Source organism: Odocoileus virginianus, chromosome 11 (genome assembly GCF_023699985.2).
Source record: "Odocoileus virginianus isolate 20LAN1187 ecotype Illinois chromosome 11, Ovbor_1.2, whole genome shotgun sequence".
NCBI lineage: Eukaryota > Metazoa > Chordata > Mammalia > Artiodactyla > Cervidae > Odocoileus > Odocoileus virginianus.
This window is the reverse complement of record NC_069684.1, coordinates 43,197,192-43,722,819: the sequence shown is the minus strand read 5'-3', so window position 1 is coordinate 43,722,819 and position 525,628 is coordinate 43,197,192. Positions and strand designations below refer to the sequence as shown.

At 38.5% G+C, this 525,628-nt stretch overlaps 1 protein-coding gene, 1 long non-coding RNA gene and 3 pseudogenes across 6 annotated transcripts; all 5 read left to right on the top strand.

Annotated features, from left to right (window-relative positions):
* The first annotated feature begins 16,417 nt into the window (after positions 1–16,417).
* LOC110125254 (ADP-ribosylation factor 1 pseudogene) lies at positions 16,418–24,704 on the top strand (annotated as a pseudogene).
* Positions 24,705–78,613: 53,909 nt separating this feature from the next.
* Positions 78,614–516,928, top strand: RGS7 (regulator of G protein signaling 7). Of its 5 annotated transcripts, none has more exons than XM_020874165.2 (18): positions 78,614–78,702; positions 79,923–80,050; positions 332,795–332,891; positions 407,201–407,251; positions 438,988–439,094; positions 445,405–445,456; positions 453,541–453,605; positions 454,961–455,037; positions 455,143–455,224; positions 481,479–481,553; positions 490,606–490,704; positions 491,897–491,958; positions 492,941–493,051; positions 494,290–494,415; positions 500,329–500,515; positions 503,583–503,672; positions 505,871–505,951; positions 516,227–516,928. In XM_020874165.2, exons 2-17 carry the CDS (start codon positions 79,973–79,975, stop codon positions 505,943–505,945), a joined length of 1,434 nt encoding a protein of 477 aa, XP_020729824.1. In that variant the 5' UTR covers positions 78,614–78,702; positions 79,923–79,972; the 3' UTR covers positions 505,946–505,951; positions 516,227–516,928. The 5 variants fall into 5 exon arrangements, with proteins under 5 accessions (XP_020729824.1, XP_070330454.1, XP_020729825.1 ...); XM_070474352.1 differs by lacking the exon at positions 78,614–78,702 and adding an exon at positions 78,856–78,943; XM_070474354.1 differs by lacking the exon at positions 78,614–78,702 and adding an exon at positions 282,293–282,455 and having other exon boundaries at positions 79,962–80,050.
* On the top strand, positions 95,862–97,169 carry LOC139037509 (uncharacterized). Its single transcript, XR_011490375.1, has 2 exons — positions 95,862–96,835; positions 96,959–97,169. It is a non-coding gene; the product is annotated as an uncharacterized lncRNA (long non-coding RNA).
* LOC110125243 (E3 ubiquitin-protein ligase ARIH2 pseudogene) lies at positions 168,815–169,935 on the top strand (annotated as a pseudogene).
* Positions 428,526–429,938, top strand: LOC110125241 (large ribosomal subunit protein uL4 pseudogene; annotated as a pseudogene).
* Positions 516,929–525,628: the final 8,700 nt, after the last annotated feature.

Genomic DNA, 525,628 nt, shown 5'->3' with positions numbered 1-525,628 from the left:
AAGCAGCATAGAGGAGAAGGCTTCTCTGAGGAAGTGACATTTGTTCCAAGACCTGAATGAAATGCAGAGCCATGGAGTAGTTATTTGGGGGTACTTCAGTGGTCTAGAACAGCATGGTGTATGAAATGTCTATTTCCGATTGATGGTAAGACAAGGAGAAAATCCTAGAATGCAAATCAACTACATCACGAAACGCCGTTCAGTCCTGCTAACATTTTTCTTTCATAATGCAAGACATTTTTGATGAAGAAAGCAGTGTGTCAGTTTGCACCCTGGCTCATTATCTCTGGCTTTTTATCTTGCTGCACTTTGAGTAACCCTGGTAGACAGACAAAAGAAAGGACAAAGGCTTGAGGCAAAAACATAATTAGCATATTAAGCAAAGTAGATAGATTGAGTAAATACAGCTAAATGAGTGTATTTGACTTAAATACACTAAATACTAAAATAATCATTTGACTTAAATGATTGTCTTAATTATTTAAATTAATAATATTCCTTTCATAGATATCAAGATCTCTAAAGATCTCTCTCCTGAACTCATGATTCATATCGATATATTCAATATATAATTTTCAATTAGAACTCTCCATTTATGAGTAATAAACATTAAAACATAACATGCTCCAAACTCAGGTTCTGATTCCAGTCCCTCATATCTTGCCTTCCCAAACCATAGTCATCACCACCTTTGTTCAGCCCACCAGCTTCTAATGCAGGTATTTTTGCCATAGATTCCTAGATATCCTCCATGCTTCTATCACTGTCCTCTCCCCAGCCTGTTTGCCACTTAGAACCTAGAGTAGTTCTTTTAAAATGTTTGTCAGCTCATCTCAGGATCTTTGCTTTTTAGCCCTTTTTCTCATTTCTCTTAGGACTATTTTGTATATGTGAAATTTTATCTGACAACCACAGATATAAAGGGCTTCCCAAGTGGCACAGCAGTAAAGAATCTGTCTGCCAAGCAGGAGACACAAGGGACAGGAATTTGATCCCTGGGTCAGGAAGATTCCCTAGAGTAGGAAATGGCACTCCAGTATTCCTGGCTGGGAAGTCCCATGGACAGAGGAACCTGGTGGGCTACAGTCCCTGGGATCGCAAAAAGTCAGACACAACTGAGCACACACACACACACACACACACACACACACACTATAGATACAGTTTTGATTCATCTCCAAGCAAGACATTCTCTCACTTACCTAGTTTTATCTCCAAAACACTTCATATCATTTAATGTGTGTTTTTTCTTATCTGTCTCTCAACCACTCCAATAGGCACGAGAGAAAGAGTTTGTTGTCTTTATCCGTAGCATCAAGAATGAACTCAATATATGTAGCTATAGATTTATATATCTAGATACATATATATATTCATTTACTAGATGAAAACAAGGAAAAGCACATTTAAAAGAAAAGACTAGCGGTATAAGAGAAAATCTAGTTTTCTCCTGTCAAATAAAAAGCAGATATGGAAAAATTATTTATAAGGATCATTGCAATAGTGGTAGAGAGACCATTGCAATGGAGTTGGAGGACTATTACAACAGTGGGAGGGTGTCTATTGTAGTTCAGCTCAGTCACTCAGTTGTGTCCGACTCTTTGCAACCCCATGGACTGCAGCACGCCAGGTCTCCCTGTCCATCACCATCTCCCAGAGTTTACTCGAACTCATGTCCATTGAGTCAGTGATGCTATCCAACCATCTTATCCTCTGTCATCCCCTTCTCCTCCTGCCTTCAATCTTTCCCATCATCAGGGTCTTTTCCAGTGAGTCACTTCTTCATATCAGGTGGCCAAAGTATTGGAGTTTCAGCTTTAACATCAGTCCTTCCAATGAATATTCAGGACTGATTTCCTTCAGGATGGACAGGCTGGATCTCCTTGCTATCCAAGGGACTCTCAAGAGTCTTCTCCAACACCACAGTTCAAAAGCATCAATTCTTCAGGGCTCAGTTTTCTTTATAGTCCAACTCTCACATCCATACATGACTACTGGAAAAACCATAGCCTTGACTAGACGAACCTTTGTCAGCAAAGTAACATCTCTGCCTTTTAATATGCTGTCTAGGTTGATCATAACTTTTCTTCCAAGGAGCAAGCATCTTTTAATTTCAAAATCACCATCTGCAGTGATTTTGGAGCCCCCCAAAATAAAGTCTGTCACTGTTTCCACTGTTTCCCCATCTATCTGCCATGAAGTGATGGGACCAGATGCCATCATAGTAGGGAGAAGGCATAACATGTACAAGAGTCTCAAAGTTCAGGTATAAAAGGTTTTTTCTCTTTTAAGGAAGACTAATGAAGTTTAAAGAGAAATGCGTATGCAGGAGTGGAATGAGTAGGTGATGTGAGCAGGCACTTCAAACAGGAAAGGGCCTTTAAGGGGAAGATATTCTGCATTTTAGTGCTTGCTTAAGCTAACTTAGCAGCAAGCTAACTTAAGCTTATGGACAAAACAAGCTTCTGCCACCTGGGGGAGGGAAAGAAGCCTGATAAAATTTAAATGAGTTAAGTTAGTGGACAGTTTTCAGATTGGTCAGTGGGGACCAACGATTCAGCTAATCATTCATGAGTTAGAGAATCAGAACATGGAGAACTTTTGTCTGCCTTGCCATGGGCACACAGGAGCCACCCATGAGTCCGTCTGAGTCACATGGGGCAGAGGGCTTTCTGCAGCCAGCTGTCTCCTAAAACACAAAACGGGGGAGGATTACTGCCCATCATTGTTTTCCAGGAACACTGGGCTCAGGTAAGGCTCCACACTGTTAACCCATAGGAGTTTGGTCCCGGTGAGGCTTTGCACCATTTTCATGACTGTAAAATGGCAGCCGTGGGGCCATCACTCAGCCAGCCCTCCTTCTACCACATGCAGTGCAGGACTTAGAGAGGCAACGGGTCTCCATCTGCCATCCAGCTCACAGATTCTTGAATCTCACTTTGCTACCTTTCCTTTGGGTCATTGAAAGAAATTAAAAGGTAATTCAATGGAGAAAGTCAAAATAAATGTCTGATTTTGTTCATTGCTCTGCCAACCAGAGTGATATGATGTTATTAGAGCTAAATCAGCAATGATTTCAATTATAAATTGTTAATATCCCTTCCAAAAGTGGGAGTTCAGTTGCTTAAGCTTTCTTCATTTTAAATAGCTTACTCAGGGAGCTAACTGTTTCCTAAATCCTCTTTGGCAGTGATGCCCAGGATTCTATAGATTTTATTAAATACATAAATCTTGTGTTTTCTAAAGTACTGCTTTACATGAACAAAGCACCTCAAATTCTTACCCTAATTTTTAAGAGATAAGAACTTTGGGGGATACTAGGGCCATATTGGTTTTATCTTCAAAATTCTAACATTTAAAGGATGGACATAGAAGAATGGCTTTAGAGAGGCCACACCCAGCCACCTAGTTCAGTTCAGTTCAGTGGCTCAGTCATGTCTGACTCTTTAAGACCCCATGGACTGCAGCACACCAGGCTTCCCTGTCCATCACCAACTCCCGGAGCTTGCTCAAACTCATGTCCATTAAGTCAGTGATGCCATCCAGCCATCTGATCCTCTGTTGTCCCCTTCTCCTCCTGCCTCCAATCTGTCCCAGCATCAGGGTCTTTTCTAATGAGTCAGTTCTTCCCATCAGGTGGCCAAAGTATTGGAGTTTCAGCTTCAACATCAATCCTTCCAATGAATATTCAGGACTGATTTCCTTTAGGATGGACTGGTTGGATCTCCTTGTAGTCCAAGGGACTCTCAAGAGTCTTCTCCAACACCACAGTTCAAAGCATCAGTTCTTTGGCACAGCTTTCTTTATGGTCCAACTCTCTCCTCCATACATGACTACTGGAAAAACCATAGCTTTGACTAGATGGACCTTTGTGGGGAATGTAATGTCTCTGCTTTTAAATATGCTGTCTAGGTTGGTCATAACTTTTCTTCCAAGGAGCAAGTGTCTTTTGATTTCATGGCTGCAGTCACCATCTGCAGGGATTTTGAAGCCCAAGAAAATAAAGTTTGCCACTTTTTCCATTGTTCCCCATCTAGCTGCCATGAAGTGATGGGACAGGATGCCATGATCTTCATTTTTTGAATGTTGAGTTTTAAGCCAGCTTTTTCACTCTCTGCTTTCACTTTCATCAAGAGGCTCTTTAGTTTCTCTTCGCTTTCTTCCAAAAAGGTGGTGTCATCTGCATATCTGAGGTTAAGTAATGCCCAAATTCTCTGTTTATAGAGAAAAATCTCAGGGTACCAATCCTATGAGCACCTTCTCCCAGGCTTTCTTATGATAACTCCAAGATATGAAGAAAATTTAGAAATCCCATAAAAGAAGGATTAAACTGATATGGCCTCAGACTCTGGCACTTGACAGAACTAAAATTCCAGCATTCAATAAGCATTAAAAACATTACCTGACAGTTGTCTAGAATTTAAGCTTTACAGAGCACTTTTAAATATACCAGTCATTAAATTTCACAACAATTTGGCAAGAAAGAAATTATCTCCATTTTGTTGATGAGTAATAAGAGCTATTATCTATTTCACACATTTCTTGCCAGGCACCATGCTTAGCACTCCTTTAATCCTCACAATAATCTTATGACGTAGGTGCTATTATTATCCTGGTAATACACAGATTGGAAATTAGGCTCAGAAAAACTAAGGAAATTGCCTAGGGTCAGGCAACTAGAAAGTGGCCAAGTGAAGATTCTCCCTTTTCTAACTCCAAGTTTTTCTGACTCACGGCATTCTAAATCATCAGTTTTCATGCAAGTTAGGCCATGTAACTTTAAACTTATCTGTGTACTACTATGGGGGCTTCCCAGGTGGCTCAGTGGTAAAAAAAAAAAAAAAAAAAAAAATCCACCTGCCAATGCAAAGAGAGGCAGGACACGTGAGTTCTACCCCTGGGTTTGGAAGATCCCCTGGAGAAGGAAATGGCAACCCACTCCAGTATTCTTGCCTGGGAAATCCCATGGGCTGAGGAGCCTGATGTTCTACAGTCCCTGGGATCACAAAGAGTCAAACATGACTGATCTACTGAGCACATGTACTAATTTTCGACAGTGTGAATTAAAAACACACAAAATAGACAGTTTAAAAGAAACTAAGATAAAGATACATGCAAATAGAAGTTCTAGGTTCTCCTTATACCCTAATAGAATGTCTTGTACACCTCAGAATGTAATCTTGATTAATCCACTTTTCTAGATAATTCCTCTATCAAACTGCCAACATCCACTGGATCATCAAAAAAGCAAGAGAGTTTCAGAAAAACATCTATTTCTGCTTTATTGACTATGCCAAAGTCTTCGACTGTGTGGATCACAATAAACTGTGGAAAATTCTGAAGGAGATGGAAATACCAGACCACCTGACCTGCCTCTTGAGAAACCTGTATGCAGGTCAGGAAGCAACAGTTAGAACTGGACATGGAACAACAGACTGGTTCCAAATAGGAAAAGGAGTATGTCAAAGCTGTATATTGTCACCCTGCTTATTTAACTTATATGCAGAGTACATCATGAGAAACGCTGAGCTGGAGGAAGCACAGCTGGAATCAAGATTGCTGGGAGAAATATCAATAACCTCAGATATGCAGATGACACCATCCTTTTGGCAGAAAGCAGAGAGTTAAAGAGCCTCTTCATGAAAGTGAAAGAGGAGAGTGAAAAAGTTGGCTTAAAGCTCAACATTCAGAAAACAAAGATCATGGCATCCGTTCCCATCACTTCTTGGCAAATAGATGGGGAAACAGTGGAAACAGTGGCTGACTTTATTTTGGGGGGCTCCAAAATCACTGAAGATGGTGATTGCAACCATGAAATTAAAAGACGCTTACTCCTTGGAAGGAAAGTTATGATCAACCTAGACAGCATATTAAAGAGCAGAGACATTACTTTGTCAACAAAGGTCCATCTGGTCAAGGCTATGGTTTTTCCAGTGGTCACGTATGGATGTGAGAGTTGGACTATAAAGAAACCTGAGCACAGAAGAATTGATGATTTGAACGATGGTATTTGAGAAGACTCTTGAGAGTCCCTTGGACTGAAAGGAGATCCAACTAGTCCATCCTAAAGGAGATCAGTACTGGGTGTTCTTTGGAAGGACTGATGTTGAAGCTGAAACTCCAATACTTTGGCCACCTGATGTGAAGAGCTGACTCATTTGAAAAGACCCTGATGCTGGGACAGATTGGAGGCAGGAGGAGAAGGGGACAACAGAAAATGAAATGATCGGATGGTGTCACCAACTCAATGAACATGGATTTGGGTAGAATCTGGCAGTTGGTGATGGACAGAGTGGGCTGGCGAGCTGTGGTCCATGGGGTCACAAAGTGTCGGACATGACTGAGTGACTGAACTGAACTGAACTCTATCTGGACTGTGTGGATGAAATAACTAAGGCCCACTGTGTCTTGGTAAGGTGCCCATCAAACAATCCAGGAAAAGACAATCGAGTCTCAACTCTCGTCTTCTAACTCCACATGCCTTCCCAGTCACCCACTGCCTCTTGATCTGCCTCTGACCATGATATTCCGTGATGTGTGCTCAGCTAGAAGCCTACAGTTACCACCTCCCTCACCTTCCCCTCATCCATACATATACACAGAAAAGACCCACCTGTCTCAGAAGAGAACCCTCCTCAGACCCTAAAAAGGGTGAGAGATGTTAGCACTCTAACTACTGTAGTTGTTTGAATGAACCAGGTCAAGTACACTTCAAGCCCATTTCTCTTGATGGAGAATATCTGTTTTTATTACTTGATGCCATGGAGAACTGCCTCTTTGGCATGGTTCCACATAGATTTATTTTGGGGGGGTGGGGAGGAGAACTTGTATATCACGGACTGTAGTCTTATTTGGGGCTGAGCATGCCTCAATTTAATATTCATCACTTTACTTGAGTGCTTTTTGCTAACTTCCAGTGATTCTGTGAGTTCATTTTAATATGAACAATACACACTCTTGCTCTAGCCATCTACACATTCAAAACAATGCAATTGGGCTTAGTTTTGCCGGTGTCCTCAGCATACAAGATCTGTTTTGCCAGAGTTCTCATTGCCAGGTGGCCATAGTGAATTAGTCCCTGGATGTGGAGTGAGATAGAATGAGAAGCCTGAGAAGCCTAGAGTCATGTCTTTTCCCAGAGGGAGTATGAGCCTAAATAAGCTGTGTCTTATCAGCAAGGATCCTGGACAAAAGTCTCCAGGGCTCACCATACAAACTCAGGAGAAGGAATATGAATCCTGAAGCTCAGAACTCTGGAAAGCCAATGAGGGGAGCAGTTGTTTTATCAAGCTTCTCATTCCAAGGACCTCAAACCTTTACCTCTAAGAATCATTAGAAAACTTCCCAGCTTTAGCCATTTTTTAAAAATAACAATCCACTCTCACCAAATTATAATACAAGGCAGATATAACAGAAATACCAGAATGATAATAAAATATGTATGATCCTCCTGATCACCTATTTAAATTCTCTGTAGTACCAACTCTTTGTGCTTTACACACCCCTCAACTGTGGCCCTGATACGATATCTTCACATGCTTCTGTGCTCTTTGGTCTCCAGCTGGAATGTAACCAACTTGACACAGTGCCCTGGTCTGTTGTATCTCCCATTCACAGAACCCGTCTTCAACCTTTAACTGTTAATTGATTTAATGAATAAGCAGAACAATGAACAAACAGGTGCATATCTTGTTCTGTAAATATTTTGCACAAAGACTAATTCTGTTAGATTCTTGCCAAGGGAGAGTTGTTACATTCAAGAAAACCAAAGGTTTGCCTTTCACAAACCAGAGCTCCAGTACTTATGATCCTCCATTCACTTGAGGGCATTAATTTACATATCCACAAAGCCTTGTGGACCCTTGGCTAGAGTTGTCTGGCTGACTGAATTCATAGAATGATTTTCACATGCTTCAGATGTCAAGTCTTCCTAAAAGGAGTGAATTATATCCAGATAATAGACTGTTCTGCACCCAAGAGTCCCAGGATAGTTCCTCAGGAAAAAAATTTTCTATCATGTTTTTTTTAAAAAATTTGATTGGAGTGTAGTTAATTTGCAATGTTATGTTAGTTTCTGCTATCCAGCAAAGAGAATCAGTTATATATATATACATATGTATAACTTATTTTAGATTCTTTTCTCATATGGCAATACAGAGTATTGAGTAGAATTCCCTGTGATATACAGTAGGTTCTTACTAGTTGTATATTTTAAGCAAGCACTTTTAATCCAAGAAACAAAGACTCTCTCATGCTACTTCTAGTAATGGCATGTGTACGGAGGAAGAGTGTGGTGGTTATTGTAATGGCATATATGCAGGAGAATGCAGGGGAACCTGGACAGCTGGCCTCAGGAAAATGGTAGTTCTGGATGAAAGGCAGCTGCAACAGCAAAAAATAGTGGATTCACTCAGGTAGTCTAGCTGCATGCCACACATCTGTTTCTCTTATCTGTGTGTGTGTGCGTGTGTGCATGCATGCTAAGTCACTTCAATCGTGTCTGACTCTTTCGCAACTCCATGGAGCCCATGAGGCTCCTCTGTCCATGGGATTCTCCAGACAAGAATATTGGAGTGGGTTGTCATGCTCTTCTCTAGGGGATCTTCCCAACCCGGGGATCGATACCACGTTTCTTAGGTTTACCTGCATTGGCAGGCAAGTTCTTTACCACTAGCGCTACCTGGGAAGCCAAAGCCCTCTCTTATCTCTACGAACTCTCAATTATAGATATTGATATAAATATGAATATTGAAGCAGGTGTCTTCTGTCTACTTCAGAGCATCTGCTTACTCATTTTTCTGTTACCACATCCCTTTGGCTCACACAGGTCCACAATGACACCCTCCGCCAACCCACCCCAGACTACCTCTACATCACAGTCTTTGTAAGGACACACACAAAGATATAAGGAAAGAGATTTCCCTCTCCTCCTTTTTCTCTGAGCATTTACTGTAGAAAACATCTAATTATAAATGCTTTCTCTTCTCTGAAATGTTTATAAATCCTTTTGAATGCTAGATAGGTTTTAGGTCAGCTTTATTATGATGTATGTCTTTCTTAAAGACCCAGGAGCCATCTTTCTGAAATGCAACCGTCAGAGAAGCTAGTGACCTTGCCTTCTAGTTTCTGCAGCAGGGCAGAAGTTTTCGTTGGGTTGTTGAACTACCTCCAGGCTTGATTTTCCTTTGGATAAAGCCAATTGGCTAACACAGATGGTTGACCCAACTACCAAGTAAAGTTAGAAGGAATTGCGAGTGACAAATGGTGCTGTCAAGTTCTTGTATTGAAGACTAGTGATTGTTTATTTTGAGCACATGCACGTATCTGGTTGTGTCTGCTTGGCTATGTAAAATGGTGGGGTTTCTTTCTGTCTTTGCAGTCTCTGAGCAGATTGCCTGTGGTGCGCATCACCCCCTGGTTTAATGCTTATTCATGAGCAAAAGTTTTTTCTTTCTCTAGCACTTTGTGAAGAAGCTTTCTGGGTCAGGAGAAGATTCTGCTTTTACTTATTCCCTCTCCACCGCCCTCCCAACAAGAAAAAAAAAAACTTTCACTTTATCTCCTAAGGCTTCTTCACTGATTTTTCTTTTTCTTACTCAAACTTCTCGGAGAATGACTATCATTTGGTCAGGTCTCCTTTTGGAGCATGGTGGTCAACCCACGAACTGGCTGTCCATGGATAAAGTGCCTGCCCCTGGTCCAATGAAGCTGAAGATCACCTGTCCTACTGCTGAGGTCTGCTCCATGGCAGAGGTTGTGCTTGGAGGTATCTTTTCTTAGTGGCTGTGTGCCAGCAAATATTTTTGACAGGTACACTGCCTCCTGGCTTATCACCTGAGACTTTCAAACTGGCAATTGGCATTTAAGCCTCAGATAGCTACCCAACTTTTCACAGAGAGAAAGTCCAGTTCAGCTCCAGAACACCAGATTCTACTCATAACCTTGGAGAGTCATCTTGTAACTTAAGGTGCTAGAGGCAGAAAGAGATCGTGGGGATAGGGAGCTGAATATAAGCCTATTTGGAAGAGGTTATTCAGTGAGCACATTGTTTGCTGTGGTGGTGGCTCAGTGGGTAAGAATCCACCTGCAGTGTAGGACATGCAGGAGATGTGAGTTCGATCCCTGGGTCGGGAAGATCCCCTGGAGGAGGGCAGAGCAAACCACTGCAGTATTCTTGCCTAGAGAATGCAATGGACAGAGGAGCCTGACGGGCTACAGTCCATGAAGTCTCAAAGGGTCAGGCATGACTGAAGCGATTGAGCTCTCAGGCATACATATTCAGGGAGCACATTGTTTCTGGTGGCAAGAGTAACAATTTCCATAGGAAAGAGGAACATTGAGTATGATATTCACAAGGAAAGAAAAGATGTGGATTAAGGTAGAGAGAAGAATAGAAAGTGGGAGGAGATATCAACTACAATATGGAGACAAAACAGGAGGACCTGAGCTCAGAGGAGAAACAGAGCAAGAACAGAAGAAAGAGGTTCCTATGGTTTTCACAGTACAACGGGAAGAAGGAGCTTTTGCTGGAGTCAGATACCTGCAGTGATTTTAAGTACTATGAATGATTACTATGCACAGGTTTTAAGAATTTAAATCAGATCATATCATATTTCTTTAGCAGAAAATCCTGCTATTTTTTGATAACACAAATTCTGGGTTGTGTGGCTCCACTGCACAGCTATGACACCCACCAGGCTCTGTGAAGTTTCCCATTTCCTCTGGAAAACATCACACAATTTCATAAACTAACTTTTGTGTTCAGAATGGAGTTTTATTGGTTCTACACACAGTCAGGAAATTATCCCTTTTAGAGTATGGGAAGTCTTGATTACCCCTTCCAAGTTAGATTTTTCCTCCTCTGTGAAACGTTTAATCACTACAGGTATGCCAGGAGTAAGGCAGTACATCCAGAAAGCAAAACATCTCAGGTTTCCCAGACTGAAGTTTCCCAGAAGGCATATCATTTCTTATTTCATCCTGTGAAGAGAAATGGTGGAGAAAGAAAACACATATGGAGACATACTATGTTCCTCGCTCTATGTGGGGTGCTTCATATGAAATAAGACTTCATTGTGTACCAGCAACACTCTTATGATGTAGATAACATTTTAAAAAAGTTACCTGACTCTCAAAGAGACTGAGTAATCTGCCCAAGCACTACCGTGCAAGAAGTGCTGGAGCATGGATCTGAATCCAGCTCGGACTCCAAATCTTTGGTCTTTGTATTATAACTGCTTACTACTATTAGCCTTCAGTTAGGCCTGGGCTAAAAACAAGGCTGAAATGATGCTAAGCTCATGTGATTAATGCAGTTGAACACCCCTTTGCCATAGGGGAGTAATGAATCTTAGAAAGCTCTTCCCCTTACCTAGTACGAGACCCTCAGCTCTAATTTTGTTCCTGTATTGGAGACACTATTTTTTTTTAAACTCCCTTGGAGGTGTTTTCTCTCTCAATTTTCTTTCTTTCTTTCTTTCCTTCCTCTCCCTCCCTCCCACCTCTACTTCCTCTCTTTTTCTTTCTTTCTTTCCTCTCTCTCACCTTCTAGGAGGTGGAGTCAGGGGCACTGACAAGACAATCAATCTTTTACTTAGCTCATAACGTATAGTGAAATAGCATGGGCTTTGGGTTCAGACAGATCTGAGGTTGGGTCCTCCCTGGCCGCTTACTCTCTGGTACCATCGGGCAAAACTCATCTACATAAGGGGAGGGCATACGTTTAGGAGATTTAAGGTGCTGTGAGAAGTAAAGAAGACTGTTTGTCAGATGCCCAACATCGTGCCTGTCATGGGGTTGGTAGCTATTGATTTTAAAGTCTAAAAGCAAGGGCCACACTGGTGTGCCGTGGAGGTTTCTCTGAGAATGTGGCTATTAAGAAGTGAGTGGAAATGAAAAATATGCTCTGGACGTGGTGGCTCAGAATCATGTAGAAGCATGTGTAGTAGTTTATGCATCTATTGCTGAGAGTCTGAGTACTCTGGACACAAAATGAGAGTCCTGTTCAAGTGCCTCTGTGTAGTTGACTCAGCGACTCTAGAAAACCAAACAGAAATAACGCCAGTTCCCTAAAGACCCCCAAACCTCATTTTCTTCTGGAGTAGTTAGCTTTGCACCTTTCTGTGAGGATGATTTGATTTGTGGCTTTCCTAACCAACTCACCTAAGGCTTTATCAGGCTGTCCTACTTATTAAGTTAGAACAAAGAGCTTTTCAGAGGTCAGCCCAGGAAATCTGCTTTGGGGTTCTGGAGGTGCCAGCGACACTAATGGGGAGTAGAGATGATGGGCACTCCTTTTTTGAGACTATGTTTTACCCTCATCAGGATCCTTTGCGCTACCACTTCTTATTTCCTGTTTAAAGTGAAATAAATTAGGAAGAATATAAGTCAGAATGGGGGTGGAGAGCTCTGAGTCTATGAGAAAGGGTGATTTGAGGATTCCTCCTGTGTGTATGTAACCCAGATATGCCTGCTCTCCTTGCGTTTACCCTTGCCCTTGTCCTTTCCAGTATCTGACACACACGAAGCTTTTTAATTTTTTGCCTGTGTTGGGTCTTTTTTGCTATATGCAGGCTTTCTCTAGTTTCAGTGGCAGAGGCTACTCTCTAGTTGTAGTGCGTGGGCTTCTCATTGCGGGGGCTTCTCTTTTTGTGGAACACAGGCTCTAGGGCACCTGGGCTTCAGTAGTTGTGGCTTGAGGACTCTAGAGCTCGGGTTCAGGAGTTGCAGCATACAGGCTTAGATGCCCCAGGGCATGTGAGATCTTCCTGCACCAGGTATCTAATCTGCCTCGCCTGTATTGACAGGCAGATTCCTAGCCACTGGACCTCCAGGGAAGTCCATGCAAAGTTTTAACAGCTGTCCCATCTTGACTGCCCACCTCTCAACTCCACTCCCTAATCTTCAACGTGTTGTCAAGGTATTGGAAATGCTTTATGGAAATCTGAAGGAGGAAACTAAAGGAGGACATTGCACAAAATATTTCACTTCTAGTCTTTATCTAAAGTTGATCTCCACACGGCAGTGGCCACACCTCTCTTTTTTGATCACTCCCTTACTGTTAACATCCCACTTAGTCACCGTAGACCAAAAACTCCTCACACTTTTTCCTCTCCTCTATTTCAAATTCCCCAAATAATGTATCCATCTACAAAAGATCTCTAGCCTGACTTAGCTTATCCTATAAATTGTATTTTCTATTTTGTATTGCTAATATTGGGCTTCCCAGGTGGCACTAGTGGTAAAGAACCCACCTGCCAATGCAGGAGACATAAGAGACACAGGTTCAATGCCTGGGTAGGGAAGATCCCCTGGAGGAGGGCATGGTACCCCACTCCATTATTCTTTCCTGGAGAATCCCCATGGACAGAGGAGCCTGGAGGGCTACCGTCCATAGGGTTGCAAGAGGCAGACACAACTGAAGCAACTTGGTATGAATGCATGCATTGCTAATATTAATCTAAACTTTTTTGGTAATTAATCTTAAGAGAACATAGTTGCTACCAAAAAAATCCAAACCAGTATAAAAGGCTGGAAAAGTCTATTGTCTATTTTAGGAAAATACTTGAAAAATCAAAACTGTTCTGAGTGGCAAATGCACTGTGAAAGGACCATTTCTCAATGAAAGATCAGAACTGAAGGTCTCTAGGGCTGGACCTTGGGATATAAATATTCAAGTGGGGAGAAGCCTAAAGCTGAGGCTAAGGTGTGCATATATTTTAATTTCCAGGACTATCTTAACCAGCTGGGGCTGTTCGAACAAGGTACCACAGACTGGGTGGCTTATAAACCACAGAAATTTACTTAAGCTCTGGAGGCTGGGAGTTGGAGATCAGGGTGCGGGCAGGGTTCTGTTTTGGAGGCAGTGCTTTTCCAGGCTGCAGAGTGCCAGTTTCTCGTATCCTCACAGGGAGGAGAGCAGAGGGGAGAAGCAAGCTCTTAGGAGACTCTCATAAGGGCACTAATCCCATTCAGGAGAGTGGAGTCCCCGTGACCTCATCTAGTTCTAACCGCTTTCCAAAGGCCCCACTTTCTAATACCATTAAGTTGGAGGTAGGGCTTTAAGCTGAGTTTTGGAGAGACACAAAAGTTCAGTTCATAAACAAAGACTGAGATGCTAACAGGTCACATGTGTCAGGTCTCCAGAACATTTTTCTCAACCTGAGAGAGCTGCCAAGCCTGGCAATGGCAACCTTACCTTGACAGACCTCGGGAAAGCCAGCAGTCACTGCCTGAGACAGTGCTGGTGCTGATGGGGAATAGAAGATTGGTATTGCCGCTTAAAGTTGGGACAAGGCTGCTGCCATTCATGCTCCTGAGCTCTCTGTGGGATTAGATAAAGCTGTGTCTTTGCTTAACTTCTTTCTTCGCCCAATCCTGCATCTTTCTACTTTTTTTTTAAAATAGACTCGTTTTGAGAGCACTTCCACAAAAAAATCACTGTGTAAGATTCACCTTCTCAGACTTCTGGGAGATTCAAATAAGACATTTGCAAGGTGCAAGTAGCGAGTAAGGGAATGGAGTGTTCTGCTGGTCAGCGACATCACAACCTCCAAGCCTCTGTGTAGTTGTGGCTTCAACGTTATCTTAATTTTTATATATGGTAGATTACAAAAATGAGCACCACTTGTTCCCCTCACTTCAAGCAGTGGAATCTCTTTGTCTAATCTTTGAGTCTGTATTGGCCATGTGAGTTGATTCTGGCTAATGGGATATTGGAGAAGGAAATGGCAACCCACTCCAGTATTCTTGCCTGGGAAATCCCATGGACAGAGGAGCCTGGTGGGCTACAGTCCATGTGGTTGCAAGAGTCAGACACAACTTAGTGACTAAACTATCACCATTCCCAACAGGATATCAGCAAACATGACACAAAGACCAGAAAAGTATATGCGCATTGAGCTTGCTATTCGGCTGTTCTTAGTTTCCTGGGTTATTATGTGAGTGAGCCTGGGCTATGCAGCTGAGTGATGAGATACATATGTCCTGGTTATGCACGTTTTCCCCAGAAGCAAAGCTTCCTAGCTAACCAGAATTGTACTTTAGATACAGTAGCGAGCCCATCTGAGATCATCAGAAGACTCAAACAACCCAAATTGCTGACCGACAGAATCATGAACTAAATAAATGTCATTTAAACCACAGAATTTTGTTTGTTTTATAGCAAATACTACCTGATATAGTATCATAAACTATGATGGCTCATTCATTTATATGTTTGCTGTTTCAGCAAAAAGAGATGTTTCAGGCTCAAACTGCAGTCCTGCAAATGCATATAGCATAATATAGCCATATAAAAATAAGGACATAAATATATATATATATATATATATATATATATATATATTGCAAAAAAGTCTTTAATGACTTTCTTGAAAGTTAGGTGAATGCTGCAGGTATCTCTAATTTACATTCTGGGTAGGTGATTTATATACTATAATGAAGGGAAAGGTTCTTAACATTTATTGAGAGTCTTTATGTGTTGTGAGTGTTCATACATGCTATCTGATTAATGCTCATAAGGAATGGTTAATGTGCTGTATCTGTTTTTAACAAGAGAGGAAAAAAAAATCATCTAATGCTCAGAGAAGGAATGTAACTTGCCCATGGTTAGTTGGTTAGCAGATGGGTTTGAAGATTAGTTTTCCTGGTTTCAAAGATGCTAAAATCAAGGAATTCCCTGGTGGTCCAGTGGGAGTCCATGTTTTCACTGTCAGGGGCCCAGGTTTGATTCCTGGTGGGGAAACTAAGACACCACAGCCATGCACTGCAGCCAAAAAAATAAAAAGGAATAAGTGTTGTGTTTTTTTTAATAAAAAGATATAACCAGGGAATTTTCTTTAACGGGTTATTTGGAAATCGGAAACCCAGGGCTTCTCATTGCAGGGTATCTTTCAAAACAGTATTACTAAATGAATCTTTGGACCCTATTTGCTACCCTTTCAATGTTGACCTCCATGGCTTATACAGACCGCAGATTTGTAAGTAATTTTCAAGCAATTGTCATTTCCATGTTTGAATTTAGAACAGCTAATTTTACAATTTTCAGAGTAAAGGATAAACCTTTGAAATGTTCAAATAAACCCTTCCAGTCATCTAAAATATCTCCTCATGCATAATATATATTTCACATTCAATACAAATGTTTATTGCGTTTCCCTGCTGGCTCAGACAGTAAAGAATCCGCCTGCAATACAGGAGACCTCAGTTATATCCCTGGGTGGTAAAGATTCCTGGAGAAGGCAATGGCAAACCACTCCAGTATCCTTACCTGGGAAATCCCATGGACAGGGGAGCCTAGTGGGCTACAGTCCATGGGGTCACAAAGAGTGGGACACAACTGAGTAACTAACACTTTACTTTTACTTGCACGTGTCAGCCTTTGCCCTAGGCTCTGGAAAGGCAAGAAAGAGTAAGCATGCGCGGTGGGGCCAAGATGGCAGAGCAAGAGAATGCAGAGTTCCATCTGCTCACAACGAGGGCCTTTCCTAGGCGCTGGCGGGTGAACTCGGACACCTGGGGGATGGGAGGAATCCCCGCAGGGCCAGGTAAGACATGGGAGGGAGGGCGGGGGAAAGGAAAAGTAGAGGCGGCACAAGTGGTTCCTGGGGAGGGGAGAGGCTCCCATACTCCCAAGAGCCCACTCACCAGGAGGAGATTGGCCGGGATGGAGAGGGGCCTTCCGGGGGATGGGGGATTGGAGCGGAACTTGGCCCAGCTGGCTGGGCTCCAGGGTCTAAGACCTACCTAAAAGTGTTGGAGGTCTAATGGGGAGGTGGGGGTGGGCTGCATCTCACCGAAGGGGCAAAGGCACTGATAGAGGAGGCAACAGGGAATCTTTTTATCTTTAAATATTTTTCTTTTTAAAATTATTTTATCTTATTTTTATTTAGTTTTTAATTTGATTTTTATTTTTGAATATTTTTATAAGAAGGTATTTGGAAAGTTAATATTAAATCAAAATTAATAAAACATAAACGGTTTTCCACTCCTCTGGTGTCTAAAGTTTGTCTGTCTTTTTTAAACAGTGTCAATCCTCAAGCATCTTATCAGATAATTAAACCATGAAATGTCAATTCAGTTTAACGAATTTTGATTGTACATCAGTTATATGCAGGATTTTGTGTTGATGCATACTGTATTATTTTTTCTCCCCTCCAGTTTCTGATTGATTGAATCAGACAGTCATGTAATTGTTTTTAAATTTGGTGCTTTCTGTTCTTTTTCACAGAATGTTTATTATTGTCAATAGTATGAACTTAGAAACATTCTGTTTTATAGCTCTCTGTAGATCATCTTTTTATCTATTGATAGTAGAGGTTTCTTATAGATAATGGAGATTTTACCTTCTCAAAACATGTAATTGATGAAGCAAAATACTTTGCAATGTGGTAAGATAATTATGTTTTTAAAAAAGTGACTAGCCCGCTCAGGTGAAGACCAGCAGAGACTAATTCAGTGCCATACTCTGAGTGGCAACAAGATCTCAGTTTGTAAAACTGATTTACTTTATATAGAAAAAGAATAGGTGAATTTCTCCATCAAAGAGTAGTGTACTCAGGTGAAGTAGCCAGTCATAATTCTAAGCTTCACCTATTTGAAAATCTCAAAAGGAATAAGAGGATGAGGAACAGTTTTAGAATGTCTTTTATTCCCTGCTTACTCTGAAAAAAGAATCACCCATAATGGGATATATGAGATGCTACATTCACAGACCTTATAAGGTCTTTATTTGGGGTCAATGGTTAGAGCCAAAAGATTGACATCCCTAGGTATGATCAGGTCCTGAACTGTCTGAACTTCTAGAATTTGAGTACAATATTAGGAAAGCCAACACAAATTAAACATTAACTCTCCATTGAGGTAACTTTGTGTAGCCAACATAAGGAATAAGATTATGGAAGGTTTCAAAAGCTCATTAAAGACATGGAAGAATCTCTAAAATGTTTATCAAAAAAAAAAAAAACCTAAAAAAAAGAAAAAAACCCCTCATTTTCTGAAATCTCCACACCTGTTATTGGGCCTGTCAAAAAGCAGGAGCTCAGTAAACAAGAGCTAAACTGAATGTTATTTATCAGCACTAATAATGACTAATGTAAGATAATTTATAAAACTGTTAATGATGTTATGCCTCAAGTGGTAGCAGTATATGAGTATTGTGGTATATATACTCAAGGAAAATTAAATAATTACATAATTAAATTATGTAATTAAATAATATACAAAGAAAATTAAAGATTGGATATATATATATCCAATTGGATATATATATATCCAACATATATATGTTGGATAACTTTATATATATAATATATATGTATGAAGTATACATGTACACATACATATACTCTTTTAATTTCAATTTTCTTTAATATGTGTATACTATAACTAAGAAAAAACAACTCTGAGAGATACAAGAATTTCTGTCCCTAGGAAAGGTGACTATAGAATAAAATAGGAAAAAATATACAGTACACCACAGTCTATTGAAATGCTTTTACTGTTTCACCTGTCTGATTATTTACTCTATATGGAAACACTTTCCAACTTGAAAGGAATCAGGCACCAATACAAGTATCTTGGTCACTGAAAAAATAGCTTCCAGTAGAAACTGGAATTTTGTTTTGTAAATCAGTGTTTAGTCTTAATGTAGCCAGTAATAATTGTGTGACTTTGAGAAAATCAATTTACTTCTCTGAGTTTCAATATCTTCTTTTGTACAATAAAACATTGTTTTATTGGGGAAATTTTCCCCAGTTGTCCCCCTCAAATGAAAGTCCTAGAAATGTGCTCAATCTGCAAGAACAACTGAACATCCACATTTACTGATCCACTCGTTTACTGACTTGCCATTGATCGTTCATTGAGTCCATGAGCATTTGTTAAAACTTACTCTATTTATTAAAAATATATTTCACTTTAATGTTCTTTCTGACTTCAGAGTATGAAGTACTACTCCCTCTGACATGAGGAAGGGGAATGCTATTTCTCAGTCCTGCCTTTTTCTAGTTTCCTGAATGAAAGCCTTATTTAGAAATGTCAGATGAGTATCAGTGAAGACAGATTCCTAGACTGTCAAAAAGGTTGCTGTCCATACTGTGCAGGACTTTCTAAAGGACTGTGCTATCTCATGCCCTTATTCATCCAGGCCTCTCAATCTGGCTGCAGTACATGGCCTTTTGCAATGACATTCACTGAGTCAATATTTCCTATAGCCACTCTCAACCTTCTTATTCTTTTTAAAAAATTTTTATTGAAGTATAGTTGACTTATAATGTGTTTAATTTCCAATGTAGAGCAAAGTGACTCAGTTATACATATATATATGTGTGTGTGTGTGTGTTTTCATATTCTTCTCCATTATATTTATCCAAGGACACTGGATGTAGTTTCCTGTGTTATACAGTAAGACTTGTTGTTTATCTATTCTATATGTAATAGTTTGCCTCTGCTAATACCAAATCTCCTTCCCCTTGACAAGCACAAGTCTGTTCTAAGTATTCTGTAAGTCTTTTTTTTTTCTATATATGTTTGTCTGTATCGTATTTTAGATTCCACATATATAAGTGATATCATATTGTATTTGTCTTTCTCTTTCTGACTGACTTCACTTAATATAATAATCTTGAGGTCCATCCATCTGCAGCAACAAATGCAGCCATTTGTTGCTGCAGATGGCATTATTTTATTGTTTTTAATGGCTGAGTAGTATTTCTTTGTATATATGTACCACATCTTATTTATCCATTCATCTGTTGATTTAGATTGTTTCCATGTTTTGGCTATAATAATAATGCTGCTATGAACACAGAGGTAAGTATCTTTTGAATTATAGTTTTATCTGGGTGTATGCTTAGGAGTGGGATTGCTAGATCATATGAAAACTTTATTTTTATTTTTAGTTTTTTATGAGCTTTCATACTGTTTTCAATACAGGCTGCACCAACTTACATTCCCAGCAAGAGTGTAGGAGGGTTTCCTTTTCTCCACACCCTCTCCAGTATTTGTTGTTTGTAGATTTTTTAATGATGGCTATTGGATGGCATCACCGACTTGATGGGCATGAGTTTGAGTAGACTCCGGGAGTTTGTGATGGACAGGGAGGCCTGGCCTGCTGTGATTCCTGGGGTTGTAAAGAGTCAGACACGACTGAGCGACTGAACTGTACTGATTCTGACCTGTGTGAGGTGATACCTCACTGTAGTTTTGATTTGCATTTCTCTATTATTTAGTGATGATGAGCGTCTGTTCATGTGCCTATTGGCTGTGTGTATGTCCTCTTTGGAGAAATGTCTATGAAGCCTTATTTTGGCCCCTTTACCTCTCCGACCCTTTGACTTAGCGCTTGGTCGGTGACTGTATTGCTTTCATAATGTGTTTGGTCAGGTTGCTTTGGCTCTGCATGGCCAGCACTTTCATTCACCATTTAGGTCACCAATTTCTTCCTCCACAGTCATGAGTAAGATGCACTCTTGTCTATCCTCATTCTCAGTGTCCCCATTGACAAGGCCTTCCATTGAAAAAGGACTAGAAAAGATCTGATAACTGCCTTTTCACCTTTCTTCCAATTTCCTGCACAGTTTCTTATGATGAGTTTCTGTGGGCACACTGTCGATCTCTGCAGGTGCCTTAGATTTTTCCTTTTGCCCCCTGCCAGGTGGAGTCTACTGAGAAGTTGGAAAAAAGTGGAGAAACTCACATTTATCATGTGCCTACGATACCAGGAACTGATCTAGTTGCTCACTTAATGTCCTCATCAGTTATTTCACAAAGGAAGACTAAAGTTCACAGAAATTTACTTTTCCATAGCTGATAAATGACTAAATTATGATTTGATCCCTGTGCCTATTTCTTTCCATTCCCTCTCAGTGTCTCAGTTGAACATCTATTTAAGGACATATGGCCTAATGTTTAGAGAATCAGATATAATGAAGTTTGAGTTTCAGATTATTTTCCAATACCAATTAATAAATGATAATGAATACTGAACATATTCTTCCCTTTATTCCAAAAATACTTATTGGATAATTCTATGTCAGGCAGTGTTCTAAGCATTTTGGATACATCAATGAAATAAAATGACAAAAGTCCTTGTACAGTTTACATCCTAGTGGGCCAGGGGTAGAAAATAAACAATAAGTACAATAATAAATAAGAAATCTTATAGTATATTCAAAAGTGTAAATAAACTGGAGAAAAGAAATAGAGCAAGATAAGGGGAATCACATGGTATGTGGTTTGGAGGGAGGTTCACATTTTCAAACAGTGGCGATTGAGAGTATGACATTTGAGCTAAGACTTGAAGGAGTCAAGAGAGCAACTGGATGGTAGAAGAATTTCCAAAGACACTTATGTGACTGAAGCAGAGTGAGCAATATTGGAGTCGGGGGAAGGGAAGGAGAGGAATACCAGATGGTACTCAAAGGTTTCTGGAAGGGCTTTTTCTTTATGTTTTTTGAAATAGGGACCCATTGAAGTGTTTGAATAAAAATGTGATTGATTTAAGCTTAAAAGGGAGCTCGGTTGAAAATAGACTGAGATAGCTTAAATGTCTAATTTATCATTGTGCATTTACCATAGTTTATATAGGTTAAGACTGGATCTTACTTAACAAGATCAAAATCATGGCAAATCTTCATTTCATTAGACTAAGAGAAGCCACTGAGAAGAGCTGGCTGCAAGTCAAGCCTACAGTGTTAACAGTAATGAAGTGTTAACAGCCATGGGGTCAAGAAAAGAAAAGCATGGTCTGTGATTGAAGAATCTCAATTTATAACATCAGGCTTATTTCCAAGTTTAATCTCTTTTATGTGCATCTTTCTTTTCTCCATTTTGTAAAAAGATGTCAGTTTCAGAAATTGAATTTTCCCTGAAAGATCTTATTCTCAGGTATACATAAAACTTTAAATTTCAAAGTAAGTGACAAAAAACCACAAGACTTTGGGCACAATTCATATTTTTTTTTCAATTTTTTTGAATATATGCCAGTAGCTACATGAAATTCTTTCAATACCTCTTAATTGATTCTTTCATATTCTGTTTTTCTTCCTTTTTTGCCTAGTTCCCTTAAAGAATCCAGGACAAGATGAATAGAAGAGCTTTCCAAATAAATGTGAGAATATGCCCTGTCATCCTCCTTTGTTTTTATGACTTCTCTCTTCCCCAACTTAGAATTTAGAATGTGAGACAGGAGATATTCCTACTCTCAAATAACCATTTGTATTTTTTCATACCCCTTTCCCTCTCATCTGAAGCTTCAGTTGTATTTATATGTATTAAATATAAATTAAAAACACATTTGCAAAGGACCATTTAAATTCAAAGCACCAGTAACCCTCCCAGACTTCAGACAGTACTACAAAGCTACAGTAATCAAAACAGTGTGGTACTGGCACAAAAACAGACATATGGATAAATGGCAAAGAATAACCTAGAAATAAGCCCACATACTGTGGTTAATTATTCTTTGACAAAGAAAGCAAACATATACAATGGGAGAAAGTTTCTAGCACATAGTATTGGGAAAGCTGGACAGCTACATCAGTGAAGCCGGAACATACCCTCACACCATACACAAAAATAAACTCAACATAGCTTAAAGACTTAAACATAAGACACCATAAAACTCCTAGAAGAGAACACAGGCAAAGCATTCTCTTGACATAAATCATACCAATGTTTTCTTAGGTCAGTCTCCCAAAGCAATAAGAATAATAACAAACAAATGTGACTTAATTAAAATTACAAACTTTAACATAGCAAAGAAAACCATAAGCAAGATGAAAAGACAACCGTCAGAATGAGAGAAAATATTTGCAAATGAGGAAACCAACAAGGTCTTAATTTCCAAGATATACAAAGAGCTCATATAGCTCAACAACAAAATCAAGCAATCCAATCAAAAAATGGGCAGAAGTCTTAAACAGACATTTCTCCAAAGGAGACATACAAATGGCCAATAAGCATTTTAAAAGATGCTAATTATTAGAGAGATACAGATCAGAACTACAATGAAGTACCACTTCACACAGGTCAGAATAGCCACTACTTTTTTTTTTCCATTTATTTTTATTAGTTGGAGGCTAATGAATAGCCACTATTAAAAAGTCTGCAAATAATGAATGCTGAAGAGGGTGTGGAGAAAAGGGAATCATTCTACACTGTTGATGGGAATGTTGGTGAAGGCAATATGGAAAACAGAATGGAGGTTCCTTGGAAAACTAAAGATCCACTTACAATAAGATCCAGCAATTCATTCCAGACAAAGCTGTTACTGAAAAAGTTATATGCATCCCAATGTTCATAGCAGCACTGTTTACAATAACCAAGACATGGAAACAACCTAAATGTCCATTAAAAGATAAATAGATGAAGATGTGGTGCATATATACAATAGAATATTACTCAGTCATAAAAAGAATGAAATGATGCCGTTTGCAGCAACATGGATGCAACTGTAGATGATCATACTAAGTGAAGTCAGAAAGAGAAAGATGCACCATATGGTATCACTTACATATAGAATCTAAAATATGACACAAATGAACCTATCTATGATGTAGAAACAGATTTACAGACATAGACAACAGACCTGTGGTTGCCAAGGGAAAGAGGAGAGTGGTGGAGGGCTGGATTGGGAGTTTGGGGTTAGTAGATGCAAACTATTTCATATAGAATGTATGGCAAAACCCACCCCAATTGTAAAGTAATTAGCCTCCAATTATAATAAATGAATTTTTTAAAAGAAGAGTGGATGGACAACAAGTTCCTTCTGTATAGCACAGGGAACTATGTTCAATGTCCTGGGATAAACCATAATGGAAAAGAATATAAAAAAGAGAAAAAATTCAAAGCCCCAGGCTGGAAATTGAAATATGAACATGGGCTGACAAACCCTCTGAGCTCCAGCAATGCAAAAGCTAGTGACTTTCATTCCAGTGGAAACTTTGTTATGGGACCATTATTAAAAGCATTTTCTAAAAATTAACTGATTACGACTGAGACCATGAAGAACTCTTCTGCCTGTACTAGTATTAAGGAGTGGGTCACACGAGATGTTAGAGATTCTTGCTAGCTACTTTATAGCCCAGTCGCCTTACACTCTTGATGACCTTCCTTGCTTATTCTGGTCTAGTAAAATCATTATTGGAATTGTGTTAGAGTGAAACCAACATCTGCCTCTGAGCAGCAGCTGTGCCAGGGAATATCTTTGCAAACCTCTTCAAGGGCCTTTTTGTCAAAAAAGAAATGTGCATTCTCATTGTGGGCCTAGATGCTGTGGGAAAGACCCTTACCCTGTACAAAGTGAAGCTGGGTGAAATCGTGATCACTATAGGCTTCATCATGGAGACGGTGGAATACAAGAACATCAGTTTCACTCTATGGGACATGGGTGGCCAGGACAAGATCCAGTATCTATGGTGCCACTACTTTCAGATCACAAAAGGTCTCATCTTGTGGTTGACAGCAATGACCGTGTGTGAATGAGGCCTGTGAGGTGCACGTGAGGATGCTGGCAGAAGATGAACCCTGGGACGTCTTTTCTGCTCGTGTTTGCTAATAGGACCTCCCCAATGCCATGAATGCAGCTGAGATCACAGACAAGCTGGGTCTACACTCTGCACCACGGGAACTGGTACATTCAGGCCAGCTGTGCCACCAGTGGAGATGGGCTCTATGAGGGACCTGACTGGCTGTCCAATTAGCTCTGGAACCAGAAATGAGCTGTACTCTTTGCTCCTTCCCTCTCCCCCCTTCTTCCTATCCCTGTGGTGTGAGTGCCAGAAGCTCTCTGCATGATCAGTCACTGTGTGCTTCACCATGCTATAAATGTGCAGATGCAACCTGCAACTGGATTTTTATTTAATGTAAACAGTTTTTGTTTCCAATGAGGCAGTTTCTGGTACTCTTATGCAATATTACTCTTTTTTTTATTTTAACTGTAAAAAGAAAATCAACCCACTGTTTAGTACTGAGAGGGGATTTTAGGCACATGGGTCATCCAGGAATGGCTGTGTCAGATGAGCCTGTTGCTCCTCCCCCGGACTTTAGATCTGTGTTGAGATCCATTCTGGTGGTTAGTCTTTGACCCAAATTCAGTGCATTTTAAAAAATAGTTAACAAATACAAGGTAAGGAGGATACTTGAACACACAGAAAGGAGAGATATACCTAGTGTAGGTTCTGCAGTAATGGCCTGAGTCCAGTCCACCGGTGGTCTCGTTTCCTGTTGGGGAAATGAAACAGGGTAGAACCAGCCATGATCCACTCTGCAAGGTCACAATAGGGTCACCATGTGATATGGTCTGTCTCGGGTCATTCCACACCCCATAGTACTTTGCTTGTATTTGTGCTTACATGGCTGCCCAGAAGACGGGGTGGAGGCTGCAGCCATCACTCTCAGACCTTGGAGGAACCTCGGCCTTTCCTTGGATCAGCATGGACACTTCAGTTGGAATGCTCTGGTTGGAGCAGGAGCCCTGCAGTCCCCTTGCTAGCCTGCTCCAGGCTCTCTGGGGTCTCATCAACTGAGTGTGGATGGTCCTTCTTGAGACACAGACCCTCAGAGCCCCTGTCTACATATGCTCTCACTCCCTCAGTCTGCAAGGGTCAGATTGACCGTCAAAAATGATAACCTCTACTTTGTTCTTTTGCATTTTGATAAACACTGAAGTAGTTGGAGCTGTTAAACTTTATGTTGGGGGAAATCTCAACACTGGTTTATTTGGTGTTGTGAAACTTCTTACTGCTTTCAATACACAACTAGTAATTTTAAAAAATCACTATTGGGACTCAGACTTGAAGGAATGCCTTATATGTTATATTTCAAAGATTTGTAAATAAATCCAGTACTCACGGGTCTAAATTTAATTGTTAGTTACTAATTGTTTATTTTACCAAAAGTCTCACAACTAATTTCTTTAAGAGGCAAGCTCTTCTGATGCAATTTATTTTATTTATTTATCTATTTTTGGCTACTGTTGCAAGGGCTTTTGTCTAGTTGTGGCGAGCCATGGCTACTCTCTAGCTGTGGTGTGCAGGCTTTTCATTGAAGTGGTTTCTCTTGTTGTGGAGCACAGGCTGTAAATGTGTGCACTCAGTAGTTGTGGCTCCCAAGTTCTAGAGCACAGGCTTAGTTGTGGTGCATGGGCTTAGTTGCTCCGTGGCATGTGGGATCTTCCTAGATCACAAATAAAACCCATGTCTCCTGCATTGGCAGGCAGATTACTGAGCCACTACCAGGGAAGCCCCCTCTAATGCATTTAAAACTATGATAAAATGCATTAAATATTCATAGTTGACATACTACTCTTTAGGCAGACAAGTGTTACATATATAGAGAGATATAGTTTTACCTTGGCAACAGTAATAATTCCTATTAATTTTCTGTGAAGGGAAAAGATAACAGTATTGGGACTGGGGATTCCATGAAGATAGAAGTCTGTATCATCGAAACTGAAGGCTGTTATTTACACCAAAGGGAGGAAGGGAAGGAAGGAGGGAAGGAGGAATGCTCTTGTCATTTGCTGAAGAGCAGACCAAGTAGAAGGGAAAAGAAGATGGTACTTTTCCAGTTCCCTACTACCTCAGGGAAAGCTTTTAAATGATATTGTATTTTTAAAATGCCTTTTCTATTTTCTATTTGTGTTCCTGTTAGTGTATGTATGTGTATTTTTTAAAAAAACTGTACTTTTGGTAAACATAACCATAAGATATATATAGTACTGTTGTATTCTACCACATTTACCAGATTTGTCTATCTGGAAACCCCCAATGGCTCAGCAGTGAAGAATCTGCCTGCGATGAAGGAGGGTTGAGAGATGCAGGTTCGATCCCTGGGTTGGGAAGTTCCCCTGGAGGAGGAAATGGCAACCCACTGTAGTATTCTTGCCTGGGAAATCCCATGGACAAAGGAACCCGGTAGGCTACAGTCCATAGGGTCACAAAGAGTCAGACATGACTGATTGAGTGCACGCGCACACACTCTCTATCTATCTATCTATCTATCTATCTATCTATCTATCTATCTACCTACCTATCAACTATCTATGTAGCCATCTATCATTCTACTCATCCAGCATAAAAATTTCTGTGAAAGATAACTACATTTTGCAAGAAAATCTTTCCATTTCTTATTCTAGCCCATTCTGGAATCTAGTCATAAAGATAGCTTCAAAAGGAAAAGATTATTGTCAGTCTTTTCTTCTCTTTAGTATATCACATTTCAGGGCATTCGACAAGTCAAATGGCAAGGTAGTCATTGCTACACTAGAAGCTATGGGGAGTAACCACACACATGCACACACATACCCCATGACTGTTTCTTCTTCAAGTTTATCACTACTGAAGAGAGAGAAACCCAACCTGTGATCCAGTCCCTGAAAATCAGCTTCTTCTACCAGCGGTGGAAGACCCAGGGCAGGCAGAGGAGCTTGTGCCTAGAACACGCTGCATCCTCTACATGCAAGCTGAGGGCACACCTCAAACTACTTTATTCAGTAGAGTCAAGACATAAACATTCCTCATTCTTTTTCATGTTTTCACTTCATTTTGAGAAAAACAACCCTGCCTAGCTCTCTTCTGAAAGAACTGTAGGCAGGCCTATTCTTCTAGGGGCTGGTGCCTCTGGGTCTGGCTTTTTACCAGATTTGGCTCCAGGCAACTGGTAACCAGTATATAGCTCATGGCCAAATGTCCTTCCCATGGACTACTAATCCCAGTGCCAGGATGCCCAGGTTGTGAGAGGCCATGAAATGCCCACAGTATGCCAATGGAATTCATCTAATGTGTGCCATACACTACCTTTTTAAAAGATTGGAGTACAGTTGATTTACAATACTTTCTTTACTTCTGTTGTACAGCAAAGTGATTCAGTTATACATATATATGTGTATATATATATATATATAATTTTAAAAAATATTCTTTGCCTTTATGGCTTATGAATACTGAATATAGTTCCCTTTGCTATACATTAGGACCTTATTGTTTATCCATCCTATATATACTAGTTTGCATCCACTGATCCCAAACTTGCAATTCTTCCCTCTCCCACCCCTCTCCCCCTTGGCAACTAAAAATCTGTTCTCTATATCTGTGGGTCTGTTTCTACATCATAGACAGTTTCATCTATGTCACATTTTAGATTCCACAAATAAGAGACATCATTTAGTGTTTGTCTTACTCTTTATGACTTACTTCACTTGGTTTGATGATCTCCAGTTGCTTCCATGTTGCTGCAAATGGCGTTATTTTGTACTTCTTTTGATGGCTATTTGTAGACATTTTTGACTGGTGTGTGGTGGTACCTCACTGTAGTTTTGATTTACTTTTCTCTGATAACTAGCAATGTTGAGCATCTTTTCATGTGCTTATTGGCCATTTGTATATTTTCTTTGGAGAAATGTATATTTAGATCTCCTGTGCATTTGTTGATTGAGTTTTTTGTTTTTTTGTTGTTCAGTTGTATGAACTATTCGTGTATCTTGGAAATTAAGCTCTTGTTGATTGCATCATTTGCAAATGTTTTCTCTCATTCTGTAGGTTGTCTTTTCATTTTGCTTAAGGTTACCTCTGCTGTATTAAAACTTCTAAGTTTTATTAGGTCCCATTTGTTTGTTTTTGTTTTTATTTCCATTGCCTTGGGAGACTAACCAAGAAAACATTGGTACAATTTATGTCAGAGAATGTTTTGGTTATGTTCTCTTCTAGGAGTTTTACAGTGTCATGTCTTATATTTAAGTCTTTAAGCTATTTTAAGTTTATTTTTGTATATGGTTTGTGACTGTTCCAACTTCATTGATTTATATGCAGCTGTCCAACTTTCTCAACACCATATGCTGAAAAGACTATGTTTCTCTCATTGTATATTGTTGCCTCCTTTGTGGAAGAATACTTCACCATAGGTGTGTGGGTTTACTTCTAAACTCTATATTCTTTGCCATTTATCCTTATGTCTGGTTTTGCCAGTACCATACTGTTTTGATTATTGTAGCTTTGTAATATTGTTTGAAGTCTGGTAGGGTTATGCTTCTTGCTTTGTTCTTTTTCCCCAGGATTTCTTTGGCAATTTTGGGTCTTTTATGGTTCCATATAAGTTTTAGGATTATTTGTTCTAGTTCTCTCTCTCTCTCTTTTTTTTTTTTTTTAGTTCTACCACTTTTTGCTACCAACCCATCTCCCTCCACCCTCGTGCACACATGCCCAGTCATGTAACCCCATGGACTGCAGCCCGCCAGGCTCCTCTGTCCATGGACTTTTCCAGGCAAGAACACTGGAGTGGGTTGCCATATCCTTCTCCTATTTGTTCTAGTTCTGTGAAAAATATCATGGGTAATTGATACTGAAAAAGTCAAAGTGTTAGTTGCTCACTTTGCGACCCCCTATACTGTAGCCTGAGAGGCTCCTCTGACCATGGAATTCTCCAGATAAGAATACAGGAATGAGTAGCCATTCCCTTCTCCAGGGGATCTACATTCAATCTTTAGATTGTTTTGGGTAGTATGGCCATTTTAACAATATTAATTCTTTCAATCTAAAAGCAGGAAGTATCTTTCTATTTCCTTGACTCATCTTCCATTTCCTGTATTAATGTATAATTCTTATGTATAAATCTTTCACCTCCTTGGTCAGGTTTATTACTAAGTATTTAATTTGAGGGCTTACAATTTAAAAATTTTTATTTTTACATTCCATTTCTTTTATTTTATTATTAGTGTAAAGAAATGCAACTAATTTCTGTATGTTAATCTTGTATCCTGCTATCTTGCTGAATTCATTTTTTAATTCTAGTAGTTTTATATGGAGTCTTTAGGGTTTTCTATATATAATATCATATTAACTGCATATAATGAGTTTTACCACTTTTCTTCCACTTTGGATACTTTTTATTTCTTTTTGTTCATTTGATTGCTGTGGCTAGGACTTCCAACACTATGTTAAATAGAGTTAGTGAGAGTGGACATCCTTGTCTTGTTCCAGATTTTAGTGGGAAGGCTTTCAACTTTTCACCATTGAGTATTATGTTGGCACCAGGTTTGTATTAATAATAAATACCTTTTATTATGTAGATATACCCACTTTGGTAAGAGTTTATCATGAATAGATGTTGAATTTTATAAAATTCTTTTCTGCATCTATTGAGATGATCATACAGTTTTTGTCTTTTCTTTTTTTAATGTGGTACATTACATTGATTGGTTTGTGCACGTTGAACTACCCTTGTGAACCTGGGATGAATCCCACTTGGTTGTGGTGTATGATCTTTTTTTATGTGTTGTTGGTTTTGGTTTGCTGATATGTTGTTGAGAATTTTTGCCTCTGTTAATGAAGGGAAAGTGTTAGTCGCTCAGTTGTGTCTGACTCTTTGTGATCCTATGGACTGTAGCCCACCTGGCTCCTCTGTCTGTGGGATTCTCCAGGTAAGAATATTAGAGTAGGTTACCTTTCCTTTCTCCAGGGGATCTTCTCAACCTAGGAGTTGAACCTGGATCTCCCACATTACACGCAGATTCTTTACTGTCTGAGCCACTATGGAAGCCTGCATCTATTAATATATTTATGGAAGAATATTGGTCCATAATTTTCTTTTTTGGTGGTGTCTTTTTCTGTTTTTGATATCAGGGTGATGGTGCTTTCATAGAATGTTTTCAGGGAGTGTTCCCACCTCTTTTTTCATTTTTTGCAAATCTTATTTGCTTTCTGATCTTTATTATTTTCTTCCTTCTGCTGACTTTATGTTTCATTTGTTCTTTCTAATTTTTTAAGCATTAGCAGAATTGATTGAGATTAGGTTAGGTTATTTGTTTGAGATTTTTCTTGGTTTTTGAGGAAGGTCTATACTGCTATGATCTTCCCTCTAAGGACTTCTTTTGCTGCATCTGATAGATTTTGTATGGTTGTGTTTTCATTGTCATTTGTCTCAAGGTATTTTTTACTTCCCCTTTGACTTCATTGTTGACTATTGGTTTTTAGTGACATAGTATTTAGTCTCCATGTAATCAATTTTTCCTTTCTCATTTTCTAGTTGTTGATCTCTAGTTCAAGCTGTTTTGGTCAGAAAAGATGCTTAAAATAATTTCTATACTCTTAAATTTTTTGAACCTTGTATTGAGCCCCAGTGTGTGGTCAATACTATGGAATGTTCCATGTGCATTTGAAAAGAATGTGTATTGTGTTTTTGGTTTTGGATGTAATGTCCTTAAAAATCAATTAAGTCTAACTGTTCTATTTGATCATTTAGGATCTCTGTTGGTTTACTGATTTTTCTGTCTAGAAGATATGGCTATTTATATGGGTGGGGTGTCAATGTTTCCTACTATCATTGTATTCCTATCAATTTATCCCTTTATATCTGTGTATTTCTTTTATGTGTTTGGGTATTTATGTATTTGGGTGCTCCTATGTTAGGTGCATATATGTTGATGAGTGTAAAGGCCTCTTTTTATATTGATGGTTTTATCATTAGTGTCCCTCTTTATCTTTCTTTGCTGCTGCTGCTGCTGCTAAGTCACTTCAGTCATGTCGGATTCTGTGCGACCCCATAGACGGCAGCCCACCAGGCTCCGCCATCCCTGGGATTCTCCAGGCAAGAACACTGGAGTGGGTTGCCATTGCCTTCTCCAGAGCATGAAAGTGAAAAGTGAAAGTGAAGTCGCTCAGTCGTGTCCCACTCTTTGCGACCCCATGGATTGCAGCCTACCAGGCTCCTCCATCCATGGGATTTCCCAGGCAAGAGTACTGGAGTGGGTTGCCATTGCCTTCTCCTATCTTTCTTTAGGCCTTTGTTAAAATTTTTATTTTGTCTGAGTATTTGATCTGAGTATTGCAACTCCTGCTTTCTTGTTATTTCCATTTACATGAAGTATCTTTTTCCATCCACTCACTTTCAATCTATATGTGTGTGCTGTGCCTTACAGTGGATCTCTTGCAAGTAGCATATTGTGGGTTCTTGTTTTATTGTCCAGTCTGCCACTCTGTGTCTTTTGATTGGAGTATTTTGTCCATTAATATTTAAGGTAATTCTTTACATATATGTATTCACTGGCATCTTAAACTAATTTTCCAGTTGATTTTGTGTTTCTTGTTTGTGTGGTTTGATTTCTTTTTATTTTTTTCCTTGTGATTTTTTTTTTAAATTTACAGTATGTGTTTTTATTTGTGGCTACCTTGTTTTTTTGAGTGGGTTAACCTCTTCCTATATCTACTTGTTTTAGACTGATAGTCATATAGACTCAAACGTATTCTTTAAAAATAATTTTTTAAAATCTGTTTTTTCTTACACTCCTCCACATTTCATAATTTTGATGTCCTCTTACATCTTTTTGTTTATCCTTTACTACTCATTGTGGTTATCATTTTCACAAAAATGTTTTGATTTTTTTAAAAAAATCTGTGTACTAGTTTAAATGATTTACTTTTCAAGTGTAATTTTCTCTTTCCTATATATTCTTGCTTTTTTTCTCTTTAGAGAAGACCTTCCAATCTTTCTTTTAGGAAAGATTGCTATTGCTATATTCTTTTAACTTTTACATGTCTAAGAATTTCTTTATCTCTCCTTCTATTCTAAATGATAATCTTGTGGGTAGAGTATTCTGGGTTGCCATTATTTTCTATTTCAGGAGTTTGAATATATCTTGTCTCTCCCTTCTGTCCTACAATGTTTCTGTACACAAATCAGCTGATAGCTGTATGAGGGTTCCCTTTTAATTAACTGTTTGTTTTTCCTCTTGCTGGCTTTAGAATCTTCTGTTTAAATCTTGCCATTTTTATTATAATGTTTTGGTGTAGGTCTGTTTGGATTATCTTGTTTGGAACCCTATGTGCTTCCTGTATCTGATTTCTGTTTCCTTATTCAGGTTTGGGAAGTTTTCAGCCATAATTTCTTCAAGTATATTTTTGGCCCCCTTTTCTCTTTCTTCCTCTTCCAGGATCCCTATTAAGTGTAAATTGTCGTGCTTTATATTATCCCATAGGTCTCTTACATTGCTTTCATTTTTTTAATTTGACTTTCTGTTTGCTGTTCTGATTTGATGATTTCCATTGTTCTATCTTCCCAATTACTTATTCATTCTTCTGTATTATTCATTATGCTATTCATTGCTTTAAGGTCTGTTTTCTCTCTACAAATGTGTTTTCTGATTTTCCTTGGCTCTTCTTTATAGTTTCTAGATCCTTTGTATGGTACTCTGCATTTCTGTCAATAGCCTTTCTTAATTCCTTCAGTATTTTTATTACCTCCTTTATTGGACTTGGGATCTAATAGACTGGAGATCTGTTTCATTGTTTATTCTTTGAGAGGAATTCTCTTGGTTTTTTAACTGGGAGTGGTTCCTCTGCTTCTTCATTTTACTTTTATTTCTTTTGCTCTGTGAGTTTAGGGGAAACAATTATCTACTGTGGTCTTGGAGGGCTATTTATATATGCAAGCAGCCCTGTGTAGCTTGTGTGGGTTTAATATTTTTGGCACAAGGGCTGTTTTTAGTATGGATGCTTGCTGCCTCTTTCCTCAGCGTGTACTGGCCATTACTCCCTTGATGGGGGGTGCAGATGCAGTGCCTGGTGTCCACTCCTGGGGTCCTGGCAGCAGCGGCAGCTTGTGATCACCCCTGGAGCCCTAGAGGGCAGCTCATGTCTCTCTTGGTGCCCAGGAGGGCAACAGCTGCCATGCTATCTTTTGATCAGAGGGAGTTGTAGGATATGAGAAGCAATAACAATTCAAACCAAGAAAGCATATCTTATTTCTGAAGGGAGCAAGAGTCACAGTTGAGAGGACTCTGTCTTTCAGGCCCCCGCAGAAGGCATTGCTGGATAGCCCCCAAGGCTGGTGGGAAAAGTGAGAAAACACACAGGCCTACTCCTGGAGACTCTCAGGCATCTGGTTCAGGTGCCTGGGTATTGTGCCCTGAATCTGGGGTCTTATTTTGGTGATTTAGTGGCCTGAAGGAGCTTTTGGCAGTGATTGCATACACTTGGCTCAGGAATGAAGCATATGCTTGGCAGAGCCTGACTCATTATTTTCTGATAATGTTTTCATCCTGAGCAGTGTCCTCAGATTAAAAATATCATCCATTGTGTGGTGGTGTCCATGTGCGAATGCAGCTCAGGACAGGAGTGCAGGCTCTGTTCTGGGCTTTCCACAAATTGCCTCACGTGGCTGCAGGCAAACTGACTTGCACTGTAGTTCTCCTTTTCTTCTTTTGTGATATACTTATACCCTAGAGACAGATTTGATGATTAAAATGATCAAATGCTAAGAAGCACCAGTTTTTGCATCACTCAAATCTAGATTCAAATCCCAGCTCCATACTTAGCAAATGGGTAAAACTGAGCAAGTTATCTAGGCTCTGAGCCTCAATTTACTCATCAGTGAAATGGGAATACTAACTTACCACTCACTGCCTTATTTTGAGGAATAAATTATATCATGCATTTAAGCTGCTCTTCAAGGAAATTGACATAACTAGAGTATAAGAAATACTATTACTAGTGGCAAATCTGTCTCCAGAGCTGCTTCTGTGAGTAGGGTGGTAGGCAACCATTTTCCTGCTGATTTATTCAGTAGCTGCAGCTGAATTCATTTCACCTGAAATAGAAATTTCTCTCTGGAAGGGGATGCTGCAAGTAAGATTCTAAAATGTGGAATTGGCTGAGTGAAAGAGGTGGGACTTTGGTCAGTGAGGACTCAGATATTTCAGGCTACAAATCTGGTGACCCTCATTACGTGGTGGAAAAACATTTGGTCAGATTGCCACCTGCTGTTCGGAATACAGACCATGTGCCTTGGCAGCTTTGCCATTAGCATAAGTAGTAGGAGAAATTCAGAATCCTGGCATATGGTTATACATTTTTTTTTTTTTCTGAAGGAGAGGTCTGTACTCAGACTAGAGTTAGCTAATTTGTAAGCAGAGATGGGAGAGGTATTCTTTATCTGTAGCCTGCATTCTAAATTCACTGAGAAGCCTATATTTTAAAAATAAGTTTTTAAAATAAACGTATCTTACCAAACTGAGACAACAGATAAGGAGAGTGACAGCAAGGCTGAAGATTTAGTAGATCAGTACCTTAGGACTTTTCTTGTACACAGTTCCCTAAGCGTTTTCCTCAGTCAAATGCTAATTAACTAAGATCACATTACACTTGTTATCACCCCACTAAAGCCTATTATATTGTAAATTACCTCAAAGCATGGCCATTACTTTATGGAATAGAGGACTTGCAAGAGCTAAGAGATCAGTAGGTAAAAGAAATGAATCTTCAGGCTGAATATCATGTCTGAAGTGAAGTGAAAGTGTTAGTCGCTCAGTCATGGCCAACGCTTTGCTATGCTTTGGACTGTAGCCTGCCAGGCTCGGGCCTGCCTCAAACAGGGTTACCCTACCTGGGTCCATGGACATTGCATCAAGCTTTGCTAGTACCTACTGGGACTCAGGTGGAAGAATTGGCAGGATGATCTCCCCAAATTCTGGACATTCTGTGAAGAGGCGTATTTGGGTTGTATCATGGGTCTTCTGCTGTTCTGTCTTTTTATAGTTTAAGCATGAGAACAGTCATTCACGGGACTAAAGAGGCTGGGTTTAGGTTTTGTGCTGGCTGTTTAGGGGAGTTGTCTGGGTTTGCTCTTTCTAGCGTCTAGCTTTTCCTGAGGAAGGCTGGGGCTAGGTAGGCAAGGGGAGCTATCATTCAGGCCTCCAAGCCACCCTCAGTTAATCCTGTTTGACTCTAATTCCCTGGGAAGACATTTATTTGCTTTTAATATATATTTTCCCCCCACTAATTTTATGATATGTGATATTAGGCATAGCGTCTCCTTGTCTAATGGAATATATAACTGAATTCTAGTCATGAAAAGTGATTACATCTTAGCTACCTATATAATAAGCATCTGAATGATTTCATCAGTCTCTCTAATTTTTCCTGATTTCTGTTCCTGCATTTTTAAGCAATTACAAAGGAAAAAGCCCTATAAGAGATAGCAGTCTTTCAAACTCCAAGCAGACCTTAACTTGGAAGCCCTGAAATTGAAAGCACTTGTAATGGATTTGCTCAAATCAAGCAGAATAAAGTCTTCACTTCTTGCATGAATAAAATCAATCGTAATCTTCAAGAAGTATGTACTAGATGTTGTGATTATGCATCTCCTTTTAACATACTGATAAAGCAAACAAGAAATGGCATAAAATAATGAGGAAATCTGCCTGTCTCTCCTTTTGCTTCCAGTATTACTTTTAACAGAGATTATAAGGTCATCGTGGTTTACTGGTCAGACCTGGCTCATACACCAGCTTTGTTTGGCCCAATATTTTAAGAGATTTTCTAAGCACTTGTTAAGCCAATGGATCAGAGACTGTTAAGAATCAGTTCAGTTCAGTTCAGTCGCTCAGTCATGTCTGACTCTTTGCGACCCCATGAACCGCAGCACGCCAGGCCTCCCTGTCCATCACCAACTCCCGGAATTTACCCAAATTCATGTCCATTGAGTCAGTGATGCCATCCAGCCATCTCATCCTCTGTCGTCCCCTTCTCCTCCTGCCCTCAATCTTTCCCAACATCAGGATCTTACATCTGTAGTTAAGGACATTATATTTCCTTATATTGTTGCCGCAAGGGTGATTGTATTCTGGGGAAACCCCTGGGGAGTTTCTGGTAAAGGGTTGTTGAAAGAGTTTTCTTTTAGAGGTTGGTCTTATGCGTTAGATTTTGAGGAAGAATTGGGAAGTAGAGACCAGTTCTGAATTTCAGGCTACCAAGAAGCTAGGAAAATTCAGACGTTGAGTATCTTAATAATTTGTACCTAAGAGGTGGGAGCATTAAAAGAAGCTAAAGATTGGTTAAAGAAGCAGTATCCACTCAGAAATGGGTGATGTTAGCCAGAAGAGGAGAGATTTTAGCCATTTTTCTGTCGTGGGGTAACCTCATCTGACTTGTTCTGGACATGGTCTTGGAGTTCTCTTATTTGAGTATTATAATTTGGGGGGAACATTGTGGTTTGGTTGTCAATAGGGTCATTGTTTTACTTTCTCATAAATAAATAAATTTCTCAAAAATAAATAAATACATGTTTTATGAACATTTAAAAACCAAGAGATTTTCACTTAATCTGAATGTGTCTTCTTTTGAAAAAAAAAATGAAAATATTGGTTTGTTGGTCTTTGTTTCTAAATGACACTAATTGGCTATTTTATATCCAGTTTGCCATAGTCTCCACACACTTCTTAATATTTATCAGGCATGCTTTATTCTTTTATGTTATTTTCTTTAACTTTATAGACATATGCATTTTAACCTACAGTCTAGATTATTAGCTAACTTCTGTTTTGTAATGGCCTAGGTTTTTAAAACATTTAAAAAAAAACATTAAAACATTAAAATGCTTTTTAAACAATTTTAAACAATGAAATGCTTAATTCTCAAAATATCTTCACAGTTATTAAAATGAAAGTTGTTGTTATTTAGCCGCTTAGTCATGTCCCACTCTTTACAATCCCAAGGACCGCAGTCTGCCAGGCTCCTCTGTCCATGGGATTTCCCAGGCAAGAATACTGGAGTGGGTTGCCTTCCCTCCTCTAGAAAATGAAAGTGTTTACCATTATTTAACTAAATCACTATGCATTAAATTTGGCCTACATTACATTTAGGAAAATAAGATGAAAGCATCAAAGCATCATATATCATATTTCAACTGATTGATCAGTCTCTAAATGGTTCAGCTGATATATGTTGAATTTTAAAGGCAATAGCTAGAATACATCTTTCAAGTTAAATCCCATAAGATACTTAAAATTTTACATCAGTAGGACTGTTGAATACAAGTGATAGAATAATCTCATTCAGACTGGCTTTGACGAAAAGAATCTATTGACTCACATAACTAAAAAAGCAAGGGGAATATTTGTCTGTACAGCCTGATCTAGGAACATAAATAGAGCCATGTCTGGATACAATCTTTTCCATTTCTCATCTAGTTTTCTTTATTTTGGCTTCCTTCTCAAGCTTGGCATGATAATGGCAAATATATGTTAAACTACAATCACAGTTTAATATTTGACTCTTCTCTTTTTGAAAGCTGCACATTCATTTTTTTAAAATTTCTCAATTTGATCAATCTATTTCATCCCTTTTGTGGAGAAATCAACAAATCTCATTAAAAAATGAGCATTGTATGCTATAGCATATAGCAATGTGATATTTTCTTCCCTCAAAGAGTTCATAGTTCATTAGAAGATTTAGACAAATGGGCAAATAGTCACAGTCTAGTGGGGTGAATGCTATCTTACCTATCTGTGTGTGATGCTAGGAGACCGTAGCTATCAGATCCAGCTCTGCCTGAGTAGGGTGTGGGTGGGCAGGGAAGGTTGCATACAATAAGCAGTCCTCGATCACTTACTCTGTTCAGATACTATGCAGGAGGATGGGGTTACAAGGAGATAAGAAAGCCCTCACATACCTTACCATCGTTAAAAGATGAGGAAGAATTTTCCAGATGAAAGATTGTTAGTGGCATTCCTAGCAATAGAATAATAAATAATTAGTGCTGAGATATGAAGACATAGCTTGTTTAGAAGTTCAGTGTGCCTGGGAGAGGGGCAGAAGGTGAAAATAAGGAGAAAGGAAAACTATATCCCCAAAACCCCTGAATAAATGAATTGTACGTTGTAAAAATGAGGAGCATTTGAAGTCTTTCCATTAGGGTAGTAGTGTAATCTAATTCCTATGTTATGAAGATAATTCTAGCATTGATGTGGAAATGGATTGGAGAAAGCTGGAGATAGGAAGAAGGAAGACCTATTAGAGTTATAAGTTAATTTTTGAGTTTAGGGTTTGGACTAAGGGATGAGCAGTTGAGAGAAATTTTAAGAGATATTCGAGAAGTAGAATTAATTGAAATGAGACAAGTCCACAAATGAAGGTTGAAATGATCCTTGGGCTTTGCCCTTTGGCGTCTTTGTGATTAGTGGTGCCATTAACTGAAGCAAAGAAAGGAACAGAAGACTGGTGGATGGTGTGAGGAGGGGAAGATAATGAATTCCACCTTGAAGATACTCTGTTTGAAGTAGTGGCCTGATATTATACAGCCAGAAAGCAATTCAATGTGTGGGTCTGAAACTCAGGAAACTGGAAGAAATATAGGTTTATTTATAACAGGGAATTGAAAACAAGAAGTTAAGTGATTCTCTTGGTGATCCAGTGGTTAAGAATCCACTTGCCAATATAGGGGACATGGGTTTGATCCCCAGTCTGGGAAGATCTCATATGCCATAGAGTAACTAAGCCTGTGCTCTACAACAAAAGAAGCCACTGCAAGGAGAAGCCCATGCACCATAACGAAGAGTAGCCCCTGCTTGTGGTAACTAGAGAAAGTTCGTGCATGGTAACAAAGACCCAGTACAGCCAAAAAAAAAAAAATTTAATTAATAAAAAAAGAAGTTTTAATTAATCAGGGAGAGTACTTAAAGGGAGATTAGGTTGATGTCTGGGCAAATTTTGAATGCAGTTGAGCAAAGAGAACCCATGGGAGCAGAGTGACAGGTAAAAAGAGTGTGATTTTTTTTTTTATATATAGGAAAGGAAGTATTTGTGAAAGGAATGTGTAGACCATAATGCCAATTGTTGTAGAAGAGATGAAGTAAAATAAAGTAAGAAGTAAACTTTAGATTTGGTGCCTTGATGTCTGTAATAGCTTTGGTCATAGGTTAGGGGTAAGTTTAAAAAGTCAGGAGAGTTGAGGAATGAATGGGAGATAAAGAAATCTTTATTTGGAGGTATGTTGCTTTTTCCCAAAAGTTTGGCTATTACAGAGAAAAGGATGATAACTAGAGAAATTCTCAGGGCAGAGGCTAACTTTTTGTTTGTTAGTTTGCTTGGTTACTGTTTGTCTTATTCCAGGTGGGAAAGAACTGAAAATATTTCCATATACGCAAGGTACAGCTATAGAGAGTAAGTTCCTAAGGGATTGTGAGAGGATTCATGGAGCAAGAACAAATTAGAGGCAGGAGATGATGAAATTTAAAGAACAGCCAGAGGAATTAGCTCATTGGCTTTCAAAGCTCGCTGTCATTGGGTTCACTTGGAGACTTCTAACAGAATGCCAGTGCTGAGACCTTGTTCTAAATTTCTGAGACTGGGGCTGGGGAATGGATACTTTTTTAAAAGCTTTCAGGATAACTTCAACATATGGTCAGCATTTCCTAAAACAAATAAGAAGCATCCAAACTTGTCAGAAATGTTAAAGGGTGAGGAATATTTTCAAAGCTAGAACATTATAAAGGGAGTTTGAGGTGATTCTCTCTCAATTCCAGGCACTAATCAGGACTTTATTTTCATTTTTTTTCCTGATATCTGACAAGTTACAGAAATAAGATGTGAAGGCCATGAAATAGGTCCAGAGAAGCACAAAAGAATCACAAAGTATTTGTCCTCTGGGGCCCTGGGGTGTCAAGAAATTGCTCTGGTCACATGAATGGTTTTGAGCTGATGAAAACTATGTTTGAAGAGGGTATTTTCTTTAGAAAATATAGACAAAATACATATAAAAAGGGAGTAAATGAATTCTAGAGATCTTTTTGATCTTTCAGAAAACCTTTTATGTATTTTATTTATTTATTTATTTTTGGCTATCTGGATCTTTGTTGCTATGCAGACTTTTCTCTAGTTGTGGCAATTGGGGGCTACTCTCTAGTTGCGGTGTGTATTTCTCATTGCAGTAGCTTCTTCTGTTAGGGGGCCCGGGCTTCAGTAGTTGCTGTACATGGGCTCGGTAGTTGCAGCTCACAGACTCCAGAGCAAGAGCTCGTTAATTTGGCACATGGGCTCAGCTGCCCCATGTGGGGCATGTGGGATCTTCCCAGACCAGGGATCGAACCAACCCTTGTCCTCTGCATTGCAAGGTGGATTCTGCTGGAGGGGGATAAGTGCAATCAAGCACGTATTTTGGCAGAAGGTTGCTGCTAGTCTCGAGGAACAGATATCTTCTTTAGCAGTTTTAGTGCTTTTTTAGGTATGAGGAGATGCAAGAAACTGGGCTCATAAAATTGTCTTCTGAAAGTTTCTATCTGAAGTTCATCTGGTTTTCCCAGAGCACAGAGTGAGCCTTTCCTGATCTCAGCCTTGAACTCCTTTCAGAGTGTGTCAAAGGTCAGCGATTGTGGGGGCTAGTGACTGACTGCTTTCCTCCACAACCAGATGGCAAGCAATACTATTTTAGCTGCCAGTCTTTTTTTATAGTATCAGTTTATTAGCGAAATTACCTACCAAGTGGTTAATTTTGGCACCATGCGTATGTATACTCTGACTGGGGTTGGGGCAAGAAATCCCTCCTGCATACCGTGTCGTTCTCTGAGAGAGAGTAGTATTTGAGGGCATTGCTGCTGCCGCCGCCGCTGCTGCTAAGTCACTTCAGTTGTTTCCGACTCTGTGTGACCCCGTAGACTGCAGCCCACCAGGCTCCTCTGTCCCTGGGATTGCTACATTTATGCAAAGTTGAGTGGTTTGTCATGGTTACAACCAAGTGACAGATCTTATCTGAAGTGCTATTAACTATTCCACATACTTCATAGGTCTTCGCTTTAATTTCATCTTGGAAGTCCTTGGCTCTTGACGGAATGCTAACCTGAAGGCAGGCTCTGCTCGGCGGGCTCCGCTGTCTCTTTGGGCTGTCTTTTGGCCACACGTCAGATGGCGACTGCCACTTCTCTTTCTGTGCAATTATTTGAGCCGTGAAACCCACCTCCTGTGGAACAGCTTTTCCTCTTCCCCACTTTTGTCTCCACTGGAGAGTCAGCAGCTTCTGTGGATGATTTTGAAGCTTTGGAGCCCAGTGGGGATCGAAATTTTCCCCTGTGTTTCCTCCAGATTTTAGACTCTAAGCACAATTCCTTCTGCTCCGCCTTTTCTGCAGGTGTGGGATACAGCTCTGCTGTTGCCCTTTTTAGAACTGATGTGTTTAATTTGTTGATTTTATTCATTCTTTTCTTTCTCTAAAACTTGCAGGGCCCTCTTGGCTTCAGGCCTTACATGTCCCTGAAGTTCATTCAGCTACTCTGGAAGTATTTTTAAATGTTCAGCCTAAAACAACAAAAAAAAGAGTTCAGCCTTTTGATGCGTGCATGCTCAGTCGCTTCAGTCGTGTTGGACTCTTTGCAACCGCATGGACTGTGACCCACCAGGTTCCTGTCTGTGGGATTTTTTCAGGCAGGAATACTGGAGTGGGTTGTCATTTCCTCCTCCAGGGGATCTTTCTGACCAGGAATCTAACCGCATCTCCTGCACTGCAGGCAGATTCTTTACCGCTGAGCCACCAGGGAAACCCCAGCCTTTCCAAAAGCTACCTCTCTTCAAGGCTATCCGTTCAGTGTTTGCTCCTTCACACTCAGAATAGATTGGAGTTTGGGCAGTGACTCTAGCACTTTCCACCTAGGCTTTAAGTTAATAATTTAAAGTCAAATTCTCCCCAGTGTCCTTACAGTACTTGGAATGTCATTGCCTTGAAATTTAAAAGCAAAACTTTCTTCTCAACAATACCTAGAAGGTATATAGAGAGATTCTCTTTGTCTGAAAGTTGAATCTTTACCTCGGCTACAAGTACTCAGAGAAATTAAGCCTTCTAGTCCAAGGTCAGCCTGTGGAGGCTGGCGCCTCACTGCATGCTGACACTTTGCACTATTTTCCAGCGTGCTGGTGCCTGCAGCTTTGTCTCCATAGAAACAGCAGTTCACTGTGGCAAAGTTGCCATAAGCTCATGTGAACCTCTAGGGTGAAAAACCCAACATGGCTGAGCCTCAAGCCCAAAGGCACATGCCGTTATGATAACAGCTAAAAACTGCATAAAGGTGCAGTCGTTAAGACACAGCCCCATGGCTCAGAATGGCCTCTCTATTTCAGTATTTTAAAAACTAAAAAAAAAAAAAAAAAAAAAAATGTTCAAATGGATGTGAAGTAATCGAAACTCTCCTCCACTGATGGTGGGAATGTAAATTGGAAAATCCCTTTGTATAAATTGAAAAAATAAGTTATAAATCCTTTCAGAAAACTGTTCATACATTCTAGAGCTAAGAATGTGCCTACGCTATTACCCAAGAATTTCATTTTGAGCTGTGTGCTTACCAAAGCCCACACCTAAATTCCTGTTCCCTAGCCTCGGCTAAAGACTCATCACATGTTATTTTGGTCTGATTCTCAGATTTCTGGCCCAAACCAGTAGATGTTGTACAAATCTGTTGTTTTTCTCCCTCTATCCAAATATTGAACCACTTGAAAAAAAAAAAAAAGAAAAATACATATACTATAGACTGGATGTCTGTGTCCCCCTGAAACCTAATGCCTGAAGTGATGATCCTAGGATGTGGGGCCTTTGGGAGGTGATTAGGTCATGAGAGTGGAGCCCTCACGAATGAAATTAGTGCCTTCATGTGAAAAAGAAGCCAGAGTGTTCGTAGAATTATCACAGTAGCACAAAGATGAACTCTAATTATGTGGGTCTTTTGGTGAATTTATATTGCATTTCTCTTTGGTAAACACTTGGAAAAATCCTAATGCTGGGAAAGATTGAGTGCAAAGGGGCGACAGAGAATAAGATGGTTGGATGACATCACTGACTCAATGGACATGGATTTGAGCAACTCTGGGAGATGGTGAAGGACAGGGAAGCCTGGCATGCTGCAGTCCATGAGGTCGCAAAGAGTTGGACACAACTAAGTGACTGAACTGAACTCAGGGTAGGCACATGCTCAGCTTTAGAATGTGTGACAAGTGTTCTGAAGGGATTTATAATTTATTTTATTTACAATTTATTCACAGGAATTTACCAATTTACATCCTCACCACCAGTGTAGGTGAGTTCCAATTACTTTACAACACATGAACATGTTTTTCTTCAGTTTTCAAAATTTTGGCCATTCTGATGGTTGTGTCATCATTATCTCTTTGTGCTTTTGGTTTCCATTCTTATAATGATTAACAGTTATAAACATGTTTTCATATGCTTACCAGCCCTTGAACATCCTCTTTTGTGAAGTACTTGATGAAGCATCTTGTCCAATTTTCTATAGGGTTGTTTGGTGTTTGCTTATTCATGTATAGGATTTCTCTACACATTTTGAATTTGCATCCAGACCTAGAACATCTCTTTCAATACTGCAGTGTGTCCTTACATAAGCAACCTGTAAGTGTAGGGAGTTATATTACCTTTTAGCATAAAAATTTGACCAGCAGGGACAGAAGTTGAGGGGTTAATGGGTTCTCTTTTTATCTCACTTGGACAAACATCCTGAAAGCATGCAGTATAGTATTAGTCAGTCCCATGGAACTGAACAACCAGTTGTCTGCATCAGAGGCCAATAATTTGTCCTTAAATTATTTATCAATAATTTATCCTTAAACTCCAATATCAAAAGCATTCTTCCAAGGTTTTTTTTAAAGGGTTGTCTACTCTCAACTTATCCCTTTAGTGAATTTCTCTAAATATCACATAGTATTTTTTTTACTGAGTAGCTCAAATTTATTCACCCCTAGCTTCTACACAATAGGTTAAGTTTGAGAATGCATTTGCTATGTTTACAGCACAGTGCTCAACCCTTTATATGTATATCAGCAAATTCTATCTCTCATACACACAAAATATTTACTATTGTTAGCTGTATTTTACGGATAAGAAGATTGTATGTAGCTGTTTAGTAATTTACTCAAGGTTATGTAACTAGTATGAATTGAAACAGAAAACGAAACTCAGATATTTTTTAAAAAATCCTTTTTGATTAATTACGATGGTCTACTGCTTTACTTTGATTGTAGTTCTAAATCCAAATATGATAAATTTGCTGCTGATATAATATGACATAATTTTCAACGTGTTTCCTAAGATTTTTTTCTCAGTGTTTTCATATGATAATGAAGAGGCAGAGAAGGAGGATAAAGATGAGGATGATGACAGTGAATCACCTAGTCTGGCTTCCCTTATAAAAGAAAAAGTAGGAAAATCTCTGGGGGAAAATGTCATTCACCTCGAGAGGAACAGATGGCTCAAGCTTGCAAGGAGCTACGCAAACACTACTAGGAAACTGGAGCCTTTTCTAAGCATACACTGGACTAATAAAGAAAACAAACATTTACTAACCAGTGTTGGATGAGATAACAAGAGAAAGAACTGCAGCCGTAATAATAAAGAACTGCAAGCCAGGGAGAGCATAAAGGGAATCCTCCCCATATAGCAACGTGATTAGCTTCCCATTTGCCCATCCTGAGAATATTTAATCTCTATTTTACTACTGCTGGTTTGCTGAAGGTAGAGATTGGAGTGAGAGGACCAAAGACTTTGGGGCTGCACATACTTGGGCTTAATACCAGGACTTGGCCGCTTACCAGCTCTATGTCTTTGGGGAAGTTACTTTCTCTGTCTATGACTCAATTTTCTCATCTGAAAAATGAAACTGATAAAAAGCCTGGTGTTCCTGGAATTTTGTTGAGGTAGGTGTCTGGGTTTGTTTCCTTTGCAAACATAATGAAATAATAATTTGCATGCAAGAGTTTTGTTGGGATATTTTCAAGATCACCACCTGGTGGGGAGCAAAGAAAGCAAGTCTGGGCTGAGCAAGAAGCTGAGGGCTATTACAGCAGAAACCTCAGCTGATCCTGTAGGAGCTCTGGAGCTAAGAGGACGCTTAAGAGTTGTCCTGCCTGAGGCAAGGGGCCAGGTTTTTATACCCCCCCACCCTGTGGACCTGACATTGGATATGGGCTGTTTTTAGTGGGGAGCTTATGACCTTGTTCTAGGGGTCTCTCTTTAGCTTAAGCAGATTACCCAAGACTGACATGCTTCAGGGATGGAGGAATGAGTGCTTCCATTGTGAAGGGGGGCCTAGGTAGTGGCCCACAGTATCCACTAGAGTAGGTAATGCCCCAATCCCACGACTCAGCAAGTGCCTCTTCACCTTAACTCTCCTCCCCAGAGTCTCACTGTGTGTTTCCTTAAGACATTATAGTTGGCACTTTGAGTTACCACCGTTGGAGTCCACTCTAGGAATCCCCTGTCTTCCTGGCCCCAGTTTCAGCTTCCTTACCTGATGTGACAGCATGCCTTTTAGGTAAGACCCGGTCACTCAAGTCAGAGACTATCTTTGAGAAGTTCCTGAGAGTTACCACCTTGGAAAGCCTAGATCCTGGAGCTGTCTTGAGGGTCTTTGCATATTTCTGCTCATCTCTGCTTTACTCCACATAGTTGAGTTTAATTTCCAAACATGCACTTGGCACAAGTCAGCAAGAAAAAACTGCCTAGCTTGACGCTAGCTAGACAATCAGGTAGGAATCAACAAAACAAGCTCCACTGAACGTATTTGCATGGAGGTCAGGCCTTTTCCCATAATAGGGTCAGAAGAACAAGTGATCTGGTTGGGAATAGCTAGCTAGCTGCCAGATGGCACCCTTCTCACACACCCTGGGGCTGAATATGTTTTAGTTTGTATATTATGCAAAACCGCCAAAGCATCAGTGCTGGCTTTGATTAATGGCAGCTAATATTTATCGAGCCCTTCCCATGGGTCTTGTGGGTTATCTCATTTTATCCTCACTGTAACTGTGTGGGGTTCCTGTGAGAAGGGGAGGACTAGTGTCTCCATTTTGTATCCTAGGAAATTGAGGCTTAGAATGAATTTACTTGTCTAGGGTCAATGTGATTTAAATCTAGGTAGTCTGACTGTCAACATCTATGTGGGAATTATGGCTTAAAACATTAGATGTGCAGAGTACAGAGCCTTCTCTCTTAGATCCAGGAAAGATCTCTTTATGTTAAGGGAAAGCATGGTATACAGTGGGTTGAATGGTGTTCCCACCAAAACTCATGTCTAGCCAAAACTTTGAATATAATCTTCTTTGGGAACAGGGTCTTGTAGTTCAAATTAGCTAAAGATCTTAAGATAAAATTATCCTGGGTTTAGGGTGGGCCCCAAATCCAAAGACATGTCATTAGAAGACGAGTGGAGGACACCAAAGTGACACACACACAGAAGGAAAGTCCATGTGAAAACAGAGGCTGAGATTGGATTGATGTGGTCACAAGCCAAGAAATGCCTGGAGCCACCAGAAACCAGAATAAGCAAGGTAGGGTTCTTCCCTAAAATCTTCCGAGAAAATGTGGCTCTTCTGGTACTTTGATTTCAGAGTTCTGTGCTCCAGAACTGTGCAAGAGTAAATTTCTGGGGTCTTAAGCCAGCAAATTTGTGTAATTATGTCACCCCTAGGAAACTGATCTGTGATATAACAGAAACAGACCTAAACTGGGAACCACTGTCACCAACTTCTTCTTCTTCTATAAAATGAGGAGTTTGTTTTAAATGACCTCTAGAATCCCCCACATCTTTGCAGTGTAAATCTTGCCTTCCCTAGCATAACCTTAGCATCAGCCATTTTACATCACAGTTACTCAGATCCTTCACTATGCCTTTTTAAATGTTTTAAATTTTATTTTTAATCGGAGGATAATTGCTTTACAATATTGTAATGGTTTCTGCCATATACCAACATGAATCAGCCACAGGTATACATATGTCCTCTCCCTCTTAAAATTTCCTCCCACCTCCCTCCCCATTCTACTCTCTAGATTGTCACAGAGCACCAGCTTTGGGTTCCCTGAGTCATGCAGCAAATTTCCACTGGCTATCTACTTTTCATATGGTAAAGTATATGTTTTAATGCTACTCTCTCAAATCATCCCGCCTTCTCTCTCTCCCACTAAGTCCAAAAGTCTGCTCTATATGTTGGCATCTCCATTGCTGCCATGTAGATAAGTTCATCAGTACCTATTTGTCTAGATTACATATATATATATATGTTATTATATATGTATATATTTATTTAGCTTGGCTTTTCTTCTACAAGTCTCTTAAATATAATCTAAAATGAATTCAGTTTTGAAAATACTCTTCATTTGTCCTTGTGATCTCTTCACTTCCTAATACAGACAATTTTAGCACAGATGACAGCATCAAAAATTAATACTAACATTTCAGTTTGCCTGAATTTGTCGCTTTTCAATCGGCTATGTCAGTAATGATTAGGTTCTGGAGAGAATTGACTCCCAGAAGTAGATAATCATATCAATAACCTTAAAAAGGCTAAAGGCTATGAAATGCAGGATAGATAAAGCCCATGTAAATGGCCTTCCTTACTTAAACTTCTGCAAGACAAAATTGTGAGCAATACCTCTTCATTATGGGAGTGACAAAGCTAAAAAAATGCAAAAGTAGATATCTATCTCTAAAACACTTTGCTTCTCAGTGACCCCACAACAATCTGATATGGCTCACACGCCTTCACTGTAGAGATCCTGTTTATATGCCCATGGCTGAGTGTTAAAAGCAACAGGGAGCTGAAGAAAACAAAGGTTAATTAACTTGTCCAAGGTCACCCAGTCAATAAGTAAAGGAGCCAGGTTCAAAGTTAACAGTCTGACAACAGAGTGTGTGCTTTTAATCCCTACTGTAGTTACACAACTTCCCCAACTGTGATTTGGAGAACAGATTTGATAGAATCAAGAATGAAGAAAATGAGACCAGTTAAGAGACTAATGTAATTCCCTAGGCAAGAAGTGATACACAGTTGAATTAAAATAGGAGTAATAGTGTAGAAGGGAGTAGATTACAACATTAAGAAGGTAGAAGTTAGATTGATTTGCAGGGGAGAGAGAGTTGAGATAAATGCCATCCTGCCTTGCCTCTTGGTCAGTGAATAAATGGGTGTTATTCACTTAGGTAGGGAGCACAAGAGGAGACAAGATAAGCCTGAGTACAGATAACAAGTTCAGTTTTGAACACATCAATTGTACCTCTATTCCTGTGAAGATGTTCAGTAGATATCTAAATGTTACCTGTGCTGTGGTCAGTTATGTCCGACTCTTTGCAACCCCATGGCCTGTAGCCCATCAGGCTCCTTTGTCCATGGGGGTTCTCCAGGCAAGAATATTGTAATGGGTTACCGTGCCCTCCTCCAGGGGATCTTTCCAATCCATGTCTCCCACATTGCAGGAGGATTCTTTACAGTCTGAGCCTCCAGGAAGACCAAATGTTATACATCCTAGTCCCAATTTTTACATGTCTCAAGATTTTCTTGGCTTCTCCTGCTTTCCAAGCACTTGAACACATGCTCAGTGGAGAACTTGGACTGTTGCCACTTTGACTGTCAACATTGCTGGTAGTTCCAATCACTGCTGGGGAAGGCCAGGCTCTCCCAGTCTCCACTGTCCCCAGGACTGTGGGAGCCCCTGCAGTTCTGGCCTCTAAACCTAGCCTGAAAGGATGAGAGGTGTTGATTTCTCTTACCACTCTGGATTAGATGAAGTACTACCCTGGGAGGTTGGTTTCTCAACAGCTTCCCACAGCCTGGAAGTATAGAAAATAAATGTTCCAGGTGATGAAATCTGACTTATAACAGACAAAAGACAGAGAGAGCCAGCAGGTAACCTTGTCCTTCCTACTTTCCCATGACAACTGTTTCATGGCACAATAGTTCCAACATCTTATCTGGAGACATCCCCTGTAGAAAAGGAAAGCAATGGTGTTTATTTGGAGGCTGTAGCAACTTGGCCATGTACCACATTGTATTTGTTTTCTCTTTTTCTTTTCCTCTCACTCTTGATTTCCTGGATTGTATTTCTTCCCTGAATAAAGTACTAATATTAGCTTGTAAGCTTTGCCTTTGCCTCTGTTTTCTAGGGTGTGCATGCTCAGTTACTCAGTTGTATCTGACTCTATGAGATTCTTTGGACTCTAGCCCGCCAGTGTCCTCTGTCCATGAGATTTTTCAGGTAAAAACACTGGAGCTAGTTGCCATTTCCCTCTCCAGGGAATCTTCCTGACCCAGGGATTGAGCCCGCATCTCCTGCATTGCTGATGGTTTCTTTACTGCTGAGCCATTGAGGAGCTTGGGTTACAACAGTTGGTATAAGAAGTGGCTCTAGAAAGCAGACATGCGGCATGAGGTTTTGACAGTATTTCTCTCTCCTCTCTGAACTCAGTAAGAAGTTACTGCTGGAGCAAGAGTGATGGCAAAACCCCTCTGGCACATAGAACCTAAATACTAAAGCCATCACATGCATTTAATTAGCACAAAATGCAGGTGGAAGGGAAGAAGAAAAGAGATCAAGTAGTCTCTAGATTGGTATAAAGGCAAGAATAATTGCAAGTTGTGCTATGAAGTAAATACTTTTTGAGAGCACTAAAGATCTTGCAAGAAGTATAAATAAGTCCAGAGTAGGTAATTGCCATCTTAAGGAATACTGTGACAGTTAGGTTACCTTTGTGGCAATTTTGAAAGAGATTCAACTACAGCCTCAGGTCATGCTCTGCTGGAATATCAAGTCAAGGATCAAATTATAAGTGCAGTTGAGTTACAATCAAGGCTTGATGTATAGATTGATAGGTTTTATACATCAAAGTCAGGGTTTTTACAGGGAAACAGTAGACCTTGTGATCTGGGATGAAGACATTTTGGTTGCACTAATCCAAGCATCTTATATGTATACTTGTAAATTCCCATAGATCCTTCTAGCAAGAAAAATAACCTTTTTTTTTTCCATTGCTGAGAAGAAAAGTTTTACTTGCCTGGAAATTGTACAAAAACCTCATCTGAGTGAAGTTACTTTCATCCTATCCACTCCTAATTGGCTTCAGGCCAAGAAACAGGCCAGACATCAGCACAGTCTGAGCAGGGAAACGCAGCCTCTGTTTCATAGCCAAACATATCAAAGTAATCAAAGGGCATGACTACTATGTACTAGTAGGAAAGGGGAGAATATTTGTGAAAGGAGATATTTAGGGTATTATATTGTGGTATGGAGCAAACTGGCATAGGATGAATAGGAAAGAATTAACTGACATGGGGCAAAGTCACTCATGACTTGGGATTTAATCTTCTTTCCTGAAAAGACATATGTGTGCTAAGTATGTCAATTTCAAGAGACTGACACGTTGATGAAGTTTTCAAGCAAAAACACTTGCCTAAAGCTGATTCTTATATTTTGCTGGGATGACTCCTTGAAGTCTAGACATGACAATGGCCTCAAAGAGATAAAATATAGGGGACGAAATCTCCTTGGCCCAAGATTGAGGAAGGGGTCACATGCTCAGGGGATTTGCATGTAAAACCCTGAAGCCATCACTTGGCAGTGCTGCCGCAGGAGTAGTCAGGAGGAGATGGTTGCTTCATCAACCCTTCATTCTATTCTGAGGGTTGGCGGAAGGGTAATGCTACCATGGAACTGGACTCCCCTGTCTTTTTAAAAAGGTTTTAAAAATAACATTTATCTTAAAAGTTAGCTAGTGCATAATAGGAAACCAAAAAATACAAGAAGCATAAAACAGTCATTCATAATCAAAAGAAGTTTACCGTTTGATGTGTACTTCTAGGTCTCATTTGTATATTTTTACAACTAAGAATCCATTTTTCTGTAATTAAGATCATACAGTTATGCATCATGCTGTTTCACAGATCATGAATATTTACCATTTCAAAGTCTCAAAGTTTTGAGTATTTTGATAACCAAGAATACACTACACCAAGTCAATCTGGAAGGAAAAAAATGAAATCCTGCCTTTCTTGGCAACAAAAATTTCAGAGAAGACAAAAATGGCAACAGGCCTCTAGATAAAGTTATTGGCAGAGCTATGATTAAAATACTACATTCCCTTTTAACAATGGGTATAATGGGGTTCTAGAAAGTCAGAGACCAAATGTAATATTAAATCTCAGAAGGCAAGTAAACATATGTGTTACTTTTATGTTGCTAAGTGCATTTATTAATTCTAACAGTATATCTGCAGATTCTTTGCATAAAATCATCTTTCCTATATAAAAATGGAGAGTCATGTTACCTCCTTTCCAGTTCTCATTATCTTTTATTTCCTTTTGTTGTCCTATTGATTTGGCTTAACACTTCACCTTTCTCACACTGCTAACATCTTTATCTCATCCTTGATCACAAGAAAATATTTCAAAGTTTCACAATTAAATGTGATGTTTGCTATTGATTTTTTTGTAGGTATCTATGCCTACGTTAAGAAAGTTCCATTGTCACCCAAGTTTGCTAAGAGTTTTCTTTATTATTATTTACTGATGTTAAATTTTTAAACTTTTTTCTGAATTTATTAACATGATTTGTCTCCTTTTGTTAATGTGGTGAATTACCTTCATTGTTCTTAAGTGTTAAAATGTTCGTGGAATAAAATCAATATTTTTGTGATGTATTCCTGTTTTGTATCACTGGATTTTATTTGCTTTTTTAGCTTAAGATTTGACATTTTTTCATGAGAAACATTGATCTTAACTTTCTTTTCTAGTAATGTCTTTGTCACATCTTGGTATTTTGTTAGTACTGTCTTCAAAATGAATTGGGTGTAAGAATCAATATTGCTAAAAGTCCATATTACCCAAAGCACTCTACATACTCAATGCAATTCCTATCATATTATCAGTGGAATTTTTCACAGAAAGTGTTAGTTGCTCAGTCATGCCCAACTCTGCAACCCCATGGACTGTAGCCTGTCAGACTCCTCAGTCCATGGAATTCTGCATGCAACAGTACTGGAGTGGGTAGCCATTCCCTTCTCCAGGGGGATCTTCCTGACCCAGGGATCAAACCCAGGTTCCTGCACTGCAGGCAGATTCTTTACTGTCTGATCCACTAGGGAAGACCCCTTTTCACTGAACTAGTGCAAAAATTTTAAAAGCTTATATAAAAATACAAAATACTCGGAATAGCCAAAACAATTTTCAGGAAGAAGCACAGAGCTGGAGGAATCATGTGCCTTGATTTCAGAGTATACTGCAAAATTACGGTCATCAAAACAGTATGGTACTGGCACAGAAAACAGGCACATAGATTAATGAAACAGGTATAAGGCCTACAAATAAGTCCATGTTCTTATGGAACAAAGAAGGCAAGAATATACAGTGGAAAAAAGACAGACTTTTCATTAAGTGGTGTTCAGAAAATGAGGCAGCTATATCTAAAAGAATGAAACTAGAACATTCTCTAACACCATATACAAAAATACACTCAAAATAGATTAAAGACCTACAGGTAAGATCAGATACCAGAAAAATTCTAGAGGAAAAATATAGTCAGAAAGGTCTTTGACAAAAGCTACAGTAATATTTTTGGGGATCCATCTCCTAACATAATGGAAACAGAAGCAAAAGAAAAAAAAGGGGGACCTAATTAAACTTAAAAGATTTGGCACAGCAAAGGAAATCATCAATAAAATGAAAAGACAACCCATGGAATGGGATAAAATATCTGCAAATGATGCAACCAAGAGATTAATTTCCAAAATGTATGAACAGCTTATACAGTTCAACAACAACAAAAATAATTGAATCAAAAAAATGGACAGAAGACCTAAATAGACATTTCTCTAAAGAAGATACACAGATGGCTAATAGGCACATGAAAAGATGCTCAACATTGCTAATTATCAGAGAAATGCAAATCAAACCTCCAATGAGGTATCTCACACTGCTCAGATTGGCCATCATTAACAAGTCTATAATATAAAATACAAATAATAAGTGCTGGAGAGGATGTAGAGAAAAGGAAACCCTTATACACTATTGATGGGAATGTAAATTTGTGTAGCCACTATGGAAAACAGTATGGAGGTTCATTAAAAAACTAAAGATAGAGTTGCCATTTGATCCAGCAATTCTACTCCTAGGCATATATCTGGAAAAGACTAAAACTCTAATTTGAAAAGATACAGGCACTCCAATATTCATAGCAGCACTGTTTACAATAGCTAAGACATGGAAGAAACCTAAATGTTCATTGACAAATGGATAAAGATGTGGTATATATCTGCAATGGAATATTTCTCAGCCATAAAAAATGAAAATGCCATTTGCAGCAACATGGATGGATCTAGAGATTATCGTACTAATAAGTGAAGTGAGTCAAAGACAAATATATTATATCACTTGTATGTGTAATCTAAAATACAAATGAGCTTATTTACAAAACAGAAAAAGATTCGCAGACATAGAAAACAAATTTATGTTTACCAAAGGGGAAAGGGAGTGGGGGAAAGGATAATTTAGGGATTTGAGATTAACATACACACAATACTATATATAAAATAGGCAAGAAAATTTTATCATATAGCATAGGAAACTATAAACAATATCTTTTAATAAATCATTAATAAAAAACTTGAATAAAGAACCATGAATAAAATTTATGAATAAAAATATTCATTAGAATATAAATGTATTCTTATATATATTCTCTCTATATATATATACCTGTATATGTATTTGTGTAACTGAATTACCTTGCTGTATAGCTTAAACATTGTGTTTAACTATACTTCAATTTAAAAAATAATAACAAAAAAAAACTGAAAAAGAAACAAATTAGGAAATGTTCCTTCCCTTTCTAATTTCTGAAAGAGTTTGTTTAACATTGGTATTACCTTCTCTTTCAATATTTGGAATGATTCATTAATGAGACCATCTAGATCTGTATTTCTTCATGACAAAAACTTTAATAATGTGTTTAATTTTGGTCATTATTTCATGAGTGTGGCTAAGTTATTTTTTCAATGAGTATGGAAGAACTAAGGAGAAAAGGGTCAGTATCTCTCAAAGGCCTAAACAAAAGGGGATGAGTTCAGAGAGAGGAACCTCTTGAGATCTATTAGGGATGCCCAGCATTGGAACTGTTTTAGTATTCTGAGGCAGGGGCTGCTTTATAATAATGGTGTTGAACACCAAGAATGTGGCCCTGGTGTCTTTAAGGATTGGAAGAGATTCATCCCCAGTCTGGAGAAAAGTTTCTCCAAGCCAATTAAAAGAGAAGATGGGGAAGATCCCCTGCAATTCCTTGGAGCCCCCTTTTGGAGAATTGGGAGTAAGTTAGAAAGGTTGGTTAGAGAACTGTCATTTCAATTTGTAACAATCTCTTTTCCAATGTCCTAGCTGTTTGCAATAACACCAGAAATAGGAGAGCTTTGGTTTTGATTAGGAACTTTCATTTGATGGAGTGTAGATTAAGAGCTGATTGCCAGATCAGCTAAATTACGAGTGGACATAATGTCCATCCTATCCTGTTCTTTTTTACTGAAAGAAAAAGGTCCTGGTTCAGCAAATTAATAAACATCGAGTTAAAAGCTACTAAGTTTCCCTGGTGGCTCAGGCAGTAAAGAATCCGCTTGCAATGCAGGAGACCAGAGTTCGATCCCTGGGTCAGGAAGATCCCCTGGAGAAGGGCATGGCAGCCCACTCCAGGATTCTTCCTGGGAAATCCCATGGACAGAAGAGCCTGGTGGGCTAAATCTATGGAGTCGCAGAGTCAGACGGGACCGAGAAAATAACACTTGACTTACTGTTACCAAAAGCTACCAGAGTAGAATCAATATCTGAAGAAAGACCAGAATTTCCTTTAAAGACAACCTCAAGGTGCTTGTAATAATCATGAACAGGTTTTTTCAGATTTTTGTATTGCAAGACTTTATTTTGTTTCAATCAATACGCTTCAGAAAAGTCCTAGGAATTGCTAGGTTGATAAATCTGAATGACTATATTGAATTCTTCAGCAAATCTGTGAGGAACTTCAGTTAGTTTGGGAACATCTTTGACTATGGCTTGTAGTTTTAGCCCAAGGAGTATACGAAATTAAGTTTAACCTTTGGATTCTCAGATGGCTTAATTTGAAAGGGACAGGTTCTGACCAGTTCAGAGGAAGATGGAGTGGAAAGATTTTCAGAAAAATGGAGAAGTTTGGCAGGATACTTAGTATCAGAAAATTGAGGCTACTATGGAGGCATAGATGGCATAGAAGGAAAGGAGGCAAAGTCTGACCACAAGGAGTTGAGGTAGACAAGATGGTATTGGAGGCAGAGCCTGGAACAGAGAAGCCAAAAATGAAGAGGCTTTGGGAGCCATTTTATCTCTCTTTGATCATTTGTTTGCCTCAGTTAATCTCAAAATATTATTCTTTAGTGAGGCAATTTCAGACTCCTGACAACATTAGAAAGCTTCAGAATACTAATTGAAATAAGCATTCCACAGTATTCTGAAAAACTTATTGTAGTCTAATTCTGTTTTAAAAGAATAAAGTTTGGGGATTCCAAAAGTTCCCCATAAAGGCTATTTATCTTCCAAATTGCCTTTGATCAGATCAGTCCATTTAATTAGAAATGCATATGAGGAAAGACTGTATTTTTGTTTTTTTTTTTTTTTTTCAGTTGTGCTGCGTGGCTTGCAAGATCTTAATTCCTTGACCCAGTAATGAATCCAGGTTATAGCAGTGGAAGCACAGAGTCTTAACCACTGGACTACCAAAAAATTCCCAGGTTGTGATATTTAAACATAAAATCAACTGGAGTTCCTGTGAGGGGGGCATCCTCAAAACACTTAGATAACTGGGATCCCATTTTCCAGAGGTCTTTTTTCCTCTAGAGAACAATTTTCAAACAACTTAAACAGCTGACAGTACAAATGGCTCAATTCAAACAGCTTGCAAGCCTAAGAAGATAACTTGGTCTGGGAGGAGCCAGGTCTCCAGAAGACAGCTCTTTTAAAGGGATGGACTGTGAGCTGAAAAACCAGCAGTTTCATTTGAAGCAACCCCTTCCCAATGGAATTGAGCTGAAGGTATTCTTAGCCAGCTTTGGTTGAGCATCCACAGACTTCGCATAGAACAAGGCCTAACCAGAAGGATGAAACCTTTAAATAGATTCCAAGTGAAGCCTGTGCTCAGTTGCTGTGTCCAGCTCTTGACCCTATGGACCCAGCAGGCTGTGTCTAGGGGATTCTCCAGGCAAGAATACTGGAGTTGGTTGCCATTTCTTCCTCCAGGGGATCTTCCTAACCCAGGTATTTAACCTGTATTTCCTGCTTAGCAGGCGGATTCTTTACCAGCCAAGCCATCAGGGAAGCCCCAGATAAAACCTTGAGAGCTTCAAATGCAAAGCGGGTGTGAGCCTGGACCCAGTAGAAAGATGTACTTTCAAGTGCCAGGGACAGGGAGAAAAGCAGTGAGTGACAATGGGCTCAGCTGTGGATACCGCACCTATTTGCTTACCAGCCACTGAGCTGTGGGGGTAGTCTCTGGTCCCCACACATGCCACCAAAATGTTGATCTGGAATAAAGAGACTGCTAGATATTTCTCTGGCCAAGATGGGTTTATTCAGGATGAGCAGAGAATTGTACAATGGTGAGCCACATGTAAGTCTCCACATGGCAAGAGAAGGAGGATGCTTTTATGGAGAGGAAGAAGAACTTGGGAGGGCTACAGTAAGCAGAGTCCATGGCTTTTCACTGGCTGAGTCCTTGCCAGGAAAGAAGAGGAAACCTTTTCTTGTTGGATTCTGCTTTTGTCCTAGGGCATGGGAGCTCCCTTTCTGGTTTTTGAGCTCTATTTAATTGAGGTTTCTGTTTATTACTTTTTCACACTTCTGATAGCCTGATATGTTCACTGGGAGCCTTCCCCCTAGCAAATCCTGAACTCTAATTTTTATATTACTATTACAGTGAGACTACAAAAACCACTGCTATGAATTTCAGATTTCTGCTCAGGTTTATATCTTCCCAAGACATTCAGCTTTAGAAATAGGCAAATTCCTAGAGGGCAGAATGGTCCTGCACCAGATTCACTTTCATTCTTCTTTACTCACTGAAATGTTGCCTCCTCATTTCCAATGTTGTCTCCCTAGCCCTGTGAGATTTACATAGTGTTTTCTGGTTTCTGTCCTCCAGCTATGGTCCCCTGCCTGGGAAAAGCCCAAATTATCAGTCTCAGTTTGGAACTGGGATTAATAATTGCCCTCAGTAACAAAATAGCTGCCATTGTGGATTCAGTTTGCATTTTCCTGATGACTAATGATGTTGAGAATCTTTTCATGTGTTCATTGGTCATAGGTCTATCTTCTCTATGATATACCTGGCAAAAATCTTTTGTCCATTTTTAAACTGGGTTTTCATTTTTATTTTACATTGTTGAATTTTAACAGTTGTTTATACATTCTGGAGACTTTTCAGGTGGGCTAGTGGTAAAGAGCTGGCCTGCCAATGCAAGAGATATAGGAGACACAGGTTTGATCTCTAGGTCTGGAAGATCCCCTGGAGGAAGAAATGGCAACCCACTCCAGTATTCTTGCCTGGAGAATCCCCATGGACAGAGGAGCCTGATGGGCTGCAGTCCATGGGATCAAAAAGAGTCAGATACAACTGAGCGACTAAGTACATACACACACCCACACACATCCATACCCACCCACCCACACATACACACACAGAAGTGTCGCTAGACATGAGAGATGTAGTTCAATCCCTGGGCTGGAAAGATCCCCTGGAGAAGGAAATGGCAACCTGCTCCCGTATTCATGTCTGGAGAATCCCATGGACAGAGGAGCCTGACCACAGCCCACAGGGTTGCACAGAGTCGGACATGACTGAAGCGACTTAGCACACAGTACATCTGTTCTGGACACAAGCTCCTTATCAGATATATAATATCAAAATATTTTCTTCCAATCTGTGATTTATCTTTTCATTTTTTTGATGGCACCCTTTGAAACACAAATGTTTTTAACTTTAATGAACTCTATTTATATCCTTTTTTCCTTTGTTACTTGTGCTTTTGCTGTCATACCTGAATTTTTTTCCCTAACTCAAGCCATGAAGATTTATTCCTAATTTTTTCTTACAGTTTTAGAGTTGACATTTAGGCTGATTATACATTTTGAGTTATTTTTTTGTCAGTGGTATGAGTAGAAATCCAATTTCTTTCTTTTGTGTGTGGGTGCTAGTTGTCCCAGCACATTATTGGGAAGCTATTCTTTCTCCATTGAATGGTCTTGGCATCCTTATCAAAAATCGGCTGGCCATAGATATATGAGTTTTATTTTGGACTCAATTATATTTCTTTGATCTATGTGTCTATCCTTATGCCAGTGCCAGACTATCTTTATTTCCATAGCTTTGTAATGAGTTTGGAAGTATGGAAGTGTGATTCTCCAATTTTTTCCTCCTTTTCCAAGATTATTTTGGATATTATAGATATTTTGAATTTTTATATGATCATTGGAATCAGCTTATACATTTCTCAGAAAAAGGCAGATATTTCTACAAGGCTTGCATTGAATGCATGGTCAGTGTAGTTTTAAATTACATTTATCTTATGAATCAGGAGAACATATTTTTCATATTTTAAAGTCAATTTGTATTTCTTTTTCTGAAATAAGAGCTCATATCTGACTCTTTTCTTGTTTGAGTGTCAGTTCCAGTTCTATTCTTATAACACTCAACTTATGTTTGAGAACAAGATGAGAGGGATGGGCATATTTCATAGCTACCCTGGCATATAGGTAGGCTTCTCATTGCAGTGGTTTTTCTTGTTGTGGAGCATGGTCTCCAGGGCACATGGGCTTCAGTGGTTGCGACCCGTGGGCTCAGTAGTTGCATTTCCCCTGCTCTAGAGAACAGGCTCAGTAGTTGAGGTGCACGGGCTTCGTTGCTCCGCGGCATGTGGGATCTTCCTGGATCAGGGATTGAACCTGTGTCTCCTGCGTTGGCAGGTGGATTCTTTACCACTGAGCCACCAGGGAAGCCCCAGGATATTTCTGATTAAAATAACCAGGACCATATTTCAATTATCAAGGGAAAGCCTATTCTTTTCTCTCTTTCCTCAGAAGATCAAGTGTATTTATTATTATGTCCATGAATTGAAAATTCCAAAATGACTTTTCATCAAAATGGCTAGACAACTCATACTCTGAAGAAAGTTGTTTCATAAGACACATCAATTTACTATTAGTGGTTTTTTAATTAGTGTCTTTTTCTTCAGATGTTTTATTTCATTGCTGTCCATGGAGAGAATTTGTGGAATTCTTGCCCTCTTTCTGTTTTGAAGGAATTTCCCCTTAGTTCTGTGTATGTTATTTTTCTCTTATCTTCCCCTTACCTGGTATGGGTTAGCAATGATTTATGGTTCTTTTGTATTTTTCAGTTTTCTGACTGTAATTTGAATGTCTTAAGTTTAGCCAAGTCATGATCCTTGGAAGAAAAAGGCTTAGGTGTATAGCTATGTCTTTGTTAGTGAGAAAAATAGCTCCCAGATGTTTCAAGGCCAGATATCCAATGTCAACCACGTTATGTCCAATGATGGAGAGATAAGGAACATCAGCATAGTGACCAGGGGTCAGTGGTCAGTGGTTTTGCTGTTCTCTCCACTATGCTAGGAATTAGCTTATAAACACAGGTGTTTGAGAGCTTTTGTTTCAAATAGGAAGACCTCTTATTCTATTCCCCTGGAGTGCTGAAAGGATGCATTTTCATTCACTCCAAACTGATTCTCAATGTCAATGGGCATTAATCAATTCTAGATCACTAAACACCTCCATGAATTCCTAAATGGTTCTGACTGTTCTTGATACCACATTAGACAAACAAATAAGCAGTGAAATTATAACATAACTAAATTTAAATCATGAGCAAAGATGAGCATGTGTTTTAAGGGCAGTTTTCTCTAAGAGCTCAGTCCTGTGTCTTTTCAAATTTGTTTCTGGGAGCAGCTAATGTTCTCTATCTGTCCAGTCTTTCTCACTTCTTTATTTTAAACTGTCCTGTATGTTATGTCATCATTCTTATTGGTGACAGACACAGTTTTACTAAATATTGACCTGAGTTCATAGCATAGAAAAAAAAGAAAAATATGTTACAGAGTTTTAATGTGGCTAAGCATGGCATTTCCAGTGAAGAATGATATGAACAGAATTTTGCTTCTATCTATTTAATATCTTTCTCCTAAGGAGGTCAAAACATTTTATAAATGTGACTGTGAATCATCTTTGGATTATTTGCAAGTGGTACCAAATTCACAGGGTTTTCATGGCTCTAGTATTAACAGAAAACACGGATAATTTGCCATTTTCAGTTAACCATGTTCTCTAGGTTTTTTTCAATTTAGTTGTTTCAGAGGACAAGATTTTCTCTAGTCCAACTAAAGCTATTTTATCAAGAAATTGAGGAAAGAAAGGAACTAACCTCTATGTAGGTCTTCACGTGCCAGAAAGTGAAAGTCACTCAGTTGTGTCTGACTCTGCAACCCCATGGACTGTGTAGTCCATGGAATTCTCCAGGCCAGAATACTGGGGTGGGTAACCTTTCCTTTCTCCAGGGGATCTTCCCAACCCAGGTCTCCTGCATTGCAGGTGGATTCTTAACAAGCTGAGCCACAAGGGGTCATGTGCCAGAGACCATGCTAAATGACCAAGAGATGTTACCACATTTGGTCCTACCACAGGCTTATGAGGTAGCATTTATTATCTGCCCCTATTTCAGATGAGGAGACTGAGGGTTCTAACACTGCAGAAGAGGGCTCTGAATCCTAGTTTAACTCCACAGCCTGAACTTCCTCTTCCATATACATTATCCCACCATCAAGGAGGGTGCATGAAGGGCCTGTGCTCAGGATACAAAGGAAGTAGTCTAGAGTCTCCCTGACCTAAGAGACTCTAAATCTAAAACAATTATGTACCTCATTGTGGTTTTGATTTGCATTTCTCTGATAATGAGTGATGTTGAGCATCTTTACATGTGTTTTTTTGCAATCTGTATGTCTTCCTTGGAGAAATGTCTGTTTAGTTCTTTGGCCCATTTTTTGATTGGGTCATTTATTTTTCTGGAGTTGAGCTGGAGGAGTTGCTTGTATATTTTTGAGATTAATCCTTTGTCTGTTGCTTCGTTTGCTATTATTTTCTCCCAATCTGAGGGCTATCTTTTCACCTTGCTTATAGTTTCCTTTGTTGTGCAAAAGCTTTTAAGTTTCATTAGGTCCCATTTGTTTATTTTTGCTTTTGTTTCTAAAATTCTGGGATGTGGGTCATAGAGGATCCTGCTGTGATTTATGTCGGAGAGTGTTTTGCCTATGTTCTCCTCTAGGAGTTTTATAGTTTCTGGTCTTACATTTAGATCTTTAATCCATTTTGAGTTTATTTTTGTGTATGGTGTTAGAAAGTGTTCTAGTTTCATTCTTTTACAGGTGGTTGACCAGTTTTCCCAGCACCACTTGTTAAAGAGGTTGTCTTTTTTCCATTGTATATCCTTGCCTCCTTTGTCGAAGATAAGGTGACCATAGGTTCGTGGATTTATCTCTGGGCTTTCTATTCTGTTCCATTGATCTATATTTCTGTCTTTGTGTCAGTACACATGCCAGTCAGGATGGCTGCTATCCAAAAGTCTACAAGCAATAAATGCTGGAGAGGGTGTGGAGAAAAGGGAACCCTGTTACACTGTTGGTGGGAATGCAAATTAGTACAGCCACTATGGAAAACAGTGTGGAGATTTCTTAAAAAGCTGGGAATAGAACTGTCATATGACCCAGCAATCCCACTTCTGGGCATACACACCGAGGAAACCAGATCTGAAAGAGACACGTGCACCCCAATGTTCATCACAGCACTGTTTATAACAGCCAGGACATGGAAGCAACCTAGATGCCCATCAGCAGAAGAATGGATGAGGAAGCTGTGGTACGTATACACCATGGAATATTACTCAGCCATTAAAAAGAATTCATTTGAATCAGTTCTAATGAGATAGATGAAACTGGAGCCCATTATACAGAGTGAAGTAAGCCAGAAAGATAAAGACCATTACAGTATACTAACACATATATATGGAATTTAGAAAGATGGTAATGATAACCCTATATGCAAAACAGAAAAAGAGACTCAGATGTATAGAACAGACTTTTGGACTCTGTGGGAGAAGATGAGGGTGGGATGTTTCAGGAGAACAGCATCGAAACATGTATATTATCTAGGGTGAAACAGATCACCAGCCCAGGTTGGATGCATGAGACAAGTGCTCAGGCCTGGTGCACTGGGAAGATCCAGAGGGATCGGGTGGAGAGGGAGGTGGGAGGGGGGATCGGGATGGGGAATACATGTAAATCCATGGCTAATTTCAATGTATGACAAAAACCACTGCAATGATGTAAAGTAATTAGCCTCCAACTAATAAAAATAAATAGAAAAAGAAAAAAAAATAAAACAATTATGTTTCTATTATATGTCAAAGTGTGTGTTTTTTCCTATGAAGTTTTAGAAGATGTTTTCAGTTCCTTGATCTTATGTAGGATAAGGGCTATACCTCACACTCCTAGCCAAGTTCACTGAAAATGGGACTTTTCTCAGAAGAGGCTAAGCAAGACAGAAGGCTATTGCAAGTTAGCTTTATCAAGGGTTGTTTATGAATGGCAGCTGGGGGCCACTTCACTCTCTGCGAATTAATTCAAAATAAGAATGTTCACTTGTGGAAGCAACAGGGATATATTGTACAACACAGAAAAATATAGCATTATTTTTTAATAACTTTCATTTCAGTTCAGTTCAGTCGCTCAGTCATGTCCTACTCTTTGCAAACCAATGGACTGCAGCACGCCAGGCCTCCCTGTCCATCATCAACTCCCAGAGTTTACTCAAACTCATGTCCCTTGAGCCAGTGATGCCATCCAGCCATCTCATCCTCTGTTGTCCCCTTCTCCTCCTGCCTTCAATCTTTCCCAGCATTAGGGTCTTTTCCAATGAGTCAGTCCTTTGCATCAGGTGGCCAGAGTTTTGGAACTTCACCTTCAGCATCAGTCCTTCCAATAATATTCAGGACTGATCTCCTTTAGGATGAACTGGTTGGATGTCCTTGCACTTCAAGGGACTCTCAAAAGTCTTCTCCAACACCACAGTTCAAAAGCATCAATTCTTCGATGCTCAGCTTTCTTTATAGACCAACTCTCACATCCTTTAAATAGAGTATAACCTGTAAAAATATTGAATCACTATGTTGTATACTTGAAATTAATATGATATTGTAAATCAACTATATTTCAATTAAAAGGCTCATTTGTGGTGAAGTTGTGCTTTCTGTTACTATGTATGCATGTCCAGAAAATGGGAGGAAAAGGAATATGGAAGTAGCTTAGGCCAAAATAGAAAAAATAAATAAGCTAAATATGCCTGGGAATTGATGGCCATATCATGTCAACTCCACTGATGGTGCTAAGGCTGATCTATCAGAGATGTCAGAGCTGTAAGAAAGCAGATCATTCAGTCTAATCTACCCATTTTTTCAGATGAAAAACTTGAGCTACATGGACATTAAGTGACCTTGCCAAAGTTAGCAGTGTGAGTTTCAACACTTAGTCCAGTACCTATCCCATGACACCGCAATTACTTGAAGGCTATGAAATAATACATGGCTTATAATTTTTTTATATTTAATCTGATATATAATGCATTTTATATACAGTGTGTGTGCTCAACCACTTCAGTCATGTCTGACTCTTTGTGACCCTATGGACTGTAGCCCGCCAGGCTCTTCTGTCCATGAGGATTTTCCAGGCATGAGAATCCTGAAGTGGGTTGCCATGCCCTCCTCCAGGGGATCTTCCCAAGCCAGGGACTGAACCCGGTACACTTAACTTAATAACATGGAATTTTCTTGAGAAAGAAATAAGCCCCTCTTATTTTAAGCTACAGAGATTTTGATATCTGTCTGTTACCACAGCATAGCCTGCCTGTCCTGAATAATATATTTCTCTATCAAGTTGATCACACTGTTTCCTCTCTTCATATATTTATTGAAAGGTAATGTCAAAATATTTTTTGATATTGACTTATGCTTGCATTTTTGAGGTAACTCCCAGATTATGATATAGTATACTGACAAGGCCTATTTGACAAATACTACATTTAATAAAATTATTTTACCTATTTCCTGACTCTAGGATCACAAGTGAGATGACTCTATTGTGTGTTCTTCTTATCCTGTCTTTGTCCAGTTTTGACATTAGATTTCACTACATTGGCTGGCTTTTCCTCTTTTTCTATTTCCTGAAACAGCTTGTGTAAGATGGAGATGATCATCTCTTGAATTTTGAGCAAGGAGAAATATAGCATAAGATGAACTTGGAGAGGTGATGAGGGGCCAAATGATTAAAGATCTTGTAGGCCACAGTAAGATGCTTGAATTTTATTCTAAGTGAATTAGGAAGCTATTGAAAGATTTAAGCTGCCAAATATCATCATGATCTATTACATATTTTAAATATATCACTCTGGCTTTATTTGAAGAATGTGTGAATATAGCTAAGAATGGAAGCAGAAAGAGTAGTTAGAAGGCTACTTGAGTAGTCTGTGTAGAAGATGATGGTGGCTTAGTCTAGGAGGTGGCAGAGGAGGTGGGAGAATAGAATTATATTGATATGATATTTATTTGATATGTACTGAAAGGACTTACTAATGTATCATATAAAGGAATGAGTAAAGGGGAAGGATTATGGTTTCCTTGAATGATTCTTAGCTTTTTGCTTGTATACTTGGGAAAAGAGTATTCTACTTACTCACATGGGGAATTCTGGAAAGGAATAACTTGGGATGTAGGTTAGGAAAATATAATTTCTGTCTTGGACCTCTTTAAACAGAAATGGCTACAGTGTCATAGTGAAGATGTAAACAGTCGGAAATGTGAGTTTGGAGTTCTGGGGGATGGGGTAGAAATCAGGACTAGAATGTAAATTGGAGTGTCATCAGCATGATGGCATTTGCAGCCAGTGAGTGTATGAGGTCACCAGAAAGAGTACTGGTGGCAAGCAAAGTGAGCTGGGAAGAGACATTCTCCAGGGTACTTTACTAGCTCTCTGGTATTCCTGATTTGGGTCTGGATGATTCTCCATCTATTTGGTCTGTGATATTCATTTAGAAACTTGTCAGACACAGTGTAGGTGCTTAATGAATAAAGATTTAATGATTCAGAAAAGACAGTTATTTCTGGGGGAGATGCTTGGGAATCCACAGGAGCTGTTGCAGTGACTTCCTGAGCTTTCCTCCACCTGTAGTGTCTTGATAGAGAACTTCAGGCCCTCCCTCAAAGATGTAGAATAAATGATCTGCTTTTAGTCAGTGTAGAATTGCATCAGCCAGATAGTTGAATTCAACTGGACTTTTCACAAATGGGTCTCGGAAGAGAGGGAGACCCTTAAGCCAGGATCATTCCTGAAGGCCTGGGATGCCACACCCTTGGGTCAGGGCAGGGTTGTTAATCAGTCATAGCATTCTTTCTGCTGATCCCACAAATGATCACCTCTTTCTCATCGAGCAGAGCTCAAAGCATCTAAGCAAAAACTTCATTGCCGATTAAGGAATAGACAGATGCTAGATTTAAGAACTACGGTATTTGGAGCACCCAAGAACATGTTTAGCAGCCCCAGAGGACCAAAAGAGATGGCTCCCAGGGCCTTGCTCTGCTGTTGAGGGCGTTTCTCTCCCAGGTGGCCATGGGCTACACTGGGAAACTCGGAAAAACTTTGTTTTCCAAATTTGGGCTTTATTAGTTAAAAACAAATAACATTGACTTTTGCACCTTGAAAAATTATCGCTGGAGTAACCAATGATAAGAAAGAAAAATAACTCTTTCTAGGGGTCTAATATTTAAGGAGAGTTGGAAAATGCCGTAAGGATTGTCAAGTGATTGAAGACGCAGAGTAGAACTCTTATGGTTAAAGTACCATGAGAGCAAAAGTTACACAGCTCAGGGAGAATCTTAATACTGGTGCTAAGTTCTTTGCTGTAGACTGCTTGGCCATCTTTCAATTACAGCGTTATTCTTTGTATAGTTTTTGAAGTTGATAAGCATAACTAATTTAGGGTCAACTTCATTGGCAGGCAGATTCTTTACCATTAAGCTACCTGGAAAGCCCAATGGGTATATATGTGTTCATATAAAACACATATATTAAAGTCATCTGATCGATTAAAAAATGCTTTTCTATAAATTACAAAAGTGCATTCAGTAATTTAATTAAGTCTTCAGCTCACTCTTTTTTTCCCCTATTGCTGTTTCTTCTTAAAAACAAGTTTGCTGTTGTTGTTCAGTCGCTAAGTCGTATCTGACTCTTTACAACCTCATGGACTGTAGCACTTTAAGACTCCTTGAGGTCTGCAAAAATTCAGTAGTGTTAATGCTTGACTAGTTAGAAGAGCTAGGAAACATTTATAAGTAGAGAAAATGGAGAATAAAAGAATAGGACAATAACAGAATTACAAATGAAGTTTTGAATCTTGGGGTGGACAGGTGCTCTTGTCCTGAGCGTGATAAATTAGCAACTTCTGAGAAACTACAAACTGCTGATGAAAAGATACATATAAGACAACTGTGTGGTGAAGACCAACTTCTTGATATCAGATAACACATGTTTCTGGGTGTGCAGCTTCTCTCACCCCTTCTGTACCCAATATTTAGAGCTAAGCAAGTTCCCTCTCCTGCATGAGGTCTTCCCTGACACCAAGAAAGCCCCAAATAAAATCAAAGAGATGCTTTATTATTCTTTGTCTGTCATTTTTAATATTTCAGGTCAATCTTGCCTCAGTTTAGATGAAAATTATTTTAAGTCTTCCTAGGAAAATGGTGTTCAGTTTTCAGGGTTAAGTTTCAAATCATTTTCTCCTATGCCATCTCATTTTGTGTTTAGACAACATGGATTAGAAGTGACCGGTGTGGTCACCTACCCCAGGAGCCTCAGTGAAACAATAATCCCTAAAGACCATTCAGCATGTCCTCAGACACCTCCAGGGACATGCAACTCACCTCCTCAGTAAGGCCATTCTGAACAGCCCTAATTGTTAGAAATTACTTCCTTGCACCAAACTGAAATCCACCTGCCTGAAACATCTATCTTTTAGAATTAAATTTGTCCTCTGGGGCTTGAAAGACTGTGTTTGATTCTTTTTCCACAAAAGAGTCCTTTAATGTTTTAAGACAGACATCACAAATCACCCATGCTTTTTCTTTTTTGGACGAAGTATCTCTGTTTCTCCTCATCATCAGAGTGGCTTTGAGCACTTTCACATCCTTATTACTTACCTCCAGATTCATTTCATCACTCCTTCAACATATTGTTCCCTGCTATGTGCCTGGCACAGTTGTAGGCACTGGGTGTACAATAGAGTGCAATAAGTAGTAAAAACAGAACAAAATCTCTGTGCTCATGGATTTTAAATAGCAAAGGAGGAGGCAGAGTTTTTAACAGATGGTAAGAGTGTGGAGTTCTATGTCTTTGGTATGTGGAATCGTATGTGTCTACAGAGAGCAGTGCTGTGGCAAGCCCTGTTTCTAACTCAATTCATTTCATCTATACTTCTCAGTCACTATGTTTATAGCAATGCAGATTCAACCAGCCTGCCTTGATCTCCCTGGGTTTTGCCACCATTATCCAGTGTATTAACTACTCTTCATAGCTTTGTGCCATTTATAAATTTGATTAAATGGGCTACTTACACTTTTGAGTTATTGCACAAGCCCAATTAGAACAGGGAAATTCTAATGTCAAAACTCTGAATCTTCTCCATGAAGTCCTCCGTTCTGGTGTGTCCTAATCTGTTGATCAGCTCTTTTTTCTGATTTTATTCAGTCTATTATGAATCCAATGAACTGTTCTTCAAGTCCTTACTTAATCTTCATGTTTACAAAGCTCTCACAAAAGAAACTGTCAAATGCCCTGTTGAATAGTACATTTTACCTTCAGGTAGTCTTCATTTGCCAGTCTAGAGCGCATACCTACAGAGGAAATGTAGCTAGCCTGCTTGAGGTTGTGGTGGGTGTACACTCATTTGGCCCTTCATCATCCCTGCTCTTCTCTTCAAATTTTCAAACCCCATCCACTTTCTGATTGCTTAAATCCAAAACGTCCCAGCGTGAGCTGTAAGTTCTTCGAAATCTGGCCCCAGTTTATATACCATCTTCATCTCCATCAAAGGCATTCCTTCTGTTTGAAACCATCCATATCAAACTTCTTGCTGTTCATCAAACATTTGTCTCTTATTTATGTAATTCAGCACATGTCATTCCACCCAACTGAAATGCTGCTGTGCTATTTCTCCCCTTTGACCCTCCGGAAAATTTCTGTCACTTTTAGGGACTGATAAAATGTCTTTGCCTTTAAATTCTATGATTTCTTACCACTTTGTCGACACATGCATTGAATACATCACATTATAGTGATTTCCCCCTCTCTCTTCTATTGGACTTTGTTTTGGAAAAGGTGTGTTCATCATCAGAGACTAGCATAATGTCTGGTATGTTGTAAAGGACTTAATAGACATGTGTTGAATTTGATCGTAGAACTTTCATACGGGCAGGCTCTAGGTACCAGCTAGTGCATTTTCTCCCTTATTTTGGGCAAACTGGCTCTATTTTACTATCATCTTTCCCCTATCATGCTTTGTGACAGTGCCAGTGACCAGAACTTCTCTGACTCTAGAGATAAATTCCTTAAGACAACTGAGTGCCCCCTTTTTTCTTCCTTTATCCTGGGAAGGGCAGTTGCCTCTTAGAGGCAGTATCACATAATGTAAGAATCATTAGATTTGGAAACTTAAGATTTAAGTCCTGACTCACTCTGCTGAGCTGTGTGAGCTCGAGAAAGTAAGTTCAAGTAACTGAAGCCCAGTTTCCTCATTTGGTTTTTGAGGGTTACCCCCTCCATTAAAAGAATAATCTTAAAAATGTATTTATTTTTGGCTGCGCGGAGGCTTCGTTGCTGTGCCGGCTTTTCTCTAGTTGTGGTGAGCGGAGGCTACTCTTCATTGTGGTGCATGGGCTTCTCATTGAGGGGGCCCCTCTTTTGTGGAGCACGGGCTCTAGGGTACACAGTCTTTAATAGTTGCCACACGTGGGCTCAGTAGTTGCATCTTCAGGCTCAACAGTTGTGGCGCAAGGGCTTAGCTGCTCTGGGGCATGTGGGATTTTCCAGGACTAGAGATTGAACCCGTGTCTCCTGCTTTGGCAGGTGGATTCTTCACCACTGAGTCAGCAGGGAAGCCCCAATCCCTTCCATTTTTATTATTTTAATATTCTAATATTCTAATCACGTCTTCTATCATTTCTAATTTGAAGACTGCTCTTGGCTGAGAATTTGGAAACTACATAGGAAGTGAGTTGCTCTGTGTTTTCCTACCTTCTGAGGCCATGACCCCACTTACCCCTGCCCAGCTGCTGGACTCTGCATCCATGCGTCCCAATACCAGCCCTGCTGAGAGCTCCAGACCTGGCCTCTCTGGCCATGCTTAGCCCTCCTTTGGGGGCTCTGCCTTCTATCTCTCATTATACCATTCTGATCTTGTCATCTGGTTTCTGATACTTTTTAGACATCCTACGTTTCCTGTTGGATGAACCATTTCAATTACTGTAGTTACATCTGCCCCTGGTGTCTGACCAACAGAAATGAGGGTCTGTTTCTAGGTTTCTAATCTGATCAATATGACTGCTATCAGACTGTCATTCTAAATACTTTATTTACTTTTCAACAAAAAGATTTTCACAGCAGAACAAAGCAGATAATATGAGTTTTGTTTTATTGTTAAGGGCACTGAGGCTTAGAATGGTCAAGTCACCCATGTGACCTAGATTTTAAGCAGTGGAGTCAGTTAAAACTCAAGCATTCTCATGCCCTCTCTAGTCCTGTTCCAACATGCCAAAAGGGCAGGAACAAAGTTGCAACACTTTCTGTATTCCTTCCCAAACTTTATATAGCATCTCACTCATAATATGTGGTCAACTAATTTAAAAGTGTATATAACGTTTAAAAATTGTGTCATTTTGAAAGTAATTTATATCAGAATTTAAACATTTTAACAAGAAGGAGGGTTATGATATGATTTCTTTTGTGTGATGATTCCTACTTATCCTGAGTGAAAGTTATAGGATTTATACTATATTAAGCCATGCTAAGTAGTTCAAAATGGAGTTACAGTGGCCAACGTGCTTTCATATTAGTTGATTTGACATGTCTGCTGTAGGACTGCAAGTGTCTTTGAGTAATAGACTAACAGTGCTAATTTAGATAAGTGATTTACTAGGCAAATTAGGATTTATGTCACTGGAACTGAAGGAGCAACCTAGAGACAAGATCCCCTGGGATGTAACTGTTATGCCTACTGACAGACACACTTCTTAAAATGACATCATGGAGCTGAGTAACTGTAAGGCTGTTTGCTGGAGGACCCAACTCTGAGCTGGTGAGAGTTGTTTCAGGGATACTGCTGGGGGCTCTCTCAGAGCTTCCGATGAATTTCCACTCATACTTGTTGCTTGCGGCCTTGCTGCTGAACTTGAGACTCCTCCTGCTCAGATTTCTCCTTGGGGCATTTCATTACCCCCTTCCATCTCCCCATGTTGACTAACTCGTGTTGTGCAATTATTCTGTGCCATATACCTAGTGATTTGTGAACTGAACTGGCTACAATTCATATGTCTCTAATTCTGTGACGCTTACCTGGCTTCATGGCTGGACCCTAATAAACAAGGGAAGAGGAATGTACTCCTGACAAGGAAATATTTTAATTTAAACTTTTTTTTTTTAATGCCAGCCCTCTGACATTGGTATGGGAATTCTAATTAGTAAGAAGATGTCCATAAAATAGACAAAAGGATGGTAAAAGTGGGGAATAATTCATTAATGAGAGTATTGTGCCATAAATAATCAAGAGTTGACTACAAAGGAGAAAGTATTTCTTAAAAATCTGTTATTTGGGAGAAGATTTCTTAAACTGCTTTGTGTTTTTCACTCTGCCTATATCAATCTCAAATCAATTATCCCTTGAAATGCCAATGTAATATTCTGAGCAGTATAATCCATTTAACACGTCCTCATCTTTATCCTTGCCCCTGTGTCACTTACAGTTTCTTCACACAATAAAAGCCTCAAATTAATAAAGTGCTTTCTTCTAGAAATTCAAAATGCTTTCTCCATGTTACTGTTTAATTAATTCTCAAAGCATTTCTCTGTGGAGTGGGAGTGGAGTGGGAAAAGGAAGTATTCTTTCCCTTTATAACACAGGAAACAGGTTTGAAGAGCAAATCATTTCTATATACTGTGAAGTTCAGTTCAGTTTAGTTCAGTTGCTCAGTCGTGTCTGACTCTTTGTAACCCCATGAACCGCAGCACGCCAGGCCTCCCTGTCCATCACCAACTCCCGGAGTTTACTCAAACTCATGCCCATCGAGTCGGTGATGCCATCCAGCCATCTCATCCTCTGTCAGCCCCTTCTCCTCCTGCCCCCAATCCTTCCCAGTATTAGGGTCTTTTCAATTGAGTCAACTCTTCGCATGAGGTGGCCAAAGTATTGGAGTTTCAGCTTCAGCATCAGTCCTTCCAATGAACACCCAGGACTGATCTCCTTTAGGATGGACTGGTTGGATCTCCTTGCAGTCCAAGGGACTCTCAAGAGTCTTCTCCAACACCATAGTTCAAAAGCATCAATTTTTCGGCGCTCAGCTTTCCTCACAGTCCAACTCTCACATCCATACATGACCACTGGAAAAACCATAGCCTTGACCAGACGGACCTTTGTTGGCAAAGTAATGTCTCTGCTTTTTAATATGCTATCTAGGTTGGTCATAACTTTCCTTCCAAGGAGTGAGCGTCTTTTAATTTCATGGCTGCAATCACCACCTGCAGTGATTTTGGAGTCCAAAAAAATAAAGTCTGACACTGACACTGTTTCCACGGTCTCCCCATCTATTTCCCATGAAGTGACATACTGTGAAACTTGATGTTAATTCAGTTTTGTTCAAACTCATAGACCATGGTCTTCTAGCACACCTAGTCTTTCGAACAGAATCATGTTCATGGATTTATTCACTCAGTAAATCAGGAAATAATTACTGGGTGCTCACTATATGTCGAGCTTCCCTGGTAGCTCAGTGGTAAAGAATCTGCCTGCCAAGCAAGATCCCTGGGTTGGGAAGTTCCCCTGCAGAAGGAAATGGCAACCCACTCCAGTATTCTTGCCTGGGAAATCCCATGGATAGTCCATGGGGTTTCAAAAGACTCGAACAAGACTTAGCAACTAAACAACAACACCGTGATATATCAGATCTTGTTCTAGACCCTGGGGATATAATGAACAGGAGAGGAAAAATGCCTGAACTCACAGAACTTAAATTCTTTCAGAGGGAGAGAGACAACAAACTAGTCAATTCCACCGTATGTTCTCTATGATGTGGACAAATGGATACATTATTACACCTTACAATTTAATTTTTTTGAGAAAAATATCTCAAAATATAGGGTCTGTAAGGAAAAAGATAAGTGATTTTGAATGATGATATCTGAGAACCACATATTTACATGGTTTTGGAAAGATACAGAAAAACATCCCAGAGTAACCATGTTGCTTTGGTGCTTGGAACATAAAAAGTCATTACATGGGCCAAAAATACAACAAGAACATAATAGAGCCTCATGTTATAAGATCCAGATGGACTTTGAGGGATAATCTAATCTAATTCCCTCAGTATACATATGCAAAATGTGAGTCCTAGAAATGTTAAGATGATGGACATGATTTTGTTTCCAGTACCCTGTAACAAAAATTATGAATTGCCTAATGAGGCTTAATAATAATGGTAGAAGAAATAGTGAAACATGTTGTTCCTTGAATCCTCCTCCTTGATATTTGCCTTTCAAGGGTACGTGGTCAGAAGCATTCTTGAGTCATAAATGCACAGAGAGACAGGTGTAAGTCAGGTACATGGAGGGATGACAGTGAGATGAGAGATGAGACAGACAATAGAATGAAAGGTATCTTGGTGGGAAACCCCTGGATTTTTTTGAACTCATACTGTTGCTAGAGGCATTTTTGTACATTTTTTCTATAGGACTTTGGAAACACACACAGGCATATTTGAATCCAATTTCTAATAGAAAGTATATGACCACAGTCAGGTTTCCTAACTTGAACCCATTCCCTTACATAGCTTGTGGGATAAATTTTGTCAGAAATTTTAAAAAATGTTGAGAAGGAATATAGATACAAATGATGTCTATATATAAATATAGATATGGTAGGAATCCAGTAAATTTTAGTCTTATTATAGTAATTTTCCTAATGTGTTTCAGAACTTATTTGTGCCTTACTGGAAACCCTTCCCCTCTCATCATCTCTACATGGAGATATCCTATCAGTCCTTGAAGAGTTTAGGCTTAATGTCACCCCATTTCCTTCAGTCAGTTCACATACCCTCGATCATCCAGTTTTGCACTTTCACATAGTTATTGGTTTCAGGGTTTTATCTCCCTAACTTGGATTTCTTGTAGAATAGTGAAAAACACTAGGAAAACTTGGATTTGAACTCCACCAGCCACTCAGTTTGAATTTGAGCAAACTCCAGGAGATAGCGAAGGACATGGAAGCCTGGCATGCTGCAGTCCTTGGGGTCACAAAGAGTCGGTCATGACTTACTGACAGAACAACGAACAATAACAAGCCATTCAGGGAAATGGAACCAGTATGTGTATAATGGAATAAGAGGTGTACTACAGGAACAATAGTTTACACAATTGTGACGGAAGCTGGCGAAGTTACTTTCCGGAAGGAGCAACTGAAATATCTGAGAAAAGTCATTACCAGACCTCTGAAGCCGTTTTGTGAGTGGGTAAGTTGAAGCCTACTTGTTGAAGCTTATCATATCCAGGTACTGGAAGGAACTGAGGGAGCTGGTAGGAAGTCAGGGGAAAGCTGTGGTCATTGCATGGCTATTGCTCCTTTAGGTCCACATTCAGGCTCCTGATATGTGCATGGGGCGACTGTTGCTCATAAGGGTTGGGAATTAGGAGTAGCTGAATGTGAAGTGAGAGCACGGACATGCTAGAACTTTCCGGGACTCTGAGTGTGTCACTGCAGTCACACTACAAAGTCCTTCAGAGAAGAATACGTGTTATCTCACTCTGTTTTCCTACTTCTGCACAAATTCCTCCTTTGGCCAATTCCACTCACATGCATACAGGGAAGGCAATCCTGAAAAATGTAGTTTTAGCTCAGCAAGCTGGCACGGTACAAATCAACACAGCCACTTATTGGTTATGTAGGTTGTATCCAGCAGTTTATGTAAGCTTTCTAATCCTCCCCTTCCCCATTGGTATATCAATGTAAGAGAGATGACAATTATAACTACCCTCTCATGTGGCGCTAGTGGTAAAGAACCTGCCTGCCAATGCAGGAAACATAAAGAGAGACGGGTTCCATACCTGGGTTGGGAAGATGCCCCGGAGGAGGGCATGGCAATCCACACCAGTATTCTTTGCCTGGAGAATCCCATGGACAGAGGAGCCTGGCAGGCTACAGTCCATAGGGTCACACAGAGTTGGACATGACTGAAGCGACTTGGCATGCATGCACGTATGCAGGGTTTTACTAAGGATTAAATGAGATAACCTAAACAATGTATTGCTAAATATAAAAATTACTTATCATATTATTATTATTAGATGCATCAATTCATTTAGTTAACGTGCATCTACTGTGTGCCAGAAACTGTACTATGCCTGGGATGTTACACAGCATGAGATAAACAGACAGTATCCCACCTATCATGAAGCTGATCAGACACCAATTAGACATTCGAATAGAGATGTTAAGGAGGCAGTTGTCAGACTGGATTTCAGAGCATGAGTCTACATGAAAGGAATACATTTGCAAGTTATTAGTATTTAGGAAGAATTTAAAGGTCTGAGTCTGATTTATCTCACCTAGGGGGTACTCATAAAATGAGACAAGTAGAGGCCCAAAGATTGGGATATGAGGCATTCTAAAATTTAGAGGCGAAACAGATAAAGAGGAACAAGCAATGAGGCTGAGAAACAGCAACCAGTAATGTAGAAAAGAAATAAAAAGGGGTTCGGGAAATGAGAGAAACAGGTGAGGGAGATTAAGAGGTACTTACTTTCAGTTTATAGTAGTATGGTGGTTTAGTTGGGTTCAACTCTTGCGATGCCATGGACTGTAGCCTACCAGGCTCCTCTGTCAATGGGATTCTCCAGGCAAGAACACTGGAGTGGGTTGCTATTTCCTTCTCCAGGGGATGTCATGGGTATAAAATGTACAGTGTGGGACATGTAGTCAATAATTGTGTAATATTTTCATATGGTGAGAAATAGTAAGTATTCTGACTGTGATGATCATTTTGAAATGTATAGAAATATTGAATCACTATGTTGCAACAGGAACTATCATAGCCTTGTAGGTCAATTATACCTCAGAAACAAACAAGCACACGAACACATTCAAAGAAAAACAGATCAGATTTGTGGTTACCAGATGTTGGGGATGGGGAAAGGGAATCAGACGAAGGTAGCCTAAATATACAAATTTCAGCCACAAGATAAATAAGTACTAGAAAGGTAATGTACAACATGGTAAATATAATTAACACTACTGTACGTGGTATATGAAAGTTAAGACAGTAAATCCTAAGAGCTTTCACCACAAGGAAAAAATAAATTTTTTCTTTCCGTTTGCATCTATGAGATAATAGATGTTCGTTCACTAAATTTATTGTGGTAATCATTTTATGATGTATGGAAATAAAATCATTATGGTGTACACCCTTAAACTTATATAGTGCTGTAAGTCGATTATGTCTCAATAAAACTAGGAAAAAAAAAGAAATTACAGCCAGTGGTACCCTGATAACTAAATGCGGAGTTTTTGAGAAAGTGAGAGGCATAAACTTTAACTTATAAGTTGATTCATATATTGAGAACTGACCATTGATATAGTAACAAGGAGATTATTGTCAGAATAGAATGGGTTCAAGGCAGGATGAGGGAAGAGGATGTTTTTGGTGTAAAAGCAGAAAAATAGGACAAGAGTGAGTGGGAAGTGTGACAAGGGAGAATTTTCACATACCTATATCTGTATCTATGTATAGATGTCTTATGTACATATCTTATGTGAGATAGTCTACATATAGGTATTGACACATAATGGGTAGATAGATGGATGGGGTATATTTTATACTCTATGCATACAACTGGTGCATATTTTACACCTCATTCATAAAATATAAAATGTTATCTCTATTCTGTTAGTTTGCTGATTGATGGGAATGTTCCATCAGTGCTGAGCTTGGGTGAGACCCCCACTATTGGGATAAAATCTCTATCTTGAGATGTGAGGGAGAATGACTGCTTCTTTCAGACAGTCCTCCTTAACACAGTATTAACCGGAGGCATATTAAAACATCTTTTGTTACCAGAACTCTATTGACCAGAGAGGTATTAATATCACTTACATAACAAATCGCCAGCCACAGGTGTTAGTTTCTGCAAATATCCTACAGTCAATAATGAGTTAAGAGAAGAATGTTCAAACTGAGTGAATATGTCCAATTAATCTCTCCAAACTTATTTATTCAATTCATGATAGCTTCCCGTAATTGACTGAACGAAAGGCTAGAGAGAGGGGCTAAAGGGGCAGAGGCAGGTTTTGGCTACAGTAAGAAAGTTAAGGACATATGTAGAGAAGAAGTTGAAAAAGTGGCAATTTTGCTGAAAAAGATCACAATTTCTAGAGCACACCATGGAAAGATTTTGGGAGACGGTCAGACTAGGGTGTGTGTAACATAGTTTGGGCTAGGAATCTCTGCCCTGTATTATTCAGAATAGAGGGTAGGTTGAAAAAATATATGTTCCCTGGAGCCAGGTGGGACTGAGGAAATGCACTTGAGGACACCGCCCTGGGTTTATTTTGACGGGCTCTCCTGACCAGCTCTAAGTTTCTTACCTAGGATGTTAGGAAGAGGCTAGCTTATTTTCTGTTTCTCCCCCACACCTGGCCCAGCTGTGGAAGGAAAACTTCAGATATTTTTAACTTCACGACCCTGCCCCTGAAAGCCAGACACACAACTTTCTTTACTATAATTGGGACAAAAGTGATTTTTCTTCTTAATGTCACTCTAATCCTCACAGAAGAACTAGTGACAGCAACCTGAAGAATAATTACGGGGAAATCATCACCCCGCCCTCATTCTTTGAAAACTGCTGGAGGGTGAGAGTTGAGTCGGTGACAGGTCCTCTGAGCATCTCCTGTCTAAAAGAGAAACCAGATATTGCGACTATACCTTCATTTTAACAGGTGGCAAAATGTGCACTTCGAGTTGGCAGTCTCCGAATCGTTTCGCATTTCTCTAACTTAGGAGGAAGCTGTGAAATTTGCAGGCAAACGGGCTGAATGACTCATTTGATCCTGGACATTTCCTTCACTCCTAGGATGTCTCAATATCCCTCTACTCCCGTTTTAAAAGCATAACGATAATCAGTCATCTGCTACCCTCGCACTGTCAGCGCAGTCACCGGGCACGTGACCAAACCGGCCCGCCGCAAGGGGCTACCTCCATTCCTGCATGCCTCCATCCATCCACCCACCCACCCATCGCCCTTTCTGTTCTCCGGCTTAACACTCCCATCTCCAGGCCTTCAGCGGCGCGCACACCGGCGAGTCGGGTGTGCAAGGGTTGCACGCGCTTGGGGGCAGGGCGGCCGCTGCCTCGGCCCGAGACGGTGGGGCGGCAGAGGAGACGGGGCAGCGAGGCTGCGCGGAGCCGAGCGCCCCCAACCCCGCCCGGCTCCCCTCCCCGAGCCGGCACCTAGGGACGCCGGGTCCCACGTGACAGTCCCCTCCTCCCTCCCCAGTCGCGCGCACGGGCCAGGCGTCTCGGTCCCGCGCGCGCTCGTGGTCCCGGAGCCCGGGAGCCAAGCGAAGGAGGGAGCGGTGGAGCGCGGGCCGTCAGAGCCCTGTGCCCGCGCGGAGGTGATGAAGCTGGCCGCGCGCTGACACCGCCGCACCCAGCCGCCGGGAAGCAGGCGCCTCGGGCCGCGACCTTGAGGAGGAGGTACGAGGCTGGGCACGGGGATGGGGGTGGGCTGGGGTAGGGGCGGAGGTCGGAGGCGGTGCCCCGGAGCCCCGCGCCCGGGTCCGCGCGGCTGACAGCGCCGCCGGCCCGGCTCCAGTGCGCGGCTGGGGCTCGCCTGCCATTTGCTGCCGCCGCAGGCGAACCGGGCTTGCTTGTTTCCCACTCTCTCCGCCTGGTCGCTCCGCGGCTTCCGCAGTTGGCGCTGCTCGCGGTGACCCAGGTAATTGCCTGAAGGGCCGACCTCCCACCTGGTCTTGTGGCCAGGACACCTTCTCTGCCTTCTGGCCGGGGTTGGGCAGGGTTACGCCGCGACTTCCGAAGCCGAGTTGGGCCGAGGGGAGAGGAAGCAGTGGCCGGGCAGTGCAGGCAGGTGAAAGTCGAGGAAGCTGCCTTGACTCTGTGCGGGAGACCTAGGGGAATGAAGAGGAAACACATGACTGGAGAATGGCTCGGGAATGGGCCTCTGATGCGCTTGCATGCGGGGAAACTAGACAGACACCTGGGAGAAAGTGCTGCTACAGGGTGTTGCCTTTTTAGCCATTCGGGGAGGGAGGGGGGGAAACACCATCCGGTGGAGATGCAAGTATTGGGAGAGAAGAGAACTCTGTAGGATGGAAATGGTAACCGTGATTTTTTTTTTTCCCAGTGAGCCTCAAACACTTTTAAAAAATGAGTACCCAGAAAATCAAGTCAATTAAAACCCTAGTCAAATGACAATTTTAACTAAAAGATTGTCATTTCTTACAATTTTTTGGGAATACTGTAGGTGTAAATTGTTTTTTTTTTTTTAATCTATTTCTGTGCTACTTTCTACAAGCCAGCCCCAGCATGCAAGCATGCTCCAATGTTGGATGGGGGAGATGAATCAAAAGTCAACCTTCTTGGATAGTTAGGAAGTTTGGGATGGTCATGTACACACTGCTGTATTTAAAATGGATAACCAACAAGGACCTACTGTATAGCACGTGGAACTCTGCTTAATGTTATGTGCCTGCCTGGATGGGAACGGTACTTGGGGGAGAATGGATACACGTATGTATATGACTGAATAGCTTCACCGTTCACCTTGTAACTACCACAACATGGTTAGTCCGCTGTACTCCCATACAAAGTAAAAAGTTTAAACTTTGGGAAAATAAGAGTCAGGCTTCTTAAGTACTACTATTAAGAACTCACTGAAGTCTCTCTATCTCTTGCAGGGTAGACTGATAATTCCTGTATCTGAGAGTGGACCACGGTGTGTGGTGACATGGCCCAGGGGAATAATTATGGACAGACCAGCAATGGGGTGGCAGATGAATCACCCAACATGCTGGTGTACAGAAAGGTAAGAATTTCTTTACTTTCCTGGAAGAAGGGAAACTTCTGGCTTCTTTGAATTTTTCTTTTCCCCCTCAGATCGGAGTATTTATCAATTTTGTGACCTTAGGGATTCTCCAAGTCCCCAATGACTGCAGACTATACTTGAGGATGAGTTGACATTCTCAAGTAAAGCATATGTGTAGAGACATAGCGAAGTAAATGAGGCTACTGATACTATGTTCTCACACTTTCCCTGTGGATCCTACATGGATGAAGCTGCAGTCAGCAGCAGCAGCAGCAAATTTGGACATCCCGCATATTTTGTTTGTTACATACAGGATTTTATAGCATCTGTAGTAATTTTTAAAAGCTTTTTCTAATACTCCTCTGAAGCATTTAGGTTGTAATGATCATACAGATGTATAACATTTTAGAAATAAATGAAGACTACTTTGCATTCCTGGGGCAAGAGTGAATGTGGCTATGTATGTATGGGTTGTTTAATAATTTTGCTTCTAACTAAATAATTCCAGTTTTTTTAAAAAAATCTTAGCTTAAGATATTTTTTACTTTGTGTTATTTTTATAATTTTACTTATGGGTATTTATGTTCTAGTGCCATATGCCCATTAAATAAATCTTTGTATTTTAGAAGTTTTTTTTTTTTCTCCAAACTGATCTGACAGCTTTTATAATGATGCTTCAACACCAAACTTCTAGATATTGAGCCACCATAATAAAGATGTATTTGAATATTGTATGTGCTTCAGAGTGGTTGCTTAGGTAAATTCTTTTTGGTTAGAGTCAATAATCTTACTAAAATTAAGGAAGTAGCATTCTTCATTTAAATTCTGGTACGGAAGTTACTGCATTTTCTGGGGGATTATTTTTCTTTAGCATATTATCTGTAGTGCTTATTGGGGTAGGATTTCTTTAGTTAACACTTGCAGTGGTAAAAAGGAAATTAGGCCTGGAAACCAAGAAAACTGTTAAAGATTTTAATTAGTGTGAGCCCACTGAAGAGTCTAGGATGAGTTTGCTAGGGGATCAGAACTGGTTGTGGAGAAGGATGAAACGCTTTCCACCTTGACCTGTACTAAATCCAAACTTTCCTTCAGTGTGGCCCAGTGTCATTAAGAGGTGCTGGTGATACGTGTTTGCGGAAATCTTGTTATTGTTTCGATGTGAATATGCATAGATATGCTGGCGGTGCTAGCCTTGTAGATTATAGTATGTTGTGTACCTGTGAATGCAGGGGTATGTGTGTGTGTATGTGTGTGTGTATGTGTGTGTGTGTGTGTGTGTGATAGCACAGTAAAACTTTTTCTTCACAGGGAAAAAAGAGCCTATTTTAATTTTAAAGCATCCTGACTGGATAAACCAAGGAAATAATCCACTTGAGCTTAAATTATTACTAGTCTGTTCCTATGCTGATTGAAATTATTGGATATTTGCCCATTTTATATAGATTCATTTAGGAGAAGACCTATTTTGGGACTAGTTATGTGTTTTTAAAGAAGTTGTAATATTCCTTTTTTTTGTATGACTTTGAATATGGTAATGTGAAAGATATGAGAATTGTAGATTCTATATTATAGGTTTGTGTAGTGTTGAGAGTTGGACTTTTGTAAAATTATCAAGTTAGCTATTTTTGTTAGGTCAAACATTGTATTTCTGTTTCCCTATAAATGATCCGAGGCTAAATTGATTGGACGCCTAACAGTTAATCTTGATTAGAAATAAACTTAATATGACATCAATCTGTGTGTCTCATTTAGTCAGTATCAGAATAAGTGAACACTGAGGCTAGGAGTTTTATAGATAGTTATTGGATTATTTAGTGTACCTAAGGTTCATACTGCTAATTTTGAAACACTAAGTTGTTGTTTAGTATCAAATTGTCATTATGGTTGCTTAAAAATGAACAGGCTATTATGACTTCATAGCCTTGGGAGAGAATGTAATTCTTTCTCATTCTTTTAAGCCTTGCTCTTCTGTTGGGTAAGCTTGGAACTGCTTGTGCTGCTTCTTTTGCCCTCCTTTGTTTAGGGTAGTGACACATATAATTAATTTCTAGAAAAGATTTCCCTGAGAAATCCTTGTTAGAAAAATGTAACTCCAGTAAATTTTATTCATAATGCTGAATTATGGATTGCTTGTCTATCCTTTTATTCTCTGAATGTGTATTTTTTTGTTTTTGTTTGTGACACACAAAATAATATTAATACATAAATACAAGATAATTTATATAAAGAAGTACAGTGTTCTTGGTTATCATTTGCTGGTTACCAAGTCACGTGGTCTGTCTCTGTAGGCAGATATACATGATGACATCATGTGACCATTTTACTTCTGTTTTTTGTATCTTATGTGAATTTTGACATTTAATATCTTTTCGGTAGAGACAAAATTTTAATGTGAAGCATAGCAGAGTATTTGGAGGAGAGTTTTAGGCTAACTTCGTATATTAGAATATTTCAACTGGTGGACTTGCATAAAAGAATAAGTGACATGTTACAAATGCTTAATCAAAGATAAGGAAAGAATTTCAACCTCACAGTGCCTTGCTTAGGATCAGTGAGGAGAATGCTTGGAGAAATTGTTGTTTTATTGATTTATGCCAATTTTCCACTTGTGGTTAATTGTGGAAACATGGCTTTTAAAGTGGGCTCTGAACTAGAAATGTTCATGGTATTCTCACTATTCCCCTCCCTGCAAGCCACTCAGAATTCAGATGGCTTATACCTACCAAAGATATGCATGTGCTAATTCTGTGTTCTCTTGGTAAGTTACGCATGAGGCTTAGGAACATCCTTGTGTGGGACAGGAAACAGTGGATGGTTGTCAAAGTGGAATACACAGAAAAGAGCTGGGGTTTGTGAATTTCTTGTGTTGGTATGATGCCACTCCCTTATGATTGCCCTCACATGGATTATTGTGATTCCTGCAAATAATGGGAAAATTCCAGGAATCTTTTTTCCATGGAGAATTCCTTTGTGATATTATGGGGAAAATGTACAATGGGTAGAACTATGATCTTCCAGGTAGAGTGAGTGCTACCATTGTAAAAGCTTTAGGCATTACTAGCACTGTTACTGACCAGGGTTCTTGGATTTCTTAATGAATAGAAATTGATAAGATTCCAGATGAGAAATTCAGGGAAGGTTTTATTGGCTTTAAGGCTTTATTGCTTACTCCCCGAGGCAGAGCAAGGTGGCCCATTAAATGGGGTGAGGGAAAGGATGAATGTATGGTTTGGACTGGAGTGATGCCTTGGGTGGTCTGCCAGCCCCCTTGGTGGGGCTGTGTGCAGGGATCATGCTCAGTACCCGGGATGCCTCAGAAGTGGCAGCTGGGTTTTTGGTCTTTTTGTGTCTTGTTCATAATTTGCCCAACTGCATATGCACGCAGTTATTTTTAGTGTCTTACAGTTTCTTTATATTCTGTTGCTTGAGATGAGCGGATGAGGACGTGTTCGTCCAGGTGCAAGCATTGCAGCGAAGGGTCCCAGGTCTTAGGCCCAGCCTGTCTCAACACTGCTCCATGATCAGGGTTGGTACCTGCAAATCAGTCTCAGATATTTGCTGCTGCCTTTTTGACTTAATGTGAGGACTCTCTGTAGGCTTTGTTTGATAGCAGAGGTACATTTTAAAAAAATCCATATGGATAAAATATTATCCTTACCAATTTTTCAATTTATAATGTTGCTTTTTTCCACAAGCAAGTGATGAAACTAGAGTAGTTATATCATTTCGTATATCTGAAAACATTCAAAAATGTATAAAATGTGAGGCTTAACCACTTTTAGTAGTGGGGCTTCCTAAGTTCCCTTCAGTAGGCATTAACTAGAATGGAATAGAAATAAATCAACTTCCCAAAGAAGAGACCCACCTAGCTCCAACTCACCCTGGACTCAGACTAGCTTCTTAAAATATATGTAGAGGTGACAACTCACGTGTCAAACACTGCTCTCCTTCTTGGTCTTCTCATTCCCTGGCTGTGAAGGACTGCTGAGCTAGGACCTGAGATTATAGAGAGACACATTCTAAGTTTGGTGTCTGGCCAGCCTGCTGCCCACTAGACAGCATACATCATTTTTCGTCCAGAAACTGACATTCCTGCATTTGAAAAACAAAATATCTAGGGCACCTTGTGGGCCAGTATTTCAAATTGGCTGGCATGCTGGTTTCATACTAGCAAGAATGTTCTGAATGACCAATAATTTCTAGTATTATTGCAACAACCATTTATGCTCCAGCTGTCAGAAAAGAAAAGGAAAATATTTTTCTCATTCACTGTTTTATTGGAATGAACACATCTTTTGGAAATAGCAAACCTGTAACATTCATTATGCCTGTCCCCCCCGCAAGCGCCCTGACCGTTTTCCTCACCCATTCTCTCTTCCCCTCCTCTCTCTTCATTGTCCATCTAGTCACTCTCTTTCCATTTGATTCTTCCTTTTAATTTTTCTTTCAAGAAAGACCTAAGGGTGAAGATATCATTTTCCCTAAGATGCTGCTTAATTTAATTGTGAACCAGAAAATTACGTTTTGGAGGTGAGAGCAGGTACCAGCCTTGTTTTGAGTACCTCTTGGGCATAGACACGCAGATGGATGCTTTTAAACTTGGTATCACATTGTGGTTGTGGCAAAGGGTTAGTCTTGAAGGACTCAGTTTAGTTCAGTCGCTCAGTCGTGTCTGACTCTTTGTGACCTTGTGGACTGCAGCACGCTAGGCTTTCCTGTCCATCACCAACTCCCAGGGCTTGCTCAAACGCATGTGCATTGAGTTGGTGATACCATCCAACTATCTCACCCTCTTTTGTTCTTTTCTCCTCCTGCCTTCAATCTTTCCAGCATCAGGGTCTTTTCCAATGAGTCCGTTTTTAGCATCAGGTGGCCAAAGTACTGCAGCTTCAGCTTCAGCATCAGTCCTTCCAATGAATATTCAGGATTGGTCTCCTTTAGGATTGCCTCATTTGATCTCCTTGCAGTCCAAGGGACTCTCAAGAGTCTTCTCCAACACCACAGTTCAAAACCATCAATTCCTCAGTGCTCAGCTTGCTTCATAGTCCAACTCTCACATCCATACATGACTGTTGAAAAAACCATAGGTTTGATTAGATGGACCTTTGTCAGCTATGTCTCTGTTTTTAATATGCTGTCTAGATTGGTTATAATTTTTCTTCCATGGAGCAAGCGTTTTATAATTTCATGGCTGCAGTCACCATCTGCAGTGATTTTGGAGTCCAAGAAAATAAAGTCTGCCACTGTTTCCATTGTTTCCCCATCTATTTGCCATGAAGTAACGGGACTAGATGCCATGGTCTTCATTTTTTTGAATACTGAGTTTTAAGCCAGCTTTTTCACTCTCCTCTTTCACTTTCATCAGGAGGCTATTTAGTTCCCCTTTGCTTTCTGCCATAAGGGTGGTGTCATCTGCATATCTGAGGTTATATTGATATTTCTCCCTGCAATCTTGATTCCAGCTTGTGATTTATCCAGCCTGGCTTTTCACATGATGTATTCTTCATATAGGTTAAATAAGCAGGGTGACAGTATACAGCCTTGATGTACACCTTTCCCAATTTTGAATCCGTCTTTTGGTCTGTGTCTGTTTCTTGCTGTTGCTTCTTGACCTACATACAGGTTTCTCAGGAGGCAGGTAAGGTGGTCTGGTATTCCTATCTCTTTTAAGAATTTTCCACAGTTTTTTTGTGATGCACATAGTCAAAGGCATTAGCGTAGTCAATGAAGCAGAAGTAGATGTTTTTCTGGAATTCTGTTGCTTTTTCTGTGATCTAACAGAAATTGACAATTTGATCTCTGGTTCTTCTGCCTTTCCTAAATTCAGATTGAACATCTGGAAGTTCTCCCTTCACATACTGTTGAAGCCTAGCTTGGAGAATTTTGAGCATTACTTTGCTAGCGTGTGAGATGAGTACAATTGTGCAGTAGTTTGAACATTCTTTGGCATTGCCATTCTTTGGGATTGGAACAAAAACTGACCTTTTACAGTCCTGTGTCCCCTGCTGAGTTTTCCAAATTTGCTGGCATATTGAGTGCAGCACTTTCACAGCATCATGTTTTAGGATTTGAAATAGCTCAGCTGGAATTCCATCACCTCCACTAACTTTGTAGTGATGCTTTATTGAAGGACTAAGATGGCTCTATTTTTGAAGAATAAGATGGGACAATTGGCCCTTCTTACATCAAAGGTGTAGAGGAGCTCTCAGCTCAGTCAGAAGATCACCTCTGCTGATTGTTTTGACCTAGATATAACCATGGCAAGCTTTTGCTGTGGTCAGTCTGTTCTGTGAAAACAGATATATCTGCACGAGAGGGGAGTGACTTGTTTTCTTCTTTGGAAAAGAGTAAGTTACAGACATCACTAGATTCTTAGTGGCGAGTGAGCTGACATTTTCAGCATTAACTCAGTGTGTTTGTTTTTTCAGGATTGTCCAGTCTGGTCAGCCTTGAAGGTGTCACATTGCTCCTTCCTCAAGCTCCTTTGTGAAAAATAGCCTTTGACATTTTTGCACCTTCGTTACCTTGATCTCTCTATGTATAGGGTGCTGCTGCATGTAGTGCAGAATATTTATAGGTGATAAAAAGAGAAAGGCCTGTTAGAAAAGAAAGGGATGTTTGCAAATGGATAATCACAAAAGGCATTTAGGTCCTCAGATTTCTAAACTAGGGGCTCAGATGGAAGGCAGGCATCTATGCCATTTCTAAAAAATTCCACAATGAAGTGTCTTCTGTATATATATGATTTGAAAGCTCCTTCCTAGACTAAAGGATGTGTCTACTATAAATATGAGTTTAATCTGTTTGAATCAGATGCAGACCTATTTTTTCCCTCAGTGACACTAATGCGCCCTGAGATAGAATAGAACCATCATCTGTGATACTTCTGAGAAGTAGACAGAGACGTTTTATGAGTAATAATTTAATAATGAATTTTGGATAATAATTAACATGAGCTTGGAGCAAGGAAGCCTTCCATTGAGCTTTTTCCTCACCAATTGTTGCTTGTCAGTGCTATTTGTGGGATTAAGATAAGGATTTGTGGCTTGAATTTTATTTCCTTCCTTTCTCACTTCCAGCCTGACTGAAATCTTAATTGATCACAGTAAAGTGCAGATGCAGAAAGGAGAAAGTATGTAGGGGTTTTTAATGCCTTATAATAGCCTTTTTGACTTTGTTGAGTGATGGAAGCAGGGTATATTTAGGTAGTATGGTTGATGGAATGGGATCACTGCAGAGAATATGAAAATATTTTGGATTTGGATATTTAGTGACTTAATGAATGTTAAGTCTCCTTGAAAATGATATTGCAGCACAGGTAATTGGCCCTTGCTCTCTCTCTCTCCCTGTGCAAAGGAGGCATTTGAATGTCAGTGTTATGGAGGCTTCTATCTTACAAAATATCAATCTAATTATAAAATAATTGTAAATGTTAAAGTGGGTATGCAGTTCCTCAGGGAAAAAAAGACCCACTTCTCTGACATTTGCCCAAGGCAATATGAAAATTTAACTTACCCTCCTTTTAATTCCCTTTGTCTTGTGTCTAATTCAATTAACAAAGGTCTCAGGACATTGGAACTCTAATAGACAATCATGAACTTGATTCCAGTTCCATTAAAAGTGCTGCTTGGCCTAGGCTAGAAAGAATTTTGGCTGAGGGGCCTATCCAGGGAAATAAGTTGTTGTTCTGTCTTCTGGAAAAATATATAGGAAAATGGGAGCTTCGTGATATTAGCTGGGTTCTTAACAGTAGTCTAGGAGCCTTCTTATTTTAGGTCCTTTCTGATGATTAGCACGTAAAATTCTCTTTAGGAGCCAATGTGCTGAAGTAGAAGCATGTGTGCTGCAACTGAGTGGTTTTGGTTTTAAATCATGACTGCCCTGGTTCAGCTCTGCAGCTGTGGGTTAGCAGCCTGATTCCCTTCATTTCAGTTTTCCTACATGTAAAATGTAAAATGACAAAAAATAAAAAAAGTTTCCTTCATATAGCTGTTTGATGATAAAATGAGTTAGCCTGTTAAACAGCCTCAATAAATGTCTCAATAAATGCTGTAATAATGATATAACAATGTATAATATGTCATAGTTACATTATATATTATAATTCTAATAATTAGTCTTTCCCTATTACTATTTAATGAAACACATTGTATATGCCATAGGGTCCAATATGTTGCTATATTTCTTGATAAAGGTAAAAATGTGAACATTTTAACCACTCCCAGTCATGTGTTTCTGGTAGTTAAAAAGGCAGATTCTGTAGGATGCTGTGGTAATACCATTTTTATGACAGTGAGTGTCCTAACTTACATTCTATATGACTAGCTTCTTCTAATTTTAATAAACCCTTTGAATTATTATCTAATATATGTTTGAAGTCTGCACAGTTCTTTAGACATTATGTAAACTAAATAAAGCCTTTGCTTCTGGATTTTCAGAGGTGAAAAGAAACTAAGAATTTATCTACTTTTTAATTTTGCAGATTATGCAATTTAAGATCAGAGGAGTAACATGATTTGTCTAAGTCACACAGGATGAATTCAGGTCTTTATTTATTTGTCTTTCTGTGGTTTGTGTGTTTCTTTATCTTTTTCTCTGAAAATAAATGCAATAAGCCTATGTTTATGGTTTAGTTTCAGTAAGAAATCAGTGTCCTGGTTACGCTGTGGCATCCATGGATTATTCTAGGATATTTAATCACCCACTATAGTAGATGACTAGATTCCCTTTTCCCTTCAACTATAATTTAGCATTTGGAGTCCCGGAAATAAGATTGAGAACTAGTCTGACCTACTCTGGTAGTAGTTCTGTTCTTGATTTGATCCTGACTGGAAGTTCTAGGCTGATGGAAACCCCGAATTTGATGTTCTGTGGCAGCACTGTCCAATAGAGCTTTCTATCATGATGGAAATATATTATGTACTGTCTAATATAGTAGCCACTAGCCACAGAGGGCAGTTGAACACTTGAAATGTGGCTAATGTGACCAAGGACTTGAATTGTAAATTATATTTAATTTTAATTAATTATAATTTAAATTTAAATAGTCCCCCGTGGCTGGTGGCTATTATATTTGATAGCACAGTGATTATGGAATAAAGCCCATTGAAAAAACAATATCAAAGAGAAAAAATAAAAGACAAGGCTATACTTAGCTTGAGACTTGGCGTGCAGTGCTTGCAACAACGTTGCAACAAAAAAATTGTCGAGCAAACAATTTTTAAAAACAATAGTACAGATGTAAAGTTTTAAAGGAGAACCATGGTCTGCTAAGGAAATATTAAGAGATATTGTAATAAATTACACCTAAGTTTTATGTTTTGTTTTTTTTCCCACCGTATAGAAACTGGAAGTGGTCTGCAGAGGGTGGCCCTCCAAAGGTCAGATGATAGAGGTTGTTTTGCAGTAAGACTAAAATCTGCATGCACCATGAATATCCCAGGAAGTGTGCCCTTGCAGCATCTCAGGTGATTTACTGATGTTGAAAGCATTCTAATTAATTGCTCTATCTTATGGAGTCTCAGATATGCATCGTAGCCATTCCAATTCCTGTTAAGACTGAGGGGAAAACCAGAAGCCCTGGGTCAAAGGGATTTAAAATGGTTGAAATCCTTGTTGAGAATTTAAAATTGGGGCATAAAGAAATCCATTTTTTTTTAAAGCTCACTTCTTTTTCACATACCTCAGAATGTTGAAAGGAAGGCAGTAGTCTAGGGAAAGTAGTTAATTCATGATGAAGTGACAGAGTCTCCAAGTCAGAAGGGCTAGATGTGAACACCTGCTCTGCCCCGATTGGCTGCGTAAGTCTGGACAAGTTTGTTAACTTCTCCTAGAGACTACTTTACAGAATCATTGAAAAGATGAAGTGTAAGTGAGAATGTTTGACTGAAAGTGATTGACAGGTTATGCTACAGACTCTTTGGGAATTGTGGAAGATCCTGAGGTTCCTTGCAAGAATAAACTTGGCAAAACTCTCCTTGACCAGTCTTCCCAGCTTGCTGAGTGTCCCTGTGGCCTTAGGTCATTTAGAAGCCGAGCTTCCCCTCCAGCTGGTCATTGATGGAGGTTGTCAGATTGATATATGTCTACATGACCATCTTTGGCCACACAAAACCTTTTGAAATGTCGGGCAAACTGGTTCAGTAGAAAGTTTTTCTTTAGTACAGAATCTAGGAAAAATGTTCAACTTTAGTATTTAAAATGACCAAAGCATTTTGAAGGAAATTAAATATCACATAGAACATATTATTACTAATATTTCTCTTGCCAAACTTTTTAAAATACATTTTTTTTTTTTCCTGGAAGTCAGTGCTATTTGTCACTTGCTTCAAGTTTTATATTTAGTATTTCGTATTTTGACTTTCAGTTTATTGTTAATTAGAATAGTTGTCATTTATTGAGTGCTTACCATGTGTCAAGGCCTTCATGTATATTATCTGATTTTCTTAAAATATGATGCATGCTGATTATTACCATCCTGTTTTTCTAATAAGAAAGCTGAAACTGACATATGCAAACTAAGTGGCTGTCCAAGATTGCTCAGGGATTAGTAACAGAGCTGGTGAACTCCATGAGGGTGGAGACTCCTATCTTCAGTGCTGTATTCACAGCACCCGGAGAAATGGTATTCATATTTCTGAATATTGAGTGCCTAAGCACATGAATCAGTGAATGAACAAATGAATGACTGCACAAATGAATGAATGCTTGATCCAGCGTCTGCATTCTTGCCTCTTCACTGTGTTGCTTTCATTTAGATTAGTGAATGAATAGCATGTTCAAAATTCAGTTCTGTACACCATACATACATTGAGCCTCAGCTATGTTTGAACCTTGTGGTAGGCCTTGGGAATAGAGTTGTGAACTAGACAGATAGGGTTTGAATCCTCACTGAGCTTACTTTACAGTGGTGAGGTCAAATGTCAGATAACTTATTGTAGAGTGATTACTGCCATGAAAAAGGAAGAACTGAGTGTTAGGAAAAGAAATTTATATTGGATCATCTGGTTTCTAAAATAAATATTATGTTGATCTGTGTCTTCTGTTTGCAGTTCTGAGTGCTTATCACGGTGCCCGGCTTCTGACACTTAGTAAGTGCTCAATAGATGAACTAAATTGAGCTGAGCTAATGTTGAAAGTCTTCAGAGATTTACAGAGACAGATGAGGCAAGAGTGTTGATCTTATCCTTTCTAGCTTATGATAGAAGATCAAATCTCTCCTTCCACAGACTTAAAATTTACTCAGTACTTGTGAACTTGAATAAAATTATTTTGCCTCTTTGAGTCCCAGTTTCCTCATCTATAAAATGGAGATAGTAGTAATAATGATGATGATGATGATGATGATAGATTATTATAAGGATTACATAAATAGTATATGTAAAGCTTGGATAAGTAGGAAACATTTAGCATATGTTAGCTGTTACTTATAAATGCTGCCCCCAAAGGGTTTCTTTATAAGTGGAAGAGATGACGTATGGAATTCTCCAGGCAAGAATACTGAAGTGGGTACTCATTCCCTTCTCCAGGGAATCTTCCCTTCGCAGAGATCCAACCCGGGTCTCCCACATTGCAGGCAGATTCTTTACCATATGAGCCACCAGGGAAGCCCCCATAAGGAAAATGTCCCTTAAAAATTTTTCTTTCTTATGCTTATTTTAGAATTTAGAACTTGCTGTGCTTCGTTGGCTCTTGATGATTTTGTTTAAAACTGTTTCATATGGTAAATGTACAATAAACAATATTAAAAATTTTCATTATAGCACAATGCAAACAAGTGCAAAAGTGGAGAAAAATAATAAAAAGAATCTTCATGTGACCATCATGTAGTGTCAACAGTTCTTAACTGTTGGTTAATCCTGTTTCATTTATATTTCCTCACTTTGGAGTTTCCCCAGTTGGCTGTTTTGAAGTAAATCTCAGAAAATACATGACTTAAGATACAAGTTCTTTAGTGTGTATAAGTACTTTTAAGGAAGATAAAGGTAACTAAAATGATTATTATTTGTCATGCATCCTTAAAACAATGACATATTTTACTCCATAAGCTTTGAAATTTTTTCATATTGCTCAAATGAGTCTATCATTCTTTCTATTTTTTTCCAAAAAAAAAAAAAACACAACTTTTTTTTTTTATGTACTTATTTATTGGCTGCTCTGGGTCTTTGTTGTGGCTTACAGTCTCTAGGCTTGAGGGCTCAGTAGTTGTGGCTCATGGGATTAGTTGCTCTCATAGCATGTGGGATCTTCCCTGACCGGGAATGGAACCTTTCCCAATGGAACCTTTCCATTGGGCTTCTCTTGTTGCTCAATAAAGAATCTGCCTGCAATATGGGAGACCTGGGTTTGATCCCTGGGTTGGGAAGATACTCTGGAGAAGGGAAAGTCTACCCACTCCAGTATTCTGGCCTGGAGAATTCCATGGACTATACAGTCCATGGGGTCGCAAAGAGTTGGACACGATTGAGCGACTTTCACTTCTTTACCACTGGACCGCCAGGGAAGTTTGTTTCTGTTTCTTTTTGGTAAAATACATATAACATAAAATTTACCATTTTAAGCATATTTAAGTGTATAGTGGATGAAGCACAGCTGGAATCAAGATTGCTGGGAGAAATATCAATAACTTCAGATATGCAGATGACACCACCCTTATGGCAGAAAGTGAAGAAGATCTAAAGAGTCTCTTGAAAGTGAAAGAGGAGAGTGAAAAAGTTGACTTAAAGCTCAACATTCAGAAAACTAAGATCATGGCATTTGGTCCCATCACCTCACGGCAAATAGATGGGGAAACAGTGGAAACAGTGACAGACTTAATTTTTTGGGGCTCCAAAATCACTGCAGATGGTGACTGCAGCCATGAAGTTAAAAGACACTTGCTCCTTGGAAGAAAAGTTATGACCAACTTAACAGCATATTAAAAAGCAGAGACGTTACTTTGCCAACAAAGGTGCATCTAGTCAAAGCTGTGGTTTTTCCAGTAGTCATGTATGGATGTGAGAGTTGGACTATAAAGAAAGCTGAGCGCCGAAGAATTGATGCTTTTGAACTATGGTGTTGGAGAAGACTCTTGAGAGTCCCTTGGACTGCACAGAGATCCAACCAGTCCATCCTAAAGGAAATCAGTCCTGAATATTCATTGGAAGGACTGATGTTGAAGCTGAAACTCCAATACTTTGGCCACCTGATGTGAAGAACTGACTCATTACAGCATCAGGAAAAGACCCTGATGCTGGGAAAGATTGAAGACAGATGGAGAAGGGGATGACAGAGGATGAGATGGTTGGATGTCATCACTGACTCAGTGGACATGGGTTTGAGTAAACTCTGGGAGTTGGTGATGGACAGGCAGGCCTAGCATGCCGCAGTCGATGGGGTCACAGAGAGTCGGACACGACTGAGTGAACTGAACTGAACTGAAGTATACAGTTCAGTGGCATAAAGTACATTCACAGTGTTCAGCAACTATTACCACCATCCATCTCCAGAGCTTTTTTCATCTTCCTAAGCTGAAACTTTGTACTCATTGAAAAACAACTCTTCATTCTCCTCTCCCTCAACCCCTGACAGTCACCCTTCTACTTCCTGACTCTATGAATTTCACTGCTCTTGGTACCTCATCTAAGTGGAATAATGCAGTACTTATCCTTTTGTGATTGGCTTTTTAACTTAGTATAATGTCCTCAAAGTTCACCCATGTTATCCTATGTGTCAGAATTTCTTTCCTTTCTAAGGCCAAAAAATGCTCCATTGTATATATGTACTGCATTTTGTTTATCCTTTCATACATCAACGGGCATTTGGGTTACTTTCTCTTTTTGACAATTGTGTGTTATGCTGCAGTGAACACTGGTGCATAAATATCTGAGCGAGACCCTACTGTCCTAGTAGGACAGTGTTAGTGAATATAGAGCATTCACTCTATTCTTAAGGTAAGGATAGAGATATAATTGATTTTAACCAGAAAAGTTACTATTCATTTAGATTAGGGTAGAAAGATAATTGCAAATGAATTTCTCCTTTCATCTTAAACCTTGGTTTTATGCAGTTATATATTCTTTTCATAACTTTTCTTTTAACTGATTTGAACTGATTAACTGATGTGAAGGGATGGGACTTTCAGTGGCTTCAATCAAAATTGTTTATCTGTTGGAAATGTGTTCCAGGATTCCTCATTACTGTCTTACTCTGAAAGTTTACTAGAATTAATTAATTTGCTGTACACTGTGATTTGTTTGACTTGTACCTTATTGATTTGTTTGACTCAAAGCTCATTATCACTTTATAAAACTATGTAAACCTGTCTGTCATTGATATTTCCTTTCTTCTTCCATAGTAATAGCACCCTGCATTTTCATCAAGGCATAAGGCCTCTAGAATAAAGATTGCATTTCCCAGGTTCCCAGGCAGCTAGGTGTAGCCCTGTGCTATATTCTGGCCAATGAGATGTAAACAGAAGAGATGTATATAGTGTCTGGGAAGTGCCCTTAAAGAAAGGGAATATACCTTTCTTTTTTTCTTTTCTTGCTCTTCCTGTCTGGAAAGCAGTCATCTTAGCCAGGAGGTGAAATCTGAGTTATGGATGGCAGAGTGAAAGGGAATGAGCCTGGTTCCCTGATGGTTATAGAGGCAGCATAGCAACTTGATCTGCCTGTGTAATTATATTAGAGAAAAATTAACTTATGCCTTCTGTTTTTTTAAGATTTTTTTTTATTTTTTGGGAGCAGTTCTAGGTTTACAACAAAGTTGAGATGAGGCTGAAAGTCACTTGGTCGTGTCTGACTCTTTGCGACCCCATGGACCCCAGTCCATGGAATTCTCCAGGCCAGAATACTGGAGTGGGTAGCCCTTCTCTTCTCCAGGGGATCTTCCTAACCCAGGGTTTGAACCCAGGTCTCTGCAATGCAGGTGGATTCTTTACCCACTGAGCCACCAGGGAAGCCCAAGAATACTGGAGTGGGTAGCCTATCCCTTCTCCAGCGTATCGTCCCTACCCAGGAATTGAACTGGGGTGTCCTGCATTGCAGGTGGATTCTTTAACAGCTGAGCTACCAGGGAAGCCTGGTAAAAGCCTAAAAATTGAGAGGAAAGTACAGAGATTTCCCATATACTCCCTACCCTACTTAACCAACCTTATTATCAATAGTATTCATCAGAGTGGTAGATTTTTGCCAAAGATGTACCTATATTGATACATTATAAGCACCCAAAGTTCATAGTTTACCTTAGGGTTTGCTGTTTTTATAAAAAAATAATTTTATTTGTTTATTTTAATTGTGCTGGGTCTTCGTTACTGTGTGGGCTTTTCTCTAGTTGCAGTGAGCAGGGGCTACTCTCCTGTTGCAGTGCTTGGGCTTCTCATTGAGGTGGCCTCTCCTGTTTTGGAGCGTGGGCTATAGGATTCGAGGACTTCAGTACTTGTAGCTCCCAGGCGCTAGAGCCCAGGTTCAATAGATGTGGTGCGTAGGCTTAGTTGCTCCGAGGCATGTGGGATCTTCCTGGATCAGGATTTGAACACATGTCTTCTGCATTGGCAGGTGGATTCTTCACCACTGAGCCACCAGAGAAGCCCCAGGATTCACTATTGATGTTGTACATTCTGTGGTTTTAACAAATATATAAAATGTATCCATCATTATAATATCTCTCAGAGTATTTTTATTGCCATCTTTATGTCTTCTAGATATCATTGTTTGAATTTTCTGTAACTTGTGACCAAATCAAATTCTAACCAACTCAACAGCTATATTCAAAACCTTTTATTTTTAATCTGTAAAATAGTAATTGGGAAAAACTTTTTTTTTTTTTTGTGATCATGGAAGGGTCTTTTTTGTTTTAATTTTTTTAACCCCTTTATTGAGGTATGAGCAATGACTGACACACAAAAAGAGGTACACATTTAATGTATATGATCAAATGGGTCTGGAGATAAGTATACATCCATAAAGCATCTCCATAATCTATACCATAAACACACCCATCCACTCTAGTTTCATTCCACCTTCATAATTTATTATTAGTAGTATTTGGTAATAGAAACATGACAGAACAAGATCTACCGTCTTAGCCTTTTCAGGACACATCAATTCCAGGGCCTGGAGGAGATACACAGGTGCTTGGTCCTGGCTTTAGCTACATCCTATATCCTGTGGCTCAGAACTCTGACAACCTACTAGAGGAAAATCAACAACAGGCCTTTCAGCATTCTGGAAGGTGCTTTGTCTGACTGATGGGGAGAGGCTGGGTAAACCAGTGAATCTCCCTAGGATTCACTGAGGTGTGTCCACTTCTGCTCTTTTCCAAAGCTGATAAGTAGTAGTACAGTAGGCTTGCACATGAATAAGGAGAAGCGAAGGAAGCTCAGAAAGCCAACCCAAATCGAAACTCTGAGGTGGCCTGGCTGCGACACTCAGTAACCCATTTTGGGTTCATGCTGGAGTCAGCATAGTGGACTGGGAGGGCAAATTCAAATCCAGAGGGATGAAGAGACCATTCAAATTGTACAGGAATGCACATATTTGGCTCATTCTGTCCACTCTTTTTGACAGAGCTGCACACTAAAATTCCACAAGTAAAACTCTGCCGGATCTGAGTCCTTGCCTCCTCCCAAGTATTCTAGCAGGTCCTGTGCACCACAAGACACAAAAATTGGACCTCTACCAATTGGAGATCAAATCTCTGCTCCTTCAGAGTGCTTGAGAAAGGGACGGTGAGAGATGAAGTTCAGCTCCGCTTGCCAACAGACTGCTGACATCAGCAGAGCGACTTAAACCACTTCTAAACAAGGTTTGTAGTTTTAATCCACATCTCCAGTGATCCTATTGATCACAGAGAAGTCGCCCTGAGGACATATGTATGGGTAAAAAGCTCTTAGAGGATAAGCAGTCATACTTTTTACTTGTCCTTCAGGTGCTGTTTCCACAAGTTCCTCTTGAGGAAGTTCTCTGCACAGGTCTGGCTACGGCCAGGCGTTTACAATCAGCAAATGGAGGGATGGTGAAGATGCCGAGGGGACCTGGTGTCTCACGGGGAGCACATTGTAAGGGACACTCAGATAAGGAAAATTAAATTGCTCATGCTGAAAAGGGACGAATATTTCCTTCTCACATTTCCTCAAAAACTGGAGTGTGGTCAGTTCTTTGTCTGACTCTGCAAAATCACTTCATTCGTGTCTGACTCTGTGTGACCCCACAGACGGCAGCCCACCAGGCTCCCCTGTCCCTGGGATTCTCCAGGAAATAGGCTGCCATTTCTGACTCTCTGCAATGTATGCAAATCTTTTCTGTAAGTTAAATAAGCCTCTTGGAAATTTGGCAAACCAAGAGTGTTCCTTCAGGGAACTGGCAGCAAAAGCAGTGACCAAGAGCCCATAAAGCAACAGGTAAAGGGCAGAAAATATTTCTGGGGGAAAAATAAACAGTGTAAGCAACAGCAGTTCCTTCTCAGGACTCCCTTAGATTATATACTGTGCAACAGTAGAGCCGGACAAAGAGCACCCCTTCCACAACAGCCATTTGTCACAGATGGCTGTGACACAGCCATCTAGGCAACACAGAGCAAGGAAGTGACAGCAAAGCCTTCACTTGCAGACAAAATCACAATTCACTTGGGAAAGTGGAAAATAATCCTCTTCTCACAAGAAATGTCCTAGTTTATATGAAAGCCGTATCTTTTTATAGTATATCCAACAGAGTCCATTGTTAACTTCTGTCCCTCAGCTATGCTAACCCAAAGGAAGGGCACGAGAATGGAGAAAGGAGACAGGAGAAAGAGCCCGGAGCCCAAAATGCCCACCACAGTCGTCACACCAAAGACCCTTGTCCTCCCCACTGTCAGTCTTCCCTTATACTCTCAGAGCCTCCTCCTCGTAGTCCTGCTGGGCCCAAATTTCCCGAATCAAGAGATAGCAGAAGCCTGACATGGGGAAACCATCAGGCCTTATCCCTCCCCCAATTGAGCTCCCCTTTCGTCTCCCCCACTCCAGTAGCACAACACCACAAACAATGCATAACTGTCCCTCCACTGGTGTACCAACAACACCTTCTTCCTTGAGAGTGCATAGAAGGTCCCCCTGAGGCAATGTCACCCGCACCAACAGGAAAACCCAAATGGAAGAGGAGCCACCACCAGCCAGCCTTTCTGCTAGAAAGGCTTTCTAGCAGATACACGGGTGGGAGAGACAGTTACAGCCTGGGGGTTTAGCCCTCTCCCGCAAGAGGAATACAAGGGCTTCATCCTCCAGCTGGGGCACCTGGCTCGGGAGGTTCCTGGACATCCGGGCTCATTGGCATATGCCCTGAAGGAAGCAAATGGCCCCGGATTCATGGACAGTTCACTGACGAGACCCATCGGACCTCTGTCTTCCAGCCAATGTGCAGAGTTTGCTCAGTGGAAGAGTGCAGAAAGTGAATGTGGAGAGTTCCAACCACATTCTGAAAACAGAGTCGGACTCCTCAGGATTCCCAATGTGCCCTCGCTCGGAACAATGGCACAGAATTCTGACATCAGGGTACAGCTAACTTGTGCCCCAGACTCAACATTTCCAATGCCCCACATGCTGCCGTTGCCTTCTTTAGGACTTTAGCAAGGCACCTGAGGTGTGTGAGTGTCAAAGGAAGAAGTGTCTGGTTGGTATATCTGTAGAACACACAAGCAATAGTTCACTTGCATGTGCCTGTTTATGGCCACAGGTAGTCTCAACAGAAGAGTTGAGTGGTCTACTCACATGGTTAAGTGTAGTCAACATCAGTGGGCACCTCCCAGGAGACCCTCTCATACTAGTGCTCTAGACCACAGTATAGGAGGGCGAAAGGCCACCTTTCCTGAGCTGCTTTTCACTGCCTAAGGCAGTGCACAGACTGAAGCAGGAACACAAGAACATCCCTAACAGTGAAGTCCAACATTCTGTGGAAGGCTGTAACATAGGGTAAAGCCTTCATCATGAAAGTCTCAACTTTGCCGGGAAGGAATCCACTGTCATGTCACACTCAGTGATGTGCACTATTATGTTCAGTCCGCTTGCTACAATGATCCCAGGCAGTACCAGGGATTGAGAAATAGGAGACACTTTTGACCACAGAAAGTCCAATGCACCTTTCACATGGAGGGCCTATGTCCTCCTATCCAGCTTTCTCCTTGTGCTCTCACAGCAGCTCTACAGAGGGTCACTCTCCCCAGTCCCTTCCCCACCTCTAGGCTTTAGGCACCCCAACGAAGGTCCCTACGTAGTCAGTCATTCCATCTTTCTTGATCATGGAACTGCTTCCCACTTTGAGCCTCTAACCTCTACAGCACTTCTCCTGAAAAGAACCGACAATCAAAAGTGGCCTGAGAACCACTCATGTAACTCATTTAGTTCAAGATTCATTTGGTATAGCTGCTATGGAAAACAGTATGAAAGCCCCTCAAAAACTGAAAAACAGAACTACCATCTAGTCCAGCAATCCCACTTGGGGTATGTATCCAAAGGAATACCTCACACCAAGATTTTGTAGAACATTAACATTCCCGCGAGTGAGTAGACATTCACTGAGGTACTGTCTCATGAGCCTAAGTGACGTGGCTGGCCTAGGAATGAGTTCCTGGGAAAGAACCAGCAAGCCAGATTCCATCTCAAATTCAGAAGAGGATTACCTTCTCTTTCCACGAGAGCCCTGATCTGTAAGACTGTCACCAACTGGAGAGTCAGCTTTTTGGAATCCTCAGCTTTGTGACTTATTTTGAAGTGCCAATACACTGCAGATTTACCTCTTAAACCATCCATTTAGGTTTTCTTGACCCCTGCCTCCAATGAAGTCAGCCAAGATGACTTTGATGGGCACTGGGAACAAGTGTGTGTGGAAGGGGAAGCAGGCCTCACAGTTATTTTTAAGTTTGACAATTCTCTTGACTATGAAATAAGCCAGTTTTGATCATCATCATGTCACCTGGGGAACGAACATGGGCTTAGGACAGGTTTTTCTAAGTATCTCAGGCTTCAGGTTTTCACTAAGTAGGAAGCTATCACGACCCCCATCTTTCACAGCTTTAAAGAAATGTTCCCAATTACAGGGATAAAAACAAAGTCTTTAAACATGGCCTCTTAAAACGACATACTTTAGTTTCCAATCACAAAGAAATGTGGATTTTCTTTTAACCTTCGCTGAATGGAATTCAGGTTCTCTGATGCCACCTTCTGGATCAAACCCGTGCTAATAAAGCAACACAGGAGCCCGAGGTTTCTATGAAACTAGAGCTTAGAAGTGTCTTGGAATGCACCTTAGAACAGTTCATATTTCTATTTAGAGCTTTCCCTCCACCCCAACTGTGAAAACACTTCCATAGATTTTCAACAAATTAACTACTGCCCAGAAAAGAAGTAGCTTTACACAGACAATGAAGGAGACGAGACCGTTTCCACAGTGCCAGTTAACAACCACCCTCTTAGTGCCGCAACTTGGTGCTGAGCCACATCAGCTTCGGCATAAGTCGTCAGAGATGGCCACACAAGAAAGTGGCAAAGAGCAAGCAAGCTGTGATTTGCTGGGCTACCTCTTGGCATCATAGCAGGATTTAAAAGGCTGGTTTCCAAACAGAAGCCCTGTAATATCTGAGGAAAGTTGCTGGCCTCATCTGGCAGGTCTCCGACAGTTAATTCCGGGTCCACTCTCTTCTCCTTACAGGCCCATCGGCTGGCCAATACTAGATTTTGCCATCACAGGTCACTTTTCCAATCTCCGGAAAGGGAGCCGCCATGTTAAAACCTAACCGAGGAAAACGGTCTACGGAAGCCCCCACAGCACAATCCAGACAGTCCCTTTTTTTAAAATATATGTTTCTTGTTTTATTTAAAAAAACATCTATTTGTTTTCTAGGAATAAATCTAATTTCTTTTAAGCAATATAATTTGGAAATTCTGACACATAATTATGTAAATGGTTCAATTTAATTTAGTAAATATTTGTTGAACAGTTATTTTGTGCAAGCTAATTTGCTAGAAGTGTCAGGGGATAAAGAATCAGTGATAACCACAATATATTCTTTATCAGAGCACTTTACAATCCCAAGATAGGAGGATCAACATTTTTACAATTAATTTCATGTATGTATATGTGTATTTGTAAAACCTCATAAAATTGATGGTCCACTTATTCAGTTAACAAAAAAAGCTCTTGTTTTCTTTTGAGGAAACGTAAGGCCTAGAAATATTACTCGCCCATGTCAAAAAATGCACATTAAAACCATATGTTTCATTTTGTGTCTTAGTTGCTTAGTCATGTCTGACTGTTTGCAACCGCATGGACCCTGCAAGATTCCTCTGTCTATGGAATTCTCCAGGCAAGATTACTGGAGTGGGTTACCATTTCTTTCTCCAGGGGATCTTCTCAACCCAGGAGTATAAGAGGAAAAACTTCATAAAATTTTGAATTTATTTCTTTACCTTACAAATTGGTTACTCATAGGACAGTTTTTATAGCTGAAGATGTTGTTCTTAGAGTGCCTTTGTTGCTTGTAAGTTTAACTGATTTGAAAATAGAATCATTTTACGTAATAAAACACAAACCACTTAAAGTTGCGGAGCTAGGCCAGTACTGCTTAAATTTTTTTTTTTATTATTTTTAAAATTTTTATTTATTTATTTATTTTCATTAATCTTTATTAGTTGGAGGCTAATCACTCCACAATACTGCAGTGGGTCTTGTCACACATTGACATGAATCAACCATGGATTTACATGTATTCCCCATCCCGATCCCCCCTCCCACCTCCCTCTCTACCCAATCCCTCTGGGTCTTCCCAGTGCACCAGGCCCGAGCACTTGTCTCATGCATCCAACCTGGGCTGGTGATCTGTTTCACTATAGATAATATACATGTTTTGATGCTGTTCTCTCGAAACATCCCACCCTCGCCTTCTCCCACAGAGTCCAAAAGTCTGTTCTGTACATCTGTGTCTCTTTTTCTGTTTTGCATATAGGGTTATCATTACCATCTTTCTAAATTCCATATATATGTATTATTATGCTGTAATTTTCTTTATCTTTCTGGCTTACTTCACTCTGTATAATGGGCTCCAGTTTCATCCATCTCATTAGAACTGATTCAAATGCATTCTTTTTAATGGCTGAGTAATATTCCATGGTGTATATGTACCACAGCTTCCTCATCCATCATCTGCTGATGGGCATCTAGGTTGCTTCCATGTCCTGGCTGTTATAAACAGTGCTGCGATGAACATTGGGGTGCACGTGTCTCTTTCAGATCTGGTTTCCTCGGTGTGTATGCCCGGAAGAGGTATTGCTGGGTCTTATTTGAACAATATATTTGAACCTTATTTTACGTCTGGAAGCATTTTGTGGAAATTGTCTGTGAAAAATAGTATGAATTTTCCTTCTTGGTAGCATCTTTGTTGGAAATTATGCATTCTTAACCATGTAGATGAGGTCCTGAGTTGAATTTTAACAAAGAGAGTCAAATAAGTGCAGTGAAAACAATTTATTTACACCAGCTATTCCATCAATCTGTGGTGCCCGAGTATATCAGAAATATCCACACAACAAAGCAAAATATGGACATGTCTGCTGTGGCATAATACATTCCATTAAAGAAGCCCCACACTCTGCAAAATCACATGCTAAAAATAACTGGCATTTTGAAGGAAAAAGAATAGGAATAGATCACTTGACATATTTTAACCACCCTAAACATTTAATGTTATAATTAAGCAATAACCAAAACAATCTTATTAAAAATTCTAGCACAGCTGTAAAAACATGCTAACTTCCTTATAAGTAAAGCAATAATACAGTGACACAAGCCGTTGCCTTTAGAAAGAAAAGAAGGTGGCTTGATGGAAGAGTATATAGGGGAGTATTGTGTGCTGAATTATGGAAACGAGAACAGGAGGGCATTAGCAGGTGGAGAAATAGTGACAGGCTTACCATGAAATAGTCCTAGCCTGTTATCTAGTGTTTGCTTGTTTGTTTAGTACAGATCTCTGAGAGAAATGTGGAGACACCTTTTGACACCTAACATTTAGCCAGATTGAGCCAAGAGGAAGAACGGGTCATATGAGCAGTGCTATATTCCTCCAGAGCTTGCTGCACCCACTTGGGTGTGTACCTTCTGTTTGGCTGCTGTATCATGGTGGCATAAAATGTGATGTGCTAAGAAAAATTGTGAGGCTTCCCAGGTGGCTCAGTGGTAAAGAATCCACCCATGAAACTGGAGACACGAGTTCGATACCTGGGTCAGGAAGATCCCTTGGAGGAGGAAATGACAACCCACTCCAGTATTCTTAGCTGGGAAATCCCATGGACCGAAGAGCTTGTAGGCTACAGTTCATGGGTTGCAGAGAGTCAGATATGACTTTATGATTAAATGACAACAAAGAAAAATTGTGCATGAACCCATGGGGCTTCTATGTTGGTCTGATAAAATTCTCTGATTTAACAATGGGCTAATTCTTGCCATGGAAATATACTCTGTGTGAAACACACCGTGTCAAATGATTGTTAAACTCCTCACTGTTGAGTTGGGGAGACCTGCCCAGTCCAGGCGAGAAAAAAGCAACTGTGTTCCAGCTAAGAGGGGGGCAAGGAAAGGAGGCAAAGGAGATGAACAATGAAGTAGAGAAGGGTAGACAAGGGAAGGTGATGTTTTGAGAAATCTCCTGTTTCCTTTGTGTGATTTTATTTAATTTTTGTAATAATCATATGAGGAAGATACTATTCCCTCATTCTACATATGTGGGAAATGAGGCCCAGAGAAGGTGAAGACTGGGCTCAAGATCACACCAAAAATGGTAGCATCAGGATTTGAAATCAAGTCTGTGTAATTCCAAATCGTGTGTTTTCCAAAACATAGCAGTTGGGTGCCACTTCCCTACTGGCTTGGAGTATGTGCTCTGTAGCCCTTGTCTTGAAGGCAGTGGGGTCCACTTCTGTGACGTTGTCAATTTAGGGAAGCTTTTAAACTGCCTGAGCCTCTCTTTCCTTACACACAGTGGTGGTAGGCATAGCCACTTCAGAGGATTATTGTGACAATTATATATGATAACACACGTAGAAGTGCTTTGCAAATGTTTAAATATTATGCAAGCAATAAAACATCTTATTTTCTCTCCACAAAACTTTTAACTCTTTCATTAAAATGTTTATAAATATACATATATATATATATATATATATATGTTTTTTTAAGATTACAGGCTTAGTAGATTATATAGTCACAAGTTAGAAAACAGAAAGAGGAAGGTCTCTGAAAAGTTTGGTTCCAAAGCACAGTGCTTCTGTATGTTATGTAAACTGAAGGAGGAACAATTGTTTCCAGCTGCAGACACTGTTGAAAATAAATATCAAAACTAAATGGATGGCATATCACTGCAGCTCTTTTGGGGGCTTGAGCAGAAGCAATAATATTCTTGCCTGTATCCTGTGCTTTAGAGATCACCTTTTGACTTGTTCCCACTTCTCTGGATATTTGAAATGATTAAGGATGTATGACTTAATCATTGTATGACTGGATATTTAAAATGATTAAGGATGTGTGTGGGGGCATGCTTTATACAAATAGTCTATAGGTTATAGGAAGTCCTGTGGTTATGAAGGTGGAGCTCAGGAAAGCTTAGTGCTAAATGACATCTTGTGATGCCTTCAGGGCTTCTCTGGTAGCCCAGATGGTAAAGAATCTGCTTGCAGTGCAGGAGACCTTGGTTCGATCCCTGGGTTGGGAAGATCCTCTGGAGAAGGGAATGGCTACCCTCTCCAGTATTCTTGCCTGAGGAATACCATGGACAGAGGAGCCTGCAGGGCTACAGTCCGTGGGGTCACAAACAGTAGAAGACGTCTGAATGACTGACACACTAACACTATATATATATACACATATGCATGTGTATAAAAATTTATATAAATATAAACATAGATATAGTAGTAATGCACTGGAGCCAGCCTGGTGCACATCGCTCCCTAGCACCATGTTCACATACAGCCTGTGTACAGATTGAAATCTGCCACAGTGGGAAGTGGCAAATGCTATAAAATCAGGGTTCTTTTACCCTCTTCCTCTTCTGAAATGTTAAACATTTACTAGGACATCATTGGGTGTGTGTGTGCCCATGTGCATGTGTGTGCCCATTTGTGTGTGTGTGTGTGTGTATGTGTGTGTATATGTGTGTGTGTGTTTTATCTTTTTAGGTATTTAAAAAGAGGATCTGGTTCTGGTTTCCCTTTGTGTCCTTAGGGAAACTAACATATCACCTGGCAGATTTACTGAATATTTAATATTACCCTGGTAGCTCAGCTGGTAAAGAATCTGCCTGCAATACGGGAGACCTGGGTTCCATCCCTGGGTTGGGAAGATACCCTGGAGGAGGTCATGGCAACCCACTCCAGTATTCTTGCCTGGCGAATCTCCATAGGCAGAGGAGCCTGGTGGGCTACAGTCCATGTGGTCGCAAATAACTGGACACAATTAAATAGGCACACACACAATAATTGTTTGACAAATTTAAGAAAGAGAATTGTGGTTTAAAATTTTTACAACAGATTCAATATATTTGTTTCTACAATTTTATTAAAAAGTAATTCCACAGACTAAAATGAAAATAGCATTTTTGCAGTTTGCTGTGTAAGTTGTTGAACTGATAGCAGTGGTGTTAATGCTTCAACCCCAAGATTGTTTAAACAACCATTTAAGTCTTCACAAAGTAGAAAGTACATTGGACTGATGTGAAGTCCCTGGTCCTGATTTTGCTCATCTTTACTGGCTTTTTGGTTTTGACAGTCTGTCTGGATCTTAATTCTTTGATTTGTGGAACTTGCATGTATTGGTGCATGTCAGAGGGGCATAGCTGATGCAAAGATGCTTTCCAAGCAGTGCGGAGCTTTCAAGGTATGATTCAAGGTGCCGGAGTAACTTCCTGTATTCTCCTAGTAACCTGAGAGGTGTAATCCATCTCCCAGTCCGTTTCCCCCTTACGAGTGAGCTCTGTCTTTAGTTTCTTGTTGCACTGTTTCATTTTATCTGGTTTAGGCCTTCTTATTAGTGTGGAGATTGGAATAATCAATGTGCAGGATATTAATTGTTTCATGGATATTATTTTTGATTGGAACATTAGACTGGCAAAACCCAGTGTCCCTGCCAGCTTGTTGTTAATGACTCCTAATATGTCATAATTTAATAATGCTTATGAAATAAATGTTTGCTTTCTTTTGTCTTTGTGTATATTAGAGCCTTTGCATAATCAACTGATTATTATTTTTTAATTAATTAATTTTAATTGGAGGCTAATTACTTTACAATATTGCGGTGGTTTTTGCAATACACTGACATGAGTCGGCCACGGGTGTACATGTGTCCCCCATACCGAACCCCCCTCCCACCTCCCTCCTTATCCCGTCCCTCTGGGTTGTCCCTGGCTTTAAGTGCCCTGTTTCATGCATTGAACTTGGACTGGTAATCTACTTCACATGTGGTAATATACATGTTTCAGTGCTATTCTCTTAAATAATCCTACCCTTGCCTTCTCCCACAGAATCCAAAAGGCTGTTCTTTATATCTGTGTCTCTTTTGCTGTCTTGCATATAGGGTCATCATTACCATCTTTCTAAATTCCATATATATGCATTAACATACTATATTGGTGTTTTTCTTTATGACTTACTTAACTCTGTATTATAGGCTCCAGTTTCATCTACCTCATTGGAACTGATTCAAATGCATTCTTTTTAATAGCTGAGTAATATTTCATTGTATATATGTACCACAACTTTCTTATCCATTTGTCTGCTGATGGACATCTATGTTGCTTCCTTGTCCTAGCTATTGTAAACAGTGCTACGATAAACATTGGGGTACATGTGTCTTTTTCAATTCTGGTTTGCTCAGTGTATGTGCCCAGCAGTGGGATTGCTGGGTCGTATGGCAGTTCTATTTCCAGTTTTTAAGGAATTGCCACACTGTTCTCAATAGTGACTGTACTAGTTTGCATTCCCACCAACAGTGTAAGAGGATTCCCTTTTATCCACACCCTCTCCAGCATTTATTATTTGTAGACTTTGGAATAGCAGCCATTCTGACCAGCGTAAGATGGTGCCTCATTGTGGTTTTGATTTGCATTTCTCTGATAATGAGTGATGTTGAGCATCTTTTCATGTGGTTGTTAACCATCTGTATGTCTTCTTTGGAGAAATGTCTGTTTAGTTCTTTGGCCCATTTTTTGATTGGGTCATTTATTTTTCTGGAATTGAGCTACATGAGCTGCTTGTATATTTTTGAGATTAATTCTTTGTCAGTTTTCTCTCATTTTGAAGGCTGTCTTTTCACCTTGCTTATAGTTTCCTTAATTGTGCAAAACATTTTAAGTTTAATTAGGTCCCAATTGTTTATTTTTGCTTTTATTTCCATTACTCTGGGAGGTGGGTCATATAGGATCTTGCTGTGATTTATGTCAAAGAGTGTTTTGCCTATGTTTTCCTCTAGGAGTTTTATAGTTTCTGGTCTTACATTTAGATCTTTAGTCTGTTTTGAGTTTATTTTGTGTATGGTGTTAGAAAGTGTTCTAATTTCATTCTTTAAGAGGTGGTTGAACAGTTTTCCAAGCACCACTTGTTAAAGAAATTGTTTCTCCATTGTATATTTTTGCTTCCTTTGTGAAAGTAAGGTGTCCATAGGTGCATGGATTTCTCTCTGGGCTTTCTATTTTGTTCCATTGATCTATATTTCTGTCTTTGTGCCAGTACCATACTGTCTTAATGACTGTAGCTTTGTAGTACAGTCTGAAGTCACACAGGTTGATTCCTCCACTTTCATTCTTTTCTTAAGATTGCTTTGGCCATTTGAGGTTTTTTTTGATTTCCATACAAATTGTGAAATTATTTGTTCTAGTTCTGAGACAAATACTGTTGGTAGCTTGATAGGGATTGCATTGAATCTATAGATTGCTTTGGATAATATACTCATTTTCACTATATTAATTCTTCTGATCCATGAACATTATATATTTCTCCATCTATTTGTTTCATATTTGATTTCATTCATCTCAACTGATTATTCTTGAAGTGATTTTATAGCTAGTGATTTTATTGTGATAGGATTTTTTGCCAAGACATGGCCTTTTTCATTGCAGTTGTTTCTTTTTATAAAAAAATATTATGGTCATAATATTCAAAGAAAACAGAAAAATCCGTTGTTGTTCAGTTGCGAGGTCGTGTATGACTCTTTGTGACCCCACAGACTGCTGCACACCAGTCTCCCCTGTACTTCACTGTCTCCTGGAATTTGTTCAAATTCATGTCCATTGAGTTGGTGATGCTATCTAACCGTCTCATTCTCTGCCACCCCCTATTTCCTTTTGCCTTCAGTCTTTCCCACAATCAGGGTCTCTTCTGATGAGTCAGCTCTTTGCATCAGGTGGCCAGTTTTGGAGCTTCAGAATCAGTCCTTCCAATGAATATTTGGGATTGATTTCCTTTAGGATTGACCAGTTTGATCGCTTTGCAGTCCAAGGGGCTCTCAAGAGTCTTCTCCAACAGTTCAAAAGCATCAATTCTTCAGCTCTCAGCTTTCTCTGTGGTCCAACTCTCACACCCATCCACAGTAATTTTGGAGCCCAAGAAAGTAAAAATCCATGGACTTTCTTAATGTTACTTTTTAAGAACTATGGTAAAGAAGGAGACGTTTGTCAACTGAGTGGGTCCTGCTTCTTGGGAGGAATGTTCAGTTTGCCCCCTCCTCACTATATTGCCCTGTGATAATATGAAAGAACTTTCTAACAGCCATTCAACTGGAGAATGAGTCCCTTCAGGATAGGAAGTCTCTTTCTCTAAGAGGTGCATTAGTTCAGTGAGACTCGGTGTTATTGAGATTATTACAGCATTCTATGGTCTAGAATGATCTTAGAGATTTTATGACCCGGACAATCTCTAACTAAGAATGGACTCTGCTATTTCAACCATTGCCCTTGTTCTTAGTGGAAACCTTAATTACTTTTTAAAGGGAAAACTATTTTAGGCTACCAACTAACTACCATGTTCATAGTGTCTAGAAGCTGAGAATTCTGAAAAGCTTTTACTTTTTCTCTTCCATCATTTGCTTATTCTAGATGATTTTATTTCTGGTTTACTCTTTTTTTGAGGGAAATAAAGCATTTTTGATATATATTACATTGAATTATTCTGCTAATAGATTTCTGAGAAAGTTCCTTTGTGGTTATGGCTTTTGTTTTACTTAAATGTTATAAAACCAAACAGTGTTCACAAATTATATTATAATTACTATTTATGTAGAACTTTTACAGAAATTTATTAAAATAGAGAAATACAAAGGACTATTTTTTTCTACTAAAAATAAGAACACAGATGTAAAATAAATAAACATTTTTATATTAATAAAGAAATCTAAAAGTTAAAATGGCCTTTTGATCTTGCTAATAGATCATACTTCCTATACAAATAGTTTTGATGGTCTTACAAAAAGTAAGAAACTATAGGACTTTCCCGGTGGCACAGCATAGAAGAATCTACCTGCTGATGCAAGGGACATGGGTTCAATTCCTGGTCTGGGGAGATTCCACATGCCTCAGAGCAACTAAGCCTGTGTGTCACAACTACTGAGCCCACACTCTGGTGCCACGTGTTGCAACTCCTGAGCCTGTGAGCCTCAGCCATTGGAGCCCATGTGCCTAAAGCCCATGCTCTGCAAGAAGAGAAGCCAATGCTATGAGAAGCCCGTGCACCACAGCACAACAAGAAAAGAGATCCCCCCGCACTGCAACTAGAGAATAGCCCCCACTCACCGCAACTAGAGAAAGCCCTTGAGCAGCAACCAAAGACCCAGAGCAGCCAAAAATAAATTAAATAAATGAACAAATATAATTATATAAAAAGGAAAATATGGCGTATTCCTTTAAATCATTGTTAAATTATTGAATTTAAGGAGTCAAATCATGACTATTAGGCTCAGTGAAAGATTGCCATAGCTAACATCTAAGCAGTATTTTGAACTTTACAGACTACTTTTAAAGATGCTGTTTCTTTTTAGTCTTCATAGTTATCCTGTGGAAGTTATTTTCCTTATCGAGTATGGCAGATGAGAAAGTGCAGTCATAGTCTTAGCCAAGATTATAGATATGAGGACACAAACCAAGGTTTTCTAACTCACAAAGTGGTTCTCATTCTTCTAACCTAAATCTTTCCTTAGTCATCTAGATGCCATTTTGAACACATCTGTTATAATGGCCTCAAAGTAAAGATTGGAATGATCTGGCTGAGATATTTCCAGTCACTACTGGATTACTCACAGCAAATTTTCACCTGTGAATAAACAGACTTTATGAAGTTGCTGTACCTCAGTAACCTCATCTCAGCAACTGAGTGTTTTTCTGTCAATCCCCAATAATCTAGCAGGACTTCAAAAGTTAGTGGTGGAGAAAGCTGGGGGAGGCAAATGACAGTGTTATAGTGGTTGATGCTTTTAAGGAGTGACTGGGTCTGCCTCTCTATTGATCTGTTTGGAAACTCTTTCTAAACTCCCAAATACTGAATTTCCTCTCTGTGAGAGACTCTTCAAAATAAAATCTTGTTTTCTTATCCTTTTCTCCCCAGGTGAGAGTGAATTGAGACAAACTCAGTCATGACTATTCACCATTTTGGGAAAAAACTCTCCACCCCTTGCAAGAAGCAGTGAATACAAAGGCTGGTGGGGAAATAGGACTATTTGTTGCATTCCTATAATGTCTGAATGTGGTTCAGAAGTTAAAATGTTAATTTTTCTGTTCATGTCAGTTGGTGGGGAGGATTCAAAGGCTTTATTTTATCCACATTCCAACTAAACTCTCCAAGGAAGGTCAAGTTGCCAATAAGTTTCTGCTTCTCATTTGCTTCTAGTAGGAAATCAGGAGATAAACCACAGTCAAGTTTTCAAGAATTTACACAGTTAACTAGGTTTTCTCTAAAAGGGAAGTGCCTCACTGTTTTTTGATATTTCACTGGCAGTTTATGAAGTAAAAAATTACTTTTTAAATTTGAATGGTACTTTTTGGAATAAATGTCTAGATGAAAGGACTAGAGTGGAGGCTGACGGTACAGTGGGTGAGAGGAAGATTCATTGTAAAAGTACAAGAACAGTTTTGGAAACTAGACTGTGTTCTCAGTCTATTAAAAATTTTAACCTTCCTGGAACAACAAAATTCCTCCTCTATCTGCTGAACTTTTCCAACGTTTGATTGATGTTTCTTTTATGATACTAATCACTTTTTCATCTCTGCCTTACCATATATCTTTGTATTTGAATGAAAAATACAATGTGACCCTCTAACTTGGAATATCTGAATATAAGCTGTATTTCTCATTTTGCATTTCTATCAAACATCACTGGGCAAACTGCTAGCTGGTTAATAAAATCACCCAGAGTTCTATGCATAAGCTACATTTGGCAGAGCCAGGATTTACGCCCACATTAAAAAAAAATGTTCTTTCCATTATTATATTATTATAATTCAGTAAATTAAATAGATTCCCAATCAGCTTTCTTTAACAGTTTTTCACCCTCAAAGTGAAGCTAAGTGGTTTTGCAACCTTAGTGATGACTTTAAGTTCAGTAAACAAAAGAACAGCGGATAAGTGATAATACCTGCTATAATTAGAGTTTTTCTGTCATTTTTGATAGGATCTGAAGTTGGCAATAAAATAGTATGTATATTTAAGTGCCTCTTTAGTTGGTTTTTGATATCTGACAGAGCAGTTTTAAAAAATAGAAGGAAAAATCCACTGAAGGGGAGTTAATATAGGAATTATGTATCAGTTCAGTTCAGTTCAGTCGCTCAGTCGTGTCCAACTCTTTGTGACCCCATGGATCGCAGCACGCCAGGCCTCCCTGTCCATCTCCAACTCCCGGAGTTTACTCAAACTCGTGCCCATCGAGTCGGTGATGCCATCCAGCCATCTCATCCTCTGTCGTCCCCTTCTCCTCCTGCCCCCAATCCCTCCCAGCATCACATCAGGTGGCCAAAGTATTGGAGTTTCAGCTTCAGCATCAGTCCTTCCAATGAACACCTAGGGCTGATCTCCTTTAGGATGGACTGGTTGGATCTCCTTGCAGTCCAAGGGATTCTCAAGAGTCTTCTCCAACACCATAGTTCAAAAGCATCCATTCTTCAGCGCTCAGCTTTCTTCACAGTCCAACTCTCACATCCATACATGATCACTGGAAAAACCATAGCCTTGACTAGATGGACCTTTGTTGGCAAAGTAATGTCTCTGCTTTTTAATATGCTATCTAGGTTGGTCATAACTTTCCTTCCAAGGAGTAAGTGTCTTTTAATTTCATGGCTGCAATCACCATCTCCTGTGATTTTGGAGCCCCCCGAAATAAAGTCTGACACTGTTTCCACTGTCTCCCCATCTATTTCCCATGAGGTGATGGGACCTGATGCAGTGATCTTAGTTTTCTAAATGTTGAGCTTTAAGCCAACTTCTTCACTTTCTTCTTTCACTGTCATCAAGAGGCTTTTTAGTTCCTCTTCACTTTCTGCCATAAGGGTGGTGCCATCTCCATATCTGAGGTTATTGTTATTTCTCCTGGCAATCTTGATTCCAGCTTGTGCTTCTTCCAGCCCAGCGTTTCTCATGATGTACTCTGCATAAAAGTTAAGTAAGCAGGGTTTCAATATATAGCTTTGACATACTCCTTTTCCTATTTGGAACCAGTCTGTTGTTCCATGTCCAGTTCTAACTGGTGCTTCCTGACCTGCATCCAGGTTTCTCAAGAGGCAGGTCGGGTTGTCTGGTATTCCCATCTTTTCAGAATTTTCCTCAGTTTATTGTGATCCACACAGTCAAAGGCTTTGGCATAGTCAATAAAGCAGAAATAGATGTTTTTCTGGACTTCTCTTGCTTTTTTGATGATCCAGCGGATGTTGGCAATTTGATCTCTGGTTCCTCTGCCTTTTCTGAATCCAGCTTGAATATCTGGAAGTTCACGGTTCACGTATTACTGAAGCCTACCTTGGAGAATTTTGAGCATTACTTTACTAGCGTGTGAGATGAGTGCAGTTGTGTGGTAGTTTGAGCATTCTTTGGCATTTGCCTTTCTTTGGGATTGGTATAAGCTATACTAAATAGGGATGAAATGATGAGTGATGAAGACACTTACTGCATCCAAATAGAAACAGGGTTTTATTTTGCTTTGTAGTGTGAAAGAGTATGCCTTTAGATTCTACAGTGAATAAATAGTTTCCATAATAAAATTCAACCACAGGGTAGCTTGATTAGTAGAGAGCTCTGGACATTGTAATTCTGTTTTTGCATGAGTGTTTTCAGCAGCTCTTTGTTTTGTCAACCCTCTTACAGTTTAGTTCACATTGAACTTGCAATCAAAGGAAGACTCCAGATATTTTTCAGAGAAGTCTATTATATAGCAAGGCCCTCTTCAAGTTCTACTTTGATGATTATTTAAACTGAAATGTTGGCTCTACATTGAAATTTGTCTAATTACATTTTATTAAATGCAATTCAGCTTTCCATCATGTTGGATTTTTTTTTTTTGTTTGTTTGTTTGACAGATTGTATATTCTATTCCATTTCATTATCAGGTGTGTGACATGGGCCACTTAAAGCTGATCATATCAGAAGACAGAGCCATGAAGCCTCACTTTAGTTAACAATTTGCCACCAAGTTTTCACTGATACATTTACTAGTATTTTCTATAAACTCTAATTTGAAAACATCATATATTTCTTGTAGCTATATATTACTCACCAGGAGCACATTAGGAGTTTTTTCATATATCTTCCAAGATTTCACTTTAGTTTCTCGAGCTAAAGAACATTGTCATTTTATCTAGTATGAAGGACAGCACCACACTGTCCAGCAATTAAGGACCCGTGGGAGTCTGCCCCTTAAGTGGTTGCTGGTTGACTTAGCTGCCTTACGGAACAGCATTTGTTGGAATGTTTGGTCAGCTGATTTCACCAAGCCTTGTGTAGAAGATTCATTGCATTTTCACAACCTTAAAGTCTCTTGTGAACCATTTTGTGTAGCATGATACAGGAAAGAGACTGATATCTCAGCCTTAGTGATGGATGTACCATCTGTGAACAGTTCCAAGCAATAACTGGATTCACAATCTTTTGGACATTTAAATACCCTTAAGCAATTGAGTGCATTTTGTGTGCTTTCTGATCTTCATTGTTGTTCCTCAGTCCCTAAGTCACGTCCAACTCTTTGCAACCACATGGACCGCAGCAAGCCAGGCCTCCCTGTCCTTCACGATCTCCTGGAATCTACTCATGTCTATTGAGTTGGTGATGCCATCCAACCATTTCATCCTCTATCGCCCCCTTCTCCTGCCTTCAATCTTTCCCAGCATCAGGGTCTTTTCCAGTGAGTCGGCTCTTTGCATCAGGCCTCTGTCTTTTTATATTTTATTGTTTATTTATTTATTTATGACTGCACTGGGTCTTCATTGCTGCAAGCAGGCTTTGTCTACTGTGGTGAGTGAGGGCTTCTCTCTTGAGGTGCACGGGCTTCTCATTGCAGGAGTTTCTCTTGTTGTAGAGTGCATTCTCTAGGTGTGTGGGCTTCAGTAGTTACAGCACATGGGCTTCATGGAGTCTTCCCAGACTGGGGCTCAAACCCGTGTCCCCTGAATTGGCAGGCAGATTCTTTACTGGGCCACCAGGGAAGTTCTCTATTTTCTAATGATATTATCTTTGTATCTTGTCAAGGTCAGATTGGAAATGATTGTGCAATTCTTTTAATACTTATTGATTATATATGTAATTCATCAGTGGACCTTGGTATGGAAGGTTTTGGTATAGATTGGGTTATAGTCAAATTTACCCTGAGAAATTTAGAGGAAAAGTGACAGCCCCAAAGTTGGCCAATGAGGGAGGACAGACGTTGCTACTAACATTTTACAGATTGCTTTTTTATTACATGGAAATATATCAACTACCTAACAAAAATGCCTCTTTTCATTCCTTTATGTTGTCCATAAGGGAAATGAGAGAAGATATTGTTTACGAAGATAAGTCATGTTGGTCTCTATTTCACATTTATTGTTGATTTTTTGATGCGAGTCTGTGTTTTGGAAGAAGGAAAAAAATATTTGTATCCTTGATAGACCACTTGCCTGAGCATCAGCTTTGTTTTCAGGATGCCTCCACGAAAGAAATCACCCCACTATAGATTTATTTTTGGGTATTTACCAAGAGATAAGATAGACTTTTCTAAAATGTTATTATAGAGACCTAAGATTTAATAAACAGTGTTGCAGGAAGATGTCATAAGGTATTAAAGCAAGCATCCCAGACATTAGCCAAACCTAGGAGATGAAAAGGGCTTCCAAGGGGTGCAGTGGTAAAGAATGCATCTGCCAGCGCAGGAGACCCAGGAGACTCAGGTTGTATTTCTGGATTGGGAAGATCCTCTGGAGTAGGAAATGGCAACCCACTCCAGTATTTTTGCCTGGAGAGTTGCATGGACAGAGGAACCTGGCGGGCTATAGTCCGTGGAGTCACAAAGAGTTGGACATGACTGTGTAACTAAGCAAGCACACACACAGGAGATGAAGAAGCATGCTGGAGAGTTTAGCTGTTAGAGATCAGAACAGATAGCCATCATGCCAGCGGTATGGAAATTAGAGGCCAGAGCAGGTGAAAGGTTTGAAATTCAGACAGGTTAAATTAATCTATGTTGAAAACTAAATTAAAGTGCTAGCTATCAGAGTATGGTTATATGAGCTCACACTGGCATAAAAACTTGATTTAAAACCTGCCAGGATAGATATTAATTCTGTATTAGATGTGGACCCAGGCCTGTAGTTTCTGATAGTTAAAACAGCTACACCCTGGCTTGGAGTTGGTGAGCAGGTCTCTTCAAAAGTCTACAGTGGGACAAAATATTGGGGATTCAATGGACCAAGTAGTCCAACAGTTTTAATTTATATATGAGAAGATGAAACTTTCTAGAAGCTAAGTCGTTTGTCCAGGGTTGCTAGCTAGAGGCCATAAAGCTCTGAACATGCCACCTACCACATATCAAAAGATGGTAACATGAAGAGACTTCTGTGAAAAATGGGTAGGATTACACTTATTTCCCCCCTGGGCTTTCATTTTTAACAGCTTGTAAGTGGATCCATTTTTAGCCAAACACACATTCCAGACTTTTCTGTGGCAGTTCGGATGTCATAAAAATTTTCGAAGAGCCGTTAGAATTAAGATCAAATTTAAAGTGTATGTATATTGTAATCTTTTATACAGATACTGCCCCCCCCACCCCCAATCCAATACCTTTTTCAAGTCACATCTCCTTATTTCTATTTTGAAAAATTTGGTCACTTTAGCTGTATTATAATGTGACAGTTGTACCATTAGGAACAATTTTAAATCAAAACCCTGAGTTAGACTTTAGCCACAGAATGAATTCTTTAACTTTTAGGTTAGTTGGTTGCTAGATTTTTTTGTTTGTTTGTTTCTTTTTCATAAATGACAAACAGCAATGTAAAGGTGTATTTTTGTATTTAAATTGTATTATTTAATGACTGATTTAATTGCTTATATGGTAAAATGGTGAACTTTTGTCCTTGTGCTGTCATTTACTCAATAATAAATAATAAATCCGAAATGCAGTACTTGGATGCAATCTCAAAAACGGCAAAATGATCTTTGTTCGTTTCCAAGGCAAATCATTCAGTATCACAGTAATCCAAGTCTGTGTCCTGACCAGTAATGCTGAAGAAGCTGAAGCTGAATGGTTCTATGAAGACCTACAAAACCTTCTAGAACTAACACCCAAAAAGATGTCCTTTTCATTATAGGGGACTGGAATGCAAACGTAGGAAGTCAAGAGATACCTGGAGTAACAAGCAAGTTTGACTTTGGAGTACAAAATGAAGTAGGTCAAAGGCTAACAGAGTTTTGCCAAGAGAACGTGCTGGTCACAGTAAACAGCCCCTTCCAACAACACAAGAGAAGACTCTACACGTGGACATCACCAAATGGTCAATACCAAAATCTGATTATATTCTTTGCAGCCAAAGACGGAGAAGCTCTAAACAGTCAGCAAAAACAAGGCTGGGAGCTGACTGTGGCTCAGATCAAAAAATCCTTATTGCCAAATTCAGACTGAAATTGGAGAAAGTAGGGAAAACCACTAGACCATTCAGGCATGACCTAAATCAAATCCCTTATGATTATACAGTGGAAGTGAAAATAGATTCAATGGATTAGATCTGATAGAGTGCCTGAAGAACTATGGATGGATGCTCATGACACGTATAGGAGGCAGTGATCAAGACCATCCCCAAGAAAAAGAAAGGCAAAAAGCAAAATGGTTGTCTGAGAAGGCCTTACAAATAGCTGAGAAAAGAGAAATGAAAGGCAAAGAAGAAAAGGAAAGATATACCCATTTGAATGCAGAGTTCCAAAGAATAGCAAGAGATAAGACAGCCTTCCTCAGTGTTCGGTGCAAAGAAATAGAGGAAGACAATAGAATGGGAAAGACTAGAGATCTCTTCAAGGAAATTAGAGATACCAAGGGAACATTTCATGCAAAGATGGGCTCAATAAAGGACAGAAATAGTATGGACCTAACAGAAGCAGAAGGTATTAAGAAGAGGTGGCAAGAATACACAGAACTATACAAAAAAGAACTTCATGACCCTCATAACCACGATGGTGTGATCACTCACCTAGAGCCAGCCATCCTGGAATGGGAAGTCAAGTGGGCCTTAAGAAGCATCATGACGAACAAAGCTAGTGGAGGTGGTGGAATTCCAGTCGAGCTATTTCAAATCCTGAAAAATGATGCTGTGAAAGTGCTGTATTCAATATGCCAGCAAATTTGGAAAACTCAGCAGTGGCCACAGGACTGGAAAAGGTCAGTTTTCATTCCAATCCCAAAGAAAGGAAATTCCAAAGAATGTTCAAACTACTGCAAAATTGTGCTCATCTCACATGCTAACAAAGTAATGCCCAAATTCTCCAAGCAGGCTTCAACAGTATGTGAACCATGAACTTCCAGATGTTTAAGCTGGATTTAGAAAAGGCAGAGGAACCACAGATCAAATTGGCAACATCCGCTGGATCACCAGAAAAGCAAGAGAATTCCATAAAAATATCTCATTCTTTATTGACTATGCCAAAGCCTTTGACTGTATGGATCACAACAATCTGTGGAAAATTCTTAAAGTGATGGGAATACCAGACCACCTTACCTGCCTCCTGAGAAATCTGTATGTAAGTCAAGAAGCAACAGTTAGAACTGGACATGAAACAATAGACTGGTTCCAAATGGGGAAAGGAGTACGTCAAGGCTATCTATTGTCACCTTGCTTATTTAACTTATATGCAGAGTACATCATGAGAAACTCTGGGCTGAATGACGCACAAACTGGGATCAAGATTGCCGGGAGAAACATTAATAACCTCAGATATGCAGGTGATACCACCCTTATGGCAGAAAGCGAAGAAGAACTGAAGAGCCTCTTGATGAAAGTGAAAGAGGAGAGTGAAAATGTTGGTTTAAAACTCAACATTCAGAAAAATATGAAGATCATGACATCCTGTTCCATCCCTGTCCATCTATTTCCCCATGGCAAATAGATGGGGAAACAATGGAAATGGTGAGAGACTTTATTTTCTTGGGCTCTGAAATCACTGCAGATCGTGACTGCCCCATGAAATTAAAAGACACTTGCTCCTTGGAAGAAAAGCTGTGACCAACCTAGACAGCATATTAAAATGCAGAGACATTACTTTGCCAACAAAGGTCTGTCTAGTCAGAGCTATGTTTTTTCCGGTAGTCATGTATGGATGTGAGAGTTGGAGTATAAGAAAGCTGAGCACTGAAGAATTAATGCTTTTCAGCTGTGGTGTTGGAGAAGACTTGAAAATCCCTTGGACTGCCAGGAGATACAGCCAGTCCATCCTAAAGGAAATTAGTCCTGAATATTCATTGGAAGGACAGATGCTGAAGCTGAAGCTGCAATCCTTTGGCCACCTGTTGTGAAGAACTGACTTGTTGGAAAAGACCCTGATGCTGGGAAAAATGGAAAGCAGGAGGAGAAGGGGACAACAGAGGATGAGATGGTGAATGGCATCATCAACTTGATGGACATGAGTTTGAGTAAACTCTGGGAGTTGGTGAAGGACAGGGAAGCCTGGGCTGCAGTCCTTGGAGTCCCAAGGAATCATACACGACTGAGTGACTGAAATGAACTGAAATAGTAAATATGATCGTGTCTAAAAAAGCCCCCTGAGTTAGGGTAATTATTTTATTGGGAAAATGAAATTAAAGGGATTCAGATTTCTATATAGTTATTTTTTCCTGTAGGAATTTCAATAATAAGAACTTTTAAAAATACCTATATATGTATAACTGTATGACCTAAACAAAAACAGATTGATTCTTGATTACTTCTGACTTTTGCTCAAGAGTAATAACCTTTCTTTTCTTTCCATCACCATCACTATCATCAGCATAGCATTGTTTGACATTCTTGTCACATTTCCCATTGAATGACAGCCTTATTGTGGGTGTCTGGTCTTGATGCTGCTGTTTCTGTCATTACAATACTGACTCACATAGTGAAAGTCAGAAAACAATTGATGTCCATTTCCTAGGCTCAATTATGAAAACTTATGCTCCAGTGTTTTCTTCTTGCTTACTATGTATTGCTTATTAAGGAATTTCATAGAAATGTATTTTTATTCTTCAGGCCATTTTGTTCATCTCCTTTAACATTATAATAGAAAAATACCCATGCCAAGCCAGTTATGAAGTTTATTTATGATACTGTATATCCTCATATAACCAATTGCATTTCCCCTCAAACATTAGTATTTTTAGAGGTCATATCTGTGGCCTGCCTTGAATAGAGTGTAATGATGAGAGGCATGTATTATAATTACCCAACAGTGCTTATGGTGTGATTCTACTTTTTCTACTGATATTTTTGCTTCCTTGAGATTTTCTAATCATTGAAATTTAACGTATGTTCATAATTGACTTTATATATATATTTTAAAAATAAGGCATGACATAAATAATAATGTAGATAAACTTCAAATACATTTTTTAAAGAACGAGATGAAATACAAACAATAAATATGTGCAAAATTTGGTATAGCTCTTGTTGGCAGACGTACAGATAATGTTGGTTCACAACCTCAGGAGCTTCCTGGGTGAAATCTGCAACCTGCTCCAAAGATGGAGGGGAAGGGCAAATGGAAGAGGCAGACACTCCCGATTCCAGGTGGTTGTTGTTCAGTAGCTCAGTTGTGTCTGACTCTTTGTGACCCCATGGACTGCAGCACGCCAGGCTTCCCTGTCCTTCACTATCTCCTGGAGTTGGTTCAAACTCATGTCCATTGAGTCGATGATGCCATCCAACCATCTCATCCTCTGTTGCCCCCTTCTCCTCCTGCCTTCAATCTTTCCCAGCATCAGGGTCTTTTCCAGCGAGTTGCTGTTTGCATTAGGTGCCCTAAGTATTAGAGCTTCACTTTCAGCATCAGTCCTTCCAATAAATATTCCAGATTCCAGGTGGTAGGTGGAATAAGCAGGAAACATACATATGAGACTTGCCTTGAGTGACTGTAAAACAAATAGATCTCCACACCTGCCGGCCAGAATCTTAAAAGTTTATCTAGTTATATCAACTGTACCTCGGTAAAAAAAAATAATAATGCTAAGTTTGAGAAACTCTGAAAGAAAATTTATCTGGAGGCCTCAACAGGATTCAGTCATATATTCATTTCAGATGGTCTCAACACCACACTGCTCTCTGAAGTCTGCATCTGTCATAATGGCTCCTGCTGGAGAGACCTGCATGGAATGTGTTCTCCAAGGATAGGGACCAGGTAGGGAGTCTCTGAATGCCTCGAGGCAGCTCAAGTGTCGGCCTGCAGCCCTGTCTTCTCCATACTTTCTTCCAGCACATACACAGAGAAACACTGTCATAGGGATTGAAGAGAAAGGAAGGTGTTAGCTGAAGGATTCTCTACACTGAATAAGTGATGGTGCAAATGAGGAGGCCAGATATGCGCAGCAGACAGTCTGTGGCAATAAGCCATCCCTCCTGGAGTACCTGAGAGAAAGCCAGACCAAGAGTGGTTTCCTCTGCTCCTCACTCAGGAGTTGACGTCATAGCACAACTGGGGTCCCCTAAGTTGGATGCCAGGGGATTTCTTCTTTCCCTTAGTCTTTTTCCATTAATGGTGAAACTGGAGATGTAGCTCTTAAAGGTACCTCTGTCTGGATATGAATCCTGGGGGAGGAAAATTGAAGTTATTAGTGCTTGAACAGTGTTATGACTTTCCTGAGAAGGCTAATAGCCCCTGGGGAAGCTGACCTTTGCTGGGAGAGGTGGCAAAGGAGTCCCATTGTTTTATCAGCAGATTCTGTTACACTCTACTTGAGTTTATTTAACAGTGTAGTCTCTAGAGTAGAAAGTACTTGTGATATAGCGTAAAAAAAAAAAAAAAAGAATACAAAGCTAATGGTTGTTCCAAGTCATCCTGTTTACCTGGAGAAGTGAGGAAAATTACATTGTCCTCTGATCAACTTAGAGGTATTCCCTCCCTCTTTCCTTCCCTCCCTCCCTCTCTCTCTCCCCTTCCGCCTTTCTCTTTCTTTCTCTCCCTCACCCTCTCTTTGTGTCTCAGTACTTGATTTGGATTTAATTAAAAAAGTAAATAACTTTCTGAGCATGTTATCCTACAACCCAACAGACACATGCCCAACAGATATCAGATCTAAAATCTGCACTTGATGCCTTGGAGTTTGAAAAATGATCTCTATAAGAAATATTGGAGTGACCCAAATGGATCACCATTTCTCTTGCCAGTAGGCGTATCCTGTTACTCTCCTATAGTAATGAAGTGAATGTCAAACAAGATTTATTTGGGAAGCAAGTAGGTCTGTGTACCTATGTCTCACAGGGGATTATGCATACATGAAAGATGTCTTGAAGCTATTCAGATACTTTAATTTTCTCCTAATTCCAGCTCTCATGTTAGCAGCATAAATACCCCTTTTAGCATTGTGTGGCCATAATGCAGTTTTTTTTTTTTCCCATTTATTTTTATTAGTTGGAGGCTAATTACTTTACATCATTACAGTAGTTTTTGTTATACATTGAAATGAATTAGCCATGGATTTACATGTATTCTCCATCCCATTCCCCCCTCCCACCTCCCTCTCCACCCGATCCCTCTGGGTCTTCCCAGTGCACCAGCCCCGAGCACTTGTCTCATGTACCCAACCTGGGCTGGTTATCTGTTTCACCCTAGATAATATACATGTTTCAATGCTGTTCTTTTGAAACATCCCACCCTTGCCTTCTCCCAGAGTCCACAAGTCTGTTCTATACATCTGAGTCTCTTTTTCTGTTTTGCATATAGGGTTATCGTTACTATCTTTCTAAAGTCCATATATATGTGTTAGTATACTGTAATGGTCTTTATCTTTCTGGCTTACTTCGCTCTGTATAATGGGCTCCAGTTCCATCCATCTCATTAGAACTGATTCAAATGAATTCTTTTTAATGGCTGAGTAATATATGACCCAGCAATCCCACTTCTGGGCATACACACCAAGGAAACCAGATCTGAAAGAGACACGTGCACCCCAATGTTCATCACAGCACTGTTTATAATAGCCAGGACATGGAAGCAACCCAGATGCCCATCAGCAGACGAATGGATGAGGAAGCTGTGGTACATATACACCATGGACTAGTACTCAGCCATTATTACATAATGCAGTTTTGTATTTACAGCTTTATGGGAGTTACTGGAGATGGGTGAGTGCAGTAGTACTTATTGATTTTTTTTTTGTCTTTTAATTTTTTTCAGTTTTATTGAGATATAATTGACATATAACATTGTTTAAGTTTCAAGTGTACCACATAATGATTTGATATTTCTATATATTGTGAGATGATCACCACATTAAGTCGAATTAACATGCATCACATAGTTATACATTTTTTTCTTTTTGATGAGAACTTTTAAGATCTACTTTCATAGCAACTCTCAAATATACAATATTGTTAACTTTACTCATCATGCTGTACATTACAGCCCCAAAATGTATATCTATAACTAGAATTTGTACCTTTTGACCACCTTCACCCACCCCACCCACCTCTCTGATCTCTGGAAACTACAAATATAATTTCTGCTTCTATGAATTTGGTTTATTTGTTTATTTTCTTAATATATGTATTTTATTGAAGTATTGTTGACTTACAGTGTTTCAGGTACACAGTAATATGATTCTGTTATACAAATACACATGTTATTTTTCAGATTATTTTTCATTATAGGTTTTTTTTCATTATGGGTTATTACAGGATATTGACTATAGTTTCCTGTGCTATACAGTAAATCTTTGTTGCTTGTTGCATATCTGTTTTTTCTCTAATTAGAAGTTTTTTTTTTTTTTTAGATTCCACATATAAGTGAGAGCATCTAGTATTTGGTTTTCTCTGTCTGACCCACTGCTCCTTGAGTAATACTCTCGGTGCAGTTTGTGTGTGCTCAGTCGTGTCCGGCTCTTTGCAACCCCATGGACTGTAGCCCAACAGGCTCCTCTGTCCATGGGATTTCCCAGGCAAGACCACTGGAGTGGGTCGCCATTTCTTTCTCCAAGGGATTGTCCCGACTCAGGGATAGAACCCGTGTCTCTGGAGTCTCCTGCATTGGCAGGCTGATTCTTTACCACTGGAAGCTCTCATAAATGCCTTTATGGTTCACCAGTATCATTGCAAATGGGGGTGCAGACATCTTCTGGGGATAGTGTTCCTGTTTCCTTCAGACACACATCCAGAAGTTGAGCCGCTTCACCATATAAAAGATCTATTGCTGGTTCCCTGAGGAGCCTCTTCACCGTTGTCCTCGACGGCTGCATCAGTCTCTACTCTCCCCAAGAGTACACGAGGCCCACCCCCTCGCCCGCCAACGCTGACCGTCCCTCAGCCCCCTGAGGACAGCCATTTCATCGGTTGTGAGGTGACACCTCACTGTCGTCCTCCTCTGATGGTCTTAATAATTCCATGCACATGCTGGCCACCTGAATATCTTCTTTGGAAGAAGGCCCATTCAGGATTGTATGACTTCCACGAAACTGGTAGATATGAGGCTCCCCTGCTAGTTTGGATCCGAGTGACCACTCACTAAGAATTCAGTGAAAAGGTTTGCGCAGCTCCTTCATGTCTGGTTTCACTTTGTTGTGCTTAACAACACCAGGAAGGCCTGCCGTTGTAGTGAGTAAAAAGTTTGTCACATTGAAACAGAGAAAATCTTTGTTGTGTAGATGATTGTTTTGTTTTCAGTCACTAGAATCCTTGAAATCTCCTCAGAGTCCGATTGTTGATGGGGGCGTGTTGATGGGGAAGTGTGGATGTTGAAATATATTATGTCAACTAGTTTTGAATACATTTGCAGTATTTTTCTCATATCGAGGTTATCTTGTTTATGAACTTTACATTCATCTTTTCCCTATTCCTCTTCATTTGAAGTGTAGCTGCAGATTTTTAAAACTTGTATTTTTGGCTGCATTGGTCTTTTGTTGCTTCGAGCGGGCTTTCTCCAGTTGCGGTGAGTCAGAGCTACCCTATTGTGGTGCATAGGTGGGCTCTAGAGTGCGGTCTCTAGTAGTTGTGGTACACGGACTTAGTTGCTCCAGGGCATGTGGGATCTTCCTGGCCCAGGGATCAAACTCATGTACCCTGCACTGGCAGGCAGATTCTTAACCACTGGACTACCAGGGAAGTCCTGTGGCTACAGATTTTTAAGAAAATGTATAATTATAAGTTTATAATAGAATGTAAAGTGTTATAGTAGAAATACAGATTGCTCTGACCACAGAAAAGGGAATTTTAAATCTGAATATAAGTATTAAATATATTTCAAAGGAAAGAGCAGTATTCTGTGCCTTGAAATAGGTCAGATTTTTATGTAGACAGATAGTTAGAAGAGGTAGCTAGCCAGGGAAAATTCATAGATATGAGACTGAGCCATGAGAAGTTGGTGGGCAGAAGTAGAGAATGATGCCAAGAAATGAGATCAGTTTGTAAAAGGTCATCATAATAATTTATAATAGAATTTAGCCTTTATGCAGCAGACGGTGGTGCTCTATAGGAGAATTTTTAATTGAAGATGACTGTGAATTAGGAGGTCTTTTGAAGCAATACAAAGATTGCATGTGTGAGAAGACAGGAGACTCAATGATGAGGTCCTCATAATATCCCCAGGAGGGTAATGAGGGCATCAGTTGTGCTGTTTGTAGAGAAAATGGGGAAAAGGGCATTGGTTATATATGAGATATAGCATCAGTAGGTAGTGATGTAAAAGCAACCATCATCTAGGTTATAAGGCAAAATATGTTCTGGGTTTCTACTTCCATATCTATTCTTTTCCTTTACAAATTGTCTCCATGACAATGCATCCTAGGTTTAAAATATTCACTATAATATCTAACTATTTTAAGTGATAAGATAGCAATAAGTAGAGAGTTAAATTTAAAGCCGTTTATTACTCTATTGAGTAGAAAAGAAAATCCTCATTATTATTGTAATTATCACAATTGTGATCATTATCTAGCAACATTGAAGGCTATTTGTGCTCAGCACTATTGTTCATATTTTCACTTATTGCTTGTAATAGCCCTTTGAGGCCCTCTTATTATACCCATTTTACACATGAGATACACGAGGCTTAGCGAGACTAAATAGCTTCAGTTCAGTTCAGTTGCTCAGTCGTGTCTGACTCTTTGCGACCCCATGGACTGCAGCATGCTGGGCTTCCCTGTCCATCACCAACTCCCAGGGCTTGCTCAAACATGTCCTTCAAGTTGGTGATGCCATCCAACCAACCATTTGTCTTCCCCTTCTCCTCTTGCGTTCAGTCTTTCCCAGCATCAGAGTCTTTTCCAATGAGTCAGTTCTTCGCATCAGATAGCCAAAGTATTGGAGCCTCAGCCTCAGCATCAGTCCTTCCAATGAATATTCAGGACTAATTTCCTTTAGGATAGACTGGTTGGATCTCCTTGCAGTCCAGGGGACTCTCAGGAGTATTCTCCAACACCATACTTCAAAAGCATCAATTCTTTAAAAAAAAAAAAAAAAAGCATCAATTCTTTGGCGCTAAGTTTTCTTATGGTAAAACTCTCACATCCATACATTTCTACTGGAAAAACCATAGCTTTGAGTAGACAGACCTTTGTTGGCAGAGTAATGCCTCTGCTTTTTATTTATTTATTTATTTTTGTCTCTGCTTTTTAATATGCTGTCTAGGTTGGTCATAGCTTTTCTTCCAAGGTACAAGTGTCTTTTAATTTCATGGCTGCAGTCACCATCTGCAGTGATTTTGGAGCCCAAGAAAATGAAGTCTGTCATTGTTTCCCCATCTGTTCGCCATGAAGTGATAGGACCGGATGCCATAATCTTAGTTTTTTTAATGTTGGGTTTTAAGCCTACTTTTTCACTCTCCTCTTTCACTTTCATCAAGAGGCTCTTTAGTTCTTCTTCACTTTCTGCATAGGGCCACATAGGTAGTAAGTGGCAGAGCTGGGCTTTGGGTTCAGGCAGCATCGGCTTTAAAAAATGACACTATTTGCCTTTGTGCCTCTTTGCTGCAGCAGTTTATCAAGAAAAGATTAAATTCTTTTATTTATGAACTTGCAGAATTTTACTCAAATTATTTGGGCATATTATGAATCTGTTGTGTTGTAGTTTGGGTTATATTTCAGAGTGGGTTGACTGGAATCAGATTCTCAGGGTATCAGGACCTCAGACAGCTGTCTAATGGCAGCTGCTTTGATCTGGCATCTTTGAAAAATAATTCTATTTATTTTTGGTTGTACCGGGTCTTTGTTGATGCATGGGCTTTTCTGTAGTTGCAGTGAGCGGGACTGCTCTCTAATTGTGGTGCTCGGGCTTCTCATTGTGGTGGCTTCTCTTGCAGGTGGAGCACAGGCTCTCGGGCACATGGGTTTCAGTGGTTGAGGCAAATGGGCTTAGCGGTTGCTGCTCCTGGACGCCAGACTGCAGACTCAGTAGTTGAAGTGCGCGGCTTTCGTTGCTCTGCAGCACGTGGGATCTTTCTCCACCAGGGCTTGAACCTGTGTCTCCTGCATTGGCAGGTGGATTCTTCATCACTGACCTACCAGGGAGGTCCTGGCATCTTCATTTGTCCTTTTCTCTACTAGTTAGACTTCATCCTATAGCTTTTGTCCTCCTTCGTAACATTAAATTATATTGGCTCACTCTTCTGATTTCTAATTCCATGTTTTTGAGTTTAGAATCTGATTGCCTGATTTATCTTTTGACATTAGGGTGTAGGTTTGCCAATGCCTAGTGTGTTCATTGGCCATCCTTCAGTGAAAGCCAAAGTTTTGTTCCCAAAACTGGATCTGGGAGAAGGAGAAGACTGTGCTCCCCTAGGCCACCCGTTTTGTGAAGGTGAGCAGTAACACAGGCTTTGACAGGTAGCTCTTTGGTTTACAAGAAGTAAATGGTGTGTGTTGCAAATACATCACTATTTAAGTAAAATAAATTGTCATATCATCTATTGGTTACACCGTGTATGAGCTAGAGCTTGGTGTATTCATTGACACTTAATACAGCCACAGAAACATCAAGAAATTTTATATTATCACAGAATCAAATGCCTCACTTTTGATTTCTCTTTTAATTTCCAGATACAAAGATCAGAGTAGTTTGTAGCATATGAGAATAAATATTTAAATGATTAAGTTAAATCAGCATTCCTTGGTTTTTGTTTTCTACTTTGATAAATTTATGTCTGTGTTTCTTAACTGTCAGAAGAATTTAGAAATCATTTTATTTCCCAGCCCTACCAAACTGATTTCTGTCCTTTGGAGTATTCTAAGATTGGGGCATAAAAATTCAAGTTCTGGGCAATATTCGTGTGATTATGTTTTTGTTTGTTCCTCATGTGGGAATTCATGGATTATAATATCTTTATTATTGGAATTATATGGAAAAGGTCAGTTTTCGTTCAAATCTCAAAGAAAGGCAATGTCAAAAAATGCTCAAACTACTGCACAATTGCACTTATCTCACAAGCTAGCAAAGTAATGCTTAAAATTCTCCAAGCGAGGCTTCAATGCTATGTGGACCGAGAACATCCAGATGTTCAAGGCTGGATTTAGAAAAGGCAGAGGAACCAGAGATCTAATTGCCAACATCTGCTGGATCATAGAAAAAGCAAGAGAGTTCCAGAAAAACATATACTTCTGCTTTATTGACTATGCCGAAGCCTTTGACTGTGTGGATCACAGCAAACTGTGGAAAATGCTTAAAGAGATGGGAATACCAGACCACCTGACCTGCCTCCTGAGAAACCTGTATGCAGGTCAAGAAGCAACAGTTAGAACCAGACATGGAACAATGGACTGGTTCCATGTTGGGAAAGGAGTACGTCAAGGCTGTATATTGTCACCCTGCTTATTTAACTTACATGCAGAGTACGTCATGCAAAAGGCCAGGCTGGATGAAGCACAAGCTGGAATCACGATTGCCAGGAGAAATATCAATAACCTCAGATATGCAGATGACTCCACCCTTATGGCAGAAAGAGAAGAACTAAAGAGCCTCTTGATGAAAGTGAAAGAGGAGAGTGAAAAAGTTGGCTTAAAACTCAGCATTCAGAAAACGAGGATCATGGCATCTGGTCCCATCATTTCATGGCAAATAGATGAAGAAACAATGGAAACAGTGAGGGACTTTATTTTCTTGGGCTCCAAAATCACTGCAGATGGTGACTGCAGCCATGAAGTGAAATCAAAAGATACTTACTCCTTGGAAGAAAAACTGTGACCAATCTAAACAGCATGTTAAAAAGCAGAGACATTACTTTGCTGGCAAAGGTCTGTCTAGTCAAAGCTATGGTTTTTTCAGTAGTCATGTATGGATGTGAGAGTTGGACCATAAAGAAAGCTGAGCCCCAAAGAATTGATACTTTTGAACTGTGGTGTTGGAGAAGACTTGAGAATCCCTTGGACTGCAAAGAGATCCAACCAGTCTATCCTAAAGGAAATCAGTCCTGACTATGCTGAAACTGAAGCTCCACCTGATGCAAAGAACTGAGTCCTTGGAAAAGACCCTGATGCTTGGAAAGACTGAAGGCAGGAGGAGAAGGGGATGACAGAGGATCAGATGGTTGGATGGTATCACCGACTCGATGGACATGAGTTTGAGTAAACTCTGGGAGTTGGTGACGGACAGGGAGAGGCCTGATTTTCTGCAGTCTGTGGGGTCGCAAGAAGTTGGACACGACTGAGTGACTGAACTGACTATCTTTATCTTACTTTTCATAGAATGTTTGTTAGAAAAAAGTAGGGCCACTGACACTATGACTGTGTAGAACTAATACTTGCTTTTCTACTGTCTAGTAGGATTTCTAGAGCTAGCACCATCAATAGTAGTCTTGTTGGTGTTTATTATTTAATGCCATAGAGACCTTCAAGTTTTCTGAGGTTGGAACTTAAGGAACACCTGAGGGTTGCCTAGCATCAAGGTTTACTTCACCCATAAAGGGCAATTCAGGCAGCTCACAGTTCAATTCAGGGTGGCAGATAAAAACTCTTTTTTACTTTCATTTTTATAAATAGGTTATTCAACCATCAGATTATTTTTCATTAACTTTCTTGATATGAGAGATAAACAAGTGGCAGATAAGCCACTATGTGTATTTTCTAAAACAAACTTCTGATATCAGTTATAGGGTGGACATAGAATGACTAATATCTTACCATACCTGAATTTATTAAGGAATGGTAGTAGATATGTGTGGATTATGTGGAAAAATAAAATATTCCTGGAATGTCTTATGAATAATTATTTTAAAAGGTCCATTCATTCACTTATAGTTCTGAAGTTGTATACCTACTCTGTCCTCATTGCTGTGAGAGGCCATAAAAATGAGTAAGATATGTTAGAGGTGTCAAGAGAGATATAAGCCAAAAGATTGAGGGTGTAGAGGACAGAGATGTTACCCTCATATCGGCAGACTCATGGAGGAGAGGTTTGGACGAGTTGGATTTGTTAGACAGACAGAATGGAAGGAATGTTAGTCCAATTGAAAAAAAAAAAAGGAGAGCACAGATGTAGGGGTGAAGGCAAGTTTTCTGAATGCTGCGAGAATACCACAAAACCTTTTGGAGATGAAGTATAGATTTTTACAAAGGGTATGTGGTTTACCAGTGAAGGAGGCAGGTTGGAGCCAGCTTATGAAGAGCTTGAATTCTCGACCTGAGGTTTGGACTTTGTTCTACAAATAATGAACAGGAATTATATGCTTTAAATCAAGGACATATTTTTGAGCTATATTTTAAGAAGTCTAATCTGGGTACTATGTGTGGGATATACTAGAAAGATTATTTAGGATTATGGTTATAAATTCTAGGTATGTTTTATTCTCTAAGTTTTGGAGTAAATATCTGATACATGTGGTAATTCCATGTGGTAATTCCATATACATGTGGTAATTAACTGAAGCAACCACTGCCTCCTGTCTTCATGTTGTTATGTATAAATGACAGTATTCTTTGGTTTGAAGTAGTAATTTTAGGAAAAATGTTTGAAACAGTCTGATGTTGAAAACTAGACAGCATATTAGAAAGCAGAGACAGTACTTTGCCAATAAAGGTCCATCTAGTCAAATCTATGGTTTTTCCAATAGTCATGTATGAATGTGAGATTTGGACCATAAAGAAGGCTGAATGGCTAATAATTGATGCTTTTGAACTGTGATGTTGGAAAAGACTCTTGAATGTCCCTTGGACTGCAAGGAGGTCAAACCAGTCAATCCTAAAGGAAATTAGTCCTGAATGTTCAGGACTGAACATGAAGGACTGATGTTGAAGCTGAAACTCCAATGCTTTGGCCACCTGATGCAAAGAACTGACTCACTGGAAAAGACCTTGATGCTGGAAAAGATTGAAGGCAGGAGGAGAAGGGGACGACAGAGGATGAGATGGTTGGATGGAATCACCGACTCGATGGACATGAGTTTGAGCAGGAGATGGTGATTGCCAGGGAAGCCTGGTGTGCTGCTGTCCATGGGGTCGCAAAGAGTTGGACACGACTGAGCGACTGAACTGACTGATGTTGAATAAAAATATGGCTTTTGATTCTGGATCAAGTGGAAAGTTTTTCACTAACTTCTTGGAAATTGAGTCTGTGTCCACTCAACTTCATATTTGTGGAATGTCATGGAAGAATGTTGGCTGAGGTAAAAGAGATGTAGGGTTCCTATCCATCTGGGGACTCTGAATTGCTTGGAAGTAGAAAGCGTTGGAGATAAAAAGACTATTCATGCTTCAGTTCAGTTCAGTTCAGTTCAGTCACACAGTCGTGTCCGACTCTTTGTGACTCCATGAATTTCGGCACGCCAGGCCTCCTTGTCCATCACCAACTCCCGGAGTCTACTCAAACTCATGCCCATCGAGTCGGTGATGCCATCCAGCCATCTCATCCTCTGTCGTCCCCTCCTCCTCCTGTCCCCAATCCCTCCAAGTATCAGGGTCAACTTATTAGGTTATAAATATAGAAACAGCTTCATTTCTTTGGTAGGTAGAAAGGATAGTAATGCTCAAAGACGAGATGGCCAAAAGTGACTCTGATCTTCTGCGATAATTTGATCTGAAAGAATTTCTCCCTGTGGTGGTACAGTTTAAGGAGAAATTTATTGTCTCCTCCCCACCCTGCCCAAGTTTGGACCTAGGAATCATACTCATGCTCATGCTAAGTCATTTCAGTTGTGTTCATCTCTTTGCGACCCTCTGGACTGTAGCCCACCAGGCTCCTCTGTCCATGGGATTCTCTAGGTTTGGAAAATAATAAAATTGTTGCCAGATTTAAATATTTATGAAACCTTCATGAGATTCCCTTTTTCAGATCTAGACTTCCTGTAGTGAGTGACAGCATGTCTTCCAATCTTTCTCTGTGGGCCAGTGCTTATAACAGTGAGTTTTTGCTGTTTCCTCTGTCCATTCAAGTTATGTAACATTGAGTGTTTACCCTGATGATGTTAGTCAGGTAATTGTCCAGTCCAATTTCTATTTTGCTTTGTATTGTAGACATAGCTGCATTTGAATTTTATGTGTTGTTGGAACAAAGAAGTCCTGTTCCCACACCCCAGCCACCCCACCCCCCTTTTTGCTGCTGCCGCGGAAAGGCCTGCCTCAGTACAACACTGAGCACCCTCTGCTCTAACTGCTGACCTACCTCCTGTCTCGGCTAGTCTGTTTGTTGAGAGAAGTAGCAGTGTCTCTCCTTTCTGTGTTCCAGTGCCTGACACAGCGCCATCAATTGGTGTTTAGTCAGTAAATGCTACTGTTTAGTCGCTAAGCCTTTGTGACCCCAAGGACTGTAGCCCACCAGGCTCCTCTGTCCATGGGGTTCCCCAGGCAAGAATACTGGTGTGGGTTGCCATTTCTTTCTCTGTGGGTTCTTCCTGACTCAGGGATCAAACTCAAGTCTATTGCTTGGCAGGCAGATTCTTTACCACCGAACCCCCTGGGAAGCCTCAGTCAATAAATACTAGTAATTAAATTAATGGATTGAGTTTATGTGAATAATTGTAACCTTTCTTAAGACATCAAATCACCTAGTTGGTTTAACTGTTCTAGTCAAAGGGCCAATCGCTTAATGAAAGAAAGGACAAAGGCCTACCATTTATTTAACTTATGGGAATATCAAAGTTGTTCATTCATTCATTTTTTTTTATTCAGTAGGTGCTGTGCTAAGTCACTTGGGAATAACACTTTCTGCAGTTATTTCACAGTGATAAATCCTTACTGTTGATGAATACATGGAGGGTTCTGTCCAAAGGATAAGCATTTGTATTGCACTTGAGAGCCCAAAAAGTCTTCTTGGAGAAGGTGATGCTGAGTTTTGAAGGAAAATTGGAGTTAGTTACTTTAAGAACATAGGGTAGGATACTTAAGATTTAGGAACAGGAATTTCCTTAGTGGTCCAGTGGCTAAGACTCCACACTCCCAATGAAGGTGACCTGGGTTCAATCCCTGATCAAGGAATTAGATCTCACATGCTACTTAAGAGTTTGCTTGCTGCAACTAAAGACCTGGCATGCCACAGCTAAGACCAACCAGAGCCAAATAAATAAATAAATAAAAGTGTATATTAAAAAAGATATCAGGAATAGCATCTATGATGGTGCAGCGTTGGAGTCAGCATAATGCTTCACTAAACTACAAGTACTTCAGCATGGCTGGGGAAAAGCCTGGGAGAGTAATTAGCTTCTTTTGGACATTTACCTTAGATACGAAATTATAAAATGTTTTCTTAAAGATATTCAATTAGTAAAATGAGATGGTAATGTTCTCTTTTTATTTATCCTTATTAAAAATAAAACTTATTCTTCAGCCCAATAGTAATACATGATTGTTATGGAAACTTGGACTACATAGAAAAAAAAAACAAAATGAATCTCCTCCTTTAACCCCTCTGTTCAGAGAGCCTACTGCCATTAATATATATTTTGGTGTATTTTCTTACTGATTTTGAAGATATCAACATTTAACAGATATCATTAGCAATAATAATTGATGTGTTTTTGTAGTTTTTTCTTTTGTATATTTCATATCTAATTCCATTAGATGTGTAGAACATGAGAAGTCAATCAATAAATCATTTCACCAGTAAATCATTTAATGATTAATAAATCATTAAACCATTCTCCTTTTATTTTAGAAAAGGAGAAGAAAGTTAGCATTCATAGACAAAATGTTAGGTTTTTTCATATGAAATATTGTCAGTCAACCAAGTTAGCATTGCGAGAGGAATTCAGACTATAATCCCTGGAAAATAAGAAGTACTCATGGGATGTTATGTTTCTGTGGATTTCCTGCTGCAGTTCTGGTTGTTCATGTGGTCATTTTAACAATCTGGTGAATTACATGAAAAATCACAGATAATCCTAAGGTAGTTTATGGATCAGTGCTCTTCATTTGATCATTTCTTTCTACCTTCTGGGTTTTTTTTTTTTTTAGAGTCACGTACCATGCATGTTTAAAGGGTTAAGCCAATGCAGTCTTTTCTAAAGGATACAGAGAATTGAATAACCAATTGCTTTATAATAAAAAAAGAGTAGAAATGTTGACTCTTTTTACTTGTAAAACAGCACTCCTATGTTGAAAGCCCTCAGAGTAGGAGCATTTAAATGCTGGCAGTTGCATGCATGTATTAGTACCTGAGAATAGTTTAAAATGCTATCATATATAAGAACCGATTTTTAAAAGTGGCAAGCTCTTAGAGATAACCCACTTGCTATATTTCAGCCGAGTATTATTTTACAGTTAGTGTGAAATACTGTAGATGTGTATAATTTTATTGCTATTTTATTGTTAAAGCTGAGATATTTCCAATAGTGTTTGATATTTGGATTACCATATTGACTTAATAACTTTAACTTACTGTGCATATTTTGCCTTTTCTATCAGAATGTTTACTCTTTGGCTATAAGCTCCTGGGTGGCAGGAGATATGTCTGTAATACATAAGCAAGTGTATTAAACAAGGAATAAATATCATGCTCATTCTTCTTTGAGAAGGTGAAATGGGTCAGGAGCATCAAGATGGCAGGAGATGGCTTTCATGTGGAATATGCAAGAAAGGATTTAGTTTATGTAAGGAAGCCAAGGCCCTGAAAGGAAATCTCAGAATAACTGGTATGGCATATGAATCACTGTTTACTGCACAATGTTATCTTCTGCTTTGGCAAAGGAGATGATGATATTATTGTCCTTTAAGATATATTCAGAACCTAAAAATACATCCAACAACAGCAACTGAGGAGTGGCTGAGAAACAGATGTGTGAAATCTTGATAATCCAAAGAGATACATCTATAGTGTAAATAATTTATATGTTTATGCCGTGATGTTTTATAAAGGTTGCATACTTTGATATGTGGCAACCACACTGGTCTCTTCTTTCAAAACCTGTCATCAGAATCATGGATGACTAGGCATGTGGTTTAGTATGGTGGGTTCCTACATGAGATCTTAAAAAGCCTGGATAGAGGTTTAGAGTTTGCTTCAGCTGAAGGGTTGATGGCAGCTTTTTCTAGGCATATTGAGAGACCCACGAAAAGATGAATGCAGAAAGCAAGAGGCAGATCTTTTCCTTGTATTTGGCTCCAGGTCATCTTGCTTACTGGAAACCAAGCTGCAGTTATAAAGCTGACTTGTGTTGTTTCACAAGTCAGTTGTTAAACAGCTCATACAACTCAATAACGAGAAACAAAACAACTCAATCAAAAAATGGACAGGAGACCTAAATAGGCATTTCTCCAAAGAAATAACACAGATGGCCATTAGGCACATGAAAACATGCTGCACATCGCTAATTATTAGAGAAGTGCAAACCAAAACTATAATGAAGTGTCACTTCACACAGGTCAGGATGGCCATTATCAAAAAGTCTGTAACTGACATGCTAGAGAAGGTGTGGAGAAAAGGGAGCCCCCCTACACTGTGGGTGGGAATGTAAATTGGTGCAGCCACTATAGAGAACAGTGTGAAGGCTCTTCAAAAAAACAAAAATTGAGTTACCATATGATTCAGCAATCCCACTTCTGGGGATATATCCAGATAAAACTCTAATTTGAAAAAATACGTGCACCCCTATGTTCATAGCCGCACTGCTTACAATAGCCAAGATGTGGAAGCTAAATGTCCATTGACAGAGGAATGGATAAAGAAGATGTGGTATATATATGCAATGGAATAGTACTGAGCTATAAAAAAAAAAAATCAAATAATGCCATTTGCAGCAACATGAATGAACCTAGAGATTATCATACTAAGTGAAGTCAGACAGAGAAAGACAAATACCATAGGATACCACATATATGTGGAATCTAATATGACACAAATGAACTTATCTATGAAATAAAAACAGACTCACAGACATAGAGAATAGACTCATGATTGCCAGTGGGGGGAGAAGGGGTTGGGAAGAGATGGATAGGGAGTTTGGAATTAGTAGATGCAAGGGAGCTCCGGAACCTCAGAGCGTAAAGCGTCTACCTGCAATGTGGGAGACCTGGGTTCGATCCCTGGGTCGGGAAGATACCCTGGAAAAGAAAGTGGCAACCCACTCCAGTATTCTTGCCTGGAGAATCTCATGGACGGAGGAGCTTGGCAGGGTGCAGTCCAGGGGGTTGCACAGAGTCGGACACAAGTGAACGACTTCACTTTCACTTTCTCTTATTATACATAGAATGAATAAATAACAGGGTTCTACTGTATAGCAGAGGGAATGGTATTCAATATCCTATAATAAACATAATGGAAAAGAATATAAAAATAATAGATGCATATAACAGAATCACTTTTCTATACAGCAGAGATTGGCACAATATTGTAAATCAACTATACTTCAATAAAATGAAAAAAAGAGTCAATTGTTAAAGTCTCAGAAAGTTTCTGTGTTGGTTTTTAAACATAGCCATAAATAATATAAATTTACAATTCTGTAAATTATATTAGATGAGATAATAAATACTAATAGCTCATCACTTCCTATTGTTTTTTTCCAAATTTTATTATTTTCTGTGCTTTTAAAATTATTTATCTTGTAAATAAACTGCTTATCGCTTCCCAACTCTGTGTTCCATATTATACGTTGTGTGCGTGCTAAGTTGCTTCAGTCGTGTCTGACTTTTTGTGACCCTGTGGACTGTAGTCCCCCAGGTTCCCCTGTCCACACGATTCTCCAGGCAGGAATACTGGAGTGGGTTGCCATGACCTCCTCTAGAAGATCTTTCCCACCCAGGGATTGAACCTGCGTCTCTTATATCTCCTGCATTGGCAGTTGGGTTCTTTATTACTAGCGCCACCTGGGAAGATATATTATACATTGGAAGCTTGAAATCAACCACATTGATTGTGGGCTTCCTTGGTGGCTCAGAGGTTAAAGCGTCTGCCCGCAGTGCGGGAGACCTGGGTTCGATCCCTGGGTCGGAAGATCCCCTGGAGAGGGAAATGGCAACCCACTCCAGTATTCTTGCCTGGAGAATCCCGTGGACGGAGGAGCCTGGTGGGCTATAGTCCACGGTATCGCAAAGAGTCAGACACGACTGAGCAACTTCACAATGAATGAGTTGCTTACTTGACTGTTTTTTATTAAATTCTAGATCTGAGAAAGTGATGGTGAAAACATTGACAATGAAGATGCAAACATATAATACATTGTGTTTGTAGCTGTTACATTGTGAACAGCAAAGGAAAAAAAGTGTTCTGATATTTAAAAACTGTTATCTGAATAGAAAAAGTTGCTCACATCATTGATAAGCACGTTAAGTTTTGATAATCATCTTCCTTGTTTTACTTGTTGAAATAAAAATATCAACCAGCATCCCTGCCACATATAAAATTATAACAAAAATTTTATTTGGAAAGGAATTATGGCTTGAGATTCAACTCTATTTGTCAAATCATGGTTGAATTCCAACCATAGTTGGCTGTGGATAGGACAGTTGGGTAGAAATCAATGAAAGCATCCTGTGAGAATCAATTGACTATATAGAATTTACAATAGAAGTATGTGTATTTTATTCTTGGTTAATTGTGTGGCACTCATTCTGTCAGTACGTGTGTGTGTGTGTGTGTGTGTTCATGTGCTCGGTCGCTCAGTTGTGTCTGACTCTTTGGCAGACTCTTTGCCATGCTTCTCTGTCCATGAAATTTTCCAGGCAAGAATGCTGGAGTGGGTTGCCATTTCCTCCTCCAGGGGATCTTCCCAACCCAGGTCAAACCTGTGTCTCTTATGTCTTCTGCGTTGGCAGGCAGATTCTTTATCACGTGGGTATAATTTATAATAAACTTATGTTTATACTTACAGACATTTTTGGAGAGCCAGGTTCTGTCATTTATTAGCATAGTGCTGCCAAAATAGAAGCTGATGGCAATACCACCTACCCCTTGACCTTCAAAATTGGGCTTGTTTATTGAACTCTGATTATGAATCTGTGGAAAAGCCCTTTCTCCTCCTTCGTCTTGATTAGAAATTTATTTCATAGACTCAAAGCTTCCTGTTTGTTTAACATGTTAACATTCCCAAGAGAAGTGGCGTGTTATTCTTTTTTAGTCATTAGCATTATAGTGTGCTTGAATTTATTGTATTGCTTCATTGATTAGAGAGTCAGGGATATTGTGGCAGTGAAAAACTCAGAATTGAGAGTTAGAAGTCACAGAGAAATTTTATCCGCTTCATTATTTTGTTCAAGGGCAGCAAGGAATTTAGAATTAGAATTATTTATGAATATCAGTCACAGGAGAGTTTAGCATCCTTTGTGGGATAGCGATCTTAAATTGCTTCCTTCTTTTTTGGGGGTCTTTTCTGGTCAGTGCTTCTGTGTGACATTTCATAGCTCAGGGGTGGGAAAGTTAGTAAGGTAGGAATTTTGGTATTGTTGAAAACATAAGTCAGCTGAAATTATCAGAAGAACTCGTATTAGAGAATGCATTCAAATCTTTGGTACTACAAGGAAGTGACTTACTGATTACTGATACATTTTTGTAAGCCATTAAATTCCTGAAATTTATTTACTCCTAATCTGAAGTTTTTCAACAATAGGGCATAGCAATTTTCATCAGAGAGTTAACAGGATAACTATGCTGGAGGAAATACAGGACTCAAGAGGAACATTGTAAGTTCATTATTAAAAAAACATGAAGTCAAAACTTTAAAATTCCTTTGGTAGACAAAGTGGAATAGTTGATTTTGAGACTGATCACTATTCCATTTAAAATAACTCTGTATGAGGCTTCTCTTTTCCTTAGGTTGAACTCTGAGTACTATTAAGTAGATCTTAATTTCTGGCACTCCTCTACTCCCTAGCCCTACCCTCATTTCTGTCATCATTGACATCTCAAAAAGTGGTACTACCATTCATTCCATTGTCTATGTAAAAAATCTGGAAGCTATTCTTGATTCTGTCCTTTTTCTTTTCTTTCATTTTTTTTTAAAGAATAGTGTTTTGATATCTTTATTGAATTTGTTACAATATTACTTCTGTTTTATGCGTTGTTTTTATGTCACAAGACATGTGGTATCTTAGCTCCCCAAGGAGGGAACAAACCCATACCCACTGGGTTGGAAGGTAAAGTCTTAATAACTGCTAGACTGCTGGGGAAGTCCCAGATCCTATCCTTTTCCTCACGTTATAGCCCATACCTCAAGTTCCCTTGGCTCTACCTTTAAAATACGTCATGACTTCATCCACATTAAGTCATTTCCATAGTTACCACTATCATCTTTTACATAGGCTATTGCTATATTTTTTCTCCACAGTACAGACAAAATGGATCTATTAAACATTTTAATTAGCTTATGCCATGGCATACTCAGAACAGTGCACTTGTAGGTCCTTGTCTTAGATGACAAATCCGTGTGGGATTTGCTGTGGTCATTACTATGACTGCTTCTTTCACCAGATCTGTGAAAGGCAAGGGTCTGTCCCTGGCCCTTTGCTGCAGTTGCATTGGTCTCTGGATTGGTTTCAAATGTGCCAAGCTCATCCTAATGCGAGCAGTTTACACCTGCTGTTCTTCTGTCTGAAATTCCCCTTCCCCAGATAGTCACAGGAGTCTTGATTTTGCTTAGCTCATCTGTCAACTTTCTTGAACTCCCTGCATTATTCTCTTCATTTTCACACTGGTGTACTTCTTAGCATTAATCATTACATGATATTGTATTACATATGATTTTTAGTGTTGTCTGCTTTTCAATGAGGACTTCTTGATCACATAATTTAGTGATGCTGTCTGTTTCCCTGACATTTGTATTTGCCTTTCCCCTTTACTCTTATTCATAGCATTTATCGCTTTCTTCCATTGTATATAATTTGTATATTAGGCTTTTGTTCCTAGCCTGTTTCCCTCACTAGAATGTAAGCTCCATGAGAATAGGTACCTTTGTAGGTTTTATTCACTGGTGTATCCTCAGTGCCTAGAATAGTGTCTGACACATAGTCGGTGCTCAGTAAATAGTTACTGAATGAATAAATATCAGGAATGAACGTTTGTTCAGTGATTGGAAAAAGTAAGGGAAATCTCCCTATGGTTTTTAATCTAGTGATATTAATTCCCTAATCAAATGTCCTTTGTGAGGCTTAAAGTTAATAATATGCTAAGAAAGTCCAAGTTGCTGTGAAGTTCACTCTTTTTTAAAAATAGTAATACCTTTTATTATGTGCCAGTCTTTTTACATTCATTTTGGCATTGCATCATTATAACCCTCTTAATTAGAGCTGGACATGAAACAACGGACTGGTTCCAAATAGGAAAAGGAGTACGTCAAGGCAGTATATTGTCACCCTGCTTATTTAACTTATATGCAGTGTACATCATGAGAAACTCTGTGCTGGATGAAGCACAAGCTGGAATCAAGATTGCTAGGAGAAATATAAATAACCTCAGATACACAGATGATACCATCCTTATGGCAGAAAGCAGAGAACAACTAAAGAGCTTCTTGATGAAAGTGAAAGAGGAGAGTGAAAAAGCTGGCTTAAAACTCAACATTCAGAAAACAAAGATCATGGCATCTGGTCTCATCACTTAATGGCAAATAGATGGGGAAGCAGTGGAAACAGTAGCAGACTTTATTTTTTGGGCTCCAAAATCACTACAGATGGTGACTGCAGCCATGAAGTTAAAAGACACCTGCTCCTTGGAAGAAAAGTTATGACCAACCTAGACAGCATATTAAAAAGCAGAGATATTACTTTGCTAACTGGTCCATCTAATCAAAGCTATGGTTTTTCCAGTATTCATGTATGGATGTGAGAGTTGGACTATAAAGAAAGCTGAGCACTGAAGAATTGATGCTTTTGAACAGTGGTGTTGGAAAAGACTCTTGAGAATCCCTTGGACTGCACGGAGATCCAACCAGTCCATCCTAAAGGAAATCAGTCTTGAATATTCATTGGAAGGACTGATGCTGAAGCTGAAACTCCAGTACTTTGGCCACCTGATGTGAAGAACTGACTCGTCAGAAAAGACCCTGATGCTGGGAAAGATTGAAGGTGGGAGGAGAAGGGGACGACAGAGGATGAGATGGTTGGATGGCATCACTGACTTAATGGACATGAGTTTGAGTAACCTCTGGGAGTTGGCGATGGACAGGGAGGTGTGGCGTGCTGTAGTCCATGTGATCGCAAAGAGTTGGACACAGCTGAGCGGCTGAACTGAACTGAGCTAAGAGCTCAGATGGATCATATAACCCTCTAGTCACATGGCTAAGAAGAGACAGACATGCTTAGCTGCTCCGTTATGTCTGACTCTTTGTGACCCCACGGACTGTAGCCCACCAGGCTCCTGTGTCTGTGGGATTCTCTAGGCAGTTATACTGGAGTGGGTTGCCATTCCCTTCTCCTGGGTGAAGTTCACTTTTGAAAGCTTTAAAATTTCAAAGTAATCAAATATTCATCTATTTGTTGATGAAAAGAGGCTCAGAGCAATGCCCTATTGCTGCTGCTGTGTATGTATTCCTCTTAAGTATCAGGGGCAAAGAGAATCAGTTTAAATTATTTGGGGGCCTTATTTTCCATTTTGGGAACACGTTGCATGGTACAGTCAGTTAGGTTATAGCACCTATTTGAAATCACAAATTTGTTCCAACACAATTGATATATTAGGGAGCTGTTTGCATATTATACAAAGTTCACTTGTGAGTGAATGAAGAAAACTGCACCTAGCTGAATTGAATCATATAAAAATGCATAAAATGTACATTTCATAAACATCTACAAACCACCTCACATTTCAGACCCTTGCCATGATCCACGCTTACCTCCATATGGTGGTGTTGTTTATTGTTTAGTCACTTAGTCACCACATCTTTATCTGTTTTTATGTTGATGGACATTTAGATTGGTTCCATGTCCTGGCTGGGCTTCCCTGATAGCTCAGTTGGTAAAGAATCTGCCTGTAATGCAGGAGACCTCGGTTCAGTTCCTGGGTCGGGAAGATCCACTGGAGAAGGGATAGGCTACCCACTCCAGTATTCTTGGGCTTCCCTTGTGGCTCAGCTTGTAAAGAATCGCCTGCAGTGCAGGAAACCTGCGTTCAATCCCTGGGTTGGGAAGATCTCCTGGAGAAGGGAAAGGCTACCCACTCCAGTATTCTGGCCTGGAGAATTCCATGGGCTATATGGTTCATGAGGTCCCAAAGAGTCAGACACCACTGAGCAACTTTCACTTTACTCACTTCACATGTCCTGGCTATTGTAAATAGTGCTGCAGGGAACACTGGGGTTCATGTATCCTTTTATGGTTTCCTTTGGATGTATGCCCAGAAGTGAGATTGTTGGATCATATGGTAGTTCTGTTTTTAGTTTTCTAAGGAGTCGCCATAGTGGCTGTATCAATTTACGTTCCCATGGGTGAAATTTTGAGTGTTGTGCCTCTAACTACATTTTCCCTCCCATAAGCTGTGTGGATTTTATCGCACAATTTTTGTACTGCACAATTTTCAGGAACACCTATGTTGTGTTATAACACAGCAACAAAAATAGCAAAATTGGATAACAAAAATGGTGTGCAATTTTTTATTTTCAGAGTGATTCTTTGAGGAAGATATAAATGAAGAATCAAAACATGAGAGAGAGTTGAGAACCTTGTCAAGAGTCAAAAATCAGTCAGTGTCAGAACTATAGTCAAACCCAAGGCTCTGTCTCTAAGTGCAGTTCTCTGCCTCAGCAACTACAAGGACCAAGATGCAAGGAAGCTGGCTTATTTCTTTGATCAATGTCTTGTGCATGATTGTGGATTCCATACTCCTCTGTGGGAAAAATATTTCTGATAGTCAAATGAATACCTTTGATTGAACAATGAATTTTAAAAAGAACAACAAGAATATTAAAGGTTTTGAAGTTTCACATAACAACAGAATATTGTTTAGTCGCTAAGAGTATTCAACTCTTTGCAACTCCATGGACTGTAGCTGGCGTGGGTCCTCTGTCCATGGGATTTCCCAGGCAAGAATACTAGAGTGGGTTGCCATTTCCTTCTCCAGGAGATCTTCCCGACCCAGGGGTCAAACCTGTGTCTCTTGCATGGCAGGCAAATTCTTTATCACTGAGTCACCTGCAAAACCCAACAGTGGAATAGGAAAAACAATTTTAAATTGGGTGAGGGAGGCATTTATAAGCTATGGCAGCATGGTTTCCTCATCAGTCACTCCTATAAGTCCCTTTTCATGAATAGTCATTACCTCTCTGGGAATTTTATGATGCTGTGATTTTGTCATCCGTTTTGGTAACCTTCTTTACAGTAGCATATGGTATATTGGTAAAAAGAACACATTCCTGTCTTCCTGTGTTGACTGCTTCTTTCTGTCTTTCATCTTTCTCTCTCTCTCTCTCTCACACACACACATTACTTCTTTATCCAGGTCTTAACTTACACTAAGATAAACATACTTAATGGAACATGATTGACTTGACTAAATTAGAAGATGGATGTGCTGCCAGGAGTCAGTTTCTCAAGTTCTTTACTTTTTTCATAAAGAGAAGAATGACTGCGAGTATTGGTTTCTTGTTCTCCTTAAAAGGAAAGTTAGTCCTTTGAAAATAATCCACCTTTCAGACATCAGGAAGAAGCAAACATGCTGTGTGCCTTGGAAATATGCCTTATTAACTTATAATGGAATTACTTACAAGACAGCTTTGATGGCATTTTTGGGCTGATACATCTCCTATCTTGGTCTGGAATGCTGGCATATTTTTGTGAGTAGCAGAGTCTGTGGCATTTAAACTCCACTTACTAGGGTCCTTAAAGATACTCATGTCAGTGTGAAAAATGGATTATTTTAAATTAATGAGAAGCTGAGCACTGTATGGTGAGAGGTTAAACTGAGGCAGTCATGCAGATTCATGAATCTGTGCTATTTCAATTCTCACGTTAAACGAAGTATTGTAATTTTAGATTAATTCTAACATTTGCATTTTGCCTTGCCTCCTCTGCCAGAGAATTAAATGTCACAATCTGTATTCTTTTCTTAAGTTTTCAGTGAATCAGGAATCTTTTATAGGAAAAAATTCTGTAATGCATAACATTGTAACACACTATTCCTCAGATCTTTGTTATTATACTGCCTTTATCACTTTTGCATTCTAGTAATGCTTCACTATATGAGTTTGTTGTTGAAATCTTCTGTTTCCAGGGGCAAATGTCAGATCCCTACAGTTTTATTGCCAGATGCCATGACTTTTGAATGATTTCTTTTGATAACAAACTTTCTTTACAACAGCTTGGAATATGACCTAGATGATTGGATGATTTCTGTTCATTATGGACTCCTTGGGTTGCTTATTCTTGTCATTTTCTATTGAGTGCTTGTCTGCCTTGAATATTACAGGAGAGATTATTGGAAGATAAGTGAGTGAAATAAAGTGAACAGTTTTGAGCTCCTCATTTGTCCATGTACTCAGTCCCTAATGCCTCCCTGACATAGGTGATGGCTGTCCTCAGTTTAAAGAGGATGATTGCGAGGAAAACAAAGGGGACCTGATGTTATAAGAACCAGTATTTAAGTAATTACAAACATTTTTAGTTAAAAAATCTGCATTAGCTAGCTTTCTTTTAATAAATCCTGCTTTCTTTCTTTTGCTGACAATTTTTGTGTGCGTTAAGCTCGGAGGACCCCCAAACAGTGGGCTCATTGTAAGTATCTGTGGTGTGAATCAGTGTTTAATTCTGGAAGCATGCTGTAAAAGGCAGTCGAGAATCATGGTCAGATCTACCAGAGTACAGATACGTATACCCTGGCTATGTTAGAAACTTTAAAAATACTTAGCAACAGTTTAGCTCAAGGCCATAAAAGTACTCACACAGCCGAGCACAACCCTTTCTAAGTCTTTCAAGAAACAGTTGTTTAGTTGCTAAGTGATGTTTGACTCTTTGCGACCCCATGCATTGCAGTCCACCAGGCTCCTCTGTCCATGGGGTTTTCCAGGCAGGAATACTGGAGTGGGTTGTCACTTCCTTTTCCGAGGGATCTTCCTGACTGAGGGATCAAACCCACATCTCTTGTGTCTCCTGCATGCGCAGGTGAATTCTTTACCCCTGAGCCACCAGGGAAACCTTCTCAGGAAATAGACCTGCTGATAAAAAACTATTTGCTCTGACGCCGTATCAGGCTTGTTGCTGTCATCTTACAGAGCAAATGTCTAAAGTGTGATACTTATTCAGGTGCTTGATCCACTTAAGTGTAAAAATGTAAAGTTGATTTGGTTTTGCTTAAACATAACTGGAATATTATACTAGAGCTGAATTTTTAGGCTGGCACTTTTATGGTCCTGTTTTAAATACCCACGTGGCATCCCGGCCCTTTCTGTCTTCAGTGGACTGTGTGGGATTTGATGGGGGCTGGGCTGGCGTTGTTTTTCCATTTTGGTCAGTGTGCCCTGGGCTGCAGGCTGAAGGGAGCACTAAGTGGCCTCCTGCCTCATCTCCCTAGCAACTGCAGTGGCATCAGTGCCTGAAACAGCACTTGAGAAAGGATAAAGATCATTGTGTCCAAAGTTATTCCTGATTTCCAAGAGGTAAGGATGTGTGTGCATCCATCTGCACATTTTAAGCATAAAATCACAAGAGTGAAAAAAATATTAGAATGGGGGGAAAAACAGTATCAACAGAGAGCTGGAATTCTCATTGAACACATATTCCTGTTGCCATCTATATCTGTATCCTGAGATCAAGGGAAGCTTTGACTTTCACCAAGGATACCCTCTGCTGTGGAGCTTTGGGTCAACAAAGCTGTCTTCTGTTAGCTGCCTTGTTTGATAAGACATTCCATTCATTCGGTTGTTTGTGTATTTATGCATGCTAAGTCGCTTCAGTCATGTCTGACTCTTTATGACCCTATGGACTGTAGCCTGCCAGGCTCCTCTGTCCATGGGACTCTCCAGGCAAGAATACTGAAGTGGGTTGCCTTTTCCTTCTCCTGGGGATCTTCCCAACCCAGGGATCTAACCCACGTGTCATTATGTCTCCTGCATTGTAGGTGGGTTCTTTACCTCTAGTGCCACTTGGGAAGCCCTCAGTTGTTCATCCAAGAATATTAACTGAGTATCTATGTGTGTCAGACTCTGCAGGTGCTGGGAGACACAACAGAAACACAGAACAAATTAAGACCCCTGTTCTTACAGAATTTCTTTTCCAATGTATACTAATTCATGCCTTAATATGACTTATGGAAAGGGCTTAGGAAAAGACCTTTCATATAATGGTGATCAGTGACCAGCATTCTCTGGTGAAGATGAAGAAGTGACCTATCATCTCCTTACCTGAATTTCAATTTCCCTAGAAAAATCTTATGTCTTTTAGTTGGATTGAATGAATAACTAAATCTCTTAGCAGTTTGTTGCGATCTATTGAGGAGCTAATAGAAATGTCTTTGAAAGGCCTGTTCACTGCCTTTGCTCAATGGGAAGTACCAAGATAATTGATGCATTCAAAACGGTCTGTTGTTTATTTTTATATAATATGCATTTGGTGTTTATCTCCTTTGGCAGTTGGTTACACCAATTTCTATTAGACTCTTCCTCAGTGTGGCCTTATTAACAGATTAGTGAATTTAGTAAATTTTCCTTTAACCACTTTTAAATTCATTAGGATGTAGGAGAGAGTACACACTTCCAGGCTCACTTGGAGTGTTTTGGATGTTCTCAAAGTATTCCTATAAATATCTCATTCAATAGATTGCATGTAAAGATTGGAAAGGAAGAAGAGCATTTTTCTATGGTCACATTTATAATAAAGCCGAGGAGGCTCAAGAAGGAGGAGATATATACATACATACATACACACACACACACACACACACACACACACACACACACATGCGCGCTCTTATGGCTGATTTGTGTTGTTGTAGGCAGAAACCAACACAGCATTGTAAAGTAATTATCTTCCAATTAAAAATTTAAAAATGTACTATAATAAAGCTGAAAAAATGATACCTAAACCACAAGACACACAGTAGAATCTTTCAATGAAAATCTGTTTTAGCAAAAAACACTCAGTGGGTGAACAAATACTCATTTGCCTGCCAGGGGCTTTGATTTCGTCTGTATAGCCTTTCTCCCTTACAAACCATTTCATTACCTTGTTACCTTACTGTTAGTGTGCTATGAAAGGAAACACTGTAAAACCAGTCATATGATGTTATTTTGCCAGTTAACCTCTTCTACTCCACAATAGGCTTCTAGAGGGTGTGTGTGTGTGTGTAAGAGAGAAAGAGAGAGAGAGACAGAGAGAGAGAGAGAGAGAGACAGAGAGAGAGAGAATGAGTAGGGTGTCTTCTTGTAGTTACTTAGAAAATATATTAGTATTTCTCTTCTTTTCTAGTCTTCATTCCATCCTCCAAGACCATGAACTATTTCCAACTTCATTTCTACTGGTTAGTTGCAAGTTAATTACCTTGGAGGAAGTTACTTCACCTCTTCACATCTTTTTTCCTTCTATAAAAAAAGAGAGGGAGAGTAAAGTTTGTCAGAAGACCTTTGAGGTTCATCCAGTTAAGAGATTATTTTATTCTCTTAATAAATCTCTCTGAGGAAAATGCCCACCCAGGTTCTTTGCACACGTTCTCTATTATCCTGACATACTTTTTAGCAAGCGTGGTCATGTCTGAGCCTATGAGACCATGGCAGTCACTAAGGTGGAACTTGATCTGGAAAACAGGCTGAAGATAATGTGGCATTGAGCATCGGCTTCATAGTAATGCCTGTTTCTCCAGTTATATGTTTCTTAGTTAACACAGGAAAACTGGATGGTCAGTTCGTTTCTCTACCTGGCATCTCCTGGCACCTCCCCCAGTACCCTCTCAGCCCTTTGCTGAGTGACTTGATTTTCTATACAGCTTGTGGCACCTAGAAATCGAAGTCCTGCCTGAGCCATATTACATGCTTTTAATCATCAGATACCTCCTGTGAAGTTGCTCAGTTGTGTCTGACTCTTCGCGACCTCATGGACTGTAGCCTGCCAGGCTCCTCCATCCAGGGGATTTTCCAGGCAAGAATACTGGAGTGGGTTGCCATTTCCTTCTCCAGGGGATCTTCCCGACCCATGGATCAAACCTTGGCCTCCCGCACTGCAGGCAGATTCTTTACCGTCTGAGCAACCAGGGAAGTTGGCACCAGATACCTCCTGGGCCACTTGCAAATAGCAAAAACAACAACTGAACAACTCCAGTCCATTGAGAACTTCGGTCGGGTGTTGTCATTCAGTCCCTAAGTCCTGTCCAACCCCATGGACTGCAGAGTGCCAGGCCTCCCTGTCCTTCACTATCTCCTGGAGTTTGCCCAAGATTCATGTCCATTGAATCAGTGATGCCATCCAGTCATCTCAGCCTCTGCTACCCTCTTCTCCTTTTGCCCTCAATCTTTCCCAGCATCAGGGCTTTCCCAATGAGTTGGCTCTTCGCATCAGGTGACCAAAGTATTGGGAGTTTCAGCTTCAGCATCAGTCCTTCCAATGAGTATTCAGGGTTGATTTCCTTTAGGGTTGACTGGTTTGATCTCCTTGTAGTCCAAGGGACTCTCAAGAGTCTTCTGCAACACCATGATTCAAAAGCACCAATTCTTTGGTGCTCTGATTTCCTTATGGTCCAATTCTCATACCCATACATGACTACTGGAAAAACCTTAGCGTTGACTGTGCAGACCTTTGTTGACAAAGTGATGCCTTTGCTTTTTAATACACTGTCTAGGTTTGTCATAACTTTCTTTTCAAAGAAGTGTCTTCTAATTTCATGGCTGCAGTCACTATCTGCAGTGATTTTAGGGCCCAAGAAGAGAAAATCAATCACTGCTTCCACTTTTTCCCCTTCTATTTGCCATGAAGTGATGGGACTGGATGCCATTGTTAGATGTACTTCAAGACAAATCTAGGATCTGATGCTTCTCACCACTTAACGGGTGTTGTTCAGTTACTCAGATGTGTCTAACTCTTTGCAATCCTATGGACTGCAGCACACTAGGCTTCCCTGTCCTTCAGTCTCAGGGAGTTGCTGAAACTCATGTCCATTGAATCGGTGATGTGGTTACACCCTGTCATTAAGTATGACTGTGGCTCTGCCAGGTGGATGAAACACCTACCTCATATCTCTGCTTCTGCACTTGGCCTCTCTGGTCTTTCCTCTGCACAGCAATCAGAGTGGCCTTGTTAAAATGTAAACTCACCAGGCGGTTTATCAATGAAAATTTCTCTTATAGACATATTCAAATATTAAGTGACGGATAGGTGATAGAATGTAAAATATTATCATGTTGGAATGATCAATAGGCTCTTACTACCATAAAATAAAACTTAATCTATATTACCGTTCTTCCTGATAAAAATACTCTTTCTTCACCTATAAAGGAGAGTTGTCCAAAAAATGAAGCTGAGTCTGCACTAGCCCCTTGATCTCACTGCCAATTTATAGGAGACAGGGGATCATGTTATGTGAAGTCAGAAGGCTGTAGTCAGCAAAATCCAGACCGTGGCAAACTCTGTGGAGTAGACAACCTGTTTTTTTCAATAATAGCAAAAACAAATGCAAGAAAAAAAAAGATATTGGAGACCCTGCAGATTAAAAGCAATTTAAGAAAAAGCAACAGTTGCAAAGTGTGGGTCTTATTTTGATCCTTGTTCAAACACACAGACTAAAGAATATTGTAAATTTACCAAGGAAATAGGACCACTGACTGGACATCTCTTGATGTTAATAAAGCATTGTTAATTTTTCAAACATGAATCTAAGATATGATGGTAAATATTTAACAAATGGATCTTCATAAATTTAAGTCCTGATTTTCATATTTGTTGATTTCTGTGAAGTATGTGCTCCCGTTGTGGCCAATTTCAAGTAATCTGTTTGAGGTCAGAGATCCCTAAATGGGAAGGGATATACACACTAGTGCTTACTGGCCAAGTCAGTATGAACTGCTTCAGCCCACACTGAAGGTGATAATTATTGATATATTACAGTGGTGTTAAAAAAGAGTGCCTATATTTTGGAGGTCTCTACTAACATACATGGGTTTCTGTGGTGGCTCAGCAGTAAAGAATCTGCCTATCAATGCAGGAGACATGGGTTTGATCCCTGGGTAGGGAAGATCCCCTGGAGAAGGAAATGACCAATCCACTGCAGTATTCTTACCTGGAGAATCCCATGGACAGAGGAGCCTGTAATCGCAAAATAAGTGAGACATGACTTAGTGACAAAGCAGTAACAACAACAAATAAGTTTCACATAGTTGAAATGCTAGGATGTCTGAGGTTTCCCTCAAAATGATCTGGGGTGAAAGTGGAGTAGGGAGTATAAATGAAACAGTATTTTAGACTTAGTCACAAGTATACTGGAGTTTCTTATACATTTTCCTCCACCTTATATGTGTCTTATATTTTCTAAATTAGAATAGTTTGTAAAAAGTAAGTGGTATTTTCTACTGAAAATCCTCCAGGACTTCCTGAGTAGATGCTGAAGTCCTGCCTACAGGAGGACAGAAGGTTAAGAGGCCTACACTTAACCTTCTCCTTTCCCTCTGCTCCACTGCTGTTGGCCTACCTGCTGGCTTTTTAATGTGCTAAACCTGGTCTCTCCTTTGGGGCTTTGTGCTGCCTCTGCCCAGAATACTTTTCCCAGATGATCACAGAATTCACACCCTCCCTCACTTTCTTCAAGCCTTTGCTTAGATGCTGTCATCCTAACAAGGGCCCTCTTTAAGGCCCCTTTCTGCTTACAGCTCCTGCCTAGTACTCTTGATGCCCAAAATTTATCATTTTCTAACACATAATATTACTTACATATTTAAATCAGTATAAACTACACATTTAAGTAGTAAGAATAGTGACTGGAATGCAGTGGTTGCTCAATTTTTTATTGAACAAAATGAGTGAATGCAGGTGACATCTGTGCATGTCACAGAATATTTCTTTTATTTGACACTTCTGGCTATATTACCTGCACTGACTACAAGATTTATATTTCTGGAAGCTGCAGCTGCTGGAAACGCTTCTTAGTATTGATAACAATAGTACAGATTGTCTTAGATTCTCTTCAAAAGGTCAATATTAGCTTGTTTCTACACCAGTAATGCAGAGGTAGAAACCTTTTATAAAAGACTCCATTATCAGTTCAGTCACTCAGTCGTGTCTGACTCTTTGCAACCCCATGGACTGCAGCATGCCAGGCTTCCCTGTCCATCACCAACTCCCAGAACTTTCTCAAACTCATGTCCATTAGTCAGTGATACCATCCAACCATCTCATCCTCTGTCATCCCCTTTTCCTCCTGCCTTCAGTCTTTCCCAGCATCAGGGTCTTTCTTAATGAGTCAGTTCTTCGCATCAGGTGGCCAAAGTATTGCAGCTTCAGCTTCAGCTTCAGCATCAGTCCTTCCAATGAATATTCAGGACTGATTTCCTTTAGGATGGACTGGTTTGATCTCCTTGCAGTCCAAGGAATTCGCAAGAGTCTTCTCCAACACCACAGTTCAAAAGTATCAGTTCTTCATTGCTCAGCTTTCTTTATGGTCCAGCTCTCACACCCATACATGGATACTGGACAAACCATAGACAGAACTAGACAGAACTTTGTTGGGAAAGTAATGTTTATGCTTTTTAATATGCTGTCTAGGTTTGTCATAGTTTTTCTTCTAAGGTGCAAGTGTCTTTTAATTTCATGGCTGCAGTCACCATCTGCAGTGATTTTGGAGTCTCCAGAAATATAGTCTCACAGTTTTCATTGTTTCCCCATCTATTTGCCATGAAGTGATGGGACTGAATGCCATGATTTTAGTTTTCTGAATGTTGTTCTTTCACTTTAGTCAGGTGATTCTTTAGTTCTTTGCTTCCTCCAATAAGGGTGGTGTCATCTGCATATCTGAGGTTTTTGATATTTCTCCCAGCAATCTTGATTCCAGCTTGTGCTTTATCCAGCCTGGCATTTTGCATGATGTACTCTGCATAGACGTTGAATAAGCAGGGTGACAATATACAGCCTTGATGTACTGCTTTCCTGATTTGAAAACAGTACATTGTTCCTTGTCCAGTTCTAACTGGTACTTCTTGACCTGCATACAGATTTCTCAGGAGGCAGGTGAAGTGGTCTGGTATTCCCATCTCTTTAAGAATTTTCAATGGTTTGTTGTAATGTACACAGTCAAAGGCTTTGGTGTGATCAATAAAGCAGAAGTAGATATTTTTCTGGAATTCTCTTACTTTTTCTATGATTCAGCAGATGTTAGAATTTGATCTCTGATTCTTCTGCCTTTTCTAAATCCAGCCTGAACATATGGAAGTTCATGGTTCACATACTGTTGAAGCTTGGCTTGGAGAATTTTAAGCATTACTTTGCTAGTGTGTGAGATGAGTGCAATTGTGCAGTAGTTTGAACATTCTTTGGCATTGCCTTTCTTTGGGATTGGATTGAAAACTGGCCTTTTCTAGTCCTGTGGCCACTGCTGAGTTTTCCAAATTTGCTGGCATATTGAGTGCAGCACTTTAACAGTATCATCTTTTAGGATTTGAAATAGCTCAACTGGGGAAAAAAAAATAGCTCATCTGGAATTCCATCACCTCCACTAGTTTTGTTCATAGTGATGCTTCCTAAGGCCCACTTGACTTCCCATTCCGGGATGTCTGGCTGTAAGTGAGTGATCACATCATTGTGGCTATCTGGGTCCTGAAGATCTTTTTTGTATAGTTCTTCTGGTATTCTTGTCACCTCTTCTTAATATTCTGCTTCTATTAGGTCCGTACCATTTCTGTCCTTTACTGAGCCCATCTTTGCATGAAATGTTTACTTGGAATCTCTGATTTTCTTGAAGAAATCTCTGGTCTTTCCCAGTCTATCGTTTTCCTCTATTTCTTTGCACTGAACACTGAGGAAACCTTTCTTATCTCTCCTTGCTATTCTTTGGAACTCTGCATTCAAATGGGTATGTCTTTTCTTTTCTCCTTTGCCTTTAGCTTCTCTTCTTTCCTCAGCTATTTGTAAGGCCTCCTCAGACAACTGTTTTGCCCTTTTACATTTCTTTTTCTTTGGTGTGGTCTTGATCCCTGTCTCCTGTACAATGTCATGAACCTCCATCCATAGTTCTTCAGGCACTCCATCAGATCTAATCCCTTGAATCTATTTTCACTTCCACTGTATAATCCTAAGGGATTTGATTTAGGTCATTCCTGAATGGTCTCGTGGTTTTCCCTACTTGCTTCAGTTTAAGTCTGAATTTGACAATTAGGAGTTCATGATCTGAGCCGCAGTTAGTTTCTGGTCTTGTTTTTGCTGACTGTATAGAGCTTCTCCACCTTTGGCTGCAAAGAATTGCAGCCAAATTCGGATTTGGCAGTCAAATTGGGATTGACTGTCTGGTGATGTCCATGTGTAGTCTTCTCTTATGTTGTTGGAAGAGGGTGTTTGTTATGACCAGTGCTTTCTCTTGGCAAAACTCTGTTAGCCTTTGAGCTGCTTCATTTTGTACTCTATGGTCAAATTTGCCTGTTGCTCCAGGTATCCCTTGACTTCCTACTTTTGCATTCCAGTTCCCTTTGATAATAAGGACATCGTTTTTTAGGTGTTAGTTTTAGAAGGTCCTGTAGGTCTTCATAGAACCGTTCAACTTCCGCTTCTTCAGCATTACTATTTGGGGCATAGACTTGGATTACTGTGATATTGAATGGTTTGTCTTGGAAAAACAGAGATCATTCTGTCGTTTTTGATCATTCTAACTTAGGGAAATGCAAATTAAAACAAGATACTACTATATGCCTGTCTATTAGAATGACGGAAATCCAGAACACTGACAGCACCAAATGGTGTGGCAATATCGAGGTAACAGGAACTCTTCATTTTTGGTTGTATAGTTACTTTGTAAGACAGTTTGGAAGTTTCTCAAAAAATTAAGCATAGTCTTGTCTACAGTCCAGCAATCACTTTTCTTTGTTATTTATCCAAAGATATTGAAAACTGTATTCACACAAAAACTTGCACATGGATATTTAAGCAACTTTATTCATAATTGCTAAAAGTTGGAGGCAGCACACCGTCCTCTAGCGGGCTAATAGATAAATAAACTGTGGTATAACCAGACAATGCAATATTATTCAGCACTAAAAAGAAATGAGCTGTTAAGCCGTAAGAAGACATGGAAGAACCTTAAATGCATATTACTAAGTAAAGGAAGTCAATCTGCAAAGGCTACATACCGTATGATTCCAACTATGTCACATTCTGGGAAAGACAGAACTATGGCGACAATCAAAAGACAGGTAATTGCCAGGGATTAGCAAGGAAGAAAGGGATAAATAGGTGGAGTACAGTGGGTTCTTAGGGCAGTGAAATTACTCTATATGATCCTGTAATGGTATTTACATGTCACTATACATTTGTCAAAACTCACAGAAAGAAATTACAATACCAAAAGTGTACCCCTAATGTAAACTATGGACTTTGGGTGGTTATAATGTGTGAGTGTTATTGGAGTAACAAATGTACCCCTCCGGTGGTGGATTGATAATAGGGAAAGCTTTTTGTGCTTTTTGGGCTCCCCTAGTGGCTCAGAGGTTAAAGCATCTCCCTGCAATGTGGGAGACCAGGGTTCAATCCCTGGGTCGGGAAGATCCCCTGGAGAAAGAAATGGCAACCCACTCTAGTATTCTTGCCTGGAGAATCCCATGGAGGGAGGAGCCTGGTAGGCTACAGTCCACGGAGTCACAGAGTCGGACACAACTGAGCGACTTCACTTTCTTTCACTTTGTGCTTTGGGGGTTGGGTGGAGTATGAGCACTCTCTGTATTTTCAACTCTGTTTTTCTGTGAACCTAAAACTGTAAAAAATAAAGTCTATTTTTAGAAAAAGATAGGAAGGCCTACTAAAACTGAGAGGAGAGTACCTTAATGTGTTAATGTGACTAGTTAAGGAATGAAATGAGAAGCTGCTCTATAATGCTGGTATCTGTAATAGGTTGTTATCTGTTGGTTTGCAAGTATAAGTGTAAATAGATTTCAGGAACGAAAATCAAAGCTATGTTTCAAAATTAGAGTGGATTAGACCTCATAGTCTTTTCTGTTTCTGCAAAAGATGCTAGATGTGTAGCGATACTGGCTTCAAATCATTTCCTAAATATTCCAGTTGCCATAGCAGCCAAAGCTGATGATGGAATTTATATACAGAGCCTTCAGAAAAGAGATTTGCTAAAAAAGTCTTAAGAGTTGCTTAAGACAGTTGGTTTTTCATATCTCATCTTCAAAACATTTCTTTGATTTTAAGTTTTCTGCATTTATTTTAGTAACTAATATAGTAGTATTTTTTTTTTTTTGACCTAAAATATGGGCCTGTCATCTAAGTGACATATATGAAATGGTTAGTGTAGCAAGTAGTCAGGATAATTGAAACACTGACTTTTCTGGAGAATATGAAGACTATCAACAAATCTGGGAGTGTCAGTGGCTGGATGGGGCAGCTCAAGAGTCTTCAGAACTCTATTAGCTCAGATTTGTTGGCCCTTCTTTCTCTTTAAACATATTATTATTTCTTGGGGATTGATCCTAGGTTTAGGATCGTACACACTGGAATTAAAATTAGAGCGGGGAGTGAGAAGTACTTGTCATGTCTGCAGAGATCTGAGAGCTAGCTCTGGGTTCCCCTGGGTGTCTGGTTTTGCTGCCTCTTGTTCTTTATCTGTGATCTACGTGGTGGCGAACAAGCCTCAGACTTGTGCATAGCTCAGCTGACCTTAATACATTTATTTTTGTATTTCGTTTCTAGAAGCTTATCTTAAGGTTGCCAGAAATGTGAAAGGAGTGAAAACAATGGACCCTAAATTCTTTCTCCATGACTCTGTGATATCCTTGGATGATTAGATGATGGGGCTTCTGGAAACTTTGAGAGAACTGACCTTTATCAATGTGGCTACTACCAATTAACATGGTTTCCCTGTTGACTGGTGCCACTGTCTGCTTAGTGTTTAACATTCATAGAAAAGAACAAGCCTTATTTGGGGAAAAGTATTTGTGAGTTGCTCGTCTACCCTCTGTAGGCGCCAGAACATTCTCTAAATGGGTCGTGGTTTCTACTTAGCCTAAGCATCTCTTTAATAGTACACAAGGGGGTAGATGCCTGTGCTGAGTGCAATGAAGACAGTAAAATATGCCATCAGGGAATATGGAAAAACCTGAGTTAGTCAGAGGAGTGAGATGAGAGAAGATCTTCCTGAAGTGGTAACATTTAAGCTGGGATCAAGAGAGTGAGTAGGTGTCAGTCAGGCAAATGACTCTACTTGGATTAACTGACCTTATTTCAACTTTTCAAACATAACGAAAGCTTCCTGATCAGGGTCTTCAAGTTACTTAACATTGACTTGATGTGTGGGTCCTCTCCTGGTTTCTGATTATTTTTGTGATCATCCATTTCTTAGTCTTCCCTAGTAATCCACAATCAGGAAGTTAAGTTTCTTTCTTTATCATCTGAATTTGAGTAATATTGAATAATTTTGTGATTCCTCTTCTATGTCCCATTAGTCATTGTCCACCCAACATCTCCTTTGAGGGGAGTGAGTTAATGTACTGGTAGTAGATCCAACGGGAATTGAATGAGACTTGGTTTGAAAAATTTTCTGTGTTACTCAAGTTCCCCTTAATAAGATAATTTTAGTGGTTTTCTGGTTGACTTTCTTTAATATATTGCTTTACCATATATAATAGTAGCAAACTCATGTTTCAGTGTTTGGTTTAATCTTGTAGTAAAGTTTGCAACATTACAGTTGTTTCTTCACCATTTCATTGGGCACCTTCAGACTGAAGTAGGTGCCACTTTGGGTCACTTATTTTGCTTTCTTTGATACTGTTCATTAGAAAAGGATTCTTTACCATCTGAGCCACTGGGGAAGCCCAGAAAAGGATTCTTACTACCATGTACACGTAACATCTCAGAATTAGGACACTCTGAATATCTGAAACTGCTTGTATCAACCCATTATTGAAGTCCAGATTAATGGGGGCTTTAAGGACTTATGAAGTCAAAACTGTCTATGGCTTAATACTATAATTGTTTACATGTCAAGAATTCAGCCCTGGCTTTTATAGACTTCAAAGCAGCTCAAGCTTTCCCATGTAATTTTTCCTGGTATTGGCCAATTATGCTGTTGAATTTTCACCCGGTGGTGGTGTCCCTAGAGACAACTTCATTCTTATTTGCTAATGAATTCTTAAATTTCTGAAATGAGGTTTTCAGAATCACAGAGTTTGTTACTGATTTTTCTCCTCGTGGAGCTGAATAATCAAAGCCCTGTTCAAGTTACATATGAAGAAAACTGACTATTCCTATACCTCGTTACAAAAATTCCTATCTTTTCCTTGTACTAGTAGGACATTCTTGTTGTGTCGTCTCTGAATTGAGTCCGCTTATCTTAATCTGGTTCTAAAATGGTGCTGCTATCCTTCTGGAGATTCATTCTCATAATTTACCTGTCCTTTCCATCCCTCCTTTTACACATTAATCCCATAAACATTCATTGAACGCATTCTATGGGCCAGATGGCTATCTAGGTTCTAGGACTACAGCAGTTAATTAAAGATACACAAATCACTTTTTTGATGGAGTTCACATTCTAAAGGCAGGAAGTGAGTGAAAGTCGCTCAGTCGTGTCTGACTCTGTGACCCCATGGATTGTACAGTCCATGAAATTCTCCAGGTCAGGATGCCAGAGTGGGTAGCCTTTCCCTTCTCCAGGGGATCTTCCCAACCCAGGGATTGAACCCAGGTCTCCTGCATTGCAGGCGGATTCTTTACCAGCTGAGCCACAAGGGAAGTCCAATCTAAAGACATGAATGAGGCAATGAATAAAAGAAATAAGGGAAATACATCATTTTAGTTGGTGATGAGTGCCATAGAAGAATAAAGGAGAGAAATGGAGTGCTGGTGGGCAAATTAAATTTTAAATCAGGTGACTAGGGGGGGAAAAACCTAGCTGAGAAGCTTCCCTTGGAGTACAGATGTGAAGGAAATGAGGTGGTACTAGCGGAGGAAGAATGTCCAAGCAATAAGAGCAGCAAGAGGGAGGATCCTAGAGGAGAAAAGATGCCTTGAAAGGCCAGGGGTCTTGAGTAGACCAGAGGGGTCAGACTGGAAGGACCAGCAGGAAGAGGAAAAGAGGATACGGCCAAATAGGAGACAAGGATCAGGACGTGTAGGGCTATGTGGGCTACCTCAAAGACATTGTGGTTTTTACTGTGCGGGAGATGGAAAAGCCCCTGGAGTTCTGAGGAGAGGAGTGATATGATCTGATTTACACCCAAGCAGGTTTACTCTGACTGCTGTGTAATAGGCTGAAGGGGATATAGGGGCACTGGTTAGGAGGTTGTTGCAGTAATCCGTGCAGGAGGTGAAGGTGGTTTGGATCATAGTGGTGGCTGTGGAGGTGGTGAGAAGGAGAAGGATTCTGGGTGTATTTGTCAGGTAGATTTAGAGAGTTTGTTGATTGATTGGGATGTGAAAGAAAGCATCACATGAAGAATGACTCAATCTTTTTTGGCCCAAGCACCTGGAAATGTGAAATTACTGTTAAGAGAGGTGGGAGCTTCCCTGGTGTCTCCGTGCTAAAGAACCCGCCTGCCAATGCAGGAGACATGGGTGTTCGATCCCTGGTCTGGGAAGATCCCACAGGCTGTTGAGCAGCTGAGCGCGTGTGCCACCCCTGCTGAGCCCACCCTCTAGGGCCCTTGAGACACGGCTGCCGAGCCCACGTGCTGCAACTGCTGAAGCCCTTGAGCCCTAGAGCCCCGGCTCGACAGCAGGAGACGGCCCTGCAGTGAGAAACCTGTGCACCTCCCCTAGAGAAGAGCCGCTGCTCTCTGCAGCTCGAGAAAAGCCTGCTCACCTACAAAGACCCAGCGCAGCCTAAATTAAATTAACTACTTAATTTTTTAAAAAGAGAGAGTTGGGGAAGGTTGGAGGAGTATAGGTTTGGTAGAAGATCAGAAGTTTAGACAAGGCCTGCTCGTTTCTCCTCCCTTTCTCAAGAGCCGTGGATGTTCTCAGGCCTTCCTCAGTCCTGGCACACACACGCTGACTCCGTCCCCACTGAAGGTAGTTGACAGTGTCCTAGGGACTAGAGGCTCATTGAGCGCTGAACAAAAGGGGCAGGGGGCAGGATCTGTGTAGAGACAGAGTTGCCTTTGTAGCGTTTGAATTTTGTAGGGAGTCCTGGAGGGCCAGGGACTTGAAGAAAAAAAATGCAAATTATATTATACTGCATATTTAATTTTAAAGTAATATAATCTCAGAAAGAGTCAAATGGAGAACTTTGGTTGTACTTGTTCTGGTACACTGGTATGTGTTTTCCTCTTTCTAGTCAGAGTTGAGACCTCAAGCTAGAAGCCGTTCCTCTGGGATTCACATTTTTAATTCCCTCATGCTATCCCTCTACTCCCAGGCCCCTTCTGCCTAGATTTAGATCTTGCTCCCTGCCTGTTGCATCGGGTCCATATTTGCTTCTTTGCTGACTTTGTTGAATGAATGGGGTTCACATCTATGATATGACTTGTGCCTTAAAAAGTTCTCCTCTTAGAACAGATCATATTATCATTTGTAAAAGGATTTCACATTAAGATTGGGCTTCACTGGGAAGTTATCTCTCAAATGCCTCAGACAGTAAAGCGTCTGTCTACAATGCGGGAGACCTGGGTTCAATCCCTGGGTCGGGAAGATCTTCTGGAGAAGGAAATGGCAACCCACTCCAGTATCTTGCCTGGAAAATCCCATGGACAGAGGAGTCTGGTAGGCTACAATCCATACGGAGCGACTTCACTTTCACTTTCACTGGGAAGAGGTTCGTTAAGATATGGGTACATAAGCTATTTGAATGTAACAAAGAAAATGGAATCTTTGAGATTCAGAATTCTCAGAGGTATTAGCTTGTCAGTCATTTGTTAAACTGTATTTTATCTAGTAATGCTTACATGTTTATACTATAAGGCCACTTTGAAAGAGGTTCACCTAAAAATATTGATTTAAACAAATTTTTTTAAAAAATTTATTTATTTTAATATATATTTAGTAAACATATTTATATATTTATTATATATTTATGTTTCTTATATTTATATTTAATATATATTAAATAAATATATTTAAATTTATTATTATTTTAAAAAATTTTAATTTAATTTTATTTTTTTCAGTTTATATTGTGCTTTATTTTTCTAGCTGATAAAATTAGGTAACAGTTATACTGAATTCTCAATTTTTTTTAAGTGTTTTTTTTTTTTTTCAGTGAATGAATGAAATGGTTTCTTTTTTTTACCATACATTGACATGAATCAGCCATGGATTTACATGTGTTCCCCATCCTGAACCCCCCTCCCACCTCCCTTCCCCCTCCCAAAAAATAAACAAAAGTTAAGTAAGTAATAGTACAGGAGGGTCACAATAATAGCAAAAATTGTGAAAGTTTGGATGTAAATATAAACTTAGGAACCTTGTTATTTAGTTCCTAAGTTGTGTCCAACTCTTTTGTGACCCCATGACCTGTAGCCCACTGGGCTTCTCTGTCCATGGGATTTCCCAGGCAAGAATACTGGAATGGGTTGCCATTTCCTTCTCCACGCGATCTTCCTGATCAGGGATTGAACCCCATCTTCTGTTTGGCAGGTGGGTCTTTTACCACCAGGGGAAGCCAGTTCTAAACAATCAGTTGATACTTGGAAGTATTTTTCTCTGTCTTTGCTCATTGGTCATTCAGCCTATCATTAGGTATGTTGAAGACTGGAGATTTTTCATGCCACAAGGTCATATTCAGACATACTGGGATTTAGGAGAGTTCTCTATTGTATTAATGATACTTTTCTACTGAATCTAGTAATTGTAAGAAGCATAATATAAGGATCTTCAACTGTCAGTTACCCTGCACTGCTTCTCAAGAATGTTTCGTATGCGGTTTTAGTGCTGTTATTAACAGTAATTAGATAGGTAGCACGTGTGTGCACTCAGTTGCTCAGCCATGTCTGACTTGTTGCACCCTATCGACTGTAGCCCGCCAGGCTCCTCTGTCCGTGGGATTTTCCAGGCAAGAATACTGGAATGGGTTGCCATTTCCTCCAGGGGATCTCCCTGACCCAGGGATAGAACCAGTGTCTCCTGTGTCTCCTTGCATTGGCAGGCAGATTCTTTTACCACAGAGCCACCTGGGAAGCCGGTTGGTAGCACTGATTCAAATAGTTTCACGCATTATCTACTTTGGCTCATAGAAATGCCAATGAAATGAATAAAAGAAAAGTCAATTTATGTGTAAAGGAGAATAGACTGAACAGCTGATTCTTGTCCTTCTCTCAAGCTGGCCCTTTGGGACAAGGAGAGATATAAGCAAGACCCAGTGTTTGATTTAGGTCTTCCCCAGTGTCTCAGTCGGTAAAGAGTCTGACTACAATGCAGGAGACCCAGGTTCAGTCCCTGGGTTGGGAAGATCCTCTGGAGAAGGAAACAGCAACCCACTCCTGTATTCTTGCCTGGAGAATTCCAGGGGCAGAGGAGCCTGGTGGGCTACAGTCCTTGAGGTCACAAAGAGTCGGACACGGCTGAGTGACTAACACTTTTAATATTTGGTTTGCTTTTGCAGGGATATTTAGGTGTAAATATTTCCTCTTCAGTATTATGGAAAAAGTATCAGTTTGATTAAGGAATTGCTAAAACTGTGTCTTAAAAAACAATTGAATCCAATTTGAATTGATTAATACATTTTAGTTCACAAAGCTAGGAATTAGCTACCAAACTGCTTGGTAGATTTTATCATTCTAGTTTTTAAAGAAAATACCCTAAGTCAGGCAGTGTTCACAGACACCTGCAACCATGCTGAGTCCCACACAACAGGGTTTGAAAGAACAACTTCATTTCTATGCATTTCACAAGCTGCAATGTAGTTGGCGATGGGCAGAGTGAAAAAACAACAGTTGTTCTGTTGGTTGCTGTGGTGATGGCCTCAAGCTGGTAGCATTCCAGAGGTGACTGTCTCAGCTCATTTGGGTGAGGCAGAAATGACGTGATGCTTAGAGTTTGGCTCTCCAGGTGTGTTTTGAACATGACAGTTACTGCAGAGAAATGTCTATTCTGAGACTGGTTGATTTTATGTTTAATTTTTCACCTGAAAACATTTTAATGTCACTTGACACCCTGCCCCCCCATCACCATTTCCAGCAGCCATTCTTAGTGCTCAGTCTCTCTGAATTTTGTGCCACGTTTGCCATTGAGGGTGACTTAGCATTCTTAGCTCCTTTTTCCCGTGGTACTGAAATAAGGGCTCCCCTTTCTGTTTGTTTTTCCTGGCTCTGTCAGCATTTACTTTCCTTTGTTCCCAAGTATGATTCTCTGATGTTATTGCCTGTGTCCTCTGTCTGACTCTTTCTATGTCCCTTCTCCCTTCTCCTGTCTCTCTCCTACTCTTAATCTCCCCATCTTCCCTTCTATTATCCAACCACCACTCAAGTCTATACAGTTGATCCCTGAATCCATGTAACCAGCCCAGAATTCTCTCTCAAGTTTCAAATGCACATTTCTAATTCTCTATTAGAATCTTCTTAAGATACTCCTTTGTTGTTGTTCAGTCGCTCAGTCGTGTCTGACTCTTTGTGACCCCATGGACTGCAGCATGCCAGGCTCCCCTGTCCTTCACTATCTCCCGGAGTTTGCTTAAACTCATGTTCATTGAGTCGGTGATGCCATCCAACCGTCTCATCCTCTGCTGCCCTCTTCTCCTCCTGCCCTCAATCTTTCCGGGCATCAGGGTCTTTTCCAGTGAGTCGTCGCTTCGCATCAGGTGGCCAAAGTACTGGAGCTTCAGTTTCAACACCAGTTCTTTCAATGAATATTCAGAGTTGATTTCCTTTAAGATTGACTGGTTTGACCTCCTTGGATGCTTTAAACTCAACTTGTTGAAAATATACTCATACTCCTACCTCAATTTTTTGAATAATATGGGTCTCTAAATAGCCACCCAGAATTGAGTCCTTGAGGCCATCTTTACTCCTCCCCTCTCCCATTTGTATCCAAGCACTGGCTGAGTCTTATAACCAGACACTCAGGTCTGTCACATCCTCCCTTTCATCACCCAGGCCATAGCTGTCATTGCCTGACACTTGAACTCTTAAAATAGTCTTTCACTTCTAATTGATTCAGGATGCTGCTTGCTGGAGTTATCTCCAGAAGCACAGTTTCAGCTGAGCCTTTCCTGGTACTCAGAATATGCTCTGTGGACAGAAGAAGATCCCTGTTCCTAAGTGTGGTGTTCAGGGCCCTTTGAGCCCTGTCCCCATTCCCTATATTCTGCCTCAGCACAGCTATCTGCACCCACATGCCAGTGCTCTGGCTGCTCAGAAAATGGGTTTTGTTTTCTTTTTATAAAAATAATTTTATTTATTTATGTATTTGTTTTTGACTCTGCTGGGTCTTCTTTGCTGTGGAGGCTTTTCTCTAATTGTGGTAATTGGTGCCTGCTTTCTAGTTGTGGTGCATGGACTTCTCATTGCCGTGGCTTCTCTTGTTGCAGAGCACGGGGCTTTAGGGCACGCAGACTTCAGTATTTGCGGCACATGGGCTCTGTAATTGAGGCTCCTGGGCTTTAGAGCACAGACTCAGTAGTTTTGGCTCATGGGCTTAGTTGCTCCACAACATGTGGGATCTTCCTGGACCAAGGATTGAACCTGTGTCTCCTCCACTGGCAGGCAGATTCCTTACCACTGAGTCACCAGGGAAGCCTGGGTTTTACTTTCTTACTGACTTGTCTTTGCTTTGAAAACTCTTTCCCTTAACCTCTGTTATCTTTACATTTTTCCTATTATATAACAAACTTTAAATGATGAATGTAACCTCATGGAAATTTTGGAAGACAGAAAAATTTTAGAAAGGAACTAAAATTCTTACATAATCATATCACCCAGATGTAAGAACTACTGTGTGTGTGTGTGTGTGTGTGTGTGTGTGTGTGTGTATGTGTGTGTGTGTGTGTGTGTGTGTGTGTGTATTTACCATACATTTAAGGGCTTCCCTGGTGGCTCAGATGGTAAAGAATCTGCCTGCAATGGAGGAAACCCAGGTTTGATCCCGGGGTCGTAAAGATCCCCTGGAGAGATGGCAACCCACTTCTGTATTCTTGCTTGGAAAATTCCATGGACAGAGGAGTCTGGCTGGCTACAGTCCATGGGGTCACAGAGAGTCAGACACAACTGGGCTACTAACACACATGCCAAACTTTTAGTTTCGTGGTGTTGATAAACACCATATGTACAGATTTTACATCAGCTCTTTTTACTTTAAATTGTTTTAAGCACTTTCTGGTGCATTAAATATCATTTAAGAATATGTGTCTAATGTCTGCAAAATATTTTATCATATGAATGTACTGTAACTTACTAAAAATCTACTGGTTTGTGTAGTAAGTAATTTTAAAGAGGTCTGGTCAACCGTTGCATTTTAAAGATGATTATCCCTATACTGTTTCTTTAGGACACATGGTTTATTTCCTCTGTCCTCCCTCTCTTATCTCTGTTATTATGCCTTTATTTTCCCTAGAATGAGGAGTGTTCAGTGTAGATTAAGCATTGGCTGTAAGCAGGGGCATGGGCTTGTCCATGGATCCACCCACTCTTGGCTTGAGTGCTTATAATGTCTTCTCACACCCACAACCGGGACTGGTGGTGCTATGAGCAAATTCTAAGTCCTGCACTGGTCTGTTGGATTAATGGGATCCTCTTCTAGCCTCACTCTTTGTCTCTCTGATGGACTAATAAATGGACAAAGCACATGAAAATCCACAGCCCTGATGTCGCCTTGTTATCAGGGCTCTTTAGACTTTGCCATACAAGCCACCTTATAGCATTTTGCTTTGTGCAATCATACACCTTTTCAAGAAGTGCTTTATGTCTTTAGTGATCCCTTTTACATCCTCTCTTGTTTGAAGGAATTAGTTTCTATAGAAAGCTGAGGAAAGAATAGTATGGATTAAAGTTGAAGCCAAGACAATTTCTCTCATCGATTGCACTACAGAAGGAGTGCTCCTGGTACATTGGTTTGAATGCTGAGAATTCATGAGCTGGAATTAGAAGAATAAGGAATGTCTGATCTCTGCTCAAGCAGGTAACACTCTCCCATTTTAGGCAGTAAACCATGTTTTGCCCAGTCACAATCCTTAGTTCAGCTCTGAAAGTTGGTGACCAGTGGAAATTCTTTAGGGTTCTTTATTGGAGAACCATCTGCCTCAGCTTCTCTTTCTGTGTCAACATGTTATTTCAGTTATGAGACTTATTAACTATAAGCCACGCATCAAAAGCACCCCATGATTCCGTGAAGCCCATCTAAAATGGCCTTTGCATGAACTGACCCTGATGTCCAGGGGAACTTGGCCCCAAATCTTTCTCCCTTGTGTTCTCTTAACACATGGGTTATTCTGCTTTCAAAGTGTATATCTCATTTGGCATAATCTGTGTACATTTTAACCCCTTTGCCAGTCTAAATTCATTAAGGAAGGAAGTACCTTATTTACCTTGCCATGTTCTCAGTAGAAATCTGGGAAAAGAGGTGGGGTGAGTGGAAACGAAACATGAGTGCATATAACACACTAGGTCAGGTGTATGATGCTTTACTTGTGCCATTGCATGTGACCATTATATTCTGATAAATTGCATACATGTGTGCGGGTCTCCTTTTCAGTGCCAATGTCACTGAAATGGAGTCACATTAAAAAGGAGTGATCACACATATACACATGTTTATAAATAAGTTTATTTATTAAAATCTGTCTAGTCAATGCATGTAATGTCTACACTCATTTCCCATTGACAGTTGAGAAAACTGAGCTTTGGAGAGTTTACAGAATTTATCCAGACTCACATGACTATGAAGTGACAAAACCGGTATCAAAATCCAGATCAGATCAATTGTAAAGCCTCTTTGTCTTCCTCCCACATCCCCTGCTTCTGATAAATTTATGCTGAGGTGTTCAGTTCATGTGCAGTTGAGTACAGAGTGCATTCTCTTTCTTTAATTCTTGCTTTTAATTGGAGGATAATTGCTTTACAATGGTGTGTTGGTTTCTGCTGTAGAACAATGTGAATCAGCTGTAAGTAGACATATATCCCCTCCTCTGGAGCCTCCCATCCCACCCCTTAGGTTGTCACAGAGCACTGAACTGAGCTCCCAGTGTTAACGTAGCAGCTTTCCACCAGCTACCTATTTACACATGACAGTGTATGTATGTCAGCGCTCCTTTCTCAGTTCATCCCACCCTCTCCTTTCTCCTGCTGTGTCCACAAGTCTGTTTTCTATGTCTTCATCTCTATTCCTGCCCTATAGATAGGTTTATCAGTACCATTTTTCTAGATTATATATATATTCAGTTCAGTCACTCAGTCGTGTCTGACTTTTTGCGACCCCATGGACTGCAGTATGCCAGGCCTCCCTGTCCATCACCAACTCCCGGAGTCTACTCAAACTCATGTTCATTGAGTTGGTGATGCCATCCAACCATCTCATCTTCTGCCATCCCCTTCTCCTCCTGCCTTCAATTAGGGTCTTTCCCAGCATCAGGGTCTTTTCCAGTGAGTCAGTTCTTTGCATGAGGTGGCCAAAGGATTGGAGTTTCAGCTTCAACATCAGTCCTTCCAATCAACATTCAGGACTGATTTCCTTTAGGATGGACTGGTTGGATCTATATATATATATATATATATATATATATATGTATACCTATATACATATTAATATACAACATTTGTTTTTCTTATTCTCTTTTTTTAAAATAAATCAAACTTGAGAAGAGGCCAAAATTTCCTTTCTACTTTGCAAAAGTAAAAAGAAATGAAACAGAAGATTTTTATTTTGCACTCAGAGATAGTGAATAATGGGAGAGATGTTTAGGTATTTGGATTTCGTGTTACTATGCTAATTTTCTAAGTCATTGCTATCTTTTGGTAAGCGTTTGTTAGAGAAGTTATTCATATATCTTAAAAATTTAATCTGTTGGCTAGTGGACTGTGTTTGAGGGAAGTTTGCCCACGTTCTTTGGAATGCTACTTTATTTTCAAACCATCTGAGTTGCACATTTGGCATCAGCTGCTGCTATTTTTCTCTTGATCATCTTGCCTATAGCAGTTGTGGGTGAGACATTATTGCATATGCGCTCCCTAAAATACATACTTCTCATTTACAAACACTTGTACATATGAACCCTACTTGCTAATGTGGCATTTGATTTTTTAAAAAGATTTAGGTATTTACTGACTGTGGTGGCTCTCTGTTGCTGCATGCGGGCTTTCTCTAGTTGTGGTGCACAGGCTTCTTGTTGCCATGGCTTCTCATGTTGTGGAACACGGGCTCTAGCTGTTTGGGCTTCAGTAGTTGCAGCGTGTGGGCTCAGAAGTTGCCACACCCTGGCTTAGTTGTTCCACGGCATATGGAAACTTCCCGGACCAGTGATCAAACGTGTTCACTGCTTTGCAAGGCAGATTCTTAACCACTGGACCAGGGAAGCCCCAGCATTTGATTTTAAAGGGAGATTTTCATATGTGTTTGCAATTAAGTGAAGTTGCTCAATTGTGTCCGACTCTTTGCGACCTCATAGACTGTAGCCTGCCAGGCTTCTCCATCCATGGGCTTTTCCAGGCAAGAATACTGGAGTGGGTTGCCATTTCCTTCTCCAGGGGATCTTGTCAACCCAGGAATTGAACCCGGGTCTCCCGCATTGCAGGCAGATGCTTTACCCTCTGAGCCACCAGGGAAGCCCCGTTTGCAATTAACTAGAACATAAAAACTGAGATAGAAGAGTGAGATGCACTGCTGCTTTAACCTTTGCATATGTTCTAATGATATCTTCTTTGGTGACATAAGAAATTCCTTGAGAGAGGATTCCTGCTGAGTTTGGAGAAGTGATGACACCACCCCCTTCCAATGTGGGTGCACTGGGTGGAAGGTGCTTCTGTGCTCCCCCTTGCCTCCATAGCTCCTCCCCTCACTTAAGTAGCACAAGGCACAGTCATACCTAAGCCCTGTTATCTTCCCTGCCATTCCTCGCCTCGCGTCTAAGCAGATTGTTTTGAGAGTCTGTTTGATCTCTGATGCACCTGAAAAAATGAGATGTGATGAAGGCTTCCTTCACTTAGAATAAGGACTCAGGAACCCATGTGCTTTCTAAATATGCTTTGAGGTTACTCTGTAAATATTTGTTCAGTCAATAAGTGAAATAGGCACCCTTTTGCTAAGCACTTATTTAACAACTACTGTGTCATAGAAGCTGAAACTATAAAATTGGATGAGTTGTATAGAATCTAATTGTTGAGGAGGGTTACTAGATGTTACTAGATGGTGAGTATTATGATAGAAGCCTGGAAGGGCTAGTAAGGGAAAGCAGAAGACAAATAAATAAAGCTTGTGAATCAGGGAGTATTTCCTGTTAACTGGACAATGGGACTAAATTTTGAAATATGAGTGGGCAGTTATGAGGTGGAGAAGGTCTACAGGGCAGAAAGAAGAAAAAATGTATGGGAAAAAAAAGTGCAGTTTAAAGAAAAGATGATGTGTTTAGGGACCTGCAATTAGTTTGAATTGATGGACTGGGCTGAACTCGAGAGTCAAGAGAAGCTGAGCAGCTTCAAGGAGTCCAAGGGTGCTTTTGGTGAGCACATGACCAGCTTATTAGTCTCTGCCCTAAAGGTACGTCATTGAGTTGCTAAACTTACATTAATTAATTTCTACTGGCAAGTCACAGAGATGCTGCACTAATACAATCTGCTCAGCTTCTTGTTGAGACTCGAGTTCAGTACGTTCATTGAAACATGTCCCCACAGCCCATCCCCTCACCACTGCACAGTGTGTATGCAGTTTGTGCAGAAGGAAAACCCACTCTCGGTAGCCTGTCGGCACCAGTTTTGCCACAGCCGCTGGGAAAAGCACTGCTCAGTACTTGTCAAGGATGGTCTGGGTGTGGGTGTCTCTTGCATGGCTCAGGACTGCCCGCTTCGAACACCAGAGGACTTGGTGTTTTTGTTGCTGCTCAGTGAAGAATCGAGAGACAAATACAGGCACTACCTCTTCAGGGACTTCTTGGAGAGTCACTGCCAGCTCCAGCTGTGTCCTGGTGCAGACTGCCCCATGGTTATCCGGGTACAGGAGCCCTGAGCTCACTAAGTGCAGTGCCAGTGGTGCAGCGAGGCCTTCTGTTTTCAGTGTCGTCAGACGTATCATGCCTCCGCAGACTGCGCCACAGTTTGGAAATGGATCTCAAAGTGTGCAGATGACTCTGAGTCAGCCACTACATTAGTGCTCACACTAAAGACTGTCCCAAGCACAAGATCTGCATTGAGAAGGATGAAGACTGCAATCACATGCAATGCTCCGAGTGTAAACATGACTTTTGCTGCATATGTCGAGGAGATTGGAAGACCCACTGGAGCGAGTACTGAGTCGTGAAGTTGGTACAAGGAGAACACTGACATTGTCAATCAGAGACAGCAAGCCCAGGCTAGGGAAATGCTCAAGACATTCTTGTTCTACTTTGAGAGAGGCACAGACATACCAGCGGATTCATGAGAAGATTCAGGAGAGGGTCATGAATCATCTGGACACACGGATCGATAGGTACCTACAGAAGCATGCCAGCTCTTGGCCAAGTGTTGATGTATACCCCGCAGGACACATACCTATGTGCATACTACGTGGAGGCTGGACTCAGGAAGAAACTGAATACCAGTAGATTCAGCTGGAGGTTGAGATCCAAAGCCTGTCATAAAAGGTGAAGCGTGTGGACAACTATGGCCAGATGCATATAAGAGAGAGTGGAGGAGAACCCTGCTGAAGGAGTTTTGTGACACCTAGGTTGGGACATGGACATACTGGTGTGAGGAAGATGTGGCTGCAAGGTCTTGCGGCTGCCCTACTGCATGCTACAGACTTTCACAACCCCAGGCAACAGCCAGAGCCTCACTCCTAAGAGACAGTGGCCACATACCTCTTAGTCAATTTCTGTTTTTTTCTTTTTTTTCATCTTTTCATTCCTACCAGGGTAGAGGCCATGTTGAATTGGCCTCTTCTCAGGACCTTTAATTCCCCCAGGATGGTTGTTGGGAGAGGGGACAGTTTTTCCTGAAAGACTGGTGATAGTATTAGATCACTGTTCTTGTGCTTAGTCACTCAGTCGTGTCTGACCCTTTGCGACCCCATGGACTGTAGCCCGCCAGGCTACATGGAGATTCTCCAGGCAAGAATACTGAAGGGAGTTGCCATGCCCTCCTCCAGGGGATCTTCCCAACCTAGGTCATTACAACCTATGTAATATTCAGTGGTTGTACAATTATATGAAAAAGGCTGGGGGGGGGGGCAAAGAAACCACCGAATTACATAGAACCCTTTTAAAAATAAATTGGCATTGGAATGTTAAAAAATAAACAAAGTAAGTGATAAAAAATGGAATCTTAAAATATCAGGAAGAAGCAAAGAACATGTTAAGTGAAACTATGGGTAAATACAGTGATTTTTCTTCCCCTCTTGAGTTTTCTGTGTTATATTTGACAGTTGAAGTGGAAACTACAACTGTGTCTAATGTGGCTAAGTGTATATGAAGGAAATATTTAAGGCAACTATATTGTAAAAAAGAGAGGACAAAGATATATAAAGTGAGTTAAGTTTTCTGTATGTCACTCAAATTGGTAAAATAATGATACCCAAGTAGATTTTGATAAATTATGTGTCTATAATGTAAAACCTTAAAGCAACAAAAAAGGATTATTCACAGAAATTCACCTAACAAGACTGTAAAGGTATCAAAATGAAATTTTATAAAACATTCAAATAATCCACAGGAAGTTAGGAAAACTAAAGCATATGCAAAAAAACAGAGTAGAAAAAAATTACAAAGGCTTAAGACCTAACATTTCAGTCAATCATTACATTAAAAATATGTTGCTCAGTATACCAATAAAAGCAGAGTTTGGCAGAGTGGATTTGAAAACATGACCCAACTATATGCTTTCTATAAGAAACTGACTTCAAACACAATAATAAACAGATAGAAAATGAAGAGTAGAAAAATTTATACAAATATTAAAAGAAACAATAGGTGACTATATTAATATTATATAAATTAGGCTTCAAGTTCAAAAATTACTAGAAACAAAGGGGGACATTATGTAGTGATAAAAATGTCAACCTAGCAAAAAGATAGCAGTCTGAAATATGTATGCATCAAAAAGTAGTTGCAAAATATTTCAAGCACAGCTCATAACATTGAAAGGAGAAGTAGACAGATCTACAGTTTAGCTTGAGACTTCAACAATTCTCTCTCAAAAGTGGAATGGAACAACTGGATAGAAAAACAGCAAGGTTGTAGAAGAACTGAACAACACCTTCAACCAGCAGGATCTAATCAATATTTAAAAAATATTCTATAAGTAAGATATATATTTTGTTCAATCCCTTGGTCATGTCTGACTTTGCAACCCTATGGACTACAGTTTGCCAGCCTTCCCTGTCCTTCACCATCTCCTGAAGCTTGTGCAAACTCATGTCCATTGAGTTGGTGATGCCATCCAACTATCTCATCCTCTGTTGTGCCCTTCTCCTCCTGCCTTCAGTCTTATGTATATGAAGATACACACACACACACATACACATTTCCAAATCCTTATGGAACAGTGCCAAGATGGACCACATCTTAGGACATAAAACTCCTTTCTGTAAACTGTAAATAATATAACCCATAAATAGTGTGTTTTTTTACCATGGTGGAAACAAATTAGAAATTAATAACAAAATAATAATAGGAAAATGTCCAAACACTTGGCCACTAAACAACATAGTTCCAGATAAATGATGAGTCAAAAAGGAAGACAAATAGGAAATAGTTAAGCAATAGAGAACTGAATGAAAATGAAAGCACATCAAAGCTTGGAAGAGAAAGGAGTTCTCTCTAAAACTGAACAAGGCCAAGATGTTTACCCTCACCACCCTCGTTCAGCACAGTGCTTAAAATTTTAGCCAGCACAATAACTCAAAAAAAGGAAAGGACATTCAGTTAGAAAGGAGGAGGTTTCTGTTTGCCGATGACATGGTTGATTATGTGGAAAATTCCAGGGCATCTATGAAAAAGCTCCGAGAACTATGAAGTGAGTTCAGCCAGGTCATGTGATACATGATACAAATCTTAAACTCACTTGTATTTCTATTATCATGGCAGTGAAAATTGTGAACACCAAAATTAAAAATGCAATACCATTTACAACTGCTAAAGATAAAACTGAAATGTTATGTATAAACATAATGAAACAAGATATATGCTGAAAACTGTGCAATGCTGATCTAATAAATCACAGATTTAAATGAATGGAGAGACATACCATGTTCATAGATTGGATGACTCAAAATATTAACAATGTCAGTTCTCCCCTGAATTGATAGATAGGTGTAATTTAATTTCTATCAAAATGCCAAAATTTTTTTTGTAAATATAGGCAAGAATGCTCTGAAATTTATAATGAAAAACCTAAGAATTAGAATAGCTAAAACAATTTCAGAAAAGAAAAATAAAGTTGGAAGAATCAGTCTTCTCAATTTTAAGACTTATTACATAGCTATAATAATCAAGATTGTGTGGTATTGTCAAGAGGGACATATACATAGATTATTGGAACAGAATATAGTAACCAGAAACAGACCTATACAAATATGACCAACTGATTTTTGACAAAATTGCATAATTTGAAGGAGGAAAGGTAGCATTTTCATCGAAAGGTGATGGGGTAATTGGACACTCTTGAGGAAAAGTGAACCTCAACCTCTCATGTTTCCCATACTGAAATTAACTGAAATGGATTATGAGCTTAAATATAAAGTAAACTGATAAAGCTTTGAAGAAAAACTTAGGAGACAACTTTCAAAATAAAGAGTTAAGAAAGAGTTTGAAGAAAAAAAAAGTTTGAACATAAGATATTAAAAGCACAAAATATAAAAGGAAAAAAATAAAAGTGGACATCATCAAAATTAAAAGCTTTTGCTCTCTGAAATACTCTGTTAAGAGAATGAAAAGATACGCTATGGATTAGGAAAGAATATTTGCAAACAATATATTTGACGAAGGACTACTACTAGGAATATATGAAGAGCTGTCATGAGCCATCTTTGAAAAACCAAACAATGCAGTTTAAAAAATGGCAAAAGAAATGAGGTTTTTCACAGGACAAATGACAAGCATATAAAAATATGTTCAACATCATTACTTATAAGGGAAATGAAATTTAGAACCAGCAATAAGAGGCAACTACACAACTTCAAATGTCGAAAATAAGAAAATAGTAGCAACAGCAGATACTGGGGAAAATGCAAAGAAACTAGATGATTCATGCTTTGCTGGTGGGAGTGCAAATTGCTATAGGCATGCTGGAAAATAATTTGACAAATTCCTAAGAAAATAAACTTGCAACTATTATTCTACCTTTCCAAAATTTGCATTCCTGGATGTTTTTATCCCGGATAATTGAAGATTTTTTGTTTTGTTTTTTAGTCAGTAAGTCATGTCTGACTCTTTGTGACCCCATGGACTGCAGCACACCAGGTTTCTCTGTTCTTCACTATCTCCTGGAATTTTTCTCAAACTCATGTTCATCGAGTCGGTGATGCCATCCAACCATCTCATCCTCTGTCGTCCCCTTCGCTTCCTGCCTTCAGTCTTTCCCAGCATCAGGGTTTTTTCTAGTGACTCAGCTCTTCGCATCGGGTGGCCACTGGTGAAGTATTGGAACTTCACCTTCAGCATCAGTCCTTGCAATGAATATTCAGTGTTGATTTCCGTTAGGATTGACTGGTTTGATCTCCTTGTAGTCCACGGGACCCTCAAGAATCTTCTCCAACACCACAGTTCGAAAGTATCAATTCTTTGGCGCTCAGCCTTTTTTATGGTCCAACTCTCACATCCATACATGACTAATGGAAAAACCATAACTTTGACTGTGCTATTACTTTTGTTGGCATAGTGATGTCTTTGCATTTTAATATGCTATCTAGGATATTATAGCTTTCCTTCCAAGGAGCAAGCATCTTTTAATGGCAAAGCTGCAGTCACTGTCTGCAGAGATTTTGGAGCCCAAGAAAATGAAATCTGTCACTGGTTCTACTTTTTCCTTTTAAGCCAGCTTTTTCACTCTCCTCTTTCACCTTCATCAAGAGGCTCTTTAGTTTCTCTTCACTTTCTGCCATTAGAGTAGTATCATCTGCATATGTAAGGTTAATGATATTTCTCCCAGCAGTCTTGGTTTCAGCTTGTGATTCATCAAACTGAGCATTTTGCATGATGTACTCTGCATGTAAGTTTAATAAACAGGGTAACAGTGTACAGCCTTGCCATTCTCCTTCCTTATTTTGAACCAGTCACTTGTTCATGTTAGGTTCTAACTGTTGCTTCTTGACCCACCTACATGTTTCTCAGGAGGCAGGTCAACAGGTCTGGTATTCCCATCTGTTTAAGAATTTTCCACGATTTGTTGTGATCCATGCTGTCGAAGGCTTTTGTGTAGTCAGTAAAGCAGAAGTAGGTGTTTTTCTGGAATTCCTTGCTTTTTCTTTGATCCAATGAATGTTGGCAGTTTGACCTCTGGTTTCTCTGGCTTTTCTTAACCCAGCTGTGTACATCTGGAAGTTCTCAGTTCACATATTACTGAAGCCTAGCTTGAAGGATTTTGAGCATAACATTACTAACATGAGAAATGAGCACAATTCTCTGGTAGTTTGAACATTCTTTTGTGCTGCCTTTCTTTGGGTTGGAATGGAAAATGACCCTTTCCAGTGCTGTGGCCACTGATGTGTTTTCCAAATTTGCTGGCATATTGACTGCAGTTCTTTAACAGAATCATCTTGTGATTTGAAATAGCTCAGCTGGCATTCTTTCACCTCCACTAGCTTTGTCTGTAGTAATGTTTCCTAAGGCCCACTTCATACTCTAGGATGTCTGGCTGTAAGTGAATGCCCACACTATCATGGCTACCTGGGTCATTAAGACCTTTTTTTGTATCATTCTTCTATGTATTCTTACCATTTCTTATCAATGAACTTCCTTTGGTGGCTTAGCTGGTAAAAAACTCGCCTGTAATGCGGAGACCAGGGTTTGATCCCTGGGTTGGAAAGATTCCCTGGAGAAGGGAATGGCTATCCACTCCAGTATTCTGGCCTGGAGAATTCCATGGACTGTATAGTCCTTGGGGTCACAAAGAGTCAGACACAACCGAGCGACTTTCACTTTCTTCATATCTAGTCTTTTCCATTCTGTTGCTTTCCTCTATTTCTTTGCGCTGTTCATTGAAGAAGGCCTTCTTATTTCTACTTGCTATTCTCTGGAACTCTGCATTCAGTTGGGTATTTATTTCTCTTCTCCTTTGCTTTTCACTTGTCTTTTTTCCTGAGCTGTTTCTAAAGCCTCCTCAGACAACCACTTCACTTTCTTTTTCTTTGGGATGGTTTGTTCACTGCCTCCTTAGGAACCTGCCCCATAGTTCTTCAGCCACTTTGTCTACCAGGTCTAATCCCCTGAATCTGTTTGTCACCTCTACTCTACTATATAAGGGATTTGATTTTGGTCAAATCCAAATGGCCTAGTGGTTTCCCTTACTTTCTTCAATTTAAGCCTGAATTTTGCAACAAGGAGCTCGTGATCTGAGCCACAGTCAGCCTGAAGTCTTGTTTTTGCTGACTGTATAGAGCTTCTCCACCTTCAGCTGCAAAGAATATAATCAATCTAATGTCAGTATTGACTATCTGGTGATGTCCATATGTAGAGCTGTCTCTTGTGTTGTTGGAAAAGGGTGTTTGCTATGAGCAGTGTGTTCTCTTGACAAAACCCTGTTAGCCTTTGGCTTATTCCAAGGTACTCCAAGGCCAAACTTGCCTGTTACTCCAGGTATTTCTTGACGTCCTACTTTTCAATTCCAATTCCTGTTCCAATTTCTTATGATGAAAAGGACATCTCTTTTTGGTATTAGTTCTAGAAGGTCTTTTAGGTCTTAGACCTACAACTTCTTCAGTGTTAATGGTTGGGGCATAGACTTGGATTACTGTGATATTGAATGGTTTGCCTTGGAAATGAACAAAGATCATTCTGTCGTTTTTGAGGTTCACCAAAGTACTGCATTTCAAGCTCTTTTTTTGGACTGTGAGGGCTACTCCATTTCCTCTAAGGGATTCTTGCCCGCAGTAGTAGATATAATGGTCATCTGGATTAAATACACCTATTCCCGTCCATTTTAATTCACTGATTCCTAACATGCCTGTATTCATTCTTGCCATTTCCTACTTGACCACGTCCAATTTGCCTTGATCCATGAACCTAACATTCCAGGTTCCTATGCAATATTGTTCTTTACAGGACTGGGCTTTGCTTTCACCACCAGACACATCCACAACTGATGTGTGGATCATTTCCGCTTTGGCCCAGGCGCTTCATTATTTCTGGAGCTATTAGTAATTGCTCTCCACTCTTCCCCAGTAGCACATTGGACACTTTCTGACCTGGGAGGCTCATCTTCTGGTATCATATCTTTTTGCCTTTTCATACTCTTCATGGTGTTCTTGTGGCAAGAATACTGGAGTGGTTTGCCATTCCCTCCTCCAGTGGACCATGTTTTCTCAGAATTCTGCACTGTGACTCATCCATCTTGGCCCTGCAAGGCACAGCTCGTAGCTTCATTGATTTACACAAGCCTTTTTGCCATGACAAGTCTATGATCCATGAAGGGGGAAATTTTCATTATACAAGATGAATAAGTCCTAGAGATCAGTCATTCAGCATTTTGTCTATAGTTAACAGTACTCGATTGTAGACTTAAAAGTTTATTAAGAGGGTAGAACTTAACTGTTTTTTATCATAAAAGTAAATAGAGAGGGCAGTAAGAAACTTTTGTAAGTGATGAATATGTAAGCATAGATTATGGTGATGGTTCTGTGAGTGTATACTTATCTCCAGACTCAAATGTTGGATACTTAAATGTGTACGACTTTTGTATGTCAGTTGTAACTCAGTAATGCCATTTGAAAACTGTGGTTAAAAATATAATAAGTGACAGCATTGAGGAAAGCAAGCAGAATAAGAGGAGCAAAAGTTATAATGATTTTAAAAAGGGATAAATATGGAAGAGAAAATGAATCAGCATGCACATATTTACTATTTCTGAAAAAAAAAAAAAAAAAAACTAACACAATTTAAGAAAATTTGTCGTAACCAATGGAAGCCTTGAACCCAGGATTCAAGTGCCAAAAGTTTTTGATGCAAAACAATCAAAATAGCTATATATTCTAGTAACTTTACTAGTTCTCAAAATTAGAAAAAATGATTTGGGTATAATATGATGAAAACACTGAGCCCAGTTTTAGACGTTCAACAAATTATCTATAGCAGAAATAGAAGACATTGGAGCAATACCCTCTACTGTTCTCTACCCACCTCCCCCCAGTTGCAGCAGTGCTTTTAACAGCAAAAGAATCAAAGCAATATGTAGATGCAATCATTAGATATCTATTTAAATGAATTATAATATTATAGTATGTACATGCATTGAGAGATTATATAGCTATTAAAAGAATACAGCACCTCCAACAGTAATATTTGGAAAGACTTCAAAGATATACTTTAAACAAAAAATCCAGTGACATGCTACTCTGTATTATTTTAAGACATATTTTTAGAAACTAATAGTAGAGATTGTCAGCAGAGGTAAGAGGGATACTGTTACTTCTGTCTCTTCTTTTTTTGTCTGTGCCCATGCTATTAAGAAAAAAAAACTGAAACAGAAATGAACTTGTTTATTCAAAATATGTTTTCTACCAGAGCCTGAAAATTCCATTAGAGTCACCCTTCAGTTTAGCCACTGATTTCCATTATAAGGTGATATTCATAGGTCAGGTAGCACATTGTGGTTTCCTTGGGAGAAATGGACCATTACAATTCGTTTGTTTTTCTTCAGAACCAGAGAAGATGCTCCACAAACACTGCTTATCTGAACATTCACTGAACTAAAATGAAGCAACAGAAAGGATCCTTAAGATGATTCATATTGTTGCTTGAATATGAAAATCTTACCAGATTGTAAGCATTGCTCCTGAAACCCATTTAGCCAAATGAAACAGGGAATTGAGAATTGGAAATAAAATTAGCACTTCCAAGTCATTTTTCACTCTGCTGTAAGACTTGTATTTTTCCTTTTTGATCAGAAAGATATATCTGTGCCTGTCAGCAGAATAATATTAACCTTTCAGGCTTTATCAGGAGCTAAATATACTAATGACAGGAGTTATCCTAAGTTAATTGTTTTTAGTCTGAACTGTTTATAGAATATTTTTGAGGTCCCTAGAGCATTCTGTGTTCTGATCCATTCTGAGCTGATCTTAATGTCTCTTACTTCATTTCTAGGTTCTGTAGGACAAATCTCACTGTAACCCTTGTTGTTCCCACTACTGACACAAGAGTTATAACGGAAAAGCTCCAGGGGATCTTCCTGATCCAGGGATCGAACCTGCGTCTCTTATGTCTCCTGCCTTGGCAGGCGGGTTCTTTACCACTAGTGCCACCTGGAAAGCCCCCCTTAAATAGGGTAGGGTGATAAAGTAATTGGATCATCTTAGTGTCTCCCATACAATCATATGATTATTTCTCAGCCATTAGCATGGATCATTTTGGTGTTGATTTAACCCACACAAGCCCATGTAAGGCACCTTTCTAGATTCATTAAAATCTTCAAATAACTAAGTCTCCATTTGAATGATTGGTACTTCTAATAAACAGGTAGGTTTTTCTTTTGTGTGCTCAGTCACTTTAGTCATGTCCAACTCTTTGTGACCCCATGGACTGTAGCCCACCAAGGTTTCCTGTCCATGGGATTTTTCAGGCAAGAATACTGGAGCAGGTTGCCATTTCCTCCTCCAGGGATCTTTCTGACCCAGGGTTCAAAACAGTCTCCTGTGTCGCCTGCATTGGCAGGTGGAGTCTTTACTTGTTGAGCTTTTGAGGAGGTCAGGCCTTTCTTTTACTGACTTGGTTTTGTTTCCTACTATTACTTTTTGAGAAATGTATATATAAGTGACAGAACTGAGTGAAAAGAGCAAGGGAGAAGTAGCTAAAATGCCATCTGGAATGGCAGTGCTTGCACTCTAGCTAGTTTAAAGCATGCAAGCTTGATTCTTTGCCTGTTGTGCTCAAGTAGGGCTCCGTGAGATCATTGAAAGGAGGTCCCTGGGAAGCTTGTGAATACCTTGCCTGCTCTTAACTATGTTTTTCTATTCAGGCCATTAACAAAGACCTACTAGCTAATCTTAATTGCTGCAAGAGAGAAAGGTGCCCTCAACTGTGGCCAACATTTCCTACCACAGAGGATTTTAAAAATATCTTAAGCTACTACTATAAGATGCAAATGACATGACATTGAAGTCACTCAGTCGTGTCCGACTCTTTGTGACCCCATGGACTGTATCCTACCAGGCTCCTCTGTCCATGGATTTTTCCAGGCAAGAGTACTGGAGTGGGTTGCCATTTCCTTCTCCAGGAGATCTTCCCGACCCAGAGATCTTCCCGACCCAGAGATTGAACCTGGGTCTCCTGCATTGTAGGCAGACACTTACCCATCTGAGCCACCAGGGAAGTCCAAGATGCAAATAGAGACACAAAGCTCAAGATGGTGGAGTAGAAGGACATGCATTTCTTATGAGAACACCAAAACCATGGACAAAACTCTGGAACTTGCCAAAAAGATACCCTACATCCAAAAACAAGGAAGAAGTCACAGTGAGATGGCAGGAGAGGTGCAATCATGATAAAATCAAATCCCATATCTGCCAGTTGGGTGACTCACAAACTACAAAATAGTTATACGGTAGGAGTTTTCCCACTGGTGTGAAAGTTCTGAGCCTTATGTTAGGCTTCCCAGCCTAGGGGTCTGGCAATGGGAGGAGGAGCACCCGGAGAATCTGGTTTTGAATCTAAGTGGGGTTTGATGGCAGGAATTACACAGGACTGGGGGAAGCAGAAACTCAACTCTTCTAAGGTGTACACACAAACCCATGTGTACTAAGACACAGGGGAAAAAGCAGTGATTCCCATACAGACTAGGTTAGACCTACCTGCTTGTATTGAAGAGTCTCTTGCAGAAATGGGGGCTGACTTTGGCTCAGTGTGGGGACAAAAACGTTGGCCGCAGCATTCTGGGAGTACTCATTGGCATGAACCTTCCCAGAGGCCACCAGTAGCCCCAGTCAACAGAGAGCACAATGATCCAAAATTTACGGGATGCAGGATAGGCATTTTAAGAGGGAAGTTTGTAGCAATACAATCACAAATAAACAACCTAACTTTATACCTAAAGCAAATAGAGAAAGAAGAACAAACAAAGCCTAAAATTAGCAGAAGGAAAGGGATAGTGAAGATCAGAGCAGAAGTAAATGAAATAGGAAGAAAACGATAGAAAAGATCAAGGAAACTGAAAGTTGGTTCTTTGAAGAGATAAACAAAATTGAGAAACCTTTAACCAGACTCGTCAAGAAAAATAGGGAGAGGATTCAACTCAATAAAATTAGAGATGAAAAAGAAGTTACAGTGGACACCACAGAAATACAAAAAATCATAAAAGACTACTACAGGTAGCTGTATTCCAAAAAATGGAAACAGAAAAAATGGACAAATTCTTACAAATGTGCAATCCCATAAGACTGAACTGTGAATAAATGGAAAATATGAACAGGTTAATCACAAGCACTGAAACTGTGATTTAAAATCTTCCAACAAACAAAAGTCCAGGACCAAGTGGACTCACAGGTGAATTCTATCCAGCATTTAGAGAAGAGTTAACACCTATCTTCTGAAACTATTCCAAAAAATTGCAGAGGAAAGAATTCTCCCAAACGCATTCTATGAGGCTGCCATCACCTTGATACCAAAAGCAAAGATACCACAGAAAATTACAGGCCAATGTTACTGATGAAGATAGTTGCAGAAGTCCTCAACAAAATACTAGCAAACTGAATTCAACAATACATTAAAAGAATCATACACAGTGATCAAGTGGGATTTCTTACAGGGATGCACGGGTTTTTCAATATCTGCAAATCAATCAGTGTGATTCACCACATCAATAAGTTGAAGAATCAAAACCATATGATCATCTCAATAGATCCAGAAAAAGTTTTCGATGAGATTCAGTGCCCACTTATGATAAAGACTCTCCAGAAAGTGGGCATAGAAGGAAAATACTTTATCATAGTAAAGGCCATATATGATAAACCTATAGCTAACATACTCAACACTGAAAAGTAGAAAACATTTCCTTTAAGATCAGGAACAAGGCAAGGATGTCCACTGTTACCACTTTTGTTCAACATAGTTTTGGAAGCCCTAGCTACAGCAGTCATAGAAGAAAGAGAAATAAAAGGAATCCAGATTGGAAACAAAGTAAAACTATCACTGTTTGTAGATGACATGATGCTACATAGAAAATTCTAAAGATGCTACCAGAAAATTACTAGAGCTCCTAGAGCTCATCGATGAATTCAATAAAGTGATGGGAAGCAAAATTAATATACAGAAATCTGTTGTATTTCCATACACTAACAATGGAAGATCAGAAAGATAAATTAAGGAAACAATCCCACTTACCATCACATCAGAAAGAATAAAATACCTATAAATAAAGCTTCCTAAAGAGACAAAAGAACTGTATTCTGAAACCTGTAAGATGCTGATGAAAGAAATCATGGACAACACAAAAAGGTGGAAAGATACCACGTTCTTGGATTGGCAGAATCAATATTGTTAGGATAACTATAGTACCCAAGGCAATCTACAGCTTCAGTACAATCCTTAACAAATTACCAATGGCATTTTTCATAGAACTATAACAAAAAAATCTTAGAATCTGTATGGAGACACAGAAGATCCCTAAATAGCCAAAGCAATCTTGAGAGATGAAAAACAGCTGGAGGAAAAGGCTCCCTGACTTCAGACTATACTACAAAGTTGCAGCAGTCAAAACAGTCTTGTACTGGCAGTAAAAAAACAACAGAAACATAGATCAATAGAATACATTAGAAAGCCCAGAAATGAACCCGTGCACCTATGATCAATTAGTCTACAACAGGGGAGGGAAGATTACACAATTGATGAAAGATAATCTTTTTAATATATGGTTATGGGATAACTGGACAGCTATATGTCAAAAAATGAAGTTAGAACATGCTTTAATACCACACATACAAATAAACTCAAAATGGATTAAAGACCTATTTGTAAGATTGGATACTCTCAAACTCTTAGAGGAAAACATAAGCAGGACCCTGTTTGACATAATTCATGGCAATATCTTTTTGGATTCATCTCTCAATCTCTCACGGTAATGAAAGTTAAAACAAAAGTAAACGAATGGGACCTAATCAAACTCAAAAGTTTTTTTGCACAGTAAAGGAAACCAAAAAAAAAAAAAAACAGAGAGAGAGAGAAGACAACCCACAGAATGAGAGATGATATATTTTCAATTACACAACTGACAAAGAGTTAGTCTCCAAAATTTGCGAACAGCTCATACTCCATGATATGCCAAGAAGCACATGAAAAGATGTTCAACAACACTAATTATTAGAGAAATGAAAATTAAAACTATACAATGATATAGCACCTCACACCAGGCCAAATGGCCATCATAAAAAAAGCTGTAAACAATAAATGCTGGAGAGGGTGTGTAGAAAAGGGGACTCTCCTACACTGTCGGTGGGAATATAATGTGGTACAGCAACTATATTGATACAATGGACTATTACTCAGCCATTAAAGGAAGGAACTAATGCTATTTGCAGCAACATGGATGGACCTGGAGATTATCATCCTAAGTGAAGTAAATCAGTCAGAGAAAGACAAATATTATATGATATTGCTTATATGTGGAATCTAAAAAAATGATAGAAATAAACTTATTTACAAAACGAAAACAAAGTTCTGGTTACAAGGAGGGATAGAATTGGGGGTTTGGGATTGACATGTACACATTGCTATGTTTAAAATAGATAACCAACAAAGAGCTACTGTGTATAGTCCAGGGAACTCTGCTCAACATTCTGTAATTATGTAAATGGGAAGAGAATTTGAAAAGGAATGGATGCTTGTATATGTGTAACTGAATCACTTTGCTGTACACTTGAGGCTCACACAACATTGTCAGTCAACTGTGCTCCAATATAAAGTAAAATTTTAAAAAACATCCTCAGAAAAATAAGATGCAAATAGGAAGTTCACACACTCCTGAGGTGACCGTGTCTAAGAATGTATAAACTAGTGTCCTGTTAAGGGTATGTTATACCGTGTGTGTTTTAAGGAATCAAACAACTGATCGCACAGACTTTTCCTACTAAATATCATCTTTTTTCAGAAAAGATAGACAGCTTCTTTCACTCATCATAGGAATTAGTAAGTACTGAGAAATGTCTTGTCTGTCCTGCATCAAAACATTGTTGCTGGACTGTGGCTTTAATGTATAACTGTGGTCGCTTCTGAAGTGTCAGTTATACTCAGACTTCATGGTGAAAATCTGTTATGCTGAGCCACCCTTAACTTCCTTCTGTACTGGGGGCCATGAGTACAGTTATACTACACTGTTTTGCCTGTTACCTTTCACTTCTGTCAATAAATCCAAGTGGCTATCCAGATAATACAGGAGTGCACCCACCTTGCCAAAGTTAACTTGAATAATCAATCCATCTTGTATAAGGAAAGGTCTTAGTGCTCTGGTTGTGGTATGTTCTGAAAGAATGTATTTAGAAGGTGAATGATACAGATAATTTAATATAAATTCTCAGTTTAATATAAACCAGGAGAAATTTAGGATTGCAATTTTCCATTGTCAGTCATGAGATTGGGAGGAAATACCAAATGTAACCACAGGGCATTTCCATGGGCAGTAATTAGGTTTTACTAGTAATATAATTGTATTCATTTTAAACCTGGGAAAGTCATGAGTAATAAGCCAATTCAAACCATCCATTAAAATTTTTCTAACTTAATTTCTGTATTTTCCACCTAAATACATTAGAGTTTAGCCTTCTCAGTTAATATCATAATCATATCTCATAGATTAAGTGGATATTTCTTCATCTGTAAAATTACAGCAGATATCCGTGGTATAAAATCACAATAAATAATATTAATTCCAGGTAGAAATTGCCTTGGAATGGCATTATTACTTAAAGTTATTTAAATAGTTCTGTTATTTGTGTTGTCTTTACTTCTTCAAAAAGTTTAGGGGAAGTTTAGTTTAATTAATCTTTGTTCAGCTAGGTGTCTGGGTAACACAAGTGATTTGGTGTCTAATTATGTCTAATACCACTTTCCTCCTCTTACACATTCAGTAAAAGTTTGCACATTTATACACTAGAAAGTGGTGTCTAATACTACTTTCCTCTTTTTGCACATTCAATTAAAGTTTGAGTGGCTACCAAGTATCAGCACCAGTCCTGATGCTGAAAATATAAAGATGAAGGAAATTTCTGGTTGGATGTAGGAAGTTGCAAGGGAATATTACTCCCACACTAACTTTGACATCAAGCCACATACTCTACAGTATTATAATCTTTTCAAATCTATCAGAACTGAGTATGAAAAGAAAGCCAAATTAACTAAATGCCAGACAGCCAAAAGCTGTTTTTATGAGAGGAGAGACTCATAGTTGCTTTCATTCTCGGTTGATTATCAGGAGAGGAAAAATCTACCATAAGCAAAAGGATAAAGAGAAACCAGCTTAACTTTTGACAGTTGCATGTGAGTTGGCATGAAAGATTAGAATTCCAAGGAGCTCCAGATACAGAATATCTGCACCCATTTGCCAACTCTTTTCTAGGGTCCTTCACCAAATGTACAGAGGTACAGTGCCAAATAATGGCATCAGAACAAGTTTGCTGAACTCACTTATCTCTGAGATATGAGAGGCCTTCCTGAAATACAAGTCAGAGGACTACTGAAAGCTAGAGGTAGGGCACGAGGGATAAGACAAATCTCTCTCAGGGGTTTTAGACCTTTGTCAAGTACACTGTAGTAGCCACCTTCGTTGGAAGCACTGATGCTGAAGCTCCAATACTTTGACCATCTGATGCAAAGAGCTGACTCATTAGAAAAAACTCTGATGCTGGGAAAGATTGAAGGCAGGAGGAGAAGGAGATGACAGAGGATGAGATATGGATGGCATTGCTGACTCAGTGGACAGGAGTTTGAGCAGACTTTGGGAGATGGTGAAGGACAGGGATGTCTGGCATGCTGCAGTCCATGGGGTCGCTGTCCAAGAGTTGGACATGACTGAGCAACTGGACAACAACAGAAGGCTGCAAGTGAGGCAAGAAAGCTGAGATCATCTCACTAGAGTAATTAGGGACTTCACAGAATGTACTGGAAAAGCTTTCCGAGGACTAGGAGTCAGGTAGTAGTGCTAAGAGAGGTATCTTTAGGTGCACAGAGCTATTAGTGGGACTGGAATAAAAAAGGTAACTCCCTAGAGACCAGACAAACAAACAAACAAAGAAACTGGAAGATAGACTGAAAAGTAAGTAGAGATTTTTCAGAGCTTGAAAATTGGGTGGCTGAGTGCTAAAGGAGAACTTTAGTAACTCTTGTAGACTTGGCAATGGGCCAGTCTTGCTGAAGGGAAAGTCCTAATCATGTCTTTAAACTTTTGAAGCCAGTGCAGAAATAAATGTGACTAAAGCTAAATTTCAGCCCAGATGCATCTCAACTACAGATTATTTGAACTCTGCCCTAACAGAAGAAAGAATGTATTCTTTCTTGGGAATTACAATTATTTTCTTTAGTCTCTAATATTATTTTGCCTAAAATGTCTGAACCACAGTAAAAGCTTACGAAGTGTGCAGTTATAAGGAATATGACTCGAAGTAAGGAGAGGAAATAGTCAATAAAAGTGGACTGAGGGGTGAAATAGATGATGGAATTATCAGGCAGACTTCAAAAGCCCATAATATAATTCATTAAAGGATCAGTGGAAAAGTGGACATAATATGTAAACATATAGGCAATTTCAGCAGAGAGATACAAGCTATTTAAAAAAGCCAAAAATTATACTATAAATGAAAACTATGAAATAAAAAATAATTACTTGGTGAACTTAATAGCAGATGGAAGAAAGGATCAGTATACTTGAACAAATGAAAAGTGAATGAATGGTCCAAACTGTAAAATAAAGAGAAAAAAAGAGAGAAGTATGAAACAAGCTACTTGAAACCTGGGCAGAATTTCAAATGGTCTAATCATGAGAAATTAGAACCTATGGAAAAAGAGAAAAGTAGCAGAGAGAAAAGAAATATTTGATGGGAGACTGGAGAATTTTTCAAAATTGATTGACAGTCTCAAACTTGACAGAAAATCTAGAGAAAGACTGGATATATAGGTGGGGTCAAGAACTTTTCAGATTGGATTTTCAAGGAATGCTTATATGAGATTAGCATAATTTGAACAGAAATCATTAACCATTGTAAAATATAGTTGAGAGAATTTTAGGGCAAGAAAAAACCAAACAAAGCCCTAAATTAGTATTAATAGTAATCCTTGCGTGTTTGAGGGCAGCAGAAAGGCAGTGAAGGAGAAGCCATGGAAATGATATGTAGAGATCAACAGAGTGAAATTAGATGACCTTGAGTATGCCATAGAAAGATGTGATGGGCAAATTCTGCTAAGGGAAGATATTGGCAAGTTTTTCTGCATTTAATTGGAATAGTTTGGACTATGGAAATACCCAGACAAATTTTGAGATCTGATTTCCTTTTTAATCCTTTTGAGATATAAACTTTAATTCAGGAAAGGTTCTTTACTGGTCTCTCTAGTCAAGCTCATCAGGAAGCTCTGACATCATCCTTGGGTAAAGATCATAATAATGTTATTATTTTTGATTTCTTAATGTTGATATTTGTTAGCATTGAATTATGTCACTACGTCTCCAGATAAAGTTAGAGAATTTCTGTTTGTCTTAGTTTACTATTTATTTATTTATTATTTAATTTTATTTTACTTATTTACTTACTTTATTAATCTTTATTAGAGTATAGTTGCTTTTCAATGTTTTATTAGTTTCTGCTGTATAGCAAAGTGAATCCGCTATGGATATATCCCCTGTTTTGGATTTCCTTTCCATTTAGATCACCGCAGAGAATTGCAGAGAGTTCCCTGAGCTATACAGTAGGTTCTCATTAGTTATCTATTTTATACATAGTATCAATAGTGTATATATGTCAATCCAATCTCCCAATTCATCTTACCTACTCTTACCCCCCCCTTTTTTTTTCTTTTATTTTTATTAGTTGGAGGCTAATCACTTTATAATACTGCAGTGGGTTGTGTTATACATTGACATGAATCAGCCATGGATTTACATGTATTCCCCATCCCGGTCCCCCCTCCCACCTCCCTCTCTACCCAGTCCCTCTGGGTCTTCCCAGTGCACCAGGCCCGAGCACTTGTCTCATGCATCCAACCTGGGCTGGTGATCTGTTTCACTATAGATAATATACATGTTTCGATGCTGTTCTCTCAAAACATCCCACCCTCGCCTTCTCCCACAGAGTCCAAAAGTCTGTTCTGTACATCTGTGTCTTTTTCTGTTTTGCATATAGGGTTATCACTACCATCTTTCTATATTCCATATATATGTGTTAGTATGCTGTAATGTTCTTTATCTTTCTGGCTTACTTCACTCTGTATAATGGGCTCCAGTTTCATCCATCTCATTAGAACTGATTCAAATGAATTCTTTTTAATGGCTGAGTAATATTCCATGGTGTATATGTACCACAGCTTCCTCATCCATTCGTCTGCTGATGGGCATCTAGGTTGCTTCCATGTCCTGGCTATTATAAACAGTGCTGCGATGAACATTGGGGTGCACGTGTCTCTTTCAGATCTGGTTTCCTCGGTGTGTATGCCCAGAAGTGGTATTGCTGGGTCATATGGCAGTTCTATTTCCAGTTTTTTAAGAAATCTCCACACTGCTCTCCATAGTGACTGTACTAGTTTGCATTCCCACCAACAGTGTAAGAGGGTTCCCTTTCCTTCACACCCTCTCCAGCGTTTATTGATTGTAGAAATAAAGAAAAGAGTCAATTAAAAATGAATAATGCAATAAATGAGATCAAAAACACTCTGGAGGGAACTCTTACCCCCTTTATGTCCATATGTTTTTTCTCAATATCTGTGTCTGTCTTTCTGCTTTGCAAATAAGATCATCTATACCATTTTCCCAGATTACACACATAAGCATTAATATATAATATTTTTCTCTTTCTGACTTACTTCACTCTGTATGACAGTCTCTGGATCCATCCATGTCTCTCCAATGACCCAAATTCGCTCTATGACTGAATAATATTCCATCATATATATGTACCACATCTTCTTTATCCTTTCTTCTGTCGATACATATTTAGATTGCTTCCATATCCTGGCTATTGTGGATAGTGATGAAATGAACATTGGGGTACATGTGTCTTTTGGAATTACAATTTTCTTTGGGTATGGCCTACTAGTGAGATTTCTGGGCCGTATGATAGTTCTATTTTTAGTTTTTTATGAAACCTCCATAGTGGCTGTATCAATTTACATTTCCATTAACAGTGCCTGAGTATTCCCTTTTCTCTGAACCCTCTCAAGTATTTACTGTTTGTACATTTTTAAATAATGGCTATTCTGACCTGTGTGAGTTGATGTTTAATCATAGTTCTGATTTGCATTGCTCTAATGATTACTGAGGAGAAGGAAATGGCAACCCACTCCAGTATTCTTGCCTGGAGAATGCCATGGAGGGAGGAGCCTGGTAGGCTACAGTCCATGGGGTTGCAAAGAGTTGGACACGACTGAGTGACTTCACTCACTCACTCACTCACTCACTCACTCACTCAATGATTACTGATGTTGAGCTTCTTTACGTCTTTACCTCTTGGCCATCTATATGTCATCTTTAAAGAAATATTTATTTAGGTCTTCCACCCATGTTTTGATTGGGGTGTTTGTTTTATTTTTTGATATTAAGCTGCATGAGCTGTTTGTATATTTTGGAGATTATTTCTTCATCAGTTGCTTTGTTGCAAATATTTTCTCCCATTCTGAGGGTTGTCTTTTTGTCTTGTTTATTATTTACTATACTGTGCATAAGCTTTTCAGTTTAATTAGGTCCTGCTTATTTATTTTTATTTTCATTACTCTAGGAGGTGGGTCAAAAAAGATCCTGCTGTGATTTATGTCAAAGAATATTCTGCTATGCTTTCTTCTAAGAGTTTTATAGTGTCTGGCTTTCTATTAAGGACTTCAATTCATTTTGAGTTTATTTTTGTGTATGGTGTTAGGGAGTGTTCTGATTTTATTCTTTTGCGTGTAGTTTCACCAGTTATTGAAGAGGCTGTCTTTTCTCCATTGCATATTCTTGCTTCCTTTGTCATAGATTAGGTGACTATATGTGCATGGGTTTATCTCTGTACTTTCTGACATGTTCCATTGGTCTATATTTCTGTTTTTGTGCTAGTACCACGCTGTCTTGATTACTGTAGCTTTGTTGTATACTCTGAAGTCAGGAAACCTGATTCCTCCAGCTCCATTTTTTTTTTCTCAAGATTTCTTTGGCTATTTGGTGTCTTTTGTTTTTTCGTATAAATTGTAAAATTTTCTGTTTTAGTTCTGTAAAAAAACACCATTGTAATTTGATAGTGATTGCATTGAATCTGTAGATTGCTTTGGATAATATAGTCATTTTCACAATATTGATTCTTCCAGTTCAAGAACATGGTCTATCAATCCATCTGTTTGTGTCATCTTTGATTTCTTTCATCTGGATCTTAAAGTTTTCTGAGTACAGGTCTTTTGCCTCCTTAGGTAGGTTAATTCCTAGGTATTTTTTTGTTTTCTGGTAATGGTAAATGGTATTGTTTCTTTTATTTCTCTGTATGATGTTCATTGTTAGTGTATGAAAATACAAGAGATTTCTGTGTATTATTTTTGTACCTTGTGACTTTACTAAATTCATGATTATTTCTAGTGATTTTCTGGTGGCATCTTTAGGATTTTCTATGTATAGTATCATGACATCTGCAAACAGTGACCGTTTTACTTTACTTCCTTTCCAATTTGAATTCCCTTTATTTCTCTTTCTTCTCTGATTACTATGTCTAGGACTTCCAAGACTATTTTGAATAATGGTGGCAAGAATGAAAATTGTTGTCTTATTCATGATCTCAGAGGAAATGCTTTCAGTTTTTCACCACTGAGAATAATGTTTGTTGTGGGTTTGTCATATATGGCCTTTATTATGTTGAGATAGTTTGCCTCTATTTCATAGAGATATCTTCCCTCTATGTTCACTTTCTGGAGTGGTTTTATTTGTTTATTTGGCTGCACCAGGTCTTAGTTGTAGCATGTGGGATCTTTAGTTGTGATAATGTGGGATCTTGTGCCATGACCAGGGGTTGAATCAGGGCTTCCTGTACTGGGAATGCAGAGTCTTAGATACTAAACCACTAGGGAAGTTGCTCTGGAGAGTTTTTATTATAAACGACTGTTGAATTTTGTTGAAAGTTTTTCTGCATCTACTGAGATGATCATGTGGTTTTTATTCTTCAGTTTATTAATATGGTATATCACATTGATTGATTTGCATACATTGAAGAATCTCTCCTTTTTTGGGATAAACCTCACTTGATCATGATGTATGATCCATCTAATGTGTTGTTGGATTTGGTTTGGTAGTATTTTGTTAAGGATTTCTGTGTCTATGTCCATCAGTGACATTGGTCTGTATTTTTCTTTTTTGTGATATCTTTGTCTGGTTCTGGTATCAGGGTGATGGTGGTCTTGTAGAGTGAGTTTGGAAGTGTTCCTCCCTCTGCAAATTTTTTTGGAAGAGTTTGAGAAGGATAGATAGATGTTAACTCTTCTCTAAATGTTGATAGAATTTTTCTGTGATGCCATCTGGTCCTGGACTTTTGTTTGTTGGAAGATTTTTAATCTCAGTTTCAATTTCACTACTTTGATGGGTGTGTTCACATTTTCTATTTCTTCCTGAGTTAGTCTTTCAGGACTGTACTTTTTGTCCATTTCTTCCAGGTTGTCCATCTTTATTTTGCATATATTCTTTATAGTAGTCTCTTATGAGCCTCTGTTTTCTTGTAGTGTCACTTGTAACTTATTTTTCATTTCTAATTTTATTGATTTGTGTCCTCTCTCTTTTTTTCTTGATGAATCTCACTGAAGCTTTATCAATTTGTTTATCCTCTCAAAGAACCATGCTGTGGCATGGACCCTCTGTGTAGGTCTCACTCTGTCCAGTCTGCCACAGACTGCTTGTTTCACCCTTCTTCCAGCAGCCCCAGATGCTCCTCCTCTGTTCCAACTGATCTCCCTGTTGGTGAGGGCCTTCCTGGATGTGGGAACCTCTCCTCTTCCTCAGCTCCCCTACAGGTCCCATCCATCCTTTCCTCTTCTTTTTCTCTTATTCTTCCTCTCATCATACCTGGCTATGTGGGGATCTTTCTTATCCTTTCCAGTGTCCAGGGCCTTCTACTAGTGTTCAGCCAGTGCATTGTGAGAGTTGTTCCTTCTGTAGGTGTATTCTTAATGCATTTTCAAAGAGAGATAAACTCTATGTCCTCCTACTCCTCCACTATCTTGAAATCCCTAGGGTCATAATAGTTTGATGTTTTAAAATGTATATATATATATATATATATATATATATATATATGTATATTTTTGGCTGCACTGGGTCTTTGTTGCTTTGCATAGGCTTTCTCTGGTTGTGGCGAGTGAGGGCAGTTCTTCATTGTGGTTCGAAGGCTTCTCATTGCAGTTACTTCTTTTGTGTGGGGCATGGGTGCTTGGCACGGGAGCTTCAGCAGTTGGAACACCTGGGGTCTAGAGCAGGGCTCAGTAGTTGTGGCATGTGGGCTTAGCTGCTCCACGGCATATGGAATTTTTCTGGACAAGGGATCGAACCTGTGTCTCCTGCATTGGCAGGTGTGCCAATCCACTTATGCACTGTGCCACCAGGAAAACCCCATAAAATTTTAAAGGTTATAAAATATATTTACAATTTTGGAGTTTTAAATTCACATTTTAAAAGAAACATTTTAGCCAGGTTAGTTTCCACCACCAGAAAATAGGTCAGTTTTCCACATAGATCAGAAGTGAGACGATGAATGTTTCAGCCATTGTCATTATATTTAAAATATCATGCAGAAGTCAAAAGGGATGTTAAATATCTGAATGGCGAGTTTTAGTTCTATGAATGTTGCTTCATTGTCATTCTGGATGTCAGGTCTTTTGTACTTCTCACGACCTAGGACAGTAACCTACCTGAAGAATAAAAAGCAAATTCACTAGAACTTCAATTGGCGGAATTTTCTTTAAACTAAGCATTTTTTAAACTAAGTTAAAACTTGAAAGTTTCTTTACTAAGACAGATGCTTGACCTTTGAGCCATCAGTATGCTTTCCAAGGCCAGGTTGGAAAAAACTGCTTGAATTTTCATGTAAGCTATGGAAATATGGCTTAAATTTTATCTGTTAAAAAATAAGTTTGAATAGGTTTGGAATGAAGTTTTATCCTTGTAAGATTCATAATTCAAAAACCAAATGACCCCAGAATCATTTAAAGAGGAGTATTTCTGCCCCTTGAGATTGATGGAAGGAATACATGTCTGCTCTTCCATGTGTCCAATTTTAAACATGCTTCTAGTTAGGCCAAGGGCACAGACATGTTTGTGCCTTAGAATGTTTTTAGCCTTATTCTACTCTGCCTATTGAGGTGGAGAATTTTGAATTTGGGAATTCAAATTTTGGTCAATTTGGGAATTGACCCTGTGGGAGAGGGACTGCCATTTTAAAGCCTGGATCCTTGAGAGCAATCAAGGAGGCAGAAGCAAGCATCCATCAGTGGAGCCAGTGGAAATCAGGCAAGGCTGACACAGTAGGTCTCCCAGAGTGGATGAGGCTTATACCAGTTCTGAAATTAGTGAGGTGAATTAACTAAGATTTTGTAATACTCAGGGTCTCTGAGTTTATTTTTAAAAAGCTTATATCTGTTCCTCTGTGCTATCCAATTCATTTCAGGCTTGCTGATAAATGTGCTGCCAAAAGTAATGATGTTCAGAAAAAAATTAGCTGTTTTTAATTAAGCTTCATAACACCCTAAGTTTGCCAACTACTTTTAAGTCCATGGCTCTAAATAGCTAGGATGATTTACAATGATGGATTTGTTCTTGTATTGTTCAGGCACTAATATAAAATTCTACTGGAAAATTCATAGGTTAAGTTTTGAAAACCTGGCACGTCTAATTTGGGATACTGATGATGCTTTTAGATAGAGTAAATGTATTTATGGTTCAAAGAATATCAGATCGCCCCATTGTCATCAGAATGACTTTCCTTTATTTTTAAGTTTCTAACTGTGTCCATTTCTTCTGACTCAATCTTTTCCTTTTGCTTTTCCTTGCTTTCTAAATCTGACCAGAGGCATATGAACAGACAAGCTGAAAGCATGCATGTGTGGGTACGTGCTCAGTCATGTCCAGCTCTTTGCAACGCCATGGACTATAGCCCTCCAGACTCCTCTATCCATGGAATTTTTGGGTTGCTATTTCCTCCTCCAGGAGATCTTTCCGGCCAAGAGATTGAACCCACATCTCTTATGTCTCCTGCATTGGCATGTGGATTCTTTACTTATGTGTCACCTAGGAAGCCCAAGCTGAATGCATGTTTTTGTCAGTTGTTCTTGGAAAAAACTTTGGAAAATTGTATGACAGTTGTATTACCATTCCCACCTAGTAAAATCTATCAAGCTAAAAATACATGACTTGGCAGGAGTCCTTGCTTGAGAAACCCTGGGAATGAGATGTGTGGTACAATCCAGTCTTCCTTCACATTTATTTTTACTTGCTGGCACCCCAGATGTTGTAGTTGTCCACTGGGAGGTCTGGGAGGTGTCCCCTCATTTTTCTAAAAAAGCATCATTGGACAAGAGTGTCATCTCCTTAATCCTCCTACCTGTTTACCCGAGGCTTTTGAGAGTTTTAAGTTTTAAAAAGTTACAGAAGAGTTACAAAAAGAGTTTTCTTAAAAAGAGGCCCTGGATTCTGTCAGCTCCTCCATTTTCCTTAAACTATTAAAGCTAATCTCCTGGAAACATGAGGTAATTGACTTGAGTTAGGAAAAAAAAATGACAAGGATGATCAGTATCATGCTATGTAATTAGTCCATAAAATTTTCAGGATAACTGCTGAAGAAATTTCTCCTATATTTATCTAAACAAAGAATTGAAGTTGTAAAATAATAGTACAAATTTCTAGTTGAGCATGGAGCTTTGAACACGTGTTTCACCTCCGTGTCCTTCTAAAAGTCCGCTTAAATGCTGGTGCAAGACATAAAAGTTTCAGTTCAATAGTCACGAGGAAGGAGAGAAGTCAGGAGTGGGCTGGAAGTGCCCAAACATTTCTGGAATAGGTAAAGAGGTTGTAGGGGTGGAGACTGATACAGCAATGAGATAAAGCTGTAATTTGTGCTTGTAGCTGTTATCAAACAACACTCACGCGATTCTCAGAAAGGCAGCATGGTTGGAGGTACCGATCATGGTATCCCCAGGTACCACAGATAGCAAGGATAAAGTACAGGAAAATCAATCTATGTACGACATTTAAACCTGCACTTTCCCTCCCATACCCCACAGTGCCAGGCAGCCCCCCACCCTTGTTTCTGTAGCAGCCTAGACATCTACAGCTGGGAAAACAGCATGCAGAAACCGCTACCTCAAGGAGCCCAGGCACTTGGCAGGCCTGGGTTCTCAAGCAGGGACTGTTTTGCTCCCCACCGTCTGGGGGAAGCTTGCCAATATCTAGAGACCTTTTTAATTGTCAGAACTTGGGAAACTTCTGGTGTCTAGTGGTTAGAGAGGCTAAAGAGCCCAGCAGTGTCCAGGATGGCCTCCCATAGCAAAGGATTGTTTAGCCCCAGATGCCATTAGTGCTGAGGCTGAGAAACCCTGCTGTGGGGTGGGCAGAGGCTCAGGGCTGGATGAAGGGAATGAAACCAGAGTCTGCACATCGAACGTTGGGAACCCCAGCTCCTTTCCCTACTCTGCTCTTGGAATACCAAATGGCAGGCAGTCGCTCAGGTGTCTCTTCTGCAACAGAGAAGAAAAGGTCACGGGACAGTGTCCAACCAGCAACTGGCAAGACCACCAGTACACACAGAGGTCAGTCAGCTTGTTACCATTTTCGCTTTAAATATGAATGACAGGAATTAATGTTAGAAGTATTTCAGACTCAGGTTGTTATTTTAGAACCTCTCTGAAAGAAAGCACACTCGTACTTACACTGAAATTCAAATTGTACAAAGTATAAACAGAGAACACTAAAAAAAAGTGTAGAAAAGAGAACACTTCAAAAAAATCTCATAATATCCTCAGAGAGATGTTAGAAGTTTCAATGTATCCTGTACTAAAAAGAGAAATCAGAGAGAAGGAAAGAGCATGAAAATATGTGGTGCTAAATAAAATGGAAGCCTTCAATGAAAGTTGAACTTTGCCGGGAAGTAAAAGAAGAAGCAAAGAAACTGACAATTGGAGAGAAAAACTGCAGTTCTCCGCGTCTACTGACAGTTACGTAGAGAGAGAATAGAGAAGATACAGGTGAAGAAATGAATGAAAACAGTAATGTGAGATTAATTCCCCAAACCAAGGAATTTGAGTCTCAAGAGGGAAAGAACTGCCAAGCAGCCAGCACCAAAACTTGGAAGAGGAAAATCAGGTCAAATTGTTGTGAATTTTTGGAACACTAAGAGAATTAATAGGTCCAAAGAAAGGATTGGGAATAAAAACTGGATCAGGCTTCTTAGCAGCAACCTGATCCTCTAGAAATGAATGGAACAACCCCTTCAAGAGTCATGAAGAAGAATGGTGTGACCTGGTCACAGTCATCAAACTAGAATTCTAAACCCAGTCAGACCCTCTGTGAAAAGTGAGGAAGGAAAAGGCATTTTCAGATAAGCAAGAGGCCCCAAATCTACATTTTATGCATCCTTTTTTGGGGAAGATACTGAAAAAGGGGAGAAGCTATGGGAGGTGAACCTGGGATCCTGGAAGCAAGGTACCAAGGTACCTCCCTAGCACCTTACCTAGGGAGCACAGTGGGGAAGGGAACTTGCAGTTGGGCCATTCTGGACCCCTCCTGGTTTGCTGCAGATTATTAAGACACATATAACATTGTGCCTTGATAGCTCAGGGTCTTTCTTTTATCTATTACTCTATGTATGTGTTGTCTACTTAATCCTTTCCTGCACTAATCACTGCATTTACCTTTCCATCTCTTGTGACATCATGGGAAAAAAATCAATCCATAGTCACTGCTTTGATATACTCAGTATTATGAGATAAAATATAGCTTGATGGAAACCTCAAGATTGACTCCCTTGATAACTTCGTTTCATAGCTCAGGGAATGAAAGCTGTGGCATGACTTGATCATAATCCCATAGTTAGTATTGCTGCTGGGCATAGTGTTATTAAGATAAAATATTCATTTATTTGATTGACAGTGAGATACTTTGGAGTTTCCATTCAGGAGCCATAGAAGGCTTGGGTCCTCACCAGCTCAAAAGGGACCTTAAATATTTTAAGAATTAGAACAAGGGGTCATTAGCCACAGATCCATATATCTCTCCTGTGTCATCTGCAGTCCTTGGGATCCATCCAGAGAGCCCCGTTCTTCTTCTCTTTTTCTTCTCCCTAGCACACTGTAAATGACCAAGGCATTGCAAGAGGGGGGGATGATGAATGGAGTAGGGCAGTGGGCTCTAACCCTGTAGATGAAGGGCTAAAATTCAGACTTTGAGGATATATTGTTGTTATTTAGTGGCTAACTCATGTCTAGTTCTTTTGCAACCCAATGGACTGTAGCCCTCCAGGCTCCTCTGTCCATGTGATTTTCCAGGCAAGAATACTGGAGTGGGTTGCCATTTCCTCCTCCAGGGGATCTTCCTGACCCAGGGATCGAACCCGCATCTCCTGCATTGCAAATGAATTCTTTACCATTGTGCCACCTGAGAAGCCCCTGAAGATACATAAATGTGCTGTAATGTTGCTAAATAATTTTATTTCACTTGAAAAATCATTTTTTCCACCTGTTCTTTGAAAATAACTTATTTTTCCTGGGCCATCCACAGAGTATATATGCAATATATATTATTTTCATTTCAATCTGAAAAGTGCCTTCATTTTTTTTTTAAAATGTACAAATACACTATAAAAATCAGGGAAAATAGCATTTTTTACTTTCAGCTTTCCTAACCATCATAATTTTCTATAGGTCTAGTATTACTAAATGGTTAATTTTGTCTACTTGGTTACACTTAACATCATGACTACTGGTCCTTGTTTAGCAGCTGTCTTCTGGGTAGAAAGGGTGGCATAGAATTCTAGAGCTGGAAAGGATTTTTGTGACCATCTCAATTGTTGCCCTTATTTATTTTTTTTTCATTTATTTTTATTAGTTGGAGGCTAATTACTTTACAATATTGAAGTGGGTTTTGTCATACATTAACATGAATCAGCCATGGAGTTACATGCCCTTTTATTTGAAAGAAGTAACTTGAAACCCAGGCAGAGCTGAGACTGGAATATGTATGAGGAGCCAGACAATTTGAGGCTCCTGTTTGCATGACATGGCTTGAGGAGTGCTGGCAGGGCTCCCTTGCTGAATGTCCGCAGCAGTCTGTCATCCGAGAGGACATGGGAGCCTTTGGGGCTTGAGCAAGTTTTACATTAGAAGTATTCTGTTGAAGCACAGATGTCTTACGGAGGAGTCCCATCTTAAGCCCATTTTATTTTATTTATTTATTTTAACATTTTAATTAATTTATGTATTCGGCTGTGTCAGGTCTTAGCTGCGTCACGTGGGATCTCTGTTGGGTCACGCAGGACGTGTTGTTGCGGCACACGGATTCTCTAGCTGTGGCTCGAGGACCCAGTGGTTGTGGTGTGCCTGCTTAGTTACTCCATGCCCTGTGAGATTTTAGTTCCCTGATTAGGGATCGAACCCATGTCCCCTGGATCGCAAGGCCGATTCTTAACCACTGGACCACCAGGGAAGTCCTTTAAGCCCGTTTTAGCCAACTTTATGGATATTTGCTGGAACTGTACAAGGAATTAGCAGAATGAGGCACAGGAGCTGGATTTAGGTCACAGGGAACAGTGAGATATAGAGCAAAAGGGCATTCCAATGCATCGTTACTGGCTTTCATGACAATATTGTCTACATATAAGGTAGATACTGCTATCCCCATATTAGAGATGAGGAGCCCATGATTCAGAGAGGTTAAGTGACTTATCCAAGGTCTACCTACAGAACAAAATCAAATGTTCCTAAACTAAACAATAGAACACTTTAATCTTTTGCCTTATGTAAACCTAAGTTGAATGTCTTTTGAGTTTTGAAACATGAATGCTTGGATTAGCTACCCTGTGAGAAAGCAGATGTTACTTTGAAGAGAAGTCTGGCTTTTTCAGGCAGTAAAGGTAATTAATATATTCAACATAGCTGGACAGAAGCAATTAAGTTACATTTAATGATGATTCAACCACTGAACAGGTATTTAGAGCCACGTTGTCTGTGCCCAGTAGAAACCAGGAGCAGAAAAGCAGTAATCAGTCCCTACCCTCCAGTCACCTGCAGTGTGTTTGTGAGCATTTCCTACGAGAAACAATAGCATGTTATTAGGACAGCTGTGTGGCTTAGCCTACAAGTGTTGTAGGAGGTCAAAGAAGACTGAGGCCAGTAGAGCCGCAGTGGTTAGAGGAGCCCCAAGGTGAAGGTAAAGCCTTCAGTGGACGAGCAATGAGAATTCGGATGTATACAGGGCAAGTGTCATATGAATAGGAGACAATGCAGTGTAGCTGAGCAAACACAGGGAACTTTGCCTTCATTCTGATCTTCACCATTCCACAAGTTGATTATTGAATTACAAACCAATATTTTAATCTCTAGTCTGAGTTTTAAAATGAGGGAATAAGACTACCTGATCTCTAAGGCCTCTTCTAGTGCTAACATTTTATAATTTTAAATGGTGCCAACTAAGTGGGTATGGGGGTATCAGTAAGAATGAGTATCAGTTGAGGTTTGAGTACTATCTCATGAGACCCATTGATGCAGATCATTGGTGATGGCACATGTGCCCTACTTTGTCCTAGCCCCTCTCACTCTGGAGCCTCAGAAACAGTTGTTTTTGCTATTAGATTAGTTTTTTAGTGGTATATAATCTGCTCCTGACTTTGTCCTTCCTTTCTTTGTTCTTCCTTTTTAGTCTTTATACTTACCATATCTTTATATGTCATCCCAGTGAGTACACTAAGTGATGAACTCCTTGAAAACAGGGAGATGCCTAATGAATACTTGCCTTGTACAATGTGTGCCACACAGTTGCTGCTAAATATTTGCCAGATAGAATTAAATAGAACATTTAAAATGCTTTTTGACTTTTTATGAGAGATATTGCTTTGGTCATTAGAGTTGATGCTGGAAACTGAGATGAGGGAGAGTGGGAAAAGAAGGGAAAGTGGTCTTGGTTATGTGGGCCAAGAAAATGGAATTGGGGCTCATATCTGTATCTGTCTATAATTTCCTACTGTGTAGCATGGTTCACTGATGCAATTGACATTTCCTGTAGTATTGGAGAACCATCATTTCTATTTAGATGTAGAAATAAAAAAATGATGGTGTAGATTTAGACTAATTGTTTTCTTTGAGGGAGTGTACGGTGGTAGTATGGAAATATGAATTCCCATGTTGCTGGGCAAAGTCAATTCATGTAGAAATTTTTTATTGTACCTTTCTTCTCGTGGATCATTTGAGCACTCCTCTCCCTACTTCCCCCTTGAAATTTTGCTTGTTAAAATTCAGGCTTTAGTGATGTTCACAGAATTTCTAGCCCAAATCAGTTCTATTAGAAACTACCTACACTTGTCTGTTCCTTATTGGGTTTGCAAGTTGTTTGACTTGCATGACTTTGGCCTTTCCTAGTGTAAGCATAGATTGAGAAGAAGCTGTTGTTGCTTGGGGGAAAAACTGTATTTTATGACTTCCTCATTTTTTCTACTTAATTATGTTCTTTAAAAGGCATGGCATGCATGTATGCGTACTAAAAGGATGCTGTGGTTCTCACTAAATATTTAAGTAAAATGCCTTAGAGAAGGTCATCAAAATCTTTAGATATTATAAATTACGTGATTCAATAAAACTGAATTCTGCCTCTCAAATTCTATTACTTCTTATGTCTGAAACATATAAGATTTTTAGTCTGGAATAGTTTTTTCATTTCTTTCCCACCCACATTCCCTGTCAATTTGTTTTATCTACTTAGAATCTTGGGCTCTTCTCTCATTTTCACAAGGGATATGGGGTTCACTAAGATTATTAAAGTGCTGCAATTAATTCCATTTCTGGAAGAAAGGGGAAGTCTTTCCACCTTCCATAAATCAAAATTAATAGGATGAAATGAAGAAACAAAAAAAGGATTAAACCTCTTACCAACCGGGTATATCAGATCTCATTAGATAGTCACTAGACAGTTTTTTAATTGTATCCAATCTGCAGGAGATCTTAATTTTTATAAGGCTGCAATCTATATCTTTAATGAACTGTTTAAGTCCTCCTACATGCATGGTGTTGTTGTTGTTCAGTTGCTCAGTCCTGTTCAACTCTTTGTGACCCCATGGACTACAGCATTCCAGGCTTCCCTGTCCTTCACCATCTCCTGGAGTTTGCTCAAGCTCATGTCCATTGAGTCAGTGATGCCATCCAGCCATCTCATCTTCTGTCCCCTTCGCTTCCTGCCCTCAATTTTTCCCAGCATCAGGGTCTTGTCTTTTTTCACATCAGGTGGCCAAAGTATTGGAGCTTCAGCTTCAGCATCAGTCCTTCCAATGAATATTCAGGGTTGATTTCCTTTAGGATTGACTGGTTTGATCTCCTTGCTGTCCAAGGGACCCTCAAGATTCTTCTCCAGCACCACAGTTTGAAAGCATCAGTTCTTTGGCACTCAGCCTTTTTTTATTTCCCCTCTCACATCCATACATGACTACTAGAAAAACCATGGCTTTGACTATATGGACCTTTGTAGGCAAAGTTATATCTCTGCTTTTTAATATGCTGTCTAGGTTTGCTTTTCTTCCAAGGAGCATCTTTTAATTTAATGGCTGCAATCACCATCTTCAGTGATTTTGGAGCCTCCCAAAATAAAGTCCCTTACAGTTTCTATTGTTTCCCCATCTATTTACCATGAAGTGATGGGATTGGACACCATGATCTTAATTTTTTGAATGTTGAATTTTAAATCAGCTTTTGCACTCTCCTCTTTCACATTTATCACCTCTTTGCTTTCTGCCATAAGAGCGGTGTCATCTGCATATATGAGGTTATTGGTATTTCTTCCGGTAATCTTGATTCCAGCTTATGCTTCATCCAGCCCAGCATTTCGCATGATGTACTATGTATATAAGTTAAATAAGCAGGGTGACAATATCCAGCCTTGATGTACTCCTTTCCCAGTTTTGAACCAGTCTCTTGTTCCAGGTCTGGTTCTAATTGTTGTTTCTTGACCTGCATACAGGTTTCGCAGGTGGTGGTCTGGTATTCCAATATGTTTAAGAATTTTCCAGTTTGTTGTGATCCACACAGATAGAGGCTTGGGCATAGTCAATGAAGCAGAAGCAGATGTTTTTCTGGAATTCTCTTGCTTTTTCTATGATCCAATGGATGTTGGAAATTTGATCTCTGGTTCCTCTGCCTGTTCTAAACCTAGCTTATATATCTGTAAGTTCTTGGTTCACATACTCCTGAAGCCTAACTTGAAGGATTTTGAGCATTACTTTGCTAGCATGTGAAATGAGTGCAATTGTGCCGTAGTTTGAACATTCTTTGGCACTGCCTTTCTTTGGGATTGGAATGAAAACTCACCTTTTCTAGTTCTGTGGCCACTGCTGAGTTTTCCAAATTTGCTGGCATATGAGTGCAGCACTTTCATAGTATCATCCTTTAGAATTTGAAATTCCATCTCCATCACTGGCTTTGTTTGTGGTTGCTAATTTTCAATGATGTAAAGGAATTGGGTTCTTTCTGTTTATTTAATGATTGGTCTAATAGAGTACAAGCTAATTCTAATTCTAGCAAACACTTTTTGCATGAAATTTGGCATTCCATTTCAATTCTCTGCACCTCTGTTTCCTTATCTGTGAGGCAAGGTACGTAGTTTTTCCTTTGTTTTCGTTCCTTTGTGTGTGCCTGCAAGGTGAGTGAGAGAATGAGAGGTGGGGAGAAAGAAAATGAGGAGAAGGCTATGGACAAACAGTGAGAATTTGGGTGTTGACAGTTAATCTTCACTTCCCTCATTCAGTTTAAACACAGGGAATATTTTTGTTTTTGCTGTTCCCTCAAATTCAGTGTCTCTTCATTTTTCTGTCTGTCCTTAGAGTGCTTTTGGGTTGGTGTTTCCTGTCATAGGCAGTGAATTCCTGGAATTTGTTTGATTCAGTTTGAGTGACACTGTGTTTAAGTTATGGGCATTACTAACTGCATCTGTCAATGACATGGTGGAAAGAAGGTTTTTAGGTGGTGATTAATGCCAGTCTCTCTGTAAAACTTGGCTTCAAAAGTGAAATAAGAGTTATTTCTCATTCCCAGGAGAAGCTTAAAATACCTTTGGTGGACATGAATGATTCAGAACCAGTCATCTCTTCTTGCTCTGTTTCATGTTTATCATCCAAATAAGTTGAAAATCAGTAGTTGCTAACTAATAATTATATAAATAGGGTCAGTGTGAGATATTGTTCACTTATTTAGAAGAATTGTGAGAACTTTAGCAAACTAGTTCCTAAGATTATATATCCTCAGGGTTAGAAAATATCTCAGCAGTCATCTTCAGCCCTCTTTGTGTCCCAGTTTCTTCATCTTCAAAAGGAAAGAAGGCCGAATAATTGAATAAGATGATTTACCAGCTCTGAAATTCTTTGAAATTTTGTGTTGTGGGTGTTTCAGCACTTGAGTTGGTGAATTCTAGGATCAGTTGCAAGAATAAATTGAATATTTCAGGGGAGAATGTTAGAAATGTTGGTTTCTAGCATTTTCCCGGTGGTAAAATACCAGGCAATATAATTCTTAGTATATAATTATTGCTTTGCAATTTATTCAGTTATTTTTCTGAGAATATTCTGAGATTAGACAATAATATTCTGAGAATAGTCAGCATCTTATAACTAATTTATAAACAGACAGCTAAAATCTCAAAGCCCAGCATCCTATGGACTTAATGTTTGTATTCCCCCAGGTTCTTATGTTGAAGTCCTTCATTCCTAGTGGAATGGTATCTGGAGCTGAAGATTTGGGGAAATAATTGGGCTTGGATGAGGTTACGACAGTGGAGGCTTCATGGAGAAACTGGTGCCTTTATGGGAAGATGAATAGGCTGGAGTTTTCTCTGTCTGCCATGTGAGGGCACAGTAAAAAGGCAGGTGTGTAAACCAGGAAAAAGAAGGGCTTCACCAGGCTTCCCAGGTGGCACTAGTGGTAAAGAACCTGCCTGCCAGTGCAGAGACATAGGAGATGCAGGTTTGATCCTTGGGTCAGGAAGATCCCCTGGAGTAAGAATGGCAACCCACTCCAGTATTCTTGCCTGGAGAATCTCACGGACAGATGAGCCTGGCAGGTTACAGTCTGTGTGGGTCACAAAAGAGTTGGACTTGACTGAGGCAAACCAGAGCCCAATCATGCTGGCACCCTGATCTCAGCCTTCCCAGTCTTCAGAGGTTACAGTCTGTGGGGGTCACAAAAGAGTTGGACTTGACTGAGGCAAACCAGAGCCCAATCATGCTGGCACCCTGATCTCAGCCTTCCCAGTCTTCAGAACTGGGAGAAATAAATTTTTGTAGTTTAAACTACCCAAACTGTGGAATTTTAGCATTTAATAGCAGCTTGAACAGAACAAAACACATTTCAAAAAAAAAAAAAAAAAAAGAAGAAAACTCCCTCTCTTTGGCTTTCATTTCCTACAAAAGTGATTTTATTACCCCTTTAAACTACTCCTGTGTCCTCCTTATTCTTTTACAACCCCGCTTTAGTGTTCACTTGTTAACAGTATCCACTAACCATTCATAGTCTCTGCTTAGTTTGCTTCTTAATCTCTTACCACATAGTATGTTGTCATCCTTGATCCTGAAATTGTAATTCTTGAGTCTATCTCTGGTTGCTCCATTTCTGTCTCTAGCTCTAGTCTCTAATTCATTAGTTTTTGGAAATTTTTACTCAAGAAAGAGGACCACAGAATCAGGGACCCTGGAGACTTTTTCAACATCCATACCTGCCGTATTGTTCTTAATCTCATGTGTATTTGTGACAGAATTGTGGAGGGAGAGAGAAGTGTACTTCAGCCATTTTGTACAGCCAAGACAAGAATTGGTATGAAGCAGTTAAGTGGTGATTCTATTGCTGGAGCATTGCAGGGAGTGTCACTTCATCTTTGCTTCTTCCACAATTAGGGATCCACGTTCATTTCCTCTACAAGCAGAGAGTGATTCTTCTTGTTGAAAGGGGTTTAAAGCCTCCTTCCTGTCATCCAAATGGCCAAAAGGATGTTCACATCATAGAAATCGACAGACACCAGGAAGCCCTCAAGAATGAAGAAGTGAACATGTCACATTAAACTGTACCAAACAAGATCCCACAACATGGAGCTCCAAGCCAGACCAAAACCACTCTCCCAACTGCTGTGGTTTGCATTTTTTAACCTGTATTCTAGTGAGAAGAAATTTAGAGAGAATAATACGAGAATCTACTGTTTATTTCTTACTAATAGTGTTACATGTAGATAGACCTAGCAAATGATAATAGTTCTCATTCAGAGATTATATTAACAATATTGTTTGTCTTTATAAATTCAGGAGTTAAGCTTAATTAACATAGAGATGAGAATAGGTCAGAAACCAACTCAGATTAGGAAGAAAATAGGTAATCACTATAGAATTCTGTCTCAAGTTTTATTTATTTATCACTACACGATATAGGCTTTCCTCAAGTTTATGTAAACTCTAGAATTTCAGAGAAAGAATACTACTTGTTTCTCACAAAGACAATAAATCCCAAGACAAGAGAGTAGTATGCCTGGAGGCTTAGTGGACTTCATCTTCTGTCTCAAGGCCCATGCAGAATAATTCCTTAAGAATGTGCCATATTCATCAAGAGGTGAGAACAAAGAAGTAGCAACAAATGGTCTCTTGTTAGTCTTAAGAAGCCAAAGACTGTGTTGTGAACATGGGTATGTGACAGCAAGTGATAAGAAGACTCCAGGAGCTGAGAGCCTTACTACTACAACCTCAAGAAATAAATCTTGTCAAAAAATGGTGAGGTTGGAAGAAGACCTCAGACAGGAGTACAGATTAGCAGCCTTGTTAAACCCTGAGCAGAGGACTGATGTAAGTTGTGCCAAGATTTATGACCTGTGGAAACTATGAAGTAATAAATATATGTTGTTCTAAGCTGCTAAGAAAACACACCATGTCAAACATCTGCATAGAGAAGGTGAAAATGCTGTAACATCTACCCTTGAAGGATTTAAGATTTATTTGTAGAACTAGCTAAATTGGATATGTATGGGTGGGGGAAGTTGTGAGGCTTAGGAAAACTCAGGTGAGAAACATCCAAGTATGGTCTCAAGACCTCCTGTCTCTCTAAATTCTATAGTCCTCATGGAAAATGGTCATCCAAGATCTTTTGGAAAGTGAAAAGTGAAAGTGAAAGTTACTCAGTCATGTCCGTCTCTTTGCCTTCCCATGGACTATACAGTCCATGGAATTCTCCAGGCCCAAATACTGGAGTGGGTAGCCTTTCTCTTCTCCAGGGGATCTTCCCAACCCAGGGATCGAACCCAGGTGTCCCACATTGCAGGTGGATTCTTTACCAGCAGAGCCTCAAGGGAAGCCCAAGAATACTGGAGTGGGTAGCCTATCCCTTCTCCATCAGATCTTCCTGACCCAGAAATTGAACTGGGGTCTCCTGCATTGCAGGCAGATTCTTTACCACCTGAGCTATGAGGGAAGCCCCAGATCTTTTGGAAAGAGCTACTAAATGAACTGAGAAAACACTGAGCTGAGTGTAGCGTGTTTCCAAAGTACTGAGACTTGACTTTGTGATGTTTCCCAAAGAAAGAAAATCCCAATGCGTTGTTCAGGGTGCATGTCAGGGAGATGAAGAGAACTTGTTCTTCACCTCCTGGTGATAAGCTCATCTTTCAGTTCCATTTGCTTTTAGAATCATCAAGAAAGAAGCATAAAAGTTAGCCTTTTCTTGACATATGGTTATGAAGGACCATGTCATGCCTGCAGTGCCATTCTCTGCAGCCTCACTCTGTAAATCTGGGCATGGCTGGTGAGGGTTCTTTTGCTCTTAGCAGAGCTCCCAAATAACTTGCTTCTTCTGGTGGCCAAAGGATTGGCTTCTTATGACTTAAATGTGTGGCTTCATGTTTGGAACTTGAGCATACATTCTTGAAAATTCTGGGCCTCCTGTGAACTGGAGAGCCCTTTGACTGGAAGGACCTTCACTGCAGTCAAACTTCATGTGCTTTATTCCTTCGACTATTTCCTTTCTTGGCTTTGTTCCTCACAGTCATGTACTCTCTGTAGTAAGAGCATAATAGGAAAACATTCCAGGAGAGGTTCTTTTCTTGCTGAGCTGCAATGATAAAGGTAAGATATCTGAGTAATAATTAATGTCTTTGGAGCCCAGGGTGGTTGTTGAAGGCTTTGAGTACTTTTTTGTTAGCACCAAACACAAAATTTAATTAAAAGCAGCCAGGGATTAATTTTTAATCTGTACCACTGGTAGTACCTTCTCAGTATCAAATAATTACTTGATTAATGTCTCCAAAATATTGTGAAAGTGTGTTGAAATTTTCAAAGCATTCAGTATTTGGTGAAAAAATACAGGATTTGGAAATATACAGTGAAAAAGACATGTTATTATTATAAAGAGTCATCAAAAACTAAATGTCAGAGTATCAATCAAGGACACATTGAAAACCAGTCCTAAGTATAAAGGACTCAAAAATGAGCAAGGCTTAACCCTGCCCTTGAGGTGAGCAGAGGAGGCAGACCTAAAAATAACAAATACAGCAGAATAGCTTATTATTCAAAGGGTTTCAGAAATCCACGGGGCTCAGCCTTCTTGTTTGTTGAACTTCCTGATGCTACCAATATTTCTTGGTTTGAAAGAGTTGTTATTTCCTCTTGAGTTATAGAGTTTTATATTTGCTACTTGACAAATGACAGGCATCATCTGACACATGTCCAAACACTCATGGAACATCCATTTGTCAAAATGACTAGTGCTTTAAAGACACAGTGCTTACCCCTAAGTACAGAAGGTTTGTGCACTAGAGAGACCTGAAAGAAAATGGAGAGGCAGAAGAGAAAGGCACTGCCTGCTTTATCTTACATGGTGTTTTTATCCGAAGATTAATTCTCACAGTTTAAAGTGCATTTGTTACTCTGGAGGCAGTGAATGTCAAAAACCACAGTGTTAAAATGTTCACATTGGTGACTCCAGATATTATTTAGAGCATCATTTTGTTATTCATAGGTCAAACATAGAAAGGTATGAATAAGCAATTACACATTTTTAAAAGTAAAAGAATCATAAATGCTTGTCATGGACTAAATGTTTTTGTACACCCCCACATTTATATCTTAAAATCCTAACTCCCTAAAGTGATAGTATTGGGGCCTGAAACCAGGAGGTGATTAGGTCATAAAGGTGGAGCTCTCATGAATGGTGTTAGTACCCCTATAAAAGAGACCCAAGAGAGCTCCCTCCCCACTTTTGCCATGTGAGAATGCATGTGACATCAATGTACTGGGAAATGGGTTCATATCAATATCCCAGTGCCTTGATCTTGGACTCCCAACCTCCAGAACTATGAGAAGTAAATTTCCATTGTTTATAAGTCTCCTAGTATATGGTAATCTGTTATAGTGGCCTGCACAAACTAAGATGTTGCTTTTGACCTGTTTCGCTAATGTGAGATTTAATTTACTCTTATTTCCTCCTCCAACAAAATTATTTGCTCTTTCTTTTTAAAAATGAATTTTTTATTAAATATGAAATATAAAAAGACAATGTAAAATGTAATGTATGCCATAGAGAATAACACTTAAATGTTATATACTCATCATTTTCCTTTCACTAGAAAATTACCCATATTTTGATCTATTAAACATTATCTAAGGGCTTCCCTGGTGGCTCAGAGGTTAAAGCGTCTGCCTGCATTGCGGGAGACCTGGGTTCAATCCCTGGGTTGGGAAGATCCCCTGGAGAAGGAAATGGCAACCCACTCCAGTATTCTTGCTTGGAGAATCCCATGGACGGAGGAGCCTGGTGGGCTACAGTCCATAGCGTTGCAAAGAGTCGTACATGACTGAGTGACTTCACTTTCACGGCTTCTTTGCAGTTTTCCCATGTATATTTGCATTGTAAAATAGCATCTTTGGCTTTTCATATTCTTAATATAATATTAATAGAATGATAGAATCATATTATGTATATCCTTTAAAAATTTAACCATTATGAATCAATTCATTGTTAACTGCCATATAATATCTCTTAATTTACTTATGTATAAATACCACTTATTCTTTCAAATGATGAAGGAAATTATTGGTATCTTTCTGTTACAAACAGTGGCACTAGAGGCAACCTTGCATATGTCTCCTTGTGAATTGTCAAAGAGTCTCTAAGATATATACCTAGAAAGAGATTGCTGAGTCACAAGGTATGTGTAAGTTTTCTCTCAAAAGATTTATAGATTCAATGCAGTATCAATCAAGACAGCAGCAAACTTTTTAGGCAGAAACTGGCACGTTGATGCCAAATTTATATGGAAATGCGAAAAGCCTAGAATTTCCAAAACAATTGGGAAAAGGATGTCAAAGTTGAAAATTTTACATTACTGACTTCAGGACTTATTCAATCAACAAAACAGAATCGTAGTCTAGAAATAGACCATACACATATGGTCAATGAGTTTTGATAAAGATGCTAGGACAGTTATATGGGAAAAATAATCTAGACAACAAACCTAGACAGTATATTAAAAATCAGGGAAATAATTTTGCCAAACAAAGGTTCATATAGTCAAAGCTGTGGTTTCTCCAGTAGTGATGTATGCATGTGAGAGTTGGACTATAAAGAAGGCTGAGCGTGGAAGAATTGATGCTTTCAAACTGTGGTGCTAGAGGAAGATTCTTGAGAGTCCCTTGGACAGCAAGGAGATCAAACCAGTTAATCCTAAAGGAAATCAACTCTGAATATTTGTTGGGAGGACTGATGCTGACGCTGAAGCTCCAATACTTTGGTTACCTGATATGAAGAGCTGACTCATTGGAAAAGACCCTGATGCTGGGAGAGATTGGGGACAAGAGAAGGTGGCTATAGAGGATGGGATGGTTGGATGGCATCATCGACCCAATGAACATGAGTGAGCAAACTCAGGGAGATAGTGAAGGACAGGGAAGCCTGGTATGCTGCAGTTCATGGGTTTGCAAAGTGTCAGACATGACTTAGTGACTGAACAACAACAATACAAATAAAGTCAACTCAATATTTTTCATTTGTGATGATTTCAGAAATTTAAAAAAATCTAAGCAAATCAGGTATAAAGCAAAACAGGCCATCTCAAGTACTTCTGATGGTGTACATTCCTAGAGCTTTTGTGGAGGATAGTTGGCTAAATGTAAGTATCCCAACTTCATTCTTTTGGACTGGGCAATCTCACACTAAGAAAATAATTGTATATCTTCAAATATATATTTATCAAAGCACTATTTATATTAGTAAAATTTTAGAAACAACTTAAATGCTCCTTAACAGAGGAGTCAGTTCAGTTTGGTCTCTCAGTCATGTTAAATAAGTTACAATACATACATAGTGTGAATATGTAACTATCAAAAGTATTGATTGACCAGTTTCTCCTATTTCCAGTCATCCATTTATCTTCTCACACATTTATGTGTGTGTGTATTCATATTTGTGTAACTGGGGGAAGTGACTCCTTTATTAAATGTTTCTTGTTCTAAGGCACAAAATGTTACATGTTCTAAGGCACAATTGAGTTTTTCAATTGGAGAGAAAAGTGCTTCCCCTGCTTGAGGTGGGTAGGGGGTTTAGGAGAGAGGGATGGGTCTAGGAAAAGCTGAGAAAACACATATGGACAAGTAAAAATAACAAGATGGTGGTTTTAAATCATGATAGGCTATTTTTCATGGCTCAAATAGACTTATTGCCAAATTCAGACTTAAATTGAAGAAAGTAGGGACAACTGCTAGACCATTCAGATATGACCTAAATCAAATCCCTAGTGATTATACAGTGGAAGTGAGAGAGATTTAAGGGACTAGATCTGATAGACAGAGTGCCTGAAAAACTGTGGATGGAGGTTCATGACTTTGTACAGGAGACAGGGATCAAGACCATCCCCAAGAAAAAGAAATGCAAAAAAGCAAAATGGCTGTCTGAGGAGGCCTTACAAATAGCTGTGGAAAGAAGAGAAGCCAAAAGCAAAGGAGAAAAGGCAAGATATACCCATGTGAATGCAGAGTTCCAAAGAATGAATAGCAAGGAGACATAAGAAAGCCTTCCTCACTGATTAGTGCAAAGAAATAGAGGAAAACAACAGAATGGGAAAGACAGGAGATCTCTTCAAGAAAATTAAAGATACCAAGGAACATTTCATGCAAAGATGGGCTCAATAAAGGACAGAAATGGTATGGACCTAACAGAAGCAGAAGATATTAAGAAGTAGCAAAAATTCACAGAAGAACTGTACAAAAAAGATCTTCACAACCCAGATAATCATGGTGGTGTGATCACTCACCTAGAGCCAGACATCCTGGAATGTGAAGTCAAGTGGGCCTTGGAAGCATCAGTACGAACAAAGCTAGAGGAGGTGATGGAATTACAGTTGGGCTATTTCAAATCCTGAAAGATGATGCTGTGAAAGTGCTGCACTCAATATGCCAGCAAATTTGGAAAACTCAGCAGTGGCCAAAGGACTGGAAAAGATCAGTTTTCATTCCAATCCCAAAGAAAGGCAATGCCAAAGAATGCTCAAACTACTGCACAATTGCACTCATCTCACACGCTAGTAAAGTAATGCTCAAAATTCTCCAAGCCAGACTTCAACAATACATGAACCGTGAACTTCCAGATGTTCAAGCTGGATTTAGAAAAGGCAGAGGAACCAGAGATCAAATAGCCGACATCTCCTGGATCATTGAAAAAGCAAGAGAGTTCCAGAAAAACATCTATTTCTGCTCTATTGACTACGCCAAAGCCTTTGACTATGTGGATCACAATAAAATGTGGAAAATACTTCAAGAGATGGGAATACCAGACCACCTGACCTGCCTCTTGAGAAATCTGTATGCAGGTCAGGAAGCCACAGTTAGAACTGTATATGGAACAGTAGACTGGTTCCAAATAGGAAAAGGGGTACATCAAGGTCATATATTGTCACCATGCTTATTTAACTTCTGTGCAGAGTACATCCTGAGAAATGCAGAGCTGGATAAAGCACAAGCTGGAATCAAGGGTCACAATATATGGCCTTCACTTTCTCCTTTCCCAATTTTGAACCAGTCCATTGTTCCATGTTCGATTCTAACTGCTACTTCTTGACCTGCAAACAGGTTTCTCAGGAGACATGTAGGGTGGTCTGGTATTTGCCTTTCTTCAAGAGTATCATTTGTAAAGTTATGGAATACAGCCTGGTGATTTGATACATATATAACTGAAAATGATTGTCACAATAGGATTAGTTAATATTATCTTAACAAAATTGGAAGAAGCAATACAGGATATAGCAATACATTAAAATTTTTATTTATATTGTGGTATAGTTGACTTACAATGTTGTGTTGTGCTTAGGTGTCCAGTTATATGTATACATATTTCTATTCTTTTGTAGTTTCTTTTCCCATTTAAGTTATTATAGTCTATTGAGGAGTCCATGCTATACAGCAGGTCCTTGTTGATGATCTGTTTTATGATAATAGTGTGTTATATATTAATCCCAAACTCCTCTTTATCACTCCCCTCCGTGTTCCCCTCGGTAGTCATAAATTTATTTTCTAAGTCTGTAAGTCTGTTTCTTTTTTGTAATTAAGTTCATTTGTTTCATGTTTTTAGATTCTACATATAAATAATATCATATGATATTTGTCTTTCTGTGTATGACTTATTTCACTTAATATGAGTTTCCAGGTCTGTCATGTTGAAAATAGTATTATTTCATTCTTTTTTATGGCTAAGTTGTAATCCATTGTAAGTATGTACCAGATCTTTATCCATCCTGCTATTAATGGACATTTATTTTGATTGCATGTCTTGGTTATTGTGGATAGTGCTGAAGTGAACATTGAGGTGCACAGATCTTTTCAAATTATATTTTTCCTCAACTGTATGCCTAGAAGTGGGATTGGTGGATTAAATGGTAGTGCTATTTTTAATTTTTTTTAAGAAACCTCAAAGCTCTTCTCCTCAGTGGCTGTACCAATTTAGATTCCCACCAACAGTGTAGGAGTGTTCCCTTTTCTCCATACTGTCCCCAGCATTTATTGTTTGTAGATTGTGATGATGGGCACTCTGACCAGTGTGAAGTGATACCTCATTATAGTTTTTATTTGCATTTCTTTAATAATTAATGCACTCATCTCCCATGCTAGTAAGGTCATGTTTAAAATCTTACATGCTAGGCTTCAGCGTTATATGAACCAAGAACTTCCATATGTCCAAGCTGGATTTAGAAAAGGAAAGGAACCAGAGATCAAATTGCCAACATTTACTGGATCATAGAGAAAGCTAGGAAATTCCAGAAAAACATCTACCTCTGTTTCATCGATTATGCCAAAGCCTTTGGCCGTGTAGATCATAATAAACTGTGGAAAGCTCTTAAACAGGTGGGAGTACCAGACCATATTACCTGTCTCATGAGAAACCTGTATGCGGGTCAAGAAGCAACAGTTAGAACCCTGTATGGAACAACTGATTGTTCCAAGATTGAGAAAGGAGTTCGACAAGGCTGACTGTCGTCACTATGTTTGTTTAATCTATACACTGAGAACATCATGAGAAATGCCGGGCTGGATGAGTTACAAGTTGGAATCAAGATAGGTGGGGGAAACAGCAGCAACCTCAGATATGCTAATGATAGCACTCTAATGGCAGAAAGCAAAGAGGAACTAAAAATCCTCTTGATGAGGGTGAAGAAGGAAAGTGAAAGAGCGGGCTTAAAACTAAATATTAAAAAAGTAAGATCATGGCATCTAACCCCATTACTTCATGGCAAATAGAGGGGGAAACAGTGAAAGTAGTGACAAAGTTCCTCTTCTTGGGCTTTAAAATCATTGCATGTGGTGGCTGCAGCCATGAAATCAAAAGATATTTGCTTCTTGGCAGGAAAGCTATGACAAACCTAGACAGTGTATTAAAAAGCAGAGACATTACTCTGCCGACAAAAGTCCATATTGTCAAGGCTATGGTCTTTGCTGTGGTCGTGTATGGTTCTGAGAGCTGGACCATAAAGAAGTTGGAGCACCAAAGAATTGATGCCTTCGAACTATGGTGCTGGAGAAGACTCCTGAGGGTCCCTTGAAGAGCAAGATCAAACCAGTCAATCTTAAGGGAAATCAACCCTGAATACTCATTGGAAGGACTGATGCTGAAGTTGAAGCGCCAGTATTTTCGTCATCTGATGCAAAGAGCTGACTCATTGGAGTGTCCCTGATGCTGGGAAAGATTGAGGGCAGAAGGAGAAAGGGGCAACAGAGCATGAAATGGCTGGATGATATCACTGATGCAGTGTACATGAACTTGGGCAAACTTTGGGAGATGGTGAAGCTCAGAGAGGCCTGGCATGCTGTAGTCCATGGGGTCGCAAAGTGTTGGACATGACTGGGGAACTGAACAACAACAACATTAATTAGCGAGGTTGAGCATCTTTTTCATGTGATTTTTAGCTAAGTGTATGTTTTCTTTCTAGAAATGTCTATTTTGATCTTCTGCCCATTAAAAATTTTTTTTTTTTATATTGAGCTGCGTGTGATGTTTGCGTATTTTGGAGGTTAGTCTCAGGTCAGTCACATTATTTGCAAATACATTTTGTCAATTGTTCTTTCATTTTGTTTATAGTCCCTTTGCTGTGCAAGGCTTTTAGGTTTAATTAGGTCCCATTTATTAATTTTTGTTTATATTTTCATTGCTCTTTGAGGTGGATCTGAAAAGATGTTTTCTGTGATTTATGTCAGCAGTGTTCTGACATACATAGAGAATACAGCAGTTTTCTCTAAGAGTTTTGTAGTATCTGGTCTTACATTTAGGTTTTTTTCTGTGTATGGTGTTAAGGAATGTTCTAATTACATTCATTTACATGTAGCTGTTCAGTTTTCACAGTACTTTTTATTGAAGAGACTGTGTTTTCTCCTTGTATATTCTTGCTTTGTTTTTCATAGGTTAATGACCATAGATGCATTGATTTATTTCTGTCTATCTATCTTGTTTCATTGATCTATATTTCTGTCTTTGTGCCCATACCATACTGTTCTGATTACTGTTGCTTTCTAATATATTCTGAAGTTGGGAAACCTGATGTCACCAGCTCCATTCTTCTTTCTGAAGGTTCCTTTGGTTATTCAGGGTTTTCAGTGTTTTCATACAAACTGAAAATTTTTTTTGTTCTCATTCTCTGAAAAAACGCATTGGTAATTTGACTGAGGTTGCATTGAATCTGTAGATGCCTTGGGTAGTGTAATCATTTTGACAATATTGTTTCTGCCAATCCAAGAACATGGTATATCTTTACATCTTTTCTATATCTTCAGTTTCTTTCATCAGTGTCTGAGAATTTTCAGAACACAGGTCTTTTGCCTCCTTAGGTGAGTGTATTCCTGGAATTTTATTTTCTTTGATGTGATGAGATTATTTCCTTAATTTCTCTTTTAGATATTTTGTTTTTAGTGTATAGAAATGCAGCAGATTTCTGTGTATTGAGTTTGTATTCTGCAACTTTACTGAATTCATTGATGAACTCTAATAGTTTTCTGGTAGCATATTTAGGATTTTCTATGTGTAGTGTCATGTCATCTGTAAATAATGAGTTTTATTTTTCCAATTTGAACTCTTTTTTTTTTTCTTCACTGATTGCCATAGTTAGGACTTTAAAAACTATGTTGAATAAAAGTGGCAAGAGTAGAAATTCTTGTCTTGTTCTTAGAGGAAATGCTTTAGACTTTTCACTCTTGAGTATGATGTTAGCTGTGGTTTTGTCACATCTGGTTTTTAGTATGTTGTGGTATTTTTCTTCTATATCTACTTTCTGGAGAGTTTTTAATCATAAATGAGTGGTGAATTTTGGCAGAATCTTTTTCTGCATCTATTGAGATGATCATATAGTTTTTGCTCTTTGTTAATTCAGTGTATCACTGACTAATTTGCAAATATTGAAAAATCCTTGCATCCCTGGGATAAATCCCACTGGATCATAGTATATTATCCTTTTAATGCTTTGTTGGATTTGTTTTGCTTGTATTTTTATACCTGTGTTCTTCAGTGATATTGGACTTTGTGTTTTATTTTTTTTTTAGTGGTATGTTCTTTAGTTATGGTATCTGGGTGATGATGGCCTCATAGAATGAGCTTGGGAGTGTTCCTTCCTCTGCAGTTTTCTGGAATAGTTTGAAAAGGATAAGTTGCACTCATCTCACACACTTAGCAAAGTAATGCTCAAAATTCTCCAAGCCAGACTTCAACAGAATGTGAACCATGAACTTTCAGATGTTCAAGCTGGATTTAGGAAAGGCAGAGGAACCAGAGATCAAATTGCCAACATCCACTGGATCATCAAAAAAGCAATAGAGTTCTGGAAAAACAGCTACTTCTGTTTTATTGACTACACCAAAGCCTTTAACTGTGTGAATCACAACAAACTACAGAAAATTCTTCAAGAGATGGGAATGCCAGACCACCTGACCTGCCTCTTGAGAAATATGTATGCAGGTCAAGAAGCGAGAGTTAGACCTGGGCATGGAACAACAGACTGGTTCCAAATTGGGAAAGGATTACGTCAAGGCTGTATATTGTCATCCTGCTTATTTAACTTCTATGCAGAGTACATCAGGAGAAATGCCGGGCTGGATGAAGCACAAGCTGGAATCAAGATTGCCAGGAGAAATATCAATAACCTCAGATACGGAGATGACACCACCCTTACAGCAGAAAGCAAAGAAGAACTAAGAACCTCTTGATGAAAGTGAAAGAGAGTGAAAAACTCATTAAAACTCAACATTCAGAAACTATAAGATCATGGCATCCAGTCCCATAATTTCATGGCAAATAGATGAGGAAACAATGGAAACAGTGAGAGACTTTATTTTTTTAGGCTCCAAAATCACTGCAGATGGTGACTGCAGCCATGAAATTAAAAGACGCTTGCCCATTGGAAGGAAAGCTATGACCAACCTAGACAGCATATTAAAAAGCAGAGATGTTACTTTGGCAACAAAGGTCCATCTAGTTAAGGCTATGGTTTTTCCAGTAGTCTTGTATGGATGTGAGAGTTGGACTATAAAGAAAGGTGAATGCTGAAGAATTGATGCTTTGAACTGTGGTTTTAGAGAAGACTTTTGAGAGTCTCGTGGACTGCAAAGAGATCCAACCAGTCCATCCTAAAGGAGATCAGTCCTGGGTGTTCATTGGAAGGACTGATGTTGAACCTGAAACTCCAGTACTTTGGCCACTTGATGAAAAGAGCTGACTCGCTGGAAAAGACCCTGATGCTGGGAATGATTGAAGGCAGCAGGAGAAGGGAATGGCAGAGGATGAGATGGTTGGATGGCATCCCCAACTCAGTGGACATGAGTTTAGGTAAATCTGGGAGTTGGTGATGGACAGGGAGGCCTGGTGTGCTGCTGTCCATGTGGCCGCAAATTGTCAGACACAACTGAGCAACTGAACTGAATGGTCTATAATTTTCTTTTCTTATAATTTTTTGTGAGGTTATCATAACAGGGTTATGCCAGCCTCAAACTACTTGAAAAGTGTTTCTTTCTTTTTCTCAAAGAGTTTGTGTAACAGCCATATTAGTTTTGAACTTAAACCTTTGATGGAATTTGTTAATAAAGCCATCTGATTTGGGATTTTGTTAAAAAGTTAAAAAAAATTTTTTTAAAAAAATACATGTATTTTTAGTTGGTCTGCATCCTCATTGCTGCGTGCAAGCTTTCTCTAGTTGCAGCTAGCAGGGAGTACTCTTAGTTGCAGTGCATGGGCTTCAAATTGTGGTGACTTTTCTCATTGCAGAGCAAGGACTCTAGATGTATTGTAGCTTGCAGGGGCTCTAGAGCACAAGGTTCAGCATTTGTGGCGTATGAACTTAGTTGCTGTATGGCAAGTGAGATCTTCCCAGGCCGGAGATCAAACCCATGTCCTCTGCACTGGCAGGCAGATTGTTTTCCACTGTACCATGTGGGAAGTCCTGTTAAAAAATTTTTAATTATCAATTCAATTTTGAAAATGGATACAAAGCTCTTTGAATATTTCTGTTCCTTCTTGTGCTAATTTTGGTAAGATGTGCTTTTCTAGAAATTTTCCCACTAGCTCTGAGTTGTTGAAATTATAGGCTTAAAATCATTAATGTTTTTGTCTTCTTGGAAATTTGAATCCCTTTTCATTATGTAATAAGCCTCTATAGTGAGTAGTACTAGTAAGTGATAGTTCTTGTCTGACATCTAGTTTAATATTAATAAAGATTTTTCAGTTTTCTTTTGAGTTGTGTCTGAATGGAATATCTTTTTTTTCTTTCTTTTGCTTTTAATCTATTTATGCCTTTATATTTAAAGTGGTATTCTTAGTAGGCAGTATGTAGTTGGGTCTTGCTTTTTGTCTAATCTAAAACTAACAGTCTATCTTTGAATTAGTATGGCTTACATTTAATCTGATTATTGATATGGTTGAATTAAAATCTACCATCTAACCAGCTATTTCCTTTTATAAATCTATTATTATTATTATTAATCTTATTTGCTTGGCAATTTTCGGCTTCCCTGGTGGCTCAGATGATAAAGAATGTGTCTGCAATGTGGGGGACCTGGGTATGATAAGGGTTGGAAAGATCCCCTGGAGAAGGGAATGGCTCAGTATTCTGGCCTGGAGAATTCCATAAACAGTGGAGGCTGTTGGGTTAGTCCATGGGGTCACAAAGAGTCGGACACAATTGAGCAACTTTCACTTTTAACTTGATTTACAGTGCTGTGTTAGTTTCATGTAAATAGCAGAGTGCTTCAGATTTTATATTATATATATATATATATATATATATTCTTTTAAAGATTCTTTTCCTTTATAGGTTATTGCAAGATATTGAGTATAGTTCCTTGTGCTATGTAGAAGGTCCTTGTTGGTTATCTGTCTTATACATAGTAGTATATATATTTTAATCCCAAACTCCTAATTTATCTCTCTCCCTTTTCTCCTTTGGTAACCCTAAGTTTGTTTTCTGTGTCTGTGAGTCTTTTTCTGTCTTCAAATAAGTTCATTTGTATAAATTTTTAATATTCCATATCTAAGTAATATCATATGATATATCTTTCTCTATCTGACATACTTTACTTAGTATGAAAATCTCTAGGTCCATCCATGGCTTTATTTTATTCTTTTATAGCTGAGTAGTATTGGTGTATAGGTACATTGTCTTTATCCATTTCATATATTGTTGAATATTTAAGTTGTTTGCAAGTCTTGGCTAACATAAATAGTGCTGTAGTGAATATTGGGGTGCATATATCTTTTCAAATTAGAGTTTTTTCTTTTCTGGATTTATGCCAAGGAGTGGGATACTGGATCATGTGGTAAGTCTATTTTTAGTTTTTTTTAGGGAACCTCCATTCTGCTTTCCATAGCGACTGTACCAGTTCAAATTCCCACCAGTGGTGTGTGTGGGGGATCCTTTTTCTCTTCACCCTCTCCCACATTTAATGTTTGTAGACTTTTTGGTGATGACTGTTTTGATTGATGTGATGTAAAACCTCACTGTGGTTTTGATTTGAAAGTGAACGTGAAAGTGAAGTTGCAGTCGTGTCTGACTCTTTGCGACCCCAAGGACTATAGCCTACCAGGCTCCTCCATCCGTGGAATTTTCCTGGGAAGAGTACTGGAGTGGGTTGCCATTTCTTTCTCCAGATTCTTTCCAACCCAGAGATCGAACCTGGGTCTCCCACACTACAGGCAGATGCTTTACAGTCTGAGCCACCAGGGAAGTCCTTTGATTTGAATTTCCCTGCTAATTAGTGATATTGAGCATCTTTTCATGTGCTTGTTGGCCATTTATATGACTTCTTTGGAGAAGTGTCTGTTTAGATCTTCTGCCCATTTCTTGGTTTGTTTGTTAGTAATGCTAATTCTTGAATATTTTAGGAATATGGCAAAAAAATCTCTGCTGTCATACTCAATTTTGTTGTCCTTATAGTTGGATTGTGAGTGCTCATGCTCAGTCATGTCTGACTCTTTGCAACCCTGTGGACTGTAGCCTGCCAGGATCCTCAGTCCGCAGGATTTTCCAGGCAAGAATACTGGAGTGGGTTGCCATTTACTCTTCCAGAGGATCTTCCTGACCCAAGGATCGAACCCCGTATCTCCTGTCTTAGCAGGCGGGTTCTTTACCACTGGGAAGCCCCCATAGTTGGGCTATTGCTTACCATTTTCCCACTTTTTCCTTTCCTTTCTGGTTTATACAATCAGATTTTTTTTTCATTTATTTTTATTAGTTGGAAGCTAATTACTTTACAGTATTGTAGTGGTTTTTGCCATACATTGACATGAGTCAGCCATGGATTTACATGTGTTCCCCATCCCAATCCCCCCTCCCGCCTCCCTCCCCATCCCATCTCTCTGGGTCTTCCCAGTGCACCAGCCCTGAGCACTTGTCTCATGCATCCAACCTGGGCTGGTGATCTGTTTCACCCTTGATAGTATACTTGTTTCAATGCTGTACTCTCTGATCATCCCACCCTCGCCTTCTCCCACAGAGTCAACAAAGTCTGTTCTGTACATCTGTGTCTCTTTTTCTGTCTTGCATATAGGGTTATCATTACCGTCTTTTAAAATTCCATATATATGTGGTAGTATACTGTATTGGTCTTTATCTTTCTGGCTTACTTCACTCTGTATAATGGGCTCCAGTTCCATCCATCTCATTAGAACTGATTCAAATGAATTCTTTTTAATGGCTAAGTAATATTCCATGGTGTATATGTACCACAGCTTCCTCATCCATTTGTCTGCTGATGGGCATCTAGGTTGCTTCCATGTCCTGGCTATTATAAACAGTGCTGCAATGAACATTGGGGTGCACGTGTCTCTTTCAGATCTGGTTTCCTCGGTGTGTATGCCCAGAAGTGGGATTGCTGGGTCATATGGCAGTTCTATTTCCAGTTTTTTAAAGAATCTCCACACTGTTCTCCATAGCGGCTCTACTAGTTTGTATTCCCACCAACAGTGTAAGAGGGTTCCCTTTTCTCCACAGCCTCTCCAGCATTTATTGCTTGTAGTCTTTTGGATAGCAGCCATCGTGACTGGCGTGTAATGGTACCTCATTGTAGTTTTAATTTGCATTTCTCTGATAATCAGTGATGTTGAGCATCTTTTCATCTGTTTGTTAGCCATCTGTATGTCTTCTTTGGAGAAATGTCTGTTTAGATATTTGGCCCATTTTTTGATTGGGTCATTTATTTTTCTGGAATTGAGCTGCAGGAGTTGCTTGTATATTTTTGAGATTAATCCTTTGTCTGTTGCTTTGTTTACTATTATTTTCTCCCAATCTGAGGGCTGTCTTTTCACCTTGCTTATAGTTTCCTTTGCTGTGCAAAAGCTTTTAAGTTTAATTAGGTCCCATTTCTTTATTTTTGCTTTTATTTCCATATTCTTGGAGGTGGGTCATAGAGGATCCTGCTGTGATTTATGTCGGAGACTGTTTTGCCTATGTTCTCCTCTAGGAGTTTTATAGTTTCTGGTCTTACATTTAGATCTTTAATCCATTTTGAGTTTATTTTTGTGTATGGTGTTAGAAAGTGTTCTAGTTTCATTCTGTCACAAGTGGTTGACCAGTTTTCCCATCACCATTTGTTAAAGAGGTTGTCTTTTTTCCATTGTATATCCTTGCCTCCTTTGTTGAAGATAAGGTGTCCATAGGTACATGGATTTATCTTTGGGTTTTCTATTTTGTTCCATTGATCTATATTTCTGTCTTTGTGCCAGTACCATACTGTCTTGATGACTGTGGCTTTGTAGTAGATCCTGAAGTCAGGCAGGTTGATTCCTCCAGTTCCATTCTTCTTTCTCAAGATTGCTTTGGCTATTCAAGGTTTTTTGTATTTCCATACAAATTATGAAATTAGTTGTTCTAGTTCTGTGAAAAATACTGTTGGTAGCTTGATAGGGATTGCATTAAATCTATAGATTGCTTCGGGTAGTTTAGTCGTTTCCACAATATTGATTCTTCCAATTCATGAACACGGTATATTTCTCCATCTATTTGTGTCCTCTTTGATTTCTTTCATCAGTGTTTTATAGTTTTCTATATATAGGTCTTTCATTTCTTTAGGTAGATATACTCCTAAGTATTTTATTCTTTTTGTTGCAATGGTGAATGGTATTGTTTGCTTAATTTCTCTTTCTGTTTTCTCATTGTTAGTGTATAGGAATGCAAGGGATTTCTGTGTGTTAATTTTATATCCTGCAACATTACTGTATTCATTGATTAGCTCTAGTAATTTTCTGGTAGAGTCTTTAGGGTTTTCTATGTAGAGGATCATGTCATCTGCAAACAGTGAGAGTTTCACTTCTTCTTTTCCTGTCTGGATTCCTTTTATTTCTTTTTCTGCTCTGATTGCTGTGGCCAACACTTCCAATACCATGTTGAATAGTAGTGGTGAGAGTGGGCACCCTTGTCTTGTTCCTGACTTTAAGGGAAATGTTTTCACTTTTTCACCATTGAGGATAATGTTTGCTGTGGGTTTGTCATACATAGCTTTTATTATGTTGAGGTATGTTCCTTCTATTCCTGCTTTCTGGAGAGTTTTTATCATAAATGGATGTTGAATTTTGTCAAAGGCTTTTTCTGCACCTATTGAGATAATCATATGATTTTTATCTTTTAATTTGTTAATGTGGTGTACTACATTGATTGATTTTTGGATATTAAAGAGTCCTTGCATCCCTGGGATAAAGCCCACTTGGTCATGATGTATGATCTTTTTCATATGTTGTTGGATTCTGTTTGCCAGAATTTTGTTAATGGATTTTTTCATCTATGTTCATCAGTGATATTGGCCTGTAGTTTTCTTTTTTTGTGGCATCTTTGTCTGGTTTTGGTATTAGGGTGATGGTGGCCCTTCTGCAATTTTCTGGAAGAGTTTGAGTAAGATAGGTGTTAGCTCTTCTCTAAATTTTTGGTAGAATTCAGCTGTGAAGCCATCTGGTCCTGGGCTTTTGTTTGCTGGAAGATTTCTGATTAGAGTTTCGATTGCCATGTTTGTGGTGGGTCTGTTAAGATCTTCTATTTCTTCCTGGTTCAGTTTTGGAAAGTTATACTTTTCTAAGAATTTGTCCATTTCTTCCAAGTTGTTCATTTTATTGGCATATAGCTGCTGGTAGTAGTCTCTTATGATCCTTTGTATTTCAGTGTTGTCTGTTGTGATCTCTCCATTTTCATTTCTAATTTTGTTGATTTGGTTCGTCTCCCTTTGTTTCTTGATGGGTCTGGCTAACGGTTTGTCAATTTTGTTTACCTTTTCAAAAAACCAGCTTTTAGCTTTGTTAATTTTTGCTATGGTCTCTTTAGTTTCTTTTGCATTTATTTCTGCCCTAATTTTTAAGATTTCTTTCCTTCTACTGACCCTGTGCTTCTTCATTTCTTCCTTCTCTAGTAGCTTTGGGTGCAGTTAGGTTATTTATTTGACTTTTTTCTTGTTTCTTGAGGTAATCCTGTATTGCTATGAACCTTCCCCTTAGCACTGCTTTTACAGTGTCCCATAGGTTTTGGGTTGTTGTGTTTTCATTTTCATTCTAAGTATGTCCTGCCATTCCCTTCTGGCCTGAAGAGTTTCGATTGAAAGATCAGCAGTTATCCTTATGGGAATCCCCTTGTGTGTTATTTGTTTCTCCCTTGCTGCTTTTAATATTTGTTCTTTGTGTTTGATCTTTGTTAATTTGATAAATAAGTGTCTTGGGTGTGTTTCACCTTGGGTTTATCCTGTTTGGGACTCTCTGGGTTTCTTGGACTTGTGTCACTATTTCCTTCCCAATTTTGGGATAATTTTCAGCTATTATCTCCTCAAGTATTTTCTCATGGCCTTTCTTTTTGTCTTCTTCTTCTGGGACTCCTGTGATTGGAATGTTGGGGCGTTTCACATTGTCCCAGAGGTCCCTGAGGTTGTCCTCATTTCTTATAGTTCTTTTTTCTTTTTTCCTCTTTGCTTCATTTATTTCCACCATTTTATCTTCTACCTCACTTATCCTATCTTCTGCCTCCGTTATTCTACTGTTGGTTCCCTCCAGAGTGTTTTTGATGTCATTTATTGCAATATTCATTTTTAATTGACTCTTACTTCTTCTAGGTCCTTGTTAAACATTTCTTGCATCTTCTCAATCCTTGTCTGCAGGCTGTTTATCTGTAACTATACTTTATTTTCAAGATTTTGGATCATTTTTATTATCATTATTCTAAATTCTTTTTCAGGTATATTCCCTATCTCCTCCTCTTTTATTTGGCTTGGTGGGCATTTTTCATGTTCCTTTACCTGCTGGGTATTTCTCTACCTTTTCATCTTATTTAGATTGCTGTGTTTGGGGTGGCCTTTCTGTATTCTGGTAGTCCGTGGTTCCTTTTTATTGTGGAGGTTTCTCCCAGTCGGTGGGGCTAGACGTTTGACTTGTCGAGGTTTGCTGGTTAGGGAAGCTTGCATCGGTGTTCTGGTGGGTGGAGCTGGATTTCTTCTCTCTGGAGTGCAATGGAGTGTCCAGTAGTGAGTTTTGAGATGGGTCTGTGGGTTTGGTGTGACTTTGGACAGCCTGTATAGTGACACTCAGGGCTATGTTCCTGCATTGCCGGAGAATTTGCGTGATATGTCTTGCTCTGGAACTTATTGGCTCTTGGGTGGTGACTGGTTTCAGTGTAGTCATGGAGGCTTCCGGATGACCTCTTATTAATTAATGTTCCCTTTAGTCAGGAGTTCTCTGGTGTTCTAGGTTTTGGGCTTAAGCCTCTTGCCTCTGGATTTCAGTCTTATTCTTCCAGTAACCTCAAGACTTCTCCATCCATACAGCACTGATAATAAAACTTCTAGCTTAATGGTGAAGGGATTCTCCACAGTGAGGGACACCCAGAGAGGTTCACAGAGTCACATGAAGAAGAGGAGAGGGAGGAAGGAGATAGAGGTGAGCAGGAGGAGACAAAGGGGGATTCAAGAGAAGAGAGACAGATCTTGGCAGTCCTCTGTTCCCTAGTGTTCTCCACAGCCCAGAACATCCACAGAGCTTCACAGAATTGGATTGAGGAGGGGAAAGGAGGAAATAGAGGTGATCTGGGGGAGAAAAAGCAGAGTCAAAAGGGGGAGAGAGTGATCAAACCAGTAATCACACTCCTGAGTAAAAATGGGTACTGAAGGTTGGATTCTTAAATGTCCAAAATTGATATCAAATACTGAAAAACAAAGATTAAAAATCTAGAGTAGAGGTTAGACTCTTAAAAATACAATATTATTAAAAAAAACAAAAACAAAAAATTTAAGCAATATATATGAAGTTTCCTTTAAAAATAGGCTCCTTTTTTTTCCCTTTGGCCAGGTTATAGTGTGTTATAAAAATGAAAATTAAGGAGTAATAGAGGACTTTAAAAAAAAAGGAAAAAAATTTTTTTAATTAAAAGAAATAATAGTAAAAATATATCTAGGAATTTTTCTGGAGCTGTTGCGGGCAGTGTGGGTTCAGTTCAGTTTCAGATAGCTCCTTGTTCCAGCTTACACTTCTCAATATCTATAGGCCTCTTCCAGTGTAGTCAGTGTTAACTACAGGGATTTTAATCTGTTGCCCCTGTCACTTCTAAAGCGGTTCCCTTTGTTTATTTGGCTTCTGTTTGCAGGTCTCTTCAGTGTCTAATTTCCGCCCTGACACAGGCGGGTGGAGGTGGTCTCTTGTTTAGGTTCGCTTGTTCAGTCCTGCTGCGGGGAGGGAGGGGCGCTGCAGACAAACGTCACTGGCCTGTGTGGGGAGCACTCGCAGTCTTCCGGCCAGTGGGCTTGCCCCCGCTCGCGGCGTGTGTGTTTTCCCCGTCTACAATGCTCAGGCTCCAGGCTGCTCTCCAGGGAGCGGGCCCTGAGTTGCGTGCGCTTCCCAGGCCTAAGCCGCTCAGATTCAGGTTTTCGGGTACTCCACAAAGGCGCAGACTCCTTTGGGCCTGCGGTTTTGATCCTTCCCCGGTGGAGCAGCTCAGGCAGCCAGGAGCTTGACGAGTGCAGTCTCCCCGGGTGCGCTGCGCCTCATTCCCTCCTGGGTCCCGGCCTCAGTTTCTGGGCGCGCCGGTCGGTGCGCCTTGTGTCTCTCTTGGGGAGCTGATCTCTGGCTGCGACCCTCCTGGCGGATGTCAGCCATCCAGAATCTCAGGAGGTCTTTGGTTAGAGACTGGAAGCCTGTTTGCAGTTTGGTGGGGGATGTCATCTCTGGGGCCGAGTTTGCCCCTTTCCCCTCCCCCCTGCCTCCTGCGCTTGGCGGGGATGGGCCGGTCCACAGCCGGCACGCTCTTCTGTGGTATTCGCTCAGTCCTTTGTTCTGGGAACGGGCAGATAGTGCCTAAGTTTAGGGCTCTTCCCAGGTTAGTTCTGTCTCTCTTGCCGTCCCACAGTTTGTTGCTATATCGGTTAGCTCCCTCCGATTGCCCTCAGGGCAGTCAGGGCCCGGTCCTTACCCTAAGCAATGCCGCCGGCTCCTCTCCTTTCTGCCCCCACTTGCTGGTGGCGGATGCGAGCGTCTGGGGTACTTTTCTGCTGGGAGTTGTTTTTAGGCATGTAATCTGTGGGTTTTATTTATTTTTCCTCCCAATTAGGTTGCCCTCCGAAATTCGAAAACTTCCCCCAGACCCGCTGGTGAGACGGTTTCCTGGTGTTTGGAAACTTCCTCTATTAAGACTCCCTTCCCGGGATGGATCTCTGTCCCTAACTCTATTGTCTCTCTTTTTATCTTTTATCCTACCTCCTTTCGAAGACGATGGGCTGCTTTTCTGGGCGCCTGATGTCCTCTGCTAGCGATCAGAAGTTGTTTTGTTGAGTTTGCTCAGTGTTCAAATGATCTTTCAATGAATTTGTTGGGGAGAAAGTGGTCTCCACGTCCTATTCCTCCGCCATCTTAGCTCCTCCCCTCTATAAAATCAGATTTGACCCAGCACTGGTCTGTGTACTTAAATCACTTTCTAAAAGGCCATAAACAGTGCTTGATGTACATTTTCCTTATCTTCCTCTTCTTAGGAAATGCTACATAATAAACTAAAATAGGTAAAGCAGAAGCTTTTGGAAGACAGAAAAGATTTATTCGTTGTAGCATTTAATAGGGCATAGATTTTTCCCCCTGAAATTTATATATGTTAATCATAAGATGGATTGTTTTTTTAGATACTAGAATTATTTTGAGCCATTGGTCTATGGAAGATTTTCTTCCTATAGCTTTTCTGCTCAGCACTATTGTCAATTTTTAACCTATGTCAACTTCAAATTCAGACCAAAATCATATTGGTTTTTTAATTATTGTAATTTTTGCATGATAATAATGCTGGGACCTTTCACCTGAGTTTCCTATATTATTCATATTCTCTCAAATCTAAATAAGTTCAGCACAAATCTGACTGAGATTGTGGCTTAGTTGCAGATAAAGTGCACAGTTTAATAAGATAGTCTTCCTTATCTGTAACCAATGTGTTAACTAGAAACAGGAAATCAGTAAATTAGCACTATTCTCTCTATGTGATGGATGTGCAGAAGTCCTTGTTTTGGGTCAAATGACAAGGTGTTAACAAGAGAAATTAGCATCTGTGGGAGGTTTAAGTGGGTCATTTGGTGTCTGTAAATTTGCTTCATGACTAACTCTACACACTGAGGAAAAATAAAAACCTTGAGCTGTGAAATTGTGTATTACATAATATCCTGAATACATTTCACTTTGTATTAGTTTCCAGATTAAAAGAAAAGAAAAAAACAGATGGCTTCTTCCTTTCTAGGTTTTTAAATATGTGCCTTCATGTGCTAGCCTGTTTGCTTTGTGCTAATCATGAATTCAGCTATGTTCCTATTAATAAAACATCAGGGATATAGAATATATATATCAGGGACATTTGTCACCTTGGGGTATTCTGCCTGCTTCTCCTCCTCCTCTTCCCCACAGCATCTCAGTGGGAAGCGAATCAAGGTACTTGGCTTCATGTTAATAAATCTGGAAGATCTCAGAGGTTCCTTGGACTGCCTCATTTCCACTCTGAGGCAGACACAACATCCAGAATTGACTAATCAGACCCTTTTCCATATACTTAAAATCCTGAGTGACATATAAGCTGGAATACTTTGTGACTGAAAGTAGAAGATGAGCCAGCTTACAGGTGGCTTAAGCAACAAATATATGATCTCATATAACAAGAGCTCTGGAGGGAAATATTTGGTAGAGTGAGGAGTCATCAGCTCAGAAACAGTATTGTGGACTCCCTGGTTCTCTTCAGTGTTTCTCAGAAGGCTGAGTTTTTTTTCATTCTTACGTATATCATCTCATGGTCCCAAACTGTGGATGTTATATATTCACACAGGCACACAGAAGATTTAAAAACAGAATATGAGGGGTTGTCAGGAAGCTGGAAAACACATACACACGGTCACATACACACACTTTCTCTCAAAAAACAAACATTTCCTAGGGCACTTCAAGAGACTTCCTCATGTATTTCATTTCCCTATGGCTAGTTAAGGGAAACCGGGAAGATGGACACTTGGCAGTCTCAGCTGCTATCCTAGGAAGCTGGTTTCAGTCTGCAGGGAAGAATGGAAGGGAGGAGTGGGTCCAAAACCAAAAACAAAAATCCCACAATCAGAATGAAGAACCAAGCAGTAGGTATTGCTGGAGCTTATAAATCCATTTCATTGGCCACATTACCATAAGCCATGGAGCTAATATTGCCATGGAAATTTTATAGAGCTGCCTGGTGTCCGTCTGTTCCAAATTTTGACCTTTTACATACCCAGATTTAAAAAATATTTCCCATTTTGCTTATGTTAGCCAATTTGCTCTTTACCAAAAGAACCCTAACTGATTCAAAGAATACTAAGTTGGAAGCCAGATTAATCTGGGTTCTGACATCAGTTCTGCCTTTCAGTGTTTGTGTGACCTGGAATTAATTGTGCAACCTCTCTGAACTTCAGCTTTTCATCTATGGAATTGGATTATTTAATGGATTTGCATGCTATTTTCATTAACAGCTATGATTTTGTACAATCTATTATTATATTCAATTACAGGCCTTCACTCTGCTTGAATATTCCCAGAGTAATTGCATAAATTTGTCTTTTTTCTGCTACATCAAAAAGACAAAGAGCTTATTAGTATCATGATAAATAAATTAAATTAGATTTAAGAAATCTGAGAGCCTTCTGAAGGCCACGTTTTACACCAAAAATATTAGAAATTTAGTACCCTGGAAATAGCATGAAACTTGAAGTTGATATTCCTGAAGTTTTTTGTTTTTTTTTTTACTTTTGTTATTTCTTTGTAGTAAGTCAGCAAATATCAGTTAAACACCTACAAGGTGTTAACGCTACATCAATTACTGAGGATGCAGTGAAGTGTGATGGATATGTTCGGATTAAGTTTGGCAATAGGTAACAGAGACCCAGAGATAAAACAGCTTAAGTCAGGGAGCAGTGTATGTCTTTCTCATGGAAAGCCCAGAAGCAGGTAACCAGAGTTGCATATAGAGATGCAGGCTCTTCTCTTATTGTTGCTTTGCTATGTGTGGTGCCCCATTCCCAAGATCACCACATGGTCAGGATGGCTGCTGCTGATCTGCCGGTCAGGTCGGAGTCTGGCTAGCAAGAAGGAGAAAAGCATAAAGAAGGAAAATGTGTACACTGGCTGTTTTGGAGGGAAGATTTCTGGAAGCTGCCTCATGAAGTCCTGCTTGCTGATCACAGCATACTCATGCTGCTACATCTAACTGCTGGGAGGCCTGGAGATCCAATCTTTAGTGTTATTTTGTTTTTGTTGTTGTGATTACTAAAAACTTAGGGATTCTATTTCTTTGAAAGGAGAAGGTGAATACTGATAAACAACTAGCAGATTTTCCTATACATAGTTATTCAGTTTCTCAATAAGTGTATGTAAGAATTTAGTGAAACTGCAATATAGAAAAAGCAATGATGGACCTCCAATTTTAGAGTTTTGGAAGCACATAGAGGAGCTCCGTGTGTGTGTATGTATATGCATGCACTGTCCACATGCATTTCACAGTGGAAGGTAGGGTAGGTGGAGAGAAATAAAAAGTTGTTTCTAGGATAAGAATGTATAAACTAGACATGAGATATAAATTAAAATTTAAGCAAGAAACATCATAGGATTGCAGGGTGCTACCAAAAGTTCAATGCTAGGGAAACAAACACTCTTGAGTTGTGGGTGATAGGAAATGATGTTAATTATCAGGCAGCTATGGTGTCACGAAAATCTTTTCATACCATCACCTTCTGTAAAAAGGTCATAAGGTTTTACTTTATAAAAACCAATGGTCTGCAAAACTAATTTTATTTATGTATACTTGCAGCAAGCAATTTAACAATGAAAAAAGAGCACAGTTTCATTTATAATAGCATTAAAAACTCAAGTCACTTAGGAATACATGTAATAAAAGAAGTGCAAGGTGTGGACATTGAAAATTACAGAACATGGTTGAGAGAAATACATGTTCATGGATTAGAAGACTTAATATAATCAAGATGGTAATTCTCTAGTTGATCTATACAACACATTTGCTAAATCCCACTGGCTTTTGTTTTTTCTAGAAATGGATGAGCTAGTTTTAAAATTTATATGGAAATGTAAAAGACTTAGAATATCCAAAGCAATTTTGAAAGAAAAAAGTAGACTGCTCAACTCAAAAACTTATTATGATCTTAGATTAATTAAACAGTGTGGTATGGCTTAGGAATACACATATAGATCAGTGGAATAGAATTATGAGATCCAAAATAAATCCTATATTTATGGTCAACTAATTTTTCAACAAAGATGTCAAGATGATTAAAAGGGAATAAGAACAGCTTTTTATAGAACTGGGACAATTAGATAACCACATGTAAAGTGATGAATTGAGATCCTTACCTTCTATCATACAAACAACATAAAATAGATCATAGACCTAAATATAAACACTAAAATTATAAAACTTCTAAAAGAAAGCATAGTAGAAAGTTTTTGTGACCATGAGGTAGTCAACAGGTTCTTAGACATGACATCAAAAGTGCAATTGTGGAAGAGAAATTAATAAACTGAATTTTGTCAAAATTAAAAACCTTTTGTTGTGCAAAAGACACCATCAAGAAACTGAAAAGACAAGCCTTATCCTGAGAGAAAATATTTGTAAGTTATTTATTTGATAAAAATATGTGCTGTAGAATATATAGAAAAATCTTACAACTCAGTAATTAGATAATTTATTTAAAAATGGGAAAAAAGCTGAGTAGCTATTTCATCAAAGAAGATATATTAATAACCATTAAGCACTTAAAAGATGCTCAACATCTTTTGTCATTAGGGGATTGCAAATTAAAACCACAATGGAGTACCACTTCCCATCCAGTAGAAAATGTCTGTTACAGACAATTACCAGTGTTGGTAAGGATGTGAAGAAAATGAAACCCTCTTGCATTACTGGTGGGAATATCAAATAATTCAACCACTTTAGAAAACAGTTTGGAATTTTCTTGAAAAGTTAAATATGAACTTATAATACAGCTCAACAATTTTTATATTTATCTATTTATCTAAGGGAATTGAAAATATAAGTCCACACAATAATATGTACCTATATGTTCATAGCAGAACTATTCATAGTAGCCAAAGATGCACACAATCCAAATATCCATCAAATGGTGAATGACTAAAAAATGAGTATATGCATACAGTAGCATATTTATAACCATTAAAAGGAATGGACTACTGACACAGATTATAACGTGTAGGAGCCTCCAGAGAAACCAGTCTTAACAGGTTACATTTATGTGAAATGGGCAGTACACTGAATTCTATAGAGAAAAAAAGCAGATAGTGGTTTCCTGGGGCTAGGTTGGAATCAGCCTTCACTGTACGTGAACAGAAAGTCTTTTCAGTTCAGTTCAGTTCAGTTGCTCAGTCATGTCTGACTGTCTGTGACCTCATGGACTGCAGCGCGCCAGGCTTCCCTGTCCATCACCAACTCCCAGAGCCTGCTCAAACTCATGTCCATAGAGTCAGTGATGCCATCAGATCAACTCATCCTCTGTCGTCCCCTTCTCTTCCTGCCTTCAATCTTTCCCAGCATCAAGGTCTTTTCCAGTGGGTCAGTTCTTCTCATCAGGTGGTCAGAGTATTGGGTTTTCAGCTCCAGCATCAGTCCTTCCAATGAGTATTCAGGAATGATTTCCTTTAGGATTGAGTGGTTGGATATCCTTACAGTCCAAGGGACTCTCAGGAGTTTTCTCCAACACCACAGTTCAAAAGCATCAATTCTTGGGTGCTCAGCTTTCCTTATAATCCAACTAACACATCCATGCATGACTACTGGAAAAACCATAGCTTTGACTAGGGGGACCTTTGTTGGCAAAGTAATGTCTCTGCTTTTCAATAATATGCTGTCTAGGTTGGTCATAGCTTTTCTTCCAAGGAGAAAGCGTCTTTTAATTTCATGGCTGCAGTCACCACCTGTAGTGATTTTGGAGCCTCCCAAAATAAAGTCTGTCACTGTTTCCATTGTTTCCCCATCTATTTGCCATGAAGTGATGGGACCGAATGCCATGATCTTTGTTTTCTGAATGTTGAGTTTTAAGCCAACTTTTTCACTCTCCTCTTTCACTTTCATCAAGAGACTCTTTAGTTCTTCTTTGCTTTCTGCCATGAGGGTGGTGTTATCTCTGTATTGAGGTTATTGATAATTCTCCCGGCAATCTTGATTCCAACTTGTGTTTCATCCAACTGGGCATGTTGCATGATGTACTTTGCATGGGTGACAATATACAGCCTTGACATACTCCTTTTCCTATTTGGAACCAGTTTATTGTTCCATGTCCAGTTCTAACTGTTGCTTTTTTTTTTTTTTTTTTAACTAACTGTTGCTTCTTGACTGCATACAGATTTCTCAAGAGACAAGTCAGGTGGTCTGGTATTCCCATCTCTTGAAGATTTTCCACAGATTGTTGTGATTCACATAGTCAAAGGCTTTGGCATAGTCAATAAAGCAGATTTTTTTTTGGAACTCTCTTGCTTTTTCTATGATCCAGCGGATGTTGGCAATTTGATCTCTGATTCCTATGTCTTTTCTAAATCCAGCTTGAGCATCTGGAACTTCACAGTTCATGTACTGTTGAAGCCTGGCTTGGAAAATTTTGAGCATTACTTTGCTAGTGTGTGAGATGAATTCAATTGTGTGGTAGTTTGAGCATTCTTTGACATTGCCTTTCTTAGGGATTGGAATGAAAACTGACCTTTTCCAGGTCTTTTAGGGGTTATAGAAGTGTCCTAAAACTGATTTGTGGTTAAGGTTGCCAAACTTTGTAAATTTATGAAAACTTGTTGAATTATGCACTCAAAATGGGTGAATTTTATATATGTAAATTATACCTCAGTAACACATTCAAAACAAAACACAGCGATCTGAATTAGAGTGGTCCATGTTCTGGATTAGAGACACATGTCAGAAGTTCTGAGAAGACTTCTTAATACATACATGCTCAGACACCCTCCCTCCCCGCCTCCTGCCCCAAGGTAGTCCTGATTCTGTAGGTGTGGAGTGGGTGTAGGCATTTATTATGAAAATTCCCCCAGCTGATTTTGGCATGCACTCTTAGATGATATTGTATGAAAGAGACACTGAAGACTTGTAATCAGGAGAGGCCCAGTGTTACATTTATCTATTAATGAACAATGACAATTTAGTGGAGCGTAGATTTGAAGATAATTAGGCTGTAAGCAGATCATCTTAGAGGTGATTATTGCACTTGTTCAGGGAAATAATAATAAGGACACAAATTGAGGTAATCTAAAGCACCTGTTTCCTTATCTATAAAATGAGCATAAGAGACTCATTTTTATTAGACCATAGTTCATAGGGTTGTTGTGACGACTAAATGAGTTTGTGTGTGTAATGTATTTAGAACAGCTTCTGGCAGAGTATTATATGAGCATTTGCAATTCCTATTATATTATAATTAGCAGCAGCTTGTTATTGTTGTTGTTGTTTTAGTCGCTCTTGTGCGATCTCATGGATTGTAGCCCGCCAGGCTTCTCTGTCAGTGGAGTTCTCCTGCAAGAATACTGGAGTGGATTGCCCTTTTCTTTTCCAGAGAATCTTCCTGATCCAGGGATTGAACTCAGATCTTCTGCACTGGCAGGCAGATTCTATCCCACTGAGCCACCAGGAAATTAGCAGCAGCTTAGGACATGTCTGATCATCAGAAATACAGATTCGGATGATCAGGTGAACATGGTAATACTGACTCTTTTAAGAGAAGGAAAGTTCAGTAGGATAAAGAATCAAGATGACCCAGGAGAGAAGTGGGGAGGCCAGGGGTGGGACTGGACACATCACCCTCTGTGACAAGAGTAGCTCAAGCTTTGATGTGGTGGTAGGTGTGATTGCAGGTGGGGAGGAGATGGGGAGCTGCGCTTGCAAACAGGCACTGGGACTGGCATCTCGCTTGCTCGAGGAAGGAGAAAGCAAGTTTTTCGGCAGAGGGGGCATAGTTGTGGACCTGAGGAAGCCATATAGTGCCCAGTACATTCTTACTTCCTCATCCTCTCAAATTTTACCTTTGTGCATTAGTACTTCTGTTAGTTCTTTGTACCCTCTCCTGTTTCCCTCAGTGACCAGTCTAGGAGTCATTCCTCCTTAAATTTTCTATGCTGTTGTCTTTATCCTTAGGTGAAATTTTCTCAAGTTGGCTTTGATGAAGCTACGTCTGAAATGACTTCTATTTTATTACTTTGTTTGTAAAATATATATATGACTGGAGAGGAGAATGACATAAATGCCCCTTGAGGCCAGACAGGGAAGATTCTGCCAGTGTTTTTGCATTTTATAAAGCAAAAGAGCATCCATTTATTTATCCCTTTTGAGGATGTAAAACATAACAGGCTATTTGATGAAAATTAATATTACCCTCTTTAGTTCTAATGAAAATTCCTTTATTAGCATAATATCTTAATAGATATCAAGTGTCTTGCTCTTAGTAATTTTCCAGAACACCAGTGGTGGAATCACATTTTGTTTTGCTCTTCCTCTGGGAAACAGCTGGGGATGAGAACAAAGTAGCCTGATGAAGTGACTGTAGTACAGACCAAGACCTATGGCTTTGAGGAGTTATTTGACATCTTATGGAAATAATAAGATGTGATTTAACTTCATAAATAGTGAAGTAATTGAAGAAAGGAGAGAAATAAATTCTCCCTGAATATAAAAAAGTGAAAATGAACAGGGATATATGATACTTGTATAATGAGCTAGTTTATCCAGTCTGGTTGGAGAACAGTGCATTCTAGTTTTGTTTGATTCTGGTAGTTTTCTGTACAAACCTAAGGACAATGAATTTTCAAGAAATCATAATAAAAGAAGCCATATTTGACCCTATGGCTTTATTGTGCGGTGCACAATTAGTTGCTCAGTTGTGTCCAACTCTTTGTGACCCCTTGGTCTGTAGCCTATCAGGCTCCCTATCCATAGAATTTTCCAGGCAAGAAGACTGGATCAGGGTGCCATTTTCTCCTCCAGAGGATCTCCTCAACCCAGGGATTGAACTCGCATCTCTTATGCCTCCTAATTATTTCACCGCACCATCTGGGAAGCCCTGTGGCTTTATTTACTTATTTATTTTTTGGCTTTATTAAACATAAGTTACCTGTACTTAAATGATTCAGAAGATGCTCTCAGTTATTGTGCAGGCTTTGGGGTCAATATTATTGCTCTCTAAGAATACTGAACTATGAGAATAAAAGATGGACCGTGGTTAATGGCTCTGTGGCTCCCAGCAGTTCTTTGTAGAAAAATGAGTCTGTGTGGCCCCAAATTGTTGTGTTTTCTTACTACATTGACACACATCAAATAGGAATTTCCAAGAATGATAAGGCAAGGACTTCAGGTAGAAAGCAGTCTGATGTTAAAGAGACACAATATAGTACAGTAAAAAGAACCTTGAATATGGATGCTGGAGGTTATTAGTTTTATGAACTGATGAAGATTGGTCATCTTGTAGCCAAAATTCTGAATGTTAGGCAGCAACCCTTAACACTTAACTATAGAAGTTACCTGTTTTCTGTTATAGATCCACAGCAATATGTTTTTGGAACAGTCTGTTACTTTGAGTTTTGAGATAGGAGGCCAAGCCCATTGCTATTCTGCTCGTTTGGTATCTTTATGTTCATGAAAGTGAAAGTGAAAGTCACTCAGTTGTGTCTGACTCTTTGCAACCCCATGGACTGTGTAGTTCATGGATTTCTCTAGGCCAGAATACTGGAGTGGGTAGCCTTTCCCTTCTCTAGGGGTTCTTCCCAACCCAAGGATCAAACCCAGGTCTCCCGTATTGCAGGTGGATTCTTTACCAGCTGAGTCACAAGGGAAGCCCCTTTATGTTCATAGATAAGTTTTATGAATGTCCCCAGGATTTGAAGATTGGAGTTGGAAAAATTATTTTTAAATGATTCTGATTATTGACCCCAGAGTTATCCCTCACTTTCTCTTTTATGGTATGGCAGGGTTCCCAGACCCCTGGTACATTGATAAAATACATGTTTCCTTGAGGGAAAAAGGAATTGGCCCCCACTCTACCACTTGTAAAAGCTCTTTAAATATCTTATTCAACCTTCTTTTGTGCAACCCCATTTCTGTCTTTTCACATATTAATATTTAGAGCAGGTCAATAAACTCCTCTGGAAGGCAGTTTCAGAGAGCGTTCAGCTAGTTCACGGCCGCAGACAGATGGCGTCTAATGGCAGAGGGTGTCTCATCGCTGAACAAGGGCAAGCAGAAGTGGAAGCTACAGGCGTGAGGGCTCTCGTCTAGAACAGAGCTTGTGGCTGCCAAGAACTCAAAGACCGGAGAAGAGATTTAGACATTTCACTGCTGTGGAAAGTTTCCCATCATCTGGTTCCGAAGTTAATTTTCTCAGAAACATTTTGGCTGCGATGTGCTTGACTGTAGCTACAGTGTATTAGGATTCTGCCTCCAAAACAAGGCCTGGACTACCAGTCAGCTGACCCTCTGTTCTGACTTTATCAGAAAGTTGCTATGGGTGCAGCAGACGGAAGTGGAATACTTTCAAATCACCAAGAATGGTATTTTCCAAACACAGGATTGAAAAAACCTTACTAAGTAACTAGTGTTTTCCTTTTAAAAAAAATTAGGTCAGATTTTATTTAGGTCTGATTTTGCCTAAAAAAATTTGCAAAAATAATATGAAAATTTTGTATACCCCTCTCACAGCTTCTCTTAATATCAGCACCTTATATATAGTCTTAGTGGAATGATCAAAACCGGAGAATTAACATTAGTACAGTTCTATTAAATACAGATCTCATTCAAATCACTATGGTTTTTCTGCTATTGTCCTTTCTCTGTATTCTTCCAGTTTTCAATATATAAGGACACTGAAACATAAGGCAGATTTTTAAGGATATAATCAGCTTGGATCAGATTCTAAAACATGTGATTTTTTTTTTAAAACTGTGTCATGCTTGGTCTAATGGGACTTTCCCAGGTGGCTCAGTGGTAAAGAGTCTGCCTGCCAACGCAGGAGATGTGGGTTCCATCCTTGGGTCAGGAAGATCTCCTGGAGATGGATATGACAATCCACTCTGGTATTCTTGCCTAGAAAATTCCATGGACAGAGGAACCTGGCGAGTTACAGCCCATGGGGTCACAAAGAGTCAAAAATGATTGAGCACGCATGAATGCTTGGTCTGATATTTTGGAAAGAATTCTAGCAGAAATCTAAATTTCTTTCCTGGATCTGCCTTTAACTGTGTATCTTAATCCAAGTCATTTTTCTTTTGGTCTCAGTGTCGTAAATTGAATATCAGATGATCCTTTTATTGTTATGATTTTATCATTCTATTTATTTTTCTATGATCTGATTGACTTAATCTTGCTGTGCCTTAGATTTCTCATCTGTTTAATGGGCTAAGTGCTCATACTAACCCTTATAGGGAAAACAAAAACCAAAACATTTGTTCCAATCATTTATTTTTGGATAACAAACAAACCCTGCTAAGCCTGATGGCTCTAATTTATATTTACACTATTTCATTTTGCTTATGGTTTCTGAGTGTCAGGAATTTAGACAGGCACAGTGGGGTATTTTTTTTTTTTTATTTCCTGCTCCATGATGTCTAGGGACTCAGCTGGAAGGACTCAGATGGGTGGGGGGATCACTTCTAAAACAGCTCCTCTATTCTCTTTTTGGCCTCTTGGCCAGAATGGATGGAAGACTGCGCTCACTTGGGACTAGTCTGGAGCATGAGCATGCAGCGTTTCTAATGTGGCAATCAATCGCGGAGTGATCAGACCCTTCCATGGTTATGGCTTCTCCAGAGCAAGTGTCCCAAGAGAACCAGATAGAAGCTCCATGGCCTGCCGGCCCCAGCCTGAAACGCCACTCAGGGTCACTTCTGCCACATTCTGTTGGCTACTAACAGGTTATAAGGCAGCCCAGATTCGAGGGGAGGTAAATTAGATATCATTCTTTTTTTTTTGAGGATAATTGCTTTACAATGTTGTGGTGGTCTCGGCTGTACATCAGCACAGATCAGCCATAGCATATATATGTGTGTATATATATATGTCTCCCCTCTTGAACTGTCCTCCCCTCCTCCATCCCACCCCTCTAGCTGTCACAGAGCTCCAAGCTGAGCTCTCTGTGTTGTAGAGCAGCTTCCCATCAGTCATCTGTTTTACATATGATGGTGTATATGTGTCAATGCTGCTTTCTTAATTTGTCCCACACTCTCCTTCCCCTGCTGTGTCCACCAGACCATTTTCTACATCTGCATCTCCATTTCTTCTCTGTAAGTAGGTTCATCAATACTATTTTTCTAGATCCCATATATATGTATTAATATATGATATTTGTTCTCTGTAGATGTCACCTCCTAATGGAGAGATGACAAGGTCTCTTTGGAGAAGAATATGTGGGCTGAGAGATATGGTGGGCAACATCTTTGGAAAAGTAGTATGCCACCACACTAAATAAAGTCATGATAATGAAGAAGAGTTCTAAGCTACATATAGGTGCCCTCAGGGTACCTGGTTAATCAAATCACCATTGCTTGTTAAAATTCTGGGCATCTTTAATTTGAAAAATGTGTTTTTTCAATCCTGAAATGTGGCCTTTTGCATAACAAAACCAAATAAAACTCTGTTTTGAGCTTTAGGCTTCTTACCAGTTACCTGCTACCTGAGTTTATTTTACCCTCAGGTGGATTTCATCACATTCTGGTGCCTCCTCAGCCATTGTCACTTGCTGGCTGAGCAACCTGAGCAGTATCTCTCATCTCCGTGAGTCCCTTATCTGAGGTGTGAGGAGTTCCTATGTTGCCTTACACCTCTTCTCTTGTGTATGCGTGCACATGGATATATTCCAATGCATGGGCTTTATTTTGCTATTCTAGATCCCAGCTTAGAAGACTTTCCCCAGCTGTCGTAAGTGGATTTTAACAACCTTAGACTTCCTCACCAGAGCTGAGCTTTGTCTTGTCAGTTCACAGTTATTATTGCATTAGATCCCAGCTTGCCTTCGGAAAGTGAAAGTGACACATGTTCTTACACATTGGAATGTTTGACCTAAAAAGATCATGACAATTTTTGGTGATGTCATCTGGGCAAGTAAAACCCATTTTGTAGTACCATTTTTTTTTTTAAACTTTTGATACTTCAGAATTAAAAAACTCAAACAAGACAAAGCAAAAACCTCATGCAGAATAAATTGTTAAAGAGTTTTGAAAAATAATGAATTGTAAATCCACCTGAGGGTAAAATCAACGCGGTGGCAATAATTGCTCATAGAGGGAAAAGGTAAGGTCAGATAGCAGGTAATTGGTATGAAGCCTAAAGCTCAAAAGAGTTTTATTTGGCTTCGTTATGCAAAAGGCCAGATTTCAGGGTCGAAAAAAGACATTTTTCAAATTAAAGATGCACAGAATTTTAACAAGCAATAGTGATTTGATTAACGAGGTACCCTGAGGGCACTTCTACTTAGCTTAGAGGATACTTCTACCAGGCTTCCCTGGTAGCTTGGTCAGTAAAGAATCTGCCTGCAACGCAGGAGACTCAAGTTCGATGCCTGGTTGGGGAAGATCCACTGGAGAAGGAAATGGCAAATCACTCCTTTATCCTTGCCTGGAAAATCCCATAGGCAGAGGAGCCTGGCAGGCTGCAGACCAGGGAGTTGCAAAGAGTCGGGCACGACTGAGGGACTAACACACATTCCTGTCAAGGGTGATGATGACTTTCTCTGATCAGTTCCTTTTTATCCTTCAGCATTCAGTTGAAATGTCACCTGGAAGTAATCTGTCAATTTTCCCAATTTTATAAATTCCTAATCTTCTTTTTCTCTTTTATAACATTAGCCACAAGTGTTATGTAATTGAAAAAGTATTGTGTAATGAATATATATTGATTATTTTTTGCCTTCACTTTTGTATAAACTTCATGGTGATCTTACTCATTATATTCCCCACTGCCTGGTCATTAATAAGTGCTCAGCAAAGTTTCACTGTATGTAGAAATGTAGAATAGGAAATACCCTCAATTGTGTATATTGAGATAGCATGCATGCTTGCGTGCATGCTCAGTCATGTCCAACTCTTTGCAACACTATTGACTGTAGCCCACCAGGTTCCTCTGTCCATGGGGTTTTCTAGGCAAGAAGAGTGGAGTAGGTTGCAATTTTCTCCTCCAGGGGATCTTCCTGACCCAGGGATCGAACCCTCGTCTCCTACATTGGCAGGCCGATTCTTGACCACTGAGTCATCTGGGAAGTCCCATATTGAGATAGAGAAATCATCTAATCATTTTACCCACTAGACTCTGAGACTTGCCTTATCTTGAACATGACTGGAGCAAGTGCCCACAGAAAAGGATGCTAGCCTTCCTCCAGCTCCTTCAAGGGTACATGCAGACTATGATGGTAGCCAGCTTATTGTTTCATACATTTTGTAGGAGTATTTAATATTTAATAAAACATTTTATTTGTGTTCCTCACCTAGAGGATAAAACAGATTTTCTCATTCTCCCTGTCTTTTCTCAGAGAGTGCCTTTATTTGGCTAATACAGTTATCTTCTTTTATAGATGTGTGTTAGGAAATAGAAGGGACATGGGGTCCTTTCACCTTCAGCACTCTTGGTGTGAGATGTAGCTGCTGAACTGCCCTTGTGGATGAAACAGTACCCTCTTGATGACATACATTTCTCTCGGCTCTGAGCCCAAGTTTCAAGTGGTGTTGCAGATATCAGCACTCTTGAGGAGGTTTCAAATGTTTAGTCCAATAGATCAATTTCTCCTTACTCTTAGCACTGCTAAATGGCACTCTTCTCAGTGGCAGCAAAAAAGGCAACTTCACATGGAAACTGCAATTGGGAAGTTGGCATACAGATCCTGTTTATATCTCACTCAGGCTGGACTGTTATCACTGTTGATTTCTGTACCTCACAAGTCAGAAATAACTGAGCTCAAGAAAGTATTCATACTTTTACCCTCTCTGTCAACATGAACTTTAAGATGCTAAATAAGTCATATGCTCAAAGAGAAGCTTGGTGGAAATATCATAGTCACTCAAAGGCCTTGTAATATCTCCTTAAAAGGCACATTAAACATTTCATTTTCAAAGCCTGCTCATTCATTCATTTAGCCAGTCTTTGTGGAGCAGACGCTGTGTGCCAGGTGCTGGAATATAGCAATCAATATGAGAAGAATCCTCCCTGACTTCAATATACTACCGCATTTTATAAGGGAGGAAGCTGAGCGTAGAATTTGAAGATTCATTAAAGTTCTTATGGTATCAGCAGTGAAGTGTATGATACCTTAAGCCAGTATATTTACTATATATGTCTTTTTTTGAAAATTGCATGAATTAGATCATTTAAGCCCAATTTTACTTTTCCCTGAATTATAGGGACCTGTCTAAAATGTACTTTTCCTAAATTACACATTTTCCTCAATTCTCCACTATGCTCTGAGTACAGAATCACAAACAACTTTTTTTTTTGGTCTAGGTCATTTCCAAATCAAACTTTTGTTGAAAACATTCTATGTGGCAATCACTTTGCTATACATGGTGGGGGAACCAAAACTGTAGTTTGGGCCTGTTTAGAAACTCTTGCTGTGGAGATGAGACAAGGCACAAATTCAAGTAACTAAATGGAGTGATTGCCCCTGGTAGCTGCTAAAGAGAGACATTGGCCTCTGTTCTCTCTCAGGAAATATTTTATCCACTGATGTATTTGGTGGTGTTTATATTAAATATAATGAACATTTCACAGTTAGCCTCCTATTAAGTTTTCATCAAGCAACACCTGTCATATTATTGTCATGAATTTTTGCTAATTTTAGTAATGGGAAGAAAGAGACCATATTCTACTAAATGACGTTGGGATCAATACACTATATAGAGAGTGTGTATTTTATTCACTAGTTATAAGACAAGACATTTCATAAAACATCTTTTCCTGGAAACCTCCGATACGTAAAGATAGAATCTTAGAATTATACTTGGCTTTAACTATCTTCTTATTCCTTTCTAGTGCCAAGAAACAATTTTTGTATCTACTTGAACATTGCAATGGATGGGACCTCGCAAATGTGATAATAGAAACAAAATTACATAGTATTTTATATGCTTTTTACAAAACACCTTTTCTCATTAAATTCCCCCAGCAACCTTGCTTGTTATTTTTAGAACAGCACTAATTATTGGAAAGTCTTCTTTATGTCAACTACAACTTCCTTTTCTTGCAAAATCTAACTTATGATCCTGATTTAACTCTCTAGAGATAAGCAGAATATGCTTATTTTATTTGGATAAGCATAATAACCTCTTTTAGATGACAACTTTCACAATATTTGAAGGCATTACCAATGTTCTGTTTTTCCAGTCATTTTTTTCTCTCCACTCATCAAGTTAATTTTGCCTTTTTTTGTGTCAAACTCTTACATATTTAGTCTCTCCCTTGTAGAAATTTCTTACAGACTGTCCAACCTGATCACCCCTCTCTGGGCACAAATTTACTATCATCTCTAAACAGAGGTGCTGGGGCTAGAACACAGATACCTGACTGTATGTTGCACAGTGAGATTCTTGCTTATCTTAATCAAGACATTTTTTTCAGGTGGATGGGAGGTGTCATAGCTTAGAGTTCAGAGTGTAGACTGTGAAATCAGCAAGACCACTTATTTAAACTATGGCTGTCTGACTGTGGCTGTAAGCTCTTGAGCAGTTTACATAGTCTTCTCAGCTTGAGCTTTGGTTTTTTCAGCTTAAATATGCAAAGCATACTATTTACAAAGCAGTTTTGTTGTGAGATATGTGTAGAACCTTCTTGTTACTATTAATAAAAACAATAATAATATAGCTCAAGAACTTTGATGTGAGGCATGCACATCATGCTGTTCTTTTATATTATTATTTTCACCCACAGACTCTTGGTTTCTCTTATACATTACTTTTCAAATCTGGTCTCTGTCATCTTGTGGGCCTATTGTTCTCCAGCTTATCACCTGGGGAGCATTTAGAAATTCCGGTGCCCAGGCTGTACTTCAGAAACCAATTAAATTATACTTTCTGGGAGTAAAGAACAAGCACCAGTATTTTTAAAGGCTGTTTTTCATACACAGCTAATTTTGAGAGCCATTGCTGTAAAATGTAGCTTTAATATGATCTAATTAAACACCTACCCTGTTATTCCTATTAAATACACAAATGTTAGTAGTTGAGCACTGTGAAAGTCCACTTCCCATTTACTCCATGTCTAATATGGATGTTTCTAGTTGTCAGGAGGACTTCTGATGCACAAATTTGAACTCCTTCCATTTTGTCTCTATTGTTTTTGTTGTTTAGTTTCTAAGTTATGTCTTACTCTTTTGTGACCCCATGAACTGTAGCCCACCAGGTTTCTCTGTCCATTGAATTTTCCAGGCAGTAATACTGGAGTGAGTTGCCATTTCCTTCTCCAGGGGATCTTCCCGACCCAGGGAGTGAACTTCCATCTCCTGCATGCATCTCTGCATTGTAGGCTGATTCTTTACTACTGAGCCACAGGTCTAATTCTTTCGAGTTCTTCCTAAAAAGTTATTGTCTTGATCAGGGCTCTCCAGAGACACTAACAAGTAGGATATGAACACACACGTATACACACACACATATAGTACATATTCATGTATGTATTTATATACATAATATACATAAATACAACTGTGCACTGTGCTTAGTACTCAGTTGTGTCTGACTCTTTGCAACCCCATGAACTGTAGCCGCCAAGCTCCTCTGTTCGTGGGGCTTCTCCAGGCAAGAATACTAGTTTCGGTTACCAGTTCCTCCTTCAAGTGGGTTCCCATTTCCTCCTTCAAACTACAACTCTCTCTCTCTCTGTCTTTATATATATATATTTATATATTTATTAAAAGATTTGTTTTAAGGAATTTGCTTACACACTAGTGAAGGCTGTCAAGTCTAAAACCTGCAGGTTGGGCAGCTAGTAGGCTGAAGACCCTGAGAGGAACTGATGCTGTAGTGCAAATCCAAAGTCCCTCTACTTCAGAATTCTCCTCTGCTCAGGGAATATCACCTTTTTGTTCTAGTCAGACCTTCAGCTGATTGAGTGAAGCCCACCACATTATGGAGGGCAATCTCCTTTATTCAGATGGAACTAAATATGAATTTATTTCTAAAACATCCTCACAGAAATATCCAGAATACTGTTTGACCATCTGTCTTGGGACCCAATGGTCCAGCCATGTAATGCATGAGAAGTTTTCATTAACCATTTGTTCATATTACACTGGCTAGAATTCAGTCACATCACTACAATCAAGGACAAGAAAAGTTGGAAAACATGGTTTCGGTATGTGCTCAAAAGAGAAGAAATAGGTGAACATCTAGGCTGTATAAGGGCTTCCCTGATTGCTCAGTTGGTAAAGAATCCATCTGCAATGCAAGAGACCCCGGTTTGATTCCTGGAGAAGGGATAGGCTACCCACTCCAGTATTCTTGGGCTTCCCTCTCCAGTATTCTTGGGCTTCCCTGATGGCACAGCTGGTAAAGAATCCACCTGCAATGCAGGAGACCTGGGTTCAGTCCCTGGGTTGGGAAGATCCCCTGGAGCAGGGAAAGGCTACCCACTCCAGTATTCTGGCCTGAAGAATTCCATGGCCTGCATAGTCCATGGGATCATAAAGAGCTGGACACGACTAAGCGAATTTCACTTTCAGGCTGTATAAGCCACATCTACATTAAAAAAAAACAGAGAAATAAATATTAGCTCTTATCAACAAATAGAGTTATGTTCTTATTTCTTCTTTAACTGAAGTGAAGAACCTTATTTTTGTCTCCTTCTGTTTTTAAAGTTTTTCTTCATGTCTTTTTATTTCATTAGAATCTAAATCCTTAGTATACTTGTAGAATATCAACTATATTAATAATATTAACAGTTACACTGCCACAGGAAGTGACAGGAAGAGTCTCCCTGCCCTAAGATTAGAATGATCTTTATAAGAACCCAATAGGGTTCAGAAAAATATAACACCCCATATCATTTGAGGTCTGTCTCCCAGTATCTTCTCTCCCTCATTTGAGGAGTTTTCTACCTCTCCCACTGTAAAAAAAGGAAAGGAAAAAAAGGGAGTATGAGAGGGAAGAAAAATAATTTTCTCATAGGAATAGACAACTTTCAAAAGTTCTTGATCCTGAATACACATTAGAGACACCTGTGGAATTTAAAGTATATTCTGTGTTGGCCCTGTCTCTAGACATTTTAAATTAATTTGTCTGCAGTACGGCTCAGGCATGATATCTTTAAAGAGATTCCTAGGCAAATGTGACCAGAGTTAAGAACTCAAAATTACTTTTATTGGCAGGGTTAAAATCTAAAATTGAATATTTATTTAAATACTAAATACTGTAAAGTTATATATATATATATATATATATATATATGAGACATTTTCAAGTAGGTAACATAACGAAATGAAGTAGGCCATAATAGCAATCAGGTGGAAAAGGTATATGACAGAAGTGTTGAAAGTAGAAATGTGCTTCTTATTTGCAGATCAGGTTAGTCAGTCAGTCAGTGCAGTCACTCAGCTGTGTCTGACTCTTTGCAAGCCCGTGGACTGCAGCATGCCAGGCTTCCCTGTCCATCACCAACTCCTGGAGTTTGCTCAAACTGATGTCTGTCGAGTCAGTGATGCCATCCAGCCATCTCATCCTCTGTTGTCCCCTTCTCCTCCTGCCTTCAATCTTTCCCGGCATCAGGGTCTCTTCCAATGAGTCAGTTCTTTGTATCAGGCAGCCAAAGTATTGGAGTTTCAGCTTCAGCATCAGTCCTTCCAATGAGTTTTCAAGACTGATTTCCTTTAGGATGGACTGGTTTGATCTCCTTGCAGTCCACCGGACTCTCAAGAGTCTTCTCCAGCACCACAGTTCAAATGCATCAATTCTTGGGCACTCAGCTTTCCTTATAGTCTAACTCTCACATCGATACATGACTACTGGGAAAACCATAGCTTTGGCTTGATGGACCTTTGTCGGCAGAGTGAAGTCTCTGCTTTTTAATATGCTGTCAAGGTTCGTCATAGCTTTTCATCCAAGGAGCAAATGTCTTTTAATTTCATGGCTGCAGTGACCATCTGTGGTGATTTTGGAGCCCCCCAAAATAAAGTCTGTCACTGTTTCCATTGTTTCCACATCTTTTTGCCATGAAGTGATGGGTCTGGATGCCATGATCTTTGTTTTCTGAATGTTGAGTTTTAAGCCAACTTTTTCACTCTCCTCTTTCACTTTCATCAAGAGGCTCTTTAGTTCTTCTTCACTTTCTGTCATAAGGATGGTGTCATCTCCGTATCTGAGGTTATTGATAATTCTCCTAGAAATCTTGATTCCAGCTTGTGTTTCATCCATCCTGGCATTTTGCATGATATACCCTGCATATAAGTTAAATAAGCAGGGTGACAATATACAGCCTTGACCTACTCATGTCCTGATTTGGAACCAGTTTATTGTTGCATGTCCAGTTCTAACTGTTGCTTCTTGACCTGCATACAGATTTCTCAGAAAGCAGGTCAGGTGGTCTGGTAGTCCCATCGCTTTCAGAATTTCCCACAGTTTACTGTGATACACATGGTCAAAGGCTTTGGCATAGTCAATAAAGCAGAAATAGATGTTTTTCTGGGACTCTCTTGCTTTTTCGAGGATCCAACAGATGTTGGCAATTTGTTGTCTGGTTCCTCTGCCTTTTCTAAATCCAGATTGAACATCTGGAAGTTCACAGTTCATGTACTGTTGAAACCAGGCTTGGAGAATTTTGAGCATTACTTTGCTAGCATGTGAGATGAGTGCAGTTGTGCGGTATTTTGAACATTCTTTGGCATTGCCTTTCTTTGGGATTGGAATTAAAACCTTTCCAGTCCTTTTCCACTCCTGTGGCCACTGGTGAGTTTTCCAAATTTGCTGACATATTGAGTGCAGAGCTTTCACAGCATCATCTTTTAGGATTTGAAATAGATCAACTGGAATTCCATCACCTCCACTAGCTTTCTTTGTAGTGCTGCTTCCTAAGGCCTACTTGACGGTGATCTTCTCTGGTGGGCACCATGGATTAACTATACTCAGAAGTATGTCAGGGAAATGCATTTGTTTTTCCCAGGGGTTAGAAGTGGTTTTAGTGTTTACTGAGGATTTAGTTTGACATGTATGTTATGGATCATAATATAAAATAATCTTCCTATTCGTGGTGAAACTTACTGAGTCCATTTTACCTATTAAATTACATTTGCCATAAAGCAAAAGTTCTCACCTGGACAAGTGGTAGGTAAAAGAAGGTATTTGAGGCCCTTTTGCAAGAAGCACATTTGTGTCTTTCCTATTACAGTTAACAGAATTTGAGGGTGAAGAAGAGTGTCATTCAAGGACATGTAACACAATCACACACATATATACCTGGACTTTCCTGGTGGCTCAGATGGTAAAGAATCTGCCTGCAATGCGGGGGATCCCCAGGGGGTTCAATCCCTGGGTCAGGAAGATCCCCTGGAGAAAGAAATGGCAACCCACTCCAGTATTCTTGCCTGGGGAATCCTATAGATAGTGGAGCCACACACGCTCACAAACATACATACACAGACACACTAATTTCTCTCCCTTTTCCCCTTTTCCCTTTCTTCCCTTCTTCCTCCTTCCTCCCTCCCTCCTTCCTTATTCTTTAATCTTTTTCTTTTTTCACCAATTATTTAATTCTTATAAAAATCTTCCTTTTTATCAGTGCCTCAAAATTGGAAAGGGATATACCAGTTACATGGTTAGCTTTGTTCAAGTTTTAGAACTTTTAAAATTGATTAAAAGCCATCTGAAAGCTTATCCTATAGTAGAGAAATCTTTATTCCCATTGTCAGTATTATCCTCTTGTGTCAAGTGGAGATAATCCTGAGTGGCTTATGTGAAATGGATCTGGTTTGAGAAAAATGTACTTAGTCTAGGCTTAACACATAATAGTTAACTGAATAATTGGTGGCAATCGTGTGATTGCAAAGTCCTTTTAGTTTAATTGGAACCTTGATTTTTGCCAGTGAACCACTTGGAAAGGTAAAATGAAAATTTTAAAAAGCACATTTAAAGGTTTTTGTTAGCACAGTGGATTTTTAGTCTTAATGGGGATCTTTTACTGAATACAGTATGGTTTTTCTTGAAGAGGAGTTTTGTCAGTGGAGTCAATTGGCATGATAGGCTTGTAATACAAACCTGCCTATGGAACCCTTCCTGCCGTATTACATGGTAACAGTATTCGCGGTTTTAAGTGACTCTAACTGTACTAGCCTACTCAGGCTGCCATGACAAAATACCCCAGATTGGGTAGTTTAAACAACATGCATTGATTTTTTTCATGGTTCTGAAGACTAATAGTCCATCATCTACTAGTTCTGAAGTCTAGTAGTCCATCAAGATTCCAGCAGATTTGGTTTCTTGTGAGGACTCACTTCCTGGCTGGTAGACTACCACCTTCTCCTTGTGACCTCACATGGCTTCTCCTCAGGGTGCTCAGGGGGTTGGATGAGTAGGAGAAAGAGAAAGAACTTTCTGAGGGCTCTTCTTTTACCTTCTTTAACCTTAATTACTTCTTTAGAGGCCCCATTTCCAAATATAGTTGCACTAGGGATTTAAGGCTTTAACACGTAAATTTTAGAATGACAGAAACAGTCAGTCTGTAACACCAGCTTAATTGAAAATGTCTTCGAGGGCAATTAAAGTGGTCAGATAAGGGAAATTTCAGATCTGTTTATCAAAGTTGCTGGATACAGGCTTAAATGAATTTGTTGGGACTCTTTTGTGTATTTCTTAGCTTTGATTTTTATTCTCAGCTCGACTCTCACCAAGAGATGGTAAATGATCACTACCAAATTCCAAGTTTATGTTCTGTCATCTAGGTCAGTGAAAGAAAGCTTCACCTTACCAACTGTTTTGTTCAGATTCCCCTGATGGTATCTTTTTAAACATATTTGAGCCACAGACTCATTCCTGAATCAATTATATTGATCAGGAAGCCAGTTGATCAGACACGGGTTATGTGGCCAGATCAAGGATTGGGGCAGATGTGTCCAAAAACATGGATCAAGAATACAGAAGAGGATTTCCCTGCTGACTCAGTGGTGGAGAGTCTCCCTGCCAATGCAGGAGACAGGAGTTTAATCCCTCATCCAGGAGGATTCCACATGCTGCGGGGCAGCTAGGCGCTTGTGCCCCAACTGTTGAGCCTCTGCTCTAGAGCCCAGAAGCTGCAACTACTGAGCTCATGTGCTACAACTACTGAAGCCCATGCGTCCTAGAGCTGGTGTTGCACAACAATAGAAGCCACCTGAATGAAAAGCTCCTGCACTGCGACTAGCCCCCACTCATTGCAACTAGAGAAAAGCCTGTGCAGCAACCAAGACCCAGCTCAGCCATAAATAAATAAAATTACTTCAAAAAGAAGAATTTACACAAAGGAAACTATGCTGTTGATGAAAGGAAAGCCCGTTCTTGGCATGCAGAAATGATACCTGCACCATAACTTGCTAAGCAGAGTGGACTTTCCTCCAGAAAACTGCATATCTCTTCCTACAAATCTGGCTGGTATTGATAGGATCCTGTGTTAGTGTGTATTTTTTCTAAAATTGAACTGGATTTAGAGTGACTTCATGAACACTGTTTGAAGGTTTAAGTATAGAAAGTCATAGTCAAACCAGGTATGTTTTAAATCTTTAGAATTAAACTGTCCATGGTTTTTTCTTTCTTCTTTTTAAAGAAGAAATGTACATAGTTATCTACCCTTAAAAATAGATGAGCTGAAAGATGAGATACTTCAGTAATGTCAATTCTTGGAGTGTATTTTTTTCTGTTGGGAATTTAAAGACATTATTCTCCTCACTTATATGAGATGCAAAAGGCGTTGGATGTTTACCAGCTGCAGCTACTGAGCCTACACACTCTAGAGCCTGTGCTTTGCAGCAGCAGAAGCCTGTTCACTGCAATGATGACCCAAAGGCAGTCAAAATTTAAAAAAATAATTAAAAATTTTTTTAAAAAGAATAGTAAACTCTGGGCGAAAATTTTAAAAACCCTTAAGTCACTGGGAAGTAATCAAAAGCAGACAGAATATATCTGAAACAAGTTCTTAAGCTCTGATTATATAATAACAGTGTATCTTGCTCACGGACATGTTTCTTCTTCTTAACAAAAACCTTCTGACTAATTTTGTCATCTTAAGATGTATGTTGTGGGAGGGGTCTGGTAAGACCTTTCTATTGTTCTAATCTTGTTAATTTAAGATGTATGTTGTGGGAGTGGGTCTGGTAAAAGTATATAAGGCCTTGATAAGACTAGCAGGAGGGCGTTCTCCATCCCCCTTCTGATGTCTGTATCAGAAGCTGTCTCTGTTCTTTTTTCTGTAATAAAACTTCTGCCACACACACACAAGAAGAATCTCTAAGAATCTTAGCCAGTGTATATAAAGAAAACCATACATAGGTGCGTCTACTAAAGTCCTGAGATTAAAAGAAAATCTTAAGATCAACCAGAGAGAAAAAGAAATGTTACATCTTGGATAAAAATGATGAGAATTAAAAAAATTTTAAACACATGTCATTGGAAATAGTTGAGGCCAGACAAAATGGAATGATATCTTTCAAGTATTGGGTAAAAAAATTGTTGATCTAGAAATCTGTATGAGACAAAATCATATTAAAAAAAATAAAGGCACAGTAAAGGCATGTGTGTGTGTGCTCAGTCACTCAGTTGTGTCTGACTCTGTGACCCCATGGACTGTAGCCTGCCAGGCTCCTCTGTCCATGGGATTTCCCAGTCAAGAATCCTGGAGTGGATTGCCATTTCCTTCTCCAGGGAATCTTCCCAACCCAGAAATTGAACCTGTGTCTCCTGCATTGGCAGGTGAATTCTTTACCACTGAGCCACCTGGGAAGCCCACAATAAAGACATTTTCAGATAAATAACAACTGAATTTGTTGCTGATACATCTGCAATTCTAGATATGGTAAAACAGTAGTCAAGCTAAAGGCTAAAGTATTCAGTATTCAGGAAACTTAGAAATACAGGGGAGGAAAGCAAAGGACATTTTTAGTATGTAGATAAATATAATGAATGTTTTAGTTCTAAAATTATTTGAAGTCAACTGAATATTTATACTTAAACTAATGACAGTGTATTTATGGGGTTATTAACATGGGTTTTCTCCTTGGGATAAAAGCTATGACCAACCTAGACAGCATATTAAAAAGCAGAGACATTACTTTGCCGACAAAGGTCTGTTTAGTCAAAGTTATAGTTTTTCCAGTAGTCATGTATGGATGTGAGTTGGACCATTAAGAAACCTGAGCGCCAAAGAATTGGTACTTTTGAACTGTGGTATGGGAGAAGACTCCTAAGAGTCCCTTGGACCGCAAGGAGACCCAACCAGTCAATCCTAAAGGAACTTGTCCTGAATATTCATTGGAAGGACTAATGTTGAAGCTGAAGTTCCAATACTTTGGCCACCTGATATGAAGAACTGAGCCCTTGGAAAAGACCCTGATGCTGGAAAAGATTGAAGGCAGGAGGAGAAGGGGATGACAGAGGATGAGATGGTCGGATGGCATCACTGACTCAATGGACATGAGTTTGAGCAAGCTCTGGGAGTTGGTGATGGACATGGAAGTTGGTGTGCTGCAGTCCATGGGGTCGCAAAGAGTTGGACACAACTGTGCGACTGAACTGACTGACTGACAACATGGGTAAGTGTACTTTGTCTGCATACCTGTTTACTCACTTAGCTGTGTCCAACTCTTTGCGCCCCTATGTACTTTAAACACTTTAAATTCTTTAAAGTACTTTAAACTACTTTAAAGGGAACCCTCTTACACTGTTGGTGGGAATGCAAATTAGTACAGCCACTATGGAAAACAGTGTGGAGATTTCTTAAAAAGCTGGAAATAGAACTGCCATATGACCCAGCAATCCCACTTCTGGGCATACACACCAAGGAAACCAGATCTGAAAGAGACACGTGCACCCCAATGTTCATTGCAGCACTGTTTATAATAGCCAGGACATGGAAGCAACCTAGATGCCCATCAGCAGACGAATGGATGAGGAAGCTGTGGTACATATACACCATGGAATATTACTCAGCCATTAAAAAGAATTCATTTGAATCAGTTCTAATGAGATGGATGAAACTGGAGCCCATTATACAGAGCGAAGTAAGCCAGAAAGATAAAGACCATTACAGTATACTAACACATATATATGGAATTTAGAAAGATGGTAATGATAATCCTATATGCAAAACAGAAAAAGAGACTCAGATGTATAGAACAGACTTGTGGACTCTGGGAGAAGGCGAGGGTGGGATGTTTCAAGAGAACAGCATTGAAACATGTATATTATCAAGGGTGAAACAGATCACCAGCCCAGGTTGGGTGCATGAGACAAGTGCTCGGGCCTGGTGCACTGGGAAGACCCAGAGGGATCGGGTGGAGAGGGAGGTGGGAGGGGGGACCGGGCTGGGGAATACATGTAAATCCATGGCTAATTCATTTCAATGTATGACAAAAACTACTGTAATGATGTAAAGTAATTAGCCTCCAACTAATAAAAATAAATGAAAAAAAAAAATTCCCTAGCAAAAGCATTGGGAAGTCTGTAATGGAATTATACTTACATTATGTATAAGTGGTTTAATATTAATATTATTAATTTATTATAGTAATTTATTAATATTACTAATATTCAAGGTAAACTGTGGTAAGACTTCATGCCCTAATCTTTGTGGTGGCAACTTGAAGACTACTATAAAGAGGAGTACTGTAAACTTCAGTAATGATGTTGAGTGTGACTGAGGAGGGTGGTGGGTGTTGACTAATCTTTTTGTTTGTTTGTTTTTCCAGTAATCTTTATACAGAATTCAAGCGGGTTTTATTTTTTTCCATTCCTATGGCTAAGTTTCACCTCCTGTCATATATGGTCCAGTTTCAAATGAGTTATGATAGCCTAAGATAGATAACTTGATTTGCATTCAGGATTCATTCAGATTTGTATGCGATGGGCACAAAGTCATAATTGGAGCAGAGACATTTCAGTGCTTTGCCACCTCAAGTGAGATTTGTGACTGGTAATGACAGCCCACTGTCTGATACCCAAGGACACGCTTGTAAACAAGGCTTTACCTAGCAATAAGTTCTCACCCTTCAGGAGCAGTTTAATAGATAAGTAATGCATTCCAAATGCTTTCCATGTCTGCAGCATCAAAGCAGAGTCCACAGTATGTGGCTGAAGGTTATCCTCAGGCATATTTCACCAGGAAGCTGAAAATAATTGAGGGTAAATAGAAAAAAAGAAAAAAACCACACTTGGATTAATATAAGGTTTGGCCCATTTTCTCAGTAACTGATACCAGGAAATTTTTGGAAATGTGAGAAAGTTCCCAAATAAATGGAGCTCAGACCAATGAGCAGTCGAAGGATGTGTTGATTCTGGAAGCAGTATTTATAATCTGGGACACAAAGCTGTTCCTGAAACATCTCTTTATGTTCCTTGGCAAGTCATTCATTAGACAGAATGTAGAGAGTGTACTGCTGGGGACCTTGGAAAAGTCACCAAAATTCTGGAGGCCTCAGTGTCTTCAACTGAAATGAGAAGGTGGGACTGCCTGATATCCAAGGTCCCTGGGGTTCTGATTCAGTGCTGCAGTCCAGTACAACTGAGGCCCTGCCCTGTGCAAACAGGAACTTCCTCCTCTAAGCCCACCTTTTTCTCTTTCTCCCCCACCCCTGGTACCTGTAGACTCAGCTTGTATCCTCACTGGCAGGACTGGCTACATAATTTGTGAGGTCTAGTGCAAAATGAAAATGCAAAGCCCCTTGTTCAGATACAAATTAGACTTCAGGTTGGAGAGATCAGAGCATGTCTTAGAAGCACAGGGCCTTCTAAACATATTGCCTTGTGTGACTGCCCGGGTTACGTGTCTGTGAAGCCATCTCTGCTCCCTGTACTTTGAAGATGAAAGCTTAGCAGTGACACAGATTATCCCAAAAGACAAATATGCAAGTATTACATTTTGATCTTAGAGTATTTATAAGCCATAAACTGTCTCCTCATAGTATAAATATGATATCTGACATGGTAGAGAAATGGTGATAGGGTTAATAATAATTTTTATTGACTGAATTAATTTAATTACTGGTAATGATATTGATTTTCTAATAGATTTTATTTTTTAGAGCAGTTTTAGTGAAATAGATTGGAGGATATGTGTGTGTGTGTGTGTGTGTGTGTGTGTGCACCTCACACACATAGCCTCCTTTTTTTTTATCAATATCACTCACCAGAGTGCTACATTTGTTACAAATTGTTGAGCCTACAGTGACATATCATTGTTACCCAAAGTCCATAGTGTAAGTTAGGGCTCACCCTTAGTGCTGTATATTTTATGGGATTAAGCAAATTTGAAATGATTTGTACTCATCATTACAGTATCATATAGAGTAGTTTCACTGACCTGAAAATCCTCATTCATGGTTCACATATTTGTCCTTCCCTTCCCCTTAACCCCTGGCAACTACTGATCTTTCTACTGTCTCATAGTTTTGCCTTTTCCAAAAGGTCATATAGTTGGAATCATACAGTATGTAACTTTTCAGACTGGCTTTTTCCACTTAGTAATATACATTTAATTTCCTGCAGGTCTTTTTGTGACTTGATAGTTCTTTTCTTTTTAGTGCTGAATAATACTCTGTTGTCTGAATGTACCACAATTTATTTATCCATTCACCTACTGAAGGGCATCTTGGTTGCTTCCAAGTTTTGACAGTTGTGAATAAAGCTGCTGTAGACATCAGTGTATAGGTTTTGTGTGTATGTAGTTTTAAATTCTTTTGTATGAATACCCAGCTGTACAGTTGCTAGCTTGTGTAGTAATGTAGCCAGATGCTCAGTTGTGTCCGACTCTTTGCAACCTCAGGAGTATAGTCAGCCAGCCTCCTCTGTCCATGGGATTCTCCTAGCAAGAATACTGGAGCAGGTTGTCATTTCCTACTCCAGGGGGTCTTCCCAACCTAAAGATTGAACCAGCATTTCCTGCTTCTCCTGCATTGGCAGGAGGATTCTTTACCACTAGCACCACCTGGGTAGCCTGGCTTGTATAATAAGAGTATGTTTAATTTTGCAAGAAACTGCCAAACTGTCTTAGAAAATGGCTGTACCATTTTTTATTCTCACCAGCAATGGGTGACAGTCCCTATTGTTCCACATCCTCACCAGCATTAGGAGTTGTCAGTTTTCTGAACTTTGGTCATTTTAAAAGGGGTGAAGTGATAATTCATTGTTTTAATTTCTATTTCCCTGGTTACATATCATATGGAACATATGGAACATCTTTTCAAATGCTCATTTGCTATTTGCCTATATTCTTTGATGAGGTGTTTGTTCAGCTCTTTGAGCATTTTTACAATCAAGTTGTTTTCTTATTGTTGAGTTTTAAGAGTTGTTTGCATATTTGGGGTGACAATCCTTTATGAGATTTTTTCCCCCAAAATATTTTCTCCCAGTCTTGTCTTCTAATTCTCTTGACTCGATTGTTCCTATCACTTCATGGCATTTAGATGGGGAAACAGTGGCTGATTTTATTTTTCTGGGCTCCAAAATCACTGCAGATGGTGATTGCAGCCATGAAATTAAAAGACGCTTACTCCTTGGAAGGAAAGTTATGACCAACCTAGACAGCATGTTAAAAAGCAGAGACATTACTTTGTCAACAAAGGTCCATCCAGTCAAGGCTATGGTTTTTCCAGTGATCATTTATGGATGTGAGAGTTGGACTATAAAGAAAGCTGAGCGCCGAAGAATTGATGCTTTTGAACTGTGGTCTTGGAGAAGACTTTGAGAGTCCCTTGGACTTCAAGGAGATCTAACCAGTCCATCCTAAAGGAGATCAGTCCTGGGTGTTCATTTGAAGGACTGATGTTGAAGCTGAAACTCCAATACTTTGATCACCTGCTGTGCAGAGCTGACTCATTTGAAAAATCCGTGATGCTGGGAAAGATTGGGGGTAGGAGTAGAAGGGGACAACAGAGGATGAGATGGTTGGATGGCATCACCAACTCAATGGACGTGGGTTTGGGTGGACTCTGGGAGTTGGTGATGGACAGGAAAGCCTGATGTGCTGTGGTTCATGGGGTCGCAGAGTCGGACATGACTGAGCGACTGAATTGAACTGTTTCTTGCAGAGAAGTAAATTTTAATGAAGTCTAGCTTTTTCATTTTCTTGTTCATGGATTGTGCCTTTGGTCTTGTATCTAAAAAATGTTATTTGCAGATTGAAATTCATCTAGATTTTCTTCTATTTTATCTTCTAGGAGTTTTATGGTGATACTGGTTTTTTGCTTGTATGGAATTATCACCGTACACTGAATGCTTTTCACCTAACATGATTGATTCATTGGGTTCTTAGAATCCTGTGAAAAACAGTTGTTTTCCAGATTAAGCAACTGAGGCCATGAGACAGAACAACGATTCAGAACCATTTCTTTTTACTCTTGGGCCAGTTTTCTTTCTTTGAGACCATGACACCCCACTACATTACCTCTGTGAACTAAAACTTGATGAAACACAGAGATACTTTTCATTTAGGGAGTTCAAACTGCTCTAGGTTCAGTTACTTATGGGAGCTTGTTTTGTTGTTTTGTATAAATAAAACTGGTACAGCTGTGTGTGTGTTGTTTTTGATCAGTGGCTCAGTCGTGTCCTACTCTTTGCAACCCCATGGACTGTAACCTGCCAGGCTCCTCTGTCCATGGGATTTCCCAGGTAAGAATACTGTAGTGGGTGGCCAGCCCCTTCTCCAGGGGATCTTCCCAACCCAGCAATCCAACCCATGTCTCTTGCATATCCTGCATTGGCAGGCAGATTCTTTTTTTTTTTTCTTCATTTATTTTTATTAGTTGGGGGCTAATTACTTCACAACATTGCAGTGGGTTTTGTCATACATTGACATGAATCAGCCATGGAGTTACATGTATTCCCCATCCCGGTCCCCCCTCCCACCTCCCTCTCCACCCAATGCCTCTGGGTCTTCCCAGTGCACCAGGCCCGAGCACTTGTCTCATGCATCCCACCTGGGCTGGTGATCTGTTTCACTATAGATAATACACATGCTGTTCTCTCGAAACATCCCACCCTCGCCTTCTCCCACAGAGTCCACAAGTCTGTTCTGTACATCTGTGTCTCTTTTTCTGTTTTGCATATAGGGTTATCATTACCATCTTTCTAAATTCCATATATATGTGTTAGTATGCTGTAATGTTCTTTATCTTTCTGGCTTACTTCACTCTGTATAATGGGCTCCAGTTTCATCCATCTCATTAAAACTGATTCAAATGAATTCTTTTTAACAGCTGAGTAATATTCCATGGTGTATATGTACCACAGCTTCCTTATCCATTTGTCTCACAGGCAGATTCTTTATCACTAGTGCCAACTGGGAAGCCCCCAAAACTGGTATAGCAGATGCTATTAAAAAAAAAAACACCTTTATGACTACCAACCATATGCTAGAATAGCCTTGGCTGCAAAGTCTTTTGTGATTTTGTTTTTTTTCCTTTTGTTGAGTACAGAGGAAACTTAACTCTGCTCCAAATGGCTTGGTCCCCACGCTTTGCATTTCTTGCTGTTGAGCTAGAGTAATGGGGGTCTTTACTTAGGAAGGTTAAGGGTTTCTAAACTTTTACAATAAAGTTGCTGTTTTAAGAATGAAATGCATTGTTTATAGATAATATTGAAACTATTATCTACTTGATACTGTAGTATGCCTGTCTTTCATTTTATGGTGGGGTTGGGATAAGTTAGAAGAGGATAGCCTGATGAATTAATAGGAGTTCAAATTCTAGTTCTAACATTTTGAACAAGTTACTTAATCTTCCTGTGCTGCTAAAATATTCGAAAATATTGTACCAACAAAAAAAGGTTGTGCTGACTAGGAGAAATAGAAACCACATAGTTAGCTCTCTAAAATTCAGATAATAGCAGTTTATTATTTTAGAAGGAAATAAAGTGAAGAGTTGATACAACAGTGTTCTTTGAGTGATTTTGTTAGTGACTTGATAACACACTTCAGGAACTAACATGAACATTATGCAAAGTGGGAATATAGTGAGATGGCAAAAATAGAATGAAAATGACAAAAACAGAATTTAGGAGAAAATGTTAATAGTAAATAAAAAAAACAACAAGCACACAAAAAACAAACAGCTCGATCAAAGCAAAAAATATCTGAACTAAGCTTTGGAAAAGTAAAATTACCCAAATCAGATTATGCAGGAAAATAAAAGATGCAACCTTTAATTCAATTAATTTATTTATTAAGAACATGCATTATTCTGAAAGGCAATTTAAAACTAATGTAAAATGGATTTAGGGACTGTTGAAAACAATTTAAGGTCAAGGTAACGTGTGGCTAAGTTCAGATTCATATTGTTATAAGTTTGCTTTATGTCAGTATACTCTTGGAATATCTATTTGTAGCATATTTCAAATTAGATGGGAATTCTCTTAAAATAGTTACTTTGCTCAGGGGGAAGTAAGGTATAAGCTTATGAGTAAGTCATGACCCTTGCCTATGGGTAATCAGGCATATAAAAGTCAATAAATGTTTACTGAAACTAATTGAAACACATAGAGGTACAAGTGGAGGCCTTCTCAGAGGACTTTTGGTTTGGTAACCATAATACACTGTTAGCCTTGGATTTAATCATGCTGATGTGTTAACCAAAGCAGTGCCTTTGAGTTATTGATAGACTCGTAGGGTGATGATCTTTGGCAACCGCTTGGTCCTATGTTATCTTGTGTCTACAGCTTGTTCATCCTCCATAAGGTTTGATTCCCACTAGAAATCTTTTTATTGATTTTTATTAAGTCCCTTCTTTTTTTTTCATTTATTTTTATTAGTTGGAGACTAATTACTTCACAATATTGCAGTGGGTTTTGTCATACATTGACATGAATCAGCCATGGAATTACATGTATTAAGTCCCTTCTTTTTGTCCTTCACATCTAAACCTTGTTCTTTGTAATTTGGGTAACGAAGTAAACACTCTGTGGAATGTGCCTGCTATTATTTCCATGACTACTCCCTGCAGAAGTGCAGACACCGGGGGCACAGCCCAAGGCTTGAAGACCCCTGCAAGCTGTTATGTTCTCTTTCTTTTAAATAACAGAAGGGTCTAAATTTACCAATCTAGTGGTTGTGTAGCCCCTCTTAGAGTTAGAGAGAGACTCCATTTTTCCTACAACAGAATATAATACTTTCAGTGCAGGCTGATGTGGACAAACTAGAGAAGCATTATTTAGTCTCTTGTTCTGGGCATTATTCTTTAACAAAGGATGGTGTTGGTGGTTTAGTTGCTAAGTTGTGTCTGACTCTTAGATCACATTAATATTTTTGACAATCAATATTGATGCATTTTAAGTTACTTTGTACTTCAGTTTCTTCACTTGTAGAATGGGAATGCCAGTAATTTATTACACTTCAAGGGTTTTGTACAGAGTGAATGAGTTAATGATTTTGAAATATTAGACACTTTAAATGATTAGAGCAGTGCTCAGTACGTGCTAAACCCTTGATATTTGTTAGCTGCTATTATTTTATGATTTTGTTATTATTCTTATTGCTGTGCTTAGTTGCTCAGTCATGTCTGACTCTTTGCAACCCCATGGACTGTAGCCACCAGGCTCCTCTGTCCATGGGATTCTCCAGGCAAGAATACTGGAGTGGGTAGCCTTTCCCTTCTCCAGGGTATCTTCCCAACCCAGGAATCAAACCCAGGTCTCCCGCATTGCAGGTGGATTCTTTACCATGTGAGCCTTATTAATGATCAGTTAAGATTCCTAAGTCTTAATCGTATTGATGTTCAATAACATTCTTCCTGTCCATTCTAATGGGGTTTTTGTTTTATCTTTAAGGGAAAGATTTGGATTTACTAAATAGAATCTTGTTAAAGATCCATTATGCCACATTATCTGAATCAAGATACTCTTATCCAATTCATGCTGTGTTCTTCTGTACTGTGCATTATTCCGCATGTGATAATGTGTCATCTGTGTGCCCCAGGCAGTTAAGTCACTGTTAAAGGTGTCAGGCTGGCCAGTGCCCTGCAGCAGACCACTAGAGACATTGCTCCAGGTTGACACTGATTTAATCATTAGTTTTCTTTGGAGATAGATGCTCAACCAGCAAAAAGCTGACCAGAATTTATTACCATGCCACCTTTATTCCATGTGCAGTAGATTTTGCATCCAGAGAGTTGGTGATGATAGAGGCCTCTGCCTTCATAGGAGCTCCACTTCTGCCTGAGTGCTCCCAGATTTTCAACTATAGTGCTGTGAATCTCTTTGGCAAGTTCTTTCACTGCCTGATAGCGCCATTAAAACCATGAAGCTTCTGTTACTTCACCTGAATATCTTTCTGTTAATTATATTTTCAAATCTCTCAGGGTTTCTTCCCTGTTTTCTAGACCACCTAGGAACATTGGACGGGACAAAACCACTGCTTGAACACAGAGCTTCTGTAGTATTGTGAGCATGCTTGGGATTTTGTTTCTGATTCTGGTGTGGCACTGGCTTGGGACTTATAGTTGGAACAGGGAAACTGTGGTATCCTAGTCACCTGGAATGTTCCTCTTTGTCACGGCAAAGGAGATTGCGTAGGGGATATGGCTAGCTGGGAAGGGCTAAGGATTGAAATTAGCCCAGTTCATTGGGGTGCTCATTGTCACTGCCTTTCCTCCATCTTCAAAAAGAGAATACTGGTGTGGTTCTGGAAAGGCCTCCTGGTCTGTCACAGTAGCCCCATTCCAGTGATCATTGATTGACTCAGACATGAGCATGAGATGTAGAGTGTGAGGCAAAGACCAAGTGAGAAGAATTGTGTCCTAAACAAATGCTAAGAATCACTACTATTTTTATTTTAGAGAAGAAAACAGAAGGCAATGATAGCAGAGTTTCTACTCAAAATCCCCCAATACGTAAAGAAGAAAGAATCAGTCTACTCTTTAATCTTGAGCACTGAGCCATTATTTCCTTTTCCAGTGGCAGCAATTCAGTGAACCTTCCATTTGAGTAGAGTTTTATGGACAACTAACTGCTTCTGTTAATTGATCTAGAGGACCGAGATATAAAAATTTTGCAAAACATTTTTACTTGAACACTTCCTTGATTTTTTTGGTGAGTTTCGTTAATGAACCCTTTTGAAAATGCCCATTGTAAAGCTCTTTGCCAGTACCTCTTATTTTATTACCAGCAGTTATCACAGCCTGAAGTTTTCTTCTTGTTCATTTGCTTATTTTTTCTCTGTCCAGTTCAGTGTGGGCTGCATGAAGACAATGGTATTTTCTGTCTCATATTTCAGTGTCTGGAATATGTAGTTGCTTTATAAATATTCACTGAATGAACAATCACATTTGTAATTATCTCTATGATATCAGTATGTAAACACATTTTTAAGTACTTTCTCTATTCCTGGCATAGTGGTAAGCAAAATATCTCATATGTGATTCTTAATTTCTAAAGGAGAAAAGCAGAGAAGGAAGGAAGGTAGGTAGGAGAGAGAGAGAGGGGAAGGGAGGAAGAGATGGAAGGAAGGAAATGAGGGAAGAAAGGATGAAAGAAAGGAGGGAGAGGGAAGGAAAAAGAGAAAAAGAAAGAAGGAGAGAAAAAGGAACGAATATCACAGTTCTGGAGGCTGGGGAGTGTGCAAGATCAAGATGCCAGCCAATTTGTTTCTTGGTCTTGCAAATAGCTGTCCCCCTGGTTTGCAAATAGCTGCCTCACCCTCTGTTTGCACCTGGTCTTTATCCTTAGAGTGTGCATGTGGAGATCTCTGTCTCTCTCACTCTTCCTTGTAAGTACACTAATTTCATAATAGGAGCCTCATCCTTTTGACTTTTGTTGTCATTGTTCAGCCGCTGAGTCTTGTCTGACTCTTTGCTACCCTATGGACTGCAGCAACCCAGGCTTCCCTGTCCTTCACTATCTCCTGGAGTTTGCTCAAACTCATGTCCATTGAGTTGGTGATGCCATCCAACCATCTCATCCTCATTCACCCTCTTCTCCTCCTGCCCTCAATCTTTCCCAGCATCAGGATCTTTTCCAGTGAGTCAGCTCTTTGCAGGGAGAAGGCAGTAGCAACCCACTCCAGTACTCTTGCCTGGAGAATCCCAGGGATGGGGGAGCCTGGGGTGCTGCTGTTTATGGGGTTGCACAGAGTCAGACATGACTGAAGTGACTTAGCAGCAGCAGCAGCAGCAGCTCTTTGCATCAGCTGCTCAAAGTATTGGAGCTTCAGTATCAGTCCTTCCCATGAATATTCAGAGTTGCTTTCCTTTAGGATTGATTAGTTAGATCTCCTTGTTGTCCTAGAGACTCTCAAGAGTCTTCTCCAGCACCATAGTTTGAAGGTATCAATTTTTTGTTGCTCAGCCTTCTTTATGGTCCAACTCTTACATCTATACATGACTACTGGAAGAACCATAGCTTTGACTATACAGACCTTTTGTTGGCAAAGTGATGTCTCTGCTTTTTAGTATGCTGTCAATTTTGTCATAGGTTTTCTTCCAAGGAGCAAGTGTCTTTTAATTTCCTGTCTGCAGTCCCTGTCTGCAGTGATTTTGGAGTCCAAGAAAATAAAATCTGTCACTGTTTCCTCTTTTTTTCCCCATCTACTTTGACCTTATGTAACTTTAATTACTTCTCAAAAGTTTTATTTCTAAGTACTCTCATATTGGGGGTTTGAACTTCAATACATAAATTGAGGGTGGGAGATGCATTCAGTTTACAAAGGAAGGAAAAAAGAAAGAATATGAATGAAGGAATAAAGGAGGTCATTTGAGATAGCATGAAGTGTTATGGGAAAAAGTTAGGTTGAACCATGTAATATGACTGGAGAATTGTTAAATTGGATGGTCACATGGCCTCTCCAAAGAGGTGACATTTATTTAAGATTGACATGTGTAGGTGAGCAAGAAGAGAATTCCAAGCAGAGTGGTAGGTAGTCCAGTGTTCTGAGGAGGAAATAGCTCAGTGTATTTGAAGAACTGAAGGTCAATGGGGTAAGCATGGTAGGTGAAAAGATGGTGACAAGGGATAAGGTTGGTCACATTGGTGGGAGTTCCCTAAAACATAGATATGTAAATCATAGTTAAGAAGTTCTAATTTATGCAGAGTATGGGAAGCCAATGAGAAGTTTTTAGAAGAGTGAAACCCTCTGATTAGATTTTTCAAAGTTCACTCTTTCCATCATGAGACAAATGGATTATAACTCAGTAAGAGTGGCAATAGGAGACTATTTAAAAAGGTATTGTATTAGTTCTTGACATAATAATGATATGTGGGACCAGGGTGGTTGTAATGAGGATGGGGAGTCAACTAAATTTGATAATAGATTAGACGTGGGGCTTAAATGCAAAAAAGGGACATTACTACTTAGTTTTTTCTTGAGCAATAAGCTTCACAGCTGTGAGAAAAGTCGAGTGTCTTGAAAACTTCCTCCACAGTTCTGTTCACCTAAACTGAGTTATCAAGACCCATTACCTCTTGTTATCGTTACTGGTACCTTATAATCCTTTTTTGGGGGCTTCTCTGGTGTCTTAGTGGTGAACAGTTTGCCTGCCAAGCAGGAGTTGTGGGTTTGATCTCTGGGTTGGAAAGATCTTCTGGAGAAGGAAATGGCAACCCACTCCAATGGTCTTACCTGGAGAATTTCATGGACAGTGGAGCCTGGTGGGCTACAGTCCATGGGTCACAAAAGAGTTGGACACGACTTGGCAACTGAAAAACAACAGTAATCCTTTCTAAGGAGTTTCTTCAAAGTTAGAATCAGGAAGTGTTCAAGATAACGAGTTTCCATTTTTCTCCATTAGCTAATTATTTAATGAATTAGCAAAAAAAGTTCAAAAATAATGATTAGCATGAATGTAGGGGCCTATCTATGGATTCTGTTATTGATCCTTGAATTTAAGACTATAGATAGAATGAGCTAGATCTATTAATAATTAATTTAACTTTTGTATACCTATGTGTATACATACAGTATGCCTATATGTGTATGTGGATATTATTTGAAACTTAGCACTTCCGAGAGCAAGATGTTTAAATATGAATTTTTAGTATAAGGCATTTAAAAGCCCTCAAGTGGAGCATTTTATTATTGATACTGTTTAAATATGTTTTCTGTTTTACAGCTTATGTATTGTTACTCTGTGAAAAGCCAATTTAAAACATTAATGAAAACCACAGAGTTTTCCTCCATTAACATTTCTTTTAATATATTCACTTTTTTTTTTTGGTAGCAGATGGGAAGAAGAAAAGAAAGCAAAAAGGCAATTAAGACAATAGTCTCTTCTCTTTTGTTGATACATCTACTAACTTTTAAAGAGAGCTCCCTAAATTGGATTCTTTCATTTTTAAATATTTCTATTCTTAAATTGGCAGACACCACAATTGTTAGCTTTTTAGAGAGAAAGAAAGAGTGCTGTAATTACCTTGATTTGATTTTTTTGCCTAATGAATGTCTCCCTTATTCACCAAGAAAACTGTCCAGTACCCACTTCACATTTATGATGTGTGCTGTGTATTTTAAGACTTTGCATATCACACCTGACCCCACCCCTCCCCATGGACTATAGGATAAAGAACATTCTGGAACTTCACAGGCAATCACAATGCTTAACCTTTTCTTCTTCAGAGTTCTCTTTCTGTGGGATCCTTTCCATTTTAACCAGTTATCCTCTTCTGTTATTTGTTAACTCTGATTCTTGAGCCCCCTTCCAAAGAAGGTTTCTAAGAGTATTTTACCCCATATCATTCTATCCCTCCCCCTTCACATATGTCTAAGTTCTTCCATTATTTTAAGGTTCATTCTTTCTGATCCCTGCAAACATTTTATCTGTTTTATGTCCCTATATTTTTTGTCTTTTCCAGAATGTTTTTATACATTGTCTTTTCCAGAATATTTTATACCTTTTATACAGAGTAATATTGTATGAAGTCTTTTGACTCTAGCTTATTACACTTAATATAACATTTCAAATTCAACTATGGTATTGCCAAGTATTAGTGTTCTATTTTTATTGACAAGTCATGGTTTATTTCATGGATGCATTATTGTTTAGTTAACCATGAGATTAAAGGTATTTTGGTTGAAATTATGAATAAATCCTCTATGAACTTCATAAACAGGTTTTTGAGTTGAGCATAAAAATTTGAAGGGTAGGTAGAAATGGCTTAATATCTGCTTTGTAACATTTTTATTATCCTTTTGGTATTTGTTGTGGTTTATAGTGATGGGCGTTTTGTATCCCCAATGATGATGATTTGTATCTTCTCTCTTTTGCTCTTTATCAAACTGGCTAAATATTTATCAATAGTTTAGTTTTTTTTCATGAACAAACCTTTGATTTTATCTATTGTTTTTCTGTTTTCAGTTCCACTGAGTTTCTTTTCGTAACTGTCATTTTCTTCTGTTTATTTTGGTTTTAGTTTGCTCTTACTTCCCTAATTTTTAAGATGGAAAACTATTCTTTTAGAATTTTAGTGTTTACTGCTATGAATTTTCCTCTAAGCAGTCTTGAATGCATCCCATCATGTTTGATATATTGTGTTTTCATTTTCATTCAATTAAAAATCCTTTCTGTTTTCCATTGTGACTTCTTTTTTGGTTCATGGCTATTTAGAGGCATGTTTTTAAATTTCAAAACATCTGGGGATTTTCCAGTTTCTTTTTGTTGTTAAGTTCTAGTTTAATTCTATTATAATGAGAATTTGCAATATTTTAATTTTTATGATTTCTTAAGTTTTGTTTTATGGATCAGATTATGGTTCAGCTTGGTGGATGTCCCAATGCACTTTAAAAGAATGTGTGGTATTCTGCTGTTGGATTGAATATTCTATAAATATCAATTGGTAAATTTGGTGCCATGGTTGAGGTCTCCTGTTTCTTCACCTTTCCTGTCTGTTCTGTTGATTACAAAAAGTCTTGAAATATTGAACTATAGTTGTGACTTTGTTTCTTTCAGTTCTATCAGTTTTTGCTTCATGAATTTTGAAGCTGTTTTTATGTGATCATGGAGATTTCATATTAAAATAGGATGAACAAGTAGAATCAATTATTGTTGTTCAATTACTCAGTCCTGTTCTACTCTTTGCATCCCCATGGATTGCAGCACGCCAGGCTTCCCTGTTTTTCACCATCTACAGAGTTTGCCCAAACTCATGTCCATTGAGTCAGTGATGCTATCCAACCGTCTTATCCTCTGTTATCCCCTTCTCTTCCTGCCTTCAATCTTTCTTTCCCACCATCAGGGTCTTTTCTAATGAGTCAGCTCTTCACATCAGGTGGCCACAGTATTGGAGCTTCAGCTTTGGCATCCGTCCTTCCAATGAATGTTAAGGGTTGATTTCCTTTAGGATTAACTGGTTTGACCTCCGTGCTGTCCAAGGGACTCTCAAGAGTCTTCTCCAACAACACAGTTTGAAAGCATCGATTCTTCAGTGCTCAGCTTTTTTTTATTGTCCAGCTCTCACATCCATACATGACAACTGGGAAAAACGTAGCTTTGATTATATGGACCTTTGTTGGCAAAGTAATGTCACTGCATTTTAATATGCTGTCTAGGTTGGTCATGGTTTTTCTTCCAAGGAACAAGTGTCTTTTAATTTCATGGCTGCAGTCACCATCTGCAGTGATTTTTCAACCCAAGAAAATAGAGTCGTCACTGTTTCTGTTGTTTCCCCATCTATTTGCTATGAAGTGGAAACAATGGAATTCTTTATTTCTCTTTAAGAAGTTACTTAGAAGGAGAAGGACATGGTCATGCATAGATCATGTAGGCACAGTTTTTGTTGTTGTTGTTCTGTTCTTTGGATTACGTGGTGGTTCTGAGACTTAAAGTTAAAAATCCTACATGATTGTAAACCCATATCTGTGTGTACTTCATGGGTAACTTCAGAAATGTAAAAGGATACGTTTAACTTTCTTTGATTTTTCCTTATATACTTACTTGAGAGCCCAATCTCCTATAAAAATGCACCTCTGCAATATTTTTTCTCCTTTTTTCTACATGAAAATGTTCAAATTAAAAGTTACTTTCTTCTTAGTAGATTAATCTGAACTTACACATCTTTTCAATTATGTCTATATCATGGCACTTGAAAATATATTATATCTGATAGCTACCTTCCAAGAATAACTTAGCCATCTGTTTATCCATTGCTTTTCATAGCAACCTGACATGTGCTTAGGTCAGTAGGAGTTGTTTTTAAGTTAAATAGGTATAAAAATAGCTATAAAAATGAATATATTCTGTCATCTTCAACAAAGCAGCTAGGTAATTTATTTTTTTCTTGGTTCCTGACATCACAGTAATTGTGGACTCATGATCCTTAGTAGAATGTGGTGGTTGGTGGTGGTTTAGTTGCTAAGTCATGTCCAATTCTTGGATTGTAGCGCACTAAGGCTACTCTATCCATGAAATTCTCCAGGCAAGAATACTGGAATGAGTTGCCATTTCATTCTCCAGGGGATCTTCTCACCCAGGAATTGAACCTTGTCTCCTGCGTCTCCTACATTGGCAGGTAGATTCTTGACCACTGAGCCACCTGGAAAGCCCTTTAGTAGAATACTTCACTCAATACATTTTTAATTTTTTTACTCAATGTATTTCTTGATTAACAAACCAAAGCTGTTTATGTTAGCTATTAAGTGACTTTACTTTTTTATTAATAATATAATCCTCTTTTTGTCTATTGATTGATGCAAAGTTGCCTCATCCTTACTTGTAATACCCAGAGGTGAATTTCACTCCATTTCCCACCCTCTTCTGCTGTGTCCATCTGGCTTCTATTAAGTAATGATCACTTCTTTTAGCTACCTGGTGTCTTTTTCCTGACAGTGATGCCACAGATGTTTTTTGATCTGAAGATGCCTAAGGGATGTCAGGTTCTCTGATGTCATTCTGTGCCAATGCCATACAGAAGTAGGGAGAATGCTCCTCTCTCATTACTCTTCCATTTTTTCCACATGGTTCCCATGTGGTTCGCAAATGTTTTTCTATATATAACCTCTCTTTCCCAATCTCTTACTAGAATTCAGACAGGAATATATGGGAAGACTGGGCTGGATGACAAATCTGAACTCCTAAAATTAGTCTTCCTCTTTACAAATTATCTTTGCACTTGACCTAGCTTGACTTCTACCTGATAGTGAATTATTTCCTCAGGAAAAATTTCAGTGCCATCTATAGATAGACTGTTTATAGGCCTGACCCATCTATCTACCACACATACATAGATTACTTTTTTTCAGTTGTCATCACAGTTGTGATAAATGAAGGGTAATTTATTGTGCTTTGAATATCTACAGGGCCTATTTAGCCATCTGCAACAAGATAAGCCAGATGAGAAAGGTTCTACTCCTGTCTGGTGAGATAAAGCAAACCGTGGCTGAGCTGAACCTTTTTCATGTGCTGACAGTAGAAATCAAGTACCAAAGATAGACACACACTCAAATCACACTGCAGTCATTGTTGCAAAGAAATAATTAGTAATAGAGATTTCTCGAAAAGGTAGTGTAATAGGGACATGTGTGAAGTCCAAGGACTGAGAGCTAAGACATAGTCAGCTTGTCTATCTAAGCAGGAAGGCAAGTCATATTTGGGTGGTCTCTAATAGGGAGAAGGACCAGCCCTCAGAGTTAGTTCTGAATCTGGGCTTCAGGGTTTAGTGAGTCCATGGCAGTTGTAAATTTCACAGACAAATGTAGCGGAAGGTACAGTGGTTTCCCTGCTGCTACACATACATAACCTCCCCTACTGCTGACATCCCACACTAGAGAGGTTGTCAATAGTGAGACGACCTGGAATAACAGGCAAGTTTGGCCTTGGAATACAAAATGAAGCAGGGCAAAGGCTAATGGAGTTTTGCCAAGAGAATGCACTGGTCATAGCAAACACCCTCTTCCAACAACGCAAGAGACGACTTCTCATCCAAGAAATGGACATCACCAGATGGTCAATACCAAAGTCAGATTGATTATATTCTTTGCAGCCGAAGATGGAGAAGCTCTATACAGTTAGCAAAAATAAGACCAGGAAGTGTCTGTGGCTCATATCATGAGCTCCTTATTGCAAAATGCAGACTTAAATTGAAGAAAGTAGAGAAAACCACTGGGCCATCCAGGTATGACCTAAATCAGATCCCTTACAATTATACAGTGGAAGTAACAAAGATTCAAGGAATTAGATCTGACAGACAGGGTGCATGAAGAACTGTGGAAGGAGGCTCATAACATTGTACAGGAGGCAGTAATCAAAATCATCCCCAGAAAAAGAAATGCAAAAAGACAAAATGATTGTCTGAGAAGGTCTTAAAAATAGCTGAGAAAAGAAGAGAAGTGAAAGACAAAGGAGAAAAGGAAAGATATACCCACCTGAATGCAGAGTTCCAAAGGATAGCAAGGAGAGATAAGAAAGCCTTCCTAAGTGATCAGTGCAAAGAAATAGAGGAAGACAAAAAAAATGGGAAAGACTAGAGATCTCTTCAAGAAAATTAGAAATACCAAGGGAATGTTTCATGTAAAGATGGGCACAGTAAAGGACAGAAATGGTATGGACCTAACAGAAGCAAAAGATATTAAGAAGAGATGGCAAGAATACACAGAAGAAATATGCAAAACATATCTTCATAACCCAGATAACCACGATGGTGTAATCACTTACCTAGAGCCAGACATTCTGGAGTGCAAGGTCAAGTGGGCCTTAGGAAGCATCACTATGAATAAAGCTAGTGGAGCTGATAGAGTTCCAGCTGATCTATTTCAAATCCTAAAAGATGATTCTGTTAAAGTGCTGACTCAATATGCCAGCAAATTTGGAAAACTCAGCAGTGGCCACAGGACTGGAAAAGGCCAGTTTTCATTCCAGTCCCAACAAAAGATAGTGCCAAGGAATGTTCAAACTACCACAGAGTTGCACTCATTTCACACGCTAGCAATGTAATGCTAAAATTCTCCAAGCTAGACTTTAACAGTACATGAACTGAGAACTTCCAGATGTTCAAGCTGGATTTAAAAAGGCAGAGGAACCAGAGATCTAATTGCCACCATCCTTTGAATCTTAGAAAAAGCAAGAGAATTCTATTAAAACAGCTACTTCTGCTTCATTGACTATGCTAAAGTCTTTGTGTGGATCTCAACAAACTGGAAAATTCTTAAAGAAATGAAAATACCAGACCACCTTACCTGCCTCCTGAGAAATGTCTATGCAGGTCAAGAAGCTACAGTTAGAACCAGACATGGAACAACAGACTGGTTCCAAATTGGAAAAGGAGTATGTCAAGGCTATATATTGTCACCCTGCTTACTTATGCGGAGTACATCATGTGAAATGCCAGGCTGTGTGAAGCACAAGCTGGAATTAAGATTGCTGGGAGAAATATCAATAACCTCAGATATGCTGATGACACAGCCACTTATGGCAGAAAGTGAAGAACTAATGAGCCTCTTGATGAAAGTGAAAGAGGAGAGTGAAAAATTTGGTTTAAAACTCAACATTCAAAAAACAAATATCAATGGCATCTGGTCCCATCACTTCATGGTAAATAGATGGTGAAACAATGGAAGCAGTGACAGACTTTATTTTCTTGGGCTCCAAAATCACTGCAGATGGTACTGCAGCCATAAAATTAAAAGACACTTGCTCCTTGGAAGAAAAGCTATTGACGTCTTATTACAAAGCAGAGACATTGCTTTACTGAACAAGGACTGTCTAATCAAAGCTATGCTTTTTCCATTAGTTAGGTATGGATATAAGAATCGGATAATAAAGAAGGCTGAGCACCAAAGAATTGGTGCTTTTGAACTGTGGTGTTGGAGAGGACTCTTGAGAGTCCCTTGGACTGCAAGGAGATCCAGCCAGTGTATCCTAAAGGAAATCAGTTCCAAACATTCTTTGGAAGGACTGATGCTGAATCTGAAGCTCCAATACTTTGGTCACCTGATGCAAAGAACTGACTCATTAAAAAAGATCCTGATACTGGGACAGATTGAAGGCAGGAGGAGAAGGGGACGAAAGAGAATGAGATAGTTGGATAGCATCACTGACTCAATGGATATGAGTTTCAGCAAGCTCTGGGAGATGATGAAGAACAGGGAAGCCTGGTATGTTGCAGTCCATGTTGTCGCAAAGAGTCAGATACGACTGAGCGACTGAAGTGTCTGATCAAGCAACTGAACAACAGTAATAACTAGAGTGGTGCGTTTGTTACAGCTGATAAACCTACACTGACATAGCATTACCAATATAGTTTACATTGGAGTTCACTCTTGTTATTGTATGTCATATGAGTTTGGACAAATGTATAATAGCATGTATCTACCACTATAGCATCATGCATAATAATTTCACGGCCTGAAAAATTCTCTGTATTCTTCCCTCTACCCTCTAGCCTCTGAAAACCACTGATTTTTTTTTTACTGTTTCCATGGTTTTGTCTTTTCCAGATTGTCATAGAGTTGGAATCATATGGTATGTATCCTTTTCAGATTGGTTACTTTCCTTTAGTTCAGCTCAATCGCTCAGTAGTGTCTGACTCTTTGCGACCCATGAATCGCAGCATGCCAGGCTTCCCTGTCCATTACCAACTCCCGGAGTTTACCCAGACTCATGCCCATCGAGTCAGTGATGCCATCCAGCCATCTCATCCTCTGTCGTCCCCTTCTCTTCCTGCCCCCAACCCCTCCCAGCATCAGGGTGTTTTCCAATGAGTCAACTCTTTGCATAAGGTGGCCAAAGTACTGGAGTTTCAGCTTCAGCATCAGTCCTTCCAGTGAACACCCAGGACTGATCTCCTTTAGGATGGACTGGTTGGATCTCCTTGCAGTCCAAGGGACTCTCAAGAGTCTTCTCCAACACCACAGTTCAAAAGCATCAGTTCTTCGGCATTCAGCTTTCTTCACAGTCCAACTCTCACATCCATACATGACCACTGGAAAAACCATAGCCTTGACCAGACGGACCTTTGTTGGCAAAGTAATGTCTCTGCTTTTTAATATGCTATCTAGGTTGGTCATAACTTTCCTTCCAAGGAGTACACGTTTTTTAATTTCATGGCTGCAGTCACCATCTGTAGTGATTTTGGAGCCCCAAAAAATAAAGTCTGAGAGTGTTCCACTGTTTCCCCATCTATTTCCCATGAGGTGATGGGACCAGATGCCATGATCTTTGTTTTCTGAATGTTGAGCTTTAAGCCAACTTTTTCACTCTCCTCAAGAGGCTTTTTAGTTCCTCTTCACTTTCTGCCATAAGGGTGGTGTCATCTGCATATCTGAGGTTATTGATATTTCTCCCTGCAATCTTGATTCCAGCTTGTGCTTCTTCCAGCCCAGCATTTCTCATGATGTATTCTGCATATACATTTGGTGACAATATACAGCCTTGACACAATCCTTTTCCTAATTGGACCTAGTCTGTTGTTCCATGTCCAGTTCTAACTGTTGCTTCCTGACCTGCATGTAGGTTTCTCAAGAGGCAGGTCAGGTGGTCTGGTATTCCCATGTCTTTCAGAATTTTCCACAGTTTATTGTGATCCACACAGTCAAAGGCTTTGGCATAGTCAATAAAGCAGAAATAGATGTTTTTCTGGAATTCCCTTGCTTTTTCAATGATCCAGCGGATGTTGGCAATTTGATCTCTGGTTCCTCTGCCTATTCTAAAACCAACTTAGATATCTGGAAGTTCATGGTGCACGTATTGCTGAAGCCTGGCTTGGAGAATTTTGAGCATTACTTTACTAGTGTGTGAGATGAGTACAATTGTGCAGTAGTTTGAGCATTCTTTGGCATTGCCTTTCTTTGGGATTACAATGAAAACTGACCTTTTCCAGTCCAGTGGCCACTGCTGAGTTTTCCAAATTTGATGGCATATTGTTACAAGCATTTTAGATTCCAGTGGTAACTGTTCTTCCCAGTTTATAGATGAGAAAGTAACAGTGAAAGCTGTGTGACTTGCCTTGGATCACACAGAAGAAGTAAATGGCTATGTGTCTGACTTCAGAGCTGGAGAGAGCTCCAGACTGCCTTCCTCCTGCTGACCTTTTTTGGTAGCAAAGTCAGGAATCTCCAAGCCCCTTGACTCTTGATCTATTGCTCTTTCTACAGTGCCATTTTGTTTCTCAAGTAAGGTGTTATTATAATACAAGGGAAGGGCTTCCCTGCTAACTTAGGGGTAAAGAATCTGCAGTGCAGGTGATTCAGGAGACACAGGTTCGATCCCTGGGTTGGGAAACTCCCCTGGAGCAAGGCATGGCAGCCCACTCTAGTATTATTGCCTGGAGAATCCCATGGACAGAGGAGCCTGGCAGGCTACAGTTCATGTGATCATAAAGAGTGGAACATGACTGAAACGACTGAGCACGCATGCACTCCTAATACAAGAGAGGGGCTTCCCAAGCGGCTCAGTGGTAAAAGTATCAGCTTGCCGAGCAAGAGATGCAGCTGCAGTTCCTGGGTCAGGAAGATCCCTTGGAAAAGGAAATGGCAACCCACTCTAGCACTGCCTGGGAAATCCCACGGACAGAGGAGCCTGGCGGGCTACACTCTATGGGGTTGCGAAGAGTAGGATACGACTTAGCGACTGAACCACCACCACCACCACATAATACAAGAGTAATTGTAGGGGTGGAAACCTTATTCTCTGCTTGGAAACACAGGCCCACATGCAGGCTGTGTCCTAGAGATCTGTTTCTCAGCATTACATTTCCTCATGGTTGCCATGCAACAAGAAACATGAGTCAAGGTGTGTTTCTTATATATGATGCTCTGGAACTGATGATTTTTATTTTAGGGGTGAACAAGACACACACACGCACACTTTATTGTGTTCCTCTGTTTACCAAACATTCAACTAAAGATTCTTATCCCCATTATATTTGAATCACATTAAAGAATGGATGATTATTAATTATATAGGACCTCACATTTGTAATTCTTCTATTATTGCAATGTTATATTTTTATTTAACATTTCATAAAGTGAAAGACATGTACCTAAATAGATTTTAGAATTCCAAAAGGCCTGGGAGTGTACTCGATATTCCTTTGTATCCCTCATAGTGCCTTTCGAAGTGCTTCATGTGAGTATGATTTAATATAGATTTTCCAATTAACCTGTCCCCAAAACCAAACTGCTATTCGCACACCTTTTAGCAGAAACTCTTGGTGTATTTCTTCTTGGGTGTCCACATACTGTGATCTTGTATTTATCTGGAATTTGGTGGAGAATTGGACTAGTCGATGCTTTTTAGATCACTGTGTATCAATAGACTCTCTATAATTACTGTGAGGGAAACTGTAGGTCGGTGCTGTCCATCTGAACCTGTGTGGCAGTGAATCGTGTGCTTGTGGAGATTTATTATGCACCAATATTATGAATAATGGAAGGCTTTGGAGCCACACTGGTGTTTACCTGCTTACACAGGACTTGCTCAGTTGTGGCTGCCTCATTTCAGTGTGTTGAATGGGAGTGCTGATCATCTTTTACTTGCTCTAATTTGGTGCTGCAGTGACTCAGAATAAGTGACTGATGATTAAATTATCAACTGGAGTTTTTGAGAACCTACAAGGTATTTGACATTTGTTAAATTCTAGGGCTTTATCTATGAACACATCAGGCTTGTTCCCACCCTCATAGATCTAACAGATCAGTAGAAATGTATTCAGTTTGCACGTGTCTTTAGGCTGAGCTGCAATGTTATAGGCATCTTTAAAATTCTACACAGTGAGAACTAAAGATATATAGCACAGTTTGGTATTTATCTTGGTATATAGAGCTCAGATTGATATATATCAGTCTTACAGTAGGATCTAAAACTGATGCATGAAAGATGAATGGAAGTGATAATGAATAAAAGTTTATCTTTATTCCAAACATCTGGTGTGAGTAAATGTATTCAGTTTTACCTGGATTGTCATGTCATATCAGTAAAACCTAAGATGCATTCTTTAGAAACTATATCCACAAGAAATATATTTCTCGAGCTTTGATACTGCCTTATCTTATGCAGCATATCAACCTCATTATACACTATTGACCACATCCTCCTTGAAATACCATTTTCTATTGACTTGTCTGTCATATTCCTTTGGTTTTCCTCCTATTGCAGTGGTACTTGATGGCTATTCACCCTCTACCAGCCTCCAGATGCTCAACTCCCAGGTGTTGGGCACTCTTCTCATCTCTATGATTCAGTTCAGTTCAGTTCATTTCAGTCGCTCAGTCATGTCCAACTGTTTGCAACCCCATGAACCGCAGCACGCCAGGCCTCCCTGTCCATAAGGAACTCCTGGAGCAATATCAGTAACATCAGATATCTCTATGATTAGTCTTCCCTAAGTGATCACAGCTTGTCCCACAGCTTTAAATCCATCCAAGTACTGATAATTCCCAAATTTGTATCCTTACTCTCAATAACATCCTAGCCTCTTGACTTGCGTATACAACTACCTTTTTCACATCTCCATCTAATTACGAGTAGATGTCTCAACTGTAATGCAACTAAATTGAATCTCTGGATTTCCCCCTTGTTCATTCGCTAAGTCTTGTCCGACTCTTTGCAACTCCACAGACTGCAGCATTGCCAGGCCTCCCTGTTCCTCACCATCTCCCAGAGTTTGCCCAGGTTCATGTCCATTGAATCAGTGATGCTATCCAACCATCTCATCCTCTCCTGCCCTCTTCTCCTTTTGCCTTCAGTCTTTCCCAGCGTCTGGGTCTTTTCCAGTGAATTAATTTTTCCCATCACGTGGCCAAAGTATTTGAGCTTCCAGCTTCAGCATTAGTTCTTCCAGTGAGTATTCAGGGTTGATTTCCTTTAGGATTGACTGGTTTGAATGAAGTAAATTGAACCTCTGGATTTTCCCCTACCCTTCCCTTTTCCTCCAGTTTTCCCAGTCTCAGTAAATGCCACCTCCATCTAGGTAGTTGCTTACGCACTTAAGAATAAGACCTAGGATTTGGCTTTGTTCTCTTTTTCTCCTCATTCTTACCCCATTCTCACCAAGAAGTCCTGCTGGCTTGATCTCCAAAATATGTCTTAATTCTGTTCATTCCTCTACCTCCCCACTGCCACCCTCAATCCAAGCTAGTATTCATTTTCACCTGAACTTCTGCAGTAGCCATGTAACTCTTTTATCTCAGAATTTGCTTTCCTGCAGTCCATTTTGCACTCAGCATTCAGAGTGCATGAAGTTATTTGAATAGTGTTATTTGTCCTAAAAGGACATTCCCTTGTTCAAACTTTTCCAGTGGCTTCCTATATTCACAATAAAACCCAAATTCACAAACATGTCCACAGATGATCTGGCCAGCATGAACCTCTCTGACCTTCTTTTCCAGTGTGTTCCCCATCCATTTTTATGCTTTAGGTTCATGAGCATTCTTTGTTTTCATTGAACATGCCGTATGCATTCTTGTCAGAAGACCCTTAGATCTGCTACTTCCCTCTGTGTTTGATGCCCTCCTCTGGCCCTTGACTTTTACCATTCTGGTTTCTGCTCATTCATTGCTTCTTCAGACAGGTCTCCCTTGGCCAGCTCTATGAAGTAGCCTTTCACTCACTTTGTGATGTGATCTGATTTTCTTTCTTTCGCAGCGTGTTTCATTATCTCGTTACTGACTGTGACAGGCATCTTTATCCCCACACCTGAATGTAAACTCACTGAAGACATGTGCTTTTTCAATTGTTTTCTTGTTCTCTCCTAGTCAGTCAGAATACCCATCAAGCCCTCAGGAAGTACTGCTTGCATAAATCCCTCAGCTCTGTTCAGAGCCTCAAAGTCCTGTTCAGTTTGGTGAGGTGGTATTGTGTCAACTTGATATATCACCGTATTTAGAACTTGGAAGGTCAAGTTGCATAGAGTCCTATTGCTGGACGGTTTCGCATGCCTAATCCCAGTATTTCGTAGAGGAGGGAATCAGCACAACAGACTACCAGAGGATCCTGCCATGTGACTTCACTCTCCAGGATTTCCCTCAAAATGTAAATACTTCAGAGTAGGGTTTATTTTTCCTTATAAGGTTAATATTCTTGTTGCTGTTCAATCACTGTCATGGGTCTGGCTGTTTGCAACCCTAAAGAATTGATGCTTTTGAACTGTGGTGTTGGAGAAGACTCTTGAGAGTCCCTTGGATGGCAAGGAGATCCAACCAGTCCATCCTAAGGGAAATTGGCCCTGGGTGTTCATTGGAAGGACTGATGTTGAAGCTGAAGCTCCAATACTTTGGCCACCTGATGTGAAGAGCTGACTCATTTGAAAAGACCCTGATGCTTGGAAAGATTGAGGGGAGGAGGAGAAGGGGATGACAGAGGATGAGATGGTTGGATGTCAACATCGACTCAATGGACATGGGTTTGGGTAGACTCTGGGAGTTGGTGAATGACAGGGAGGTCTGGTGTGCTGTGGTTCATGGGGTCGCAAAGAATCAGACACGACTGAGCGACTGAACTGGAACTGAAACTGTACTGCAGCACACCGGGCTTCCTTGTCCTTCACCATCAGTATTGCTATTATCGTGCTGTGCTGTGCCAAGTCGCTTCAATCATGTCCAACTCTTTGTGACCCCGTGGATGTAGCCCACCAGGCTCCTCTGTCCATGGGATTCTCCAGGCAAGAACCTAGAGTGGGTTGCCATGCCCTCGTCCGGGGGATCTTCCCAACCCAGAGATTGAACCTGCATCTCTTATGTCTCTTGGATTGGCAGGTGAGTTCTTTACCACTAGTGCCACCTGGGAAGCAGAGTATTATTGTGAGTCATAATCTAGAGCTCACAATACACTTTAATGGGGAGACTTGAAAGTTTATGAGCTTTAATTACCCCAAATGCAGCTGCATTTTACCTTTATCTAAAATATAAGCTCCCGGTCCATGTTTCCTGTCCCAGTGGTTGTGTATAATTCTCAGACCTTCATTTACCTTCAGTTCAGTTCAGTACAGTCGCTCAGTCATGTCCAACTCTTTGTGACCCCATGGATTTCAGCATGCCAGACTTCCCTGTCCATTGCATCAATGGAGCCTACTCAAACTCATGTCCATCGCATCGGTGATGCCATTCAACCATCTCATCCACTGTTGCCCCCTTCTCCTTCCGCCTTCAGTCTTTCCCAACATCAGGGTCTTTTCCAGTGAGTCAGTTCTTTGCATCAGGTGGCCAAAGTATTGGAGTTTCACCTTCAACATCAGTCCTTCCAATGAATACTCAGGGCTGATTTCCTTTAGGATGGACAGGTTGGATCTCCCTGCAGTCCAAGGTACTCTCAAGAATATTCTCTTACACCACAGTTCAAAAGCATTAATTCTTCAGTGCTCAGTGTTCCTTATAGTCCAACTCTCACATAAATACATGACTACTGGAAAAACCATAGCCTTAACCAGACAGACCTTTGTTGGCAAAGTAATGTCTCTGCTTTTTAATATGCTGTCTAGGTTGGTCATAGCTTTTCTTCCAAGGAGCAAGTGTCTTTGATTTTCATGGCTGCAGTCACCATCTGCAGTGATTTTGGAGCCCCGAAAAATAAAGTCTATCACTGTTTCCATTGTTTCCCCATCTATTTGCCATGAAGTGATCGGACCAGATGCCTTGATCTTAGTTTTCTGAACGTTGAGTTTTAAGCCAACTTTTACACTCTCCTGTTTCACTTTCATCAAGAATGAAAGTTCTTTGCTTTCTGCTGTGAGTAGTGTCATCTGCGTATCTGAGGTTATTGAGGATCCTTAGCCAATTAGAAAAATTCATCTGACTTCTAGGTAAGTAGTGTTCTTCTAGAGAGTAAAATGAATGCTTGGAAGATATTGATGCAGAAATAAAGTCCTTTAGATGAGTGTACAAGCAAGTGAACAATCTAATAGCCCATATTTTAAAACAGTGTCCCAGGCAGCTTTGGTCTTCCCAAAGCTCCACTCTGAACCTAACACTGATAGAAATCTTTCAAAGCTTTCCAATGCTGACACATCCTATTTTAGGATAATGCTCAAGGACTTCTGATTTCAGCCGTGACTCCCCTTCACAACCGTATCTCCCATGTCTTTGCTTCATAGGATGGCAGAATATCAAAGGGAAGCTGGGGTCCAGTTGCTGGTGTGTCTGCCTTGTCTCAGCTCTTCCTCTTTTCATATCTGATCTTCCATTTTTTAAATTTATTGAAGTTTAATCCTTTTTGCCTTCTTTGTCATGGATTCCTCCCACCACACAGTCTGACACACTTCTCTTTTTTAAATCTCACATTTCTCAGCTACTCTTGTAGATATTAGACTTATCACATTCTGGCTACCTTTCTGGCTTTGATGCAGATGTTCACTTTCTTTCCTAGTCTGCAAGCACCTTACAGTCTTGCAGGTCTATGAAGATCCGTAAGCCTTGCACAAAAGTGTGGTCTTCCCTCTGAGAGGACCTCTTCCACACATGTGGCATCCTGGGGGGTTATTCATGGAGCAGTGAGTGAAAAAGTGATACTCAGAGAGTTACATGAGTTTCCCACAAACTGGGGGCTGACTGAAGCCACGCTGCTGTGACATCCCGTTCTGCTCTCTCCTGCATGCGTGCTCAGTCGCTCAGTTGTGTCCGACTCTTTGTGACCCCCATGGACTGTAGCCCACCAGGCTCCTCTGTCCATGGAATTTTTCAGGCAAGAATACAGGAGTGAGTTGCCATTTCCTACTGCAGGGGATCTTCCTGACCCAGGGATCGAACCCATGTCTCTTGCCTCTCCTGCGTTTGTAGGAGGGTTCTTTACCACTGCGCCACCTGGGCAGCCCCTGGTAACCATATGAAAGTAGTGATGAATCTTCCATGCTGCTAATGTGTAACAGGAGACAAAGATGCCTTCTGTTTCTCAGGTATCTTTCTTTTGATATTTTCTGTGAACTGAAGTCTAGAAACACATGGGAGGTATTTTCCCTTTCAAATATTCTAAAAAAGAGCTCCATTATTTGTTTTCCAATATTCGTAGAGCTACAGGCAGAGTGCTTTTCCTACTGATCACCAAGTGTAGAGGAAAAGAAAGCAGTTGCTCTGGTATAAGCACTTTTCCACTTAATTTTTAAAAATAGCTCAAGATTGTAATGTGTTTGAGCTTTGGGTCCACCACTAAGATGCTAGACTTCCCAAGTGGCTCAGTGTTAAAGAATCCTTCTACCAATGCAGGAGATGCAGGTTTGATCCCTGGGTGAGGAAGATCCCTAGAGGAGGAAATGGCAACCCACCCCAGTATTCTTGCCTGGAAAATTCCATGGACATGACTGAAGTGACTGAGCGTGCACGCATGCATGCTAACTAGCTGGTTCCTGATAAAATGGGAATTAGTAATAGTCTCACCTGAAAGAGTTTTAAGGATTAATGAAAATACTTCATACAAAGGACTCAGCCTGGTGTCTGGCGAAGAAGATGATTGAGATATTAAAAATAAAAGTTTCCCTTGGGTGTGCCATGTAACACTTTGAGTTTTCATTAGCATTAATAGCTCACTCTAATTCTGTGGATCTGAATCAATGCAGTTCTTATTGGACCAGAAGAATCAGCCTCTCACAAATTTGTACTTTGCGCGAAGTAAAGATTTACATTTCTAAAATTGCCTCTTGCTTTCTGACTCTGGTTTTAACACATAGAAACTGCTTTTGTGGACAATAAGTGGTGGAATGCTTCCATGATAGATTTTCAATTCTTTCAATGTGGTACTTCAAGCAATGCTCAAAGTTAACCATTTTATTTAAAAACTGGGTTGTGTCTTATTAATTTCTTCAGATCACTAAAATTGTTGGTAAATTCCTCAGGATTGATAAAAGAGGGCCGTGAGCTCCTATTTTTCTTTACTTCCCTTCAGCAGACCTCAAGGTGGGTGGTAAGTGAATATACGAAGTCAATGCACTTAGAAATAAATTTGTATTTTTAAATGGCCAAACTCTCCCTACACTGTGATGTTAGATAAAACTGACTCAGAAACAGTAGTATTTCCTCTCTTGTCCTTTCTCCAGGGTGAGTCTGAGTAAATATGTTCTGAGTAAACTAGAAGGATGGGAATGTGGACTTGTTTCTCAGTACCGTCTCAAGCTGCATCTCTTTCTGTAAAACTAAAGTATCATCTGGCTTGACCGGTAGGAGAGCAGAAGTGGTGATTGGGTGGATGGGTAGTTGGGAGGCAAAAATTGGTAATTATTAGATTACATAAAAAGAGCTAACTTAGAGCCACGTAACCACTTTTCTCTCAGGCAAGTCAACCATACTTTCTATATGCATTGAAATAAAAACTTCTGGCTGTTAAATTTCTAAAACATGTTGATATACATTATGATTTTTTATATTCATAACAACTCTGTGACCAAGGTAAGTCAGGCATCTTTATTTATTTATACAGAAAAGGAAAGGAAGAGTCAGGCAATCAAAGTATCAAAGTTCACTGGAAGAAGTTCACTAGAACAGAGGCTTGAGTATGGAATCCAGAGGCTGTTGTTCAAATTCTAAACCCGCCGCATGTAAATGGTGACTCTGCCAAAGGATATAAAACCTCTGAATCTCAGCTTATGAATCTAAAAAATGATTATAACTGACATTATGTATGATTTATTACAGGGAACATAAGTTGGAAGCTATATTTAAGATATGAAGATGGTCTAATGATCTCTAAGGAAAAAAATTTGCATTCGCTTATTTATGCTTCTCTTTCAAGGACCAAAAAGTTATGCCAGGAAAATTCCTTGGCTCCCTTTTACTGCAAAAATGTGGTAGAAAGAAGGCCTGATTGTCATGTATCCTTCAAGTTGCTTGCCTTTTTGCTCTTAAAAGGAGCATTGCGAATTTTTGAAAAAAAAAAAAAAAAAGTGCAGTTACTGGTAAATAATCTCCACTGTTTATTGCATTCTTTCTGAACTTTAGAAATAAGATTTCCTTTCCTGCTGATTTTGTTCTTTTCCACTTGACAGAAACAGATGACTCATTTCTCCAGGTTTGAGGACGGCAACGATTTAATGTTTTCAAAGTCATCAGCAAATTAACTGACATCAAAATCAAGGCTGAGTTTAGACGCAAAATCAGATTACTTTGTCCTTGGATTGTCAGTTCAAAGTCTGGTGAATTCTTTCTAATGTGAGTGCAACTTACTGTTCACAAAGCATTAAGCTATGCTGTGTGTGTGTGTGTGTGTGCGTGCGTGCGCGTGCATATACGCAGTCGTGTCTGACTCTGCGACTCCATCAGCTCCTCTATCCATGGAATTTTCCAGGCAGGAAGACTGGAGTAGTTTGCCATTTTCTTTTCCGGGGAATCTTCTTGACCCAAGGATCAAACCTGTGCCTCTTGCATTTCCTGCATGGCAGGCAAGTTCTTTACCAGCTGAGCCACCACTGTGGATAGGACCTTAATTTTAGTCAGTAGTTTATAATGTACAGTCCAGCAAATCTATCCTATTCTTTGCCTTAGTCTTCTGGTTAAGTATTGGATTTTGAGATACTGTTTTTTCTTTTTTTTCTTTACTATGAGTAAATGTAATTATTTCAAATCCTGGATTTGAAATAATATTTCAAATAAAAATATTTTTGTTTTACCATTTTATCTTTATGTTTTGCAATTTCCTTATCAAAGTCAATGTGTTAATTCCCCAAAAGCATAGCTAGTGATGACAGCAAAGATTATAGTATCTAGACTGCTACAGAAGCTGTGCTTTAAAAAAAAATAATGTGGCAAAATCAGAAACAGAAGACAAAACCAACAAGTATCTTAGCAGCACAGAAGTGACTGTATAAACAATAGGTTCATTGGAAAAGCAGTTTCTAAAATACGATGAGTCCTGGTAGAGAAATCCTAGTTTGTTAAAGGCTCATCTGAGTATAATCAGTTAGGTTAACCTTTCTATCACATAATTTTCCACTTGTCAAATTGTGAAGATGATGCAGTTTTTTTCCTTTCTGGGTTGTTAATTGGGATATTTCAAGAGTAGCACAAACACTATATTTACACAGTTTTAAAAGAAATACATCGAATAAAGAAACCTGTAGTCAATCCCTTTGTGACGGATGGATTAACTTTGATTTCTTTGCACTACTGTACTGAATGATTAAGAAAACATTGCAAAAGTGTTCTAATTAACTAATTATCTAATGAACATAGAGAAAGCCGGAATTGTTTCTATTTACTGTACCTATTTCTCTCATGGATTAGGTACAGAAATAGTCTGGTTTTCAAAATATCACATATGTTAAGATACTCGCACATTGTTAACTCAATGACACGTACTAGAAAATGATTTAAAAACCTCTAGAACTCACTTATTATAAAACTGAGCTTCGGAGGAATTTTGAATCATATCGTACTATAATTGTAGATTTACATATATATTTCAGATTTCTGACATTTTATTTTGTGGAACTATTGGTCATATTAATGTTCAATAAATTTGTGTTAAATGAATGAATGAATGGATCTGTGAAAGAACATTTATAGGAGTTAAAAGAACTAACAGCATGCTTGCTAAGTCACCTTAGTTGTGTCCAACTCTCTGTGACCCTATGGACCCCACCAGGCTCCTCTGTCCATGGGATTCTCCGGGCAAGAATACTGGAGTGGGTTACCATATCCTCCTCCAGGGGATCTTTCTGACCCAGGGTTCGAACCCAAGTTTCTTATGCCTCCTGCTTTGGCAGGTGGGTTCTTTACCACTAGTGCCACCTGGAAAGCCCTAAAAGAACTGAGTCATTGACTGAGATTGTATGGCTGTGTCTCAGCTAAATTGTAAGCACAGTGGGACTGATATCTGATTTATGGGCTTATGGTGAGAAATGAAAGAAAACCACTGATAATTGTTTAAATGTAGTGTGATGCTTTATTTAGTGTGGTAACATTTAATTTATCCAACATTGGGAAAAGATATGTTTCATGAATAAAATTTCTAAGCATTTACCAATTTAGTTCAGTTCAGTTGCTCAGTCATGTCCGACTCTTTGCGACCCTATGAACTGCAGCACACCAGGCTTCACTGTCCTTCACCAACTCCCAGAGCTTGCTCAAACTCATGTCCATGGAGTTGGTGATGCCATCTAACCATCTCATCCTCTGTTCCCTTTTTCTCTTGCCTTCAGTCTTTCCCAGCATTGGGGTCTTTACTAATGAGTCAGCTCTTCACATCAGGTGGCCAAAGTATTGGAGCATCAGCTTCAGGATCAGTCCTTCCAGTGAATATTCAGGATTGATTTCCTTTAGGATTGATTGGTTTGTTCTCCTTGCAGAGACTCTCAAAAGTCTTCTCCAATACCACAGTTCAAAAGCATCAGTTCTTCGGTGCTCAGCTTTCTTTATGGTCCAGCTCTCACAACCATAGGTGACTACTGAAAAAACCATAACTTTGACTATATGGACCTTTTTCAGCAAAGTAATGTCTCTGGTTTTCAATATGCTGTCTAGGTTGGTCATAGCTTTACTTCCAAGGAGCAAGCGTCTTTTAATTTCATGGCTGCAGTCACCATCTGCTGTTATTTGGGATCCCAAAAAATAAAAGTCTTTCACTGTTTCTATTGTTTCCCTATCTTTTTGCCATGAAGTGATGGGACCAGATGCCATGATCTTCTTTTTTTGCATGTTGAGCTTTAAGCCAATTTTTTCACTCTCTTTCACTTTCATCAAGAGGCTCTTTAGTTCGTTTTTGCTTTCTGCCATAGGGTGGCATCATCTACATATCTGGGGATATTGGAATTTACAATTGACTGGTTTGATCTCCTTGCAGTCCAAGGGACTCTCAAGAGTCTTCTGAAGCACCGTAGTTTGAAAGCATCAATTCTTCAGTTCTCAGGTCCAACTTTCACATTCGTACATGACTACTGTAAAAACCACAGCTTTGACTCTGTAGACCTTTGCTGGCCGAGTGAAGTCTCTGCTTTTTAACACGCTGTCTAGGTTTGCCATAGCTTTTCTTCCAAGGAGCAAGTGTCTTTTAATTTCATGGCTGCAGTCACCATCCACAGTGATTTTGGAGCCCAAGAAAATAAAATTTGCCACCGTTTCCATTTTTTCCCCATCTATTTGCCATGAAGTGATGGGACTAGATGCCCCTGTGAGTATGTGTAAATAGTATAATTTAGTACTGTGGTTATGGTTATGGTTATAGTCATTTGAGTTAAATGTTTTTCAGTGATATTCAGATTATGTAAAACCTTATTCGCAATCCTGAGAATAGTTACTTGCATTCAGACTGAGGACAAAACTTTCCTCAATGTTGGGGTTTATTGATCCCAAGTACACATTAGCATATGTCCTGTTGGTTGGTTGCACACTGGTGCCCCGTGGACAAAATCTGCCTAGTTGATAATGTTTTGTTTGTCTTGCACAGTATTTTTTAAATGTGACAAACTTCACATGCATATTTAGATATCTGGCTTCTTGATAATGTCCTTAGCAACAGCAGTCTGCCAGGTCTAATTAGAGGCTACCATGTTCAGATGGATCAGGGACTTCTCAGAGTAACAGTACCCCCACTGGTCATCTTACAGCTGGCTTTCATTCCTTTATGTTACTTCCTTGGCCCTCCTGTAGACTCATGAGTTTTCAACCTGTCATTGTGTTATGTAACAAGCATTAGCAAGCATGTGTGATGTGAAGAGATGATTAAGACAGTTCTAGGCCTCCAAGCACACACAGTCTGTTGGGAAAGACAGGCACTGAAGCAAATAATTATGATGGTAAAAGTGCTGTAATGAAGATTTGCATAAAGTATTAGAGGAGTTATTACTAATTATTGCAAAGAAGCAAGAGAGAAAGAGAAAAAGTATCCAAAGGTTTTTTGTTCTTTATGAGATGAAATGCCACAGATATGGGGAAGATTTTTTTAAAATGCAGAATAATTCTTGGACAAGTGCATGATTTCCATTGGACTTGTCCTTCCCTTTTTTCCCTTTTTATAGGTAACTATTTTGTTTATTGAAAACATTTGATATGTGTTCCTGTTGTCTTTACCACTGAAGGTAGCGATGTAAGGTTATTGATTTTGTCTTTTGCTTTCTTCATGTTATCATACACGTGATAAAATATTTCATTTCAGATTACTGATTTTTCAGTGTCACCAGAAACAAATGATAATAAAAAGTAATTAAGCAAAGCCCTACCAACCACCACCACCAATGTGTTTTGTATTTGGTTGACACTGTTTTTATTTTAGCTTCATCAATGATTTGATTTACTCTTCATCAGAATCATTGTTTTTAATCTGAATGTATGAAACATGATAATTGCCTGAGTAATTATGACAGAAGTACTATTTCATGTAGGATTTAGCATAGGAACACTTGGAGAACTGTCTTTCTGTAATTTGTGATGGCATTCATATTTGTTTCTGCTTGTGACCTCTGCCCAAAGGAATTTTTGTTCCTTCCAGGAATATGCACCTCATTTTATCTGTGTTAACTGGGCTTCCCAGATGACTCAGTGTTAAAGAACCCACCTGCCAATGCAGGAGACAGAGGTTTGATCCTTAGGTTGGGAAGATCCTCTGGAGGAGGAAATGGCAACCCATTCCAGGATTCTTGCTGAGATAATCCCATGGACAGAGGAGCTTGGTGGGTTACAGTCCATGGGATTGCAAAGAGTCTAACACAGCTAAGTGACTAAGCACATCTGTTTTAATTACTAGTGGAAAAGGAATGAAGCACTGGGATCACCTATAGAAAAAGAGGTTCTCAGGCTAAAAGTTTAAAGATTTTTGTACATGAGACTATCTTTTTTTTTTAATTGGGAGGTAGTTGATTTACAATGTTGTGTTGGTTTCTGCCATACAGAAATGCAAATCAACCATAAGTACACACACACACACACACACACACACACACACACATATTCCCTCTCTGTTGAACAATATAGTAAGGTCTATCAACAAAGAATTTTCTCTAAAATGAAGGTGAGATACTAAGTGTAATACTCAGTTTAGTTCAGTCACTCAGTTGTGTCCGACTCTTTATGACCCCATGGACTGCAGCACGCCAGGCCTCCCTGTCCATCACCAACTCCTGGAGTTTACTCAAACTCATGTCCATTGACTCGGTAATGCCATCCAACCATCTCATCCTCTGTCATCCCCTTCTCCTTCCACCTTCAATCTTTCCCAGCATCAGGGTCTTTTCCAATGAGTCAGTTCTTTGCATCAGGTGGCCAAAGTATTGTAGCTTCAGCTTCAGCATCAGTCCTTCCAATCAATATTCAGGACTGATTTCATTTAGGATAGACTGGTTGGATCTCCTTGTAGTCCAAGGGACCCTCAAGAGTCTTCTCCAACACCACAGTTCAAAAGCATCAATTCTTCGGTGCTTAGCCTTCTTTATAGTCCAACTCTCACATCCATACATGACTACTGGAAAGCCTTCTTTATAGTCCAACTCTCACATCCATACATGACTACTGGAAAAACCATAGTTTTGACTAGACAGACCTTTGTTGGCAAAGTAACATCTCTGCTCTTTAATATGCTGTCTAGGTTGGTCATAGCTTTTCTTCCACGGAGTAAGCGTCTTTTAATTTCATGGCTGCAGTCACCATCTGCAGTGGTTTGGGAGCCCTCCAAAATAAAGTTTGTCACTGTTTCCACTGTTTCCCCTTCTATCTGCCATGAAATGATGGGGCCAGATGCCATGATCTTAGTTTTCTGAATATTGAGTTTTAAGCCAACTTTTTCACTCTCCTCTTTAACTTTCATCAGGAGGCTCTTTAGTTCTTCTTCACTTTCTGCCATAAAACTGGTGTCATCTGCATATGTGAGGTTATTGATATTTCTCCCTGTAATCTTGATTCCAGCTGTGCTTCATACAGCTCACCATTTCTCATGATGTACTCTGCATGCATATAAGTTAAATAAGCAGCGTGACAATATATGGCCTTGACATACTCCTTTCCCAATTTAGAACCAGTTTATTGTTCCATGTCCAGTTCTAACTGTTGCTTCTTGACCTGCATACAGATTTCTCAAGAGGCAGGTCAGGTGGTCTGGTATTCCATCTGTTTAAGAATTTACCACAGTTTGTTGTGATCTACACAGTCGAAGGCTTTGGCATAATCAATAAAGCAGAAATGCCACTCCAGCGCAGTGCAGCCACCAAGTGTGATACTAGATCCTGGAATGTCAAAATTTTTTAAAATTTATTTTTAAAAACTTTAAAAAAAAATAATTAAAAGCAGAGCAGAATTTATTAGTTTACAGTACAAGTTGGCAAGAGTGCTGAGATCTTGTGTCCTCTAATCAACCAAAATGCTCTCTACAGATAAAATAAATTAAAAATGGAAAGCTAGTTGTGACCATGTTGTATATAATGTTGCATGTAACTGTTCCAATCATATAGTTTCAAAGTAAACCCCAGGACAGCTGAATTCCCATCTTTGAAAAGATGGGTGTTATACAGTTATCTCCTCAAAGCTGCATTTATCCCTGGGACTGAACGTGTTGAGGTAAATCACCTTGTTTTCAGTGAAAGGGTTGGAAAATCGGTTCGGTTGCTTTCTTTAAGTACCTTCTTTTCCTGCCTTCTTCTGATTCAGCCCTTTTCATCTCATTGACTGAATGAAGCCACAAGTGGTCCTGCTTTCCTACCCATGGAGGTAGTCTTTCTTTAAGGACACGTTGTATATAACTTCTGATTGAATAGTTTTCAAAGTAAACCCCAGGACAACTGAATTCTCATCTTTTGCAAGTTCTTGGAACATAATGCTGTCATTTCCAATATACTAACTCTAGGTATCCATTCTAAATATATAATAGGCTTAATGAAGGCAATAGCTATCAAGGAGCTGGAAACTATGATGTAAAAAGTTTCAGACTGCATTAATTCAAGTAAGTGCTCTGCTAATTACTGGCTGTGTAGATTTCACAAAGAAACATACAACTTTATGTCTCAATTTTAACATCTGTAAGAATAGTTATGATTAAATGAGATGATATACACATAAGGTTAAGCAAGTTTCCTGACATTTATTGAAGTAAGCATTAAGTTGAATGTTAGTTATTAACTATTAGCTAGTTATTAGTTACTATCATAACTAATACTAGTTATTAGAATAATTTGTTAGTTATTATTGAGTGTTAGTTATTAGTACATGGCATTTTAAATCATGTGTTAAAAACACCAATCAGGCGCAGTGGGCTGACCAAGTCTTGATTTTCTTGGTGCAATGAGTTCTCTGTGTCAATGGTAGAACTTTCAGAACTCTTCTGACTGCTACTTTTGATCCATTCATTGGTAGCTATCGTCCCTTCTCATGACATGTTGCATCAGAAATTATATTTCAGTTTTTCAGACCTTTGCATATGCAGATACAACCTGGGAATGATGTAGTTTATATTTTGTAACTCCTTAAAGAGGGTGTTTTATTTTATGAAGATTTCTTAGTCATTCCTACAGATTATTCGGGTGTCTAGCTAAATACACAATGCATCAGATACCATATTCCTTATGATTTCAAACCAGCAAAATGTGATAAACAGTATGAATTCCTAGCATAGTGCCTAGCTCTTGAAATAATTTGCTGGAAAGATTAACTATAATTAATGTCTGACTAGGCATCATAATCCCTATGGTAATTACCTTAATTTTATTTAGTCATATAGAAAGAAGTAATTGAGGCTTAGAGAAAAGAAGAGAGAACTCAGAAGGATTTCTTATTTTCAGCCTGCGGTCCATTTGGCCTTTTCTGAAAACCAGACAAAGCCTAAGTATTATCTGAAGAATCACTGTACCTGAAACACAGTGCTCAGTTTTAAAATTTGTGTTTGTTTTTTTATTTTTTAAAATAGAAGCCGACTGGAATTCTCATTTGCAGACTGGATAAACAATTTTACTTTAAACATACATATTTTGCAGAACTTTATTTTGAAAGGTGTTTGATTTCTTAATTGACTGGACAGCACAAGCAGTTGCGTTGTTTTTCTTCAAATGAGCATAAATTTTGGATATTGGGCTTCTCAGGGCTTTCTGACAGTTCTGAAATTTCTTGGCTTCTCATTGGATCCCATGAAATACAAAAGGTGCCTTGTTTTGTTTTTTTTTTTTTTTCCTTTTCACAAATTATTCTATGCAAATCTCCATTTTTATTTTTTGAAGACCTGTAATCAGATTAATTATGTTGCAATATCAACCAGTTAAAAGTATTTATTTTGTTTTCATTGTATGTTCTCAGTAGCTCAGTCATGTCTGACTCTTTGCAGATTTACCAGGAAATTTACCTTTTGGCAGTTTATCTTGAGATTAGTGAGTTTGTGATAAAGTTCTTTTTTATTCTCTTTACTGATTTTCTTTTTCATATCTGGCCTGCACTCTTTCTGGATAACAGCATGGCTGTTTGGACTTTTTTTTTTTTTTTTTTTAACTTTTTGCAAGTTGCTGTCATTTTTGATTATATCTTCCCTTGGAGTGATCATTTATTAGATAGCCTCATATCCCATCTCTGCTGTCACTGACAATGAAATCAGGTAGCTGACCCTAAGTTGTCTATTATTTCTCTCTCCTCTTTGCCCTTGTCATGCAGTATGTCTCTGGGCTCTGCCAGCTTTACCTTGGTACGAGTTCAGATTTTAGCATCTGCAATAACTGCCTAAGGCTAGGTTCTACTTATCTTGCACTTAAAATAGGTTAATGGCCTCTGCCCTGTTTCATATATATCCAGCAACAGGTTCATTTTCAAGAGCCTTCTAATAACTTTCCCTTCTCTGGGTGCTGACCTTTTCTTAAAGTCCCCCTCCTATCACTGCTGCCATTGTTTTTATGTCCTGGGCTCACCCCTTCTCTTCAACGCGAGCCACACTGGCCTCCTCGGGAGACACAGTCATTTTCCCTTGAGCTCTGAGCTGCTTCCTCAGTTTGAAAGTCTGCTCTCCCTATGTCTCCTTGAGGCTCTTTCCTTTCCTACACCTAGGACTCTAACAGAATTCTGTTTTCACAGACCAGAGTTAACCATCCGTCCAAAGAAGCCAGACGTAGTCTTCTCTATCCTCTTACTCTTCCTTATTTTTCTCCATGGTACTCATTAATATGCAAAAATATTTTATGCACCTATCACTTGTTTTTTGTCCATCTCTGTCCATTACAATATCACCCACAAAACAAGACTTTGTCTGTCCCCTTCACAGTTTATTCTGTGTCCTTATGCTGGCAAAGGTCAAAAGTCAAAGGCAAAGATTCTTACACTGACTATCAGAGAAATTATACATTTTGATAAAATTACACATTAAAAAAACTTTATTTATATATCTTTGATTTACAATCTTTTATTAGTTTCTGGTGTACAACAAAGTGATTAAGATATATTTATTTATATATATACACATGTATATATATATTTTCATATTTTTCCTCTTATGCTTATTATAGGATATTGAATATAGTTCCTTGTACTATATATAAGACCTTGTTGTTTATCTTTTTATACATAGTAGATTATATCTGATAATCCCAAACTCCTATATGATCTCTCTCCTATCTCTTACCCCTTTGGTAATCATAAGTTTGTTTTCTATGTCTGTGATTCTCTTTCTGTTTTGTAAATAAGTTCACTTGTGTCTTATTTTAGATTCCATATTTAAGTGATATCATATTTGTTTTTCTCTTTCTGACTTACTTCACTTAATATGATAATCTCTAGGCCCATCCATGTTATTGCAAGTGACATTTCGTTCTTTTTTATGACTAGTATTTCATTTTATATATGTACCACATATTCTTTATCCATTCTTCTGTGGATGGACATTTAGGTTGCTTCCTGTTTGGCTCTTGTAAACAGTACTGCTGTGAACATTGGGGTGCGCATATCTCTTTGAGTTACAGTTTTCTCTGGGTATATACCCAGGAGTGGGCTTGCTGGATCATATGGCAACTCTGTTTTTTGAGGAACCTCCATACTGTTTTTCATAGTGGCTATAGCAATTTACATTCCCACCAACAGTGTATTTGGGTTCCCCTTTCTCCAGACTTTTTCCAGCATTTGCTATTTCTAGACTTTTCAGTGATGGCTGTTCTGACCAGTGTGAGGTGGTACCCCATTGTAGTTTTGATTTACATCAAGTTAAACATTTTAATCATAAATAGAAGCACTTGAGAAAATTTGAAATAAGCCCAGATAAGAATACTATCCTTACTTTTGTGTAATAGTACTGTGCCCCCTGTAATACTCTCATCCTCCTCACTTCCAAGCCATTTATCTTCCCTCTTTCCAACGTCAGCCTGTGGCTGGGGTCTTCTCCATTAGACCTTTCTGCTGCTGTATTTAAGGTGCCCAATAAACAGTGCCTGCTTCCCTGCCCAGATTCTGGGCAAGTGGAGACACAAGCAAAGCAGTAAGACTGAGGAGATCACATTACCACCATTATTCCTGATCAAGGCTGCACTGAGAGATGGGCTTTAGATCTGCAGGCAACTATACTAGCCAGTGCTGAGCATTCAGAGTAGATACACTGACCTATGTGGCCATAGGTGGCAACTCAACTAGGCCAGACCCCTCCTCTGCTGGGCAAAGTTTACCTTAGGGGCACAGTGGAGAATATTTCCCTTAATGCATTTTTATATATAAGACCTTCATGAATCTAACCACTTTTCCCCCAAATGATCTCATCTCATATGTGTAATTTGTATAACTCTCTTCTTCACCAAATCATGCAGTACCTCATTATGCACATTATAATGTCATGCTCATACCCAGTAATTATTTTTACTTTTAAAGTGGATTGAGCTGAATTGCATAACAACTTGAAGTCAGTGCTTGAGTCTCAAGGTACCTGCAGGATTGCTATGCTATCATTGTGGTTAGGGGTTCTGACACTATTCTTTACAATGCTACCCCTCATTTATCAGTCTGATATATGTACCTCGTTTCTATCTTACAAAATGAACATAATCCATCTGTGTGTTTATGTATAGATCCACAGTGGCTATTCATTACCTGTTGATGTTTGCTGAGTGATACTTAGATGGGGAATGTACTACCTAAATTCCTCCGACTTTCAATCAATCAACTCATAGACTTTTATAGATAAAAATATTGCACTGACTTCCAGTCCAGGCATATATAGTAAGTGACCTGATCAGCAAATGTCAGTATAGAGATATGCAATAATATATTTATTACAGCCAGACTCAGGGTATGGAAACTAATAACCTCCAAATCTCAGTGGCTTAAAACAAAGTTTTCTTTTTTACTTTTGTCCTCACCCACTGAAACAGTGCCCACTACTGTGATAGGAGGAAGAAAGTGATTTCCTACCAGCAAGTGTGCAAAATTCTTGGCCCATCTCTTCCACTCACACAGTGGCCAGAGCTAGCCACATATCTCTGTTCAACACAAGGCTCCAACTCTCATCCTCATAACATTTCCCTAGATAGTGGGGAGCCAGAAATACTTGGTAAAGGGCATTAGGGACTGTGTCAGGATTGTAGCACATGTAGCATTGTAGCGTATATAGCATATGGCTGCACTGAGTCAGAAATTAAGCAGACTGTATTGTGGCTAAAAGCATGTGGAACATTCACCAAGCTTAATGAAAAGAGTTTCATTCCATGACAAAAAAAAAAAAGCAGTTACTATTAGATACAGTTCTCAGTATTTCTAAATAACTTAAAAAGAGCCATTACTAGGGTACCACTGGTGTATCTTCAGTGAATAATACTTTTTCAGTAACAATGCAAAAAGATACCACCTGAGACCTATTTTTAAAGTAATATGCATTGTGTGACATTAGGACATTATTTTGTTGATACTTTGAAACTGGGAGGATTTTGTTCCAGAGTTAGAGTTAAATTATCAAGAAAAGTCTCAGACATGTATGGCAGTGGTGTCCAGCTCTACACTTTCCTTTCTCTCTAGGACTTTGGTCTGCCCTAAAATCCCATTTTCTTCACTCTCAGTGAACTAGAGTCACCTTTCTTCCTCACTTTCCATTAAGTCACTCATTAAAATTTCCATCAACATCAATAAGAATGCTATTTACAGGGGCACACATTAGGTAATGAAGGGAAATAAGAAGCAAGTAAGTGGAATTTCTGGACTAACTTTGTTGATTAAGTGAATGTACCGTAGACATAGTTTGCAAAGATGGCTCAGTTCACACCCGAAGGTACAGTGAAAGTTTTTATAGACAATTCCATGACATCAAGAATTGGTATCCATTCACATCACATATAGATGTCAACATAAAAATGTGTCATTTCCTCTGAGATGAAGTTCTTTGCTATTAATTTAAGAGAAATTCTACTTGATGTTTTTCTGGTTCTTCTAGCAAATGTGTAATAGTGCATTTTCTCATTATAATAGCACAACAGTGGAAGTGGAGTCGTCTTATTAGACGTACCCCAAGTGTTTTGGCAGCCTGGAATCCAAACCTAAAAGGATTCCTCGTTCACTATTCCCTCTGTTCACTTGATAGCTTCCATCTGTACTCCCCTTGACCGAACTGGAACTGGATGTTTCTCCTCTGGTCATTATTTACAGTCCCTTTCTGAATACCATGTGCTAAGTGAACTCTTCAGTTTCCTTCTGCTGGAGTCTCTACACATACCTAGGCTGCTTTCATGGACATGGTCTAAGGAGCTCAGGCTTTCTTTGCTCTGACACTTTGGGGTCACAAATTGTAGAACCTACTCTTCGGGACGCCTTCAGAACCAATAGCCAGTACCATCTCTCTCATAGATTTTCAGGCATCAGTCAGATAGACATCAGGCCAAGCCCTACCTGCCTTGTCTATCTGTATTATTTTATGCATGAGGAAGACATCAGGTGTAGTGACATGCCTTAGGTCACACGTAGTGGAAGGAGTGTTATCATTTAGTATTATGATTATCATTTACATTTCAACGGACCATTAGAGTTGTACAGGGCTAAGTGCTGGGAATAAAGTATTGAGACATAGTCCATGAGAAGTTAAAACATACATAGGAAACAAAAGGGTTTCTCACTTACACTGACCAGTATTACCAGCAGAACCTATCCATTACCATCTGGCTAAGTGACATGAAGTGAACAGAACATTTAAAACAACCACATAGTACCAGTAAAGCTGTTTTGCCACTGGGCATATCCATGTAGTTACAGCCTCTAAGCCTTAACATGTTTCCTGGAAAGCAGTAGTCATTTGATGAATATTTGTTGAACAAAGGAATGAATGGGAAAAAGTAAAGAGATAAGAAAACAGCATATTTTTTGAGTCCCTTTATGGCATTGTGCTGCTTTCTTACAGTGTACTACTTAATCTGGATGGATTATTTAATCTGCTGAAAAAGAAAAAAAAATGGTGACTTTGTGGACTGACTGATGCTCAGAATGCTTTAAAGATGCATTTTACTGGTACCCTGCGTAGAAATTATATGTTGAAACTGTGTGATTTACTGAGGGTATTAGACCTATTGTCTGAATCATTTATGCTTATCATGATCAAATCTTTTTTTTTCTGTTTTTCCTTAATTATAAAATATGGAGAAAATAAAATTCATTGTATTTTACAGACAGAGAAGACCCGGACAGGTAATGTGGCTTAATTGGTCATATAGCAAGGAAATTCACCCAAAACTGAGAAGAGAATCCTACTTCTAGGTTAAGGCTCTTGGTTAAGGTTTGCTTGTTGTTGTTCAGTTGCTTAGTTGCATCTGACTCTTTTGTGACCCTACGAGCCTGCTAGATTCCTCTCTGTCCATGGGATTTCCCAGGCAAGCATACTGGAGTCGGTTGCCATTTCCTTCTCCAGGGGATCTTCCTGACCCAGGGATCAAAACCACATCTCCCTGCGTTGGCAGGCAGATTCCTTACCTCTGAGCCACCTGGGAAGCCTAAGATTTGGTAACCAGAATGAATAGTAGTGGTGGTCTGATCTTGCAGCAGATTGAGATTAATTTAGATTTTGCTTTTTTTTTTTTTTTGTTACATAGGGAACGATCATACTGGATCCAAATGAGTGGGGAAGGAAAAGAACCCAGGACCATGAATATCTTTGCATTAATCAGTGTGTCTCCCCATTCTTATAATAATCTCTGGACCTTTCTCTGACTAGCCAGAGAGTAATTTTTTTTCTGGAGGTTGCCTTTGCTAGACAATGGAATCTTGTGTGTATGTGTTATTAGTTACATGTAGTATGCTGGATGGAGGTGGTGATTGTCAACCCAAGGGATGCTTCAGGTATGAAAGAAGTGTGCAAGTGAAGTCACAAAACTTTGCTATCAATAAAGCAAAAAAAAAAAAAAAAAAAAAAAGCCTTGAGAAATGCAATGAGTGCCCTGTGCGGAGAAAGAAGAGAATATTTTATTTTCTTTTTTGGATATGTAGTTTATGTTGGGAATCTTGTCCCCAAATTATTTATGTCCAGAGCTCAGCTATTGTGACAGGCTTTCCAGATGAGTCCTCTGATGCTGACAGTTTAGTGGAAGGATAAGGGAGCAATTGTGTGACTCTGCTGCTGCATCAGTAGCTTTTGGAAGAGCACATTGCCTTCCCTTCCTCAGCCTTCTCTATCTGCCATCCCCACCCCCAGCAGAGCAGAGCTGTGGTTACCTCTTTATCTTCAGCCAACAGACAAAAACACCTTGGTCTTTCCAAACTGAGACTTTGCCCTTCAAAGGTCAATTTTAGGGATTAAAAAAATCTTATCGCTTACATCTTCCTCAAAACAGAAATGTCAGGAAATTTGCAAGGCAGGAAAGCCCTCAAAGAAAATGCAAAATTTCACTCTAATTATCACCACTAGAACTGCGAAGTAAACTGGAGATAAGAACGTGGAATTAAAGAATTTTTACATAGCAGAGGGACCTTGAGGGCTGTCTAATTCAACTTGGAACCCAAAGTGCAAAGTTCTTGTCAAAAATCCTGCTTGAGTCCTTCCAGTGGTGGAAGGGTTGGTTTCTCTCAGGACAAAATGCTCACTTTTTATAGAGCTCCAATTAGTGTGAGATTGTGCCTTCAGACTCTGCCTGGAGCAAACAGGCATAGAAACCTTTTTTTTTTTTTTAAATGATCCCACAGCCTGAGGCGGGGAAGCAGGAGAAGGAAGGGAGAAAGAGCCAGCTCCCCCCGACTCACTAAGCCGTCTTTTTGGAGAGAGTAAGATGTCAAGGAAGAAAAAGAGGCAGGAGAGGTAGCAGAAGAGAAAGATGATGGTGCTCCTCATGCTGTCCTGCAGCACTGACTAGTTCAAGGGCTTCCTGCCCCACCGGCAGCTTTGGGATTGACTGGCTGGGTATCAGCCCTGTGCATCAAGCTTGTGGCTGCTCAGGGGATGGAAGACTCCAAATGCCAAGGTTAGCATCTCTCTGCTCCTGTCTGGCAAATGCCAGATAAACAGCACTTATTGAGGCAGGCCCAGTACAGAGCAGTGGCAGAGATGATTAGGTTTCTGCTGAGGAGGCCAGCCCTTTGAAAGCACTTGCCTGGTGGGTTAATATGCTACTGCAGTGCCCATCAGTGAAATATTACGTTTACGTCTTCCCAAGGAAGGTGGGGTATTTTGAAAGTTTATAGAGCTGCCTCTGCAGACAATCCTCCGTGCCTCAGTAAATGATAATGGGGTCTAGAAGTTCTTATTGATAAGGCTTTTCGCCAAACATCACTGTGAGACTGATAGAGGGCTCTACTGGGCCATACCTATTGTATACATTTCTGTGCACACACATGCCCATGTGCATAGTACCTCAGGGTGTGCACATGTGTGCAAGTGCATAAGATGGATGCATGTGCAACAAAGATTTGGTTTAAAGACCAGTGGAATAAATAGCATACGCACCAGCACACAGATAGCACTTTGAATGAGAAGTTGAGTCTTTTAACAGCATGTGCTGTGGTTTCTCTTCCAGAAGCAGGCCACCTGAAAAGTGCTTTTAGTTTTATATATATTGTAAAACAAACTCAGAAAATCAGTAAAATCTGTGCATTACTATTTCAGCTAAGTAAGTAGTTTAATTCTATGGAAAATATATTCCTCCCTTGCTTGCTTTAAATATTCCATTCAGAGCTGCCTGCATTTAGCAGTGGCTCTTACCTCGAGAGGGAATAGCCATCTCCTTGAGGGCTGTCAGGAATGCACATTTCCAGTCTTGCCTCCAGAGAGTTCAGCCCAGTGGATCTGGGAGCCCAAGGGACCTTCACTGGAGGGACTGGTAATTCTTATCTTCTTGATGAGGCCTCATAACTGCTCCTTCTGGGCTGCCCCTTCAAGGGGCTTTGGTTGGGGCTCTGATCTTTGCTTGCCTTCACTCCCCATCAGTAGTGAAGTTCAATAGTCAACAATCTATAGCTCCAGTTTGGGTAGAGAACATCTATTGTAAAAGCACATTGGCTCTTAGAGACATTTCACACTTTTGGGGTTGAAGAAAGATGCTCTGGCAACTTTAGGAAAACTGAAAAAGTATACCTTTCCTATTTTTATACTGAGAAGGGTGGAGGTGGTGGGATTGTCTTCTACTGCAAGTAAAACTGCAAAAGCAAGATAGGGAGGTGACTGTTCTCACAAGATACCCAAATGCTGTGAAATCAGAGGGGAATGGACGCTAGTGGGAAAATTGTGTCAACTATGCCTCCTAAATCAATGACTTCAAGATAACTGTTAATATTATACTTTTGTTTTATGCATATTAATAATAAGTTTTGCTTATTTTCGGTGTCAAGTCAGTGAGCCAGAAGGAAGGAGGATGGACATTTGAAAGTGGCTATTTGAAGAGAATGAAAGATGCCCTATCCAGAGGGTGGGCATGGTTAAGAAAACCATCAGGGAATGGAGGAAAATAAGGGACCAGTCACTGCAAGGAGCCCTTCATGCCTCTGGGCTGGTGATACAAGGGGAAGGAGGTCTTGGTGGGAGCTGCCAGGAACCTGCAGCCACAAGAAAGGGCCTGCTTGGCAGTACTGTTACAATAGGAAAGGATAGAAGGAAATATGTTCTCCAATTCTGCTGTCTCTTGCCTGTGTTCCAGTCATAAGCCAGACACAAGGAGCTTAGTGTGGAGGAAGAGAGAGGGGTGAGATACGAGTAGGGCAGATGTGGAGAGCCAGCGAGAATATGCTGTGAGGTCTGTCTCTGCAGGATAGTTCATGTAAGGAGCAGCACTCAGAAACAGGATGGTTGTTGGGTATGGGTCTCTTAAAAAGTCTACTTGGGTTGAAACCAAGATTATGACTATAAATGTTAGTTGAGGCAAAGCTTTTTAGGAGAGCGTTTTACTAAATTGGGGAATTATAACAATGAGAAAAGAATTGGTTGAGAATTTATTGTGTTGTTCAGTCGCTCAGTTGTATGTGACTCTTTGTGACCCCATGGACTGCAGCATGCCAGGGTTCCCTGTTCAACACCATCTCCCGGAGCTTGTTCAAACTCACATCCATTAAGTCAGCAATGCCATCCAGCCATCTCATCCTCTGTCGTCCCCTTCTCCTCCTGCCTTCAATCTTTCCCAGCATCAGGGTCTTTTCTAATGAGTTGGTCCTTTGCATCAGGTGGCCAAAGGATTGGAGCTTCAGCTTCAGCATCAGTCCTTCCAATGAGTATTCAGGACTGATTTCCTTTAGGACTGACTGGTTTGATCTTGCAGTCCAAGGGACTCTCAAGAGTCTTATTCAACACCACAGTTCAGTTCTTCGGCACTCAGCCTTCTTTATAGTCCAACTCTCACATCTATACATGACTAGGCGAGGGTGGGATCTTTCAAGAGAACAGCATCGAAACATGTATATTATCTAGGGTGAAACAGATCACCAGCCCAGGTTGGATGCATGAGACAAGTGCTCGGGCCTGGTGCACTGGGAAGATCCAGAGGGATTGGGTGGAGAGGGAGGTGGGAGGGGGGACCGGGATGGGGAATACATGTAAATCCATGGCTAATTCATTTCAATGTATGACAAAAACCACTGCAATGATGTAAAGTAATTAGCCTCCAACTAATAAAAATAAATGGAAAAAAAAAATAGTCAAATGAAAGTATTTTGAAATGAACACTTGGTAAGAAAGCATGGCATAAACACACAAGAAGATGCAGAGCACCAATAATCATTAGGGGAATGCAAATTAAAAGTACAGTGAGATAACAACCACACACCCAGTACAGTGGCTATCATCAAATAAACAGAGAATGATATGTTGGCTCCCATGTGGAGAAATGGGAGCCTTCAGACTTGTTGGTGAGAATGTAAAGTGGTGCAGCCACTATGGGAAACAGTTTGGCACTCCCTTAAAAAGGTAAGCATAAGCTTATCATCTGACCTGTTACTTCCACTCTTAAGAATCCGTTACCTACCCAAAGGAAAGAAAACTATATTTTCATCTGAAGAATAGTACTTTAATGTTAGTGGCTGCATTATTAATCATAGCCCCAAAGTGGAAAAAACCCAAACAGTCATCACAACTGGTGAATGGATAAACAAAAGGTACGAATATCCACTCAGTGGAATGCTGTCTGGAGAAAAGAAGGAAGGAGGAAAGGGAGGAAGGAAGGACACAATCTACCAAAACATGAAACAACATAGATGAACCAAAAAAAAAAAAAAAAACTGTCCTAAATAATTAAGTCAGACATGTATTTTATGATTCTGTTTTATAAAATATCCAGAGAAGGAAAATCTATGGAGAAAGAGTTTTGGAGCACTTTAAATCTTTGATGATATTTTACTTCTCTTCATTCCTAAGAGTTGAGTGTTACTGATTGATGATTTTGTACCAAATATACAAAACGTCTGAAGCTGATACTTCATTCACTTCATAACAGGTGCAGTCATTTAGTCCTAGTCTGAATTATGAAGATCTTTTATTTTTTAAAAGCATATTATGGGAGGAACTTCCACAAAGATGTTTAAGAAAATTGGAAATAACCCTATAAACTTTTAAAGATATGTATTAGTAAAATAAAAATTTATGTGGAGAAATTCAAGTAGTAACTGGAAAGGTTAGATGACTTTTTTTTTAGATATAATTTTTTAAGATATGGGAGTTAGTGAAGTAAGTAAAATCTAAAGAGAATACAGAAGACTCTACACATGGACATCATCAGATGGTCAATACTGAAATAAGATTGATTATATTCTTTTTATTTTTTAATTTTTAAATTTTTTCTATTTATTTATATTAGTTGGATGCTAATTACTTTACAATATTGTAGTGGTTTTTGTCATACATTGACATGAATCAGCCATGGATTTACATGTATTACCCATCCCGATTCCCCCTCCCACCTCCCTCTCCACCCAGTTCCTCTGGGTCTTCCCAGTGCACCAGGCCCGAGCACTTGTCTCATGCATCCAGCCTGGGCTGGTGATCTGTTTCACCCTAGATAATATACATGTTTTGATGCTGTTCTCTTGAAACATCTTTCCAGCCAAAGATGGAGAAGCTCTATACAGTCAGCAAAAACAAGACCAAGAGCTGACTGTGGCTCAGATCATGAACTCATTGCAAATTTCAGACTTAAATTGTGGAAAGTAGGGAAAACCACTCGACCATTCAGGTATGACCTAAATCAAATCCCTTATGATTATACAGTGGAAGTGACAAATAGATTCCAGGGATTAGATCTGATAGAGTGCCTGATGAACTATGGACAGAGGTTCGTGACATTGTACAGGAGGCAGTGATCAAGACCATCCCTAAGAAAAAGAAATGCAAAAAGGCCAAATGGTCGTCTGAGGAGGCCTTACAAATAGCTGAGGAAAGAAGAGAAGTGAAAGGCAAAGGAAAAAAGGAAAGATATACCTGACTGAATGCAGGGTTCCAAAGAATAGCAAGGAGAAACAAGAAAGCCTTCCCCAGTGATTCCCAAAGAAACAGAGGAAAGCAATAGAATGGGAAAGGCTAGACATCTCTTCAAGAAAATTAGAGATGCCAAGGAAAATTCTCATGCAAAGATGGGCACAATAAAGGACAGAAATGTTATGGACCTAACAGAAGCAGAAGATATTAAGAAGAGGTGGCATGAACACACAGAATAACTATACAAAAAAGTTCTTCACGACCCAGATAATCACGATGGTGTGATCACTCACCTAGAGCCAGACATCCTGGAATGTGAAGTCAAGTGGGCATTAGGAAGCATAACTATGAACAAAGCTGTGGAGGTGATGGAATTCCAGTTAAGCTATTTCAAATCCTAAAAGATGATGCTGTGAAAGTGCTGCACTCAATATGCCAGCAAACTTGGAAAACTCAGCAGTGGCCACAGGACTGGAAAAGGTCAGTTTTCATTCCAATGCCAAAGAATGCTCAAACTACCGCACAGTTGTACATCTCACACGCTAGTAAAGTAATGCTCAAAATTCTCCAAGTCAGGCTTCAATAGTACATGAACCGTGAACTTCCAGATGTTCAAGGTGAGTTTAGAAAAGACAGGAGAACCAGAGATCAAATTGCCAACAACCATTGGATCATTGAAAAAGTAAGAGAATTCTAGAAAAACCTCTACTTCTGCTTTATTGACTATTCTAAAGCTGTGTGGATCATAAGAAAATGTGAATATTCTTCAAGAGGTGGGAATACCAGACCACCTTACCTGCCTCCTGAGAAATCTCTATGCAGGTCAAGAAGCAACAGTTAGAACTGGACATGGAACAACAGACTGGTTCCAAATTGGGAAAGGTATAAGTCAAGGTTGTATATTGTCATCCTGCTTATCATTCGAAATGCTAGGCTGGATGAAGCAAAAACTGGAATCAAGCATCAAAACATGTATATCTAGGGTGAAACAGATCACCAGCCCAGGTTGGATGCATGAGACAAGTGCTCAGGCCTGGTGCACTGGGAAGACCCAGAGGGATGGGGTGGAGAGGGAGGTGGGAGGGGGGACCAGGATGGGGAATACATGTAAATCCATGGCTAATTCATTTCAATGTATGACAAAAACCACTGCAATGTTGTAAAGTAATTAGCTTCCAACTAATAAAAATAAATGGAAAAAAAAAAGAAAAAAAAAAAAGATTGCCGGGAGACCTCAATAACCTCAGATCATATCTCAATCAATAACCTCAGATACTCAGAGGATACCACCCTTATGGCAGAAAGTGAAGAAGAACTAAAGAGCCTCTTGATGAAAGTGAAAGAGGAGAGTGGAAAAGTTGGCTTAAAACTCAACATTCAAAAAAAGAAGATCATGGTTTCTGGTCCCATCACTTCATGGAAAATAGATGTAGAAACAATGGAAACAGTGAGAGACTTTATTTTTGGGGGCTCCAAAATCACTGCAGATGGTGACTGCAGTCATGAAATAAAAAACACTTGCTCCTTGAAAGAAAAGCTATGACCAAACTAGACAGCATAATGAAAAACAGAGACATTGCTTTGCTGTCCATCTAGTCAAAGTTATGTTTTTTCCAGTAGTTGTGTTTGGATGTTAGAGTTGAACCATAAAGAAAACTGAGTGCTGAAGAATTGATGCTTTTGAACTATGGTTTTGGAGAATACTCTTGAGAGTCCCTTGGACTGCTAGGAGATCCAACCAGTCAATCCTAAAAGAAATCATTCCTGGATATTCATTGAAAGGACTGATGCTGAAGTTGAAACTGCAATACTTCGGCCACCTGATGTGAAAAACTGACTCATTGGAAAGGACCCTGATGCTGGGAGGGATTGAAGGCATGAGGATAAGGGGACGACAGAGGATGAGATGGTTGGATGGCATCACCAACTGGATAGACATGAGTTGGAGCAAGCTCTGGGAGTTGGTGATGGACTGGGAAGCCTGGCGTGGTACAGTCTATGGGGTCATAAAGAGTCAGATATGACTGAGCGAATGACCTGAAACTGAAACAGGGTATGAAATTATATTAATTATCAAATTCTAAGCATCTGTGACTCTCACTGGATCAAGACAATAGGTATGATATTTTTGGCAAACAAATTCTGTAGAAGTCCGGTGTGCCTGGGGGCGCTTTCCTTCGCAGAGAAGTGCTGTGCCTCATGTTGGCCTCCTGTTTACCTGTGGGGTATTTAGCTTCAGTTGGCCAACTGTGCTTAGCCTGTTCAGTATCCTTAAATCTCTCCTCTTGTCTCTCTCTTCATACTTCCTCTCTAATGCCTCCTTCTTAATTTTCGTTCACTACCACACCCATTTATGGTTGCCCATAGCATTTGTTACTGATGTTACAAATTTTAGCTTTTGATTAAATTAAACTTGTATTTTATTTTGTTATTCTCTAATAGCTTTGTGTTGATTAATACAATCATTTCATATGATAGCAGTCAATTCCTCTTGGGTAGTATAAAACATACTTTGTGACTCAGTGGAAATAGTGGTATACTGGAAACCAGCTCTCTGGGAGAAAGAAAAGGCCCTGATTTGTAACATTTGTCAACTTTTGTGGTTTAACTACTCCTGCCATGGCCAGTTTCAAGCTAGCTATTCTTTAGCAGGGACTTCCCTGGTGACTCAGAGGTAAAGAATCTGCCTGCCAACACAGGAGACTTGAGTTTGATCCATTGGTTGGGAAGATCCCTTGGAGAAGGAAATGGCAACCCACTCCAGTATTCGTGCCTGAAAAATTTCATGGTTGGAGGAGCATGGCTGTCTATAGTCCACAGACTTGCAAAGAGTCAGACATGACTTAGTGACTAAACAACAAACAACAAATTATTTAATGACCTCTCACACAATTCCTGAAAATTTAGCCTTCAACTCATGCAAACAGGTGTGTGCCAGGTCGAACCCATGCCACAACTAGTGTAGAGACTAATGATGTCCAGCATCTGGCTTGGAGAGTCTGAATCAACTCACAGTGGAGGTTCCAGCAGTTGAAATTTTAAGATCTTATAATAAATGTTAAAATTTGGCAGCTCAAAGTCATAAAAGACCCCTTTGTAAGCCCTTGTATGTTCACATTCCCTACAACAACAATAAAGAAAAATAAATAAATAAAGAGACTAGTAGCATTCTGTATTAAAAGGGCTCAGTATTTTTAATTCAGATATGCTTCATTATTTATTTGATGTAGACTCTGTGCCACTCTCTGACTTAAACACCAGATATGTGAAGACTTAAGAGACATAACTACTCTTCTCGATGAATTCATAGTAGAAAATGGAAAAAAGTAAAAAGAAATGCCTATAAAATACAATTTTTGCTGGTAAAACATCACGGAGCATTTATCCCAGACATGAAGGGAGGAGGGTCTAGAATTGGGAAAAGCATTCTAAAGGAATGATGTCTGAGCAGAGCCCCTAGAGACCATCTCTCCCTGAGAAACTAGCCTCCTCAGCTTACTGGTCAGCAATTAACCATAATAAACATTGTTTTAATAATGAGGTTTATAATAGAATTTTACTTTTTCTTGAATGGACATCAAGATGATCCAGGCAACTAACAGATTAACAGAAGGCACGTCTTCATGGCTTCTTTGGGCCCCTCGTAACTCTAACATGAAAAGTACACATTATTTATGCAAAGAATGAGAAAATAGTCTAGATGCCAAATCATTGTGAAAGCAAAATAAGAATAATATAATTCCCCTTTATAATTTTTTAACAGGTGAATTTACAAATGCACTTGAGCTGGGACTATGGACATTCCCCATACCAATTGAAAATGAAAACAAGGTAGAACAACTTAGCTATTTCTTGGTATTCTTTAAAAATAATCATTTTCAGGTGATCAGGTAATTGTGTTGCTTCTTTACCCCAACTTTCCCAGTTGCTGCCTATCACCTTTGTGCCTGGAGCTCCTGACCAGATGCCCAGTGCTGCACATGGCCCATCACTGAGATTCTGTGGTGACTGTATGAGCCACATCCATCCGGGATGACACATGCCTCTTGGGTGTCTCCACTCACCTCTAAACCACTAGGAAAGTTTTCATAACGTGCTTTCCAAGGAAAATCTCCCTCATGACCATCTGTGGAGACAGTGGAAACTTGTGTTTACTTTTTATTTTTTTGCTTTTTCTACTTGTTCTTTTTTTTGTAATTGAAGCATAGGTGATTTACAGTGTTGTGTTAGTATCTGGTGTACAGCAAAGTGATTTAGTTTCATTTATATGTATACATATATATGTGGGCTTCCCTCGTGGCTCAGATGGGGAGAGTCCATCTGCAATGTAGGGGACTTGGGTTCACTCCTTGGGTCAGGAAGATGCCCTGGAGAGGGAATTGCAACCCACTCCAGTATTCCTGCCTGGAGAATTCCATGGGCAGAGAAGCCTGGTGGGCTACAGTCCATAAAGTCGCAAAGAGTTGGACACGACTGAGCAGCTAACACTTTCATTTTTCATATGTATACATATTCAGTTCAGTTCAGTCACTCAGTCGTGTCCGACTCTTTGTGACTCCATTGACTGCAGCACACCAGGCTGCCCTGTCCATCACCACCTCCCGGAATTTACCCAAACTCATGTCCGTTGAGTCGGTGATGCCAACCAATCATCTCATCCTCGTCGTCCCCTTCTCCTCCTGTCCTCAATCTTTCCCAGCATCAGGGTCTTTTCTAATGAGTCAGCTCTTCACATCAGGTGGCCAAAACATTGGGTAATTTACATGAATTAGCCAACAACACCTATGCTGCTTCTCTTTAGGCTTCCTAACCCACTTTCTCTCATTGCCTCATTGCCCCTGACTTGTCTCCGTGTCATTCTTATACATTTTCAGTTATATATATTATATATACATGTATATATAATACATAATATATACATGTATATATTATTTTCCATATTATTTTCTGTTATAGGCTAGTAGAAGATATTGAATATAGTTCCTTGTTCTATACAGTAGGACTTTGCTGTTTATGTATTTTATATGTAGTAGTTTGTGTCTGCTAATCCCAAACTCCTAATTTATCCCTTCTTGCCCTTTACTCCTTTGGTAACCATAAGTTTGTTTGCTATGTCTGTGAGTTTGTTTCTGTCTGTGAATCAGTTCATTTTATTATATTTAAATCCGTATAAGTGATACCATATGGTATTTGTCTTTGTGTGATGTACTTCACTTAGTAGGATAATCTCTAGGTCCATCTGTGCTGCTGCATTATTTGGCATTACCATGGCATTATTTCATTCTTCTTATGACTGAATAGTATTCCATACACCAAATATTATTTATCCATTCATCTGACAATGGATATATAAATTGGTTTCATGTCTTGATTATTGTAAATAGTGCTACAGTTAATACTGGAGTTCAATGAATATGGTTTTCTCTGATATATACCCAGAAGTGGGATTGATGCATCACATGTGCCTGCTAAGTCTCTTCAGTTGTGTCTGACTCTTTGCTTCCCTATGGACTGTAGACTGTAGACCGAAAGGCTCCTCTGTCTATGGAATTCTCTAGGCAAGAATACTGGAGTGGGTTGCCATCCCCTTCCCCAGGGGATCTTCCCAAACCAGGGATCGAACCTGTGTCTCTTGTCTCCTGCATTGGCAGGTGGGTTGTTCCACTCACATCACCTGGGACCTGGGAAGCCCTTGCAGGATCATATGGCAGCTCTAATTTTTAGTTTTTTGAGGAACATATATACTGTTTCCCATGGTGGCTCCAGCAATTTATATTCCCACCAGTAGTGTAGGAGCATTCCCTTTTCTCTACACCTGCTTCAACATTTATTATTTTTAGATTTTTTGATGATGGCCATGCTGGTCAGCATGAGGTGATACCTCACTGTAGTTTTGATTTGCATTTCTCTAATAATTACTGATGTTGAGCGTCTTTTCAGGTGGCTGTTGGCCATCTGTTTGTTTTGTTTTCTTTGGGTAAATGTCTGTTTAGAGCTTCTATTCAATTTTGATTGGATTATTTGTTGTTTGTATTATTGAGTTGTATGAGCTGATTGTGTATTTTGGAAATTAAACCCTTGCTAGTTACATCATTCTGGAATATTTTCTCCCATTCTGTAGGTTGTCTTTTAATTTTGTTTATGGTTTCCTTCGCCATACAAAGCCATTAACTTTGATTAGGTCCCATTTGTTTATTTTTGCTTTTATTTCTTTTGGCTTGGGAGAATGGTCTAAGAAAACATTGGCACGATTTATGTCAGAGAGTGTTTTGCCTGTGTCCTCTTCTAAGAGTTTTCTTGGAAGAAGAAGTCCTCTTTGTAAAGTGGTGTCCCATTTTATATTTAAGTCTTTGACCCATTTTGAGTTTATAGTATTTGGGGGTATGGAGTGGGAGAGTTAGAATACTTCACTGATTTATATGCAGCTGTCCAGCTTTCAACACCACATCCCAAAGTCATGTATGTTCTTGCCTTCTTTGTCACAGATTAATTGAATGTATGTGTGTGGGCTTATTTTTGGGTCTCTGTTTTGTTCAGTTGAGCCATATGTCTGTGTTTCTTGATTCAGTTTTGATAGACTGTAGGTTTCTAGGAACTTGTCTATTTCTTGTAACTTGTTGAGTTTGTTGGCATATAATTGTTCATAATATTATCTTTTTTTTTTTTTTTAATTTCTGTGGTGTCAGTTATTTCTCCTCTTTCATTTCTTGTTTTGTTTATTTGGATTCTCTTTTCTTCTTCATGAAGAAAAGGTGACCAATTGGCACATAAACAGATATTCTACTTATACTTTTATGTTTGTATCTCCTTTCTTTTAAAAGTAAACATCATGGTTCCTAATGTCATCAAAATATCTACTTATTTTCTCTATTGTACTCTAAAATGCACCAAACAGTTTCAAAAGTAGCATACCAATACTACTAAAAACAGTAAACCTACTAATATTAAGATAGGTTTTCAGACTATTTTCCCCTTAGACTTATAACTGGACAGCTATATTCAAAAGTTATTTGTAATAATTTTGTTCCGTGTGGTTATCAATTGAAGTACACTTAATCTTATTTATTTCTGTTTCTATTTAATTTTATATAAAAGATTTTTTCTTTTTTATAATTACTTTCATAACTGTATTTCTTCACTTTACTAATGTAAAAAAAATGGTATTTAAGTTTGTATTACCATTGTTTCATTGCAGGATAATTGACCTATGATATTATATTAGTTTCAGGTGTACAATATAGTGATTTGATATTTTATACATTGCACAATGATCTCCATGGTGAGTGTAGTTACCATCTGGAACCATGTAGTTATTATATTATTATTGACTATACTACGTACGCTGTACATTACATCCCTGTGACTTACGTATTTTACAACTGAAAGCTTAATGTCTTAATCTCCCTCACTCATTTCATTCATCCTATCATTTATCTCCCTTCTAACAAATATTTTGTCACGTGTGCCTATAGGTCTGTTTCCCTTTTGTTGTATTTGTTCATTTTTTTGGATTCCCAATATAAGTGAAATCATATAGTATTTACCTTTCTTTATCAGACTTGTTTCACTTATCATAATACCTCTTAGGTCCACCCATGTTGTCTCAGAGGCAAGGTTGCATTCTTTTTCATGGCTGAGTATATATGTATAAATACACACATACACCGGACACTTGCTTCCATATTTTGGCTGTTTCAAATAGTGCTGCAATGAACATGTGAGTGCATGTATCTTTTTGAATGAGCATTTTTATTTTCTTCAAAAAATTCCAGAAGTGGAATTGCTGGATCATATGGTAATTCTAGTTTTAATATTTGGGAAAATTCCATACTGCTTTCCGTAGTAGCAGCACCAACTTACAATCACAAAAGTGCCCAAGTGTTCCTTTTTCTCCACATCCTTGCCAACACTTTATGTTTGGTATCTTTTTATTTACATGTTCTGACAGGTATGAGGTAAAATCTCAAGGTTGTTTTGATTTGCATTTCCCTCATAATTAGTGATGTTTAGTATCTTTTCATGTTACTGTTAGCCATCTATCTTCTTTGGAAAAATGTCTATTTAGGTCCTCTGCCCATTTTGTTAACAAACCAGATCTTCAAAAACATTTTGAATAGTATGAGTTCTTTGTTTATTTTAGATTATTAACCCCTTTTTGAGTATGTCATTTGCAAATAAGCTCTTCAGCAGGATGCCATTTTTTTTTTTTTTTGCTGATAGTTTCTTTACTATGTAAAGCCTTTTTATTTTATGCAGATCCATTTGTCTGTTTTTGCTCTGGCTTGCCTTTGCCTGAAGAAAGTGAAAGTGAAAGTCCTTCAGTCGTGTCCAACTTTTGTGACCCCATAGACAATACAGTCCATGGAATTCTCCAGGCCGGAATACTGGAGGGAGTGGCCTTTCCCTTCTCCAGGAGATCTTCCCAACCCAGGGATCAAGCCCAGGTCTCCTACATTGCAGGCAGACTCTTTACCAGCTGAGCCACAAGGGAAGCCCAAGAATACTGGAGTGGGTAGCCTGTTCCTTCTCCAGAGGATCTTCCTGACCCAGAAATTGAACTGGGGTCTCCTCCATTGCAGGCAAATTCTTTACCAACTGAGCTATCAGGGAAGCCCAGTAGGAGACATATTCAAAAAAGCACTGCCAAGGCTGTTGCCAAAGAGCATACTGCCTGTGTGTTCCTGTAGAAGTTTTATTATGCCTACATTTCCCTCTGGAAGTTTTATGGCTTTAAGTCTTTCATTTAAGTCTCCAGTACATTTTGAGTTTTCTTTTGGATATGGTGTGAGAAAGTAGTTGGGTTTGGTTCTTTTGCATGAATGTGTCCAGTTTCTCTAGCACAAATTATTGAAGAGGGTATTTTCCCCCCATTGCATATTATTGTCTCCTTTTTCATAGATTAATTGACCATATAATCATAGGTTTATTTCTGAGTTTTCTATTCTCTTTCATTGATCTATGTTTTGGTTTTTGTGATACTATATGGTTTTGATTACCATAGCTTTGTAATATAATTTGAAGTTAGGCAGAATTATGCTTAAAGCATTGTTTTTTTTTCTTCAAGATTCTTTAGGCTGTGTGGGGCCTCTTTGTCTCCAGACAAATTTGAGAATTAGTTACTCTCAGTTTAGTTCAGTTGCTCAGTCGTGTCTGACTCTTTGCGACCCCATGAATTGCAGCACGCCAGGCCTCCCTGTCCATCACCAATTCCTGGAGTTTACTCAAACTCATGTCCTTGGAGTCAGTGATACCATCCAGCCATCTCATCCTCTGTCAGCCCCTTCTCCTCCTGCCCCCTATCCCTCCCAGCATCAGGGTCTTTTCCAATGAGTCAACTCTTCGCATGAGGTGGCCAAAGTATTGGAGTTTCAGCTTCAACATCAGTCCTTCCAGTGAACACCCAGTACTGATCTCCTTTAGGATGGACTGGTTGGATCTACTTGCAGCCCAAGGGACTCTCAAGAGCCTTCTCCAACACCACAGCTCAAAAGCATCAATTCTTTGATGCTGATCTTTCTTCACAGTCCAGCTCTCACATCCATACATGACCACTGGAAAAACCATAGCCTTGACTAGACAGACCTTTGTTGGCAAAGTAATGTCTCTGCTTTTTATTATGCTATCTAGGTTGGTCATAACTTTAGTTATCTAGTCCTGTGATAAATGCCATTGCTATTTTGGTAGATATTGCAGTGAACCTGTAGATTGCCTTGGGAAATATAGTCATTTTACAATATTAATTCTTGTATCTGTTAGCATGGCATATTTTTCCATTTTTTGTGACATCTGTTTCTTTTGTAAATGTCTTACAGTTTTTCATGTACAGGACTTTGATATCTTTTATTAAGTTTAACCTATTATTTGTTTTTGCTGTGATTGTAAATGGAATTGCTTTCTTAATTTCTCTTTCCAATTCTTTACTTTCAATATTTAGACACAAATTTCTGTATATTAATTTTGTATCTTGTAACTTTACTGAATTATCATTTCTAATAAGTTTGTGTGTGTGTGTGTGTGGCTCCTTTATGGAAAAGCCTTTTTGTGGAATTTTTATATATAATATCATATTATCTGCAAGTAGTGACTGTTTTATTTATTTTCTGTCTGATTGCTGTGGCTAGGACTTCCAGTACCATGTTGAGTAAAAGTGTCAAGAATGGGCATCTTTTTCTTGTTCTTGATCTTAGAAAAGTGCTTTCAGAGTTTCCCCGTTGAGTATGATGTTAGCTACATTTTTGTCACATGTGATCTTTATACGTTTAGATGTGTTCCCTCTATACCCACTTTGTTGATAGCATTTTTTAATAATAAGTGAATGTTGAATTTTGTAAGAAGTCTTTTCTTTATCTGTTGAGATGATCATATGAGTTTTATTCTTTCATTTCTTAATGTGATGTGTCACAGGGATTGATTTAAGGATATTGAACCATCCATTAATCCCCAGGGTAAATCCACTTGATCATGATGTATGATCCTTTTAATGTATTTTTGAATTCAGTATATTATAATTTTTCTTTTGTTACGCTGCTTTAAAAATTTTCTCTTTATCCTTTTTTTTCCCATTTTATTTATAATGTGTCTTGAAGTGGAACTCTTTGCAAAGATTGTTCATGACCCTGTGCTTCTGGTATCTGGATGTCTGTTTCCTTTCCCAGGTTAGGGACATTTTTAGTTATTATTTCCTCAAGTAAGTTCTCTGCCCCTTTCTCTCTTTCTTCTTCTTATGGAACACCTATAATGCAACCACAGAACATGTCATGTTGTTCCAAAGGCCTCTTAAACTGTCCCAATTTTTAAATATTACTTCTACTTTTATTCCCTTCAAATTGGGGTATTTGCACTACTGTGTTTTTCATTTTGCTGATTCATTCATCTGTATCATCTAACTTACTGTTGATTCCTTATAATGTATTTTTTATTTCCATTGTATTTTTCAGCTCTTTTTCTTCTTCATGTTTTCTGTTAGTTAATCTTTTCACTGTTGTCATACATTCTTCTCTCAAGTTTGTTGAGCATCTTTATGATCATCATTTGAACTCTTTATTGGCTAAATTGCTTTATCTCCACTTGTTTAGTTTTTCTTCTGATGTTTTATCTTCTTCATTTGTGATATATTCCCCATCTCCTCATTTTGCCTAATTTTTCATGTTTTTTTCTGTGTATTATGTAGGTTGGTTACATTTCCTGTATTTGGGGAAGTGGGCCTTACATAGGAACTCTCCTATAGGGCTCAGCAGCACATTATCCTTTGGTCATCAGAGCTGTATGCTCTAGGGGTGCCCCACATGTGAGTATGCCCTGAGCCCTTCTGTTGTGCCAAGACAAACTAATATGTGAACACCGGTAGGTGGTGCTTGACTCCAGCGTGGTTGGCCATCAGCTCCTGTCTCTAGTGGTGGCTTTTAGGCAGCTGGTTGGTGAGGTTGGGTGCTAGGGTAGCTGGCTACAGCACGCAGCGGCCCAGGGCTCGTCCTGACCTACTGCTGGGCAGGTGCGGATCCCAGGGCAGCTGGATGCAGAGCCTGGGGGTCAGGTCTGTTACTGGCCTACTAGTGAAGTTGGCTGCTTCCTGGGGAAGCTGGCTGCATGGCCTGAGGAATCGTGGAGCTGGTGCTGACCTGCTGGTGGGCGGGTAACCCCCTGACACTAATAGGCTAGTGGGAGGATTCTAATGCACCAGCACCAGTGTCCTCATGATTGAAGGAACTCCCCAAAATGGCTGCTGCCAGCATCTAATATATCCTCAGAGGAATTCCCAGTTGGTTCCTGCCTTTCAAAGAGGCTCTCTTAAGTGTCTGAGTGAGGCTGCTTTTAATTTACTGCCTCTATGTTGGGACTCAGTGTACATGTGATTTTTGTTTGCACCCTTTTACAGAGTCTCTGTTTCTACAGCCCTCCCATTCTCCCATATGCAAGCTGCAAAGTTGGATGTTTGCTTTCAAAGTTGGATGTTCTGAGGGCTTGTCTTCTTGTTGCAAGGCCCCCAGGCTATGGAGCCCAGTATGGGGCTTGGATTCCTTAATCTTTGGAGAAAACCTCTGCAACTGTGATTATTCTCCTGTATGTGGGTTGCCTGCTCAGGGGATATGAATCCTGACATACTGCCTCTTCAACCCTCCTACCTATCTCGTTGTGGTTACTTCATATACCTTTTAGTTGTGGAAATCTTTTCTGTTAATCTTCATATTGTGCTTATCAATAGTTGCTGTGTAAGTAGTTGTAATTTTGGTATGTCTATAGGAGGAAGTTAGCTCAGCGTCTTCCTACCCCATCATCTTGGCCACATGTCCTCCACATTACAATTTTTACAACCTGTTATATTTCTACAGTGTATTATGATATAGAATATTTTGTTCATTTTTTAATTTTAAAATTCCATTCTTATAAGTCAAATTATTGAAAAATTTTAATAATAAATCTAATTTTTAACCTTGAGATTGCTTGTATTCTGTAAAATTTTGGGCTAATGTACCCCCTCAAGAAATGCAAGTGTCTCTTATAGATTTGTGTCAATGTATACCATAGTGTCCTGCACTCATGACAGTTGTATTTAGTTATTTAGTTGCTTGATTATTTTTCCCTTTGATTAAAAAATATTTGCTTGAGACCTTTCTCTCAAGCAGGTGTTGTATTTTTGTTCATAGTTAACAGGCTGTCAAAATTAATGAAGAGAGTGATTTTTTTTCCTACCCAAAGCACAGACCTGGCCCTGTGCTTTCCATGAATGATTATTAAGTAAATACGTAAATGAACATTTTTTGAGCTTCACTCTACACATGGAGATGGGGGAACCATTCAACAAAGTCCTTGTGCTATTGTAACAAAATATTTATGGATTTCTGCCTGAAAAATATTAGTCCACCCCAAATTATCCTCCTTCTTAATTTTTGTATGAAACATATACAAGTAGAATATTTCCCACTGTCTGTTGGCTTTCAGAAATGTTTGAATTGTATTTGTGAGAATTTTTTATTAGTGAGAAAAGGGGCAGAATCCTTGGCTTTGTGAACAATGACAGTCAGTCCTTCAACAGGTCCATCACTAAGAAACTACTGCTTCTTTCTTTCCTTTTATTTAATCTAATACGTCACATTTTCTAGTTAGGGTTGATGATAATGCTGCATTTGGTTTGCTAAATTTTTGAGCATCATCTATTAGCAGGATATGTAATGTGATTCAAGCTAGTATAATGAGCCAGACAAGTAAAAGAAAAAATATCCTTCATTCTCTGCTTGGTTAATAAACATTTCTTTGCATTTTATTGTAAGATAGCTAGCAAAAGAAGTCAGAGTTTTTTGTTTCTTTAAGAGAAAAAAAAAAAATCAGTGAAGGAACATTGGATGTTGGGTTTAATCAGCTCCAGCTTGTACATTTGTACTGCTCAGATTTGGAATCATAAATAAGTAGAAAAATGAGAGCTGTGATGTTATGAGAGATACATGGTATATCCTTAACAGTTTGGGTGTCCTTTTTCTTTTGAAACATTTTCCTACTCTTTACCCAGTTCCCACATGTATATCTAAAGTGACAGTCTCTACTTCATACTTACCAACCATTACCCATCTTCTAAAACAATAATCCCTAACTCTGGACCCGATACCATCAATGTCAACCAGCTTATCCTGGAAAAATGTTAAAAATGCAAATTTTCAGGCCCTCCTTCAGATCTACTCACTTGGAAACTCTGGGGGTGGGACCCAGCATCTCTGTTTTAATAAGCCTACCAGTTGATTCCTACACAGGCTCAAGTTTGAGAACTGTTGTTCTAGAAAGAGTGAAATATTGTCTTTATTTAGGTGGTTAGATTCAAGTGAGTGAGCAGAGATCCAAATTCCTTTACTTTTCCAAATAAACATTTCATTTCTTGCACATGTGCTGAGTGTTTAGTTTAATTCAAGGGTGAGTATGACTCATGAGTGACTCTGGAAAGGTGTTTTTAAGGTACCAAGAGGAAAGTCCATAGGAGAAACATGTATTTTGCTTAATTAAAAAAAAAAAGTGAATCATGTTATTGGCATGAATACATCATTCTTCAAACTGTCATTACTTCAGTTAATATTCCTTCCTAAATTGTCACCATCTTTATCATGTTAGCCATGAAATTAAAAGCTTTCTTGAAAGGAAAGTTATGACCAACCTAGACAGCATATTAAAAAGCAGAGACGTTACTTTGTCAACAAAGGTCCATCTAGTCAAGGCTGTGGTTTTTCCAGTGGTCATGTATGGATGTGAGATTTGGACTATAAAGAAAGATGAGTGCTGAAGAATTGATGCTTTTGAACTGTGATGTTGGAGAAGACTCTTGAGAGTCCCTTGGACTACAAGGAGTTCCAACCAGTCCATCCTAAAGGAGATCAGTCCTGGGTGTTCCTTGGAAGGACTGATGTTGAAACTGAAACTCCAATACTTTGGCCACCTGATGCAAAGAGCTGACTCATTTGAAAAGGCCCAGATGCTGGGAAAGATTGAGGGCAGAAGGGGATGACAGAGAATGAGATGGTTGGATGGCATCACCATCTCAATGGACATGGGTTTGGGTGGACTCTGGTACTTGGTGATGGACAGGGAGGCCTGGCGTGCTGTAGTTCATGGGGTCGCAAAGAGTCAGACACGACAAAGCGACTGAACTGAACTGGACTATCATGTTACAACCAACTCTCCTTTCAGATCAGAATTATCCTGGCCTCTTGTTTTCTTTTACTTTGTAATTAAAAATCTTTTTTCCTATTATTTCATATTTAATTGCTATTAACACCTATCTCCAAAGATGAATGGTGCAGAGGAAAGAGTTGTCACCTTTAGATTGTATTTGAAAGGAATATTAAAAAGCAAAAACATTCACAAACCGTTAATGGTTCAGGTAAGGAAATGGTGTTCAAGCAAGTTAAGTGGCTTGCAAATTTAGGATGTTTGGTGGTTTAACAGAGAATGTTGACTACTGTTTGTTGTTAGGAATTCTATATAGTTAGGAAAAAGATTTTAGAGTTACTAAGAAATATGTATTTTTTGGCATGAAGTCATGACTGATTTCATCGTTGCCTTTTTCTTATTGTCTCCCTTCTTATTAATATACATGAATAATTAATTGAAAGCTTCCTACAGAATTTATAGAAGTAATTACTTGCTCATTACAACAAGTAAATGTTGCCAAGCAGAAGGGAGATTCATTCCAGGACTTTTTTGTGTGTCAAAATGATTCTAGTTCTTGAAAATGAGAATAAACAGTGGTCCATAGTACAATTCAAAGCATCAGTAGAGAGCTTAGTGCTTTTTTCCTTTGTTGTTGTTAATCACTTAAAATGTGTAATTAACTCTCAAATTAATCCCTGGAAAATTAAAGGAGCATCTGGTGAAGTGCATTGTTTTGAATTTTTTTACTTTAAAGTGGTTACCCAGTGAATGCTTTCTGGGCTAGAAGAAACTGTAACCTCAGCCTCTTTTTCTTCTCCTTTTTAAAGTCAGCCAAATAATGCTCATTCTAAATAGAAGCAATAGCTTCATCTATAGTAACCCTGGTCGCTCAGTTGGTAAAGAATCCACCTGCAGTGCAGGAGACCCCAGTTCGATTCCTGGGCAGGGAAGATCCGCTGGAGAAGGGATAGGCTACCCATTCCAGCATTCTTGGGCTTCCCTGGTGGCTCAGCTGGTAAAGAATCTGCCTGCAATGCGGGAGACCTGGTTCAATCCCTGGGTTGGGAAGATCTCCTGGAGAAGGGAAAGGCTACCCACTCCCGTATTCTGGCCTGGAGAATTCCATGGATTCCATGGACTTTGTATCCATGGGGTCACAAAGAGTTGGACACAACTGAGAGACTTTCACTTTCATGTAGTAACACTGATGATTTGAAGACTGTGTTTACTGAGCAGTGATAGCAACTTTCTGAGTTATAGTCTTGCCCTAGATTCAGAGAGATGGATGTGTAGGATCAGAAGCTTGTGATTCTAAAATACTTAGAAGATATTCAGTTATGTCACTAATTTGATATAAAGGTAATGGATGAAAAGCAGTTTTAATAATATATCTGAGGTGAACTTTGGTTGATTACCTGAGTTATTCCCCTGAGCCCTGGACACACACCCATTCATTCTCATTCATGCTTTAGAGCAATACAAAGTATGCTTAAAAGGATCAGCATCACCTGGGAGCTTGTTGAAAAAGCAGACTTATGGAATCTGTATTTTAATAAGCTCTCCAGATAACTCCAGTGCATACTCAAGTTTGAGAACCATTGCTTTCTGGGTGGCTGATAATGTGTATTCCATTCTCTGCCAGTGATGAGCTAATCAAGCACATGTAACCAAATACTGGCTGATTTGACCTAAAGAGATCTCCTTTATAGAGCTGCTGGGAACATTTCTTTGCTATTTGAAGGAAGCACAAGTGAGTGCTAGGCCTTACATATTCAAACTGGAATATGAAATGTGATGCCTGAAACTGTTGCAGCCATCCTGTGATTATGAAGGTCATAAACATGTAACCAGATCTCAAGCCACTCTACCTCAGGGCCTCTCATTTTGTGAGATTTTAAAAGAGAGAAAAATAATCTATTATTTTACTGCTTAAAGTTTTTTTTTTTTTTTTGCCTCTTTGTTTCAGGTGGTCAATAGCCAGGTGCACTTGAACACACAGGTTATTTATGGCATTTTGCAAATAAATCTTATGGTTGATTTCAGTGTTGAGACTGAGGGTGAAAAACTCAGCTCTTTTTACATCATTTCTGTTTTGAAAGTTCTTTTTCAAAGTGTTAGAAAAGTATAATTTTGATAAAGTTATGTTTCCCCCTTCTCCGTAGTTATAATTGGCACATAAATAGAAGCTGTCCTTCTGTCAATATTTCTTGGTAGGAACATCAATACAATCATTAATTGTTTAATCATTATTTAATTTGCCTTCTTCCTAGGCTTAAGACAGCATATAGGATAGAGGATGAAAATGTGAGCTGTATATAAGACTGAAAAATCTTAAAAGAGTTCCCACACCTTTTGTAAAGTTCCCTACTTACTTCTCTGATGAGCACTTTTATTATTATTGTTATTCTGTATGTTCAAATAACATATAATTAGTCAGGTTTTGAGCAATTGCTTTGTGAAATAATTTTGAAATATTTTGTAGAGTTGTAGAACATTCATATATACTTACATATATATATATGTTTTATAATTTAAATTTTTTGATATAGTGAAATAATTTCTGACCTTTTAGTAACGTATCTCTCTATATTTCCGCTTTGAAGCTAAACATTTGTTTATCCTTATATATTTATGAAAAATGTTGGATTTTTGCAGAGAAAAGTCTCTAAAACTGTGTTTTTACATCTAGATGTATATACCTAGATACATATTAGTATCACAGTTGGCAGTCTACCTTGTTCAAGTATTTACTTCTATTTTAAATTTAATTGATAAAATAGTATGGAAATTATTATTATTATTTTTAAATTATTTTATTTATTTGACTGTGCCAGGTTTTAGTTGCAGCATGTGATAGTGAGTAATAATGAAGTAGTGAAAGTCACTCAGTCGTGTCCGACTCTTGCGACCCCATGGACTGTAGCCAGCAAGGTTCCTCTGTTTATGGGATTCTCCAGGCAAGAATACTGGAGTGGATTGCCATTTCCTTCTCCTGGAAATTATTTTTAAATGGCTATCTAGTGTGGATTGTTAACTATTTTAATAATTTATTTCTAGCTTGATAGAGTTGAGCTCTCTGTATGAGTCAATGCTTGAACTATGTTGAAACATACTTTATGATCTAGTATATGGTCATTTTTTATAACTTGCATTTGAATTTAAAAAGTATTATGTATTTTGAAAAAAAATGTTTCCCAAATGTCACAAATATTCTTTAACTGATGTTTCTAGTTGTCCTTCAATATTCTGATACAGTTTAACCTCCTCAGGGGAGGCTTTCCTGATAGATTCATTTATCTGGTTTCCCAAATAATATTACTTTGACATTGATATTTATATATTTATGTGCATATATTCATTAGACTGTAAGATCAAGGTCAAAAGAAGCTTCTATCTGATCTTTACTACTATGCCTAATTTAATACTGTTCCATAATGCATATGGGGCTTCCCAGTGGCATCAGTGGTAAAGAACTCACCTCCCAATGCAAGAGACTTAAAAGATGTGGGTTCGATCCTTGAGTTGGGAAGATCCCATGGAGGAGGGCATGGCAACCCACTCCAGTACTCTGGCCTGGAGAATCCCATGGACAGAGGAGCCTGGCAGGCTACAGCCCATAGGGTCACAAAGAGTCAGACATGGCCAAAGAGACTTAGTGCACATGTGTAGTACACTTGGTAGGCACTCCGGATATATTTCTGGAGGGGAGGAAAAAAGGAAGAAAGGAAATAAAAAAGTAAGGAAGAAAGGGAAATGATAAGGAAAAAGAATGAAAAGAAAGGAGGGAAGTGAACAATAAAATGATAATATGTTGGATTTAATCATATGCTTAGGATTCTGCAAGGTTGGTTTCTCTAGTTAGACAATGCTGTCACCAAGACAAAAAAAAAAAAAAAATCGACTCAAGGTTGCTAAAAAAGAATGAGCAATTTGAAAAGAAGACATAATTATAGCCAACAGTTATGTGCTGTTTTTTTGTACCAGGCACTTTCCTAAGCTCTGTGGTAGGTGTATGGGGAGCTGGGGGTAGGAGGGTGTAAACTCATTTAATCCTCACAATAGCTCTGTGAGGTGGATACTATTATTTATCATTTCTATTTTTCAGATGCTGAGATTGAAGTGATAAGATGTTGACTTAAGTTTCTCAAGATCAGAAGCTACAATAGCAGATCTGTGACTTTTATCCACAGTGTTGCTCTAGAGCCTGTAGTTTGAACCTCATGCTATACCTACTACCCCAATAAGTACAAATGGGAAAAAACTCAGATTTTAGCAGTTTTAAGAGAAAGCACAAAATTTGAAAACTTTTTTCTTGGTGAGACAACATTGTCTCCTGGCCCTTGACTTGGGTTTTCAAAACTCTGGGTTCCAGCTATTGTTCTACCCTTTGCTGCCAGAAGGCCAGTTTTGGAGTCATTAACCCACTTACATCTTCTCTACTTTCTCTGCAAATTGAAAATAAGAGCATTTTCCCTTTGTTAGAGAGAAACTGTGAGATAATATCTGAAGTTCATGTTCCTAAGAGGAGCTGAGATCTATGTAGTTAAGGGCAATTAATATATGCCTTTCCCTTTATAAATTAAATGGGTGTGTGTGTGTATGTAAAACTCTCTGTCAACCTAGGCTATTTCCATGCCAGATCAGTGCAGAGAACCCTTTTTACTCAGAGAAATAAATACATATGTATCTATCACATTTCTAAACACCTACTGTGTGTCTAAATTAGTTTTGAAAAATAGGATGATTGCTTTATTCTTTTTGCAGCTGGCATGAGAATTTTTCTTAAATAGAGAATTGACTTGGGTGAGAACGCATGCTTGGAATAGAAGCTGAAGGCTGAGTGTGGGGGAAGAAGCTGATGTTCAAGAGAGCCAAGGAGAAACCCAGGACTTCTCTGCAGAAGAAAGGAAGGATGAAGTCAGCATGTGTGTGTGTGTACGCACGTCCATGCGTGCATCAGAAGTATTTGGATGAGGGAGAAGAAGGGACAGAGACCTAGAGTAGCCTTCTCCATGTTATCTTCTCGAATATTGAGTGAATTCTAGTAAACCTTGAATTGATGTGAGTAGCATTCTTATGGAGAGCTATGTAATTGTGGATCTTGAGCTCACCATACACAGACACAGAATGATGACCCTCTGTCTGGATAAACCTGAGCCAGAAAGCTGATATCCCAGAATAGCATAAAACTTCCTCAGGTCATTCATTGGAGGGTCAAAGAAATTCTACATTAAATTCCAAGGACATAGCATTCCACCTGACATCTAGCTTGTGGTTCATGAAGCAAAACGGCAAGACTATGCCTCAAATGTTTAAGATCCCAAGAAACATTTTCCGCCTAATATCTTTGTTTTTGTTGTGTTTAGTCACTAACTCGTGTCCAACTATTTGTGACCCCATGGACTACAGCAATCCAGGCTTCTCTGTCCTTCAGTATCTCCTGGAGTTTGCTCGGATTCATGTCCTTTCAGTTGGTGATGCTATCCAATCATCTCATCCTCTGCTGCCCCCTTCTCCTTTTGCCTTCAATCTTTCCCAGCATCAGCGTCTTTTCCAATGAGTCAGCTCTTTGCATCAGGTGGCCAAAGTATGGAGTTTCAGTTTTAGCATCAGTCCCTTCCAGTGAATATTCAGGGTTCATTTCCTTTAAAGTTGAATGGTTTGATCTCCTTGCAGTCCAATGGACTCTCAAGAGTCTTCTCCAACACCACAGTTCAAAATCATCAATTCTTCCGCGCCCAGCCTTCTTTAGGGTCCAACTTTCACATCTGTACAGACTATTGGAAAAACCATAGCTTTGACTATACGGACTTTTGTCAGCAAAGTGATGTCCCTGCTTTTTAATGCATTGTTTGTCATAACTTTCCTTCCAAGGAGCAAGCATCTTCTAATTTCGTGGCTGCAGTCATCATCTGCAGTGATTTTGGAGCTTAGGTAAATAAAAAAAATGTCTTGGGGAAAGACAAATGCTTTATTCTCTTTCTGAGTGTGGGGAACTCTCCTCCTCTTCAGCTCTCCTCACCTTTAGCTTCCCACTAGGATTTCTGGTTCCTTTTTTGATTCCTCTTTTCCTTTTTTTCCTTCTTTTGTCCTACCCAGTTGCAAGGGGATTTTTCTCATCCTTTTAGGTATTTGAAGTTTTCCTTCCACTAATGTTCAGTAGGATCTCTGAGAGAATTGTTCCATTTGTGATGTATTGCTGATCTACTTGTGAGGAGCAACAAAGTCCAACAAAATCCTCTTATGCTGCCTCCTTGACTCCCCCTATAGTTGTGTTTTGGATGTCTTTTGGGGGATAGGTGATCTCAATATTTTCTCTTACTCTGCCACCTTGGTTGATCTCCTACAGCCTAAATTTTTACATACACACATACATCATGAAGTGATTAACGCAGTCAGTTTAGTAAGCATCTATCTCATAGATACAAAATTAAAGACAAACAACTTTTCTTTTTGATGAGAGCTTTTAGGATATAAAATTACCCTGAAATACTGTTAATTCATGTTACACAACATAGTGATTTGATATTACTTTTATTTCAAAATAATCACCGTGATGTCTTATATGTCACTGTGCAAAAATATTATATAGTTATTGACTGTGTGTCCCACACTGTGCACCTCATACTCCTGACTCATTTATTTTGCAACTAGATGTTTGTACCTCTTAATTTCCTCACCTATTTCTTTTTTCCCTCTATTCCCATCCACCTATATGTTTGTCTGTATCTATAATTATGTTTCTGATTTGTTAGGTTTGTTTATTTGCTTTGTTTTTAAAATTCCACATATACATGAAATTATACCTGACATCCATGTTTTAACTATAAAATAATAGACATAGATGTTCTAGGAGGAAGTAAGGCAAACTATTTTTTGTCATGAAATTGTTGTCAGGAAGAAGGCAGCTAGGAGTTCTGAATTCCTTGGCATGAGAATTTTGTTTTCAAGGGGAAAAAAATCCAAGTATGGGTGATATAAAAGAAATGTTTATTGGATGAGAAGTTATATATTTCATGTCTACTTTTGGACCTACTTTGTATAGGAATTTTGTATTAGCTTGATTATTATGTATCCTAGTTTCTCTTTAAAAAGTAGAGTTGAGTGAGTGAAGAGCTACACTAAACTCAATGTACAGCGCTTTTTTTGGTGGACATATCAGTTATTAAGAGGTGATTTTTGCCAAATCTCCATCTCCAACCTTCTACATGTAAAGGGTGAATCAGAAAAGTCACATGGAATTTTCCCTTGTTTACAGCTAACTGTTCAGTAGGCTGGAAATATAAATATGTCTGTTCAAATGCTTTTGAAAAAATAAAACCCATTTTTGCCTTGTAATACCTGAACTGGTAGCACTACGACAGATAAAGGAGGAATTTTTTTCCCCTTTTGATTTCTCCGATTTACTCATTGATCTCAAAAGAATTGTAAGAAACTGAACTTTAAAAATCATTGTATGAAATAAGTAAACCAAGGAATTTCATGTAGAGAAGATCAACAGCAGCAACAGCAAAAACCAATTTAAAACTTTGAAAAACATGAAATATAAGGCAGATAGCCAAATCATCGTGTTTTTATTTTTAGAGTGTGTCTCAAGTAGGTAAACCTTCATCATTAGCATGAGTATGCTTTTGTCCATTTAAAGTGCTTTTGATTTACCTTCAGTTTATAATCCTTAATTTTTTTTCAAAATGGGAGCCACAGACAGAGTATTAATTCTTATGCTAAGCAGGCTGGATTAACCTAGGCTAAACAATAATCATATATCTGGTGGTGGTGACCACAAGACATTGTTCTGGTCATTCTTGTTACAATAGTGAAATCATTCCAGTAGCCCTTCTACCCACAGTTAATCTAAAGCCCTCATTTTTTCTCAGTGGAAACAGAACATAGTGACTCCAAAAATAACACTCCATGCACTGACAGGTCTTGTCTGGAACAGAACTCTTAACCAGGATTTTCTGAGAATATTAAGCCCTAATTGCCTGAGGGTTCCATTTTATGTGAAAAGTTAACTGCTATACTATCAGAATGCCACTACCCCACTACCAACTTTGAGAGAATTCAGAAAATAATCAGTAATATCATATTTTGAAGGGCTTAAATCTCTTATGGAATCCCTGATGGGAAAGGAGCCTCGGTGGAATATTACTTCCTCTGCCGTTGTCTTTTGCAGTTTTGTGAAGGAACGAATAGTCCAACCTAGGAGAACCTATATATCAATGAAACCACTGGATACACTTTTTTTAAATAGTCCTTGAAAAGGATCTCACATTTCTGACTCCTGAGCCCTGACAAGAATGTTCAGATTTTAGGTCTTCAGGCATATAGATGGCCAAAAACTGCCTGGTGCTTCCAGGCTAGGATAAAACACGACACATAGTGAACACAGATCTTGTCTTGCCTACCTAACTCAGAAAGTTTGCCATGCTTTTCTGCCTTGATCAATGCTGCAAGCACACTTGGCTCTTAAATTTCTTTCTCAGTGCACCTTCCTTTCTGGTCTTAAAAATCTCTTGACAGTTTTTTTATATCTGAAGTCTTCCTGGTAGTGATGGGACTTAGGGAACTTAACCTTGTATTTACAGCTCTAGCTGGACTGCTTGTTTTTCAAATAGTCATGTATGGATGGGAGAGTTGGAGCATAAAGAAAGCTGAGCACTGAAGAATTGATGCTTTTGAACTGTGGTGTTGGAGAAGACTCTTGAGAGTCCCTTGGACTGCAAGGAGATCAAACCAGTCAATTCTAAAGGAAATCAATGGTGAATGTTCTTTGGAAGGACTGAAACTCCAATACTTTGGCCCCCTGATACGAAGAGCTGACTCATTAGAAAAGACTCTGATGGTGGGAAAGATTGAGGGCAGGAGGAGAAGGGAATGACAGAGGACAAGATGGTTGGATGGCATCACTGACTCAAAGATAATACTAGAAGTATTATGGTGTAAGGTGTTTCATTTAAATCTTTAATTCATTTTGAGTTAATTTTTGTGCTTGGTGCTAGAGAGTAGTTCAATTTGATTCTTTTGCATGTAACTGTCTGGTTTTCCCAACAGTGGTCTTGTTGAAGAGGTTGTCTTTTCCTCATCATATATCCTTGCATCCTTCCCCATAGATTAATTCCCCTATAATTGTGCTATAGTTTCTGTGCTCTCTCTTTTGTTCCAGTGATCTATGTGACTGGTTTTGTCCCAGCACCATACTGTTTTGACGCTTGTAGTTGTGTGGTACAGTTTGAAATTAGGAAATGTGATACCTTCAGCTTTGTTCTTCTTTCTAAAACTTACTTTTGCTTTTGTGGGTCTTCTGTGTTTCCACACAAATGTTAGAATTATTTATTCTAGTTCTGTGAAAAATACAGTGTGTATTTTAATAGAGCTTGTTTTGAAGCTGTAGATTAATTTGGGTAGTATGGTATTTTAGCAGTATTAGTTCTTCCAATTCAAGACTGTGGTATATCTTTGCATCTGTATATGTTTTCATTTCCTTCATCAGCATCCTATAGTTTTCCATGTTCAGGTCTTTTACCTCCTTGGATTTATCTGTATGTTTTATGTTTTGCTGCAATTGTAAATGGGATAGTTTTCCTAATTTCTCTCTCTATATAGACTTCTATATGTTGATTTTATATCCTGCATCTTTGCCCAGCTCATTGATGAGTTCTAATTTGGAGTTTTTTTTTTTGTGACATCTTTAGGATTTTCCGGGTAGTCTGTCACTTGAAAACAATAGCAGTTTTACTTCTTTTCCAGTTGGAATTCCTCTTTTTTCTTGATTGCTGTGTCTAGGATTTCTAATACTATGGTGAGTAAAAGTGGTGAGAGTTGGCATCCTTTTCCTGTTTGTGATCTTACAGGAAAGAAGTTCTTTTTATCCTTGAATATGACATTGGCTGTGGGTTTGTCATTATTGTTTTTCAGTCACCCAGTCGTGTCTGACTCTTTCTGACCCCATGGAATGCAGCATGCCAGGCTTCTCTGTCCCTCACCATCTCCCAAAGTTTGCCCAACTTCATGTCCATCACATCAGTGATGCCATCCAGCCATCTCATCCTCTGATGCACTCTTCTCCTTCTGCCCTCAATCCTTCCCAGCATCAAGGACTTTTCTAATGAGTCAGATGTTCACATCAAATAACCAGAATACTGGAGTTTCAACTTCAGCATCAGTCCTTACAATGAGTATTCAGGGTTGATGTCCCTTAAGATTGATGTGTTTTGATCTCCTTGCTGTCCAAGGGACTCTTAGGAGTCTTCTCCAGCACCATAGTTTGAAGGCATCAATTCTTCAACCCTCTGCCTTCTTTACCATCCAGCTCTCACAACCGCATGTGACCACTTATGTGGGTTTGTCATGTATGGTCTTTATTATGTGAGGTTTGTTTCTATTATATTCACTTGGTTGAGCATTGTTTTAAATCATATATAGATATTGAATTTTGTCAAATGCTTCTTTTGTATCTGTTGAGATGTTCATATAATCTTTATTCTTTAATTTGTTAATGTACTATATCACATTAATTGCCAGATATTGCACCACTGTTGATTCAGTTCAGTTCAGTACGGTTGCTCAGTCATGTCCAACTCTTTGTGACCCCACAGACTACAGTACATCAGGCTTCCCTGTCTATCACCAACTCCTGGCACTTGCTCAAACTCATGTCCATCAAGTTGGTGATGCCATCCAACCATCTCATCCTCTGTCATCCCCTTCTCCTCCTACCTTCAATCTTTCCCAGCATCAGGGTCTTTTCCAATGAGTTGTTTCTTCCCATCAGGTGGCCAAAGTGTTGAAGCTTCAGCTTCAACATCAGTCCTCCCGATGAATATTCAGGACTGATTTCCTATAGGATTGACTGGTTCAATCTCCTTTCAGTCCACGGGACTCTCAGGAGTCTTCTCCAACACCACAGTTCAAAAGTATCAATTCTTGGGCACTCAGCTTTCTTTATGGTCCAACTCTCATATCCATATATGATTACTGGAAAAACCATAGCTTTGATGATATGGAACTTTGTTGGTAAAGTAATGTCTCTGCTTTTTTAATATGCTGTCTAGGTTTGTCATAACTTTTCTTTCAAGGAGCAAGCATCTTTTAATTTCGTGACTGCAGTCACCATCTACAGTGATTTTGGAGTCCCTGAATAAAAAGTCTGTTACTGTTTCCATTGTTTCCCCATCTGTTTGTCAGGAATTGATGAGATGGGATGTTATGATCCTTGTTTTTTGAATTTTGTTTTAAGCCAAGTTTTTCACTCTCCTGTTTCACTTTCATCAAGAGGCTCTTTAGTTCTTCTTTGCTTTCTGCCATAATGGTGGTGTCATCTGCATATCTGAGGTTATTGATATTTCTCCCAGCAATATTGATTCCAGCTTGTGTTTTATCTAGCCCAGTATTTTATATGATGTACTCTGCATATAAGTTAAATAAGCAGGGTGACAATATACAGCCTTGACATATTCCTTTCCCAATTTGGAACCAGTCTGTTGTTCCATGTCTGGTTCTAACTGTTGCTTCTTGACCTGCATACGGATTTCTCAGGAGGCAGGTAAGGTGGTCTGGTATTTCTGTCTCTTGAATTTTCCACAGTTTCTTGTGATCCACACAGTCAAAGCCATTGGCATAGTCAATAAAGTGGAAGTAGATGTTTTTCTGAAGTTCTCTTGTTTTTTCTATGATCCAACAGATGTTGGAAATTTGACCTCTGGTTCCTCTGCCTTTTCTAAATCCAGCTTGAGCATCTGTAAGTTCTCGGTTTGCATACTGTTGAAGCCTGGCGTGGAGAATTTTGAGCATTACTTTGCTAGAACGTGAGATGAGTGCAATTGTTTGGTAGTTTGAACATTGTTTGGCATTACCTTCTTTGGGAAAGATAGGTAGGTAGATAGATAGATGCATATGTACATGTCTTATTTTGTGAAAGGTATGACATCTGAGTCTTTAAATTAAAGCTATTAAATTAAAGGTATGACATCTGAGGCCTTAAATTGAATCATCTCAAAGGGTTTTATCATTTATTAGAGTAACATTTTTAGTCTCTTTCTATCTAGCTTGCTCTTTAGTTTGTCTGCTCTTATTTTCTAATCTTATAATGAGAATGCTGGTAATCAAGCATGTTAAAACCTGCTTATTTTAAAAATAGACTCTGAGTGAATGCTTAAATGAGTTTAGAATGATTTTTTATTATATGTGGCCTTTGTGACTGGTCTTAGCTTTTAAAAACTAGATTGAATTTATCTTTGTTTTGTCATTTTGTTTGCTCCTTCTATGTCATGTAAAGTTCACGCATAGATCATATCTGAATTAAGATAAAAACAGCAAAACACCTGAAAAGATGCTCAACATCACTCATTATCAGAGAAATGCAAATCAAAACCACAATGAGGTACCATTACACGCCAGTCAGGATGGCTGCTATCCAAAAGTCTATAAGCAATAAATGCTGGAGAGGGTGTGGAGAAAAGGGAACCCTCTTACACTGTTGGTGGGAATGCAAATTAGTACACCACTATGGAGAACAGTGTGGAAATTTCTTAAAAAACTGGAAATAGAACTGCCATATGACCCAGCAATCCCACTCCTGGGCATACACACCGAGGAAACCAGATCTGAAAGAGACACGTGCACCCCAATGTTCATCGCAGCACTGTTTATAATAGCCAGGACATGGAAGCAACCTAGATGCCCATCAGCAGACAAATGGATAAGGAAGCTGTGGTACATATACACCATGGAATATTCCTCAGCCATTAAAAAGAATTCATTTGAATCAGTTCTAATGAGATGGATGAAACTGGAGCCCATTATACAGAGTGAAGTAAGCCAGAAAGATAAAGACCATTACAGTATACTAACACATATATATGGAATTTAGAAAGATGGTAACGATAACCCTATATGCAAAACAGAAAAAGAGACTTAGATGTATAGAACAGACTTGTGGACTCGTGGGAGAAGGCAAGGGTGGGATGTTTCGAGAGAACAGCATCGAAACATGTATATTATCTAGGGTGAAACAGATCACCAGCCCAGGTTGGATGCATGAGACAAGTGCTCGGGCCTGGTACACTGGGAAGACCCAGAGGGATCGGGTGGAGAGGGAGGTGGGAGGGGGGACTGGGATGGGGAATACATGTAAATCCATGGCTAATTCATTTCAATGTATGACAGAAACCACTGCAATGATGTAAAGTAATTAGCCTCCAACTAATAAAAATAAATGGAAAAAAAAATAAATGGGGGAAAAATAAATAAATAAATAAAAAACAACAACAACAACAAAAAAAAAACAACTGAATTAATTTTAATTATCACATTTTCAATCTGGAATACAAATCCTGTTTTTACGTGGATTTTTAAATTTTTTTCCTCCTGTGGAAATTATGGCTTAAGAAAATGGAAGATTTTAAAATGCAACCACACAGGTTACTTTTAATTCCCACACTCGTAACCTTGGTCCTTTGAGATTCAACAGACTGAGAGGCAGACCTTAATTCCTCACCCAAAACCAGAAGTGATGATTGTTACATGCTGGGTAGCTGAATTGATTAAAGTGAGAGTCAGAGAGGTTTCCATGTCCATCATAGCTGGCCGGGTTTAAACTAGTAAGCTGATCATACAAAGGTTTACAGGCTGATATTAGGTAAAGCAAAGCAGCTTATTTGTCATTTCTGAACATTTTGTCAGATGAATGAAGGACAAACAATAACAAAATAAAAGTATAAAAGTGGACCTCTTTTCATGATTCTATAATTGGATGAAATATATTTATTACATGTGAAGAATCGAATATGTTGGGGTGTTTGGGGGGGTCTGATCTTAGAAAAAAAGACTTCCTTTCCTATCTGAATTCAGAACCCATTGAAACTCACAACCAGAGAGTAAAGCAGTTAGAGATCACAGTAGCACCTTGATTGCTGACAGAGCTATTATGTTGAGGAGTATTTGTGAACACAGGAGACTTAATCCTAAAACCTAGTACCTAACTGACTACTCACCCACTGGGATGGGCCTCTCTAAATCAGCAGATTTGGATAGGGGCTTCCCTACAGGAAAGAGATGGGCCCTATAGGCCAATTTCTCTTTACCAGTCCTATCTAAGTCATCCCAGTTCCCCAGAGTGGAGTGAATTAGGGAACAGAGAGAGGTAGGAGAATTCAGCTAATGGTGCTGCTTTCACATGGAAAAGGGGCATAAGGGGTGGAAAATGTACATCTCTAAGTATCAGGGGTGTTTATAGACATCTGAAGTCCAATATTTGTTGTCTGCCTATGTATGGTGCTTTATATATGCTAGGTTGTTTAGTAAGTTACCCCTTTTGCGCCAATCCAATCCTACAAATATTGTGAAAGAGTAATTATAAATATTATTACATACATTTTATACATGAGAAAATGAAGCCATAGAGAACTTACTTAGCTCGTTCAGAGAGTCATAAATGATAAGATCTTATATCCATTCTTCCCACATCTCAGTTTCTCATGTTAATAAACCTGAAAATACTTATCCAGGCAGGTAAGATTTCTTCATTGAATATTGTTCTGAAGTTGTATTGGTTGATAATTGATTGATAAAACAATTAGACGTGGAGGGGAAGAATGGGGGAAGGGATAGTTAGGGAGTTTGGATGGACATATATCTTGCTATATTTTAAATGGATAAGAAGGACCTACTGTATAGCACATGGAACTCTTCTCAATGTTATGTGGTGGCCTGGATGGGAGGGGAGTTTGGGGGAGACTGGATACATGTATATGTATGGCAGAGTCCCTTTGCCACTCACCCTAAACTATCACAACATTGTTAATCGACTACTCCAATACAAAATAAAACTTTTTTTAATGTTTTATTTTGAATAATTTTAGATTCACAGAAAAAGATCTAAAATTAGTACAGAAAGTTCTCTATATGTCCTTTACTCAGTTTCCTCTAATTCTAGCATCTTATATAATTATAGCATAATTTTCAAAAATCGAAATTGATATTGGTACTACACTATTAATGAAACCTTACTCAAATTTTACCATTGTTTTCAATATTGCCTGAATTTTTTTGAAGGCAGCAGTGTATTATATTCATTTTCACATCCGTAGTGCCTTCTGTAAGTCTGGTCTAGAATCCGGCATCAGTAACTATTGTTGTTTAGTTGCTAAGTCGTCTGTCCATGGGGCTTCCTAGGCAAGAATACTGGAGTGGGCTGCCATTTCCTTCTTCAGGGGATCTTCCTGACCCAGAGTTTGAACCCGCATCTCCTGTGTCTCCTTCACTGGCAGATGGGCTCTTTACCACTAAGCCATTTATAGGACCATAAATGAATATATTTTGAGATTCATACTGTTCATACAACATATGTATGTTTGTGTGTATATAGGTGCCATAGGTTTAGAAGCACATACAAAAGTCTGAAGCTATGATTTGAACGAATGTTATTTACAACTAAATTTCATATTAGACTTGGTAAAGCAAAGTCCTTTAAAACTGAAAAATTTTCAGAAACATAAGAGAATGTATGAATCAAATTGAAAGAAAAATACATACCTTGGAAGGTAGTAAATAGGCAAAAGGCTATAATGTGACATTTATTTTTATTTTATTAATTGTGCACATGTGTGTTCATGCATGTACATTTCATACCTCACTTTAGTGAATGCCTGAACAGGAGAAGCAATACTTTCTGGCAGTTAGTCCTGTGTTTCTAGGCAGATCACAGGTTGTAGAAGTTAATGTTAAATCAAATCATAGAAGCTCTCTTGTTTGAAGAGGAAATCCAACCTGATGCTTTTAAGTCTTCTATTTTCTTTTGCACTGAGTTCAAGAGATAGCATTAATGAAGTGTGGATTTTATTATCACAATATTTTCTATCATTTATAACCAAAGAATGTGAAAATAGGAGAGAGGCAATATTCTAAGCACAAAGTTATTCTTAAGCTTAGTGGACTCGAAAATAGCCACCTTTCTGTTTCCTCAATCATCTTTTAACCAAACTGAAATTTATATGAAAAAGTGTAGAAAGACAAAAATATGGCATTATTCTTAGCTAAGCAAAACAGATATACAAAATTCTTATGAGAACTATTTTTTTCTCAAAAAGTTCAACTTATAAAATGATTTAATCATTTTATTATTGTTATTTAGATGGAAGACGTCATAGCACGCATGCAAGATGAAAAAAACGGAATTCCCATTCGTACTGTCAAAAGTTTCCTCTCCAAGATACCTAGTGTCTTCTCTGGTAAGTCTGCATTCAGTGTAACACTATTTCCTCCAGCACTTTTCACAAAACTATAAAATCTGTTCTAACCATTTACTTGTTGAAGCTCTCTCTAACCCATTATTCAATAATTATTCATAAAAACTCATGACGTGGTCAACATTATGTTGGATACTTGACAGTAAAACAAGTCAAAACTGCAAAAAAATTCATTATCTTACCAAAATTTAATTGCAAAAATGTAATAAATAAATGTGAAATAATGGAAAATAATATTAAAATAAAGATGTATGAACCAGTATGATATAGATTATATACAGAAGTTAGGAGGGTGACTGAAATCAATGAGGAGTCCAGAAAGGTTCCTAAAGAGTAGTGATAAGCTGAGTTTGAAAAATGAAGAATTTTATCAGGCTTAAGACTACTACTGCAACCAACTCTGCATGTAGAACTTGGAGGGACCAAACTACTGAGAACTGGGTGGATAGATGGGAACAGCTAGAGTTGGGTCAAATAATGAGGGTCTTTGAAAGCCCAACCAAAGAGTTTAATTCTGATACAGTGGGAAATATGGAGACATGTACAATGTTTGCCAAGAATGTTATGATGAAGGTGCTTAGAAATATGTGCTCTGGCTCCAGGAGACAGTGAATGGCCAAGCTCAGGGGATATGGGTGTGCTCTGGCCCTGGCTTGCACAGCTTAGAGAAGAGAACAAAATCAGAAAGACCAAAGCCTTAGCAGTGATTAAGCACAGTAAAGAGGCTAGTGCTGAGCATGTGGAGGGGAGGGTGCTTGATGAGAATCATCAGCAAGAGTTGTACAATGCTTCCTTGTAAACAAGGATCAAAAGAAGACCAGTGGTCAGGAAGAATTCAGCCTTGGGACTATGCTAATAATTAGGACCAGAACACAAGTAGGCAGGCCCAGATGTTGGTGTTTAATAACTGCATTGCTCTCAGATGAAAGAGAGCAATGGAGCAGATGAGGGCTGAAATAGAATGATATTTTGCTCTAATGAAATGTATTTTTTTTTCTTCTGTTACTGTCTTTTAAACCCACTTTGTTCTAGTTTCTTGTTCTTCCTTGGTGATGCCTTATATTTTCCCACATCTGGGACTTCCTTCATCACTCACCCACTTCCAGACTTCCAGGTCATTCTGACCATTAAATACTGTCCATTCTTCAACGGTTATCTCAGAACGCTCTTTGGAGAAAACTATTCTAAGCTTTTTTCTCTATTCTATCAAAACATTTGTTGTTATTATTTTGCCTCTATTATTATACCTCACCTTGACTTATAGTTATTTTCTCTATGTCCTATGCGTGCGTGAGTGCTAAGTCACTTCAGTCGTGTCCAACTCTTTGTGACTCTGTGGACTGTAGCCTGCCAAGCTCTTCTGTCCATGGGATTCGCCAGACAAGAATACTGGAGTGGGTTGCCATGCCCTCCTTTAATATATCCTGAATCCTCAAGTAAATTAAACTCCTTGCCATCAGTAACTCAGAGAGTTAGCTTTACCTTTAAACACAAAATGTGAAAACTACTTGTTATTTTGTCAACCATTGAAAAAGAGAACGTATCTCCTTAAAATACGTGAATACAGGGTCTGTAAACTGAAATGCTTTCAGAATCCAGGCACATAAGTTCACTAAGTTTCCCATCTGAACTGGGATTGCGGTCAATTCAGCAGTGCGTAGCCAGCTTCCCTGGTGGCTCAGTGGTAAAGAATTCACCTGCCAATGCGGAAAACATGGGCGTGATCCTTGATCCAAGAAGATTCCGCGTGCTGTGGAGCAACTAAGCCCATGCACCACAGCTACTGAGCCTGTGCTCTAGAGCCTGGAAACTGCAACTCCTGAAGCCAAGGTATCCTAGAGCCTGTGCTTTACAACAGGAAACTACAAATAGACAACAGTGAGAAGCCTGAGCACCACGGCTGGAGAGTAGCCCCCACTCACCGCAACTCGGGAAGAGCACACGCAGTAACAAAGACCCACCACAGCCAACAATAAATAAAAATAAATAAAACTTCTTTAAAAAACAGTGTGTAGCCCATCCAAAGGTCTTTCAGTTCAGGAGTTTTCCTGACAATATACATGTGCAAAAATGGCTGAATGTAAAAGGATTGCCCATCAGTTTAAGCTGATCTTCAGGTTCGAGTTATCTGTTATAATGGCAAATTAAAAATTTTAGTTGAATTCTTCAAGTAACAATGCCTCATGCAATTCCAATACAATTCCAGTATAATATCATATTAGAACTCTGGATTGACAATATTAAATCTTTAATTAAAAAGCAAGAATGAAATTGAGCCGTGAAGTGCCTGATATTGTTTTAAATTTCATTAATATACACCAACAATGTTCGTTGTGAAATAAAGAGAATGTTCAATGACATTGTTCATATTACTATAATTAGTTTCTAATTATCATTCTGTGTTTCCTAGAAACATTTAGGAGCTTTTTGTTTCACAGTTTCAACTAGAAGCTCTGTTGTAGATTTAATTTGTATGTCTAGTATTTTACCAACCTCTTTGTATTGATACCCCCAAATTATAATGGTCTGAATCCTCTCTACTTTATTAGTAGTTTTTGGTCATTTTTAGTAATTTTCCTCTACTTCTATTTCTTATGGTGATTTGGAATTAATTCCTGTGTTTTTTGTGGCCTGACTTGCTACCTACTGCTTGCTCTCCTGCCTCTTTTTGCTTCTCCTTCTCTTTTCCATCTTTTACTGCAGAGTTGCTAATGAAACAAGGAATCTACTAACTTTAGGCCCTTAGGTCAATCAGAAACCAACTGTGATGAGTGATGTAATGTATGAGAGGAGGGTAGTGTGATTGTTGAGGAAAGGAGTCTGTTTTTGTTTTTTTTTTTTTAATTTTTTTTTCATTTACTTTTATTAGTTGGAGGCTAATTACTTTACAATATTGAAGTGGGTTTTGTCATACATTGACATGAATCAGCCATGGAGTTACATGTATTCCCCATCCCGATCCCCCCTCCCACCTCCCTCTCCACTTGATTCTTCTGGGTCTTCCCAGTGCACCAGGCCCGAGCACTTGTCTCATGCATCCAACCTGGGCTGGTGATCTGTTTCACCCTAAATAATATACATGTTTCGATGCTGTTCTCGCGAAACGTCCCACCCTCGCCTTCTCCCACAGAGTCCAAAAGTCTGTTCTGTACATCTGTGTCTCTTTTTCTGTTTTGCATATAGGGTTATCATTACCATCTTTCTAAATTCCATATATATGTGTTAGTATGCTGTAATGTTCTTTATCTTTCTGGCTTACTTCAGTCTGTATAATGGGCTCCAGTTTCATCCATCTCATTAGAACTGATTCAAATGAATTCTTTTTAACGGCTGAGTAATATTCCATGGTGTATATGTACCACAGCTTCCTTATCCATTCGTCTGCTGATGGGCATCTAGGTTGCTTCCATGTCCTGGCTATTATAAACAGTGATGTGATGAACATTGGGGTGCACGTGTCTCTTTCAGATCTGGTTTCCTCAGTGTATATGCCCAGAAGTGGGATTGCTGGGTCATATGGCAGTTCTATTTCCAGTTTTTTAAGAAATTTCCACACTGTTCTCCATAGTGGCTGTACTAGTTTGCATTCCCACCAACAGTGTAAGAGGGTTCCCTTTTCTCCACACCCTCTCCAGCATTTAGGAGTCTGTTTTGTATGAACCGTTCCATGAGGGAAAAACTGTCTCAAATATTGTTAACCTATTTCCTTTAGTTTACCCATTTATGCTCCCTAAAGCCTTGATGAACAAAGCAGTGTCCATGAACCAGTAGTATGAGAATCACATGGGAATTTATTAGAAATACAGCATCTGGGCCCTTTCCAGACCTACTGAATCAGAACAAGAGTTTTAACTAAAGTGTAAGAGGTATATCCAGTAGTCATGTATGGATGTGAGAGTTGGACTATAAAGAAAGCTGAGTGCCAGAGAATTGACACTTTTGAACTGTGGTGTTGGAGGGGACTCTTGAGAGTCCCTTGGACTGCAAGGAGCTCCAACCAGTCCATTCTAAAGGAAATCAGTCCTGAATATTCATTGGAAGGACTGATACTGAAGCTGAAACTCTAATACTTTGGCCACCTGCTGTAAAGAACTGACTCATTGGAAAAGATCCTGATGCTGGGAAAGATTGAAGGCGGGAGGAGAAGGGGACAACAGAGGATAAGATGGTTGGATCGCATCACCAACTCAATGGACATGAGTTTGAGTAAACTCTGGGAGTTGGTGATGGACAGGGAGGCCTGGCGTGCTGCAGTCTGTGGGGTCGCAAAGAGTTGGACACGACTGAGTGACTGAACTGAACTGAAGAGGTACTGCCAGGCTGGGCTCCAGGCCAGCACTGGGTGCAGCGGCCAGCCTGTCTGTGCAGAGCTTTCTAGTTCCCTTTCAGGGCCCTGCTTATTTTTTCTGGAATCTGTCCTCAGTCAAGCCCACCCCAGTTTGCCTATTGGTTCTTTGTTGTTTTGGTTTTGTTTTGATTTATATCACTTGCAGTAGGGATTCGAAAGAAAATCTAGTTCCTTCTATTTCATTTACGCCAAGCCAGGAGCCTCATCAAGCTCTAAGACTGAGGGATGTTAACAGTTAGGTGGAGTTACCCGACTCTACTAGGCAGCACCCATGCATAATAATATGTCATGATGACCAATAATGCTCACATCTGCCTCAGGTGAAAACAGCTGTATTTTGAACACGATGATGCAATTTCATCTTCTCACAGCATCTGAGAGCCAAACTCAGAATCATGGCTGTTATATGGATGGACTGCGGAGATTTTTTGTTTGTTTTTCCCTACTTCTTGATAAATGCTTTCCTCCAGCTAAACATCCAAGACTTCTCTATTTTGGTTTTGGAGTTGTTAATTTTAGCCTCCTGGTTTCCATGGTCCCAACATCAGAAGAAAAATATTTGGATGAACACTCCACACTGATCTCTTGAGCTATGGGATAGATGTCTTTGGGTAGGACAGTGTTCCATCACAGCATTGTTTTTTCTCCAAAATTGCCTTCACATTTTTCTCCAGAATTGCCTTCTCGATTTCTTAAAATAGGTTAGGTAGTTCCATTGGTGTTACATGACTAGACCCCCTCAAGTCCAAGGGGTGAAATCAGTGGTGGACATTTGAATGTTCTCATATGCTGGACATTCAGTATTTCACTTATTCCAGATCATGGTAAAATAAGCCTTTACCCACTGGCTGAGTTTAATTTTCTTCAACGGATTGACTGGGAAATTACTGAATTTTCAGATAAGTCATGGCAGGAAATGGTGTAGGTTTTCATTAAACTTGAATTGGGCCACCCTTGTGACCAAATAATTCTGTAGGATTTCCTGTTGAGAGTGAAAAGTGAAAGTATTAATCACTCAGTCGTGTCTGAGTCTTTGCGACCCCATGGATTATAACCCACCAGGCTCTTCCATGGAATTCTTCAGGCAAGAATACTGGAGTGGGTTGCCATTCCCTTCTCCAGGGGATCTTCCTGTCCCAGGAGTTGAATCTGGGTCTCCTGAATTGCAGGCGGATTCCTTACCATCTGAGCCTGTTGGTGAAGTGAAGTGAAAGTCGCTCAGTCATGTCCAACTCTTTTGACCCCATAGACTATACAGTCCATGGAATCCTCCAGGCCAGAACACTGGAGTGGGTAGCTTTTCCCTTCTCCAGCGAATCTTCCCAACCCAGGGATCGAACCCAGGTCTCCTGCATTGTAGGCGGATTCTTTACCAGCTGAGCCACCAGGGAAGCCCAGGAATACTGGAGTGGGTAGCCTATCCCTTCTCCAGTGGGTCTTCTTGACCCAGGAATTGAACCGGGGCCTCCTGCACTGCAGGTGGCTTCTTTATCAGCTGAGCTACCAGGGAAGTACCTGTTGGTAGCTAACAAAAAAACACCCTTTATTAAATTAGATTATTTAATGACTTTGAAGACTGAATTTGCTGAACTTGTTCTCAGGGACCAAAAAGGCTGGTGCCTATTCCAAGTAACCAAGGACTGTATGTAGGGAAGAAAGTGGTAGGAAATAAATTAGGAGTTCTAAGCCAACCATTTCTGTATTTCATGTATTTCTGTGTTTTGTCTTAATAGCTTGAGGAGGTTCTCCATCATGAGCCCATTGATACTTAAGGAGTTGCATCTTTTTGTTGCTCTTCTTTTACAACTTAATTCTATTCTTCATCTGAGTTTGTCACTCATTTTTGTATTGGTATATCCAGTATTCTTTTCTGGGAATTCTCAAGGACAGAGGAGCCTGAAAGGCTGTAGTTCATGGGGTTGCAAAAGAGTCAGACACAACTGCATACATGCACATAGTTGCTTTACAATGTTGCGTTGGTTTCTGCTCTACAAAGAAGTGAATCAGCCCCAATTTGGAATGTTAAAACTAATTTTTGTAATAAATGTTTATTTTTCAAAAAAAAAAAAAAGTGAATCAGCTGTGTGTATACATGTATCCCTCCTTCACTCCTACCCATCGAAGTCATCACAGAAGCCCGTGCTGAGCTCCCTGCACTATACAGCAGGTTTCCACTAGATATCTGTTTTACATGTTGTAGTGTGTATATGTGAATTCCAATTTCCCAATTCATCCCACCACCACCCCCATCATGCCCACAAATCTGTTCTCTACATCTGTATCTCTATTCTTGCCCTGCAAAGAGGTTCATCTGTACCATTTTTCTAGATTCCACATATATGCGTTAATACACGATATTTGTTTTTCTCTTTCTGACTTACTTCACTATGTATATCGGACTCTAGGTCCATCCACATTTCTAAAATTGACCCAGTTTTTCTTTTTTATGGCTGAATAATATTCTGTTGCCTATGTGTATGACATCTTTATCTATTCACCTGTTGATGGACATTTAGGTTGCTTCAGTGTCCTGACTGTTGTAAACAGTGTTGAAATCATTGGGGCACATGTATCTTTTTGAGTTATAGTTTTCTCAGGGTGTATGATCACTTTTAACATTTAGATGAAAAAATTTAAAGTTATAGAGATCTCCTGTACAGCATAGTGCCTAGAGTTAACAATATTGTATTGCATATTTTCCCTGGAGAAGGAAATAACCCACTCTGGTATCCTTGCCTGGAAAATCCTATGGGCAGAAGAGCCTGATGGGCTACAGGCCATGGGGTTGCAAAGAGCTGGACATGACTGAGTGACTGAGCAGGCTTGCACTGCATATTTTAAAACTTGCTAAAATGGTAGCTCTTATGTTAAATAGTCTTACACAACATTAATTAATTAAGATAGGAGGAAATTTTAAGGTGTGATGGATATGTTTATGATATGGATAGCGGTGATGATTTCTCCTATTTATACTTACCTCCAAATCCATCAAGTTGAATATATTAAATATTAATAGGTTTTTATATTAATCAAACCTCAATAAAGTAATTATAAAAAAGTTGTATCTTTTGACTATCATGTTCCCACTTCCCGATCTACCAGTCCTTGGCAACCACTATTCTACTGTCTACTTTTATAGAGTCTGTTTTATATTTCTCATTATATGGTGTCATACAGTATTTGTCCTACTGTTTCTGGCTTATTTCACTTAGTGTAATGTCCTGCAGATTCACCCATGTTGTCAAAAAGACAGGATTTCCTTCTCTTTTTAAGGCTGAATAATATTCTATTAGCTTCAAGTTTTTTGGCTCAAAAAAGCACCTCTAATTCTGTAGAATCCATTCAGTCCATTTTTTCTCCTCTCTGTTCTGTTCTTACTCTCAGCAAGTTTGATAACAAAGGAAGCCCACACTGGTGATATGTTGAGCTACTCCAATTACATAGAAAGAGGAACTATTATATTTCGTATCACTGGATAAGGAATCATTATTCATATTTGACCCTCTAAATAAATAATAAATCTAATAAGTAATAAATCATTATTATTTTGGCCCTCTAATAAAGTATACAGTTCTCTGTGATCTGTTGTTGTTTTCAGGCATGTATGTAAAACTGAGTAGTATGTATGAGCTTAAAAAATTAAGTTGCTTTTAAAGGAAATAATTTGAATATGTCCTGCCTCTTATATTTTCTTCTTCCAAGGGTTGTATGAATATTTATTAGTTATCATGGAGAAATGATCTGTGTAGCCTTAAAGTTATCTTGTGGGTAGCTGCATGAGTAAGAAGAAAAAGGAGAAAGCTTGATGATATGAACTGGCTGAATGCAAGTTTAGTTAGTATATATTTTACACCTAAAAGTTTTTGAGAAAGCTTTCAAGGTGCCTTATGGCTTAAACCTGACTACATCTGGAGTCAACTTAAAGACAATAAAAGTAAATAATGTGGAATATTTTTCAGTAGAGACTGTCTAGGTAATTCTAAGATACTTCTGAGTCTAAGATACTCTTTTCTGAAACTGACATCTTACTGTGAAATATTTTTCATCTATCATTGGAATGGCTAGCATGGGTTCTGCAGAAACTGAGAGAAATAGATTGCTTTTCAAAACAGTTGTAAAATATTTTGGTATGAATCATGCTTATAATATTTTGCTTTTATAAATAAGCTAAATATGAACCAGGAAAAAAATGGCATACTTGGGTTTTATCCTTATTTTTTTAATGTTGATTGTTACTGGGAAATTCAGTATTTCTGTGTGTGGTACACAGGAAATGAGCACTAAGTGGAAAATTATCATAGTTAATACCAATAATATTACTTTTATTACCACTTTCAGAAGCCTGGATTAGGCCCAGATTAGACATTCTCTGTCCTCCTAGATAGTTCATGTGTTGCAAGACCATGAGTAATTACCTATGTTGGAGACTCTGTAGCATGTAGCACAAGGTTTTTTAGTACATCCTCAAAAGGCATTTTTTGAATACCTTCATTAATTGGTGATGATTCCCCACATTCTCAAGATGTAGTTTATAGGTTTTAACACTGTTTAATGTATCCTATCTTTTATTTCTCACAAGTAACTAAGCATATGAAATTGAAATCTCCTAGGGAGATGAATGCATGTTGATTGCTCTTTCATATAGTATCATTGGAACTTAAGATCATTGCATATGGATATTGATTTTTTCCTTAAATAAATCACATTTTGGCTTTCTTAGCTAATTTTTTCATTATCACCATGTCAATACCCAGCTAATTGTGCCATCTGTACTCTTAGTGAAACAATAGTTTAGTGAAAGTCAGAGGCAGCCTTCCAGATTTGTTTAGGGAGATTTAACTGATGCGGATATGTTAAATTTTCATTTTGTATTTCCCTCCTCTGTGAAAATTTTTACAAATGTTGACTTTTCTTTAAAGCAACAGACCTGAAAGCCTTAATTTTGTTCATTGGTGAGTTATTTTCTAAAATCCTAGAAATGATAGATTGCTAAAGAAAAGCCTGTCAATATGGAGCTTTACTTCTTTTAATTAATGCATTAGCATTGCTTTCTTTTGGGAGGAGATTAAAATTGACTATAGAGATAGACACTTAGTTGGGATGACACTAAGCCTTAATTATCTCCAAGAATGAATAAATCTTGATGACTGAATTGCTGGTCTGGATGTGTTCTCTGAAATGATGAATCAGTGCACGATGATTGAGGTACACCATTTTGCTCTGCCTTTTTATTCTGATGATGCCATCTAGGTTTCTCTTCATTTCTGTCTCTCTCTCAACATACTTTGAAGGGCTTCCATTTTTCACATCCTAAAAATTCTAGGATAGAGAATTATCCTGTCCTTATCCCCATCCTGCCTTATCTGCATCCCCAAGCCAGCCTGTATTAATCATTCCTTTCTTTGGGTTTTTTTAGCACTGTGTCCGTTCTTAAAATTTTGCTGATTTATTAATTGAGTGATAATTGCTTTACAGAATTTTGTTGTTTTCTGTCAAACCTCAACATGAATCAGCCATAGGTGTACATATGTCCCCTCCCTCTTGACCCTCCCTCCCATCTCCCTCCCCACCCACCCCTCTAGGTTGATACAGAGCCCCTGTTTGAGTTCCCTGAGCCACACAGCAAATTCCCATTGGCTGTCTATTTTAAATATGGTGATGTAAGTGTCTGTGTTTCTGTCTCCATACATCTCACCCTCTCCTCCTCTCTCCCCGTGTCCATAAGTCTGTTCTCTATGTCTGCTTCTCCACTGCTGCCCTGTAAATAAATTCTTCAGTACCATCTTTCTAGATTCCATATGTATGCTCTAGTATATGGTATTTATCTTTCTCTTTCCAACTTACTTCCTCTGTATAATAGGCTCTAGGTTCATCCATCTCATTAGAACTGACTGACTCAGTTACTTTCCTGTTTATGGCTGAGTAATATTCCTTTGTATATATGTACCACAACTTCTTATCCATTCATCTGTCAATGGACATCTAGGTCGCTTCCATGTTCTAGCTGTTGTAAATAGTGCTGCAGTGAACACTGGGGTACACGTGTCTTTTTCTATTTTGGTTTCCTCAGGGTATATGCCTAGGAGTGGGATTGCTGGGTCATATGGTCGTTTTATTCCTAGTTTTTTAAGGAATCTCCATGCTGTATTCCATAGTGGTGCTATTGATTTACATTCCCACCAACAGTGTAAGAGGGTTCCCTTTTCTCCACCACCCTCTCCAGCATTTATTGTTTGTAGACTTTTTGATGATGGCCACTCTGACCAGTGTAGCACTGTGTTCTTCTTTATGGAATTTATTTTATCTCACTTTTGTCCTCAATGAGCATGTGCTGTGATTCTTACTCATGGCTGTAAGCACCTGGGGAACAAGAATAACTTCTTATTTCAGTTTGTATCTTCCGCACATCCAGTGTCTGGCACATGGTAGATACTCAGAAAGTGTAATCACTTCTCACAGGACAGCTGATATACCAGGCATTTGGGTACATCCACAATACATTTCACTTTTTGATTCAGTGGTGGTGGAAAGAGCACTCAGTATATTTATTTGCTGTGTTGGCATCCAGCACTGTATGATCCTTTTATTTCAGTAGAGAACACTAGAAAGCTGACAACTCTGCATTGCTGTCATCTACTGGATTAGATGGGTTTCAGGATGGAGACTCAGGATAGATTCCAGAGCCCAAAGCACCCTCGATTTAAATTTTATTATTTGATTTAAAGTGAATGTTTAGAATGTCAGACATCCCATATTTACATGTAAATATTCTTCAACATCTGCCTAGAATAGTGGAAAGAGTTTATATGTTTTGGTATATATTCTCTTGTGTATATAATTTTTTATATATATTCTGGAGACCTAGATTTCAGTCCTATTTTTCATGTGGCAAAGGAGAACATTATGTGTTAAGTGATAGCTCTGGCTCCAGTGCATTTAAGAATATGAATGTTTTGGTCATAACTGCTATACAGGAACTCCTGGCACTCACAATATGCTTGTTATTCAGTAAATATTTACTTTTTAGATGTATTCTTTTATATATCATTGTTCTTACAAAAATAAGTAAAAAAAACTTCAGAGAAACTAAATAACTTGTCCAAGGTAATGCTGTTAATCAGGTCCTAGGTATTTTCATCATAAACGCCTTTGCTGCAAACAGTTTCATAGCAAGCTAACTGGCTATAAAGGCATTTTGCTATAAAAGATAAAAAAATAACTGATTAACAGTTTTGTTTGGATTGCAGTAGAAAATGATAAACCATCAGTTTTTGCATATCCTTTTGTGATCCCTCCCACATGTCCGAATTGGAAGTTCTCCAAGTTAAGCAAATTTTGTAAGAGGTGGCTAGAGATTCCAAACAGTTTTTGAGAGCACTAACGATCGATTCTTTACCTAATTTAGTTACCATGGCTTGTTCTCTCTTGCTGCCTTTCCCAAAGTTATGACATAATATTAGAAATTGTAAGCAAAAGAAGAATCAAATCAAGCTCCTCCTACTCCCCCCACCCCCAGAATTGGTTACATGATTCCTGATGCATGTAAGTTTCTTGAAAAGGTTGAAAACTTTAACAGAATATGGCTAGATTAGGTCACCAAAGGATTTGCAAGAACTGATATGTTACTATTTTCTAGTGTGATGTAACAGTCAACCGTCTTATCTTTTATAACAAGATGGCCTCTCAGCTGGTTAGTTGTATGAGAAACTGCTTGCATGGAAGTCATTCACTGGAAAATAGTGGACATGTGTTAGGTAAACTATAGAGCTGATGTTAATCTAGTGTGTGTGTGTGTGTGTGTGTGTGTGTGTGTATGTGTGTATACAAATTATGAGAATACGTATCATATAGATAGTACATATCATTGTATATGGTAATACATATTATGTATATAATTTTATATATATATATAAATTTATATATGTGTAAGACATTTATGAAACATATATATATATATGTATGTGTATATATTTATATAATGTCTCATACTCTGGTCCCATAAAATAACTGAATGCTTCCTGTTTCATTCTGCATTCAGCTTGGAAATGCCTCTTTTACTTTTACCAAAAAAAAAAAAAATCAGTCCATTAAGAGACCTATGTCAAAGTAAGGTCACATGGGTAGTAATCAAAGGCATTTTTGGTTTTTTGAGACTTTCACTTTACAAACATCTATCCATTCACCATAGTATTGGGTGTTTTATCCAATGAAAAGGTGCCATGTTTATTTAGGAGATATGCACTGTAGATGGTGACTGTAACCATGAAATAAAAGATACCTGCTCTTTGGAAAGAAAGCTATGACAAAACTAGACAGTGTATTAAAAAGCAGAGACATCACGTTGCCAACAAAGGTCCGTGTAGTCACAGTTATGGTTTTTCCAGTAGTCATGTACGGGTGTGAGAGTTGGATCATAAAGAAGGCTGAGTGCTGAAGAACTGATGCATTTGATTTGTGGTGCTAGAGAAGATTCTTGAGAGTCCCTTGGACTGTCAGGAGATCAAACCAGTCAATTTTAAAGGAAATCAACCCTGAATATTCATTGGAAGGACATTGCTGAAGCTCCACTACTTTGGCCACCTGATGCGAAGAGCTGGCTCATTCTAAGAGACCCTGATGTTGGGAAAGACTGAAGGCAAAAGGAGAAGGGGGCGACAGAGGATGAGATGGTTAGATAGCGTCACCAATTCAATGGACAGGCGTTTAGAGCAGGAGATAGTGGAGAAGAGAGGAGCCTGGTGTTCCGCAGTTCATGGGTTTGCAAAGAATTGGACGTGACTTAGTGACTAAACAACAATAGTCAGTGAAGGAGAAGAAAACCTTTGCTGAGAACAGTATAGTGGAAAGAAATAGAGCAAAACAGAGCAAAAATAAATAGAACAATAGTTGGAGGGATCATGCTTATGTAAATTTCCCTGGGGACCTAACACTGCAACAAACACATTGGCCCCTTTTCCTTTCCTTCCTTTCCACTGACTCTGAGCAGCAGACACAGGAACATCCCACGAATATTCCCAGAACTGGGGCACACCCAGAATTCCATAGCCCTATGCCCATCATTTTGAGACTGTCACGTTACATAATTTTCACATTTGTTCTTATTATTGGTCACCACAGAACAGTCTTGTGTCCCAGTTAGCCATTGTGTCCTTTCATTTATTTTGGGGATCAGATTTCTACTAACTTGTGTAATTTGCATAACCACTCAGATCTTTTTCCAGGGAAACAGTTATGCTTTTCATGTAGATGTAAGTTTTTTTGTCCTAACTCCACTTTGTCACATTTTGTTAGATATTTCATTTGTTAGAGATATTTCGGGTAGTTGTTTATTTTATTTTATTTTCTCTCTTTTTTTTTTTTTTGATTTTTTTTCCCATTTATTTTTATTAGTTGGAGGCTAATTACTTTACATCATTGCAGTGGTTTTTTTGTCATACAATGAAATGAATTAGCCATGGATTTACATGTATTCCCCATCCCGATCCCCCCTCCCACCTCCCTCTCCACCCAATCCCTCTGTGTCTTCCCAGTGCACCAGGCCCGAGCACTTGTCTCATGCACCCAACCTGGGCTGGTGATCTGTTTCACCCTAGATAATATACATGTTTCAATTCTGTTCTCTTGAAACATCCCACCCTCGCCTTCTCCCAGAGTCCACAAGTCTGTTCCATACATCTGAGTTTCTTTTTCTGTTTTGCATATAGGGTTATCGTTACCATCTTTCTAAATTCCATATATATGTGTTAGTATACTGTAATGGTCTTTATCTTTCTGGCTTACTTCACTGTATAATGGGCTCCAGTTTCATCCATCTCATTAGAACTGATTCAAATGAATTCTTTTTAATGGCTGAGGAATATTCCATGGTGTATATGTACCACAGCTTTCTCATCCATTCGTCTGCTGATGGGCATCTAGGTTGCTTCCATGTCCTGGCTATTATAAACAGTGCTGCGATGAACATTGGGGTGCACGTGTCTCTTTCAGATCTGCTTTCCTCAGTGTGTATGCCCAGAAGTGGGATTGCTGGGTCATATGGCAGTTCTATTTCCAGCTTTTTAAGAAATCTCCACAGTTTTCCATAGTGGCTGTACTAATTTGCATTCCCACCAACAGTGTATGAGGGTTCCCTTTTCTCCGGTAGTTGTTTATTTTTAAAATTTCTTCTTTGAAATGATTTCTTGTGGAAATCATGTACAAAATTACTTATCCCTTTTACTATATGCAGAACTTTATTGAGAAAGGAGAAAGTTGACTGAAGAGCGTTTGTTTGGACAAGGAAGAGTCAGAAAAGTTATGAGATTAGACTTTTAGTTTTGTCTTTAGCCTATGATGTGGAATTAATTTAGAGTGTGATTTCTCCAGTGTGAGCTGGAGATTTTGGAAATTATTTACACAAGATCAAATTTTCCGTGAGAGCAAAATGATGATTTTGGAAACTATACCCTTTCTTTTGAATCATTGGAGTTCTTCACTCAGTAAAAATTTCCCCACTGTTTATTGTAGAGTTCTGCATTGTCTGTGTCTGTGGGGGTGAATGGTGGAGGGAAGGTATCATGAGGGCTGGGGAGGGGGAGGCTCATCACTAAAAAGGAGAGGGATATGGAGGCAAATAAAGAACACTCTGTTAATAGAAGAGGCTCAGTCTGAGAAACATGACTCTCGAATCAAGTAGCATCATCTTTCCCGCGCATCATGATAGATGTGGATCCCTCCTGTGGGGTCCTTCAGGTAGACTATGCTATGCTCAGTATAACAAGAGGATGGCTTTGAGTGTTAATCCATTGCAAGTTGAAACTGAAAACTGCAGATTTCAAATGGTTTGAGAACAGAGTTTGGTGATGGATGAATCATTCCAAGAAAGAGTCAGTCTAGAAGACACCATCACTAGAGTTACACTGATGATTTAAAATATTTGGAAAGCAAAGCGTGATGTAAGCTTGATGTGAAAAATCACTGGCCACTTGATCATTCTCACCCCACAAATAGTGGTATCTTAAGGTGACAAACTAATTTGGTAGTTCAATTTAGGACAATTTTCAGTGCCCATATGCCTTTATTAGAGCATACGCTTTTTAGTGATCTTTCTTACTCAGAACAAATTTCATGTTAGAAATCTTTCAGGGCCCATCTGTGGAAGGTACTGAGATGATAGAGGACTGGATTGCCTGTGGAAGACCTGTGTTTTCTCTTTGTCTCCCTTATCAGACATTTTAATAAAGGGTTAATGAAGCCTAGGTATGAAATATTTGGTTTTTAAAGCTTTTTGCTACCTGACCTCTTTGTTAGACTAAGCCTTAGAGAACCCAAACAGGGAGTTAAAAATAAAGTTAACATTTTCTTTAAAAATTTAAGGATCTTCCTCTTTTGAGTGAGAGCAAGGAGGATTCTTTTAATATTTGACTTTTCCCCCCTTCTCTTTTTGGCAGCCTTCAGATGTACAAATCTCACTGAAGTCATTCCAGGATGAAAACATTTATGATCAAATACCAGAAACTAAAGATAATTATCCTACCCTTTCTCTAGAGGTTATTGAATATTTCTCTTAACTATTCTGGTCAAGTGGTCTTTTAACCAGAGATGTATTTTTATGGTTGCGAGGGGTGAATGTGGTAGAAGATTAGTAAATAATCCAAAATAACTGCACTCAAAACCACTCTTCAGTGCCAAGCAATCTGGTTTGTTTCACAATTCAAATAGTTTTGGAAAATGGTGATGCAGCCCAAACTCCAAGGCAGTATTAGATTACACCAGTTAGTAACAGTTGTGTTTGATGATGTCTCAGCCATCCTCCCCTTTCCTGGCTCTATCTCCGTGGATTTACATTGGGCAAATATCTCATCCTACCCTCAATCCAAGTGGTTTGAGTGGGGCCACCCAGTCTCTGGATCAAAGTGAGGGGATGGAATGTGATCAGGTTTGGCGAATCTGAAAGTCATGACCAGTCGTTTTGCTGAAACAGTTGGAGAAAGAGATCTTTTCTTTCTGCATGTAGTTAAGTTAGTAGGTATAAACCTAAGGTGAATTTGTCTGAAAGTGAATCCAGTATAGAGAAGAGCAGAGTCATAGAATAGAGTGACATTTGGTCTTGACAACAGTTTTTTTTTGGCTATTATTTTATTTTTTCTATTTTATTTTTTTAATTGGAGGATAATTCCTTTACAGTGCTGTGTTGGTTTCTGCTGTACAACGTGAACTAGCCATAAGTATATATATAAATATATACGTGTGTGTGTGTATATATATCTGTGTGTGTATGTGTGTGTGTATATATATCTGTGTGTGTATGTGTGTGTGTGTGTATATATACCTTCTCTCTTGAGCCTCCCTTCCTCTACCTGCCCCTCACCCCTCTAGGTTGTCACAGAGCACCAGGCTGGACTCCCTGTGTTATATAGCAGCTTCCCATTAACTTTTTTTTTTTTTGAGTTCCTGCTGTGTTCCATGCTGTAATTGAAGCTTTTCAGTTACTGAGCTAATAAATTACTTTACTTAAGTTAGTTTAACGTGGGCTTCTGGTAATGAGTTTTGAATTATACATTCCTCTTAATTATATTCAGTCCTCATTTTTCCCTAGAAATTCTTTGCATCTGACACTAAACTTTGTTATTTTGATTTTTTTTTTCGGGGGGAGGGAGTGGGTAAAATTTTTAAGTTTTCACATTTTTATTTCTTTGAGCTGCAAAACTAAAACAATGCATCATTTTGTCCCTGTTAAAAGTAGAGCAATCTAAGACAGAGAGAGTTAAGCTTTGTCAACTTGTATCTCTGAGGTCTGTGGCCTAGACTTGACTTGTTGTTGGAGAGATTCAAAGAAAGATTTTATTTGTAAAGGATGTTAAATGGTACATTAATTTTACAGGATACTGCCTATTAACTTTTTAATTATTTGACTATGATAAAGTTTCTGTGGCTTTTTCTTCCTCTTAGGTGCTTAACACTAGAAAGAAGCATGGTCATGCATACTGCTGTTTCTACTGCAAGTTTTCAGAGTCAAACCTTTCTGAGGGAGTTTCACCACAGTATAAACCACAGGAAGTAAAACTTGTGTTTTATTTACTCTCAGATCATGTGTCAATGATCAGTGCCTCTCTGGAACCAGAGAAGTAGATGGGAAACAGCCTCACTGGAGCCTTTTGCAGAATGGAGGGTCTCCTGCAAGGCAGTCTGTGCATCAGTTCCTCACAGACCACCCGTCTTGCCACGTTCCAGGAAGGATGGCTGAGAACTTTCTGCATGAACGTGGTCAGACTGTAATGGAGCCTTGCCTGCATGATTTGTGTGGGCATATGCAAGGTCCCAGGGCACTCTGGCAAAACTGTCCCTTCCATGTGTCATTTTTCAAGGTCTTCTGCTGTTTCTTGCACTGTGATATTTTCGTAACAGCTTTAGTTTCAAACTTTACCCAGTTTAACTCATCAGATGTGCTGTGTTTTTATCTGATGTCTTTTAAAATGTGTTTACCACTTAGGTGACTAGATTATGGATCTGTTCTGAGAGGTGTCAGAAATATTACCATCTAGTTCTATCCATTTCCTTAATTATTTCAACCTTTACACATTTTGTGTAATTTGAAAGTGATAAAGCATCTTTCAGTAAAAGGAAAATACTAAGGGTCACATTTTTAAAGTCAAGATCCTCCTTCCTTTCCCTTTTCTTTCTCCTTTCCATACTTCCCTTCCTGTTTCATTTTTGCCTTACTTGGGGTTTGTAGTGTAACCTTATGTTTGTCTATGGATGGAGGTGCTTCGAATGTGATTTAATTAACTTTAGAGAGTGAGGAAATGGCAATCCATTCCAGTAATCTTGCTGGAGAATTCCATGGACAGAGTAGCCTGGCAGGCTACAGTCCGTGGGGTTGCAAAAAGTCAGGTATTTTGGTCAGGTATTTTATGGAGTCAGGTATTTTATGGAGCGACTATTACTCACTCACTCAGAGAGTGAGTGAAAATCAGGATATAGGTCTAGATTTCTTGAGTGGACCTTTGATTGTTAATTGTTCTTTGTCTGGTGGGATTAATCATATAAATAAATTAAGGAATGTGTAAAAATTTAGCACAGCATACTTTCACATATTATATTCTTAGTAAAAGTTTACCTTAAAAGTAATTTAGCATCTAAGAATTAACAAAGATTTTACATGCCATTTTATTTGAGCCTCTCAGTACCCTAAGTGGAGAAAGCAATGGCAACCCACTCCAGCACTCTTGCCTGGAAAATCCCATGGATGGAGGAGCCTGATAGGCTGCAGTCCATGGGGTCGCAAAGAGTTGGACACGACTGAGCGACTTCACTTTCACTTTTCACTTTCATGCATTGGAGAAGGAAATGGCAACCCACTCCAGTGCTCTTGCCTGGAGAATCCCAGGGACGGGCAGCCTGGTGGGCTGCTGTCTATGGGGTCACACAGAGTCGGACATGACTCAAGTGACTTAGCAGCAGCAGCAGTACCCTATGAGGTAAGCCCAACTGCTTTTTCACTATTTATGGCAAAATAATTGCTGATTGGGGCTTTCCAGGTGGCTCAGTGGTACAGAATCTGCCTGCCAGTGCAGGAGACTCAGGAAACATGGGTTTAATCTCTGGGTTGGGAAGATTCCATGAAGAAGAAAACATCAACCTGCTCCAGTATTCTTGCTGGGAAAATCTCACAGACAGAGGAGACTCGTGGGCCACAGTCCATGGGGTCACAAAGAGTTGGACATGACTTCGTGACTGAGTATGAGCACAAACTGAAGACCAGAGAACAAAAATGTCTTGACCAAAAACACACTGCCAACAAATATAGAAATAAGATTTGAACCCAGGCCTGGCATAGTTGTCCATAGTTATAATTATCTTGAATCTCACACATGTTCTCTCAGGCGCTGGTATATCCTGAATTGTGTCTGCTCCAAATCCATGTGCTGAAACACTAATGCTTCGTAATTCCGAACGTAACTGTTTTGAAGTACAGGGCCTTGAAAGCAGTATTAAGTGAAAAAGAGGCCCTTTGGGGTGGGCTCCAATCCAGTCCGACTGGTATCCTTATAAAAAGAGGAGATTAGGACAAAACAGAGAGACACCACATACAGAGAAAAGCCACGTGGCCACAGTGAAAAGGTGGCCATCTGTAAACCAAACACCGAGGCCTCAGGCAAAGCCCAGCCTGCTGACACCTTGATCTTGGCCTTCTAGCCTCCGGAGCTGTGAGAGAATAAATTTCTATTGCTGGAGTCATCCATCCGTAGTGTTTTTTGTTTTTGCTTTTATGGCAGCCCTAGCAAAGTAGCATAGGGATAAAACAAAAGCTAAGGCATTCATTAATTCAACCATGTTCTTAGACCAAACCAGCTTTCTGTTCAGGACTGGTTCTGAGCAGAAACCATGGAATGTCTACTCAATTAGTGCTATGAAAGATGAATGGATAACTTTCTATATTGGAGATGTTTAAAATATCTGCCAAGGCATGCTGTCTCTGAGAAATACCCTGTTACCTAAGAGTATAATCAGTTCAGTCCAAAACCTCCTACTGAGAAAGTGAGTTAGAAAACTAAAATTGTAGAGAATTCTCCTCCAGCTATAAACTAAGGTAAAGTACCGGACAATAGCAATAGGAAGCAATTAAAATGGTCATAAAATACAAAGTTTTTATAGACAATGCCACATGCACCAAGGTAACTAGAGAACATGTTTAGTTAAAACCAAAGAAAAGAAGACAATCAACCTTTTAAAATATTTATTTATTTATTTGATTGGAGGATAGTTACTTTACAGCGTTGTGATGGTTTTTCCCATCCCGCAGAATGAATCAGCCATGGGCATACATCTGTCACTTCCATCCTGCACTCTTCTTCCATTTCCCTCCACGTTGTCACAGAGCAGCACTGGCTTTGGGTGCTTGATGTCATACATCAAATTCCCACTGGCTATCTATTTTACTTATGGTAATGTACATGTTTCTGTGCTATTCTCTCAAATCATTCCACCCTCTCCTTCTCCCACTGAGTCCAAAAGTCTGTTGTTTATGTCTCTGTCTCCTTTGCTGCCCTACACACAGGCTCACTTCACTTTTACCACATATATTGTATGAGGTTGAAAATGTCTAACAGGGCTATTGTGAGGACTAATGGGGCTTCCCTGGCGGCTCAGATGGTAAAGAATCTCAAATCATCCCAGCCTCTACCTTCTCCCACTGAGTCCAGTTTGATTCCATTTTTATAAACTGCACACAAAATGGAAGCCTAATGTTATTGTCAAACTTTTTGAGAAGAAACGGGCATTTTTTTTATCCCTCTCTTTCAATTCGTCCCTCTGAGTTACGTGAATATGATGCATTTTGTGCCATTTCTCTTCTAAACAGAGAATATCCCACATAGTACCTGCTAGCTGATTACCCAGGCATGACCTCCTGTTGGGCTGTTTCTCACAATATCTTCTTATAATGGTTTGCCAAATTGTATGCCTAAGGAAATTATTTCCCATCCCAGGCTTGCCCTGCACACCATCTGGGTCTGTTCTTGTGCCTGCTTCCCAGCGGGGCGGCTCTGCCCACAGTGTGGTCATCCTCCTCTGGGGGCTTGTCTTGTCCCTAATCAAGCCCTGAAGAGGCGTCTCCTTATGGCACTCACAGATGGCTGTGTGGAAAACATTCTCTCATCTTGGGAAAGCTTTTGTAAGGTCATCTTGAGGCCAAGGTGAACTTAAAAAAAAAAAAAGTTCTTCAAAGAGGCTAGAAAACAATTGCTTGACTAACATTGGAAAACCTCTAACTCCCCAGCTTATAAAAGTGACAGATCATAGATAAACTGATTTTGTTCAACCTACTCTGCCCCCCAGGTGGGTGGCTCAGTGTTAAAGAACCGACTTGTCAGTGCAGGCGACATGGGAGACATGGGTTCAATCTCTGTGTTGGGAAGATCCCTTGGAGGAAGACATGGCAACCCACTCCAGTATTCCTGCCTGGAGAATCCCGTGGACAGACGAGCCCGGTGGGCTCCAGGCCACGGGGTCACAGAAAGTCGGCCACGACTGAGCAGCAGGCATGGCGCTAGCCTCCTCTAATGACTTCTTGGCTGGGGCCTTCTTTGCATTTTTACTGAACTATGGAGAGAATCCCACGGGTTTATTTGTATTAGAATAGAATAGAATAGAATAGAATAGAATAGAATGGCAGTATAGAATAGAATGGCAAATTATCAATGAACAGCTGATCTACTTATGTGTCATGAAAGTGACCAGTTCAGCTGCTCCGGGTGGACTTTCCTCCCCTACTTACCTTTCCAGATGTTATATTTATAGTCCCTCCTCATGCGTCCTCTCCAGCCTGTCCACTTGCTCCCTACCCTTGGGGTCAGGGAGCAGCTGTGCATGTAGTCTTCTTGTCAGGAGAAAGAATGTTGCCCTTCTTTGAATGGTCCTGTGTTATCATAGACAAAGGCTTTGTCATCTGAGCCTCTTTGAACCTGCCTGGCTAGTATGTGCCACTAGGAAAAGTACTGAGTGTATCTGAGACTGTTTTCTCAGTAAAATGAATATAACCATGACTTTCTGTTAAGATTGTTGTAACATTAAATGTAATTTATATGCATATATATCTCATATCTGTAAATGCATGTATACCCGCAACCAGTAAATAGAAGGCATTTATGATGATTTCCTCCTAGTACAGATTCTGTTTGATTGTTTTTTCCTTCAGTCAGTTAATTTGGTTTCCTTGTAGTTTTTTCAAATAGCATGTTCCTATCAAGGGCACTTTTGACTAGTACATTCATGCATTTTCATATGTCAGAATTAAGTCAGCAACAAAGTGTGTTTCTTTTACATTTTCATTAATCTTTCACCATCTCAGTAGTACAAAAAGCCACATATGAAAAATTGAATAAATGCAAAAGATGCTGTATTATCCCTTCCTTCCCAAAGCAATCTGATATCTTTGCATTATTTCTTCCCCTCATGAAATATTTAAATTTTTCTCTTACTGACTTACATAGGAAAGATAAATTGTGTTAGCATATTTGCACCTGTTACTCTTTATTGCTCTGAGATGTTGGAGGCTCACTACGAAGTGCTTATGCTTTTAAATTGGGCATAGTCAGATTTCTCCATTTCCCTGGAGACATGGAATATGAGAGAATCAGAGTTACCAAATACAGTACTAGTTTTAAAATATCTATATGTATCTCTGATAATATAAAGATTGTGATATTGACCAAAGATGAAAAAATATTTACTCCTATTGTGCTTCTTGTGTTTTAAACATCTTTCTCCCCAGTGCCAAGACCATATTGCTTTCCTGTACCTTCCATTTACAGTAGCCTCAGAGAAGAAACAGGGTGAGGTCACGGTTATGAGTGCAGACCCTGAAGCCACACTCCCCAGTTAAAACCAGCTTTTCCGTTCATGAACTTTGTGACCTTAGACTCTCTTGTGCTTCTGTTTGTTCATTTGTGGAAAAAGAGTGATGGTAGTTGTTGTAAAAGTTAAATCAGTAAATAAATATATATGTAATCTATTACTATAGTAGCTGGGTGATAATAAATGCTCAGGAAATTTTTAGCTATGGTTCTTAGCTGTCATAGAGATGAACAACAAAGAAAAGCTAAAGGGAATGCAGAGATTCCTTATTTATTTGGCTTTGATTACAGGATGGGTCTTTAAAAAATTAGATTTACAGATAGTATTTTAGATAGATGGTTAGGAAGAAAGAAAAGAAAGAAACAAAGAAATGAAAGAAGGAAGAGTGAAAGGGAGAAAGGAAGAAAGGCCATGAACCCCACAATTTAGTAAACTTTATTTTCTCTGGTCAAAATATGGACCCACCCATTGAATTAATACAGTGCATTCTATATTAGCTTCTTCATTAGCTTCTTTCCACTGCTGACTGGTGGAGAAGCTTATGGTCAGCAATAACATGTCTCCTGAGTTGTTGTCAAGTCTGCTCCCAGTTGATATTATTGCTTTTTTTAAAAAAAAAAACAACCCTCAATGTATGACTTGACTTTATATTCCATTTTGGACTCAGCCCATCAATTCTACTCTCTGTCCAGATCATTTAGATGGGAGCAATTACCTGTACATCTTACTGTTAGATAAGAAACCAATCATAGAAAACACAACAACTTATTGTTCTGATTATAGTGATATCTATAATTAATATATTTGCAGATCTTGTACCTAGAAAAATTCTAATTTTCAAGTAGGCTATTGATTTTTCATGACTATTTACTAACTGAATGTATAGGTATTTGGAAGTCCTGGAAATATAGTTCTCACTCAGTCCTTGCTTACTTAGACATTGATAAGTGTCTACTAAGTGTCAAGCTAATATCATGGAATACAGAGTTAAATCAGGGACAACTCTCGTACTTAAGGCGTTCACAGCCTACTGGGAGAGTAAAGTAGACACACAATGATCTGCATAACACCGTGTTGTAAATATTATAATAGAAAAGAGGGCACAGCTAAGTCAAGCTACAGCACATACAAGAGTTCATTCCTTTAGCTTCGTTTAACTATTGTGGAATTTCACCAGAATGAGTATGTTAAGACTTAACAACATTCAACTGGAAACTTCACACAGCTCATTAGTACTTAAGCCCTTTGGGAAATCCAAACCTCCTGATGCTAAAGGATGTAAAGTTGGACACTGTGTTTTAGTGAAGGAAAGATACATTTCTTCTCTGTTCACCAGTTCAACAAATTAGTTGATTTTTCATTCCAGTGATTGCAAAAGCTCCTTAACAACCAAACTCCTAAACAATCTCACCTGAAGATTCTTTCTTATTTCCTCCTACAACAAAGAGGCAAGGGTTCAATTTCACAACACGAGGAAATCTTAGAATAGCGATCCACACCAAGCATCTGATAGATTTCAGTTTTGCTGTTCTTGTTCCTCTGTCAGTCAAGTACTTTCATTTAAAAGCTTCAGTGAGTGTCTAAGCGGGTTTTAGATGGGAGGGTAGTTATTACTGGAGAAGTGAAAGATGAGTAGACAGATGGGCTCATCTAATGAGATGAGGGTTCTTCAGAAAAAAGAAAGAAGGCTGTAAGAACTGTGTATTGAGGGTACACTGTTGCCCACTGCGAATATTTAATCAAATCTCGTTTTATTTTTAATAGTAATGAACTTGGTGGATGGTTAGAGAGAAGGAAACAGAAATGAGCTATTCAACTATTTAAGTACAGGACTTCTGCAAGTGTAGTTCCTTTATTTGTGGTGCTTATGCTTAAGAAGACCAGAGCAAAGCAGAACTGAAAGTGTCTTTCTTTCAGCATGATTGTTTGCATGGATCATCCTAGAATAGGCTAGGTGCTTCAGAGTTATACTGCTCTTCATAACATGGGATCAGTGCATTTACGTTTCTGATTGCTTATCCATTCACTGATACAGATAATCTTGAGGGTAAATAAAGAGTGCCTTTATGGATAATAGGTTAGAGTTAAGAGTGAAATAAAGATCAAAATTTAAGGTGGTAATTGATTATTTTGCATGAGATAAATGAGTTTGTCATTTTCTGCATTATTAATTCATGATTTATAGTATGTGCTTGCGCTAAACTTACTTCTTCTTAAGAATTGAAATAGTTTACATTCTGTTTTTACTATGTATTGTCAGTAACTACTCTGTGTGGTAAATAATGCTAAATAGCATCATTAGAGTGCATACCATATGCCAGATATTGTTCTAAGTACTACATATGATTTACTTTATATTTAATCTCCATAACAATTCTATGAAAGAACTATTAGCCTAGTTTAATACTTGGGAAGTTTGAGGCTAATAAATAGTTCATCTAACATCACTCAGCTAATTAATAAACATTTATTTACATCCAAGTAATCAAATTATAGCTCTTCCATATGACAATACACAGTCTCAATAATATCTCTTGGGTGGATAAAAAAATTGATGAATAAATTAAAAAGTGATTTTAAAAAAATAAATATAAGCAATGTAGGGAGAATAATAAATGTTTTCTGTTATTGAACATTAAGTTTGTAGCCTTTCTGGTAACTAAAACTAAAAATATGGTGGTATGTATAATTCATATTGATATCAAAGAGAAAGAATGTTTTAACCAAAAAAAAGTGAACTTGATTCTGGTGCCATATTCTAAAGGGAATTTAACATCTGTCATTTTATACATCAGAAAGGTAAGGTCTTAAAGAACAGCATTTCAGAAGAGTTTTTATATGGCTACTCTGTTAAAACTGGCAAACTTGATGGGGGGGGTAGTTAAAATTTGGAGAGCACCCATCCAAGCCAACTGTTACTGGGTGTTTATCTGTAAATATTTCAGTCTGAACAACTAACTTGTCATTGTTCCTTGCTAACAGTCCAGTTTTATAGAAGAAAAAACCAAGACCTGCACAGATTAATTAGCTTGTCAAGCTTATGGATCTAGTAAATAGTGAAGGTTTATCTTTCTGATTCTAAAATCATGCTTTCTTCACTACACCATGTTGAAACTATAATGATGGCTCAAACTAGAGTCTCATATATATGACCTTCTAGCGATGTTACACTTAAAAGAAGTAATTTTCAAAGAAGCTCGAGCCCTGGATTCTATTTTTCTGGATATATTACATAGTAACCCAAATAAATTAAAAAACTTAAAGGGGAGAATGATCCTGCTGAAGGGACTGTGTGCAGAACTCCTTTCTTCTCCCTCTTCTGTGAGATTCTTATGGCACATTAGGTGCACAAAGAATGCCTGGAGCACTGGTTTTAAAATGCAGATTCCTGAGGCATGACCTCAGATAATCTGATTTGAGGTGATGAATCTGCATTTTAAACAAGCACTTCAAGTGATTTTGATCCAGGTGTCTTTAAAAAAAACAAAAACAAAAAAACACTGACCTGCAAAATGCACAGCCCGCCTGATATTTGATTTCCCTTAAGTATCAGATGCCCGGGTTTTTAGACAAGATCTCGAAGATTCTTAAACTTGGTAAATTTTACCTGGATTGTAAAAGCAAACACTGATTTCATTTATTATATTAATGCCATCATTTGTAAATGTAATAAAAATCAGAGCAGTGCCTGCCACACAATGGGTTGTTAATAATATTTGCCAAATGAATGAGTGAATGGATGAATGAGTAGTTTAATTGCAAGAATAGCTCCAGGTTGGGAAATAGGAAGGGACATAATTTATGGGTCCAATGCAAAAAGATATTCAGCTGAATTGAGTAAGAGAATTGTTATGAAAAATAAGGGTGTCATTTATGCCTATGATTTCTTATTAGTGATTGTTTTTCTAATTTGGATATTTGCATTAATTTACACTGAGATCAATTAGCCAGCTTTACTGAAACTCAGTGAAGCGCTAAATTGAAATCCTATTAATTCTCTAGCCATTTGTTACTTCAGAGCATCTTCTGATAATAGAGGATGGCATCTAAAGAAAAGAAAGGCAGGTGAAAGCAGAAAGTTTTAAATGGCTATCAATTAAAGAAATCCCATACTTTTAAGAAGAACAGATCCTCTGTTTCAGGTGTCTGGGGGCTAAATTGCTTGCTTTTTTAATTTCCCACCCTCAGTAGCTGTAATTCTGCTCTGAATCTCTGTGTAAGAGTCTGCAGTTCTCCTGCCAATTGATGAGGCCCTAATCCAAGCCAGAAAAAATACTCTTATTGCCTATTTTAGAGGGGAATATTGTATGCTTCCATATGAAATGTTCTAATTCTTCAAAACTAGTAACTGTTAACTCCCATCAAAATATTTAGTAATTTGTGGCTTTCCTACATCACTCACTCAAATCACATTTTCACCAGTAATCCGATGTTGGTGAGAAATTTTGAAGGAATATGACTAAATAAAAACTAGTGAAGATTCAGTGAACCTTTGTGATTATACAGTGTTGGTGTTGTTCTGCCAGGCACTTGAGATGATGGACAGTGTGAAACAAGGAAAGATTAGCTACATTTAGCTGGAAAATTTGCAGTTTGGGTCAAATGAATCAGTTATGCTTAGTCAAACCGATTTCTATATTGTTTGGATATGTATTTATGAATACAGAATTCTAAACAGTTGGCCATTTTTCATTAGAAGGGAGCCCCTTTATGTTACTTGCCTATACTCTCTGAGAGACTTCCTATAAAGAGAATTTCTAATAAGACTTTGAAGGGTAGTGATTATACAAATTGACATTTTTAATGATCACTGAAGGAAAAGCAAAAGCAGAAACTGTGAGCAAACTACTCTAACTGGAATGGAACAAATGATCTATGATTCTTGACTGTTGGGATGCAGCCAAGCACGGGTCGTGGAGCTCAAGATACTTTTCAAGTGGTAGTGAAGATTCAGTGTGGCAGATTTAATAGGTTACAGAAAGAAATAGACAGTGATTTAGGCCCATGTGGAGTACTGAAAGCTGTAAGTCAAGATGAAAAAATTCTACCAAAGAGATTGCCTGTTTCACCTAACTTCCCGCCTTCACCTGGTGAATTTGTCTCTCAAAATCTAGTTCAAGCATCACTTCTTCTAAAGTCCTATCTCCTACCCTCCCCTTCCTTAACTGTTTTAATTGTCTTCCTGTATGATCCTATAGAATCCTGTTTGTCTCTCTAGCTTAGCACTTACTTGAAATGGATGGGCTTCCCTGCTGGCTCAGGCAGTAAAGGATCTGCCTGCTATGTAGGAGTCCTGGGTTCGATCCCTGGGTTGGGAAGATCCCCTGGAGAAGGGAATGTCTACCCACTCCAGTATTCTTGCCTGGAGAATTCCATGGACAGAGGAGCCTGCAAACTACAGTCCATGGGTCACAAAGAGTCGGACATGACTGAGCGACTGACACTTTCACTAATTTTAGAAGTCTTTTATACTGAGAGTGCAAAATTATTGTGTAACTCTACAATGTAATAAGAATTAAATAATATCAAATCATAATATAAGGTTAACAAAATCCACAAAGCTCTGAGTTTGTCCACTGATGCTTGTTCTGTATTAACTTTTTTGTGTAACTATACAACAGTATAGTTTTTTTTTTGTATTAACTATATCAAACTTTTAATTTTTTTCTCAGCATCCTTGGTTCCTTATTATGCTAGTATTCTAAGTATGAGATTAATCTTCCTTTTGGACAGTTTTTGTTTTTACTTAAATGACCCATTTGTGTGTTTATTTTCACCAGCATACAGTGAGTTTTTAAAGGGAAAGTGTGTGTTACAAACTCTGTATTACAAGAGTTTGTCAAATATTTGTTGAACTGGACATAAACTGAACCTTGATAGACAATAGAGAATTTGGTTGCACTGAGTCCAGAATATCGGTCAATAGGCATTAGTAAAACTTCTCAGTCTCTAGTTTTGGGGCCTACTCCACTCCTTAAGAAACGAACTGGTGGATGGAGGTGGAGTGGAAGGGGAAAAAAAGGGAATCATTCCCTTTCCTAAAGAGACAAGAGAATGAGATGGATGCAAATGTAGGATTCAATATATCAAGGCTAGGAAAGCAGCAAATGTAATTTAATAGTGAGCTTAAGTCTTAGATCACTATTTCTTAAATCCACATTACTTCCCATTCCTGGTAGGCTAAGAATTGGTTCTTGAAATCAAGATACTAGAAATCATGTTGAAAATATTGGCTTATTAATTGATTTATTGAAGTATCTCCTCATTCATATTTATTCATTTGTTCAACAACAGCCTACTGCATGTCAAATTACGTGCTAAGCATCCCAAGGTTAACACTTACATACCTAACCTATAACATAACAGAGTATGCAGACTAGTAGGAGTTATAATTGCATGTATGACATGGCTTGTCCAAAGTGGTGTTTACATCAGTTTCTCATTGTAAATGAATTGGTATTTGCTCTTACTGTCTGGTGCATAGATATTTGAAATATCATCCTTATTTTACAGTGAGTAGCTACAATGTAATTAGAACACAGATTTCCATTTTTATGAGTTACTTTGACTGATGTATAGAGAGAAAGTAGAAGGATCAAGACTAGAGACAAAAAAAAAATAGGGAGAAAGTCATTGTAGTGACCTGGGAAAGATGGGAGGGTGCTAGCAGCCTAGATATTGGAAGTCTGGTGGAGATGGAGGGAAAGAGGTGGATAGGAAAATTACTTAGGTGATAGAGACAAGGGAGCATGGTACCTGACAGAATGTGGGAAATGTGGGCCATTCTCTTGATCTTTTCATTGGGAGTGGTCCCTCTGCTTTGTCATTTTACTCATATTTCTCTGACTCTTTTGAGTTTAGGAAAAACAGTTATCTACTGTGTGCTTGAAGGACTAATTTTATGTGGAAGTATCCCTGTGTAGCATGTGTGACTGATATTTTTGGTGCAAGGGCTGGTTTTAGTCTGTGAGTGCTTGCCTTGTCTTTTCTGAGTGTGTGCTGGCCATTATCCCCTTGATTAAAGGGGTGAGATTGGTGTTGTGGTGACCAGGCAAGAATATTGGAGTGGGTTGCTATGCCCTCCTCCAGGGGATCTTACCAATCCAGGGATCAAATCCGTATCTCCTGCAGCTCCTGCACTGCAGGTAGATTCTTCAGAGCCACTGGGGAAACCTGCTTATACTTACCAGCTAACATCAAATATAAGGTTAAGTGTTTCATGAGTCTCTAAACTAACAGTTCTCAGGATAAGTCTCTCAAGATGATTCTTCATGAAACAAGGGATTAATCTCCAAAATGTATAAGCAGCTCATTCAGCTCAATACCAGAAAAACAGCCTAATCAAAAAGTGGGCAGAAGACCTAAAGAGACATTTCTCCAAAGAAGATGTACAGATGGCTAATAAACACATGAAAAGATGCTCAACATCACTCATTATTAGAGAAATGCAAATCAAAACTTCAGTGAGGTATAACCTCACACCAGTCAGAATGACCATCATCAAAAAATCTACAAACAATAAACAGTGGAGAAGGTGTGGAGAAAAGGGAATCCTCATGTAGTGTTGGTGGGAATATAAATCAATACAACCAGTATGGAGAACAGTATGGAGGTTCATCAAAAAACTAGGACTAAAACTACCATATGACCCAACAATCCCACAACTGGGCATATACCCTGAGGAAACCATAATTGAAAAAGACACATGTACTCCAATGTTCATCACAACACTATTTGCAATAGGTAGGGCATGGAAGCAATCTAGATGTCTATCAACAGATGAATGGACAAAGAATCAGTGATACATATACACAATGGAATATTACTCAGCTGTAGGAAGGAATGTATTCGACTCAGTCCTAATAAGTGGTTGAACCTAGAAACTATTATACAGAGTAAAGTAAGTCAGAAAGAGAAAGACAAATATTGTATATTAACACATATATATATATATGGAATCTAGAAAGATGGTACTGATGCACCTATCTGCAGGGTAGCAATGGAGATGCATACATAGAGAACAGGCCTGTGGACTCAGTGGGGAGAAGAAGAGGGTGGGGTGAATTGAGAGATATATGTTATGGGGTGAATTGAAACATATATGTTACCATGTGTAAAATTAGATAGCTAACGGGAAGTTGTTGTATAACACAGGAAGCTCAACTTGGTGCTCTGTGACAACCTAGAGGGGTGGGATGGAAGGCTCAAGAGGAAGGGGACATATGTATACTTATGGCTGATTCATGTTGATATATGGCAGAAACCAATGCAATATTGTAAAACAATTATCCTCCAATTAAAAATAAATAAATTCAAATATAAAAAAATTTTAAAGATGATTCTTCATGAGAGAAGTACTTGATAAAAATAATTGAGGGTTGTGTTATATACTATAACTTCTTTATGGAGTTTCACAGTGTTCATTAGCATTTTTAAGGTTCTGAAAATTCCCGTAGTGATGATACTTTTTAAAAAATATTTCTTAACCCAGCACTTCTGAGCATATTTGACAGTAAACGCTTCCCCATCTTTTTTTGAAGGCAACCTCATTTTCAGTTTAGAATGTACTTTGGAAATTTATGCTCTAAATTAAACATTCCCCAAAGTTTAGGGAGCTTTCATTCAGTTGCTAACCTTATTTTGCCAAGTGAAGACATAAAAAGAAAACTAATCTGTTATCAGTATAATTTATTAAAAGGAAAGGCATTTTACCCCCCTCAAATTTTAGAAAGGGCAGTAAAAAATAAACCTTTAAAAATTAAGTATATTTAGTTTCATAAAAATTTCAACATATCATTTTTAATTTTTCTCCTTTCGTTTTAAACCAATGAGAATTTCATCATGAGTGTGTAAGACATGTCAGTTGTTTTTTGCTGTGGAGCATCCCCTCCTCCTTTTAACATCAGAACCTCCACTTTTCAATAAGAAGGCCTTCATTCAATATTTGTTTAGGGGTGGTATGAGGGAGCTCACTGTTCCCTGGTCACAGGTATGAGTGTGATTTGGCGCTGGCCCAGCTGAGCTCCCCCCATCACCTGATACGACCTTGGACTGTCAGCCTCCATCTTTGTTATTTATTATGTGGATAGAATTTTCTAAAGAGGAGCGTGTTTTCATTATTACTTTGGCTGTTGTGTGAAGAATGGCTTTAGGAGGAGGAACGGAAACCAGGAGACCAAGAAAGGTCTCATGGCATAGTCCAGGGGAAAGATGATGTTGCTCAGGCTACGGTGGTGACAGTGGAGATGAGAATGAGTCAGGTTTAGAAATTCTTTTGCTGATAGAGCCAATAGGACTTGTTGATGATGGGGATGAGGAAAAGAAAGATCAAGGAGACTCTGGGTTTGGATTTGCACAACTGGATGGGAGGGGGAACCATCTACTGAGGGGTGAGTGTGTGTGTGTGTGCGCATGTGCATACACACAATGCATTTTTTATGAAAAAATTACCTAAGTTGTAAAAACACACCAACTTAAATTTATCCTGATGCTCTGAAGGAGAAAAGAAACTAACCTCTCTCAATCAGTCCCCGATGTATCTTTTGTCTCAACAAATCATGGCTGATGTAAAAGAGAAAAGAAACCACTTTAAAGCCTCCCAGTCAATCCAGTTTTGTCATTAACTGGATGGAGTAGGAGGGAAACCACACCTGGCTATTCCTTTAAATAAATTTCCAAACATTATTGAGAAAGTGGCAATTGAAGAAGAGTGATCTTTACACTTAGCTTAATTAATAGCTTAAATCAAAGGCTCTTGCCCAAACCTGGAAGCTGTATGTTGTGATGTGCATCACTCAAGAAGGCCTTCAGAAGAAAGCTGTAGACCATCATCAGTAAAATGGAAATGTCTGTTATTTGTGCCTCTTCATTTCACATATGGGCTTCCCTGGTGACTCAGATGGTAAGGAACCTGCCTGCAATGTGGAAGACTCAGGTTCGATCCCTGGGTCAGGAAGCTCCCCTGGAGAAGGGAATTGCTGCCCACTCCAGTATTCTTGCCTGAAGAATTCCATGGATAGTGGAGCCTGGCAGCTATATATAGTCTGTGGGATTGCAAAGAGTCAGACATGACTGAGCCAACTAACACTTTCCCTTTCCTTTCACGTAGAGCAACTACCAACTATATTTAAAAAGGTGAATACCATCAAAGAGAATTGAATTAAGTTCATGCTAATACAGTCCTTTTGATAGCTGTTGTTTACATTGGAACTGATGCGCACAAGCAACCATATCTGTATATTGGTGTATCAGTGTTGTGAAATCAAAGGTTAGAGACAAGCTGTCAGTAAGAGTGTGTTATCCCCTTTAGGGGGAATTAATTATTCAATTTAGCAGTAAATAGATTAGTATGCTGGGAAAACTGATGTTAAATTAAACCCTGGGATGCAGGGTAATAGAATAATCATGGGTTTTATTCTTGTTCAGATTAACATTAATCTTAAAGGCTTAAAATATTAAATCTCTTAATTTTCACATGCCACTGAACTCAGAATATTCTGCTCAAAAGGCAACAACAGGCTCTACAGCAGATGGGTGGAAGCTCATTTACAAAATATTTCACTTGCCACCAAAATCATTTTAAACCACAATTCCAAGCCCTATTTCAGCCTTTTAAAATTAAAATGGTAGACTTGGGGAGAGGTTATGTTTAGAATGAATGAACATAATTTTATGGGTTTTTAAATTTCATAAAAAAAACACTGAAAGTAAATATTCGTGTCTGTGCCTGAAGCTAAATGAAAAATGGGGACTGTTGATTTCACTGAATTCTTAATCTTTTTTCTGCATTTTTTGGTCAGTGAGAAAATCACTGGATTTGTGCCACCTGGTAGAACATCTTCCTCTTATTTCTGCTTTTTTTTTCTGCTTCAAAAACCTCCCCCTACTTAGCCATCTCCAAAACGCTCCCCGTACTCCTGACTTCAGTCTTATTCTCCATTATCCCAAGGGTTATGTTGCAACCCAACCGAACAACTGATTTCTCCTACCTACCAACATTCCTCAGATCCGTACCTGGAACATCCTTTTCCCTCTCTCCGTGCATCTTACTCCTAGTTTCTCAAAAATATGGATGAAATCTTGTAACTTTCAAAGCTTGTTATGGATTTTTCCTAACTACCCAGATGAAAAGCCTCTCAAAAATAAGAATATTGTTGAATAGAGTTGTTGACTCCTTCATGTCTGGGCTATGTCTCTTTACTTGGCCTCTCCCTTTTTCCCTATCTGAAGGCATCTATACCCTCAGTGGAACTAGCCATGCCTATTTGGATTCTCACTGGTCTCCTTGTTGCTTTCATCTTAACTTGACTCTTAAGCAGCATCTCTTGGCTGAAACACTTTCTTTATTGGCTTTTGCAGTGCATTGCTGTCTGGGCTCTCCTTCATCTCATCCTCAGTTATGTATTCCTGGCTCAAAAATCTAATACAAAAGTTAATCCACCAGCACAGACTGTATACCATGCTAGCTTTTTTTGATTCTCTAACCACATATCATCTGTAGCTATATAACAAGTATAATGTTATAACATTAAGGCTTTGCATATGCACACACTAAAATTGCATTTATTTCTACAAACTGAGTATGAGTTCCAAACTCTCTCCTAGCAGACAACTGAATATAGACACTTTCAATTTAATAATGTGATTTCTTGGTCAAAGGGATGATTGTTAATGTGTTCCTGGCATTTAGTAGTGCCTCATATTCACAAGATCTTTTTGATTTTCTTCACAGTGCTTAATATCTGAGTATCACTTATGCAATACTCCAATTGTCTGTCTTCTTCACTACTATGTAAGTGAAGCAAATCACTACCTTGCTTATTGACTCATTGTTATGAAAGTGGCTGTTCCCATCCAGAGCTTAACATTCACAGATACCAACCAAATAATTGTTCATTTAATTATTTACAAACCTTTACGTACTACAAAGAATTTTAAAATGTATTAAAGAAACAATGTGCCGATATCCATCTGGTACTGCTACATTTAGAATATATGCCTACATTACCATATGCCATTTATACTACATACTGAATAAAAAACATAAATAATTCAGACTGTATTTCCCCTGAGGAATTTATCATCCTATTATGATTCAGTTTTAACACCAGCATGCCTTCACTTCAAGAAAATTAATGTGCTATTGCTTACAGTATTGATCTGTTAATCATCTAGTAGGCATCTAGGCATTTGGGTTCTGTGCTACAGTAGCTTCATCAAGTAACTGATTTCACTGAAAATGATCTCCATACTAGTTATGTTATTATGAAGTGTAGTATTCGCTACTCGAAGAGCCAGAGGAGCCAGAGATCAACTTACCAACATACATTGGATAATGGGGAAAGCACTGGAGTTCCAGGAAAATATCTAGTTCTGCTTCATTAACTGTGCTAAAGCCTTTGACTGTGTGGATCACAACACACTGTGAAAAATTTTTAAAGAGATGGTAATACTGGACCACCTTACCCATCTCCTGGGAAGCCTGTGTACGGGTCAAGACGTGACAGAACTGCACATGAAATAACTGACTGGTTCAAAATTGGGAAAGGAGGATGACAAGGTTGTATATTGTCACCCTTCTTATTTAACTTATATGCAGAGTACATCATAAGAAATGCCTGGCTGGATGAATCACAGCTGAAGTCAAGATTGCCGGGAGAAATGTCAACAATCTCAGATATGCAGCTGATAGTGCTCTAATGGCAGAAAGTGAAGAGGAACTAGAGAGCCTCTCCATTGAAGGTGAGAGAGGAGAGTGGCTTAAAACTCAACATTCAAAAAATAAGACCATGGCATCCAGTCCCATCACTTCATGGCAAATAGAAGGGGGAAAAAGTAGAAGCAGTGACAGATTTTCTTTTCCTGGGATCCAAAATCTCTGCAAACAGTGACTGCAGCCATGAAATTAGAAGACATCTGTTCCTTGGAAGGAAAGCTATGACCAATCTAGAAAACATATTACAAAGCAGAGACATCACTTAGCTGACAAAGGTCCATCTAGTCAAAGCTATGGTTTTTCCAGTAGTTGTGTACAGATGTGAGAGTTGGACCATCAAGAAGGCTGAGTGCTGAAGAACTGATGTTTTCAAATTGTGTTGGAGAAGATTCTTGAGAGTCCCTTGGACTATGAGGAGAACAAACGAGACAATCCTAAAGGAAATCAACCCTAAATATTAATTGGAAGGACTGATGTTGAAGCTGAAACTCAAATACTTTGGCCACTTGATGTGAAGAGTAGACTCATTAGAAAAGACTCTGATGCTGGGAAAGATTGAAAGCAAAAGGGAAAGAGAGTGGCAGAGGAAGAGATGTTCAGATAGCATCACCGACTCAATAAGGTCTTCCCTAACGGCTCAGTTGGTGAAAAGTGTGCCTGCAATGTGCGAGACCCAGGTTCAGTCCCTGGATCGGGAAGACCCCTGGAGAAGAAAACAGCAACCTACTATGGTATTCTTGCCTGGAGAATTCCATGGACAGAGGAGCCTGGTGGGCTACACTCTGTGGGGTCACAAAGAGCTGGACACAACTGAGTGACTAATACTTTCACTGACTCAAGGGACATGCATTTGAGCAAACTCCTGGAGATAGTGGAGAACAGAGAAGCCTGGCATTCTACAGTCCATAGGGTCACAAAGATTTGAATAGGACTTAGCAACTGATCAACAACAAACATCCTCCATCCAAAGAAAAGCTTTTGTATGATAATTTCCTATTTTTATACATGCTTCATCTCTGTGGTTATCCAGGGCAAGATAAAGGAAAAAGTTATTACTCCTTCCCAGAAATTTTATTTTAGTGATTTTTAGCCATGTAGAATATGAAAAGCTCCCTGCGACAGCCCCAAGCCCTAGCCATGTAAAGTGGTTAAGAGCATGAACCTGGTATTGGGCTGAGGGTTTGAACCTCAGCTTACCAGTTCTGTAATCTTGAGAAAACACCTGAACTTTTCTGTTTTATTTCTATTAGCTGTGAACCTGGATAAAGCAAGCATCTAAAAGATTGTTGTGAGGATTATAATACTTAATACATATAAGGTCTTTGAATCAATCATAGGCAATTGGAATATGTTCAATACAACAAAGAAGCAGTACTGTCTATTGACCACTGGCCTGTCTTCAAATATTGTATATTTTAACTTTCCCTGATAGCCCATATCCTCCACTATTTGTATGCATTTGAGAGTATATCACTTGTCTTAAAATACTTTGCATTTCATGAGTTGAAATATTTTTTTCTCAGAAACCATAGGATGACATTCACTCTTCCCAAGAGTATTTTAGACTTCCTTACAATAAAGCCTGAAACCAGTTAACCCCTGAGGCTACTTCTTGGGGACACAATGGAATGAAAGCATTTGCAGTCCTTCAAAGTTTCTAAAATCAGTAGCTCTCCATGGGAAATTATCAAAAAGTAACATGGGTATGTGCATGCATGCTTAGTCACGTCCGATTCTTTTGCAGTCCTTTGAACTGTAGCTTGTCAGACTCCAAATCAAACTCGTGTCTCCTTTCAGGAAAATTCTTTATCTGCTGAACCATCATAAAAATTAACATTTTAATTGTGTATTTGTGCATGGTCAGTCTCATCTGACTCTTTGAGACCCCATGGACTCTACCACTAGGCTCCTCTGTCCATGGAATTCTCCAGACAAGCATACTGGAGTGGGGTGCCATTTCCTTCTCCAGGGGGATCTTCCCAACCCAGGAATTGAACCTGAGTCCTGCATTGACAGGTGGATCCTTTACCACTGTGCCACCTGGGAAGCTCCAACATTTTGATAACAATCAAAGAATTGCTTTGACCTATTCTGCTCTAGATAAAAGGATGAAAAGATACATTTCCTTTTTAAAATGGGCACAGTAGAAAACTGGTCTAAATTATCCTCAGTTAATACATAGTCATTTCAAATTAGTGAGCTGCAAGGTTTTTTAATTTCAATATTTTTCTTTGGAGTATAGTTGATTTACAATGTCTTGTTAGTTGCAGTTATACAGCAAAGTGATTCATTTATATATATAAATCAAAGATTTAGAATCAAATGAACCTGCCTATAAATTCCTATTTAATGAGATCATAGGCAAATCACTTAGCCTTTTTGTTTATTTATTTAAATTGAAGGATAATTACTTTACAATATTGTGCTGGTTTTTGCCATACATCAGTATGAATCAGACATAGGCATACATTTGTCCCGTCCATTCTGTACCCTTTCCCCTCTCCCTCCCCACTCCATCCCTCCTGGTTGTCACAGAACACTAGCTTTGGGTACCTTGTGTCATACATCAAACTCCCACTGGCTATCTATTTTACATATGGTAATATATATATATTTCAATGCTGTTTTCTCAAATCATTCCACTCTCTCCTTCTCCCAGAGTCCAAAAGTCTGTTCTTTATCTCTGTGTCTCCTTTGCTGCCCTGCACATAGGATCAATTCACTTTTACCATATATATTGTATGAGGTTGAAAACATCTATTTAATAGGGCTATTGTGAGGATTAATGGGGCTTCCCTGGTGGCTGAGACAGTAAAGAATCTTAGTGTAATGTGAGAGACCCTGTTTAATCCCTAGATTGGAAGATCCCCTGGAGAAGGGAATGGTTACCCGCTCAAGTATTCTTGCAGGATCTTGAGTATTACAAGCCTTGCATATAATCAGTTCTCAGTAAATGAGAGTTAATATAGTTCTCTTAGCTATCTCTTAGTTCCTTAGCTTAACTAATATAGTTCCTGTTCTGCCTCAAAAACTGCTGCCTTAAACAGCATAACACACAGTGTTCAGAGAACCCAAGGGGCAACTAGCCACCTTTATCATACCTGCTATTATGCATCCCCACTTAGAAATGCCATATGTTCAGTTGCTTATCCTTTCCCACCATTTCTCTCAGGTCTCTCAGGCTGAACAGAACATATGCTCCATCCAGTATTGGAAAATAAACTAGGGCAATGGAGGTGGAACACCAAGTGATCAATGATTATTTGATAATGGAAACTGATTAGGTTTTGCAAAGACACAGAAATGGAATATTATCATATCCACTTGGAATGTTTCCACATACATTTTTAATAGTAGTGAAAAAGACATTCAAGCCCAGTTGATAGTCTGTCTTCCATCTCCTTGTTACTCTTCATAATTTTAAAAGTGACAGAGAATCTAAAACTGTCCACACACCAGTGAGTCAGCTAATACCTAGTTCTTATTTTGAAAGTGGATAAATGGTCTTGTGAATCCATGCTTCTAGTAAACTGTGCAATTTTGTATTGCTCTTTCCCAGTCAGAGGTGTGTTTGCTGTCTTAAATGATATGTATATGCTCAGAAATGAAGCTGAAGCATTATATCTAAGGGAATATTTAAACATTTTGAAAACAAATTGCAGACCTTGGAAATTAAGATAACTATATTTTGAAACAACCTTTTTTAAATTTAGAAATGGAATGTTATTATCTCTTTGCTCTCTTATTTACCCAGCTCTATGTCTCATCTCTGGCATGTGCACTGAACCAGTGTGAAATAAAACAACAAAACTGCTTATCACAGTAGAATGAGGACTTCTAAGCAGCTGCTCTAGTGTGACAGAGGAGGATAGATAAGCATAAATTGTTCATTGCTACTGATGCATGCAAAATAGAACTTCTTTGGTTCTGGATCCCAAATTGAATTTGAGAAAGAAATTAAGATGAGGCAATAAATGCAGTTATGTTGACAGCACTAATAAGGAGGTCTACCAACACTTCAAGTCTTTCTGTCAGCATTTCTAATTAAACTGTAAACATTAACTGAATTACCCTTCTGTCTAAATTTCCCATTTACAACATAAGAACCATATTATTTGCTTTTTCTCTACTTAAAGGAATGATGCAGAGTTGCTTCTGAAGATAAAATATTGTGATCCACTCTAGAAGAAAACTATAATTTGATATGGTTGATCATGTTTCATTGAGTATTTAGTCCTGATGATTATATAGTGGAATCTATTGTGTTGGGCAAGGCAATTAACACATTCCACTCTTCTTCTAGGGAAGTCTAGAACTTTACACAAACATTTAAGATGAATCCTTTGACCAAATTGATAAATTGTTTCAGTGCAGCAACCAATTTAGCTAATGCATTTTTGTAAGTTGAATGGTGACCCCTCAAAAGTATGTCCACAGCCCCTAACTCCTAGAACCTGTATGTGAGCTTATTTTGAAAACAAAAAAAAACCTTTGCAGATGTGCTAAAGTTAAAGATCTTGAGATTAGGCCACCCTGCTTTATCTGGATGGGCCATAAAACTGATGATGAGCATCCTTATAAGAGATAAGAAAGGAGGACTTTCCTGATGGCCCAGTGGTTAAGAATCCACCTTGCCAGGTGGTGCTAGAGGTAAAGAATCCGTCTGCCCATGCAGGAGATGTAAAGAGACCCAGTTTGATCCCTGGGTTGGGAAGATCCTCTGAAAAAGGGCATGGCAACCCACCCTAATATTCTTGCCTGGAGAATCTCCATGGACAGAGGAGACTCACAGGCTACAATCCATAGGGTCACAACGAGCCAGACATGACTAAAGTGACTTAGCATGCACACATGCACACCAGTGCAGGGGACATGGGTCTGATCCCTGATCTGGGAAGATTTCACCTGCTGTGTGGTAGCTAAGCCTGTGTGCCACCACTATTGAGGCCCACATACTCTATAGACTGTAGGCAGCAATGAAGATCCAGCACAGCCAAATATAAATAAATATTTTAAAAATTAAGAAAAGAAGGGAGAAGAAAGAGCAGAGAAGGCCAGGTGAAAATGGGGACAGAGATTAGAGTGATACTACTACCAGGAGTGCCTGGAGCCACCAGAAGCAGGAAGACGTGAAGAAGAGTTTTTCCCAAGATCCTTCAGAGGGAGCATGGCCATTCCAAAACCCTGATTTTGTACTTATGGCCTCCAGAACAGTTTAAGCCACCAAGTTTGTGGTATGTGGCAGCTCTAGGAAAGCTCTAGGAAAGTATACAAGCATGTTCTATTGACTTAGAGAAACCATGTCCCTGGAAGGAGCAATTTGTTGTATTATTCTGTTTTGTTTAGATGCAGTATGTGAGACAACTAGTAGATGAACTATTATAAAAGAAAACCCACAGAATTATAAAAATATGCCATGTTTATGTAGCCCTAAATCAAGTGGGCAAATCAAGATTTCATTCCTTTTGGAGTCAAACTTGTCTGTTGGCGTAATGGAGAGTGGAATCATCATTAAATGAACATCAGATTTTAAAAAATGCAAAAATGGATTTAGTAATTTGCTAAGATTCTCACAGAAAAGAGGAAATGCGACTGCTTTCACCTCCAATATACAAAGAACTTGTAATTCATCACTCCCATCCTTACAGTAAGAAATATCTGAACAAACTTAAATCAGGGACCTATCCTAGACCTATCAGAGAACTGAGGTCATCAGTCTACCTGCCACCCTGAAACCTATAGAGAGATAGATGCGTTCATGGAAATACCACATGAGAACAGGAAGGGAGTGGGCAGGATTCCTTAGGGGAAAAAGAAGATACTAGATCTTCTCAATTAGTTGTTATGTTGTTGTTTAGTTGCTGAGTCGTGTCCAACTCTTTGCAACCCCATGGACTGCACCCTGCCGGGCTCTTCTGTCCATGGATTTCCCAGGCAAGAATACTATGGATTGCCATTTTCTTCTCCAGGGGATCTCCCCTACCTAGGGATTGCACACCTGCATCTCCTGCATTGGCAGGCAGGTTCTTTACCACTCAGCCACCAGAGTAGGAACACTTAAACAGTAACCACGACGAACTGGTGGAGACTGAGGGCAGGCTAGCCAGAGACTGAGGGAGTCCTAGGCATGCTAAGGTCCTCATACACTGTGGGCTTTCCCTTTAGGAAGCACAGAAGGTTCTCAGGATTAGGTTCTGAGAAGGATCCCCTCAGAACCCTGGCAGGGGGTTGAAGGGGGGTGGAAAGGTAAGTGTTCCCGACTGTTTTCCCCAACAAAGGCCTTCCCTTCAGAGGGAAGGAATTTTCTGGAGCTTTATCATAGCTAGGATAAGGGGATTCTGCCCCAATTCCAGCTCTTTCTACCCTGAGAAAAAAGAAAAGCTAGTCATCAAGAGGCAGCTCTTTAAGGAAGTAGATTGGAAACATCCAGAGAAGAGAGCAGGGAAAGTGGGAAAAAAGCACAAATTTATATCAGTTGAGGAAGACAGGACAAAAACACACATGAAGGTTACAGCCCCACTAAATAACTGAGAAGCACTCAGAAAATGGTAGAGTGCTCCTATCTGTTATACCGTACCACCATATCAATAAGCCTGCAGTATATTAACACTGAATTAGAGTTTGAAAACCAGCAAGGCCCAGATCTTCTTGAAATTAGTACCAAGAGTAGCCCTCAAATCAAGAAGAAGACAAAAATCAATCAAGCGAAAACAGACGAAAAAATGCAACCTGGAGGAATTGGAAGCCTCTGGTCCTGTAGCTGCAACTAATAGCTGAAATCCTAGCCATATTATTAGAAATTCTCACATTAAAGCCTTATTTTTCTTCGTCCCTATTACCTGATACAGCATGTCTGGCTTTCAACAAAAAAATTACAAGGCATTCAAAAAGACGAGAAAAAACACAGTCAAATTAATCATCAGAATCAGACTAAGATAGAGCACAGATACTGGAATTATCAAACAGAGAATTTAGCCTAACAGTAATTAAATATAACATGCTGTAGTAGGGCTTCCCAGATGGCAGGCACAGTTGGTAAAGAATCCACCTGCTATTGCAGGAGATTCAAGGTACATGGGTTTGATCCCTGGGTCAGGAAGATCCTTTAGAGTAGGAAATGGCAGCCAACTCCAGTATTCTGCCAAGAAAATTCTATGGCAAAGGAGCTGGGGAGCTACAGTCCAGAGTCGCAAAGAGTCAGACACGACTGAGCACACACAACAGCTAGTAGGAAAAATAGACAATATAAGAGAACAGAAGGTAAATTAGGAATTTTTTTTAAGGAATAAAAGAACAAAAGCCTAAGCATATTATACTCAAATTGTGGTAAACCAAAAATAGAGAAAATCTTCAAGAAGACAGATGAGGATAAAAAATCACCTTTTATGTAGGAAAATGCACAAGAATTAGAGAAGACTTATCAGAAGCTATGTAATCGAGAATGGAGTGAACTCCTTGAAGTATTGAAAGAAATATCTTGTCTTCCTATAATTCTGTGTTTACCTAACTTGACTTGAATGGAGACATAGAAATACTTTCTCAGAGTGAAGTAGACTTGCCTTGTAAGAAATGTTAAATTATTCAGGCAGAAGTTAAATGACATAAGTCAGAAGCTTGCACGTACGCAATGAAAGAATGAGCATCAGAGAAGAAATAGATGAAGGTAAAGCAAAAATATTTTTATTTTATTCTTCTTAATTGATCTAAAATACAGATTTTAAAATCAATAATGAGAATAATGGTAGGTAATTATAGCACATGGATAAATGAACTAAATAATAGCAATGAGAACAGAGATGAGAGGAGCTGAAAACTCTCTGTTATCAACTTCCTGCAGTTCTAATGAAGTAATGTAGTGTTATTTAAAAGTGGATTTAATTTAAGATGTATTTTGTCTATCTCAGGGCAACTTTTAAATAAGTTTTAAATTATTTAAATAAAAAACTTTATATAAAAGTAAGCATAAAAGCGGAGATAAAATAGAATGCTATAAAATACTCAGTAAGCTAAAGCAGTAAAGGAAGTGAAAAAAGAAAACATGCAGTGAACAAAAAAAGATACAAAGATGAGAGATTTTAATCCAAATATATAAATAATCATTTTAAGAGTAATAGTATAAAATACCAAGTTAAGACAGAGATTTTCAGATTGGATTTAAAAATAGTTCCAACAGTATGCTATGTATTAAAAAAAAAAAACACGTATTTTGAACATAGAAATTCAGATAAATGCTATGTAAATGGAAAAAAGAAATTCTAGTCCCAGACCTCTCCCTAAATTGATATGCATTACAAAACTCAACATTCAAAAAACTAAGATCATGGCATCCAGTCCCATCACTTCATGGCAAATAAAAGGGGGAAAAGTAGAAAAAGTGACAGATTTTATTTTCTTGGGCTCAAAATCACTGCCGACGGTGACTGCAGTCACAAAATTAAGATACTTGCTCCTTGGAAGGAAAGCTATGAGAAACCTGGACTGCATATTAAAAAGCTGAGACATCACTTTGCAGATAATGATCCATATAGTCAAAGCTATGGTTTTTCCAGTAGTCAGTCACAAATTTGAGAGTAGGACTGTAAAGAAGACTGAGCATCAAAGAACTGATGCTTTTGAACTGTGATGCTGGAGAAAACTCTTGAGAGTCCCTTGGACTGCAAGGAGATCAAACCAGTCAATCCTAAAGGAAATCAACCCTGAGTATTCATTGGAAGGAGTGATGCTAAAGCTGAAGCTCCAATACTTTGGCCACCTGATGCAAAAACCTGACTCATTGGAAAAGACCCTGATGCTAGGAAAGATTGAAGACAGAAAGAGAAGAGGGCGGCAGACGAGGAGATAGTTAGATAGCATTACTGGCTCAGTGGACATGAATTTGACCAACCAACCTCCAGGCTTCCCTGGTGGCGCAGATGGTAAAGAGTCTGCCTGCAGTGTGGGAGACCTGGGTTCAATCCCTGGGTTGGGAAGATTCCCCTGGAGGAGAGCATGGTTACCCACCCCAGTATTCTTGCCTAGAGAGTCCCATGGACAGAAGAGCCTGGCGGGCTACAGTCCATGGGGTTGCAAGGAGTCAGACAGGACTAAGCAACTAAGCATAGCACACTGGGACCTAGTGAAGGAGAGGGAAGCGTGGCATGCTGCAGTCCATGGGGTAGCAAAGAGTCAGACACGACTTAGCAACAAACAACAACAAATTCACTTAAACCTTCTGGACCTCATTTATTGTCTTATCTGTATTTGTTTTCATGTTGTTTAGTTTTCATATAAAATTTTTGCTAAGGATTTTAAACCTTTGGTATGATATAGGCTACAACTTTTCATAATTTTCCATATACTGTGTTATCCTGTCCTGTCTCTTACTCTGTAAGTGATTTCTGCACTAGTCTTACAATAAAGACTAGTAGGTCTTTAGGTAGGTCTGCCAAATTCCAGCTTAATTATTTTTAGATGAAGATTTTCCTTATAACCTGATAAATTAAATTAAATGAATTAACTTAAATAATAAATTCAGACCCAGTTATGGACTGAGCAAACAACTTAAGGAGATTGCACGCTGGGTTTTATAGTTTGTTAATTTGTTTATACGGGAGTTATCAGCATAGTACAGGTTACAGAACTTGTTTATTTTTTAACCTGAGGAGGCAACTAAAACATGGGGAATCAGGACACATCAATGTCTTATTCTGATCTGACTTGATTATTGTGATAGACGTTAACTTAATTATTGGAAAGAAAGAAAATGCTTGTTTTTTAAAAGGATAAAAGATCTAATTGAAATTACCCCAGATATGTAGTTGCCATTTATTTAATTAAATTAGCAGAAATAAATTCAGTTGATGGTGATAATTGATCAAAGACTTAAGGACACTAACATTAAAAGAATAGAGGTTGATTTTACTTACTACGTCGATTAATCAATTAATCTATAATTTACAAGGCCATGATAGCCTTCTGGGAAACAAACTCATCTCAGAACATATGCTTTCATTTGAAATATCTCTGTGAGATCAAGCCGTATGGTAAATTGTTAGTCTTGTCCATTGGAATTTTTTAATGATTCAAGCTGTGCTCAGTTGCTCAGTTGTGTCCCACTCTTTGTGACCCCATGGACTGTAGCCTGCCAGGCTCCTCGTCCATGGGGTTTTCCAGGCAAGAATACTGGAGTGGGTTGCCATTTCCTTCTCCAGGGGATCTTCCACACCTAGGGATCGAACCCACATCTCTTACTTCTCCTGCTTTGGAAGGTAGGTTCTTTACCACTAGTGCCACCTGGGAAGCCTTTACTTCATTAGCAACCAAGAACAAGTGGTGAGAATCCTAACTGGAAATGAGAAGCTTTATTCTTTAGTTTTTGCATTATATTTTGTCTTCTAATTTGTAGCAGCACAGTGAGCCTAGAAAGTATGGCGCAGATGAGCATAATGAAACTTAAAATTTCAGGTAAAATGAAAATGCATCATTAAAAGTCATGACTTTTCCTCAACTCCCAAGAAACTAACTTAGAACATCTTGCTCTTTCTCTTTGAGCCTGGAGATGAAAAATGCAAGGCTTTTTGAAACTGTGGTTCTTTAAATTTAGAGGTATCTTTATCATGAGTTTGAATATGGGAGAATTTTTCAATTCAGGCTTCAGTGCTCATAAACATGAAGGAAAATGAAGGGGTCTTCTGAAATCTGGCAACTCTTTTAGTTTTATCTCACTCCTATTTACCTATGCCCCATCTGAACTAGACCTCATGTTGTTCCCATTAAAATTTCTGCATTTTGTATAAGCAGTTGGCACGCCTATTTATCCATGTGGGGATCTCATCTTTCAATCTAGGAAAACTTTCCCATTCTTCAAGGCCAGCTGAAATGCCTTTTCTATTCATCAGAGCCTGGAATGATTTATTTCTTTACAAGATTTTCAGATATTTCTATCCACTCATATGGAAACTTTCTTACTGTAGTTATTTGTGAGAATATTTTAATTTCTTTATATGATCATAGGCATCATAACATCATGGTACTTCCTGAAACATAGTAAATACACTAAGAATAAACGAATAAGTTGAGCAGTCTTCATGTTTGGGAAATGACTATAGTTACTTGGTTGGCCCAGTGATTTCTGCTATCTTAACAGTCCTATGATAGCCTTTGGTCTATAGCCAAAAACACAAGAGAGAGCTTGTAATAGTTCAATTCTGAGGATACCTGTAGATAAGTAATATAAAGTGCAGCTGTCCAGTGGTTTAAAATTAAAGTGCTGTGTGGTCCATTAATGTTTAAAACTAGATAAGATTGCATAGAAGGCTAATATCATATATATATATATATATATATATATATATATAATATAGATAGATAGATACTCTGTAGACAATGCTGTCTGTTTATTGGGCAGACTCAAGTTTTATTTTGAGGAGGGGATGTAAACAAAGGTATGTGCTGAAAGAAATAATTTTAATTTTCTATGCTAGTTACTGTTGTGCCATCTAGTTTTTGCATTCTAAGACATGCGCTGTGCTTAGTTGCTCAGCTGTGTTTGACTCTTTGTGACCCCATGGATTGTAGCCTGCCAGGCTCATCTGTCTCTGGGGATTCTCCAGGCAAGAATATTGGAGTGGGTTTCCATGCTCTCCTCTAGGGGATCTTCCCAACCCAGGGATCAAACCCAGGTCTCCTGCATTGCACATTCTTTACCATCTGAGCCACCAGGGAAGCCCATTTTGAGACATAAAATTCAATAAATGTAGAAAATGGAAGATTGTAGGGGAAAAAGAAACCCTAAGACCTTTTTAGAAATAGTGTTTTAAAGTCTTTCATCTAGAAAAGACCACCACTAGCATTTCTCAAGTTAATGTCCTAATGCTATTGAAGTTCCCTGAGAAGGGCATTCTCTCTGCAGCTCTCATTCTCTGGAATTTTACTGAGAGTGGGATTTAACAGTATTCATTCACATTATTTGGCTCAAAGTTCCCATTAATATTCTGACTCTCAGGAGTGACATCACCTCTCTTTGTCCCCTCCTGCCCTATGTCTTTCACTTATATGTTATGGTGGAGACATTTTAATTATGGAGTGTAACACTACATAACGTCTCTATTTTCCTTTTTAAGTTACAGCTTCTTAAATCCATTACATCCATTGACTAGGATGATTTTCTTTTGCTCTGCATGAGTGGAAAGAGGCACATTTATTGAGCTGGATTTCTCACCAGCAGAGAGGAAGCAATAGTCAAGCCTTCTGAGTTTTGAAATGGAAAGGAATTTCCCTTTTGAACCCCTAGTTCAGGTTTTTAAAATTAATCACACCATGACATCAGTAGACGCATACGTATACACCATTTTATTTCTAAATAACTGATCTGAACTTCCTTGAGAGCCCTATTTCTATTCATTCATTTCAAGTTTCATGAAATGTGACTGAGTTTTGCCTGTTATATATAACTGAATCACTTTGTTTATCCTGTCACTTCCCAATGACTTACTGTCATTTGGGTAAAGTTGCTTCCCGGATCCCCTTACCTTCTCCTTTCCTTTTCTTGGACAGCATTCTGATGCAGGGGGCTGGGGAAGGGGTGGTAGGTTAATATGACATCATGCTTTTGCCAGAGGGGCCTCTTGCTGGCTTCAGGTCCTAATTTGCTCCTTGGGTTCTCACTGGCCTTCACTTGTTGGTCCCTTAATGGACCGGAACCTGGTGGTCTGGAGTCGATGATGAGAGTGTGAAAGAAGTAGAGGCTAATATTCCCTGGGTTACGCAGCCGGCTTCTGCGCTCCAGGGAATCAGCCAGAAATAGAGAGATAAAGAGAGAGAGAGAGAGAGAGAGAGAGAGAGAGAAAATAAAAGAAAGAAAGAAAGACACGGGGACCAAACCTCTGATGGAGCAAAAGTGTTTTAATCAACATGGTGTGGGCATATATACTGTCTTACAAGGTAGTTATTCTCAGCAAAGATAAAGATTAAAATTCCAGATATACAAAACCTAAGATGATCCCTATCAAGGAGAAAATTGCAAACAATCACCTTTTACCATATGGTTCATAAGAAGGAAGAGGGTACTTATCACTGTAATGAGAAATGCCAGGATTCCTCAGCCCCGGGAAAGGCATGCCTCTCCTCTTAATTCCTGAATATTCAGGAATTAATAAGGGCCAGGGTGGTCCTGACAGATCCAAAACAGCACACAGGAAGCCTCTTGTTAAATGCTTCCTGACATTCACTGAGGTTTTTCTTGCCATATTATATTGTCTTTGCATCTTGCCCTCTGTCCTGGCTATATCCAGTGTTCAATTTACCAGCAGTGGTGCAGCCCATGGTCTGTTCTCTGGGCATGGTCAATGTTAGACACTCCTTTCCCCACCACCGCCATCATTGCTGTTGTCTATAACCGGCCACCTTCATCTACAAGTCCCTCATTTCACACTGTAGAGAACCTCAGTAGGCAACATATTTAATTCTCACCTGGCATCCATGCCCAACATTCAAGGGCCTCAGGAATGTTTGAACTTCTTCCGCTTCTTATGGATCTTCCTTGAGCAAACAGGGCCAGATTCCATTATTTCTTCCTGAGTCTACTCCACTTTGCTGTCAGCCATTCCATGAGACCAGTCCCTCCCATGCTGCTAAGAAGGAAGTGGAACATGTATCATTCTGCCTTTGGATCCCCAAACCTATCTGGATTATTATAGACTGATAGGTTCTATCCTTCTCTGACCATCAATCAGGACTTTCTACTAAATGTCACATTAAAAGAAAGCAAAACATAAGAATGAAAAAAACAGAATCCTTGTGTGTTTTTTAGACTACAAAAGGACTAGCCCTCCCAGAGAGCATACTCCTCCAAGCATCTTTTTATGGGCTTTTCTCTGCTTGAGACAAAAGAAAATTTCCTTTTATATCACTAGAGTTATATATTTAGTTTTAGTTAAAATAAAATGCATATAGTTCTAGTTAGATATCAAAACAGTCTGTGGGCAGCATTTCTGATGAGAGGATCGAGCATCTATCTGAAGGAGCTCTTCCCCTGTTGCGCAGGAGCTAGTTGTCATTCTCCCCCTTAGGACACCCTAGATGATGAGTTTCTCAGATGAGACCCATTGATAATATCAGCTGGAAATTGGAACATTGGCCTCAAAAGATGTTTGCTTGAAAGTCACAGAACCACAAAGTTAGTTATGAATGTAACTAATATATAGATACATTTCTAGAAGAGATGTTGAGCTTTTGATCTATGAGTTTTAATTTAGTTTCTCCCTCTTGGCCTTCTCTGCTAGGTTGGAGAGCAGAATAAAATAGCCCAAAATGCAGTCTCATTCTTGGCATGTTGCAGACAATCAGCAAATTGTTCCTTTCTGGGTGGTAAACCTGCCTGTGGAGATGATCAAAGAAAATGATTCTTAATCCTTTTGGGACTTTATTCTGATATGTTCAGTTAGGAACAGGAAAGCTATGTTGCTAAACGTTTCATCTTAAAAGTTTGTCTATGTGTATTCTCTTGCTAATATTTATCCATAGAGGGATCCAGTTTCTCTGGGTCTATAATAGGTGCCCACACTTTGGACTATTTACATCGTTAGATATTTTTTCACAGCACCAACAGGGTAATTGCTTTAGAGCAAAGTGCCCTTCAGGTACTCAAACCCAGGTAGTCATACCAAGTCTCTTGTCTTTTTATTTTCGCACTACCCAAATGCCATATTATTTACTCTACTGCTTGGCCAGGGCTGCCATAACAAAGTTATCACAGACTGGCTGGCTTAAACAACAGAAATGCATTGCCTCGCTGTTCTGGAAGCTGTATACCTGAGATCAAGGTATTAGCAAGGTTAGTTTCAGGTGAGGCCTCTCTCTTTAGCTTATAGATGCCCATCTTCTCCATATATTCATATGGTCTTTCTGTGTGTGTGTCCTGGTTCCCTCTTATAAGTACACCCATCATATTGGATTAGGGTCCAACCTTAATGACCTTCCTTAACCTTCCTCAACCTTCCTAACTACATTTTAAAATACTCTGTCCAAACAGTCACATCCTAGAGTATTGGGATTTAGGAATTCAACATAGGAATTTGGGAGACATGATTCAGCCCAGAACATTCACTCAACTCTATGATTTTCTAGTTTCAGCTGACTTAATTCTGCTTTTTGTTTCCCTTTGCTGGCTCTTCTTTCAACCATTTACAGCATGCCCTCCAACATGCCTATTCAATGATGATGATGACACAGAGGTTCACTTCCATTTCTTGATAGTCTTTTTTATGTCAGTCTGTCCCCAGAGGGCCAGATGATGCTGCCAGTTCTCAATTTGCTGACTGAGGAAATTTGTGAACAGCACCTCCTATTGGAACTACAACCTCCAAAGCTATTGAGCAGTCTTGGAATTCATATCATTGTAGACTTCTTCACCATGGAGACCCAAGGATCCTTCTGTGTTTCTTCTGCTCTTTGTCTGATATCTGGCAGCTTCTCTTCCTGTATTCTATAGCACAAATATTTATGAAGTCACTCAGAATTGACTTACACTCCTCATGGTTAGCAGCAGCATCACCTGGGGGTTTGTTAGAAATGGAGACTACTGGGTCCCAAAACCAGTTTTACTGAGTCATAACCTGCATTTTAACAGGATTTAAACAGTGTTATTAATGTGCAATTTAAAATTTGAGAAGTGCTGGCCTTTCTGGCATCTCTGTCATTCAAGAGGAGATAAAGCTAAAGAGTTTTGGCTCAGTCACTAAGTCTTGCTTATATATAGAAACCCCCTTATGTCTCTTTATAGAGATTTTTAGACTCCTGGCCTTAATAGAAGCTTGGTCTTTCCTGAGAGATACTGCTTTCTTTATAGCCCTGTATAGCAGAGGCTGAATGTGCAACATGTATCTGTGTGTTTGAGATGGGGCAGGAGAAAAGATAGATTTTTAAACTTTATTGTTGTTTTAAGACTCTTGAATCTTTTCTAACTCTTTCAACCATTTTTCTAGATTTCCTAGATCACTGAATGGCCCCCAGGGTCTATCCTTGTGCCCCACGCACCTTGGAAACCTCCTGCTTCCTCAGTGAGCTTATACCTTACAGCCAAGAGCTGTTGGTTGGAAGCCTCTCACCATGCTTCCCAACCTCACCTGGGCCCTCAGTGTCTCTCTTCAAACCTTCGTCAGCAGCCTCTCCCACTTATAGCAGCGCCTCCAATTCCTCACTTCTTTCTTCAAATTCCAGGTAGTAACCACAACTGACTCAAAAGACTGCCATGCCCCCTGACTCATAGGAAAATTTTGAGATATTTACATACCAATTTGCATATGTTGAGGGTACTTTCAGTTTCTAGGTCCATCTTTCTTTCCATCTCAGAAAATGTTTTGGTTTGTATCCTCCCTAAACTTGTCCTGTACTTTGATTTGAATTCTGTCCTATCTCTTCAAGTTTCCTTTCCTATAATTCTGTCTCATAACATAAATGAGTTCAGCCTTTTCCAAACAGGTGTCTGGAGAAACCTCTCATGCTTCCAGATTACACCAGGATCCTTTCTTTTAATCTTTCATTGTTCCCTTTAGTTTTTGGTCATGTTATTTGCCACTTCAGTTATATATTTGATTTGGGATTATATGTACAGTATTTTCTCACTTGCTAGAGTCTGAGTGCCGTATTGTTTTCTATGAAGCTTCATTTTTTTTTCCTTAATATTAAAAAAAAAAAAACCTTTAGGGCAAAGTACAGTTAAGCCCTTGAAGAGATGGAATAAAATGAGATAAAAAGGGATTTGCATTGGACAGGAAAATAGAACCCTCTTCTTCAGAAACTGGGGAAATAGGAGGGAGGAGATACAAAGAGAAGAAAATTTATGCATGCAGGGGCAGTAAGTTGATGGAGTTAATCTTTGTTAGCCTCCATTTTTAAATTGAAGTGCGAGGTGAGGGGAGGTCACTTGAACATTAAATTGAAATGTATGGACTCTTTGTTACCACTGGGTTTTTTATGCCTACTGTCTAACTTTTAAGGTTCAGAAATACTATATTCTGTTTGTCAAAAGCAGGTGGAAGGTATTCACACTAAAAATGAAACCTTGAGCCTATAATAAGAGATGACTTGAATATTCATAGAAGTTTTATCTATAGTGACCATAAGCTAGAAACAACCCAAAAGTCTATAAACAAAGTGTAGTATATTCATACAGTGAAAGAACTCATCAATTACAAGGAATGCTGATGCATTCCAATAATATGAATGATTATTTAAACAGTATGTTGAGCAAAAAAGTCAGGCACAAGTAAGTGCATACTGTACAATTCTGTGTTTTGGAGTTCTGGGATAGGCAAAACTAAACCATGGTGATAGAAATGAGAGTCCTAGTTTCCTCTATCTGGAGAAGGGATTGTCTTGTCCAAAAGTGATCATAAAGGTATTTCCGTTAATATGATGATGAAAATGTTCTGTGTCTTAACTGAAGTATAGCAACATCTGTCAGAACTTACCAAATTTTACACTTGAAATAGATGTATTTTGGTGTGTTTAAATTATACCTTAGTAAAGCAGGACTGTAAGTTTTAGTTAACTTAAGCTTCTCTTTTTCACTCATTTTGAGCAACCTCATAGCGGTTGAGAAATTTGAGCCGGTAGTGAAAGATTGGAGTAGTCACTGTAAAGAGCAGGAGAGGAAGCTAACTATGAATGCCAGTTCCTGCTGTCCCGTCTCTTTCCTTCTCTCTCACTCTATGTTAGGTACCCTATGTACTTGCTCCTATAGAGGGCTGATCTTGGGTCTGTCCTAGCGCTAACCGCATCTGTTTCCCTGCCTCAGCTGCCATTCAGTAAAAATGAGCATAGTACTTTTTTTACCTTTTCTCACCTTTTCTCTCCAATGTGCCAGTGTCCCCATTATCACATAACATGTAAAGAGTGAATGAGTGGAAAATAAATTACTGAGTACGCATGAGTACCAACTCATTGGAAAAGATCCTGATACTGGGAAAGACTGAAGGCAAAAGGAGAAGAGGGAGGCAGAGGATGAGATGGTTGGATAACATCACCGATTGAATGGACGAACTTGGGCAAACTCCAGGAGATGGTGAGGGACAGGGAGGCCTGGCATGCTGCAGTCCATGGGGTTCAAAGAGTCAGACGTGACTTAGTGACTAAACAACAGCAACCAGTGAGAAAGGCTGAGGTAGGAGACTAAGTTCCTAATGGAGGGCTATGAGTTGTGTAAAATCTTCAGGATTTTCAGTCTTGGTATTGGAATAAAGGCACAAGGTAACAGGGGTCCAACTTTCTTCCCTTTATGCAGCTGCCTTCCCTGACTAGGCAGGGAACTTCTTTGTAGGTAGAAGTCATGCTTCTCTTGCTGTGCCCAGGAGGTGCTAAGTAAATTTGTCTTTATGACCAGGTGTATGAGTTCCTGTGATGCTTTACTGGAGACAGATTCAGGAGTAGGAGGGAGAATTCTAATTCATGAATTAGAATTGGGTACTATTTTTTTGGTAGTAATTATATTTTAATGCAAATTCAGAATCCCTTGTTAAGACAAAACACTTTATGTGATTCTGTTATCCTCAGCACTAAGCCTCTTTTTAAGAGTGAAGTTGATACTCAGGAAACTGGACTCACTTGGTCAAAACACCAGAATATCAGATTGTATTGACACTTTATCTGAGGGAGGGTTATTGCAAACAATGCTGAAATGAGTGTTATTGTGTTAGTCGTGTACAACTCTTTGCGACCCTATGGACTGCAGCACACCAGGCTTCCCTGTGCTTCACTATCTCCCAGGGTTGCTCAGATTCATGTCCATTGAGTTGATGATGTCATCCAATCATCTCATCCTCTGTCGCGCCCTTCTCCTCCTGCCCTCAATCTTTCCTAACGTGATGGTCTTTTCCAATGAGTCGGTGCTTTGCATCAGGTGGCCAAAGTATTAGAGCTTCAGCTTCAGCATCAGTCCTTCCAATGAATATTCAGGATTGATTTCCTTTAGGATTGACTGGTTTGATCTCCTTGCTGTCCAAGGGATTCTCAAGAGTCTTCTCCAGCATCACAGTTCAAAAACATCAATTCTTTAGCACTCAGCCTTCCTTATTGTCAAGCTCTCACATCCATACATGACTACCAGAAAAACCATAGTTTTGACCATATGTACCTTTGTCATCAAAGTCATGTCTCTGCTTTTTAATATGTTGTCTAGGTTTGTCATAACTTTTCTTCCAAGGAGCAAGCATCTTTTAATTTCATGGCTGCAGTCACTGTCCACAGTGATTTGGAAGCTCAAGAAAGTCAAGTCTGTCACTGTGACAGCTACATAGATAGCTAAAATTTAATAAATTTTACAAAATTATTGTACAAAGGGACTGAACTCTAATTGGTGTATAAAAGTTGTAGTTCCCTATCCTTTCCTTAAAATGGTACATTATAAAAGATTTTTTCCATTTTGCCAATGTATTGAGTATAAATTTTATGTATATGTTGTTTTAACTAGAATATATATATATGAGTGAGATAATTTATTATTTAATATAGACTATTTCCATTTAATTTTTAGTGAATATCTTATTCATATTTCTGCCTGTTTTGCTGTTCAGTTGCTCATCGCTGTTATTTTCTCAAAGTTTTAAATTGATATTCATCCATTCATTCATCACCCTTTATTGAATTCTTATCATATGCCAAAACTACTTGAGGCACTGAAGGTACAATCATGAACAAGGCAGATCACAGGCTTATCTGCATGGATCTAATATTCTACTTGGGGTTGAAGACAAACACCCACAAATCTAGTGTTAATAAATATAAAATGTAATGTCAAAGTGATGAGTTCTGAGAAGAAAACATGGAAGAAATACGTCCTTTTCAAAATTGATTACAAAAACTTCACAGTTGTCCTTTTTATTACTTTGTTTATATGTCTTTCCTTTTTTTGTATAGAATTATTTAATTTTAAAAATTCACATCTTTCAGTCATTTATTTTCTAGCTTCTTGATTTTGTATCTGTTCAGAAAGTTTTTATCCTTACTATTCTACTTTTTAAGTAATCTCAGTTTCTTCTGCTATAAATTGATTTGAACTTCTTTTATTTTCAGTTTGGAACAATTTTTTGAATTCCCTTGATTTTTTTGTTACTCTTACTACATGAAAGTGTTCCTTCCAACTTTAGTGGGAGAGATACCAACACATATTTGTTTTGTCATATGGCTTTATATTGTGTTAGATCCTGTGCTATTTACTTTCACATGCATAATCTCATTTGAAAAATAAGGTTTAGCCTGTGAAAACACATAAATATTCAGATAATTGTTCTTATAATACTTTACTATCTGGACCAGTGCTGTCCATTACACTTTTTTTTTTTTTAAGTAGGTTCATTTTTTTTTTTAAATTAGTTGGAGGCTAATTACTTTACATCATTACAGTAGTTTTTGTCATACATTGAAATGAATTAGCCATGGATTTACATGTATTCCCCATCCCAGTCCCCCCTCCCACCTCCCTCTCCACCTGATCCCTCTGGGTCTTCCCAGTGCACCAGGCCCGAGCACTTGTCTCATGCATCCAACCTGGGCTGGTGATCTGTTTCACCTTAGATAATATACATGTTTCAATGCTGTTCTCTTGAAACATCCCACCCTCGCCTTCTCCCAGAGTCCACAAGTCTGTTCTATACATCTGGCATACACACCAAGGAAACCAGATCTGAAAGAGACACGTGCACCCCAATGTTCATCGCAGCACTGTTTATAATAGCCAGGACATGGAAGCAACCTAGATGCCCATCAGCAGACGAATGGATGAGAGAGCTGTGGTACATATACACCATGGAATATTACTCAGCCATTAAAAAGAATTCATTTGAATCAGTTCTAACGAGATGGATGAAACTGGAGCCCATTATACAGAGCGAAGTAAGCCAGAAAGATAAAGACCATTACAGTATACTAACACATATATATGGACTTTAGAAAGATGGTAACGATAACCCTATATCCATTACACTTTCTGTAGTGATGTAGAGGTTCAGTGTCTGCAGTTCCACTACAGTAGCCACTAGCTACATGAGGATATTAAGCACTTGAAGTGTGACAAGGAGGAACAAAATTTAAAAAAAAAATTTATTGGAGTAGAGTGGCAATGTTGTCTTAGTTTCAGATGTGCAGTAAAGTGAATCAGGTATAGATATACATATATCCTTTCTTTTTTAGATTCTTTTCCCATATATACCATTATAGAGTATTGACTGGAGTTCCTTGTGTTATACACTAAGTCCTTTTTAGGACTAGTGTATCTACTTTATATATAGTATGTGTGTGTCAGTCCCAACTTCCCAATTTATCCCCCCTCCAAGCTTCCACCTGCCCCCAGTAATCATAAGTTTGTCTGCTGTATCTATGACTCTATTTCTATTTTGTAAATATGTTCACTTATACCATTTTTTTTTAAGATTCTGCACATAAGTGATATCATATGATATTTGCCTTTCTCCGTTTCACTTACTTCACTAGTATGACAATCTCTGGGTCCATCAGTGTTGCTGCAAATGGCATTATATCATTGCTTTCTTATGGCTGAGTAATACTCTATTGTATATGTGTAACACATCTTCTTTACCCACTCCTCTGTCAGTGGACTTTTAGGTTGCTGCCATGTCTTGGCTATTGTAAATAGTGTTGCAGTGATCACTGGAGTGCATGTGTCTTTTCATATTATGGTTCTGTCCAAATATAGGCCCAGAACTGGGATTGCCGGATCATATCATAGTTCTTTTTTTAGTTGCTTAAGGAACCTCCATACAGTTCTCCAAAGTGGTTGTTCCAGTTTACATTCCCACCAACAATGTAGGAGGGTTCCCTTTTCTTCACACCTTCTTCAGAATTTATTTGTTGTAGGGTTTATACTGATGACTATCCTGAATGGTGTGAGGGGATATGTCATTTTTAGCTTTGGTTTACATTTATGTAATAATTAGTGATGTGGAGCAATGTTCATGTGCTTTTTGGCCATCTGCATGTCTTCTTTGGAAGAATCTCTCTTTAGATCTTCCACCCATTTTTGTTTTTAATTGAGCTGTGTGAGTGTTTGCATATTTTGGAGATGAATCCCTTGTCAGTCACTTATTTACAAATATTTTCTCCCATTCTAAGATTATCTTTTTTTGTTGTTTATGGTTACTTTTGCTGTGCAAAAGCTTTTAAGCTTAACTAGGTCTCATCTATTTACTTTTGTATTTATTTTCATTACTCTAGGAGGTAAATCCAAAAAAATGTCCTACAATTTATTTCACAGAATGTTCTGCCTGTGTTTTCCTCTAAGAGTTTTATCATTTCCAATCTTACCTTTTGGTCTTTAATCCATTTTGAGCTTATTCTTATTTATGTTGTTAGAGAGTGTTCTAATTTCATTTGTTTACATGTAACTGTCCAGTTTTCCCAGCATCACTTACTGAAGAGACTATATTTTCTCCGTTGTGTATTTTTGCCTCCTTTGCCACAGATTAGGTGGCCTTAGGTGCATGGGTTTATCTCTGAACTTTTTATCCTGTTATGTTAATCTGTATTTCTCTTTTCTTGTGCAAGTACCAAGCTGTTTTGATTACTACAGCTTTGTCATACAATCTTAAGTCAGGGAGCCTGAACTCTCCCCCTGCATTTTTCTTTCTCAAGATTTCTGTGGTTATTTGGGATCCTTTGTAGTTCCATACAGATTGCAAAGTTTTTTGTTCTAACTCTGAAAAATGCAATTGGTAATTTGATAGCTATCACATTGAGTCTGTAGATTGTTTCAGGTAGTGTAGTCGTTTTCATAGTCGTGATTCTTCCAATCCAATAACATGGTATAACTCTTCATCCATTTGTGTCATCTTTCATTGCTTTCAATAGTACCTTATAGTTTTCAGAGTACAGGTCTTTTGTCTCCTTGGGTAGGTTTATTCCTAGGTATTTTGTTATTTTTGATGTGATGGTAAATGGAATTGTTTCCTTAATTTCTCTTCCTTTCATTGTTAGTGAATAAGAATGTGAGAGATTTCTGTGTATTAATTTGGTATCCTGTAACTTTGCCATATTAGTTGATTTTATCTAATAGTTTTTGGGTAGCACCTATAGGATTTTCAGTGTATAGTATCTTGTCATCTACAAACAGTTATATTTTTTCTTCTTCTTTTACAACTTGAATTTCTTTGATTTCTTTTTCTTCTCTGATTGCCATGTCTAGAACTTCCAAAAGTATGTTTAATGAAAAGTGATAAGAGTGGGCATCCTTATCTTGTTCCTAATCTTAAAGGAAATGCTTTCATTTTTTTTCACCATTGAGAATGATGTTATCTCTGAATTTGTCATATGTGGCCTTTATTATGTTGGGTTAATTTCCCTCTGTGCTGGGAGGGATTGGGGGCAGGAGGAGAAGGGGATGACAGAGGATGAGATGGCTGGATGCATCATCGACTCTATGGGCATGAGTTTGAGTAAACTCCGGGTATTGGTGATGGACAGGGAGGCCTGGCATGCTGCAATTCATAGGGTCGCAAAGAGTCGGACACGACTGAGCGACTGAACTGAACTGAATGCCCACTTTAAAGAGGTTTTTTTTAATCATACATAGGTTTTTGAATTTTGTCAGGATTTTTTTCTGTATCTATTGAGATGATCATGTTTTTATTCTTCAATTTATTGATGTGATAATCACACTGGCTAATTTGTGGATATTGAAAAATCCTTTCAGCCCTGAGATAAATCCCACTTGAACGTGATGTATGATTCTTTTAATGTTTTGTTTGACCATGTTTACTAGTATTTTGTTGAGGATATTTGCGTCTATATTCATCAGTGATATTAGTCTTTAAATTTTTTCTTTTAGCTCTTCATCTGGTTTTGGTACCAGGGTGATGGTACCAAGTTCATAAAATGAACTTGGGAGTGTTCCTTCCTCTGCAAATTTTTGGACGAATATGAAAAGAATAGTTGTTAGTTCTTCTCTAAATGCTCGATAGAATTTGCCTATGAAGTCCCCTGGTCTTGGGCTTTTGTTTGTTGGAAGATTTTCCATCTCAGTTTCAATTCCATTACTTGTAATTGATATGTTTCTATTTTCTATTTCCTCTTGGTTGTCTTCGAAGGTTGTACCTTTTTAATAAGAATTTGTCCATTTCTTCCAAGTTGTCCATTTTATTGGCATGTACTTGCTTGTAGTAGACTCTTATGATCCTTTATATTTCTGTGGTGTCAGTTGTAATTTCTCCTTTTTCATTTCTCCTTTCATTATTTTGAGTGCTATCCTTTTTTTCTTGATGAGTCTGGCTAAAGGTTTGTCAATTTTGTTATGTTCTCAAAGAACCAGCTTTGAGTTTTATTCAGTTTTGCTATTTTTTTAAAAATTCTATTTCATTATAATTCCTCTCCTTCTACTAACTTTGAATTTTGCTTATTTTTCTTTCTCTTGTTGCTTTAGGTATAAGGTTTAGGTTGTTTATTTGAGTTTTTCTTGTTGCTTGAGGTAGGATTGAATTGCTGTGGATTTCCCTCTTAGGACTGCTTTTTCTGCATCCCATAGGTTTTGGGTAATTGTGTTTTCATTGCCATTTGTTTCTACATTTTTTAGTTCCCTTTGATTTCTTCAGTGGTCTCTTTGTTATTTAGTAGCATATTGTTGAGCCTCCATGTGCTTGTGTTTTTTACAGTTTTTTTTCTGTAATTCATTTCTTTTTTATTTATTTTAATTAATTCATTTTAACTGGAGAATGATTGCTTGACAATGTTATAATGGTTTTGCCATATAACAACATTTCTAATCTTATAATGTTGTGGTCAGAAATGCTACGTAATTTGATTTCAGTTTTCTTAGATTTTCCATGGTTTTATTTGTGTCCCAAGATGTGATCTATCCTGGAAAATATTCCGTGTGCACTTGAGAAGAAAGTATATTCTGCTGCTTTCTGATGGAATGTCCTATAAGTATCAATTAAGCCTCTCTGATTTATTTTGTCATTTAAAACTGTGTTTCCTCATTTATTTTATGTCTATATACTCTGTCCACTGGTACAAGTAGGGTATCAAATTCCTCCTCTATTATTGTGTTACTGTCAATTTTCCCTTTTTTGGTTGTATAAAGTTTTTCTCCATATGTATTGAGATGCTTCTATGTTGGGTGCCCTTATCAGACATATCATTTAGAAACATTTTCTCCCATTTTAGTAGGTTGTCTTTTTGTTTTGTTGATAGTTTCCCTTGCTGTGAAAAAGCGTTTAAGTTTAAACAGGTCCCGTTTATTTATTTTTGCTTTTGTTTCTTTTGCCTTAAGGTACAGAAGAATAAAAAATATTGCTACAATTTATGTCAGAGAGAGTTCTGTTGGTACTGTCTTCCAGGAATTTTATGTTTCAGCTCTTACATTTAGGTAATTTACTTTGGGCTTATTTTTGTGTATGGTGTAAGAGAAATATTCTAGCTTCATTCTTCCACATGTTGCTCGGTCTTTAGCACCATTTATTGAAGAGGCTGTCTTTATCCATTGTGTATTCTTCCCGCCTTTACTGGAGATTAATTGAACATAAGTGTGTGAGTTTATTTCTTATCTCTGTATTCTTTTTCATTGTTCTGTGTGTTTTTTTGTGCCAGTTTCAAATACTGTAGCTTTGTAGTACGGGAGCATGATATGTCCATTTTTGCTCATTTTTCTCAATATTGCTTTAGCCATTTGGGTCTTTTTTGGTTATATACAGTTTATGATAATTTGTTATAGTTTTGTGAAAAATATCATGAGTATTTTGATAGGAATTGCATTAAATTTGTACTTTGGGTAATATAGATGTTTTGATAATGTTGGCTATAATATAATCAATATAATCAATTGATTATTAATATAATAAATATAATAGTATTGAATAATATAGATGATTTAATAATATTGATTCTTCCAGTGAACACAGGGTGTGTTTCCATTTCTTCCAATTGCTTTTACCTATGTATTATATTTTTCAGAATATAGGTCTTTAAACTTGGTTAAGTTTATTTCTAGGTATTTAACTCTTTTGATGTGATTTTAATTGGAGTATTTTCTTACTTTTTCTCCTTCTGATAGTTCATTATTAGTATACAGAAAAGCAAGAATTTTGTATATTAATTTTGTATTCTGCAATTTAATGAATGCATTAATTAGTCTTTTGGTGGAGACTTTTGGATCTTCTTTATATAGTGTCATTTCATCTATAAATGCTGATCATTTCTTCCTTTCTACTTTAGATGTATTTTATTTCCTTTCTTGTCTGATTGCTGTGACTAAGATTTTCAATACTATATTAAATAGAAGTGGTGATAATGGACATCCTTGCCTTATTTGTGATTTTAGAGGAAAAATGTTAAGCTGTTTTTTCACTGTTGAGTATGATATTACTTGTGGGTTTGTTATAAACGGCCATTATCATGTTGAGATATGCTTATGCTATACCAATTTTGATGAGAGTTTTTATTATGAACGGATATTAAATTTTGCCGAATGCTTTTTCTGTGTCTATTGAGATTATTATGTGATTTTTACCCTTCCCTTTTTTAATGTGTTATATGACAGAGTTTGGTGAATGGATATTAAGCTATTCATACATCCCTGGGAAAAACCAGTTGATCATGGTGTATGATGCTTTTTATATATTGTTGAATTAGGAATGCTCATGTTTTGTTGAGGATTTTTGCATGTGTATTCCTCAGATATATTGGCCTGTAGTTTTCTTTTCTTTTTTTTTTAAGGTTCTTTATCTCGTTTTGGTGTCAAGGTAGTTGTGGCCCTGTAGTTTGGGAGTGTTCTCATCTCTTCGGTTTTCTGAAATAGCTTGAGAAGAATAGGTATTAGCTCTTCTTTATGTGTTTGGTAGAATTCCCCAGTGATGTTGTCCATTTATGGACTTTTGTTTGCTGGGATTTTTTTTATTGTTAATTAAATTTTACTACTAGTAATTAGTTTGTTCAGACTGTCTATTTCTCTGTCATTCGGTCTTGGAAGATTTCATGTTTCTGGAAATTGAAATGACCCGTTTGTCCTCATATCCTCTTGCTTTTAACTTCACTGACTCTTCTCCAACTGTACCTGCCTTTGTGCTGCTTCTCTGATAGGTCAAGAAGAATTCTAGCTTTGGGCCTCAGAATTCATTTTCTCTGTCTGGAATATTTTGCCCCATGTAGCTGTATAATTTATCTCATTAGTTCCTTCCCTGATAGCTCAGTTGGTAAAAAGTCTGCCTGCAATGCATGAGACCCCGGTTTGATTCCTGGGTTGGGGAGATCCACTGGAGAAGGGAAAAAGCTATCCAATCCTGTATTCTGGCCTGGAGAACTCCATGGACTGTATAGTCCATGGGGTCACAAAGAGTCAGACAGGACTGAGCGACTTCCACTGAGTTCCTTCAGATCTATACTAAAACCAAAGTTTACCAGAGACTTCTTCACTGACCACTCTATGAAAGATAGTAGCATGCCGTCCACCCTCAACATCAGGCTTCTTGCCTCATTACACTCTTATTTTTACTACTGTAGCTATCATCACCTGACATTTTTACATATTTATTTACTTATTTTCTGTCTGTCCTCATCAGAATATAAGAGCCAGGAATGTTATTCACTGCAGTTTTCCTAGAACAGGACCTGCCCCACTGTAAATACTACAGTCTTTCCAAAACGACCATTTATGGAGTGGCCGTCCTGGCTAGACTGTGTAAAATGCTTGAAGTGTATTTTCTATTTAATTCATGCTGAGACTTTGAGAGAGAAGCATAAAATTTTAATAGAGAAGTGAGCAGTTGGACTGTAGGCATGTTACATATAAATTAAGTAACTTAGTAATTGAATAATATGCAACCAGATTTTAAACTTCAAGAGAATGAACAGAATGGACATATTAAGAAAGGTGAAAGATAGTCTTCTAAAGGAATGAATCAAAAGTAAATCTATTAAATGGATTGTAGATCTGACAAGGTGATCAAATCTGACAATTTGATCTGACAAAGGCAATAAAAAGAGTATGAGTAAAAAGCTGAAATAGAAAGAGTAGACAAGGATTGATTTGCCAATTAGGTATCACCTCCATTTCCACTGGTTTGCAGTTATAACATGATTTTATTCAAGAAAATGAAGCAGAAAACCAGTAACGAATAACCATACTCTGACCATTGCGGACTTATAATACAAATTCTGACTTAAAAAGGATCAAGTTGAGTTAATAAGTCTATGAACTGATTTTTTATTGAAATATGAGAACTTGCCAAAGTTATATTATTATATGTCTTTAAAAAAAAAATCTGTGTCTAGCCTGTATCATAACTTACTAGCCTGTATTATAATAAGTTGTGAAATGAGAAAGTGAACTATAATAAAACAGGAGATATGTTGAAGAGCTCTTATTTTTCCATGATTCTAATACAAAATTTTATGTTAAAAGTTAGTTATTTTTATAACTTATTTTTATAACCATTTCATAGGGTAAATAAAGTACTTTAATTCAGTTCAGTTCACTTCAGTTCAGTTGCTCAGTCAGGTCTGACTCTTTGCGACCCCAGGGACTATAGCACGCCAGGCCTCCAAGTCCATCACTAACTCCTGGAGCTTGCTGAAACTCATGTCCATCGAGTCGGTGATGCCATCCAACCATCTCATCCTCTGTCATCCCCTTCTCCTCCCTCCTTCAATCTTTCCCAGCATCAGGGTCTTTTCCAATGAGTCAGTTCTTTGCATCGGGTGGCCAAAGTATTGGAGTTTCAGCTTCAGCATCAGTCCTTCCATTGATTATTCAGGACTGATCTCCTTGAGGATTGACTGATTAGATCTCCTTGCTGTCCAAGGGACTCTCAAGAGTCTTCTCCAACATCACAGTTGAAAAGCATCAATTCTTCAGCACTCAGCTTTCTTTATAGTTTGCATAAATTTAGATGAACACTATAATAAAGAATGTTGTAAACTATGGAGAGCTAAGGTTTGACAGTTTTCAGGTTTTTTTTTTCTTCTTCAAGAGAACGCTTTGGTGAGAAAACTAAAAGTATCTGTATTCTAGGAAACTTGCATTCATAATGTAACCATTAAAAAAACAGATGTTTAAGTGTTTACTTTCAGGAAAATGGATTACATATATTTGTACTTATTCTTCCTGGTGAGTACAACTAAAAACCCTAGTCACTGTATATGGAAAAAATGTAACATTCTGAAAGGTGGATAGAACAAATTAGGCTATGAGACCTCAGGAACCTAGGAATGACATAGTTATGAGTTCCCTGGGTTTTATGTTTGCTTCATATATCTCAGACTTGAAGTGGAAAAGGTCAACAACCCAGAAACGTTAATGGGTATAGGCAAAAAACGGGCTTCCCAGGTGACCATCGTGGTAAAGAACCAGTCTGCCAGTGCAGGAGTCATCAGATCAGGGTTTGATCCCTGGGTCAGGAAGATCCCCTGTAGGAGGAAATGGCAACCCACTTCAGTATCCCATGGACAGAGGAGCCTGTCCACAGGATCTCAAAAAGTCTGACATGACTGAAGCAATGTAGCATGCATGCACACACAGACAAAAAACAAAAGAGAAAAACACCAATTAGGTCCATGCATTCAAGCCAAAGGATTAGGAAAAGGACAGCCTAGTGAGTGGGTAGGTAGCTTTTATATAATAATTGTTTCATTCCCGCGAAACACCACAGGAAAAGCTATAGCTCCAATCTCAACCATACTATCAAAAGCCAGGCAGAGAGCCTAGATTTCTATCCATGTGTGGGTATAATGAAGTAATCTCATACTGACACTGGTGTGGTGTTAGAGAAGGCCAGCAGGGAACCAGGAATTTCATCCCCACTGGCCAGTAAAGAGGTCCCTTCTTCCAGCCCTGCTGTAAGTAGATAGCCACACCCACCTGCTAGTTTAAAGGCACCCCGCATCTCCCCAGCACAGTGGCATCAGAGGAGGCCTGGTGGAGGGTCAGGACTTTGACCATCAGGCAGTGGCAACCAGGCTACCCCTCTGCAGTGTCATATTTCTACCTTCACCTGATGGTAAGGAAAAAGCATCCCCCTTTCCCTAGCAGAAGCAGTGTCAGAGAAAGCCAGCAGAAGGTTTAAATAAAATCCAGAGTCTCATAATATAAAAAGGTTCAGATTTCAATTAAGAAAAGCACTTTCTACATCTAGAGCCAGGAATATCTCAAGCTTAATGAAAAACCATCAATAATACCAACACTGAGATGACAGAGATATTAGATTATCTTACAAAGATTTTGAAGCACCTCTGATAAAACTTTTTCAACAAATAGTAGTGAACATTTTTGATAAAAGCAAAAAAAAAAAAACAACAACACTGGAAACGCTCAGAAAACAAACAAATTCTTAGCAAAGAAATATAAAGAAACACCAAGCAGAAATTTTAAAACTGAAAAATACAATAACAAATGAAAAACCTCAGTGGATGTGCTTGACTGAAGATTGGATAAAACAGAGGAAAGAATCAGTAAAATAGAAGATGGAACAATAGAAATTCCCTAAGCTGAATAGTGGAGAGAGACAATAGAATTGACAAAAATGAGCACAGCCCCCGACACTTGTGAAACTATAACAAAGATCTAACATTTGTGTCATCGGAGTCCTGAAAGAAAAGGAGAAACAAGGTGAGAATTTAAAAAATCTCTCAAGGAAATAGTGGCTAAAAATTTCCCAAATATAGGAAAAGACATAAACCTAGTCTAAAATAGGGTACATAAAAATCAATGAAATCTATGCTAAGACATATCATAATTCAATTTCAGACAACAGAAGAGATTTTTAAAAGCTGTCAAAGAAAAATGATACTTTAATGGAAAAATAACTCAAATGAGAACAGATACCTCATCAGGAAACAGAAAGAAATGGCATGACATTTTCAAATACTGTAAGAAAAACATTGTTAACCCAGAATCCTGTGCCCAGTGATCATTTCCTTGAGGAATAAAATGAAGATAAAACATTCTCAGATGAGTGAAAACTAAGAGAATTTGTCACCAGCTGACCTAGTTTAACATAATGATTAAAAGAAATTTTCTAAGTTTAAAGGAAGCAATAAAGGAAGGATCTTGAAACAACAGAAAAAAAGAAAAACATGGTAAGCAAATATGTTCTTGCTGTTGTTTACTTGCTGTCATGCCTGACTCTTTGCGACCCCATAGGCTGTAGCCTTCCAGGCTCCTCTGTCCATGGGATTTCCCAGGTAAGAATACTGGAGTGGGCTGCCATTTCCTTCTCCAGGGGATCTTACTGACCCAGGAATCGAACCAGCATCTCCTGCATTGGCAGGCGGACTCTACCCTTAAGCCAACAGAGAAGCCTAAGTAAACAAGTAGGTAAATGCAATAGGTTTTCCTTCTACTCTTTGGTTTTCTAAATCATTTCATTGCTGAAGAAAAAAGTATAGCAAAGTCTGATATGCTTCTTAAAGTATATAGAATAAATACTTAAGAAATATTACAAACTAGAGATTAAAGATACATAAAGGAATTTAAGGTTTCTGTCCTGTACTAAAGCTGGTAAAATGAGCACCACCAGAAGTTGTGATTTATGTTTATGTACTGTAATTTTGGCATCAACTATGAAATGCTATACAAAATGAGACCCTCAAAACAACTTAGATAAACCAAAATGAAATTCTTAAGAAATGCAGAAAAAAAGAACATAGGGACAAGAAAATGAGGTAGATAAACTAGAAAATGAAAAATAAATGGCATATATTAACATATCAGTAGTTACATTAAATTTGATAACACCAATTAAAAGACAAAAGTTGGCACAGTAGACAAAAAATCATAACTCAACTAAATACTCTCTACCAGAAAGTAACATTAAACATATTTTAATCAATGGAAGGTAGGAGTAGCTCTGTTAATTTCACATTAAGCGTTACAAGGAAATATTCATTATGTTCATTCCAAGGAAATGTATCAAAGATCAAGAAAAGTAGTAAATAAAGAGTTTAGTTCTCTTAAGAAGATGTAAAAAACTTAAATGTGTTTATACCTTAAAAGAGAGAATCACAATACACACGCCAAAAATGGACAGAGCTGAAAAAAGATATAGACACTACTTTATTATAGCTGGAGATTTTGACACTCTTCTAATTGATAGGTCAAGCAGCACTTCTCACACTTTCTCTCGCCATCCCAAACAAGAAACAGTGGTGTTTTTCAGAGCACGATTTGGAAAAAGCTCTTCTGGTTGATCAGTAACTATCTTGAGCTTTGGGACAGGGTCAGAAACTATTCTTAAGATCATCTTGATTTCCTTTTATCCCCTCATTATAGTCATTTATACTGCCTTCTTATTTTTGCGGGCTATCTTTAACACTTAGGCCTTGAAAAGACACATACATAATCCTTGCTTTGTGTCTAAAGAGATCTTTTTATGGCTTATGGAAGTTAAACAGCAAAGTTAAAAAATATAGATAAATTCCCATGGTCTTGATTAAATATCTGCTTAAAAAACAACTGGGGACTTCTACCCATCATAACTCCAACTTACTTTCACTGTGCTTCACTAGGAGATAGAGAAATGTATTTTTATTCTTTCTATCTTCAGTACACACTGTTAGTGCTTGGTATGAATATTTGGACTTTTGTCTCTTTAATTTGCAGGTTCAGGTTATGTTTAGAAAGACCAGTATTTTCTGTGATTCTACTTTTGTTCAAGGGCCATAGAACTCTGAGTAAGAACCTGAAAAGAAAATGTAATAAACCACATAATTTGTCTATGCTATCTCATCTACAAATGCATTTAAATGTCCTTTTTTCTACCTTTTTAAAGCATTGTAGTCCAGGGCTTAAAATGTGTTTCAGATTTCGCAAAAGCAAAAATTTAGCAAATGTGGTGTTTTGATTAATACTCTCCCAGTGGTCTCTGGATGTCAGGGATGTTATTAGGTCTGGAAGATTGGGAGATGTGCTATTATAACTTCAATCCAGTTTCAGACTGTGACCAGACATAATTTTAATTCTATAAAAACTGGATAATCTTTTCTAAATGAAGCTGATACGTAAAAACCAGACATACAGTACTCAACTGGATGTTATTCATTTTGGAAAATAATGTCCTTAAAAAGATATACACTCATATACAAACACTCCATTGAATTTCTTTGCATATATAGTGTGAAGTTCTTTTGCATAGCTCTTTTATTGCACATAAAGTGTGGCTTTATTCACACACACAAAGATGTATTCATACTCTGCCTTTAGGAATATAATAATTTCATAGGACCGAACACATTTATATTGATAACAAAGCAGAATAACATGCTCACTTCATTCACAATTTGACATGCTTTTGAGCTCTACCTCCTTCCTCTCCTCTTTTATTCTGATGGAAATATAAACACTAAAGAGTTGAAGGAAGCTGTGGTTTAACCTGTTGTTTTGTCTGCCAAGTACTCTAATTTCTGGACACTGTTTTGTATATGCCTCCAACCAGCATACCAGTGTTTGGGATCTCACTTTTCTTGCCACGTTGATTGATGCAGGAATGAGTTCCTTCCCCAAACTTAGACCCCCACCCCCCACCTTGAGAAATCAGGAGTTGTGCCTACAAAATTTTAGCTTCAAACTTCTTGATGCCTTTAATGAAGGAGATGTAAACCCAGAAACTATGAGCCCTCATGATCCACCTTGTAGGTGAGAAACAACAGAGGCTGTTTTTTAGAGAGAAATATATCCAGAGAGGAACCATGAGGAACTATCATGTCATCAGAGTCCTGTTTCCATTTTTCCTTGAAGCCCAAATGTATCCTTTTCCTTTGGTCCAAAGTTGTTGTTTAGTTGCTAAGTCATATCTGACTCTTTGCGACCCCATGGATGGTAGCCCATCAGGCTCCTCTGTCCATGGGATTTCCCAGGCAAGAGTACTGGAGTGGGTTGTCGTATTGTACTGCAGGGGATCTCCCCGACCCAGGGATCAAACCTGAATTTCCTGCATTGCAAGTGGATTCTTTACCCCTGCACTACCTGGAAAGCCCTGTTTTGTAGATATTAGCAATTGCTTATTTTAAAGATTAAGGAATCAGTTAACTCTTTCAGCTTTGCAAACGGGTAATATGTCAGCTTACAAGAAGAAAAAAACCCTTATTTGTTTAAATCTTATGAAATTCTGCAGTTTTAGAAATTAAAGTGGCATTTTTTTTTGCATGAAGATTTTAAAAATTAGGACAGAGATACACAGGGGTGTCATTAAATATTGGATAGTAATTACTGTTAAAGCCAATTTTTCAGGGTTTGGGGTCCTTTGTGCAAAAAGTACATGTCTATAAACAGCTAAGCTATACCTCCAATAAATATTCAGCAATGACCTGTGTTATAGCACTTTGAAGAGAATGAGGGAAATGTGATTATTATGACATCCTGTCTTCCCACAAGGTTCTCACAGAAGAGTAAATCTGCTTCATTCCACATTCTTTCCTATTCGTCCCTAGAACTATAGGTCTAGAGCAAGATTTTTCAAAGAAACTCAATAAATGTGCATTACATACTGTTTAATGATGATGAGGAGGCCCAGGTTTGATCCCTGGGTTGGGAAGATCCCCTTGAGAAGGAAATGGCAACCCATTCGAGTATTCTTCCCTGGAAATCCCATGGACAGAAGCACCCAATGGGCTACAGTCCATGAGGTCACAAAGAGCTGGACAACAACGAAACAAAATATCTACTGAGAGATCCTGAGAATACTTAACCCATCAAAAACATGGACTGCTGCTGCTGCTAAGTCGCTTCAGTTGTGTCTGACTCTGTGCGACCCCACAGACGGCAGCCCACCAGGCTGCCTGGGAGTCTCCAGGCAAGAGCACTGGAGTGGGTTGCCATTTCCTTCTCCAATGCATGAAAGTGAAAAGTGAAAGTGAAGTCGCTCAGTCGTGTCCAACTCTTAGCGACCCCATGGACTGCAGCCCACCAGGCTCCTCCATCCATGGGATTTTCCAGGCAAGAGTACTGGAGTGGGGTGCCATTTCCTTCTCCAAATCATGGACTACTTGTGGTATATTCATATTGCCAGGACTGTCTGTGTGGTTCTAAGGATTCAGAAAAGGTATTTAGGCAGTTCGAAGAGCCTACTTATCCTCCTGAAAGAAAAATAGTATAAAGATCAGTATCTTTGCCTCAGGAATATTTTGAACCCTTTCCTTACGATTGAGAGCAAAAGTTTTTCATTAAAATCTCTATCAGAAATTATTAAAAGAAGGTTTTTGTTTTGTTAAAGGTACAAATCAAAGCTGTAACATTTTGGTTGCTTCATTTGCTTAGTCAGTTCAGTTGCTCAGTCATGACTTTTTGCAACCCCATGGACTTCAGCGTGCCAGGTTTCCCTGTCCATCACCAACTCCCGGAACTTGCTGTAACTCATGTCCATCGAGTCAGTGATGCCATCCAACCATCGCATCCTCTGTCATCCCCTTCTGCTCCTGCCTTCAGTCTTCCCCAGCATCAGGATCTTTTCCAGTGAGTCAGTTCTTCACATCAGATGGCCAAATATTGGAGTTTCAGCTTCAGCATTAGTCCTTCCAGTGAATATTCAGGACTGATTTCCTTTAGGATTGACTGGTTTGATCTCCTTGCTGTCTTTGGTTGCTTACAAGTCCTCATATATCATATTTATGAAAATTTAACAGTGTTTTTCTTTGGTGAACGTCATTTTCAGGTTCAGGGTGGAGATAGTTATAGTTGTCACTTGTGAGGGGATGTGCTGTAATCTGGAGAGGCTACATGGCCTGAGTGGAAATACAGTAGCCTCAGCACAGAACCTAGTCCTGGTCTTGTCACTCAGCATTGGAGCAGTCTTGAGGAAGCCCTTTTACTCCTCAAGTCCATAGCATGGGTGAGGAGATAATATTTATGTTTAAATGTCTTTGATTCTTTTTCTTTAATTATGGACGGAGTCCTGAAGTGATAGCCTTGGAAAGGGAAGATTATCACTATGAAGAGAAATTATGGTAGCTGAAAACTATATGCCAGTCAAATATCTTTGTATGACCACTGCCTTTGTTTTATAAATTCCCTGAGAGTAGGATATGAAGGGAGAAATCTTGCTGTTTGTTCATTCCTTTAACACTTGCGCATCATCTTTTATATGTCAGCCACTGGTCTGGGTGTTTTAGATCCAGAGATAAGTAACACACACCCCTATCTCCGAGGAACTCAAGATACAGACAAAAATTAACAGAGGATGATAATGCCATTGACAGGTGTAATGAATGATGATATTAATAGGTCTTAAAGGAGAAACACGTCACCTGATAAGTGCCTAAGCAGTCATGGAAGTAAGAAACAGTATGGTATGTGGAGAACTATGAGCAGTGTGTGAAGAACACTTGCTTGTTTGTTTTGCTTGTTTTCACTTCAAATCATAGATTGTGGGATTATACAATGATATAACTTACACTGCTTCTGTTAAGTAGAGAGAACACATAATTTTGTAACTCTAAAAGTGATAGATGCCTCTAAGATTTCAAGTCAAAAGCACAGATCAGGGCTAAGCTTTCCAGAAGTTCAGTGACAGGGGTGATTTGTATCTCTTAGGGTTTGAGATACTGTTGCATCTCTTAACTAGTTTCACATTGTAGCTAATTGATAGCTCTGATACAATTTAAAAGAAAACAAAACAAAACTCCCTGCTTGTTACTCTGATGTCCTCAGTATAAAGATAAATGAAACTCTTAAGTATTCTGGATATATACATTTGTGCATGAAAATTTTAGCAGATCTGCCCACTTATTTGTTAATGTTAAAGATAAAGTTTAGAAATTGCTAGAAAGGTGTTATTCCTTCCTATACCCCTCCTGGCTATAAAGCCATTGAATCAGCTCTTAATGTGACTATGATAACACATTTCTCTTTCAATCTTTTGGCTCCATAAGATGCTGGAATTTTTTTTCTTCCTTTCTCTATCTCTAACTCTCTTAACTGGGAGTTAAGGTCTTGCTAACATAGGTGCCTAATAGATGAATATGATGAATGGATATACATTTAACAATAAAGTAATAGTTCATAATGTGTTAACTTAAAGCCATAAATATATTGGGTGATCACACAACAATAAAACCACTATAATTATACTGACAAGCAATCAAACTGGCTCTTTTATGCTGAACTGAGACTACCTCTGTAACAGAAATAACCAAAAACCAGGCCAGGAAAATAAGTTTCTTGTTTCCTGTACTAAATGTAATTTCAAAAATTAGGCTTCTTTGCATTTCTTTCTGTTCAGGAAAGTGGGGTGGAGGAAGAGAGAAGAAAACTTAAAAAAAAAAAACTTTTTATGAAGGTATTTTAAAATCATCTTTCACAGTAAGAAAAAATTATAGTCCTGGAACCAATATTTGGCTCTCTTCAAAAGAATAGACATTTTCCAATGGCTGCTTGTATATTTTCCCTAAATAGATGCTCAAATGTGAAAAATAAGCAGGGTGCCTAGAGATAGCTAATAAGATTTAGGTACTTGAAATTCTACATTGGTCAAGTAGCACTATATATATATATTTGAAAAGCTGAGTTTCTCCTTTTTTCAAAAGGGAATACCACTCCTCAAGATAACTTAGGTTGTTAATGGCAAGGTAGGCACAACACTTTGCAATATCTGTGCTCTTGTGAATGGTTTTCTGTGCTTCATTTCCTCAGAGCTTTCTTGAGGATCTAGATGAATCCATCCTCACAAATGCATTTAAATCAATGGCAGTTTTAAAGGAACAACTATGAGAGAGCACAAGTTATATTCAATATTTTCAAGATGCATGCTTATTAAAGTCTATTTTGAGTGTGAGTGTTTTCATAAATTTTAGGAAATTTTAGGAAACTTCATAAACACTGTTGTCAAGTTTGATAATCAAGTTTGTTTTAAAATGAATTTGGACCCATTCTGCTTTAAGCAACTGGAATTATTTGTCCACTGTTAACGTCATTCATTTATTAGATCTCAGGTGGGGTAGGCTACAACCCTACCAAGTCTCCAAGAGAGGTAGAAATGGAATCTCCACTTAACCAAAATTTCATTCATGCAGCACTGAGGCAGTTTACCGAGTGTGTATCGCTATTTACATTACATTTTTGTTGTTGTTATTTTATGTAGAAATGAATTACACTGAAAACCAAAGTTAAACAGAAATGAACCTCTTGGGTAAATCTGCTCTTCTGTAATCTCCCATTTCTGCTCGTATTTTTACCCTTCTGTTCATCCATAATGCTCCTGGACTAGAAACCTTGAGTCCTCATAGTTCTCCTACTGGCCAACTCCAGCCCTAGTCAGTCACAAGTCTGATTTTGTTCTAATTCTCTTGTACACTGAACTAGCTCAGGGCTGAATGGATCACAACTAGCAGAAATGTTGACTACTCTGCTTTTCTTTTGACTGGCTTAAGGCTCTCCACGTACACTGCCAAAGGTGAGGATCAAGGGAAGTTCTACTGTGTAAATGAATCTTAAGTGTCTTGAAAATAGTGGAAAGACCTTTCAGTCAAAGAGAATAGTACTATAAAGGCTTGAAACACAAAGGAGTTTCAAAAACTGACAGCACATTTTGGTTGACTTGAGAGTAGATACAGGAATGGATGGGGCAAATCAGAAATGAGACAAGTGTCATCTTATAAAGTATTGGCTTTGCCATGCTAAGAATTGTGCTTAAAACATAGTAGATACTCAGCAATCATTTATTAAGTGAATAAATAAATGAATCACTTTATCCACGACTAGTATATTAAATCTTTCTGTTTAAACATTTCATATTTGACTAGTTTGCACTTGACTCATTGAATGAAGACAATGTATTCACACTATTTTCAACCTCGTATGTGGCTGATCCTTAGTCTGTTATAACAATTAGAAACATTCCTTCTCTTCTAAGTGCTGTTAAATGTTCTTGAATTTAACATATATAGATATTCACATATATTTGTGTTTTTCTTTTTTTCTTATTCTAGGGTCAGATATCGTTCAATGGTTAATAAAGAACTTAACCATAGAAGATCCAGGTAAATAAATTATTTTCACATAGAATTATTTTCTTTGTGGTTTTAAGAAATATGTTTTCTCAGAGCTAACATGACAAACTTGGCAAGCAAACCTGAAAGATTATAATTATATTTAACTATATTTTTCACATATATACAGATTTCATGGTGATCATTTATTTATTATTTATTTATTTATTTATTTAACTAAAAACTATAGTATACTTAACTATATTTAATTCAGTTTACTTAATTTTTTTCAATATGTAATGTCCTGTTTTATAATATTTAACTCAAATGATTGGTGACTGTTAGAATGGATGATCATTATACATGTCCATAAATAATTATACATATAACTTATAGCAAGGGATTATGAAATAATGAGATTTCTCATTATTTGGTCTCACAGGACCAAATCTTGTTAATTTTCCCTTAACTCTGTTTTTTTGTGTGAGGTTTGAAAACAATTTTATTTGTAATTCTAACTTCTTTTTATCACTCCTACATTTTGTTTTTAATGGTCTTATTGCAGTCATGGACTCATTCATTGTGATAGACATTTTGTATATTCTGCAACATGAAACCAACTTGCAGAGTTTGAAAACATTTTCTACGAGCACACTTTTTCATTGCCTAGAACACATTCCTAAGTATGAAGAATTTAATGAATTTTAAAAAGTGTCACATAAGAAGAGCCTTCATGTGTCGCAAATTTTTCACATCCCTGAAATTAAAATGAGATGTGTTTTGTTTAGAGAAGATGCACTGAACTTCCTAAGGCCCCGTGGTGTTTTTCTGTTTTACTGCCGGTTGTATGAGAATAATTCTGCTGTTCTCCTACCATTCTGAAGTGTGGTATTCTTGAGTTCTCCAAGGTCCTTTCTGCATGGGCACACCATTTATTCTTTACATTATAAGCCTTCTGGTTTTTCAGGTCTCGAAACAGGTGCTCTGTGCTCTTAGATAAAGGTAGTAACCTTTTGTTTGTTTTTGCCCCCCATTGTTTGAAATAGTATTCTATCATATTGATTAACCTTGCTGTGTAACAAACTACCCTGAAACTTAGTGACTGAGAATAAACAGCTATTTTATTTAGTTCATGATTCTGTAGATTGGCTGGTCACGTCTTCTGGCCAGAGTTTCCTTGGTTGGTTCCTGCTGGACTTTCTGATGGACTGTAGCCAGCTGGTGGGTGGATGATCTAGGATTTCTGACATATTTGGTGCTCAGTAGGCTGTCAGCCAGGTGCGTCTCATTCTCTCATCCTTCAGCCTGCTAGCACTGGCTTTTCACCAGGCTGTTTTCAGGGTTCCAAGCGCAACACAGGCTTCTGCTTGTGTCACATTTTCTCTTGTTTCATCTGCCAAGGCAAGCACCATGGCCAGGAACAGAACCAGTGCAGAAAGGTACTATCCAAAAAATGGATGCAGAAGGGTGCAAGCAAATTGGGACAATTCCTAAAAAATCTTCCACATCTATATTTCTTTTGCCTTTCTGATCTGCCCTCCTATGATATGTCCTACTAGCTTTTAGTTTGGAGTTGCAAAATCCACCCTCCAGCACCTGTTCATCTTTTCTTAGTAAATATGCTTTGTGTCCAATATCATATCATACTAATTGTAGATGTGATTTTGAGTGAATTTATCAAAAGATAAAGCTTCAGTGAATTTTCCATCCTTCACGAAATAGTTGGCAAACCATCGATAACTCTTTGATATCACCCTGCTCATCTGTGATCCTTGCTGCCTCTCACGGGAAGAAGGGTCACTCTTACCAAACTCTTGAAATGATGCTGATCAAGATGAGTAATACCTCAGACTAATGAGTAGTGAAGATTTGACATGAGTCTCACTATGACCTCTGGAAGTCAAAGAGCATTAAATATGTATATGTTCCCTAAGTGTCACCCTAATCGCTCTACTTTTCTCTTTCTATCAGCCCATGCTTCTTGAGATCCCAGTATTCCTTGAGAGGCATCCTGAAATTGAAGATGGCTCATGGGCTTTGCTGATATACTTGAGCTTGAATCTATATATATACTTCCTATCTATGGGGCATTGGGCAAGTGACTTAATTTCTCTGTTTTTACTTTTTTTCTTCTTTTCAGTAAGATGATTTTAGTACAGTGTTTTGTGAAGCTCAAATGAGTCAACATGCAAGTGTGCCAAAATCCTGATTTTATTTTTAAATAGGCCAGATTCTTTTAAAACCCTGAACATTTGCAGGGACATTTAACTAAATTGAATTCTCTAAAAATGTATGCAATTTTTATATTAGCCTTCAAAAACACAACCCGTTCCATGAAACCTTTTATTTATCATTCATTTCCCATTGGCTTTCCTTTACCATGAATATTTTCCAAGCATATTTACATTTGTTAGCTTAATTTTATTATCTTTTATATTTTATTTTACATGTTGGTCTATTGCTTCAGTAAAATCTCAGTGACATAATGGCAGAGAACATATATCTTGTCCAGTCACTGACTGAAGGGCCAAAGTCAATCAGTTCTCAATTATCACTTGATCTTTTTTTTTTAAACTAATGGGAATCCACAGAAGTGATAGCAAATTTTTGATGACTACTGATTTAGTTTGTGATCTCCTAAATGGATAAGGAGAAGTGAAGAGGAAGAAATTTCAAATGCACTTTTCTTCATCTAAACCAAACCCAATGTAAAAGAAATGGTTTAAAATGCACACAGAAGAATAAGATTAAGAATAAATGTAGATTTATCCAGAATAAAAACTTAATTTTGAACAGTTGCAATTTTTTTCTTTTATCATATTGTTAAAAAAAAAAAAACACTGAAAATTGAGATGTGTACAAAATTGAGATTCACCTGGATGTTTTATCAAACTGAATTCACTATCTTATGTGAATTAATTGCATCAATCTATTGTGTTCACCCATTATAGAGTCTGTCATCTGCCCCTAAGTCTTGCCACAAGTCCTCTAGAGAAGTGATCTAAATTCTATTAAATATAATAAAATTCTGTTACATATGGCCTTTTTATTCCATGGATTTGGTTAGCTTGCCGGTGAGATCAGTATGTTTCAGACTTCAGAAAGTATAGAATATCTCTGTTTTTTAGGTTTTAAAACAATTTTAAAACATAGGTTTTAAATAGATCATTTCATCTGAATACCACAAAAATACCATGAAGTAGCCATACAGACATAGTTATTTTACAATTGGAAAATCAACTGAGAGGAAACTATGAATGCCCCAAATCTGACAAAAGCCCATTTAAATGCATAGAAACTTTCCCCCAGTCTCTACCCTGTGTGTATGCTCCTTTTTGCACAATTATTTTAGAACTAGATCCTGCTTTTCCTTAAATGATTGGCAGCCATGGTAGGTGCATAGGTCTACCTGATAAGATGTTTCAGTATCTTTTGGAATAAAGTACTTGATTTTGGGGGATTTGTTGTTATATTTACCTATTACATCCTGGGTATACCTTTTGTCAGAGCTATTTCCTATATATATCTCAATTCATATGTAATACAGGCAGAATAGAAGGAGATCTTTACTGTATACTCTTGTTTCAAACAATAGTCTTACTTGGATAGTGGAAAGTAGAAGCATTTAAAACACTCTGAACCTATAAAAATACATGTCTTATTGTCCAGTTGACAAGTTATCATGTCAATGTGAAATAAATTAAAGTGACCCCTTTATTAGTTATTATTTCAGTGCTAAAGAACCATTATAAGAAAATATTCTGTGTTTCTAAGGCATAATTTTAAATTCCGCTGATAATATTCAAGAAATCATAGACTGGAGCCATCACACACACACCTCTAACAAGACTGATTAGTTTAACATTGTTCAGAGTGATAGATATTACCCAAGCATGCATCTTGCAAATTTGCATTTTCTGTTACAAGTAATGCTTAAAGAAAATACTAATAAATTCCTCGTATTCTTTGATTACTTGCTCCCAACCCATGTCCCTTCTCCTGCAGCCAAAGCTTGATAATTATGTACATTGTAGCCCACCAGGCTCCTCTGTCCATGGAATTCTCCAGGCAAGAATACTGGAGTGGGTAGCCATTCCCTTCTCCAGGGGATCTTCCTGACCCAGGAATCAAACCCAGGTCTCCGGCAAGCAGATTCTTTACCATCTGAGCCACCAGGGAAGCCCAGTTATGTACACAGGGAATGCTATACATTGTTCTGATTATTTTCATGTGAGATGAGCAAGAACCATAGTTTCCATTATGCATTCATTTTAGTGTCTTATCAGCTTTTATTTTTTTTCATGTACTCCATTGGAACCCCAGGTTTAAAAATACTTAAATATTTAAAATACAAATACGGTATTAATATCTTTATATTGAATATAATCAGGAACCTCTCTTTTGGTGGGCTTTGCCCTCTTGGGAATGCTTTAGCATGGCAGAAAGTAAAAAGTCTGCAAATGTTTACTCTATGGTATCTTCCAGTTAAAATAATCAAAACCAGCAAGTAAATTTCAGTCATATCTAAGCTACTGGCATCAACTCTTTCATTTAATTTATATCCTAGCTATACGTTGTTCTCTTCCTCTCCCCTGTTTATCTGTCTTTTGCATTTGCATTTAAATACCATATTTCATAATGAAACAAGTAAGTGCTAGTGTCATTTTATTAGTATAATCATGCAGTTACTCTACATAATTAAAACTCAAAGCCCAGAAAGTACTGAAAAATCTTCAGAAGTCCATAAATCAAAGTTATGATTGTCAGAATACAGGCTGTAACTGCCAGCATGTCTGCCATGGTGTACCCATGAGCAGGCCATCTTTTCTGCTGATAGAGGATTTTTCTGGTTTTGGCTTCTGGCTGTCTTCATCTCCCACCTCGATTACTATATTGCAATAACAGAAAATAATTATAATACATTAGCATTAATTAATCGGGTGCCGCCAGGTACCATGCTGTATGTTTTCTTCCTATTTAAATCATATGAATAGGAAGGAGACAAAAAAATTCACATGTACTGAATACCAACTATGGGTCAAGTATCTGTTGAAAACTTGGTATATACAGTTGACCCTTAAACAACACAGCTTTGAACTACATAGGTCCACTAATTTGTAGATTTTTTCAATAGCAAATACTACAGTACTGTAAAATCTGAAGTTTTGAATCTGAGAATGTGGAACCCTGGATATGGAAGATTGACTGTAAAAATTATACTTATATTTTCAATTGTGTGGTGGGTCAGTGCCCGAAAGCTCCACATTGTTCAAGTGTCAACAGTATGTTATTCAGTTTCAAAGGAAAAAAAGAGAGAAACTTCTTATGGTAGGTGGTAGACCAGAAAACTAGGTCTCAGATCATGGAACTACTCAGTTCAGTTCAGTTGCTCAGTCATGTCCGACTCTTTGCAACCCCATGAACTGCAGCACGCCAGGCCTCCCTGTCCATCACCAACTCCCAGAGTCCACCCAAACCCATGTCCATTGAGTTGGTGATGCCATCCAACCATCTCATCCTCTGTCGTCCCCTTCCTCTCCTGCCCTCAATCTTTCCCAGCATCAGGGTCTTTTCAAATGAGTCAGCTCTTCGAATAAGGTGGGCAAAGTAGTGGAGTTTCAGCTTCAGCATCAGTCCTTCCAGTGAACACCCAGGACTGATCTCCTTTACGATGGACTGGTTGGATCTCCTTGCAGTCCAAGGGGCTCTCAAGAGTCTTCTCCAACGGCACAGTTCAAAAGCACCAATTCTTCAGCACTCAGATTTTTTTATATTCCAACTCTCAGATCCATACATGACTACTGGAAAAACCATAGCCTTGACTAGATGGACATTTGTTGGCACAGTAATGTCTCTGCTTTTCAATAGGCTGTCTAGTTTGGTCATAAATTTTCTTGCAAGGAGCAAGTGTCTTTCAATTTCATGGTTGCAGTCACCATCTGCAGTGATTTTGGAGTCCCCCAAAATAAGTTTGTCACAGTTTCCATTGTTTCCACATCTATTTGTCATGAAGTGATGGGACAGGATGCCATGATCTTAGTTTTCTAAATATTGAATTTTAAGCCAACTTTTTCACTCTCCTCCTTCACTTTCATCAAGAGGCTCTTTAGTTCTTCTTCACCTTCTTCCATAAGGGTGGTGTCATCTGCATGTCTGAGGTTATTGCTATTTCTCTTGGCAATCTTGATTCCAGCTTGTGCTTCATCCAGCCCAGCATTTCTCATGATGTACTCTGCATAGAAGTTAAATATGCAGGGTGACAATATACAGCCTTGACATACCCCTTTTCCTATTTGGAGCCAGTCTGTTGTTCCATGTCCACTTCTTAAACTGTTACTTCCTGACCTGCATGCATGTTTCTCGGGAGGCAGGTCAGGTGATCTGGTATTCCCATCTCTTTCAGAATTTTTCACAGTTTATTGTGATCCACACAGTCACAGGCTTTAGCATAGTCAATAAAGCACAAATAGATGTTTTTCTGGAACTCTCTTGCTTTTTCGATGATCTGATGGATATTGGCAATTTGACCTCTTGTTCCTCTGCCTTTTCTAAATCCAGCTTGAACATCTGGAAGTTCATGGTTCACATACTGTTGAAGCCTGGCTTGGAGACTTTTAAGCATTACTTTACCAGCATGTGAGATAAGTGCAATTGTACGGTACTTTGAGCATTCTTTGGCACTGCCTTTCCTTGGGATTGGAATGAAAACTGACCTTTTCCAGTCCTGTGGTCACTGCTGAGTTTTCCAAATTTGCTGGCATATTGCATGAAGCACTTTCATAGCATCATCTTATAGGATTTGAAATATCTCAACTGGAGTTCCATCACCTCCACTAGCTTTTTTTGTAGTGATGCTTCCTAAGGCCCACTTGACTTCACATTCCAGGATGCCTGGATCTAGGTGAGTGATCACACCATCATGATTATCTGGTCTTGAAGATCTTTTTTGTATAGTTCTTCTGTGTATTCTTGCCACCTCTTCTTAATATCTCCTGCTTCTGTTAGGTCCATACAATTTCTGTCCTTTACTGAGCCCATCTTTGCATGAAATGTTCCCTTGGTATCTCTAATTTTCTTGAAGAGATCTCTAGTTTTTCCCATTCTGTTGTTTTCCTCTATTTCTTTGCATTGATCTCTGAGGATGGCTTTCTTATCTCTCCTTGCTATTCTTTGGAACTCTGCATTCAAATGGGAATATGTTTCCTTTTCTCCTTTGCTTTTCACTTCTTCTTTTCACAGCAATTTGTAAGGCCTCCTCAGACAACCATTTTGGCTTTTTGCATTTTTCTTGGTGATGGTCTTGATCTCTGCCTCCTGTACAGTGTCACAAACCTCCATCCATAGTTCTTCAGGCACTCTATCTATTAGATCTAATCCCTTAAATCCATTTCTCACTTCCACTGTATGATTGTAAGGGATTTGATTTAGGTCATATCTAAATGGTCTAGTGGTTTTCCCTACTTTCTTCAATTTAAGTCTGAATTTGGCAATAAGGAGTTCATGCTGTAAGCCACAGTCAGCTCCTGGTCTTATTTTTGCTGACTGTATAGAGCTTCTCCATCTTTGACTGCAGAGAATATAATCAATCTGATTTCAGTATTGACTATCTGGTGATGTCCATGTGTAGAGTCTTCTCTTGTGTTGCTGGAAGAACATGTTTGCTATGACCTTTCATTAAATGATCTGCCAGGTTTTCCTTAGATATTTCCTCAAGTGTACCTTCTTCTCTGTTTGGTGGGTGGTTCAATATATCTTTCAGGAGGATAGATGTCAGATGTCACATGTAGTACTTTAGTTGTTTAAATTTTTCTTAAAATATTCTAAACTATTAAATTACAATATGAATCTACCATAAATAATTTAGGAAATGTGAAAAAATATAAAGAGGAGAATAAAAAGTTCTCATAAAAAGCAGTCAGGTAATCACCACTAAAATTCTGGCACATTTTTTTTTTTTTCAGTCTTTTTGGTGGTCTAAGTTCTTTCTGACTTTTTTTTTTTTTTACTGGAATTTGTCTCACTCAGTATCTTTCCTTCCCCATGTATGGGAGTTTTCCTGGACCACTCAGGAGCCAGTATCTCATATTCCTTTGCCCCCATCAGTTTGTGAGGCCTGCATCCTTGCCACAGCGTCAGTTGTCCTTATAAGGTTGATGTTTCCCAGCACGATGACCCTCTGCCACCATTGTTTGATCCCAGCTAAGGGCACCATTCCTACCTAGAAGCTATGAAGTCTGTGCTTCTTCCCAACTTCCACTTTCGTCTCTCAGACTTTAACTCTTCGCAAGATTTTCTTGAGTCTTATGGGGAGTAGTAGGAAAATACATCCACAAGTGTAGCTCTCACCCCTTCATAGTCCAGATTTGTCACTGGATCCCTTAGGAGCTGATTCCCTCTTGCCCTCGTGTCTTGTGACACTGGCCAACATCCCCAACACTGACAGTCTTGCAGGTAGGTTCAGGTCCAGTATCTGGGCTCAATTAGCTCCTAGTCAATGAGAAAAGGATAGAATTTGGCTTCATTCTACTATTAGCCACAGGTTCTAAATTCTCATTGCTGACTCTAGGATTGAGCTTTCCCAAGGACATCGGAGGACTGACCTTTGCTAAGGATATTTTTAGGATTGACCTCTTTCAAGAGCATGTTCACATAACACCACCCTTGTGGACAGAGGCCTGAGATGCCCTTCCGTTGTCACATGATGGTCTAATTTCAGGACATTTCCCAAAGTCTGAGGCAAATTTTCACTAGACTGTGAACTTTGTAAGTAGAAGGACTTTGTTTTGTTCTTTGCTCCATATCTGGCATCTTTACTGTGGTTCTCATACATATTGGATGTTTAAATATTATTTAATTTTAAACATTTTTAACAAAGAGAACATTAATATAAAAATAGACTATTATTTTAATATTTCACTTAACATTATATAGAGGGCATTTTCATATTTATTACTCGAGCTCTAGATAGAAGTTTATCTCAAACTATAAGACCTATGTTCCAGTTACCCTACATGACACGAAGGGTTTAATTGTAGGACATAAAATGAAATATCCTGGGCTTATCAATCCATAGGTTTCATATCATATATTGAATATTCTCTAAGTAAAGGCAAGAATAAATGTTACCCAACTGTATGAAAATATTCTAAATGTTCTGAGGCTGCCTAAGGAAGTTGTTTTTATTGCATGGAAGTATGAGTTTTATGGGCAAGTGGTAGTTCCTATTAGAAATAAAACATGATTTACTGACTGAAATATTGTAGCACTCTGGAAAACCCAAAGCAAAGGCATAGTAAGGACATAGTGAGAGTCTCAAAAAATCATAAGAAAGGCAACATAGTTTGGAAGTTTACCTTTAGGCCGCAAATAATATCATATTAAGTGAAATAGCTGTTTTAGGTTATGATTTGATTATTTTTCTGAGAAACATTTCAAAAAAATATAAGGCCATTAGAAAGTATCCTGAAATCCATCAGGAATTCTTTTTTTTTTTAACATGATTCAAGTCTGACCACTTGCATCCAGCTTAGGAAAGTAGCAGTCGAAGACATTTCTTTTCCCTACAGTTCAGGAGAGAGAGTGGATCACCCTGTCTGGAATGACATATTTATACCAGCAAGTATTGTAAGATAAAATGATATTGCAGGTTGGAACACATGACTACTGAACTACTTACTCTTCTGGGACCTTTCTACTCAACTGGCGTGTAGTGAACAAGCTATGAAGGAAGGAGAATACCATGTCCCTATAGAGTAGGCAAATTCCCATTGCCGCACGTTTTTTTACAAACTTGAACTCTTAGATTTCTTAATGTCTTCTAGTTCCCAACTAGAAGATGTCCTTTTCATCATAGGGAACTGGAATGCAGAAGTAGGAAGTCAGGAGATACCTGGAGTAACAGGCAAGTTTGACCTTCGAGTACAAAATGAAGCAAGACAAAGGGTAACAGAGTTTTGCCAAGACAATGCACTGGTTATAGCAAACACCCTTTTCCAACAACACAAGAGAAGACTCTACACATGGACATCACCAGATGGTCAATACTGAAATCAGATTGATTATATTCTTTGCAGCCAAAGATGAAGAAGCTCTATATAGTCAGCAAAAACAAGAATGGGAGCTGACTGTGGCTCAGATCATGAACTCCTTATTGCCAGATTCAGACTTAAATTGAACAAGGTAGAGAAAACCACTAGACCACTCAGGTATGACCTAAGTCAAATCCCTTACTGTTACACAATGTAAGTGACAAATTGTTTGAAGGGATTAGATCTGATAGGCAGAGTGCCTCAAGAACTATGGACAGAGCTACCTAACATTGTGCAAGAGGTGGTATCAAAACCACCAAGAAAAAGAAATGCAAAAAGGCTGTCTGAGGAGGCCTTGTAAATAGCTGAGAAAAGAAGAGAAGTGAAAGGCAAAGGAGAAAAGGCAGGATGTACTCAGGAGAATGCAGAATTACAAAGAATAGCACGGAGAGATAAGAAAGCTTTTTAAAGTGAGCAATGCAAAGAAATAGAGGAAAACAATAGAATGGGAAAGATCTGTTCCAAGAAATTTAGAGATATCAAGGGAACATTTCATGAAAAGATGAGCAAAATAGAAGAATTATACAAAACAGATCTTAATGACCCAGATAACCACAACCATGTGATCACTCACCTAGAGCCAAGTCAAGTGAGCCTTAGGAAGCTTCACTATGAACAAAGCTAGTGAAGGTGATGGAATTCCAGCTGAACTATTTCAGATCCTACAAGGTGTTGCTGATAACGTCCTCCACTCAATATGCCAGCCAATTTGGAAAACTCAACAGTTGCCACAGAACTGGAAAAGGTTAGTTTTCATTCCAGTTGCAAAGAAGGGCAATGCCAGATAATGTTCAAACTACCACACAATTGCACTCATCTCACACTTCAGCAAAGTAATGCTCAAAATCCTTCAAGCGAGGCTTCAACAGTACATGAACTTCCAGATGTTCCAGGTGAATTTAGAAAAGGCAGAAGACCCAGAGAGCAAATTGCCAGCATCTGTTGTCATAGAAAAAGCTAGAGATTTTCAGAAAAGTCTCTACTTCATTGACTACACTAAAGCCTTTTACTCTGTAGATCACAACAAACTGTAGAAAATCTTACAGAGATGGGAATAACAGACCACCTTACCTGCCTCCTGTGAAACCTGTATGCAGGTCAAGAAGCAACAGTTAGAACCATACATGGAACAATGGACTGGTTCCAAATTGGGAAAGGGGTATGTCAAGGCACTCTGCTTATTTAACTTATAGGCAGAGTACATCATGCGAAATGGTGGATGAAGCACAAGCTGGAATTAAGATTGCCCGGAGAAATATCAATAACCTCATCAGATATGCAGATGACACCGCCCTTATGGGAGAAAGCAAAGAGAACCCAAAGAGCCTCTTGGTGAAAGTGAAAGAGGAGAGTGAAAAGTCTGGCTTAAAACTCAACATTCAAAAAACGAAGATCATGGCATCCGGTCCCATCATTTCATGGCAAATATTTCAGGAAACAATGACATACTTTATTTTTTTGGGCTCCAGAATCACTGTGGATGGTGAAATTAAAAGACGATATTAAGAAGAGGAGGCAAGAATACACAGAAGAAATGAGAAATGAGAAATGAGAATACCTTTAATGTCACTGCAGCCCTGAAATTAAAAGACGCTTGCTCCTTGGAAAAAAAAAAAAGCTATGGCAAATCTAGACAGCCTATTAAAAAACAGAGACATTACTTTGCCTGCAAAGGTCCGTATAGTCGTAACTATGGTTTTTCCAGTAGTCATGTATGGATGTGAGAGCTGGACAATAAAAAAAACGAAGCACCAAAGAACTGATGCACTGGGAAGACAGGGATGGGATAGGGAGGGAGGTGGGAGGGGGGATCAGGATGGGGAACACATGTAAATCCATGGCTGATTCATGTCAATGTATGGCAAAAACCACTACAATATTGTAAAGTAATTAGCCTCCAACTAATAAAAATAAATGAAAAAAAAAAAAAGAACTGATGCCTTCAAACTGTGTTGCTGGAGAAGACTCTTGAGAGTCCCTTGAACACCAAGGAGATCAAACCAGTCAATACTAAAGGAAATCAACCCTGAATATTCATTGGAAGGACTGATGCTGAAGCTCCAGTACTTTGGCGACCTGATGCCAGGAGCCAACTCATTGGAAAAGACCCTGATGCTGGAAAAGGTTGAAGCCAGGAGGAGAAGGTGATGACAGAGGATGAGGTGGTTGGATGGCATCACCGACTCAATGGACATGAGTTTGAGCAAGCTCCGGGAGATGAAGGAAAGGGAAGCCTAGGGTGCTGCAGTCCATGGAGTCACAAAGAGTCAGACATGACTGAGTGACTGAACAACAAAGCTCCAAACTGGCCTACTAAATTTAATAAATACACTTAATTTACTAAAGGGCTTCCCTGGTGGCTCAGTAGTAAAGAATCCGCCTGCAATGAAGGATAGCACCTCCAATGCAGGAGAGGCCGATTCGATCCCTGGGTTGGAAAGATCCCCTGGAGAAGGAAGTGCAACCTATTCCAGTATACTTGCCTGGGAAGTCCCGCAAAAAGAGGAGCCTGGTGGGATACTCTCCATGGGGTTTCAGCAGTCGGACATGACTTAGAGACTAAACCACCACCCCAAGTTACTAACAGATGTGCAATGACAACCTAATAAAGATGCAATATCATAAAGGAATAAATTACTGAAAGTAGGAAAGACTTCTTAATCCAGTGCCTTAACTTGCCTTTCATCACATCCCCACTGTTCCACTCAGTCCTTTACAAGAAAAGTTGTTGCAAACAGTTGAGCCTAAGTGTCTGGAAACTTGGGGCCCCTCCTCAGTGGTGGTGTTGAGAGGAAGGGGGTCATGGTAGCTGCCTCTCAAGCCTGTGCTCATTGTCTTTTTGTACCTTCTGCCAATTCTGCTTTTCACTTTGCATGTTCATTCACTGTATGGAAATCCTAGGGCCATGGCTTGCAGAAGCTGCCACCAGAAGTTAAATAAAACTGTGCAGTTGGGAACACCTCTGTAACTAATAATTGAAACATCTTAGCACATAATCCATCCCGGGCATATCATGTCACAGAAAAAGATGCAAGCAAATTGACAGTGATGTGGATAGTTTAAAAATAAAGAATAGAGTAGAAATATAGCTGTTTGCATAGATTATATCATACAAATGATGCAAAACTTTCCCATCTTAAACAGGACCTCTGTGGAATATAACCTGTAATGAGAACAGTAGAAGTGTGGGAGACAGTTCATTATGAAGTACAGAGGTTATTAAAGAGTTAGAAAATAAACTTATGAGAACAATAGAATAGGGCTAAAATATTTTACTGGGAGATGCAAAAGTAAAGTAGACAATTTAATGCATGAATCTTTTCAACTCTGAAGAGTTCTGATGGTGACCAAGCTACATGTTCATGCAGACACAGCCAAGCTTTATGCAACACATGAGACAATAAGTGTATGAAAGGGAAAATCATTTAAAATCAGTGGGTTCAGGCAAGGCAAAGGGATATTCTTTTGAAGAACTCTTTAGAAATAGACTTTGTCCCTTTATCTCTGGTAGTCTGAAGGTAAATTGAATAATGTTTTATCTCCAGTTAGAGTAAAATAACCTTTCTGTCTGCTGTAAAGTAAACAATCTGAAAATTCTCTGTGGTATGATGCTGTGATAAAATAATAGCAAGATAAACCAGGCAGGATTTCAGACAGGACCATTCATACATTTATTAATTCCATGCATGCAAAATGCATCCGTCCTGCAGTGGAAATGCAGTAATGATCAGTGTGTACATAATTCCCCTCTCACCGGCAGGACAGACATTGGAGAAGTCATTATACCAGCAGCATAGCAATCAGCCTCTTCAACTCACAGATGCTCTGAATTTCCCCTCAGCGTGTCCTTCCAACAGATTCCCCGACAGGGTGCTTAATCCTGGCTCACTCTCATTGTGTTCCCGTGTTTCAGATGAAATAGTGCATGTGCTATTGACAAATCGTTCAGTGCCGTGGCTGATCAATACTTGGATGTCATGGCTTCAGATTCCAATCATGCCTTCAAGATTTCCTGGCAATTATAGATTTTAATCATAGAAAATGACTTATCCAGTGGGAGTGACTGTAACCTTCATTTTCCTAAAGTTCCCTGTCATGTTCATTCTCAATCATTCTCAGCATCAGGACTTTTCAGAGAAAATAATAGAGTAGCTTTCTCAACTTTCTAACTCTTCCTTCCTCATAGAAATGTAACCATGTGTATACTTGTTCTTACCTCTTCTCCTATCTGAGTTATACTGCCCCAGGGTTCTTATTGCACCCTTCACATTTCTATTTTCTGTTTTAGACTGCCATATATTTATTGGTTTACTCACCACAGTTCTCTCCCGTCATAAACGCCATGTTGACCTGTGATACACTCTACCTACTCTTCTGTTATCTCTCCTATTTTTACAAATTCATTTCCACTTGCTATCTCTAATTCTTCTCTCTCCAATTTCTCAATTCATGAAATCTTGCTGTGTCCTCCACTTATAAACTGAAACTTTTATTCACTGTGCTGAGTGATCTTCTTGTTGCTAAATTTGGTGATCAACTCTCAGTCCTGAATTGACATCCTTGCAGTGTTTTTCACTCTTTTCTGTATTTCATTACTCCATTCTCCAGTTTGTGCCATCATTTTCTCATCCTTCAACTTAGTGTTGTTCCCAGATTTCTCTGCTTGTATGAAAAACTCAGGGTTTTTGAGACCCAAGCATCTTTTTTTTTCTTTCTATTTATTGGCTCTATAGAGTCCATATACTTCCTTATTTTATCCACTATTGCTGTTAATACACATATAAAATCCCTTCTGAGCCCCTGACCTACAAATCCAACTAATAGAGATTTCCACTTGGATTTTTATCAGGCATCTAATGTATGCAAAAAATTAAAATTTACTTCAACATTTTGTTCCCAAATCTGCGTAGACTTTCCCTCCTAAATATCTCTCAGATTTGCCCACTTATCTCCATCATCTCTGCATTTTTCCTTATTTCCTACACACTCACATCTCACTGGGAACTACCGTTATCTTCTAACTCATATCCCCTCTTTCCTTGTCCCATACTCATATATTCATTTCAGTGCATCTAAGATGATCTTTCCAAAATGCAGACCTAATTATGTCTGTTCTAAGGTTCAATAGATCCCCCATTGTCCTCAGGATAAAGTCCAAACTTTTAAGATTGAATGTAAAACGCTTTTTGATATAGCCCTATTTATCATGGCGTTTATTCAGATGACAACTTTTTGTGCCCCCGCCCCCTGCCCCCACTGTTCTTTCTAGTCAGCAAATTGATGTCTGTTAAGTGACATTATACTCCTAATTACAAGCCTTTGAATATGCTGATTTTTTGATAAAACTCCTTTTAAGTTTATTTTTTATTTTTAATTGGAGGAATAGGCTGCTTTCTTTGCTTGGAACCTCCTACTTCCTTTCTAGTTCTTCTTTTTCATTAGAACTTGTGTTATGTATCAGCTCCTCCAGGAAGGGTTCTTGACCTCCAAAGATTTCACTGGATGTCCATTTAATGTGTTTCCAGAACACACTGCACTTGCTTCATTGACATTTTTATCACAAAATATGTTTGCATGCCTATTTATACACCCCATATTTATTAAAGGTTGGGCTGGCACTTTGTTTAGTACATTTTCCCATGTATGAGCTATCTACATTTGGTAGTGAAAGCTATGAAATTAGAGGAGCTTGCCAAAAAGAAAGAATATAGAAGGAGTAAAGGAAAATGGGAGCCGTTGCAAAGACAAATTTCAAAGTACCTCCTCACTGTGGTTTGGGAGGAGAAAGGGAAGAAGAGGTCAGGAGTCAGAGGGAATAACGCTAAGGTAGATAGAGTATGATGGAAGTCAAACAGGGGGTCCCTGGAAGAAATCCATCAGTAGCTTGTTGAGCAAAAAAGAGTGAGGGAGTAGGCGGAAACTGTAGGAATTTTGCACTGGGAAGTCATTGGTGACCCTTTGAGAGAGCAAATTTAGTAAAGCTTTAGATTCAGAAGGCAGGATGCAGGAAGCTAAGGAAGAGGTTGAGAGCAGGAAGTGAGGGACGTGTGCACAGTACTCTTTCAGGAAAAGTGACCTCAAAAGAAAGGGGACCAAGGTGATAGGCTGGTACTTGGGAGTAGCAAAACCAAGAACAGATTCTCTCCTTCCCGCCCCTCTTCCTCCCTTCCTTCTTGCCTCCCTCCTCCCCTCCCTTCCCTTTCCCTCCCTCGCCTCTTTCCTTTGACTTCCCTCACCTTCCTTCTTTCCCTTTTCTTACTTCCTTCTTTCTCCTCTTCTTGCTTCTTTTTTCTCTAATAAGAATAATTCTTTGAGTATACTTATAGTACTAATGAGAAAAAAAACTAAATGAGGATAAAAAATGTGATGACTCAGCAAAGAAAGGTTTAGTTGACAAAGTCTCTGAAACTGTTGCGTGAACAAAGCACTCATATTAGTGAAGAGAATTGGATTAGGAGTGCAGAGTGAGACAGTCTTGGAAAGTAAGATAAATGCCCCATTTATGAAAAGAGAGATTTAGTGCAAGGATAACATTCAGTGTGTTTTTGAAAAATAATAATTAACGGATTTCAAGCCATCCGAATCCTATATTTTCAGCAAAGTATCAGATAAATACAAGCATAGATTTATAGAAACAACCTTGATATCTGAGCTTGAGTAAAGTGCAAAGTTTTGAACAATCTATTAATCAATTAAAGATAGAATGTGAAATATAAGAATTAGGATGGATAAAGACTTCAAGCTCTTTAAGTTTCAGAACTCTTAAAATAGTTTAATGACCTTGAAAATGTTCCTCCTCCTATAAACTGTTATCCTCAGAAAGATGGAAATTTAATACCAAATGCCCTTTGGCCCCCTTTAGGTGGACTTCATTACATACTCTCATTGTAGACAGGGGATGTTACAAATTTAAAATTAGAGTATGCCAATAGATAGCATGCTGCTTGTCAAATAAAATTTTCTGGAGTCAACCATTTGTTATTCATGGCTTTTTTCTTTTTTATACTACTTTCAAAATTTCTCTCAGCATTCAAATTCAAATTATAAATGTACTAAAGTATTAATGTAATTAAAATTGATTCTACCATTAAATGTATCTTTATTCATAACTGTACTTCATAAGTCATTCCAGTCAGACATTTTTGTAATTAGACTGAAGTTCATTGATAATAATTTTTCATGTGAATAAAAGGTATTTGCATTTTCACCATAGTTAAGTCTCAAGCTGGGTTGCTCTTATAAAGAAAATGTTCACATCCAGTATTTGTTTCAGTTAGATTCTTCTTAAAATGTGTTTTCAGCTGTCAGAAAATGCAGCATCATTTCCCATGGGCAAAATTAAGGGACTCTGAATAGGTTAGTTTATGTCATCCATGAATGGGTAAGGTCTCAAGTTCCATGAGTTTTGCCTCAGCTACCATTAGTTTACTGAGTTTTTCATTGAATTTTTCAAGCTGAGTTCAAGATGTATGGAAGAAATATAAAAGGATCTTTTAGCCATTTTCTGTTCCAAATGTATCGAAGCATGTACTTGAATTTCAAAACATGGACTTGGGGTTAAAATAATTTCTTCATTCATACTAGGTGTTAATTAAAAACAGGGAAGATGACATTTGAAGTTTGTTACCCTCTATGCTGTTTTAGAAACTGAACAAATTCTCAAAACTTCTCCTGGTAATGTGTGATTTTTAGATACAAAGTAACAAGTATAAAATTCTTACATATAAATTATGTATTTTCTTCATATTCTTAGAGCAAACATTAGATGTGCCGCTTGTTTCAAGACATTGTGACTCTTTTAATTTAGTCCTGCAGAGGTAATATATTGCCTCCTAAAATGCAGGCTTTTAATCATATCTGGTATCAAAGCAATGTGTGTATATGAGTAATAAAGAAGCACTCAAAAGTAAAGTATTTTCTTTAGAAATTAAATTTCTTTTCCTTGCTTTATTTTAAATACAAATGATATATTATTACACTTTACATTTGTGAATTGTTTGGCCAGAGGAAAAAAAAGAAGAGTTTAAGCAGAGTTCCTGTATTTCAGAATGTTAAAGAAATAATAGGAAAGACTAATACCAGAACACAATTAGTTACAGTAAATGACATCAGGTACTGGGGGCTCATTGGAGGGTGAGCTCGATCCTAAAGGAATCAGAAAAGGCTTCATGAGGTGGGGGCTATATTTGAGTAGATCCAGGGAATTGCATAGAATTCTACTTGATAGCAAGGAGGCTTTTCTGGCATTAATGGCACAGAGGAGAGAATTATCTTCTCCAGATCACTAAGTGATCCAGTTTGTCTAAAAGAATGAATGTATGAATGTAATATAAAGGCAAGGTTTGGCCGCAATGAGTTCTGGGGAGCCACTTCCTTATAGAGGTGGGATAAAAGGTGTCCTGTAGTACATCATTAAGGAGTGAATTGGGTGATGGGCAGAAGGTGGAACTTTGAATAAATTTAACTTGGAAAATAGAAAAGTCATGTCCACATTTGTTTGTTTCTACTATGTTCCAGATACAGTTAGATATTTTAGCTGCATTATCTTTGATCCTTCCAGCAAACACAAGGTTTGTCCTTTGAAAGATACTCTGGATAATATATTAGAAGGCAACCAGATTAGGAGCCCCCTGGGGAGGTGGCTCATGCATATTTCGTCTTTTTTTCCTTTTATTCTGTGTGCTTGAAAACAATTTCAACTCTCCCACATTATTGAATACCATTCACATTGATTGCTGCCCACACGCTCTCCCACTTTCGGTTTCCCTTGTTGTTTTAATGGCATACATTTGTATGATACATTAGTCAAAACTAATGAGCCAATAGTGGTACCTTACTAACTCAAGCCCATACTTTATTGACATTTTCTTTGTTTTTACCTAACGTCCTTTTTATGTACTGCAGTCTCACCCAGGGTACCATGTTACATTTAGTTGTCATGTCTTGGTTCATGCATGCTCAGTTGCTTCAGTCACGTCCAACTCTTTGCGACCATATGGACTGTAGCCCGCCAGAATTCTCTGTCCATGGGATTCTCCAGGCAAGAATACTGGAGTAGGTTGTCATGTCCTTCTTCAGAGGATCTTCCCGACCCAGGGATCAAACCCGCATCTCCTGCATCTTCTGCATTGCAGGCGAATTCTTTACTACTGAGCCACCAGGGAAGCCCTTGGTAACTATCTCTAAACTGTGAGTTTCTCAGACTTTCCTTGTTTTTGATGACCTTGAAAGTTTTGAGGAGTACTAGTCAGGTGTTTTGTAAAATGTCCCTGAACTAGGATTTGTTTGATGTTTTTTTGATGATTTCTCTGGGGTTTTAGGTTTGAGGGAGGAAGACCACAGAGATAAGTGTTCTTTTCATCACACCAGACAGCCGCTGGTCTGCTTTGTTGTTGTTCAGTCACTCAGTCGTGTCCGACTCTTTGCGACCCCATGGACTGCAGCACTCCAGACGTCCCTGTCCTTCACCATCTCACGGAGTTTGCTCAGACTCATGTCCATTGAGGTGGTGATGCTATCTAACTATCTCATCCTCTGCTGACCCCATTCTCTTTTTGCATTCAGTCTTTCCCAGCCTCAGAATTGTTTCCAGTGGGTTGGCTCTTCACATCAGGTGGCCAAAGTATTGGAGCTTCAGCTTCAGCATCAGTCCTTCCAATGAATATTCAGGGTTGATTTCTTTAGTATTGACTGGTTTGATCTCCTTGCTCTCCAAGGGACTCTCAAGAGTCTTCTCCAGCACCACAGTTCAAAAGCATCAATTTTTCAGTGTTCCCGCTTTCTTTATGGTCCAATTCTCACATCTGTACATGACTACTGAAAAAAAATTAAAGCTTTGACTATATGAACCTTTGTTGGCAAAGTGATGTCTTTGCTTTTTAATACACTGTCTAGTTTTGTCATAGCTTGCTGATCATTTACTATCTCTATTATTCCTTTTTCACAATGTCATATAGATGGTGTCAGTCTATAATCTTTTTAGACTGCCTTCTTTCAGTTAGTAATATGAATTTAATAAGGGTACACAGAATGTTGGAGGTATGCCAAATGGACACAGAAGCCAATCGAGAGAGTTCCCACTGGAAAGATGGAAAACATTTTGCAACAAAATAAATTAAGTATTATTGTCCTGTTGGGGAAAGAACAGACAAATAGATCAATGGAACAGTCCAGAAATAGACCCACACAAATATAGTCATCTGACCTTAGACAAAAGTGTAAAAAGGATATTTAATAGAAGAAAAGGATTCTTTTCAGCTTTTAAAAAGTTGTTTTATGGAACAAATTGCTATGTTTTTTAAAAAGCAGTGAACCTAGATTTGTACTTTATGTTGATGATATAAATCTCATTGCAACGTGACATTTTCCCCACCTTTTTCATACTTACACTTTGGAAAGAAATTCCTAAATGTAGCTCAGACTAAAGGAATAAGAATTTATGCTTCAACTCATTCAGGGTGAAATGTATACATAAATTACTCCAGTTTTTTTTTTGATGGGGAACTTTGTCCATATCCTCCACTTATTCAGTCACTTATTTATATCAGCATGAACCTCTGGGCTTTTTATACTTCCTCACAAAGTTTGGGAAAAGAAAGACAAGAAGATTGATTGTGGTGGAATCCTTTTTTATTGATTGTTGATTTTATTTGATAATATTTCATTGAGGATTTTTGTTTCTATCTTAGTAAGAGAAAATGGCCTGTCCTTTTCCTCCTTGTAATGTCTTTCTCTGAGTTTAGTATTTAGGTAATACTAATCTTATAGGAAGTGTTAGGAACTGTTCTCTCTGCTTGTACTTTTCTGGAAGAAGAACTGGTAGCACTTCTTCCCTAAATATTTGGTAGAATTTACCAGCAAAACTTTCTAGAACTATTGCTTTTTTTGAAGGGAAGTAACTATTGATTCCTCTCTTTGAAAAAATAGAGCTATTCAGGTTACCTTTTGCTTCTTTTGTATGTTTTGGTTTATATCTTTCAAGTAATTGATTACTTAAGTTATCAAATTTGTGGGCACAGTGCTGTTGATAGTGTTACTTTATTATCTTTTTAATATTCATAGGTCAGTAGTAATGATACACAGTGTCTCCCCTCTCTTTTCTGATATTGACAGTTTGTTTTTTCTTTCTTCTTTTCCTAGTTAGCCTGGCTGGAAGTCTATCAATTTCATTGATTTTTCTCTGTTGTTTTCTGGTTGCTTCTGTAATTTTATCCTTTCTCTAGCTTTAAATCACCCTTCTCTTTTCCTGTGGGAGCCTCCGGGTTGAGAGGAGTGTGGCCTTCTCCTCTCCCCGCCATGGCGTGTGCTCGTCCACTGATATCAGTGTACTCCGAAAAGGGGGAGTCCTCTGGCAAAAATGTCACTTTGCCTGCTGTGTTCAAGGCTCCCGTTCAACTTGATACTGTTAACTTTGTTCACACCAACTTGCTCAAAAACAACAGACAGCCCTATGCTGTCAGTGAATTAGCAGGTCATCAAACCAGTGCTGAGTCTTGGGGTACCGGCAGAGCTGTGGCTCGAATTCCCAGGGCTCGAGGTGGCGGGACTCACCGTTCTGGTCAGGGTGCTTTTGGAAATATGTGTCGTGGGGGCCGCATGTTTGCACCAACCAAGACCTGGCGACGTTGGCACCGCAGAGTGAATACAACGCAGAAGCGATATGCCATCTGCTGTGCACTGGCTGTGTCAGCCTTACCAGGGCTGCTCATGTCTAAAGGTCATCGTATAGAGGAAGTTCCTGAACTTCCTTTGGTGGTTGAACATAAAGTTGAAGGCTACAAGAAGACCAAGGAGGCTGTTTTGCTTCTGAAGAAACTTAAGGCCTGGAATGATATCAAAAAGGTCTACGCCTCTCAGCGAATGAGAGCTGGCAAAGGCAAAATGAGAAACCGTCGCCGTATCCAGCGCAGGGGACCCTGCATCATCTATAATTAAGACAATGTTATCATCAAGGCCTTCAGAAACATCCCTGGAATTACTCTGCTTAATGTAAGCAAGCTGAACATTTTGAAACTTGCTCCTGGTGGTCATGTGGGACGTTTCTGCATTTGGACTGAAAGTGCTTTCCCAAAGTTAGATGAGATGTACGGCACTTGGCCTAAAGCAGCCTCCCTCAAGAGTAACTACAACCTCCCCATGCACAAGATGCTTAATACAGACCTTAGCAGAATCTTGAAAAGCCCAGAAGTCCAAAGAGCACTCCGAGCACCACGCAAGAAGATTCATCACAGAGTCCTGAAGAAGCATCCACTGAAAAACCTGAGAATCATGTTGAAGCTTAACCCATATGCAAAGACCAGGTGCCGGAACACCATTCTTCGACAGGCCAAGAACCACAAAATCTATATGGATAAGGCAGCAGCAGCACTGGAAGCCAAATCAGATCAGAAGGGGGTTCAGGGCAAGAAGCCTGTGGTGGGAAACAAAGAAAAGAAGGCTGTTGGTGATAAGAAGCTGAAGAAGCCTGTGGTGGGAAAAAAGGCTGCAGGGACATGAAAGCAGCAGCTGAAAAGAAACCCACCTCAGAGGAAAAGAAGGCTGCTGCATAAACTTAAATTTGTTTATTCCGTAAATGCCAAATCATTTTGGACAGCTAATTTTGAATAAAGACCTGAACAAAGAGGCAATGAGAAATAAAAAAAAAAAATAAATCACCCTTCGTCCTCTAGTTTCTGTGATTCTAAAGCCCCACCTTAGGTTACTGATGCATTCAACACTATAATTTTCCCTCTAAGCACGGCCTTTGCTATAGAATACAAGTTTTGATAAATTATATATTCATTCAGCTCATTATAATTTTTAATTTCTCTCTAGGATTTTTCTTTGACATATGAATTACTGAGATGTGTATTATTTAATTTCAAATATTTGGGTATTTATCAGCTATCCTTATTTTATTGATATTTAGTTTAACTTCATAATATATGTAATTCTATTATAATCATACTTTGTATGATTTTTATTCTTTTAAATATTTTAAGGTTTGTTTTATGGCCCAGAATGTGATTCATCTCTTTGAACACTGATGAATATTTCATATGTGCTACAGAATAACTCTACTATTGTTGGATAGAATATTATATACACATCAATTACATGAAGTGATGGAATGTTCTTCAGGTTCATCTAAGTCTTATTGAACTTTTGTCTGTTTTATGTATCTATTACTGAAAGACTGATGCTGAAGTTTACAACTATAATAATGGATTTGTATATTTCTCCTTTCAGTCCTATCACTAAGCTTGCCTTATATATTTTGACACTCTGTTAAATTTATAGACCTCTAGCTTGTTCTGTCTTCTAGGAGACTTGACCTCTTTATGATTATTCATCATCCTCCATTAGCCCTGACAATCCCTCTGTTATAAAGTTTGCTTTGTCTGAAATTAATATATCTACTCTAGTTTTTGTGGGGAAGGAGGGGGGATCCCCTGGTAGCTCAACTGATAAAGGATCCACCTGCAATGTAGGAAGCCCTGGTTCGATCCCTGGGTTGGGAAGATCCCCTGGAGAAGGGACAGGCTACCCACTCCAGTATTCTGGCCAGGAGAATTCCATAAGCTGTATAGTCCATGGGGTCGCAAAGAGTTAGACATGACTAAGCTGCTTTCACTTTCATAGTTTTTTAAAGAAAGCATATTTTATAGGTTCATTGGTCCATTCCTTTAAGTTAATTAAGGTAAAGAAAGCTTTTAAAATTTACAAGCTAATAGTTATCAAACAATGCAAATTTGCTTATTAACTGCAAAATTATCAATGATAAATTCAGCAAGGTAGCAAGATCCAATATTAAAATACAGAAATCTGTTTCATTTCTTTATACTAACATTGACATATCAGAAAGGGAGTCAAAAAACAGTACTTTTTAAAATCGCATCAAAAAATAAAATACTTAGGAATAAACCTGACCAAAAAGTTGAAAGACTTACACTCTGAGAACAATAAAACATTGATAAAGGAAATTATTCAAAGAAATGGAAAAATATACTGTGCTCTTAGACTGGAAGAATTAATATTGTTAATATGTGCATACTATCCAAAGCAATCTACAAAGTTACTGTGATCCCTATTAAATTACCCATAATATTTTTCACAGACGTAGAACAAATAATCCAAAAATTTATATGGAACAATAAAAAACCCAGAAGTGTCAAAGCAATCTTGAGGAAGAAGAACAGAGCTGGACACAGAATCCTCCCAGATTTCAGATAGTACTGCAAAGCTGTAGTACCCACAACAGCATGGTATTTGTACAAAAAGAGACATATGGATCAATGGAACAGAATAGAGCATGTAGAGATAAACTCACACACCTATGGACAAATAATCTTCGACAAAGGAAGCAAGAGTATATAATGGAGAAAACACAGTCTCTTTGGCAGGTGGTGTTGGAAAAGTTGGATAGCTGCATGTTAATCAGTGAATTTACAACACACAAAAATAAACTCCAAACGGCTTGAAGGTTTAAATATCAACATAATACTTGACATCGTAAAACTCTAGAAGAGAATATAACTTAAACATTCTTATATAAATTGTAGGAAGACAATAAAAATAAAAACAAAAGCCATTAAAAGGAATGAAACAATTTCATTTGCAGAGCTGTGGATAGACCCACTATCATATCATATCAGAGTGAAGTAAGTCAGAAAGAAAAAGACAAATACTGTATATTAATGCATATATATGGAATTTAGAAAGATGGTACCAACAATCCTACATGCAGGGCAACAAACGGAAACTTCTTTAACCTGGAAAATGAAAGAGTCACCTACGTCCAGGAAGTGCAGAGTCCCATACAGGATAAAACAAGGAGGAACATGTCAAGACCCATGCTAATCAAAATAGTAAAAATTAAATATAAAGAAAAAGTATTAAATGCAACAAAGGAAAGGCAGCAAGTAATATATGAGGGCATCCTCATAAAATTTTCAGATGATTTTTTAGCAGAAACTCTGCAGGTCAGGAGGGAGTGGTATGATATCTTTAAAGTGAGGAAATGGAAAAACCTACAACCAAGAATACTCTACCCAGCAAGGCTCTCATTCATATTCATCAGAGAAATAAAAATCTTTACAGGAAGAAAAGCTAAGAGAATTGAGCAGTACCAAACCATCTTTACAACAATAGCTAAAGTAACTTCTATAGGTGGAAAAGAGACCAGCAACTTAAAACAACTTTCTACATATATAGACTGTTAAACAAAAAACTTACGGGGAATGCAAACCAAAGAACTATAGTATATACACAAACGAAAAAAGAAGCAGCATCCCAAACAAACACTAAAGATGGTCATCAATAAGAGAACAAAGAGAAAGGGAAGAAAAAAGACCTGTAAAAATGAACCCAAAACAATGAAGAAAATGGCAATAGAAGAAAATCCCTGGTGGTCCAGTGGCTAAGACTCTCTGCTCCCAATGCAGGGAGCCCGGATTTGATACCTGATCAGGGAATTTTTACATGCCGCAACTAACTACATACCACAACTAAGAGTCTACATATACCTGAAGATCCCGCATGCCACAACTAAGATCCAGTGCTGGCAAATAAATATTTTTTAGATGAAAATGGAAATTTTGCAAAATGTATATTGAATGTTAGAAGGAATGTTGCTTTACACTGAAATTTATTATTGCCTTGGCTCTTGAGATTATTACACTTTCCTTACACTATTCTTGAATAAACTCAGTGTGATTTTTCTCTCCTCTGAATACTGTTCTAGCAACCTAATCACACATATAAATAAAACAGAATCTTGTTGAAGTGCAGCTCATTTTATACAATGATGCACCTACCAGTTTTACAAAAGGATATACTGTATCAGTGAAATGAACATCCTGATATAATATAGTTACCAGATACCATGGATCTTAAACCAGTCCTCCACACTGATATGATATCACAAAGATATCACCTGTGTGATATTTTTCTCTTTTAAAATATTTCCGTGCTGTTCTTCATATTGAAAGAATTTCCTAAGCTTTCGTACTTAGCCATATGAAGCAACTAGACTGTACCCTGTGTGTGTGATAAGGGCCATTGATGTATGACCCTGTTACTTTCAGTACTAAATTTTTAATGAGTTAAAAAATTTTTTTTTAAATTAAAAAAAAAATTTCTTTTGAGTCCTGGGAAAATATTATGCTTCCTTAAGAAAGCACCTCGTTCTGTCTGCTGGCGCTGCGCTCCCTCTGTCACTGTTGTTTTTCAGCATTGCCAGGTTCTTTGCCCTTGTATTAGTCCTCCCCACCCTCCCTTGAACTGGGGGAGTTCTCACTGATCTTTTGCATTTTTGTGTTTCAGATTGTAAATCCAGTGTGCAGAATATGTTACCTTTGGAAAATTTTTCCTATAACTATGATACCAAATCTTTAGAATTTGGGTAGTGTTCTTCCTAGGAATAAATGTAAGTGTATTCCAGAGCAGATTCATCATCTATACACTAACAATTCCAGTTGGATCACCTGGAGGACTTTAAAGAGTGTTCAGTTGGGAGTGTTCAACATGATCTGGAAGCCTGGATCAACACCAGCTACTAGGTTCCTCACTGCCTTTTGCACTAAGTGCTACCAAATGTGTTCTTTCCTTAATATTAGCCAACTCTAATAACACATTTTTGGAGCTCTTCTATGTGACTGGCCTTATTTTAAGTGCATTTCTCATTTATCTCAATTGATCCTCATGACAAACTTTTAACATCAGTGTTTTATTATTGTCTTCTTTCTACAAATGAGGACGCTAAGGTCCAGAGAATGTATCTTCTGCCCCAGTTTTACAGCCAGCACGTGAGGGCGTCAGGGATTGAACCCGAGCATCTGGCTTGCATATTCTAGTTGCTTCACTCCATACTGTGCTCCTTTGCTTGGAAATAGTATTTACCCGTTTTAATTACCTAGTGTCATCTTCAAAGTTGGTATGAATTAAGCTTGTTTTTATTTCTCCCAAGTAAAATCTTTTAATCTAATCTGTATACCATATTATACACTTAGAAACCCTGGTTTGTGAGTACTAAAAAGCAAGTGGCACTTCATTTTCCTATGTGAAAATGATGTTTTTTTAAAAAAGGAGGAAAGCCCAAATACTTACTGCTTTCACTAACTCTTACTGTTCAGAAGATAGACTTACCTCAGAAGTCCCTAACTATTGTCATTATTTCACTTTTATTTGACTTTGTTGGAGAAAAAATCTGCATATGTGATTTTTCCACATGATTCATCTTACCTTGCAAATGCCTATTCTAAAAGAGTATAGTATTTTAAAATATTTCTATAACCACTTCACTGTCTTCTTAGAGAATAACAGGTTTAACAAAATCTGTCCTTTATGACTCAGGCATAATGATGATGAATGTTTGTTATTTTATTAATGCTGTTTAATAACTTACCTGTGACTACTTTTTACCTTTTCTTGCCTTAATGTTGTATTTTCCACTGTCTTTTCTTTCTGTCTTGAGTGGATATCCTTCTAAAATACTTTGCCCCATACACTAATCATATTTGCTCCATCATGTATGTGTTGATAAATGAATCACATTTGCTGATTTATATACCCATTTAAATAAAAGTAAAAATACATAACAGGAATAAAAATGTAATTTTTAGTGAAAATTTTTATTATTATTTTCTTGACTCTTGAGGCATTGTTGTATCAGTGTCAAAATATAGGGTATATCTGGGAGGGACTGAGACTGCCAGCAGTGGGACTGCTGGATAAAGAAAATATACTGAGTTCTGAAAATGTGTTATAATCACAAATTTAATATAGAAATATATATATATATATTTCTACATATGGGAATATAGAACCGAACAACACAAACCTCTTTTATAGTATACTTTTTATCCTTTTGACTTTCTGAAGTAGTTATGGTTCCAAAGCAAATTACAACATGTAGAATTCCTTTTGCTTTTAAAGGATTTTGATAATTCTATTATTTAAAGGTTCGAGGTAAAGTAGTGAAATTAGTACATCTGGCTTAACAAAGCCACATTACACTGTTCACATAGTAACAGTTGTTTAGAGATGTATTTTTACTCCTGAGTTTGTTCATGCTTGAATATCCAAATGAAAAATAAACTGGAATCTTACAGCAAATTAGTTGTTGAACCTTATTTAGCTGTGTGGGTGATGGGGATAACACATGTACAAGATGATTAATTATTTTGCAGAGAAGCATAATGTTGTGGAGCCATCTGCTGTGCCATTATTGGGAGGGTGATCCTGGTAGATTACCCACTAAATTCTTTTAACACTTAGATCCAAGACTGCCAGTAGTCCTCCAGATTCTCGTTAAATTAAGGCTATTGTGGAGATTTAGGACCATGTGGAAAAATGTCTCCATGTTGTCACTACCAGTAATTCAACCTTGAGAAAACCATCTCAAGCCCACTCTTAAGATCTTTTAGTGGGATTTCTGCCATTTATATCACTGTTATCTTTTCCCATATAACATACCTACAACAACCCCACTTCAAAAGCTTTAAAAGTATTTTGAAAAGATATTTTGAACATCTACATTATCTTGGCAGAGCTTAACAAGCTCCTTATCATCAAGCACACAATAGCTCATATTTTTTGTGCAGTACTATGTTTTTCATATTCCGTATACCATTTATTCATAAATTTGCTTATTCACTTATTCAGCAAACATCAATTCAATAGCTACTTTTGCTTTTGCTATGCTAAATGCAAGGTTATAGTCTTAAATGAAACAAAATTCACCATGATGCCCTGATTTTATCTTAGCATTCATCTTGTCCTGGAGTCATGTTCTCTGGAGGTCCTGTGACAGAGCATTATAACTTCTTTAATCTCAAACTTTCCAGGTTTCTATTTGACCAGTGAAATGGAAATCATTTTAAAAGGTTTGTTAGAAATTCAGTCCTCTTAAATATTAAGTTAAATAGTTTGACTTGACCTCTGCATTGAACTTAGTGTGGGCCACGTAGAAACTAAATTTTGATCTTAATGATACTCCCACAAATGTGTATCTGTTGAATTCAGGGCATTTTAAAAAGCTATCAAAAACAATTTTCCTTATTAATAAAATTATTAGCCTGAGAATCTCTTAGAGGGTTGTAAAATGAGAATATATATGATTAAACCCAATAAAATGGAGTATTTGTACCTCAAAAGCGGGAGGCTGAGATTGCTTGCTAATTGACTATTATTCTTTCTAGCAAGCATTTATGCAGGCCTAATTATGATAGTGAAGAAAGCCTGCAGACATTCATCTTGCTCTCTAGAAATTTTTGATTTATCATATAATTAGTAACTATTGAGTACGGTAAGAACTTATTCATTTTCTTCTGATTTTCTTTTGTTCAGCTTCCCTATATTTACTTTCACTATGTTTTTCTAATCCTCGTCAGCATGTTAGCATCTGTTTTTTTTTTTTTTTTATGTTTCTTTATTTCATTTTAGTAATACTCTTTCCTGTGTTTAGAGTTCAGAAGCCCTTTACTGTTAATCTTCTGGACATCTCAGTTTTCCTTTTTGTATCTATATTCTGAAATTTTCCTCATGTGCCATAACTCAATTTATCTTTCTGGAAAATAGCACTAATAATATTTTCCTAGGCCACAGACTGTTGGAATAAAATGAATAAAGATGGTTGTGACAATATAGGTAATACCCACCTAGAAGATAGTAGGCCACATGACTTTGAAATCCTCAAACAAATATAATAAATTGTTCTTTCTAGTGCTGCCAACATGAGCAACCAGGGATTCTGAACATGACCAAGGCTGTAAGCACCTGCTTATTATTATAAGCCAGCCTCACAGATATGCTTGCTATTTTAGTTTTATAAATAACACAAAAAGAAGATGTGACTGGCTGATGCTATTTAGGAATGCCAGATCCTCTCACTCAGCCTAGTTAAAGAGAAATTATGGAAGTGGATTTCCTGAAAGTACTTTGGAGAAAAGTAAAAATCATTTGGTGGGTAAATAATGAAGCACAACTGTGCTCTGGGCTCAGTTGTGTCCAATTCTTTGCAAGCCCTTGGACTGCAGCCTGCCAGGCTCCTCTGTCTGTGGAATATTCCAGGCAAGAAGATCTTAATTTTGAACTAAAAGGATGCATAAAGGATGAAATATCCTCCTTTGTAGAAAAAGAACACTCTATGGAAGGAGGTGTGTAATTGATTGGGTGTGTAAACAAGATAACTGGGTCATTTAATAACAGACTTCCAGATCCATGGTAAAGAGGATGGTCAGCAGTTGTTCTTTCTCACTGACACGAACGGTAGAGTGGATGCCGGAGGTAGAAGTTACCACTTAAAATTTTGCAAGATGCTAGATAATATTAAAAGGGGCACTATAGTACCCAACTACAGGTTAAATAAATTTAACAATTATTTCATTATTAGCCAGTATAGACATGGGAAAGGCATAAGAAGAGATTGTTATGCTTAGGTAGGTGGGCCATAGCAAGCAGTTTAGGGACTCAGTAGTAGCTGAAGTGTGAAAAATACATGTGATTGACAGACGGAGATAGAGATACATGTAGTCCTAGAAATTCTGTTAGAATCCTAGAGTTAAAGAATCATTTAGCTGTTTATCTAAAAATAGAACTAAATCTATAAATTGCACATTAAAGTGTAAAAAAGTGTCAGTTGCTCAGTCGTGTCCAACTCTTTGCAACCCCATGGACTGTAGCCTGCCAGGCTCTCCTGTCCATGGAATTATCCAGGCAAGAATACTGGAGTGGATAGCTGTTCCCTTCTCCAGGGGAGCTTCCTGACCCAGGGATTGAATCCAGGTCTTCTGCATTGCCGGCAGATTCTTGATCATCTGAGCCACCAGAAAGTTGCACATAAAGATACACAAACAAATCAATAAATCTAACTTTTTTATTTTCTATATACATATATGCTTATGTTGGACTAAAAAGCTATCTTGAATAGTTCCATAGTTTCTAAGCTTCAAGTTAGAAAACTTTATGTTGTCCCTGAACAAATACAGTAGTAATCCTAGTGATCAAATTTTATTATCCCTTTGGTTGGGAGAAACCATTGACTGCTATAGAAGGAGTGTGAGCATTATAGTATTATGTTCCAACTATTTCTCAGACTACTGGGAAAATATAATGTTTTCACTGTTACATAAACCTCTACATAGTCCATGTCTAGAATATGGTATATAGAGTAATCTAGCCAACCACAGACTGCAGGCTCACATAGTGCAGTATAAATTGCTCTAGATGCCTTACATTGCCTGTTAACATTATCTAGTAATGATCCATGTCATTAGAAAAATTGCTAATAGTATTGGATATTCATATTACAGGGCAGGGAATGATGCAAATGAGAACTTTTAGAAGTTTAAAGTGCTATGTAAATACCAAATATATTTGTGGAAGATTATTAACACATAGCAGAACATGTCCCATCTATAAAATGAAGGAAGCAGATTCTTTGATTACAGAAAGACCTTCAGTTTCAACGTTCCATAGCTTTATGTTCTCATGGTCTGGTCACATGCACTGTTGCTCATTGTGGTCACTATCAGGATGCAGAACCATCTTGGTACCTTATGTGAAAGAGCTGAAAGAAGTACAAAGACAGGCTTTTCTGGGATGCTGAGTAAACCAATGTAGGAATGCGCTCAAAAGAAACAAGGTAAAATCCTACGTGCCTATAAATGAACAGTTTTAAAGAGTTATATATGTGTTTTTCCATTTGTTTTCATGAACTAGTGGAGGCACTCCATTTGGGAACACTAATGGCTGCCCACGGCTACTTCTTCCCAATCTCGGATCATGTCCTCACACTCAAGGATGATGGCACCTTTTACCGGTTCCAAGTAAGTTTATTGAAAGTATTATTTAAAAGTAAAAATATGTCTGCATTTTCATTGTTTTTGCAGAAATTTTGAGACTTGACTTATTTTACTTTGACTTGAGTTAGTTATAATCTAATTAATTAATGATTTGTGAAAGCTAAGTTGTGTGATGATAGAAGTTATATTTTATATAAAAAGTTTGAGAAAAATTCAGAGTGACAGTGGAATTCAGGAAGATGAAAGAGTCATCTGTAAATTATATTTATTTGCTAGGAAGGAAGTTGAGAGATGGTAACTTAATTTGTTATACTCTGGACCCTGTGTCATCCAGAGCCGTCTACAGTCCAAGCAAATGGTCATGGGAATGCTTGAAGCTCCAGGATAGAATTAACTAATAAATACATATCCTCTGCATGTCTGAGACCTTCTATGAGTCTGTGGAGAAAGAGGCAACAGAGAATGAGATGGTTGGATGACATCACCAACTCAATGGACCAGAGTTTGAGCAAACTCCAGGAGATAATGAAGCCTAGATAGGAAAGCCTAGATGCTGCCGTCTATGGGATCACAAAGAGTTGGAAGTGACTTGGTGACTGAAAAAGTCTGTGAAGGACATGCATGATGCTTTGCATGTGTATACTCAGGAGGCCATCTTAGATAACTTATGAACTGACAAGAGTGATTCCAGGTCATTTTCAAATGAGATACCTATAAAGAATAAATTTTCAAGAAATAAGTGTGGACTCCAATTTTGGTCATTGGGCTACAGTTGACATGAGTTATGATGATTTACCTAAAGTGTATTATATATTTCATTAAACATTATGGTTCATTAGTAACTGACTAGTGGATTCCAGTCTGTAAAATTAAGGCACATATAATGCCAGAGTTTAAACTGTAGCTCTAGGTACTTTCAGAGGATTCTTCCCATTGTCCCACTTTTAGACTTTGGCGCATTCTTCTCACTAGCTCTGAGTTATTGATTAAATAAGTGACTTGAGTGCCTAAGGACGTGCTTGGGGAAACTGAGAACAGACGGAATATGTTTTGAAAAAAGTTCTTCTCAAAGGTCCTTGTCTTCCTAGAATATTCTCACTGCTACAGAACACTTCTATCCAAGGAAATAATCATTGAATTTTACACTGAATAGCTAGGAAATAATGCAGTCTCCTGAAATTGTGATACTGACCTAAGTATTCAAGCAATTAAAATTAGTTGGATCACTTAATTATAGAAGTCTTTAAAATAATGATGCTTTATCCTTAGAACAGTTAAATTTAAAGTAATACTAGCTTAAAATAGCTTATTATTAGGTTAGAATAACTTGTGGTCCTAAGGTTAGCATTTTAATGAATAAAAATTATTAGAAAATAAATTTTGTATGTGCTACTAATACTTTTTGATTTTTTAAAGGAGTTACTTTGGTATTGCAAGGTTATATATATTCCATAAAATCTTATTTTTATATGAATTTTTCATATTCAGACTATAAAGTAAACATTAGGCCTAAGAATTTTTTTTTACAAATTCTAAATGAAAGATATTTTTGATAAAATACCAACTTTTATCCATCTTCACTGGCAATTTACAGGTAAAATCATCTATGTATAAGATTAATATATCTGTAAGGGAGGCACTGAATATAATCTGTATGTGTGCATGGTAGGTCACTTCAGTCATGTCTGACTCTTTGCTCTCCTATGGACTGTAGCCCACCAGGCTCCTCTGTCCATGGGATTCTCCAGGCAAGAATACTGGAGTGGGTTGCCATGCCCTCCTCCAAGGATTCTTCCCAACCCAGGAATTGAACCCTGGTCTCTTATGTCTCCTGCATTGGCAACTTGGTTCTTTATCACTAGCGCCACCTGGGAAGCCCTGAATATAATCTGTCTCTTGACAATTATCAAATTCAAAAATTTCCCTCAAAACAAACTAGCTGAGGCATGGATGAAAATTAGTAGTGATGTCTTGAAAGTGAAAGTGAAAATGAAAGTCGCTCAGTCGTGTCTGACTCTTTGTGACCCCATAGACTATACAGTCCATGGAATTCTCCAGGCCAGAATACTGGAGTGGGTAGCCTTTCCCTTCTCCAGGGGATCTTCCCGACCCAGGAATTGAACCGGGGTCTCCTGCATTGCAGGCGGATTCTTTACCAACTGAGCTGTTAATATAATTTGTAATCAAGAGCAGAGTTCTGCTCTTGTCATTCTCAGACTAAAGTTAGTAGGCAGAAAAAGCTTTAATGTCATGTTCATGGGCAGAGATGAGCAAAGCTGAGAATGGACCATACCACATTCTGGAGAAAAGGAGAGACAGTTTTTAAAGAGCTTTACAACAGAGCAAAAGAATGGGTGCAAATGATAAACTTATTACATTACTTCTAGGTGCAGGCAGAAGATTGCCCAGTTTGATATACCTAAATAGATGATCAGTTCAGTTCAGTTGCTCAGTCATGTCTGACTCTTTGTGACCCCATGGACTGCAGCACGCCAGGCCTCCCTGTCCATCACCAAGTTCCGGAGCTTACTCAAGCTCATATCCATCGAGTCGGTGATGCCATCCAACCATCTCATCCTCTGTTGCTCCCTTCTCTTCCTGCCTTCAATCTTTCCCAGCATCAGGGTCTTTTCAAATGAGTCAGCTCTTCGCATCAGGTGGCCAAAGTATTGGAGTTTCAGCTTTAACATCAGTCCTTCCAATAGATGATAGGTAATCTTTTAAATTATATGAATTAATGTTAAATACTTTAATGACATATACACACATTCAAAATATGATATAAATATGACATATTTGAAAATCAAATAACCATACAATCTTAAAACCAATGTTTTAAAAGCAAACAAAAGAAATCCCACCAAAGTCAGGGATAATTTAATTCCTGCTACAGTGTCTACCAAGGCATTAATTAGTCTATACTTGAACAGCTCTAGAAATAGAAAACACATTATTGTTCAAGGTATATGCTTCCATTTTTGCATTGGTTCCAGACAGCAGTAAGTTCTTTATTACATTAAACTGAAATTCAACTCCATGGAAGGATTTTAAAATTCATGAATTAAACTAGGAAGCTTGCAATGTTGTGTTTATAATTGCTCCAGGAAATGGTTGAGATTCTGGCCATTATTAGAAATTTGAAGAAGCTTTGGGGCATAAGTTTGGAACAAATAGTTGCACTGGTATGCTATAGTATGTAAATTTGTCTCAATTTTTCAATAATGTGATTTTTGTATGTAGTGTAAACTTGTAATTGTCTAATTATTCTCCTTAGCTAATTTAAATTGAGATCTGACATGGTTATCCAGGTCACTTTCATGACTTTCACCACATTAGTATATGAGCCAAAGATTACTGAGTGATGGCTAGACAGTTTTGGATCTGTTTAATCACAGCTAAAGAACCCAACTCGGAAAAACAAACAAACTCATACACTGTAGTATCCTAAAGTCTAGCTGAACTGTGAAAGTAAATTTTTAAATTCCAGCAAAGTATAAGGTTTGTTTTTCTTTAAGTTGTCTCTTGTGCTGTGTGCTGTGCAAGTCACTTCAGTCATGTCTGACTCTTTGTGACCCTATGAACTATAACCCACTAAGCTCCTCTGTCCATGGGATTCTCCAGGCAAGAATACTGGAGTGACTTGCCATCTCCTCCTCCAGGGGATCTTCCTGACCCAGGGATCAAACCCATGTCTCTTACATCTCCTATATTGGCAGGCAGGCTCTTTGCCACTAGAGCCATCTGGGGAAGAAATTGTCTTTTATTTTAAGTCAAAATATGTTTCCTAGAAAAAATATTGCAATATTAGTAAAGAGTGTTAGTTTTATACCTTTTCCACTTAATGTTGTTGTTCAGTTACTCGGTCACGTCCGACTCTTTGTGACCCAATGGACTGCAGCACACCAGTCTTCCTTGTCTTTCACCATCTCCTGGAACCTGCTCAAATTCATGTCCGTTGAGTCAGTAATGCCATATACCCAACCATCTCATCCTCTGGCTCTCCCTTCTCCTCCTGCCTTCAGTCTTTCTCAGCATCAGGGTCTTTTCTAATGAATCAGTTCTTTGCATCAGGTGACCACAGTATTGGACCTTCAGCTTCAGCATCAGTCCTTCTAATGAATATTCAGGGTTGATTTCCTTTGGTATTGACTGGTTTGATATCCTTGGAAGACTTGGAAACATCTTTCCACATAATATCACAGGATAGTTTCATTTATTTACTTTTATGGTCAGGGAGTTTTCACTAAATAAATGATAGAAAAATAAATAAAAATTGTAAGAATACTGGTGAAAACATTCCTTGCAGTTTTGAGAAAAAAAAGTATGTGTCTGATCAGTCTGACTAGAGTGTATATTTTTTAAATTAAATAAATATGCACACACACACACACACGTCCCCCAAACTAAAGAAGCAACCCAAACGGAATAATGCATTCTCTGAGAAGTATCTCAAAAACTAGCAGCCCGCATGAAAAGAAGATTTTTTCTATTTTGTTTCTCTATGCTTCCCCTAGAATAGTGACCCAATTTTACCCTCAGATTGGGTTAAGTGACTTTATTTGCCAATGAGGGGGTGCTGTATAAAGCCTTGATATCCTCCTTTATCTAGTGCTTCAACCTTTTTACCCTCTAAACTTGTCACTGTGTTCACCTATATACAGAATTAGTATTAGTAGCCTTCTTTATGATACTGGAATAATTTCCAAGAAAGTATAGTTCAGTTCAGTTCAGTTCAGTCACTCAGTCGTGTCCAACTCTTTGCGACCCCATAAACCACAGCACGCCAGGCCTCCCTGTCCATCACCAACTCCTGGAGTCCACCCAAACCCATGTCCATTGAGTCAGTGGTGCCATCCAACCATCTCATCCTCTGTCGTCCCCTTCTCCTCCTGCCCTCAATCTTTCCCAGTTTCAGGGTCTTTTCAAATGAGTTAAATGAGTCAAAAATTGCAAATCATTTTCAAATAAGTTCAAAAGAAAGTACAGAGGGTGAATCAAATTCCCTGGGAGTCCTAAACAGTTTGGAAGGACGCTCTCTCAGAGATTCAAAAAGTTCTCCCAATTACCGTTTTCCCCTCCTTGAGAATCCCTCTTCTAGGAAGCAGAATTATCAAACCGGTAATCAAAGATTGGGCTTCCCAGGTGGTGCAGTGGCAAAGAATCCGCTTGCTAATGCAAGAGATGTAGGAGACATGGGTTCGATCCCAGGGTTGAAAAGATCATCTGAAGAAGGAAATGGCAACCCACTCCAGTATTCTTGCCTGGAAAATTCTATGGACAGAGGAGCCTGGCTGGCTACAGTCCATAGGGTCACAAAGAATTGGACATGACTGAGCAACTGAGCATGCATGCATGCAGTCAGAGATTACACCAAATATGCTTGCTACACACAGATTGTTAATCTGATTGTTAATGTAATTAACAAATAAATATAATCAAATCCACAAGTCTGATGTCTGCAGAGACTGTTTCATTGAATCCCAGGGCCATCATCATCCAAGGAACAATTTGAAAGAGCAGACGATAGTCATGGAGTTTGCTCAGGGTCTGGAGTCAAGAATGTCCAGCCATCAGTGCTAGAAAAGCCCTATCAGAAAATATAACCTGCTGATGGTAATAACTGGTTTTCCTGATCAGACATCTTTATAGTTTCATCAGTCAGTTTCTAGAATTTCACAGAATCATGCATGTCTATTCTTAAGCAGTCAACTAAGATATTAGTTTAAAAAATGATCTCTGACTTGTGCAGTTTAAAACTTTAGAGCACCAAGTGTTTCTATGAAGAAATATTTTTTAAAGTGAAGGTGAAAAGTTGTTTTAATCTAGCTGGATAATGTTGAGAACTGCATTATATAATTAATAGAGCCAGGCAAATGGTTGTCCATCTTAAGGAAAGATTCTGATGGTTGGGCTTTTGGATCTATGGAGGGCGATGATGAAATACATGAATCAACAAAAATAATTTGCTAAGTATAAACTTATTTCATCATGAATCTTAGTGAATATAATACTTTGCTTTCAGTCTTTGTGGATTAACACTTCTATATAAACAATGAAATCAGTCCTTTTACCTTTATGTCAGATGACATACAATTGTAGCAAACACTGTTTTATTTACATGCTGTACTTATTTAGAGGCTGAACAATAGATTAGCAAAGTAAATTTAAAAGGAAAACCTTACAGTACCTCTCTGAGTATTTTCTTCTAGATAATAAAACATATTGTTAGCAAACTGTTCTAGATGATTGCTGGAGATAAACACTGCTCATAAACCAGGAGCCCCACTAATTCTTTATGTGTTTAACCTAAGTTCCACTTCTTTTCATTCCACAGACACCCTATTTTTGGCCATCAAATTGTTGGGAGCCGGAAAACACAGACTATGGTCAGTGCAATATCTCCTCATTTTATTGTTGACAATACCATTATGTATGGATGAACACATGCTTGCATTTTATTATTTGTCACTGAGAAAAGAATACTAAAAATTTCAATATGGGAGTAATATTTCTAACATCGAATTTATAAATGACCTTGTTTGGAAAGTCACCAAATCTGGTAGCACCTCATTCCATGTTATAGTATCTCCTGTGACTATTAAAAAAATACTTTTCCTCTGAATAGATTAAAGAGCTATAAATAAACCTAAAAAGACTATTATTATCATTATTTTTCTGCACCATGTTGGTCTAATGGAAAGAGTAACAAAGGGGCTCAGAGAGCCAGCATTTTTGTTCACCTCTTCTATTTAGCTATGATTTATAGTAAGTCCCTTGCCTTCCAGACTGTACTTTTCTCACTGTTATATGAGGGATCTTGTGATTCTATTAGCAGAAGGTTTTGTTAAACATGAAAGGCCAAATGCAAACAAGAGAAAAGATACAGTAGGAAATTCAATCATAGTGAATCAACTTCAGTCTACTTCAAATGAACTCAGTTCAACAGCCATGATTTTAATTAAACTCTTCAAGGAAACAGGCTCCTAATAAGTGCTGCTTCTTACATTTTCCTGAAGGCTACAGTTTTCAAACATAATACTGTATGGTTTTTAAGTATCATTTTTACGAATATTTATTGAGGATTTGTTCCAATGCCAAGAGCCATAGTAGGTGCTGGGATAAGAAGGAAACTCTGACTTTATCTACACTATTGAGTAATTCATAGGCTAGATGAGAAAAGAGAATTACACAAAAGAAGTTGCTGTGAAGTGCCTAGTGAATGTTAATAGTGGTATATGTAAAATAGATGGAAGTTTGTAAGAATAAGAGAATTACTTTGAGGGTTTCCAAAGTGATCTCACAAAAGAACTGAGAGCATTTGAGGTGGGTTTTAAAAGAGGGGAACTTTTTCAGAAAAAAAGGCAGAGAAGGCATTTGAGGCAGAGAAAGGGCCAGCATATTCAAGGACAGAAACTTAACAGCAATCTGGCTTTCTTTGCCTCCTGGAAAGACATTTGGTAAGAAAACCATAGGAAAGTCCGTAAAAAACCATTGAAGTCATCCCTCCTTTTTGTCAAACTTAGATTTCATAGTTCATCCACATGGTCATGGGCCAACCAAAAATTCAAACTAACATAACTTACGGAAAACAATCTAAAAACCAGAGTACTTAACAATAGAGTAGATGCTTTTCTAGTGGTGGAAATGTTGCTTTTTTCCATCCAGGGTACACAATAGGGTATACTTCCCTAGTGGCTCAACGGTAAAGAGTCTGCTCTCAATGTAGGAGACCCAGGTTCAATTCTTGGGTCTGGAAGATCCAAGAAGGAAATGGCAACACACTCCAGTGTTCTTGCCTGGAAAACCCCATGGATGGAGAAGCCTGGCAGGCTATAGTCCATGGGATTGCAAAGACTGGGACACGACTGAGCGACTAACACTTTCAGGGTACACATTCTTCAAAATTGAGACACTTGAAGAAAGAAGTTACTAAAAAACAAAACAAAACAAAACTTTCTGATTGGTATATCTGAGTTAGAGAACTTTGTGGGGTGTTTTGTCCATCCTGGGATTGTTCAGCTCAGTCGTGTCTGACTCTTTACGACTGCAGCACTCCAGGCCTCCCTGTTCATCGTGAACTCCTGGAGTTTACTCAAACTCATGTCCATTGAGTCGGTGATGCCATCCAACCATCTCAACCTCTGTCATCCCCTCCTCCTTCCTTCAATCTTTCCCAGCATCAGGTGGCCAAAGTATTGGAGTTTCAGCTTCAGCATCAGTCCTTCCAATGAATATTCAGGACTGATTTCCTTTAGGATGGACTGGTTGGATTTCCTTGCAGCCCAAGGGACTCTCAAGAGTCTTCTCCAACACCACAGTTCAAAAGCATCAAATCTTCAGCACTCAGATTTCTTTATAGTCCAACTCTCACATCCATACATGACTACTGGAAAAACCATAGTTTTGACTAGATGAACTTTTGTTGGTAAAGTAATATCTCTGCTTTTTAATATGCTGTCTAGGTTGGTCATAACTTTTCTTCCAAGGAGCAAGCATCTTTTAATTTCATGGCTACAATAACCATCTGCAGTGATTTTGGAGCCCCCCAAAATAAAGTCTGTCACTGTTTCCAATTTCCCCATCTATTTGCCATGAAGTGATAGGTCCAGATGCCATGATTTTAGTTTTTGGAATGTTGAGTTTTATGCTAACTTTTTCACTCTCCTCTTTGACTTTCATCAAGAGTGAAAGTTTTTTGCTTTCTGCCATAAGGGTGGTGTCATCTGCATGTCTGAGGTTATTGATATTTCTCCCAGCAATCTTGATTCCAGCTTGTGCTTCATACAGCCCAGCATTTCTCATGATGTACTCTGCATATAAGTTAAATAAACAGGGTGACAGTGTACCTCCTTGACGTACTCCTTTCCCTATTTGGAACCAGTCTGTTGTTCCACATCCAGTTCTAACCTGGGATGGTGCCTGGGAATTATTTCACCAAAGAGTATGGCATACTAGTGAAGAAAACACCTGGACATCCAAGAAGGAGCTCATGGAGAAAAACCCAGGTGATGGAGGCAGACAGACCTGAACTCAGTTGGTATGTCACAGCGACATACCAACTGCGTGACTTTGGACAAGGCTTGTTACATCTCTGAGCCTGTCTGCTTGCTTTTCAAGAAAAAAATAATAATAATACTGACTCTCTAGAATTGTTGAATGAACCAAAATTAATATGCCTAAGAAAACTGGTATTGTTCCTCTCATACTTAATAGATCAAAATTGTTTTCGCTTGTCATCATTATTTACTGACAGATACACTTTCCCTGTTTCTTACATAAAAGCAAATTCTAATTCTTAATGTTCTCTCAATACATCTTTTATGTTTTTCATAAATATGTTAGTGTTTACAATTGCAGTTCATATTTCAACACTTCACAATAGATTAATGTTTTAGTGCTAAACATGAGGAAATGGCATGGCTTACACAGAAAATAATTTATGGAACATCTCTCAAAGTCAGTCATCTCAAAATTATTAATGTCATTCAGTTTAACATTAGCTCTTGTCAGATTCTATTTAATGAGAGTCATCATCTAAACTTTCTCTCAAACCTGGAGAGCATTTAATTTTTAACTAAATGTAGGCATAGTCTTTATTATTCTGTTTGTTTTTTCTCCCTGAATAAACATATACCTGTTTATGTCTCATTTGCTTGGATTATTATACAAGTGAAGATTAATATGCAAGTGTATTATTTTACAAGTGAGCAATAAAATATTCAATAAAAGGTTATAGACAAAGAGAAAGTGAAATGATAATGATCTCAGACACTATACCACTCCTATAGGTAATGATGCTTTGCTTTCTGTGATTTTTCTTTTTATGTACAAGTATAGAAGCAATTCAAATTATCCAACTTTGAATTTCCCACCACTGATTGTTTAAAGAACATTTATAAAGCATGAACACTTAAGAACATTTATAAAGCATGAACACTTTCTTATAAAGAGGATGTTGATGCTGTAGTTGGGTTGGAAGGCCCAACAGAAATAATAGGATTACTTAGCTGTTTTTTCTGAGACAGCTTGGGACAGACAGTAACTTATTCATTAAAGAAGATTTAAAGAATGGCTTCTTATATTCTGTCAATATCTAATGTCTGTTTTCATCACCAATTTAAACTTACTGGAAAGCCTCTGCAGAACATAAACTTCTACAGGCCAGTTTATATGGAGAGACACTTTTCCATGGTTACCTTGGTTTTGTAGAATATGTTGATTGTGTTTAGTTACTAAGACAAGCCAATATGAACTAAAGGTCTATGAAAAAAACACCATTCTTTGAAAATTAAGTTGTGTGAGACTTCTGATTTTTTTCACCCAAGTACAAAAAAAAATAATCCAATCCAATTAAAATGGAGTCGGGAATGAATTTCCCATGTATTTACATTAAGAATCATCTAGTATAAAGGGATTGCAATGAAAGCTGGAGGCCGAGACACAAGGAAGTTTTTAAGAGAACTGTGGTAAGAAGCAGAGACCGTAGTGGTGGTAGAAAACTCAAACAGAAGCAAGAGATGGGAAGTTCACTGATATTATAAGCAAACAATGCACATTGAAGTTCCTGCAGATGAACACACATCAACCAACATCTTTCATCTGGCTCCTTTTAAGGATGCAATCTCCAGTGTTCAAATAGGATGTGGACCTCAAGAAATTGAAATTTCCCGTAAAGACAGGAGCTGATGCTATACTTTTATGACTCACCTCATTCACTTCACCCAAATCCTGGCCCTGTTGGAGCATGTCCTTATTGAATACTTTTTATTTTGTTCATTGTAGAATTTTTGAAGTTTTGTTTTTGCATATGTTACATTAAAGTTTATTTTTTTTCCCTTGATTAATGGGTTTTTGGGCACTCTCTAGACTTACCCTGCAGAGCAGGCAATGGCACCCCACTCCAGTACTCTTGCCTGGAAAATCCCATGGATGGAGGAGCCTGGTAGGCTGCAGTCTGGGGTCGCTAAGAGTCAGACACGACTGAGTGACTTCACTTTCACTTTTCACTTTCATGCTTTGGAGAAGGAAATGGCAACCCACTCCAGTGATCTTGCCTGGAGAATCCCAGGGACGGGGGAGCCTGGTGGGCTGCCGTCTATGGGGTCGCACAGAGTCGGACACGACTGAAGTGACTTAGCAGCAGCAGCAGCAGACTTACCCTGTAGGCAAATGCCTCACTCATCTCTTCCTAGGGGCAACTGATACCAATGTATGCCAACTGCAGAAAGGCAGACATGTTCTCAACATAAGGAACTTTTTAACAATTTAACAATGAAAAGTGTTCAGAATTTGCATTATCTTGCATAATGATAGTTTGTGCCCCAAAATATTCAGCCAATGCTCTATTTCCTCCAGGATGTTTTGAGGACCTTTAGCCTATATAGAAAGGCTCTGGGACTTCCCAGGTAGCTCAGTGGTAAAGAAACTACCTGCCAGTGCAAGAGACATAAGAGAGGCGAGTTTGATCCCTGGCAGAGAAGATCCCCTAGTGGAAAAAGTGGCAACCCACTCCAGTATTCTTGCCTGGAGAATCCCTCCATAGAGGAACCTGGCAGGCTACAGTCCATTGGGTTGTAAAAGGTTTGGACACAATGTAGCAACTAAACAACAACAATAAAAAGGGCTTTGACAATGTCAGTGTACAACCAAATTTCCCATTTTGCTTAGGCTTAATAACTACAGGAAGCACATTTATTTCATTGAAGAGGAACTAAAGAGCCTCTTGATGAAGGTGAAGGAGGGGAATGAAAAAGCTGGCTTAAAACTCAACATTCAAAAAAGATCATGGCATCACTGACTCAATGGACATGAGTTTGAGCAAGCTCCGGGAGATGGTGAAGGACAGGGAAGCTGGTATGCTGCAGTTCATCTATGAATTAGCAATACTATTTCATGAAGACTCGATTTTCTCAAGTCTAGTAATTAAAGCTGAAAAAAAAAAATCTTAGTGAATACACAAATCAACAACAGAGGCATTATTTTTCATTGTTTTAATATAGAGTGGCTAGTAAGGTGCAGACTGTTGTTCAGCCAGTTTTGGGTCTTTGAAATTTTCTCAGCCTGGGAAGTTAAGAGACAGAAACTTCATACCCTAGGTGCTAAATATTCTATGTCCTATGGCTTTCTGGATAGATAATAGAAATTTTTTGTGGCATAGAGCTGAAATAAGAATACTTCTAAGTCCAAGTGATTTGCCAAAAAATTTTTTCTTTTAATTAAAACCTGCTTAACAAGAAATTTGGATGTCTGATTTCACATTTTCCTTGAGCATGGAGAGGTTGTGGGGACTTTAGTATTTTGTTTCTACATTCTCTTAACAGAAAGGAGATTTTGTTGTTATTCAGTCGCTTAGTCATGTCCGACTCTTTGCAACCCCATGGATTGCAGCACGCTAGGCTTCCCTGTCCTTCACCATCTTCTGGAGCTTGCTCAAACTCATGTCCATTGATTCAGTGATGCCATCCAACCATCTCATCCTCTGTCATCCCCTTTGAAGGAGATTTAGATTGTTTTAAATCACACTAGACAAAAGCTTTTGTGGGAACCCTGAAGAAAGGTGAAGTCAGAGAGTAAACTTGAACACCTGGCAAGGATCCAGATTTTCTTTTCACATACCAATTGCATGCCCTTCAACTCTTCCTTGACTCAGAATGTCCATGTCAGTGTGAAATCATGACTTTATCCAGTAATGGAATTTCAGAGCTGGAGGGAACCTGAGAGGTCATCCAGTTTGACCATTTCAGCTAAAGATGAGGCAGCTGAGTTCCAGAGAGTGACAGTATTTGTCCAGCCAAGGTCACAAGTTATGGGGCAAGTTTTCAACACACGAAAAAGTGAGATAAATAGAAGATTGCTGATATCTAACTTAGCAGAGCATTCAGTAAAGACTTTCAATAATATATTGAATAGCTGCTACTTTTCTCAGCTATTAAAGACATATACCAAATGTGGGGCTTCCTTTGTAGCTCAGTTGGTAAAGAATCTGCCTGCAATGCAGGAGACCTGGGTTCAATTCCTGGGTCAGGAAGATCCCCTGGAGAAGGAAATGGAAACCCACTCCAATATTCTTGCCTGGTGAATCCCATGCACAGAGGAGCCTGGCAGGCTACAGTCCATGGGGTCACAAGAGTTGGACTCGACTTAGTGACTGAAACACAACACACACCAATTGTGGGGCTTCCTTGGTGGCTAAGTGGTAAAGAATCCACCTGCGATGAAGGAGACACAGGTTTCATCCCTGGGTCAGAAAGATCCCCCAGAGATAGAAATGGCAACCCACTCCAATGTTCTTCTCTGGGAAATCCCACGGACAGAGGAGCCTGATGGGCTACAGTCTTCGGGTTTGCAAGGAGTTGGACATGACTTAGCACTGAACAATAACAACAAAATAAAAACAAATGTGCTGTGCCTTTGCATTTCTATCATTGTTATAGAACAAATTCTGGCAAGATAAGTTTTCTGTGACTGACCTGAGCTATGCTTTCATGCTAAGTCTAAGGTGTCAGGTTCTTGTTAAAGAAAGTTTCTCTTCAAACCTAGAGATATTATTCCAAGACTGCTCAGTCTCCTGCTGTGGCTCCTTAGATTCTCTGTGACACTTTGGGCAGCTGTTATCATAAAAGTAAGTGATAACACACTGCACTCCCCCATCACCATGCTATTTGTCAAGCTCCAGTACTATTCCTCAGGCTGATTTCCTGGCATGGGAGGCAAAGGGCCAGAATTGCAAAGCCATCATAAACCTTTCTCTTTTAGATATAGTTTACCAGCTGGGAAAGAACAGCATCTCTGCTTAGTTTAAAGAAAGGACCTAGAATTCTTCTGCCCAGCTGACTGACTGTTCAGTTCAAATCACCAGATGAAATGCCTTGGAGTTAAAATGTGTCAAGAGGAATTTCATAGAATGGAATCACTGGAACATGACTGAGCACTTGCTGAGTGCTCTTTGGAGGTTAAATCCTGTCTAGAGGCTAGGACAGTACCCTGAGAGAACTTTTAATGATATATGAAATGGTTACCAAGGTTCTAAACGTGTCTATTTTCTTATAGCACCTTTTAAAATTGCCACTGTGTTTGAGTGGCTCAGATAGTAAAGAATCTGCCCGTAATTAAGGAGACCTGGGTTCAATTCCTGGGTTGGGAAGATTCCCCTGGAGAAGGGAATAGCAACCCACTCTAGTATTCTTGTCTGTAGAATTCCATGGACAGAGGAGCCTAGTAGGATACAGTCCTTGGGGTCACACAGAGTTGGACACTACTGAGCAACTAACACTTTCTCTTCACTGAATTTCAGTAATGATGTTACAGATTATTTGTTTTGTCCAAAAAAAATGATAAAATCAGAAATTCACAACTTGCGGAAAAATGACAAAGACCAATATGCTTTGGTTTATAATGCTCTATTTTTTATTTTTAGTGCCTCAGTGTAAATAAGCAGGCAAGAAATGATTGTGTTTTTTTCCCCTTTCAGCGGTTTACCTCTGCAAAAGAACAATGCAAAACAAAGCAAGGCTGGAGCTGGCCGACTATGAAGCTGTAAGTACCAAGGACATCCTGGCAAAGAGGGGTGTAAGATGAGCAAGAACAAGGCCTGTGGTCATTTCTGGGCACTCTGAACTTTCTACATTCATGAATCTTAGAGATCAGATTTCCAGGGAGGGACAGCATAATTACTATATCCCTTACTTGCTTACTCCTCATCATTCACAGTGATGATGATGAAATTCTAAATACACAAATTCGGAGAGTAAGTAGGAAGTATATATTATTTGCTAAAATTGACTTTAATGTAAAAGTTTTATGTATGTTGTCATTAGTTTTTAGTCACTAAGTCGTGTCTCTTTGTGACTCCTGAATGTAGCCCTCCAGGCTCCTCTGTCCATGGGATTTATGCCAGGCAAGGGTACTGGAGTGGGTTTCCATTTCCTTCTTCAGGGGATTTTCCTGACCCAGAGATCGAACCCACATCTCCTGCGTTGGCAGGCAGATTCTTTGCCACTGAGCCACCAGGAAGCCCAAAATCTTTCTGTGCATACATATACATATGTTATATATATATATATATATATATATATGTATGTGTGTACGTACATATGCTATATATAATGAAGATATCCAAACTTAGAGAATTAAACAGTGTTTACACTGGGAAAATGGTTTTTGCAAAGTCTTTAGGTTGGTCACCATCAGCAGATTAAATTGACCTCATGTAATCTATTCAGGTGATTGCTATCTTCTGATTTACTAACCTTAAAGCACTATCTGTAAATGGGTAGTAGGGGGCCAAAGGTTTACATTTTTCTCAAAAACCAGATAAACGTACTGAGTCAGTAGTAGAAATGTACTGATTTCTTGTTCAGAAAATGGGCAGAGAAAAATCCAATGGATTACTCTTGAGCACTTTTTAATGTAGGTTTAGTATTTTGGGTTTTTAGTTATATTCGCTAATATTGATGTTTGTAATAGGCTTTCCTATGTCCTCTATGACTGTTAATTTGAGGATTAGCTGCATTTAGTGAGCATGACTTATCATTCCAAGTACACTTACTCCAAGAAATTTTGACTTGTTTTCCTGGTAAGTACATATGGTACAACCGGACAGAAACCGATTGCTTTTGGTCTTCCCTGTGGCTGTGCTGGTAAAGAATCCGCCTGCGATGCGGAAGACCTGGGTTCGATCCCTGGATTGGGAAGAGTTCCTGGAGAAGGGAAAGGCTGCCCACACCAATATTCTGGTCTGGAGAATTCCATGGACTGTGTAGTCCATGGGGTCGCAGAGTTGGACATGACTGAGCGATTTCCACGTTCACTTTTCACATATGGTAGAGAAACTAGAAGGGGGCATAGTAAGGCTGAGCTCCAGAATGTCTTCTCCGTGGTATATTTTACAGGAGAGCTTGGCCAGGCTACAGAGAGCATTTGCCCGGAAGTGGGAGTTCATTTTTATGCAAGCAGAAGCACAAGCAAAGTGAGTCCTTGTGAGTCTTTGGAAGATTTGTTCAAGTCGTGGCCTTTTGTCCACAGAGGCACTGTGATTAACACTGCTTACTGTTCATTGTTGTGATGTTAACAGAGTGGACAAGAAGAGAGACAAGATTGAAAGGAAGATCCTTGATAGTCAAGAGAGAGCGTTCTGGGATGTACACAGACCTGTGGTGAGCAAGCACATGCACCAACATTGTCTGAATTCATAATTTCAGCCTTTGGAAAGTAGAGGAAGAATGTAATCATTCCGTTTTTTGTTTTTTTTTTTTCTGGAAGTCTTGGTGAGTTTAGAAAAAGAGTGCCAGTTTTATATAAAGTGACTAGAGTTCAATACTATAGTATTTAATTTATAAGTGCATTTTTCCAACATGACATTACTTGCATACTCACTTTTTGCTTCTGAGGTGCTTGATACTTTCATACACTTGAAGGAAAGAAGTCTGCAACAGAATAGTTTTGCATGGCTTCCAATCTACATTTTTTCTGAATTTATAGTAAAAGTATGAGTTAAAATGTTATTCCTCCACTAATTTTTCTTTTTTAAAACCTACTAATAACCTGCCTTGAGTCTCAGCTTTAATGGAAACATTTTAGGTGGCTCTGCTTCAGCTTACCTCATACTTCTATTGATGTAACTGGTCATTGATTATACATACAATAACTTAGCTGGTTTTCTTATATAGTAATGTTATAGTAATAGTAGTGTTAAACCATATAAGCCAGAGTAACAAATAACAAACAACCTTGATTAATACCAGAAATCTTTGTGTAAGGAGTTAAACAATGGTTATGAGCATATATCTTTAAACACAGACCTAGAGAATGATATTTATATAGTATTATTAAATAACAGGATCACAGCAAGAGATGAATTAAGATTCTTTGAGAATATCTTAAAATTTTCCTCTCAACTACTTGTGGGAACTGGCCAAAATAGGTCTGTTTTCCAAAGGTTTGTATACATATGTCTATATATATATGATTAAAATTTAAATTTTATATATATTTAAATTCTAGATATTAATCCAACTGTCAGATTTCATATGGAATTTTTTTGAATTCACAAGAAATAGAATTGAGACTTTAACTGTCTCAAAATTCAGCTTGAGTTTTACTGCTCATGGTGTAAAAAGAATTGTGAGGTCACATGCATAAGTATTGCAAGGATATAAAGTAGGATTTTTGCTTGTTTTAAGCCATCTCTAGAAACTGATTAATAAATTATGTCCTCATGTTCATACACTTTATGCTCCTGGACATCTGACGGCCCATCTCTAGCCTAGTTTGAATCTGATGACTCTTGGCAACTCAAGAGTACTTGCTCCATGTCAGATCCCATTCTCTGCCCACATCTACTCCACAGCAAAAACTCATGCTCTCAGATCATGTAAATTGATCCCACCTCAGCACACTTGCCAGTTCAGTCGCCCAGGAAATACTCAACCAGTCCCATGCCTTCTATGCTCCCTGTAACCACTGTGAGGAGGCTCCAGTCCTGTTTCTTCACAGAGCAAGGCACATGTGAATGTTCCCCATCCCAGGGGGCCCCTGCTGTACCCCTCACTAGATGTTCAGTTAGAAAGTCCTCCCAAAGAGCACCTGGAGGCAGAAACCATCCTGAAGCTGTTAGTTCCATTTTCCTTATTCAATTTGTGGATGCTTCTGCGGGGCTTTATAACTCTTAAAATGAACATGTTATGCAATTCTTGGTTACTGTTTATTTCCTAGAGGGAAAAAAAAATAGAGCTTTGGGTTATCTGCATGTTTCTGAGAATGGAATGCACCTAATCCAACCCTACCTTCAGTTATTTATTTTTTATATTACAACTTTGTATCCCATTAAAGAAATGTTTTTGAAGTGGTTCCAGGTACATGTGAAGTGATGACACTTGTCTGGAGGCTGTATTAGTCACACAGGTCCTGCCTTGTGTCTGGGTTTTAGAATTCTGAGTGCTTACTGAGCGTTAATTGACAGAGGTGATGCTGGCAGGATTGTTAAGCAAGACACTCCTAAAAGAGCTTTTAATGACTATTTCCCCAGCAAAATACACAAGCTATATTTCTATTCATTGACTGTAGTGTTAATTAAACAATAATAAGAAGAACTTTTTAAGATAACTATACCTCCAAAAATGTCTTTATTTTTATTTTGGTTTTGGAAAAGTCTTATTATAAAATTGTGAACACACTACTGCATGTTTTTAAAGTATAGAAATTAATATTCTCATTGGAATAAAAGACTATTCAAATTTCACAGATTTATAACACAATTTAACTAAAACACTTTTAAGCTATATAATTATATTTTTCCTGTATTGCTTTAGATTTATGAATATTTTAAGTATCTTTGTTTTTAAAAAAATGGAGTTATCCTAGCAGTACTATTCGTTGATTTTTTAAATTTTATTTCCTCTTGCATAATCCTACTGTTAAACCTTAGCAGAGAACATTTAATCCTTTTAAAGCTTTTACTAGTTTAAGTCAAGGTGATATACTATATTGCATTTTGTTTGGTTTGCTTTGATTTGATCTGGTTTGATGCTGCCGTTTATTTAATTAAAATAGGTTGGAAACAATTAGTCAGAAATATAGTCAGGAAGGGGAAATCTCAAACAGAAGCTGAGAATCTTTAAAGTATACTTAGAATATTATAAAATATTATGAGTTTATACTTAGAGATGTATAAAATATATGTAATGTGATTTTTTAAAAATGAAGTCACTTAACACAGTATACTCATTTATTGCATTTAATACCTTTTTGAAATAAATTAGGTTCCCTAAGTATGTCCATGTTTACTCCAGAAAAAAAAAAGTCATAACACTGAGAAGGACTTCAGTTATTAAGGACTCCAGGCAGAATTGTCAAACACTAACTACAGTAAGTCCCTACATATGAACCTTCAAGTTGCAAACTTGAGAATGTGCGCCCTCATGTCTGAACATGTAAGTTAGTTCACTCGTCTGGCGTACATTGTCACATGCATGCATCCTCTACAAGTGGTTGCGATTTTGTATGCTTTCGTGTACAGTAATGTATAGAGTACATTAGTACAGTATATTTATTTCAAGCTATTAATCGATCTGCAAGAGGGCAGCTTCACTGAACTCCTTGCTGCACAGCACAGGGCGCTTACTGATGAAAACCTGATGGAATTGGAGCCCAGGGAAAGGACAAAGAGGGACAAGAGAAAGAAGAAGTAACTAATGAACAAGAGATTTACAACACAGGAAATGGCACGGGGATTTTCTTTATTTGAGAAGGCACGGTTAGCTTTTGAGGCACAGGACCCAAACACAGAATGGCATATGAAGGTTGTAGCAGCCGTTCAGAGTGAAATCCAGTGCCACCATGTCATCTATGATGAGAAAAAAGAGCTACTCCCCAGACATCCCTGGATCATTTTTTCAAGAAGATAGAATTGAATCCAAAAATTCAAGGAACCAGAATTTTTGCCATCAACTTGAGGCATGAATGAAATTTCAGCTTGCCCACCATCTCTTATTGCTGACAGTCCTTCAGCTCTACCATCTCCCACTTCCTCTCTCTCCTCCAGTCAGTACCTCTTCTTACCTGTTCACTTGATGCCAGCCCTACATGCCAGTTGTTGTACTGTTCTACTGTACGTTTCAAGATACTGTAAGATTAAAAATGTTTTCTTTATTTTTTATTTGTTTTTATGTATTATTTGTGTGCAAAGTGTTGTAAACCTGTTACAGTGCAGTACTAGATAGCCAGTGGTGTCAGTTGGGTACATAGGCTAAAAATGTTGGACTTAATGAAAAAAATTAGACTTCCCAAGGTGTTCTTGGAACAGAACTCATTTATATGTGGGGGGCTTACTGTACTCAAGATAATAGTAGGGGAAATAGATCAAATTGTAACAAATGTCAGAGATAATTTGGGATTTGGGTTGACTTTTGTATTTAGTGTTTTGGTACTTTTATAAAGCCCCTTCAAGGGCTAATGGATTCTTGTTGTTGTTCAGTCACTAAGTCGTGTCCAGCTCTTTGTGACCTCATGGACTGCAGCACAGAAGGCTCCTGTCTCTCCACTGTTTCCCAGAGTTTGTTCAAATTCATGTCCATTGAGTCAGCAATGATCTAACCATCTTAGTCTATATTAACTGAGTTCGAGCAACTAGTTGGATGCCAAGTTGCTCATTCGTGTCTGACTCTTCGCCCCCCTGGACTGTAGCCCACCAGGCTCCTCCATCCATGATATTCTCAAGGCAAGAATCCTGGAGTGGGTTGCCATTTCCTTCTCCATTGAGTGACTAGTTAAATTGAAGTAAAAATTCTCTTTGTCACAGTGCTGAAGAGTTTCATTGACACTGACTTCCTAGTACTTGTTTTAATATTTTCAGATTATAATTTCTTGAAAATCAGAGCGTTTGTCTGAAATTTTGTATGCATTTCCTGTAAATCTTTTTTTTTTTTTCCTTTGCATAAATTAGTGTGGAGAAGTCCAGTGAAGCATGTGTGTATATGCACAAAGCCCATTAAAATTTGGGCTTTAAAATCTATAACCTCAAGAAGAGGTTATAGATTTGCATAAGAAGTTTGAGAAGTTCAATAAGATTCAAAGTTTTTATAACCTACTGAATTAGAGCTAAGTGATTCTAAGAAAATACACCTATCATGGAGGGAAAAAAAGTCTAATGAACTGGCCTTTCACAGTAGAATGGTGCTGATCTTGAACCAAACTTGTTCCTTACAGCCCTACTGTGGTGCCATTTTATATCCTTAGAACTGACTTTGGTTTTTTGTTTGTTACATTTTTTCATCTTCATGGAGGTATACTTGACAAACTAAATTGTAAGATACTTAAAGTGTACAATATGATGATTTTATATATGTGTTCTTTGTGAAAGGACTCCTGCCATCAAGTTAGTTAACCATGACTTTGAAAGTTGATCTAAAGAGATGGAGTGTAGGGAACCTGAGCCAGTTTAATTCTGGGCACATTCATATGTGCAAGGTAGAGTCAGCCATATAGAGTGAATCACCTCTCCTCTCACCTTGGAAATCCATAGTGACCTGTGGGAGCTCTAGGGTTATACTTTGAGACAGTACTATGGGTGAACATTATTTATACCACAAACTATAAAGCACAAGACCACAATTATAAATATTCTTGCAGATACACTGTGGCAGGTATCCCCTTGGCACATTTTTGTTGAGGAGGGTAGAGGGGAACCTGATATCAGGTTAAGATACAGATATTTTTAAAAAATATGTATTGAAGTATACCATACATACTAGAAATGCATACCGAATCTGTAATGAAATAGCACCTCACACCAGTTAGAATGGCAGTTCTAAAAAGATAAGAGATAATGAGTGTTGGTAAGCATATGGAGCAAAAGTAATTCTGTGCATTGTCTTGGTGGGAATGTAAGTTGGTGCAACCACTATGGAAACAGTAAGGAGGTTTCTCAAAGCATTAAAAATAAAACTGCAGTATGATCCAGTAGTTCCACTTTGGGGTATTTATCCAAACTAAATGAAAACATGAACTTAAAAAACACCCTCATTTTCAATGCAGCATTATTTACAATAGATGCAACCTCAGTGTTCATTGATGGGTGAGTGAATAAAGAAAATGTGGGACACAGGCATACCTCAGGGATAGTGTAGGTTTAGTTCTAGAGTACCACAATAAACAAATCATACAGAATGTTTGCTTTACCAGTGTATATAAAAGTCATGTTTACATGATATGGTGATCTATTAAGTGTGCAATAGCATGACGTCTGAAAACTAATGTCCATGTCTTTATTTAAAAATATTTTCTGCTCAAAACTGCTAACCATCATCTGAGCCTTCAGCAAGTCATAGTAATAGTGTCAAAGATCACAGATCCCCATAACAAATATAACAATAATGAAAAAGTTTGAAATATTGTGAGAATTACCAAACTGTGACTCAAAAACACAGAATGTACAAGTACTGTGTGAATAATGGGGATTAATGGTGCTGATAGATTTGCTTGACACAGGGCTGACACAGTTCATACAATGATGCAGTATCTGTAGCTCCCCAGCTGGCACAGTGGTAAAGAATCTGCCTGCCAATGCAGGAGATGCAAGAGAAGTATGTGGGTTCAATCCCTGGGTCAGGAAGATCCCCTGGAGGAGGAAATGGCAACCCACTCCAGTATTCTATTTTTGCCTGGAAAGTCCCATGGACAGAGGAGCCTGGTGAGCTGTGATCCATGGGGCTGCATAAAGAGTGGGACATGACTGGGCACTGACGTGCACATGACATCTGTTAAGAACAATAAAAAGTGTGATAAAATGAGTGTCCCTTATGCATGTACATATGTAAGTGTTTGTGTACACATATACATACACAAACACATTTATAATTCAGTCATGAAAAGAATGAAATCTTGCCATTTGTGACAGCATGGGCATGTGAAATAGGCTGGAGAATGACCAACACAATATCATTTCACTTATGTGTAGAATCATATTTAGTCACTAATACCAAAGTATATATTGAAAAGTTGCTAAGACAGTAGATTTTAAAAATACTCATCATGAGGAAAGAAGTTTAAACTGTGGTGATGAATGTTAAATAGACTTATCTGGTTTTGCAATATATATGTATATTGTAATATCATTTTGCAATATATACACATATTGAATCATTATGCTGTACACTTGAAGTGATATAATGTTATATGTCAATTATATCTCAATAATAATTTTCTAAAGGATGGCCTACATACAGATAATTGCACGAAGCTTAAGTGCACAATGAATTTTCATGAATTGAACAGAACCAGTTCACCAGCCTTGACTGGCAAAGCAATGACAAACCTAGACAGCATATTAAAAAGCAGAAACATTATCTTGCCTACAAAAGCCCATTTAGTCAAAATTATGGTTTTTCCAGTAGTCATATACAAATGTGAGAGCTGGACAATAAAAAAAGGCTTAGCGCCAAAGAATTGATGCCTTCAAACTATGGTGCTGGAGAAGACTCTGAGAGTCCCTTGGACTGTAAGATCACACCAGTCAATCCTAAAGGAAATCAGCCCTGAATATTCATTGGAAGGACTGATGCTGAAGCTGAAGCTCCAATATTTTTGCCACCTGATGAGAAGAGCCGACTCATTGCAAAAGTCCTTGATGCTAGAAATGATTGAAGGCAGGAGAAGAAGGGGACAACAGAGGATGAGATGGTTGGACCGCATCACCGACTCAACGGACGTGAGTTTGAGCAAGCTCCAGGACATGGTGAAGGACAAGGAAGCCTGGCATGCTGCAGTCCATGGGGTCACAAAGAGTCAGACACAACTGAGTGACTGAACAACAACAAAGACACCAGGATCCCAGAGCCCTACCAGGGACCATTCCAGTCACTGCTGCCTCGGTCAGTGGTACCTTCTCATACCATGGATACGTTTGCTTATTTTTGTCTTTATATAAATGGAATTATTAATGTCACTCTTTTCATATTCAAACATCTTCTTTTGAGAGTCTTTCATATTATTGTATATAGTTGTAATTTGTTTATCCTCATTACTGTATTAGTATTCTGTTACACGACAGTAGAAGGTTTCATTATATAGTGATGCTAAATTAACTTCCATAGTGTTAACACTCCATTATTTTATCCATAATTTTGATTTTCGATTTATTATTTTCACTAACTTGTTATATTCATGATTCAACTTAAGTTACTCCAGACTTTTGTTTATCACACAAAACCATCAACTCAGTCTCTTTAATTTAGGTTCAAAAGCAATGCAGACCTCAAAATAAAATAGAGAGACAGGTGAATGATATTATATTATATGTTATCACATATAATAAAGGAGTAATCTTATTTATATGTAGAAATGTTATCACATATAATAAAGGAGTAATTTTATTTATATGTAGAAATGTTATCATATATAATAAAGGAGTAATCTTATTTATATGTAGAACTCATACATCAGTGAGAAAATATCAAAGAAGTAAAAAATGTAATGGGAAACATTTATATTTTTACCTATTAAGTTTTCAAACAATTTTTAAAAGGTAATATGACCATATATTTGCATACAGTCTTACACTCTTAGGTCCAAAGGTCCATTTTAATTCTTTGGTTGTTGCAAGATGCATAAGTAAATAGATAGGTAGGTGGATGGATAGATATGTAGCTAGATAGATAGACATGACAGAGGGACAGGCAGATGTGTAGGTAGAAGACTGAAAGATATATACATGAATATCAACAGTAGTTTGTTTATGAATGCTGAAATTCTGTTGATTTTATATTTTTATGCTTATCTGTTTTTAAATTAAAATTTAATGTGTTTACATATACAGTAAGAAAAATCAATAATAGTTTTAAAAAATGAATCAAAACTTCCAGTCCAGCATTGAGAGATCTCAGAAGTTGTCACTCACAATCTCACAATACGAAAAAGAGCTGAATAAACTGAAAATCAACAATTTTTCCTACATTCATCTCAGAATGAAGTCACTAGGCAAGATGCTGTGAGTTCCCAAAACTGAAGAGACAGAGAGGTGAATACAGGGAATCACAACTTACCAGAAACCCAAGAGCAGAAACCTCCAAGAAACCAATACTGGGGTAAGAAACTTAACCTGTAATTGACAAATTGCTGGAGGTTCAGAGAAAGTTAAGACTCCAAGGGAGCCTGGTCTTGAGGGGACACCACAGACTTGTGAATTTTACCTCCAATTCTACCCGATTCTCACAGTGAAGTTCGAAGAGAAATCCCTTTGTACATCTCTCAGGGGAAGGGAAAAAGGAACTATTTTCAAATACTCTCAGAACATTCTCATCCTCCTAACAAGAGCTGCCTTTAAGAGAAACTGATTAGAGTTATACAGGAACCTCACCAACACAAAGAAAAGGAAATACCAAATTCTAATCCTGGTCTCACCCAAGTGAGGGGGAAAAAAAAAAAAACAGTTGGAGAGGAATTTGTAAAGGTTACAGCCCCAGACCACAGGCTCAGGAAAAGAATGGCATCTAATCCTAGAACTACAGTAATGTTTCCACTCCCTCTGCATCAACCACAATATTAATAGTCTAAACAACAGGGAACTGCAAAGGAAAAAACTGCACATCTCAATCCTCATTAGGAAGCCTAATGGAGGGCTTCCCTGGTGGCTCAGTGGACAAGAATCCACCTGCCAATGCAGGAGACATGTGTTTGATCCCTGGTCAGGAAGATCCCTCATGCCAATCCCCATGTGCCACAGTTGTTAAGCCTGTGCTCTAGGCCCGGGAACTGCAACTACTAAAGGCCAGGAGGCCTAGAGAAGCCACTGCAATGAGAGGCCTGTGCACCTCGACAGAGTAGCCCCTGCCGCTCGCCACTTGCCCGTTAGAGAAAAGCCCTTGCAGCAATGAAGGCCCAGCACAACCAAAAATAAATAACGTTGTGTTTTAAAAGCCTAAGGGAAACCTGAAGACAACTGGGGAGACAAAAACAAGGAAAGCAGAGGAGAGTTTATCCTCTGATATAACAAAAGAAAGCAGTAAATACAGCTTAACCTCTAGCTAGATATGCATAAAACCATACAACAAACCCCTGTTTACCTCAGGGCCTTTTACCCTATACATGATGTCTGGCTTCAACAAAAAATTGCACATAGAGTAAAAGAAAAAAAAAAAAAAAAGCAGCTCAAAGAGACACATTAAGCATCAAAATCAGACTCAAGTATGGCCAAGATGTTGAAATTAGCAAATCAAGGATTTGAAACAAATATGAAAAATGTGCTAAGGCTTCTAATGGAGGAAATGAGCAACATAAAGATATAAAGAATAGAGGTATAAGCAGAAATCTAGAAACTCAAAGAGTCTAAGAGTCAGAAGAAAATGTTAGAGTAAAAAATGCCTTAACATTAAATGAAGAGTGCATTTGATACACTCATAAATAGACTGGACTTGGCCAAGCAAATAATCAGTGAGCTTGAAAAAATGTCAATAGAAATTTCCAAAGCCCAACTGCAAAGAGAAAAGGATGAAAAAGACAAGAGCTGTGAAATAATTACTAAAGGGGTCACATACATATGATAGGAATACCAGAGACACAAAGAAGAGAGCAAGAAGAGAAGAAATATTTGAAGCAGTGATGACCCATCATTTCTGAAAATTAATAGCTTAACTGAGAGCCAGGAAGCTCAGAGAACACCAACCAGAGTAAATATCAAAACATCTAAACCTAGACATAACACATTCAAATTTCAGAAAGTGGAAACAAAGTGAAAATCTTCAAAGAAGCCAGAGGAAAAAAAGCACTTTACATAGGGAGGAAATAGATTAACAATTGCATCAGACTTTTCTTTAGAAGTCATATAAGCAAGAGAGTAAAGTGAAATATTTTGTGTTGAAAGAAAAAAAAAAAAAAACTTTAGAATTCTGTCCAGCAAACTGATCCTTTATAAGCACAGGAGAAATGGACACTGTCTCAGACAAACAAAAATTGAGGAACTTTGTCATCAGGAAACTTGAAAGAAATGTAGAAAATCTTCAGAAGGAGGGAAATGGTATAGATCAGAAACTCAGATCTATTTTTTTATTTTTAATTATCATTCAAATGATAACAGCAACAGTGTGTTCTGTGCTTGTAGATTAAGGGTAAGTGGAATGAGTAAAAGCAGTTTAAAGGTACAGAAAGGAGAAGGCATTGGGAATAATCTATTATAAGGTAATTGAATGGAGTAGTATAGTGTGATTTGAAAGAGGAGTCTGATTAGATGTAAATATATATTGCAAACCGAAAGGAAAGTTTAAAATAAAATAGAATTAATATGTTAAGAAAGGTGAACAAAAGGAATAGTAAAAATTCTCAATGGGAAACTAGAAGGTAGAAAAATAGAAAAAATAATGAAAAGGAAAAGAATCAGAGCAATGGCAACAAATAGAAAACTATGAAAAAAATATGGCAAATATTAATCCAGCTATATTACTATCTCTTTAAACAGTGGAGGCCTAAAGACACCAATTAAAAGGGAGAGAGTGTCAGAGTGAATGAAAACAAAGACCTAATTATGTATTAAGAAACTCATGTTAAGTATAAAGACAGAGGTAAAGATTAAAAGTAAAGTAGAGCAATGGAGAAAGTAAAGGGATGCTAATGCTAGTCAGAAGATAGGTGGAGTTGTTATTGCTGTTGTTCAGCTGCTCAGCTGTGTCTGATTCTTTTCAACCCCATGAACTGCGGCATGCCAAGCTTCCCTGTCTTTCAACATCTGGAACTTGCTCAAACTCATGGCCATTGGGTCGGTGATGTCATCCAACCATCTTGTCCTCTGTTATCCCCTTTCCCCACCTTCAATCTTTCTCAACTTCTGGGGCTTTCCCAATGAGTCGGCTCTTCTCATCAGGTGGCCAAAGTATTGGAGCTTCAGCTTCAGCATCAGTCCTTCCAATGAATATTCAGGGTTGATTTCCTTTAGGATTGACTGGTTTAATTTCCTTACTGTCCAACAGACTCTCAAGAGTCTTCTCCAGCCATTCGAAGGCATCATTTCTTTGGCACTCAGCCTTCTTCATGGTCCAAATCTCACACCCATACATGACTACTTGAAAAACCATAGCTTTGACTGTACAGACTTTTGTAGGCAAAGTGATATCTTTGTTTTTTTAATATGCTCTCTAGGTTTGTCATAGCTTTTCTTCCAAGGAGCAAGTGTCTTTTAATTTCATGGCTGTGGTCACTGGGTGCAGTGATTTTGGAGCCCAAGAAAATAAAGTCTCACTGTTTCCATTGTTTCCCCATCTGTTTGCCATGAAGTGATGGGGTCAGATACCATTATCTTTGGTTTTTGAATGTTGAATTTTAAGCTAACTTTTTCACTCTCCCCTTTCACTTTCATCAAGAGGCTCTTTAGGTCCTCTTTACTTTCTGTCGTAAGGATGGTGTCATCTGCATAACTGAGGTTGTTGATGTTCCTCCCAGAAATCTTGATTCTAGAATTTCACATGATGTACTCTGCATATAATTAAATAAGCAGGGTGACAATATACAGCCTTGATGTACTGCTTTCCCAATTTTGATTCAGTCCATATTCCATGTCTGGTTCTAACTGTGGCTTTTTGACCTACATATAGGCTTCTCAGGAGGCAGGTCAGGTGGTCTGGTATTCCCATCTCTTCAAGAATTTTCCACAGTTCATTGTGAACCACTGTCAAAGGCTTTAGTGTAGTCAATGGGTAGCTGTATTAAATTCCGGCAAAGCCAGCTCCAGATCAAGGAAAATTATCAGAGATGAGGAGCAACGTTATGTAATGATAAAGAGATCAATTATTCATGAAGACATAGCAATCCTTAATGTGTGTGCACAACAGAGCATCAAAATATGAGGCAAAAACTGATGGAACTACAAGGAGAAATAGACGAACACTCCATTACAGTTGTAGTCTTTAGCACACCTCCGTCACTGACTGACAGATCTAATAGACAGAAGATCAGTAAGAACATAACTGAACCAAAGAGTGCCATTAATCGACTGGATTTAATTGATATCATAAACTGCTTCATCCGATAGCAGCAAAATATACTTTCTCCTCAAATTCCCATGAATGCACTCAGAAAGAACACATTTGGGGCCACAAAATAACACCTTAATAAATTTAAAACAATTTCAATGGAAATTATATGAAGTATTCCCAGACCACGGTGGGATTAAACTAGATACCAGTAGTGGAATGATAGATGGAAAACATCAAAATACTTAAGAGTTAACCAACACATTTCTAAATAATGTATGGGTCAAAAAAAAGTTTCAAGAGTAATTGTAAAATATTTCAAGTTAAATGAAAAATGCATGTTATCACAATTTGTGGATGCAGTGAAAGCTGCGCTTGGCAATTTATAAATACATGCATTGATACATACATTAGGAAAACCTAAAGTCAATAATCTAAACTTTAATATTAGAAAACTAGAAGAAAACCCAGAAGAAAATAAAAATTAGAGCAGAAATCAATGAAACTGAAAACAGTAAAGTGATAGAGAAATACAATGACACTGAGAGCTGGTTGTTGGAAAAAAATCAGTAAGGTTGATAAACTTGCTCCTCAATCCATGAAATTCTGTCCAGGCAAGAATACTGGAGTGGGTGGCCATTCCCTTCTCCAGAAGATCTTCCCCACCCAGGGATCAAGCCAGGTCTCCGGCATTGCAGGCAGGTTCTTCGCAGCCTGAGCCACCAGGGAAGCCCCTCTAGTTAGAGAGCAGATACAAATGACTAGTAGCAGAAATAAAAGAGGAACCATTGCCACTGATCACATGGGCGTTAATTTGATAAGAAAGGAATGTTGTGAACAACTCTATGCCCACAAATATGAAAAACTACATGAATAAGCTTTGTGAAAGACACAATCTACCAAAACTCACCCAAAAAGTAATTAATATGGCTATGCCTATGTGTGTTAATGAACAGGATTGTATCTGTTATTAAAGATTAACCAATCTATTCAACAAAAGAATTTAAATATAAAACAAATAACATTCCAAAATAGCAAAATCCTAGATGAATTCACTGAGGAATTCCAGCAAGCATTTAAGGGAGAAATTATACCAATTTTTTTCTTTTACTATTTTTCCTGAAAATAGCAGAGGGCCTACTTCCTATGAATAACTCAGTCTATGAATCCAGCATTACTTTAATACCCAAACCTGACGAAGTCATTGCAGGAAAGGCAAACAAATGTCTCTCATGAACTACAGCTGCAAATTTTTCAATAAATTAGAATATATGGCATCCAACAATTGTATAATAAGAAGTATATACCACAACCAAGTGGAATTTATTCCATGTACACAATGCTAGTTCAACATTCCTTAATCAACTGTTTAAAAATAATATACTCTTATCAATAGAAGCAGAAAAAATGTGAGAAAATCCAACACTCATTCAAAGATAAAAATTGTCAGCAAACTAGGAATAGAGAGGAACTTCCTCATCTTACTGATAAAGCACATTTACCAAAAACCTACAGCTAATATCATACTTAACAGTGAAATACTACTAATAGATGGTTTCTCTTTGAGATGTTCCCTCTCACTACTTCTCTTCAACATCTTACTGAAGGACCTAGCTAACATAATGACAAGAAAAGGAAATTAAACATGCACAAACTGTGCTGTATGTCTCAGGGGCTCTGTATCAGCCTAGAGGGGTGGGATGGTGAAGGACATGGGACAGATGCTCAAGAGGCAGGGACATATGGACACCTATGGCTGATTCATGTTGTTAGAAAACAAAATTCTGTACAGCAGTTATCCTTCAAATAAAAAATAAAGTAAAAAAAATATTACAAATTGGGAAGGAAATTGGTAAGGAAGAAATAAAATTGTCTTTGTTCACATATGACATGATTTTCTATGTAGAAAATCACAAGGAATCAACATTCACAGCAACAAAGCTCTTAAAATTAATAAGCTGCAATAATATAGCTGCAGTATATAAGGTTAATGCACAGAAGTCAACTGATTTCTTATATATTAGCAATAAACAAATGGAATTTGAAATTAGAAACACAATGCCATTTCATTAGCACAAAAAGTTAAATGCTATTACATATAGATTTAAGTCTAACAAAATATACACAAGATTAATATGGGGAAAATACTGAAGCAGTTTCAGTATTTGCTGAAAAAAATAAAGATCATGATAAATGCAGGGAATATTTCATGTATGGAGATAGGAAGAGAATATTGTGAAGAAGTTAGTTCTTCAATACTAGATCTATAGATTTAACATAGTCCAAATGAAAATCCCAGCAAATTATTTTGTGGATATTGAGAAATTAATTCTAAAATTTATGGGAAGGACAAATGACACAGAATAACTACCACAATACTGAAAAAGAACCACAAAGTCAGAGGACTATGTTCATGTTCAGTCACTCAGTCATGTCTAACTCTTTGCAAACCCATGGACTGCAGCATGCCAGGCTTCCCTATCCTTCACCATCTCCTGGAGCTTCTTCAAACTCGTATCCATTGAGTAGGTCATGCCATCCAATCATCTCATCCTCTGTTGCCCACTTCTCCTCCTGCCTCAGTGTTTCCCAGCATCAGGGTCTTTTCCAATGGGTCAGCTCTTTGCATCAGGTGGGCAAAGTATTGGAGCTTCAGCTTTAGCATCAATCCTTCCAATGAATATTCAGGGTTGATTTCTTTAGTATTGACTGATTTGATCTCCTTGCAGTCCAAAGTCAAGAGTCTCCTCCAGCACCACGGTTTGAAAGCATCATTTCTTTGGCACTCAGCCTTCTTTATGGTCCAACTATAACATCCTTATATGACTACTGGAAAAAATCATAGCTTTGACTAAATGGACTTCTGTAGACAAAGTGATGTCTCTGCTTTTTAATATGCTATCTAGGTTTGTTATAGCTTTTCTTCCAAGGAGCAAGTGTCTTTTAATGTCATGGCTGCAGTCACCATCCATAATGATTTTGGAACCCAAGAAAATAAAGTATGTCACTGTTGCTGTTTTTTCCCCATCCGTTTGCTATGAAGTAATGTGGTCAGATTCCCTGGTGGCTCAGATGGAAGAGAATATGACCACAATGTGGGAGACCTGGGTTCAATCCCTGGGTCGGGAAGATCCCCTGGAGAAGGGAATGGCAACCCACTTCACTGTACTTGCCTGGAAAATTCTATGGACAGAGGAGCTTAACAGTTTAGAGACCATAGGGTCACAAAGAGTTGGACATGACTGAGCGATTCACACACACACACACACACACACACACACACACACACACGGGACTAGATGCTATGATCTTAGTGTGTTGAATGTTGAGTTTTAAGCCAGTTTTTTGCTCTCCTCTTTCACCTTCATTAAGAGGCTCTTTGGTTCCTCTTCACTTTCTGCTGTTAGGGTGGTGTCATCTGCTTATCTGAGGTCACTGCTATTTCTCCCAAAAATCTTGATTCCAGCTTGAGCTTCATCCAGCCCAGCATTTTGCATGATGTACTCTGCATATAAGCTACTGTAATCAAAACAGTATAATACTGATAAGAAAATACATATATACATCAGTTGAATAGAGAGCCCAGAATTATATCCACGTAAATTTATAGTCAGCTTATATTTGACAAAGGGCAAAACAAGTCAATGGAGAAAGGATAGTCTTCCCCAAGAATGTTGCTGAAAGAACTGAAGGCCCACATTCAAAAAATGGAAGAAAAACATGAATCTACATACAGACCTTACACCTTTTTAAAAAATTACCTCAAAATGGATCATTCACCTAAATATAAAATGCTAAACTGTGAATTCTTAGAGAATAACATAGGAGAAAATTTGGATGACCTTTGGTTTGGTGATATGTTTTTAGATTCAAAACTAAAGGCATGAAAGAAAAAATGGATGTCAGTTTATTAAAATTAAATCTTTGGGATCTGTGAAAAACACTGTTATGCGAGTGAGAGGACAAATCACAGACTGGGAGCATAATATCAAAATACATAAGTAACTGAAAATTGACTAGTATCCAGAATATACAAAGAATTCTTAACACTCAACAGTGAAAAACAAATCAACCAATTAAGAATAGACAAAAGATCTGTATAGACACTTCACCTAAGATTTGCCTCACAGATGGCAAGTAAGTATACGAAAAGATGTTCAACATCATGTATCATTAGGACATTTTAGCAAATTACTGGCCTATAAAAGGGAGGTACACCTCTCCGCTGTGGAACGTATGACTTTGGAGCCTCTTATATCCTTTGGAATTAAAGGATATTGAGTTCAAGATCACTATTGTAATTCAAGGCACTATTACATTCAATATATGTAATTCATCATATGTTCCAATATTATTTTTATGAATTTGTCATTTTCTAGTTGTCTCATATTATCTATTATAATAATTATTATAAGTAGTTTGAACTTACTGAGAGTTATTTATACTAACAGAAATTTTATTTGGTTCTTCTTCACCTTTTACATTACACCACTAAATCAGCAGTACTAACCATAGTAATACTTACAAAATTAAAAATTGTTGTCACCAATTCAGTCACATTTTCCTACTTTTTGGGTTCTCAATTTTTATGGTCCTGTAGGAAATTTTTGTTGCCATCAGAGAGCTAGCCTAGGTTTCATTCCTTCATTCTTACATTCAGTAAACAGAGTCAAAGAGTTAAAAGCAAAATTTCTAAGTCATCTGATGGTATTCAGTCTGAGGATCAGGGATTCCAAGATTGTATGTTGCTGCTCACCCTCCTTGAATGAGATCCCAGAGAGACAACAACACAGTGTGAACCAAAAGCCACGTCACTGATGCTTTTGAAAGTGTCCTAGAAGCCAACCCAGGCCTCCTCTGTGTATGGCAAGTTGGAGCTTGTATGCTAAATCCAAGAGGGATCTTTTTAATATCCCCTTTGAAAAATCTTTGCATGTCCCCAAGTTACAATCAGACTTTTGCAAGGAAAAAGTCATAGAAAATGCTGGAGATCAGTCACTTGTGTATATGGCAGGCCAGGTGCAACAGAACAAAAGGGTCCATGTATATGCACCTCAGGCTTTGTCTCTTCAAGGAGCTCATATTCAATATTTTATTCAAGGTAAGTACAACAACTAACTCTTGGTGATTTTTTTTATTCCTGAATAATTCTATCTGGGAATATTTTCAGTATTATAAAACTGAACCTGAAATGTGAGCAATGCTATTGATCACAAAGACGCTCTAGGCAGACTTACTTGCTAGATTGTTGAAAACTGTAACAGTCTGTGTCAGCATAACAACAGCTAGTATATAAAACAGAAATGTCACTGAAGGGTGAACAGACAGTTCATGGATGTTAAATGGAAGGGTCTTATTTCAACCAGAGCAGATTAGGAGAATGTGAAGAATAATTTAAGGAAGTATAGCCAAGTCTCTGAATAAGGAGGCTGCTCTACCACTCTCTTGGTAATTGACCATTAGATAATAATCTTGCACATTCAGTGATGTGCTTAAATCAGCAATGATGATGCAAAAAGGCAAATACACAAAAGTTTGGGTCAGAGGCAGGTTATTGTACAAACATTTATGTTGGAAATGATCTGTGTCATGACTCAATGAATGAAAATGATCTGTGTCATGACTCAATGAATGCGTATGTGCTCAGTTGTGTCCAACTTTTTGTGACCCCATGGTCTATAGTCAGCCAGACTCCTCTGTCCATGGAATTTTCCAGGCCAGAAAACTCAAGTGGGTTGCCATTTGCCATTTCCTCTTCCAGGGGATCTTCCTGACCCAGGGATCAAACCCACCCACTTACCCTACGTCTCCTGCATTGGCAGGTGGTTTCTTTACCACTGCATCATGTGGGAAGTCCCATGGCTCTTGATAATGACTGCATAAGGAGCTGCATTCCAATTGGAAAATTCAGTAAATATTAAAATCCCATGTAAATACAATATCAGAGTTATCTCTGACTCCTGTCTTCACTTATATTTATTTCTGTCCCAGGCTTCCTCATTTCAGCTGATGGCAACTCAGTTGCCAAAACCTAGAAGTCATCATTGACTATTCTCTTCCTTTTAGCTCCCTAACCCAACACATCAGCAAGTTTTATTGATTCTGGCTTCAAAATGTATCCCAAATACAATACCCATGATCTTTAATGCTGATGTGCATATGCCCTCAGCATCATTTCTTGCCTAGATGATTACAGTAGCCCTGTAACGGGTGTCCTTGCTTCCACTTTTGTTCTATCCCCATCCTGATAATCAATTCCCCAAGGACTCACAATTCCTAAGTTGTTTGTTTGTTTAAGTAGACTTTCTTAGAGCAGTTCTAGGTTCACAGCAAAATTAAGGAAAAAGTATAGGTAGTTCCTATATCCCCCCTTCCCTTCCCACACACAGCCTCTCCATTATTAACATCCCCAGAATGATACTTTGTTCTAACTGAACCTACATATCACTGTCACCCAGAATCTATAGTTTACATTAAGGTTCACTCTTGGTATTTTACATTCTGTGGGTTTGAACAAATGTATGATGACACATATCCACCATTATAGTATCATACAGAGTAATTTCACTGCTCCCAAAAATCCTCTAGCTCCACCTATTCTTACTCCTTTTTCCCAACCCCTGGCAACCACTGATTTTTTTTACTGTCTCCATGGTTATGACAGGGAAACCTGGTGTGCTACAGTCACAAAGATTTGGATATGACTAAGTGAGTGGACAACAGCAACTTTCCAGAATGTTGTATTGTTGGAATGATACTATATATAGCCTTTTCAGATTGACGTCTTTTACTAAGATGCATGTCAGTTTCCTTCATGTCTTTTCACATTTAATAGCCCATTTGTTTTTAGTGCTAAAAAATATTCCACTGCATATCTATATCACAGTTTACTTATCCATTCACCTAATGAAGGACATCTTGAGTACTCCCAAGTTTTAACAATTATAAATAAACCATCCATATGCAGGTTTTTGTGAGGATCTAACTTTTCAACTCTTTTGGATAAATACTGAAGAGTACAATTGCTGGATCATGTGATTAGGGGTATATTTAGTTTGTAAGAAACCACCAAACTATCTTTCAAATTGACTGTTCCATTTTACACTTCCATCAACAACAAATGAGAGTTCCTGTTGTCTCACATTCTCTTAGGCATCTGGTATTGCCAGTGTTTTGATCTTTCTGATAGGTGGTATAATGGTATTTCATTGTTGTTTTAATAGGTGGTATAATGGTATTTCATTGTTGTTTTAATTTACAGTTTCCTAATGACACATGATGTGAGGCATCTTTTCATAATGCTTATTTGCCATCTGTATATCTTCATCAGTGAGTTGCCTGTTCAAATCTTATACCCATTTTTTAACCAAGTGGTTCATTTTCTTATCATTGAGTTTTAAGAGTCTTTGTATATTTTAGATAATAATTCTTTATCTGTTCTGTATTTTGCAAATATTTCTCCCAGTCTGTGACTTACCTTCTTGTTTGCTTGACAGTATCTTTCATAGAGCAGAAGTTTTTAATTTTGATTAACTTCAATTTATCAATTATTTCTTCAATTATCAATTCAATTATCAATTGAATTTCTTCAATTATCAATTCTTCAATTTATCAATTATTTCTTTCATGGATTGTGCCTTTGCTGTTGAATCTAAAAAGTCATTGCCAAACCCAAGATCACCTAAATTTTTTTTTATGTTATCTTTTAGGAGTTTTAGAGTTTAGCATTTCACACTTAGTCCAATTTTTTTGAGTACAGGCTCAACCAACCACGTCTGTTGAGCCTGTACTCTGGACCCTGGGAACCACAACTATTAAAGCCTGCACACTCTATAGCCTGTGCACCGCAGCAAGAGAAGCTGCTTCAGTGAAAATCCCAAGCACCACAACTAAAAAATAGCCCCTGCTCATCCCAACTAGAGAAAAGTCCTCACAGCAATGAAGACCCAGCACAGCCAGTAAATAAAAGAATATATTAAAAAAGCCAGCTCCTTCAAAAAAAGGAGAGAAGAATTCCAGCCATAGACAACTTCTTTCAGTTTGTGTGTAGCATTTAGTGAATGAGTGGGTCAGCCAAGTTGAAAGGATCAGAAGTTAAATCAATTGGCAAGTGCCCAAGAAGAGAAAGAAAAGTTTGAATTGGATCTTTAAAAAATATCCTAAGGTTGAACACTTAAAAAACCTAGAATTGCTTTGTATAAGAGTAAGGGATCATTTTAACTGAGGTACAATATGTTGCAAATTGAATTTTTAAAACTGGTACAGTGTTACAGAGGATAAATTGTTTTCAATAATGTATTTGAACCAATAATTAACATATATTCAAAATGTTAATTTTTCCAGAATCAAGTCTGAATTTTTAATTTCCAGGAATGTGTGTATCTCTTACTGTCAGCTCCATATGCCACCTGATTCTTAAATCTCCATTTATTTGTCCCTTAGGACATTGTTTTGCAGTTACATATCAGCCATAGTGATTGAATTTAGGGAGTTATTTTCTCCATTAATATTAATAGTGTTGTTCTTCATCAAAGAATCCTTCAGGATAACATATTCCAAGTTATCCTGAACTCAAGTGTGCCTTCTGCTACAGGTAATAAAAATGCATTATGTCGTGAGAGGAAATAAGTGATTTTTAAATTCTTTTAAATAAAATGTCAACAGTGAAACCAAGAATTCCAGCTTCTGTTTTGCAACTCTTTAAGACGCTTAAATGAACACTGTCAGTAATAGTTCTCAATAGTATACTCCTTTTGCCCCTGCAGGAATGGATTCCAAGACATTAAATTCTGCTTTTAGCAAACAGTATTATAGTAGTGTTACAACACAGCTTAGTTCTATTGAAAATAAATTCTCCTTTGAATCACTAGAAATAATTCTTTTCTAGGCCTATGTAAATGCAACTGTATTATTTCTTAAATCCAACAGTTATATGTACTTCATTATATCTGTAAAGTAGTACATATTTGACCATTTTTACTGACTGCCTACTTGGTAATGGTACTGTCATTTATATCTTATTGGGAAGATACGTTTTGTAGTGCAGAAAACCAATTTATGCACAACATTTCAAGTGAATCTGTTGCCTGCTAGTGGTACATATTATATATGCTTCAAAAGGATAACTGCCTTTTTTAAATAACCAAGGGGCACATCAAAATTACTTAAAAACAAAGTTTTAAAAAATCTTTATCTGCCACATTGGTGAGGAACAGCAGTATTCACATAAGAATAGATGTCTGGAATGTCCTCTTGGCATGTAATGCCCTCTGCCATCTAGTGTCTAGTCTTTATGCTCCCACACTGTGATGATTCATCTGTCTGGCATCATTAGTATATTAACAGAATATTGAGGTATGGCCATACCTTCATTTTTATACCTTACCATTTATCACTAGATTTGACAATTAGATACAAAAATAAATTTTTTTTAATTTTCTTAAAATTATTATTCAAAAAATTCCAAAGAAATATTGACATATTTCGTCACTTTAGTGCCTGATTTCTGAAAGTTATTATTTTGCAATGACATTAATTATTCAGAAATATACTAGATGACTTTGAGCATTGAGGTTTTTTCAGTCCTCAAGAATCCCCTATTTAAACTTAGATACCAGAGACTGGTCTACGCATTAGCTTCCTAAGGGGCTCTTTAGAAATGAAAGGAAGCTGGAAGTCCACTGAGACATGCATCCCAGGTTCAGTGTATTATTTTAACCATTGTACCATTAGCAAAAAATTTTGAACTAGCATATTTCATTAGCCTGGAATGGGAGCTGAGTTATGGGACATTACCTCACAGTTCAGTCTTCTAATAATATTTACTTTTAGGATCAATGACTTCTTATTAATTTGCTGATCAATGGTGTTAAGAATTGGTTCAAGTAGAATTTTAGATGTCTGCTAATGGCTCATTAACTTAATTTGAAAGACCAAAATCTTTTAACTTTGAAAAGGAAAATTCTCTTTGAGAGGGCAGTCAGATACATTTTTATATAAGGAGAAAATATCTTTCTACTTCATGCCTTCAGTGGTTGACACAATTTCTAGGGCCATTTATCAATACCCATTTGGTATGACTTAGTATGAAGTAAGATTGATTTAGAATTCTAGCTTATAATAGAAGGAGCTTTCAAGTTCTATTAGCTCAGACTCCTCGTGTGTATATAGAAAATATATTTTCTGGGTTTTTTTTTTAACATAATTGGCCTATTTATCTCAGAAACATTTGAAGGACAGTCTTCAATGTGTGTGCTCTGTATGATGTAATCATTTAAAGCATCTGCTAGGTAAATTTTGGGTAAGTGATCACACGTTCAGTTTTCTTCCACCTTTCCCTGCTTCTATGCAAGGTAGTTTTGATAAGAGTTTGGAGTATAAATGCTTTGTTTTTATATGATCTCATACAGTGGAGGAAGGGTCAACCGTCCACAGGACTTCTTCTGGCTTCTTTCTGATTTCTGTTTTAGATACGTCAGTCAAGTTTATTCCTGGGCCTGCTATCATGGGAGTACCATGTCATCTTTGTGTGGTCACTGGAGTTTGTATTCCAGACATTTGTGCTACCAGCATAAAATCCCTGCACACTTTGGCCTTGTCTCAACCTCAGGTTCCCATCCATCTTTTAGTCTCAGAATTTCTGCCTCCTTTGCTACTGAGGCATGCAACGCAATCTGGATCTCTTGCCTACTTCCTAGTAGGCTCTGAGAAACACTATCTGTTTTGTCTCTCTTGCCAACTCCAATTGTAAAGATTCATGTTGGGTGTGATGGCATGTACTGATTCTTCTAGGTAAGCAGGACTAGCTATCCAACCCACACATTATAGGCTCCCTCATAATTGTCTGGGAATTTCTATCATGCTTTTCATTGTGCCTGGGCTTTCTTCTCCAGAGGAAGAAAATGAGGACACATGTTGGATGCTGCATCTTACCTTTATTTCTCTTTCCCCCGTCAGTTACAGAGGGACATGCCTTCCTTTTCCTGTACATCATATTCTTATTTATCCCACTGCTTAATATATAGAAGAAAATCTTCTATGATCTGTCTTGTCATACTTGACTCTTAAAATAGCAATAAGAGCTTAAAGAATTTCAGTGTCTACCGTTCTCTAATAAGCTTAGGGGTAGAAAGCTGCAAGGAAATGGAAATTGAATAGGAAATGAACATACACTACTTTAATATTTTTAAAACATTATCTTTGTCACTTCTATATCAATGGTTATGAATTTTTGTTGCTGTTCAGTCGCTCAGTCTTGTCTGACTTTTTGCAACCCCATGCAGCACACCAGGCTTCCTAGTCTTTCAAAATCTCCCAGAGCTTACTCAAACTCACGTCCATGGAGTCAGTGATGCCATCCAACCATCTCATCCTCTGTTGTTCCTGTCTGCTCCTGCCTTCAATCTTTCCCAGCATCAGGGCTTTTTCTAATGAGTTGGTTCTCCATCAGGTAGCCAAAGTATTGGAGCTTCAGCATTAGTCCTTCTGATGAATATTCAGGATTGATTTTCTTTAGGATTGACTGGTTTGGTTTGAACTCCTTGCTGTCGAAGGGATTCTCAAAAGAGTCTTCTCCAGCACCACAGTTTGAAAGCATCAATTGTTCGGCACTCAGCCTTCTTTATGGTCCAACTTTCATGTTCGTACATGACTACAAGAAAATCCATAGCTTTGACAAGATGGTCTTTTGTAGGCAAAGTGATGTCTCTGCTGTGCAATATGCTATCTAGGTTTGTCATAGCTTTTCTTTCAAGGAGCAAGCATCGATGAATCCTGGCTGCATATTAAAATCACCAGTGAGAGAGGATATGGAATGGCTGGCAGTGGGGGAGAGGGGACTTGTTAACATTCACTTATGGTTAGAACCAGCCACAGAAAATTAAATCAGAATATCAAATATTGATCAGTCTGATGCCAATAAAGTTTAAGTGAATCACTGGGTCAGTTACTAAATAAGTCTCACCCAGGGGGGTGCTCTTCCTTTTTCTGACACTTCTAAGCAGATCATGGTGCTAAACCAGCTACTTCTGTTCTTTTTTAAAAAATTATTTATTTACTGTTTATTTTTGGCTGAGTCTGCCGTTTGTTGCTGTGTGGGGCTTTCTCTAGCTGCATCAGGTGGGGGCTGCTCTCTCCTTGTGGTGTGCAGGCTTCTCATTACAGTGGCTACTCTTGTTGCAGAGCATGGGTTCTAGGCTCATGGGCTTCCATAGTTTTGGCTCAGTAATTGTAGCTCACAGGCTCAGAGTGCAGGCTCAGAAGTTGTGACGCACGGGCTTAGCTGCTCCATGGCATATGGGATCTTCCTGGACCAGGGATTGAACTCGTGTTTCCTGTGTTGGCAAGCGGATTGTTAACCACTGGACCACCAGAGAAGTTCTTTTCTTAGAAATTATTTATTTATTTGCTTATTTTTGGCTGTGCTATTTCTATTCTTAAATAGATATACAAACCAAATTTATAGTTTACTTAATGTTTACAGGGCAGTGTGTTATAGTATATATATTTCACATACAACCTACAAAGAAAACAATTCAAGAGAAAAATGCTTTCTTCATTTACTTCTTTATCCCTTACAACATTGTAGTGGAGTATTGTCACAATGGTTGTACTGTCAGGAGAAGGTTCTTTAAGAAAAATGTCCTAGGTTCTCATTATACAAAGAGCTAATCCCTATTGCTTACCACTGCTTGTGGAGAACAACTTCTTTCTCTAGACACTTCAGAGCTGCCTTTTGCCCTTGCCTCCCTGTCCTCCCAGCTCCTTGCCTCCATGTCCTCCCAGCTCCTCAAACTCATTTTTTCCACTTTCATATTTTCTCGAGTCACTTTCAAGAGTAACTGATGATCTTTCAAGCTGCAGAGAGAAAATAGAGAAATTGAACAGAAATATACAATGTAATTTTACTAGCACCAGAGATCCTGTACATCCTGTATCAAAAGTTACAAGTACAGGAAACACAACCATGTAACTGCGAACTTCCAATCATGTCTAAAGGATAAGTGATGTCTAAGGACTTTTCTCCATTTAAGATCTCAAGTATCTTTTAATCTCCTTTCTTCTGTTTCCTGATTTGTGTTTTCTCTCACCCATCCTCTCTCTCTCTTTCCTATTCCTTTTCCTTCTCCTCCTCCCTCTTCCTTTTTTCTTTCTTCCTCCCTCCTTTTCTCTTCTCCAGATAAGAAAGAAGCTTTAAAGCTCTTTGTTTCTTTGCAAAAGAAAAATAAATGTGGCAAAATGATATCCTTGTGGTTGTCAAAAAACAAGGAGCAAACTGTCCAAACTTTTCCTCCAACCTACCCTGTTTGAAAGGGGCTCACCTGTCTGGAAAAAGAAAAAGAAAAATTAGGAATTCTGAAAAGAAGCATGGTCTATTGTTTATCAGTTGCTTTCTTCATCTTCTACATTTTGACCATTAAACTCCACTGCACATTCTGTCTATAGACAACAAATATTCCAAGTCACTGGATGTTAGATTCCTGTAGGAAAATTGCTCTGGGATTTGAGCTGGTTCAACTGAATACCATTGATTTTCTAACTTAGGAGATGCACACAACCGTGTAGTTAATGTCATCTCATCCAAAGAGGGTAGACTCTGAGGGAAGCTGAATGCAGATATCAGCTGGGGGCATCACCTTATTTGGTCTCTGGATACCCTTGCTCTAAATCTGTTGGGTTAGCAGCTAACCACTCACTTTCACATGCAGATCTCTTGTATTTCTTTTTCCTGTTTCTCTGGTAGCTATTCTAGAATGGTATCTGAAGGTAAACTTAAGTTGTAAAAGAAGGCAGTGCATTTTCTCACTGGATTACTGCCCAGAGAAGTGGCTGGGGCCATTTGGACAGGTTGCTGGGGACTTGTGTCATCACAGCGTTTACTCGGGTCCTGGAGAGTGAATGTGCCCATCAGGAACTTTACACCCAAAGATTTCTTTGTCTCTCTGTTTTCCATTTCTAGCCTGGATGTGTAAATACCACTGAAGTGGACATTAAGAAGTCGTCCAGAATGAGAAATCCACACAAAACACGAAAGGTAAAGTCAACATTTGTTGTGCTGATCTAGCAATGTGTTGTGCTGTTTATGATCTCAGGTGGCCTCGGCCTGCAGTGGCTTAAAGTGGGGCTTCAGTTCCCCGGCCAGAGACTGGGGCCAGGTCGCAACAGTGAAAGTACGGCATCCTAGCCGCTAAACAGTGGTCAGTGATGAGGGCCCTGCCCCTTCAACTTTGCAGAAACGAGTTTCCTGAGATGGAAAGTAGTGAAAAGTATTAAGAGAAAAGAAGAGTACATTACGTGTGACTAGACTCATGGGCAGACTCAGAAGGAGAGTGCCTGAGTCACGCCCTCTTGGCAGTTTGAATTACTTTTACAGGGGGTTTCTTCCTGGTTTCTTTTGGCCAATCATTTTGATTTGTCTGGTTCACAGTCCATGTTTGGTGTGTCTCAGGATTCTCCCATGTCTGTGCACACATCTCTTAGCCAAGGTGGATTCCACGGAAAGGCCTATGGGTAGAATATCCCTTGGCATCTCTCCCCTTTGGCCTCCAAGGAGCCTTTCTGCGCATGTGTGGTCGGGGAAGTCTCCTGACTTCAAGAATGAGAAATATGTGGTCTGGGCAGGGCCCAGCCTCCCCACTTAATTGTCCTGCTACTCTCGTCTTCGGTTTTTGGTCCACAGGGAATGAATCTCCAGTCACTTTACCCTGTAGGGAGCATCTACCTCCTGCCTCATTTAGAGGATGTCAACCACAAAAAAAGAAAAAAAAAAACCAAAAAACCTTTTCTTCCATTTCATGAGTACTTTATAGCATATTCCCTTCTCTTCCTTGTTACTTGGCTAGAAGAAAATCTGGAGGTTCAAGCCCTGGACTTCTGTCAGTTCCTCCCTCACCAGGAAATAGACTCTGTCCTGAATCTTAAACATGTCAAGGTCTCAAAGTGTGGAGGTGGCTGTGCAGGAGCAGGATGCTGAGAGGAGAGCCATTAGCAGAAAAGATATCTCTTTCAGAGACCAGGAAATGAGGAAAAATAAATACAGATTATCTGAGAACAAGTGGTACTTATGAGAGACAGGCATTGTTAGAGAAAAATTTGACGAAAAAAGACATCATCATAAAGATGTTTAATTACAGGTACTGTATGAAGACCACATTTTAATATCAAAATTTTGTGGCATAATTATAGGATCGTGGCAGTAGGTTTAGGATCTCTTATATGAGGAAGTATGTAACAAAAACAAAGTGCTATCCTGAATTCAATGATGTTTAACACAATCTTTTGAAAACACATAGCTGAAGTACCTACACTTTTTAAAGTAACACATATATATAGAAGGCATTTTTTATTTGGGCTTCCCTGTGGCTCAGTTATTATAGAAGATATTTTTCAGTGGTAAAGAATCCACCTGCAATGCAGGAGCCTCAGGAGATGTGGGTTTGATCCTTTGGTTGGGAAGGTTCCCTGGAGGAGGGCATGGCAACCCACTCCAGTATTCTTGCCCAGAGAATCCCATGGACAGAGGAGCCTGGTGGCGACAGTCCATAGGGTCTCAGAGAGTCGGAAATGACTAAAGCCACTTAGCACACACACAGATTCATTTTGAACTTCCCTGGTGGCTCAGGTGGTAAATATAGAAGACATTTATATTTATTCCATAAAAAATGGTTGATGCACATAAGGCTATCTGGCCTAGAGTAGTCACTCTGAGGACACAGCCAAAGGTCAGTGCCACTAGATCAAACCACTCCACAGAGTTCAAGACCTTCTCTTCCATAGCTTTTTACTTATGCAGCGTTTTCTGGGATATGTGTCCAGGCAGCAGGTACTAAGCTTTTTCTGTAGTCTAATTTCTTAATGTCTTTTTCTTCCATCCCTAGAAATAAGCATTATAGTCAAAGGCCCCACTATGGTCCACATACCTTTTTTTTTTTTTTTTTCTTTTAAAACTGTTTACCTTGATGTTAGGATAAAGAAGCCACAGGAAAAGTGCCATAAAATCCATTCGGGTGAGGTGCTCAAAAGCTTTTGGTCCTAGCATACCTCTGAGAAAAAGAGGCAAAGCCAGACCACAGCAAGCCTGTTGGCCCCTCTCTCTTTTTTTTTTTTTCCATTTATTTTTATTAGTTGGAGGCTAATTACTTTACATCATTGCAGTGGTTTTTGTCATACATTGAAATGAATTAGCCATGGATTTACATGTATTCCCCATCCCGGTGGCCCCTCTCTCTTATGATCAGCCCTAGGCCTTTCCTCTCATCCTCCGCTCACAGCATGGCCTAGTGTACCGGGACTAGCTTTGTGGTACCAAATTCAAAAATGCAATCAGCTATCCCAGAGTGCATTAAGTCACTTCTCACTACTTCCTGAATTTTGAAGAGTTCAAAATATATTGCTTTGTGTCTGGTTTCCCCTATAGACACCAGCTGAGATATTCTCTGAATCAGAAGAGAAAGTATATGAATTGATGAGATAGAACTTAAAGATTAATAAATTGTTTACACTGTCCCTGTAGCTCTGTACTCAGTGGTGGTGTCTTACCAGGGCTTCACACCGTGTCGTTGTTTTTGAAAATGTGAAAATCATTAGTTTTCAGTGTTGCTCTTCAGATACCATCAGCCCTCACGGAATGATAGAAAAACATTGTCATAGCAAAGTGAAATGTTGTAAAGAGATGGAACCATGGAGCTCAACTCTATTGGTCTAGTTTGTAGCCTAATTTCCCATGAATCAGTAACAGTAGAACTAGAGAGCTAATAGCAGAGATGTATAACACTAAAACCACTAGAGAAAAACAGAAGTCCTACAGGATGCAGATAGTGTACATACACTTGCTCTTAACAATTGGAGAATACTGATTTTCTCACCTTCTGATAAATACAGCTTTTTATACTGAGTATTACTGGATTTTCTTTAATTTTCACCAATAATGTTACTTTATATAAAAGGTTATAGGACTCTAAGTCACATGCTGGTTTGTCTTTAGAATTATTACCACTTGTGCTTTAGCTCATATTTGGCTAGGAACTGGAATGATCCATTCAATCAGCAGATTTAGCAAATCTCTACTTTATGCCAGGTATGTACTGGTCTTTCGTTATTCAAAGATAAATGAGACAGGCATGGCCTTGCTCCCATAACTTACTGTCTTAATGAGAGTACACATATTGAGCAGGCAAACAAAACAAATGTGTGTATGTATGTGATATATATACTGCTGCTGCTGCTGCTGCTAAGTCGCTTCAGTCGTGTCCGACTCTGTGTGACCCCATAGACAGCAGCCCACCAGCCTCCACCATCCCTGGGATTCTCCAGGCAAGAACACTGGGGTGGGTTGCCATTTCCTTCTCCAATGCCTGAAAGTGAAAAGTGAAAGTGAAGATATATATATACTAGTATATAACAATTGACAAAATTGTGTCTCATATATATATACTTATATATATATACACACACACACACACACACACACACACACACACACACACACACTAGTATGCCCTGGCTATTCTAACAAAATACTACATCCTGGGGAGCTTAAACAATAGGAATTTATTTTCTTCCAGTTCTGGAGACTGGAAATCCAAGTCCAGGGTGCTGGTAAATTTGGTTTCTGATGAGAGCTGTCTCCCTGGCTAGCAGATGGCCAGCTTGTTGTGTTCTCACATGGCAGAGAGAGAGAACTCAGTGTTCCTTCTCTTCTTTTTAAGGGCACTGGCTCCATAGGATTAGGACCACACCGTATGATCCCACTTAACCTTTATACCTCCTTTCAGACCCCATCTCCAAATGCAGTCAGAGTGGGCTGCAGCGCAGGAGTTTGGGAGGGACACAACTCAGTCATGTTATCAAGGGCATTTAAATGGTTTGTGATTCGAAACTGTCACACCATTTTATTAATGAATAGCTTGACAACAAGAACAAACCGTTTCAACATGCTCTGAGGACTTCACAGTTCTGTCCTCCAGGAGCAAGCAGTTCTGTGAGAGTCTAGACAGAGATGGCAGAGGCCAGCCTACCACCTGTGGAAACTGCCTTCCCCGTCTGCTGTTAGTTGGCCAGTTCCCTTGTTGCTTCTCTTAGCCATGTGGTCTCCCTCTGTGCGCTACTGAGGCTGCTAAGGAAGTGGAAGCCCTGGACTGCACTTCATCTTTGAAACCAGACACTGCCCTTAGTGGAGAGAGCTGCTGTTCCATTCTTTGCGATTCCGCTGTGATGATATTGCTTGTGATTATGTGTCATAGAACAAAGGACATATATGTTAAGAATAAAAGACCAAGTGAGTTCCTTAAGTATTCATTTAGCATATGTACCTGAAGAATATCAGGGTTTTGGGTGTTATATTTAATTGTTGAATTTCATATATACTTGTCAAATATGTGAAAAGAAGGCTGAGATATATATATCTGATTTGAAATATTTTTGAATAGGTAGGACCAGTGTTTAAATCTTTTTATTTGAATATACTTTACTGCCCAGGTTGGATGCATGAGACAAGTGCTCGGGCCTGGTGCACTGGGGAGACCCAGAGGGATCGGGTAGAGAGGGAGGGGGGAGGGGGGATCAGGATGGGGAATACGTGTAACTCCATGGCTGATTCATGTCAATGTATGACAAAAACCACTACAATATTGTGAAGTAATTAGCCTCCAACTAATGAAAATAAATAAAAAAAGAAAGAAAAATATTCTAACTAAACTGTGACATAATACTTTCTGCTTAAAATTTTGATTTTATACTTAATTAAAAAAATGAATATACTTTACTAAAATACAAAGAAATAAGTAAAAATGTATATCCTCAATTTTCTGTGAAGGAATGATATAGCATAAGCAAAAATACCTGGAGAAAGAAATGGCAATCCATTCTAGTATTCTTACCTGGAAAGTCCCATGGACAGAGGAGCCTGGTAGGCAGGTCTGTGGGGTCGCAAAGAGTCAGACACGACTTAACAGCTGAGCACAGGTGGAAATAATCTAGGCAAATTTTAAGGGGCACTATGTACCTGATTTTCTTCATCTGATTCTAAAAATTTAGTAAGTCAGGCTATGTTTGTACTATAGCCAAATTTCTCCAGAGAAACAGAACCAAAAATAAGGAGATACATACATATATATATATATATATATATATATTATATATATATATATATATATATATATATATATCTGTATGCAGAGAGAAAGAGAGAGAGAGAGATTTATTTTAAGGTACCAACTCCCATGATTGTAAAAGGCTTGGCAAGTCCCAAATCTGATGAGGTAGGCCAGCAAGCTAGGGGTCCAGGGAAGAACTGCCATCTGTTGGCAGGATTTCCTCTTGCTTGGTTGGTGGAGGTCTTTTTGTTCTATTTAGGTCTTCAACTGATTGGATGCAACTGCATTATTGAAGATACTCTGCTTTATTCAAGATCCACTTTTTTTAAAATCTCACCCAAAAATCATGCTTATAGAAGCACCCAAAATAATGTCTTATCCAATATCTGAACACCATGGTCCCGTCAAGTTGACACATAAGGTCACCCTTCTATATGACAGCTGCTAAAAGAGGTCCTAGAACAACACAAAACATAAGGAAAAATGACAAAAGCGTTTGTGCTTACCTGACTGCAACCACACTCAGATCCTTTGCTGTAACTCTAGAACCCACATTTCAAAACAACAGCAAGTTGTTTACTGTCTCGTTATCTTTCTTTTCTCTGTTACCTGCATTTGGACATAATGCCATGTAATATTTTAGTTAACAGCTAAAGTGCACATCCTGGAAGAACAGTTAGCAAATTCATGATTAATGCCTAGTTTTCCTGCTATTAATGCAGTGGTTAAAGCTGTTTATACTTTAAAAGGTTGGTATTACTTTACTTACATATGCCAAATGTGAAAATTTAAATTTTAATGTGTTACATAATAGAATAAACTATTCATATCTTAGCGCAGCACAAAAGTGTTTTAAGTAAGAAGTACAATACATTTGCAGGCAAGGGAAACTCTGTTCAAAATAGATGAAAGAGGGGAATATTCTAAAACCTTAGGGATAGGGAGTTAGCCTGGATATTCCTGGATGCAGAGACTTGGACACGGGCAAACTTTCTCTCTCAATCTTCTCTAGCCTCCTTTCACTGCTCTATCTCTTCACTGGCTTCTTCCACATGGTATCGGACATGGTCCTAATCATTCTCCAGTCGAGCTGAGCATCCCCCCCTCCTCCACCCATCACCAGTTAGAAAAATCCCAGATATTGCACTCCACATAAAAAAGCATAGAAACTTCCTTCAGTCTTTAGTTCTTAAAGTCCCTTCCCTTTGACCAAAAACAAAGGAAAGAATTTTCTTTATCTCTTCTGAGATGTAAAAGGAGATCACATGTGAACAGATTTATGTAGAAAGTCAAATCTGTTTCATTTAATGAATAACCTATTCAGTATTCATTAGGGTGGTACTGCATATGTAAAGTGTTAATCCAGGCACCCTGAGGAACAAAAAAAAAAAAGGTGTTAGAAGTCAAAGCATCTTGGTTTAGTAATTATCTTTGCTATTAAAACTCAAACTGGGTTCAAATTAGTTAATTTAATTTTCCCCATCTGCAAATATTAAGACACTGAGACAATTTCATTTCTCTTTCTCTCTAGCCCTATCCACTCTATGCCAAGATTTCTAATACATTTCAGTTTTCTAAAAGGTGCAAATCCTTTTACATTGCAAATGATCCTCATAACTTATTGGCCAAAATAGGATCAATTTTCTTACCTCCTTTATGCATAAAGGAAGCCCTGAGTATAAAATTGCATTATTTGTGGCTATTTTCACTCTAGCCAAGAATCAAAGTTAAAAGCTATTACTGATCCCCAGAAAATGAAGGGCACTCTGAATGAGGAAAGAGAGAATTCATGATGTTTACTTACACGTAAAACAAAAAAGGAAACATCCCAGTAACCTCAGAACCAGTGGCCAGGCTGCTGGAAGACTATTTGAAACGACACCGCCCGATGATTTGGGTGTTTTATGGAACTTCATGATGATCATGTGAAATGCATGTATATTAAAATAATCATGGAAATGTAGAGATAGAAGGTAACTTCTTTGACACCATAAATTGTGGTATTTTTCTAGCACTCTTTTAAATTAGTTTAAATCTTAACCAACAAACTCACTGTTAGAACTGTCAGCTGTCTTGTCTTTAAAAACATTTTTTATATGAACTAGAGATACTTATTAAAGAACTTTAAGTAATTAAAACCAAGGTTAAGTGAGAATGGAAAGTTTCAACCTTAGATGTCTTTTTTATTTTCTTTATCAAAAATTAGTATGATACAACTGAAAAAATAACAGACATTGGAAAGTATAATTGTTTCATAATTGATGGTCATTCACTTCACTAATTTTAAAATACCTACCTCAACTGTTACTTCGGAGTTCAGAGGGTTATGTTATTTAATCACCCTCAAACACAACTAGTAGTAGTTCTTGCAGACCTTTTGTTTCTTCAGTAAAAATTAAGTCTCCTTGTATTCCAGGTACTGTACTCTTGTCATTCTTTTCTTTCATAATACTTATCACAGTTCTAATCATAAGTTTATGTGATTCTTTGTGTAACCATTAGGTCATAAGTTCCAAGGAAGGAGGAAGCATACCTATATTTGTTTACATCTATATCCCTAATGCTTAACAATTATATCCAGCATATAATAGGTGTTTGATAAATGTTGAATGATGGAAGGAAAGAAAAAGACAGTCCAAGCCATTTAGTTCAGTCCAATTAACAATTAACTGACATCATGTGTGCTCCTCCTTGGGTTGAAATGTATGCCCAGTAACAAGAATTGAGTTTCAAAGAGGTTGGAGCTATGTCAAAAGAGGGAAAATTGAAGTGCCTACCAAAGATAGTCAGAAAACCAAGTCAAATATGTCAAAGATGGGCTAAGAGCAAAATAGTGGGAACTCATAAGGGAAAAGGATCCATGTACAGAGCCAAACGGTTAACATTAAGAAGAGATAGAATCCAAGTGAAAACAGGTCCATTAACAAGACGAATTTAAAGTTAGAGTTACTGGCAAGGTTGGTGATGGGCCTGAAAATTGGCTTGGTTAAGCATCTACCCTCTTCTGATTTCAATAGCTTCTTTCCACTACTTGGCAACATTAATTTTGTAGGGCTCGTGAAACTTTATCATGTCCTCCTTCATCCTCATGTCCAAAGAAAAAGTGCTTAGTATCTAATGTTAAATTCTTTATTTTAAAGTAACAGTGCTTTAATATTAGAGAAAAAGTAATTTGGCCTCTTCCTTGAGTTGACATGTAAGATGTCTCACCTTCAGTTAGGGATGAATTTTTGTACTTGAAGGCCCCAGATTTATGTTTATATTTACTAAGCAACGGGTCTTCCTCAAAAAAGAGCATTCCTAAATGATAGGGTTCACCTTTTGACAAAATAGTAAAGAAGCACTGCGATATTAAGAATTTCAAAGATGTATAAAACCTAAGGGTCACTGATGTTTGTAAATGGCACCTACTGAAACCATATGACAAGGTCAGTATTGTGAGGTAAATAACCCAATTTTGAGCTGGGAAAGTAGGAACATTCTGGTGTGTCTTTGATGGTATCATCAAAGACAAAATCAGAAATGGAATTCTTAACCTAGTTTCTCTCCATAGTACTCCATTCCTTTCCTATGTAAAACAACCAGATTATTTTTACCCTTTATTTGCCTTATTACATTTTAATTCTATTATATAGCCACCTCTATTTTATTCTGAAATTAATACTTATTAGATGCTATGTTGTGCTGTCATTTCCCAAATTAGTATTCTCAGCTCACCCCATATTTTATCACAGTTACCTAGTTTTATTCATGTACTCAATTATTCTGTCAGTTAATAATACAACCACATATTTTTCCCCAAAACTCTGTGCTTTCATTTTAAATTCATATGACATTTATGATAGTGCCTTTTGAATTTTGATAAGCTTAATCCAATATGCAGCAAAGTTTTGAGTTACCTTAATGAATATATAACACAAAACTACCTTTTAGAAAGTCTGTGAATATAAATGTAACTTTGTCTTAACATATTTCTTTTTAATTTTAATATAGTCTGTCTATGGTCTACAAAATGATATTAGAAGTCACAGTCCTACCCACACACCCACACCAGAAACTAAACCCCCAACAGAAGATGAGTTACAACAACAGGTGGGTCAACCTATAATAATGGTTTACAGAGTAGATGGTTTACAGGGTAGCCAGTATGAAGACCAGATGTTGATGTTAATAGGAGATATGTTAAAAACTGATTTGCAGGATTGTATTTAAAATGTAACTTTAAGATATGTATTCTTTTGAAGATTTATTAATATAAGGAGATAATTTTCAAAACTCTTCCCTTGTGATTTCTCCAAATCCTTTTTCCTCTAACTAATTTTTAAAAATCACACACACTGACTCATGGATGACTCCATTATTGAGTTAGTTTATATTCCATAATTCTGTCTTAAAAAATGAGAACAATAAGTTGGTGACATTTAGGTCATGTGTTTTCCACCTCCAATCATGTGATGTGACCTTCACAAAAGAGTGCTCAACCTTGTTTCTGCAGTACTGATCTCTAGAAGCCTCTTGAAGTTTTTTCTCAGCACTGATGAGCAGATATATTGCTTCTTGGTATAGCAATGGTATATATTGCTTCTTGTTGCATCTGTTGATCAATAAATAGCTTTGGCTGCAATATTTCAAAGTGAATACCAAGTGTCTCTTATATCAAATCATCATCAAGTCTCTTGGTTAGTTATCATGAGACTTTTTCTCCTTTTGCTTATTTCTTCCTACCAACTATGTAATACATACTTTTTCTAGTATATTTATAATCACCTTGAAGGAAAAGTAACTCAGAGAGTTTTAAATTTCCACATGTTGTTATGTCCATGTGACAATTTGCTCTGAAATGTTGATGAAATTATTCTTAAAACAAATATCACTGATGCTTTTGTTGGGCTAGTATTAGGAAGTAGGGTTTATCTTGAAATTATAGTAACAAATAGCAAATACATTTATTATCTGAATTCACTGTTTGATGGAGAAATGTGATTCTTATTTGGATAATTACCATGAATAAATGCTTAAAATTTCTATAATTCTCTTAAAGTTATTTTGCTAATGTGGGCAGAATGTTCAACTTCACTGCTATTCTAAATCAATACTGGTTATATGTTTACAGTCAGTTTAATTTTTATTAACTCTTTCAGAGCCCTCATGTTTGATTTTTTTCTATAGAGTGAAATTTTACTGTCTGAGAACGTATTCTTGTTTAGAATTACTCTATTAGCATTTAGAGTTGAAAATTGGAGAATGTCACTACTTATGTAACTACTTATCTCTTTTTTTCCAGATAAAGTATTGGCAAATACAGTTAGATAGACATCGGTTAAAAATGTCAAAAGTTGCTGATAGGTAAGTATTGCAAGATGACCATACAAATAAAAAAAAGTTCAGATGACAATTAAATGTGTTCAATATGGTGAGAGAACTGGTGGGAGAAGAATTGATATAATTGGAATCCTGTAAGAAATATTATTTTCTTTTCCCTTCTGAACATAGAAAACTTTCAAAGATCTCTTTTGTTACACTTCAAATGACAGAATGATCATTATTATCTTAGGTCTCTAGAGGCCCAGTCTTTGTACAACCACAATCAAATACAGAAGATAATTCTAAGGAATTGAATCTTTTCACTCCTGCTAGGAGAAATAAAACTGAATTCATTAAGTTACTTGTTGGCAACTTAGAAACTTTCTGTTAATTCTTCTTAACATTTACACTACTCAGTTATTTTATGACTTCAGAATTTGAATTAAGCTTAGATTTTTACGTATTTCCTTCATTTAAATCTGTTAAGACATTCATATTCCACACTTTGAGGCATTGCCAAATCTTACCTCTCCAATGTTTTTCCGCTCCTTTCTCCCTTTATTTTGTTTTAAAAACAGATTTTTTCCCCCAAAAATGTGTTGTAAGTGATTCCCCCTTTACCTAATTCCTGTAAATACTTTTGACAAAAATTGCTTTTTAACCCCTTCTCCAAGTTGAGCTAACATCTGTTCTGCTGTGGGTAGGCTAGTTGACCAAGGGTTGGAATTGCTCCTTGGCACATCCTTCTATACACTGACCTTTTCCATTTTGTCTCATTTTAATGAGGGAATATTAATTCATGTTGCTAAGGCATTGGGAAAGATGGAATCCTTAACCATATTTGTCTTCAAAGAAGCACAAGCTCTTGCATGAAAATTATTGAAACATGAAAACTGCTATCAGATTTTATTCTATAAGCAAGCAAGGATTCCTTGGCCAGATGTTTTTATAATGTGTCCCTTACAAAGATCAGTTTACCTCAACCAGAAAACTAAAGAAAATGAAAATGTTTCTTTTTCTCAAGTCTGCTAAGTTACACAGAACAGTATGTAGAATATGACCCGTTTCTTGTGCCACCTGACCCTTCTAACCCATGGCTGTCTGATGATACTACCTTCTGGGAACTTGAAGCAAGGTAAGTGACATTTTCTCTTCCTTCCAAATATTTCACTTATTTCAGGATTTGAATGATATAAGAAGAATCCTATAGCTGACTAATTGTAAAAGTAATTTTACTCTGTGTTTATGTTAACCATGATATAAAGCTCTCGTTCAAGGCAATGGTTTTTGAAACTTACATATTTGTATTATATTAGATTTGCATTTCCAGAAAGACTGGCGCAAAAAAATCAGATGTGCAAGGGTTTCAAGGTCGACTTGTTAGGATCTTTAGTTCTTAAAATTTAGCTCATTGTTTTTAGCTTCCTTGAAAATCCACATAGCCACAAAGGTCCATCTATTCAAGTAAAATGAATGCTAAATCCATACTTACTTAAGCCCAATACAAGTATGCTTTTATAAATTCTGTTTTGGAACAAAATGAATTTACTATAAACCCTCTAAGAGAAACTGACAAGTGTCTGACTTCTTAAGAAAACCAAAACACAATTTAAGGCTCCCTGGTTTCTTTCATCAGCTATATAAGAGAAGAATTATATCACCAATCTTGATAGAGTCATAAAAAAAATCACTGCGTACCCCTTCACAGTGAGGATTTAGTGTTCTGTAGCACTTAGCTAGATTGCATTTATGGACCTTCTCTCGCTTTTATGTCCATCAGGTGGTTCTCAAATGCTTGACAAGTATGTATCTCTTCATCCCTTAGTTCTCAGTTTTATAGATGTGAAAGTTGGAATCCCAAAATGTTGTGACTCAGCCAGGACTATGTCACACATTTAATCAACAACAGAGTCATAAACCAGGATGTAAGCCTTTTGATTCTCAATGCATTTTCCTCCAGTACAATATGTCACTGTGAGACTTCATAGTGTAGTGGTTAAGAAATTGAGCCCTGGGGTCAGAATGTCTGGAATATTACCTCTTTGACATTGGAAAGTTATAACCCTCTATCCTTGACTTCCTCATTTATAAAATAAGAATTATGATAGTACCCATCTCAAAGTTGCTGAAGAAGTCTAAAAGAGAATCCATCCCTTGGCATTTAATGCTTGATAAATGTTAGACTTTATTATTAATGCCTAACTTTCATCTCAATATAATTTCATGCACAGTCATCAATCAGAGATTTTTTTTCTGAAAAATATGTTAAAGATGAGAGCTTCAAAGAATATATGATTTTGAGGGGAAATGTTATAGCAGAATATAGAATTTGTAATGAAAGGAATATATTTGGCTTTGTTTTATTTTCTATAGCAAAGAACCAAGTCAGCAGAGGGTAAAACGATGGGGTTTTGGCATGGATGAAGCATTGAAAGACCCAGTCGGGAGAGAACAATTCCTTAAATTTCTAGAGTCAGAATTCAGCTCAGAAAACTTAAGGTAAGACATGTTGTTTGAATCTAATATTCTTAGCAAGAGTGACCTACTCGTGATGAGTCTGGTGATTTTGCACTCTACAGACCAGTTACTATCCCACCAACATCATGATGAAGCTATGGACCTATTGAATTTCTGCCTCTTGATAGAGGAAGAAAAGGTAATGAAGGCAAAGCAGTTTGTCCAACATTATCACTTCTTCATAATGGTTTATTTTACACTGTCTCCTGATCTTTTAACCATGTAAATCTGATGCATTTGAAATGGACTGCATACAGAAGTATCAGGCTAGTATTTGGCAAAACAAAGAATCATCAATAATACATATGTAGTTTAATTAAAATATCACCTATTTATCATATTGGTCTTCTTTGTGTATTGCATCTCAAATAAGATCTAGAAAAAGAAATTGAGTGCCTGTATAAAATAACTTGAAACAAAATGATGGAGGCAGTGCATTTACTTTGTACACTTAAACACAGCCTCAGGGCAGTTGAGAGCAGTACCATATTGAGCTGTTAGTGCCTGCTAGAGAGTTGTGTATCCTGCTCATCTGTTGTAAACATCATCCTTACATATTTTTGAAATTTTTCTGACTTAAGAGGCACCTGGAAATTGAATTTTTAAATGTGAGACACTGGAATAGGTTTTAACAGCTCTAAGATCACTGAAGTGAGCAATAACTTGCCACTACGTAAAATGGTGTTTCCACAAGCTCTTTCATTCAGTATTCTTTTGAAATAGAACTCTCTAATTTACTTTCCCATGACTTATTCAGTCCTGTGAAATCCATTTACAGAAAGTTGCCAGCATTCCTTTATTTTCACTGCAACTTAGCAATTCCAGAATCATCACATTCTTTTCAGGAGATTTAATAGATAGCCAAACCAAACCATTTAGAAAAACATAGACTTTTGACTGATATCCGATGGATTAAGCAAGTTGACCACAGGCAGAATCTGGAGAAATTTAATTATGCCTGTCATAGGTTTCAGGGACATGGCTTCCTATTCTTTTTCAAGTTTATTGAAACTTGAAAGCCTGTTGGCAGGTGCTAAGGATTTTTTTGGACCTAAATAATATTTTCTGTCTGCTTTAGAAAATAAAGCAGAGATAAATCTAGTTTTAGTCTTTTATGGAGTTTCCTCTAATTCTCTATGTTTTTGAAAAAAAAATGCTATCTTCATGGGTTTCACGATAAATAAATAAGTAGTACCTCCCCATTATCACCTAATCAAATAAAAATCCTTCCTGATTTTATTAGAAGTACAGCTTACTCATGAATACAAAGATGAAACAGATCACAACACAAAAGGATGAGTGTTAGATCTGAGAAATACAGGAGAATGGCAAACCCAGAGGGAGAGATCACTCAAAGCCTCCTCAGGGAAATAGCTTCCAGCTGAGACTTGGATGATAAGGAGATAACCAGGCAAAAAAGGAAGAGAAAAGAGGCTTTGGAACTAAAAGATTAGCATGTGCATACTCTCTTTCATGAATGAAATTGATCACTGCTGATTTTTTCCATGCTTTAACCATTTTTATCTCAATAATCCTATGACACACCAAATTACCTGATAAGTAATTGCATATAAGAAATATTACACATTTCATTGTATGAAAATGTATAAATATCACCCCAAAGGCTTTCTGCCCTATATTTTTAAAAATACAGAATAATTGCATTTGAAGTAGTCCCAGCCCTAGTTCTATAGAGCTTGGATATTTCATATTTTTATGGAAGAAATGTTTAGTTCTGGAAAGGTAAATGCTTGTATATATATTTGCAACCTGGAATCTCCCTTTTCCATTTCTTCCTTTAATTTAAAAGGCCCATGTGTATGTCATCCCCTGCTGTGTTAGGAAGATAGGGGCTGGATATACCAAAAATCAGAGGTTATATAAAAATGTTGTAAATAGACAGTAGACATAAGTATCTAACAAATGCCTATTTTTAATTCTGGTCTAAACTGATCACTTGGAAATAGATTTATTGTGTTTAATTAGAATGATTTCTTAAATCTGAACTAAATTGCTTTTAGACTCCTTTTTTCTTTTTAAGCATTATAATCTGTTAATATTTTATTGCATGTTATGTTGAAATAAAAACAAAGTTATATAAAAAAGAAACATTACATATTTCTTATGTAGTCACATATATATTTCTTGAGTATATACTATGAGTCTGTTGTATGTTTCCCTTCTAAGAACAGATAGATAGATATAGATATCAAGTCTTAAACACCTAGTATATGCCATGTGTCCTTGTGTGCTTAGTCACTTCAGTTGGGTCCACTCTTTGCTGCCCTAGGGACTGTAGCTGCCCAAGCTCCTCTATCCATGGGATTCTCCAGGCAAGAATACTGGAGTGGGTTACCGTGCCCTCCTCCAGGGCATCTTCCCAACCCAGGGATTAAAGCCGCATCTCCTGTGTCTCCTGCATTGCAGGCAGATTGTTACCCACAGAGCCACCTGGGAAGTCCAGTGTATGCCATACACTGTATGCTTTATATTCGCTACTTTTATAAGTATGCCCTGCCATGTTTTGTATTTATTGTTTCTGATTATCATTCAACTAATCATCGCTTCAAACATGAAATTTAAATATTAATATCCTTGCCCCATTTGACAGGCAAGCAAAATATGAATAGAAGAAGTTAAGCATCTTTACAAGTCAGATTGCTAATAATTGCCATCCTAGGCTTTCTATAAACCAATACTAAGCTTCTGTCCACTGCTCTTCCTGTTTCTGCCTAGGTATCTGGTGTCACAGACCAAGGGAGACAAAACAGTCCATTTAACTGGCAGGGCTAATTACACCTAAATACATCTCAGTGCATCTTATTTAGCATCTGCTATTTATGGAAGTATGGCACTCATGTGAGCATTTTCTTCAGGTATTGAGACAAAAAATAGTCAAGAAATACTGCTCATTGATAAGTAGTTCTTTCTGAAATAGAACTTCTATTCTTACTTGGTGTGCTTTTGCTCGTTCCTCTTTCAGGTAAACAGAGTAAGTACCAAGTAAATTCAGTAATATGAGAGTTATATAATATGAGTGCCTAAAAATATCTCAAGCATTTCAAAAGTTCCCTTTACATAATTTATCTCACTTTATCTAATGGAAACCCAGTGAGATAGGCATTATTATTCCCATTTTACTGATGAAAAAAATCAAGGCTCAATGACATTAAGATAATTCCTCATATTCCAGCTTGCATGTATTAAGGGGGGAGTGAGGTTTTAGTGAGTTCCCTTTACATTCTACTAAATTATTGCAATGATGACTATGCTGAGGATAAGAAAAGCAATGATGCATTTTGTGAGGCATTCAAGAGAGTGCTTTTGAGAATGTCATCTGCTGTAGATCTGGAAGCAAACCCTATATATGGCACTCACAGTGGGCAACTTAAATAAGTGACTTAGTCTTCATATATTCAGTTTTCTCTAAGTGGGGGAAATATTAGCACATACTCTAAAGTTGTAGGGATTGCCTGATTTAATATAGCTAAATCCCCTAGAATAGTGCCTGCACTTACAGTGTAGGTGCTGTTATTATTACCTCCTCAGCCCTTTGATACCTCATCTATAATTTCAAGTCTATTTAAGATGTCACTGCATCAGTGTAGCCTCCCTAGCACTCCCTTTTCCAACACAGCAGCTGCCCCAGCAGAGGGGCTCCTTCCTGCTCAGCATTCCCAGACTGTTTGGTTTGTGCCTATTGCTTGAGAATCTCTCGTGTGCTTCCTTGTATTACAGCCATTTGAATGGTGTATCTTTGCTAGTTCAAGAACAGAGACATTCTTTTTATCTGTATGTTCAAAGAGTGCTGAAATGAGCTTGTTGTTGTCGTTCAGTCTCTCAAGTCATGTCTGACTCTTTGAGACACCGTAGACTTCCCTGTCCTTTACTATCTCCCAGAGTCCACTCAAGCTGATGTCCATAGATTCGGTGATGCCATTCAACATCTCATCCTCTGTTGCCCCCTTCTCCTCCTGCCCTCAGTCTTTACCAGCATCAGAGTCTTTTCCAATGAGTTGGCTCTTCGCATCAGGTGGCCAGAGGATTGGAGTCTCAGCTTTAGCATCAGTCCTTCCAATGAATATTCAGGGTTGATATCCTTTAGGATTGACTGGTTTGACCTCCTTGCAGTCCAAAGGAGGGACTCTGAAGAGTTTTCTCCAGCACCACAGTTCAGAAGCAGCAATTCTTCATCTCTCAGCCTTCTTTGTGGTCTAAGTCTCACATCCATACATGACTACTGGAAAAACGATAGCTTTGCCTATTCGGACCTTTGTCAGCAAAGTGATGACTCTGCTTTTTAATATGCATCAGTTAGAACACTTAGGCTCCCTCAAATTGCACATAGCGTTCCTGTTAGATTGCACATTGTCAGAACCTGTATTTAAAAAGGAAATGGTCTTTACCCTTGCCTTCTGAAAGCAAAAACGGTGGGTTCACATTTAAGGCATAGTCCAAATTGGATTATCTACTGATACCTGTCTATAGGAAAATGGTACTTAGAAACTAGAAAATTATTAGGTTGAGTAATATTTTATATTCTCATTCTAGCTCAACTGCTTTATTACTTATTTTTGGAACTTTCCTTAATCCCTAAGTTTAAAACTTAATAGTTAAGAAGGTCCTGCTTATCCCCTTCTACTTCTGTTAAAAACTCTATAGCTTGTGCTGTGTGTTAGTTGCTCAATCATGTCAAACCTGGGTCTGCTGCATTGCAAGCAGACTCTTTACAGTCTGAGCCACCAGAGAATCCCCTGCAGCTTGTAGTGATTCATCTCCGTGGTCATCTTCTTCATATCAAGGTCGCATCTGGCCCCTGTTGAGGATAACAGATTTAGTACTTCCTTTTTCAAGTGTCCTTTTTTTTGTTGTTTGTTTAAAGACACTATTATGACATACATATTCATGTTTCATCATTATTTCTAGGTCTAAACAAAAAGATATAATATAGGGCAAAATTTTTAAAAATGGAACCCATTAATATGATGTGGTTTTTTATTAGACCTTGCTATTTGCTTTTATCAGTCAGAATATGTCCTGGTATTCTTTCCTTTCAGAATAGACTGTAATCTATACAGAAGGACATAAAATATATATTTTATATTTAGAAGTAGGTCAATATTATTTTTTCCAGAGCTTCTGAATTGCTATGATGCCTCTGCAAATTTAAGCCTTTTGAACAACTACATGTGAAAGCTCGCTGCTTCTGTCATTTCATAAGTCTCGGAATTAAATAGCCTAAAATTAGTTACTTGCCCTGATTTCTCCAGCTAGGGCATTTTCTAATCTGCGTCCAGGCCTCTTTTCATTCCAGTAAAGCTTCATGGTAATTCCCTTACCAGGTAAAGCAGAAAATCCTCTCCATACTAACCCCCATTGCTCAAATGGACAAATGATCCAGAAAAATAGAGCCTGCGGTATACCTTATGCCCCCAGTCAGATGATCCGTGTCGCTCCCCCTAATTCCCTTCAGACTCCTCTTCCTGTTTGACCGAAGGTTCTCTAGCCCTGCGACACTGTCTCAGTGGACATTTGAGGCTGTGTGGAGTCGGGGCCCTGGCGGGCCTGCGTTCCCGTGTGTGCGTGGTTAGTGGCTCGGCCGTGGCCGACTCTTCTTGACCCCGTGGACTGCAGTCTGCTCGGCTCCTCCTCTGAGCCACCTGGGAAGCCCCTGATTTTCAGCGAACACCTAAAAGAGATTGTTTTCAGTATTTCCCCACATGTTATATCTTTGAATACAACTAATAAAAAAGTCAGTAGAAACCTGTTTCTGGACACCCTCAGAGAACATTAGCTTATCATTATGCCTCATTGTGAGCTATATGACAAGTCAATATTTTAATAATTTTCAGATTATGAGACATCAGACATCAGATTATATCTCATTTTGTGTAGATTCTGGCTAGCAGTGGAGGACCTGAAGAAAAGGCCTATTAGAGAAGTTCCCTCTCGAGTTCAGGAAATATGGCAAGAATTTCTGGCTCCAGGAGCCCCCAGTGCTATTAACTTGGATTCTAAGAGCTATGACAAAACCACACAGAATGTGAAGGAGCCCGGACGATACACTTTCGAAGATGCTCAGGTTGGTACATGGGTGGAACTCACATTGCATCACAGATGTGCTCCTGAGAAGTTGAGAGTTGAGATTCTTTTGTTTTATTTTCATTGTAATCTGTGGCTATGTCTGATATTTTCAATTTAGGGGCGTGTGTGTACGCGCGCGCGCGCTAAGTCACTCGGTCTGTCCGACTCTTTGCGACCGGATAGACTGTAGTCGCCAGGCTCCTCTGTCCATGGGGATTCTCCAGGCAAGAATACTGAAGTGGGTTGCCATGCCCTCTTCCAGGGGATCTTCCCAACCCAGAGATCAAACCCAGGTCTCCCACACTGTAGGTGGATTCTTTACCGTCTGAGCCACCAAGGAAGCTGTATGTAAAAAAACTAAACGATCTAGAAGATAACAGAGATACTTTAAAAAGAAGAGTTTTTAAAGCCTGGGGATTTTTGTAAATCTGAAAGTTTTTACATGAAAATTTCTTGAAGGGAAATATTTTAAATATTTGAAAGCTTTTTACTTTAGTTTCAACTCTGATACCTCAGGAACACATACTTGAACTCTTTAACTTGTCTTCTAATATGGAGAGTCTGAGATTCTGACCTTCCTAAGTAATATATTATTATGAATAGTCAGAACTAAATTAAATTAGCTTGAAGTTATGTAAAACTCAAACCAGTTTTGTCTCTGATGACACAATGAAACAGTAAAAACCAGTTTTGTCTCTGATGACAAACTTAAACAGCAACTTTAGGTATTTTTTAATTTTCCAAGTTACTTTTTTTACCCTACAAAAAAAAGAAAAAATGAAATTGATACTAAGATATTAACTTCCTAAGACATACTTTTATTTAAGTGTTTTTTTTTCTCAAACTGGATGTAGTTGTCTCCTTAGAAGTAATTTTAATTTCTACTTTCTCTAAAAAAAGTATATTGTGCTCAAGAGGAAAAATAAATGTGTAATGAGAGGTTATCATTTCTTAATGATTTATTGAAATTGGTTTTTAAACCTGAACAAACATGTTTCATAATTTCTTAAAACCTCTTTTAGAGAAGAATGTTAGCTCTAAAAAGTATCTTGTTTTTTAAATAGCTATGTTACTAAGAGAAAATATAGAAGATGAAGCATGAGGTACAGAAAATTCCTTTCTTATTTTTACTCTCGGTATAAAATATATTTAACACTGGCTTTGGTTTAAAAAGAAATGAGCCACTGTGCAGGAAACTAACACAGGTTGAAACAGCCAACCAGAAACCCATTCATTCACTCTGGCTCTGCCCTGGTCTTCTATGTGGAAATAATTACATTTTATGGAGACATATGAAAGAGAGCAGGAGGAAAGTTCTGTTGCTTATTTCTCTGCTGTTTTATCTTTCAATTCAAGATAAACTTTCAAGCACTTTTGTAGAGTCAACAATGTGTAAAATATTTGGAATGACCTTCCCAAAAGTCTTAAAAAGAACATTTCTTTGTTATCTGTGTCATTGAAAAATATTTTTGCTTAATGTGTCTTCAATAAAAGGAAAAGGCATAATTTTCTATAGAAAATATTACCACCTGACCATAGACTTTTTTCAGTCAACCTCAGCTATTTAATCCCAGTTTTTTGTGGGTTTATAAACCCTATATTCAAAAATATAGTAGAAATTCTTGCCACTGTTTAAGAAGAGATACAGTGTAATAAGAAAGCAGATTCTGAATGCAAATTGCCTGGGTTCTATTCTGAGCTCTGCTCTGTGACCTATTGCAAGTACTTCTTTGTGCTTTAGTTTACTTCATATTTAAAATACATATGAAAATGGTTGCCAACCTTGTTGAGGTTTTGTGAGAATTTCACTAATACCGGCAAGCACTTTGAAGTGTGCCTGGCACACACTCAAACATATTTGAGCACTTACTGTGCACACCCCCATACTTTGCTGAACGATCATTCCTCAAATCCTGACAATAACTCTAGTTTATAGACTAGAAGATTGAGGCTCAGAGAAGTGAATAAAATTGTCAAAATTAACATGTTTGTAAGTGGTAAATCTTGAGCAAGATAGGATCTGAATCCTAAAATGCTTGAGTCCAAAATAAAACATCGTCCCCCTTTTCCAACAACAAATTCGGATACAGTTCCAAATGTACCATACTTCTGGAGATGAAACTTGGGCTAGAGCCTGAATGTCAGGATTACTGAGGATTAATCCTGAATGTCATTAAGTGGATTCACAGTAACTACAAATTATTACTGGTGTATTTAAGACCAGGAAGCTAAGTCATCTCTTAAAATACATGTTTTCTCCAAAGAAGTAGACACTGGGACATTCAGGATACTCTCAAATAGTGCAGAACTCTGCCTCTAACAGACTAGAATGAGCAAGGAGCATTATGCTCCCTTAGGCTGCAGTAAACCAAAGCAGAATCTCCTTGGATTGGGCCAACATTGAATTAGATGAATATATTTTTTTCCTTTGTCTATCAGTATTCATCATTGAAACAAAACATTGCAAACTGATTAGGATTAAATTATCAAATATTTGCCTAATCTATTTCAGAATAAGTCAAAACATGTATACAAATTAGGACATTAAGCAATTAAATATCACAAAATTTATTTCTGGACTTATGCTGTGGCCTAAAGTAGATGTGCATGACAATTTTCACCAATGAGATGATTCATTTGGAAAGTCTGAACCCTCCAAGTACATATAAATGCCAAGGTATCTAGAATGATTATTGAATCCTGACTTTGCATCATTCTCTTTTGGCTTAATCTTAAGAGATAGCTGTTTTATTTATCTTAATGGTCTATATAAATCAACAACTTGATTTGAAATTATGTGATGACAGTCTGCTAACTAAATCCCATTTTTTTAAGGGCTGGATGTGATTTACCTCCTCCATAGCTCCCAAATCAGTTTAAACATGGATCATTGAATAAAATAATAAATTTGAAGGTCTAAATTGTTCTATAAGCATATAAAGTATTCTCATCAGCATTATCATTATTCTAGATTTGTTTTTGAATCAGATGTTGCGTTCTTATCACAGTATTTGATTTTTCCTGAGAAATAATAAAGAGGCACTTCAACCATTATTTCTTTTTAGGAGCACATTTACAAACTGATGAAAAGTGATTCATACCCACGTTTTATAAGATCCAGTGCCTATCAGGAACTTCTACAGGCAAAGAAAAAGGTATTGGTTCTTTGTGAACTTTTATGACCTAGTTCTCAGTTATAGTTATTTGGAGTAGTTGTCTCTGCTGGGACCACATTATTGGACAAATGGTAAGTGGATATAAGCCAAGACCCTTCCCCAAACCCCTGCAATTTATCAGGGTCATTTAAGTTGTATGCGTTTCTGCCTGTTGATTGCTTATTTTCTTTATTGCGTGTTTGTCTCAGCAGATGTCCATGCTTTACAAAGTTTTTAAGATGCCGTTCTCATGTTTCATGTTAGTCTTCTGTATGCCAGTTTAAGGAAATAAGAAATTACAATAAAGAAAAGAACAGTGCCATCAGATCAAAAGCTCAGGGAGGATTTTCCTCATCCTGTAAACTGGAATGTATGTATATGCCCCATAACTCATTTTTTTCCTATGATGGTTACCAAAATGTAGCAACTATCAGCAAACTAAATGTTTGCTTCCAAATATTTTCATTTGGCGTTTATCCTGAGTCTCACTAGTATCCCTGCGATGAGGCTTCATACCTAAGAGCTACTAGCATATTTTTGAAGAACTGCAGTAGGCTACATTGTTCAAATAATGTTTATAATCAAAGTCTCACTGTCAGTAACACCTTATTAATCAGTTTAACAGAAAATGGAAAATCTGGATGTAAACATCAACATCATTCATTATTTTGTAATGTTAAAATAGTCCATAGCTTCTTGAAATTCTGAGATGAAATGATAATTTTGTATAATTCATGACCATCACTTAAGCTAATGATACTTTTCAAAGTCCGTTGACTTGGCAACCAGACAGTTGCACTGACCAGCACAGCAACCACCAGCACATGCAATGGTTTAAATTTAAATTAGTGAAGATTACTTAAAATTCTAACTGAATTTCTCATACTCAATGGCCACAGCTAAAGACTTCTGAAATGTTAGTATAGAATGAAATTTCCATGCTTTCAGAAAGTTCTGTTGGACAGCAGTGGTCTACAGAATTAATGATACCAACAGAAATTTAGTACCAGTAGAAAATTATGAGGACATTCTGAACATAAACCACTAGATTTTCAATAATGTAGGCTTTGAACCTGTCAGCATAAAACCTAAACATATATACTTTATTTCAGCATCATTCGATTTTGTTGAAATCACATCATTTTGTTTGCACAAGAAGAGTTTTGGTGTCATAAGTATAAGTGTTAATGCAAACAGAGCCTATGCTGTGTGACAAGAGGCCTTCTGTGGCAGCTCTCCTGTTTTCCTGATCCCTGTGATTTAGAACATGAATTTGGTGTTGCATCATTTCATCACCCTGTCTTTTTCTGCCATTTTTCTTTCTGGCTTTTTGCCCTCCTTCCTTTCTCCCTTCCTTCTCTCTCTTTTTTTCTCTCTGTGTTATTTTTCCTTGCCCTGCTCAACCCCACACATATAAGTTGGGATATTCAATGGATCACAGAATATGTTTTGAAAACTTTGCACAGAATGTGGTAAGTTTTCATTTTTAAAGAATTGCAAATCATGAAGTCCAATTGGGAAATGTTCCCAGTTTCAAGCCTCTTCTTCCATCTTGCATCCTTTGATGTAATAGCAAAAGTACTTATTGTCTTTATTCAAGTTCAGAACTTCCTACTCACCTTTCTGTCCCAGCACTTCCTAGAGTAGATAAAGATATCATATGTGAAAGTCTGTATGTATCAAACTAAGACTTGGAAGGTAGTGTGTATTATGACACACAAAATGAAGAAATAACTATTTATATTTTGATTTGTATTCTGTATATCTCTGTCTTTGTTAACAATAGTGCATGCATTTCTGTACTCTTTCCCTTAGCTCTTCCTAAGGCTTAAAAGATTAAGAACTACAAGGGTTCTGTGTCTCCTACTTTTGCAGAGAGAAAATGACTTATTTAACAGTGTAAAGCCAGAGCCAGACTCAGTATGAATGGGGGTTGGTGACAATATATGCCCACCAAAGACCCACCAGCATGCCTTTCTCATTTGTTATTTTTCAGCAAAGTATTGAAAACTATTGCATAAGTCATCCAGGAAACCAGTCGTTTTCCTACCAGTGTTTTCTTAGTATCTTGCCATGTGTTTTAGTAATATATTTGTTTGTGAGATTCTTTTGTTTTTTTGGTATTGTGCCAGTGCCTTTGGAACTTTCTGACATTGTATAAGCTCAAACTAAAGCCTTCAACACATTTATTTTTATAGGGCAGAAACATCCCTATTTTCCCATGCCATAAAAACTGTACACCAACACTGAGGGCCAGCACTAACCTGTTATGAAAAGAGGTAGAAAAATCTTGGTTTATACTCAAGTTTGTCTGCATTGTCTGTTGAGTTGTGTGGTCGGCTCCATGCTGCTGCTGCTGTGGGTGTGTGTTGTGGCTTTTGCTGTGATGGCCAGTTAAGTGGAGTTATGTGTGTTGAAATGTAAGCTAATTGGATTCAGCAAAAATACGGTTTTTGTTTTTAGTCTCTTTCAAGGCTCCTTGTCGTGGGGAATGTTAATCAGTTCTTTTTATGAATTCCCAAGTAAAAGACTTTAAAAATCAGTATATACTTTGAACATTCATTGTGATGCACAAATTAAAGGGCTGGAAAATGAAGGACTCCAGGAATTAATCACACTATTAACTTCCCAAAATTTTGGCTGGATCTTGTGGAATCTCTGACCTTTAATAAAAATTTTTCTTAAGCATGCCTCATAAGTCACCATGGGAAGATAAAGACAATGCTAAAGAAATGCCTCAAGATTTTGCTGGAGAAAGTCACCATAGATGTTGCACAGTGCTCTGTGTATTGTTTAAGAATTGTTTCATATTCATTCTTTTCTAACATAGTGCTGACAGAGCATTGTTCTTGAGATTGGATTGGAAATTTCTGTGATATAATTAAAAACATATAATGCAACTTAAGGAAGATGGAAAGAGGAAGCAAAATGGCTGTCTTTCCTCCAACACCATCCTCACATCTGACCAACTTCCTCAACTCTTAAAGTAGCACCACATTGTCACTCATTGCAAACTGTAAGAAAAGATCAATAGGAAATAAGAGGAAGTGAGGAAGTAATCCTGTGCACCTTCAATCAAAATTTATACACCAGGGGCCAACTATACTCCAGATATGTGCTATATCTTAAGAACAAGACCTTAATTGCTACAGTACATAATGATATAAACAAAATATTGTGATGTACAGGAGAAAGATAAGCTACTTCTATTTGTATTAGGGTGAATAAGTAGAATTTCCAGAAGTTACTTTTAACTGCATAAATAGGATTTCATTAGGCCAGGATAGGCAACCATCTTTTTAAGGAGAATGGTACAAAAGGCTGAGATTACTGAAGCTTTCTTCAGTAAGTTGAGTAACATTCATACCAGAACACGTATATACACACAACATACTGATAAATTTCAGATACCTTCAGACCAGTTATTTAGGGTTAATCCTTTTCCATCCAGGAAAATGAGAAGTAATATTTTTATTGAATATTTTGTTTTGATAGTACTCTAAAGAAATGGACTAAAAAATTAGAAAGGCTCTCCAATTTCCTCAGTAGATTACAAATTACTACATTTATTTGATTAGTCATGAGAGGTGAATTTCTATCCTGAAAATTATTTTTATACAAAAATTAAAAATATTATACTCTATACCATTAAATCTTTTGATGGTTAATTTCTATTTAAAGTTCTCTTTAACTTTCTATTTTCATTTATTTTTTATTTCCTCTTGGTTCAGTGTTCCTCAATATTATGATTCCTTTTAGAGTCAGCAGTTGTGATAGGCATCTGAAGTACTTACGTAATAAATTTTATGGGATGCCTTTATAGGATCAATAAAATGATTTTAACACAAGATAATGAATGAGTGGTTTTATTATAACTAAATAGAAACAATGGAGGAAAGATAGAGTTTAAATAAACATTTTAAAGAAGTTTTATGTGGAAGTTGCTCTGGTAAATATAAGGAATCTACGAGATAAAGTGTCTAAGAAATGAACTTGGGGAAATACTTTTAAACAAGTATGTAGACTCCAGAAGGACCTGGGGGAAGTGAGATAATGATAGTAACTTATGTTCATTGAGTACCTGCCATGTGCCAGGCTCTGCACTAGGTACTTTGTATTATCTAATCTAATTTAATCTGAACCTGCTAGTTAGGCAATATAATACTCATTATTTTACCCATTTTATAGGTGAGAGAAAGTCAGGACTAGAAGGAAATTTTTCTGACTTTAAATTCATTACTTTTATAGAGTACTCATTTTCTTCTTGTTATACCCAGCACTGGAAACCTGAAATGTTAATATTTAGGCTTGAAACCCAGTCTCACACTTTCTTGCCGTATGAATTTTTAGAACTCAGTTAAACTACTACTGACTGCTGCTAAGTCGCTTCAGTCGTGTCCGACTCTGTGCGACCCCATAGACGGCAGCCCACCAGGCTTCCCCGTCCCTGGGATTCTCCAGTTAAACTGCTGCACCTCAATTTCTTCATCTACAATTTCTTTAGCCAGAAATAGCCCTAAATAGTACTTGTACAAATAAATAGATTTAAGAAATTCTTTAAGCATGCTTTTGAAACATGCTTTATTTGCTTAAATTGCATCCGAAATATCTTCCAGGTCATTTCATATTCTACACAATTCTGTTTATTGGCTGCACAAAATTCCTCTGAATGGATATACCTATAATTTTTTTTCTATTCCTCTACTGATGGACATTTATGTTATTCCTTCTTTCTTTCTTTCTTTATTCATTGCCATTATAGCTCAAAGTGTCATAGGCATCCATCAAGTTAAATATTGATTTTTTCTTATAAAAAATTGTATTGCTCAGTTAAATGGAATACAAAATTACAAAAGAAGACATGTCTATTTATTTCTCTCTCTCTTATCATTACGTTTGCCCTAATGCAAGAGATACATACACTAGAAGGGAAGATAACTTATAGAAGGCAGAAATCAGAGTTTGTACTCTTGATTTCCAAAGCACTTTTATTACACATTAATAGCAGACTTCCTTGTCAATTAGTCTTCAATCTGTGAAGAATTACAGTGTTTTCTGGCAGTTTTATGCTGTTTTAAGATGCTATCTAAAACTCTATGGATTACTTCCAGTCCCTGATCAAATGATTTTTATCTTGGTTTTTAAACATGAAATCTGGCTTGAAATTTTCTTTCCATATGCTAACAATCATCATTATTGTACACTGAGCCCACCCTTCCCACCCATGAATAATACAGGTTCCAGGTTTTGGAAATACAACCTCAGACCAGTTATGGAGCAAACCTGGGAGAGGGCAATGCTGTGTCAAATCTACTCATGCAGACTCACAGCACTTGAGAAGTAACTGAACCAGCATAGATTAGAAACAACAAATGCCCTATAGGAAAGAAGGAACTTATCATAACTTCACAGTTCAGCCTGAAAATTGCATCCAATTGCAGTCACAGAAGCCAGGTTATTTGGGGCTTAAAATATTTTTTAAATATAGAAATTTTTTTTTTCTTGTGAACTAAGATTATATCTCCTTGATCTTCTGTTTTGCAGCTAGACTTTTGGTTTATTGTTTGTTTATCAATTTTTGTGTAACAGTTCTTTATTCTTCTTTCCATTAAATTTTATCTTGTGTTATCATATTATGTAATTTTTTGGAGTATCTCTTTGTTATCCTGTCTTTTAACCAAGATTAGCAAATTGGCATCATTCATGCATTCATTTTAGTAGAATTATATCAATGTAGTCAAGCAAATTGCTGATTAAAATGTCATAAGAACAGAAATGAAGAGAGTTCCACTACTCCAAAAATTAGCACACTTTGAAGGTAGTTGTTTATTTAGTTACGAACTTCCTCCTTTTCTGTCTTATCCACAGAAATACCATGAAAGACTGCTAAATGCCTTACTTGTTTAAAGCAACTTCCTGTCCTCAAGTCCAGTGAACTCTTCTTAAAAAAAAAGTAAAAAAAAAAAGTAAAAAAAAAATAAATAAATGAGCATGTACTTGACAAAGATCTAATGTGGTTTATATGGGGAGCTCTTTGCAAAAAAATAATCAGAAGAGCAATATGCCACTAGAAAACTAAGCAAAGGTCTTGATCGGTTTTAACAGAGGAAATACAAATAGTCAATAAATATATAAGAAAACAAAAAGAAAACATATATTAATAACCAAATTTAATTCAAAAGGCAACAAAATAACTTTTTCCTCCAATAGATTAGTTTTTTAAATAATAATATCTAGGATAAGAAAATCGGTGACTTCACATATTGTTCACACATAGTAGGGATGTGAATTTTTAATCATTTTCTTGCAGAGAACTTTAAACAGTGTGTCAAAGCTTCAAAAATATTCTCTCACACTCAATCAGTATTTCAGCTTCTAACAATTTAATTCTAACAAAACCCAGATGTTTACACACAAACAAGAATATGCATTGCATCATATAACTGCCAAAAATAAGACACAATCTGAATATACAACAATTGTGAATTTCTTAAATGCATTAAGGTATATCAACCTGATGCAGTTATTAAAGAATAGATTTTAGAGCATTGGCTTTCATCTTTTTTTGTCGCGACCCATCACTATGACATAGTAATGCAATATATATATGTTTGTGAGTGTATGTGTATGTATATATAAATTGTATTTATGCATGTTTATGTGTGTATAGGACTAAAATAACCTTTCAGAAATAACACATTCCCATATTATATGCAACTTACCCTAATATGTTTTTATTTATTCTATGATATGTGATTTTCTTCTAAATGTTGGTAGCATCTTTATAAATTGATTTCCTTTCCCACTGATGTGCTGAATTTGAACAAAATATATGTTACATGGGTAAATGACCAAAATATGATCATTTTTAATTAGCATATTACTCATAATGAGCTTTAGTACTATGCACAGTATAATTTTAGTTTTTAAAAAAAAATAACTAAAAATATTTTTGTAGAAAAATAGATGGATATATTAACATGTAAATAATTGTATTTTGAGTAATGTTTATTTCTTCTTTATATTTTTCTATGTTTTCCTTGTTTTCTCTAATGGATATACACTATTTTTATTTCAGGAAGCTATTCTTAACTAAGGAAATGAAAGTATTTGGCTTTACTTTTTCTATCTCAAACCACACAAGAAGCTACTAATAAGAACTGGTATATAAATATGTTCATAAACCATCTCTTTTAAGTACATAACAGAATTTCTTCCTGTGTTCAACATTAAATATACCAGCCTCCAAACTAGCTATAGAATCCCCTTCCTTTCTTTCTTTCTCCCTCCCTCCCTTCCTTCTTTTCTTTTTCTTTCTTAATTCTCAATAACTGAGTTTTCTTTAATTTTTGAGGAACTCACACTTTTCAGTCTTGCTGAAATTATCCACCATGTTTCAGTAAACTTACCTGAAAATTATCCTAGGGGACTTGGTTTCATTTGAAGCAGGGATTTTCCAAACCCCTAGCCTATTTCAGTTCCCTCAACAAACCCCCACTTAGTTTCACTGATAGCAACAATCAGGGCAAAATAAAAGTTAAAAAGACCCGAATTCTATCAGTTAATTACTTAATAGTGAGGGTATGTCCAACATGCTCCCATTTCTCATCCTACCGTGCCTCTCCTCCCCTAAAAATTACTTGTACCAGTACATTTGAATCTCGTTACCCTGGTTTCTAGAAGCTTATTCCTAAAATATGACTTCCAGTCAAGGAACTCAACTCATGCAAAGAAACAAGTACATTTTTGGAGACTTCTATAATATTAAGATTGTTTAACAGCTATCAATTACTTTGTCAAGCCAGGTGACTTAAAGGATTGTACAAAACAGCATTTAAAAAAGTGCACTTGCTGTTGTTGTTTAGTCGCTAAGTCATGTCCGACTCTATTTGTGACCCCATGGACTGTAGCCCACCAGGCTCCTCTGTCCATGGGATTTCCCAGGCAGGAATATGGAGTGGGTTGCCACGCCCTCCTCCAGGGGATCTTCCCGACCCACAGGAAATAAAGTACTGACAAAGAATCCAGAGAGGTAAACTGCAGAAGAACTTACGGGGCAGTTAGAAGACTTCAGCAAAGACATGAGTAAGAAGTTTATCTGAAGAGTGAGTAAAACCCAAACTCAGAGAGTAGCAGGTGCGAAGAACAGCTAGAGAACCATTCTGTGGAGTGACAACAGGTAGTTTGAAAGGTCAGGGAAGCCAGGTTAGGAAGGATTTTGAAACCGAGGCAAAGATGTTTATATTTTTTCAGTGAAACAGGTATAATTTTCATATGAGAATAAACAAACAGATGTATCCTTTAGTCCAGCCTATCATGAGCATGTACGTTTCTTATCTCTAGTCCAGCAGCATCTCATTACCATCAAACAGTCAGCCCATTTTATTACGCAGCTGTGGGCCTCAGCACAGCTCGGATAACTGGGTCACACACACCAATAGAAAGTCAATGACAAGATTTGCCCTCTCCTGGTCCCAGAGCCTCTGGAACTGACAAGGCATTCTAGAAGGTATTTCTAAGTCTACAGCAACACATGGGAAAGTCTATGAGGTAGTAATACGAAACAAACAAGTGGGAATAAGAGTTAAGATGTTAATTTTTTTTTTAATCCAAAAGATCCTGGTAATTTCCTACTCTTTAAGCTCTTTCATGGGTCTTCTAAAAATCCATCGCTTCAGTTAGTGTTGGCTTGTTTTTTGTCCTGTAGACTGGTAAAGACTGAATACAGTTTTTATGTTTTATGACAGTAATAAAACAAGTAGCTGGTCACCCAAGCAAATATGGCTTCTCCCCTACTTCCTTCATGGATTAGTGTCTGCAGGAACGGAGTGTGGACATTTGCTTCCATCTCCCAAATGCTGATTGCTCTCATATGGAGCTAAGAGCCTGATCTTTATTTCCATTTCTAGGGATTCACAGCTCTTTGTCAACTTTCTGTTATTACTTTAAGACCAAGAAAAAATTTTAAATCATGTGAAATTCATAATGTTTGATAGTCAACTTGAGAGAACTAAGAATGAGCACATAGATCATTTTAATTTGGGGGAGTTTTATTTTTCTAATTATAACAAAATCTCCATGCAACATTTTAAAAGGAAAGAATTAGTTTGGTGGAGATGAAATTTTATTGTGAGACGCTAGAAAAACTGCTTTGTTTATGTGATAGCTATATTGTAGATTATCCAGAGAATCTGTCTTCACTTAGATGCCAGTTAAAGTCAGCTTAATTTTGTCCTGAAATTGATCATGTGCTAGCATATTGTCCATTAACTAGATATTATAAAAATCTCACAGGATGCTGAATTTTTCAGTTTCTGTCTTTGTCTTTCTCTATAGATTTCCATTTCCAATGTAATCTATTTCCTTTCTTTTAACTTTTATTTTACATTGGAGTATAGCATAGTTGATTAACTGTGTTATTTTTAGGTACACAGCAAAGTGATTCAGTTATACATAAACATTACATGTATCCATTCTTTTTCAAATTCATTTCCTTTAGAATCCATTAAGAATGGGTATAAGTGACATAGCACAAATGTAGTCATTGGGTTGAAAATAGTTATTATTCATACAGACCTCAATTGTAGGCAATTTGATAAAAACAAACAAACAAAAAACATGCTATTGGTAAGGAATTTTATCCCTTTTAGTCTCCAGAATTAAGATATTTAGAACTTAACTATGAAATTTTCCCAGATTCTTCAACTTAGAAAAATTAGCAAAAATGAGATAACTAGTAGTATTGTCTTTTAAGGTGATTTAATACAGCCTCCAAGGATCCGCACTGAAAAGGATTATTACAAAACATCTGATGTGCAAGTATATTCTTTCTTACCTGCAAAAAAGAATTAGTGTTCTTTTTAAGATTTTCTAATAAGTGAAAAACTGATATTTCTTTGCACACTAGAGAGTGCACAAAATATCTTTGCACGGTATTTTTCTTTCCAGTACATGAACAAGGCAAGATTTGCACAGGGTTTACAGACACATCCACGTGATCTAAGTCTTTAAATCTAGATAGCTCACTTGGGTATCCATGCTATTTACTTTGACCCTTGGGTGAGGCACTTAGGTTTTTTTTTTCTTTTTTACTATTAGATATACCTAAATTTACCTTTTAATTGTTTCAATACACAAAACAAACACCCTTATTATGTATTTGGTGAGTCCACATCTCACAAGAGTTTCTTGTGTGGGTTTGTTAACATATATACATATGTTCTCCCATTTCTGTTCATCTGCTTTCTTACTATCACAAACCCCAGATTTACTGTAGCCCTGTATTTCTCCATGGGCTTCCATGAATGAGTATTTTTAAATTATTTCCTGCTACAACAGCTTACCAAGCTAAATCTGTACCTCCCCCCTTTTAAAAATGAAGCCAATACCAGGACAGTACTAATAACTTCATAGATATTTGAGGGAAAAAGTAGGTAGAGATTACCATGTGTTACATTTACAAATATGACATCGTTTCCACTGATCAAAATGAAAAATGACTCCGAGTTACAAATGACTTCCTATTTCAACCTAACTGTTATTCATCCTCCCAATAGTTTGAACCAAATTATATTAATCTGTAGTTTTAATATAAATAGTTTTATGTTAGCATCGTCCTCTTCCTCCTCAACTGTATATGAATTCACTCTTATGCTTCAACCAGTATAGGTTCTCCCCACCCTACAAATGGCATTAGAAACAGTAAGCACTTTTTAAAAATACATTAGTATCAGAATGACTATATATGCACACATTAGTAGCTTAAGAGAGAAAAGTTGTAGATGTATAAAATAATGTAAATTTCAAGTATAGAAAAGTAGTTTTTTTAGTCAAACATTATTTGATTAAGGTATTAGAGTGTAAAAGTAGTATAATTTTAGCTTCAAAATTCGTGAGAAATTTTGTGTTCCTTTCAGAGTCAGAAAAGTGAATTTGGGTCTCAGTATCCTGATGAGAAAGAATGTAACAGTAATAATAATAATAATAGTAATAATATAATAAGGTAATGACTAGCAAACTGAGTATACAGAATGTTCTGAAATAGTTTTAAGTAATTTACTTGTGTTATTCTTCATAAAAAGCTTTTAAAATCGGTACTTATTCCCATTTTGTGAATGAGGAGGAAACGAGCACAGAAGGGACAAGAAACAAAGCAGAGTTTGTCTAGAAGGCCAGTGTAAAGCAGGGTGTCCTGTGAGAAGTCTGCCTTTTCTTTCAGTATTTTTCTTCCCATAAAGTGATTAGAGCGTAGCTAAGTGGGAAAGTCCTTTGCTAAAGTGGCTCTTCTATAGTCAGATGTCAAAACTTGCTAAAAGCTAAGTTATGAACTTCTTTTCCCCAATTAAAAGAAAATGGTGCTTCATTCTTTTTTTTTTTTTTTTTTGGTGCTTCATTTTTATTCCTGCTGATCAGTATACAAAGACCTTGTCAATTACTGCACAGTATGTAAAGAAAGATTGATTCTGAAATTACTAATCATTTTTTAAATATATAATTCTTTTTCCAAAATATAGTCATGAATGCTGATTTCTCTCCCCAAACCACACCACTCATTTATCAAACTCTGAGCCACGTTAAGAAGTAAATCAAGACTATTGCTATGACTAATTTATTACTAAAATATATTTCTCAAAAAATCTTCTGATTTTCCCTTATTATTTTATTCTCTGAGAAGTACAAATTTCACCTACTTTTTATACTAAACATATACAATGAGGGATGAAACAGAAATAACCAAATTGACAATCTTATTCTGATCAGAAATTTAAAATTTCATACCTTTCTCTAGAGCATTTGCAATTTACAGGCACAGTTTTGACTATCAAGATGTTCAAAAAATGAATATGTGTACTAGGTATTAACCCAATAAGTGGGATTAGAATATATGAGATTTTTCTGAGGTTGAGGTTGGAGGAAATCAAATGGAAAAGGAAGACATTTACAGTTTGAAGTACAAAGCAAGTAGACTTTTCTCTTTAGATGTATAATTGGCACTGGTTGGTTGTTTTTCTGTTACCATATAGGATAGGGAATAGATTCAATCATGAGTTTCCAGCAGTCTCACCCTCAAAAATCATTTTGTTTAATTAAATCATACCCTGTACACATCTAGATATTTATAAATGCAACACTAATCTTAGCAGTTGGACAAGAATGCATTCACATCACTGTCTTTCAGGGCAACTTCCTAAAGTTTGCTGTAACATGTTATAACCAGTTGCAAACCTAGGTGTTGCATCGTTGCTAAGCCTCAGTGGAACATTTTGGACGTGTTTTATGATTTGCTGATTTGTGCTGTGAACCCATCATTCTGTTTGCAGGGGGAGGAGTTGGGTGGAGGGGTGGGAGGATGGAAAAAGGGAGGATCATTTTGTTTGATGTGTTGGTGGGGGGAAGGAGGGAACTTGGTCATGAAGTTTGAACTAAGATGCATCTAAAGGGTTCCATTTTGACCCTTGTACAGTATCAGCTGCAATAAACAGATGTTACTCATAAGCAGGTTTTCAGTGATCATATTGTTTTCTTTTTTTTCCCTTGTTTATATTTTTTCTCAGGGGAAATCTCTCACGTCAAAGAGGTTAACAAGCCTCGTTCAGTCTTATTAAAAGGATCATCTTGTAGCATGAAAGCGGACTGGAGTCACTGCATATACTTTGTAGTTCTTTGTTGTTACCTGGAGCAGAGGACATTGACCAAGATGTTGCATGAGCAGAGGACCTGAATTGTTCTTTCTTTGTGTACATTAAGGCACTGCCATCTCCAAGGGACTCTACCATCTTGATGCCTCCATTTCAGAATGTCTGCTGACTTCTTCCTTGTACTAAGCTGGATCTGTGTCTTTTCCTTTTTAACAGTTCAAGTGAAGTAAACCTTTTGTTTTCCCCCTTTCTCTCTTTCTCTTAAACCTTCTTCTAGACACACAGGTCACTAAAAATTCAGTCACAAACTGGGAGAATTGTAAAAGGAAAAAAGCATATATCAAGAAGTATACATATAGCTTCACATTTATTAAATAATAAATTAGCACAGAGAGTTTCATTTCACCAATGTATCACAGTCAGAAACAAACATGTCTTTGTCTGTTGTCTGTACATTTTTGGTTAATGTTTCTTGCATTTATTTTTATACCATATTTAAATAAGAGACACCTTTTACTCCAGATGTATCAAAGTTGATCCCTTCTCTGTAAATTTGTGTATGTTTATATTGTTGTTTTATCTTTCATTAAAAGATGCATAATCTCGTTGCTTTTGTAACTTTTGACTTCTGTGCTAATTGAAAATGAAAATACTGGGAAGGTATCGATGTAGTTACAATGTAAGCGCTCACCCTAGGAAGTTTATTTCAGGGTTTCAAGACAAACTTGGATGGTGGAGCAGCCAGGAGCAGATTCAAAGTGATTCATCTGGGAACTCAACCCAGATCATGAAGATGGGTTTGCTCCCATGGAAAACAACACAAATTGACCTCCCACATTTTCAGAGTTATTTATGAGGTCTTTCTAATTATGAATATGAGTCGCTATGTTTTACCAATGCATATTCTATTAGAATTATGTTTTAGTGTGACTTCTCAACTCAGGAACTGATTCTTTAAAGTATAATCTTAAAAATGCCTTAGGTTAGTGGCTCTTAACTCTGGTGGTTGTAAATTCCTTTGAGAGCATGATGGTAATTACTAATATTTAGTGAGTGCTAACTAAGTACCTACCACTGTATTATGGGCTTCACATACCCACAAAATTTTCCCATTTAATTCTCACAGCAGGCCTATAAGTATTTCTGCAATTTTGAGAACACAGAAGCAGAGAAAAGTTACGTCATTTGTTCAGAGTCAAACCGCCAAGTGGTGTGTTGTGATACAAATCCAGGCAGTCTGACTCAGAGGCTTCATACTACATTGATCCACCATATCACCCAAATTCTTCTGGTAAAAGTTTTACATGAAAATCCATACACTCTCTCACATAGGACACATTTGCACTGAATTTTAAGACATTCACAAAACACCCTCTGAAATTCATCCAAGGACCTCAGGTAAGAAACCCAACTGCTCTTAAGGGATGGATCAGTGACCCAGAAGGTGTCACCCAGCCAAGAGATAGGCCTGATTTCTTTGCTTTTGCATCTACCACAAGATTGCAGACTCTGGCTGTTAAAAAAAGAAAGAGATCACGTTATTAGTGGCTATTAGTTACTGTGAGTAAATTTAAATTCTGAAAAAGTTTACCAACACTGGTGCAAAATCAGTAGTGGAGTTTGTTAGCTACTTTATAAACTGCCACAAAATGGAAAAGACTTATAGATAGGTTGTAATCAGGACACTGTGAATAATTTAAGAAAGATTTGATTATTTGCCCCTATGGCTTTTTAAAAATATTACATAAAATGCAAATAAACCTAAGTTGATAGATGTTCTTTCTTAAAAACACTTAGGTCAGAACAGCTTTTGGTATTGAAGCTAAATTGAAACTCTATCTAAAGGGAACATTGCTTGAAAGAAAGCAATACCCCTTTTCTAATAACCTGATGCATAAACAGTGTGCTTTGCACAAATATGATTGGTCATTTTGGAGACATTTAAAAAAAATCATTCTTACTAATTCCAAATCATGGAATTATACAGAAATGAAATACATGTGAATGACAATAGAGGACAAAGAAGTGAAACCCTCAAGCAAGTATCCCCAAGTCAGGAGCTCCCAGGGAAAATGTGAGTTAGTTTATAAGTGCAGATACTTAAAAGTGGGGCTAATGACTCATTTTAATATGGTTTAGACAAGACTCAGGATACAAAACTGTGGTATTTCAGGGTAAACACTTAGAAAAGTTTTAGAATTCTTTTCACCTAACTGAAATAAGCATGGGGAAAAGTGACAGATTTTCTTTTCTTGGACTTCAAAATCACTGAAGATAGTGACTACAACCACAAAATTAAATGATGCCTGCTCCTTGGAAGAAAGGCTATGGCAAACCTAGACAGCATATTAAAAAGCAGAGACATCATTTTGCCAGCAAAGGTCTGTATAGTCGAAACTATAGTTTTTCCAATAGTTGTATGGATGTGAGAGTTGGACCATAAAGAAGGCTGAAAGCTGAAGAATTGATGCTTTTGAACTGCGGTACTAGAGACGACTCTTCAGAGTCCCTCCTTTGGTCTGCAAGGAGCTCAAACCAGTCAGTCCTGAAGGAAATCAACCCCGAATGTTCGTTGGAAGGACTGATGTTGAAGCTGAAACTCCAGTACTTGGGCCACCTGATATGAAGAGCTGACTCATTTGAAAAGATCCTGATGCTGGGAAAGGTTGAGGGCAGGAGGAGCAGGGGACAACAGAGGATGAGATGATTGGATTGCATCACTGACTCAAAGGACCTGAGTTTGAGCAAGCTTCGGGAAATAGTGAAGGCAGGGAAGGCTCACGTGCTGCAGTTCATGGGGTCACAAAGAGTTGGATATGATTTGGCAACTGAACAGCAACAACTGTCTGCCTCCCCAGTCTGATCTACAAGACATAGGAGAAAAATCTCTCAAGTTTCTAACGAACAAAATGTTCTTGTATAGTCTTTTCTACCTTAAAACAATTTTAAAAGTTATTCACCAAAGCAGTGACCCAGTGATATATTAAACCACAAGAGTAATATATTCTCTAAATTGCTCTGGCTGCTTCTTCCCCTTGTGATGTATGCTGCAGTAATGTTTTTGATGAATCTCCAAAGTAATTGCTGCTTGAACCAGAGTAGTAGAAAGGTAGTCAGCGACCTTAATTAAACCATCTCCTGTCAGATGCCAGGAAAATAGATGAAGGCATATCTTCGTTACAATAAGTGTGTGAGTTGATCTTGCTTAGGAGTAAAAGTTCTTACTTCTCTTTGTAGATACATGAATTTTTTTTTTATTTCGTCTATGAGGAAAGGCAACTTTTTGCTACTAGCATGAATTTAGTCCAGTTATATGCACTAATTGTCTCCACACATAGAATTTTTGTGTTCTTAGAAATATACTTGAAAGAGCACATTGAAATATTCAAGTTTTACTACTACCCGTGACTATCTCTGCATACTGTAATACTTTGTAAAATATCAACATGATATAACCGAAAGTACCAATCCATCTTCTCAGCCATTTTAAAAAATAGGAGCTAGTGAAGAATTTTAGGAATGTAAAGAATGAAGAGAGAAAACTAAACTCATGTAACACACAGGGGTATCTCAGATTTTGTCATGCCAACCATGTATTTGTGTCTTTTGGTTGAGAATTTTGTACCACAAATTAATCTTTAAAAAGATACCAAATGATGTATCAAGCTAAAATATTGTTATTTTAGAAGTGCATTAAACAGAAACTGTTGTATATGCCCTTGAATGCCTATGGCAATTTTCTTGGAGTTGAAATAAAATGCATTTGTAACTTAATTTAACTTAACTTCAAAAAGGTCATTAGTTGCTGGGAAGACATGAATATTTCTTGACTAATAAACTGATCGATAAATCTTGGTGCTTTTATTAGGTTATAGGACCTTAATCATTTCACACTTGTTTGGAAATCAACTAAATTGGAGTGTGTTTGACATCCTTTTAAAGGTTAATGACATCTAACTCCAGTATTGATTGAACTGATTAACAGTGTGTCTAAGTCATCAAGCAAAGTATTTGGTACCTATTTGGTAGTCAAGAAACAATATTTATCTTACCCTCTTCCCTTTCTTTTCCTCCAAAAGGTCATCTTTGCAAAAGAATAAAAGATGCATCCAAACACCTCTCTCCTAGTTGGAGTGGAATCAGGAATGAAGTTCAGGAGACAAAGTGAAAGTGATGTCCTCAGTCATGTCAACTCTTTGTGACCCTATGGATTATACAGTCCATGGAATTCTCCAGGCGAGAATACTGGAGTGGGTAGCCTTTCCTTTCTCCAGGGGATCTTCCCAATCCAGGGATTGAACCGGGGTCTGCTGCATTGCAGACGGATTCTTTACCAACTGAGCTGTCAGAGAGGCCCTCAGAGGACAAAGCAAAGTACAAAATCAGGATATCAGAGACCAGGGGAAGGTGTGGAGGACAGTCAGGTGTGATGTTGGCTGAGAACCAACCAGATAAAGTCAATAAAGAATCAGGACCAAATGAATGACCAAAAACTGAAATTGATAAGGAGACTAAGTCTTGAACAAATTGATTCTGGAAAGGATGGCTCTGGAAAGCAGAAATGGGGCTTTTCAGAGAGCATCAGCGGCCTCACCTGTGGATAGAAAAGAAACTTTTGAGGGAACCTATCCAATACGAACTAGTGGTGAAAAGAGTAGATGGCTATGACCATGTAGAAGAGATTATATCATCTGTCTTTCCCAGTTCAGGGTGTTCAAAGGAGTCTTTGTCTGGCCCCAAAGTGCAAGGACTTCTCTCTCACACACACACTGTAAATTTCCAGAGGATTCCTGAGCTAATGGGGAAGTAGGTATTTAGTAACTAAAACATTCCACTTTGTAATCAGGATCTTATAAAAAAAAATACATGTTTACTTTACTAATTTATTACTACTTTCTTTGCTTACCATTAATTCTTCATTCTTGCATATATTTCTCAAACTTGTTTTTCTCTTGATAAAGACCATTCTCTATCAAAAAGTAAACTTGGAAGTTGAAAAGCAGAAGAGAGTAGTAGGAAATAAAACACTTCAACTTTGTCTTATTTGTGAGAACTAAAGTGGGAATTAGCTTTCTATTTAGCTAGACAAATACATTTTAAATTTGAATTAACTATATACATATGCAATATAGAATATGAATATTGAAAAATACCACATCTTAGACAATAGGGAAATGATGAAAAAAATAAAATGACCTACACAATTGGCAATAAGAAAGATGAAGGGAAGTAAGATCAAACTAAATGGCAAACACAAAATAACATGGAACAAGTTCAAATATATTAGTAATTAAAATGCAGGAGATGATTTTAAAGCATCTCTTAAAAATATGCAGGTTAGACTAGAAATGCATCTGGGCATAACAGTGGTAAAGAATCTGCCTGCCGATGCAGGAGATGCAGAAGACACAGGTTTGATCCTTGGGTCAGGAAGATCCCCTGGAGTAGGAAATGGCGACCCATTCTAGTATCCTTTCCTGGAAAATTCCGTGGACAGAGGAGCCTGGTGGACTGCAGTCCATGGGGTCACTGAGAATTGGACATAACTGAGCACACACTCACACACACAGTTTATGAGACACCTAAAACAATACTACCCAAAGTTCTTATCTAAGGTGGCAGTGCAGCAAGACCCTGAACTCACCTTTTTCTCATGGACACTTCATATCGACATTTGCACATAGAGCAGTGCCTCCTTAAGAAGGGCTAATTGAACAGAATCTGTACAAAATAAATGACAGAGATGTTTTAGGAGATGTGCGCCTATAGAGATGAGTAAGAGATGGAGTCCCAGTATGGACATGAACCCCACCCTTGACACTGTGACACATAGTAGGGATGCTTATCCCTGAAGGGCAAGTGCACAGATTTGCTTGCCCTAAGAAAAACAGTGGTGTAAAGGGCACCTAGATTATTTGTGAGGGAAATTTATCAACCTTAGAGCTTCTGCCACATGGGAAGGACACTGCTGAAACTCTCTCAAGGTCAGAGGTGCCAGATAGCATGATTTTGCGCATTCCCCTTCCACTGGACACTGTGTCCAGGCACCACTTCCCCCTCCTTGATTTCAGGTTTCACCTGATTGAGGAATTAGGCAGGTACTTGGGACCTGTATTTAAATTTCTGATGTGCAGGGAGATGCAAGACAAAGACAGGGAAGAAAATGAAGTAAAATGGATAAATTTCACATCAAATGATTTTTTGTCTTGGTATACACTCTTTTAGACCCTAGGAACTTAATTTATAAAACCTTCTTCCTCTGTGTGCCTTGGTAGATTTATTCTTGTCATGGAGGTCTCTCCTCTAGAGAGAGTTTGTTCTCCTTTTTTTTTTCTCTTTCCTCAGTCTTGTTACAGCTTATGTCCATTATTACATTCTGAACAATGTTTAGGTGACTTTTGGAACTAGTGCTAACATTGCTAAGCAATTACTGTAGGTTGTCCTCTGAGCCTGTTCTTTAATGAGACCCTCCATGACTGCAAACTCTCATGCCCACATGCCTCTGGTCCAGGATCCCAGTGCAATTAAAAAGCAGAGACCTTTTATTCCAAAAGGCTTGATGTCTAAGGTGTGGAGTTTGATGACTTTCATATCACAATAGATGTTTTCTTTTAGTTGTAGCTTCTGATTGTCACTATAATCACACCACCCTCTGAGCCTGGTCTTTTCATCACCATTTGATTTTTTTAGGGCTTTGCAGTAGTCTTTTTCCTCAATATAACTTGGGTCCATGGTCACCTGTGTATCAGCCACTCTATCACATGGACTGCAAAAACAGCAAACTGTCCTTAAATTTTATCCTTGAAGAAAACAAATTATACTGGCATGAAACACAGACTTGCAAACTCAAATAGAATTGATCCCCAATAGAAATGTGACCCTCATGAAATGGTTGTCAGAGTCACTGAAAATCTCTTCATAAAAAGGTGGAGGAAAGACTTATGGACATGGGGAGAGGGGAGGAGAAGGTGAGCTGTATGGAAAGAGTGACGTGGAAACTTACATCACCATATGTAAAATAGATAGCCAACGGGAATTTGCTGTATGTCTTAGGAAACTCAAACAGGGGCTCTGTATCAACCTAGAGGGGTGGGGTGGGGAGGGAGATGGGAGGGTGGCTCAAGAGGGAGGGGACATATGTACACCTATGGCTGGTTCATGTTGCAGTTTGGTGGAAAACAGCAAAATTCTGTAAAGCAATTATCACTCAATAAAAAAATTAATGTTTTTAAAAGGTGGAGAAATGAATGTGGTTTCCCGGCAGCTCTGACATCTAGTGGCCAATTGGTATCTCTAACGTAGCTAAAGGCGCTAGTTCTGTTCAGTTGAATTGTCACGGAGCTGTTGTACAGACGCTGTAAGCAGACAGACCGACAGAGTCAGTGCAATAAAGTTAAAAGGTAAGGAATGGAAAATTGTCAAAGTTACCCAGATATTTGTTATACCTATGACAGGCCACTTAAGTGACTGTGGACTCAGAAATATGAGTTCCAGGCAATCACTTAAGGGAAATGGGGCATGGAAAGAAAAATGTACATAGGATCGTGTTTCTTGATGACAGTAGTCACTATGTTACATGATAGCATATGACAAGTCTTACACTAAATGCCACAAACATCTCTGTCTTCCCAGCAGCCTTGAAAAATAAGTAACATGGTATTTGTGGCTGATGAAATTGAGAGGCCCAGTGACTTGCTTTGCTGCCCAAATTCTTATAACAAAAGTTAGTAGAGAAAAATTCTTTACCTTCCAACTTGGCTATAATAGCGCAGCATGATGTAACAGGCAGAAGGAGAGATTAAGAGTAATTGTTCCTCTCTGATTATGGTATGTTTATGGGCTAATAATATCATGTGTGCCCTGCAAATTTGCTTCAGCCATGTCCGACTCCTTGTGACCCCATGGACTGTAGTCCACCACACTCCTCTTGTCCATGGGGATTCTCCAGGCAGGAATACTGGAGTGGGTTGCCATGACCTCCTCCAGGGGGATCTTCCCAGTCCAGGGATCGAATGCACATCTTTTACATCTCCTGCATTAGCAGGTGGGTTCTTTACCACTAGTGCCACCTGGGAAGCCCAATAATATCATACTATGACTAAACATAAATACTACTGTTAATTAACATTATTAAATGATAAACTATTATGACTATCCATAAGTTGAAGACAACTAAAAAATAATCCTTTGCTCTAACACAGTTTTAAATTTTATTTATTAGTCAATTAGCATGTGTGTGAATTATTATTAAGATTTGAAAATTTCCCCCCATTTTATTTTTTGTTGAGCTATGAGTGGCATATAACATTGTATTAGTTTTAGTTGTACAATATGATGCTTTGATGTGTACATACAGCAAAATGATTGCCATGATGTGTTGTCCTTTGTGTGTGTGGGCTTGTCTTGTCAGACTCTTTGCCACCCTACGGACTGTAGCCCAGCAAGCTCCTCTGTCCAAGGGATTTCCCAGGTAAGAACACTAGAGTGGATTGCCATGCCCTCCTCCAGGAGGATCTTCCCAACCCAGGGATTGAACCTGCATCTCGGGAAACCCCATGTTTTCCTTTGTAAGTTGCTTTAGTCATGTCTGACTCTGTGTGACCCTATGGAATGTAGCCAGCCAGGCTCCTCTTGTCCATGGGGATTCTCCAGGCAAGAATACTGGAGTGGGTTGTCATGCCCTCCTCCAGGGGATCTTCCTAACCCAGGGATCGAGCCTGTGTTTCTGAAGTCTCCTGCATTGGCAGGCAGGTTCTTTACCATTAGCGTCACCTGGGAAACCTTATGTTTTCCTTTAGAACATCACAATTTGCAGCTGGAGACTATGTTAGAAGAGAAAAGACATGACAGAAGTCCTTACTCCCTCCACATCTCCATTTTTCTGACCAGAGAGCAACTTTCAACACAACACGATTGCTTGTCCTTGACCCTTTAGAAGCCTGAGGTGGCCTCTTGCCATGCACTATGGTTGCCAAATAGGCCAGGACTCCAGGTAGTCTTCTAACCTAAGCCTAGTCCTCAGAAAGCTCAGGGAACTCCTCTAAGATTTTAAGGTAAAATATTATGAGACTCAGTCAATTAATATATTTGGGCCTTAAATTGTTTTGCAGGCTGAGTCTTCAGTTACTTGAAAAGACCTCTGACATTAGTCAGTTTGCAGCTCATAATCTCTGGAAGAACTCCTCTGAATGACCACGATATCTAAGAAACTCCTCAGTGTAGAGCCCTCGTCTGAGTCAGAAATCCCTACTCTGCATGAACTAGAGTGAAACTTCTAGGGGCAACGTGACCCAAAAGTATATAACAAGTTCCCAAGTG

Excerpts from the sequence above, each read along its gene's own strand:
- RGS7 (XM_020874165.2), top strand. The coding sequence starts at position 79,973 with ATGGCCCAGGGGAATAATTATGGACAGACCAGCAATGGGGTGGCAGAT. Across the intron at positions 407,252-438,987 it reads CTTAACCATAGAAGATCCAG|TGGAGGCACTCCATTTGGGA; the intron begins GTAAATAAATTA and ends TTCATGAACTAG. Across the intron at positions 494,416-500,328 it reads TTCAGCTCAGAAAACTTAAG|ATTCTGGCTAGCAGTGGAGG; the intron begins GTAAGACATGTT and ends CATTTTGTGTAG.